A 433,568-nucleotide genomic window follows, 5' to 3' on the forward strand; every position below is an offset into this window, starting at 1 on the left:
CAGTTATGACCATTATGCATATAATTTCAAAATGAAACCTGCCCAACTTTTGTAAGTAAGCTGTAAGGAATGAGCCTGCCAAATTTCAGCCTACCTACACGGGAAGTTGGAGAATTAGTGATGAGTCAGTGAGTGAGTGAGTGAGGGCTTTGCCTTTTATTAGTATATATATATATATATATATATATATATATATATATATATAATATATATATATATATGATACGATAGTTCATAATGCCTATGCAGTACTAAGTGCACATAAGAGCAGGAGTCATCCGTTTTAACAAGCAGCGTATTGCACTGATACGAAATAGCCTGCCCATTTAATTATTTAGGAATGGATAGATAAATTAAGATTTTGCACAAATAATGTTTTTAATTTTTCTTCCTCAATGGATTCTGGCACCCCCAGCAACAGCTGCTTGCACCCCAAATGAAATAGATAGTATATAGATAGATAGATAGATATAGATTATATATATATATATATATATATATATATATATATATATATATATATAGAGAGAGAGAGAGAGAGAGAGAGAGAGAGAGAGAGAGAGAGAGAGAGAGAGAGAGAGAGAGAGAGAGAGAGAGAGAGAGAGAGAGAGAGAGAGAGAGAGAGAGTGTGTGTATATATATGTAGATATGTATGTGTATATACATGGTAACGAAATTGTACTTCTAAGAGTAGTTTTACTGCACCATACTTTTTACTTTTACTTGAGTACGTTTGTGAAGAAGAAAAGCTACTCTTACTCCGCTACATTGGGCAACACTCGAATCGTTACTTTTTTCCATTAGATAAAGTCTGACAGACAATTTTCAATTTGCTCTGTGTAGCGTATGCTGTCAAGTTGCGCACACGCCTTCCATTGCGTCTCCAGCTCTGACGTGAGGTTTTGGATGTTCCCCAAATCAAGGCGCTACAGCTTTGAGAACAGATGTTGCATTTTTCGTTTGAATGCATTAACTGAGCTAATCATATTGACCATGGTTTTCTCTTTTCCTTGCAGCTGTAAATTAAGCTCATTCAACATGTTGGTCAGATCAGAAAGAAAATGCCAAGTCTAGCGGCCATTGATCGTTGTTAAGTTGCTTGTATTCTGCATATTTAATGACAACGAGAAACTCCTTTTTCTCCGGCCAGGTGTCTTGAAATCTAAGAAGGAATTTCTCCCTAGCCATCCGCCTCAACGAAGGCATCTTTTATCATCTCTCGAGCTTGTCAAGACTTCTTATGCTTAATGATCGAGTGACTCACCCAGAACGATGCTTCCGTGTGTCTGCCTTTGCTTTTAAATTCAGCCAAGTGAAAAATGACGGCTGTCCGATTAACTGCGATTTTAGTTCCCTCTCCTTTCTCTTTCTCAGATCGCCTTTCGGAAGGAAAGTTTCGTAGTTTTTATGAACATTCCGAAAGTGCTTTTCCACATTTTCCTTCTTTGGAATAGCAATGATAGATTGACAGATCAGGCAAACGCACTTCGATTGTGACATTGTGAGAAAAGAAATCCTCTTCCAATTCCACATCCAGTCCATACCCTATCCCACAAATTTTTTTTAAATCCCTTCTTTAGTTTATATAAATTGGAAGGCTAACTAGATCACTTAGATAGCCTGAGTTTTGCAGTAGCTCCGTTTGATCGTGCGTACGGGATGACCAGTGTGTTAGAAGTCCAGTGGTCAGACTGACCGATCTGTATGTCAATCAAGTGGCAAATGCCATAGGGAGGATATATGATAGACTAACATTTAAAAAAAAAAATTTGAATGCAACGCGATCTACCTGCATTGCCTTTCCGATCTACCGGTCGATCGCGATTGATGTATTTGGCACCCCTGCATTAGAGCATTAGAACAATCTAGACGAGAACAGGCCATTCAGCCAAACAAAGCTCGCCAGTCCACTCATGCTCCGCTACAACCAACAATTCCGATTCTAATCAGCCCAACCTACAAATCTATAAGAAGTCGGAAAAAACACTAGAGAACCCAGAAAAAAACTAACATGTACACTGGGAGAACCTTGCAAACTCCACACAGCTTATAACCAGGGCTTGTATAAAGCCTGAAGTTCCAGGAAGGATAAGTTTGCAACAGTTTCTATTGCATCACCATGAAGTAAATTATTATTTTTCATTAAGACATTTGAAAGGTGATGTGGTCGCAGGTTTCCCTGCAGAAAAATATGCCAGCATGTGTCAAATGATTGTGTGGCCAGTTACTTCATAATATCAAGGTACTGTACTGTGAACAGAGAAGCGTTTAGATTTACAATTTTTAGGCGATTTTGGGGGATGGGTAATACCAGGAACGTAATGTGTTATTCAATATGGTTCAATGAATAATAATGTCGGAGTCATTACCCACCAAAGTAAAACTTCTGAACAGCATTCTGCTACCCGGACAAGAAGGAAAACTTTAAGGGCATTTGTATCTTAGCTGCAAATGAATCGTGCATAATCTGAGATGCCAGTGCAGCAGGAGAGTGAGGTCGTGAACCACTCTGCTTCCCTGCACGCTTTCCCGTATCCACCTACGTTAACAGTGGCACCCGTTTCACGTGTGTGGTGTGAGTCGAGTGTGGTGTGTCATGTGACGGACTGACCACCCATCAAGAGTCCGTTTGTGTTTTGCGACAAGCAGATTCTATAATTGTCACTCTGTACTGGAAATCAGTCTTACAAGCTGGACTTTTTTGCCTTTGTTATAGCACCCTCTACAGGAGTATGACAGCACCCTTAATAGATAAGTTAGAATCATTTACATTATTTGTTCGTTTATTATTTTTTTTAACATCCAAGTGTATTAGTTGCAAGCATTGTTCTATTTTTTTTTTCACATACCATTGATGAAATTAAAACCGGCCTTTAATCATTTCAACAAGTTCGCTGTGTGCTTAACAGCGGCAAAGTGCATTTGCGCCTCGGGCTAGCGGGGTTGTCCGACTCAATGTACCAGGTGTTTGATCTATTTTTGGGTTTCAGGTTTCTCTTTTTTTCCAGAAGAGGGCTCTCGCTTGCCTTCGTTCATAAGCCGGTTATTATGCAATGGCATTCGCTTTAACATAAAAAAAACAGCTTTTGCCTCTTTCTAACTGATCGTGATTCCACGCGCACTCCACTCCAGGATTTGTTCACGACCTCCCACAGGAGTGCCCCCCACTTTCCCACTCCCTCCCCAGGTCTGGAGTGTTACGATGTGAAAGACATCGGCACCTTTGCGTCTTCCGTAACAAGTCAGCGAAACATTCGAATGGGATTTTATCCGATGCCGGGTGGGTTCGCTGCCTGCACGAGGACATAGACAAACCACAGCGCAACACCTGACATTGGAGCCACTGACTCAAAAACTGTTAACAGCCAAGCGAGGATCTTTATTTCTTTTCTGGTGGCTTTGCTCCAACTGGGTGAGTTGTAACCTTCTTTCAGTTATGAATGAATAGACACGTTTGTCTCTGTTCATTACGGTGTTATCTTATTACATGTACGCGAGGAGTCTTCTGCCACGCCGCTGTCATTATAACCTTTACAGGCAGCTTCTGCTTTTCCTATCTGATCCGAGCAAATCTTGCTTGTCCAGTCGATCTGCGGTTAATTTCAGCTGATGTTGTACATCCAGAATCTGCATGAACCAGGTCTGCAGTTGCTGAGAAACTGGGATTCTGAATAAGGCGCAAAATGAAAACGTGTCCATATCCGAGGAGAGCGTTTTAAATGATCGGTGGGATTCCCGCACTCGTAAATATGAAACCTGTTGCAAAATTAACTTTTTATTGAAATACTCGTATTTAATTGGATGGAATTTTTCAGAATATGATAATTAATTTTGTATTTATTACCCAGGATTACAAGAATTGTGCCAACACATCAGACTGAGTAGGCTGTTAAGCAAATGTAAAATATAAAACGCACGCCACCTGTACATAGTTCACAAAACTAGAATTTGTTTCAAGTCATATTGACCTGGTCCCAAAAGAAGAATGTCTAACTTCAACAACAAAGCGGTACGGTTCTTTTTTAGGAGTATTAGGACTTACTGTGCGCATTCGGAGGATAGAAATCCGCAGAGTCTATGAAGCAAGCGCGATGGTGCCGATTAACTAGAAACGATTTAAACGCTTCCCCAACTTTACTATAAACATGATTAAAATAGGAGGTCCCTGTGCGTCCGCAAACTCGGTCTTTTGTAGCGCACCGTTGGAGCCCAGTAGTGAATATGAATGTCACGGCGAGAAAAAAAAAATAATACCCAAAGCAACCACGAGATTCTTCATTTATTACGAGAGAGGAAATCATTCAAAGTATACAACTGATCATGTCAAAGGTGGCAAAAGGCAAATTACTGCAGTTTGCCTCGCGATGTGTCAGTGCGCTGCAGCGGAATGGCATCCCGTCATGGATGCTGTGACTGGCTGAAACGCATGTCAGCTGGCAAACAGAGTGGAGCCCTGCCCAGGGTATGCTGAGAAAACGGATGCGGACTAATTGCGTTTCCTATACGTTTCATAATTACTGAAAAACGTTGACTAAATGGTTCATTTTCCGACATAAAGACTTGCTGAGTGCATGATATTTTGCCTGGCAGTGGTATCCCACAGTTGTCCCCATCCAGCACCTGGTTATTGTATATGTAAAGTCTGCACGCTATCCCAGTGGACATGTGTATTTTTACCTGTGGGGTTCCTCGTCCCATTATATGCATGTTCCATACATTTGAAATTCTAAGCTGTCTCTGGTGTGTGAGTGAGGGGCAACCCTGCCAAGAGCTGTTAACCAGTGCCAAGAAGATAGGCTCAAATTCCCCTAAATTGGACTAAGCAGGTTTCGGGAAAGTTATTTTATGGTTTGGAGCTACATTAGGATATCTTGTAAATCTAGCAGTGTGTGTTTTCCTTTAAGATAACAACACTATCGTTACTTATTATTTGGTTGACATCAAGGCGACTTTCCAACATTTGAGATCCAAATGGTTACATTTCTTTAGCATTTACAAATTCAGCACAGGCAGATGAAATCATTTGTCATTGTCACACTTTGTCAGCAGCAGCTTTGAACCTACAACCTCAGGGTTTTAAGTCCAAAGAATTAATCACTATGCCACACTGCCTGCCTAATTCATCCATCCATTATCCAACCCGCCATATCCCAACTACAGGGTCACTGGGGTTCTGCTGGAACCAATCCCAGCCAACACAGGGCGCAAGGCAGGAAACAAACCTTTGGCAGGGCGCCAGCCCACCGCAGGGCGCACACACACACCCACACACCAAGCACACTCTAGGGACAATTTAGGATCGCCAATGCACCTAACCTGCATGTCTTTGGACTGTGGGAGGAAACCCACGCAGACATGGGGAGAACATGCAAACTCCACGCAGGGAGGACCGGGTCTCCTAACTGCGAGGCAGCAGTGCTACCACTGCGCCACTGTACTGCCCGCCTGCCTAGTTATTCTTATTAATTCTTATTTTTCATCCATTGATTATTGATCAATTTGGAGTCATTAATTAACCTGTTAAGCTCTTTTAGATAAATAGATAGAAATGTATTTATCCTCGGGGGAGATTTGGCTTCTTTGAGATGCTTGAGAAAAATGGACTCCAACACAGGTATAACATACAGACTCTGCAAATAAAATGTCTGCTCCAGACTTCCAACCCAGGACTGGGGAGGGAGTGGCCAAATCACAGCATTACTCATTTTAGTCTTTTAATATGTTGTAAATTAGCCTTGTGACCTGGGGTTAGAATTGCCTCATTGTCTCTGTAACAATAGCTGCTCATATACCACCATATTTTTGGGAGGCAACCAATCAACATGGTAGAACCCAGAAAATGGCAGGGAGAGAGAATGAGAGAGAGAGAAAGAGAGAAGACATGTTATAAATGAAATTAAAGCAAATCATGATAGACTGACAGCATCCGCTTTTTATAATTAAAAAAAAATCCATCCATTTTTGAAACAAGCAGTCAGCCATCCATTGTGTTCTGCTATCAAGTGCACACATGTACAGTCTATATTTAACAGTCTTGAAAGAAATAATGAGAATAAATCATTGAATGGGCAACCATGGTTTACCCATTTCTGTTTTAAAACCTGAAAATTGTTTTGTTGGACTTTGTAATCCTGAATATATGTACTACTATCTAGCTGCCTGTTATGTCCTTTTTGGCATGCTGGTTTAGCAACAAGGGCTTTCCGTTGCTGTCTATCTTGAACTAGCTTCTCGATGGTGTCTTGCTGTGGTTCTTGTTTTTCACCTCTAGTTTCACAATACACCACCATGTATTACTGGGCTGCCCTATCTTGCCTTTTCATTTAGGAGTCCAGTGCAAGGCAGTTTTATTGGTGGAGCTTCCTTCACTTTTGATGATGTGGCCAGTCCATCTCTTTCATCTCCTCATCACGAAAGTGACCATTCAACATTGGAGATGATTCTTAGCCAGAAAATGCATGGGGATTCTTCACAGACTTTTTGCGTGGAATGTGACCAGCTTAGTCATATCACCCTAGTTACATCATACAGTATATAGTAAAAACATGAAATGTTTAATGTATTCTAGGTTATCTAGCAGGACACTAGAAAATTAAGAAAACCAGGACTTAGCCTGTGTTAGTGTATGCAAAGCAGTCCTTTTACACTCAGGCATCCATTGATATTTCACAAATCTGTTATAATCTATTCATAATTGTTTATGAAACCTGTTATGGATCCAAACAAATAAAGATTCACCACCACCACATCAACACTTGCTTATTGAGAATTGTCAGTTAGCTAAACATGCATGCCTTGAGATCGTAGCAGGAATCTCACTGTTTGAATTGTCATGTGTATAAGATATTTATGGCAACTGTTTTCTCAACTACCACAGGTTAATTAACCTTTGACTTCCTTTTTTTGTTTAAGTCTTGTATAATTGAACACACACACTGATGTATTTATAAAGTCAGACTACTTCTTTTAAAAGTTTTCTATAGAGCAGTACATTTCGGAGGAGCAGGCACAAGTGTGAATAATTAAATATTAGTTAGCATCACAATGGTTTCTACTAATCACTTTTACTACTAAGTGACATGAATGAAACTGTGTAGGTGATTAAAGAAAAATTCAAACCTGCAGTGATATTTTGGGGAAAGACAAAACTCACCTTGGTGAGAATTTTTACATTATCACCTGGAAAAAACAAACTCCAATTTAGTTCAATTCAAACTTGACTTAGGAACACAAAAAAATGAAAACATGCCAATGCATGAAGATAAGAATACATATTATAAAAGGAGCAGAGAAAATGCCCATAAGAATGTATGAAGAATTCATCAGTGTTATGCCTCCTGGGCTCCTGCCAATGCTTCTGTTTAAGTCCTGTTATTTTAAGAAATATGAGAAAGTGTAATAGAATGGGCTTTTCACTGTTAATTAGCTCTCTGCATTGGGAAAAGGTAGAGTTTTTAGCAACGTTTAAAATGAACAAATCTGAACTTTTTGTTGATTTGCTGATTGGGACAATTTTTTTACATTTGTTTATAGTCACCTTTATTTGATTGTTCTGTAATAAGTCTTTTTTTATAATGCATGTATCTGGAAATAAATAAAATTAGAAAAAAAAGAAAAAGAGTTGGGGTTTCTCATGGCATTTCCCATTTAATAGCCATTGGAATGGTTTTAATGAAATAATATATAAAAAGTGTCTATGGTACACAATGAAACACAAGAATCAAAATAATAGGTGATAAAATCCTGTAGAAAAGTAAATGCCAGGGGTTCAGGATTGTTCATGAAAATTGAATTGAAAGTATCAGCCTGTGCTTTGTTCTACATAGGCTTGGGTTTACCATGATGGGATCAGGCACTGAAGAGGTCTGCTATTTGTCTTGTTCTCTATAAATGTAACGTGAAATGAGACAAGTGGATCCAATGCATACAAAGAATGGCTGCTGATTGTCAGACTGGTTGAAATGAAAACTCGCATCTATAGAGACACTTGTATAAGACTGAGTTTCCTGTCTTTGGTATATTTCTTGTCTGTTATGTTTTTCATAACATGCATTTCTTTAATAGACTGTTAACAGAGGCGTCAATGTCTTGGACCTTTACTTCAACTTACAGCAAGCTTTTGCAGAAGAGACACTTAGTTATCTGTTGGAGTGCACTGCATAGGTCTATGATGTAATTCTCCCTTGCCATTGCTAATACCCTATGTACATTTAAAAGCTTTTGATAAATCTCTTTCTAACTGACTACTGTGGACACTAGAGATATTTTATTTTATATCTTCATAATCCAGACTCATCAGCCTGTAGGCATCTAGTATATTATATGATTTTTGGCTTGTACTTTTCCTAATGCTGTCATTCCTCTTTGTACAGTATAAACTATAATTAGAGATAAGAATGGATATTACTAGAACTCAGTGAAGCATTTGATCATGATCTAATTAATCACATATAATTTGATTGCCAAACATTTAGTGACAGTGCCCACTGTATAAAAAATTATGTATTGATTGATTTGGTTTATTATAAAACTACCTGGGAAATTTTCTTTCATTGGGCTTTAGTTAGAGTGCCTTTGGTTAATTGGACATATCAGAGGTACTATCTAAATTAAGTGCTTTTCTGTATAAAATATTTGTATTTTTTACCAGGGCTAATATTATTAGTTCACTTGAGTTGCTTACTGTTGAACATGCTATATATATAGTTTTTGGTGGTATTGGTGTGAAAGAGATTGCAGCAGGACTCTGTATTAAAGGACATCATCAAATTAGGGTATTTGGCAAGGTTACAAAAGTGGATTTATTCAAAGGTAAAAATGGCCAAAAATCTCCACTCTCCATTAGCATCAAAGCCTAAAACTAGTACTACCCTACTATCCAGTGGGTTTGAATAAATATCCAACAAAAAGCAAATGTTACTAATTTCCTTTTACTCACTCAAAAGTATCATCCTGTTCTCTTCTGAAAAACAGAATCTCCATCAGCTATAGAAAAAAATCGCACTTCACTGTCTCCGTTGGTTTAATTGTTTTTTGTTTTTTTAAATGATCCGATTGAAGGATCTCTCCCTGTGAATTGCATTGCGAATCCCATCCTTTCCTCCTGAAAAATATCCAACACACCTCATGGTCAGCGGCCAAATAACAGTTTAAATCGACTCAAGCGGGTGGATGCCTGGGGGATTCCCGAACAGCAAACAGGAGGAAGGGCAGCACGGTGTCCAAGAAGGTTGAGTTGTCATGGGCCACACATCAAATCATCAGTTTGAAAGTCTTGTTAAGCCGTTCAGTCTGGCCATTCGTCTGCCGGTGATAAACAGAGGTGCTCAGTTATTTAATTGCAAGGTTCTTACACAACTGCTTCATGATACGAGAAGTGAAGGGTGTACCCTGGTCAGTTAAAATCTCACAAGGAATGGCAGTATGCCTGAATATTTCTGATGAAGTCTTAGAAACACCTTGGGCATTGGTCTTTTGGAGAGTGGCTTCCTCAGTGTATCTTGGTGCATAATCAACCGACACATGTACAGGTATGTATTGATAACCATTCTTACTCTTGTGAAGTGGGCCAACAATGTCTAACCCAACCCTTTCAAATAGGACATCCAAAATAGGCATCGGTGTGAGGGGAGCCCTAGCACGTCTATGAACAGAAACAAGTTGACAGTCGGGGCAAGACTTACAAAACTGCTCCATATCTTGGCTCATATTCCATTAATAAAAGCCTTTCAAAATGTGATCCTTCATCTTCTCCATGCTTAGATGATCCCCCCAAACATGGGTGTGAGCCATTTTTTTAAAACTGTCTCTCTCGATACATGCTAGGGACCATCAACTGTTCATTTGGCCCTTGCCCTATGTAATCAGAAATCACTCGATATACAAAACCCTCTTTAGTTAAAAACTGTGTTGTTTTGAAACTGGGCTTTCCCTCTCCCTATAGTAAGAACCATTTGCAACATGAACGTGTTTAAATGGAATGTCTAAGCTGCTGTCTGCCCATTGTAGACATGCAAACTCTGCTTCTCCAGGGCCCGATGTAGCACCCCGCTCTTCTCCAATCATTGTTTCTCTGGGGTCCGTAGCGGCTGTCTAGCTTGTGGAGGTTGAATGTGTGAACACCTGATACGAAGAGTCCTCAAATTGTCCCATACTCTCCAGCGAGAGGTTGTCCCCCACCTCGCTGGACAAATCAGGTTCAATCTCTGAGCCGGCTAGTTTACTGCCCTTGTCAGTGGCAAGCCCCTTATTCTCTACTACAGAAACAGGTACTCTTCAGGTGGCTAGGACTTATTGGAAGAGGAAGATTTTGCATGACCTATAGGGCCTACCCAGTCAAAAAGGGGGCCAAAATAGCTTCTCATCCTCTCTTGTCCCAGTGCATCAGTGTTGCCATGCATTCAAAACCGAATAGGAAACACTGTGGGTCATCCAAGGGAGCCATCTTCATCAGCACATCCTTGGGACGGATAAGGGCAGGAGCCACTGCCGGAGTCTCATGCAGCTATAATGAGAGAAGAACATTGTGCGCCAGTTGAGGATCCATCAATGCAAGACCCCACTCCTGGTACCATGTGACACGTGAATCTCGTAATGTCTTGCACCCAAAAGAACACTCTGAGAGCAAATGCCTAAAGAAAACCTACTTTATTCTAAATAAAACAAGAACAGTAAAAGCTTTTATTCAAACAAGAGCTACCAGTTTAATATATAAAGAAACAGCAAACAAGCAGTGACAGGGCCAAGTCAGTGGCTGGGTTAGACTGTTTCCCGCAACAACACCGGGCGACAGGCGCGTTATGTGGTGAGGCTGTGAACCGGTGGTTGCCTTGGGAATGGACAAGCAATCCCTGCCAATGTTAACACAGTTTCAGTGCACAGTGCATCAGGGGGGTTGTCAGGGTCTCAAAAATCTCCTACCTATCTATCTATCTATCTATCTATCTATCTATCTATCTATCTATCTATCTATCTATCTATCTATCTATCTATCTATCTATCTATCTATCAGCTGCAACAACTAATCAACATTATCGATAGTAACCGATTATTATTAAAAACGTTAGCAACAGTCACTTTGATTATATCATTAGGCTGAGTATGTTGTGCCTCGCAATTACATCACTACTTCATTCAGTTGTGAACACGTTTGAAATAAGGCAGATGGTAAGCAAGTGGTAGAAAAGACAGTCTGATGTAAGACTTGGGAGCACTTTACTGTGAACGCAGGAAAAAAGGTTGGGAATTGCAAAATATGTAGGTTTGACCTTGTATGGCATGAGAGCGCAATGGAGATGCACAAACATTTGAATAGGAAATGTATAGTTACAGGTTCTGTGGAGGAGGATTACTCACCATCATCCCAGTAAGCTGAGGGTTAGTTCAGCATTATGTGATACAGATACATAATGCAATATTTTGCTAAACAAACCATAATCACATGACTTTCAGCTTGAAGTAAGAGAATAATTTGAGTCATAGTCCAGCCCCCTTCAATATGAATAAAACATTAACATAGATGTACGGTAGGTGAATAGAAAATATGCCACTAGTTGGTAAACATTTAGATTTTCGCTTGCCATTATTGAGTGTGGGTTTTTTTTTCTTTCTATTTCCTTTTCTTTTTTGGACGTGGCCACTCTGCTAAATTATGGTGCTGCATTACATGCTTGGATTCATATGTAACATTAGCATGTGTGTATGTTTACAAAAATGGTTGTGAAGAAACATAGGTTTCAGTTTTGTGTGCAAAGGAATTCAAAAACTCGCCAAGAGTGCGGTGGTGCACATCAACCATGACGGAAAGGTGTAAGGCAGGAGCAGGGTGGAAAAGTCAAAGTTTCAGACTTGTTATATATATATAACTGCTGAAAATAATTAAAGAAACACTTTGAAAACACATCAGATCTCAATGGGAAAACAGATCATGCTGGAAATCTATACTGATATGTACTGGATAATGTGTTAGGAACGAATGGATGCCACATCATTTGATGGAAATAAAAATTATCAACATACAGAGGGCTGAATTCAAACACACCCCGAAAATCAAAGTGAAAAAATGATGCGGCTGGCTAGTACATTATGCCGAAATTTAATTGCAGCAACTACAAATCGTACTCCGTAGTTTGTATGGCTCCCACATGCTTGTATGCATGCCTGACAATTTTGGGGCGTGCTCCTAATAAGACATTGGATGGTGTCCCTCCCACATGTGGAGCATCACTGAGCTCCTGGACAGTCTGACATGCAATCTGGTGGCGTCAGATGGACAGAAACATAATTTTGGATTTAGGTCAGGTGAGCGTGGGAGCCAATCAATGGTATCAATTCCTTCATCCTCCAGGAACTGTCTGCATATTCTCGCCACATGAGGTCGGGCATTGTCGTGCACCAGGAGGAAACCAGGGCCCACTGCACCAGCATAGGTTCTGACAAAAAATAAAGTGTTCCTTTATTTTTTTTTGAGCAGTATATATATATATATATATATATATATATATATATATATATATGCATGTATATGTAATATAGTGTGTCTATATATATATTACAGTATATTATACAAAATATACATTAAAGTTTGTGTCACTTGAGCCTCCATGCCCAGGCATCACTCGACTTGTAAAACAGTGCTACAATGTCTAAAAAAAAAAAATTTGAGGCAACAAGAACCACAAAATTGGATGTAAGTCATATCCTGTGAACAGTGATTTGTAAATGCATGTTGCGATTGAAACGGATGGAATTACTGTTGTACCATTAAGTCTGCTTTAATAAACAAGCCTTTTTGCTATGCTAGTTATCAAATAAACCTAGATGGATGAATAAGAGGTTCATTAGAATTCTCCAGGACGTTTTAAGCAATAAATAGTTATATTCTGAGTGGATAATAGGGAATTACAAAAAGGAATTGTTAGTACAGTGGCCCAGCTGCCACCTCACAATGTTTGATTTTCAGAATGCGTGGGTCTTTTTTTAGTTTACATAGGGTTTACTCATTTTCACTCAGTGCAAGGTGCTATACTGGAATAGATTTTAATGAATTTTCATGAAGCTGTTCTTGAGACTAGATTTCTTTCCCAAGTCTGAATTCATGCAGTACGGCCAGTTGATCACTCAAAATATCTCCAATATAGAAGTATATTTCTGTGTTTATTTGCTCTGTAATGGATCACCATTCCATTCAAGGTGGATTTTAGCTTTAGCTATAACTGCCATACTCTGATGCTTCAATGATAAAAAATAAGCTGGTTCTGAACATAAGTGGATAAATGCATGTAGAGATAACTAGGGGGAAGAACACATTTGAAGAGTTAGGAGGAAAATTCCATTGTAAAGGTTAAAAAGCTTGTTAGTTTAGTTTTTTTTTTGTCTTTACTATTCTGGGTAAACAATTTAAAATTTGAGATGTTTGACACATGGTATCAGACAAAATGATCATGGAATAGCTAATGATCTAAACAAATACCTTACAAAGATTTTTACCAACAAAGAAATGAAGTGCCTCAGGCAAAGTAACAAACTCTGTTTTAAAGGATTTTACAATGATCCAGGCAGATGTGTTACAGACACTAGCAGTGCGCTTTAGATAAGCACAACACCTGGATCTGAAAGAATTTTATCAGTATTGTTAAAGAATGAAGAATTTTATCTTAAAGTCAAGAAATCTTTCCAGTTGTTCATTGGGATAAGAGAGGTAGATATTAAGTGTGTTTACATGTGCTTTAATGACCTAATTATTCACAGAAACCCAGTTTGTAAAATCCCATGTAAACCCTTATTCCGTTTTGAGAAACTGGATTATTGGTCTCTGGGGAAACCTGGTTAATACAATTAGATTTCTCTGTGAGTAGCCTGGTTATTTGGCCGTATAAAATATTGACTGGATTATACTTAAGGATTTTGTAGTCTGCACATATTCGTTGAACTCTGTGACTGAACACATGCTCTCAGCAGCCACAGGTAGAAGTGTCCACAAAGATAATTTTCGAGGCAAAAGCTTAAATGATGGCATTATTCCTTCTCCTGAGGAAATCATGTCTGTTTATGTTGATGAGCTGACCATATAGTGCTAAGCTCAGCAGCACAATCTAAGTAGCAGTGTAGGGGGTAATATGTTAAAAGTAATGTGTGTTAATTTAGTTTTATTACTTTTTAAAGTAATGAGTACCCTAACACAATATTTATTTTATTTTATTTTATTTTTTTAAAGTAAAAATACCTATTATGTTATTATTCCAGTAGTGCTGGGCGTTAGGCAAGCAGCATGTAAACCGGTATGCTGTTCCTTTGCAGGGCTCGATCACACAGAAAAGCAGGAAAGACTGTGCTGCATGCTATCCTGTAACTGAAACATATTAATACGATGTCAGTTTAGTTTAAATCTGGCAATTTACTACAGATATGTTGAAACAGTGTGATCGGGTGATGCAGCAGACCGTGCTCATACCACAAATCATCAGTGGTTCAGGTCAGTGATGTTAAAGGGGATGAATGTTTTTACGTGAAAGAATATCAATGATTAAATGTATTTTTAAAACACTTGGCTGTATTTCTGCTCCGTTTCATGAAAGTTGGTGTATGGGCTTAGGATTTAATAACAAATGTTGGCTAGTCAAATGTGTAAAAAGAAAAAGTAACAGAAAGGTAACACAGTCTTTATCTATACTAATAAAAGGCAAAGCCCTCACTCACTCACTCACTCACTCACTCACTGACTCACTGACTCACTCACTGACTCATCACTAATTCTCCAACTTCCCGTGTGGGTGGAAGGCTGAAATTTGGCAGGTTCATTCCTTACAGCTTCCTTACAAAAGTTGGGCAGGTTTTATATCGAAATTCTACGCGTAATGGTCATAACTGGAAGCAGTTTTTCTCCATTTACTGTAATGGAGATGAGCTTCAACGCCGTGGGGGCGGAGTTTCATGTGACATCATCACGCCTCCCACGTAATCACGCAGTACATAGAAAACCAGGAAGACCTCAAAAAAGCGCTCAAGAAAACATGCATTATATAATTGAGAAGGCAGCGAAACAATAAGAAGCGAGCGAGTGACATATACAACCATATTGATGAGTTCTGCTACTTCGGAAACAAAGCACGATGTAAACCTACACTTTAAATTAAGTTCATAGACAGGCTGCCGCTGGCGTTTGTAATTTAGTGCCTGCCCATATAAGGCCGTCCGTCAGCGGCAATCCAATAGCAAACTGCCACGGGTAAATATTCACGGGTGAAGGACTGTGCTTATGGAGAAGAAGATGAGATGGTCAGGGTGGTGTTTGACACAAACTCAGCGAAACTGTGAGAGAAAGTTTTAAGTGCCAGGACTAAGTTAACATTAAATAAAGCTATGGACATAGCACGAGATGGCACCAGCACAGCTGGGAACCTTCGATGCATGTACACGAGCGGCTCACGTGAACTGGCGCGAGTGCACAGATAAAAGCAACAGTTCCAAAGAGCGCTGAACAAAAACTGAATTACACAATTGAAAAGGCAGCAAAAATATGAAGCGTCTGATAAGCATATTCATAAATGCTGCTACTGTGGAAACAAAGCACACGGTGGAAAAAGTCAATGTCCCGCTAAAGGAAGACAGTGTAAAAAAAACCTGTGCATGCAGTGTGTCAGGTGTCAGATAAAGAAGAAGACGAGCTGTTTATTGATGCAGTAAGAAACGAATCGATGAATGAAACCTGTCATCTTTACAACGATTGACAAACACGGAATGTAACTTGAACACAACACATCCTACAAATACGAACCTGATTGAAAGAAATAATGATAATCAAATCCTTGATGACAGCAACACTCAGTAACACTAACAAAACAAATACTGTATATTGACAGTCATGTTACGTTATTTTTAAAATGTTCCCTTTTCTTTTCTAGCCTTTTTAACACACTACTTCTCGCTGATACGCTGGTATATATATATGTATATATATATATCCCGCTCTACATACTCGAATAATGGATACTTTATTCGCCATCAATGATTGTTTTGGTAAAGCCATACTCAGTGTATTCATTAGATGAACGGTAAAAAAGTAAGAGCGAGGGGAGGATGACTTATTGAGGCATGCAGGCTGTAGTCTTGGCGTCAACTCTATCTGAATTGCGCGATCACATTTGAAAAATATATCTTTTCAAGTTCTATTTAGTCCATATGTGTCAAACTCAAGGGCGGGCCACATCCGCCCGGCGTGTAATTATATCCGCCCGAGATCATTTTATATACTGTATTATTGTTATTAAAGCCGGGTATATGAAGCGCTGGTAACACAATAAACTACAGATCCCATAATGCAGCGCTTCGCGAAGCTAGAGTTATTGCGCACTGAGTTTGCACGGCGCTTTGGTGACTTTGAAGAACAAAAAAAGTCCGTCTACATGCGGCTCGAACCTTGTGCATGTTTGGTAGCACATATCTGTGTGAGAAGCTCTTCTCAGTGATAAAGACTAACAAAACAGCACACAGGAGTCGCCTCACTGATGAGCAACTGCAATCCATCCTGAGAATCTCCACAACACAGAACCTCACACCAAACAGAAACGAACTTGTGGCCAAAAAGATGCCAGGCGTCCAGCTCTAAAATGACATATGAGCAAAGACAACTGAATGATTTGATTTGTTATTGCACGTAAGAGCGGAGTCAACCGTTTTAACAAACAGCGTATTGCACTGATACTGAAATAGTTGTGTGTGTATATATGTAGATATGTATGTATATGTATATATATGTTTATATATGTGTGTGTTTATATGTAGATATATATGTATGTATATATGTGTATATGTATAGATATGTATATATATATATATGTTTATGTGTGTGTGTGTATATATATATATATATATATATATATATATATATACAGTATACATATATATATACAGCATATATATATATATATATATATATGACAACAACACTCATCACTCACAACAGTGACAAAACAATTACATTGACAATCAGGTTACGTTATTTTCAAAATGTTTCCTTTTCTTTTCATTGCTTCTTTAACATACTACTTCTCCGCTGCGAAGCGCGGGTATTTTGCTAGTGCATTATATTTTACATTGTTACCTTTTTTTGTAAGTAATGAGCAATGTAACTAAGTTACTTTTAAAAGTAACTTTCCCCACGCTGCTCAGAATGGTTTTATGTGTGAATGTAAACACACTCATTAACTTTATATTGCAAATGTAACTTCACAACAATTAAAAAATGATTGTAGTAAATACTCTATAACTGGATCATCCTTACATCCAAGGAATAAAGCAGTGGACTAATTATAAGTAATTATAAGTGCAATATTATTAAATAAAACCACTATCAATTCATGGAGAAAACATATCCTTACCCTGAGAAGATTTTTAAGAATCTCAGATTAAATGTAATATTTAAAGTTTATTTTTGTCACAAGTATGCCTCAAATGGCATATTTTCTTAAGTCAAAACCTTTGCGACTTGGAAAAAGGACATATTAGGTAAGTTTTAAGGTGTTTTTTTATGACGGAACCCCAGTACAGTACCTATGAGCTCCATTATAATATGCAACAATGCTTCCCATTAGAATGCAATGTGAATGTAATTTAGCTAGTTGTTAGAATTAACTTATTCTTTTTTTACACAAATAAACATGTATAGCAATTAAAGGACACAGACCACACTGAATGCTGATCTAGGTATATTGGCAAAAAAAAAAAACTTTAGTAAAAAGGACGTCTTTACAGTACGGACACTCCGACCAGACAGGAGAGAAATAGCAGTGGTGCCGGTTATGAAGTTGATAAGGTGGAATAGGTGGGATCAGGTGGCCCAAACCCAGAAATAATGTCAAGCGTTACTTTCCTATGATTTGTGTGATTCTATGGATGTGCAGAGGGAAGGAAAGTTGGTGCGTTAGGAGTCAGAAGCAACCATTGACTCTGTGTGAAACTGCAAGTCAACAAGCCCAGAAGTTGTCACCTAGGCACTCGTGTGTGACTATATACATACATTATTCATACACACACTATATGGACAATAGTATTCACCCACCAACAGGGACTTTAATGGCATTGCATTCAAATGCATAGACTTTGATATGGAGTTGGTACCCCCTTTGCAGCTATAATAACTTCCGCTCTGCTTGGAAGGCTTTCCACAAGATTTTGGAGTGTTCCTATGAGAATTTGTGCCTATTCATTCTGTAGAGTGTTTATGATGTCAGGCAGTGATGTTGGACGAGAAAGCCTGACTTGCAATTTCTGTTCCAGTTCATCCCAAAAATTGTTCGATAGGGTTGAGGTCAGGGCTGTGTGTGGGCTAGTCAAGTTCTTCCACACCAAACTCATCCAAGCATGTCTTTAAGGACCTTGTTTTGTGCATTGGGGCACAGTCATGCTGGAATAGAAAAGGGCCTTCTCCAAACTGTTTCCACAAAGATGGAAGCATAGTGTTTTCCAAAATGTCTTAGTATGCTGAAGCATTAAGATTGCCCTTCACTGGAAGTAAGGGGCCTAGCCCAAACCCCCAAAAACAGCCCCACACTATTATCCACCCTGTATGAAACTTCACATTTGGCACGATGCCGACAGGCAGGTAACATTCTCCCTGTATCTGTCAAACCAAGACTCGTCCATCTGACTGACAAACAGAGGAGCATGATTCATCATTCCATTGAACATGTTTCCGCTGATCCACAGTCCAGTGGTGGTGTGCTTTACACCACTCCATCTGACACTTGGCATTGGACTTGGTGATGTGAGGCTTGCATGCAGCTGCTTGGCTGTGGAAACCCATTCAATGAAGTTTTTGTGCTTACATTAATGCCAGTGGAAGTTTGGAACTCTTCAGCTATGGAATCATCTTAGCAGTCGTTGACCCCACTCTGTGGCTTTATGTGGTCTTCCTCTTTGTGGCTGAGTTGTTGTTGTTCCTAAAAACGTCCACTTTCCAATAATACCACTTACTGTTTACTGTAGAATATCCATCAGGAATGAAATTTCATGCACCAGTTTATTGCAAATATGGCAACCTTTCACAGTATCATACTTGAAATCGCAAAACTGTTCAGAACGACTCATTTTGTTTCATAAATGTTTATAAATGGAGACTGCATGGCTAGGTGCTATACACCTGTGGAATTGGGTCTGATTGAAGCACATGAATTCAGTAATTAAGAGGTGTGTCCCAATACAATTGTCCATTTAGTATGTGTGTTTATAAATAACTGTGAATATGGTTATACTGTCAATGTGTTTTAATGCATTTATGTGTGTTTTGGTTCAGGAGAGTGGAGGTGTTGCCTGTTGTAGAATTTCACAGAGCTCAGTATACCTAACAATACTAATGCAGCAAACTATATTTTTCTTGCTCACGGCAGCATTAAAAAATTTCTTATTTGCTTTAATTACTGTTATGTCTTCCTCCCATAGTGCTAATTCTGCCTGTTAGTATAATTTACCAAAACATATGGACAGCACAGTGGTTAGTGCTGCTGGCCCACTGCTCCAGGTCATTGCCTGTTTGGAGTTTGCACATTATTCCTCTGTCCATGCAAGTTGTTTACTGATGATTGTAGCTTTCCTCCCACATCCCAAAAATATTAGGAGAAGATTAGTTTACAAACTCTAAATTTTTCTAGTTTATTATCATGTGTACGAAGTCCAATGAAATTCTTATTTTATTGTTTCTCTCAGATTTTTTACAGTAATATAAAACAGACAGTGAATAAAGCAAAGCAGTGAGTACAACATCATGCTGTACATTGAGTGTAGCCTCATTGTAAATGAATGTGAGTGTGCCTTCATATTGAGTAATGCCAGTCTCTTTAAGGGCTCCAGTTTCCTACAACTATAAAAATTAGATGAAGAATGTTCAATAAATAGATAGGTTTCTGCTGCTTCTTTTGTACATATCAATGGCGTTACTCAGCATCACCTACAGCCTATTTTATACTTGATTCATTTGAGCTGGGAGTGAGAGCCGTGTAGCGCAAAATGGTGTCAGATTTGGAGACACACCAAATTTTTCTAACTACACAGTTTCTGTGTATCCAAAATGGTGAATTTCGAGTAGAGGCTAGTTACGTCGGTACCACAATGATGAAAGAAGGGTCGAACATGATACAGCAGGTCATCAAAACACAAGGAAGACATGCAAAATTATTTTAAATGCATCTGCTAATTATGTACAGTAGGTGCCACTTCACCTTTTCTTCCTCTTGAAGTTAGTAATAATAGGCACAACTGTTCTTCCATCAGCAGAGTTTCGCATCCTCTTCTGTGACCTTATTAGCAATGCAACACTGACCAAACTCTTGCGCTTATTGATTTGGAGAATCAACACACTGATTGAAACTTTGCAGTGTGGTCAGCATGCCAGCTTCACGTGGTAAGTACAAGCTAGGCTTAAGAATGTGCATTCCCACTGATTTTGATATTTGAGTATCTGTAAATAACTAGACTATCCAGATGTTAATGTCTCATAAATTGGAAAAGTAATTTTCATGCTCTAATTGAAGTTGTTTTTGTGTTTTTTTTTTCATTTTGACAAATATTAATAGTAACATAAATGAATCAAGCATTGAATGTCAGCATGAATATAATCATGTTAAAGGCAATGTTACTCTGCACTCATAATATCCACAAACACAGATTACCTGATGTTTCTCAATCTGTTGAAAGTTATGCCAGCAGTGGAAATACCCTTAAAGAAGGCACTGCTGTTGCAGGAACACAGAGAAATGCTGTTTTAAGAACTCCTTTGCAATGGCTTGGCACCACAAAAATGTCCATTTATCTTTTGGAATTTAGGGCTCTATTGTGAAAAGCTCGATTTCATATTGAACTGCACAACCTTCTGCATCTTCATAGGAATCTGAATTTTTCAGTGCACCAACACATCCTTATCGGCATCATTTGGTCAAGGAGTGTGCAGAATCTCTCTGTAACATTTTTCTTTATGCATACTTTCTTCCTGACATTCCAAAATGCAGTACCTATATAGAATACTTGAATAGTCATTTCAAAGTTCAGATACTTGCAACCAGAATCTATTTATTCAACTACCTGTGCACACCCCTATTCTTGTATGGGTTGGGGTATTGAGATGTTGTTTAGCTTAACAGATGCTGTAGGCCTAAGATATAAAAGATAGCACTGGGTATATACATGTGTATTTGCAAAGCTTTGTGAAGTGTACTCAGGCCTTTAGATGTTTCGAAAGATTAAATGACAGGATGAAAACATTCCATTTGAAAAAAAAACATTTCTTAATATTTCAACAGAATGTTTATCCTAAGGGTAGACGTCATTGATATATGTGGCAACACCCAAAAATATTTTGAAACATGCCAAAGGGAAATGAAAATAAGTAAAAAGTAGAGAGGGGTCCTGATTCTGTGCTGACATCGTCATTGGAAGGCCACAAGGATTGATTTTAGCACTGTTTATTTTTCTGTTTTACTTTAGCAGTGATTAATATGAGTAAACAATATAGTATTTGCAGAAAACACTAACAGCTAGAACTAATTAGCTATCATTAACAATTTTAAAACAGTTGTCAATGTTCTCATTGCCAAATAATGTATTTAAAACAATAAGTCGGATTGTAATTTGCATATTAGAAGAGCCTGCTCCTTCAGATTTGGTATTTAAACTTAAATAAGGTCAGCAAGGAATAGTGCACTTCAGCCATGTAGATTTTTGAAATGTTTTCTAAACCCAACTGGAGAACAATCAAAAAAATTATGAACAAGTGCTCTAATTTCATGTTATTATCCACTTTTTTTCTGATTGCAATTTATTAAGTACAGAGGGCTAGAGTCTATCTCAAGAGTATCTGATGCAAATCAAGAATGAATCCTATAGTGAACACCAATCCTCTGTAGGTGTATCCTCAATTTGTGCTGAGACAGACCAATTTAAGGCTTCTCAATGACCCATGCAGCCCATATGTTGGCTGTGGTAGAAAATCAGAGCTTTCTGAAGACAGTAGGGAAAAAAAACCAAACTCAACACTTCAGATGGGAAGAGAACCAAAGTCAAAGGCAGTAGGAAGGCAGAACTATCCATTGCACCACTATGATGCTGTCCTGGCATTAATTAAACAATTCCAGTGTAATTCTTATTTGAAAAGAAAATGATTTAATCTGCTTTGAAATAGGAATTTAGCTTAGTTATACATAAGTACCATATTTTTAAGAAGCAAATTAAGAGAAGTATAAAAAGAAAGGGCTAAACGAAGAATAATGTCTTTTATTAGATTTAAATAAATGATTATCCCACTGACAAAAATTGTGTAAGGTCATTGTAATATACAGCAATTAAAAAAATGGCTTTTTGAGTGCCTGCTAATGAACAGTTAACACATATGTGTTAACTGTTTAAGCCGAATCAAACAATTAAATTTGGATATAATGTAATGGGTGTCCTTAGGTTTTACAGGTAAATTAATGAAAACTGAAAATGAATAAATTAAATTCTAAATATACTGTGAACATATAATGGGTTTAGAATTAACTTTGCTGAACTGCATGTCGTTTTTAGGGATTTCCATAGTCACTGAATTTTCATCCATACAGTGAACAAAGAACTAGTATATAAACCACAAGTCTGCATAGCGCTGAGTTACTGCGTGAGGAGAACCCGAGCAAATCAGTCAGCCTGCCTCTGGTCCAATAGTAAAAAAAATAAATGGAACAGCAGTATAGTGTATTTGTAAAGTCCTGTTTGAGTGGCATGCTTCTATAGGAAAGCACTGTATAAAATAAAAGTTTTGTTTTTATCATAGTGTTGTTTTTAGTTTACTCGGTAGCTGTTCACGTTCAATTTACAGATCCAGTATGTCTGTGTGAATTATACCACTCACACTACCAAAAATGTTTGGGTACTGTGGTCTCGTAAATGGTTCTTACTTGCAGAAAGCGCGTTTTTCAAGCACAGTTTTGTTGTACATATTTTTCTCTGAGGTAGTGACACGTTTGTGTGCGCATAACACTTAAGATGCTTAATTAGTATGTAAAGAAATGCCCTCAAAATTTTTTTTCTACTGTAAGCAAAGTTTCACCAGATTGCATTCATTTTCTGTTTTGGATTCAGTTTTTGGTTTATTGATTCCGTAATTGGTCAAACTGCAATGATCCACTGGGTCTGTATTTGTGAAATGTTAATGTCGTAAAAATATGGCTACTGTGGTCAGCTGAATTAATGTGACCTGTAATGACACGGCTTCAGTAATATCCATGTTAATAAGGTCACATATGCTCTAGACATAATCACCGAGTTTCAAATAGACAGGTCCAAAAGCAAGGCTCTCCAGATTAAAATACTGTAAATGTATCATAATAGTTATAATGAGTATAATAAATATTCAGCTGTCAATATTGCCCTTATATTTAAAACAATTAATGTGCTACTTGCTAGTGAATTTGGATTTATTAGAGAGTTGGGACTCACCTCTAGAATTATGTAACCTGTCTGACACCGATTACACTATTAATAAGGTTCAGTAATGTTTCCAACATCAAAGCCCAACTTTATTAATTTTCCTGGCATCAGCTACAATTCCCACTAAGAAGAGTTTATGAAACAGTGAAATAAAAGATATTAGAATTTACAACAGAAAATGTAATACAATACACAACACCCCAACTCATAGGCAGGTCACCACCTTACCAGCAAAAAAATAGAGTAAAAATCATATAGCAAACAGTCCAGTCTCAAAATGGAAAAAAGGAAAACCAAACTCATGATCTAACTGTCTGGAACAGGAGGGTAGACTGGAGAACCTCAGCCAACAGCTTCACCAGAAAGAATTTGTTATTATTTGAGTTACCGCATTTCTATGGTCCAGGGAAACAGTAGCCTTTGGGAGCACACCTTTCTTTTTTTAAGTATTCATTGCTTCTTGAAGTTTTTCTAGTCCAGCTCACTCTAAAATGAGGTCTAGAGTTCTTTGGTTCTCAGAGGTAATACCTTCAGTACCTCACTCCTTCGCAATAGTGTTTTGAATTGTGCTGGAATTGAATTTTCCTCTTGCCCACTATGAGTAAAATGTCATAATGTGGGCAGATCTGACTAAAGACACAGCTGCCAGTTTTACATAAAATAAATAAAGTGCACATATATTAGCTAATTGTTAAGAACCCACACTATATGGCACTCCTACACATTTGTAAGATGTATAGATAAATAATGGGGGCATTATGGTTGCCTTCTGCCAATAAACTTAAGAACAGACTATTTGCATGACATACGTTAAAAAAAAAAAGATTTTACAGTTGCTTATAGAATTACATTTACATGGTCTACAAATCATGTTGAATTACATCTTGAATTTTTCAAAATATTTAAATTGATTAGCATGGTTTGAAAAGCTGGAACTTTGTACACAAGTCACAAAGTCCTAAGTTTATATCATGGAGATACGTCTTTCATTAGATGTGATGTGATTTTGCTCACTTTTTACATTTTTTATTCCATTTCTGGGTGTTGAATGGCTATAGTCTATCCCTATAGCACTGAATGAAAGGCGGAGACAGGAAATACTCCCTCCATACTTACTCATTGAAAGATAATTCAGGATTACAAATTAGCAATGTCTTTGAGATTTGAAAAGGAAAACAGAATGCCTGGAGAAAAAGCCATGGGCAGAATGTTTAAACCCCAAATGCAAGCAGGCATTTGGACCCAGCAGTATAGGGGATGGAGCAGCTCAGGTCACTGCACTACTGTGCCACCCTTTAGTCTTATGTTTTTTGTGAAATTGGTTATTTGGCCCGTGTGCACTGGTTTGTCTCAAAAAATGTTTAGATTTATTAATGTACTATAAGCATTGATTTGGCTGTTTAATTTGCACTAATTTGTATGTGTATATTTATTTAGTAAAACTTTAACAAAAAAAACTATGCATTGACTAGCAAATATACTTTATCATGCCATAAGATGTTCATGTGTGTGACTATCATCTACAAGTAATTTGGAAAATACACTTTGAAGATCATAAATCAAATTTAAGTCAATATGTTACAAAAAACAGCAGCTATAGCTAACAAACATCTGTTTTCCGTACCCATTTGTCCAATTCTGGACTGTGGCAGCATCAGATGCAAGGCAGGGACCAAACCCATTTGAGGGGTGCCAGTCCATCACAGTGGTAGCAAATAAATACCATTTATTAGTAGAGATGGGGGAGTGAAACTTCATAAAGTATCGAAGATCAGTGTTTTTTGTTGTAATATTTGCTCACCTTAATAAAAGGATAAGTGTTGGCATGGCTGTCTGTGTCCATCCAGTTGCTCTCTGTCATTGCAAAAGATGGCGTATTACAAACATTAACACTGTTTTTATGAACCCCATACCAAATGGCATATTACAGGGATGTATGCATTACATGATCAATCAATCAATCAATCAACATTTATTTATATAGCACATATTCATACAAAAAAATGTAGCTCAAAGTGCTTTACAAAATGAATAGAGAAATAGAAGACACAATAAAAAATAAACATAAGTCAATATTAATTAACATAGAATAGGAGTAAGGTCTGATGGCCAGGGTGGACAGAAAAAACAAAAAAACTCCAAAGGCTGGAGAAAAAAATAAAATCTGTAGGGGTTCCAGACCAAGAGACCGCCCAGTCCCTTCTGGGGATGATGCACTACAACATGATTTTTTTCTGCATTTTTAATCTGTTTTATGCAAGTAACAACAGTTACTTCTGATAATGTTTGAAGCAATTGCATCTAGGTGGCACTTTAGTTTTACTCCACATTTTAATATGCTTACTAGTAGAAATGAGGATGCTAAATGCCCCCAATGAGAGTGTATACAGTAAGAATGTGCCCTGGGAATAACAGTTGCCTTGTTCAAGGTTTCTTTCCACATTTTGCCTGATGCTGCTAGGGTGGGTTTTGGGCCAGTGACCAGCAAACACTTGTCCACATGTATTTAAGCACTGCTACTTGACAGCCCCAGAGTCTTGTATTCAAGGCATGCAGTGAATTTAGTCTGCATACTCTATCCATGTTGTTGTGATTTGTCCTTTTTCACCTCAAAACTGTTAAGATTCTAAATTTGCAAAGTTGCCATTTCAGTGTAGGCAGTTTATATTCAATGTATTTTCGATATCAGAGAGTGTCACAATAATCCGATGCCAGGCAGCAACATCTCATTGTTCGGTTGATTCTTTGTGATATGAAAGGCATGTGAATTTAAATGTTTCACGGGTCATTACCAATAGATGGACAGACAATAATAATAATACATTTTATTAAAAAATGCACTGTAGAAGAATATACATAACATCAAAAAATCCAATATATAAACATAATTAACTAGGGCAACAAAAAGCAATATTAAAAAGATAGGCTTTAAGTTTAGATTTAAAAGAGAAAGTGAGGTAGACGTACGGTGCTCCAAAGGCCCTGATACATTAAAAGCCATATCACCCATAGTGCGGAATCTACACAGTGGAATGGTTAAGAGCAAGGAGTCAGAAGAACAAAGTGAACTTGATGGAATATATGGACATAATAAAGAAGAAAGGTACGATGGGGTTAGACCAGGGGTCATGGAACTTTTTTACCTATTACCCCAAAATTTGTTTATTTAAGTCACTGTTACCCCCATGATTTGAAAGGAAACAAATCGTTATTTTTAAATTCAAATTATTTATTGAATCTGTTTTCAAATATAATATACAAATAAAATGATAAATAAAAAAATAAAAGGCCAACATTCACTTAGCGAAATGGTGTTGTTTCATTTTTGAAACAATGAGATCAAAATTAGGGATCTTTATTGAAAAAATGCTTGCACACTGACCATATGTATCACACTGCTTCGTATTTCCAACTTTGGTGTTCAGAATACACTCAAACCTGTCTTTATGCGGTAATGCATAAAAAACACACAAAATTTTTTTTCGAAATTTCATAAATAGTTATAAAAAATATTGTTTGCGATAAATTAAAAAAAAACTTTTACCAAATACAGTCTTATCAGTCGTTTTTAAAATTCAATGTAGATTGATGCAAAAAAAAATAGATTACGACGTAAATAAATTATTTTTCTAATATTCTTAATTGAATTTCCAAAAAAAAAAAAGGAAATATGCATAAGGATCGAGGTGTGCTATGGAGCAAAAATGGTTGACGAAAACGTGGGTAGTACGTCGTATCATCGGACACCAACAGTCAGCGCAATCATGATACCAAATACGTATCACTGGCCACCAAAGTGATAATACAACACTGTCTTACCTTGATCGTTGAAGTTTTTAAGCTTAATATTGTAGAGAATCTATTTGAGGCTACGGCGGCAGGGTCTCAACGTGCAAAGGGGCGTGATGTATGCACTCGAGTCGTCTCTCCCTGGTGTTGTCGGCAGCAGTAGTGGCGCGATATAGGCGCTTTCAATTATTGTAGTCGCTGGCGGTAGTGGACTCAATGTGTCTCGTTCGGCTGCTCTGTGGCGAATCAATCTTCGGTATCTGGTAGAATTAATCTTTGACCGTTCGCCGCCTCCTTTTAACGCACAGTATTACCGCTTTTGTGTTTGAGACTCGGTGAAGTTATAAATATTGGTTGCAATCGGGCCGGGAGCTCACTCTATGAGATACGTTCATTTAGATATGCCACTTTCTAGCGCGTTAACAGATCAGGAAAAAAAATGTAAGTCGCAACAAGATACAAGCTTTTTATTTATTTATGTACCTATGTCTTTACTGAGTTCATATTATCCCCGAAAATATCACTTTTACCCCAATTGTAATAATTTACCCCTGTTCCCCGACCACTGGGCTAGACCATGAAGAACCTTAAAAATTAAAAGAAGTTTATATTGAATGTGGAAAGGGACAGGTAGCCACTGTAATTTTACAGAGTGTAGGAGTCATATGCTCCCAAGATTTTAAATGTGTAAATACCCTTGCTGCTGAATTTTGTAAATATTCTAGCTTGTTTAGGCTCTGAGCAGGGATACCATGCACTGTAATCATCAAGTCTCGAGTTGACAAAAGCATGAATAAGTGTTTCAGTTGCAGTATGAGAGAGCAATAGATGCAGCCTTGAAAGTTGCATAAGGTGCAAAAAGGCAACCTTGGTAAAATTATTAATGTGTGGATCAAAGGGGAGCGTGGGATCAACAATAATCCCCAAAGTTTTAACCTGGGCTGACAAAGATGTAATAAAGCCCAGGCTTTCACTGAAACATTAAGGAAAACAAAGTGCCTGGAGATGCAATAATTAAAACCTCAGTTTTATCACTATTCAGTCTGAGAAAGTTTTTCAATAACCAATGTTTGATGTCAGCCAAACAGGCAGCCAATGCAGGAAGAGGTAATGTTTGTGTAAGCCTTGTGTTTAAAAAATTGTTGTATCATTAGCATAACAATGAAACCATAGCTGTCTAATAATTGCACCAAGAGGAAGCATATAAATGATAAAGAACAAAGGGCCAAGAACTGATCCCTGAGGGGCACCCTGGAACAAATTAGATGGGTTAGATTATTTCATATCTTTCCCACAAATAATAAATTGGAAACCAAGAAGGTGCCGAGAGCTAATCAATGAAATTACCAGAATAGATCAAGAATATGCCAGGTCTCCAAATGAGGCACTTTATAGAAAAAGACAGGTTTTACGATCAGAATTTAACCTCTTGACAAGAAAGAAACAAAAGAGCTCATCTTTGGTCTTTGGTAGGTCTACCTTCCATGTCACATTAGTAGGGAGAATTAATACTTAATTAATCAAGATGAACATCCTTCTCAAACTTCTTTTTCTATTTTGAGTATCACTATGCGCATTAACGACTTGTTCTTTAAGAAATTAGACTCAATTATAACCTAATTTATTTAGAGTTCAAAGCATCCATGCATCCAAAGGGTGACAATTCAATGACCTAAAGCAGAAGGTGGCATGGGACTACCTAACTTTAAATTTTATTACTGGGTGGCAAATATACAAGCTGTAAACACCTGGACATCTACATTATGAAATCTTGCTGTACTTCTTTATAAGCCTTACTTTATGCACCAGTAAAATACAAATTGTCCTCAATATACTAATAATCCAGTTGTCCATCATTTACTCAGAATATGGAACCAATGTAGGAAGCACTTTAAGACAGAGAAGTACGCATCTTTTGCATCTCTACATGATAATCACCTTTGTCTACACTGTCAAACTGCAGTATATGGTATTTAATATTTGCAAAATGTCCCGGAATAAAACACTTAGAATTTGTATATAGATAACGTCTTTGCATCTTATGAACAGTTACACTTCAAATTGTACTTCCCATCAAGACAATTTTCCATTACTTTCAAATCAGAAGCTTCTCTAAAAGAAACATATCCACTTTTCCTTACCTCCCACCCATTCCTGAGGCAATACTAATCAGTCTTAAAGACTCAAACAGCATCTCAACAATATATAAAAACGTTATAAAGTCTCTTCCCTTCAAAGATCCCAGGGTACAATGGGTAAAGCATCTTTCTCTTAACATTTCAGAAAAAGAGTGGAAAGTAGCCATGCCTAGAATACAAATACACTGTAGCTCCATATGCCCAAAGCATTCAATCATCCAACTTATAATCTTTTATCGAGCACATTTATCTCATTTAAAATTGTCCTAAATGTGGACCTGTGAACATTGCAATCTATGTGTGGCCTCTCTTGGCTACATGTTTTGGGTGTGCACCAACTTAACATTGGTGGACATTCTGTTTTTATAGATTTGCTTTTATTGTGTGTTCTCCTGTCTGTTTAGAGTTGGGCTGAATTCTGTGTTTTTACGGTTGACATGATTGTATGGAATGTTGCTTTCTTCAAATAAAATAAGATTTGAAATAGTTTTTAAAATCTTCAGGGCCAAGTTCCAGTTTTTTGAGGACAGGTGTAACAACAGCAGTCTTTAGGCTAGAAGGGACCAAGCCAGTATAAAGAGATGTACTGTATTAATAATACTAGTGATTAAAAATAATAAGAAAAAGCAAAGCAGCCTTAACCATAGAAGAAGACATGGGCTGTAGAATACAGGTAGTTGGCCTGGCAGTCATGACAAGCTTAAGGACTGCAGGAACATCCAACAATGGGAAATCAGATTAACAGGTTACAGTTAAGATAGGAGATGGACACAGTTTTGACTGAACAAACTGACCTTTTTGAAATTCAGAATAAATCAGATCAGTCTTATTATTACAAAATGACAGAAATTTCTGACAGAGGTCAGAGGAGGCAATCAAATGAAAGATATTTGCAGCTTAAACAGCTTATTCACAGTAGGTGTTTGGGTATTATGCCTACCACATAGAATGCTATTAGTATAGAAAGCAATCTTAGCACTCTGTAGTGCCTGGTTATGGAGGGCAACATGTTCCTTATAGGCACACATGCTCACCATATTTAATTTAACTTGGTATCCAATCCCAATAATGTCCCTGAAAAATCAATTTCTCTAATATTTAAAGTTTATTTTAATTGATTTTTAGTTATCGTTTTAATGATCAATGTATCAATGTATATGTAGTTCATATGAGCACTCTTACCACTATGTATTTTTTAAGATTGGAGGGTAATTTTGAATACTATCAGGCTGGCACAAAAGGCAACACATCCGCCAAGGCTCATTTTTGGGCCAACCACTTGTATGGGGCATATTTTCTGACCTACTTGTATCTTTAATGTCATTAATAAATCCAGTGTTGCTTGGCATTGGTTTGGAATGTTCACCGACAAAAGCGCGATAGACATATGCGCCCCAACAAAACCGTGATGGACAAATGAGCACTGACAAAGCCGCTAACTGGTTTTCGACAAATGCACGGCGACAAAATCGCCATGACAAAATTGCGAGAGAGGCCAAGAGAGTGGGACGCGTACGTGCACATTATGTACACATTATGTGCTAGGTTATAACTATTATAACTGCTGATGGCATGCCGCGAACAAATAACTCAGTCGAGGGTTGGCATAACGCGTTGTATACAAAGCGGAATTACCAGCAGTCAGGCAGCCAGCAAGTCTAAATATGCTCAACTATCAAGACGTCATGCTGCAATTCTTCCTACGTATGCAGGGCGTGATCTTAAGGACTATCTGCGTGCCGTGCTGATGGCATGACGCGTCTCATAATATTGACTTCTAAAATAAACACTATTATATATGCTTTGAAATAGTAATTCATATTTAATGAAACTTTCGTGATTCTGTTGGCGCATTTTAATCGGCGCTATTTTGTCGGCGCTCATATGTCTATCGCAGAAATGTCGGGTCACAGGTTTGGAGATATCTTTACTGTTTAAATCACCACAATTGCTGCCTGTGCTCTTCCTTTTGCTTCTCTCCAGTGCACGTAATGTTTTGTATACAAAAAAAACCAAGACATAAAATACGCAAATAAACATACAATGGGATGGTCCTTAATTTTGCATATGTGAATTTAATAAAATTATCTCACCTTGTTTCCCCTTTTTTCAGAAGCAGAAGCCTGTTGTCAAGATAGTAAGTTATGGATATTTTTTATTGTAGGGAGCACAGATTTTTTATCTTTGAAATGTAGTACCTTTAAGTAAAACGTCTCAAATGAATACTCAAGTAAAGATACAGATAGCCTAGATGAAAACTTAAGAACAGTAATGAAGTAGTTTTACTATATTACTTCCCACCTCTGATCCACTAAAACATCGTTAACAAATGCTTTTACCATTAGTCTGAGCACATTTTTCTTCTTCATATTTCTTATTTTTACATTTTTCAGCATCAGAGGGAAAAGCCCTTTTTGATGCCACGTTATGTATCAATGTGGCTTTGGCTACTGTTATGTTGCTCCTCATGTGATGTGGGGCTGTCAGTGACTCATTCCATCATACTTGTTGACAGACGTCACTCATTGTGCGACATGACAGCATACTGATAATCATTGACTTTGAATTGATTACCCAACAAACACAAGCCAAAGCTTCCCTATCATTGTAGATTAGTTTAGTTTATGTCCTATATTTATTTTTTAAGCATATGAGTGCTTCATTGCTATTTGGCACCATCACGGATGACAGCCTGTCTGGCGTGCTCTCTGCTTTTACTGCTTTTACTATTTTTTAAGCTTATTTTCTTCTTTTTCTTTCTTCCTGTTTTTTCTTTATTGACTCTGGATATTTATTTTGATTAGTGTATAGTACTTGTGTAGATACAGTAATTAGTATTTACTAGACTAGACAATTTTTAACACCAACTACTCCGTGACCGTGACGCCAAGCGGCTCCATTGTTTACAGACAGGAACATCTGCTGCGGCTCCGACAGCACAGTTGAACCGGCGTCCAGCATGCCATCCCTCAAGAGGAACTACCGTGGCTTCTGAGCAGGGAGAGCACGACGGCTGAAGAAGAAAAGATTTCATCCTGCACTTCCTGCGATAGTGATGGGGAATGTTAGATCTCCTCTTGTGAATAAGATGGACGAGTTGGTGGCGCTAACAAGGTCTTAAAAAAATTTCCGGGAGTGCAGTATTATGTGTTTTACGGAGACATGGCTGAATGAAAACATCCTAGACTCCATAGTGGATTTAAATGGGTTTCAGTGTGTAAGAGCGGACAGAGACACCGGCACGAGTGAAAAGAAGAGGGGAGAAGGACTCGCTCTTTATGTAAACAACAACTGGTGTTCTCCCAGTCATGTTAAGATGAGAATGGCTGTGTGTACTAAACACATTGAACTGTTAACAGTCGGTCTCCGACCATATTATCTGCCCAGAGAGTTTTCCATTGTTATTATCATCATTGTTTACATTGCCCCCGACGCGAATGTGGCACAGGCTTATGATATCATCAGCTCTGCGACCGCGGACCTCCTGACTTGCAGTCCGAATGTGTTTATGGCCATCACGAGAGATTTCAATCAAACAAACCTCTCCACTGTACTACCAACATTCAAGCAATATGTCGATTGCAAAACCAGAGACAATAAAATACTGGACCTATTATATGCCAATCCTACAGAGGCATACATCACCATCTCTCTCCCTCCCCTGGGCAGGGCTGACCACAACCTTGTCCACCTCAGGCCCCTTTATAAACTTGTTGTCCAGAGGCAACCTGCTGTCAAGAAAACTGTTACGAGGTGGACAAAGGAAACAGAGGAGACTCTGCAGGGGTGCTTTGAGGCAATGGACTGGGATGTTCTCTGCAGTTCCCACGGGGACAATATAGACAATCTGACAGACTGCATCACAGAATATATTAACTTTTGTGTGGACATGGTTGTTCCCCAACAATAAACCCTGGGTTACCAAAGACATCAAAGCCACACTCAACAAGAAGAAGAGAGCTGTCAGGAACGGTGACAAAGAAGAGTTAAGACTGAAATGGAAAGAGCTGAAGTTTAAGATTGCAGAGGGGAAAGACTGCTATAGGAGGAAGCTGGAAAGCAAACTCCAAGTAAACAACTCCAGGGAGATGTGGAATGGAATGAGGGCCATTACTGGCTTGAAACAAAAGAGAGGTGTTGGGATGGATGGGGGCGTTAAACGTGTAAAGGACTTAAACTTGCACTTTAATAGGTTTGACCTCCCTTCGTCCCCTCCCTCCACACCTGGCTCTTCTCACCTTCTCCTTTCTCCTCCTCTCTCTCCCGACCCCAAAGCCTGCCTCTCTCTGCCCTTCTCAGCGGATGACATCAGAAGGGAACTGTGTAGACTCCATCCCAGCGGGTCCGAAAGGCATCAGTCCCAGGGCCCTCAGGTGCTGTGCTGCCCAGCTGTGTGGAGAGCTACATTTGATCTATAACATGAATCTGAAACTGCAGAGTGTCCCGTCGCTGTGGTAGACATCATGTTTGATTCCTGTCCCTAAAAAGACACATCCATCGACACCCAACGACTACAGGGCAGTAGCTCTGACTTCACACATCATGAAAACACTGGAGAGACTCATACTAAAACATCTGCGTATGCTGGTGGAGCCCTGGCTGGTCCCCCTACAGTTCGCTTACCGACCCCGTATCGGCGTAGAGGACGCCATCATCTACCTGCTGAATCAAGCTAATTCTCATCTGGATATTGCTGGGAACACGGTGAGGGTCATGTTTTTTTTTTACTTCTCCAGTGCTTTTAACATAATCAGACCATCACTGCTTAGGAATAGGCTCACAGAAATGCAGGTAGATGCCCCACTTGTAGCCTGGATTATGGACTATCTAAACAATCGACCAAAGCATGTCCAACTGAAGAGCTGCCGCTCTGAAAGCATCAAGAGCAACACAGGGGCGCCACAGGGAACTGTCCTATCATCTTTCCTCTTCACCATCTACACATCTGACTTCAGGTACAGGTCTCAGTCACGTCACCTGCAGAAATTTTCTGATGACTCTGCCGTTGTGGACTGTATCAGGGATGGTCAGGAGGAGGAATATAGGGGTGTGGAGGAAAGCTTTGTTGGGTGTTGTGAGCAGAATCATTTACAGTTAAACATCGCAAAAACAAAGGAACTGGTGGTGGACTTTAGGAAGCGGGCTCCTCCTCCCACCCCTATCACTATCAGAGGAACGGAGGTTGAAGTAGTTGAGGACTAGAGGTACCTGGGAGTACACATTGACAGTAAACTTGACTGGTCCAAGAGAACAGACACTGTGATCAAGAAAGGGAATAGCCGGCTCCATCTAATGAGGAGGCTTAGGTCGTTTAATGTATGCAGGAAAATGCTGACAATGTTTTATTACTCTGTGATGGAGAGTGTGGTGTTTTTTGCAGCTGTGAGCTGGGACAGTGCGGTGAAGACAGCTGATCACAACAGGCTGAACAAACTGATTAAAAAGGCTGGTTCTGTCCTAGGCCTCAAACTAGAGGATCTAATGGAGGTGTCCAAGAGGAGAATGCTGAAAAAGCTCCTTAGTATCATGGACAACCCCTCTCACCCCCATGCACGCCTCCTTGAGGAACCATCAGAGCACACACAGCAAAAGACTCATTGTCTCCAAATGCAGAACTGAACGCCACAGGAGATCTTTTCTACCTGTGGCAATAAGGCTTTATAACTCCTCTTCGTTCCGTAGGTGATCGTTTCAGCCTTTATGGCGGTATGTTAGTCCCATTATGTCATCACAAGCGGCTAGCTCATTTTACTGAGGCACAAGTACCAAGTCACTTTTCATAACCTACACTAATAACCTGTATTTAATAATAATCTGTTATATTTATATTTTGTAAATTTGCACAATTGTCATATGCTTGTTATATGCTGTCATATTTTTATACATTTGCACAACTGTCACTTTTTTTCTCTTTTTAATCTTTATTGTACTATCTTTATTTCTCTTGTTGCACTGAACATGCCAATGACATAAGAATTTCCCTTGGGATGAATAAAGTTCTTATCTTATCTTAAACACATAACAGGGATTAGCTGGCTACAAACAGACATGTTAATACTCCCCAAATATATTGTGGCTGAACTTGCATAGGGCTTCGGAGGCCCTATGCATCTGCATATTCCGCATATAGCAAGAAATGGCTCTGTTGTTTTCCTACTAAGGCGTTCAAGCCTTTGCCCCCATCCTTTCATGTGACACAGCTCAAAAGAAAACCATGGAGCAGAACATGTAAATGTCCCACTACGAGTTTTAAGTAGAGCAATATGATCCAGACTAGATGAATTTATATACAGTAGTCCTAGTGATGAACTAAGACAGCAAGCAATAAAGAAACACCAGCTGGAGGAAGACACTGCCTCAGTATACTTACAAGAGCAGTGGCACTGATATTTTTCATGATCCCAATTGTGATATTATGAGATGATTGTTACCCATGTGACTAACCAAGGATAAGCATATCAAACAAAATAGCCTTCTGCTTTCTGAAGTGTCACTGCTCCCCTTTACAGTTAAGAGTGAGTATTGTGGTGTTGAGAAAACGGAATTTGTAATTTTTTCATTTGCCTATAGAAGTGTCTCAGACATGACTCTAATCAGAGTAATGCTTCTGGCTTAGGTCATTTAACTTAAAATGCTATTATTTCTTTTTCAAGTCCTTCAGTGTTCAATGAACTTGAAATAAAAAACATAATTTTTCTTCCACATTTATGACCAAAGCAACCCACCCATGAAAGGCCTATAATGCATTGCAAATTAAAAGAAAACATTGTGTAATGATAGGGTTAATGTGCTGGACATTTCACAATTCTGGAAAACTCAAAATGAAGAGGGAGAAAACAACTTGCACAAGATGTAGATTTCCATATGTTCTGTATTATTATTATTACTTACTATTCAAATAACCAACACTAAAAGCTAAATCTAAAACTAAGCTGTGAAATTCTATTTAGAGACATATGGTATTGGAGGTTTTTTAAATATAACAGAGCACCATTCCAGTCTTTGCACATAGGTTTCTGTGTTTTAAATTAATTACAAGGCCTTTATCACACCCTGAGCTGTAGGCTTCCTGTAGAAAAGTAAACCCAAAAGGTGACGTCTCACTTTAATGAATAGGGTCTGTATCTCTAAGACAAGAATCTGAAAACTAGACAGAGGTCAGATTTTGCAAGAATGTAAACAAGTACATCATCCAAAGGAGAGGTGATGATGGAAGGTTTTTGAAAATGATTGAAAGCAGAAAGATAAAAGAGACATGTTTTTCAGAGCAGAAAGTGAGATGAGCACTAAAAGATGAATTACAGGCAAAGAGACAAAGGATACAATCAAGAACAGTTTTGTAAATTGAGATAAAAGGAATGGACTTACAATACTGACATTAAGAGAAGACCTTTGGGTGAAAAAAGGAAGAAAATGGATTCTTTGAGTTTGCCTTTGGGCACAACGGCCATAAAGTTTATGGTTGTTAAACTCAACAGCATACTACTGATGGATAAATTACTCTGATTTAATTGGTCTGGCATGTCCACACGGTGAAATGTAGAATTTTAGACAAATATTTAAGGAGATTTCAGAATAACGCAGAATTGGTAAGGACCATAATGAATACTGAAAATTTATACTATCCTATAGATATAGATGCATGGAGGATCATGAAATGACAGGACAATAGTGAAAGAAATTCTAGTAATGGTGAAAAGTACTCTGCTTTAATTTATGGGTTTAGTGCACAAACCAATAGAAGCAGTAGAATTTTTATGTCTAACCAACCAACATACAACACATCGCTGTTTCTCGACACTATGATAAACAAGAATGTATTAATATACAGAACATTATAATTACAGTGATTCCTCCTCGATTGCGGGGGTTGCGTTCCAGAACCCCCCGTGAAAGGTGAAATTAGATGAAGTAAAAACCATACGCTTATATTGTTATTTTTATATTGTCATGCTTGGGTTACAGATTTGCACAGAAACACAGGAGGTTGTAGAGACAGTGACTTTAAAGCACAGCAAACAAACATTTGTCTCTGTTTCAAAAGTTTAAACTGTGCTCCATGACAAAGCATAGATGACAGTTCCATCTCACAATTAAAAGAATGCAAACATATCTTCCTCTTCAAAGGATTGTGCATCAGGAGCAGATAATGTCAGAGAGAGAGAGAGAGAGACAGAGAGCGAAAAGCAAACAATCAAAAATCAATACGTGCTGTTCGGACTTTTAAGTATGCAAAGCACTGAGATAAAGCAGCTGCAAGGAAGGGAGCAATGTGAAGGTAGTCTTTCAGCATTTTTCAGAGGAGCGCACACTAGGCCAGTGTGTGAATAGCCCCTCTTCTCACACCCCCTCCATCAGGAGCAAAATAGCAAATAATCAAAAATCAATACGTGCTGTTCGGGCTTTTAAGTATGTGAAGCACCGCGCGGGAAGCATATCATATATCATTGAGGAGTTTTATTTAATACGTAATACATGCTCTGATTGGGTAGCTTCTCAGCCATCCGCCAATAGCGTCCCTTGTATGAAATCAACTGGGCAAACCAACTGAGGAAGCATGTACCATTAAATTAAAAGAAATCCGCGAACCAGTGAAAAATCCGTGATATATATTTAGATATGCTTACATATAAAATGGATGGAGTGAAGCCGTGAAAGTCGAAGCGCAATATAGAGAGGGATCACTGTAATATAAAGTATAAACAATCTTATCTAATGGACTCCTTACTCCTGTTTGTATACTCTCGCTACCTGGATCCTTGTTAAAAAAGTGTGAGAGTCGGGGATGGTGTCCCATTCAGTGTTGGATCCTGCCTTGCATGGAAAACTACTGGGATTCACCTCTGACTGCTATTATAAACCACAGGTTCATGAAATCCCTTGGAAAACTGACATCTGGACAATCCTGGAAGTTTATGCTCAAACTTTGCAAAGCCCAAGTGGGAGAGTGGCTGGCATGTCACCATGGTGAAAGAGCACCCATACTTTAACCTTGTTGTTAAAAGATGCCAAGGACATAAGCAAAGAAATCCATACCTGTCTGCCATAATTCATACAGGGTTTAATCTAACAGACTAACTGCCCAACAGATGTCTCTCTCAAGCCTTGGATTGCTAAGCAAAGAAACTGTGACAGAAATGAAATATTTTTTTAAGATTGCAAGGTCATAGATTAAGTTATTCCAGCAGATTTCTTTCATGGAAATAATAAAGAAAGCACTTGCAGAAATCCAGGGGAAAAATTAAGAAAAATGTGTTCAGGAAGAGAAATCAGAGATCTTAACATAGAAAATAGTCACAATTTAATCTCAAATTTCCCACTCATTATAGTAGAAGACACCTTTGCTGTAGTATATGAACCATCTAGAATTTTTACCAAACTGACTTATAAGGATGGTCTATCCATTTTTTCTTTATTTCTTATTTATTTTTCAATATCTGCAAATTCATGAAACCAATAGCAAATTTGTATGGGTTATTTTTCTAAAAATATTGTCTGCCTTGTAACTCATACTGTATTTGCTTACTTTGCTTAATAACATCTCAGTGCCATTTGTCTATGTACCCTGCTGACTTGGATCAAAAATGGTGACTAAAGGAAGTAGGCAACAGGAAGAGTATCTGGACAAGTTAGGTGAACCCATAAAATGGGTGTTAAATAGACTGAAAGCAAGATAATTACATTTCAGGATGCAATACGTTTTTAAATTACTCCACTGGATATTTGAAATTAGTTCTCTTTTCTGAGTATAAATGCATGATGTACCTCATGACATGCTGTATATTCGCCTCAGAAAATGCAGTTTTATTTAGTGTTTGTTCTCCTGAATCCAAATGTATACTCCATTTTTTTTTTATTTCTTTAAAATACATTTTCAATATATTGCATTAAATTCCTTCACTTTAACCTAGCCTTTTATGTATAATTTTAAGTAAACTGTGCCTTATGACTTTCCCACATGAAAGGTGTTGAGAACATTCTCATTGAAGTTAAACAGATTAACATTCTTAATCTTCTTCTGTTTTCCATAGTGCTGGCTCTCTTAAAAGGAAATTTCTTTTATGTAAGCTCATTTATAGTACATTTAAGACTTGCTTATTCTTTCAAAGCTATGCCTTGTCACTGTTTCTTAAAACCGCCAGAGTATGTTGCTCATTACACATAATATTAGTGCCCAGTTTTACAATAACATTGGGCATAAATATATTGTGTTTAGAACTAGAATGCAGGTCCATGTTTTTCTTTCTCTACAACATTTAATTGGAATGTTCCGTGGCAGAAATATTTACATGCATCATCTGCTGTAATTAATACTGTAATTAATATCACAAACAGAATTGCTAATCTCAGTATCATCTTTGCTAATGTCACTTTCTAAATTTTCATTTCAGTTATTTTTATGGAGCTCACTTCCTGTTGAACAGGCTGTATGTCCACATAATACATTTAACAAAAATGCTTTGATTTTGCTATATTTCTAAGCTTAAGAAAGCAGAAACTAAATAAAGCATCAACGTTGGAATTTAAGGTTAGATAAGTCTTAGGAAAAAAAACACATTATTTTCAGAGATTTGTCCATTTTAAAGTTTAAAGCTTAAGGTGAAAGCATTATATAGCTTGTTCATTATTTTCACTGATTTAGTAGGAGATCTGTCTTTTCTGATTTTTTGGACAAGTCAGTTTTTGTTTACCTGTTTAAAACAGTTAATTAGTGATAAATAGCATACATACATAATTTTTATTGACAAGTACACCTGAGAATCAGTAACATCTAAAGGAAAGTAACAATTATTGATATTTATAGACAAAATAGTATTTGCCCCAGTTCTAAACCCCAAGAGTTACCATGTTTAAGCTTAGACAGAAATAACAGTGTACAGTTATCATATGTATACAGATAATGAAATTAATTGACAAGTTGGAAATAAACCACCTTAGAACAGTTTCTAATATGCTGATATAATTGTCAAACCTGTACTACAGTGTACAATGCAGCGTAGTAACTTTACACTTTCCTTCATCAGAACATATTACAATATTATTAATATAATGAGTTAAGGCAATTTCTGTGCTGTTACCACTGTTAATTTTGGCAGACATTGTCATGCATTTATAGTGTTTAAGGTAAGAATCCAGCTGTGAATATACATTTTGTTCTAAAACTTTATATAGAATAGACGCATTTCAAACTAGTCTTTTACAGATAGGAATGTTTGGGGTTTTTATGTGTTTAATTTGGCATTGGAACCCCTGCAGATTTATCTTCTCCAGCATGCTGCTGGCTGGAGTTTTTATTTTCCTGTCCTCCCTGCCCAGTCATTACTGACATAAAAAAAAGAATTTTGCAATTATATCCAGGCTTTATCTGTTACTTTTTTATCTAAATTACAGAAGTGCTTATTGATTTATTCTTATTCATTATTTAGGGTATTACATTTATTATTCTTTCATATACTTTGTTTCTAATTTATCTTTCTTTTTACTTGCAATTTTTTTCAAAGCAGTTTGAGTTACATGTTTGTTTGTACGTGTGCTTTAGAAATAAATGTTGTTTCTGTTGCTGCAGTTAGTGTCTGAGGTAGTGCCTGAAGTAGAACACAATAACTGCCAGTACTCTCTGGTTTTGTTGGCTTCTTGGTTCTTCTCCCAGTGCATTGCCAGTTTTACCGCATTTCCTAATCAACGTGAGTATCCAGCATGATGTTTTACATATATTTTATCAGAGATCAGTTCCCCCTTGAGTTTCAATTAGAGATTCTATATGTTCATTTAACACTAGAATTACCAGAGCCTACGAAAAAACTCGTAATTCCGTCCCACCTTAAACTGCTTCTTAAATCCCTTCACACCTCTCCGCCAGCGCCCTTTGTCTTCTAAATGTGCTGATAAAGAGAAGCCGGCTATTCCATCCCCCCACCAATTTAGAACGTGCACGAACTTCTCTCAGCTCATGCCTTGATTGAGTATCTGGGAGTGAAGTGGAGTTTTAGAGCGGAAATAATAGATCGTTGTTTGGAACACACGCATTTCATGTCTGTTCCGTTTCTACAGTAATCTGTGTCAACACATTGTTAAAACAGAAACTTTTTTATATTCTAGTAGTAGATGACAAAATGTAGGCATAAACTATATAATGTATGAAGCCTGAAGTCCAAATAGCAAAGAAACATTTTCACAAGAATAACACAATTGCACTTTTATTCAAACATATAACTGCAGAAACAAAAAGCCGCCTTAACATGCGACATTAACACCAGTTTACTGTAACTGACTCCGTGGCTCAATAGACTCAACCCCCGCTTGGGAATCAAGGGGTCGTGGGTTCGATCCTGCGCCTCTGTTTTGAGAAGTAAACTGCTCTTGTCTTACTGTTTTACAATAAAAGCATACATTTGATTTCAGTCTGTAACAGCCAGTGCAGTTTATGATCCTTGTAAAGGTTAGCTTTTTTTTTTATTCACTTTTCACTCTCTCAGTCGCGTTCAGAATTAATCCATACAACCCCATCTGACACGGCTGTTTTCACTAAAGGGTTCTGACACACAAACGCTGGCGAAGCTGCCTTCTTCGTATCTCACCGTCACTTGCTTTTCGTCTTATTGAGTGTTCCTGCCAGTCCCCGCATGTTGCTGTATGCTTTTTCTTTTGTACTACAGGACATGCAGAGGAAAGAATGGTAAAGACCAGTAACTTCGGCGCTATATGCAATCATCAGACACTCCCCATCTGCCTGTGTCGTTCAAGCACAGGAACATATATTAGGGTAAAGTATAACAAAAGTGCACTTTTATTCAAGTGCACTTTTTCCATCGCCTTTTCCTGTAAGAAGCAATGTACACACTCTCTCTATGCTGTGGTTTCTATTACACACCTGAAAGAAAGAGACAATATATGTGAAAATATAATCGCACTAATGCAATATTATTTGAAAACGAACAGCGCCAGATCGGGTGTGAATTTATGCAAGAACTGGAAATTCTCTGATGCGGACCTTCCCCAGGGAAGAAAGTACAGTGTCAGGTGCTCATTCAGTGTAATAGAAACCATAAGCACAGAGAGGTGTGTACACGGCAACAAGTACACGTGTCGTAAATGTAGGAAGGACGGTCCTTGGGTGTGTGGGAACTGTTAATATTTGAATGTGATGATTTCATATAGCACGGAATGAAAATCTGCACTTCTTAGCATTGCACCATGCAAGGTGTCGTATCAATCGCCTACTGTAACTTGCTTTCTTTTTTCTTCAGTTATACAGGTAGTTTTGAATAAAAGTGCACTTGTTTTGTTTGAGAAATGAAGTGTCTGCGTGCACTTTTCGTGGCATTACACGTGTATTTTTTGAGCATGCCAGTTTGAGCAGTATAAAAAGTATTGAAAAGTATAACAAAACAACGGGCAGATGGGGAGTGTCTGATGATTGCATATAGCCGAACTTACTGCTCTTTACTATTCTCTCCTCTGCGTGCCCTTGAGTACAAAAGAAACAGAATACAGACGCGCTATAGCTCTGCGTTGTACCACGATGCATACTAACGCCCCCCCACCCAGTTCTGACACACAGACGCTGGTGAAGCTGCCTTCTTCGTATCTCACCGTCACTTGATTTTCTTTTTATTCAGTTTTATTGAGTGTTCCTGCCAGTCCCGCATGTTGCTGTATGCTGGATAGAGAGAAGTGTGTACACTGCTTCTTACAGGAAAAGGCAATGGAAAAGTGCACTTGAATAAAAGTGCACTTTTGTTATACTTTTACACTAATATATGTTCCTGTGCTTGAACGACACGGGCAGATGGGGAGTGTCTGATGATTGCATATAGCGCCGAAGTTACTGGTCTTTACCATTCTTTCCTCTGCATGTCCTGTAGTACAAAAGAAAAAGCATACAGCAACATGCGGGACTGGCAGGAACACTCAATAAGACGAAAAGCAAGTGACGGTGAGATACGAAGAAGGCAGCTTCGCCAGCGTTTGTGTGTCAGAACCGGGTTTAGTGAAACAGCCGTGTCAGATGGGGTTGTATGGATTGATTCTGAACGCGACTGAGAGAGTGAAAAGTGAATAAAAAAAGCTAACCTTTACAAGGATCATAAACTGCACCGGCTGTTACAGACTGAAATCAAATGTATGCTTTTATTGTAAAACAGTAAGACAAGAGCAGTTTACTTCTCAAAACGTAGGTGTGCAGGATCGAACCCACGACCCCTTGATTCCCAAGCGGGGGTTGAGTCTATTGAGCCACGGAGTCAGTTACAGTAAACTGGTGTTAATGTCGCATGTTAAGGCGGCTTTTTGTTTCTGCAGTTATATGTTTGAATAAAAGTGCAATTGTGTTATTCTTGTGAAAATGTTTCTTTGCTATTTGGACTTCAGGCTTCATACATTATATAGTTTATGCCTACATTTTGTCATCTACTACTAGAATATAAAAAAGTTTCTGTTTTAACAATGTGTTGACACAGATTACTGTAGAAACGGAACAGACATGAAATGCGTGTGTTCCAAACAACGATCTATTATTTCCGCTCTAAAACTCCACTTCACTCCCAGATACTCAATCAAGGCATGAGCTGAGAGAAGTTCGTGCACGTTCTAAATTGGTGGGGGGATGGAATAGCCGGCTTCTCTTTATCAGCACATTTAGAAGACAAAGGGCGCTGGCGGAGAGGTGTGAAGGGATTTAAGAAGCAGTTTAAGGTGGGACGGAATTACGAGTTTTTCAGAGGCTCTGGTAATTCTAGTGTTAATCATAGAGCGTGTGGGGGGGGGGGGTGGTATGGTGGCCCCCTTGGAGTTTTGATTATGATTAGATACTTACATTAGATTGGACAGTGTTTGTCTTGAAACCCAGGTCTGAAAAACTGGCATTTCAAGGAATCAGTAACCATACAAATTTTACGAATGCCTTTTTCAATACTGTAATTGTAACTGGGTAATTGTAACTTCATTTTAAGACAATGATAAGACTAATAATCATGTATGAAGCTGAGACATAGTCAGTTAAAGGAGTGCAGGAGAAGTAGTTAGTTGTGGCAGAAATGAGAATACTGAGGTAGAAGTGTGGAGTTACAAAAAAGGACAGAATAAGAAATCAGAGGTACGACAAAAGTGAGTGTGATATCTAAGAAAGTACAAGAAAGTAGTTTGAATTGGTATGGCCATGTAATGAGGAAGTAAATGTGTATGTTGACAAAAGAGTGATAGAAATGTAAGTACAGGGGAAGAGAAAGCATTGGAGACCAAAACAGAGGTTTGATAGATAAAGTAAAAGAAAATCCTGAAGGAAAATGGCTTGACTGAGGAGGAGGGGCAGAACTATAATGTATGGAGTAGATCAAACAAATCAACCCCACACAGAAGTAGGAAAAGATGTTGACAAAGAAGAAGAAGAATTGTAATTGGGTCAAAGAGACATCGCTGCCAAATGCAGTCAACAGGAAGTAGCAGTGACATCTGCCATAATATTGGCTTCCAAAATATCTGAATCAACTTTGTATATTTTCCCTTTGTTTCTAGCTGTAAATTCTTATTTCATTTCAAGGAAACACTGTTTTGGCAGATCACATATCCATGTTTTTACTAAAAAAGGAACGTTGATGTTGAAGAGTGAATTATTCCCTCTCCTTATTAATTTGACTGTACTATTCATGAGGCAGACCCACGGGTTTCTGGTAAGCTATTGAGGAAACTCCCTTGCCAGTTTCTTAGTATGGCATTGCAGAAAGTGCTGTAATTAAAATAAACATTTTTTGCATTATTAATTTCATCATTGTCTACATGGCTTGAATAAGTTAGGAGTTCTTTAATTAAAAAAAGAAAGGAAAAGTATAATCAATTATGAGAAATTACATCTACTGAAAAAAATATGGGCATTTGTTTCAGTGTGTATTTGCTCCTGTTTGCATCTTGAAAATTATTTACTAATTTACTAAGTGCCAAAACCTTATTAATATATATTCTTATATATTTTATAATATTTTCATCACAAATTAATTTGTATGCTTCTCCTTATATTTTTCATATTTTTACCACTGTTTTTCTACAAGTCTGCCACTAACTTATGATGTTCTCTGATACTTTAGGAGAGTTTCTACATATTGCAGCAGAAAAGTTTAGGAATAGATGTAGAAGAGAGAAAACTCCTTTTTTCACATTTGGCTAACTTCCACGCATCTGTACACAAATATAGGGTACATTGTGTGTGGAATATGTATGTTCCTCCTGTTTCTTCAATTTTAAAAAGTTTTGCAATGCAGGGGTTCTAGAGATGAGTTCTGGGTCCCCCTCTGTGGTTGAAGATTTTCATTTCAACCAAGCTGTTCCCAGTTGTAATGTTTTGGTGTCAATCCACAAACTGCAAAACTGGGTCTGCTAAATTTCTTTGGAATGTAGCAAGCATTTAAGTAAGTTAAATGTGTGTAATTTAGTGTTTTTGTTTCCTTGTTTTTAAGGTGTTATCATCATGATGCCATTCTGCATTTTGTGTCATTTGTTCTGGTATCTAGCCTGCTTGTCAGTAATTGTCATTATTAAGATACTATTAAGGGCACAAACACACTGATAAAGTGGAATTAATAAGAAAATGACAATAGAGAGTTGAGCAGATATTTTAAAATTTCTTATAAATCTCAAACTACTATAATTTTTAAATTTACAGTAAGAGAATAAAGCACAGCTAATTGAATATTGAAATTACTCAGAGGTGACATGTCTGAGATTCTAAAACTAGTTGGAGCAAAACCGTGAAGCCACAGTGGACCACAACGATGGAGGTTTAGGAGGTCAAAACTGCAGCTGTGTGTAATATTAGCTATTGTGCTATTGTTGCTATGTGCCTTCTTCCCTCCTTAAAAGTTCCTGATGACTGCTATTAAGATTACAAAACCATGTTCTGGGTGCACTCATTTTTTGCGAGTCCTTTAAAAAAATTCCATCAACCTCTTTTTATTTGCTTTAGTAAAGTGCAAAGTGCTACATTAGAGAACAACATTTTTCTTCTGTCACAACTGATATTTACCAGCTTTGTGATTGCTACAAGTATGGGGTTAAGAGGCTATTTTAATTTTATTAGTGCTGGTTTTCAAGAAACACTGCCTTGTGGGAGTGTGAGTATTGTGACAAGAAAACACACATTAATCATTTCAATCATTTTGACCTTTGTCTGAACTGGACTGTCTTGCTTTATGCAGAGAAAGATAATTATATAGGCACTATAAAGCCTACATTAGAATGTAGTCACATATTTTGTTTTTATCTTAATCATCTAACTTTCAATGTCATTATCTATATCGGCGGATTATGGTGTAATCTCCATTTATTCACAGGAAGCATTTGTAAAGTAGATTCCGAATTCATCCATTAGTGAGTGTCACACAATGTTACTTTTCAACCTATAAATTCTGAAACTCACAGTCATGGCCATTATTTTGAATATTAATTCTTTTGTTTATTCATAGACATGTATTATGCTAGACAATGATTAAATAGTGCGTAATGTGGATCAACATTTTATAACAGGAAATGAGCTTTTGCACATTTTCAAACCTAGTATGATCTCAAATCATTTTGTGATTTTTCTGTTTTGTGAGACAAGTGCCAAATTGGAACCTCTACTGCTAGATTACGTTTTTTAAAAACAGACAATTTGGCTTCCACATGTAATCTATACTCATGTCAGTTAACCATACTCATTGATGCCTGGGTTGCCCGCAGCTATCATGCTACCCTTGATCCAAGGTCATCTATAGTCATGAAACCGAGATGGACTGGGCAATGAGGACACATAGCAATAAGAGAAGAAGGTGTAAATTTTTAAATTGCCTTTTAGTTCCACAATCAAAACTGCATAAATGAAGTGCAAGTTCTCAATAAAAATAAACCTTGTTAAAACATTGTTTGTGGATTTTAAAGCCTATTAAATAAATACATCCACAAGCAGTTAAAATCATGGTTAAAACAATCTAGATCAGTCCTTTTAAAAACACAACAATCCTCAGTGCTTCCTTTTTATTCCACATCTCTGCTGTTCACTAGGCCTGGGTAAAAATATCAATCGATATGTTTCGTTTTAATGATTCTATATTGTGGTGGATTGCCGGCATTTTACTCCGGCCCTCACCCCCTGGCCGCTAGGAGGAGCTCTCCCGAGAGCATATACGGGCCCAATTCCAGCAGGGCCTCATGGACTATGTAGTTTTTATACACAGCCCTGCTGGATACCTTGGGGGCCACTGGGAGTCGCTGTCGGGAGGCCAATGGACTCATTTGGGCACCATGACCCGGAAGTTCGTCACAGGAAGAGCGACGGGCTTCCGGGGTGAAGAAAAGTACTGTTTACCCTGACCCGGAAGGAGTAAGGACTTGTGGAACTGTTGGGCAGAAAGACTTCCGGGTCAGGAGGAATAAAAGGACTCTGGGAGTGGAGGATTGTGATTATTATTGATTGGTTATTGTAATTGTGATTTATGAATATAGTGGAGTGGAGGGTGCTTGGTGCACATTATTATAATAAATATTATCATTGTGGCAATTTTACCAGGTGTTTGGCGTGGTACCTGAGGGTTCAAGGGAGCACTACTGCCCCCTACTGCGACAATATCTATTCTCAAGATCTGTAGATCAATCTTGTGAATCTCAATCCTGCTCAATTACCACATGTAGATTTTTGCTCATCTTTGTTTTTGGCATCCGTTCCAGTAGATGTCACTAATACACCTGTTACGGCTTTCCATGGAAGAAGCATTTTACTATCTAATTGGCGCCTTCAACACTTAAATCAGATGTGTGGACTTCCTACGGATTTAAACAGTTCATCGGTAAAGAACAACTAGATAAAAGCAAAGCCATATGTAAGCGGTACAGCTCAGAAGTTAAGTATTGTTATAACACAAGAAATCTGAGAAATCATCCTGACATCACACATAAACGTAATCTCACTTGACATCTAAACGAGTAAAGCTTAAACAATCCACACTGGAGAAAGCGGGTAGTTCCAAGCTTCCATTTAAATTGCCTCATGCCTAGAAAATAACAGAAATTATAGCAGTTGTTATCAGTAAAGATATGAGACCCTACACTGTTGTTGAAAATGAGGGCTTTCCACAAATGATACAGGTTTTTGAACTGCTATTGCTATACCAACCAGAAAGCAAATGTCTGAAGTTATTGTACATAGGAGTTATGAGATAGTAGCCCTAACTTGCTACAGCTGAACATCCAGGGCAACAGACTCACATGTGACAGTCACTACATTAAAAACAATTCTGTTGCAGACAAGAGCACTTCATGCCAGTCACAGCTGGAGCAACCTCACTGCCTATACAGTATGCAGAGCTGCTCCGATGAATGGCTGTTGTTCCAAAAACCTTTCTAGCATTTCCAATTAATGTTACATCATGTAACTGCATCAATCACAAGTTTGTGTGTTGGCAAATCCAATAAATGTTGCTTCTCTTTAAGCATGTGGATAGCTGTACTGCTACGGTGGAAGAAATTTACAGCACGCCTCACCTGGCCAAGCAAGTGGCTATTGCTGGGATTTTCAAAGCAGCCTGTGATACCAAAGTAGCTTGTGCACAAAGCAGCCAACATGAATATCTCCATAAGCTGCACCATATGAATCATATCAGTGGAGCTGTCAGTCACAATGGCCTGTTTTTTTTTCTTTTATGTTCCATTCATTCAATTCCTCTGTCAGCAAGCATGAGCTCTAGATCTTCTTCTTTTGTCTGAGAAGGGTATGTAAAGAAACATTTTTAAAAACCGATTAATGTGACAGTTACATGGGAGCAACTGAAGATATGTGTAACTTGCAGAATTATAAAAAGACATGAGTCATCCTATTGTATCTTTAATTTCCACTAATTCTGAATAAATTATGGTAACAGTTTAGTAGAAGGTTGTCTACATGGAGATTCATAACACGTGTATAGGTTATTGAATAACATACTTATTATATAAGAAGCAATATTTGATTATTTTATAATAATATTATTCACAAGATAATATAAAGTAGATTCCACTACATTGTATTATAACACAGAGTCTCCACATAATATTATGTTTCGATACATTTGTTAGTTAAATTATGGTGAATTCTGAATGAGTGCAGTGCTGTGAAAAAGTTATTTTGCTCCACATCTTCTAAATATTGATATTAACTGTTCAGTACTAATCAAGTATTTCTTCTTAAATGTCCTTCCATGCTTATGCATATGTTATGAAGTCACTATGTAGACACCCTTCAAATAAAGTGTTGTTGAAATTTGTCACATTATATTATGATTGGGCAATATGGAAAAAAATCTTATCACATTTTTTTCATATCTGTTGATATCAGTATATATGATGTTATAAATCAAATCACTTTTTCTGTCTAGCTTAAAGTTTCCTTTTTACTCATATGTGAAATGTGAAGATATCATAATGCTAATTTTGGTTTAAATATTATTTGTTTTCTGTCAGAAGTTGAACATGATAAATCAACTATATAACATTGAAAAATTTTTGAAAAATAGGCTGGAATAACCAGAAATAATAATAAACTAAAATCTTATTTCCAGCCAGTCAAAAGTTTGAAGTGTTACAGGAGAACAATCAAAATACACAACCAAATGCTTTGGTTAGTACCAAATAAATAAAATATGCAATGCAAAATAAAAAAAGTCTCAATTCTGACCAGTCAAAAGCTTTGAAGTTTTACAAGAGAACACAATAAATTTGTTGGTCAACTCCAAATAAAATAATGTTTTAATTTTAAAATTCTACATCTTAAATCTAAAAATAAAAAGTTTTACAGAAGAACACATAGTAAATTCTTCAGTCAGTTTCAAATAAATAAAATAGGTTTTAATATAAAATAAAATATCAAAAAACTACCTCTATACTGTATCCTTTCCTTTGTATAGATTCAAACTGTTTTAAATGGTTGGGAAACAACCCCACAATAAATAGACAAACATTCTGTATATATCCTCAGTACAAATTCAAGCAGCTTTCAAAGGTAAACTAAGGAGAACATAAACCAAATTGATATATTTACTCAATTGTAGTCAGCTTATGCTCTAAGGCAAACAAAAAAAGAAAAGAAAGGCACAAGAAATCCCTATTAGTGCAGTAAAGTCTATAAAGCCTGTATTGTGCATGCTTTAAAGGATGGCACTGCTTCAGTTGGCTCAAAAGATTAGTGGTATTGACCGTCTTTGTTGGAACATGCTTTTGACACAATTTGCAGTACACACTACGCTGTTTCTTGTCAGACTTTAAGTAGCCAAAATATCTCCATTCTACCAAATTGCTCAGACCTTCTTTTCAAAAATGTCCTCATCGTTTGAGCCAGGCATTCAGCCTACCTCCTCACTGAACACCCCATGGCCTCACCCACAGAACCTGAGACGCACTGTTTTTCTTTTAAAAAAGTCACACTGCCACAGATTGCGCTTTACTGCACTCCTTTTTTCAGTGCAAATTATTGAGAAGTATTCAGTGGTATATATTAGGAGATTATATTCAGTCAAGTAGGACATGTCTTTCGACAAGGATGCATGGAAGCAATACTAGCCTGTGGCACAGGCAATTTATAAAACCGCAGTCACTTTGAATTGTAAGTGCTCAACGGGCTGCCCTTCCTCAGGCTACACTTATTATTCTTGATGTCACAGGCCCTAGAGCTGGGAACATTGCTTGCTGTATTACCTGATTCTGCATTATGGAAGTTTGGTCTGGGCATCTTGGTAGATCCCCATATGTCTGAGTGGACCTCCCACAAACCTAAAGATGTTCAGGTTAGATTAATTGGTAACACTAAATTGAGTTAATGTGTTGGAGAACTTTCTGTCATCTTTCTAGATTCTATAAAGAAATTCCAGTTTCTACGTTGAAATACAGGGTTCTTAGTAGAGAAAAGAAGTTTTCTCAAAATGCATTGTGCCCTGTGTTGGCTGGGATTGGCTCCAGTAGACCCCCGTGACCCTGTATTCGGATTCAGCGGGTTAGAAAATGGATGGATGGATGATTTTTGAAGTCCTGTACTTCCATAACTGTGCACACAGTTCATGAAGAATGTTCACCAAATGGTTACAGAGTGTGTTTTGTGATGTTCTGACCAGTACAGTGACACGCAGTTGTTTTTAATTAGCTTTAAATTTCTTACTTCATTTCCCAATGTCACGTTAGTTTTCACTGGCGGCACCATTTTTTGGTGTGGTTGCAACAGGGTTACTATGAAATCTGCATAATTTGTGTGTTCTGTAGCGTCATCATCACAATGGCATAAAATGTAACCTTGGACATTCCAGATCATCTGAGATTATGATAGCTATGGTGAATCTTTCATGTGCTTTTGGTTTTCTTTCTTGGTAACTTATTCTGTTTAAAGACAAATTTGATGTGAACTTCCACTTGTTTTTTGGTTTGATGAAAGATTGGTTAGAATTCTTGGTAATGAGCTTGGATAGGTTTTGAATTCTTCTAGTTCCCTTTCATTCTGTCTGTTCCACAGAATGGTTTGATGGGTAGAAAGCATCTATTCATCTTTAGGGAGTAAGGTTTACAAGAAAAGATAACTCAGTATAAAAGCTGTTATGTTATCCTTGTAAGATATGAAGCAGTGTCAGCTAATTAATTGCAAACATCTGAATTTAAACCTCACACGTTAAGAAAACAGACCTTAGATATTACTAAAATATTATTCAGCCTTTAAAGCTACATTGGATATCTAATTGCTAGGTTGTTCCTGCATCTGAGTGCTTTTGAGGCCACTTAAGTCTCCTTTTTAACAACATGACGTAGATGATTGTTCAAGATTTCCACAACCCTTTCCTGGTTTCCATCTTGAATGCAATTCACCTTATTTCAGCTAACATTTTCAAGTATACCATTCACTTTTTAAATAAAAGAATGTTTTGAAAATGACTACCAATGTTGCTGAGGATCAAGAAGACCAAGTTTAGGCTCTCTGTGCAGCCTTCTGTGTTCAAGACTAAATCGATACAGTTCCCTTGGCAACAGGCTTGTTAGTCTAGAATCTCCAAGAAATAAAACTCTAGAAACAAAAACACAAAACAATGCAGTTTTAGAAACAGTAAGGCTCAATGCTTGAACACAACCCAAGTAATATCTCTCCATTTGTTATTCTCTGCCACCTGCTGACTTAACTAGGTTGTCTTGCTAAGAATAAGAACATTTACTTGGTTGAATATAATGGCATATAAAGATCAATTTTTATTTGTCACATACAAATTTTACATGCAGTACAATGTGTAGTGTAGTGTTTCACTGCTTAACTATAAAGACTGTGCCTTTAAGAAGAACATTAAAGGATAATAAGAATAGTAAAATAATAAACAGAATCGTAAATATTGGCTAAATAATAACTAAATACGTGACTTAATAAGTTAAATAACTTAATGTAATAGAGTTAGCAATAGGGCATCATTTATTTCTAGACACTTTCTTTATTCAAGATGCAGATGGACTGTGGGAAAAGCTCCTCCATTGTCTCTCTGAGCTGTATTTTGGGCAGTGATATTATTTACCTGACCAAAGTCAGGAAAGATTCCATTGTTGGGATGGCTAACGTCATTATTAATTTTCTTTTCCCCACTACGACATTACAGATAAGGAGAAGTAAAGGGATAGGCCCCAGGCAATGTTCATGGCCATTTAAATGGATGAAATCAAAATCATGGCTGAATCAAAACCAGTTAAAACATGGAGCAAAATAGATTTAAAGTAAATTTATTTAAAATTAGACCATGTCAATGAAATAGATTAAATACTGTAGTTTTGAAGATGAATGCCTAGATTGAAGAATTATTCTAAATTTCATGCAGTGTCAATAATAAAACACCACTTACTTCATATACATTGATCAGCTAGATATATTTTATTCCTTGTGTGTGTAGAATGATTAATTATGGGTGATACCGCTGTTGACTGAAGTTAATGGCACCATCAAGTCAATCACAAAATGTTTTCTGATTTTAAAGCACTGAAATGAAAAACAGAAAATAAAAATTATAACAGTGTTTTCAGTCTTGCTGTGTAACCATATTTGTATGAGTGTTGAAGAACATTCTAGACTTTATTATAGGTCTAAAAGGTTTTTAATTTTTAATTCTAATTGGGGAAAAAATGCAAAGAACGGTCTGTCAAGTTAACATTTTTCTAGACATTAGTCCAAACAGAGACTGACCAAAGATGTTGGTGGAGTCAGTTGTCAGGCAGAAGAGGAAGAAGAGGTGGGTCCAGGTGACCAGAAACTAAATGTGACATCAGATCTCATAGTGTCGTCAATCTTTGGATCTGCAGGTAGAAGAAGAGGAAAGGAATTCGATTAGACAGTAACAACCCTTATCTTGAGGTGGAATTGCCATTTAATAAACTCTGAAGTTGTCTCCCAATCGTATGTGTGTGACAAGAGTTATTATTGTCACATTTACAGAGTACACTGAAGTATTTACTTGCATGTGTTAATTAGTCTGTGGCATCATGACTACCTCGAAACCCTCTGTCTTTATTTCTAGTAAAAACCATGAAAATTTACTTGTACTTTTTTCAGTTGTTATAGTATGTTTTTCCTTAGTGTATATGGTTTAGCGTAATCCAAAGTATTGTACTGTATTTTATAGTTCTCTTGGTAATTTTAGAGCTTTAGTAGAATACAACTTCATATTTATCCCAATAATTTCAAGAATTCTGAATGCAACACAGGTGAACTTACTCCCTGAGGCATTGCCTTCTTCCTCATTAACAGGGAGAAACAAGCCATTGCCCTGTTATCGGCCTGCTGATTTCCTACATACTGTTGTTTGCTTCAGAGCGAGTGTTGTTTCCTCAGCGCCTCTGGGGACATACTGTGTTGATGGGATAAAAACCAGCATGTCAAGCTATTCATGAACAATTTCCTGAATTTTCTTGTCATGCCTCACAGCTCTGAATACCAAATGTAACTGTGGGTATACCATTCATTTGTGTGTGCTGACAGTCTTCCCCATCATTATTTGATATCATAGAAGACTTAGCTGAACTGAACTCTAGATCTAATAAATAATCACTGCTAATCTGCAGGTTAGATTGTTTAGGCATTTAGGTTTATCGAAAACAATGACGATATTTTACTGATTTATTTGGGTTAGTCCTTTTATTTCAAGGGTTAAATAATAAGGAAAACATTAGTTAATGTTTTGTAAATAACTTGCATTTCAATTGTACCCATTTTCACATTTTAACTTCAAAACATGATGACCGTATCGTCCGGACATCTCAGATTTCTTTTCTTATACTTAAGAAAAGCCAAAATATAACTTCACTGTCTAGCTACAGAGTTCCTAATGAGATACTGTTTAAACAAATACACATAACACTGTTTTACAGTATGATTCATTATTGGAATTCCTTTGTGGCTGCCAGGGGATATGGTGGTGGTTCAGTTTAATCCATCAATGCTCCAGGTTGGTAAATGCAGCTGGGAATGTTCACTTGTTTTTTGGCTTACATTTTAATTAATTATTTTCTAATGAAATAATTGATAATAAATAGTCAGGAAGGAAGCTAGTCAATTATGGAAGGTGTCTTGTGATCCACACTGTGTAATTGTTAGGTATTTTCAGACTCATGGGAAACAAAAACCTCTACTCTTGTGGGAAAATTGCCCCACCAGAATGTTTGTTTTATTTTAGTGAGTGAGACTGGAATCTTGAATAGGTTACAGGGTGCAGCCTGTACTCAAATATTTGGACAAGGACTAATGTTTAAAAAAAGACACAATATGTAGATGGAACAATGCAATAAAAGTGGATGTTTTGTCACTCACCGCTAAAAGTATGCCACACTGTTAAGGAAGCAAAATAAAATGCAGTATTCATGAAATTAGTATTGTCTGTCTTTCTGAAGGCCAAATTCACACTGGAGCGCTTACGCCATTCTTTTTTTAAACATTAGCTAATCTGATTTAATTGTGTGTGGGTGAAAATTCTAATATGATTAATAAGTATATAATAAAAGAATACTGTTCAAAATGTGTGGAAAATGGTTGTTCTGTTAACCTGCAACATTTTAGATAGGAAAATATTAAAAAAATATATTTTTCATAATTATTGTATAATAAAGAGGTATTTACTAACCTGGTATGCAAAGGCATAATTTAACTCTTTAGATGTAAAACTGTCACATTATAATGTAACACCACTACATTCTGATACTGATACTGTTTTCAGAACTTGCACATTCTTATACATGGCCGAGTGGATCTGGGACTCTTCCCAGCAGCATCAATAAAGTTTTAACTTTGCTTGCACTTTATTCCCACTAACTGTCTTTCCTTGCAGTTCTTAAACATTAACCTTGGCCTGGTACTTGCTTCATTATAGTCACTATTATTTTCTATTCAAAAGCATTTTTGTTAAATAGATATATTCTTGTACTAATGTACATTTTTTAAATTCAACTTAATATTACTTCGTAGGATCTTTTGCTTTTGAGTTTATACATGTATTGCATTTAGGTACAATTGTGCTTAGTTAGAAAATTTAATTCAGAAAATCATCTTAGCTCTTTGAGATATTAAGCTTGCATAGTTTGTTGTTAACTTTAATTAGGGACGTTTTTCTAAAATGCTATTATAATTGAATTTTCCCAAATTTGTTTTTATTTACAGACTGATGAATACTTATGTAGAAATTGTCTTGCAATGTTGAGGGTGCTGATAGAAGATTCCAGTGAAAGCCAATAATTCGGCTTTATTACATCCTTTGAGATTTGCATCCCTTTTGTCCGATGGCAAAAAGTCCAGAGGTGAAACTTGCCATCTTTGGCACAGCTGGAGTCGGAAAATCAGGTGAGTGTCCAGGAAACACATATAAAATTGTCATATTAGTTTTATTTAAGCCTTTATTTATAGTAATTTCTTCTCATAATTGAAACTCTCCTTACATTACAATACATAAAGAATGCCCGTGACTCTTTCTTTACAAACCTTCAAAAAAATCACACAAGGGTGACTTTTACATTTGTAATCCTACTGATTTAATAATGAATAGTAAACTGCTCTCGTAACCCTTTACAGTATTTTTTATATAAAAAGCAAAAGCATTATTTGTACAGTATGTTTATTTATGTATAGATTATGTACCATTTCTGCCTTCTGTTTACCAAGGGTCTGTGACAAATATAGTCTGTTCAGTAACTAAAGAGGATACATGCAAAGTGGGATGGTGACATGATGCATACTCTAAAGATTAAAGGCTACATATACAAGCTAGGGTCTTTATTGTGTTTTAGCACATACACTCTTAAAAGTAATAGCTCTTTAATGGCATTTCATGATTTTCTGGGTTGTATGGATCACTCGTAGAACTCTTGCTTGACAGAGTACTGTTTCATTCTGGGACAGGTTCTCTGCATATGAAGTGTTTTTTTGTGCTTTGAAAAACCTCCTAATATGTAGAAAAATAAATCCAAATTTCAATGTACAATACTTCAAGAATGCCTGTGACTCTTTCACTTGATGAAAATCTTCTTTTTTTAGTTAAAAAATTTATTTTAAAATGTTCTGTTGCCTGCTTCTGCTCTGCTCAAGGTCAGCTTTCCAAATGCTTTTGTTGATGCAATAACTTCAAGGTTGTAACAGTAAAATCTCTTCAGCAGTAACGTATCAAGAGTCAAAGGGTATTTCTGATGTGGACCTCCTTTAAAGGGATTGTGAGATGAAAACTTTGACTTGTGGCCACCTTTTAAATTGATGAGTAGATGGTCTGGTGGTTCACTGTTTAAGGCTACTGTGTCACAACTCCAGGGGGCTGAGTACGAATTTCACCCCAGTTGCTACCTGTGTAGAGTTTGTACTCTGGTTGTCTTCTTATATGTTTCATGTTGATTGGCAACTCTGGAATGAAAAAGAGTAAGTGTGCCCTGTAAAATAAATTAACAACATATACTAGGTTGTACTCTTGTGACTTATGCTGCCAGACTGCATTATAGTGTACACTCTCCTTCCCTAGCTTAGTTCTGCAGAGTTACTCTGCATATTCTGTTTTGATCAGGGTCAGCACCAGAACAGACTTAGAAGGGGGGCACTGAGTTTCATTGAGTTTGGGGAGGGGTGGAGCTGAGTGATTACAGTTTAAATAAACAAATATGTCTTAACAGTACATGTGCAACAGACTTGAGCACACTACTTTATCCTAGCAGTGCACTGTCTCCGGTATGCAGGTTAGCTTAGCAAGCCCAAAGCCAAGCAGAGGTTGTGTCTATCAAATATGTGTAAGGTGGCACCTGAAAGTGCATGTATTCATGCATACAGAAAACACGACACACAGTACTAAATATACAGGTCAGTGCAATGAAGTTTGTAAAAGAAAAAGAAACATAGGCATAAAATCTCAATAATCTGTAGCTTAGCCTACCACTGAATAGCTATCAAACAATTTCTCTGTAGATACAGTTAAACTGCACTATGGTGGAGACATGATATTGTCCAGGACCAGACACTCACTTTGTTGTTTGTATGATGAATAATATTGCAGGAGGATTTTCGCTGTGCTGTAGCATCATTACTGGGATGCTGAGGACACTATGATCCAACTTGTTCTGATTATCCACTTTATATTGCAAGCCCATTATTTGTTGCTCATGTGGGTTTTAGTGGGTTTCATTAGCACATTGGAGATACAGTAATTTTCACAACTGGTCATCCAGGTCATTAATGGTGTTTTCAAATGTGGTTACAGACAGATGTTTTTCATACAGTAAGTGATGAGAAAGCACAAGTATTGAATGTCAGTTTAGTTAGGACAATCTAACACAGCTGTCATTCTCAATTTAGGCAATCAACACAAATAGAATATTATCATCTGTAAAAAATTTAAACAAGTAAACTGAAAAGACTGAAAAACCTTTTTCTTCCAAAATCCTGCTGTCACAATCCAGCAGTTCAAAACAAAAACATAAAATTTTTTTAATGCACGTTGGATCATTTATATTGAAAGTTTAGTGCCAGATGGGTAAAAATCATAAAAAAACAAAGTACAGTACAGCTAGTTAGTAGTAAGCCTTTCTGAAATATGAAAACATTAATCAAGAATCTAAATTCAATGTCAAAAAATGCTGGGTCAAAATGATCTATTCACACAATATTATTTTAAAGGATAACAACCTAGCTCTTACTCAAGGGATGCAGGGTCAGTGCTAGATATTTAAGATTGTTCTTTTGAAGCTGAGGGCTGTACGCTACATAGAAAAACACGTGCTGCCCACTGTGGTTAACAGTTGACTTTTATAAAAGCTTGTCTGTAGCATAGAAACAAGGCAGAGCTGCGCAGACAGACAAAGATAAGGCAGCTAACTGCTTGTTGGTTGAAGGTTTTACAGATAATTAGCCCAACAGGCAGACATATTATAGTTAGGCAAGAGATTGGAACTAAAAAAATAGCCCCTGTAAATTTCACCAGCCCAAGCTCAAAATGACTGGGCATTTGCTTCACAGGGAAACATGGATGTCTTATAGAAAAACAATTGTACCATCTCAGTGAGAGATTGCTTTGCTGCTGTAAGGATTTCGCAAAGGGGAATGCCAAAGACATTCAAATACCTCCTCAAAGCAAGAAACAACTGTTATGTAATTATATTTATGTAGCAATAATTGAATAAGCAGTAACAACAGAGCAGGAGCTGATGATAAATAAAAACATGGAAGAAAACTGAATATAAATACTAAACGGATATAGATACTAGTGAAGTAAATGATCTCGAGTAACAGAAATAACAAGAGGTAATAATTAACAACAACAAAAAACTCAAATAACGTCTAATCCAAAATCATTTCCTAAGAAGATAGGTAAAGGTCAAAAGCCTGAAAATCACCAAGAGCAATATACTGTAAATACTTTTGTTTGCAATGCACAAAACCAAATTATGCAACAGTAAGCCAGCTCTTAAATCTCGAAAATAACCTGATAGCAAAATGTTTTTTTAATTGACTTTTTAAAGACAGAAAGGTAGCCAAACCAAAAAGGTATGATATAGCTAGTTTATAAAGCACCATCAGGTGACTATGAAACTAGTTGTAGCAACACATGGGGCCAATCGTTGACTTGAGGCTCCTGAACTTTTAGGCTTCAAACTCAATGGAGAAAAATGTATTAAATGTAGGAAAAGAAACTGGGGGACAGGTGACAGTCAGCGACATGGCCCAGATTGTTGTGATCAGCAATTCTTATGTTTTTGTTGGTCCCCCTGAACAGTTATTTAGACATTTTGGAGCATAAAGATTTTGAAAATAACAATTATATTTGTCTACAAGGCATCTTGAGAAAGTTGAAATATTTTAGTGTTGTGCTGCAATGCCGTCTTTTTTTTTTTCTGTGGTGCTAACATTTTACGAGTCCCATTGTCAAGACAGATGGGAACACATTCACTGAGGTGCAATACCTGACACATTGATATTAAAAGGTTAAAAAGGTTGGATCTGGCAGCCAATTTGCATCTGAGTTTACTCATAAATGCGGGCGAATCCTTTACAGAACAACTTCCTGGCTTTACATCTTTGCTGTTGTTATTTGATATCAAAAAATTAGGTTATCAACTAATTAACAATTCTTACTGTATCATCCTGAGTCACTACACAAATTAGATCATGACAGTTGCACTGAAAAAAATTGTACATAAAAACTTCAAAAAATAAAAATGTTCTTTTACTTGAAATTTCTTAAAGCTCCTGTTGAGCCCAGGGTACCAGATCCTGCCAGCTAGAAATACTAACAGCTCTAAAACAATGCTTTTCTACAGAAGCATATCTTAAAAATTAAACACTAAAAGATATTTTATAATAGGACTACACCTTAAAAGTTTAATTTGAAGGCATAAACTAGCCTTTGGCTTTGAGACAAAAGACAAAGACAGCACCTACTGAAATATACCATGATACAGCACTCATTTTGAAATATACCATGATACAGCACTCATTTCACTACCTTTTCACAAGAAAAAAACAGATACAAGACTAGTAGTAAAGTTGGGCTGAAAAATAATGATTTGTCAGAGGAATTACATAATGTTTAGTTGCTGCTGAGATATGAGATGCATGCATAAGCTCACAAAAACGCATTTTCCAACTTTGCTCTCTCTCAGCTTTGTCAACTTCAGGATACCTCTTTATTAGATACACAAATACAGATGTGCAGATAAGTCATCAGCCACTTAAGACATTAATAATACTGAACACAAGAATATATCAAAGAATGACCTAAAGAGATGTTGGTCAAAACAGGACAATTCAAAAATAAATAGGTGGATGGCTAGATGGATGGTGATCAGAGGCATATCAAAGTAACAATCTATGAGAGAAAATAAAGCTAATAATTTGGCAGCACATATATTCTGCTCTTTCTTAGTTAGAGAACACTTGCGTATTGTTCTTTATATAATTTTTATATTCTTTATATAAGTTTCACAAATGCACAAAAGAAAATTATGTAGGTGTTGTGTCTGTTTTAAATGTGATGGATGGCATACAGACAATTTCAGCTCTTGAGAGCAGTATTGACTGATGCTTTCTATACAACCTGCTTTAAACAATAAGAGGCAAACATACATTTTAATTAAACTAACCACTCAGATCTTTCAAAGATAGACAGATTATTTTAGTGAATGGTTAATGTCCTTTGTTAGATTTGTATAGAAGATAATCATTGTTGTCCCTGGGTTAGTTCTTATTTAATCCCGTATACTGAAGACATGTTGTTTTAACTCAAAACTGACCCAGTGTAAAACTGCAGGTATGTACATTATATCTGCATGATTAGGTTGTTTTACACACAGTTGACATATTTTTAAAGCCATTGTGAGTGATACAAATGGCTTGGGTGGTGCACATGGCTGTTTGATTCCTACCACTTATCCTTTGCTGCTGGGGAATTCTCTTGTTCTCTGTGATCTTCTGCTAGAAAAAGCAGATTAAGAAAACAGATTGAACATCAAACAATTCTTCTAAAATTCCTTTTAATAGGAAGTATTTTATGGTTCATGAAGGGTTAAATTATTGATCCTCTCTCACAAAAAAGTTGCCTGTTATATGACTAAAGGGGAGGCTGACAGACATTAACGTCTACCATGTGTGCCTTTGCTTAACGATCACTCAGCATAAAAACTGTTGGCAAGCCATTCATCGCCTTAGTGTAGATATTTCACTTGTGAGGCTGATAACAACCTTTCAAAGCAACATCTGTTCTAAATTAGCTCCTATGAAGAGTGCTCCAAGGTTAACAATGCAGAAGGTTTTGACTTGACAGACTTTTGTTTTTAGCTAATATTTAGTAAGGTTCTCTTTTAGAAAAATTCTTAAAATGCCTCTCAGGAAAAAATAAATTAAAACATGCTTAAGTGACCTATACTATAGAAAGTAAACCTTCTAGTGTCTCTCAGATTTACTATTAGGGAAGTACTAAATGTTTTATTCATTTTTGGAACTGTGTTTGAACCTGAGGGTTACTTCAGCTATTTGGTCTGTACTTATAACAACTAAAAATATATACCATATTTTTGTCATTGTAAATGGTAACTATTGAAGTATACTAAATAGATTCAAACTTAGATGCAAATGGTTCAAATATAAAAAAAATATGAAATGCATTATTCCAGATTTGGAAAATAAACAGTAACAAGGGTTTATTGTTCCCTAGCACTTGCTTTTAAATAATGTGAATGAAGCATTGCGTATGGTATAAGTGAAACGTCTGCAGTGGCACCAAAGTGGTGCAATATGAATGTTTGAGCTGGGAGGATTTTAGAAATTTTTAATAGGCTTGTTGTTACTGATACCATTAAAATACCTTTAAGTCAAATGTGTTATTGTAATCTTAGAATATGAATCCAAAAGTGAGTGTGAAGTATTTGAAATGTCCTGGACCAGACTGTATATGGAATAGTTGCTGAGGCTGAATATTTTATGAGAAAATGCCAGGACCCAAGAAATGAATTTTAACAAGGTAAAAATGTACTCCCTTTTAACAAGGAGTTTTAGCTGATGGACATGTTCTCATGGAACCCAGCAATTCCTAAGTGTTGGCATAGAAACTAAGCCTAAATTCTGTACAGCAAGTAAAGAAATAAGAAATGGAATGAACTTTAGTAATTATTGCATTACATATTATAATGTTACAAAGATGGAAAAATACGGTTACATATTTTTTAAGAAGAAGACTTGATAGGCTTTATTTTGTTATATTCTATTAATAAGAAGGGGTTAACTTCTTATATTAGACGGCATGGTAGTGTAGTTGGACCTGCTGTCACGTAGCATTAGATTCCTGCATTTGAAACCCAGCTTTGAATTTGCTTGGAGTCCTAAAGAGGTGCAGCACTACTTGAGGTGCAGCTACTTTCTCCAGTATATGACAAATTTCATTTTATTGCAATTCACAGCAAAGTTTGCAGTTTATTACTGGTGTACAATTGACGTTTAATATGAAAGTCATAAAAAGGTTTTTTGAAAATGGCAAGGATAGCATTTTTTAAGGTTTTTGAGAGGTAATTTTATTACATTATCTAATAGAGTCTTAATTTTAAAACAGAAAGGAAGAGGTTGATAAAGGTAAAATAAAATGTCAAGTATTTTCATTAGGAATTGCACATTGCTGGAACAGATCCAATGTATTGATCTAAATTAAAATCTTGAAAACTCTCCTGTCCTTGAGAAAGGTTTAGTTTACAATGCACAATAGTAGCAGATTGAGGAAAATCGGTATCCATCTGGTCATTCAATGAATGTAAGATGGCCAAGTGAGTGAGTTGTAATGAGAGGACTTGAGTATATCCTTTGAAATGAAAGTCAAATTAGGCTACACTTACATGAACTACTTTGGGAAGAATGTTTTATTCATTTTACATTATTGGAAAACATATAGTTCAAGAAAGTATTTTTTTTATTTCATATATATAGGAGAATATTAGTTTAGCTGATAAAATTGCAATAGATACATTTTTGGGGCTTTAGACTTTCAGTGGCATACTGTACATGGGTACCAGGCACTTCCATCGATGGTTGATTTCGCCAAGTTTAAATTCTATTGGCATTATAAATTATACATGGCTGTTCCCACACTGAAGTGGAAATGGACTAATGGACGCCATTTTGATGAATATGACTTTGGCAGATCATATAGTATGTCAAAATGAAGGTACATTAAGAAAGAGCTAAGCTTGCCGAGGTACACAATGAATAGAGTTTTGTGAGGTTTTTCCATTGCAAAAAGTATATATTTCTACAGTAGACAGGTAATTAAATCCCCCAGTTCTGAGATTATTTTCACTGTCATAAATAACATGTATATTGCCCATGCATAATAAATACATTTTTATCAGTTCTTTCTGATAAAATACATTTTTCAATATAAATGCATTGGCAATAACATTAAGAAGAGCTGTGGTACCAAGAGGTAACACCATTTAATAGCTGTTGAGTTGATCAATATTAATGCTAAGAAATTCAGAGTGCTGGTAAACTCTGATGCATTTGCCTCTCTTTTGATCTTCAAAATGATGGTAATTTAGTGTGGTAGAGAATCTTTTAAGAGTTGTGGCAAAGAGACAGGACTTGAGGCGAGGTGGCTGCTTCTCTTCTGGGTCAGGTACTTCTGGTCTGAGGGTGAAAGGGTAAAAATGTAGGTTGCCCTTCCCACTTCTACCCTTCAAATCAGTCTGTAAAAAAGATAGATACAGTACATCATTCCCAAACATTTAATAGTAAGTAAAAAAAAAAACTTATGATTTTTAAAACATCTCTACCACTGTTGTTTGTTTCTTTCTTTTTCTTCGGATATATTTAATAGTTTTACCTAAACAAACACCCCTTCTTATCAACTTACTTTTGATCAATTATTGAAAGAACTGGAATCCTCCAACTATGAAAAAATGCACCATTCATGATCTCCACTCACCAGTGATGGTTGCCTTTGGATCACGCATGCTATCTGATAGTAAACCACTGAAGAGATCACCCAGGAACCCTCCTAAACCTTCACTCCAGCAAATCTTAGTTTGCAAAGAAACATTTCTATCTGAGAGAATGTACCAGACTGAACTGGAGCAATCAAGTTTATTTAGTTGGCTATTTGTCAGCAACTGCTTGTATGCACACATTTGAAAGGATGACTTTGTAAAGTTCAAAGTAACCATGGAGACTATTCAAGTTGTTGCTTGTTTGCTGTACATTTTCCAGGTTTCAAGAATAATGTGCCATTTGACTTTTTGAAACAACAAGTTAATTCTGATATTAATATGCATGGGTTAGTTCAATGTAAGTTTAAATGTATTACAATTTTAATGTTCTTGCGCAAGTGACAAATTCAAACATTTTGGAAAAATGAAGGTTTCGAGAATAATGTGCTGTTTGACCTTTTGAAACAACAACAAGTTCTAATATTCATATACATGAGTTGGCTTATTGTAAATTTTAATACAGTCTCAGATTACGTACAGTTCTCCTAAAAGCATACATTTTGGAAAAATGAAGGAAGTATATTATCCAATTTAATGTTTATTTTACTTACCTAGGGTGACAAGACAATGTAAACACTATTACATAATTGCAGTTTTATCTTTTCATCCGTAATCAGAAAAGAAATTTGCCATAAATTCACACCATTAATAAAGTAACGCCATTCAGGAACTGTTCACTATGTAATCTGGGATATCCATTCAAATCTAAAAACATTCTTAGAACGCCTGTTGAATGCTAGAAAAATAATAATGTTTGCAAGCTTCTTTCACATGTTTAACGTGAGATGTGAACACACTTTAAGACTGCATCTAGCTGTCAGCATTTGCTTTACTGATCCCCTAGTCGGCCACCTCTGTTATCCCTCGTTTTATCCATTTACAGAACTGAATAGTGTAACATCTCCTCCTGGCAATGTAGTTTATTGTTTGCATCTTACACTGAACTTTGACATGTCCATTTATTGTCAAGAGAAAACATTGACACTCATACTGGGTGAGCTTATAGACACCTAATCAACCTAATGCATGTAACTTTGGGATATGGGAGAAAATCAGCAGTACTAGATTGAGAGATGTGTGCTTATGCTGGGACTTAAGAATGATAATAGTACACAGAAACAAATCAGTAAGCGATTTGGGAGCATATTTCCAAAACATATTAGAAGGAAATCAAATGTGTAGAATTAAAACTAAAGGTCATGTTTTTGTTATAATGGAAAAAAGTGTTTTATTGTTGGATAAGAAGAATAAATGTATAGGTCATAATTTTATTCTTAAGTAATTTGGTCTCTGTATTTATGACAGAATGGAGGCATTTGTACAGCACAATGAATCCTTTAGCTTGAATACCAAAGGGATCACACCTATGTTAAAATCTCGAAGATTTACTGTAACATAATATGATGAGCCTCTGTAAACTGTTGCTTGATAGCAAATAAAAGAAGAGGGTCGATATCACCAATTACTGAGGCTTTTACCATTCTTTGAAGAAGAATACATGGAATCCTTTATTATATTTGGTAAGATGAGAAGCTTTTGAAATAGAGGGATGAGTAATATTAAGAATGAGAATTCTATAGATAATACTGGGTTGATATTAAGCTTAAAGATAACATCAATTTAGAATAAAGGAAAAAATACTGGTTTACTTCTAGCTAAAAGTAGAGACTGACATAAAAAATATTTTGAACAGTTAAAAAAAATATTTCTTAGACTTTTATTATTATGTTTGTGCACCACTGTCTCCAAAATTGCCTAATTAATTTTATGGAAGCAGAAAATAAGAATTTATTTAATGACTTACTAATATAGACACTATTCTAAATCATTACCAATAATTTACGAGTATAATCAGAGAATCAACGAATTTATCAGTTAATATTATTTTTATTTAGCAGACACCTTTACCCATCACAGCTTAAAAAATACAATCAAAGAAGTAATTGTTTTGAATACAGTGCCATTAACAGCATGTACCATCATGAGACACTTTACCAAGCATGAACAGTATAAAACAGGATTATAATTTACCTATACTTTGTAGAATAATCTTATTCTTTCTTTTAAAGACGTTTCTTGCTAATACTAATCTGTTTAATCACTGAAGGCTGTAACCTTAGAAATTTGATCTTTCTAACATGCACAGATGTCTCTTGTAGTGCAAGTTTACATTCTCTTTTAACAGGTGCATGTTAACTTTCAAAACTTTTGTCTTTCACAGATCCTGTTCTCAGATTACATCTCCATTTAATAAAGGACCATTAAGCACTGTTTTATTGTGAAAAATTCCATTAAAGGCACTTGATCCTCCAAAGCTTCTTTTTTTATTGGTGGACAAGATTAATCCCAGAAATGCCTAAATACTGTCCCTAAGCTTAATGATCTTATTTTCCTTGTGCACCTTACAAAATGTATCTCTGGAATTATCAACAGTGACTGTGTACCCCTGAAACACTTGACCTCTAAATAATCTAACAAAGGCTATGTACCTCTAAAAGGATTTAACACTACAGAATACTTACCTCTGAATAACTTAAAAAGAGAGGTCTCCTGAAATGACCAAACCTGGGCGGGATGTCTTTCTGTTATATTACAGAATTACTGATCTCTTAAAACCTGTGTCACAATCCTACAGAACCTGGATTAGTAGGTCAATCACTCACCCTACAGAACCACCAACCCCCCAGTGATTGTTAGTATCGCCGTAAACACAAGATAGTTTTATAAAATAATACCAAACTTTATTCAACTAAATGTTTATTTGCAGAGAAGCCAAATTAATCAAACACAAGAATAAAAAGTAAACATACGTATGACCTGAATGATTCAAACCAAAGTCCATACAGCAAGCTTCGCTTCCAAATCCTCTTCTTTATAGAGTGTTTTGGTAGCTGACTTAGCAATAGCAAATAGCAAACGGAACCATTGATAATTTCCAGTGGTCTTGTTACTTCCCAGTGAAGCTACATTTAACTACATATAATAAAATGTTAACTGAAATGTCCAAAACACTTATTTCTTAACTTTATACAACATGCAGTCTTGTTAATTTATCTGAGCTTAAATCATTATATTTTTATTTGCTTTTGCATTTGCATACTGTATATCCCAGAATCCTCTAGTCTATTTGCATACATGCCTTCAACCTATTTCTCTTCAAAACACTTATTAAATAAACTCCTGTTTAGATACACACAATGAAAATAGTGCTAGCTTTCTCTTTTGAGCTCTGCAGTCTTGCTTGTATAGTTTTATTCTTATTTAAGTAATCCTACTGTATTTTCCTTTATTAACACATCAGACAAATTAAATATTAAACGTTTTGTTTAACAAACTATAAAATGGAATAAATTGAAATAACATTTTATAGATGTTTTTTCTCTTATCCCAGTAAATCTTATGGTGGCAGAGAGGTGATAGGGATGTAACTAGCTTTGTTTTTGGTTATGTATGCTTGATCTCAGTGTTTTATTGGTTTTTCTCAGATATAACATTAGGTTTATCCTTCACCTCAACACTGAGCCCACCACTTTTACATGCTCGAGGAGATGTAATGTTGAAGGACTGGCAAAGCCTCTGCATCATGCTTTCACTTTGTTGATTAAGAATACTGTATACAGTCTACTCAACATACATTTGCCTTTGTGTTAGTTGTATCTACAGCTTTTTAACTGTGTGAACTGACTCATTTAGAAAGTGTTGAAATGCAAGTGTTTTCATCAGTATAAATTCCAAGATTATTACTTTGATTTGTGGGGTCACTCAGTGTATGAGCATTTAATTTAGTATTTTAGTCTTGTGCAATAATCCTGTCACACCCCCTTTAAGGAAAGTTTTTAGCTTAATTTAGCAGCATGTATAAACTGTCTGCATTTAAGCTTTCTAAAATTACATTGAAAATCTTTAAGGGGAAAAAAATATGTATTTCTGTCCGAATACTGGTAGCTACTTAACATCTGCCTGTATGATCACATCACCAGGTGACATACAGTAATAAAACTACAGAACCATCTTACCATTTTTTACTTTTTTGCATTAAAAGTAAAAGCACCCCAGGGAGGCTGAATAGTTGTCATGTGAAAACACAGTTATTAACGCTTTGTTTTACCATGTAAGTGACGGCCAGCAGCTCAATCCGGCCGGGACACTCCTGCAATGGAAGGACAGCAGAAGGAAGCATTTGTAGGACACTGCCTCCCCCAGGATACTAGATGGGCAGCTCCTCTGGACTGCAGCGGTGCCCCGGATTCCTGCAGGGTACTATGGGACATGTAGTGTAATACCACAGCCCTGCTGGGTACCATGGGTGCTGCCAGTGGATGCTACAAGAGGACCGGAGGAGTTGTGCTTCATCCATAGCCCAGGTAGTATTCCCAAGTCATGAGGACGGTAGCTCCAAAGTACTTCCAGGCTGAAGAAAACTCAAGTCCTCCATCTGACCCGAAAATGCTGGCAAGTCATGTGGGAGTAAGAATGGAAGCACTTCCGGGTCAAGGACTATTTAAAGGACTGCTGAAGACCCAGTAGGCGAGCCAGAGTTGGGAGGTAGTATACAACGCTTGCTGGGAGGTGTGGAGGAAAGAATTGTACTTTTATTGTGTATACTAGCAAAATACCCGTGCTTCGCAGCGGCGAAGTACTGCCTTAAAATTTTTATTAAGAAGAAAATTAAACCCTTTTAAACTGAGGGAAAATATACCAATAATTATTTGTTAAGGATCTCTTTGTATACCACATTGTGAGTTCGGCCCTCCGGTTGTAATATGACCAAGCTGTGTGCTGATCTTACTCTTGAGCATGCAACGTACAGTTGGCCATGTGAACAGTAATCTTGTTTCAAATCTCACAGCTTGGATTGCTGCTGTCATAATCAGTTTGAGTTTCATGGTTTGTTTCAATTACGACAGCATTTGCAGGACTTGTGTTGAAGTGACATTGGGCATCTGTCAAACGTTGTAAGTATACAACCGGTTTCATCGATAACTTCACAGCCAGCTTTTAAGAGTTTAAATATTCATAAACATCAAAGTGTCCACTACTGAAATCGTCACCTGTGAATCTAAGATGTTTAAGAGGCACTGGCAGTTGTCGAAAGGTGTAAAATATTTGGCCATTTCGGTATACTTGAAGCGACAACCGAACAATTCAGCGGCCGCCATCAACTCACATGCAGAACCATAGGTAAAGGGCTTAAGCATTTCAATCTTATAGTGCTCCTGTGTAGTATAATTATCTCCGTCATCAGTCCACACCTTGAACCTGTCCCAGTCATTCAATACATAAGACACAATGTTCCTCCGGATATCAAAAATGAGCCTGATATGGCTGTGCAATATGTAACAAAGAGAATGGAAAAGTTAGGTGCCATCCCCAGGCATGGAAACCACTCAGTAAGTGACAGTTCTTTGATCAATGGTGATCACCTCGATAGACATGTTAATGGGGGTATGGTTGGAATGATAAAGGAAATAGGTACCTGAACAATGTAAAGTAAGTCTAAAATACCAATACAATAACAGTATTCGTAATAAACGAACAATAAAACAGTGAAGAAGCCATGGATTAAATAAAAAGGCTGTAGTTATCAGCAGGGAGACGTGAATCCCATGGCGAAGCAAGGAAGGGAATGTAGAGACCGGAGTGATGGACGGCCTTATATTGGCAGGCAGCCAACAACGTGGGAGGCGTTGGGATGGGGGACCCAACAGCGCCTCACACGGTGACCGAGCTGCAGGCTATGGACGTATATATGTACGTAAGTAGGATTCAGTTAGCGTTGGGAACCCGCGTACCAAAGTTCTTGAAGATGGGCCCATAAGTAACAAAGACCGTTGAAAAGGTTCAATATGGCAGCCGACAGTGGCATCATACCACCGAAATAGGTACTTACATTGGTTTTGGTTAGCGCAGGGAAGCCACCTACCAAATTTTGTGAAGATGGGGCCATAAATAAGAAAGTTCAACATGGCGGACGTTGTTGACCATTATGACCATTACGCGTACAATTTCAAAATGAAACCTGTTTAACTTTTGTAAGTAAGCTATAAGGAATGAGCATGCCAAATTTCAGCCTTCTACCTACACGGGAAGTTGGAGAATTAGTGACGTTGGAAAGTTCAATATGGCGGCCGACAATGGCGTCATACCATCGAAATAAATACGTACATTGGTTTTGGTTAGCACAGGGAAGCCGCCTACCAAATTTCTTGAAGATGGGGTCAGCCTTCTACTTACACGGAAAGTTGGAGAATTAGTGACGTTGGAAAGTTCAATATGGCGGCCGACAGTGGCGTCATAACATCAAAATAAGTATGTACATTGGTTTCGGTTAGCGCAGGGAAGCTGCCTACCAAATTTCGTGAAGATGGGGCCATAAATAAGAAAGTTCAACATGGTGGACGTTGTCGACCATTATGACCGTTACGTGTAGAATTTCTAAATGAAGCCTGCTTAACTTTTGTAAGTAAGCTGTAAGGAATAAGCCTCCCAAATTTCAGCCTTCTACCTACACGGGAAGTTGGAGAATTAGTGATGAGTGAGTCAGTGAGTGAGTGAGTCAGTGAGGCTTTGCCTTTTATTAGTATAGATTATTGTTATTACTTGCCTGTTATTTGTGGCTGAGGTGCTTAGGGCACTGTTCATAAGAAGGCAAAGTATTAAAATACTTCTTAGTACTTTTACCCTACGTCCTGAGCATCTGTCTGTTGGGTTTAAAGGGGCAACAGCGACCCCTTGCGTCTCACAACCTATTTAAAATCATAATTTAAAAATGTAATTTCCAAACCACAACACATATACAACTTTTAACTGTTCTTAACACTAGATTTCCTGAAGCCTACGAAAAATCTTGCAATCCTGGGCCACTTTAAATTCCTTCGCACCTCTCCGTCAGGGTCTATTGTTTTGCAAATGTCTCAATCAGCACAAGCAGCCTGCTATCCCATCATTCCCCACCAATGGAGCTGAGTCCGTTGCAAAATTCTCAGAGCTCAAGTCTCTTTATCTGGCAGTGAGGTGCCTGGAGATATATAGGGTAAATAATACAGTATATCGTTATTCGTGTCTACAACGATCTGTGTAAGTGTAAGATGGCAGGAGAAGTGAGGCAAGAAATGCTGAACACATATGTAAAGCATAACCTTTTTCCATGTTATACTAATAATGACATGAATTATATAATCTGTGAAGACTTTAGTCCATATATCAAATAAACATGTGCACTTTTATTCAAGAATATAACCAAACTTACATTATATGTAAAAAAAAGTTACATCTAATGTTTCATTTCCATTCTGTATTCATGACTGTATCTCTATAAAACAATAAGTTACATGTAACATCTCATTTTCAAATGTAATATTTTTTGCAGTTTAGGAAGCGGTGTTGTTTTTTATAGCGGTATTGTCAAGCTTGGGTCACAGAGTTAGTTACATGAGAGACAGAAAGGTGAGTCCTGGTTTCCAAGGTAAATACAGGTACTTTATTACTGTATAGTGAAGGCAGGTACAGTCTCAAGACTTCATTCAAAATAGGAGCTATGACTTCACCACTCAAGCACACAAGATAAGTGCCATGACATGGGGGCATTCGTTCTGCTTTAGCTATCATTTTCAGATAAGAAGAATGGCAGCAGCTTAGATTCACTGCTGTGGCAGACAAGGAGAGCGCGAGGAAGACCAGATCAAAGCGCAGTGGTAAATGTTCTAAACATCATGCGATAAGCATGGTACACGGTAAGCCTCATCCTGCAGAGGACAACCAATTACTTTATGCTTTGTTTACTGTTTACCAGACACAGCAAAGCAGCTACAGAGCTGTCCTTGTGCCACTACTGTTAGAGATAGCAAATTGCCAGTGACCACAGTCACAATAGCATTAATTTTTTTCTCCATATTCGTTATAACAAAATTGCCATTACAACTAAATATTTTTATGGTCACATGAATTTTGTTACAATGAGGTTCCATCTTTATACTGTAGTTTGCATCCTGATAGATAGATACTTTATTAATCCCAAGGGGAAATTCACATAATCCAGCAGCAGTATACTGATACAAAAAAACAATATTAAATTAGAGTAATAAAAATGCATGTAATTTACATAACCCAGTAAAAACACAAAGAGAGAAAAAATCAATATGTATGTGCTTTATTTCAAAGAAAGCTAAATGTTATTTTTGTTGTTAAGTCCTAACATCAGTTGTGTGAGTGTAAGTGCATTCAAAATTCAAAATACCTGATAATGAATATTAGGCTGCACCTTTATGTAACAATATTATTGAAAAAGTTGTGGATCTGAATGATTGTGCTGTATAAATGCAAACCACACTTGATTTTGATAGATTGTAAAATATATGTAGTACTATTATCTTTTAAATTATTATAAAGGTAAAATTTTATAAGAATAAAGCACTTGCCTAGTATATATCTATTATCTGTTACATGTGGTTTATGTAATGCTAAATTACAGTCATTTGTTACCTTTTTCTACATTACCTTAAACCCTTAAACTGCTTTTACACTTTGGCTCTTTATTATGATCCTTATTTTTGATGAATGCTCATCCCTTGCATAACACTACATCATTTTGACAAGATGTAATCCTGGGAACATAGTGTAGCAGAGCTGTAGCTAAATAAAACTGCTAATCTGTCATGCATCACAAAGAGACGCTTCAGATTTTCCATCCAAATTAGCCTTTTCTGTAGACTTTAGGTTCATATTTTCTAGTAGCTATATGCCAGTTTGCAATGTTTATCCTAAAGAATCAACTATGTTTTTTTTATTAATTTCCTTTGGTAGTTTTTTGTTGTGCTATCAGAAAACCTTTAGCCTGATGTCACAAAATGTAATATTTTTATGTACATTATTTGCATAACACATTAAACAATAGATGAAAGTATAACCATTTACTTAGACTGTTAAAATAAGTGAGTCTATTGTACGTATCCTTTATTTTTTACTTTTACAGCAGACTTTTTTTTAATATGAGATGAAGTCAAACGGACGGCACAGTGGTGCAGTGGGTAGCGCTGCTGCCTCGCAGTTAGGTTTTCCCGGGCTCACTTCCCGGGTCCTCCCCGAATGAAGTTTGCATGTTCTCCCCGTGTCTGCATGGGTTTTCTCTGAGTACTCCGGTTTCCTCCCACAGTCCAAAGACATGCAGGTTAGGTGCATTGGCGATTCTAAATTGTCCCTAGTGTGTGCTTGGTGTATGTGTGTGTGCGCGCCCTGCGGTGGGCTGGCGCCCTGCCCAGGTTTTGTTTCCTGCCTTGAGCCCTGTGTTGGCTGGGATTAGCTCCCCCATGACCCTGTAGTTAGGATATAGCAGGTTGGATAATGGATGGATGGATGGATAATGGATGGATGGATGAAGTCACCCTGAAAATATACACATTCTTAGCTTGATAGTGAGAAGCCTGAAACAGTTATATTTGTGTTAATTTTACATCATCAATCTAAATGAATCTAATATATGGAAAGAAAGCATACCTGGATATGCAGAGATCAGAATAAATGCAGACAATGTCTGATGAAGCTGTGGACCTAAACCATCTGATATGGTAATGCATTTGGTACCAATGACATGGAATTTGGAACTATAATTTTTTTGCAAAGATTAACTTTTGTTAGCTGTCGGGGATTGGGATAAAGTAGTTAAAGTGGTAAACTATAGTGGGAAGTTTGTATTAATTTAATGTTGTCATCTATAGACCTTTTTATTAATTTACAATAGGAGAGAAGCAGTTGTCTAAATAAATAGACCTGTTTGAAGTATCTTCCATTTGCAATTTGCTTCCTAGGTTTTATTTTGTCAATATACAAAAACAAAATATATGATAATTTTAAAATTATAAGTCTTGTTTCAGAAATCTGATAGGTATTGGGCCTGTTCTTAGAGCTAGTTTCTTAAGGCTTACAGTCAGGTTATTGTCTGTATGGGGTCTGCATGTTCTCCCAATATTTCCAGAGGTTTTTCTTCAAGTATGCTGATGTTCTTTCTATATAGCAAAGATATTAAATGAGTCACACTATGCCTAAGGTTGGTTCGTGTCTTGTGCCCAGTGCTGCCATCATAGGTACCAACTAGGTGAAACACTTTGTTAGAAAATGTCCATTGTTTCACTTGTCATATATTGGGGTCAAATCCTTAAAGAATATAACCATGGGCAGATACTGATAAAAAATCCTTATAGAGGAATCGATATTTTCAACCTATCACACTTTGCAAGTCAGAATGCAAGTGAAAGCAACAATGTACTGTAATAAGTGGACATACAAGGTAATTCAAATATCACATTGTATATAGTACAATAATGTTACAGTCTAATAAACCAAGATATAAGGTAACTTTAAAATGCAAGCTTTAAAAGATAGGTTTTGTGGTTTGAACTAAACATGAACATTAATGAAGCTTTACCTAGGGAGATTGTTCAGAGAGTGGGCGCCACAAATCAATATGAGCATGCCTTGATAACTGCATAATGAAGAGCTGTAAAAGTGAGAAGGGTATTATCAGAAGGACTCTGGCATTTGGCAAGTACTGTATACAGTGAAAACAGGTAGAGTGAAAGGTTGATTTTGAATGCTGTATATGTACAAGAAGATATACGCTTCCAAAATTATCAAAATTTTCCATGCTAATAAATAAGCAGTACAGGTGAGTCAAAATTGTATATCTTGAAACTTGTAAGCAACTTGAAGAAGGAGCGGATCAATGAACAAGAATTATTATAAAAATATCTGCCTATCTGTTCCAGGAACGTTCCTGTCATTCTTACGAATTTACCAAATTCTGCCAACAAATCAATAGGACTTGAATACCTCAGACCAAAATTACATTGCTACATTTACAATCTTTAAAATCAATTAAGATGTGTAAGTTATTTAGTATAAGATAAAATTGAACATTCATATTGAGTTAAAGCTTAATATTTTTTTAGTCATTAAGTCCCACACTAAGTTTAAAAATGTGGCTTCTGTATTCATTTTATGAAATGCATAATTGTTAGAAGGTGGAATGTTGGTGTGGTACTTGCTTTTGCTGCTGACATCTCCTTGATGCTCAACTTTTCCTTGACTGTGTCATTGCCTATATACAGTTTGAATTTTCTTTCTTTATTTATTTATGATTTCCCCTGGGTTTTGGATTAATTTCCACATCCCAAATACATGTGCATTAGGATGATTGGCACCTGTAAATTTGCTTGGTGAGTGTAGACCCTCCAGTGGACTGGCATTCCATCCAGCGTTGTGTCATTCTTTGTGACGAATACAGCTGAGATGGTCTCTGCCACTCACAACTCTTAAATTAAATAAGCGGGTTTAAAAAATTACTGAATTCCACATAAGTTTTCTTTTACATTTTTTTTTAAAGACAACATGTCCATATTTCAGATATCACAATGCAGTTGTGGAATCCTTGTAATCAAAATGGGACAAAATAAAACAATAATTTTCCAAATATCATTCATTCATTCAGCACACCCAGAAACTGTTATGAATGTCAGCATGTAGTAAGATTTTTTTTTTTTGTAATTTTTTCTTTTTTTTTCTGTTCTTTTTTCTTTTTTTAATTGTTATTTATTTTGAGAAAATAACATTGCATACAATCAGGTTGAACTTCTACAACAGATGACTTCCTAGTCAAACTATTAAAATTAAGAATAAAAGAAAACCTCAGAAAGTTAAAAAAAAAAAATGAAAGCAGGAACAAAAAAAAAAGACCAAACCTGACAGAGCAGAGAGAAAGAGAGGAGAGCCAAGAGCATAGGCGAAAATAATTAGTAAAATTAAAAAAAAGAAAAAGGGTAAAATGTTGTTTTCCACCCGATTATACAGTAAATGATTATTTTAAAATTTTATTAATTAAATCTTGCCATATTTTAAAAAAGTTTTGAACAGATTCTTTTCCTATTTTTTCCGGTTTCAAATAGTATAGAACATCAGATACCCACTGACTTATTAAAGGTGAGTTGGGATTCTTCAAGTTAAGCAGAACACCAAACACATAGCTGTTAATGTGTTATGAGTGATTGTGACGCCAAGGCTGTCTGATAAGCATTCAAAGAACTTGTTCATTTTTTATTGTGGCCTTGATATGTAGAGAACAATGTTTCATTTTCATTTCTTAATTTAATTCTGGTGTTGGACTTATTTTATTTTACTGTCATATTTTGGATTACCATAACTGCATCTTGTTATATTTATGTGCACCATCATTTTTCATACCCATTACTGAGACATGGGCATTTGTTGCTAAGGATGCACCCACAACACAGTGCTGTTCAAGACAGCACTGTGGTTGGCTCAGTGTCCAAGGTTGTGGATACTAAAGAAAAACTCTAGTATGTGCTTTGCTATTAGATTCTTAGGTTATTGAATTTTTTTTTTTTTTTGCAAGGCTGTTTTTAACTTTGATTTGTAAATATTGTTTTGGCCTTAGACGCATGATTGTTCAGACTTTCTGGGTTCAACCCCTGCTTGTATCCTGACTTACCTTTCATCTCCTGGTTCTTCTTTCTTGATTGTGTTCCTGGCAACTTCTCCTGTGACAGAAAAGAATCTCAAAGAAGCCTTCATTTTTGGCATCATGTTATGCAAACATAGTGCTTGATTTAAATGGTACAGGTCGATGAGTGTGTCCCACTCAATGAAAAAGGAGGTGCCACATTAATACAAAATGTTGCACTGGCTAAAAAGCATGTGTATGTATACACTAGCATAACACTTCACATCATACCTTTTCCACACATCTAAATTTTCAACAGTAATTCAAGTCACAAAAGCTTGCACATTTATTTATGCACCATACTAATTGTCATATACTTTATTTGAGCATTTTGGACTCTATTTGGGTTTATTTGGAAACACTACAATAGGGGTCCTACCTAGGTGCATCTTAGTTACTTCTGTGTACCAAGACAGTAACAAAATCCTTTATTGTTTTAATAAGATTTAAAAAGCACAGATGATGCTTTAGAATATATACTACTGTGCCTATAACTCTTTTGTTAGTTTATTGCTACAACATTACAGGACCATTGATACAGTATGCTTTGTCCTGGCCATTGTCCTTGGTTCTCATTTTTGCATGGGTTTCCTCCCACATCCGCAATAACATTCAGGTTAGATGAATTGCAGATTCTAAACTGGCCATGTATGAGCGCACTACCTGTCATGTACTGGGGAGTTGCTCCAAACAAAATCCAAAAACTGTTTTTGAAAAGCCCCACAAGAGGAAGGGTTGATCAACATTTGGCTTGTGAACCAGAGGGCAAATAAAGAATCTTAATAAAATAAAAGATTTATTTCACAAAAATAATATTGTATAGAACAAGAAGTTCAGAATAGCACAGAAGGCCCAGAAGAAGGTGCCTTCACAAAATAGGTAATCCAGTGGCAAACAAGTTCTAATAACAAAATTCAAAGAACCAGGACAAAAATAGAAGATAGAGGTCAAATTAATCAATACAGTAATCAAGTGAACTCACCTCCACCTACCACATACAGTATACTACCAGGGACTCTGTTTTCTCAGCCTTAGTGGGTTGAGGGCTGTATCTTGATGGAGATGGACAGGTGGCCCCCATCTCTTGGGGAACCTTCAATAAAATACATAGAACACAACAGAAATACATAATACACAAAATAATATAAATATCGAATAATTAAAATAATTAACTCAAGTATCAATATTAACACAAACAAACAATCTAACATGAGTAAAGAGACATTAAAAAGGAATTTGAGCACCAGACAGAGAAGGAACCCTATCCTCATATAGGTGCCAGCCATGTTGCAAATCTGAATTGTGAATGAAACAAGCTGAGACAGAAGAGTTATGGGGGTAGGATACTCAGTTTAATGTTCTAGTTGAAAAAGACAAGAATATTATTCAAATGAAGGTAAATGTCATGTTTGACATAAGATTTTCTTCTCCTGGCTTCCTAGTGTGTCCTTCCCTGGTGTATGTTTTTTGTTTTTTTCATTAATTTTTCAAACTGAATTATTTATTATGATTATTTCTGTTAGTATTGTTCTGTTTATTTGTCAGTCAATATGTTTAATGTATTATTTTTTTGTTTTATTAAAGGTATTTATGTACCATTTCTTTAAGTATCTGTATCTTTGTTTCATGTATTTTGTGAGTATTTCCTCAAGAGGAGGGGCCACCTGTCAATCTTCATTGAGGGACTGCTCCAAGTCCTATAAAGGCTGATTGGATTTGCAGTCCCCCTATAGTACGTTCTGTACGCGATGGTGGTTTGGCTATTTTTCTTTTGCTTTTCTTGGTGTTTACTGGCATTTTGACATTTGTTTGAGGATTTTTGTATTGGGACCTGGTTTACCATGGATTGCCTTTTTTAGGCATCTCCTTTTTTTGCTTCTTTCTGTTATTTTGAGCTTTTGTTCTTCATTTACCTTTTCTGTTAATAAATCTTTCATTTTATAAGATTCTTGCAGTCTTGTTTCTATGCCCTTCCATAGTATTTTTGGGTTTTCCACTGGGAATAATTTTTTAGGAGATTAGTTTTTTCTTTTTTTGTTCTTATGCCTTATAGTTTTTTCTTTTTTTGTTCTTATGCCTTATTTCCTGTCTGAGGCCTAGTTAGGCCTTAAGCTGCCCATTTTCCTTGGTCAGGCATTCTTTAGGTCAGATCTGTTTCCAGTGGGCTTTTTAGAGGCCTCACCCTTTTGCTATTTTGTGAAGCTAGAAACACAACAGTGGGAGAGAGGTGAGATCTGTCCTCTTCAGAAGCTAAGTCTAGAAAGATAGGGCAACCGTTTATATAGCAGAGGAAGGAGAAGGGGTGGGGTTAATGACATCCAGACCAGAAGTGACATCAGAAATCGTTTGGTTTGGTCTCCTCTACACTGACAGGAACCAAAAAATTTCATGAGACACTCCGGATGCTTGCATGTGTGACAATATATGCCTATGTGTACATGCTATATTAAAAAATAGTGGTACCAATTGGAAAATAAAATAGTGGCATGCTGAGATGTGAAAAAAAATTAAGTTCCTTATAGTGATTAAAAATCTCTGCACTAGAATATTTGAACAATTCAATTCTCTACAAAGCAAACCCCATGAATATAAAGAATTAGCCAGAGAAAATTTGAAAATCTTTTTTTAATAAATATAAGCATCAGGGTATTCTCAGGCTTCATTTCTGTACATTTCTCCAAGTAAATCGTACATCATATTCTTGTTTATATGTGTAGTGGTTTCTCTTAGGATTCTTGATGCCTACCTCATTCTAAACATTTGCATTTTAAGTTAATTAGTATCTGTGAAGTGATCCAAGAGCAAATTTAGGTGCATAGTGTGTCCTGTAATAGAAGTGGTATCCTTCCTTATGACTGATGTTACTGGAACACATAATTGCATTCACTCTCGGTCCTGACCTTGTCCCCCTTCACAAATGCTTCCTGTGACTCTAAAACTGGATTAGACGGGCTAGGTAAATAAATAGGCGAGTGTTATATGAATGTAAATAAGTATGCCCTTTGATCTCCTCTTATCCTCTCCAAGGTTGGTTGCTGAATTAAGTCTAGTGCTGCTGGGATAGGCTTCAATGACCCTGTACTGAAAAAAAATCTGTACTGAGTTCTTCCACTAGGCTAGACCTTCTCACTGTCCTCTGCCTATTTCCCCACAACGTTTAGGTCAACCAATATGATTTTATTGCATAATGCCCTGTTTTGTTGGTTGCCCAGTAATTCATGCATTATCACAGCAGAATTGCCTCCTCCATGGTCCCCCTTCACACTAGTAGTGCGGTCATTTAATTAATATACATGTGGTAAGTTACAATTCACAAATGCTGTACTACTGTAGGAAAAGGAAAATCAGCACCTTTTGACAAACTAAGCGGCAGTAAATTCACATTCTCATTGGATTTCCTCTTAAAATATTTACCTTAATTAATTGCATAATTGCATAAGCATTTCTCTCACTAGTCAAAATCTGCAGTTATCATAATTAGCATAATCAAAACAAACATACTACATATTCATTTAACACACAGAGAATGTTAGAATAGTAATTTCATATACTGTAGATCATGTTGGATGCTATATACTTGTGCAGGTGTGATTTTTAACTTGCTTAGCCTGCTAAATAATAACATTCACATTTTTTAATCTAATTTCTGCTCTCCATTGGTATTTACCTTAGAGGCTAAGGCGATAAACTGGAAACTGTATTTTTCATGCTCATTTACCAGGTCTGAATGTATTGACTTGTACTCAGCAAGTTGTCTAGCTTTACAGTACATATATGTTGGTAAAAACTGATTTGCCTTATACAGATTAGGCACTTTCTGTAAAAAAAATTTAGAGTAATTTCCATGTATGTATATGTAGTGTTCGTGTAATAATTAAATTAGTATACCCTTTATTGGTGGGAAAAAAAAGGTTTAATGATATCTGAAATATTATTATTCTCTGCTTCATGTACTGCTTGACTGTGTAAAAGCAAGCCTGGCCACAGACAGACACGACAACGCAGTGTCTAACACACACACGTTTATTTACAGCAATTATTATATACAATATTTACAGTTCACAGTCTTTGGCTCCTTTGGCTGCCTTCACTCATGTCCCTCAAGCTCCATCCTTCTTCCATCCGACTCTGAGGCGGCCCCTTTTATCTTGTCCTGGATGTGCTCCAGGTGCCTGATGATGGACTTCCAGCAGCACTCCCCAGTGTGGCAGAAGTGCTGCCCTTGCACCCGGAAGCACTCCGGGCATAAACCATCACTGGTCTGTCAGCACTTCCTGGTGTCCGGAAGTGCTGTCCCCCAGGGATCAAGGACTGGCCGGGTACCCAGGGAAAAGAAGTGCCGCTCTACAGGTTCCTCCTTCCTCCAGGCATCCCGGCGGGGCAGGGTTCCTGGCCATCTATCACAATTGCTTTTCATGTTTGGAACTATTCATTAATACATGATGTAGTTTAATTATGTAGCTGATATTTTGTGCCTATTGTATTGTTACATTTTTTAGTTAATGCAACAGTATATTAATATTGTTGAACAGAACACTTAAATATGCTAGTTCACTGAATCAATTTATGTTTCAGAATAATCTGCCTTTTAGTCTAGCTCTGGCTTTTGCTTTCCCTGCAAGAAAAATCTCAATACAGTTAAAAACAGAATAACATTTATGAAGAGCGTCATAGGTTGCTAGTCCACAGCCTGTGGCCTTAATAAATGCAATGGGCCCAATTAGATTAGCTTTGTAAACTGCCATGTGCTAATAAGCACATTGACAAATCAGGGCTAATTAAGGCTAGAAATAGACTAGGGTGGGAAAGTCACCCTTCGAACAGAGTACACAGGAAGGCAAAAGAGCCAACAGAAAGATAAAGAGCCTGAATAAAGTAAGTAATTGATTGAGCTGCTATAGACATGCTAGGACTGCAAGAGTACTTCTGTTTAGAATATGATTTTAATAAAGACAGCACAGAAGACATAATTGTGGTCAGGATACCTATGGTGTCAACCTTTGTAGGTGGAGCTATCATAAGAAAACTGGCCATAGATGCATGGTTTTCTGTTTTTGTTGCCATCAATATCTTTAATAAAAATACACTGTATCAATTCAGATACTCAGTTTATACTTTGAAAGCATAAATAGTGTGTGTTTGTGAATTTATGGTAATGTAATAATATTATTTTTATTGAGGTTTGGGGAAAAAGACTCCACACAAAATACTCAGTCAGTTATTTAACCTAAACTTTCCTCTCAATTCTTTCACTCTTTACAGGTTTTTTTCTCTAAAAACTCCAGAAGCAGTCTAATTGCCAACAGCATTTTGTGCCAATGTCTTCACAGATCTTGTTTTTGATTCACTTTATATACAATATAAATGTGTTATAGATTTCCTGTCTGTGATCTTTGTTTGAGTACTTTCTTTAGTTCCAAACTCTGTGTTGCTAGATTATATCACTCTGCAGTGGAGAATATAAAATTTATAGCTGTGTAGAATTTCTAGTACATGATTTGGCCGTACCCAGCCAGTGTACATATGTGGTTGTCTTTTTAGACCTAGAAAAATCCACTGAATATTCATCCATTCTAACTTGCTTATCAGATTCAAGGCAGTTTAAACAAATTCAATAAAAATGCACAAAGACGTTTATACACATATAAAATAGTGTTCATTTTGATTAGGTAGGTTGGCCCAGTAGTCTGTTTTTCAGATTAGAATGCAAAGTTCCATTCTGTGATGCAATACAGCAGTAAGTTACTCATTTTTTATTCATATGAAATGAAAAGCAGATAAGCTGTAATGCTTTATTTTAGGTTGTTTGTGTACATTTAAAACCTAACAAAGACTTTTAACAATACAATATGATTTACTTTCAGTTCCAAATTATTACTTATTCAAAAGCCAATATTTATTTAAAGACAACATTACTTTAAGCAGTTTTGATTACAAGCCTATTGGCTTTATAACTTGCAAAAGTGTGATGTGATTATATCAAGCTGCTCCCACTAGAAAAAGAAAAAAAACTTGTGATTGGATGAATCCAGAAAAGAATGAGAGAGAACAGCTGTAAATGACACTCTGTGACAGTTTCTCAAGTAGTGCACTTAAAAATGCATAGTGATGTCTATATTTTCAATAATAGGTCCTTTTTTTAATTAAGTAGGAATTACTTTGTTCAACAGTACTGTACATGAACTGCGCTTTATGTGCTGCTTTTACCTTACCTGCTAATTGCAACTACAAGTTTTATTGTGTGTGTGTATATATATATATTTTTAATCAGGGTATATTATCAAGTCAGTGAAACGTCTGGGATATTGATCTGGTCAGTTAAGTAGCAGAGGAGGTTGCTAATCAGTTTCACTTACTTTGGTGTTAATGAAATTAACATCAGGGGCATTAGAGGGGCAACAATGAGATGATCCCCAAACAGGAATGGTTAAACAGGTGGAGGCCACCGACATTTTTCTCTCCTCATCTTTTCTGACTGTTTTTTCACTAGTTTTGCATTTGGCTGCAGTCATTGGCACTACTGGCAGCATGAGGAGATACCTGGACCCTATAGAGGTTGCATGGGTAGTCCAACCTCTCCAGGATGGCAATTCAAAACGTGCCATTGCCAGAAGGTTTGCTGTGTCTCCCAGCAAGTGATGCCCTGGTCCAGATCTGGAAGGAGATCCCCCAGGACACCATCAATCATCCCATTATGAGCAAGGCCCAATGTTGCTTTGGTCAGGGCGGCGTTTTTAATGTAATTTTTTTTTATTACATTACGAAACAATAATACAAAAAAATTAAATAAGAATCTAAATAATTAAATACACATCCAGTACAGTATTTATAGACTACCTGAAAAAGTTTTGAGAAATAAAATTTTATTTAAAAGTTTCAAATTACATGTTTCTTAACACCTTACAAGAAGTCAGTAAGTGGTACAGGTATTCATTCTCTTGATTTATACATACAGACATAAGTGCAGGATAGTGGGAGGAAGGGGGTTTATGGTGGTCCTGGAGCAATACTAAAGAAAAGTAGTGAAGGTAAAAATTATTCTCTCTCCTTCTTTTCATGTCATGTTTCTGTAAGAAGATCAAATCATGATCATATCACATGCATGCAAAATATGTTTCCTTTCAGTGGCACTAAAACCAAAATAAGTCTCTAGTACCTCTGTATTTAACTTACCAATCTGCATAGGTAGCTTACAGTGCTTATTGCCCTAATATAATGATAAAATTCTACGAAGCAGAAGTGTAATGTTTATCCCTACCTGTTATTTCTGTTTATGGTATCTTCGCTAATCTATGCAAAGAACACAACATAGCGACTCAAGTAATCCACAGTGTCAGTTTCTAAACACAATATTGGAGATCTCTTTTAGCGTGCCCAGAGCAAAGGTGTAGGTAGAGCAGTGTTTTCCAATCTTTATTCTGTGATGGTACTTTTTGCAACCCATAAAATCCCAAGGTTAAAAAAGTAAATCTAGCAGAAACTCCAACTCAAACTCAGCATACAAAATAGACTTAATACACTGCAAAGTCTTCTCTTCTATATGTTACATATTTTTCTAAGTAGATCTTATCTTCTACTTTGTAAACACAGAAAAAGTATTTGATCAAATCAGTTGTTGCATTCCTATTGTCATTCTCAGAAACCATTGCCTTTAAATACTTACAGTTTTGTTATATGGAATAAAATTAACATTACACTGCAAGTTTCTAGTATACTGCAAGTTTATAGTATTACTAATAGGTATACCTTTAAACGTGGTTAAGTGACATCAGGACTGCTCTTACTGAACTACAGTCTGTTAGCAACATTAAGTATTAGAAGCATGTTTACTTATCATCCAATTACTCTAGCTGGATGTGGGTGTCTTCTGGCCAAAGTTTAACATTTCAGGAAAAATATAAAATGAATACATAGGTTAGTACATATCTAAAATTTTACTTTTAGAAGAGGTGTAGCAGCATTGTTGTGGAGAGCTACCAGGTCCTTAGTACTCTCTTTTCTGTACTTTCTGTGGCACTCTGCTGAATATGTTGCGTCTTATACTACAATATGTATAAATTACTTTTTTGGAAATAATTCTCAGTAAAAAAACATCTGTTAAATATATATAATATTTTAATTTCAGCATATTAGAACTCCAGTTTAAGTTTTAGAACTCTACAAAACTGTTAATTATTTATTCTGGAAAAACTTCACTCTGTGAAAAGATTAGTACTTCAGATATTCTGGTTTTCCTCCTGTGTCTGTGAAAAAGTGCATGTTTGGCTTAATATTGACTCTAAATTGAACCAAGTTGGAAGTGGGACCCTGTAGTGGACTGGTATTCCATTCAGGGTTGATTCATGACTTGTTCCTGATGCCTCCCCCATGATCCTGAAATGAATTTATTTGATTTGAGAGTGTTATGTTATCAAAAGGATATAGTGTAGTTCAGTAGTAGAACTGTTTTGCTACTTTTGCAATTGTTAGGTAAGTGCAGGTGTAAATTCAAGCATTTTAATATGATTTACAGCTGTTGTTATTTACTGTGGTTTGAAAAAGTGTTTTCACAAGCAACCTACACATTTGCTAAAATGTCCTTGCATGAAGAATGACTCAGTGTCAGAGAAACATGCTGTTGTATAGAATGCATTGTAAGTAGATCCAGCCGTTCATTCTTTTATGTATCAAATGTGCAAGTCTAGAGGTAAGTCAGAGCCACTTTGAAAACATGTAGACATCACAAAGACCATCTCCGAGGCACGTGGAGTTGTCAGGTTCTACAGATGGTTGTTTTTACTGAAGTAGCACAATTAGTTGTCTTGCTTGCCACATTACAGAATTCAATTCACTGCATATTTCAAACTGCAGCTGAATAAAATATTAATAAACATAAATGACAATCAACTTTCTTTGCAGTATTAAAAAGGGTTTAAAGTTAATTGTACTTTTGAGCTAAGCAGTACTATTTTTCATATGTTTGCCACCAAACTTTTAAATGCTTGCCTAGTAACAATAATTTAATATTAAGTTGAGCATACACCATGCCCTTAAGCTTGAAATAAAATGGTTCCCTAAATCTGGAATTATTAATATAATTAAAGGAAAAAATCTTAGTTATGAATAAACTCACAGACAATTACCTTTATATGCCTGAGATAAATTAAAGTTTTAGGCAATGCCAGCTTTGAAATTCAATACATCAAATTTAAGCATCTGCAATGTGATAACGTCATCATTCCAACTGTAGACAGTCAGAATACTCATGTCTGGACTGGTCTGGTTTCTGTGAGGTATGAAAGATTTTGCCCATAGGTGAAATTAGTTCTTAACTATTAGTAATTAAAACTGACTGAATTGTTCCTGAGATCTTCTTTAGTTTAATCATTTTTTCCATTACAAAAAACATGTAGAATTGAAAGGAGTGAGTCAGTAAAATAATACTGTACTGTCAAACTAACAATCCAGTACAGGGAGTATAACCCAGCAGCTGTGGGTGCAAGGCAGAATCTTATAATGGTTCCACTCATGAACACATCCACATTCTCCCTGATTAGAATGTGCCAGTCTACCTAACCTGTAAATATTTGGAAATGTGGGAAAAAACTGGAGTATCTGGAGTAAAGGTAACACCTTTGAATTAATTGCAATATTAATTTATCTATCACATTCTCAATAGCAGAATTAGAAAACATCATTACAGGTCCATTACCTTATAGCTAATGTTTCTGAAAATTGATACATCTAATACAGAATATTGGCTTTTTATTAACTATATATTTTATGCTAGCTAACAGTGTAAACCAAGTGTGTAATTTCATGTTGATGTAAGTTTCGGATCAAATCATTACTGTAACCTGGAGCATGAAGCTTGATCTCAGTAATATTTACTGTACTGAATTATATAGCTCATGCAAAGATCTGTAGAAGAGTCTTCATCGTGTAAGTGAAGTTATGTATTATTCTGAATTCTGCCCTGGTTAGTCTGTGACTTCACTCATTTGTCTAGTAATGCATTTCACACAATAGGATAGTGGGAAGGTAAATAATGGAAACACAATATGCTCTTCAGACACGCGAAATGTCTTCATGTTTTGGTTTCTCAGATTTAGCAGATAATGGATTTTGCTTTTGCTTTGCATGGTTTTAGAGGACTATGAATGCATATAAAGTGAAGCCAACTAAGTAGCTTGCATGTTATGGAGAGAAGTGCCATTACAAAAATCAGGAGTATAGAAAAACAAAAAAAAGCATAAATAATTAGGAACAGCCATGAGGTAAAACAAATGTTAGGCAGGAATTACAACATGAAAGACTAAGGTTCCCAGTATTATGAAAGGAATACAGAATCATCCTTAAAGTAACTTTCAGTCACCACCTACTTGAAGACAATATTTCTCAGAACTCTTGAAACCCATTATTGGTGTGTAATTTGCCATAGATTAGTGTGCTTGTCACTCACTGAACAATGACATTTTTGAGAGCACTCCAAAGATAATAAAAGAGCCAGACTCTTTCTCAGACTTAATGTTTAAAAGAGGTATTTCCTTGAATTAGAACTCAATATGTTAACTATACTCTTAACTTGCGCATGTTAAAAGTCTATAAATACATGTGCATTTTCCTTCATGTAGACCATGTATTGAAATTTTGAACTTTTTGGTACCTACCACACTGTTTAGTTTCACCATGGCTTGACAAGTAGTAGTAGTAATAGTAGTGGTGCTGTTGCAATAAAAAGCACTATTCCATTCCATCTGGTGATATCCAGGTAGGCAGTAGCCTTACATATTTTTCAAAAACCAAGCATAATATTAAGAAAAATTGTGACAGACGTTCCTCATCATGACTGATCTTTCACTGTATGGTACAGTCACCTTTGTATCCTGACTGTACATTACAAGTATCATCGAGTCAGGTCTCTCTGGTGTTCTCTTTGTTATGGAGTAGCTGCAGGCTCTTCAGTTTTTTTTTTGTATTTCTTGCTGAGTTGCTGCAGACATTGGTACAGATAGTTTTATCAGTGCTTTTTTTGGCTTTGCACCTCTTCTGCCAATTCTCTCATTTGACTGACTCGTAGCTAATATGGCCTTTTTGTATACCTATCATGCTACGCTGTAAAGTTTCCTGTACCTTCTGGCCAGAGTAAACAGCTTTGCTACTTCCAGTGGTTTTAAAAATATCCTTGCCTTTCCCTTTGAAATTCTGCCAAACCACAAAAATGTATATGAATTCCCTGCTTCTCATTGTCTAGCATACAGTATGCATTTTAAAATATTGCAAAGTGCTGACTGTATTCCTTGTTCTGACTTTCTGCTTTTTCCATAATTATTCACTTTGTTTCCTAACAACCAAATTTTTGACTTGGCAATGATTATCCAATGGAGAGCACAGGTGGAGAACAGTGTTTTTTTTTTTTTAAACAGTCAAAGATGAATGAAGTATTTTACTCTCTCCAAAACTCTGACCCATGTCCATCACAATAGGAAGTCTAGGCCATGACTTTCTTTTCCCAACTTTTACTGCTCTGTGCAACCACTTTAGCTCTGCCTCTATCAAACTACTTGTAAGGGAAAAACTCATCTACTTTTTTATGCAATGTAAAACCAACAAGCCCATTACATTTTATCATATACATCTAGTCTTTTGTATTTATTATCCCACTAGCAAAATACCCACGCTTTGCAGTGGAGAAGAAGTGTGTTAAAGAAGTTATGAAAAAGAAAACATTTTAAAAATAACGTAACATTTGCTTTCTATTCGTTTGCATAAGCACAGTCCTTCACCAGCAATTATTTAATGTTAGCTCAGACCAAGCACTTAAAAGTTTCTCTCGCACTTTTGCTGGGTTTGTGTTAACACTATTCTATCCCTGACCATCTCATCTTCGTTTGCATAAGCACAGTCCTTCACCAGCAATTTTAACTCAGTTACAAAGTGATCAAAAGTCTCGTTTATACCCTGGGTCCTCTCAGTAAACTTGTATCTCGTGAATATCATATTCGTGTTAGGCATGACAAACGCAAGTGGCAGCGTGTCTATGAACTTAATTTAAAGTTAAGCTTTACACCTTGCTTTCCTATTCGTTTGCATAAGCACAGTCCTTCACCCGCAAGTTTAACTCCGTTACAGCAATTTTAACTCCATTACAAAGTGATCCAAAGTCTCGTTTATACCTCGTGTCTTCTCATTAAACTTGTATCTCGCGAATATCGTATTCGTCGTAGGCATGACAAACGCCAGCGGCAGCATGTCTATAAACTTAATTTAAACTTACGGTTTACACCGTGCTTTGTTTCCGCAGTAGCTGCACTTATGAATATGCTTGTATGCGTCACTCGCTTCATATTCTTTTGCTGCCTTCTCACTTGTGTAATGTGTTTTTTGTTCAGTGCTCTTTGGAGCTCTTCCTTGTTCTCTACATACTGCGTTCATAGTCAGTTCATGTGAGCCGCTCTCTTGTGTGATCTTGCGATGTCCACGGCTTTATTTAATGTTAGCTAAGACCCGGCAATTAAAAGTTTCTCTCTCACTTTCAGTGAGTTTGTGCCAAACACTAGACCATCTCATCTTTGTTTGCATAAGCACAGTCCTTCACCCGCGAATATTTACGTTATATGGGCAGGCACTCAATTATGTGGGAAGCGTGATGATGTGGGACACGGTGACCAAGCTGCAGGCTATGGCCGTATATATGGTCGAAAGTAGGTTCCAGTTATGACCGTTACGCGTAGAATTTCGAAATGAAACCTGTCTAACTTTTGTAAGTAAGCTGTAAGGAATGAGCCTGCCAAATTTCAGCCTTCCACCTACACGGGAAGTTGAAGAATTAGTGATCAGTCAGTCAGTCAGTGAGGGCTTTGCCTTTTATTATTATAGATTACCCCACAAATAATTATATGAGTTTGCCATGGTCACATTTTTTATTGTCATAGTTTACTCACATTAGTAAAGCTGTCTGGTTTATAATCATTTGTGTTTGTTTTTAGCTGTGAAAGGCATGTTGCAATGAAAAATTCAAATGAATGCTCTCTTTGTCAAAACAGGGAAAATTATCAGTAAAGTCTGTGACAAATTTTATTCTATAAAATAGATATCTATTTTTTTTAAACATTATAACTTTTTTTTAATTTTTGTGGCAGGGAAGTGAGAACCAAGTACCTCTGTTTATTAAGTGTCACTAGAGAAAATACAGAACTTTTTTTGCGCAGTGATTATTATGGTTTTACTAGGGTTTTCAGCTTTGTTTTTTTACCAATCTTTCATATTTATTAATGAAAATGTTTTTGGTTGTTTCTTTCTATATGCTTTTTAGCATTTTTGATCTTTTTAAATTTTTTTTTCTTATAATTATGTTAGTTTAGTGTGTTACCTCTCCTGTGATTTGTATGTTGAGCCAAAGGGGAAAGGGCCTCTGACATTGCTGTTCTTACACAACCTTTGTGCTGAGAAATTAGCAAACTGCTTGGGTAATGTTTTGATTACTTGCTGGTCTTTATGACCTTCTCATCTTGATATCCTAGTTTTTAGATTTTTGGAAGTGTTTCTTGATTTCTGGTTTTGGTATTGTGGATTGATATTGATATTGTACCGCCAGAATGAGAAAGGCAGGAAAATAAATGGACGATAAGACATGAACCTATGGACAGATGAGATTCATGGATAGGACATCAGCAAGCACTATCATTAAAACCAAAGCAAAACAGTAAATCAAAGTCAACAAGTCACAGCACAAAATTCACTAACCAGAAAGCTGTCACAAAATAATCACAAACCAAATACTGTCTTTCTATTTATTTGAGTTTGCAGATAAAAAGAAGTGCTAATCATGACCTTTATGCCTACGATCCCATGACATCACAGCCACTAACTATCAGATCTTTTCCCTAGTGAAGTGCAAACAACCACTAAAATGACACACTAAGTGACACACTCACTATACAAAGTAATACTATTAAAAACATGATTAAATAAATCAACTCAAACTCACAATCCCTGGGTTAAAAAACCTCTAATATACATAATTATTTCAGTAAACACTTCAGGAAAGGCACAAATAATTAAAAATGCAAACCATAATCAATATTTGGTTTGCCTGATGTAGTTTTATTTTATGCTTTTTGGAAATATAACATAAGTTTTGCTTCGCACATTTTTGCAGTCCTTGTTAGTTTTCTGGACTGTTTCTTTTTGTTAAATAAAAAAAATAAAAAATTTATAATTTTGTTTCCTCAGAAGAGGTGTTTAAAAGTTCCCCTCTCCCAATTTTGTATTTATTGGCTTTTGTCCTTTTTGAATGCGCAGTTCACAAGCCTGTTCTTGAGTTTCAGGGTCAGGCCTAATTGTTGCTCATAGGCCTACCTTGAGTTTTCAGGCCTGTTTTTCAGTTTCATGGGACAATCCTCACAACAGTAATATCTGACCCAGGATGTATTGTGTTATCTTTTCCATTTAGCAGTCTTTGAATTCTTTTTCTGCGGTGTGCTGGCGCCCTGCCCAGGGTTTGTTTCCTGCCTTACGCCCTGTGTTGTCTAGGATTGGCTCCAGCAGACCCCCGTGCCCCTGTACTTAGGATATAGCGGGTTGGATAATGGATGGATGGATGAATACTTTTTAGGAGACATGATAATTTTAGTCTACCACTTTTTAATTTTTTTTTAAATATATAGTTGTGAAGGTTTTGTGAGATTCAGGGTGATTATATACTGTACATGGTTAACTGGCATGTTGTAATTATGTAATTATGTGGCAGTGCATTCCAAAAATTTGAAATGCAGCCAGCAGATGGTAACTTAATAAAGGTGGAGCGGAAATGTTGTACAAATTAGAAATCACAAGGTCAGGAAGACATGTAACAGAGCACATTTAAATATGCTGAGCTAAGATACTATAGAAATAATAGTATGTATATGGACATGTTATGTGCTGTAGATACAGTGAATGAAAAAGACCAGTAGATAAGAATCAAAGTCAGGCCAGGCATGATGAAAATTGGAAAACCAGAAGATCAAAAAGATGAGCGAGTGAACAAATGGAGAGTTAAGGCGGGTGAGGGAGTCACGTGATCATCTCCCCTACCATTCACGTCATTTCATTCACTTCATTTCGCTCCGAGCTGAGCTCCGCTGAGCTCCACATCTGACGTGGTCTTGCCATTCTTTTTCCTTAGTGTTTAGTCCTCTCTCCTTTACTGATTTACTGTTTACTAGACGCAGTACTTACTGAATAGTATTTTTTACTTTAGTGTTTCTACTTAGTGTTTCTTAGTGTTTAGTAGACGCGGTGTGCCGGTGTTCCCGGCGGTGTTGCGGTTTACTGTTACTTTCTACTTCGTTTTTGTACTTTAGTGTTTAGTAGACTTTTACTTTATCTCATTTACTGTTGTTTTTTACTGTTGTTCCCAGCGCTGTTGCCCTTTTTTACTTTATCTCATTTAGTGTTTGGTAGACTTTTACTTTATCTCATTTACTGTTGTTCCCGGGGTGTTGCCGTTCTTCCCGCTTCTATTTTTTATGTAGCATGTTCACGAATTAGTCATAGAGAAAATTTATATATTTTGGCTCCAGGAGGACAAACCAAAAATGTTGTATATAAAGAAGCTCTATAAGTTGCATGTAGATACATAGTTATTCCAATTACAGCGACTGCAACAAAGCGCACGAGGTCTGCTAGTCATAGATAAAATTCAAAAAAAGAGATCAAAAGCTCAAAATGAAGCCTAGCACATGGCCTAATTAATAAGCAACTGCTATGTTTAGCCACATAGGCTGGGTTTCAAATGTCTTTATGTCTGGTTTTTTAGATGTAACTATCTTTTTCTGTGTGCCATGTGTGTTGTGGGTGTCCCCAGAGAGGCAGGCTCAAATGCCAACCATGTCAAGGAACTGCCCTCAGCATATAAAAGCAGAAGAAAAACAACAGTCTTTTGCGGTTAATTGAATGTACGGAGACCAGCTATGTTATATGGGTTGGAGACGGTGGCACTGACCGGAAAGAAGGAGACGGAGTTGGAATTGGCAGAGTTAAAGATGTTAAGATTTGCATATTGTGTGACAAGGATAGACAGGATATGAAATGAGTACATTAGAGGGTCAGCTCAGGTTGGATGATTTGGAGACAAAGTCAGAGAGGAGAGATTGCATTGGTTTGGACATGTGCAGAGAAGAGATGCTGAGTATATTGGGAGAAGGATACTAAGGATAGAGCTGCCAGGTAAGAGGAAAAGAGGAAGGCCTAAGAGAAGGTTTATGGATGTGGTGAGAGAGGACATGCAGGTGATGGGTGTAACACAACAAGATGCAGAGAACAGAAAGATATGGAAAAAGATGATCCACTGTGGCAACCCCTAACGGGAGTAGCCAAAGGAAGAAGAAGAAGAAGTGGCCATTTTCAGTCATTTTTGAGACTAATTATGCTTAGGTGGCCCCTAGTTCACAACACAAACTAACTACCGCTAAGGATTTTGAGTTTTATCCAACTGAGGGTAGCACTACTTGGCGTCATCAGCATATTTACTGTATAGAGGAACTTACGCGAACTTCAGCAAAGTGCAGATTGTGGTCAATCAACATAACTTTGTGTAGTGCAATGCTATTAAAATAAAGTAGATCACAAAATTTAATCCTAAAAAGCCTATAAAGACAGTGTAAAATACTGAATATATCACATGATAAGCATATAAAAGTTAGATAAAAAAAGTCTTGAAGGAATCAAATTTAAAAATGAAGCAAGTATTGAAGTATTGAAAGAAAAACAGTAGCACAAAAGTAAAAAAAATATGAAGATGTAACATGTTTATTGTTCCACCATTACTTGTGCAAGCTTCGAGAAGCAGTGAGCTGAAGATTTTTGTTCATCTAGTGACATTGTTAGAAGTTTAGTGTGGATTACATTTCTGGCTGACAAAAACAAATTTTCAATGTTCTTGAAGATCATGGTACATAGGACTAGACCTTCTGCTAGTCATGTAAGGCAGCAGTAGCATTAGGAGTGTGATGTACTTTGCAGCCATTAGGTAGTGGATATTGGTCAGTGGTAGATGAAATGGGACCTTGATGAAAGCACTGTAATCAAAGTTTCATATATTTTTGTTAGTGGTAATATATTGCATTTCACACTTTTGTTAAGTGTTCAATCTACTTGATTTAAGAATAAGAATTATAACAAATGTGACAATTAATAGTTTATTATAGAAAGTATAGCATTTGTTACATAGTTGGAATTTTTTAGCATACAAGCAATTTAGTAAGTTTGCTTACTTCATCTACAAGTGTTAAGTCAGAAGGAAAATTATTTTCCCTTGTTTAGTGACCTCCTAAAATCCTACTTAAATATATGAGGAAAACAGTTTTTAAGCTGTGCTTGGTTTGTGCACGCACTTACTATCCTGATTATGGTTAAATGGTCTTTATATTGATTAATTGTAAAGCAGTACAATACATGTACTGTTTTAATACCTAGCTAAAACATAATTGCCTCCTTATGTTGGGACAGTGTTTCACAATTGTTTTTGCTTATCATTTGTATCAAGGTGGATATATTGCTTCAGTTAGAAAAGCTACAGTAGCTGACCTCTTGATTTAATCAAAATAAATTGAATTGTTATCATTTTAACAGCTGAGCTAAGTTTAAAAAAATCTCTGGCTTGTCATGAGCAAGTGTAGCTGTTATAGTTCATGATTACCTTAAGTCTATCATGATTATCTATCTATCTATCTATCTATCTATCTATCTATCTATCTATCTATCTATCTATCTATCTATCTATCTATCTTGTACATCACACAATCAAAAAATCAAAAAACATGATGTGGATAGCACTTTACTTTATTACTTTCTCAATATTTACAATATGAGCACAAAATATGTTTACCATAATATATGCAAGATTCAGTACCACTACTGCATTTCAAAATTTTGACCTTTAACAGATCAAAGCTCAAGTTTTGGATTGTACTTGAAATTCACTAAAGTGTTTCTTTCAAATCCTAAATGCATATGCCATATGTCTGTGAATGTCTGAGCAGTGATTTTTATAGTGTCAGCTTTAAAAGCTGAGGTCTAAAAGCTCAAAGCTGAATTGTTGGAATTTTCCCAAAACCTAATCAGCATTTAAGACAAACAAGTGCAAGTTGTCCTCAAAATTTCAAAAGAATTGGTCCATTCCCTCTTTAATTGCAGTGTCCCCAATATTTTACTGTACACAAGTTAACTCTCAAGCATAACGACACACATACATATATATTTGCGTCAGTGACTAAAACATGTTCTAGAGATATCGAAATGAGTCAATTTTTAATGAAAATAGTATTTTGTCCATATGTAAAATTTAGAGAAAGTAAAAATAAAAATAAACTTTTAAACTAAGGTGGTGTGGTGACTTAGTGGGTAGTTTTACCACTTCCTGGATCCAGTGTCCTTAGTTCCTTAGTTTGATTCTTGTGTCTAGTTGTTGTTTGATTGTGTTTTGGATATTCTCCTCATTTTCTTCTTTTTCTTATGCCAAAGTTGCCAAAATAGGCTCCACCAAAACGACCCGTTATTAAATTAAAGCCTACAAGGCTTGAGAATGCTATATGGTGTATTACACAGTATTATTTTTACAGTAAACACCAAGCAATTGGCACACTGAGTCTGAAGTGTTACCTAGTTTGTCACAGTGAGCTGTTCAGAAATAATCATTAAGTGCCTCATGTATAATGCCTTGAAATTTACACTAAAACATGGTGTACAGACAAAACTGGAAATGTGAGTACACACACAAAAATCCAGATGCATAAACCTGTGAGTACGCCAAGTTCTACACACTTTCCTTTTATAAATCAGAGTAAATGTGAAATTTATTGCACATGCACGCGCCTACAGCCCCACCCGACTCCTTCCAGAATTTGAATAAATCAATATAAATAGCCCCTTCTGTTCAGTGTTTTGTTAAAAGACAATGGCAAAAGCACATGGGAAAAAAGAATCTCAGCAAATGTGAAGTAGAGAAAAAAAGCATACTATATGTTGGCTTAAGCAGTGGTATAAGCAACAAAAGGAAATTGATGGAGTAATACAGCGTGGCAGAAACACTTGAAAGTTCAATTTCAGAAAGTCGTACATTGTCTGAAATAAAAAAGAAGCATTCAGATATCAAAGTCAACATGAAAATCGAGTCACAGCCTACTATTTGTTGGTTCTGTTTCAGACAATATTACAAAAGCTGACCCCTGTGCCAAGGACGCAACTCCAGGTGGTAATGGTGCTGCTTTGCCCAGCACACATTCGGGTGCTGGCTGCACACACACCTTTGCCTCGGAAGCTGATGGGAGACCATCTGACTATGTGCCGATGGAATACTGTTCTGGAGTCACAAAATGCAATAGTGGATGCTGTAATGAAATAAGGAATACAAGGGCTGTGCTATGTGATACTGACCTAAAATTTAATGCATTAGTTAAAAATAAATGCTCGCTCTGATTACCCGTTTTTACATTCTACTAATTACATTCAAACGAAGTTGTACTGATGTTCGATTTGGAGGATCATTTGGTGGGTCAGGGTTAGGTAAATCATACCACATCTCTTCAGGTAAGGGCAAGCCACAATTGTGTGCCACATTATGCAGTACTCTTCATGCTTACACAATGTGACACACTTTCTGTACACTGCAGAGCAGCACATTAATACAGTGGAAATGCATTTTATTTAGATAAGCAAATTCATTCTCTGAATTCACCTTTATAGTCTCGCGTCAGCACCAAGCGCCATAATGGACAGATCCTCTTCTTTACATGGCTCTCTGAGGTGACTCACTATCCTTAAAAGGACTGCTTGACATTTGCCGCATTAGTTGGATAAAGCATCTATAGATGCTATAGATGATATAATGCCAGCTTATTCTTTTGGTGATTCATCCCTGGCTGATGTAAATTGTCCAGCGCCTTTGCAATAGTAGTTGACCTCTCATTATATTTGGAAAAGCAGACGTTGCTGCAAATTGCACTTTGATGTTTGCCAGTTCAACCACATCTGAAAGAGAAGCAGATAATACCATCCTATACAGCTGGCATGGAGCAACTTAATGATGTTTGTGAAATACCCGATTGGTCAGCAAGTAAATCGCCTGTGGCTAAAACCCTGAGAGCAGACAGACCTTGCAAAGGAGCAGGTAGAGCACAATTTCTCAAAGTCTGCTTTTGTAAAGGTGGGGCCATTTCAGCACATAGCTGCAGGAGGATAGCTCTTGGAAATCGAAATCAGCTTATAAGCCAGTCATCAGCATCTATAAATACGTGTGCTCTTCTAATTCTTCATTTTGTGATGTCTTCTAACATTAAAGCAGCTTTAGTATTTGGAATAGTTTGGTCATTCCATCCTCCATTATATTGTTACTGAATGATTACAATCAAGTGAATGAACTTTGTAAATGATATGCAATTATTTTTAGTGTATTTGATAACGCTCCGTGTCATGGATGCAAATATGAAAAAGAAAGGGAAACAACACAGAAGTGGTAGCACTGCTTTTGACACTGGGTACTGCCAGTTTGCAAAACAGAGCAGAAAAGTGTGTACACAACGTGTGAGGCTGCTGTGAAATTGGATGTGGCTTTATGACAAGTTTGTTTTTTATACATCTTGAAGTGAACTTGGAAACGGATGTACACAACATTTTTGTGCATACATGACACTCCAAGAGCTTGAAGAACATAATTCTTACTAAAACAAAGACATGTTTAATTATTTTTTACAAGCTACATTATTTTAATTCATCTAATTATTCGTCTAATTTGTCTTAATTGAATATTTTCCTATGGAAAAAGTTACACATTCAGAAGATATACTGCATGGGATCTAATAAATGATGAGGTGTTGTACATATTTTACTTTTTTTTTTTGCAGGTTCATGCAAAGCAAAGGAATGAAAATAAAAATCGATTTATTTCAGTGAGGTCTGTACCAGATGCTGCATTACTGATACTAGTTTATTTGATCATCAGGCTAAAACTGTACATTGTATTCTGGCAGCATTAAATATAAACTAAATATAAGCATGTGTCAGTTACTTTGACTTGATGGTAGACAGCACTCATTTCTTAATTCATTTTTTTTTCTCTAAGGTAAAACAACACCTTGAGTGCTAGTGGGAGGGGCTTTCAAACTTATGATTTCTTTTTAGCCCAGCCCCCTGAACAGGGCCATACCATGGGCCTCATATATAAACAGTGCCGCAACAAAAATGTTGCGTATGCCCGTTTCCATGCTCACATTGCGATGTATAAAAACTAAACTTGGCATAAAGCCATGCACATTTTCATGCCAGCTCAATCCCTTGCATACACAAATTCTCTGCTCGGTTTTGCAAACTGGCAGCACCCAGCATCAAAGCAGTGCTACTGTTCCTGTGTGGTTTCCCTTTATTTTTTAGATTCACATCCCTGACGTGGCTTTATCAAATACCCTGAAATTAACTGCATATCGTTTTTTAGCTCAAGGCATCTGATTGTAATCAACCTGTAACCATATAATTGTGCACCGAATGGCCAAACTATTCCAAATTCCATAGCCACTTTAGCATTGTTACTATCAGTGCACCACTTTGAGTATTTTAACCCACAGTATCTGAGTGTGGAATCATAGCTGTACAGCAGCTGATCGGAAAGCTCTACGGCAGAATGTGTCAAGAGCGAGGAGAAATATCTGGATACAGCTTCTAGCAAATGCTGCCTCAGCCATGGGTACAGTCTACTTGAACTTCTGCCATTCGGCAAACACTTCAGAGCCTTTCCTGTAGGGACCTCATGGTTCGAAAACAGTTTTATCCCAAACAACAACAACAACATTTATTTATATAGCACATTTTCATACAAACAGTAGCTCAAAGTGCTTTACATAATAAAGAATAGAAAAATGAAAGACACAATTATAAAACAAAATAAATCAACATTAATTAACATCGAATAAGAGTAAGGTTCAATGGCCAGGGGACAGAAAAACAAAAACTCCAGACGGCTGGAGAAAAAATAATATCTGTAGGGATTCCAGACCATGAGACCGCCCAGTCCCCTCTGGGCATTGTACCTAACATAAATGAAACAGTCCTCTTTGGATTTAGGATTCTCATGGAAGGGCTTGATGATGATGATGGTCACGTAGACTTCTGCCTTTTAATCTGTCCATCATTGTTGGAGCATCATGAAGCTTTGAGTAGGTGGTGGTGGCGCAGGCCACCACCACAAAGAAACCGGAAAAAGAAACAGAAAAGAGAGTTGGGGTCAGTACCGATTTTAGAGCCACCATGAATAGTTATTTTGAGGAAATTGAACATAAAGAGTATCAGGATTAAGTTAAATTAAGATTAAAATGAAGTTATAAAAAGGCCATGTTAAAGTAATGTGTTTTCACATTCAAACGCACACAAGCAGTCCATGAAGTGCTCCTGGTAGAACTGTTTTTACTTAGAAGTACAATTACCTCACTATAAACATGCACTACAGTTGTAATATTGCACAACCTGAGCCACTTATGCTTTCATATCATATATTTTTTCACTGTTTTTTATCTTATTATTATTATTGTTGTTATCCATCCATCCATCCATCCATCCTCTTCTACTTATCCGGTCGCAGGGGGCCAGCTTGAGCAGAGAGGCCCAGACTTCCCTCTCCCCGGCCACTACTTCTAGCTCTCCCGGGAGAATCCCAAGGCGTTCCCAGGCCAACCGGGAGACATAGTCCCTCCAGCGTGTCCTGGGTCTTCCCCGGGGCCTCCTCCTGGTTGGACGTGCCCGGAACACCTCACCAGGGAGGCGTCCAGGTGGCATCCTGATCAGATGCCTGAGCCACCTCATCTGACTCCTCTCAATGCGGAGGAGCAGCGGCTCTACTCTGAGCCCCTCCCGGATGACTGAGCTTCTCACCCTATCTTTAAGGGAAAGCCCAGACACCGTGCAGAGGAAACTCATTTCAACCGCTTGTATTCGCGATCTTGTTCTTTCGGTCACTACCCATAGCTCAGGACCATAGGTGAGGGTAGGAACGTAGATCAACTGGTAAATTGAGAGCCTTGCCTTACGGCTCAGCTCCTTTTTCACCACGAGAGACCGATGCAGAGCCTATCGATCTCACGCTTCATTATTTCCTCACTCGTGAACAAGACCCCGAGATACTTGAACTCCTCCACTTGGGGCAGGATCTCTCCCCCAACCCTGAGAGGGCACTCCACCCTTTTCCGGCTGAGGACCATGGTCTTGGATTTGGAGGTGCTGATTCTCATCCCAGCCGCTTCACACTCAGCTGCGAACCGATCCAGAGAGAGCTGAAGATCACTGGCCTGATGAAGCAAACAGGAGAACATCATCTGCAAAAAGCAGTGACCCAATCCTGAGTCCACCAAACCGGACCCCCTCACCACCCTGGCTGCGCCTAGAAATTCTGTCCATAAAAGTTATGAACAGAATCAGTGACAAAGGGCAGCCCTGGTGGAGTCCAACTCTCACTGGAAATGGACTCAACTTACTGCTGGCAATGCGGACCAAGCTCTGACACTGGTTGTACAGGGACCGAACAGCTCTTATCAGGGGGTCCGGTACTCCATACTCCCGGAAAACCCCCCACAGGATTCCCCGAGGGACACCGTCGAACACCTTTTCCAAGTCCACAAAACACATGTAGACTGGATGGGCAAACTCCCATGCACCCTCCAGGACTCTGCTAAGGGTGTAGAGCTGGTCCACTGTTCTGCGACTAGGACGAAAACCACACTGTTCCTCCTGAATCCGAGGTTCGACTATCCGATGGGCCCTCCTCTCCAGATCCCCCGAATAGACTTTTCCAGGGAGGCTGGGGAGTGTGATCCCTCTGTAGTTGGAACACACCCTCTGGTCCCCCTTTTTAAAGAGGGGGACCACCACCTCGATCTGCCAATCCAGATGCACTGTCCCCGATATCCATGCGATGTTGCAGAGACGTGTCCACCAAGACAGTCCTACAACATCCAGAGCCTTGAGGAACTCCGGGCGTTTCTCATCCAGCCCCAGGGCCCTGCCACCAAGGAGTTTTTTGACCACCTCGGTGACCTCAGCCCCAGAGATGGGGGAGCCCACCTCCGAGTCCCCGGGCTCTGCTTCCTCATTGGAAGGCATGTTAGTGGGATTGAGGAGGTCTTGAAGTACTCCTCACCGACCCACAACGTCCCGAGTCGAGGTCAGCAGCGCACCATCCCCACCATATACAGTGTTGACACTGCACTGCTTCACCCTTCTGAGACGCCGAACGGTGGACCAGAATCTCCTTGAAGCCGTCCTGAAAGTCGTTGTCCATGGCCTCCCCAAACTACTCCCACGCCTGAGTTTTTGCCTCAGCAACCACCGAAACCGCATTCCGCTTGGCCTGTCGGTACCTATTAGCTGCCTCCAGAGTCCTACAGGATAAAAGAGTCCAGTAAGACTCCTTCTTCAGCTTGACATCATCCCTCACTGCCGGTGTCCACCAACGGGTTCGAGGATTGCCACCACAACAGGCACCGACCACCTTACGGCCACAGCTCCGGTCAGCCGCCTCAACAGAAGAGGCACGGAACATGGCCCATTCGGACTCAATGGCCCCCACCTCCCTCGGGACGTGGTTGAAGTTCTGCCGGAGGTGGGAGTTGAAGCTGCTTCTAACAGGGGACTCTGCCAGACGTTCCCAGCAGACCCTCACAATACGTTTGGGTCTACCAGGCCTAACCGGCATCCTCCCCCAACATCGAAGCCAATTCACCACCAGGTGGTGATCAGTTGACAGCTCTGCCCCTCTCTTCACCCGAGTGTCCAAGACATGTGGCCACAAGTCCCACGACATGACCACAAAGTCGATCATTGAACTGAGGCCTAGGGTGTCCTGGTGCCAAGTGCACGAATACAGAAGTCCAATAATAAAACACCACCCGGGTTCAGATCGGGGGGGCTATTCCTCCCTATCACGCCCTTCCAGGTTTCACTGTCATTGCCCACGTGAGCATTGAAGTCTCCCAGCAGTACGAGGGAGTCCCCAGAAGGTATGCCCTCTAGCACCCCCTCCAGGGACTCCAAAAAGGGTGGGTACTCCAAACTGCCTTTCAGCGCATACGCACAAACAACAGTCAGGACCCGTCCCCCCACCCGAAGGCGGAGGGAGGCTACCCTCTCTCCACCGGGGTAAACCCCAATGTACAGGCTCCAAGTTCGGGGGCAATAAGTATGCCCACACCCGCTCAGCGCCTCTCACCGGTAGCAACTCCAGAGTGGTAGAGAGTCCAGCCCCTCTGAAGGAGATTGGTTCCAGAGTCCAAGCTGTGCGTCGAGCTGAGCCCGACTATATCTAGCTGGAACCTCTCGACCTCGTGCACTAGCTCAGGCTCCTTCCCCTTCAGAGAGGTGACATTCCACGTCCCAAGAGCCAGCTTCTGTAGCTGAGGATCGGACCGCCAAGGTCCCTGCCTTCGGCCACCACCCAATTTACACTGCACCCAACCTCCTTGTTGTTATTTTACCATTTTATAGGAAAATAAGTTTATGGAGGATTTGCATATTGAATTTCATTGTATCATACAATAACAATAAAGGAATTCAATTCAATTGAGAGCGTGTATTTACAGATGATGAATTAATTATTTTATTGAGGGTCGCACACGGCGCAGCAAGCATCTTGTGGGAGGCAGGAACAATCTCTGGAAGGGGCACCAGCTCGTCGCTATGATTGCGCCAATGTGCCTCAATGTTTTATACATGCTTTAATTTCTATCATCATGAAAATGATATTAAGTATACATCTTAGTATTTAAACTGAGAGCTGTAACATCATGACTGTAATGTATTCTGTGTCCTGTTGGCGTAAGAGAAAGCCCGTTTAAGAAGCACATTGTGATTCACACACATAAGAGTGCATAGAAGAACATATATAATACAAAGCATTTAACATGCCACTTTAGTTACGATGGAGTTTGAGAAACTATTAAACGATTTTAAGATGAAGTTTATGACGTTCTGTTTTACAGAGAAAATAAAGTACGTGATTACTGCTCACCTTTTCACAGCGACTTTGATATTTGACCACTTCTTATTTATTTTGGGTACTGTGCGAGGTTTTAAACTTGAACTTTTGAGCTTCTCCGCCACTCTGTCACTCAATCAACTTCCTTATATTGTTTATATCACTGATTAAACCAAAAAAAAGTACATTTTCCTTGCCTCTACTTGGTATTCACTGAGATTCTTCTTTTTCCCTTTGCTTTTGCCATTGTCTTTTCACAGAACGCAAAATATAAGGGGCTATAGAGGCGTAATTCTGGGAGGAGTTGGGGTGGGGCTGCAGGCACGTGCATGAGCATTACTTTTAGCGCTGACCAAGATTTATGGAGCGGAATAACGTAGAAGTTGGGTTACGCACAGAGTTATGCATCTGTATTTTTTTGTGTGCACGCACATTTCCGTTTTTTTCCGTACACCATGCTTTAGTGTGAATTCTACGCACGGTGTTATGCTTGAGGCCCCAGGTGTTTTTGTCAAGCAACTCCCTGATGCAACACTGCTACTTTAAATAGTGTTTTCTGTATCTGTTTCTCTAAATTTGAAGATTACAAGCTACACCAAAGCACTTTAAAAATGCAAAGAAACATCTTATTGAACATAGAAATTAGAAGACTCTGAAAAAAATCTCTCCCTCCTTCAAGTGATTATCTACTATGAAACAAACTGATAGTACCAGTGAAAATAATTTTACTTAATTTACTGGGTGATTTTAACCTTCAAACGTAGCCCAAAATATATATTTTTTTAAAATGTTTCCCAAAATTACAACTCATCCAATTTAGACCAGTTGAAAAAGTAAACTAACTACATTTCTCCTCAGAACATACAGGATTTTCTGTAAAACAACTTCAACAATATAGTTATTGCTGTTTATTAATGAGTCAGAAAGATAACCAAATGTTTTTCATTTAGCTATATTACATTTTTTCTCTGTGTAGACTCATTAGGCCTCGATTAGTTTTTTGGCAGCATCACTCCAGGGCTAAGGTTGAATTCCTGGTTTAAAGGAATGAGCACATTTTCTCAAAGTCTGTGTATATGTTCTCTAAACCCTTAAATCCCAAAGACATGGATGCAAGGGTTAGTGGAATTTGTAAGTTGATGTGGTATTTGTAAGAACGCCCTGCTATGAACCTGCAATCCATCCAAGGCTGTTTGTTACCTTGCACTCAACGCTACTGGACTAGGGTCCCGTTCCTCTTAACCAGTCAGAGGGGGAAAAAAGATGGATGGATGTATGGATATATAATATGTACAATGCATCCGGAAAGTATTTACAGCGCATCACTTTTTCCACATTTTGTTAATGTTACAGCCTTATTCCAAAATGGATTAAATTCATTTTTTTCCTCAGAATTCTAAACAAAACACCCCATAATGACAACGTGAAAAAAGTTTACTAAAGATTTTTGCAAATTTATTAAAAATAAAAAATCTGAAAAAGCAAATGTACATAAGTATTCACAGACTTTGCCATGAAGCTCAAAATTGAGCTCAGGTGCATCCTGTTTCTCCTGATCATCCTTGAGATGTTTCTGCAGCTTAATTGGAGTCCACCTGGGGTAAATTCAGTTGATTGGACATGATTTGGAAAGGCACACACCTGTCTATATAAGGTCCCACAGTTGACAGTTCATGTCAGAGCACAAACTAAGCATGAAGTCAAAGGAATTGTCTGTAGACCTCCGAGACAGGATTGTCTCGAGGCGCAAATCTGGGGAAGGTTACAGAAAAATTTTTGCTGCTTTGAAGGTCCCAATGAGCACAGTGGCCTCCATAATCCGTAAGTGGAAAAAGTTCGAAACCACCAGGACTCATCCTAGAGCTGGCCGGCCATCTAAACTGAGCTATCGGGGGAGGAGGGCCTTATTCAGGGAGGTGACCAAGAACCCGATGGTCACTCTGTCAGAGCTCCAGAGGTCCCCTGTGGAGAGAGGAAAACCTTCCAGAAGGACAACCATCTCTGCAGCAATCCACCAATTGGGCCTGTATGGTAGAGTGGCCAAACGGAAGCCACTCCTTAGTAAAAGGCACATGGCAGCCCGCCTGGAGTTTGCCAAAAGGCACCTGAAGGACTCTCAGACCATGAGAAACAAAATTCTCTGGTCTGATGAGACAAAGATTGAACTCTTTGGTGTGAATGCCAGACATCACATTTGGAGGAAACCAGGCACCGCTCATCACCAGGCCAATACTATCCCTACAGTGAAGCATGGTGGTGGCAGCATCATGCTGAGGGGATGTTTTTCAGCGGCAGGAACTGGGTGACTAGTCAGGATAAATGTAAAGATGACTGCAGCAATGTACAGAGACATCCTGGATGAAAACCTGCTTCAGAACGCTCTTGACCTCCGACTGGGGTGACGGTTCATCTTTCAGCAGGACAACAACCCTAAGCACACAGCCAAGATATCAAAGGAGTGGCTTCAGGACAACTCTGTGAATGTCCTTGAGTGGCCCAGCCAGAGCCCAGACTTGAATTCGATTGAACATCTCTGGAAAGATCTTAAAATGGCTGTGCACAAACGCTTCCCATACAACCTGATGGAGCTTGAGAGGTGCTGCAAAGAGGAATGGGTGAAACTGGCCAAGGATAGGTGTGCCAAGCTTGTGGCATCATATTCAAAAAGACTTGAGGCTGTAATTGCTGCCAAAGGTGCATCGACAAAGTATTGAGAAAAGGCTGTGAATACTTATGTACAGGTGATTTCTCATTTTTTTAAAATTTTTAATAGATTTGCAAAAACCTCAAGTTAACTTTTTTCACGTTGTCATTATGGGGTATTGTATGTAGAATTCTAAGGAAAAAATGAATTTAATCCATTTTGGAATAAGGCTGTAACATAACAAAATGTGGAAAAAGTAATGTGCTGTGAATACTTTCTGGATGCACTGTATATATCTATATATATATAAAATCCAACATCTATATGTCTGTCTTCTTTTCATGAGAGAACTACTTAACGGATTTAGATCGGGTTTTTTTCTAGAATTTGCTTGAACATTCCGGTTAATTTTTCAACTTCTCTCATCGTGCTAAGAATTATATTTCACTTGCGGGAGGGATGTATTCGTGCTAACCTGAGACAGAGGCTGCAGGCCAAGGGGAGGGGGAAGTGTGACGTCAGGAGTAGGGAGCCAGGCAGGACCCTCCTCACTGTCCTGTTTTACTATTACGCAGGCAGAGTCGCGGGTGATGGCTAGTGTATATGTATGTGTGTGTGTGTGTATATATATATATATATATATATATATATATATATATATATATATATATATATATATATATATATATAGTATGTAAGAAAAGCAACAAAACATGGTCAGACACTAATGATGTTACCTTAATTATTCTTAGAGAAAAAGCCAAATAATCATTGTTTTCTTTAACAGCATTTTAATTGTAACTTTCATAAAGTCAGGCATTCTTCTGCATTTTTGAAAGTCACTTCAATATTATAGGTTGGAATTGTGAAGATATTTTTTTTTCTGTATTGATTATGATATAGAGCCCCCTAAAAATTAGAACTGTGCACTTTATGAATAAGGGTTTTCTGAACATGCAGACTGTACTATACATTATATTAGTGGCACTGAAAGAGTGCCAAAATTCCAAATAACATTGCATTAATGAACATTACCAATTACACATTTAAATGTAAAATCAGTATTTGAATTTTATAAAATACACATATCAAAAAGCAATTCAGTCTCTCATTTGCCTTCAGAAATGTCTGCATTTGTCAGAACGGTTGACAATAGAAGCAAGTTATCCCATGTTGATTCCAGTGTTTTCCTGTGGTTGTTTTAAATTAGCTGATGATAAACCTTTATTTTTAAAAGTTCATTGCATCTCTCCCGCAGAAACTGGGAAACAGAAAGACCACTACATTAAAATTGAATTCACTCTTGCATTCCTGAACTATTCCATACCTTTCCTTTGTTGTAGCATAGATCACTATCCTGCTTCAAAAGCCCATTTTCAGATGTGAACACTTTTGTCAAGAAGGATTGTACCTGATCATTAATGATATTTATACACGATTTGTGTTCAAACACTGCCTAATTCTTGTATGAAGACATTTGTGTGTGTATAAATACAGTATCACTGCCAGCTTACATTCTTCCCACCCAGTAGGATGGATAACATGTATTCTGGGAAGTGAACAATAGCCTTTTCTTATCATCACAAGAAATTGGAACAAACCAGAAATCAGACTAGACAATGTTTCTCCAGATCGCCAGTGTTCACTGTTTCTGTAGCCAATTCATGCTGTAACTTCTTTGCAGACAGAACTGGATTTCTGTCATTTGGTCATTTGTGTATATCGTCCATGATAAATTTTGACAAGTCAGATATTCTGGTGTTTCTCCTTCAGTTCTAGTACTGTTCTGAACAGTTAGATGACTGATTATCTGTAATCCTTCTCAGGGTAAGTAATTATTTACTTTTCGTTTTCATAATAAGACCTCTTTATGGCTATAGATCTTTGTTGGCTAGTTGTTTTTTGGGTGTTAATGTATTTTGGATAATTAAACATTGTGTGTGAAATTTCCAGGTAGGTTGTTCTTTCTGTTACATTCATGCTGGTTTGTCAGGCTATTATTACCATGTCAGTTTCAAAGCCACATTATTTGTACCTATGCTTCCTCTGTATTGTGCACCAAATTATACTTTAGCTTGTATAGGTACAATATCACTGATTGCATGGTAAAAGTAGGTGTATCTTACACGACTTTAGTGAGGCCTCCTGTGAAATATTGAGCTCAGTTTTGGTCCCCGTATTACAAATAAGACAGAGCCACACTATAATCCTAAGAATAGCAAACAGACTGATTTCAGGATTGTGTACCATGAGCTAAGATAAAAGATTGAAGGATTTGAACCTTTTCAGTTTAACCAAATAAATTAAGGGCTAAAATGATAGAAATGTTCAAAATTTTCACGGGAGTTAGTATGGTGAATCAAGGCTGTTTAATTAAAATAAGTTCATCAGAATACAGGGATACAGAAGAAAACTAGTTAAGGCTAAATTTCATGCAGACATTAACAAGTATTTTTTTTTTTCAAAAAGAATCCCGGATGGAATAAGTCCCCAAGTAGTATTAGTATTTTGGAGACTTTCAAAACTTTTTGCATCAGTAATATGAAGAGACACTGATTAACTCTGGTGGACTGAATTATCCGTTCTCATGATAATGGTTCTAAGGTTCTAGCTTTGGCACTTTGTTACACAAGACTGTCAAAAGGAAAAAGATTGGTTTGGTGTTTGGCTTAAGGCAGGATCCTGCTAAGTACTACAGACAAAACACATAAAAGACATCCCTATCTGGTGAAAGCAATAATGAAAAATAGACAGTACAGGTCAAATTCCGTTGCAACGAAGTGCACTGAACTAAAAAATATTTTGTTGTAATGAAAAATTTGTAGCAATGAGATTCTGTTTGTCACTATAGTGCTTTCTTTAACTTATAATCATTTCAATAGCTTCTTTCAGATTTCCATCTCCTCCTGTCTACAGGTTATGCTGATGAGAATTTTTCTCAGCATTTCCTTTGCGATAATACATTTTCAGGGTGTGAATGATGCCCAAATCCAATGGCTGAAACACTGCTGTGCAATTGGGTGGGAGGAATTCAATGCGAACATTATCTAAATATAGAAGCATTCTGTGAGCAGCACAGTTATCAATCAGAAACAGAATCTACCTTTTCTTCTTCTTCATATTTTGAGGTTTCTGAACTGTTTTTGGAGTGCCGCAAACCAAATCCGAGCCAATCGCGGTCACGGGATTGTCAATGGGTGATGCAAGGAACATTATAAATGCAGGGAACAGTATGTGACGGACAGCCGGGTCCCATGCCCGGCCGGGACGCCTCTGCTACATACGTCCCGGGGGAGCCATCATGGACATTGCAGTACCTTCCCCGGGGCGCTTGGGGGCAGTCTCCCTGGCCGTGGATCCCTCCTCAATCTCCCCCGTGGCTCCATGGGACATGGAGTCCACCACAGCAGTCCGGTTGGAAAATGGGGTGGCCGCTAGGGGGTGCTGCAGAGAACCAGCCACCACACTGGACGGTTTATCAGCCCCACCCGGAGGTGCAATTAAAACCAGCTGGTCAGGCACCTGGAACACTTCCAGGTGGGGTATAAAAGGGCCTGCCTCCCAGCAATCAGGGCCAGAATCGGGAGGAAGAGGACGAAGTTGCCTGGGAGGAGTGGTGGAGCAGGAAAGCGTTTGGTTTGTGTGGGTTTTTGTGCTTGGACTGTGTTGGGCCGGTGGGACACGGGGAAGACTTGTGCCCACGGCTGAAGAGAAAAAAATAAAACCCTTGAGTGTGAACACCTGCCTCTGCGTAGTCTGTGCCGGGTGGGGCGCTATATAGCGCCTTTTCACAAGTATTACTTGGCCACTAACCTGGCCACGACACTGCCTGACTGCTGTGTCTGTGTATAGGAGAGTTGTAGATCCCGCTACAATAAATAACCCTGCTGCTCCTGTTTCAAGCTGAATAAATCTGGTCTAAAGTACTGAGACTCAGCCTCATGTTTTGGGGTGCAAGACAGTGATTCATGCGTCACAATATCCTTGTCAAGTTGTTGCAGCCAGTTTCCCAAAATGTCTTGAGTCATCCAAGCTCGCTGGTTTGGTATACTCACAGGGAAGAAATGTAATGCTCTTAAAACACAGAGGACTGGTCGACTTGCCAATGATGAAAGGAATGACTGCTTTTTTCTTTCTAATGTGAACTGATGTCATTTTTTCATATTTGCCTTTTCTATAGGATGGTGACAGTGGGTTAAATTCCGATGGATGTTTTTCAAAAGTTGACGAGCAATGAGCAAATGCTGTCACTGAAAACCACAGAAAACAAACACAGCAAAAAGTTCGAAGAAAGAGAAAAATTTACAATGTTTCTGTTCGGGGATTGTTGTGCACAACTTAGCTGAGACCACAGAACTAACTGCTTTGTGGATGATTCATTCATTCATTTAAAAGTCTTTTGGACACTTCATTGTAATGAAAGTATTTGCTGAATGTATTTAGTAGTAACAAGATTTTTATAGACTTTGTCTTTTGGGGAAACTGTCAGGACTGTAAAATACTTTGTTGTAATTAAAATTGTAAAGATATTTGTTGCAACGTAATTTGACCTGTATATAAATCTATATTCAATAGTATTTACACAGAATATAAAATACAGTAATCCCTCGTTTATCACAGCAGATAGGTTCCAAGGCTGGCCGCAATAACTGAATTTCCGCGAAGTAGGGACACCATATTTATTTAATTATTTAACGTGTATTTGGACGTTTTTAAACAATCCCTGTACTGTTTACAACCCACCCTTTACTCTATTAATAACAGGGACCTACCTAACATTTCCTGGGGCACCTCTTCCACGGTTTCCGAAGGTGTATCCGTAGTAGTAGTGGGAACTGGCTCTTTTTTGCGAGGCTGCAAAAACATTATGATCGGCAGTTGCTGCCACTGCTTCTTTTTCCGGTCAAAGAGCAGCTTGTAGGCAGTCATGACGTTGTCAACCTTGTTGCAAAATTGGACCGATCGAACGGCGTTTAGGCTCAGCACCAGCCTTGGAAGAAGGAGCACGTTTGGGAGCCATTGCAGGGGGTGAAAATTGAAGCGAAGTTCAACACAAAGAAACCACAAAAAAATCACACACAGTACAGTGTAAAGTAAACCGCTCGGCGAGAAAGCTTGAAGCGAAATGGCCACGACAGAGAGACAAGGGGAGATACTGTGGGATCTGGGCATCAATCAAAGCACCAATCACGGGCCCGATTAGAAAGCGGGAAGCTGTGATTTGTCGTCTCCCTCCCATGTACCAATCACAGCCCGTGTTACAACGCACTTAGTCACCAAACTTATTTTGCTGTTCTTCGACTAGGAAATACTACTACTATATTTAAAATCCCGCGAAGTTGTGAATCCGCGAAAAGTGAACCCCGAAGTAGTGAGGGATTACTGTACAGCAAACATAGGTTACTATTTGCAAGACCGTATGCATATTATGCGTAGAGTTATTTTATGTATAGTGCTACCTCTTCAGACTTCATCTGATCACTTCTGACAAAGCAAGTTATAAATTGCACACAAAGTTTTTAAAGCTACTCCACCTTGAAAGTACACATAACAGAAAACACCAGTGTTTTAATTCTGCAAATGGTGCTAATTTAATGATAGGACAGTAAATTATGAGATTTGAAAAGTATTTTCAAGACAAGATATCTGGAATTTACATTGTGAAATTTGTGTTTTTAATGACTTTGGTTTGATGTTTAGTCACTATAGCCTTTACAAAATGTAATTGTATGGTTCAAATAGTGTGGCTAATAAAGTTTTTCAATCAGTGACAAATCACAACATACAGTATGTGTGGAAATTTGTAGTCAGTGTAAGATCTTTGATTGTTTACTTCTGCCTCTTGTGCATAGTGGCCTGAAATAGAATTCTACCTGAATTGAAGTTATTCTGTAAAGGAAATAAATTAAGGACTTTTGTTGCTGTTAAGAAAATTAATCCCTGAGCTCCACTGTTTCACAAGTTCAGAAGCCATGGTCTCTTATTAGATTATGATGTATGTGAAGGGTAATTTATTTGGCCAGATTTGATGAAGTATTAGGAAAGAATTCTTTATTTTCATTTTTACTATTTGGAACTTGTTCATGGTTCTAAATGGATTATTTTTTTCATATTTTACAGGTGCTGACAAATTAATTGTACTTACATGAGCAAGCATTTATTTTGGCTGGGAACAGATTTCATCTAAAAGGGATCTTGTTTGCTCTGATTACTAGCAGACGTGTGGTCCTTAACATTTGCCTATCCGAGTCTTTGAAAAATCTTTCAGCACTCTAGGGTTTAAAGCTGACAATGCTCACGTGTATTGAAACTCTGTTTTCATACAAATGCAATTACTGCAACTTTCAGCCCTTCTTGTGAGCATTTGCCTTTAATTTGTAAAATAAAGATTGCAGTAATATTGCTGCAATATGGCCTCCTCAGTATTTACAAAGCAGGAATGATTGACAGAATTATTCATAAAAATAGATGCATTTGATTTTTGCTTGAAATGTAACAAGCACATACAATGTCTGTATGGGGAGTAAAAGAAGGGATATAATAAAATAATCAAACAAACTTGTGTAGCAGGCTGCTTCAATATTTTGGTGGGTAAAGCAATCATAGCTCCGAAATGAACATTATAAATTAGACCTTACACTAAACCAAAATCTCTTTGTTCTACCGTATGTATTGTTAACAACAGGAGGCACCACAGAGCTCTAAACCTCAACCACAAATGCTATGATACAGTCCAAAACACAAACTGTTATTTAACAAAATACCTCAGCACAATAATATATTTCTCCTTTCTTCTTCTTCTTTCTCTTCTGTGCTACTCCTCCCAGAGGGGTGTCGCCTGTCTCCTATCCAAGCTCTGACTTGGCTGGATAAGGCAGTACTTCTCCTTTTATTGAAGACCCAGGAGTTTTTCTGGGGCCTGAACTAATTCCGGGTCATAAGAGAGCCCCACAAAGTAGGGAGTCAAAATGGGTACTGAAGCCCAGGGATGCTGCCATCTAGTGGGTTGGAAGAGCATTCAGCCTTAATATGTAGCCTCACCCGATCACTCCATTGTATTGGCCTCCCAGACATTTAAGGGAATGGGGCCAGTCCCGGAGGGGAAATCAATCTGTGCGAGCTATCCATTGCAGCATCCTTTTTCTGTTGTGCTCATCGGAGCCTTGTATGAAGAAAAAATATGGTTTTCATCTCTCTCGCTGAGCATGGCCATGTTGATCAAACACAGAAAGCTGTGTAGTCTACTTGTGACTTTACACTGTAGGAAGATAAGTAAATAAATCAAGATAAATAATATTTGATCTGGCTTTTATTTAAGTAACATATAAATGTTTTTATGTAAAGACAATCACAAAACATAATCACAAACAGGACTTTGCACGATATGTAGGCAAGCTCTGTAAGCCTTGTTTTTTTCTTTGAAGGACATGTGTATGACAGACTGACTGGCAGGATGATGCCCAACCTGTTGCTGCACCAAACGGTGCCATCTTTTGCCTTTATGCCTGGTGCAGCTGCGTTGTTCTTATGTGTGAGTGAACGTTTCTTGCGAGGAGGTCTTCTGTTTTCTTTCTCTGATGTAGAACCCTAATCCTCATCTGAGTTCATCCCTGTTATAGCATGTCTTTATTTGACAAATAACAGTGTCAGATCAGCGGGAGCATGAATGTGACTGAGAGAATAAAACTGAATTTAAAAAACAAACAAAGAAAAAACAACTAACTTTTACAAATACCATAAATTTACACCGGCTGTTACAGACTCAGAGCCAATGTATGTTTTTATTCTATAATGGTAAGAATAAGAGCAGCTCACTACTCAAAATGGAGGCGTCTAGGATCGAACCACAAACGTCTTGATTACAAGTCAGCCATTCTTACTGATGCACCACCAAAGCAGTTGTATTAAAGGCGTCTCAATGTTGCATCCTAATGTGAGTTCTTTCTCTGCAGTTGTATTGTTGAATAAAGCCGCACTTATTTTGTTATACCTTTTGTGAAAGTGTAAATTTGATATTTGGACTTCAGGCTTCACACATTATACATTTCATGTCTACATTTTGTCAATTATTACTAAAACATGAAAAATGTTTCTGTTTTAATGATATGTTTACATAGATTGTTGTAGACACGGAACACATATGAAATGTATGTATTCCAAATGACGAAATATTATTTACCCTCTACAACTCCAGCACTTCACTCCAAGATAAACACTGAGCACTGAGAACCTTCTTTGCAAATTGAACTGCGGCAGTGGGCGGGGAGATGGGATGCCAGGCTGCTTGCTGCTTGTGTTGATCAACACATTTACAACACAAAATACGCTGACGGAGAGGTGTGAAGGGATTTAAGGTGGGCCAGGAGTTTTTTTGTAGGCTTTGGTAATTTTAGTGTTAACTGTGCACTGCTCTGCCAATCCTTTTTCAAATGTACATATTTAGTTTTAGTTCCCTGATTTTGATAGGATAAGATCTGTCCTGAATGAGAAAATATTTATGTGTATATAGCCTATTGATGTGTGTGTGTATGTAAGATGTTTATATATTCACACAATGCACTGTATACTTTGTAGTGAAATCGCAGAAACATTTACTGTAAGTAAAAATGGAAGAAATAAAGTCACAATTTGCTTTTTGTTGTTTAAATTTGTGCTTTTTTCTGCCTTTGGAGTGTCAAGGCTTTTACCAGCCACTCTGCTTCTCATCTTTTCACACTTCTGAGAGTGTTCTTTTATGTTTCCTATTAACACATAGCTAGCGCCCTGCTGGTTTCAGATTCTTACCTGTGTCAACAGTTCATGGCATAGCTAAAACTCCAAGTGATGGCAGAAGCATATTGGAATTTTTTCAAAAGGTTTATTGTTGTAATGTTATCAATAAATTAAATTTCAAATTAGGACAGTAATGACTGGGCTTGTGCAAGATTGCTGTTCTACTATAAAGTCTTTTATGTTGCTTGTTCACATGTTGAAATATAGTAAAGTCACCTGAGAAAAAAATATATTTTAAAGGTGAATAGTTAAAATGCACTGTAAATAAATCTGACTATCTAAATATCTAATATCTAAATCAAATAGTTCTTATTACATTTCTGAAAGGTACACACTGTGTATTGATACATATTTTTATTGTACCCATGTCTGATATTTGATATGTCTTTTATAGATATGCAGAGAAATTCTGTAATCTTCAGAGAGTCATGAAAAAAGCAGTAAAGGTATATAAAATCAGTTGCTTGTTTACTAGATTAGACTTTTGTAGTAACTGATTAATATCTAACATTTTATAATAACCTCTCTTTTAAGCTAACGCTATTTATACAGCCTTTCATCAATCTAGCAGTTTTTTCAGTGGCAAAATATGTTCATATATATGGAAGACCTAAGTTAGACAGTCTTCTTTGAATTATTTTTACTGCAGTCTTTTGTTAACAGTGGTCTGAAACCAGGGTTGTAGCAGGATCAAAATACCTCAATAACTGAGTATGTAAAATTTAAGAGTAGATTTTCTGATCAAAATTGTAATGAAATAATAGACAAGAGGTAAATAATAGTGTTGGGGACCAGCCAGTACCACATTTAATTTGTTTGACTGAGGCAAAAATAAAGGGAAGGGTTGACAACGAAAAGGGCTGCGGACCTTGGTTGTCCTCTGGTTCTTCTCTTGTCAGGCTTGTCAAATGCCACTTAAGAGTCACAAGTGAATGCCAACTTCAAGAACAACTGTCATTAAAATAAACCTTAGAACAGAAGAGGTGGAACCTCCAGGGCCAGGCCAAAAGTGACGTCTGCGGGCTTCTATCCTCTTGGCTGTGTGCAAGAGTGAAAAGTATGTTAGTGGCTGCATTTTTACAGACACCGGTCTTAACATGGTCTTTAGCTATTTAGCAAGATAGCTAAATAGGTAAGCCACCTTAATAATGGGATGGGTATTAACCTTTGTTTTGACAGGTACTTGGGGTTGTGAGTCTATTATTTTTTTGTTTTGTTTTTAATGTGCATTTCCGAAATCTTACAATGTTCTGTTTATCATTTATTTTTGTAATAAATTATTTTTCTTTTCATACTTTGCACTCCTACACATTTTTGGTATAAAGGTATGCTTAAGAAAACCCCTATTAGCCACTGGTCTTGAAATTTAAATTTGGTGCTCAATTAACTTGAATATATATGATGATTCTGTTCTTTGCCTTTGTATTGCATTAGATCAGACTAGGCACTGCTGTGAAAACAATTTATTCTACTTAATGTTCTTGCTTGTCTTTCATAATGTTTTCATTGGCCTGTTTGCTCTTTACATTTAAAGAAGATGATATGCATTTTTGTAATAAAAAAAATCATCAAAGGGTTCTGTACAGAATTCAAAAAGAAAAAACCTAGCTGAAATTATTCACCCATTGTAAAACAACTGAATAATTTAAAAGTATGGAATTTGTATGCTGGTTTAATATGAATGTAAGAGCTTTAATGAATTGATATACACTATTTGTTTATCTCCTGTGATGCATTGGGCTATGTTTATTGCAGACTATTAAAAACAGTAACTATTTCAATTGTTTAGGTTGACTTTATTTTCATATTACATGTTTTGAAAGGCTAGTGCTTCTAATATGTTCTAAGAATCATGTTTTAATTGGAATATTTATAAAGGAAAGTGAATTATTCCTGGACTAAACTTTCATATGCCATTTAAATGTATGTAAAGTTGGAATTTTTAAATAGGTCCAATTGTTATGTAACTAAATTATTACATTATAAAATGTGTTTATTTGAATAAAAATTAAATTCATTTCAGATTCAAAAGTAAAACAATTTTAAAGTTCTCAAGAAAAATCTAAAAACACCAGATATAGTTTTTTTAAATACAAATACATTGTACTGTACATGTAATATTTTTCTTGCAATATGGAGGTAAAGTCTTTTCCTAGTATGTGAATCTAATCCATTCTTGAAGCCCTTTTGTAAAGTGAATTTTCATAACGCAAATGAGATTCATTTAAATGGAAAACATTTTAAAGCATTCCCTGGCCTCATTTTTGCTCAGATAACATCAAAATATTGACAGAATTAATCTAATAATAACAATCTCCAAAACAAAACTGAAATTAGACATCTTCCATTTATTAAATACTGCTTAATAAGGGTGTTTACTTATACTTTAGCTGTACAAGTTTCATATTTGGCCTTTTCTACTTTCTCTGGCTTTACTCATTCACAGTTCTTTTTGGAGCCATCATGCTCAAGAAAATTCAAAAAGACACATGAGCAACGCATGAGCAGCATACATGGCAAGTTGACTGAACTGAGCTGTGAAGGTGACTGAGACTGTGATTTTGTGCATCACCCATTTCTAGGTCTTCTTCATTCCTTGAGCTGCAGCAAGGTTACTTTGACTGTGAAGATGACTCGATGTAAGTGCTATCAGCACATATTTGAAAGTCATCACAGACTTGGTCTGCAACTGTAACTGCATAAAATTAAAAAAAGAGTATTAAATAATGTTTGCATCTCTGAATTTTCATATAGCAGTTGGTAATTTGGGGGAAGCCGTTACTGCAACTTACAATACTTGTAATCATTGAAAATATCACTTCTGGATCTTTTGAGGGTTTTAATGTTCATTTCGATAGGTGTTCTAAATCTCCACAGTGTTATTTAACTTTATGACATGGGACTGACACTGGGGGATGCAGCATGGTGGCACAGTGGTGGCACCAGGGTTCGTGTCTTGGGTCTTCCTTGCATGGAGTTTGCATGTTCTCCCCATGTCTGGATGAGTGTTCTCTAGGTGTTCATATTTTCTCCCACAGTACAAAGACATGTAGAATAGGAGGATTTGTGGTACCAAATTGGCCCGTGTGTGGTTGAGGTGTGTGTGTATGCATGTCTGTCTATCTGTCTGTGTTTGGCCTGCAGTGGACTGGTGCCCTGTCCAATCTTTGTTCCAGCTCTGCATCGTTATGCTAGCTAGGATAGGCTTCCATAGCCCCCGTGATCCTGTTCAGGACTAAGCTGGTTACACAATAAATGACACTGAGGCTCACATCCCTGAATTATATATAAACTAGCAAAATACCCGCGCTTCGCAGTGGAGAAGTAGTGTGTTAAAGAAGTTATGAAAAAGTAAAGGAAACATTTTAAAAATAACGTAACATGATTGTCAATGTAATTGTTTTGTCACTGTTATGAGTGTTGCTGTCATATATATACACTGTATATATATATATATATATATATATATATATACACATCTAAATATATATACATATATATACACATATCAACACATATTTACACACATACATACACACACATATACATATATACATATACACATACATACGCATAAATATACATATCTACATATATATACTGTATATATATATATACATATCTACATATATATATACTGTATCTAGCAAAATCCCAGCAGAGTGAGTGAAGTACTGCTTTTAAATTTTATTAAGAAGAAAAGAAAACCTTTTTAAACTGAGGGAAAATATACCAATAACTATCTGTTAAGGATCTCTTTGTATACCACGTTGTCAGTTCAGCACTCCGGTTGTAATATGACCAAGCTGCGCACTGAGCTTACTTTTGAGAATGCAATGTATAGTTTTGTCCAGGAGAAAAGCAATGTTGCCTCAAATCAATGGAATCCTTTTGTAGGGTCTGTCTCTGAGACTTATTAATTGTCATCGCAAAGCAGAGCCTTACTGTAAATTTGAGGCATTTGAATTGAAATGGGAGATAAGAGGGTATAACGGTGTTGCGAGGAATACATTCAGAGTGTGGCGCTCTGCTGTTTTTTTGTGTAGTTGCCTTCACACAGCTTCTCCGCTGCTTTATAAACGAAAGCCATATAAGGCTGTCGTTTCTCCTTGCTTTGCGGTTCTGTACTGTTTTATTGTTCGTTTATTACGATTGCTATAGTTATTGTGTAGCTATTTGAGACTTATTTTACTCTTCAGGTACCCAATACCTTTATTTAATCCATGGCTTGTACGCTATTTTTTGTTTGATTATAGATACTTATTGATTCCCTTCTTTAGCTGACTGCCTGCTCATATAAGGCGCTCCGCTGGTTTTTTGTGAAGCAGCCTTTACACAGCTTCTCCGCTGTTTTATAAACGAACAACATATAAGGCCATCCCCTTTTTCCTTGCTTCGCCAAGGAAGCTGCCCTTTTATTTAATCCATGGGTTCTCTGCTGTTTTGTTGTTCGTTTTTTACGATTGTTATAGTTCTCTTTATATAGCACGTTGTCAGTTCAGCACTCCGGTTGTAATATGATGAAGCTGCGCGACCTCACTCTTGAGAATGCAACGTATAGTTGTCCAGGAGAAAAGCAATCTTGCCTGAAATCAATGGCAACCTTTTGTAGGGTCTGTCCCTGAGACTTATTACTTCTCATCGCGAAGCAGAGCCTTACTGGAAAGTGGAGGCATCTGAATTGAAATGAGGGAATAATGGGGATGCGAGGAATACATTGAGTGTGGAGAAACTCTAGAGACAGCGTGTGTATTAACTTGTGGATTTTTCTGTGAGTATTTGGTGGCAGCGTGATGAAGTTGCTTCCGCAAGACCGCGTTAGCTGTGGAGCTTAGCTCGGAGCATATTCTTTTCCTACCTTGTCATGGCAATTTAAAGTGCAGATAGGGTGCATCCATAGTTCTTTTTCTAAAAATGTCACAAATAGGTGCTTGTGCACCAAAATTGCCTCAAAAGAAGCCCGTTTTTCAAACTAAACAGGAGAGGAGAACATCAAGGACAAAAAAGTGCATTAATAATAATTAATAGTTCTCTTTAGGGAAAATAATGAGAAAAAATATTATAAATGGTCTCATACATCTGCAGATATTGACACATTTCTTTTTGTTATTTTCTGTTGCTGAAGGACTTTCAGAGTGTATTCTAAAATATACTTACCATAGCTACTTGGTGTTTGGAGCATGTTTGTACTGTGTGTGTATTTTTTATATTTCAATTTTTAAGTAATTAATGTTTATTTCTCTTTATCTATTTTTATCATTGTTGTGGTAACATCATTGCCATTTTGTCTTTTGTTTTTCAGTAGAGATTGTTTTTTTGTGTAGTTCTTGTCATGTGTGCCATCATTTTGTGTTTATGGCCGCTATAATACTGCTAAGCACAGGAGACAGTGCCATGGAACCTATACAATCACAGCAGCCATAATAAAAAAGATGGCTGTATACAATCCAAATTTTGAAACTAAATCTTTAGGAAAGATTAGAAGAGGATTAAGAAAGATTAAGAAAGGATTTCTTTGAACAAAATAAATCATTGAATGGTTTACTGGTATTAATCCTGGCTTAATTCTCATTTCATTTTTTTTTTTTGCTCTTTCAATGATAGCAATTAATTTCTTTCTTCATGTATACTGACCATTGGTTTTTATCTCAAACCACTCTTGATTATTCTTTAAAAAAAAAACTAGCATCTTTATTAATCTCGGCCACTTATTTCCAAATTAAATTGATAGGGTTTTTACCTGTCTAAACAACAATTAGGAATAATCAGGTGGAGTCTGTCCACCCATTCATCGACCATTCTGTGAACCAACTTTAGTTCAGTTCAGGTTTCTAAGAATCTGCAACTTATCCCAGCAACATGGGACCACCTGTCAAGAATCAGCCACTCGTGTGTACAACACAATCACATGCACATGGCCATTAGACATACAAATTCTGGAAGTCTAATATTTTTTGCATGTGTTTTAAGGTTCACCTTTATAGCAAAGTTACAACTGAAAACAGACACACAGAATATAGTATTCCTCATCACTTTAGTTGTTTGTAATAATTTAAGTGATGGAAATCATGCAGTTGGAAAGAACAAGGCATTTTATAAAGCATATGAATTTTATTATGTGTAAACATATTAACAAACATCTCCACTTTGTATACCTCTAGATTTCAGTCCAGGAATGGTCTATGCAGGCAATCATACCATGATATGGCAAATTTATTCATTCTTGCAGAAAGAGCGATAATTGGGCATTGGCTCACATGCACAAAGTATTCTGCTGTTTCCATTCAGGGGCATTTGAATGCTAAGGTTATATTGTTTTATTTAGACAAAGTTATAAACTGGGGCACTGTGGTAATGCAGGAATTAATTCAATTCCTATGCTGTGTACAGTGTGTGCTGGCAGCCATGTGTTATTCGAAGTAAGGAACATTTTTCCCATATTGGAAGCATAAAACTTTTTTTCTTTGTAGTTTACAAAAGAATGTGGTAAGCTTACCTATTGCAGATATCTAGAAAAGTGGTTTTGATTCTGCTGTTTATAAATACACACAGCATGTGTTACTTTGATATGCTTATTTCTCACCAGGTTTCTGGGTTGCTCATGAGAAAATTGTTCTAAAGGAAGTAATTCACCCCTGTGAAAGTGAATGCTACCTAAAAAAAATCTCTACTTTAAGAAAGTGGCTTGCTAAAATTTTGAAGTAACCATTTTAAAAAGGGATCTAATGTGAATTAAATGACTGTTGCACAGAGGGAACCAGCTAACTGTATGATCACGGTGATCTGAAACTCAGGTTCTAGGAGATCAAAGTGCGTTCTTTAGAATCGTTAATGGAATATGTATTTTTTTATATTATTTACTCCTGCTGTCATTTTGTTACATGAATTAGGGCAGGTTTCCTGAATGTTTAATAGACTGAAATGAGATTAGTAAGTACTCCTTTTATCATTTTTGTTTATTTCTATTATTTATTCTATTTAAAATTTCTTTTACTAAAGTGTTGCATCAGTTTGTCTGCTGCCTCACTTATACAACATTTAATATAAGATTCTCAGGCAATGTTTGAGATGCCTGCACCATTTGGTACCACATGCATTATAAATAACATTCCAGTAGGTGGCACATCACAAACATTAACAGTGATGCTGAGTGTAACTTAGACAGAAATAGGCATATACATATATAATATTTATACAGTATGTGTGTATATATATGTTCAAAAGGTTGCGCTTATGACTCTGTGCAGGCCTTTCAAGTGACTACACACCAACCTCATCAAACCACGTCTTTATGAAACTGCCTTTGTGGAAAAGCCTGGAACAGAAAAGGGACTTTTCCAAACTACTGCCACAAGGTTGGAAGCAAACCATTTTCTATAATGTCTTTGTATGCTGTTGCACATTCAATGAAGTGATATTTAAGCTTCAGCAGGAGTTGGCTCACAAGGTTCCTGCAGTGAAGCTGTGACCGTTTAGCAGTGATCAGGAGCCCTGTATGATTAAAAAGTCTCTCCCAGGCTGCAGATGCAGGAAGTTTGTGTGTGGTCATGTGACTGCATGGCTACATCTGATTAGTGAAACGGAATCATGTGATTATTGTTGCTACGTCTGTTTGGTAAAACGGAGTCATATAATTATTGTTGCTACGTCGGATTGGTGAAACAGTCATTCAGTAGATCCACTGGCGACTTCTCTCCAACTAAAATATAGCGTATATAAATGTATAAATTAAAAAAAGTAAAGAATCGAGTGTTGCCCAATGTAGCGGAGTAAGAGTAGCGTTTCTTCTTCACAAATGTACTCAAGTAAAAGTAAAAAGTATGGTGCAGTAAAACTACTCGTAGAAGTACAATTTTTCAAAAAAGTTACTCAAGTAAATGTAATGGAGTAAATGTAACTCATTACTACCCAACTCTGGTGACATATATATGTTCTGTCTGTTTCTTACAGTAACCTTTTGACTCACTCATTCCACTATATTTGTTGAACCAGTTTACATTGTCAATTAAATGAATTCCTTTGACTCCATTATTATTATTATTATTATTATTATTATTATTATTTTAATTCCCTAAGCCAACATCTGTTGTATTTGATTTGCCCAATGATTCAGTGTTAAACAAATAATTTGTTGACAACAAAAGAAGTTGCATTAGAAGACTTTACTTGTGTGTGAAAACCAGTAAATATTTCAAAATTAGTATTATGGCATAGTATAGTAAGTAGTACTGTATATAAAAATGAACAAAAGGAATCAATTTGATGTTTCAGTATAGACATCTCTGCTGTTTTTTAAATGAGACGCTATGTACAGACTTATTCAGTTTTGTCTGTTTTTTGAGACTGTTCTTTTAGCCTTTGCTTAGATGTGACTAGCTCTTTTGCAGCACTCCTGAATGAACGTGAGCTGCATTTGTAAAGCTGCTGCTGACTTGTAAGACTGATCTGTCAAGAACCGTTAATATGAACTGGCTGCTGACAGTTTTCCTCTTGAAAAATAAAATCACTTTCATTCTGCTGTATTATAGTAATCAATAGATCACTTTTAAAATCTATTTTTGTCACAGCATATATTTTTTCTGTTATTGGCCTCTAAACTGAGGAGTATTTTCATCATTGTTTTCTTTTATGGGATTAGTGCTTTCGCTGAACCTTTGTTAGTGTGTCCTCTCTGCTATAACTGGTACAAATGAGCATCATAGACTGCATAGAAGATTTAAGTTGACACACAGTTTTTCTAAACTAACTCAAAATTGCACATGTGCTTAATTGTCTATGTTCTGCCATTGGTTTCCCCTTCTGCCTATTGTAGTAAAGCTACAAATGCAGCAGGCTCAGCTTGGTTGACTAGTCATTCAACAGCTTATGTGCCTTTAATATATCTCTCTCATTAAAAGCTGCATGTAATGTGTTGGAGAAGTAGCCTCTGTGTACTCTGAGGTATATGGCAGAGGTCATTGAATACAGTATGTGACTGTCATTGGCACCCTCTTAATGCAGAATGGTTGTAGTAGCAGAAAGGATATTGATTAAGTAAATAGAATCTCACTATTTGGTTGGAGATCATGTGTGTAATGCATTAATAATGTACATAATGTACAGTATGTTATGCACTGCTTGTGGCTTTTATCCCTGTATTGTTCCTCAACCCCCTTACTTTCTCTGATGTTACATTTCTTTATTTTTCTGAAGAAAAATAAGTCCACAAGACATGGTGAGAAATACTTGAATTTTTTCCTCTTTAGCCTATGCCCATCATCAGCAGAAGAGGCTTTTAAATAGCTTATCACATTCAGTTCAGACTGGCAGCATATTGAATTGGCATACAGCATACTGTACTCAACTGAGAATTGTTTGATATACTGCGGCAATGTGAATTTCACTCTTTTTACTTATATATCAGTTGAACATTTTGTTATTGCAGAAAATATCCTAGAAGAAGGAACAATTTCAAGATTTCAACCCATCTATTTTCTCATTGTGTATGTCTCTGCCAGGTATAAAAATAGATTTTTTTCTTTTCTTCCTAAGGTAACTGACATAATGAGGCAGATTATACATTCACAGTACAGAACTCCATGTGTCACTACTGATATCATCCACAAGGTTCAATCACCTATGAATAACTTTCTTTATATGCCAAAGGTTGGTGACAATATCATTATATTCCTCACTTAAATCATTAAAATATTTTTTAAATTGGCAAAATGAAATATAGAATTCTAAGTCCAGTCTCCATTTGTTTTATTTACAAAAATACAATTTGTTTCAATCAGCTACATTAATTTAAGGTAGTTTACAAGCTAAAATGGGCTAATGAATACATTTATGTGTCTTGTTTGGTGATATCATTTTTAAAGAAATACTCCAACAAAAAAATTTATATTATTTATTCTTTTGGCATATGGGTATATGTTTGAAGTGAATTGTGATAGTGACACATCTCATGGTACACACAAAGTTAAGAATTGCTAGCCATGGTCCTCTCCAATGTCAGTAAAATCACATATACACACACACGCACCAGAGTTTCATTCTTGTCAGCTGCTTTTCTGTTGCTTGGTGGTTTTTGCACCCAAGGTTAAATGGAACTCACTCATAAATGTCAGATGATTCATAGTCGTATCCCAAGATGAGACACTGAATGATTGGGTGCTCTGTACGTGAAGCCCATAGTAGGCTTTGGAGGATCTCATGTCACTGCTGACACCAGAGTAGCATTATAGTGCAGTAGTAAATACCATTGTTTCACAGCTGTATAGGATCTGAATCCCAGCCTAATCTCTTTGTTTGGAGTTGGCACAATATTACCATGTGGAATTTTATCTGAGTACTCCATTTTTCCTGGCCACATTTCAAAGATCTGAGTGTTAAGTTCAATAAGGATTTGGATGTGCCCTGTCTTGGGTGGTTCCTACCCTGTGCCTGAAGTTTCCTGGATTAATTAACAAATGGTTGCATCAGAGCATACCAGATATTTAGATGGCTACTCCAGTAAAAGTTAAACAAGGTGGTTACCAACCCTGAGTGGGATCCCAGTCCCTTTCATGGCTCATGTTAATTTCAGAGAAATCCAAACTGGCTATGTAACAAATGAATGTCAGTGTGTTCATGGCTGTGGTCTTTGATTGACTAACAGTCTGCTACGTTTTGGTTCCTGCCTTGTCTCCATTGCTACCAGGATAGGTCTTGACTCCCATAAATACTGCACTGGAAAGGCAAGGCAGAAAATGAATGGATTAATAGATGTTTTAATGAACTGTACAAAAATGCTTACTATTCCCTAATTTTCTAGCCACCAAACTAGAAAGCCATTGTGCTTTACCTTTCGGGAAAAAAAAAATTAAAAAATTAATGTAAACTGTGTCAATGCTGAAAAATCAATATTTTAAAATGTTATGTCTCACTGCAAACTAATTGTGCACCTTCAACCATACATACTGCATGTAGCCTTTAAGCCAGTGATGTTTATATGTTCATGACCTCCATACACGTGGCTTATACAGGGTGGTCCAGATCTAATTATGCAGATCCAAATCGTCTGGATAGTCAATTCTTATATTCACAGTCCCTCCCAAGCACATTATTAAATTGGAAGCACAATTAACTGGAGGTGGTTTATGTTTCTTTTTAAAATAAAGGCCTGTTCAAGATGAACAACTGCTTCAGTCAACTCATCCTTGTACATCTCATTCAAACCTTTAAAAACCTTTGCTTGTCCTCCACCCATAAACAACCCTTCTGTAGTGCTACCTTTGTTATGAGGAAGGAAGAGAGTTTAGGTAGGGAAGGTAAATATTAGCTTAGCCATAAATAATTTCTTCATTGTAGCTTTATTCATTTGTAATGTTTGAGCAATATTCATTAATCTCTCATTTTTTTTTATACATTTCTTGAAAACCCACTGAGGCAAAGTACTCTACATTCTGTATGAAAGTAGGAAACACTTGTTTGGTAGAAGTAGTATAGAACAAAAGCATCATGCGTGGGTAGAGCTGGATTCCCTGCCACTGTATAAGAATTAGAATAAATAAGCCAAAGGATGTTCATTTATAATCCAAATGAACCACAAAGGCTGAACACTCTTTATGTTCATTTCAAATGTAATCGAAACCAATGGATGGTAACTCATTTCCAGCAATAATGTGCCAGGAACAAAAAACAAAAGAGATATTTCTGCTATTGGTCCTCAGTTAGTTCTGAATGGACAATCCTGGAGGGAAACTGAGCAACACTTGTTGGACCTTTGGATAGATGGATAAAAATGGATAGATCAGACAGAGAGAGATACAGTAGGTTAGGAGCACATGCTGATACAGCGCATTGCCGCACCCACTACATGATAAACCAACTCAGGATCCCAAAATAAAACCCGAGTGTAGCCATGCAATGGGTGACACATCAGTACCACACTGGATCAGACAGGCTTTTACCAAATTGCTTAGTCTACCACAGGTTACATTACCATCTGCATTAACAGCATTATTTTCATTCTTTTTTAGCTAAATATATATTTAAGTTTTCTAGGAGTAACTGGAGCTTCTTTCTGACTGATTTAATTAAAGTACTACATCTTTTTTCCTTTTCTGTTTATTTTCAAGAGGTAAATGTGGCCACAGACCTGTGAAGAATACTAGTTGTAGACGAATGGAACATTCTTTTTAGCCAGTTCATTTCAACACTAGTGCACTGGTAACATCCACTACATATTCATAAAGTAATATGGAAAACACATTTTAAATAAAAGAGTTATTTTTACATTGGCACTGGAAATCTTTGCTACAGATTCTTGTGATCACTTCTGAAACAGAATCCTAAAACAAGAAGCATGCTTCAAAAATGTGGAGCTCAGCCAAAGCACAAAAGAAAAGAGGAATTCTTTACTTTTAGGAACAAACTTCTGCCACACTGTATTAAAATTCCTCATCTCAAAGAGTTTTGGGAAAACAAGGAAACCATTGAATAGTAACCATAGTGTAATTCTTCATTATATTTTAAATTTCCACTTTACTAATAATAGGTATGTTTGTGATACTTGATGTGTCATGTTATGTCCTTTTCTAACCTATTTATTCCTAAACTGGGTCACTGAAGCCTATCCCAGCTAGCATAAGGGTGCAAGGCAGGAACAAACTCTGGACAGGGCACCAGTCCATTACAGGGTGAACACACACACACATCCCAGCCACACACTAGGGACAATTTAGTATCACCAATCCACCTAACCTGATGTGTCTTTGGACTGTGGGAATAAACCAGAGCACCCGGAGAAAATCTATGCAGATGCAGGGAGAACATGCAAACTCCATGTAGGGAGGACACGGGATGTGAACCCTGGTATATTTAATGTGAGGCACCACTGCACCACCATGCCACCTTTATTTGAACTGAACAATTAAAATCAGTAAGTAAATTGCTAGAGTGTTACATGTCTATGGTTAATAAAAAATAATATTGCTTCAATATAATCTCTAAATTTATAAAAAAGGAAAGAACATACAGTATGGATAATCTGTTTTTATGGGTTAACCTGTCTTTAGCAAACAAGGAGTATCACAGACATCCAGGAGAGGCTCAGAGTAGAGCGTCTGACCCTCGACGTAGAGATGAGCCAAATTAAGGTGGCTCAGGCATCTAATATCGATGCCCCCTGGACACCTCCCTGAAGTGGTTTTATAGACATGACCAACTGGGAGGAGACCCTTGGGAAGACCCAAAGTTTGCTGGGAGGATTATCTCTCTCGGAAGGCCTGGGAACATCTTGGGATCTTACAGAATGAGCTGGCAAGTGTGGCTGGGGAAAGAGACATATGGGCCTCACTGAGAAGACTGTTGCCTCTTCAACCCAGTTTCAGATAAGTGATGAAAATGAATGAATTAACCTATCTTTAAATATCTTCTTCATTATATGGGTTAAATATACAGTACTGTTTACATTAATTTAAATAGCATAAGAAAATAAAAAAAACATTATTTCAGAAAAAGCATTGCTTACATTTTATGTGGGTTATTCATCCATCAGTCACTGAATCTGCTGAATTCAGTTTAGGATCGTAGTAGGAAGAGGCAGAAACCAACACCAGACTAAGCACAAGGGTGCACAATTAACCTAACACACACTCTCATATCTTTGTAACTTGGGAGGAAAATTGAAGTTCCTGGAGGCAAACAAGAAATGCAGAAATGGGATGAATTTGCAAAATATATTCAGAGAATATTTAGGTCAAAATGTGAACCATAGAACTCTGAAACAGCAGTGCTATGTGCTAAGCTTCCTGCCCACCATTGCAACTTAGACACCAGCATCAATATACATGAAAGTGCGAAAACCTATGATGGACAAAATATGCAAACTACAGTTTTACAATTTTACATACACGTTCCTTTCCCAGTCCTTGTTTTGGTTATTTACACACTCTTAAATATGAAATGTATGTGTGTTATTTTTCAGAGTGAGAATTTATAAAGAGAGAAAACAAGAGTCTCATAACAAAGAAACACCTGACATTTTTGTGTGAATTTTCCGACCTGTAGTTTGGTGCCTTGCTTTTGTGATTGTGTACTGTCACCTTTTTAAATTTTTCACAAGCTCACTTTTATGTTCTCCTCTTTCATACACCCTGAAGCTTTGTTGCACAAACTGGTAAACTATGACAAAACTGACCCAATTTTCTCTATTCTTCACTCAGTTTCAGCGTAGGTGATTTCTCTTGTTTCATGATCCTCCCTTTTTCCGAGTTTTGGCAGCACTGATTAAAGTGACATCCACCAATCACAACTTTCCAATGCAGGAAATGCAGTTAATGAAGATCACTTATTGATTCAAAGTTCTGTCTAGCCCCACTACAAGTATTACTTTCAATTCTTGTTGGAAAGCTTGTATCTGATGAGGAATCAATGTTAAAATCCATCCATCCATTATCCAACCCGCTATATCCTAACTACAGGGTCACGGTACACGGGCAGGGTGCCAGCCCATTGCACAATGTTTAAATGCTCTTCCTAATATTTCATTGTTTTCTTGCTGTGTTGGAATAAAAAATCATCAATACATCACAGAAAGAAGAAACAAGTGGACTAATAAAGCTCAAAATTCAAGAAAAAAAAATGTTAATATGGCTGGAGAGAAGGCCGGTGGACAAATAGATTCTACTGGGAAAGGATCACTGCTGATGCCCTGTATGGGTGCAAATCAGTTCTTATAAGAAGTTCTTACTCCCAAACAATTATTCATCAAAAAAATAGAGGAAAAAATGCGTAATCTGTGCTGGAATCATTGTAAAAAAGATTATAGTATCATACTCAATCTAAAGAGTCCACAAAATAAAAACAAATGAAAAAACAGATAAATAAAGGCAGAAAAAACAAACCAGGAAGATCCTCAGACAACACCATCCCTTTTGTATTATATTGTTTATGAATGTCTCATTAAACACGATGCATCTTTTTTCCACTGGCGTTCTCCAGTTCTCAGAGTTAGTGTGGCAATTTGTGATGTGTGGGATAGTATAACTTTAACAAAGAGAATAACACTATTACTGTACCTACATTCAATAATTCAGTCAAGTCCTTCTACTTTATTGGATTATCTCACAGTGCAAAGTTACTCAGCACGCAGATATTTTGTTTCAGCAGCCTAACCGAACACATTATGTCACATGTGTGACGGTACCACTAGTATTTAGTACCACAACTACTGCCACTACTACTACATGCAGAGGTAATACAAAGTGTGAAACATAAAATGTATCAATTGATATTTGATTCTATTGATTGATTCTAAATTTCTAATTAAATTTATTGTGTGTAGTTTTCCTAAATAAATACTCCATTCAAAAACAAGTCATATCATTGACAATTTTTTTGGTAAAATATCATTATATAAATACTTCCAAACAGAGCAGTGCACTGACAGGAAAGTTGTTCAGTTGGGACCGAGCTTCTGAATTGAAGACCCACATCTCCCCTATACATTCATCAAGAGCCCTGCCTTTAATTGCTGTTTACATGCACACAACTGAATTATGTGACACAAGTATTTCATGGACGTATTTAATATTGTTTGCTGTTGAACAGTATTGGCTACCAAAGATGTCTATGGAAGCTTTATCTCTTTTTTTCCATAAAAAACATGAGATACAACATTTTTCTCACCAATAACTACAAATCATAGAGGGTAAGTAACGTAAAATTATAATTGTTTGGTGTATTCCTTTATTTTTAATTTTTTTTTATTTTTGTTCTTACAAAATTCATTTTGGAAATGTTAAATATCACTCAGTCTTTATTTTAAATAGGTTCCTTGTGTTAATATGCCAAATGTTTCAGTCCAGGAGTCCCACCACTAATCAAGACATTATATTTGTTGCTTCACCTTTAGTTGACTGGACTGAATTCAGGGGAGGCTGTGAGAAACAGGGAATTACTGAGAGTTAAGCGTAAACTCCTATAATGTGCATATTTTTCTGATTAGCCCTTTTGTTATCAGTATCTATGACCTAATAATGCCACATGCCTCTTTTAAGTTTAGTTTAAAATACTTCCTGAATACATTTCTGATTAATGAACTTGTCATATTAAAAAGTGGAAAACTAAATATCATGATGTAATGTCAATGAATAAATCAGTATAGGCTTAGATATTTTAGCATGCCATCAGGAGTGTTCAGTAGACGTGCTGCTTAGCACATATACAACCCTGCCTTGTGAGATCTTATTTATATTTGAAGTTTACTAGAAAAACAGTCAGATGAGGAATGTGTTAATGATTTAGAAATGGCATGTAATATAGTACTTAGAATATTTATTTTCTGAAATTCAAAAAATAATCAAGAAAATACAAATTGGTTTAAATAAAAATAGACAATTTAATTCCAGAAAGGTCACTGCATTTTCAGCCATCAGTGCATTTTCAGCATTTTCAAATCTTTGAGAATACATTAGCCCACTTAGAGAAGGTGTATAATGATGGTGGTAATAACTTATAATGGTGGTAATAACTTCAGTGTTACTGCAGCATTATTAAAATATTTTAATTGGTCTCCTTAATCCTAAAGCCTTCACTGGTATATTGATCAGGCTTCTTTACCTTTTTGTCCAGTCGAAGACAAATCGCACACAGTTACCTTCAGCCAGTAGTCAAGCAAAGTTGAAGGTAATGAATACAAATGTTTTACTCTACAGTGTGTTGAATTTCAATGAAATGAAATCTGTTGATTACACATCTGAGAGACAACCGGTCAGAGCATTCTATACACAGTTGCTAAGCAGTTTTGAAATTCTTACATGAATAGATAATAATCACATTATAATGTCATAGTGTATCTTACATTAAAATGTTCTGCATAACAGTTCTCAACTGATATCTACAAATTATTTCAGTAAGTAAACAACACGATACCTAGCTTCACCATTTAAATGACTAACAGTATAATGCTATGTAAAGTTTTGTTCTTGTTCATGTTGTCTGTACCCAAGAAAAAAAGAAGAGATCATGACTTAAAGCAGCACAGTCATTCCAATGTAAAAATGATATTTCATTAGATGATTGGTTGGTCCAGTTTTTCTTTCCAATTTTATTTTGGTTTGTATTGGCTTTTAAAGGGACTGGCTATAAATCAGTAATAGGAACTGACACACAGGGAGACAGTCAAGAATGTGTGAGGTCCTGATGATATACCTGCTTGGAACAGAAATACCCTTTAACCTCTTTGGCATGACTCAAGCTCCAAATTCTGTGTTATTATGGTTAAGCCCTAGTCAGACTTGGGGTGACGTTTAATGATCTGCTTTACAAAATTAAGGCAAAATAACTTTTGGGGCAGTATTCTGCTGCCATCTAGTGGATAAAATAACATTATGCCTCAAAAAAAATATTTCTATAGTGGCATTTTGCCACTCAAGTATGTGATCAATATTCATGAGTGGTACAGAGCCTTCAACCAAAACACAATGCCATGTAAATGAAACACTGTATAATCAGTTTTAGAATTAACTAAATCTGAAGTATTAGTTAAATCAAGTGATATTGACGACAATGTGAGTTTGACAACAGACATTAACACAGATAGTGAAACTGATACATATGATACTGTATGACCAAACCACCATGTTTTTTCTGTTGAATTTGGCTGCCTGAAGTTTCACTGCAGTGCAAGTAGGTGTGTGGCAAAAGCGCAAAATGACTTTAATCACATAGAAAGTCAAGAAAGATGTCATCTCTGTAAGTACTGTTCATAGTGTAGCAGCTGTCGTCCGCGTCAGGAGAAATCTGAAAGTCAGTAAGTCTTGTGCTGTGGTTGGCTACTATAACAGAATGGGTATAAAAAAATGTGCAAAGAAACATGCTTCTACAGTCTTAACTGCAAGTGCCATCTTGGCTGGGCTGTTCTTTGGAGAAATTCAAAACATGTCTCACGAATTAGGTGTACTAAATGTGCACTAATGCAGAAATGTACACTAGACATATCTTTGCTACTGTATTTATGTTGATTTTTTTCATATTTAGATGATTCTATTACATGTAATAACATTTTTGACTTTGTTTTTCTGGGGTTAAACGTAATGCTAATGAGGCTATGGACTCCTTCAAAAACAATTGGCATGTACTGTACATTTTGCATAACTGCTGTTAACAATGGATGGTGTTTTTAGAAGCAAAGTACGCTTCATACTGTTCTGTATATTAAAAAAACCTCCATTCCTCATGTTTTCATTTCACTTTTTGCATGTCATTCATGCATGAAGTTGAATCATATAACAGCACCAGGATTAAAGTAGGAACTAAAATCTTAAGAGAATGGCAGTTGATCGCAAAGCAAAATACTTTGAACTCAAGTAAATTAATCTGACAAGCATGGCTTTGGATTATAGGAGTAAACATTGTAATGGGTTATAGTTTTCCAAATTATCTTTCAAACTGCTACTCTATTTAGGTTTAACCTGCCTTATACTACTTTTTGGACCTATTAATTTTTAAACATAAATCAGATTTCTCCCAAATCACACTCCAATGTCAACATTATGAGATAATCAACATTTAAAAAGTTCAGTTATATAAATATGACGTAAATACAAAAACAAACAAAATACACAGTCCCAGTAAAGATCTGACAGCATCAATGTAAGATAAAATTTGCACTGCTGCTTATTGTATGATCTGAAGAATGAAATGATGTAGCTCACCAGAATGTGCCTACCCAATTAATGAAAGTTGTCTTCAGGAGGAAAACAAGAAACTGTTGATTGCTAAAATCACTTCTTGTGATGAGTGGTCCATGGCGCAGGGTGACTTTTTAAATAAATAATCAGATTCCAGTAATATGCATTTTCAGTATGCGGTGTGGATGTGTGAGTGCGCTTCGCTTCGGGGCTGGTTAGGGTGCCTGGATGCTCATGCGTACACATGCAAATGCGTGAGTCAGTGAGGTGCCTCATTATTGTCTTGCATGGAGAAGCATCTTACACTTGCACCCAATTAAGGCAGTATGAAAGGAGCCTGCATGGCAGAGAGGGGATGAAGAAAAGGAAAAAGGTTCAAGAGAGAACAAGAGCAGAGGTTAAAGGATGGAGAGAAGGGCGGTAGTGAGTAAGAGAGAGCTGGGGCAAAAGTGAGGAAGCAGGCAGATGGGAATAGAGCCCCAGGGGTGGAGTGTGTGGCCAGTGCTCAAGAGGGGACTGAGGGTTACTCCTGCTAAGCTGACTGGGAGCAGTAGCAACCAATGTACTATGGAGGACTCCCCCACAAAGCCGTAGGTGGCAGCGGGAGTCAAAGGAGTGGAGGCTCGGTGGCGAGAAGATGAGCAGGATCTAAGGGTTGTCTGCGCCTGTTGGATGATGTCTCTCCGAACTGCGAGACCAGAGTAGGGTAAGCCAGGTAGCCGTTGGTTTTAAAGGGATGAACCAGGGCATGGGTATTTTAAAGGACAATTTCCTGCTTGTTTTTAACTTTGTTTTAATGGAACTATTGATTTGGATTTTTAACCTCCACCATTACCGCTTTTAAGGGATTAGTTATTGAAGATTTTTGATGCACTGTAATGTTGTCTGACACTGCTTATTTGGATTGTTTTAATAAAACCACTCATCACTTTTGTACCTATCCCTTGGCTGGATGTGTGTGTCCTCATTTGTCCGGCTCATCTCGGTTATGACTATCAATGATCTGGGTTCAAGAGGCTCTCCAGATGCAATAGGGAGGTTGGAAACTAACCCGGACCGTCACACTCCTCTTTCTTGGCTCTAGCCGCTAATCATTAAGTAATTTTCCAATAATGGTTTACTTAAGATACATCTATGTAGCTTTGTGATAACTGGAGTACCTATAAAAATCTTGCATGGACATGGGAAGAAGCAACAAACTCCACATAAGCAAGTTTTGAGTTTGAGGAATGCTGCAGTACCCACAGCACCACTGTGCCTCACTGTTTAAACATTTAATAACTATTACTACTTTGGTTATGCTTTTATTAGGGATTGCAAGATTTTTTTTAAGTGTAGAACCATGATGACCTGGCTAGGAAGTATCAAATGAACTACAGTGTACTATTTTGATAGACTGATTTAAAATATGCATATCTGAGTTTATTTGGGAATGTTTTGACAGTAAAATAATCCAAAGTCATATTGAATGTTTCTTTTTATAAACTGTTATTTTTGTTCTTTCTCGTACATATCAACATATTACCTCTTATGTGTTCCAGTAAAAGTAGTAAATGGGGTATTTCTCCAAAGGAAATCTCATAATCTGCTTATGTGAAAGCAATTTCCTCTTTGAGTAAAAGCAGTTCAGGGATCAGGAAAAGCAGATAAAACAGAAAAAGTAGCAGTAATGAGAGCAGTGCATAATAGAGACAGAGCAAAGCATCTCGGGACACAAAATGTTGGCATTTCACAGACTTGTAACACATATTTCAAATGCTTAGCATATACTCATATTGTGACGTTGTTATTTAAAGTTCATGTTGCAGGTTCTTCTGTTTATAATTTCACTAGAGTGAGAGATAACACTATTCTGACATGTTGCAAAAAGAATAATAAACATGCAGTGTGTTCAAGTTTTTATGAAATACAGTACATTATTGTTGTATTATATAAGCTTAGTGACAAGTTTTATTTATAGATTTCCTTTATCATGCTTAAACTTCTTAATTTGTTGTGTGAAATGAATTTTAATTAGTGGGATAATATTTGTGTCATTGATATCACTGACTGTTTTAGTAAAATTAATTATCTTCCTTAAAGGTACAATGCTATTGTCACAGCCAAGAAACAAATTGAAGTTTACTACAGAAGACATTGTTGCACTGTAACAAAAATATTGCATGATCTCCCACTGTGAATTTGTCTGACTTTGACTGCACTTTGTTGTTCCAAAGCAACTGTAAGCAAACCAGTTTTATTTCCTGAAGAAATTCCCTTAAATGTTCTGATAGAGTTTTCCTCTCCTTCATTGTTAACTGGCTACACCTCTATTATTCATCCATCCATCTATTATACAACCTGCTATATCCTAACACAGAGTTACTGGGGTCTGCTGGAGCCAATCCCAGCCAACACAGGGCACAAGCCAGGAACAAATCCCGAGCAGGGCGCCAGCCCACCACAGGGCACACACACACACACACGCCAAGCACATACTAGGGACAATTTAGGATCGCCAATGCACATAACCTGCATGTCTTTGGACTGTGGGAGGAAACCGGAGCACCCAGAGGAAACCCATGCAGACACAGGGAGAACATCCAAACTCCATGCAGGGAGGACCTGAGAAGGGCCAGGTCTCCTTACTGCGATGCAGCAGCACCACCATGCCGCTCCGACACCTCTATTATAATGTTTATGGATTTCTGTTATCATAATTTTATGTTACATGTTCAATACAATTTGTGTTCATGTATGTAAATACAGGGTGGTCCAGATCTAATTATGCAGATCCAGATCGTCTGGATGACTTTGATTTATGCGGGGACGATTCCAGTTCGGCGCGAAGATGATTCTTCATGTCATCAGCTCGCACACTTCTCGATGGTCCAGGATTTTTTGGGTGATTTTCCACATAATAAACTTAATAAGTTATAGCGTAATGAAAATTGCATAATTAGATCTGGACCACCCTATACATATAACCACTATTGTTACTACTTTACAACTGTAAACCTGTGCAGAAAAAAAAAACAGAATTGAAAAAAATCTGATGTGGCTAGGAGTCAATAAAAAGCAAAATTAACCATTTCTACACTTAATCAAAGTTTATCAAATCACCACGAAGCCTGTGAGCCTGTTCTTTCAGGTAGCTGATGCTTTTATACTCTTTGATACTCCCCCTTGTGCATCTCATATTTTCTCATTCCTCACACATTTTCTCATTGATTAACTATGTGGTGTAATCTGTGAAAATCTTTGTTTTTCCCTACTCACTTGAAGTTTTTGTCATGGCTAATACGCTTCCAGCATGAAGTGCTTCTGATATTCAAACAAAGTTTCAGAGATTCACTTCCTAAAGCGCATCTCCTGCTTCATTGATTCTGCCTTAGCTCTGTCTGTAGCTCTGTTCTTTTTTTTAGTGTTTTTCTTTAACAGTGCTTACATTCACAAATATACTCATAGTGTAAAGAGTGGAAAGGTTTACCTGTGTAATGGTGTCTTTAACTTTATTTTTTTTTTAACTATTTACGTAAACTTCAGCTATGTGCAACTATTGACTTCACATGTTTTGCCAATTCTGAAGTTCATGTGAAAAATTTGTGGCTTGCCTGTATATGCAAGGTGCAATAAAACTGCTGGTACATTTACAAGTTTTGAATTTTAAAATCTCAGACGTCAAGCCAAATTTGGACTGAACACGACATTCACAAGTCTATCTTTAAAAATGCTGAATACCTATGCCAAATTTAGTGAACCTCTGAGAAGTGTTTTTTCTTTTGTTGGTACTGGCTTAAAAAAAAAAAAACTTTTAAAGCTCTTAGATGACTAGTTGAAAATCACCCAAAACCTAATCAATTCTTAAGATTAATGAGTACAAGTTGTCCACAGAATCTATATATATAATTCACTAAGGCAAGACACCCATGGAAAGCACGCCAGAAGGGGCGTGGATTCACTAAGCCGCCGACAAGTAAGGCACCTATGGTGCACGCAGGGAGGAGCCACGCCCACCAACTCCAAGACCATTGGATACGACGACAACTCACAGAGCCACGCCCACCAACTCGGACGCGACGACACTGAAAGAACGGCGTCATTTATATTCGTCTGTCGTAGAGGCCTCATGTACCTCCGAGTCACATTAACTGTTCATAGAGGCATGTTTCTCACAGAGGTGAATCGCCATATGCAGCGTGTAAAACGGTTTGCGAGGGGTATCCCATGGGATCCTTAAAACAATCCTTTACAACTGAGGTTAAAACACAATGAAGTAAGCAGTCTTTACAAACCGAGTTTTCGGTTACGACGCACGACCGCGTGCACCATAGCAAACTGTTTTACACGCTACATACAGCAATTCGCATCCGCGACAAACATGCGTCTTCTTAGATGCTCCTGCAGGAACAAGGAAGATGTTTTCCTGCACACCAACACTCCTTTTTCACCGGCCCGCGTCTACCCTCGCTCTCTAGGCATTCACACTGCCTGCCCATGTACCCGGATGCAAAAACTCACCGACCACCCAGTTAGTCCCGTTTGTCTGTGTGAGTACAGTATCTATATATATATATAATTCACTAAAGCAGCCAACCATGGCCAGGCAAGACAGAGACCCGCCCACCAACACTAAGACCATGGGATACGACGACAACTCACAGAGCCATGTCCTCTGACAACATAGAGCCACGCCCGCCAACTCTAATACCTTGGGATACGACGACAACTCACAGAGCCACGCCCAGAAACTCTAAGAATTCACTAAGTTCATGGCAAGCAAGACGCACGCAAGAGAGTCCCGCCCTCCAACAATTCACTAAGCAGCCGACCATGGCACACGAACGACAGAGCCACGCCCTCCAACAATTCGTGCGAGAGCGAAAGCATTTGCCAAGAATGTTTTCATTACTCAAAAACGAAAGTCAGAGGTTCAAAGACGGTCACATGCCGTCATTGTTCCGACAATAAACGATGCCGACTGGCGATCCAGCGGCATCATTCCCATGACCCGCCGGGCAGCCAACCTCGTAACCAATGTCTTTGGGTTCAGGGGGGAGTATGGTTACAAAGCTGAAACTTAAAGGGATTGACGGAGGGGCACCACCAGGTGTGGAGCCTTTCACTTCATTTGACTCAACACAGGAAACCTCACCCGGCCCGGACACGGAGAGGATTGACAGATTGATAGCTCTTTCTCGATTCTGTGGGAGGTGGTGCATGGCAGTTCTTAGTTGGTGGAGCGATTTGGCTGGTTAATTCCGAAAACGAACGAGACTGCTAAATAGTTACACGACCCAACAGCGGTCGGCGTCCAAATTCTTAGAGGGTCAAGTGGCTTTCAGCCACGTGAGATTGAGCATTAACAGGTCTGTGATGCACTTGTATGTCCGGTACTGCACGCGTGCTACACTGAATGGATCAACGTGTGTCTACCCGGCGCCGAAAGGAGTTGCCAAGCCGTTGAACCCCATTCGTGATGGAGACTGGGGCTTGCAATTGTTCCCCACGAACGAGAAATTCCCAGTACGTGCGGGTCATACGCTCACACTGATTACGTCCCTGCCCTTTGTAAACCCCCCCATGGTCGGGTGACTTGGTGGATTATATATAAAAAAGCAGCCGGAACCACAAAGAACAATGAAAAGTCAACGTGGAAACCGACTGAGGCGGTGTTTGGAAAATGAACAGTCAATGTGACTCACAGGTGCCTGTGGACTGTACGCAGACGAAAGCGACTCAGGTTAGGAGTTGGGGGCGGGCACATAAGCAGGCAGTGTGTACTGAACGAGCGCCGTTCAACCCCGTCCTTTGTTTTGGGAGGAGAAGGTGCGACGACGCTCCTCCGGTTTTCAGTCACGGACAATTGTATGTTGGTTCGTAGCGTGCATTCTTGCCATGTTACTTTTCTTCGTGGTTTATTAAATTACGGATTTTTCAAATCTTTATTTTTTCCTCTGTGCTTTAAAATCATTTAAAAAGCGGCCTGATTATGGTTATCTAGTTTCATTATAATTGATCAGTGTTTTTTTAAAGTGACAGCATCCACAATTTTTTTTCCAAAGACATATACCTTTCCAAAAAGGTACAAAATATGTTTTTCAACTGCAAACTCAAACTTACTTTTTCATGAAAACAGTACTTCCTTCGAATATGGAGAAAGTAAAAAATTGAACTCTATCATATACAGAGCTAAAATTCCGTAATATAACATTTATTTTGAAGTCAGTTATAGTTAAGAATTAAATAATAAGTCAACCTAAAGCCATTAACAGGACATTTTTGTAAGCAGTCTAAAGATCTTCTATGTTTATAGTATAAACAATGAACAAAATACTATTCTATTTGTAGATAATGGAAAAATATACATTCATGAAAAATTAGGACTAAAGTGTGCTTTGAAATGCATTAAATACTTTGAGAAATAAAGAACTCCTTAAGTGCTATTTTTCAACACTAGATTTAAATTCCTCAAATGGAGTAATATAAACTGACCATGGATTTTAAGCACATCATTGATTTTGAAATAAAGCCTACATATGTGTGTCTTTTTCTATCATGTATTATGTTGTAAAGAAAGCAAAAATAAGACCACTTTTCCAGAATTTCAAGAATTGAAAATTGAATTGAATTATACGATATTACATTACAAAATCTACTATTAAGGGGTTATACATCTTTAAAACATAATTATTATGTTCAGATGATCAGTATTATTTTGTAAAGCAGACTTTTAAGATGAATAAAATGCTAAGTACTTAACATGTAAGTTATAGAAGAAATTAGGATACAATGGAAGCTACTGCAGCACAGCTCTTCACCCCTATGTATTTAAATTGCACCCTTAGCTATTAAGTACAATTGCTGCACACAGAAAATGTGTCTGTGTCACTTTTTTGTCATTCTTTTACGTTAAGTAATTGAGTTCTTTAATTGAATGGGGTTAACCAGAGACTTTATGGCAAAAAACTCAGTTTGTTACTGAGATATCTGCTATAACTAGCAGCTAGGGGCAAATAGTAGGACAAAAAAGGATTTTTTTTATTTATTCAAGTACAATAATTGGAGTAGTCATCAGAACAAGCTGCAGAATCTTTAGACCATGACCTCACCAGGGTTGTAACTGATATACATTTCCAAATATCAAGTTGTTTGTTCAAAGTTATGACATCTGGGTGTACTGTTGATAGGGTCTGTTTAAGTAAAGTATGGTATGTAGAACTGGAGAGCATAACAGCAGAGAGGAGTTGTGATATTGTATGAGGATGTTGGGAGTGGCAGAGAAGTATGTAAGAGTTGTATAGGATATGTATGAGGGAAGTGTGACCGTGGTGAGGTCTGCGGTAGGAGTGCTGGATGCATTCAAGGTGAAGGTGAGATTACATCAGGGATCACCCTGAGCCCTTTCTTATTTGCAATGGTGATGGACAGGTTGACAGACGAGATTAGACAGGAGTCCCTGTGGACTATGATGTGTGCTGATGATATTGTGATCTCTAGCGATAGTAGGGAGCAGGTTGAGGAGACCCTGGAGAGGTGGAAATATGGTCTGGAGGAGAGGAATGAAGGTCAGTAGGAACAAGACAGAATACATGTGTGTAAAATGAGAGAGAGGTCAGTAGAATGGTGAGGATGCAAGGAGTAGAGTTGGCGAAGGTGGATGTGTTTAAATACTTGGGATCAACAGTACAGAGTAATGGAGATTGTGGAAAAGAGGTGAAAAATAGGGTGCAGGCAGAGTGGAATGGTTGGAGAAGAGTGTCAGGAGTGATTTGTGACTGACGGATATCAGCAAGAGTGAAAGGGAAGGTCTACAGGACGGTAGTGAGACCAGCTATGTTATATGGGTTGGAGATGGTGGCACTGACCAGAAAGCAGGATACAGAGCTAAATATGCTAAGATTTGCATTGGGTGTGAGAAGGATGGATAGGATTAGAAATGAGTACATTAGAGGGTCAGCTCAAGTTGGACAGTTGGGAGACAATGTCAGAAAGGTGAGATTGCGCTTGTTTGGACACGTGCAGAGGAGAGATGCTGGGTATATTGTCAGCAGGATGCTAAGGATAGAGCTGTCAGGCAAGAGAAAAAGAGGAAGGCCTAAAAGAAGGTTTATGGATGTGGTGAGAGAGGACATACAGGTGATGGTGTAACAGAACAAGATACACAGGACAGAAAGATGTGGAAGAGGATGATCCGCTGTGGCGACCCCTAACGGGAGAAGCCAAATGGAAAAGTAGAACAGCAGATACATAACTTAACAATGAAATGCAAATTAAAATATGCATCTCTTATCTTGCTCTTTCTCTAGCTCTTCAGTTCTAGAAAGTAATTAGAAAGGAAAGAGCTAACTTAATGGTAGCAGAATTGCCTTCAAGGTATTACAGTATTGTCATGTTTAAAATGAATAAATGTTTTTTGATTTGTAAATAAATGCTCTGCTGCATGAAAAATAGTACAGCCCTCTTTGTTTTCAGAGAAACCATCACCATCCAGTATATTGTCATAAAATTGAGGATTGAACATATAGTATGTGATGAAAGGTGTGCCTTGTCTCCTTGTTTGACAACACTAGTGGGGGAATGAAATCATCATCTTCCTCACAAGGTCTTCCGTCTTTGAGAAAGTGTCAGATAGCTGAAAAATGAGAAGGGTGTCTGACAAACCAATAAAAGCAGGTTGGTGCCAGAATTAATACATTACTTTGTAGCGTTTAGCGCCACATGCAGCTGTGTCTCTAAGATCAATGGTTCTGAGAATATATTCAAGGACTTTGTAAAATGAAAAATAAAAGACAACATTTAGTCAGATGCTAATAAAAGCAACGGGGGATGTTGTCAGCATGGAAAATTGGCCTTCTGACAAATGTTTCAATTTATCTAAACGTTTATAAAGTCAAATAAATAAAACTGTTTTCCCACACACATTAGGGTCATAAGGATTCGGCAGCAGTTCCATCTGCAATGAGCCCTGAAAGCAAGTGTTTTTTATAACGAAGCCTTGAACTAAAAACACAAGCAGCAGGCAATAGGTCTCAGAATCAGTCTCCACGGGCCATGCATGTGTTTTTATAGAGCACAGAATCACATAAGCAAAATGCCAACTTCCAACAGGAGTCAATCCAACATGAGAATACCAACTTATGTTTTTACATCCTTTGATGAGATACTATTTTGGCAGCCACCTTACTTGTTCTGTGCAATTTAAAAAAAAAAAACCCTGCAAAATGTCAAATTTTAATCTTGATTTCCTTAGGCTAAAAGTAGGTATTACTGAGACATTACATTTTACAGAGAATACATACATTCAAGGATTCTGTTAGTCTAATGTTCATAGACTATATACATAGTCCATGTGGGCAACAACCAAATACCTTAATAAGAGCTTGTGCATGCAGTGTAAACTAAATTCATATACAAGTTGCCACCATAAGAAGTATAAGAAAACAAAGCAGAAAGTAAAAATGAATAAATCCCTGTCATGGCGGATGTAATGACAAATAAGCAACTCTAGTAAATCACTGCCACAGTGCATGTACAAAATGTACAACTCTAAGTACATGAACACAGCAAGGCTGATGGTAAAGTGTAATCTAATTTATATTAAAGCTGCACACACATACATGACAACAAAGTCAGTCTCCTTTAAACTGTCAAAAGGTGTTGGACGGGATAACTTTTCTCTGCGTGCTAGTTGATCTCCTGCTGTTTGTTGGAAGGATTAAATAACTCAAATGCTCCTTTAGACTCCTGTCAATTAACTCTAGAAAGGTACCATGGCCTGTTGTAATACTCTGGCTACTCTGCAGCTAAAATTAACTTGCTTTCAGTTTTGAGTTCATATCCAATTGTTCAAATTGATTTTTCAAGTTATCCAAATCTGATTGGACTGTGTACAGGTATCAGACCTGAATGTGCCTCTCATATGCACAATGAATGCAAAAAAAATGTCATTGTGATGCAACCTAATGGGTCAACATTGACACCAACAACATGCTGCCAATGAATTTGTCAGCTTATGATGGCAGTGAAGAGAAAAAGAAATGATCACTGGTGTATTTAGAGAAACACATAGACACAAGAGATAAGCCATGGCTATTGAGTGTAGAATGTGGAGCATTTGGAGCCAAAACAGTGCTTTAACAATTTAAGAATGTAGAGGGGACATTTTATTACTTATCTGTATGTCTGCCAATGACACTCCTGTCAGAAAACACGTAGTACTGCTTGGCAGACGCAGCCACAAATTCAAATGACTAGGTAACTGAAGTGAATTATTTGACATGAGCAACATGAGATTTTTTTTTTTTTCCTTGGTCGTTCTTCACATCATTTACCATTGTGCAGCACTGCTCACTATTGAAGCCTGTAGTCCTACAGTAAATAGAGAATCCCTCGTATGTATAATGTAGAGTAAATTATATTTAATAATAGTTACAGATATGATAAACCAGAGGTGCCTATTGTCTCTCTGTTACTGTTGTCTCTCTGTTAAAGATATGTTTAGTCTTTTATTATATCTGTGTCAAGATTGACTACGACACATTTTACTTTGATTCCCACATGACATCTTCCTCCTTCTTGATTCCCCCCATTGTTAAATTAAGCTTATCAGCCACCAAATGGTTGTTTGACTTTGAATGTTGAACCTTCCATCCATCCATTTTCTAACCCGCTGAATCCAAACACAGGGTCACGGGGGTCTGCTGAAGCCAATCCCAGCCAACACAGGGCACAAGGCAGGGACCAATCCTGGGTAGGGTGCCAATCCACCGCAGGACACACACAAATACACCCACACACCTGGGCCAATTTAGAATCGCCAATCCACCTAACCTGCATGTCTTTGGATTGTGGGAGGAAACCGGAGCGCCTGGATGAAACCCACGCAGACAACATGCAAACTCGGGAAGCGAACCCGGGTCACCTAACTGCGAGGCAGCAGCACTACCACTGCGCCACCGTGCCGCCCGAATGTTGAACCTAAATTATTATTAAATTATTACCTTATTATGCCTGACTTTTTTATTTTCACTTGTGACTCCCAGTTTGCCTAGCATGTATTTTAAAAAAATATTCTTGCGTATTTATGAATACTGAGTCTGGCCTGACCTACTATAGGTGGACTATCTCTGTCTCACTTTTAAATAAGAATGTCAGAACCATCAAGAGATCTGAATTGACAAAGGTGTGCAAAAATCTTCCTTCACTTTATCTGTTTGTTGTCCAGTTGTGCTGATATTTTTATTAAATGACCCAAACATGCTTGGTGTAATTAACAAAATAATTATTTATTACAGTATTACAGTTTATTATTTATTATTATACAGTTTATTCATAACATAAAGATAAAAGAAAATTAATATATGCATGTAAACAGACACAAAACAATATATAAACAACATAAAACATAAATATAAGTTAGCTTATTCTTCTCTCCACTTCTCCCATTAAGGAGGCACAAATGTATAAATTATATCTCACTTTCCTAATTATTATTACTACTGCTCAAGAAAACATTATTCATTAGGATCCAGCTTTGAAATACTTTTGTAATATTTCTGATCTTTTAGTCAGGTGAGTGAATAAACATTTCTGTAGGTCCCTCAGTGTCATGCTTTAATCCACTCGCTTGTCCCTTCTGCCAACAGCTCCTCCATGCAGGTTTGTGTGTGGGTGTGCTACATACTGTTTGAAGCAGCTGTATGACTATGTGCTCAAAGCATGGAAGCATTGCATTGTCCTGATTTCTTCAGGGCCTATGGAGAGGTTTACATAGGTACACTTCAAAGGAGAAGGACCTAAGAGTAATCAGTCTTTAGTGATTCCTGTTCTAAAAATGTTTGAATTGAACTCCAGATCCTGTGACAGCCGTGGAAAGGAATGTGGATCTGTAGTAATGGCATAGTGAGAAGCTGCTTAAGCTAGTGTTGTACTATTTATATGATTTTTGTGAAGTTATTTTGTTTATAGCATTACATCAGCTTCAATGTTTCTCTCATTTTGCATGGCACATAACAAAGCAGTCAAAACTCAATTTTGCAATATTTAGTAAGCAAGTTCTTGGTTTATCCCTAGGTGTCTAGAGTCACTGTTCAAAGGTTTTGTTGTCAGGGTGACTGCACAGACAGCCTCCCACACCTGGGAATAAAGTGCTAGAAAATACAGTACACTTGTTTGGTAAAATGGTGAACCTCACTATGTCAGTAGATTCTATATTTGTTCTCAAACAAATGCTACATTTTGTCTGCTGTTATGCCTCTTTTTTCAGATTTCTTTAAGAAAGCCTCAATACAGTATAACATGCATTAAAAGGAGAACTCACAAAGCATGAGAGAACCAGAAAAGAAATGATCTTCTATAGCATCTCTTTGGGGCATATTTGCATATATTAAATGTTTCTTTAGATATGTTTCAGGATGTTCCATATTCCTTATAAAGCAATTATTGATGTTACAGAATGCCATTGTACTGGTTATAGTGTACTGTTTCCCTGATGGTCCTGATTGTCCTCCTACAACAACAACAACTGAAGCACTTGACTCTATTTTGGGCATGTATTATTCTTTGTGCAAGTTTATGACACACTCACATAATAATGTTGATATATTATTAAATATATTTATATACTGTGGCTGAATGCAGGGTACAGTATATTAGTTCAAGGTGTATTCAATGCATGTTGCCTTGAGCTAGCTTGTATTTGCTATGTCAAAAGGTGTACAGATTTTTGTAGTCTATTTTTATTTACTTTTTTCATATAGAAAGTCCAAAGAATGATATGTATGAGTGGTGTAACACATTTAACAGCAAAGTCTCACACAACTTCAGCTGGTGACCACATGGCTTGACAAAATTCAAATAAGTTATAAAACTGATTAAGCATTTCCAAGCAATGCTCGTTATGATTTTTTTGCCTGTTTTTATATTATGTTTTGCTAGTAATCACAGATCCAAGATGGTCATGCAGATTTCAGCAAGTGGCATCATAGTGACCATAGTTTTTTTCTTCTATAAAGGAAAGCTCACTCTTTTGATCATTTTCAGGATGCCAGGTAGTCATTTGTTGCCATTACTTTTAGAATCCTGGTTGGTGATGGTTTATTTTCTATCACAAGTATAGACTTTCTTTTGCTCATTTATGATTTTAATTATGGTAATTATTTGTGCTTGTGAAATTGGTGTGTTTTGTTTTTTTTTTTTGTTTGTTTGATCTCTCCTTATCCAGCACTGTGATTTTTTGTTTACTGTTAAAGAGATTTTTTAGCCAAGCAGGTGATCTGAATAGTTGTGTCAGTTTTGTATTTTAAGAAATTTGTAAAAATTTCCAAAATCCTGCTTTTGCTTTGTCATTCTGGGGCAATAAGTGTTAATTGATGTGGGGAAAAATAACTTAAATGTTTTTATCATAAGGCTACAGTATAACAGAATGTGAAAAAGGTGTGAAAATGTGATTTTTACTTTAAAAGAGTTAGATCAATTGTGTAACCAAAAGTCTACATTAACACTTTCACTTTTTCTGTTGTGGTTTTGAAGTGTGACCGAAGACTTATGAATTACACTAAAAAAATAACAATTGATTTCTTATATATATATATATATATATATATATATATATATATTGTGACAGATAGGGGGCGCTATCGCTCCCTTGAACCCCTGTCCACGACTCCAGACACCAGGTAAAAGTCCAATACTTTATTTAATCGCCACAGTGCACAAAGCACCCTCTCCTCCACAATACTCATATAAATCACAATAATAACTACAATAAATCAATCCTCCACTCCCAGACGCGTTGCCATCCTTCCACCCAGCTCAGATCCCTGTCTGGAAGCTCCCATAGTCCTTTTAAATACCCTGACCCGGAAGTGTTCTCAATCCCCAGTCCATGTGATCTTGTATCACTTCCGGGTCAGGTAAAATGTTCTTTTCTTCACCCCGGAAGCCCATTGCTCTTCCTTTGACGAACTTCTGGGTTAAAGGGCACAGAGAAGTCCTCAATGCAGCTCCCTCTTGCGGCCCCTGTGGTATCCAGCAGGGTATTGTATAAAAACTACACGTCCCATGACTCCCTGCTGGTCTTCGGGGCACCTCTATACTGCAGGGAGGGCTCCATCTGGCGGCCTGGGGGTATTGACCAGGATGACAAGCCGGCCACATCTCACAATATATATATAGTGACAGACAGGGGACGCTATTGCTCCCTTGAACCCTTGTCCAAGATGCTAGACACCAGATAAAAGTCCAAAATATGACTTTATTCATATGCAACAGTGCACAAAGCACCCTCCTCTCCACTATACTCATCAAACAATACACAATAATAAATCAATAAACTCTCCACCACTCCCAAACACGTTGCCACCCTTCCACCCAGCTCAGCTCGACATCTGGGAGCTCCCACAATCCTTTTATATTCCCTGACCCAGATAAAAAGTCCTTTTCTTCACCCCGGAAGCACGTCATTCCCCTTGTCCATGTGACTCGGACGTACTTCCGGGGCGTAGGGAAAACAAACATCGTTCCTCCCTGCAGTGTCTCCTAGTGGCCCCCATGGTATCCAGCAGGGCTGTGCATAAAGACTCCAATGTCCATGATACCCTGCTGGGCTTCGGGGCACCTCCATACTGCAGACTGCAATAGTCTTTTATTCCTGAGCTTTCACCATCTACCAGGTATCATCACCAGAGGAAAATGATTAGACATACAGGAATCAAAGGCAATATATAGCAAATGAGGAATGTGGGAGGGGGGGGTGGATTAGTAAGGTGGGTTCGGAGGGTATTGGTCTTAATGTCTTTTTTATTATTCGGATGTTCTTTTTTATAAGCCTGAATATGTCAGGTTCATTTACAAATGTCTGTTAATGGCCTTTTCATTTGATAGCAATGATTCAGCCACCTCTCTGGCAGTCTTAGTACAGTACACCCCCAAAATTTTCGGGGGTTACGTCCCTAGAGCACCCGCAAATTATGAAAAAGCACAAATTTTGGATGTGGTTAAAAAAGTGCCTATTTTCATAGTTTAAACCCTAACTATGCCCCAAAACACTTTAATTTCAAACTCAGCTTAATGCATTACCTAAAAATAAAGAATGTAAAGGTAAACCTGTATACTGTACTGCTATGTCTCCCGCAGTGCTAGAAAATAAAATACCGATGTTACCACTATATGTACTGTAATTCATGAAAGCGTGTTTTCATTGCCAGAAGCCTTAGATGGTGCAGCTCATTTCGACGGCATCTTGGGGCTTTAACCCTTAAACTGCCACATACTTGGGGGTTAATGCATCCCTGGACAGCAAATACTTTTTTGTTGCACTTTATGTAAACATCACAATTCACAAAGAAAAAGTGAAATTTCAATGGAACACATTTTTTTTTCATGGAAAGAACATCACACTTACTGCAATACTGTATCACACTGCTAATGAACTGTAAAAACTATTCAAAAAACTACTGGAACAATATGTACAAAGTGCGACTGACGCCATGGATACAACTCAGTAAATCACCGCGCTTGAAATGGCTGCACGCAAGCACACAGAGGTAAGTGCTGATGCTTGCAGGCTAGTCTAGTACAGCGGCTCAATCTCAGGGACAGTGAGGCTTCAGTACTGCAGAGTGTCACGCTTGGGTCACAGAATTGCACAGAAACACAGGAGATTGTAGAGACAGGAACTTTATTCAAACACTTCAAACAAACATGTCTCTTTCAGAAGTAAAAGGAGCTCAGTATGCAGTTAGTTATTGATTAAAGAATAGACAAACATCATAGGAGAGCACAACCCCCAACAGGAGCAGAGAATGTCTGGGGGAGGAGAGAGAAACAAAGCAATCAGCCAAAAAGGACAGGTGCTGTTCAGGCTTTTAAGTAAGTGTAGTGTCGCGCGAAAAGCATATCAAGCAATAGAGCAGCCGCAAGTAAGCCCAGCAAGTAAGGGAGTAATGTGAAGGTAATCTATCAGCGTTTTTAAGAGGGGGTTTTTGAGGAGCATCTGTGTCTTCTAGGGGTGCGTTCAGCCTCCCAGCTCACAAGGGGCTGCCGCTAAGATTCACATCGTCGAGAAGACGGTGATTTATTTATTTTTATGGTGGAGATTCCAGGGATGCACCCAGCCTTGACCCGACCCATGCGCACTCACAAACAGAGACAAAAACAAACCAAACTGGTAATCAAACAGCAAATAAAGAATGTAATGAAAACAAACGAAATAAGAAAACAACGAAACCACCCCTGTTCCCCTTACGACGATTACACATTAAATAGAACAAAGCACAAACAAAACACACACAGTAAATCATGAAAAAGTTCATGAAAAATGGCAACGGATGAAATGTAATGATGAAAATAGATAGTCCAGAGATCCGCACGTTGAATGGGAATGTACAGATAGTCCTACCGGTAGTTCCTGAAATGGTGAAGACGGGTGGACAGGTTCAGGAGCACTCCACTTACAGTCCTCATGTACACAGGCAGACGACAGACAATCCAGATGCTCGAAACGATCCAGGACAAAATGAATACTTACAGGTAACCCAACAGAAGGCAGACAGACAGGAACTTGAAACACAAATTACAAATACTTTTTTTTGCTTTTGTTCACCGCCCCCCTTTTTAAAAGCCATGCTGACATCCTTTGACCTCAACAGCCCCAGCACCCTCAGCAGAAGACCAATCAGAGCCACTGCAGGAACTGCTGGGAGTTGCAGTTTCAAATTCCATTGGGTACTTTCACCATCCCAAGGCGTGTTTTTTTCACAGTTGCTTCCTGTTCTCTCTACAGTACAGTATTGCCACAAAAAAAAGCCATACAAATTGCAGAGGATATTTGTGGTTTTCTCTAACAATTATTAGTTAGGTTATAAGGAAAAATCTACGAATAACTGATGCCGCAAACTCTGAACTGCGACTTAGCGGGGGTCTACTGTATTCGCCTTGTATCTCACTTGCACTGTGTTCCAGTTCGTAGGACCTGGTCATTTTAAAAGTAGCTTGCAAGCCAAAAAAGTGTGAGCACTGCTGACATAGATCGTTGTAGACATGGAACACACATGAAATGCATGTGTTCCAAATAGTGATATAGTATTTATAAAAGGTGTGATTTTGATTGACTTCTCACTCTATACAACTCCAAGCAACTGACACACAGGTAAACAGACTTGGGCTGCGAAAATGCTGGTGGGGGATGTGATAGCAGACTGCTTGCTGCTTATCAACCCATTTAATGGACAAAAGACGCTAAAAGAAATGTGAGAAGCGATTTAAGGTGGGATGGATCTACAAGTTTTTTCGTAGGCTCTGGTAATTCTACTGTTAAACATTAGTCTGCTTGAATTGGTACTGTATGTGCATATATCAGAGACCATGGCCTACCTTCTGAAAGCACTGCAGTGTTCTTGTATACGTGTTGCAAGACATCTGTCCCAGTTATACAGCTAGGCATGTACTTCATGGTATACTGTATACTGTGTTTCGTGTCTCTGCTGCAGATTTCTTGCTTTTGGCATTATAAAGAATTCTCCACAGTATTTCTTGGTTTATGTGCTACTTTAATGCCTGATCTGGAGAGCAGGATGCACTCTTTGATTTCAGATACACCACGGTGATAAGGAAGACTGTACCAGGTAGAATGGGAGATCGGGTTGGTGCCATTTGTATGCTGAGGTCTGGGGCGTCTCCTGTGCATTGTTATTGTGTCCATTCTTTTCTCTGTCCATAGAGAACTGAATTGCAGTGAATACTGAGATGATGTGGTTGTGGAATTCATTCAGCTGGTCGCTCAATATGATGAATGTATCATCGATGTAGTGTATACAAAGCTTAATAACCAGTTAAGCCTGGTGTCCTAATAATGGAGATTCCATCAGCATGCAATGGTGTTTTGCACAGATATTACAACTCACTGTAGTGCTTTGTGGTCCATGTACTATTCCCAAACCTGACTGTGATAGAATAGATGAGGACACTCCCAATTGTGCATCTGTAGAAGTTGCTGAGGATAGTGCTTGGCATGCCAAACTCCCTAGCCTTCTCAGAAAATACAAACGCTGGCAGGCTTTCCCCACTAGGTCTGTGAAGTTCCAAGTGAGATCCTTAGAGATATCAATGTCTCTTGAGCAACTTGTGATCAGTCAGTTGCTGGTTCAGCAAGATAAATGTGTGGTTTACTTACAGTCTCTCCCTCTTACTCATGCACTTGATGCCTCAGCAAGGTTGGTCGAATGACATCCTCTTCTAAACTCCAATATGGACAAGTATTCCACCCTTACAGTCCAGCACAATTGAGCTCTGGAATTAAGGGATTGCTTCATCCTCTGTTACAGCCACATCCTATCAGCTCTGGCTTTGACTATGGGCAGCCAGAGCTGGCCGGGTTATGCTGTAACATGGTGAGAGAAGAGCAGTTAGTTAGGGTGTTACAAATGTTTTTAAAGGAAGAAATAGTGGTCTTGTCATTGGCTTGTTGGGTGCAAATAAGCCCATCCTCTTGGTTGACAACTGGTGCAAATTTCTGCCCATCATTTTTATTGACCTTAGATATATAGTCCTTTGTTCAGAGCTTCAGTTTCCAGTTTTTTTTACCTTTAAAAGAGATGTCTGTGGCTGTTACACGTTTTGATGTCATCTTATGAGGTAAGGGAGGCCCAGACATGCAAACTGAGACTTTTTAGATTCAGCCACTTTTCTTCAGTGTGATTTGGTGGCTTGATTGATTCTTCTGAAAATTTTAAACTGCTTTCAGAAATGGATACACATTTATGATTTATGTGGTTAGGAAAAAAACCCAAACATCATTCTTTTTTTGCAGCCCTTACCTCAATTTAATTTTACAACTATAGGACCACCTATAGTACTCTTGATTATTGACCTACTAGGAGATTTTGGCTCAATGATTCTAGGGTATATTAGCAAAGGGTAGGATATGGGAAATCTAGCCACAGGGAATTGTAAGCAGCATACTTCCACACCTCACCCTGCTGGTCTGTTGAAAACCTAGATGCCTTGAGATCTATGACAATGAAAAGCAGTATTAAATAGCATTGAAGCACCTGCCAAAAAACAAGGTGTGAGAGCTGAAGCCTTATAAAGACAATTCAATGGGGGTTTTTTCCTTCGGTCATACTAACAAAACCAATCATCAGTTGTGATGCATTTCATTAAACCCACATAAAACTGTGCAGGCTAAAGAAAGAACATTTCCCTTGAACTGGCAACTACATCAATTCATATTTGCCAAGAAATAAACAAATGGTTGTTTTTAAGTGTCATGGTCAAAACCAAAAATGTTGTTTACCTGAAGATCAATTCATTCAGATTTCTGTATATGTATATTCATCCTGTGAGGTGTTTTTAAGTCCAGGTAACATCAAATTTCGTTTTTGTTTCAATGCATTTACAAGCATTTAATGCACTGTTAAAAATGACTCACACCCTTATGTAATAATTATATTTTTATCATTTGCAGTAAATAGTATTGTGTTCACCACCTACAGCAGACCAATTCAAACTATCTACTCAGTGTACACCTATAACATAGCAAAACAAACTATTTGAATGTTTTAAAGCAAAATCTCATGAAAAGTTTTTTTTTGTCATTTATAACTCTACAGTATATGGATTCCAATCAGGTTTTATCAAGCACAAACATGACTGAACACATCTTCGAAAAGACGATACAGCAGAATATTTATTCAGAATGACTCACTGTTCTAAAATGTTTCATAGAGGATTTTCTTTTGAATTTACAGCTGAATTGCTGCTATGACAGTCACTGATAAATTCTAATTCTGCCATGAAGTGAGTATGCTAGCATCTGTTGATTAATTTTAATAGAGATGCAGCTTTGTCTGACCTTTGCTTGTAATGTTCACATCTATTTATTCCTGTTGAAACATAATTTCTAAAGCACGTGCCCTATAGCATGTATTGCTAAACCTGCTGTCAAAATCACAAATTAAAAATCATGTTCAATTTATTCTGCATTCATATTGCATATACAGTATATACAGGTGTGTGAGTGTGTGTATATATATATATATATATATATATATATACTGTATATGTGTATACTGTATATGTGTATATATATACTGTATATATATATATATATACTGTATGTATATATATACTGTATATATATACATATTTGAGAAAGATGTATATGTAGTTATCTATATATCTATATATATATATAAGCTTATTTTGGATTATTTAATATAAAAGATAGAACTCCCCATTAAATAGTAAAATGTACATTATGAAGAATGTACTGTAGGTGATGCCAGCACAAAAGGTATATGTGAATTAGGAAATAATCCTAAGAGAACTGTTATGATTAAAACTGGTTCAGAGTGACTGGCCATATTTTGAGTTTACTGTGCACAAGTAACTTGGCAGATTAAAATCAATACAGACATGGAAGGAAATTGGTGAAGTAATATTATTTTAAAAATAATTTTAAAACACTTATCCAACACTGGTGCTGAGACTCATTGCACTAATAATGTAACCTTGACAGGTGTTCTTCAGCCAGATCTGACTTCAAGTTGATGATAAGAGTAAGTAATGTTACAACAGTAAACATATTTTTGCTTCTGATAATACTATAGATTCTATTAATATGGTATATTCAAACCAATACATAATAGTATGGCAGCAGTTGGCCTATCCTGGCAACACTAGGTGCAGCCTTAGAAAGTTTTGCAGGCCTCACACTCATCTATTTTGGTACAATTTAGAGTCAGCAGTTCAAATGTGAAGGAAATCTGAGCATGCAGAGAAATATTTGTAAAGTCTGTACTTACAGTGACTATGTTTCGATTTGAGCCTAACCCTCTACCACTGCCATGACATCTGTTTTTATACATACCATCAATAAAATGAAATTTAAAAAAAAAATCCAACTCCAATAAAAGAATCCAAATCAATGTTGCAACTAATGCTGCTACCCCAAGCTGTGGACCTTGGCTTTGAATCTTGGCCTAGTTACAGTGTTTCTAGTGTGTAGACCTTCTCCTATTTTAGAGATGGACATTCTCAGGTTTTGTCACAATTTGTAAAGGAGCTCATATTGACTGGCAGCTCTTAATTCTCTTTGCATGAGTCCGTTATGCCAGGAGTTTGACCAGAATTTAATCCAGAATTGATTTTTGACTAGTGTCCAGTGCTGTCAGTAATTCTTTGAAAATGCTGAAATCATAAAATCATGTTCAAAAATGGGATAGATGGATGGTAAAATAATTATCAGCTAAAACGAAAAGCCTTTTTGCCAGATGTTTCCCACTAAGCAAACCTCACTTGATTCATTTTGTGGAACCGTGTTTTGCACTATACACAAGATTAGCAAAATAATCCAAACACCCACCTGAAATGTCATCAATAATACCAATTTTAATTGAAACTGAAGTCTTGTCATGGCATATTTAAATAATAGTCCATTCAAAAGGAAATATCTTTAAATGAAAAATGTTATCTGTCTTGAAAAGATTGTTATAGATGTGACATTTAATGCTTCTTATGTCCTTTTGGGATTCAGTGAAAGCTAAGAAATTAATCAGTTTGTATTCTCACAGCTGAATAAAAAGTTAGCATGACTAGAAAACAGAAGGCTAGGTTATGACCCCAAAATTCAGCATGTTGCAATGTAAGTTTGATGTAAGTAAAACTAAGAATTTGATGTATTTTATTAAGGAAAATTTTCCAAAAAGCTCAATTTTACATTTCCCTTTTAGTTCATTTTTAAGTGTTTTAAGTATTTTTATGAAATTATGAAACAGGAAGAAGAAAATGAAGATGGACTTGAACAGAGAGAATCAAAAGAGTCATCAAGCAAAGACACGGGTCTGTAAGCAATAAGATAAAGTGCTAATGAGTAGTATTTTCCATCCAAAGCTAGGTTGTAAATGCTAGCATTACGCCATCTTATATAGTAGTGATGCAGTGACGTGCTAGAAATGCAGTATCATCAACCACAATTTGACCATGGCCATGAATGTGTATCATAAAATGGCAATGCTAGTCACCAACAATGTGATGAATGAGTATCATAAAATGGCAATACTCGCCAGAAAAACAATAAACAAAATTACATTAACCACATAATGATAAAACTTACAACAATGTAAAAAATTTAAAAAACCAGCAGAACCCCACGTGTGAGGGGTAACTTTAAATAATGGAGTCACAACATATGAGTAAGACATTACTGTATTACTGTTTACTATGTGAGTGTTGCTACTGTCACTGACCCCGGTTGTTTGGGAGGTCTAGATATGAGGTATTACTTTGTTACTGTGTTATATGCAGGATAGCACTGTAACACTCCCACTCCCATTGCTTTTCTATTACAGGTAATCTGTAGAACACATGTGTGTTTGATTTTGGTTGTGCAGTGATTTTAATAACATATACAAAAATAACTTGTTCCCAGTTTTATTTTCACTCACGGAATCAGATTCTACATCACATTTAAAATGTTTTAAACATTGCAGATAACAGATGCTTTCAATAAAGTTCTCATAGAAGTTAAATGTGTTTAGAAGAAAACCTTCATAAAATAATCTATTTAAGAAATAGGTTATCTTTTATGTGCCCATTTGGTAGCTTTTTACTACATCGTTAAAGTTTACACATTCTGAGATGAAAGCTCATTATAACATTTAGTAGGGGGTTTGTCAGTTCCTAAAGCCATTTAATATATTCTTGTACAGAAAGATTTACTTTAATAAGTATATGTTACAGCCCCAGCTTTCTACAGAAAGTCAGTGAATATCAATATCCATGTTCCATACTTTATCAACACACCTAGTTGTTTTTCAGAACTGTAATATCTTTTTACAAATTTGTTGTCTTTTTTGCATCATTTTTCCAGTATCTCTCAAGTGCTATCAAGTGAATGCTTTTCAGTGTGGATGTGTTATCTGGGAGTGACCAACACGAAAGGTTTCACTCTTGTCGTCGCTTTGTAATTGATACTTATTGGAAGTGTAATGCCGACGACATTCAGTACATTGTTAATAACATAATAAATGACTGAAATTTGAAAACTATTGTGGCTCACTACAAAACTGAAAATTTACCAGAAAAATGCAAAAATAAAAATCCAAACAGGTGAAAAAGCTTTCTTTTGAGTGTTGAAGAAGCCCTGGTGACATGTTATGACAAACCTACATTTGAAAAGATATAGAGTATGAGATATTGAAGAGTACTAACATCCAAAGCTACTTCCTGACTAATTGCAAGATATCATACATGTGTATTAGAACAAGTAAGAAGATTCTATTTGTATAGCATTTTTCAAGAACAAAGTGCTTTACAAATTGTCTTTTCACTAATAAATTAAAATCAGGAATGAAACACGTAGTCATACACAATAAAACTTACTAGAACACAAAACCAATTTTAAACAAATTAAAACCAACAATAAAATGCATAGACATACACAACTAACTTAGTAACACACAAAATAAACTAGTGTGCCAGATACAGTGGTTTATTCTGTCATAAATATAAAAAGCATCATTGCTGGGATTTTCTTAAAAATATAGTCCTAGGTATTTTTGAGGTTGCTCTTTAAATATGCCTTATCATTTTGTGTTTATAAGTTGGAATATTTTTGACAGCACAGAGATGATAAGCCTGGGCCATGTTATGTAAAAGTCTGCTTCTTTTTCTTTTGTTTTTGGAATGTTTTGAATTTTTATTCTTATTTGCTCTATATATTTTGAACATAGAACATAATAAAACATTATGATAAGATGATCTCATTTTTTCCTATGGGTGACATTGTATAGTGTGGTTATTTGCATTTACGCTACCATTTTCTGTGTCTGGCTTCTACGATGCTGCATTACCAGGTGCATCATCATGTGCCGTGTGGCATCACTGTGGCCATGGCCTCTTGCTTTCAGCAAATGTCTGAACTTCAAGATTGGTTACATGACTCTTTCCAACTCGGACATAATTTAATTCCATGTATTCACACGTTTTGTAACTTACTTATTCTATTTCAGCCAAGCATCCTATTCTGGTATTATCAGATGTGAACAAGGATGCAGATCTAGGGCCAGATTCTCAATAATGAATTATGAGATTCACTCAGCGTCTTCTAATTAGTTTCTCACCAAGCTCTTTTGTCCTTTACTGATAGGCTTAAGATAAGAGTAGTGAAACAAAATCATGGCATAAAAAAATTTCCATATAAAAGACATGGTCGCCTAAAGCTTTAATAAAAGTGGTAGGAACTGATGAGAATCAATGCAAATTTAAAAATGCAATAAAGGCTACTCTTGATATATCAATATAGAAAATATTATTATAAATGAAGTGTGGACAAAACATACAAGAAAATTAAATTCCTATTTCTAGACACAAATCTGAACTCCACAGTGGTGAAATTTTTGACAATTCCAACACGTTGTTAAAGGTATGTAAATCAATTCCAGTACAGTAGAAAGGAGTTGTGGGTAAGGCAGCTTGTGATGATGCATCTCCCATCTCCCTTTTAGGAGCCTCTTTAACCCAATACTGTCGGTAATGTAACCGGATGAGCTGGACAATGAGGACAACAAACAAAGCAAGGTGAAGGTGCAAAGTGCAAACAGTGCTTTTATTAAAAAAGATCAAAACAAACCAAAAACAGTGTCCAAACAAAGTGCAGTGCATCAAAAGTCAATAAATAAATATTAAAAAAAGATGATCCAAAGTAGAGGTTAAAACAATCCAATAAATATTCCGTTTAAAAACGAGGTTAAAACAACTATGGCTGGAAGCATTTCTTTAAAAATCATGTGCCTTCTTTAGCTGATGGCTCCCCTGCTTCTCCCATCCGGGCCCTACACCAGGGGAGTTGCCCTACCTGCAGCTGACCTTCTCCTTCTGTTCTGGTAGCCTTTCGATCCCTGGCTCCATAGGGCTCCTCCAGACTGAGACTCGGGTTCCCCAGTGACCAGAGTGCTCATACTAGGCCTTGCACCTCCCAAGCTTCTGCCTTCCGCGGCCTTATGCGGAAAGCTGTCCTCGATCGTGGTCACTCTTGCTCCTCTGTAAAACTCAGCAGGAGTGACCCAATCTATCTGCCTTGGAGGCTGGTCAAACACCCCGCTAGGGCTCACTTCCCAGCTGCCTCTCATTATTACAGTGAGCTTGCTCTAGTTTGCTCACTCACTCATGCATGCACGAACCGGCTCCTTCGCCTCCTGTCTTCTCCCTTAACCTCCGTTCTTTTCTTTCCTTTTTTCTCTTTCCGCACTTGTGCTTCACCTATTTATAATGGCGATGTGGCACAGGTGCAGCGATTAACAGCTCCTAGCATCAACCACATACATGGGCGATCCCACACCTGTGCACTACAGCGTGAAAACTCCCAAGGCCCCCTCGCTCCTGGAAACCGCTCCAGCCACACTACCATGCCCCCCTCTTAAAGCCACGAGTGCGGCGATTATTTTTTTAAAAACTGGCCATCCATTTCGAGCCGCAGACCTGCTATACCACACACCTGTACAAGGAACGTGCCATGTCTGAACTAGTGACAGAAATGGACAAGTCCAAGAAAGAGATATTGGCAGTGGGTAGGAAAATACTTTCTTGCAAAATATAGCCAGTGGTGCCAAATTAAAAAAAAAAAAAACTTCTAGAAACACATCACCCATTGTTTGGGAGAATACAGTAGGATACTACGTGACTGAAGAAGGAACCTTTTAACAAACTAATACAAATCTCATTTTGTCTTGTTTGTACAGGGTTCATAAAGTATATCTGACTTCTTTCAAAGATGAAGTGTGTTTCTTAGTCATGAGCAAGTAGAGATGGAGACATAAAGGATAATCGCAGTCTCCCCAACACCACACACCATGAAACTTGCCTTCTAATGCCAGGCACTAAGCATTTGCAGTTCTCCTTTAAGCTGTATCTTTTGTGGCTACTTGCAACTTGGCACAAATGTTTCAAACAATGTGATTGTTATCACAGATGATTTATACATCTAGGAAAGGATACTAGTAACTGAGCATCTTTCTGAGAAATTATTAATTCTTACTGCATCTCCAAGGACATTCTGAAAAGAACTTCTAGCAAGGTCAACTTTTAGAGTGAAGAAAACATGCACATTTACAGTCAGGAGACACTGTCTTGCTGCCTTTTAACAGAAGGTTGGAGTATGAATGTTTTGATTTTTTAAATTATAGTTTTAAATGTTTCCTCCTTACTCACTTTACCAATATATATTTTAAATACTTCTTCATCCCACCTTTTAAGGTGTGCTATGTCGTTCTCTCATTTGAAGCATATCTAAAGAACTCAGTGTGTAGTAAACTGACCAGATTGAGTCTCCCAATATGAGGAGAACCATAAATACAGTGGTGTGAAAAACAAATTGCCGCCTTCCTGATTTCTTATTCTTTTGCATGTTTGTCACACAAAATGTTTCTGATCATCAAACACATTTAACCATTACTCAAATATAACACAAGTAAACACAAAATGCAGTTTTTTAATGATGGTTTTTATTATTTAGGGAGAAAAAAAATCCAAACCTACATGGCCCTATGTGAAAAAGTAATTGCCCCCTAAACCTAATAACTGGTTGGGCCACCCTTAGCAGCAATAACTGCAATAAAGCGTTTGCGATAACTTGCAGTGAGTCTTTTACAGCGCTCTGGAGGAATTTTGGCCCACTCATCTTTGCAGAATTGTTGTAATTCAGCTTTATTTGAGGGTTTTCTAGCATGAACCGCCTTTTTAAGGTCAGAACTTTGACAAGGCCACTCCAAAGTCTTCATTTAGCTTTTCTTCAGCCATTCAGAGGTGGATTTGCTGGTGTGTTTTGGGTCATTGTCCTGTTGCAGCACCCAAGATCGCTTCAGCTTGAGTTGACGAACAGATGGCCGGACATTCTCCTTCAGGATTTTTTGGTAAACAGTAGAATTCATGGTTCCATCTATCACAGCAAGCCTTCCAGGTCCTGAAGCAGCAAAACAACCCCAGACCATCACACTACCACCACCATATTTTACTGTTGGTATGATGTTCTTTTTCTGAAATGCTGTGTTCCTTTTACGCCAGATGTAACGGGACATTTGCCTTCCAAAAGTTTAACTTTTGTCTCATCAGTCCACAAGGTATTTTCCCAAAAGTCTTGGTAATCATTGAGATGTTTCTTAGCAAAATTGAGACAAGCCCTAATGTTCTTTTGCTTAACAGTGGTTTGCGCCTTTGAAATCTGCCATGCAGGCCGTTTTTGCCCAGTCTCTTTCTTATGGTGGAGTCGTGAACACTGACCTTAATTGAGGCAAGTGAGGCCTGCAGTTCTTTAGACATTGTCCTGGGGTCTTTTGTGACCTCTAGGATGAGTTGTCTCTGCGCTCTTGGGGTAATTTTGGTCGGCCGGCCACTCCTGGGAAGGGACACCACTGTTCCATTTTTTTGCCATTTGTGGATAATGGCTCTCACTGTGGTTCGTGGAGTCCCAAAGCTTTAGAAATGGCTTTATAACCTTTACCAGACTGATAGATCTCAATTACTTCTGTTCTCATTTGTTCCTGAATTTCTTTGGATCTTGGCATGATGTCTAGCTTTTGAGGTGCTTTTGGTCTACTTCTCTGTGTCAGGCAGCTCCTATTTAAGTGATTTCTTGATTGAAACAGGTGTGGCAGTAATCAGGCCTGGGGGTGGCTACGGAAATTGAACTCGGTGTGATACACCACAGTTAGGTTATTTTTTAACAAGGGGGCAATTACTTTTTCACACAGGCCCATGTAGGTTTGGATTTTTTCTCCCTAAATAATAAAACCATCATTTAAAAACTGCATTTTGTGTTTACTTGTGTTATATTTGACTAATGGTTAAATGTGTTTGATGATCAGAAACATTTTGTGTGACAAACATGCAAAAGAATAAGAAATCATAAAGGGGGCAAATAGTTTTTCACACCACTGTATTTAACAGTTTGAAAGCTTCTAACTCCGTCCTGAAGTGGTGAGAAGATACAACGATTCTCACGAGTACATTCATACATAAATGTTTTGAAGAAAACCAGTTGGAGTCTTGCAATTTCTTCTCACTGGTGTTAGTCTCTTCTTGCCGATGAAAGATGTCTGAGAAGCTGGCCCCACAAATACGACTCATAATTAAGACTCCAGTCAAGTTAGCCTGCATGTCTTTGGGAGGTATGAAAATAGCTGCAGAGCCTAAAGAAAAAAAACAATACAGACTCGTAGAGGAAGTCCGCCTCATACAAATGGTGACCAGAATGGGATTTAAGTCCTGTGATGTGGAGATGTGAGGCAGCAGTACTAACTGTACTACTGTACCACCCAAGTAATCACTAGCTATACAAAATTAGGACATTAAATTCACTTAATAATGTTTAATATCAGGAGTCACGTTTAAGTAGCAGCAATATTCTCACACAATGTATGTATTTACTTGCACAAAAATCCCTGGCACACATTTTTTCTGGCACACAGCATATTGTAATAAAGTGCCTCATTACACTGGTTGTTGTGTGAATGCATTTAAATCCCCACTTGTTCGAAAATATTTCCTTGACAAGCTAGGTCACGCAAAAAGATGAAATCTGCTGTTTTTTTCATTGTCGGAATTCAGCCAATAATTGCTATTCATTATGTAATTTGTCTTCAGCAAACATAAATCATTTTGCACTTTTTTGTAATCTTTCTATTGCATATTGAGTGGATTGTATAAACAGTTGTCAAACGCTACATCAATTTAATATACTCCATTACTTGGATCAACATTGTTTTAGCATGCATGGAATAAATATTGCTTTGCCCCAGACTTGGTCCTGACTCTTTTTTGAAAGAGACAAACTCCAGGACTCTGTTTTTAACATAATACAGAAAAAATGCCTTATGCTTTTGTTTATAGAAAACAAACCAGCAGGAAGTGTCTTGCTGAAAAAAAGAAATATCTCAATAAATTTTACACAATCTGTCTTTCTTTCCAAAGATGCACTCTTAAGTGTTTACATGTCAGATAGCAACACAAAGTATAATACATTTGGTATAGATTTGCAATATTAATATAATAATTATTGCATAAAATAACACACAGAACATCATTCTTTTTGTGAGTCTTCCCATTATGAATGATAACCAAACATTAATTTAAGGGAGCCAATGACTAATAAATGGAAGTACAATTTACAAGTCCAGCACAGTATCTAATCATAGTATGTGACTATTCAATTTCAATATACTATATAGCCTGCATATTTAATTTCTCAATAAAGCCACTAACTTAATTTTTATTTTTTTTCCCAGAAATCATAAACAAGCATTGTACTTATCTTTGCCATATTTTAGTGTTATCCCCATACAGGAAAAAGGGTTTCTCATTCCAGTTTGTTAAATATCTTAGTAATTTTCCACATAATAACAATAAACATAAATTTAAGTAGTTTGTTTACTCTGCCAGTGCCAGTAGCTGTCAAGAAAAGATACAATGATTACACTAAAGGAAGTATCTTGTATTTAATAATTGATTTAATTTTTATATTGTCTAGGGAGAAAAAAAATAAAATAAGCTTGAAATTACAGTGTCCATTTGTCTCTTTGCCTGTCTGTTCAATCAAATATCTCTGGAACCAAAGAACCAATTTTAATGTTTTGTTTTTTTGTGCGTGTTGAATGAAAGCGTATTTTAATTTTAAACAAAAGGTGTTACTGAGGATTTCTGGGAGCACAAATTATTTTTACTACCCATTTGAGATTACAGATATAAAAAATCTACTCACACACTGGCAGTAATTTTATAGCCAATGGTGTGCAACAATGTGTACTGTCTTCAAATAGTCAGAGATAAATATTATTAACATAGGCCTATTTCTGATTTATAAGTGCCTGCAATACTTAACTAGTGCATATCTAATTAAAGAGGTCAAACTGATGGAGTTATTTTAGAAAATCATATTAAGAAATAATGGTATCTGAATATGGGCGGCACGGTGGCGCAGTGGGTAGTGCTGCTACCTCGCAGTAAGGAGACCTGGGTTCGCTTCCCGGGTCCTCCCTACGTGGAGTTTGCATGTTCTCCCTGTGTCTGCGTGGGTTTCCTCCCACAGTCCAAAGACATGCAGGTTAGGTGGATTGGCGATTCTAAATTGGCCCTAGTATGTGCTTCGTGTGTTTGTGTGTGTCCTGCGGTGGGTTGGCACCCTGCTCTGTGTTGGCTGGGATTGGCTCCAGTAGACCCCTGTGTTTGGATTCAGCGGGTTGGAAAATGGATGGATGGTATCTGAATATGCAGTTTCTACTAAAAATCAGAATAAAAATCCTTTATAGATAATGTTCATAAAATCTGAAAACGTGATGATTCTATAGTCCAATTTCTTTGTTCTTAGAGTTAGAAGTTCAATAATCTTCTTTTAGCAACACCAATTCTATCACTTTATCATGTTTAAATTCTGTTCATCCTTGTTAAAAAGCATTTTGTCTATTCACATTATAGGTCTGCCAGTGGCACCTGGTATTTTCCTGCTTCTTCATTTTTGCAAATGCCACATGTTGAAAATCAAGCAATATGTATTTTTGTGTCACTATTTGAACTAAATTAAGAACAGTCTAACCTTTTCTAAAAGCTTTGAATACAAATTATACCAATGTTTTTTAATCTCTGAATTTGTATCATTGTTTTTATACATGTGTTTATGTATTAGTAAGAAAAACTGCTCAGCCTGAAAGAAATTCTGTGTCCTGTCATAACAGAAACAAACATTCTTTATAGTATGGACAGTGTCTTTCCATGCAGTTTTGTCTGGTGTTCAAAGTTAGACATAATGTGGAAATTGAGGTATCTGTTGTACTAAGACTAGTCAGTCATTTTCTAACCCACTTTGTCCTGAACTGGGTTGCGGGAGTGCTGGAGCCTAACCCAGTCAGCGTAGGATGAAAGGCAGGAACAAACTCTGTACAGGGTGTCAGTCAATCGCAGGGTGAACACACATGCACACACACTTGCACGCACGCACACACATACACACCCACCAGCCACACACTAGGGCAAATTCAGTATTGCCAATCCACCTGACCTACATGTCTTTGAACAGTAGGAGGAAACTGGAGCACACAGAGAAAACCCACACAGGACACAGGAAGAACATGCAAAATCCACACAGGGATGACCTGTGATTTGAACCCTGGTCTCTTTACTGCAAGGCAGCAGACCAATATCAACTAGTGATACATTTCATTTTTAAAAATCAGTGTCTTAGAAACATGTTGCAACAAGGAATCTAACCAGAAACGACAATCTCTTGGCTGTTAGTGCATTTATATTTTTATGTTAGTGCAGACCCTAGAGCGACCAGGAGTTGAATTCTTAATATGCAGACTGTCTTTGATTTCCACATATACATTCAGGTCATCACAACCAAGACTGCAGTGCTGTCAGTTTTTAGGTCCCCTAGAAACATTTTTGAAACTATGAATTCATCATTTGCTTTGCTGCCTACCAAGTAAGATCTGTAATCTGTAAAACAAGTAAGGACTAACATCTAAATTAGCATTTTTCAAAAAAAGTAATAGCAGATTCAAATCCCAGAATGTTTTCTGCTTTCTTTGATTATCAGTCTATCTTTACTTTGTTTTGTTGTCTGGAATTTTCCACTACAGGGTTTTCTTGACACCACCATGGACAGGATATCAGCCTATCACAAGATGCTGTACACTCATGTAAACACTTACAGCCACTCACACATCTCCGTTCTTGGGTCACTAATGAGCCTAATGCCTTTGTATGGTGGGAGCAAACCCACACCCTTTATAACATCGTCTGTAACCCAACAAGAGTTGCACTCAGAAGCAGGGGTCTAAATTGCATATAAATCATCTTAGGAGAGCTGCATGACCAGGCTAGGCATATAAATTAGTAGGTTTTTTTAATGCCTTGTCAAACAGTTACACTCACAAAAACTGTTTCAAGATGATAACCAGAATGATAACAGTGACTTCACAACACTTATACGGACTATCCTGATGATGTGACATACATACAAGCCATATGGACATTTATATATTTATATTTTACCTACACAAGTTGACATACAGTATAGGCCCAATCTAATAAATACATAAATAAATAAATCTAATAAATTCTTAGTTTGCTATTTTACATTTCATTAACCTGTAAGCCACTTCCCATGCAAATCAAACCACTGCTTCTAGTTGCAAGCCATAAATCGATGCAAGCATAAAAATGAAAAAATGGAAATTATTTTAAACTGTGCATCATTCTATAAAAGGTATTTATGATAGAATCAGTTTTATATACTGTACAATCTTTTCTAGGATACCATAAGCAGACGTGACCATTCAGTTTGCCTCTATGTCCAATTAATTTTTTTTTACTCCTATTCGTGTTTTCCTTTTGTTATTGCTTCAGTAATATCATGGTAATGAACACATTGGTGTGTATATTTTTGTTTTGTCTGATGTATTATTAGTTGCAGTTCATGAAATCTTTTATCATTTTGTTTGGACATGGAAACACCTATTGCACTATGAAGGAAGTCAGCGTGCACAAAAAACCTGTTCAAAATTTGAATGATCAAAAGGATGATAGTCTCTAAGAGCATCTTCTCAAACAATAAACAAAAGAAAAAAGCATTTTATGAAAACAAAATATGGTCTGACTTTTCCTTTTGTTTCAAGTCTGTGAGTCTGGTTTAGTCCATGTAACAGCTTAGACATGTCATGTATTTTCACTTATTTTAAAATAGCATGCTGGTCAGGTAAAGTAATATGGTTAGAGTCTGTGTTTTTTTTTATAATTAAGAGCTGTGTGATTATTCATCTCTTTAGCAATAAAAGAGTACAAAAGTACAGTATGTGTGGTTTAGACCAGGGGTCCTCAATCACGGTCCTGGAGGGCCTTAGTGGCTGCAGGTTTTTGCTCCAACCCAATTGCTTAATCAGAACCACTTATTGCTCAAGTAACACTTTTCCTTCATTTCTGTTGTCTCACTCGTTAAGATTTTGAATCCTTATTGCTTATTTTAGTCTTAAACAGCTGTATTCTTGGTTTTTAATGGCCCCTAATTAACAATAACATGCAAATGACAAAAGAGACCAGCATTTCTGCATTTAGCTTGTTACCATTTACACTTGTGTGTATTTATCATGCACTATTGGGTTTAATTAAATACTTGGAAGGAAAGTGAAGAGAAAAAAGTGAAGGACTGAGAATTACTCATCCATTTTAGCCTTCAGATCATTTGGATGATATCCTTAGAAAGGGGAAGAAAATCCAGGATATGATAATTATCTGACATAGCAGAGTTAAAGCACTAACAAGCCATGAAATTAAATTATTGGCAAGAATTGCTTTCTAATTAAGTAACCGGATTAGAACAAAAACCTGCAGCAACCGAAGGCCCTACTGGAATGTGACTGAGGACCCCTAGTTTAGACCATGCTACATAAAGAAAGATTTTCAACAAATTCTATATTCTGATTTTTGTAAAATCCCTGTCTATTCTTCTGCCGATTATTAATAGGAATACCTTTACACTGTGTCATTTACAAAATGCATTTGTTCTCAGGGGTGTCCAACCTGTTCCATCTTAAATGTTAAAGTTGCATTAAGAAGTTTCAGTCTTACTGATATAGAATCCCCAGAACAGGAGTTGTAACTTCCACACATGCGTGTCCCATAATTGATTTTTAATTTAAATGCAAGAGAAACATATACCGTATATCATAGTTACAAGCAAATGTCACAGACATCACAGAGTTAGGTAATCAGAGAGGTATGGATTCCTTAATGTCTCAAAGGTATGTAGCTAGAAACAGATTTGTGCCAGCAACCTGTAACCAGGTTTATGATTATATCTTGGTAATTATTTATTAATTTCTAAATGTTTTAAAACACAATTATTATTGTTTTTAATTTATTACTTTTCATGTTGCAAATATTTTTCATGATCTTCTTCAACGTTTGGACCTAAACTCGGGTATAAAGCTCCTTATATAGGGGGTTGCATGAGATTTTAATAAAATACATATAAAATTCAATTAAAAAGTTAAAAGAAATGCCCCTGTACCAGGTGTTCCCAAGGTCACATAAATGTTCATTTTAGACTCGTGAACAGATGCCCTTTTAACAACTCTTGCTGTGTTCGAGTGAAGGCTTATCTCCAATCAGTGAGCTGGCTGAGGAGGGTTTGTTTCCTTAACTCCTTCTCAGGAGTGGAAGACAGTTAGGAGCAGGAAGACTTTATCGCTCATAACTATTTTTTACCTCACTGCCTTCTCCATGACTGAGTGTGTTAAAGAATATCAGTATTAAATTAGCTAAATATATTTCGCAAACTTTCACTTTGCATAATTTATAATGATTTGCTCTGTTCTTGTAAAAGAGTAAACACTGAGGGGAAAATATTGTATTTTGTGTTCTAATATAAAGCAGCTGATTTAAGCGGAAGATTAGTAAATTAATAGCCATTCAGTTTTCATTTATTTAAAAGGAGATTCCAAAAAAGAAACTATGATCTGCAACATTGGTTGAGACTTTTATAAGAGAGTACTGTATGATCATCCATTTCTTTGGTAGTAAAAAGTGTACAAAGGTATGTATGCATATACAGGGGGTCACGACACAGTTCCGTTCCTACAACAGTGATGTAACCCGAATTTTGGTGTAAGTCGAAACACACTCTACCCTAAGTCACTTACCTATCTTAACACATTAGCAAAATCATAATCTAGAACATAAAAACGCAAAATTTAAGCCTGAGAAAAAAGAAAAGGACATAAATATACTGTACTGTACACCGTACTGTAGTAACAGAAAAAATGAGTGTAAAAAAATCATTACCTTTATTCCTTCTCATGTCTCAATTTTTTTAAGTTTTTATGGGAGTGAGCGTTGTAAACTCGAAAAGTTGTATGTTGAAACGTAACCCGAGGACCCCCTTTATGGGCTATTTAATGAACAGATATTTAATGAGCAGAATTTTCTCTTTATATTTATTTGAAGTATTTATACAGCTAAAATATATTGTTACTACAATGACTATAGATTCTTTAATGCAATAATAAAAAAGCAAGGAAAAGCAGCAATGTAGAAAGTGAAGGTGTGTTCAGAGCCACGAAATTCCGCGAAAGTCAAATGTTCACCTCAACATCAGCACATGAGACTAATGAAGCAGAGAAAATTTACTTTGCAATTGAAAACTTAATTGGCTATGAAAAAGCAAATGAAAATAAGAGCATAGTTCTTTGAAAAAGAAAAAAAATGGCAAAGACATTTTTAGTTGTGCTCTATGAAGAAAAATAATCTACAAAGGAAAAAATGACTCTGAGAGCATTTCAAAGATATATAAAAATATTTCAAAGAATTTACACTGTAAATGTTGGAAAGAACCCTTTCAATTAGCAAGGAGTGGAACTCAGCCAACCATAGAAAATACTTCTTTCATCGATTACATTTATCTTGTTTAAAATTATCTACCTTGTACCCTTGACAAGACCCCACCAGGTATTATATGTTCAGCAAATAAAAACACTTGCTAAATGCACAGCGTCTCCATTGTGAATCTTAAATTTGCTGCAGATTACCCCATGTAAAGTTTAAGCAGTCATCTCTATCTTCCAAACAGCACACACTCTTTGTTTTTGGAGTAGCTTAAGGCAAATGGGGGTCTTGCTATTTGTCTACAACCAGCTTTGGGCAAACAGCCACCTTATCATGATGGTAGGTCTTCATAAAATGGGCTATTTACTGTATTTCTTGAGTTATTGAGTAAGTCCTTTATGCGACGTGCTGCAGAGCAATGTATCCTGGTAGATTTGAACATGCTAAATAAAAAAAGCATTGTCTCTTTACCATCATTATCTATTTATTACATTCATCTCCCATTATTATCCATAATTATCGTGCAGGCACCTCACCAGTCATCATAATTGTCAACTTTTAAATGTTTCTGTAAAAATGAACTAGTTTCACACCTTTTAATATTAATCTTTTTTAATGACAGTAAGCTTTTCTCATAAATTTGACACAAGACAATGATATACAGACTAAAAGAATGAAAAGGTCAGCACATAACTACGTACAGAAATGTAAAATTCATTGCATTCTCATTTTTGCCTATTTTAGGAATAGTAACATTTTGTTTTCCATAATAATAATTCCTATCATTCTATGGACTACTGCTATTTTGAGTTATCTCAGTAGTATAAGGTATAGATGGTGAAGTGGTCTTTTACTGCTCTGGAGCTTAAAGGTAAACAGCTGTGTCCACGAATGGCTGATATTATGTTAATTTGCCTCACCATAGAAAATATTACAAACGTGTGCCATCCTTAACTTCATAGTCCATCTCTGCAACTTAAATGGCAAATGCCATGATTCAAATAATTTAAAAAACTATTTAATAGCAACCATGAAGAGGAATAGACTCAAATGAAAAATCATCCCTGCTCCACCTTTTTGCTTCTTTTTTTCAGATTATAAATTATTAGATTAGTGAGAGTAATGGCAGCAAGATGTAATTTAGCTAAATCTATTTTAGAAATACAAATCTGTTACACCATTTTTTACAAATTGAAAAATTTTAAGCAGGATTGCAAAAATATGAAGACTAATTAAACTTAGAAATCTGCTGGAAGCAAAGCATACGTTTCTCAAGTGTGGCTTTAGCCAGACTATATTCCAGAACAACTTAAACCCAGTTTGTATTGGAAGTGCAAGGAAAATCGATGAGATTTTTGTATTTAGTACTCAGTATCCATTATTAAGATTATGCTTACAGAATATAATGATGCATAAGCACATATTTTACTGGAACAGAAAAACGTTGAAAGCTCTCAGTGTTAATATTTGTAACAGATTTAAGAAGTAAGCCTTAATGAGAGTTCTATAGTGATATTACCACCACATAATAAAAAAAAGTGATTTCAGCTTACTAGACTATGCAATGTTCATTTCGCTCAGCAGGCCCAGGCTGTCATTTTCCAGCTTGGCAAAACATGGTTGGATTGAGTCCACGGTGTGGACCGCCTGAAGCAGATACTGCACTAACTGGCACTGTAATGTTAAAAAGTCATGAACCAAAATCATGCTGTATACAATTTAGCACGATCTGTACTGTTTATAGGGAAAGATACTGAATAGAATTACAAGAATATTTAGTATTTCAGAATGTCATCAGGTATCTGTTATGCCTCAATTCAACCACTTTTACCTTGCTTAACATAGAATTTGTACAAATCAAATGTGTATACCAATCAAATCACTGTCATAAATGAATCAGCACTAATATGATTTACAACACAGTAGCTAATTAAGAGAGACATTGCAAATTCAGAAGATTAAAAAAATCAATTCTGGGTGCTAGCAGGCATAACACAGACTATGTTATCTTCAGAACTAATTAACTGTGGTTTGTAGACAGATTCATGTTTGCCAAAATAATTGGCTATCACTAAATGTTGAGTACTTTTAATTATCCTCTTATTTTTACTTTGATTTATTATATATATATATATTTTATATATATATATATATATACTGCGGTGGGTTGGCACCCTGCCCGGGATTGGTTCCTGCCTTGTGCCCTGTGTTGGCTGGGATTGGCTCCAGCAGACCCCCGTGACCCTGTATTCGGATTCAACGGGTTAGGAAATGGATGGATGGATGGATATATATATATATATATATATATATATATATATATATATATATATATATATATATATATATATATATATATATATTTGTAGTTCCACACAGATTTAAGAAGTAAATCTTCTACTAGAATTTGAACAGCAGTGTTTTCTCTTTATGTACATGTCATTAGCTGGTAGGAATGAGAAAAAATATGATAAAATATGTATGGAATTTTATATGCATAAAAATGTAAGAATAAATAATGAACCTCGGAAGACTGCTGTTGTACTATGAAAGAAACTGGTCTGATGCACATTCAGATTGTAAGAGTTACACACATCATATGGCTTTTTTGTCTCCTCTTACATTTAAAGACTCTCACATATAATACGCAAAATTGGCAGCTTTCTGAGATCATTAATTAGCCAAATAGTTTTTTTCTGAGGTGAATATACAGATTGGAATAAAAAGGATGTCTCATATAAAGAGCTGGAAGCCCCCCCTGATGTTTTTGAGGTAGGGCCTTATAAGATTTACAGTTTTCTTGCATGTTTCAATTATTTGCTTTAGGTTTGACTACATGTCTCTAGTTTCCCTTGGACTTGCATTCATCTGTACTAAGGCTTATCCACTAGTATGTTTTATTTTTGTATAGCGCTACTCATAGTAGATTGGTTCATCTTTGAACAATCTGTAACATGCAAAGTACTTAAGGAAGAAATAATATGCAGTGCTACTATATAATAGCATATTATCAATATGTTTAAAAATTATGTTTGTGTAATTTGAATAATTCTTCTTCTTGATTTTAGCTGCATTGTATTGCTCAGTAAGCCTGATGTTTGAGAGTTTGAGACATTTGGAAAGTATTTGATGTTTGTGAATGTGTGTGAAAGAGGCTTCCATCTGCACACCCATATGAACTCTAAGGGTAGGGCTACTTGTGAGCATTAATGCAAAATTTATATTGCTAATTTTTTAGTAGCAATGTCTCTATAATACACAAAACATGCAATTAATTCCATAAGTATTTGGACAGTGATGCAGTTTTCATATTTTTGGCTCTGTATGCCACCACAATAGATTTGAAATAATGAAATAATTACATAATTGAAGTGTAGGCTTTCAGCATTAATTCAAAGGGTTTAACAGAAATATAGTATAAGCCATATAGGAATGACAGCCATTTTTATATATGGTCCCACCATTTTCAGGGGCTCAAAAGTATTGACTGAGTACCTGTTACATAGCCAATTGAGAATGGGTGACTCATTATTTTATTAAATATTTACCAGGTAAAATTTCTGGAACTGATTCCATGTGTGGAATTTGCATTTGGAAGCGGTCACTGTGAACTCTCAATATGAGGTCCAAAAAGCTGTCCATGTAAGTAAAAATAGGCCATCATTGGGCCGAGAAAACAAAACATGCCCATTAGAAAGACAGAAGAAACACGAGGAGTGGTCAAATCAACCATTTGGTACAGTCTTAAAGAGAACGAACACACTGGTGAGCTCAGTAACATCAGAAGGTCTGGTTAACCATGGAACACAGCTATGATGGATGACTGCAGAATTCTTTCCTTGGTGAAGGAAACACCCCTTCACAACGTTTAGACAAACCAGGAACACTGGGAAGTAGGCCAAAGTCTACAATCAAGAGAAAACATCATTAAAGTAAATACAGAGAGAATACCACAAGGTGCAAACCACTGGTAATCCTCAAGCATAGGAATAGCAGATTAGACTTTGCCAGAAAACTTTTTTTAAAAGCGTGTCCAATTCTGGAATAATTTTCTTTTAACAAAGAAAAGTAAGATCAATATGTACCAGAATGATGGATAGAGAAGAGTATGGAGAAGAAAAGAAATGGCTCATGATCTGTAGCATACCACATCATCTGTGAAAAATGGTGGAGGCAGTTTTATGGCATGATCATGCATGGCTGCAAATGGAAGTCAATCACAAGTGTTTATTGAGCAGGATGAATTCTGAAGTGTACAGGGCTATACTGTCTGCTGAGATTCAGACAAATACTGCAAAACTGATAGGACAAAACTTCACAGTACAGATTGACAATGAGCCAAAACATACTGTGACAGCAAACCAAATGCTTTTCAATGCAAAGTCATGGAAATACTGTTCAAGTCAAGTCAATCAACTGCCCCTAACCCAACTGGACACTCATTTCACTTGCTGCAGACCAAACTGATGGGAGAAAGTCCAACAAACGAGCAGCAACTGAAGACAGCTACTGTAAAGGCCTGGCAAAGCAACACTAGAGTAGAAACCCAGCACTTGGAGATGACCATGGGTTTCAGACTTCAGGCAGTTATTGATTGGAGAGAACATTCAACCAAATATTAAAAATAATCATATTCATGGTTATGTTAGTCTGTATCAATACTTTTGAGCCTCTGAAAATGGGGGGGCCATGAATAAAAATGTCTCTCTTTTCTAAACATCTCACAATATTTTTGTTAAACACCTTCAATTAAAGCTGAAAGTCTTCTCTTCAATCACATCTTGATTGCTTTGTTTCAGATCCATTGTGGTGGCACAGACAGCCAAAATTATAAAAAATTGTCACTGCCCAAACACTTATGGACCTGACTGTAATTCATACATAATATAATAAAAATTGTGTAATTTTCAAGTGAAGGAGAAAAAGTGTACTTGTGTAGGTAGTATTTCTTGGAAAGTAGCCTGTTTGATTAATGTGAAAATATGATCCACATATCAAGTCCCAGATGATCTCAGAACTATGAATGTGATGTGGCTTGTCTTAAAATTGCAGTAAGGGGATACAGTTAAATTGAAGCCTACACTAAACAGTACAGAGACACTGAATTTCTGCTGCAGCTATGCTAATTTGGGAATGTACTGTGAGTGAAAATAAAAGGGTAAACCAAGAGAAAGAGATACTAGAGGAAAGCTTATAATTTAAAAAAGAGGTATCAAAATAGCTCAAAAAGTAGAGGTGAAGTATTCAAAATTGAGAAAAAAGTGTTCCTTAACATTCTGTACAACTAGCAGAGTAGTAAGAGCAAATAATAATAAAAAAAATCACACAATGGTAATGTGAAATGAAGAGGAACCCATTAAAGCATTCATGGTGTTGTCCTGAGAAGTACTGTTGCATAACTGTTTGCACAGGAGGAATTTTTATGATAATAATGCTAATATCAACAACCAGAATGATTGGTATGCAAATAAGTAAATAGTATACAACTAAATTATAACTCTTCTAAATGTAATAAAATATTTGTATAAGCTGTCAACTTACCACTCTAGTAAGGGATTTTATGTGGTTATTTCAAGTACTTGCTTTTCTGAAAACTATTTAACACTAAATAAGACATGACAATAACAAGGAAGAATAGAAGCGCAAGCTGAAAATAAACTGATACATACAAACTTTAAATTAACATAATTTTAATGGTATATATGCTTTTTTAGCCCACTCCCCAATTAATTTTCTTTTTGTTCCTACACACATAATATACAATGTTCCAACTTAGTAAAACACCAGAATATCTATCTGTCCATCCATCTGTCCATCCATCTTAACCTGCTTATCCAGAGCATGATTGTGAGGCAGCAAGTGCCTATCACTAGGCATAAGGCAAGAACAACACCTGGGGCCTCATGTATAACGCCGTGCGTAGAACTCGCACTATAATATGGCGTAACACAAAAGCCGAAATGTGCTTACGCACAGAAAAATCCAGATGCAGGAATCTGTGCGTACTCCAACTTCCACGTTCTTCCGCTACATAAATCCCGGTCAGCATGAAAAGTAACGCTCGTGCACGCGCTTTATGTAACGCCCCAACTCCTCCCAGAATTATGCCTCTTTAAATATGCAAATCAATATAAATCTCTCTTAAGCTCCGCCTTCTGTGAAAAGACAATGAGAAAAGCACGGGGGAAAATATTAGAATTTCAGCGAATACCAAGTGGAGGCAAAGGAAAAATGTACTATTTGTTTAATTAAACCGTGGTATAATCAACAAAAGGAAGGTGATCAAGTGACATAGCGTGTTGGAGAAACTTGAAAGCTCACGTTCACAAAGCTGCACAGTGCCGGAAATAAAAAAGAAGTCACATATCAAAGTCGCCGTGAAAAGGCGAGTTGTATCCCACTGTCTGAGTGTCATATGAAAGCTTATTAGGGTACAGAGAAAAAAAAGGCACACAGTGGGGAAAACGCACGAAATGTCAACTTCAGTCTCGAAATTTCCACTTTAATCATGTAGTTTATTTTGTCATTAAAGTAGAACATCATAAACTTCATCTTAAAATCATTTAATTAACCAGTTTCTCAAATCACATCGTAATTAAAGTAGCACGTTAAATGCTTTGTTTTGTATGTGATCTTCTATGTGCTCTATGTGTGTGAATCACTACGTGCTTCTTAAACCAGCTCTCTTCCTCCAACAGAACACAGAATCCATTACATTCGTGATATTACAGCTCTCTGAATAACTAAATGACTGAGATTTAAACGTGATATCATTTTCATGATGATAGGAGTTAAAGCACGTTATTAAACATGGGTTTCACGGCGCAGTGATTGTCCACGACCTTCGGTGAAATTATTTATTGCAGCAGTACTCAGGGGCGGCTCTAGGCTTGTGGCGACCCTGGGCAGAGAAAGAATCGGTGGCCCCTTCACCCGCCAATGTCATTATGTTTTCTTATGCACGGTGGATAGCCACGTCCGTTGCGGACACTGCATAGCCGCCTCGTGCTCATGACACCAGCATTTAAGTTTTGTCGAAATTTGTCGCTGCATTTTTAGCTGTGTCATTATTTTCTCTTTCTGTTTTATATTCAATATATATTATATATCACTACAGTCCTTGCTTTTCTTTCTCCAAGTAACTGATCACCACGCAATCAGCTCTGTAATAGATGTTAAGCCATCTGTACGCTTAGACAACCGATTCTTCAAAACGTTTAAGGAACATTGAACTATCTTCGTAGTACATGTTTAATTATTCTATCCTTCATGCCAGTCCCAGTGAAGAATTTAGATTATTTAAACGAAGTTAAAGTTTTATCTGTATAATATAATCAACATATTTTGCTGCATTTCATCTTAAAAATGATATTGTCATCATATGTAAATACACGCTTTATAAAGTTCTGCAGGTTGTGTAATATTATAACTGTAGTGCAAGTTTACAGTGAGGTAATTGTAGTTATGAGTACAAACAGTTCTACAAGGAGCAATTGATTGAGTGTGTTTAAAGTTCTTGGGATGAAACTGTTTCTGAACCGCGAGGTCCGTACAGGAAAGGCTTTGAAACGTTTTGCCGTGGCTGAGACAGCATGTGCTTGATACTGTATACCGATCTCTTTCTGATCAGCTGCTGCTGTGATTCACACTCAGATACAGTGATATAAATACTGTATATAAATATGTAAAAAGATTATCCACTGTGGCAACTCCTAACGGGAGCAGCTGAAAGAAAAAGAACGTGCAGTGAGAGTAACAGGTATTACAAGTTAATTACAATCAGATGCATTACACTAATAAACAATATGTGGTTAGTTTCAGTGTATTTATAAAACCGTGCCAGGAAAATAAAAGAGTAACCCCACAGGAACAGTAGCACTGCTTTGATGCTGGGTGCCGCCAGTCTGCAAAACCGAGCAGAGAACTTGTGTATGACAAAGTATGAGGTACCGTGGAAAAGTGCTTGGCTTTACACATCGCGATTTGAACGTGGAAAAGTTCTTGCGCAACATTTCTGTGCGTACGCACCGTTTATACATGAGGCCCCTGGACACGGCTCTTGTCCTTCACAGGATGAACACACACACACACACACACATCAGGGGCCAATATAGTATCATCAATCCCGTCATTGGACTGCAGTAGGAAACCAGAGCACCTAGAGGAAGGCCATGTGGACATGGGGAGGACATTCAGACTCCATGCATTGAAAACCTAGAGCATGAGCTCTGGTCTTCTTATTGTGAGGCAGCAGCAGTACTGTGAGGCACTGCACCACTGTGCCACCCCTATGAGCACATAAGGTTTGCAAAACAGAAAAACTGTGATTAAATAAATAATGTGTTAGAGCAGATGAGAATGTCAAGTCTTTGCTGCTCTGAAGAATCTTGTTAATAGCTTTGAACAGAATTCTAGGATTTCCTTGCCCACTCCCAATCATTTTAGAGAAATTCCTTCCCTTAGCCTTAGAAAGCAATGGCTTCTAGTGCCAGATATTTGAAAACACAGTTTTCAATGTGGGCTGCGGGAGATGAGCATCTTCATTGTTACATCAGTAGTCAAAATTGAATCTTAAATATTGATGTTTTGCAGTCACCCTTTAATACAATTGAGTGAATAAACTTATGTGAGCAGCCAGTGGGGAGCTCAGGTAATTTGTGAATTCTGTTTCTGTGTTCTTACATGTTTAGCTGGTTTAAAATTAATGGTTTTGCTCTTTAACTTTTTTTTTTTACTTTTAAATTATTTGGCTGGGGTGAACGTCCACCAGTTTTTCCAATATTTTTACAATTTTGTAACGCACAGACATAAAAGCATGTGTATTATTTCCCCTCTTACCCTTCTGAAATTTATATATAGGATTTACTCTCTGGATTCTTCTTCTTCTTCTTTCTGCTGCTCCTGGTAGGGGTTGCCACAGCGGATCATCTTTTTCCATATCTTCCTGTCCTCTGCATCTTGCTGTGTTACACCCATCAACTGCATGTCCTCTCTCACCACATCCATAAACCTTCTCTTAGGCCTTCCTCTTTTTCTCTTGCCTGGCAACTCCATCCCTAGCATCCTTCTCAAAATATACCCAGCATCTCTCCTATGCACATGTCCAAACCAACGCAATCTCACCTCTCTGACTTTGTCTCTCTGGATTAGTTTTCTAAATTGTCACTATTTTCCTGCCTCATTTCATTTTCTGTAATCCATGAGGTAACCTTTTGCTCACTGATTATTTATTCCAAAATTTGAGAGCTCTTTAGTAAAATATGCTTTTATCTTTGGTCATTTGTTTATCCTACTGCCTTGGTGTAAAAGCATTAATAGATGCAGCAAATTGTTCTTTAGTTATAGCACTTACATTAAGTATAAATGATAGGTGTGAAAAATACCATTTTTAAATATATTAAAATTCAGCAAGCAATGATGATTCATTTATTGTTTTAAAAGCTTTTTGTTTTTCTCCCAGCTGTTGGTTTATTACAGCAAGGCACACAGTACTGGTTTTGTGATAATATTCTTCATGTAAATCACTCACTCAGTTTTACAGATTTCCTTGTGCACAACACCTCATGGCACATCAGAGGAGAACACAAAGCCAGTGCATGATACAGGCTAAACACATTATAAAGTAATATAATAATTGCATTGTAGCCAGAGCAACAAGGCTCAAAGTGAAGTCATGAAAAAATATACCATGGAGACACACAATTAAGGAAAAAGCAGACAATGACAGCTTTGAGGATAATCTGGGCAGCAGAGAGCTTTCTAAGCCATTTAAGTTTAAAAAGCAAGGAAATATGAAACTGTAAGACCAAATGTCAAGAAGGCAAGTTGAGAAAAATAACTGGTATGAGAAACTGGAAGGCAGAAGTAAATCAGTAGTGAATGGTGCCAAAGTCACTAGAAGCCAGCAATGGTATGCAGCCATTGGGATTTTTCGAATAAGCTCTGTCTACTGGAATTACCACATTATTAGTTAAAATTATTATACTAATCCACAATTATATTTTATAGCTAAAAGGCAAAGACAAAATGTCACTGACCAAAAGGAAGAAATAACATAGAAGGCAGAAAAAGAAGCCAAGAAGTAAAGAAAAAGAGAACTTGATTGATTCTGGTAAATGAAGAGGAAATAGAGAAGATGCACACTTTATCAATCAGGGTATCAAGCAAGTGGAGGAAGCATAGGTGGGATTTCAGTTCAGTTCCTTCCACTTCAGTATAAAAGAAATAATGGCCTTCTTTTTGTCAGTTAAAAGATGGAACAAGAGGTCCTATTTTGTAGGTATTCTATATCAAAAACTAAAAAGGGAACACAGCATAATTAGTAGTATAATGCTTAACCTATTGATTAAATTGTAATTAAATATCCTAGTATATTTTTCAAAGCTACACTTTGTCATGAGTTGTTAATGCCTCTCCCAGACAGGGTGTCCATCACAGAGTGCATTTATAACAACACACACTTCCTCCTTCTGAACTAGTTTGATGTTGACCACCAACCTAACATGAACCTTCTTGAAAAGTAAACTAAGGTCCCCAGAGAAAACTCGTATAACCTTGGGGAAAATATGAAAATTCCACATTTTCAGTGAAGAAACAAAAATAGTGAAGAAAATAAGAGTAAAGTAACTACTATGTTCCAATGTAACATCAATAAAGAATACATCAGTTAGTTAATATATCTGCTTGTAAGAACACTAGGTATGAAAAGTGGTGCTTCTGCATTAAGGACACATGGGTCACACTCCCAACAAGAAGTTATACAGAATAAGCTTCCCTCGTTAATTTTAACTTATTAAGATGTTTATAACCACTTTCAGTTTTGTCTATGTAAGCACTTTTTGTGTATTACTTATATAATTACCTATCCAAAAAATATTTCTTGTTATATATAAAATTTTGCATGTGCTGGATCCTGCATACCTGCTTCTAGCTGAAGGGGCTGGAGCAATTGACCCTGTAGTGTGCTCTTATACACTCTGTAACTTTTTTTACCACATGCTTTGCATTTCTAGTTCGTGCTTACCCATCAAAGGCCATGAAGCACATGCCAATGAATTAGTACAACAATTTCTGTGCATTTGATCCCTTAAAGGTAGCCACACTACTGAAAAAAAGATAGGAGACCAATATGAGAAATTCATTACATCTGCATCTTGATTTTCACCCACCACCGATGAGTGCCACAATAAAGCTGATAAAGGCACCATGGGAGCCTATCCCTTATGCTTTACAAAAAAGTAGCCAGTAGTATGATGCTCCTGTTTCAAAGAATCTTAGAATTTTAGTGTGGAAACATCAGGTACTGTATGTATGTAGAAAATGTTTTTTTTTTTTCAGTTGTTTGCTGGCCTTGTGCTAACTAGCATATTTATTTTGTTTTCATAGGTAAATAAACACTTGCTACTCACATAACTAGCTTTACTATAATTTTCTTAAGTGGCCTAAGACTTTTGTGTTGCAAATTATTTGAGATCTGCGGTGGGCTGGCGCCCTGCCTTGGGTTTGTTTCCTGCCTTGCACCCTGTGTTGGCTGGGATTGGCTCCGGCAGATTCCCCGTGACCCTGTAGTTAGGATATAGCGGGTTGGATAATGGATGGATGGATGAATTATTTGAAATAGTATGAGGTACAGTCACTAAAAAACAGACTTTGCCAGTTACACAGTAGTACAACTGGGATAATACAAACTGAAAAACAGGGCTAGAATAGTTTATTTACTGAATTTAAGTTTGTGAAAACTGAGGGGAACTCAGATGCTCAATATAAAAAACAGGGAAATTGATTGTTTTTCTACCCCTGTTGACATCCAATGCTAAAGCTAAAAGATGAAGGCTCATAATTTTTTTGTTGTTTCTTAGAATTTCTCTCAGCAATCTTACACTTATCAAGTAGTTTACTTGTTATAAATTCATCAGGTAAAGACTTTCATTTTCTTATATCTGTTTACAACTTTTCATGTAACTTATTAATTCCAATTACCCAAACACCAAAGATGAGATTCAATATCACCATACTGTGGTGTGGTTTAGAAAGCTTTTTCACACAGTCCTAGATGATATATTAAGTCAAGCAATAAGATCATTAGAACGCTGCAACAAGGCATAAAATATGAACAAACGATATAAATAAATTACACAAAAATTATAAAACTGTGATATTTTGTAACATGCACTACTCAATGCTCAAATCCTGACATAAACAATTCTGCAGCCAGCTTTCCACAAAATGGAAAAGGGGTGTCTGTTTCTGTGAATGCAATACTGTACATCAATGGCTTTAATAGGTGCAATCATTGCTTATAAGAGGTAATCATTGCTGATATAAATCTCTGCTTTAAGGTATATACTGTACTTAACTAAATAAACAAGATTCCATATGGTGTTGTCAGGCTTTAAATGGTACAATGTATTATTGTGAATTAATTTAATTCATTTAATTTAATGCATATGTATATGAGGAGGGCTCCTCTTTTTTGTTTTTTCATTTTCTGAAAGAGAAGCCCTCTGTCTCTGCCACCTAGAAGTAACAACAAATACTTGGGAGGGACATTACAAAATAGTAAAAATTGCGTAACATCTTTCCAAAACATGATAGGATTATTTCAAGAATGAGGAGTAGATTGTTGCGTTTAGAGCAGAGAAAAGGGTTCTTAATACTGTGAAGCTGAATGTGTGTGTGGTCATTCCTGCTCATGCAGTGGCACACCAGACAGACTAATGATCTGCTCTGCCAAAGAAATGAATCAATCTATCATCGTTAAATTGGTCTATTCCAGATAAGCAAAGGCAGTGAAGAAATTGTCCAGTTATGTGTGCATTTCTACTATATGTCCAGAATATGTTTCTGCCTAGCCAACACAAAAATGTGAGAAAAGCTTAATTTAGTGATCTTAGTGATTTTGGAAAATCCACAGATGAATTCTGGATTAATTTAAAATTGAAAAGAGCTGCACAACTGAAGACAGCATTAGCTGTCCCTCATCTCATATGATATAAATTTCTCAGGGTGATGTCTCTGTCACAGTGAATGAAAGTAAGAATCATGTCATTAAAGAGAACAGAACTCTGGGACTAACTGGGACACTACCTTATTTATGGGTAAATTCTTAAGTATTCTACCACCTGTCAACTTTTGAATTTGAGTGATATTGCTATATTCATTCATTTTTCTAAAAAAGTAAAGCTCTTATGTTATTCCATCTTGAAAACCATTTTCTTTAATAAATACAAATTTTAAGTGGATGGTAGAAAATAATCACTTCTAGATTGCAAAATCTCACTCATAAATTAGTTTCGGCTGTATTTAGACCAAAATAAACATTTCTCTACTTAAATCAGATAAAAGATGTATATTATTGACTCCGCTTCCAATTTTACCTCCTGCTCCACATTTCTCCCACTGAGTACCGAGAAGGAATTTGACCTAGTAAACTATGTGTATATGTGAAAGGTACTGTGCTGTAGTGTATGGGCTTTGATACTGAATATACAAATGTCACTAAAACGCAACATTCTATTCCATCAGTGATTATCTTGATAAGATATCTTCTAGATTAGAAAAGAGTCATTTTCTAAACTATACTTACCCCATTTCTGGTTGCTTCCTCAGTTGAGCACCTCTCCTTGACCATACTGGACCTGAAATGTATTACACTTGTCATAATAGAAAGTTTCTGCCTTGCTATTTCGCTCTGCTCTTCAGCATCAAATATCTTAACTATTATGAGTTTCGTAGTGTAATGAAATGTCACAGATCTGTTTAGATATTTTTTATTTAGGTTTTTTAAACATTAATCTGTATTGAAACTATCATTATGTCCACAGTAAAGCGAAAGTGTTTTGTACGATTCACATTTACACTTCTGCTCTGCTGAAGTTATAGCTTTAAAAAAATGAGTACAATTTCTTGTGTTCATTTTATTAGCTTAATGATTAATAAAATTTTCATTTTTTTTTTAAATGGTTTTAATAGTTGGTAATCATTTGTACAGTCATCCTCCTTAGCCACATCAAGACATTCATACTTTAGGCAAAATCTTTCTTGGCAGCTCCATACTTTGCAAGAGAGCCTAATGACTCCTTTTTATTTATTTATTTATTTTTATATAAGTCTATTTCACTTTAAATACAATTTGTTCGTACCTTGATTTAGTGCTACTTTTTGGCCCTTAAATCATTATTTTTTCCCCAATTATTTTTCTTCTAATTTGTACTTTGCTAAACAATATTCTAAAACAATCCTTTTACTATAACTACTATCACAAGTTCCTAATGTGCTGAGATATCATCCTCAAGAAGTCTTAGGTGTTATAAGTTGCTAATTTATTAAGCAAACTATGAAGTTTGCCTTAGAGATACAAAATAAGCGTAGCATCCAAAAACTTGGGAAGCACACTAAAGGAGCCAGTGTTTGTGAACTTAAATAGGGAGAGGGGAAGTGTAAAACCCATGGCAAATATAAACAAAAGAATGATTCTGAATAATAATAGTGTGTATCTACAAAGCATTTAAAAAGAAAAAGCAAAGCAATAATAAAAAAGACTGAAAAGGGTAGCTTAGATATACAAACCAAAATTGAACAAATCCATGATCCAAAAACAAAAAAAAAACAGTTTAGAAAGACAAGACTTCAAACATCCAAAAAGGGTAACATGCATAATCAGGAATCCAAGAGTGAGCTAAGCCGCAATTGTAGAAAATAACTAATGCCTCACCAAAGGTGCTGAGTATTGTGATGCAGTGTCAAAAACAAAGGGCAAGCCAGGACCTTCCCTGACCTCCTCTGAAGTGTCCCACCACAATCCATCCCACCTCAGCAATAATCGTTAATCTTTTGCTTGCAATCCGAAAGTAAACAAGGCCCAAAATACATTCCAAAAGTGAAATCCAAGCAACAGAGGACAATTATCACAGAGCCAGAAAAAGCCAATGAAAAACAGTACTCACTTTTTATATTTATTCCCAAACTTAATGTGCTGCTGATAGGGTATCTCACTCTAGCCAGTAGATACAAGCAGGTGTGGACCTAGCAGCTGTAATGTCAGGGTGAACCCACCTTCTGGGACTTCACCCACAAAATACATACAATGAAGACACATTTAAAAAGACATTACGTAAACCAACATAAGAGAAATTACATTAATTAAAAATTGTAATAATTCAAAACTAATAAAAAAACAAAAATACACAACACTGAGGCAAATACAGACCTCAAATAGAACTGACAGGGTCGAAGATCTCACCCGCTTAAGCCCTTTATACAAGGCACATGGATAAACAATAACACATTAACCAAGACATATTAAATAAAAATAAATTACAAGAATAAATAAAATATTATCAAAGGAAAAATAATCTAAAATAATCAACAAAAGGTAACACACAAGCTTAATTTAAGGAAACAGATTACTGGAATGAAGACTCCAATCATTAGTGCCCTTTTGATGAGGATGCAGTTTGTGGCCAGTAGCATGCATGGCACTCTGTAATCCAGCACAGGCGAGTTCAATAATTACCCATATAAAACACCTTGGATTAACACACTTGTTTATACTGCACAAACGGCAGATAACATTGTAATTTAAACATGGAGATGCATATGCACTAAAAGTGCTCAAAATAGCAAAATTGTAGACCAAGCACCTATTCTTGAGTAGTAATATGGATGCACACGTGTATGAAAAAAACACATGCCAGGGGTTTCTACTAGCTATTGTTAAAAGGTTCTAAGGAATAATACTTCTATAATTTCTGTTTGATTTCCTCCTCGTTCATTTCTCATGCTTTTCATAAAGAACATAAATGTTATTTTTCTGTGTGTGTGTATGTTTGGGTGGGAGTGTGCATATGCGTGTCGATAGATAGATAGATAGGTAGGTACTTTATTAATCCCAACAGGAAATTCACATACTCCAGCAGCAGCATACTAATAAAAAATGAGTGATAAAATGCAGGTAAAACAGACAATAACTTTGTATAATGTTAACGTATGGTGTTACACAGACACAGATTTTTTGCAGTACGTTTTTGAAACTGAGACAATCATAGTATCAGAATGACAGAAATTAGCTGTCTCTTTTATAACAACTTAATAAGGTTGTAACCAATCTAGACAAGTATCCTCAACATAAAAAAGGAATACAGTAAAATTACAGATAATTAGATTGTATGCCAGACACTCTGGTTCTTAAGAGCATTAATAAGGGTACAGAGTTGATTTAAGGTAACTACTGTATCTGCATCCTCTTGTTCAAATCAAGTGCATGACAACCAACAATGCAACACTGTCTGTAATTGGTCTATTGCTGTAATGGATTTTCTGATTGGGAACTACTGTATTGGCTTTCTAAGACAGTGTCTTTTTTTTTTCTTTGTTTGTTTTTTTATTTGGACAATTTTTGAAATAAGTCTGTTTGTAATTTTAACATTGGTTGAGTTGCATCCAGTTGATCCTGCTCTCACTCTTACATCCCACTGTAATTAATCAGACCTTTTTTTTTTGTCCGCGTAGGTGATGTATGATAGGACACTTTAAGTAATCTCTCAGGCTAATGGTCGTTTGACAAGTAATGATAATTTTTAATTGGTGTATTAGGATTTGTAGTTACCAAAAGAAAAAAAAAACTATCAACAACTAAAAATAAAAAACACTGAACCCAAGATATGAAATACTGGAGATTTTGGAGAGTCTGAGACCCCAAAATTAACCCTTCTAAGCCCCCTAATAGTCTGAATATCACAAATGTGGAGGTTTCTAAAAAGAAATGTTATAAACATGTTACCATGCTATAAATCACTCAGTGCCCATTGCTGGGTTTTGAAGAAAGTATTCTCATAGCTGACAGGCATTGTTTCATTGGCTGAGCAGCTGTCTAGGAGCAATTCAATGGGTGGTAGGAGCTAGATGCTTGAGTGACAGCAGACTCACCTGACAGAGAGGTGAGGTCCATGTCTCTTTATTGTCACATGTATAATGTAAAGCAGCATTTTTACTTGTATAATATTGCTTGCAGTCACAATAATCAAAATAAAACTTTAGGAAAGTAAAAACTCAAACTTAAATTTACTATTAATGATAATCATAGTAAATTACACTAAACACATTAAGTACCCAATAATCATAAAAGATGCAGTATTTCACTTTTTCAGTTGATTACAGACAATTTGTCACATATGACAGTTGAGCATCCTTTTTACCTGAGGGTAGAAACTGTTCTTAAATCTCACAGTTCAAATATTAATAGTTCCCTAGCATCTGCCTGATGGAAGGAGGAAGAAAAAAATCCTTGCTGGGTGGCTGGAGTCCTTTATGATTCATTTTGCTTTTTCTAGGCGGCTCTTGGGAAGATTTGAGAAAAAAAAGTATGAATAATAGTCCAATAAAGCTGTTATTGCTTTTGTTGGTCTGAGAAATGCAGAAGAGTGTGATGGTGGATAGCAGTTATTGATTGTAATTGCTGATATCATGATACCAACAGTGTTCAGGTGCAGGAGAGCACTGCTTTACCATTGAAATGACCTGTTCTATTTAATTAATTAACTAGAGCTTCAGCACTGCTCTGTGGCAGGGTGGCAATTTGGTTCACAGCAAAGAATTATCTTAAATCACATAATAAAAATACAATTTACTTCTACACCTACAAAATCTAAGTACATATGTCTCATGAAAGGTAGATGTTCAGTGCAAAGCTGGAGAGCAGTACAGGGATGGTCATTTGCTTACAGATAGTTTATTCATGTACAATGTGATTTGTATACTTTGGATATGCATATCTTAACTTATAGCATCCTATAAAGCAAACTAGTTGTATATTCCAAAAAACGGAATCCCTTTATAACCTCTCCATATTTTGCACACTGACTGAGCCTAACCTGGTCTAGAAGAAGAGTACTTCTTTACTTTATTTTGGCAAAACATATATATCGGTCAGAATTGTAAGCAGTGAATCCTTTGATAATGACCTGACGTATAGGCTGCTTCTGTCTCTTTCAGTATCATGCCTCAGACACGATCAAGTGTAACTGCTTCTTTGGGAATTGCAGAAGCCTGAATGAATGCATCAATTTCAGCTTCCTAAAAGAGGATGCAGAAATTTTACCACTGGTTAATGGTCCCGGTGTGACAAACAATATTTGTTCAGGTTTTAGGCTTTCATTTCACAAATAGAACATGGAACTTTAAAGTCGTAACCTGATATGTACATGGTAACTTCATGCAAGTTCCCTAAGGTCTTTTTTCCTCCACTGTGACTGTTCAGAGTCCATGTAAATACTCCCTTACCCCCACTGTTCATTGTGGTTTGGTACAACTCATCGCTGTTAAAAAAAAAAAAAGAGCAGCCATAGAGAAAGATCACACTGGGGTATGCACCAATACAATGTTCTAATATTCCATGTAATCTCAAATAGGGTATTAATTTAAGCAAATGGCACATTAGACAAAAAGACCAGGCATTAATGTGCTTCAGCTGGAAGGTGTGGCGGGCGGAGTGTAGTGTGCTGGCTAAGGTTGTCACTTTTGTGAGCAAGTAACCTGACCCACTTGTAGTCCACTCGTCGAATGTATGTAAACATTTATAGTATACTATATCTCTGTAAGTGTAAAGTGTCTTTGGGAGGTGTTTCAAAATTCAAAGGTACTATATAAAATAAAGGTTGTTTGTGTGTTCATGTGATTTTGAGCAAACCTGATGCATTCAATTTTGTCAGATTTCTATATCATCTATTGTCCACAAGTGTAAATTGATGTTGAAAATATTGCCAGTATAAATGTGATTTTGTTTTTTTTTTTTAACATGAGGATATTCAGTATACTAGTGGAATGTCACTCACCATTATGCTGCGAACAAAATAAAGTAGTACCTTGTCTTTGGGCACTTGTTGATTTTCATGTTGTTAATGTTCAAGTTTGTTGTCATGTGTACTCAGTACAATGAAATTTTGACGTGCATATCTTCTCAGAACAGTTGACAACAATACCAAATAGTCACACATACACAAAATATATTGTGCACTATATATATTTTTTACAATATTTATGATTATGACTGGCTACCAATTAACCTTATAACCTTTGGATAGAAACTCCCTGCATCTTCCTAACCTCCAATGCCCACATCTTCTGATGGAATAAAAAGTATTTGTCATGCATTAAGAAATATCCTTCTTTTTAATTACATATACTGTTGTTGATATATTGGATAATTCATGAAGTTATCAAAAAATGAAGGAGTACTCATCATTTTAAGACAGACCTGAGCTCTTAGTGAAATGATCAGAGTACTGCGATTTGACTACTGAACTCTTGTCCGTTGGCATCAAAGGGTAAAGTTAGACACCTTGGTTTGATGCCTGAGTCTTTGCAGTAGGCAACTTCTGTATTGATTCCAACATTCGAAAGAAATTTTAATGTAGAGCTGCCTATAAATGTGTATTATCTTGTAGTTTATATAATGTCTTACTGAACTCTGTAGCTGTAAATACAGTATAACGAAACATTTTTTAACAGAAATGCATATTAATACAATTGCAAAAATTAGGGTTTTGTGAAGTTTTACCAACCTTCAAGTTTAAAACACTTCAGGAATTGCCATTTTATATTGTATCTTGGTTAATATCATCCCAAAACCTGTGGTAATTAAGCGCTTTACATTAACAAACAACAAAATAATATTTTTGCCCTTGCTTGTTAGATTTTCTTTTATTTTCTATTGCTGCTTTTGGATAAAAATTTCAAGTCAATTGAATAATCTTTTTGAGGCATATTATAGAAAATGATAGGGGATGTACTTTGCTCTTCAATTTAGTATACATTCAAGGTGTAATATCCAAAATATTACTTTTTTTAAGTTTATCTTTGCAAATGTACTACCATTACAATGCATTCCTAGCCTGAATTAACTGTCAGTAACATACTGTCATTCCAAGTTCTTACTGTGCTGTAGGCTTACTTAATATTATTAGTTTTGCCAGTTTTGCCTTGTCAGCAGCTGTTAATTTGATGAGTACAGTAGTAATGAAATCTCCATACCTCGCTTACAATAACAATTGATCCCTGTTTTGTTGCCATCCTTGCACCAAAAGTAAAAACTAACTACTGTAACTGTAGTGCTAATAATACTTAAAATGTTCTTCAGCATAAATGATTTTTTTTTCCTGATAGACTATATTTTAACATAAGAAAAAAAAATTATTTGTTAGAAAGTTACCATTACCTGCTTATCTAAAAGTCTTATTTTCTCCCCAGTGTTTAATGCTGCGACTGCCTGCTAATCTCTAAATTGTGTGCCATCAGGGATTCAGATTTATATTATAGATGTCCTCTTCCTGCTTTCCTATGCATTTAGTCTGATTAGAGATTATGAAGCAGCTTTTTAGTTTACTGATTCACATTCACATGCAGTTAATCTCATTAGAACTGATTTTACAGTGTGCTGTGTCCGCTTTTGATAGTCAGCGTTGGACATTTATTCAACTGTGTTATTTAGTGCCTGCATCGCCAGAGCTCAGCTTTGTCACCCCACATGTTTTCATTATTTATCCTGTGTCAACACTGTATTAAATTTTACATTTTGTTTTATTATTGCTACTAATGTTTTGTAAGTTGTTTATATAGAAATTATTTTAACTTTGTAAAGTGCCCCAAGATGATGCTCGGTGTAAACTGCCTTTTTTCTTTACTTTTCTTTTTTAACTTTTTTCAATTTAACTTTAGATCATTTATGTTCTGGTTGATATTTTCCTGTTATGATCTTTACCTTTTTAGAGTAAGTCATTCAAGATATCAGTATTTCCAATATTCTTCAACCATCCTAAACCTGGATTTAATTACTTTGAAAAATGAATGAATGACTGTTACTTTTGAAATTGTCTTGTGGCGATGCTGTGAAATCCACTAGGTAAAATAACACAGTAATTGGTTTTTTTTTTTGACTGTTTGTTTTTTTATTTAACATTAGGTTATTTTCTTTTATTCGCCTTTGTTGTGTATTTTTTTAACAGGAAATCGACATTGAAATGTTGGCTTCATACATACATCTCTGTAAATTAGCATATAATGATGTTTAATGTTTTTTTTTTGTATTTAACCTTAGAATCATATTCATTCTTTACAACCTTTTTCCTTCATTGTTTTTAATTTTTTTTTTGGTTTGATAGTAAGTCTTGGTATTGGAATTTACACATTGTCCATCCAATCATCTCAGGATGAGAATTAAATAAAGAACACCTCCTCACCAGACTGATACATATATGGGGACCTTCCACAACATGTTGTTGCAATGCCAGTTCCTTTCACATCCTTTAAAATGTTACCTTTCAGTTGGACTATTTTTTCCAAATTTTGTGATCTTATTTGTGTGTGTTAATATGTAAAGACAAAAACTTGTCAGAGCAGTGGTTATTCATCCTTTGCCACAGTGTGCTGTATGCACAGCCATTATTCTCAGGCACCAAGTAATCCTGATTTAAAGAGCTGTTTATTGTCTCTGAATACTTGAATAGTTCTGGGAAAAAGATTCTTATCAGTTGCTCAGGATGTTTTTAATGGAATGTTATTTTTTTAGATTTTCACTTTGACAAAGCTAAATAGACCCTTATGAACCAACATGCCTGTGATATTTACATTTTTTATGTTATTCCAATAGGGCGGCATGGTGGCACAGTGGGTAGTGCTGCTGCCTCACAGTTAGGAGACCCAGGTTCGCTTCCTGCGTGGAGTTTGCATGTTTTCCCCGTGTCTGCGTGGGTTTCCTCCCACAGTCCAAAGAAATGCAGGTTAGGTGCATTGGCAATTCTAAATTGTCCCTAGTGTGTACTTGGTGTGTGTGTGCCCTGCGGTGGGCTGCGCCCTGCACGAGGTTTGTTCCTGCCTTGCGTCCTGTGTTGGCTGGGATTGGTTCCAGCAGACCCCCGTGACCCTGTAGGTAGGATATAGCGGGTTGGATAATGGAAGGATGTTATTCCAATATGCCTTTTTGGAAACTGAGCATATTGTAGTCATTTTACTCTACAAAAACTGACATGTTTACTCAATTTTTCTGTGAATGAACACTAAATGTATTTTAAATTCAGTTTAGTGGTAGTAATGTTACTCAATTAAATGCAGTAAATACAATACAAATTCTTGAAACAATCATAAATGTTGCTGTGGACTGGGTGGTCTGTGCTATTTAGGTTTTCATGATATGACTACAACCCTCTCTATAAATAGTGGACAGAAAGTTAAATGAAGTGATGTGAAGTGAAAAATAATAATTGTCTTTCAGGTTAATTATGATCAGACCTGTTTGTCAGGTTGTCATAACCTGCATAATGCAAAAAAGAGAGAAGCATAACTGTTTTAGGTTTGGAAATGCAGTCCATATCCTGATGGTTAATTAAACAAATGCAAGTTTTTGTTTCAATCATGTGTTTACCTCTTGGAGTTGTTTTTATTAGAGAAGGAACCTCCTTACAGTTTTGTTTTGGTCTTAATTGTAAAGAAACAAACAAAAAAATGAATTCCTCAGAAAATGACTTAGGCAATTACTGTGTCATATCAGTGTGCCCCAATGAAGCATGAATCAAAAAGAAACTTCACGATTCATAAAAGCAACACAATTAGAAACCCTGAAATCTTCACCTGAAGTGGATCCCTTGTGTTTCATTTGGCGGATACTGTTGTAGAAGGCTGCATGGTCATAACGTGATTAGTACTCCTGCCTGAGGGCTCCTTAGACATTGCTTTGATTCCCTGACCTGTCCTAGTAATAACTGTGTGAATTTGCAGGAATTTCTTTTGGTTTTTCCTGTTTGCCCCCGCATCCCAAGGACATTCAAGGTATATTGATTGAGGTGTTCCTGTTGATGAACTGAGTTGGTTCTTATCTTGTGTCAATTTTTTTTTCCAGGATTGTTGTATTCACAATATATTCCTGTACTGAAATCAGCAAAATTACACAATGGATGGATGTAGGAATAGATTGCATAATACTGTATATATACGGCCTATATTCAATTCCAACAGTTGTTAGCCAGTGCTAATTAAATAATATACTGCTCAAAAGGATTAAAGGAACACTTTTTAATCAGAGTATAGCATAAAGTCAATGAAACTTATGGGATATTAATCTGGTCAGTTAAGTAGCAGAGGGGGTTGTTAATCAGTTTCAGCTGCTGTGGTGTTAATGAAATTAACAACAGATGCACTAGAGGGGCAACAATGAGATGACCCCCAAAACAGGAATGGTTTAACAGGAGGAGGCCACTGACATTTTTCCCTCCTCATCTTTTCTGACTGTTTCTTCACTAGTTTTGCATTTGGCTACAGTCAGTGTCACTACTGGTAGCATGAGGCGATACCTGGACCCTACAGAGGTTGCACAGGTAGTCCAACTTCTCCAGGATGGCACATCAATACGTGTCATTGCCAGAAGGTTTGCTGTGTCTCCCTGCACAGTCTCAAGGGCATGGAGGAGATTCTAGGAGACAAGCAGTTACTCTAGGAGAGCTGGAGAGGGCAATAGAAGGTCCATAACCCATCAGCAGGACCAGTATCTGCTCCTTTGGGCAAGGAGGAACAGGATGAGCACTGCCAGAGCCCTACAAAATGACCTCCAGCAGGCCACTGGTGTGAATGTCTCTGACCAAACAATCAGAAACAGACTTCATGAGGGTTGCCTGAGGGCCCAAATGTCTACTGCACCCTGTGCTCACTTCACAGCACCGGGGAGCTCAACTGGCATTTGCCATAGAATACCAGAATTGGCAGGTCCACCACTGGCGTCCTGTGCTTTTCACAGATGAGAGCAGGTTCACCCTGAGTATATGTGAAAGACGTGAAAGGGTCAGGAGAAGCCGTGGAGAATATTATGCTGCCTGTAACATCGTTTAGCATGACAGGTTTGGTGGTAGGTCAGTGATGATCTTGGAGGCATATCCATGGAGCGACTCACAGACCTCTACAGGCTAGACAGCGCCATCTTGACTGCCATTAGGTATCAGGATGAAATCCTTGGACCCATTGTCAGACCCTACACTGGTGCAGTAGGTCCTGGTTTCCTCCTAATGCACGACAATGCCCGGCCTCATGTGGCAAGAGTATGCAGGCAGTACCTGGAGGATGAAGGAATTAAAACAATTGAATGGCCTTCACGATCCCCTGACTTAAACCCAATAGAACATCTGTGAGACATTATGTTTCGGTCCATTAGGCGCCGCCAGGTTGCTCCTCAGACTGTACAACAGCTCAGGGATGCCCTCATACAGATCTGGGAGGAAATGCCACAAGACACCATCCGTCGTCTCATTAGGAGCATGCCCCGACATTGTCAAGCATGCATACAAGCTCATGGGGGCCACACAAGATACTGAAAAGCATTTTGAGTAGCAGAAATTAAGTTTTTGAAAAAATGGACTAGCCTGCCACATCTTCATTTCACTCTGATTTTAGGGTGTCTACACAATTGAGCCCTCTGTAGGCAGAAAACTTTTATTTCCATTAAAAGACTTGGCATCCTTTTGTTCCTAAGACATTGCCCTGGCGTTATTTGTATAGATATCCAACTTCATATTGAGATCTGATGTATCTAATGTGTTTCTTTAAAGTGTTCCTTTAATTTTTGTGAGCAGTGTATGTTAATGTTCACATATGTCAAAATCACAAACATTAAATTGAGGAATTTCAGAGATCAAAATGATTTAGTTTCCCAAACTAAAGGTATAAAAACCTTCAAAGGAGGAAATCCAGCAGTTTACATCTGTAGTTTTCAATGTTTTTGACCAGTGGACCATTTTTAAATTTAGAAACATTTCATGCACGGTTTTTGAGATTTGTCTGACTTGTTTTTTTGATAGTCATTTGAAGGTCCAGTAGTTACATGTGGCTCGATTCAGTGATTGAAAGACAAATGAAGGCCCAGGGAGGGGAGGTACCCACTTGGAAGATCCTGGATAGGGACCCCCTTGGATTATTGAACATCTCTTTATTTTTCATAAACCATAGGAGGGTGTTGGAAGAGGTTTGCAGCACTTGGGCAAATGCTTATTTATCTAACTGATTATCACACAAGTACTTTCTGTACAGGCAGTGGGTTCTGATATGATTTGTGAGTGGCTGCATATGTGACAAAGCTCAATGGTGGTCGGTTGACCCATTATTAGTTGACTTTTATCTTGTGGGATATATCTTCTTCCTATACTACTCTGATAAACAAAGGGACAGATTTTTATGTGTTGCTCAAAAATTACAGTAGGACAGCATAGGGATGTTGTGGTTAGCACCAGTTTCATGGTTTAAGATTTGAATCTTAGTTTGTTAGTTTCTTACTTTTAGTGTGTGGTACTTGCACAGTCCTCCAGCACATTCAAGTAGGGTGATCACTAGGCTTTAAATTATCCCAGTACCCGTGAGTATGGGTATGTGGGCTAAGTGATGGGATGGACTTCCAATAAGAGTGGCTTTCTGCCTAGCATAAAGTGCTGCCATCCTTGCTATTTTCCTTTGGATTAGGATGGAAACAAAAATTAATGAATAGATGGAGAGATTACAGGAGTAGTTCTCCACTCTTGCAAAATGTGGTGTACTAAGTACTAGTCTCTTTTTCTTTTACATTCCTTTTTTAATTCTACTTATGCTGTGTTTAAAATACAGCTCCAGAAAAAAAAAAAAAAACACTTGGGAGGCCCTGCAACATTTTTATGGCTTACAGTTTTTCACTTTTTGTGTATTCTTAAAGGCATCCTGTTTTTTCTTTGTTTCTCATTAGAGGCTCTTGAATACATTCCTACATTTCTAGATTAACAAAAGCAGAAGTTGAAGGAGGGCATTGAAATGTAACACATTTAGATTGGCAACCCAAAAAATAAAAGGAAAAAGTTACCACTGCCAAAATCATAAATTATAGTTAAAAAGCAGGGCACAAATATTTGTAACGGGGGAATTAAAAAAAAAATGAAGGAAGAATGCAAAGGTCTTTTGGAAGAATCAAATCAAGCACAATCATGAAGTACACAAAGTGATCTTTATACTCTTGACCCGGAAATGTTACGTGGCGCTGAGCACTTCTGGTTGACCTTTCCTACCAAGGGCATAGCAGTCATCCACAAATACTCCTCAAAATGTCGGTGCTCATAAGGAAACAAAATTACATAATGGGAGAAAGCTACATATTTTCAACATTGTTAAAAACATATCAAGCACAAACATAGGTGTGACCATAAGATTCCTTGTCTTTTAAAAGCTCTAAAACAAGTCAGAATAATTTTGTGAGATCTAGGAAAAATTTGTAAAACATCTAAAGAAAAAAGCCAGATTGTGACAATGAGAAGGGTTTTTGGGCTGACAGTTTGTGTTGAACTTGTTTTTCTGTGTGATTGAAGTATACTGCTTCACTGCATTTGGATTGCAACACAATCACTCAGGTGATAAATGTTATAAAATACTGTGAGCAATTAAACACACTATTCCCTAAGGAAGACCTAATGTACCAAAGTTATGGTGGCATTGCTACAAATTTAAGTTCAGCACTTTTACCACCACATTCTGTCTAAAACAAGATGGAATAGTGGCTAAGTTCACACTGATGTGCATATATCCATGCCAATACAGTTAACTAATGCAGAACTTTCATCAAATGTTTGCATGGAGTGTTCTATTATTCATTCATAAAAGACCAGAAGCATATACCTAGGACTGCAACAACTAATCAACGTAATCAGTGATAATCGATTTTTAAAAGCATTGCCTATGAATCAGTTTTATCGATTAGTCAGTTATGTCATTAGCTTCAATACATTATAGCTAATTCAATTGTGAACATATTTAAAGCAAGTGACAGAGAAGATGGTGTGACCTATGACTTCCTGAGTTTGGAAGAACTTTACTCTGAATGCAGACAAAAAAGGTTCCGAGTTGCTAAATGTGTAGGTCTGACTTTGTATATCACATGAGCACAAAGATAATGCTTAATCACTTGTAAAGGAAGCATACCATTACAGGCTCCTTGGAGGAGGAAGACTCGCCGCCACCCCATTAACTTGAATGTTATTTCAGAATTGTGTGATACAGATTCATGAACACAATGTTTGCTAGGCTAGGTATGATGGCAGGACTTTCGGTTTGTAGTTTAGCCCTCTACAATGTGAATAAACCACTCGCCATAGTGATGGAATTTCATGACAGACAACTAAAAAATGTGTGCCATTAGGCAATAGCTAGTAAATGTTCAGATTTCCACTTGCCATATTTGGCTTCTTTTGAGAAGATCACTCAGCTAACTTATGGTGTTGAATTACACACTTGCAAGCATATACATTTTAACATTAGAGACCACCCCGAGCCAGTATATGAGGCTGAGAAGTGAAAGTTTCTTGCTTCCAATTTGTCAAATTTACATTGTTCGATTCTGTTTTGCATTTTGGAATTGTGTCTTTCTCCTGATTTTCTAGTTTATATAATTTTGCTTGATTAACAGGATTCAAATTTTGTATTAGTAGGCTGATTTTGCTATTTTAAGTTTTGCTTTTGTAAGGATACTTTTTGTTTCATTTATAGTTCTCATTATTTTTGTTATTGTTTAAATTATTGTTAATAAAATCTTTTAATACTAGGAATCATTGTTTTTGGTATTTAGGCCAAAGTTTTTTTCATGGCTCCCCTCTTTCCTTTCTGAGTTTGTGAGTATAAAGCCTTTCTGTTTTTATGTTTGGGTCTTTGTAGACCAAAAGCCTACTTCTAGAGTTTGGGGTTAGGCTCACCTTTCTAATGGGTCTCATTGAAGCTTTGGGATGATAACCAAACCTAGATGGTTAGTCAGTCAGTCTTGGGGTACTCTCATATACACTTTCACTCAAGCTAGAATAGTTTGAATTCAGCAGTTAGCCAAGCATGCATGTCTGTGGAATGTTGGAGGAAACTGGAATATTGGGAGAAAGACTGTGAAGACACTTGGGACTTGGGGCTTAAGTCAAGTTCTTCAAGCTCTGAGGCAGCAGTGATAATCATGGTGTCACTTGCTGCCTTATGTAGTTAATGGTAAATTTAAATTTCCAGTTTCAGATGATTTATAAAAATAAAATAACATTAGATGTATAAAATTATTCTATGCTTCATTAACCAAATTCCATTTAAAAAATTCTTAATGTGCTAGCTTTGTAGCATATACCTACACTATACGTGATTATTAGTATGAAGAACTTGTCTCCACAAAGCTGGTGTCTCCAGCGTTGATACTCTTCAATTCAGCAAAAAATGTTTCTTTGATCTACGGTTTGGAGAATTGGATATTACAATTTAGTATTAATTTCTCAAGCAATTATAAAGCTACTAACTAAAGCATCCGCCTTCACACAGGTTGCAGGAATCAAAATTGCTAATAATAAAGTGTATGTGGGTGTACATCATAGTAATTACTCTTTCTGCTTGCATCATATTGCCTTTATGCATATACTTGTGGAAAAATGAGTCTGTATATTAAAACAGTTTCAGAACAAAATTGAAAATAAAAACATGTATTTATTTTCATACTGTCACACACATTTATTTCAATGCTTGCTAGATTTTGTATATATCAAATGTGTATTGCATGTTTTCTAATTTATAATTCAAAGATGTCTGCATTTTATGACCTCAAAGCTTCAAAGACTAAATCCATTTGAACTCTTAAAGACCTTTTTGCATGCTCAAATGCCCCAGTCGAGGGCATGTAGGTAACATGTGCCAACTCTCCTGCTTACCTGGGACACTGTGTGAAAGTGCCAACCAGAGGCACCGAAATTGTTGTCTGTGATGTATGATGCCTTGCCTTCTATGCTTTTTAATACTTTCAGATATGCAGATACTTATGCTGATTAACCATTTTGCATACATAAATACATTCTCAAGCTTGGAGCCAGGAGCCTGCCCTAGAAGAACTGTGTGAAAGGAAGGAAACAGGATGCCAGTCCATCTCAGGTTTCACTCATGTACATCCCCGAACTCATTGACACTGTATCCAATTTAGAATTGCCAATCAACCTAACCAGCACATCTTTGAACTGTAGTAACAGAAGGAAATGGAGAACATGCAAACTCCACACAGTGGGATTCAAACTAAAGGGAGCATGCCCATGAGCCACCATACAAACCACTGGGCCAGAGTATAAACAATAATAATATGATGTGTGTTTATTTCTGTTATATTATTGTCTGCATTTTGCAGACAGAGTCAACTGACTGAACCACATTCATTTTAAGAGTCAGGGGATACAGTTATTTTCTATGGGCGAAGACCCTGGAGTAGTTGTAGCTCAGTAGGCACTAATTAAAGTAGCAAGGCATAATATGAGTGGGTTGTCAAACCGTTTATTTTTTCATGTATTCATTTTTTGAACATATACATTGTAGCACAGGATAATGGGGGAGCAGGGATTCCTGGCAACAGTAGGTGCAAGGCAGGAATCAACCCCAGACAGAGCACCAATCCATCGCCAGAAGCACACTTGCTTATTCATTGCCAGTCTAGAGTTGGAAATTAACCTAACCTGCTTGATTTTTGGGTGTAGGAGAAAACTGAAATTGCCAAAGAATTCCCATATCTAACTATATGAATTGTGATAGAACGTCCAGAATCTAGCATCCATGATTGGGCTTAATGTTGCCCGGCATCCACTAAAAGGTGACATTGTCCAATGAACAAAGGAAATAGGCAGTACAAAAAAAGATGGATTTAAGCCTAGCTATTCTGTGAAGAAAGGAATAAGAAACACAAAGAAAGACAACTGAGAGGTCTACAATGTCATATGATCAATGGCAGCAAGATGCACAAAGAAAGAGGACAAAAGGGTTGGCATATCTGAACTTCGTAAATGCACAACGCAATCAAAACAGATGGACTTACCATTTGCACCATTAAGCCCCTTTTAAGAAACAGCCATTTCACTATGCTAGGACTGTATATAAGCAGTATATTTTGACAATGTGAGAGGGGTCTGCATGGACAGTGTCTGGTGTAGAAATTATATCAGCCTTCTGCCTCTTTCCACGTACCTTATACCCTAGTCTAGATACAGTAGGTCTATTATTGAATTTGAAGTGGATTGCTTCTGGTCTAAACTGCAGCTTCCAACATTAGTTGTCTTTGTCATGAGTGTGGATATTGTTTATAATATTTTAACATTATATTAGTAACATTAGCTTTTTATCTGAGGGCAACAGATATGTTTATAGAAATGTCAATTGGCAAGCATTGTGCAGAATATGACATCACTACACAACCGGTATTAAAAAAAATGCTGCATTATACATATTATTTGTGTGTTGGATTTTCATTTAAAAAAAATTAACATATTCTGCTTTAGGAGTAATTATATAGCAATTATTTTTTAACTTTCTGTTCCCTACTGCTCTTTTACTTTCTGCCCTTTGCCAGCATTTGACTTTGATTCTATCTTCTCCTTTCTGGTTCTTTCCCTTTGCTTGCACTCTGTTGTGTCAGCCTGTAGGCGCTTTTGTTTTTCATATCTCTCTTAGTAGAGAGAGCAAATAGGTAATTCCACAAAGATTTTAGTGCAGGGGGCTTTCTTTTCTGTTTTTCTTAGTGTAAAGGAACAGAAAAGCTTCTTCCATAAAGACTGAAATTTGGGGCTTTTTATATCAATTTGATTTATTTCCTGCTTCCTACACTTGTCCTAATCTAGGTTTAGATCAGGACAATTAGGCTTCAAAATCAGTAATCATGTGGAAACAGCTTAAAAATAGTTAGGGAAAAATGAATAATCTTGTGCATCTATTTTCCAAAACTGTTTTTGTGCTCCTTTCAACCCTGAGCAAGTAAAAACAAGTACAGAGTATGGATGCAGATTGCCATAATAATGAAATGGTAAACACTGTTGCCTTCCACATCTTAACACTCCAAATATGGTTCACTGTTTGTGGTTTCTCCCTGTGCCCATGTAAGATGGTTAGGGTAGAGTATAGTGTTATTTACTTTTTTTAAACATTTACTTCAGAGCGGAAGATATACAAACGGGGATTTTTTTTTAATAACAGATTGGAATATAAAAGCCAAAACTACTAACAGAATTCAAAGTTAAAAAATAAGGCAATATTGGTTTTCAAAATATTTTTTGTAGAATTGTTTTGAATTGATTTCTCTTGAATAGAACAGTAATTGGCAATGATTACCATTGCCACAAACAATTTGGCTGTACACAAGTAAAATGATCCACAAAATGGCAAGATTCTTCCAAATAAGATGAAAATAAATCAAAAACAAAAATAACAGTACAAAAATACTTGAATCAAATTAACCAGAAGACACCCTAACAAATTCTTAACAAAAATGCACTGCAGTTTTCTTTTCTTTAACATCCCAAATACATGCATGTTAGTTTAACTGGCAAGTATAAAGTTATATAGTACTGCATACATGAGTGTGGTTGTGCATGTAAAAGTTCTCTGCATGCAAGTCTCCCCACATCCTTTTATTAAAAGAAAGTATGATGGATGAATATTTGTTTGGTACAAATCAATCTTCTTCTTCTTCTTTTGGCTGCTCCTGTTTGGGGTTGTCACAGTGGATCATTTGTTTCCATATATTTCTGACCTCTGCATCTTGCTCTGTCACACCCACCACCTGCATGTCTTCTCTAACCACATCCATAAACCTTCTCTTCATAGCTGTCCTCACTTCCCCCTTGCTAATCTATTGCACTTCATGATTCAGTATCTCCACATCATCCAACCTTCTCTCTCTTTCATTACCTTCATTCATCAACCTCTCAAATTACTCTTTCCATCTGCTCAACACACTCTCCTCTCTTGTGAGTACGTTTCCATCATTATTCTATATCACCGTAACGTGCTGCTCATTTCTCTCAGCTCGGTCCCTCTGTCTACCCAATCAATATACTTCCTTTTGTCACTCCTTTGTGTTCCAATCACTCATCACTGCTCCAGTCACCATTCTCTCTCCATTGGGTACAATCTCCACCACTTCACCCAACTCACTCCAGAAACCTTTTTCATTCATCACATACCCAATTTGTGGGGTATAGGCACTAATAACATTCATCATCACACCTGTTGATTACAAGTCAGCAGTTCTTACCGCTGCACCACAGAACCTGTTGTATTAGTCTTGTACCTTTTGTGAAAGTGTTTATTTGATCTTTGGACTTCAGGCTTCACACATTATACAGTTTATGTCTACATTTCGTCATACAAAAAAAACACCACCATGCACCAAAATGTGGAGACTGGACAAGATCGGGGAGAAAAAAATATGGTCACTGATTACAACCGCAAGAAGGTATACGAATGAATATGAATAATATAAATAATGTTGCATCCGGGCCACAATGTTTTCCGAAATGTACTACACAGGTTATAAAATGAATAATTCCAAATATCACATATACCTATGTCTCTGTCTTTTGTCAGTGTGGCTTTGATATCATGGACCATAAGGTGCATACTAATTCAGCGTAAGCAGGAACACTCAATAAAACTGAATAAAAAAAATTCAAGTGACGATGAGATACCAAGATGGCATATTCACCAGCGTTTGTGTGTCAGCTTTTATCCATCCAGATCAGAGAAATTCCAGTTTCATTGTCTCAAAATACCACTGACATCTACAGTTAGTCCCAGGTTTAAATAAAAACTAACGGCGTCAGATCATCTTGGGGTTGTATCATGATCGTGACTGAGAAAATAAAAGTGAAAAAAAAAAACAGCTAACTTGTACAAGTACTAGAAGTTTACACTGGCTGTTACAGATGCAAATCAAATGTAGGTTTTTATTGTATAATATTAACAATAAGAGCAGCCCACTACTCAAAACGGTAAATTTGCAATTCAACCAGAATCAAACTGGCGGCCTCTTGATTACAAGTCAGCAGTTCTTATTGCTGCACCACGGAAGCTGTCATATGCCTTTTGTGAAAGTGTTTATTTGATATTTGGACTTCAGGCTTCACACATTATACAGTTAATGTCTACATTTTTTTCATTTATTACAAAAATATGAAGAATGTTTCTGTTTTAACAATGTGTTTACATGGATTGTTGTAGACACGGAACACACATGAAATGCATGTGTTCCAAATAACAATATATTATTAACTCTAGGTATCTCACTCCAAGATATTCAAGGCTTGAGCTGGGAGAACCTATTGCCCTTTCTGTGCTGGTGGGGGGATGGAATAGTAGGCTGCTTGTTGCTTGTCTTGATCGACACATTTACAAGACAAAAGATGCTGACGGAGAGGTGCGAAGGGATTTAAGGTAGGCCAGGTTTATGGGTTTTTTCGTACACTGTGGTAATTCTAGTGTAAAACTGGCTCTGATTTTAACTATCTATATTTCCAGCAATTGCTGAACATGTTAATCACCTTCCTGGGTTATTGAGAAGCTAAGCCTATCCAGGCAAGACTGAGCATTACACAGAATTCACAGGGTGTACTCAAGGGCAGACCCCCCATTCACTCATACCAGGCCACATCTTGCCTTTCAACTTTACCTCCTCTTTATTGGGTTGGAGTAGAAAACCCACAGAGGGAAGCCCAGGAAGAACATGTCATATAAAAAACAGACTGTCTTCAGGCTGCCACTAGAATGTAGTTTCCTGGAGCTGTATGGCTTGTTTTAGACTGTCTCATATTTTACGAGCTTTAAAAAGCCATAACACTTGAAAATTACTATTTTCTTCGCCAAGAAAAACTTCAATTGATATACCAAATGCTGTTGCTCTAAAAGGGCAATTCAGTAAGCAGTTAAAAGCCAAGCCCTGAAGTTGTCAGTAGAACACGCAATATGGTGTAAATGTTTTAATTTTATTCGTGCAACAGCCCATCTTATCTTTCCTCAGCACCTTAGAAACAATGTTTATAGACATTACATTTTGGAAATAATACAATAGACAGAAAATCTAACTTTGCTTAGAGTTTCCCCGTGACACGGTAATGGAATTTGAGCCTACAACTTTGTGATTTTGAATGTAGTTCCATAAAACTAAACTTCACAAATCATCTACTACACATAATGATTTGATTTTTGCATGTTAAAATGCCAGTACCACTACCTATATTATTTTAGATTTGTTGGATGGCTTACTATCATATGTGGGAATTTTCAAAAAACATAAAAAAAGTGGTAGAAGAATGCTTCAGGCTGCTGTGATCAAAAGGGTGATGCAAGAGGGATCTTGCCTCATTACGTACAATGGGGGGTTTCAAAACATAAATTCTTCAGAGCTCATTAATGTGTGGAGATGTTTAGGAGGCTAATTTAGAAGTGTTAACAGCATTCCCACAAAAATCCTTGTGCTGCAGTTAAAGTAAATATTAGGTGGTTGATTTTCTAGTAAAAACGAAATGAATTTAGATTAGATTATATAAAAAGATTTTGGTGTTTTTACCATGGTAAGTCACAAAGATGCACCTTTACAATAAAAAGGAGATGTTTTTGAATAATGTTTCTTTGAAAATCTGTATCCTAAACAATTTACAGTGTATTTCCTAAGAAAATAAAGTTGTACTGTAATTCTTTAGTATCTACTTGCTTATCTGATACACATGACAATGCTACTAAAATGTATGTAAATTCACATTTTTAATTTTTACTTTTGCCTGATTGTGGACATATTTTGTCCATTGCATTTCACAATATGTATGTAAGTAACACTGGCTAGGCACAATATAAAGTGCTGCCATCACTACTATACTATATGCATGTTTTAGTACAAAAAAATTCTATTACAGGTTATTTTTTCAAGAAGTGTCTTACTACTGGGTATTTTCAAATCTGATTTTCACATACCCTTGTGGCTCCCGATTTGTGCTACAATACATTTTTAAAGGAAACCAATTCCAGCATTTAAATAAATTGCCTTTTTAATTTAGCTGTTTGTTTTTCTCTCAGTCAAAAACAGCAAGCAGAATTTATTCACAGTATTTATTTATTTATCTAACTTAGTGTTTGTTGTTTTTTTACAAAACTAGGGGGCTTTGCCCCCTGCTCACCAACTCCCCTGGGCCTGCGCTACGCGCCAACCACTTCACGTCTCTGCTCCACGCATATGTGGATTTCACTTTCACCAAACAACAAATCTTTTAATTCTCACGGATACGCCTCTTCATTGGGAAGAGACACTACTTCTTGATGGAAACACAAATTAGACGATCTACAAGTTTCTGACTTAAAGTTTAAATCTGAACTATATATTCAATCTCTTTTCACTGTTCCATTATTTCACCGAGTAATAACTTCCAATTGTTTGCGCTAATGCGATCTTTACTATCATTTTTTTGAGACTTTTTTTTAATTTTTGTACTTTCATTATCTCTAACTTGCTCTGCATGTGTTATGGCGGTAACGTTTTTAAATTCTTTTTGGTGTTCTACTTTGTCATCTACTCTTTGTCTTTTATTTTTGGCCCCAGGTGTGGTGATATATCTTGGCACAAAGTCTCTTCTTGCGGGACGTGAAAGTATCTCTCAGAAAAAGTCACGTCTTGTCCCAGGCTAAAAAGTTTTGTCTTGTCACAGGATGTTTTTATTATGATAGAGAGAAGTGCGTCATTTTTTGAACAGGAATGGAACACTTCGCCTGATATTGTTCATTAAGATAGGTTTTGCTCTGCTGTTTCTTTCAAATGTATTTTTAAAAAGCCTCGCTTGTTGAGCATGCACTGATTCTAATGGAATAGAACTGATGACCCTTCTGTAGGATTCATTGTTAATTTCATGTGTGTCTCCTCTTTGTTAATTCACTGCTCTTGCAATGCAATTAAGGGGTAAAACCTTACCTAACAAATAATTAAGATGCACAATTAAAAAAAGATAATCATTTTCTTTTGAAAGTCAAACTGAATTTCATTCAATTTATATATCATGAAGAAGGAAAACCCACACAACTCATTGATAATGTATTTCTGACTTTACACACCATTAGCTAGCCTAAGCAACTGAATTAATTTTGAAGGTCATTTAATAACAAGAAACTCTTTAAAAATTTGTCAACAATAACCTGAGGAAGAAGTTTGAAAAGCACAAAGAAATTAGCTAAGCATTAAATTGAATGATTATATTGACCCTGTAGTTGTTCCTGGCTACTCGGTTGTTGTTGTAAAATATTGTCTTTTTAATCTTTGTACTTATAGGAGCAAGTCTTCCTTGGAATATTGATCTAAAATCCCCAATTAAACCACACACTCAAAAAAATCTCTTTCTTTTCAAAAATGTAATTCAATTTACCAAAGAAGCAAGTAGCACTGAAAACATCATTGTATAAGCATCCCTAGCAAACCTGAAGGCCACTGTTATTCATATTCATTGTCCAGTGCAGTTGTACAGAGTTTTTTCTTTAGTGTGCACTGTATAACAATGTAAATTGTTGCTAAATCCCTGCCTATTTAATCAAATTATGTTTGATTTTTTGAAAACAATCCAAGAAACAAGCAAGTCAAAATGGCAGACAATATAGGCCATTGAAGCGCCTAGCAGCTCTTGGTATAAAATCTGCATTTTATTGAAAAATGGCCCAGATGTCTTATTTCTTATTGGTATTAAAGTAATATTCTTTAAATTCTTATAATATTTCAATTGTTCATGTTTCTAGGGCTTATGGTTACTTTTTCATCCAAGCAGAGTTCCAAGTGTACACTATACTCAACCTGGCTACCAATCTTGAGAGGGATATCTCAAGCTCTTACAGAAACCAAGTTGCCTATGTTTTAGCTCTACACTTAATTTTGACTCCTGAATGACTGCCATCCGTTCAGCATGAACTCTGTAAGCCTAGTGTTGATAACTATTGTTTGTGCCTGACTCAGGATCTGAACATCATTAGTTTTCTGTGGACTGCATGAATAGCATCTGGTATATACTGTATTCTTAGTGATTTAGACTCATTCTCACCAGCGCAAGCATTTACATATACATATACATTTTTTTAATGCCATAAGAGATGCAATATATGTTGCTTGTTCTTTTTTGACATTTTGTGTAGTTCATGTTATGTTTTGCTCTTCCAGTGTGAAATAACTGAATGCCTGACCTTCCCTTACAATACAGTTTATCCTTTTTCTCAACAAAAGGCCATTTTAAATTCAGATCTACACAGTATAACTTATGCCTTTTTTCCGTAGTGAACACTATGGTTTCATCTAAGCCACCACACACATTTCAAACAGCAACAAAATAGACACTTATATTTAAATGCTGTGCAATATAACAACGTATCACATAGCATATAATAAACATTCAGTATGAAGATGATAAGCATGGGGAAGACAGTGCTGGAATTCTTTGTGGAATTGTAGACATATTATTTAGACTCAAATACTTTTCCTTATTATTTTATTATATATAACTGATGATTTAAGATAGATAAACTGTTCTTTATTGATCCTTGATGGAATATTCAGTTGCTCCAGTACCAATATGCAACATGAAAATAGTGTTTAACAGTAAAAAACAAAATGGAACGCACAAAACTATACACTCGACAGTCCATATTTAATGTGCAGTTTTCCCAAAGAAATATTGTCCTTATGTCAGAGTGTCTATTATAACTGGCTGGGTTGCAGACTGACATGATGGGAGGAGGCCCTTTATAGTGTTATGTTTGTGGGCAAAAAGGGCCGATGTACAGCAGGACCTCATTGAACACTGTGGTGGATTGAACCAAAAACTAAAGGTGCTCCACAACTGTGCAGAATTAGACATAATGGCCATTAATTTTGTCATCATTTCCATCACAGTCTCCAGTAAATCTTAGCTGCAAGAAACATATTCTTTTGCAGAATTCGGACTTAACTGCTTATGCCTTACAGTACAATGAGCCTGTAATAAAACAGCAACAGCTGGCCAAAAGAAAGCATGGAGCTGCCATATATGCAGATTATCAAGCTACAGTCCCCGCCTGCAATAGAGACTGAAAATAGAGGGGAGAGTCTTGCAAGTCACACTCTTCTGAGAAAGTGTGCCATCTTGTGGACATTCTGAAACTTCTCAGTAATACAGCTTTATCTTTCTTTTTTGTCTATTTGATTATTTAGGGCAACGTCTGTACCCTGTAGCTTGTTATAAAATTGAATACTGGTGCCTTTGACAAAACATGATGTATACATCCTCGCTGTAATTCAATAAATAATAATAAGTAGTACAGGTAAAACACTTCTTTCATAAAATATAAAATGCTTTAGCTATCTTTGTATTTTTAATTAGTTTTGTGAAATAAAACCTGACCTGTTGATGTCGTTATGCTGTTGAAATGGATAACATTGCCATAGTCCTGTGCTACTTAGTTGCCACAAAATATCAAATAAGGGGTTCTTGTTTGTTGCTCAAGCATCACTGAAGTATAATGTCTGTGACTGCTGCCGTTTCTTTGGAATTAATACATTATTCAATTATTTATTTTTAATACTTGTGTGCTTAAATATTTATATGAATTCAGAGTTTTTACAACTGAGTATTGATAAAATTTTTATAGAAGTGTTATTGTACATAGGTTTCCCAGAGGATTAACACAAACATAAAATAATAAAAGACGTGGTGTCTTGTAGGAACCACAGCAAACAGAGCAGCTATCAGATCTTTTCCAGAAGTGACTGGAATTACAAATACTTGCAAGCTTAAAGGCATGTTAACATCCACATCTGGAACAGTACTGGGCCTGTGTACCTGTGGCATACTACAGGTACTGCATTTGCTAAGTTAACTATATAAATTTAAGATCCAAGGGCCTACAATAGCTTGAGTGCTACTTGTTTTTTCCATTGACACAATAAATATTTGTACTCATTCCTTAGATTTATCCACTAGCAATTGTAAATAAGAATATATAGATTAACTTCTGTGTCAGTTCCCAAGGTCTGGAACAGTGCACTTGCATACATGTCACAGTCCTTGTGGTACATATATAATATTTGTTCCCACAGAGAACTTCCGTTCATAACCTAAAACTTCCCAGATATGTTTCCCGGATGTTTCATCCCTCTCTTCTGAGTCAAAAAGTCAGTTTGGGTCTCAGCTTTGCCTGCTAGAAACCACAATATATCATTTTGCTAGTTTGAATTTTAAAATATTCAGATATTGTCCAGCCACCTTGTGAGTCTCTTAGATTGTGCTCATCTACTGTGTAAAGGCATGATTCCATCTACCTGAACATTGAACATTTACCTTCTTTACAGGCTTTTGGTTGGTCACATGCTAAACTGACAATGCACATACCAGGCTTGGTTGTCTGTACTTGCACATGTATTGTGCTGTCAGCTTCATTTGTTTATATGAGGGCTGCAGCTGAGGATGCCTCGTGAATTGTATGGTATTTCACCTGTTGTGCCAACACTGACACAAAGAGATTTTTGCTTGAAAAATAAAAAGGGCATGTTTTTGCATGCTTTTAAAAACATTAGATAAGCATCTTAAGATAATGAGATCTGTGAACTGTGCTGTAAAAGAAAGGATTTCTGCATTAAATTCAGCTTTCATTTATTTAATCCTCATTACAGATAGTTGTCTCAGAGGACTGCATAAACTTTCAAATCTGTTAAAATACTAATGATAAAATTGAAAACCTATGTATAACAACCTGTCAGTATGTCATGCAAGACACTTAAGAAACGGAATCTAATTTAATATAAATATTTGGAAAAATAAATTGCTTGGTTTGCCGTTTTCAGATAGCATCATTGAAATACATGTTGTCAATTTCCAAGCGACAAGTGCCTTTTTGATTTAGATTCAATCAATCAATCAATCAATCAACATTTATTTATATAGCATATTTTCATACAAAAAAATGTAGCTCAAAGTGCTTTACAAAATGACGAATAGAAAAATAGAAGACACAATAAAAAATAAACATAAGTCAACATTAATTACATAGAATAAGTAAGGTCCGATGGCCAGGGTGGACAGAAAAAAAAAAAAAAAAACTCCAAAGGCTGGAGAAAAAAAATAAAATCTGTAGGGATTCCAGACCAAGAGACCGCCCAGTCCCCTCTGGGATTGACTACTTACCTCATTATAGCAAACAAAAGAGGCTATCTTGTGGTCCGCTTCTGTCTCTTGGACTTTCTTCCTATCTTTACTTCCTCCAATTGGATATAAGATAAATCAAAAACTAACTTGCTCACAGTTGCAAACGAATGTTGCTTTGATGCAAATGAAAGTGACAACAGATGCACTGGAGAGGCAACAGCAAGACAAACCCCAAAAAGGGACAGGTTTTGCAAAGTGGTTGCCACAGACAGTTGCTCTCTTCTTATCTTTCCTAACTGATTCTCCTCTGGTTTTGTTTTTCTAGTGTCCATGTCACTACTGGTAGCATTAGGTGGTACTTGTAGCTGATTAAAGTTGGTCAGGTAGTCCAGTTTCTCCAGGAAGGCATATGTGCCTTCACAAGAAGGTCTCAAGAGCACGGACGAGATACCAGGAGAAGGGCCGTTACACAAGGAGAGCTATAAAATGTTATAAAATGTTTTTATGTCGTATGTTTCTATGTAATGAAGTGCAATATGGACATCTACATTTTGATTAATATAATTCTAAAATAAAATCAGTGGAGTTTCATAGAGACATGAAGCAGCTTAGGCATTATATGTAGATGTACTGGTGAGTGAGAATTTTACCTGTAAAAGGGACTTAATAAAAGGGAGACATTCAAACACTATTTTTTATGATTTTTTTTTTTACTTATCTTTTACTTGGAGTGATTCTTTCGCTTGGACATTCTGCTCAACATGGTCCATTTTTTTGCATTCCTGTACATTTTGTTTGTTTAATTTGTGTGTACTTTTGTTTAGTTTTTCAGCACTGTAGTGTTTGTTTTGTGTGCTCTTTAGTAGGTAGTTGGTGTAGACCACTACTCACTTTCAACATGGTTGGCTGCAGGCTCCCCAGTTAAATCACTAAATTCAGACTATTTATATAGCCTGTTTGGGATATAAAAGTTATTTTGAATAATGGGAATAAACATAAATTTCATAGAAAGATTTCCAGAAGGTAGTCTCTTTCACTAGTCAAACATGAAACTTTTTGCAAGTATTACAAAGTTTCAATTTTGTCATAAAGATAAATTTACTTTATCTAGAACAACTTGAAATAAGTCGATAAGTAGATTGGTATGGAGGGTGAGAGTATCACAATGATTTACTTCCCGGATACGTTGATATCATTAACATTGTGAATGAATATTCGAGTTACGGACCTAGCCTTTATAGATACTGTATGTTGTTTTGGGACTGAAAAGAAGGCTGTATAGATTTGATTCAGTTCAATATAGAAGACTTTTGGACTAAGAATTCTTCAGGATTGTGTTAGAGACTGACAACGGTTATAAGGAATATCACATAATATTCTGAAACCTAATTTATCCGGCTCAGGTTCATAAGGGAGAGCAGCATTTTCCAACAGAACTTACTGCTTGTCAGGAATCAACATTATACACATGGTCAGCCCATTGTAGTGTCTACTCAGGCTTACACTCAAACTCACAGAGGGCCATTTTTGAATCATCAATCAAACTAATATACAGTACATGTCTTAAGTTTGTGGGAGGAAATCTGGATTATTGAGACAAAAAAAAATATGTAGACATTGGGAAACTAAATACTCTATACAAACAATAAACCAGGTATGGAATACTGAAACTATAAGGTAACATTGCTATGAATTACTCTACTTTACTGTCTGATTAATGCTGTTAACATGGAGAAATTATTTAACAAATGAGTGTAGTTCTTCACAAAAATAATTGAATGTGACTGATTTTTTGCATCTAGGTTATTTCCCCAGTGTAATATGTATTGTATTTCACACATAGTGTGTTAACAAGTATATACTCTACCTTCATGCCCAAAACACTTTTACTGTCTTCTCGAGAGAAGCTCTGGCTCTACCCAAAAATCCTCCTGTATTACTTCTTCTTGAATAAGTTTCTGCAAGATACTGCAGGATACACGATCAAACAGGAACAAATTCTCAGGACTCCTCAAATATTATGAAGCTGGTCCAGTATCCCACAGCTTGTATAGAATCTGCATTGTTCCTCCTGGATTTGAGGTTTAACTTTTAGACAGAATCTTGTTCCAGTACCCTGGCATAAGCTTTCCTAGATCGGTTGAAGAGTGCGATTCTCTATAAGTTGAACACACTCTTTTCCAGAATGGAGACAACCGCTCCAGTCTCTCATTTCTGAGGATTCCACCTTTTAAACAAGATTGTTATTGAAAAACAACATTATCTACTACATTCACCATTTTCTGTCAAATCTCATCCACCCCTATGGTCTTGGTACTACAGGGTTTTTTTTTTTACTTACCTCAGTGACTTCAGGCACAGAGTGGCACCCAAACCCAACCAATACTTTTGTCACTGCTCCCTTTGATCCCAGCATAGTCACTGGGTTTTAGAGTTCCCCAGAGTCCTTCTTCCAATCTTGACAGCATTCCCAATTAAGATATACATGTACCCCTCTCACTCACAATAGTCTGGGCAACATCCCGCCTGTCCTTCCTTAAATATTTTGCAAGAACCGCTGCCAGGCTACCTGAAGGTTATTCTCCTAGAGCTCACTACATTCCACCTACATGTAGGATTCTGATTAGAACATTTAGACAAGAACAGGTCATTCAGCACAACAAAGCTCACCAGTCCTATCCATTTAATTCTCCTTGATGTATTTGGTGCAGGTCTGGCCTGTCTATACATACAGTACAGGCCAAAAGTTTGGACACACCTCCTCATTCAATGTGTTTTCTTTATTTTCATGACCATTTATATTGGTAGATTCTCACTGAAGGCATCAAAACTATGAATGAACACGTGGAGTTATGTACTTAACAAAAAAAGGTGAAATAACTGAAAACATGTTTTATATTCTAGTTACTTCAAAATAGCCACCCTTTGCTCTGATTACTGCTTTGCACACTCTTGGCATTCTCTCGATGAGCTTCAACAGGTAGTCATCTGAAATGGTTTTCACTTCACAGGTGTGCCTTATCAGGGTTATTTAGTGGAATTTCTTGCTTTATCAAATGGGGTTGGGACCAGCAGTTGTGTTGTGCAGAAGTCAGGTTAGTTGGACGATCATTTATTTTTCAATAGGACAATGACCCCAAACACACCTCCAGGCTGTGTAAGGGCTATTTGACCAAGAAGGAGAGTGATGGAGTGCTGTAAATGGTCATGAAAATAAAGAAAACACATTGAATGAGGAGGTGTGTCCAAAATTTTGGCCTGTACTGTACATATCAGGTAAACTTGGAGAATCCCCTGCTAATATTGCATGGAAGGCCTATTTCTTTCAATTTTAGAGTCTCCGTTACCACAAGGTCTGCCAGCATATTCTAAGGTTTGTTCCATGGTAGGCACTGACAATCTTGGGGCCTCAACTTTGTGTTCCTGCCTCCACTACTGAGGTCTTCAGCACAGTCAATATGTGATAGATACTGTATTTTTGAGGTGGTGTTTAGTCAGATATTATAGGAAAAACAATCAATATAAAATTGTATTTGATATTTCTAAGATTACTTCATAAATAGGAAATATCCTGTTTTACCCAGTACTGTAGTTATTAAAAACAAGTGGGTAGACTGAGGCCTAATAATTTAGGCGTAAATAAAAATTGACAATGATAGTAATCAGTGTTTTGTTTTTTTTTTACTGCAAAAACATTCAATTTTTTAATTAGATACTTAGATCTAGTACCATATTGACAAGTCATCTAATTAACTGTTATCTGCTTTTTTTAATTTTAACTTATTAGTTCCACTTAAAATGCCCAAAAGAAGCAAAATTCTTTCAGCTCATTATTCCTATAATATACCAAAAATAAAAGTGATGGGATGATATAGAAAATGAACATTTGAGGGTTAAGAAAATGATATACTGTATGTCAACAAACAGATTAATATCAAAACAGAATTTGTGAAACAGATAAAAACAGTGCCAATAAGGCCCAAACATCTAAAGACCATCACAAGTAGCAGTTCCTTACCCAAAACCAATGATTTGTGTAACAAGTGTATTAAGCAACATACTGTATATGTTTAGGTATATCCAGCAGCCATGCCACTTGCACTTCAGAACAGGTCATCAACATCAATCTAAGCATGTTCAGGCCTGGCCAGCACTTGGATGGCAAATCATCTAGGAAAGCTTGGGTTTCTGCAGGAAGAGGTATTGGTGAGGACAGCAGGAGGTGCTTACCCTGTGGTCTGAATGTGGATACTGATGCCCCAGTGCAGTGATGGGATCACTGTGCTGTAAAAATGAAGCTGTCCTTTGGATGAGATGTAAAACTAAGGCCCTGACTCTCTGTGGTAATTAAAGATCCCTGGTCATCCTTTGTAAAGAGCAGGGAGTATCCCGATGTCCAGGGAAAATGGCACACCACCACCTAGTCATTCAGGCCCCCTAATCATTCCCTGTTTTTAATTGGCTATCTCTCTCACCACTTCACTGAAATGTTTGAGAAGTGAGAAAAGTGTTATGTAAATGTAAAGAATTATTATCATTATTATTATTATCACATCTTGTGTCTGGAACAGAGTTGATTTCCTGTATTGCGTTTTAATGATGAGCCTATTTGTTAGGAAAATTGCAAGGAAGACAGTGGATTTGTTTGGGTGGTGTGGGCCTTTAAAATTCATGTAAATTCAAACAAGACACACATTGGTGGTAGAGACATGAGTTGTCATGCCAATGCAATAATTAAGACACTTTCCATATCTTTTTCATGCAGTATGCCCTAGGGCCTTATTAGCATGAATCTTCAGTGTAAGTAGGTAATGAAAAAGGTGAGCAAGGGAAAACAGAAATGGCAATACCTCCTAGCCACTAGAGGGAGCACTGTCCCAGAAGTATAGTGCAGAATTTTAAGGTAAAAGGGTGCAAGATACAATAGGAATCTCTTGGCAGAGCTCTAGCTTAGTGTCTCTGATAGAACTTAAGGTTCTCCCTGAATCGAGGATGACTCTGAACCTAAGCAGAAGTGCCCCAGGATGGGATATAAAGCTGCCTCATTACCAAACTCTTTGATGATGGAGTTGGGAGGAAAGGAAGGATATGGAGTTGACCCATTGGAGGAAGAGAGCCTAGAGACATAGAGAAAGAATGAAAAGCTTAGTGTTTTCCAGTCTGCAGTTAATAAGTACATATGGGGAGCATTTTTTTTCTTACATTTATTTTCAAAAGACCACATGTTTTGATTTACTGATTGAAACTCATTGTTTTGTTACTGACAGTTTTAACAAAGAAATATCTTGTGAGTGAGATGTAGACAATGAGACACACACATTATGGTGCAGCAAAGAGGACAAAACATCTTTCATTACTTGTGGCCATCGGTTTTCCTCAATAAACTTCACTGCAAAGATGCACATTAAAACTTCAAATGCTTTCACAACCAACAAACATTACTTCTGAAAGCAAACCTCTTGTCTTTATGTGTAGAGTTGCCTCTTATGTCAGAATGTACTAGAATGATCCCAGTTTAAATTAATTAAGCATCCCAAAATTATTGCTGGATATTTGTGGTAACTATTTTTATTTTGGAGAGACAGCATATCTGTGGTAGGTTGTATTTTAGTTGCATATTAAAGTGGAGTGGTGGCTTAGCGTGGCTGCCTCATGGCTTCAGAATCCTGGGCAGATATTAAATATGATTTATGTGGGTTTTTTTTTCTAATTTAAGCAGTATTTCAGATTAGGTTAATTGAGGATTCAAAATTAGCTCTGTAACTTTGTGTGTGCATGAGTGTACTTGTGATGGACTAGCATCAAATCAAAAGGGTGCTTCTGGCTCTCTATGAATGAATACAAATGTGGCTGTGCTAAAGCCTATTCTGTTTAAAATCACACCATGTAGCCAAGATGCAAGCAGTTTTATAAGGGGTTAGACACAAAAAGAATTTAAAATGTTAAAATGGCTGGCATGCTGCAGACTATAATGCACTAACATCTGACAAAACAGCTCAGCAGAATATTGCAGTACTGAGAGCCGCAAGATATTCCAGTGGTTTATGCTGCAAAGTTTAGAAATTACATTGATGAGATTAAAGGAACTATATGCTTTTTTCACACAAGCAACATCTGAGATAAAGACAGAGTGAAGCAGTTTAATAAGAGATGGCCTGATAAAAACTGAGCATCTATCAGAATAGGCATAAAGTGTTGAGATTCATTTAAGTTTAAGTTTTTCATCACATGTACACAGTCTCCACAGACTAGAGACAGCATTATTTATTAACACAACATACAAAGTGCACAATTAATACAACAGCAGACGATAGATACAAGAACACACGTGATGTACACTCAACGAGTTGTCAGTACGAGTGTCTGTTCAGTAGCCTTATGACTCATGGATAAAAACCCTCTCAATCTATGGTGCAAGGGCTAAAGGTTCTGTAATATTTGCCGGAATGGAGAGATAAAAGTGATTCTTTAAGAAAGCAGATGTCTATAATAAAACTTTTTGCCATTCTAATGCAACATGTTTTACATATGTCCTGCACAGAAACAATTGTTGTTTTCATAAATATTTTGAGGAGCTTATGAAAAATATGTTTTTAATTAAGACAACCATAATCTTCCCCTCACATCAGAAACTATTCCTTCAACCCTTCACTTACTGTTTCACAAACATTAAACTGCACTCTTATCTGCCTTATCGGCATTAATAAGACTTCTTCTATCCTACCTACACATTCTGCCTTTTACAAGCAAATAGAAAGGTTTAACAAAGGAACCTACACTAATTTTATGAAGTGAAAAATTGCCTGAGAGTAAACGTCAGCTGTAACATTATCCTAGCATAGCTTTTGCTGTGAGTGTTTGACTCAACGACACGTTCAGCCCCCTCAAAGTACTAAAATGATTTGTATTCCTTTTAGAAATTTATTTGTTTGGCTGAAGAAAGCACAGACTTGGAGCTATGGGATAAATTTAACTTAATGACTCATTTTGCAATAAAATGTGTGCTTTGTTGTTTAAGTAATGTGAAGAGCTATTTAGTTATTCTGACCTCTAAGCTACACTGTATTTTGTCTTAAAAAAATATCTTCATGCCAGTGTCCTGATGACATTACCCTTCTAGTGCCATAACCATCTCTGCCAGTTCTGTTATAGATTACCATTAAAACATGAACAGTGTAGCATGTTTCCCTTGCCTTTTATCATTTTGAGCCAGCTTTTGTAAATTCTTGCCTTGAATTTTTTTAGCCGTTTTCTTTAGCTCTGAATAAAACCACTTAAAAAAGCCATTTTTTAAGCAATTTGCTAGAGGAATTTTTTTAGGAAATATTTGATGTCACCTTAAACACAAAGCAATTGAAGTTAATTTAAAGACAGCATACATTTCAGATTATCTTTTATGGAATCATCAGATGTTGAAAAAATTTGTAAATGAGATGCAAAATAGTAGCAGCAAATGGCAGTATGTGGCCTTAAAACAAGTGCCAGCTAAAGTGTGTCTTAAAGATATGGTGTGGTTTACAGCCAGAATTATGCATTTAATATTTGTTGGAATACACGGCAGACTGTTAGTTTTAGTTTGATTGATTTATTTAGATAACCACTATGGATAAATGATTTCTTGAAAGATGATAAATATTCACTTTATATTTTATTTTAACAATTGTCCAAGCTATTTAAAGTATATCTATGTAAGTTGGCCTGTTGAAAATTCTGAATCCATGCCAAATGTGAATGCATTTATCTCAATTACCACACACATTGTTTTACTGGCATGTATTTTAACAAGGAATCTTTTAAGCTTTGCTTGAATATCAGGGTATTACATGTCAGCAGAACGTACTCACTTTTTTTAATATCTACTTCATTGAAATCAACCCTGAGGTAATAGATGAAAAAATGTATTAGTCTACTTAAAAACAGCAAGTGCACAACATTAATGATGACTGAGAAAAAGGAGACTGATGTGAAATTCTAAGAGCAGGATCATAAGTGGTTTTCCTTTTTGAAAGGGAATCATTCCATCCTTTCATTTCCACATGCTTTATTCTATTCTGTTTTAAAGAGTAAAGATATAAGGCTGATATCTGCCCTTAATGAGATGCTAGTTTGTAACAAGCTAGATAAATAAACGATCACACACATATATATATATATATATATATATATATATATATATATATATATATATTTATTTATTCTGGCAATGGCAGCCATCTTAACAGAAGGTCTCAGGTCTGCAGTTCGAAAGTGTAATCCATCTTGAAAACCCATGGAACTGGGGAGATATGCAAGTTTTACTGACAAAGCATTCTTGAGTCTAAAAACTTAAAATCTTTAAATCAAGTTGTCTCACAACATTGAAATTACTCTTAAAAATGTCAATAACCGATTGGGAAAATATTAATATTTAGTTATACCACAAAGTGATTGTTATGCCATAATTCAAATTTGTTGAAATACACTTTTCTGTTTCAACAATCAATGTCAAGTACAACACCGGTGAAGCAAATTAACCCAGTCTGCCACAATTTCTGTTAGGCTTCCAGGCAATAAGTATTTCCATAACTAGCTGTGACAGTTATCTTTGCCAGTCTGTACTGCCAATACTGAACAACTGACACGTTGCTTTTGCTAGAGGATTTGAGTGACTTCTTGTAGACAAGAGCTGAACATTTACTAAAAAAAGCAATTCAGTATTATCTCAAAACATATCAAGTGTAAAAAAGGAACCTAACACTTCCCTTTGTTCTTTCACAGCTCTTGTGGTGAGATTCCTTACCCGACGGTTTATCTGGGAGTATGATCCAACTTTAGGTAAGTAAGACCAGTTAAATTGTGGTCAGTTTCAGAAAGTTATTTGAAATGAAAAATTGATTATAGTTTAATTTTACAATATAATTACTTTTGCTCAGCCTATTTCTTAATATGTCTATTATGTTTGAACTCTCTTTATTAAACCTAAATGCTCTATTTTGTGGAATGATTAGTGGTATAAATAAATGTGTTGGAAACATTTCAATCAGTTTAATGGTCTTTTTTATTGTTCAGTAATTCAAACAACATATTACATGAAATGTCTAAAATTACATGACCTATTTGTTACTCAAGTTAAATGAACTGGTGTTAACATCTAAAAGTGGTACCTGGAGATGCTAAATTTGTTAATCCGGTTGTTAGAATCATTTGTTTATTCTGTAAATGAATGACAGGCTGACTCTTTTGTCAATTAGAAACCATTTATATTTTGAATATTTTTAGTTACTTTGAATGCTGAGTTCCCTAAAAATTTTAATCCAGTTTTTTCCTTATATTTGAAAAATAGTTTTCATCTACAACAGCTGCTTGAAACAGTAGGTTTGTTAGTCCCATTCTTACTGTTTTGTGTCTGAGAAGCCATTTTTTAAGCAATTTGCTAGAGGAATTTTTTTAGGAAATATTTGATGTCACCTTAAACAAAAAGCAATTGAAGTTAATTTAAAGACAGCATACATTTCAGATTATCTTTTATGGAATCATCAGATGTTGAAAAAATTTGTAAATGAGATGCAAAATAGTAGCAGCAAATGGCAGTATGTGGCCTTAAAACAAGTGCCAGCTAAAGTGTGTCTTAAAGATATGGTGTGGTTTACAGCCAGAATTATGCATTTAATATTTGTTGGAATACACGACAGACTGTTAGTTTTAGTTTGATTGATTTATTTAGATTCTAGCCTTCTGAAAGTTGTATTATTAATAGTATTATGAATATTATGAAACAATATACAGTATATTAAATAGCTTACACAATTTATAGCCCAACATCTTTTAAAAGAACTCAGTAAAGTCAATAATGTGCTCCTAATTGTTAAAAAATATTTGATCGCAAATCCTCTATAGACTTAAAAATGATTTTACCTTACTAAGCCTTAGTATTAAAACCTCTAAAATCATCTTTGTTGAACTGGCGTTATATTACTTATTGTAGCAGTTTGTAAATGATGATGCTTTGATGTCCAATTATCGATGTAACAGTATAAGCAAGAACTTTATAATTAAAAATGATTTCAAAATAGTGGAGTTGATAATTGCCTGTGTCTAGAGTGATTTCAAATTGCTTGTTTAATAATATCTATTCAACTATTAAACATGTGTCACCTTGAGGCAGGTAGCCACATAATTTGCACTCTCTGTGCCTCTCACCAAAATTCACCCTTCCTCTACCATTTCTCAAAAGTAATCACTCATTCATTATGCATGTTGTTTGAAATGGCTGACATGGAGCAGCTAGAGATAATACAGAGCATTCTGGTCTTAAATAACAGCATCAAACTCTTAATTATGGTACTCAAAGGCTGAAATCAATATGATAAAGATACAGTATGTCAAGCAAAATCTACTGAAGAGGTGAGAACTCTTAAAGACATATTTTCAGCAACATATGAGTGATTTAGAATACTGGCATTGAAGAAATCATATTAAGTAGTGGGCTACCTGAAGGAAGTGATAGAAGTGATTTAATCAGTTTTATTCTATGACAGCTCTTACCACTGGAAGTGCATGAACTTGTATATTTATGCTACAGATTCCTGATTTTTATTCTGGTCTTGGGTTATTGTCATTTTGTTTCTCCTGCATACAAAATTAGTGGCATGTTTTAATTGAATGCAAGATTCTGTTTTCCTTTCTTGACTTTAGAGCTTATGTCAATCAGAGAACAAAGGCTTTTAACCTGATAATCCTTAGGGCTAAAGCAGTGGACATACAGACTACAGGCTGATATTCAGCTCTTCAAACTGACACTTTCCCTAGCAATCATCTGAGGTTATGAAATATTTTTCATTGCGAATGCAAAAGGAAAAAAATAGAATAAAACTACCGAAATATATTCAGTTTGTTTTGCTCTCTTTTCTTGATTTCTGCTTGCCAAATGTCATCACATATCTTTATTGTTTTTGACATGTCTACTTTCTCACTCTGTTCCTATCAACTGAAAGTTCTTTTCCTACATACTACTCCTGCCAAACTCCTTCTAGGTGTCAAGTGAAAATTCACATCTAAATCATTCATGAGCTTCGTTCCTAAACCATATTTGTTAAGACCTCTGGGCACTACCATTAACCAGTTTTTTCAACATCTCCTTTATTTCTACATTTATCTTTTTCTTTTCTTTTCTGGCTTTTCCTAGTTGATACTATCACTGTTTGGAGGTTAATTTTATATTTTTACAGGCATTCCACTTTTGTTAGTACTTTTATAACACTTTCCACTAAGTTCACGTCAATGAAAAGGGTGTAAATATGTTAAATATGCAGCTTACAATTAACTGGTATAAAATGTTTATGTGTAAATTTTGAGCAATAGGGAATAAAACAAACTGACATATTTGATACTTTTTAATTTAAATTGAATTACGTTTTTCATTCTCTTCCTCTGTATCTTTTTGGTTGAAAAGATTATTGTTACATCTCTCTCTATATATAAAGTCCACCGTCTGTCTGTATGTCTGTCCACTTTTCACGTGAGAACTACTTAACGGATTTAAATCAGGTTTTTTCTATAATTTGCTTGAACATTCCGGTTGATTTTGTGACTTCCTCTCATTGCACTATTATAGTTCATTTGCGGCACCAATTTATTCATATAATTCCAAGGGACAGGCTGTGGGCTGAGAGGAAAGGGAGGCGGGACCTCAGGAGCAGGGAGCCAGGTGGGGCCTCCCTCACTCACGTGCCAGCCTCCGTTCAAGTCGCTGTACCTTGCCTCCGCTTAGCCAGCGATACCTGCTTGTTTAGCAGGTGTTATTATCTAGAGTTGTTAAAGAGTTACGTTTGACGTTTTTGAGAGTGAGAGATCATAGCTACGTCTGTTTTAGATGGTACCTGCTCATTGGCAGGGATATCACAGCCACATGCTCTTCTCCCCACACGGGGGACGCTCTTCCATCAGAGCTTAACACAATCACATACAGTGACAACGTTTGACATTTGAGCATACCTATTTGGCGCTTGGCCAGAGATACCTTGCCAAATTTTTACATTTTTGAGAGATTATTGCTAAATTCTCACCCCTGATAACAAAACCGAAAATATTGTATATCAAGGGGCCCTCAGATACAAAAGCCATCAATATAAATTCTTCTCAATACAAATTATTCAATGTTTTTTTTTTTTTTTTTGATTTTTAAAGTTTGTCCTGTTTCACTACTATGCAGGCAGAGCTGTGGGGGACAGCTAGTTTACTTAAATAAAACAAAAAAGGCATTTTGATTTGTCACTGTTTGTGCAAAAGCCAGACAAATAGGATGCCAGTTCGTCGACAGGAACACTCACCCATATGGCCAAACTTGGGCCTATTTAGAAACATCAATTAATCTAACATTCACAGTAAACATATATGGAGAATTCAACACAGGTAATGACTGCCGAGTATAGCAATACAGTATTATTTAAATCTGCAAGCAGTGCAGAGCCACGTTTGTGCTATACTGCAAAAGCCAAGTAACTGTGTTTCTCAAGTACAATACTTGTTTTGATTTTACTTAGCATCTTATATTTTTGCAGTAGAAGTATCTAATATATTCTAATCTAGGGATTTCCAACCAGCGTGCCATGTCACCCTGGGGTGTCACAATAATCTAGGGCTGCCGCAGAAGCACTTGTTAATTAATTAAGCCAGCATTTTTTTAACATGAATGCTGCTGGTACCAATGATTTTAATGAAAACAATTAGAGTTAGGCTGAGATTAGAAAGATAACATGTCTGCAATTGCAGCATGTTGACGGCCTAAGGTTATCGGTTAGCTGAATTATGGGTATTAGTTTGGGCTTTACTTCAGGAAAATATAGTCTTTCGCTTTATTGAAACTCAGCAAAATTCAGTGTTTTAGTTACTGTCTTTCAGCCCAGCTTGCAAGCAGGATAAACTCCAAAGCCAGTCCCAGTAACCAACCATCGAGGTTGAGGTGCTGATGCTTGCCTGCTTCTGTATGTGTCGTGCCATTACATAGCTACCCCTTCGTGTGTGGGGATATATACAGATGGGGCTCCATCAATGATTGGTTTGGTGAAAGGACTTGAACTTAGGTGAAGAAAGAAAACAGTGATATCGTAATAACACACTGCTTTCTCCATTGTGAAATACAATGAGTTGTAAAATGCATTAGACACTGATTTAAAAATAGCTAAGTATATGCCGAGTAGACCTCTTTAATCACAGCCATTTGGCAAGAAGTTGGGTCTAAGCATGGAAGTCTTCTTCTTCACAAGGAAGCAAGATGGGTATCTAATAGAAATGGGTATCTATAAAAAGACAAAACATGTTATAAGGGTTTGAACTGAAGGATGAAGTATTTTTTAACCCTTCACAGGCAAGACCAATTCTGCATGTCACTTTCAGGCAAAGGTGGGTAATAACGAGTTACATTTACTCTGTTAAATTTACTTAAATAACTTTTAAAACAAATTGTACTTTTACTTGAGTACATTTGTGAAGAAGGAACGCTACTCTTCCACCTCTTACTTTTTTTCCATTAGCTACAGTACGCTATATCTTTGCCAGAGAGAATCCGCCAGTGGATCTACTGCATGACTGTTTCACCAATCAGACGTAGCAACAGTAATCACAAGCCTCTGCTTCACCAATCAGACGTAGCAACAATAATCACAAGCCTCCGTTTCACAAATCAGATGTAGCCATGCAGTCACATCACCACACACAAACTGTCGCAACAGTGGTGTCCTAGCGGCACAAATTCGTCATAGACAGCGGACAGGGAAAGAGAGAATACTGTACCTGTAAAATGAGTGCCAACTCCTGCTGAAGCTTAACTATCACTTCACTGAGTGAAGAACTAGCACGTTATAACTAAACATGCACAGACACAGACAGTCAAGATAAACTGAGACTTCTTGTACGTGCACAAGCTGCCTTGTTTTAATGTTATTTTCTATTAGCTGTGCTATTTGTAGGAAGTGAATATACAGTATTATATTGTCAGTGTACAGCAGGGGTGCCCACACTGTTTTCGGCTTGCTATATATGCTATATATATATATATATATATATATATATATATATATATATATATATACAGTGGTGTGAAAAACTATTTGCCCCCTTCCTGATTTCTTATTCTTTTGCATGTTTGTCAAACAAAATGTTTCTTATCATCAAACACATTTAACCATTAGTCAAATATAACACAAGTAAACACAAAATGCAGTTTTTAAATGATGGTTTTATTATTTAGGGAGAAAAAAAATCCAAACCTACATGGCCCTGTGTGAAAATGTAATTGCCCCTTGTTAAAAATAACCTAACTGTGGTGTATCACACCTGAGTTAAATTTCCGTAGCCACCCTCAGGCCTGATTACTGCCACACCTGTTTCAGTCAAGAAATCACTTAAATAGGAGCTGCCTGACACAGAGAAGTAGACCAAAAGCACCTCAAAAGCTAGACATCATGCCAAGATCCAAAGAAATTCAGGAACAAATGAGAACAGAAGTAATTGAGATCTATCAGTCTGGTAAAGGTTATAAAGCCATTTCTAAAGCTTTGGGACTCCAGCGAACCACAGTGAGAGCCATTATACACAAATGGTAAAACATGGAACAGTGGTGAACCTTCCCAGGAGTGGCCGGCCGACCAAAATTACCCCAAGAGCGCAGAGACGACTCATCCAAGAGGTCACAAAGACCCCAGGACAACGTCTAAAGAACTGCAGGCCTCACTTGCCTCAATTAAGGTCAGTGTTCACGACTCCACCATAAGAACGAGACTGGGCAAAACGGCCTGCATTGCAGATTTCAAGACGCAAACCACTGTTAAGAAAAAGAACATTAGGGCCCGTCTCAATTTTGCTAAGAAACATCTCAATGATTGCCAAGACTTTTGGGAAAATACCTTGTGGACTGATGAGACAAAAGTTGAACTTTTTGGAAGACAAATGTCCCGTTACATCTGGCGTAAAAGGAACACAGCATTTCAGAAAAAGAACATCATACCAACAGTAAAATATGGTGGTGGTAGTGTGATGGTCTGGGGTTGTTTTGCTGCTTCAGGACCTGGAAGGCTTGCTGTGATAGATAGAACCATGAATTCTACTGTCTACCAAAAATCCTGAAGGAGAATGTCCGCCATCTGTTCATCAACTCAAGCTGAAGCGATCTTGGGTGCTGCAACAGGACAATGACCCAAAACACACCAGCAAATCCACCTCTGAATGGCTGAAGAAAAACAAAATGAAGACTTTGGAGTGGCCTAGTCAAAGTCCTGACCTGAATCCAATTGAGATGCTATGGCATGACCTTAAAAAGGCGGTTCATGCTAGAAAACCCTCAAATAAAGCTGAATTACAACAATTCTGCAAAGACGAGTGGGACAAAATTCCTCCAGAGCGCTGTAAAAGACTCATTGCAAGTTATCGCAAACGCTTGATTGCAGTTATTGCTGCTAAGGGTGGCCCAACCAGTTATTAGGTTCAGGGGCAATTACTTTTCACACAGGGCCATGTAGGTTTGGATTTTTTTTTCTCCCTAAATAATAAAACCATCATTTAAAAACTGCATTTTGTGTTTACTTGTGTTATATTTGACTAATGGTTAAATGTGTTTGATGATTAGAAACATTTTGTGTGACAATCATGCAAAAGAATAACAAATCAGGAAGGGGCAAATATTTTTCACACCACTGTATATATATATATATATATATATATATATATATATATTCATACAGTATATATACTGAGTATACATTTTACATAAAATATATGTTGTTGTACCTTGCATATATGGAGGACTATTTCGGACAAAATTAAATAAATAAATAAATGCGCAAATAAATAAAAGTACTGTGAAATGTAAGCATAAATAAATAAATGTGTCACGAAACATGTTTTTTGTTGCTTATTTATTTATTTCATTTTGTCCGTAACATTCCTTCAAACCATCATGAAATATGACTTGAAATAAAACTGTCACTTTCACTCGTCAAAGTTGAGAGGGTGGGCTCTAACATGCCTTCTAGTTACTGATTGGTGAATCAATAGCACAAGAATTAATTAGAAAAATGCTTACTACTGCCGATGAAATGGATTCTGCCAAAGATATTACGTATTTCAGTGAGAGAATTGAAGATTTATCGGAAGAAATTACAATGTTGGCGGCCCTTTTAGACTCTGATATAGATTAAACTATTTTTGAAATTATCGAAGAACAGGTGGAACGAACTCTACTACAATCCAGTACAGGTGACACAGTTCCCTGCTCTGGAAGTCCATCCCTTGACATTCCAGCTGAATCAATAGAACATCTTCTGTTATACAGTTTAAAAGTATGACAGAATGCAGATCTATATGGTGTATCGGAGAAGATAGTGTGCAGTTATTATAAAGTGTTACTGCATTTATAAAGTGGTTGCTAATGCCAATTAATGTGGAAGCGATGCTTTCTAAATGATGAACAAAGTATTTAGTCATGCTTAACTAATGCTTCATAGTGTGCAGTTATTATAAAGTGTTACCATTTTTTTTAATCCCTTCTTTAGTTTATATAAATTGGAAGGCTAACTAGATCACTTAGATAGCCGGAGTTTTGCAGTGACTCACGCGTTTGATCATGCGTGCGGGATGACCAGTGTGTTAGAAGAAAATTGATCTCAGACTGGCCGCCCTGTATGTCAATCAAGTGGCAAATGCCATAGAGAGGATATATGATCTACCTGCACTACCTTTCCAATCTGCCAGTCGATCGCAATCGATGTTTTGGGCACCCCTGGTGTACAGTATATCTTGTCACAGTAAGTAGATTGCACTGTTCAAACATAAATGTTACCTAGTGTAGGTATTGGCTTCAATAGCTTTGTTGTGAGAAACTAAGATTTGGAACTTTATGTTTTTTGTGCATCTTTATTTTGTAAAGATGTTATTTATTTTTACTAATTTTTTATTTTATTATTTGGAAATAGCAGAATTTGCACATTATTTTATTTTATTACAACATTCCTAAAAAATAAATAATTTATTATGATCAAACAATTACTCAGTACTTGAGTAGTCTTTTCACCAAGTACTTTTTTACTCTTGAGTAATTTTTTGGATGACTACTTTTTACTTCTACTTGAGTAATATTATTTTGAAGTATTTTGTAATACTTACAAAAGTAAGTATTTTGTACTCGAGTACAATTTTTGGCTACTCTACCCACCTCTGCTTACAGGTGATACTTAGATTATAAAATTATCATACTTAGTTGATACCTTTGAACATCCATCGTCCAACCCGCTGAATCCGAACACAGGGTCACGGGGGTCTGCTGAAGCCAATCCCAGCCAACACAGGGCACAAGGCAGGAACCAATCCTGGGTAGGGTGCCAACCCACCGCAGGACACATACACAAACACACCCACACACCAAGCACACACTAGGGCCAATTTAGAATCGCCAATCCACCATGTCTTTGGACTGTGGGATGAAACCAGATCAAACCCACGCAGACATGGGGAGAACATGCAAACTCCACACAGGGAGGACCCGGGAAGCGAACCCAGGTCTCCTAACTGCGAGGCAGCAGCGCTACCACTGCGCCACCGTGCCGCCCTCCTTTGAACATTTAAACATAATTAATTCCAACATGCAAGAAAAATCTCACAATAACTTATCTTCCATTGATCCAATCAAAACTTTGGGGGATAGGTTTGGCTTGAGGATCGCCATGGTGGAATAAGTCAACATATAGATAACTGTATGTTATTACATGATTCTGCAACAGAGATTAAACAGATCATGTCATTGAGAATCTTGAAGTATAGGAAAAAATATTTTTATTTTCCAAACTTTTATACTGAATAGTATCTATATGAAAATATGGGTTGAGGACCCAATCGGTGTCAAGCTATTCTAAGCTCAGCCTTACATTGAAAAAGAAATTATTTGAAGTGTGTAGTTATGATAGTATACAATTTAAACATAAAGAAGTGCTTCTTGAAAAATTATGGATAGAAATGAAGAATGAACATCTTTGAATTAAGGAAAATCTCTGCTACAAATTATAAAAATGTTATATGTGTGAGTTAGGAATTCCTGCATTATATGAACTAACACAATAGAAAGACTACAAAATGATTGAGCAAGTAATGAGAGTATGTCTCTCCAGTATTCTACTTAATATAAAAAAGAACTGTGAATCGTCTGTCAGGTCTAAATATCTTACTGAAAAGCTACAGTCACTAACTAGATTAGTCTGTTTAGTTTATGCCATAGTTACCTATAGTCAATGGATATGCAGTGTCCCTGAAGATGAAATAAAGTTTATGCCTCTGGTGACACTGGATAACGGTGTAATTGGGAAGAGCGTCTACCAGAAAATTGCCTACAGGTGCCACAAAATTAAAACTTAAGGGTGCCATCATTAAAAAAAAAAAAGGTTGAAAAGCACTTCTATTCCATGTACATCTGACAAACCTTTGATGTTGACTATCTTCAAAATTAGAATCAAAAGAAAATCTGATAGATATATTTTCATGGTCTTAGCACAATAAAAGCAAACAATTGCAGTATAATATAAATCTAAGAAAGTAATATTGTGCAAAAGTGAAAATAATAATAATAACATCAAAAAAGATAAAAATAACAAAAATAAAAGCAACATTTAGATTTACCAGACAGTAAAAGGGTTGGATAGATTTAGACTTAGTATAACAGCCATGATTATAATGTGTGCACTTTCCTTGATCTTTGCCTTTTACGTTTGATCTTGCACTATGTCAATGTTCATCTTCCTAGTCTACTTTCATCTGAGAAACAGCAATACTGATCAAAGTCTGTATTTTATTTTAAGTTTTGGAAACATTTGTATTATTAGTAGATTTATTTTCTTTTAGATTGCCAGCCCAGCTTGCCTAATTCTTTATCCCAGTGCTGTTTTTCAATGTAAAATGGTAATTGCTAGTTAAAGAAAAAAATCAATTAATATTTATTTATATTTTATAATTTTTTCAATACACATGTTATGAGGCCGCTCAAAGAGGGATTTTCTTGCATACACTTTACTACAATAAAATGGTAGTTTTGTGGCTCATGTTTCAAGTGTTAGATGAGTTAGAAATAAAATAGGTTTTGAAGGCCAAACGTGTAACCTTACTGAAAAAGTTATTTTAATGACATGTATTATCATTATGTGAAAAGTGACACATTTCCCATTCTAAATTACACAGAGCAATATTTTGTGATAAAACTGTTGAAGATTTGCAAACACCGAATGTATTATTTCACATTCTTTGTATCCAGAGAATGCTTTGAAGTGTGCTGTTATGCTACTCTTCTTAGTTAATGCATACTGACAGAGTATTGGCAACATTTTCTTAGCAGGCTAAATCTCTGTTCTTTGTACAGTATATGTGTACGGTATTACTTTTCTTGATCTCTTCTCTAAGTGCTTTATCCTTATCTGTATGTTTGCTCTCCTAGCTGGACATCAAAGGAAGCAAAAAAGAAAAAAATAATTACACCTGATTGAATGCATGTTATAAATGTAACCAAGACTAAAATTACACAATATGAATTCTCAGAACTAGAGCTGTAAGAGTTTCTTCAAAACACTTTGAACTTTCTAACTTGTCATTAACTTCAAAAGCAACTCTAAAAAAAAAAATTAATCAGGTCTGGAAATTAAAATAATCATGGTGGACAGTGTTACCACCCCTATGTTTTTCTACCTAGATCTATGTTTTTCTGCTTCTGTCTGCGTTTCTGTTTTTGTTTCCCAAGTCTATGTTTTTTCATCACAATCATTTATTTCTTTTAGCACAATTCTTGAACTACAGTTTCTTGTTTATATAAATTTCTTGTTTCATACATCTTAACAAAAACTTAGCAACTCTCTGAAATGTAGTTACAACTTGTGATTGGTGACATATGCCTTGACGTCACATCCTGCACATTGCACATGCCTTAATGCCAGTAGCTCGTGTGCTGATAGCAAAAGAGATCATTAAATATCAACTGCTACACTTGAATACCACCAAAATCTGTTGTCAAGGACATTAAAGAAGGACCCTGCCATAAACGATCTTGTGAGAAAATGAAAAAGTACAAACAGGAAAACTTAAAGTAAAAGATGTAGATTTGAGTGAGGATGAGTCTTGTTTAATGTTTTGCTCCAAAGCTTGAATTTGACACTACCTGCTTATCAGGAATATGATAGTTTTTTTGATACTTAGATTTAATTGGCAGACATGTGCTGCTGTTGTATTTAATTAGAAAATTCCTTGTATACCTTATTAAACATGTCAATGTTTTTCTGTGTTTATTTGGTTACATGTTCTATGTTTTTCCTAAAAGTCAGAGTGCCAACACTGATGGTGGATAAGATAATATGCATTGTATATCTACTAGAGATATTTATTTTTTAATTGTACAGGTTTATTTATTTGTCAGTTCAATTTTCAAACTTCCATACTGTACAGTATTTGAGTTTATATTTATAAAGAACATATTACACTCAGTAGTCACTTTATGCAGTACACCCATTTACTATGAGGGATCTCTTTTTGTATTTATCATGGGCTGATTTTTTCAAAACATGGATTCAAAAAGGTTCTACAAATATTTCTTGGGGATTTTGGTTTATGGTGGCTTAGCAGCATAGCAAAGATCCTAAAGATTTTTTTCCAGCCACACATCATTGCTGCAAACTTCCCAATTAGCAAAACAATCAGCATTTTGAGTAAAGAGTTTAGGCCATATTGTGGCATTCAGGTGATGATCTACTCTTATGAAAAGTTCTACAATATGAAGGCAAATAAATAATTTCAAACATCATTACAATACCATCAACAGGCAGCCTGTTCATACTAAATAGGATGGACCCAGGGATCTGTATGTTCATCACAAATTAAGATTAGGCAGAGTAGGCAACATTTTTTGAATCTTCAGTTATCCATTCTGAATTATTTTTCTCCAGAGTTAACTGCCCATCCTACACTAGTCATCATTTGACACAAGGCATGAACAATACTAGGAATGTGGGAGGAAACCCACGCAGACAACATACAAACTCCACACAGGGAACACTCGGTGGGGGAAAAACCCTGGTCTTATTCTTGCGAGGCAGCAGCATTACCACTGTGCCACCCTTGTTAATTGTCATTATTTAGATATAATTAAGGATGCAACTCTGCAGAAATTAGGTAAATAGGAAAAGACAAAAGGGAGTCAAGAATTGAAAGCTATGGCAAAGATACAAATATTTCTAAACTCCTTATAAACATAAATCTCACACTGCTTTGCTTTTCTGAGTTTAGAATAAGAAGAAACACATGTCCAGCTAATTAAATAATGAGATCAATTAAAGGTAAAATGACCCACTGATTATGGTTCGAACAAAGACCTGCAGCCAGTGAGAAACACTAGTTTAGCACCTCGCTTATTCAGATGACTGACCAAACATCTTAACTGTTGTCTTCATTCTGCATACTGTATATAGAGATGCAAACAAATGTTTGGTTATTTGGAGAAGCAGGCAATTTGCTTTAACCTAAAAATTAAAATACATTAAGAATAATGTAGTAAAGTTTGAAATAGGCCTGTGGTCTATAAAAATCTGGCAAGGAAATTTTTAACAGCTTTTAGTAATAATAGATAGATAGATAGATAGATACTTTATTAATCCCCAAGGGGAAATTCACATACTCCAGCAGCAGCATACTGATAAAAACAATATTAATTAAATAAAAATGCAGTGCAGTTAAAAAATGCAAGGTTGAGAGTGCAAGGCAGATATAACAGACAATAATTTTGTATAATGTTAATGTTTACCCAATGGGTGGAATTGAAGAGTCGCATAGTGTGGGGGAGGAACGATCTCCTCAGTCTGTCAGTGGAGCAGGACAGTGACAGCAGTTTGTCGCTGAAGCTGCTCCTCTGTCTTGAAATGATACTGTTCAGTGGATGCAGTAGATTCTCCATGATTGACAGGAGCCTGCTCAGTGCTTGTTGCTCCGCCACATATGTCAAACTGTCCACCTCCATGCCTACAATAGAGCCTGCTTTCTTCACCAGTTTGTCCAGGCGTGAGGCATCCCTCTTCTTTATGCTGCCTCCCCAGCACACCACCGCATAAAAGAGGGCGTCGCCACAACTGTCTGATAGAACATCTGCAGCATCTTATTGCAGATGTTGAAGGACCCCAGCCTTCTAAGGAAGTATAGTCGGCTCTGTCCTCTCCTGCACAGAGCATCAGTATTGGCAGTCCAGTCCAATTTATCATCCAGCTGCACTCCCAGGTATTTATAGGTCTGCACACTGTCACCTCTGATGATCACAGGGTCCATGAGGGGCCTGGGCCTCCTAAAATCCACCACCAGCTCCTTGGTTTTGCTGGTGTACTGTTGTAGGTGGTTTGAGTCGCACCATTTAACAAAGTCCTTGATTAGGTTCCTATACTCCTCCTCCGTGGCTGGACCGAGTTGTTTTGGAAGTCCAATGTATATAGGCTGAACAGGACTGAAGAAAGTACAGTCCCCTGCGGCGCTCCTGTGCTGCTGACCACAATGTCAGACCTGCAGTTCCCGAGATGCACATACTGAGGTCTGTCTATAAGATAGTCCACGATCCATACCACCAGGTATGAATCTACTCTCATCTCTATCAGCTTGTACTATAATGAAATAATTACAGTGCTGCATGTAATTATGTTACGTACCACCACGTGTTATAATCCACATGTATTCCATCTTTTCACATTGTACTACAACTGTATATCGCATTTGTACTCTTATCTCACCAAAGTTGTAATTCTGTATTAATATTAATAGTATCTTCTTAAATTATTATGCACTAAAGCATAATGTGATTGGTTCCTGCCTTGCACCCTGTGTTGGCTGGGATTGACTCCAGCAGACCCCCGTGACCCTGTGTTCGGATTCAACGGGTTGGAAAATGGATGGATGGATGGATATTGTTGGCCAGCGTTACTTTATGATGACCAAGTGTAAATGGTAACAAAATAGGTGCTGTTTTATTTGCATCTCATTATAATTTGTTCAATGGTTAAGGAATAAGAAATAATGTCAAACTTTTTTTTTTTTTAAGAAGTGTCTGAAATAAAGCAAGCAATAATGTTCTCTGAAACTGAATAGACATTTATGCACTACAAACTATGGTACCAATAATCATCTCTCATCCAGGAGAAGTAAAACTAACATCCATCCATCCATTATCCAACCTGCTATATCCTAACTACAGGGTCACGGTGGTCTGCTGGAGCCAATCCCAGCCAACACAAGGCGCAAGGCAGGAAATAAACCCCAGGCAGGGCACCAGCCCACCGCAGTAAAACTAATATTCTTATTAATTTCTTAGTGTGCTAAATCAGTGCAAGGTATTAAAGTTTTTTTCTGAAATGGTTCAAGAGATAAAACATTGTCAGGAGTTTGTGCCAGGGTTGTTACAAAGAAACAAACCGATTGCTTGCCAAGTGCAAAATACAAGGCAAAGTCAATTGCATTGAAGAATAAAGATTAAAAAAGTGTGACTTTGTTAGAATATGTGAATTTCCCCTTGGGATTAATAAAGTATCTATCTATCTATCTATCTATCTATCTATCTATCTATCTATCTATCTATCTATCTATCTATCTATCTATCTATCTATCAGCAAAAAACATATTCATAATCCTTGCATTCAATAATCCCTGTTGGATTCATACTTATTGAATTATCATTTGAGAGAAACTACAAAACAAATTAATAAAACACGCTTCCCATAACATTGAGACTGAAAACAGAGCTTGGCCAAACCGTCAAATTTAACAAATACATCAATTAACAAGAAAGACTGATTTCAGAGAATTAAAATAAACAAATGCCTACAGTCAGTGCAACCCCTTAATACCAGAGTTGTTGCCTCTTATTTAAAGTTATTCTTTAATCATTTAAAAATGGAGGTAACTCAGTTTCAATAAGTAGTATACTGTAGTCTTTAATAATGTATGGGGAAAAAGGATCTTATGCATTGTTGGCAGTAGTATTAATATGGGGTGCTTCACAAAATTAAACATAGGAAAATAGTAGATATTCAATTTCTATCCCTGCCATTCTGAATTAATGTTTATTTTAGTCAAATTTTTAGTAAATGGATTCAAGTAAACATTATTTGGAAAGTGAGAGAGAATCTTCAAGAGTTCAATTGTACTTTAAACAGATTTAAGGCTAATGAGTTTCATGTTTAAACAATTGTTTTTGTTTCTAATCTTGTATAATCATCCTAAAGAATTTATTCAAAGTAACAATGTTTATTATCATTGATTATACTCCTTCTTAGCTTCCTCATACTTTATATAATCAGTTTGGAAATAGTCGATTTCCTCTGTTAAAACTATGATTAATCTTCATCTGTGCATTATGATTACTCAAAATATATTTATTCAATTGCATGAAAGGTACATTTTAATATTCTCTAAATGTGTGATGGAAGATAGATGCTTATACCAGGAATCTGCCATCATATTTTCATGGAAATATCAACAAAGGGAAGATCATTTGTCTTGGCTTCCTAAGAGCCAAACATAAATACTGTAGCACTGAGTATTTCTGGGAACATAAGAGAGGACCACACAAAAACATATTTTTCCTCAGTAACATAGACACTGGTAAAAAAAAAAAATCCTGTCCTTAAGGATGAAGACCATGTATGAGATTAAAAGTCAAATCAACAAACAACTATCTTTCTTTTGTATTTACTAAACCCGATGCTTATTGGTACATTCTGTTCTGCAAAGGATCTATTTCCTCTTCTGCTAACACGTTTTCTGAAGTTTTTTTCTTAATTACATATACAGTAATACCCCTAATTATTTATGTCTGCTTTATTAAAAGCTCAATAAAATCATACGTACATTTGGTGCTTTTTTATTTAAAAGCTGATGTTTATTAGGATATTACATGGAGTATAATTTAAGATTATCATGTACATTAACAAATGTAAGCATAGGTCAATGAATATAATGGACCCCAGACACAAAAACCTAGTAAATATGCTGTGTAAATTTTGGAAATAGAACAAAAGACAGTATCAGCCATGCATGACATTTTTTTCAAAATGTATATATAAAATTTACCTGTTACAGTTTATCTCCTTCATAGCAAGTCACTATTGTCAGAGGAAGGTTAATGTCATACCATAAACTTCAATAGATAATCTTTGGCAAGGCTTTTACTGCTGTATTTTCCCTTTATTTTCAGGGAAGAGTCCCTCTTACTACTGTTCTCGTGATGGAGCTTCATCTTTACTATCTGCCTGTAAAGTAAGGGATGATGGGCTGTAATACCTGGTTTAAATTTTGGCTACTTGTAAAAGTTAGCTCTTGTTTTTTTATTATTCAGTTTTATTCTCTCAGTGACATGCACGTGGTACAACGAATTTACCTTTTCCTCTCTGAGTTGATTGCATTTATCTCCATTCTTTTCACAAGAGCAGCGCTCTGGCTATTGCCTGCTCAGAACTATTTGTTGTACTAGCAATCAAACATACAGTGTCCCATGACCGCTATCAGACTGGACAAAGGCAGGACCGTAGCAACAGACAGCTTCTTCACAGCGCTTTCGCCGGTTAATAGACTGCTGCACCACAACACAACTCTGCTTGGCACCATAAGTAAAATGTGACTTCCACTTGCAGGTAAAGTCACTTTAATATGCGAACAATCCGCCACGCTAGTGTTTAAATCTAACAGCGCTGTGCTGACGGTGTATGCACCCAAAAAGATGAAGTTTTTGATTTCAGTCTGTAACAGCCGGTGTAAAGTTTGGGCGCATACACTGTCAGATCTAAACACTAGTGTGGTGAATTGCTTGCATACTAAAGTGACTAAAATGACTTTAGCTGCAGGTGGAAGTCCCATTTTACTTATAATGAAATGCATGTATTCCAGATAACGATATACTGTATTATTTACCCTATACAACTCCAGATCTCACACGCAGTTAAGGATCCTTGGCTTGAGCTGGGAAACTCTTTTTGCCGGAGCTGAGCTCCATCAAGGCGGAGGATGAGAAAGCAGGCTGCTTGCTGCTTGTGCTGATTGACACATTTACAAAACAAAAGACACTGATGGAGAGGTGTGAAGGGATTTAAGTTGGCCCGGGATTACAAGTTTTTTTCGTAGGCTTTAGGAATTCTAGTGTTAATATAATAACAGGAAATCATTTGAAAGCCATAATTAGTTAAAACACTAAACTAAAACTAGAATTGAGCTATGACCATCACTCAAGCAGTCTGAAAGTAAATTCAAAACAATGACAAGCATTGGAATTCACTGAAATCAACCATCCACCTAAACTGTTTTCATTCATAAAATTGTTGGTTTATTAAAGTTTGTCATTATGACATAATCTGTCTTATTGAAAAACCTTTAAAATGCAAATCCTAAGGCTTATATAACAATGAGTAACTTTTTTTGATGTATAACAAAAGAGTCTTGCACCTAGTATAATAACTCTTCAGTAACATATAATATTTAGAGCATGGTAATTTAGCAGATAATAACATTTCTAAAATTATATTGTGAACAATATAAGGATATTGTAATGTGTTTACTTAAATAAGTAAATATTATATAACATACCGTACACATCAAAAGGCTTAATTCAATTAACAAGCTATTGTCATGAAATTATGGTATTTGTGCATCATTAGTTATACCCTATGCTTGTCTTGGGCTCATATGTCCATTTAGATGGTGTCAACAGTTGTTCCCTAAAGATGCCCATTTGTAATATTTAGAAATTTCCTTTTTTATGTTTTTGCTAACCTAAACTTCAAATTTAAATCTCTGTCAGTTTACTGCTTAAGTTTTCACCAATTTAGGTATTTCATTGCATTTCAACTGATTAAATTTGAAGTAAAACTGGAAAAACTGTGATCAAGCTAATTAGAGAGGTGTCATCAGCTACTGTTTAGGCACATTACTTTATACAGTATAAATAATGTATATAGTACAATAGCAAAACAGACTATAATTGTCATAGAGGACCTTCAGTGGATCAAGAGCTCTTTGGCAAAATTCACAGACTGTTGTCAGAGCTCAAAGGTTCACTAAGCCTTAATTATACTTTTTCAATTATTTTGTAGCTTTGAAATTTGTAGTTCAGTGTCGAGGTACTGAAAATCCTGTACTGTTCCAAGCCAAAGCTATACTCAAATTCTTTGATTTCTGTCATTAAATTTACATTTCATATTGTTTACTTCTTATTTCTTGTTTACTTCTTCCAAGACACAAATTTATTTTGTAACAACTGAGTTGTTTAAAGCCATAGTAATGAGAAGAATCTGAAATACTGTATGTCAAAAAGCACAAAAAAAAGTTAAGAGAGACCAATGTGTGAGCAGAATGTAATATTGGAAATACACCAGAATGGAATAAAACCTTAGAGCATCAGCAGAAGATTGTCCAGATGAGGTCTCCCACTTTCCCTTATGCCATCTCTCTCTCTCTCTATCTCTCTTTCTCCCCCTCTTCTGTTCCTCTCCTTCTCTCTATGCATGTAGACTCACTTTGACCTGGCATTCTCCATACTAACCTACAAGCTCAAATATTCAAAGGAATATCATAGTGTTTAAACTACTATACTAAAGAATAGGATTTCAAGGTAAATTCCACATTGCCTGTTCCCTGTTTAGAGTAACATTGTGCCAACTTTGGCATACATTTACTGTTGCCTATCAAACTGGAGACATCTGCCTTAAAATGTATGAATAGTCCAGGGCTGGGTTGCATACTGTGTATATTCCAGATAGATTACGCAAAGGTCCTGTCAGGATACCATCCCCAGCCAAAACTACCACACACACACAAACCTCCATCCCTCTCTCTCTCTCTTTCTCTCTCTCTCTGTCTTATGTATACATGGGAATAGCAGGAGCTACTAGCCCCTAGTATTCCCTCTCAATCTATACCTAAGCAAACAGATGTGCAATTTGACTACAACAATTGGCTTCAATTCTGTCTTTCTGTCTGACACTATATGGGCTATTTCTACACCCAGAGTTTCCATTCATTCAAAGCTAAAATTAAACATCTGTTGATATTAATATAAAAGGTGTTACTTTGTCAGCATGCCTTACAAATATATATATATATATATATATATATATATATATATATATATATATATATATATATATATATATATATATAGCATTAAAGTAATTTTTACGAATACTCTGAAAAGCCAACATTTTACATTTATTTATTTTAAAATTTTCTGACATTTCTCCCAATTAATAAACAATAAAAAAAAGCATTTTGACTTACCGTAATTTGCAGGGCTTCTAAAAAATGTTACCTTGCCAAATATTTCAGATCAGTTTTGACCCACCATTAACTGTAATGGATTTTTCACTGCATTTAGTTTGTTCACAACCAATAAAAACATCCTAAATGTTGTCTTTTAAGCTCTGAAATGTAAAGGCCTTTAGTAAAATGACCTAACTTTACAAGAAGAAAAAGTTTCCAGATATCATATTTTTGTTTAGTTGCTACACATTTTGAATGCTAACATTTCCTTGAGCCTCAATTCTCAAAAGTGATAAACAGTACTGGGTTTTACTCTCCGTTTAGGGTAGTTTTTATGTTCACAACCCATAAAAAACACCTAAATCTCTTTTGTATTACTGTTAAACTATGATTATTGGTACTACAGGCTAAGATGGTCAATCAATAGAAAATACAGTAGTTTTGGGTTGAAAAATCTGACATCAAACAGCTGAAAAGGATGATCAGAATCAGGGCAAAAAGACCCATAAGGCACAGCATTTAGTTAGCATTTGCAGACCTTGTAAGGTTTAAAAGGAATCTTTCCATCTACTGCAGACTTGAATCTGATTGTAGTGATGCATTAAGCAATACAAAAAAGTAGACATTTCAATAAATACAGTATATGAGGGAAAACATGTCAGCCTTGTTCAGCATTAATTATTATAGTCCTTTTTAATGGTGTTGCTGTTATTTCCGTATGTGACTGTATTCAGGCTATATGATGAGACAGAACAGCTGTTTATTTAAATAGATGACCTGCTCATACCATTTTGTGTTTTTGAATACAAAAATTATTTATGTGAACATGTCTGTTGTGGTCTTCTCTGAATTGGGAAATGGAGTTCACTGCTGATGAAGCAGGCGGCATGTTAAAGTCAGTTTCAAAAGAAAGCTCCAATCAATACATTGCAAATAAAATTCTAGCATTGCTCAGAAAATACCGTACCACATCCCCAGCAAATTATATACAAGCAGGTCTTGTTTCATTCCAATCTGATATCCAAACAGATGGTGTGTCAGAATAAATGCTTTGTTTACTATCCATACGATAAAACTGCCATTTTAAATTACAGAAAAAGTTACATTTTTATTAAAGAGTCAGTTATTCTGTTGAAGAATTGCTTGTTGTAAAAGAGCACAATGTCACAGACAGCAGAAACAATGAAAGAGCAGATGTTGCAATTTGCAAGCTGTCAACTTGCCGGAGCATTTGCTTGTTTACCTTTGTTCTGTTTGTGTTTTGGTACTCACAGCATTGCATGTCTAAACTATTGGGCATTAATGGCTTTAATATGTCCTCATGCATACTAACATATGCTGTCCAAGGTATTTGAGGCATGTGTTTATATGAAGCATTGGTCAAAAAGAGGTCAGTCATTGGAACTGTAATGGGGTAGAGAGGACAAGGCACTACACCTCAGAGAATCTTCATTTGGTTTTGAAAATAGTAATAAAAACAAAAATATGACTAGTAACCAATAAGAAAAGTTTCTTTTTATTTTCCAGAAATTAGATCCCATTGAAATATCATGAAAAGTTTTGTTTTTAGTTGTGAAAAAACTTTTGCTTTTATTGGGAAAAAGAATTTGAAAAGAGAAAAGGATCTTGGTGAACAAGAGGACAAAAAAGAAAGAAAAGAAGAATCAACAATTTGATATAATAATATAATATAATCTATAGTAAAGAATATGTAATGTTGTTAGGATCTTTGGCATTTTGGTTATCTATCCTCAGAGTCAACTATCCAACCCTCTATACCCTAACCACAGGGGTCTGCTGGAGCCAATCCCAGGGCGCAAGGCAGGAAACAAACCCCAGGCAGGGCACACACTAAGGACAATTTTAGGATCACCAATGTACTTAACCTGCATGTCTTTGGACTGTGGGAGGAAACCCACACAGACATGGAAAGAACGTGCAAACTTCACGCAAAGAGGACCCAGGAAGCGAACCGGGGTCTCCTAACTGAGAGGCAGCAGCGCTACCACTGAGCCACCATGCTGCTCCAGAGTCAACTCAATAAAATAAAATCTTTGTAGCCAAAGTAATTACAAACACCTTTTAAGTGGACATGAAAATAAATGAGTAATAGTACTGTACAGTATATTAGAAAAATAGTGCATCTTTCATTTACTTTTAAAATGAATGGAACTCCTGTAATGTATTTCTTACCAGTGTTATAGAACATGTTGCTATATATTTTAATATACTATACAGTGTATATATTTTTCATTTAAAAATTTAAATCTTGGATCTAATGGTATAGCAAAATCATCATTGTGATCATTCACATCAACTATTGATCAGCTTGTTTGTGGCAGAAATAGAAATTAACAACACAGTAAACTAGAAGAGCCATAGTTTTGCCGCCATAATTCTTTATACTTAATCATCACATAATAGTACTTTATAAACACATCTGCCCTCATCTGTGGTATTGGAATCTCCAGTAAACAGTTTGCAAATAAAATAACCATTTTATTATTTTAACATGCTCCTAAAATTTCATTCTGACACTTTTTCTTCTGTTGGGTTTAAGTTGGACTTCTGTGATTTTTCTGGTTAAGCTCCTTTGTGTTGAGGAGTTCTGTCTTTCTGTCCCAATCAAGCTGCGAAATCTTTGTCACCCCAATGATAAATGACAAGAAGAGGAAGGTTTTTCTGGATTCCAGTTTCAGCTGCATTAAAGGTGTTATGATGTTTTTTGATGTCCTCCTTCTGCTGATTCCTTGAGCAGATCAACATGGCTTTGGGGCTGAAAAGGAACTAAAACAGAATCAAAAGTATTCAAATGTTTAAACCACCTTTTCCTCTCTGTGTCACTCAAGGTAACACCTTCAGAAACTCGTCCTTATTTAGCCCTTGATTCATTATATAGAATTCTGAAAGCTAAACATTATAGGAGGAATCAGAGATCTTGTCAAATCCTAGTTGCTGGCTTCTTGATTTCATCATGTAATTTTCATTTTATGTAAATATTGATTTTTTGTTTTGTTTTTTTTTATACAGAATACCAGACCATACCCTGTAGCCAGATAAAAAAACACAAAGGACATGTCTGCAATTTCACTCATGTTGTACTGTGCAGATGTATCTTAGGTAAACGTTCTTCTTTAATGGTCATGAAACCAGTGAGTTTTTGGCCCAGAACCTTAAAAGAATTCAATTGGTCCAGTTCACACAAAAAATATGATGTAAACCTTGTTAGGCCAGGTCACAAAAACATTTCTGTGAAGCAGGCACATGCTTAGCATATTTTACACATTGTGTAATGTTAGGCATCTAAAGAAAATCACTGGTTTCTTTATAATTAGTCTCTTGCCTGTCTTTAAAACCATCATGAAGTAAGCCAAGAAAGTATGAAGGCTTATGTTATTGACAAGGCTTAAGGAACATTGAACTGCTTTATTTAACTATAGCCATGGTTTTTTTCTACTGTTAAAATGCATTCTTACAATTTCTTATTACAGTTGAATTCTTTTTATTCCCATGATATCTCTGTTAACCTGGAGCCAGAAATCAATACAACAAAATAGTACAGATAACCAGGATTGTGTCCAGCAACACTCTTACTTAAAAACTGCGACAGTCACATTGACTGTGAATAAATCTGAGCCCCATTTCCCTTTAGAAATGTTTACTTCAGTGTCATTTAAAGTACTCCAGAAATACAGTACCTAAATAGCCAATTACACTGCTTAGTATGGCTTTCATTTAAGAATTTTATGTCATATCTGAATAGTTCTAACTTTCATAAAAGAGAAAAGTTGTAATTTGTACTCAAAGAATTTAGTAGACTTTCCGACATATTGCTGTTATGTTCTTGTCAGGCATCTTTACAGAATGCAACATACAAGACCAGAATCGCTGACTTTCACGCTGTCTCGTATGTTTTGCTGTAAAAGTCCCATTATATAGTAAATTTTTGTTGGCTGAGCCTTTTGCCCAGAGGGGACTGGGCGGTCTCTTGGTCTGGAACCCCTACAGATTTTATTTTTTTCTCCAGCCTTTGGAGTTTTTTTTTGTTTTTTCTGTCCACCCTGGCCATCTGACCTTACTCTTATTCTATGTTAATTAATGTTGACTTATGTTTATCTTTTATTTTGTCTTCTATTTTTCTATTCATTTTGTAAAACACTTTGAGCTACATTTTTTTGTATGAATATGTGCTATATAAATAAATGTTGATTGATTGATTGATTGTTTTTGTGATTAGACATGCAGGGTAACTGTAATGTAATTCTTTTCCAAGGGTGGTGTGCAGGTCATAAATTAATATTTATCAGTTTATGGATGTTTAAATCACGAGCCGTTGCTGGCAGGAGAGTTGTGTTTTGTCTTGTGTAATCTTTCATTATCATTGTGAAGTTGGCAGGTTGTAAGGAGCTGTATTACATCAGTTAATTCAGAAAGTGAACTCCTGCTCTTAGATCCAGCTATGTCATGGGGACAGAACAACTGTTCTAAAGAGTATAAGACTCACTTATACTCTTTAATTTCTCTGAAAGTTTTTGCAAACAGAAAAGAAATCTATTTATACCTTTTTAAAAGATGTTGTCTAGGATCAGATTCCTAAACATGTATTTAGTACATAGTTAGCCCAATGATGTATTTGAAGTAAATATACATAACTTACGGTATCCAATGTGTTACACTGATGCATTAACATGAAGAATGAGGAGTGTAGAGTAGCAGATTCAATCATTGCAACACAATTTCTTTGGTGTCTCCATTAGAAATTCAAGTGCCACTATCTAAGACCATCGTTTCTCCTTCCAAGTTTGCAGCACCACAATGGAAAAGCAAAGGGGAAGGGGCATTGGTTTTCAACGCTGAGACTGGGAACTGGAGGTTGAAGGAGAGGACCAAGATGGTAGCCAATACTTATCTAAGAGTTGTGGTAGTCAACAGCAAAAAGCAGTTCTTTCTAATCACTGAGCTTTGCACCTTCCTTCAGCTTGGCTGAGATGTCTCTTTCCATTTCACAACATACTCAAGTCTTGTTTATCCTATCCAGGACACAACCCCATCTTCAGTCATCCATCCATCCTATTGGTTAGTGGTGTTATTCGCATGGCCTGTCAATCACTATTTCTACGTCTGTCATTTATATAAAGCACACTTTCAACATAGCGCCAATCATGTAGGTTAGTATAATATTAATAAATATCGACAAATAAAAAAATTATTGGCAAATAAAAAGACATGTTTCAACTAGATTTCCTTTTTCTATAATGTTACCAAATTTCTATCAGATTCATCAAGCCATTTATGAGATTTTGCAACTGATCATGCAGCAGCGCTATGTAATGACACTTGCCTAACACTTGACTTTATTGAAAAGAAATCCTGAAAAAAATGCAACTGATCATGCAGCGGCGCTGTTTAATGACATTTGTCTATCACTTGACTTTATTTAAAAGAAACACCCTGAAAAAGTTGTAACTGATCGTGCAGCGGCGCTATTTAATGATTCTTGCCTAACTCATTTCACAAAGATTCTAAAATGGAGGACTAAACAAATCTCCTTGGACAGGTTTCTATTAAAACGCCCTGCAAATGAAAGTGACGAAAGTGTGGCAAAAAAGAAAAAAACTAGTGAAGAAGAAAATTAAGTTAAGCAAAAAAGAAAAAAAATTACAGTTGGCTTCGCCAACATCTGTTTATTTCTTTAGATTCTCTTTTATGTATTAGGTTTTATTTTGTTTGTATACAATATTTGTTCATTATAAATACATTTTTTCTTATGTTGAAAACATTTAACAAAAAATTGGGGTGTTTTTTTCGGGGCTGACATGAATTAATCTCATTTCAATTCATTTCAATGGGAAAAATTGATTTGAGATACAAAAATTTTGACTTACAAGTTCGGTCAATTAAACGAACGAATTTAACGAATTAAACTTGTATCTCAAGGTGTCACTGTATATAGATAGATAGATATAGATATAGATATATACAGGGTGAGTCAAAATATATATATATATATATATATATATATATATATATATATATATATATATATATATATTATATATAGGTATAGATATGAGTCAAAATTATGTTAACACTAATGGTACTGCTATGTATATACTTATATACAATTTTTGTGGACAATTTATGTGCCACATATGATGCATATGGTACATGTGTTGAACATGATTGCGAATAGGTTGAGACATTCCTGTAAATCATCTTGCACATATGAAGTATGTTTTATGAATAAATTGTTCCCACTATTAAAATGTTAACATAATTTTTACTCATCCTGTATATATATGATGAATAAATGGATGAATAAATGTAAATTCATATTGCTATAGTTGTGGCATAAGGTACTTTAGGAACTTATTCTGGGTCACAAATTGAACATGTGAACTTATTGTATTAGTTACAGTCCCTTAGCTATCAGACATTGCTGCCCTAGATGTCACACTTCTTCTGACTTAACTTTTTTCTCTACAGGTCAATTAAGCAAAGATTGTTTTTTTCTGGTCAATGCATTTTTATACAATTATGCCTTCAGACAGTAAACATTTGAAGAATTAAATCATAGTTTACAAGGGAGGCTTTAAAGACCTATAATAAGTATATGTGCAATCATTTCTTCTTGTAATCCATCCAACTTCCACTATTATGCCATGCCTCCTTGCTACAGAATTTGTTATAAAGTACTTGAAAATGGCCTATCCAAATTTCATCCTCTAGCTGCTCCCAAAAGACCCTCACTACATATTTTCATTTCCTTGGTATGCCAGGCTAATTCAACAAAATTCTGAGCCAGCTCACTACAAGTTTTAATCAAATGACAACTTAGAACTTTTTTTATATGAAAGTGTTGAGAACACACAGCTTGAGTAAAGATGGCACAAAATCTATCATTAAAATTTTTCTTTGGTACCAGATTCCCTTATGAGCAATTTCACATTTGAACAGATGCTTGTTATAGACAATCCGTAACTAATAATATAATAAGGAATTTACAACTAAAATTAAATCAGACAGCCTGTTATTACCACTCATTTTTCCTGCAGGTATCTCTATTCCCCATGTAAACATCAAGTCTCCTAGTACCAAAATAAGTTTATTAAAAGCTGAGCATAGGGAATATTTGTCAGGAGTAAAAATATCCAATCCCAACCTTCTCACTGACCGGTACAAACTATACAGTGGGGGCTTATGAGTATTTCCAAAAATACCCAAGGCCTCTCTTTAGTAGCAACTCCAGAATAAAGGAAACCACCCTGCTCCAGAGGTCTGGCAGAGGTGAACCCTTCAACTTTGCAGTGGCTCACATGAGCTCTGGCTCCTCCCTCACTATAGAAGTACAGTGATCCCTTGCTGTATCGCGCTTTGACTTTCGCGGTTTTGCTCTATCGCGGATTTTTTATGTAAGCATATGTAAATGTATATTGCGGATTTTTCGCTGATTCATGGATTTCTGCGGACAATGGGTCTTTTAATTTATGGTACATGCTTCCTCAGTTTGTTTGCCCAGTTGATTTCATACAAGGGACGCTATTGGCGGATGGCTTAGAAGCTACCAAATCAGAGCACGTATTACATATTAACTAAAACTCCTCAATGCTATAAGATATGCCTCCTGCGCGGTGCTCGATTGTTTGCTTGTCTCTGCCTCTATCTCACCCTCTCTGACATTCTCTGCGCCTGACGGAGGGGGTGTGAGCAGAGGTGCTGTTTGCACAGAGGCTGTTTGCCTAGTGGATACGGATGATCCTCTAAGAAATGCCGCTTTATCGAGGTGCGTCCAAAAGCACACTTATTGATTTTTTGATTGTTTGCTTTAATCTCGCTCTCTCTCTGACGTTCTCTGCGCTTGACGGAGGAGATCTGAGCAGAGGGGCTTTTTGCACAGAGGCTGTTTGCTTAGAAGATAGGGACGCTCCTGTAAAAATGCTGAAAGGCTACCTTCGCATTGATCCCATCATTGCCGCTGCTTTATCGCGGTGCTTGCATACTTAAAAGCGCAACAGCCCTATTGATTTTTCATTGTTTACTTTACTCTCTCTCTGACATTCTCCGCTCCTTACGCACTTTGAAGAGGAAGATATGTTTGCATTCTTTTAATTGTGAGAAAGAACTGTCATCTCTGTCTTGTCATGGAGCACAGTTTAAACTTTTGACTAAAGGGTGTTATTTCATGTCTAGAGGGCTCTAATAATGTTAAAAAACGTATTTAGAAGGTCGTAAACAGGTTTTCTATGCTCTAACTGCGAAAATATTAGATTTATAAATAAAGAATCCTACTTCGTGGAAATTCATTTATCTGTCTGGAGCGGATTAACCGCGATAAACAAGGGTTTACTGTATAACTGTGCGGAGAATATTTGTAAACAGTGTGGGAGAGTTTCTAAGGGCTTAAAATATATAAAAATAACCATACAAACATATGGTTTCTACTTTGCGGATTTTCACCTATCGCGGGGGGTTCTGGAACGCAACCCCCGCGATCGAGGAGGGATTACTGTAATATAAAATGACCCAAGAGCAAAGATTCATTGCCAATGACTATTCTGTTTGGGTCTGTCCAACACATAATGTACACCTAACCTGCACCTTGTGGCTAGTGAGGTGGTGATGCACCATGTTTGGTAGTAAACATTATAAAACAACATAATATTGTTAAGCCCAGCCCATTAAATTAAGGGTTTAAGGGGGCCGGAGCCTATCCTGGCAGTATCATACAAAATCCTAGGGTGAGCACCAGACCATCACAGGGCACATTGACATTGGGGCCAATTCAGAATTAGAAGTCAACCTGTCCTGCACTTCTTTGCAGATGTGGGAGGAAAGCTCACACAGACACAAGCAGAAATGTGCAAACTCCCCATCAATAATGAGCAGGCATACAATTTAAACCAAGGACTCTGGATCCATGAGGTGGCAACACTTAACTGTGACACTCATTACTGTAACTAAATTAATAAGGCCTTAAAAACGTTGATTAAATGTGCTTCTTGTAACAAGATGGCAGTTTTTATGTCATAGGTTCTTTGGGTCATAGAAGGGTTTGTTTGATAAACTGGTACTGAAAAAGTATTGAAAACCCCAGTTTTTGAAATGGTGCAGTACCATCCTTTTGTTATTTTTGTTCCAGAAGTAAACAGTTGCTTTCAAAGACTTTGTGCTCAGCTCTTCATTCTTCTGCTCTCCAACACACACCCATTACTCATACTCCTGCCTTACTCAGTTCTTTGACTTGCTCCCTGGGACACCCCCAACTAAATGGAGAATCCACGGAGAGTGACCCCCTCCCCTTCTTTGAAGACCCCTACCCCAATCTCTTTGATGCAGTGCAGATTTGAAGGAGGAAGTCACACAGATTATGTGGAGCAAAAGGCAAGTACATCATCATGCGGCACATTCGGCAAAAGCAAAATTTTGCAGTGCAACAGGAAGCCTGCAGTGAGATGGATGAGGGGCGGAGTTATATGTTATTTACTCTGATGCTGGTATTGTAGTCTGAAAACTGGTATCCATACCAAAGTCAAAATTGAACTACTAATTCAACACTAGTACAGGGTACAGTGAAATACATAATCAACACGTCACCACTCTCCAGTGCCATGATCAGTGAATATTGCTACTACCTTAGTTTGAAACTTCTCTGTTGTTGTTGACCTAATTGACTAAAATGTATTAATGTACTGAAACACAATTTAATTTTGTATTTAAAAATTTACCTGCTTATGACTGAGTCCATTATACAGTATAATATCTTCAGTAACTTAGAGTACTAATCAGACAACACTATGTATTCTTGCTTGAAAAAGCAATAAATACACAATTTTTTGTACTTTTTGCATCTTTTTTAATAGTAGGATAATTTGAATAGTTTTAACATCACATTCTTCAAATTTTCTAAAATCTCAGCCACACAAAACATTTTCCTTTTCCTTCTCATTTTTAACTACAGTTACAATCTTTCATATACAACTTTTTCCACTTTGTAAAGCTACAAAACAAAAAATTACAAGAACACCTTTCTCCAGTTTTCTTGGTAAGTCAAGTAAAGCAAAAATAAATATTCATAAACAACTTGAAGCATTCATCAATTTTTAATTGTATTTTGCTTTCAAATTTGGTTAAAATAGTAGACTCTCTTTTTAAACTATATACTATCTTATGTGAACCCATACTGTATTTTAGACTGTTGTGCCTTCAAAAACATGCTCAGACAATACCTTTCTTGATGAGTCAAATTAACAATGTGCCCTTCAGCTTTCCTGCAAAATGGAAATAGCGAATGAATTAATTTCTGAGCTAAAGGTTTTAGTTTTTGTTTCTTAGGCAAGTAGGTAAATTTAACTGAGTGCAATTGAAGTGGGACTGTCACAGAGCACATTACTGTGCATTACACACGAACACAAGCAGAATACCTAACAAATGTTTTATAATAATGTGAAGAATATCAAGAAACAAAATTTATTGCACGTAGCAGATTAAAAAAGCAAAGTTCCATATTTCAGTAAGTACAGAAGAAGTATTCTGTTGCTGTTTTCCGCCTCTTCTGTCTCTCATTTCCCTCTACATATACCAAGCTATAAGCAAAAAGGGTGGAGGCGGATTGTGCCTTCCGTCTGTTTCAGCACCTTCTGTTTGTCATTAGGATGTGTTGATTATATGAAACAGGAAAGTCTTACTGAAGTCTGCTCAGTTACGTTAGTTGCCAATATTATAAAATCAACTAGAAAGACCATCCATCATCAAGGGCAGTTCCACAGCACAGTTGTGTCTATACGACTAAAAAAGAAAATTAAAAATAGTAAGAATTCATGTTAGATCTCAGATACATTAATATGGTGTTTCTAACCATTGAATTGCAAACCATTCCTGAGATATTTAATCAGCGTACATTCGCTGTTTTTAGAAGGCCATAATACTTCCCAATACACTTTCTGATAAGAATACTGCTAATGGCAATAAATTTTGGGTGCATGTTTAATGATGTCAGGCAAATTAATAAATATATATTAAAAATACTACATTACTGTACATAGAAAAGAGAGAATATATTTAAAATACATAGATTTAAATATTTCTGAACTTTTTTTATGCTTAAAAGATTATAGTTTTCATATCAATTTCATACTTTTTTCCTCAGATATATAGAGACAGAAAAGTAATGTTAAGTGGCTTAAGCATTAGTACACAATATACAAGATATCCAATGAACAAGAGAGCACTGTATACTATAGTAAAAAGTTATCTATGTTCATCTTAATGTGCACTCAACACATAAGGGAAAAAAGTTGAGAAAATCTCAAGGTTGATTCCATGTGTCTGGGCTATAAAACTCAGAAAATAATTGTTAAGACCCATTGGTACAACATTACTTTTGTGGTATCTGCTTTTTGCTTCTGTTTTATATTACTTTAATTCAATTCTTCTTTGCCTTCTGTTGTTTCTTTCTAATTCAAAAGCATTGTGTAAAAGACTGACATTTTCATTATCTCTACATGTCTATTGGTTTTTGGATATAATACACTAATTTTTTTCATTTTCAAACTCCTTCTTCAGCAAAGCTTATGTTTTCTTTGGTATATGAACGCATTCTCATAAGTGTAATTGACTATCCATCTCTCTTTGTCTAACTATATAAAGCTAAATTTGCATGTGTGTTTGTCTGGTATGGAAATACCCTCACCACTGCATATATCTACACCAGATTTTGAGCACATTCTCCATTTGTACAGGGAAAGACCAATTGCTATGTATCGTTTTCAAAATCTCTCAACATGAGAAACTTTATTCAGTGACTTCACCTCTGCTTTACTAGAATTACCTCTAGGAAGCATTTTTTTTGGTGCATGCGCATATAATTTGCGAAGCACCAACTGGGGTAACCCATACCTACCTGTCTGTCTGTACGTCCACTTTTTTCTGCGTGAAACAACTCAGGTCCCCCATATACCAGATTTTTTGAAATGAGACATGCTTATTCTTCAAAGAAATTTTCGTTCAGGTATCACAAACTGATTGCGCTGTTTAAAATGTCATAATTTCCCATTGAAAATCATAGTGGAATTTGGGAACTTGCCTATTTTAAAATGACGAAACATTCTGTGTAACTTCAGCTATGAATTAGTTTACTAAATCAGTTTTATCTTGATAGCAGTTACGCCAACTTGTATATTTTGCTGTTTTTCACATCTGATAACCGCTGTTGACTGCAAACAGACCCCCAAAACAAGTTAATCAAACTACAGCAGACTTCATGCGCGGGTAAGAAGTCACTGTCACTGTTTGAGCACCTTTGGGCTGCTACCTGACCTCGCACAGTTTGAGCACAAGCAGAAAAGAAGCAGTGCATCAACCCCTGATGCTTTAACTTGTAATAGGTAAGTTAAATGATCTTCCTAACTGTAAAAGTATAAAAATCAATCAAGGAAAACAAAACATTATATATGAAATATATGAATAAAGGACCCTATGACGTGTAAGCCATTGTGCGCATTTACTCAGTATTAACCTTTCACTTTTACCCGAAGAGGTAACGTGGGTCCTCCTCCCCATGGCCTTGCTAGAGGGCATACCTCCTGGGGATTCCCTCGTTTTGCTGGGAGACTTCAATGCTCACGTGGGCAATGACAGTGAGACCTGGAAGGGCGTGATTGGGAGGAATGGCCCCCCCGATCTGAACCCGAGCGGTGTTTTGTTATTGGACTTCTGTACTCGTCACGGATTGTCCATAACGAACACCATGTTCAAGCATAAGGGTGTTCATATGTGCACTTGGCACCAGGACACCCTAGACCTCATGTCGATGATCGACTTTGTGATCGTATCGTCGGACTTGCGGCCATATGTCTTGGACACTCGGGTGAAGAGAGGGGCGGAGCTGTCAACTGATCACCACTGGTGGTGAGTTGGCTTCGATGGTGGGGGAAGATGCCAGTCAGACCTGGTAGGCCCAAACGTGTTGTGAGGGTCTGCTGGGAGCGGCTGACAGAGTCCCCTGTCAGAAGTAGCTTCAACTCCCACCTCCGGCAGAACTTCAACCCGCCCCGAGGGAGGTGGGGACATTGAGTCGAATGGTCCATGTTCCGTGCCTCTATTGTTGAGGCGGCTGACCGGAGCTGTGGCCACAAGGTGGTCGGTGCCTGTCGTCGCGGCAATCCCGAACCCGTTGGTGACACCGGGTGAGGGATGCCGTCAAGCTGAAGAAGGAGTCCTATAGGACTTTTTTGTCCTGTGGGTCTCTGGAGGCAGCTGATAGGTACCAGCAGGCCAAGCGGAGCTGCCGGTTGTTGCTGAGGCAAAACTTCGGGCATGGGAGGAGTTTGAGAGGCCATGGAGAGCGACTTTCGGACAGGAGATTCTGGTCCACCGTCCGGCGTCTCAGGAGGGAAGCAGTGCAGTGTCAACACCGTATATAGTGGGGATGGTGCGCTGCTGACCTCACTTCGGGACGTTGTGGGTCGGTGGGAGGAGTACTTCGAAGACCTCCTCAATCCCACTAACATGATTGGGGACTCTGAGGTGGGCTCTCCCATCTCTGGGACTGAAGTCACCGAGGTGGTCAAAAAACTCCTTGGTGGCAGGGCCCCGGGGGTGGATGAGATCGCCGGAGTTCCTTAAGGCTCTGGATGTTGTAGGACTGTCTTGGTTGACACGTCTCTGCAACATCGCATGGACATCGGGACAGTGCCTCTGGATTGGCAGACCGGGGTGGTGGTCCCCTCTTTAAAAGGGGACGGAGGGTGTGTTCCAACTATAGAGGGATCACACTCCTCAGCCTCCCTGGAAAAGTCTATTCGGGGTTCTGGAGAGGAGGGTCCGCCGGATAGTGAACCTCGGATTCAGGAGGAACAGTCTGATTTTAGTCCTGGTCGCGGAACAGTGGACCAGCTCTTCACCCTTAGCAGAGTCCTGGAGGGTGCATGGGAGTTTGCCCAACCGGTCTACATGTGTTTTGTGGACTTGGAAAAGGCATTCGACCGTGTCCCTCGGGAATCCTGTGGGGGTGCTCGGGAGTATGGGGTACCGGACCCCTGATAAGAGCTGTTCGGTCTCTGTACAACTGTCAGAGCTTGGTCCGCATTGCCGGCAGTAAGTCGAGCCCGTTTCCAGTGAGAGTTGGACTCCGCCAGGGCTGCCCTTTGTCACCGATTCTGTTCATAACTTTTATGGACAGAATTTCTAAGCGCAACCAGGGTGTTGAAGGGGTCGGTTTGGTGGACTCAGGATTGGGTCACTGCTTTTGCAGATGATGTTGTCCTGTTTGCTTCATCAGGCCGTGATCTTCAGCTCTCTCTGGATCGGTTCGCAGCTGAGTGTGAAGCGGCTGGGATGAGAATCAGCACCTCCAAATCCGAGAGCATGGTCCTCAGCCGGAAAAGGGTGGAGTGCCCTCTCAGGGTTGGGAGAGAGATCCTGCCCCAAGTGGAGGAGTTCAAGTATCTCGGGGTCTTGTTCACGAGTGAGGGAAGAATGGAGCGTGAGATCGACAGGCGGATCGGTGCGGCATCCGCAGTGATGCGGGCTCTGCATCGGTCTGTCGTGGTGAAAAGGAGCTGAGCCATAAGGCAAAGCTCTCAATTTACCAGTCGATCTACGCTCCTACCCTCACCTATGGTCATGAGCTATGGGTAGTGACCAAAAGAACGAGATCGCGAATACAAGCGGCTGAAATGAGTTTCCTCCGCAGGGTGTCTGGGCTTTCCCTTAAATATAGGGTGAGAAGCTCAGTCATCCGGGAGGGGCTCAGAGTAGAGCCGCTGCTCCTCCGCATCGAGAGGAGTCAGATGAGGTGGCTCGGGCATCTGATCAGGATGCCTCCTGGACGCCTCCCTGGTGAGGTGTTCCGGGCACGTCCAACCGAGAGGAGGCCCGGGGAAGACCCAGGACACGCTGGAGGGACTATGTCTCCCGGCTGGCCTGGGAACGCCTTGGGATTCTCCCGGAAGAGCTGGAAGAAGTGGCCGGGGAGAGGGAAGTCTGGGCCTCTCTGCTGCTCTCTTAAGCTGCTGCCCCCGCGACCCGACCTCGGATAAGCGGAAAAGGATGGATGGATGGATAACCTTTCACTGAGACTATAATTTACTAGGGTGACAAGACATGACAGGGACAGTCATGATTTCATGTTATGCGTCCGGATGACCCCCCGCGATAGGTGAAAATCCGCGAAGTAGAAACCATATGTTTGTATGGTTATTTGTATATATTTTAAGCCCTTAGAAACTCTCCCACACTGTTTATAAATATTCTCCGCACAGTTATACAGTAAACCCTCGTTTATCGCGGTTAATCCTCTCCAGACAGATAAATGAATTTCCACAAAGTAGGATTATTTATTTATAAATCTAATATTTTCGCAGTTAGAGCACTGAAAACATGTTTATGACCTTCTAAATACGTTTTTTAACATTATTAGAGCCCTCTAGACATGAAATAACACCCTTTAGTCAAAAGTTTTAACTGTGCTCCATGACAAGACAGAGATGACAGTTCTTTCTCACAATTAAAAGAATGCAGACATATCTTCCTCTTCAAGTTGCGCGTCAAGAGCGGAGAATGTCAGAGAGAGAGAGTAAAGTAAACAATTAAAAATCAATAGGGTTGTTGCGCTTCTAAGTATGCAAGCACCGCGATAAAGCGGCACAATGATCAATGTGAAGGTAGCCTTTCAGCATTTTTTAGAGGAGCCTCCGTATCTTCTAAGCAAACAGCCTCTGTGCAAACAGCCCCTCTGCTCACACCCCCTCCGTCAGGAGCAGAGAATGTTAGAGAGAGTGAGAGAGACAGAGAAAAGCAAACAATGAAAAATCAATACGGGCTGTTAGAGCTTTTAAGTGTGCGAGGCACCGTGCGGGAAGCATATCGTATATCATTGAGGAGTTTTGTTTAATACGTAATGCATGCTCTGATTGGGTAGCTTCTCAGCCATCCGCCAATAGCGTCCCTTGTATGAAATCAGCTGGGCAAAGAAACTGTGGAAGCATGTACCATAAATTGAAAGACCCATTGTCCGCAGAAATCCTTGAACCAGCGAAAAATCTGTGATATATATTTAGATATGGTTACATTTAAAATCCACGATGGAGTGAAGCCACGAAAGTCGAAGCGTGATATAGTGAGGGATTACTGTACTGTGAGTGCTGTGCAGAGTGGAGGCAGAACCTCTGCATTTTTTTTCCCAGTTTATTCTGGGGTTCATCAGGGGTGTGTTATTGCTCCTACTCTGTTCAGTGCATGGACTGGCTATTGAGAAAGGTTGTGGGGTACAGAGGCTGTTGGGCATCTGTTGGTGAAGAGACAGATTCACTGATCTTAACTTTGCCGACAATGCTATGAACTTCACAGAGTCAGTGGAGGCTTTGATCACGGCTCTCAAGAGATTAAGTGAGAAGTCTGAGTGACTGGGCTTGTGTGTGTCCAGGATAAAAACCAAGGTCCAGGCCTTTAATTACCTCATGTTAATATGTTTACTTACCTCGGCAGCAACATTCATGTCTCTGGTGACTCTTCCTATGAAGTCAGTAGACAGATTGGGAGAGCATGGGCGATCATTAGGTCGCTGGAAAGTGGTGTGTAGCGCTCTCGATATCTATGCAGAATGTCCAAGTCTTTAGAGTCCTGGTGCTTCCTGTTTTGCTATATGGTTGCAAAACATGGACGGTATTCAGTGACCTTATATGAAGACTGGACTCCTTTGGTACTGTGTCAGTTTAGAGATTCCTTGGGTACCACTGGTTTGACTTTGTGTTAAATGAGCAGTTGCTCATGGAGTCCCAAATGAGGCATATTACCTGCATTGTGGGGGAGCGTCAGTTACGACACTATGGCCAATTGGTGTGATTCCCCAAGGGTGATCCCCTCACAGAATCGTCATTGTTGAGCAGCCGAGTGGCTGGACTAGGCCAATGGGACACCCGCGCCTTCTTACCTAGCAAAATATTACCTTACACAGTACCCTTCTTCTCATACCTTCACCTTCTAGCCTCTTTTCCTTTTGCTCTTTGATCTCTTGCCAACACTCATACTTCTGATTGCAGGCTCTGAGGTTGTTTGAATGTAAGTGGCTTTTAAAATCTAGCCAGGAGCTACATCCAGGGAAGACCCAGAGATAAGAAGTTATGAATGAGCTAAGGAACCCCTGAAGCACTACACCTAGAATTCCCTGTAGTAACCCCAGGCAACCATGCAACTTTAGGCCCATAACATTCTTCAAAGGCCAAATCAACCCAGGTCACCTGTCTACTAATAGGATGAGACGAGATCCACATTTAATCAACCAGATCTCCTGTTAAACCAAATGGCTTGGGGGAAAGCTTCTAGTCCATGCTCCATTGCCTGCCATGATTCACCCCATAAATAATTAATTCTGTGATGTATTCTCCTATGAAATTCTACAAGCTCATTTTGGTGTTGAGACTGGCATTTTTTTCCATTGCCCTTGCTACTAAGATATTTTATGGCACAACTCCCATCTTAAGCAACACTAATTGGTCTGCAAGTGTAGTCTGCACCAAATGTCCCTTGACAATGCATAAATCAGTAATGGACAATAACAGTAGGAGTCTGGTTACAGAAATATCACCCAGCTGCCAACATGTTTCCTCTGAGAAATGTTAATCAGCTGCTGTAGTTTTGTCTAAAGTAATACAGAGCAAGTGACAATTACTAACCAAAAACAATGAGTTCTACTATGTTAGGAAATGTTGACTGTTTGTGACCGATATTATGTGCTGCAATTAGGAAACATTTATGTTCCCCAGAGACTTAATGCTTATTGCCGTTAGAAACATTGCAATGAATTAGTCTCTTAATTTTTGTGTATGTGGCTGTAATGATTCATATTGATTTCTTGCACTAATTCCCTTGAGTATTAATTAAGGATTAATTATAAAATCCTTACATGAGTCAATGTTGTCTTATGTTCCTTGTCTGCAGTGCTGTTTTTGTTCCTAGGCTTTTACAAAGTATTTCATTGTTACTTATGGAAAATTGAACTGCATACAAATATTGATTTTAAACAGTTATTATTAAATATACAGTATTTATATGCTCCAAAGAAACAGATACAAAGCAAATTTTCATAATTCCCATGAAACAATTCAATCTGTTAGAACTAACATTTTTAAATTTATTAGAGCTGCCAAAAATGAATGCTTTTCCCTTGGTTAAATCGATGCATGAGTCACCGAAGCTGTGACTCATAGGTTTTAGGAAAGCTACTTCAGTCCTAGCATCTGATTATAAAATCCCAAGTGCATCTAAACATGTGTGAAAAAGTATCTGAAGGACTAATAACCAGCAGGAACCACAGCCAACAAAACTGACCTCTGACTATGCACAGTATTCAGTCAATCAATTGATCCTGTACCACCATTAACATTATGCATCATCAAATGGTGCTTAGCAAGCAGAAGGCATAACAAAATGGTATCAAATACAGAAATGGAGAAGGATAATGTAGCATACCATTCACAATAGAAAATCACCACCATCAAATATCAGGGAGTCTCGTAAGTGCCATATATTGAATCTGACAGATTTGTAAAAGCATGTATCAAAAAGAGTGATAGAACTGCCGAATAAATTAATAAATAAGTGAACATTACAGTAGTGTTAGTCACAGTGGCCAAACAAGGTAAATTCATAAATGATGGGCTAGACAAAGTAACAGTACAGGATAAATTATTGATTTTTGGCTGACACCTTCAAAAGTAGCAGCCCAAGTGATTATAGCATGGCATGTTTTAGTAACAGATCTATCTTGACAGCATTAAAATAGGCAGAAAAAAACAGGTTGGTGTACACTCTGGATCTGAGCACTGATACAGATGGAACCTCACAAGCTGACCTAGGGAGAGACTAGCAGGGAGAAGAATTTAGAAAGCTGATTAGTGCTTGGTCAGAGTTCAGAATATTTCAAATATCTAACAGGTTTATAAGGTGTAAACAGTGTAGATAAGTATACTAGAATATTGGAGTAAATACCAGTAGCTTAATTTTGGAAGTAATTATTGTAATGTGTGTGGTAGCCGGCCCGTCACAGACAGGCGGACACGTTGACGTCACCCAACACACGTTTATTATACATATTTACAAGAATAAAGTGCACCTCAAATCCCACAAAATCCTGGCAACAACACAAATGCCTTCATTTCTCTTCATGCTGCCTCCTTGCCTCCTCCCAGACCTTGTCTTCCTCACTCCCAACTCCAGCCCCTGAATGGAGGGAGGCGGCCCCTTTTATAAGCACCCGGATGTGCTCCAGGTGTGCTCCGGCAATCTCCCACTGACACGCCCCAGTGTGGCGGAAGTGCCAGCTGTATCCCCGGAAGCACTCCGGGTGTCCCTGCACGTCTTTCCCCGAGCACTTCCAGGTGTGGCTGCAGTGCTGAAGTCCAGGGTGCCCCCTGGCAGTCCCCATGGGCCCCTACAGGGTCGAGCTTCAAAGAACCCTGAGGTGGGCGTACGCCCTCTTCCGGTCCCCCAAGGTGTCCCAGCCGGGTCGCCCCGCCAGCCATCTGCCACAGTGCGCCACCGCCAGCGAATACCCGTCGGGCGGACCAGCTCATCCCACGAGGGCAGCTCATCCCCGAAGTGAGTCCTACTACTTGTCAAGGGTCCAATCCGCACCCTGTAACTTGCTTCTTCAGCACCCTCTCTGAGGTCTTCGTGCCCCTCCGGTTGGAGCTACTCGCACCCTCGTAGCCTCCGCCAGCTGTGGCAGCACCGCATCACCAGCAAAGAGCCATCCAGCCAGGTGGCCTGTCCCGTGAGGGCAGGTCCCCAAAAAAGCAGGTCCTACTGCGCATCCAGGGTCCGGCCCTGCAAGACAAAGAGACACAGGGACAGAGCCGCGGCCTGGACACCCTCTCCTGGTGTCCCTCCGTGCCACACACTGATAACGCTCCCCCCTCCGACCGGCACCCCGCGACTTGCAAGACATAACTGGAAGAGACAGAGCTTTGGTGTCTGATGTTGCCTTAACAGGACTCATTCTGATAGCTTAGATAGAGAGAACTTTATGTGCCCCAATGAGGAAAACTGGCTTTTTATAGAAGCAATAGATAGATAAATAGATGGATAGATTCTAAACACACGCCAGAATGACTAAAAAAGAAGAAAATTAAATAGAAAGAAAATGTATTTTACAGTCACAGTGAGGCGATTTGCAAATGTATTGCTATTGACATAAAGGACCCCCAGTAGCGTTTCTTGACACACTTCTGCTGAATGATTTGTTGGCTGAATGTACTCATTGTTAATGTCATAGAGAGGATGTGCAGCATTGTTCATGGTGGCAATCAGTTTTGTTTTATTTCTCTCCTTCACTACCACCTCCAGTTCAGAGTGCATCCCATAACTGTGCCTGCCATTTTAATTAGCTTGCTGATTCAGTGGTCCTCTCTTCAGGTAATGTTACCAGCCAAGCACACCACAGTGCAGAAAATTACAGTGGCCTGTACAGAGATGTCACCAACCCACATTAATATATAGTTCCTTTGTGTTATGACACCAGTCCAATATGTCATCCGTGTGGATCCCCAAAGACCCCCAAGTACAACCTCTACGTCCACTCACTGAATAGTGACCACACAGAGAGGCTCTTTGGTGTGGTGAAATTCAATAATCAGTTCCTTGGTTTGCTGATGTTAAGTTGCAGACAATTCTTTCTGCACCAAGAAAGTTCTCCAAAAGACTCCTACCCTCTGTCTCAGCCCCCTTTATCAATACACTACGTAAGTGCAGAATCATCTGAAATTTCCTGCATGTGACCTGACCTGGTGTTAAATTTATAGTCTGAGGTAAACAGAGTGAAGACACACGGAGACAGTACTGTTCCTTGTGGAGCTCTAGTGAGGGCCTCCCAAACTGTGGACTGCCGGACAGACAGTCAATTTTCTTTGCGCTTACCCCTTATTATGGATGGCTGGATGGTATTAAATGCATTAGAGAAATTGAAAAACATAATCCTTACAGTGCACACCTATTCACATTGGACTAATACGGAGAGAATTAGTACACAAAGAAAAAAGACAACTTTTATTATGTTCTTAAATTTTTAAGTGCATAAATGTTTTGCTGTTTTATTTGTCTTCACATTGTTGTATTTATTCATGTTTTTTATTGGATTTTGCGCTAAATTTGTCCTTTTCAGTTGTGTGCAAACCAAAGGTTAATAACGCTCATTTCTAATGGAATCACCAATAGTTCACAAATTGCTGACTATCAGTTTAATAAAACTGAAAAATATAGTCGCTTGCATATATTTATTGTAAAAGGGTATAAAACCATTATGAGATGTTGAACATTCAATTTAAAAAATGTTTAGTAATCATGAAGTACTTTATCACTTTTATTGATTAATGATCTGAAATCCTTATTACATATTCGTTTTCTAATTATGTGTCTCAGAAAACGGTAGGACCTTTACCCTAATAGGTATTTTTTATTTTATTTAAATTATTGCTCCTTCATAGTAATGTGGTTACAAATATGGCCCCAAAATACAGTCTTAATATTTGCCTAATTTTCTTTATTTGTACTATTTTTTGCAGGACAGACAATAAAGTTTATTCCAAATGGCTCATTATATTATGTTTTGTGTTTCTAATAAAAGAGTGGGCTCTAACATACTCAGAGGGTGTAATATTGCATGTGTTCAAATGTGATTAAGTAAATCAGACAGTTCTTTAAGTCTAAATATCATGTGAAATGTAAGGTATTAGATTAGCAATAGTTGTTTTTGTACTATTGTCTTTTTTGCTTTAATTGCAAACGCAAAAAAAAAAACTTCTGCTATTTAAAAGTAGCCATGGTTGTCTGTGCTCAGTCAGCTGTCAGTTCATATACAAATTGAGCCCCCACATCCCATTCTGTTTTAGAATGAAATAACTTCAGAGTCAGACCTGAGTATACAGTGTAAACAGACCTCACATGGTAGTTGGCCTTCCTCTAAAAATGACTTTTTTTATGAACAATTGCTCAGCCTAACTACATTTCAGAAGAGTCTCTATCTCTGAAACTAGACTTGAATAATGACATCTAACTCTTTGTACTTTTCTAATAATAAAAAAGAATACAGTCCAAACAATAACAAAAAAGAATTCCTTTAAATTATGGCAAGATCATACCTTTTATACAGTCACATTTCTGCACTATACGCCAGTGGGTCACAGTACTAACAAATGTTGTGCAATTAAGTAATACAGAGAAAAAACATTTGTTCTAGTATTACTGTATGTCAAATTGTCTTCCTGCTGTGGGTGCTGCAAGTCTGCTGCTGGCTGAGGGACTTGACCAATTGGCCCTGCAGTGTCCTGTACATTAGATCTTTGGGTTTGTGTATGTGCCCAGTTTCGGTAGCTAACCCGTGTGGCTGGGTCCCCCATCCCTTATTATCTGTGACCTAGGTGGATGCCTATTTCACCTTAATGGTGATGTTGGGCCCCTCATGTATCCCCAGAACTTTCCAGTTTAACGATGTGACTTGAAGGTCACTGATTGTATTCAAATGAGGGCCACCTGTTGTTGCTGTTGTTGTGTTTTTTTAAATTTTTGACTTTGCACGTGTTGTTCAGACTTTTCATAGTCAAAGTCATTCAGGACATGCCAGCAAAGAGGTGTGAAAATACCACTACCATTTTTTCACTTAACGAAAGAAAGGAAATCAATATCATTCACAAGATATTATTTTGCCTCCTGATTTTCACCCATTGCTGAAATGTGAAACAGCCACCAAGGAAGCCCACATGTGCTCCTTTCCCTTTGTGGAAAAGATATCATGCTCCTGCTTCAAGAACATGCAGAATTCTGGTGTAGAAAGACCAAATATGTATGTGGAAAATCATCTTTCAATTGTTTGTTGGTCTTCTGCTATCCAGCAAACACCCGGCCGCACGTAATTAGCACTGTTATTGAAAATGCATGGTGCAGTTCAAGTCACACAGTGTGTTTTAGTCTGCATATTCTTTCAATTTAAATGTGAGTTGTGTTATGTCAGCAAACTGACTGGATTTGGGATGTGACCGGGAGAACAGACAAGTAACAGAAAAACATTCAAAACTAGAAGATCAAAGACGCAGGCATCAAAGCCAAAATGAGAGACAAAAATCGTGGTCAAAAATACAGGGCAGAAAAGTCAGAACCAGGATAAAATTACAAAAAAATACAGTCCTGATGATGAGAACAAAAGATACCCGCGATCTTAAGAAATACAAAATTGTAGATTAAACGGTCCAATTTTTTTACTCCACTGGAAAATTTCAAAAGTAAATATGATAACCATACTCAGGAGCCTCAAAACACCTAAAACAAATGTTTGATTACTGCAAATCCATTCATAAAAACATATAATGGAATAAAAATAGAAATAAATAAATAGATTTTCCTGCTCACGAGGCTGTTTGTGAGGCTCTTACATTTTATATTAATGGTATATAAATGTACATGACTGTATTTAGACAGATAAAGAGGGAGAAAAAGAGTGTTTTTACACAACACCACTCCTTGGATTGGTGGAGAATTACTATTATCTGAGCCCTTAAACTCTCTCCCAAGCACTCATGTGTGACAATTTATATGTATATAATGCAAAGTTGACTGACTCATTCATTCACTCACTCACTTTTCAACAAAAACACTATTTCCCATTTAGTTAAAACACTCAACTGAAAGAATTCTATCTCACCACTTTTTAGTCATTGGGTAACTGATGTTATATATTATCTAAAATTGGAAAAAAATCAAATTCTCACTTAGAGGATCTGTACAAATTTTTTTCAAAACCTGGCAGGATCTGATCAATAAAATTTTAGAATAAGCATTTAAAGCAAAACTCAAGGAAAAAGCAAACCTTGATGTTTTGCAAGTGCTGTTTTTTTTCTGTTGGCCACCAGTACTCTTAGATGCTGCGGTCACCCAAGGAATAACTGGTCAGTACAATCACAGCTCTCTGGGGTGCCAAGCCCATTCTCTTGCAAAAATACACAAATATTGCACAATGGTGTTTAACAATTGTATATGCTTCTCCTCATAAGGCTTTTTTCAGTCAGCTAGTGGAGCTCCTCTCCTTGGTTGCTTTTGTCATAAGGGTGGTCTCAAACTTACTGTATAGCCCTGGGAGCAGAAGGCGCAGAGTTAGTTGCCCTCAATGGGCAGTCTTTCCCTGCTGCAGAATAAAGAACAGACAAAGTAACTGGCAGAAGCGGCACCCTGTCTCTTCTTGGGGTGGTATCACATACCTGTGAAGAACTTGGAAGGTGACCCTCTGACACACATACGTGACAATGCGTACCAGCTCTCATTTTGGTTATCAGTTCCTCTCTGTTGACCTACAGCCCCCAGTTGCAAGCACTGTAAATTGACCCTCCTCTTACCTCCACTCTTTAAAACTTAAAACTACTCTTTGACCACAGTCTTGCAAGTGTCAAGGGATGAACATAAGTCTTTCTTAGTGACCCTTGAATTTCTAATGAGAAGTTACAGAAAATCTGTTGCAACAGTCGATGCTAATGTTCTGTTCTCTTCATTCTTCACTTTGATACTTCAGTGTAACATAGGATATCAGAACTTATGTATATCCGGTTCAAGTACTGCTTTGTATATACATTCATATCTGACAGTTGTAAATGGGCACTACATACAACTGACAAAAAAAACACAAAAAGAAATACTTAAGTGAACTGTTTAAACAAACGAAAATCATGAACATCTAATAATTATATATATATATATATATATATATATCTATACTAATAAACGGCAAAGCCCTCACTGACTCACTCACTGACTGACTGACTGACTGATTCATCACTAATTCTCCAACTTCCCGTGTAGGTAGAAGGCTGAAATTTGGCAGGTTCATTCCTTACAGCTTCCTTACAAAAGTTGGGCAGGTTTCATATCGAAATTCTACGCGTAATGGTCATAACTGGAAGCTGTTTTTCTCCATTTACTGTAATGGAGATGAGCTTGAAACCCGTGGGGGCGGAGTTTCGTGTGACATCATCACGCCTTCCACGTAATCACACAGTACGTAGAAAACCAGGAAGAGGCCCAAAAAGCGCTGAAGAAAACATGCATTATATAATTAAAGGCAGCGAAACAATAAGAAGCGAGCGAGTGACATATACAACCATATTCATGAGTTCTGCTACTTCGGAAACAAAGCACAATGTAAACCTAAACTTTAAATTAAGTTCATAGACAGGCTGCCGCTGGCGTTTGTAATTTAGTGCCTACCCATATAAGGCCGTCCGTCAGCAGCAATCCAATAGCAAACTGCCACGGGTAAATATTCACGGGTGAAGGACTGTCCTTATGCAGAGGAAAATGAGATGGTCAGGGTGGTGTTTGGCACAAACTCAGCGAAACTGCGAGAGAAAGTTTTAAGTGCCGGGACTTCGGTAACATTAGATACAGCCATGGACATAGCACGACATGGCACCAGCACAGCTGGGAAACTTCGATGCATGTACACCGAGCGGCTCACGTGAACTGACGCAGTGCACAGACAAAAGCCAACAGTTCCAAAGAGCTGAACAAAAACGAATTACACAATTGAAAAGGCAGCAAAAAATATGAAGCGTCTGATACATACAAGCATATTCATAAATGCAGCTACTGTGGAAACAAAGCACACGGTGGAAAAAGTCAATGTCCCGCTAAAGGAAGACAGTGTAAAAAAAAAAACCCGTGCATGCAGTGTGTCGGGTCTCAGATAAAGAAGAAGACGAGCTGTTTATTGATGCAGTAAGAAACGAATCAATGAATGAAACCTGTCATCTTTACAACGATTGACAAACACGGAATGTAACTTGAACACAACACATCCTACAAATACGAACCTGATTGAAAGAAATAATGATAATCAAATCCTTGATGACAGCAACACTCAGTAAAACTCACAAAACAATTACTGTATATTGACAGTCATGTTACGTTATTTTTAAAATGTTCCCTTTTCTTTATCATAGCTTCTTTAACACACTACGCTCCACTGATACGCGGGTATATATATATGTATATATATACCCGGTTCTACATACTCGAATAATGGATACTTTATTCGCCATCAATGATTGTTTTGGTAAAGCCATACTCAGTGTATTCATTAGATGAACGGTAAAAAAGTAAGAGCGAGGGGAGGATGACTTATTGAGGGATGCAAGCAAAACCACAATAGCACGCGGGCTCGATGTACGAAAAAATATATCTTTTCAAGTTCTATTTACTCCATATGTGTCAAACTCAAAGGCCGCAGGCAACATCCGGCCCGGCGTGTAATTATATCCTGCCCGAGATCATTTTATATACTGTATTATTGTTATTAATGGCCCGGGGATATGAAGCACTGGTAACACAATAAACTACAGATCCCATAATGCAGCGCTTCAGCTGCCTTGCCGAACACTTACCGCGTCCACGCCGTCTCTTCAGTCTTTTCCTTACTTTGCGAAGGAAGCAGCTTTCTCAGAGCTTCTGCACTGTTTTATAAACGAACGATATATAAGAAAGTCCTTTTTCCTTGCTTCGCCAACGAAGCAGCCTTTTTATTTAATCCACGGGTTCTCCGCTGTTTCATTGTTCATTTATTACGATTTTTATAGTTATTGTGTAGGTTTTATTTAATTCACGGGTTCTCTTCTGTGTTCACTGCGGTGTCTTCTTTCGTTTACGAGCTTTGCCAAGGAAGCAGCTTTCTCACAGCTTCTGCACTGTTTTAAAAACGAACGACATATAAGAAAGTGCTTTTTCCTTGCTTCACCAACGAAGCAAACTTTTTATTTAATTCACGGGTTCTCTTCTATTTTATTGTTCATTTGTTACGATTGTTAGTTATTGTGTAGGTTTTATTTAATCCACGGGTTCTCTTCTATGTTCACTGCGGTGTCTCCTTTCGTTTACGACCTTCGCCAAGGAAGCAGAAACTTACAACCACCGAAACTTTGTAACGGCACAAGACTTCAGGTCACATCTCTACAAAACAACCTAATTGAAGCAACTATATTTACTGGCAGTGCCTCAGCTGACACAGTTTTTATTCCTCTCATCCCCGTTATACCATCTAATCTCCCATTTCAATTCAAACGCGTTCAATTTCCAGTAAGGGTATTTTGCTAGTGTGTGTATATATATATATATATATACTAATAAAAGGCAAAGCCCTCACTCACTCACTCACTGACTCATCACTAATTCTCCAACTTCCCGTGTAGGTAGAAGGCTGAAATTTGGCAGGCTTATTCCTTACAGCTTACTTACAAAAGTTAAGCAGGTTTCATTTCGAAATTCTACACATAACGGTCATAACGGTCGACAACGTCCGCCATGTTGAACTTTCTTATTTATGGCCCTATCTTCACGAAATTTGGTAGGCGGCTTCCCTGCACTAACTGAAACCAATGTACATACTTATTTCGGTGGTATGATGCCACTGTCAGCCGCCATATTGAACTTTCCAACGTCACTAATTCTCCAACTTCCCGTGTAGGTAGAAGGCTAAAATTTGGCAGGCTCATTCCTTACAGCTTACTTACAAAAGTTAAGCAGGTTTCATTTCGAAATTCTACGCCTAACGGTCATAACGGTCAACAACGTCCGCCATGTTGAACTTTCTTATTTATGGCTCCATCTTCACGAAATTTGGTAGGTGGCTTCCCTGCGCTAACCAAAATCGATGTACGTACTTATTTCAGTGGTATGATGCCACTGTCGGCCGCCATATTGAAGTTTCCAATGTCACTAATTCTCCAACTGCCCGTGTAGGTAGAAGATTATATATATATATATAATTACTAGCAAAATACCAAGCGCTTAGCAGCGGTGAAGTACTGCATTCAAATTTTTATTAAAAGAAAATTAAACCTTTTTAAACTGTGGGACAATATGCCAATAATTATTTGTTAAGGATCTCTTTGTATACCACGTTGTGAGTTCGGCCCTCTGGTTGTAATATGACCAAGCTGTGCGCTGAGCTTACTCTTGAGCATGTAACGTACAGTTGGCCATGTGAACAGTAATCTTGTCTCAAATCTCACAGCTTGGATTGCTGCTGTCATAATCGGTTTGAGTTTCATGGTTTGTTTCAATTACGAAAGTATTTGTAGGACTCATGTTGAAGTGACATTCGGCATCTGTCAAGTGTTGTAAGCACACAACCGGTTTCATCGATAAAATCACATCCAGCTTTTGAGAGTTTAAACATTCATAAACATCAAAGTGTCCCCTACTCAAATCGTCACCTGTGAATCTAAGATGTTTAAGAGGCATTGGTGGTTGTCGAAAGGTGTAAAATATTTGGCCATTTCAGTACACTTGAAAGCGACAACTGAACAAATCAGCGGCAGCCATCAACTCACATGCAGATCCATAGGTGAAGGGCTTAAGTATTTCACTCTTCTAGTGCTCCTGTGTAATTTAATTATCTCCTGTACGTCATCAGTCCACACCTTGAACCTGTCCCAGTCATTCAATACATAAGACACAATGTTCCTCCGGATATCAAGAGTGAGCCTGATATGGCCGTGCAATATGTAACAAAGAGAATGGAAAAGGCAGGTGGTATCTCCGGGCATGGAAACCACTCGGTAAGTGACAGTTCTTTGATCGATAGAATTTCTTGAAGATGGGCCCATAAGTAACAAAGACTGTTGAAAAGTTCAATATGGCGGCCGACAGTGGCATCATACTACCGAAATAAGTATGTACATTGGTTTCAGTTAGTGGAGGGAAGCTGCCTACCAAATTTCGAGAAGATGGGGCCATAAATAAGAAAGTTCAACATGGCGGACGTTGTTGACCGTTATGACCATTACGCGTAGAATTTCAAAATGAAACCTGCTTAACTTTTGTAAGTAAGCTGTAAGGAATGAGCCTTGCAAATTTCAGCCTTCTACCTATACGGGAAGTTGGAGAATTAGTGATGTTGAAAAATTCAATATGGCGGCTGACAGTGGCGTCATACCACCGAAATAAGCACGTACATTGGTTTCGGTTAGCTAAGGGAAGCCACCTACCAAATTTCGTGAAGCTGGGGCCATAAATAAGAAAGTTCAATATGGCGGACGTTGTCGACCGCTATGACCGTTACGCGTAGAATTTTGAAATGAAACCTGCTTAACTTTTGTAAGTAAGCTGTAAGGAATGGGCCTGCCAAATTTCAGCCTTCTACCTACACGGGAAGTTGAAGAATTAGTGATGAGTCAGTCAGTGAGTGAGTGAGGGCTTTGCCTTTTATTAGTATAGATACTACACAGGAGCACTAGAAGAGTGAAATGCTTAAGCCCTTCACCTATGGATCTGCATGTGAGTTGACGGCTGCTGCTGAATTGTTTGGTTGTCGCTTTCAAGTGTACCGAAATGGCCAAATATTTTACACCTTCGACAACCGCCAATGCCTCTTAAACATCTTGGATTCACAGGTGATGATTTGAGTAGTGGACACTTTGTTTATTAATGTTTAAACTCTCAAAAGCTGGATGTGAAGTTATCGATGAAACCAGTTGTATACTTACAACTCTTGACAGTTGCTGAATGTCACTTCAACACAAGTCCTACAAATACTGTCGTAATTGAAACAAACCATGAATCTCAAACCGATTATGACAGCAGCAATCTAAGCTGTGAGATTTTAAACAAGATTACTGTTCACATGGCCAACTGTATGTTGCATGCTCAAGAGTAAGCTCAGCGCACAGCTTGGTCATATTACAACCGGAGGGCCGAACTCACAATGTGGCATACAAAGAGATCCTTAACAAATAATTATTGGTATATTTTCCCTCAGTTTAAAAAGGTTTAATTTTCTTCTTAATAAAAATTTTAAGGCAGTACTTCGCCGCTGCGAAGCGCGGGTATTTTGCTAGTATATATATATGATTACTTCTTTCAATTTCAAAAGAATACATTCTATAAAATTGTTTTCTGCAATGACTGTTGTCAAAAGCCAGGTCACAAGAATATCAGAAAAATGCAAGAATTAATCTAATGCAGGAATGTTTGACTCATGGACATTTGTGTATAGCATGTTCATAAATAAGTAGCTCCAGTGACCTAATAATATCATTATTATTACTTATTATTTAACTGATTCCCTTATCCAAGACAACTTACATTTGAGATACAATTGGTTATATTTCTTTTATTTTTCAAGTTGGAGCACAAGCAGATGAAATGCTCATGTTCACATAGTGTCAGTAGCGGGACTTGAACTCAAAACTTCAGCATTTAAAGTCCTAGATCCAAAGCCTTAACCAATATACTACACTGTCTGCCAATAATATTATCCCTTGTTTAAAAAACAAACTACAAATATCATATACAGAATACACCTAGCTACATAACTAATTCTGCTACTCCCAATTAACTAATGACACCCTTTGTCTTAAGAAATTTCTCAGGAAACCTGGGTAACACAGCTTGTATTATGTACTTGTGCATCTAATTCTTCTGTCCTGAGACATTTACAAGGTCCCATTATGCCGAACATATTAGTCCATTACTGGCTCACATGCAGGAAAACTAGAACAGTGTATAAGTAACACATAAACTGGTACAGTAGATTGTCTTTGGACTGTGAAGGAAATCCAGTGTTAACAAATGGAGAAGAATTAAGTTCCACACAAATTGTACCTGACGCAAGCTGTTTTCTTAAATAGCATCATCCACAGAATATACTATCACATCACAAACAAGGACATGTCTCAAAATAAACAAAGACTTTTTATTAAAACATTAAAAATAATAGCCATAGGGTACAACTGTAAAGAACAAACTGAACAGTTAACTTGAGCAGATTAACAGCCTGTAAACACTAAGGTAGGATCAGTTTAAGTACAGTTGATACAGAAGAATGTAATACAAATACAATTACAGTCATCTTGATTAATATGCAAGAAGGTAAAGATAATTCTTTACATGATATTTGAAATACTCCATCAACAAAGTTATGTGAACCGACCCCGAGACAAAAAAGAGAGAATTTCAGAGATTATGAGATAGAATTGGAATTGTAAGAAAGATGGGTGCTTTCATTTGAATGATTGTTTGTAAGATTCAGGTATCAATTTCTGGTAACGTGGTGTTGAAATGAACAGTTTTTTTTATTCAGAAGGAGAGTTTTGAACATACTGCTATATGGGCAGCCAGTGTATTTGAGCTTGAAGGTGGAAATGAGTCCGATGCATTTAGTAAATATGTCTGAATTAAAGGAAAAGACAAACTGTCTGACTCTGGCAGTATTTCTGAATTGGTAAAACAGTTTTTGATGAATGTAGCTATATGGTTTCAAAACTCATGGTGCTGTCAAGAATAACTTTAACACTGTTGGTAGGGACTAAAAGTTGGTGTTTGCAATAGATGCTATCCAGATTGCTTGTAAATAGGATTAGGAATATACAATTGTTTACATATGTTATTTAAACAGAATTGAGCTTGTCGAAGTCTGTTGAGCAGGCAGGAAAGATCTTCATGTACACCTGGATATCATCCTAATGAGAATCTGTGGCTCAGACGTAACATGCTGATACTGAAAAGAAATTGCCCATAAAATGAACTTTGAGAAATGCCACAAGGGAGAACCTACAGACATCTTGCTTAATTACCAAATAGATCTAAAGCATTATTCATTGAAAAAATGTTAACTTCAGTGGTATCATGACATTCTGATTATATATAATCCGGTCGATTTTATTATTTTCATTTTTTCAACTGTTGAGTAGCTTTATATGTCACCTCAAATGACATCAAGCCTACCAAAATCCTTTATCTGTTTTTAGTTTGCAAGTAAGAAGGAAAATAAAGAAGGTGGATGAATTATGTATATGTCAGTTTTATTGCTTTATGCAAGTATGCAGAGTCCAAGGTCTGTTTTAGTAACATCTTTTTTTATTCCTGCAGAGTCAACTTATCGTCATCAAGTAAATATTGATGATGAAGCAGTATCCATGGAAATACTAGACACAGCTGGTCAGGTAAGGCTATTTCTCTTAAATTTCTGCTTAAAGAGAGTTTAACTTTTAAACGTTATTAGGACTATGATAGATAGGATAGGACCCTCGTGACTGATAAAGAGCAAAGAAAGCCAAAATGATATAAAACAATGTCTTTATTCTAAGAACACAGAATGGTCTGTTCTCATGATTTGTTTAATGATCTTTTTTTAAGATATTTAAAGCAGCTCAAGAATAAAAACCATTAATAGTAGTACTTTGCTTTTATTGCCATTAACATAATTCTTTCAGTTTCAGAAATTCCAGACAACTTTTTCTCTTATTTTCTTTTTTTTTGTCCTTGTGTTTAGACAAGCTTCCCTATAATGAATTGCCACTATTTTGCAGACCTGAGTTTGCACCTAAATATATGCAGATAACAAAATAACAAAATTAAGTATAAATTAATAATTAACATCTGGTAACATAAAATAATTGTTTGCAATAGTTCACATTTTAATGTTAATACATTTAGAATGGTATTTGCATTACTTCATCACATCACAAATAAGATCACTGTAAAGATTCTGTCTCTAATTCTCTTTAATTCATTCTTTCCGTTCACATTCCATTGATCTCTCACATTTTAATTCTCCTAGAGGAACCTCTTCCTTGACATCATTACTGCCAGCTTTACATTGGCGCTTTGCCAAACATCCCTATTTCTCACTCTTTGGCTCTTGGAAATCCTCCTCCTATAATATGATACTCTTGGGATTCTCTGCATTGAGGATCAATGGGTCTTCTAAATATATTTTCAAGAACTGGACTTCATTCACCAAATTAGAGGGCAAATGGGTGTTTGAAATCTTTGACGTTGATAGCTTGTTTTATTCTCTTTTTTTAACATTTTATTCATTTTATTAAAATCAAATAACATTCTATACAAGCAAGTCAAGTTTGACAAAACTAGGTTCGAAACAAATCTATTCTCTTTTACATCTCTTTACTTGGTTCAGCAGTTGACTGTCCCTCTTTCTCTCTCTCTCATTGTTGTGGCTCCTGAGCTTTTTGTATCTTCCAATTCTGTAACAGGGTGTAGGGATAACATTTCCAAGGATTACTGTGAGAATTATGGAGACCAGGAGATATAATTCCAGGCAGAATTGTAAAGAGGGATAGGCAAAGTTCAAAACTGAATTGATAGAAAAACAAGACAAAACTCAAGGGTAAATCTAAAAGAAAAGTCTAGAGCAAAAGTACTTGGTCTACTTCAAACAAAGGTAACTACAGAAGAGAGGTTTTAGAGGTATTTTCTCCTCCGAGGGGTAAAGTTACGTGACAGCATAGCCATATTAATAGGGAGACTTTCACTAAAATTGGAATGCCACTCATGGTCACATGACATGTCACCATGCATCACGTAAACTAAAATGATGGTAACTTCCCAAATAAATGAGTAAAAACGCAACACAATGGATTCTACATGCTAAAAAAAAAGTTCAGCACCTAAAATTAAATATTTAGTGATGAGCGAATCCCTTTGGACTTTGGTGAAATTCCATGAAATATATTGAAGTCTATGGGGAAGCGAGAACTAAACTAGTTTTGGGTGTATTATAATGGTGCAACGGCATTTTAAGCTAGGGAAGCATCTGCTAACCATGCTGGGTTAATTACTGTGGATGACAAAGTGATCTGAGCTGTAAGACAGCGATAATAACCACTGCGTCATCATGCCTCAAACAACAAAACTCAGAGACAGAACGATAACCACAAGTAAAAAACAACAAATGGCCACAAACTATCAATAAGTAAATAAAACATACATAGATCATTGTGCACATCACAGTGTTTCAATATTAGGACATACATTGACCATGGTAAGGAGCTGCAGCTTGGGACGGCGCTGGACACAGATGGAATGTCTTTTTTGTTTCCCTAGTGTATGCACAGCTGGTAACATACAAGAAAAACTGACATTAGTGTCTGTTAAAGGTTGTCTGTCCTTGTGACATTTATTCCTATCAAAATTCAGATTTGGAGTACAAGTAATTTAATCAGACATTTATATGTTTAGAGAACTAGGTTTATTTTTTTCACACATTGAATGCATATCTGGTATTTTCCATGAATGCTAAATTCAAGAACTCTATCATTCATCTATTTTCTAAATCTTTTTTAACCTTTGTTGTTTTTTTCTATTGAGTTACCAGTATAAAACAAGAACCAACCCAGTATAGAATGGTGATCCATTGCAACATATATGGAATGTTGAATGTTTTGCAAATGATCTCAAGCCAGTTGCTTATTTAAAATCCTCTATATAGTTGTTAAACAAAATGACACACTGAAAAAGGTTTGGGGAAGCCACCCGTATATTACTCCTGGGTGCAAAAGGTTTAGAGCCAACACAGGATATTGTTTTGTTGAGTTCCTAGAATTAACTGAACTAGTTTGGCAAGATGGAGATTTTATAGTCTGTAAACCGGAAGTGACGCCAGTCTGGGCGCTGGAACAGGAAATGGCGTCTGTCTGGGCGCCGGAACAGGAAGTGACGTTAAATCAGGCAGGTTTTCCCGTATTTGGTCTGCAGAAATAACAGAAATAGGTAATCACCTCCACTTGGTCCATTTAGCTCGCTCCCAGTAGCACGTGTGTGACATATGTCTTTTAAAAAGAACCATACTTTAAACAAGAGAAGAAATTGGCAAGGTATGTTTAAATTGGTCTGTTATAAATTAAGAATGGCACTCAACAGATTCTGATCACTGGCTGACTGCTGACACTCTAGCACTAACATTATTTCATCTAGTGTAACACGTTATGTCCTCCTTTTATATATGTTACAGATTTAATAGTTTCCACAAACATGTGTCATCCATTTGCTTACTTATGCTTTGAATTGCTGTCTGATTAAATTTATTACCAAATTAGCCATAGTTAGAATATATAGGCATCATGGCTAAAGCAATAATCATATTGTTATGTCATGTGCAGTCTCCTACATATCAATTACAAAGGTTGTTTCCTTTTTACTACATGGTATAAAGACAGACACATTTATTAAAAATATACTGGTGATGTGTTTCTGTCTACATCATGTACTGTTTAAAAATAATTTTTGTATATTTTAAAAGCGTAATATGTTAAAGTGTAAATTATTTCATCAGTGCAACTTGTATTACACAGGTACAATGTTTTTTAATTCTTGCCTTAACATTTTTGGTGGAAATGTTATAATTACAACTTACCTCAAGCAATGTTTCAGTGCACTAAAAAAAAAAAAAAGATTTAGTTGATTTGATAGGAAAAAGGTCTTCCTATAAATCTCAATGGAAATAAAATTCTAACTTTTGTTGCTGAGTTGGTGATCTTTGATCCCAGGAGAAATGAAGAATGACAGACCTTCAGTCATCCTTTCCCCACACTGACATACACACTATAATAAAAAAAAATTGAGGACTGACAGCCTCACACTTAATTTTCAAGTGACTATCATCCGAAGCCCAACTCTGACCTTCATTGTCTTTGTTCTCAGGAAGTAATATTATTTAGTAAAAGCTGAATTTTTGTTAATCAGTAACAGTATATTTATAAACAAAAATGAATAAACTTTAAAAGGATAATGCATATAATTAGCATTTTAGTAGTTATATACATAACAGGTTTATTTTTTTAAATGCTGGCTCCACTTTGTTCTAAAATGCTTTCTAATATTAAAAAAAGCTTCTTATCAGTGCAGAGTGGTATAATCCACAGTTAAAAACAGCACATACTCTAAGTTATAACGTTGACAGAGGGCCAAGAACAGTACATACCTTTAATTAAAGTAATTCTGGACACATCCACACACAAACATACAGACCCAAGTTAGAGCTGCCATTTAGCATGTCTTTGAAATTTGGCAGAAGAAGAACAATACCCAAGAAGTCATGTAAATGAAATGTAAAATTCACACAGACAGAGACCAGACTAGGATTGAAGGGCAGTTTCCTTTAGCTGAGAGGCAGTGGCACAAACCACCATGCCACCATTTGTTAGTAGTTCCATGTACCTATAAGTTAAATGGCACTTTTAAGTTTGAGATTCAGCACATCCATAAATGACCATCTACTTCTGTTTTTTCACAAGTGTGGAGTAGCTGACATGTGTCAGGACTGGGCAGCTCAGGTGCCTGATCACCAACAGCTTACAGAAAAGAGTTGTAGTTGTTGTCTCAGTGGTGCCAGGACAACGGCCCCACCCTCAATGTCAGCAAAACCAAGGAGGTATTTATATATTTCAGGAAGCAGAAGACACTCCCATTTATAGTAGAGATTACATGTTAAGAGGGTCAACAGCTTAAAATTTCTTGGAGTGACCATCACTGACTACAGTGACTCTACTTTCTCAGACATCTGAGGAAAGCTCAGATTTCCCACATTTGTTATTACAAACTTCTACATGTGCACAGTAGAGTCCATCCTTATGGGCTACATCATATTCTGGTACTGCACCTGCTCGGCTCAAAATTGTAAAGCACAGCAGTGAGTGGTCAAGGTGGCACAGAATACTACTGGTGCCCAGCTGCCTTCTATTCAGTACATACAGTATATAATACAAGCTGCTTTAGAAAGGCAAACAGAATTATTAAAAATGTCTACCACACTGCACAGCTGCATTTCTCACTCCTTTTTCCTTACAAATGGTACAGGGCCATTGGTACTCACACCAGAAGATTCAGGGATAGTCACTGTCATAAAGATAAATCATTATAACAAATATTGTGTGATATACATATGTTGCAAGCAAGCTACATGCACTTTGTATGCGTGTGTGTTTGTCTTTTCGTTGGTATTTTATTATTGTCAGCTGTTCTACTCAGACATGCAGGTTAGAACTTCATTGTAGTATGTGCACATGACAATAAACTTGATCTTGGACTTGAAAAGTTTGGTTTTAGCATGTGGATAGAATATTCTGTGGAAGATCAGCCTTGACACAGACAGGCAGACACCAATTGTTCAAGCACTTCACACATTTATTACACTACTATTTACAAAAGTCACAGTCCTGCACACAACCCAGTGCCCGCGCACCACACACCCTCAAGTCCGGACTCCTCCCAAGTCCTGTCTTCGCCGCCTCCACTCCTCTCCTCCGAGCTTCGTCCTCTTCCACCCAGCTCCAGCTAATGACTGGAGGGAGGCGGCTCCTTTTATCTCCACCCGGACGGGTTCCAGGTGCCCCCTAATGAGCTTCCTGCAGCACTTCCTGGGGTGGTGGAAGTGCCACATGAGCACCCAGAAGCACTCCGGGTGTCCCTGGTAATACTTCCGCCAGCACCTCCGGGTGTGGCAGGAGTGCTGACGTCCAGGGCTTCACAATCTTCTGGTCGCCCCCTGACGGTGACCACAAGCCCCTATAAGGTTGAGCTTCAACCTTAGTTCCCATGGCCCCCATACAAACCAGGGTGGCTGCCCTCTCGTGGTCCAGGGGAGGCGTAGTCCTTCTTGGTTTTCCGGCTAGGCATAGCCCCCAGCTGCCCACCACAATGTGTTTCCATCAAATGAAATTCATTTATAATTAATTGGTAACTATCACATGGATTTCTTTGTATGCATCACATTTGTATTCTATCAACCAAGTTTTTAAATGTTTTTTTTTTTGGATTTTTAGTGTTTTCTTTCTGACACGTCAGGTCATTTTTATATCTGAGATTGTTTTCCTTTCCAAAGATTTCACCGAAATGATTTGTGGCCTTGCTTTTTTTCCAAAATATTTTATTAAAATATATTTATTCATGCTGAAAACACGCTGCTGTAAATTTGATCATAAATTTTGCCATTTGTGTCTCAACTATTTAAGTAAACAAGAAGCAACAGTGAATCCAACTGCTGAAGGGCTGGAAATCTTACCATGTGACTTAATTGACATGAAGCACAAAAGTGTTGTTTGAAGAATGATGGGCTTCTAATTAGAAATTGTGTTGGAGCAAAAACCTGCACCCACTAGGGTCCTCTCAGACCAATGTTGATTTGATTTAAAGATACTGTAGTATAGAAGTGTTTGGTTTCAATGTTGAACTACATAATTGGCCAATAAAAGTTTATATTTAGCCAAGGCTAAAAGATAGGTATTTGGGGTGTTTTGTATTCTCGCATTTCTTGGATAAGGTGACTGATTTTCTTTGTTCAACTCTTGAAGAAGTACTTTGGATAGGGCACTCTTTGAGCAATGATATGCTTAAAGATTAATTTAATAATTTGTGTAGAATATTCAATGACGATGGCATAAAAACACTTATCTAGCTTTGGAGAAAGTGTACTGATTGTGCTGTTCTATTGAAAAGCCCTGAGTTAAGCTCTGATATATTTTCGTATTTTTTATTTTTACCCTATCAATGGCAGGGTTTATATTTTTACTTACTGAGCAAATTTATTACCCTTATAATACAGAACTGTTATGTTTTACTTATTGCTGTAACAAGTCATTGGGCACCAGTTGTGCAGAAACTTGTTTGCTTCAGCAATATATTGATTTTGATTTTTCTATTACAGTGGAACCTCGTGTTCACGACCATAATTCGTTCCAGAACTTTGGTCGTAAACCGAGTTGGTCGTGAACCAAAGCAGTTTCCCCCAAAGGATTGTATGTAAATACAATTAATCCGTTCCAGACCGTAGGAACATTAGAACAAATCTGAAGTGTATTTAAAAACCAACCACAAGCAACCAAAAAATCAACAAGATCACGCTATTTTGGCCTTAAAGCCCGATCGCTGTAAACATTTTTTTTAAAATGAGTTTTAAGCACAGCAGAAATAAAGGAACATTAGAAAAAAGAGAAAAGTAACATTGCAACTAATCATGCTATGAACAACTCCATCTGTAAATGCTTTAATGAGTTTTAAGCACAAGGAAAAAAGCGAACATTTGAAAAAAGAGAAAAGTAACCTTGCAACAATTCACGCTACGAATTGAAAAATTAACTTTTGAAAAATCCGTAATACAAAAACCACCAAGAAAACTAACCTTGCATAAGTCGAGTTCTGACATGAAGAGGAGGAAGAGTCTGGCTCCACAATGGAGAGATGTTTTCCTTCAGGTGTTTTCTCTCTTGTGATTTCTTGGGTTTCTGGTGTTTTTAGCTGTTTAGCTGGTGGGAGAGAAAGCCTCATGCAGCCATTCCAAAAACAAAGACCTTGTGACCCAACCCTTCATGTTTGCCCTCCACATTCCTGGCAGTCTGGCTTTGTTTACATTATGCTGCTTGAAAGCACGAGGGTTCTCAAATTGGTAAATGAGTAAACTGGTAAACAGTTTTTCCACCTCTTCCAGCACTTGAAGCCTCTTCCTGGTTAACGCTGTACAGTAACTCCTTTTGCAATATCAGCTGCTTTAATACAGTAGATTCTTTCTGCTTTGGAATAGTCAAAAACGTACATTTTGACTTCTTGTACTCGGCAGCAAGATCAGTAACACGAATGCCACGCTCAAACTTTTCAGTAATTTCTTTCTTTACTTCCATTTCAATTTTCTTCAAAACTTTCTTCTCACCACTCTTCACTTGCTTAGAAGCCATAGTTAACTGCAAAAGCACAAGAAATACTGTAGAGCACAAAGAGAGCACAAGTAAAGCACGCACATCTGACTGAGAACAATGAACAGGGAGTGGCTCTACTTAAATGAACCAGCTAGGCAGGCAGGCACGCGGCTCCCCTCCCCCCCTGTCAGTAGCAGGAAGGCAGGCAGGCAAGCAGTGCAGCAATCTCCTCCTCCCCCTCCCCAGCAGGCAAGCAGACACGTGGCTAGCTCTATTTCTCTCTCTCTCTCTCTCTCCCTCAGTAGCAGGCAGGCACTTCTGACTGAGAACAATGCAACATGTGCGGAAATCATCGGCGCGCACAAACCGAAAGGGAAACTGGCTTTGTTTGTATACCGAGTGTGTGGTCGTGAACCGAGGCAAAAGTTTGGCAAACTTTTTGGTCGTGAACCGAGGTGCCACTGTATTTTTAAATGTTACAGCCATTTAAGGTATTGCTTGCTAATACAGAAGTATTTATCAAATTTGCCACTTTTCTATATAATGCACAACTGGGATTTCTATTTTCACCTGTAAATTAGCAGGCCAGATCAAGAACTTTCTTTCTTATAGTTTTTAACATCTTCAGTCCAAGCTGCTTTATAAAGCTAAAATGTAGCTATTTTTCATTGTAAGCCACAAGGAGGCGTACTGCCACCCTAACCCCCGACACAGACAGGCAGGACTTAGGCTCACTCAACACCTTTGTTTATTTACAGTTTGTGCACACATCACCAACACCGCAACACACAGCCCATTCCCTTCCTTGCCGCCAGTCCTTCCACCTCCACTCCTTCCTCTCAACTCTGGCCTCTGAATGGTGGGACTGGCCCCTTTTTATACGGGAGGTGCCTAACGAGCTTCTTCCGGCCACACTTATGGGTGTGTCAGAAATGTGGCCAAATAAGGCCCTGAAAAGGTTCATGCGCCCCCTAACGGTGGTCACAGGTCCCAACAGTTGCACTATGCCATTTTCTAAGCCTGTTTAATCCTGAGCAGAGTTGTGGAGAGATTGGAGCCTATTCCAGCTAGTATTGGGTGCATGGCAGGGACAACCCCCTGGATGGGGTGCCAGTCCATTGCAGGGTGAACGCACTCACACACACGCACATGCCACACATTTAGCATCACCAGTCCATCTAATTAAATTGAGATGCTGAGTATAGTAGGGGAGATGCTACTATATTAAACCTCCATGTCTTTAACCCCAAATGACTCTCAATCTTAGTATTCTATGTAAATATGGTTATTCCCGAGTCTTACAGGGGTTAACCTGTATTGATGAGATATGGAGCATTAAGCCCAAATAACTTTTGGGGCAGTTTTCTAATACAATCTTGAGGATATAATAACGTCATACTGCAAAAATATCACAGATTTTTCTGTGTGTTCTGCCACTCTGTGGAATGTCATCAGCATTCACGAGTGATGCAAAGCCTTCAACAAAATAGCACAATGGCAAATAAGCAAAAAGCTATAAAGTTAGTTTAAAAAAAACTGAAAATGAACCATTAATTGAATCAAATGATAGTGTTGACAATGTGAATTGGTCATTACTGTAGATGTTTACACACAAGCAGCACCATATGACGAAACCGCTGTGATATGCCTGGTAAATATGGTTGCCTGAAGGTTCACCATGGTGCAAGTAGGTGTATGGCAAAAAAGCAAAAGGATTACAGTCAAGCAGGATGATAAGAATAATGTTAGCCCATTGTCACTAAGCCCTGCACTGTAGTAGCAGTGCAGTAACACAAGGGGTGTAACAATCGTGTGAATCAGGCACTGACATTCTACCCATTCTGTTAGAAATATTATAAGAAAAGTATGCACAGAAACACACTTTTCCTATCCCAGGGCAATATTGGGCTGTGTGTTAGTAAAAACATGTCAAATGAAGGAGGTGTACAAGATCTGCATCGTTACAGCAGTGGACACTTGACATATCTTTCCTACTGTATTTATGTTGATATTTTATTTTTACATGTTTCTGTTATACATAATAAAATTTTTTCTTGTTGAAAAATTTCATTTCATTGTATTTTTACAAATTACATTCATTTCATGTATATTAAAAACTAGCAAAATACCCGTGCTTCGCAGCGGAGAAGTAGTGTGTTAAAGACGTAATGAAAAGAAAAGGAAACATTTTAATAATAACGTAACATGATTGACAATGTAATTGTGTTGTCATTGTCATGAGTGTTGCTGGCATATATATATATATATATATATATATATATATATATACACACACACACACACACAACATATAAACATATATATATACACATATATATACATATGCATACATATATACATATATATACACATATACAAATATATACTGTACATATATATACATATATACACATATATATACATATATACTGTATATACACATATACACACACATCTACATATATTTATATCTACATATATATATTAGGTGTGGGACTCGATTAAAAAAATGAATCTAATTAATTAGAGGCTGTGTAATAATTAATCTTGATTAATCATATGTAATCACCCATGAAAATTTGCCCCAAATCGCAAATGTTTTTTTTTTATTTAAAAGGGTTTTAGTGGGCGACAGAATCAAATAATAGACATGGACATGAATATTGTAAACTCAAGCTCTTTTAATTTCTGAAAAAAAAATGCTTTTAAACTGCATTTCAATTCAAAACAGAAACAAAAATATCACCCCTGGCTAAAATTGGGCAGACTTAAAAATAAAGTGGTATTTTAAGTACTTTAAGTACATTTTCAGAATGGTATTGTCTTTAAATAATAATAACAAAAATTGCAACATAAAGTGCAGTTTTTCTTCTTAAAAAAATAAGGCAGAAACATAAAAGGTAATTTGACCAGCTTCACCTTTAAACTCTGAGTAACCTTAGCCAAAATTATTTTGTACATTAGGCTAAAACAGTGTGATCATTGCACATTTTTTAATTAGATGTAAGTAGAATTACTAACGGTCACGGTAGTCCAATGATCCTCAGTAAGAGCCTCAAAGTCCGCTTTCTGTAATGCATCTAATTTTGCTTGCTTTTCAGTGTGCACAAAACCATGCTTTTATCAAGGCTTCCGTCGGGTAGTCTTTTGAAATGAAATTTTCCTCCGATCAGTCGTAGGAACGCGCTTTATTCCGAATCTTTTTTGTAGCTCTGATGTGTGCATCAATGTAATCGATGTACCAGGAAATCATGCATTGACAAAAGTTTCCCAATTGCTTGGAACTGAAAGTGTGATTAAATGCGTTATTTTTTTTAACGCGTTATGGAGTACATGCATCGAAGCTTCTCAGCTGTGCTTGTGCTAAGAAAAGGAAACATTTTAAAAATAACGTAATATGATTGTGAATGTAATAGTTTTGTGACCGTTATGAGTGTTGCTGTCATCAAGGATTTGATTATAATTTCTTTCAATCAGGTTCAAAAACCTGACAAGCACAAAACCATGCTTTTATCAAGGCTTCCGCCGGGTAGTCTTTTGAAATGAAGTTTGCCTCAGATCAGTCTTAGGAACGCACTTTGTATTCATTATTCATAAAGCTTCAATTGGTGATCTGTCTTTCTGCGTTAACCACATATTTTTTCATATGTCTCAAACCAAGGGGATGCGAGGGTAAAATGAATCGAGAAGCGCGCGTACATACTCAGTGCACCCCCTGTCGGGAATTGCGCCACGGTGTGTGGTTTGTCTATTTGAGAGTATGTAGATCGGGGTATAAATATATATACATATATATACCTGCACTTCGCAGCGGAGAAGTAGTGTGTTAAAGAAGTTATGAAAAAAAAGGGAACATTTTAAAAATAACGTAACATGATTGTCAATATATAGTAATTGTTTTGTGTTATGAGTGTTGCTGTCATCAAGGATTTGATTATCATTATTTCTTTCAATCAGGTTCGTATTTGTAGGATGTGTTGTGTTCAAGTTACATTCCGTGTTTGTCAATCATTGTAAAGATAACAGGTTTCATTCATCGATTTGTTTCTTACTGCATCAATAAACAGCTCGTCTTCTTCTTTATCTGAGACGTGACACACTGCATGCACAGGTTTTTTTTTTACACTGTCTTCCTTTAGCGGGACATTGACTTTTTCCACCATGTGCTTTGTTTCCGCAGTAGCTGCACTTATGAATATGCTTGTATGTATCACACGCTTCATATTTTTTTGCTGCCTTCTCAATTGTGTAATTCGGTTTTTGTTCAGCACTCTTTGGAACTGTTGCTTTTTGTCTATGCACTGCGTAAGTTCACGTGAGCCGCTCGGTGTGCATGCATCGAAGGTTCCCAGCTGTGCTGGTGCCATCTCGTGCGATCTCCACGGCTGTATTTAATGTTAGCACTTAAAAGTTTCTCTCGCAGTTTCGCTGAGTTTGTGCCAAACACCACCCTGACCATCTCATCTTCCTCTGCATAAGCACAGTCCTTCACCCGTGAATATTTAGCGGCAGTGTTTCTATTGGATTGCCGCTGACGGACGGCCTTATATGGGCAGGCACTAAATTACGTGGGAGGTGTAACTCCGCCTCCCACGGGCATCGAAGCAGAAGTCTATTATAGTATATGGACAAAAAATAGGTTCCAGTTATGACCATTACGCGTAGAATTTCGAAATGAAACCTGCCCAACTTTTGTAAGTAAGCTGTAAGGAATGAGCCTGCCAAATTTTAGCCTTCTACCTACACGGGAAGTTGGAGAATTAGTGATGAGTCAGTGAGTGAGTGAGTGAGGGCTTTGCCTTTTATTAGTATAGATTTTTACTATCTTCAATTCTACAACTCTACAACAATTCTACAACAAATTGGCTTGCAGGTTTTCGAGTTTGTTAATGCTGTTCCTAATTCATTTCTATTTTGCCTCTGTCACCTCTATAGGAAGATCTACTTCAGAGAGAAGGCCATGTAAGATGGGGAGATGGATTTGTTATTGTGTATGACATTACAGACCGAGGCAGCTTTGATGAAGTGGTGCCTCTTAAGACCTTCCTGGATGAGATTAAAAAGCCAAAGAATGTCACTCTGATCCTGGTGGGTAACAAGGCTGATTTAGAGCACTCACGGAAAGTCTCCACAGAGGAAGGTGAAAAACTGGCAACTGAGCTTGCCTGCGCCTTCTATGAGTGCTCTGCTTGTACTGGAGAAGGCAGCATAAATGAAGCCTTTCACGAGCTCTGCAGAGAAGTGAGGCGGCGCAAAATGATCCAAGGAAAGACAAGGAGACGGAGTTCCACCACTCACGTCAAGCAAGCAATCAACAAAATGTTGACCAAGATAAGCAGCTAAAAACAATAGTCGTTCCAGACTATTTGAAAAAAAGGAGTTTAAAAACTTTGAATTAAATGAGAATATGCACTAACGTAAAACATGATGGGATCTAAAAATTGGGCTTCAAAAATAAATCATGTAAGAAAAACTCCTACACAGCTTGTATACAGCATTTTACCAAGCATATTTGACATCTGAGTTTGTAAGGTTGACATCAGACACGATGAAAGGCAGCTTTGTGGAAGGCAAAAGCTTTGTGTACCTGGCGCTTGTGTGATGAACAGATGCTACTGTTTAGCAGCATGCACTTATGTTGTATTGTGATTTGTCTGTTAACCTTTATTCTAGTCAACAAAGTGTCTATTTAAGATAGTTTGAGGACATAGTCCTGAAAAACCTCTGCAAAAAAACAAATTTAAATTCAGAGATAATACATTATAGGGAAAAAATAAATATATACTAATACAAAGAGAAATGTCAAACACAAAGCATTGCGACCAGACAAATGCCCAAAAGTCTCTTTAGACTTAAGCAAATCCAGGTAATAAAACAATACTCAGCAAAACTGTTTTCACAACATTTTCTTAAGGAAAAAAATATATATATACTATACATAGTACTTGATTTCACTATAGCAAGTCAAAATGCTCATGTTGTTCTCATAGGTTAGACTATGTGAACAAATAAGCAGTTCTAGCAACCATAAGAAAAATTCTAAAGTAAACTGATTACAGTATATACAAGAAATGCTTTTCTATGTCATGCAGTGTAAGTATGACAAGTAAGTCATATTGTTGTACTTTCCCCAAACTGTTTATGCAATATTTACAGTGTAATACAGTATGTTGAAATGTGATCTGCAAGTAAATAATGCTTAAACAGGGCTGAAATGAAATGATTTAAATGGTGTTAAATAAAATTATCTGGATGAACAATACTGGCCTTCTTTGTTTCTTTTTTTCTTTTAACTTTTCTTTAAAAATGTAGTCCTGTTCAGAGACCTGTTTTAAAGCAGTGAAGGTTCAAGTTTGTTAAATCTATCATTTCTCCGCAGACTGCCATTTAAAAATGCCACATCAGAGTACTGTTTTCCAGTTAATGTATTTTTAATGTCACAGTAATCCTTGCATAAGACAAGTAAAAGAATTGTATCAACTTTGGAGAATCTGAATGGCAAAACAAGAATATTGCCACCTCCATGGGCTGGAGTGAGTTGTGCACGTACAGCACTTGTGATCCCCTGTGTTTTCATTCACAGTCTACAATTACTCTTTTCATTGATGGGAAACAGTAAATTGATTTGTTCCGAGCACATCTGTTTGTGTCCTGCCACAGACTAGCATCCTGTGAATTCTGACTCTGTGCCTGTTAATAGCAAATCAGGCATAAGATGACCAACTTGGGAAAATAGCAAAAATTAAATGAAGATATGGTAAATGTATATATTTACAGTATGTTAGAAATGTATGATTTAATTCACTGTGAGAGTTTCCTTAAATTATTACATGTCTTCTTAATAATAATTTAAAAAAACACAAAGTTATCACCAATAAATATTTACTGTGATAATAATGGACTGCTATGTTAGCATATCCATGTTTTTGTAGGTAGCATATTTGTCACATTCTACTAATACAGTATTTCCTAAATGATGAAGGATATCTACTGTATGTAATGGTCAGTGTGTGGTCTTTAAAGTTTAGATTATTATTGTAAACTACTCTCTTCTATTGGAGGACCAACTAAAAAACTTCATTTTTTTGTACATTCTGTCTCAGAAAGATATAATCTTCAGTTTATTTATAGGAAACTAGTATGATGTAAGTATTACATTAAGTGTACATTCAATTGTGAATAATACATATAAAGTCGACATTTATATCAAGTTGGTTTAGCATGTATCTTCCAAACTAAGAAGCATCCACAAAGACAACTACAAAAGCTCCTGAACAGTACTGTACCCAGCAGAACGATTACTTGATGAACATAAAACTAGCCACGGTACCTGTCAAAGATAGATTAATTAAAAACATTTGTTCTCTCTTGTTCTATGTGTACCTTCAATGTCTTTCCTCTGGATTTGCTTGTGTGAGCACATCTCTTCATCGGCACTCACTCTGTCAAGATTGTTCCCATAAAGCCTGCTTCCCAAACTCTCATTATTTTTAAGGTGCCTTTCTCTCGTCCTGTCCTGTTTTATTCTCTCAGTCTTTGAAGGCGACTCTGTCAGCTTATGTCTTACACTTTTACTCCTTCTTGTACATCTCACACTCTCATTTCCCCTTTCAATCACATCACCAAAACCAAACATGCCAATCACACCAAATCCAAATTGTCCAATCACATTGCTCAGAGGGACTGGACATACAGATCTTTGTATTTTATTATATAGTAGATGGTCAGTTCAGTTTATTCTTATCAAGCTCACTTGTATTTATAAGCCCAGTGCGCTATACAATGTTTACGAATACAACATGTGAAATGAATAATAGAGAAAAGTTATGCTGTTCTTAGGCTTCTGAGCTCTTCCTAGACTCTCCCCAACAGGGCTGCATGCTAAAATGTGATTGACGTGTCTGTCGAGGGCTGCTTGTCTGTGTCTGAGGCAATCGCAGCTTTGCAGCATCACCGAGGCAATTGCAAGTTTAAAGTCTGCACACGTAACACTTCTGTCACACGATGGGTGATGCAGGGAATATTATAACATGGCCATTGACCTGGCCCTGTCCCTGCTCATTTGCTGTGTCTGTGTGTAGGGAGGAGGTAGCTCCCGTTTCAATAAATAACCTTGCTATTATTATTTGGATTGAAAATAAAGCAGGTTTTCCTGAGGCCCTTTGATTCGGCCTCTTCTTTAGGGTGCAAGACAGTGGCTCACATGTTACACAGTGTATACAAAAATCTACATGTATTATTTATCCATATGTAAAAGCTACATGCTAATCCCCACATTCGCTGACTAGAAATTCTTAGCTGTTTGCTAGCAGCCTAAGGGAAATGGGTTTCAATACTGGATCAAATTCATCTTTCTGAGGCCCACAAATATACAAATTCACCAAAAAGTTTATTTAATCTTGAAAAAAAATCAGAAAAAACCAAAAAGACTTTTCATAATTAAAAGTAAAAATCAGGCATCTTGGTTCTGGTGTGTGGTGGGTGCCAACTGTAATTTAGCATCATTGTTGTGCAAGTCCTGCTTGTATCCCTTTTTTATCTTGATCTTACTTAAGTTTCATCATTCCTCATTTTTTAATAGTTTTACTTATTTGTGAATTAGCCCTTAGATTAGCATCTTATTCACATTTAACCCTCATACTGTATATTCTTTTATTAGGTGGTGCTCTGCATTTTGAGATTTTTTTAAAGATTTTTTTGTGATTTAATTACCTGCCATTATTTGGCCTAAAAGCATTCTCAGGCCTAGCAGAAAGGAACTGCAGCTAAAAGGCTAGAAGATGATGACTGGACAAAATGTCACTTTTGGATATGATAAAACCACGACATCATGTTAATGAGTAATGATACAACATGAATGAATTCACATTTTACTACACTTATATGGAAGTTTGATGTAGCGGGTCCACAGCTCATGTCCAAAGGCCACTTTTAAAAATAAATAAACTCGTGGCTTAGCAAGGGGGCGTGGTGTGTGTGTGGCCGAGTGGTTCCCGGGGAATTCGTGAAGCAGGAAGTTCTCACTTAAGTGCACAGATGAGGAGTCACACACATCCATAATTGTTACCGGGAGCTGCTGATTGCCACAGCTGATCCCCGTCCCCCTGGTAAATAGAAGCGCGAGGCGGCTAGTAGGAAGATGAGAAAAAGAAAGGACGAAAAAACAGATGCCGCCAGGTAGAAAGAAAAAGCCACCGTGCTTTGGATTTAAAAAGACAGCTTCCAGCCATTGTTTTAACCTCATTGCATTGTTTTTAAAGAACTTGTTTTTTTCTAATGGATTTTAACCTCCACCCTTTTGTTTTTATGGATTATTTATTTAAGGATATTTTGATACACCGCACTATATATGTGAACACTTGTTTTGTTGGTTTTAAATAAGAGCACTTTGCACTTTTTGCAACCTCCCCTTGCTTCATTGTTTTGCCTCACTGCCAAGCTCATCGGTGACTTTACCGACGGTGTCGAGTTCGAGGGCTCCCTGAAACAAGATGGGAGCATGGAGCGAACCTGCATCGTCGCAGGAAAAAAAATAAATTTGCAAAAGTTTGGCTGCTGGTGCACCAAAAACTATGAAGACCTTGTCTCAGGTTTATGATAAAGCTCTGATAAAAATGAAGAGAGCCTTGAGCATTTGGCTTGAAGATCTAACAAGAAAATCATCAGTCACAAAATAATATGAATACCTCTACCCCTTTTCCAAGACACTTAACACAAGCTGTTTAAAGTGGACACACACTTTTAGAGTTAATTTGAAATTGCCAATTTACCTAACATGCATATCTTATGGATGTGGAGGAAATTGGGGCATCCAGAGAAAAACACTCAGGCACAACTAGAGTCCCAAGATTTTAAGAGGCAGTAGACAGCAATGTAACAGCATAGATTAACAGGTAAGACGACGTACTTTTCCTACTGTGGAAAAATAATAAACAGTATTGATCAATCTGGTGTACGTGACAAAAGCCATGCAGACCCTGTCTTGTCCATAGTGCACATGACAAGTGCAACTTCTTGTTTCTCCTAACAAACAAAAAACCACAAGTGACCAACTGATGAACTAAAACCACAAGTGACCAACTGATGAACTTAAAGGATGTGGTAAATGCTGATCCAAGCAAAATGTTGTAAGATGTAACGGTTTGAAATTCTTGTGCAACTAAAGTCATAAGACAAAGGCCCTATAAAAGATTTGGGACACCGACCCATTGAGGCAGATGTAGGGCAGGTGTCCTAGGACTGTGCTTCTCTGTCATCTTACCCTTGCCTGGTGTGTATTAATAAAAGATTTTTTACTAACTTTAATTATATCTCTTTGTCTTCAGTCACAAGAAACGACACTATAGAAAAAGTGTCAACAGTTTCTGGCGCCCGGACGTGGGGCAGGAGAAGGCCGGCTTACTCCTCAAGCGGGAATACCTCAGCGATCTGTCTTCTTGAAGCGGACTGCCGATATTGTGTACACCGGCAGCAGAGTAAGCAGCTCCATAAAAGTTAGGACTGCCCTGTCCTGAGACGGCTCCTGCGTGAGGAGTCCCGGTCTCCTTCTGGTACAACCACGGTGACTGAGAAGGATTTCCTGACAGAGCTGACTAACACCCAGGCTGGGGTAAGTACCGGTTTCCGTAAAAGATAGGCTGGAGGCGGGCTTCCTGTGGAATATAAAAGTGACTGGGAATAGTAAACGGAAAAGAAATACCTTGTTTTAAGTCACTGCTGTTGGGAAAGATAGAATAGAACACTATCCTCTGGGAATTATAAAAGGGGGTTTTAATGGGATCTGGTGCATGGCACACCCATAAACCCGACAACTCCATTGGACAGAGGATAGAGAATAGAATAGAAGAATAACAGTTTAATAAAACAAGGGGAATAATAAATAAGTACGTACTGGAAATAAATACTTGCTTGCTAGCGAGCACTGTGACAGTAACGAAGGAAGTTATGGTATTCCACTTCTGGGAATATTAAGGGGAACTAGAAGTGGGTGAGTGGCACACTCAGAAACCCAATAGTTCATTGAAGACAGAAGTGAGAATAGGACACGACAAGAGGGAATAAATCTGTCACAGCAATCGGGAGGAAAAAGCAAGGGAAAAATGGGAACACATAACAGCAAGCCTGAAAATCAGCACCCCGAGGGTTCGAAGTCCTTAATTTTAGAAGGTTTATTTTGGAGGATCACCAGGCTCCACATACTGGTGGGAAAAAAAAGGGTCCCCTAGAAGCTCATTGAAAAGAAGACAGGATTAGATTTTAAGAAGGCATGCAAAAAGTGGAATAAGCAAAGTGGGGGGAGATGGCCACTGGAAGGAGCTGGAGACATGAAGTGAAATTCAGGAAATTAGAAAAATATTATGTAGAAATGCACAAGGATGTTGTATGTAGAAATGTACGAGGATGTTGTAACAAAGGTCCGTGTTATGTATGACAGATGGGAGTTGGTTATTAAAGATCGTAATTTAAAGGCAGTACAGAAATGAATTATTGGCTGCAGAAAGTTAAAACTAGAAGGAAAAAAAATAGTTATTTATAGCTTTACAGAAAGTGCAAGCAGATTCGGGACCGCAGTCGAATGAGAAGCGGAAGAAGAGCGAGAAAAAAAAAAAACAAAGACCCGTTATATCCCATACTTGTTCCTCCACCTTTCCTACACCATCCACATCCACAGCCCCCACCTTCTCCTCCGCCACCTCCAGCGCCCACCGCACCAGAATTAAAAGATGATCCCTTGGGGTCTGGTTTCTTTGAAGAATATCATTATGATCCCTCATTACACACTGATCCGGGGGATGACAAAAGTAACGTAATGGGTGCGGCGGTGGGTTTCACGATCCTAGAACCTCCATTTCACAACGCATTAGAAGTCAAACCCTATTCCTTCAGCCCCCTAATCAAAACACCACCTTTCAATCCCCTTAAAGTCCCCCAAACCCACAGGCCCCTTATTGAATGCCCCTGATTGAGATCCCAGAACCCCCGACATGATTCAATGCAACCTGCAGGAGCTAATAACCCCACTACTGTAATGATACATCGTAACTGGGACATTCAAGAGCTGAAGGACGTTGTGTCCAATTGCCTGATCCCAAAGTCATCGGTGGTTTAAAAAATTCATAGAACAATTACAGCAGCTGTATGATATGTATAAGCCTAATGCCGCAGAATGGACTCAGGTGCTGTGGAGAAAGCTTGGCACCACATGGGACACTGTCAATCATGGACAGCATAACGGAAACCGGTGGCAGTAGAACGAGGCGTTGCCTCGGGCCGGGATGAAGGTCCCTTTATTACGCAATGGGAACATGTTAAAATAATATTAAGGACAAGTATAAGAAAGGCAGAGACTGGTCTCTTATCTCGCTATGGACATAGGAATCAGGGACCCCAGCCCTTCTCTTCAACTGCCTTTGCTCACCCATAATTCAGAGACTGATCCATTATTGACTTTGCTGGCTGGTGAATGGCACTGAAACTGTTTTCCTCGTGGACACAGGAGCCACGCGCTCAACCCTTTCGCTGAAGGAGGTCCCTGCCTCAAGAGATTCTTCGAGTTCAGCTGCATTCCAGTGATTCCACTTTAACACACCAATTTCTTTTAAATCAGCTCTGTCCAGTTAACCTCTTAGGAAGGGATCTCATGACAAAACTTTCTCTCTCCATTTCAATGAAATGTTTCCCCACACACCATCCTTCTTAAAGCCCTTCACTCTTTTCCCTCCTGTCTTTTTCCCCACTTACAGGTCCCTGACACTTTACACTGTACTGCTCAATATTTCCCTGTAGAAGTAGACACCCCCTGGCTGGAATCTTTTCTTTCTTCAGGTACCTGCCCGAAACCCTTCACATTCCCTGTATCTTCATTTCATCCACAAAAGCTGCTGCTTATGTTCATCTCACATACTCACAGAATATTTTCTATCTTGGTGGGTCAGTACCTCATATTTCTTTAGCTAAATCAAGCACTGTACATTGGGGGAAATCGGACCATGGGTAGAACAATGTCTTAATAGAACAGACTGGTTACATGTTGCCCCAGGTATTTTCGATACCTCAGACCATTTGATAACTAAAGTTGTGCTCCAAACTGATTTTTTAGTGCATCGTGCATTGTGCCGCACTTCCTTTTCTGTTTTTTCATTGCAAACTACTTCCCCTTCTTGGCTCTCTATGCTTCCTGATTCACTGTGGTCCCAGGGAAAGAATGATTATGGAAGGATAGCCCATTGTGAGCCTCTGGTGGTCTACCCAAAATCTTCCTTCCGCCGCACGTGCTCAGTATCCTCTGTCTCCCAAGCAGAGGCTGGCATCTCCGCCGTACATTCTGATCTTGTGAAGCGCGTGCGATTATTCCATTAGATATTCCCCCATCAATTCCCTATTTTACCTGTAAAAAAAGGCTGACGGTTCATGGCGCTTTGTTCAAGACTTACGACAAGTGAATTCTGCAATCTTTCCTAGGGCCCCTATTGTTCCTAATCCTTCCACTATTCTTTCTGCAATCCCTCCCTCTGCTCGTTACTTTTCCGTGATTGATTTAGCCAATGCTTTCTTTTCTGTCCCTGTACACCCTGATTCTCAATTTTGGTTTGCTTTTACTTTCCAAAGCCGCCGTTGGACATGGACTGTCATGCCTCAGGGATATACTGAAGCCCCTTGTGTGTATGGTTGTTCAAAATTTAGAAGGGTTCTGGCCAGACCGAGGTAGTACATTAATACAATATGTAGATGATATTATGTTATGCAGTACTACAGAAGACGATTGTGAGCAGGACACTAAAAAATTACTACTATTCCTGGGAGAAAATGGACATAAAGTTTCAAAGGCTAAACTGCAATTAATTCAAACGACTGTAAAATATCTAGGTCATGACATTACAAATGGAACAAGAGCTCTTTCTAGCGATCGCATTAACACCATTCAAAATCTTCCTAGACCTGTCACAAAACAACAGGTTATGTCTGTTTTGGGCATTCTAGGTTACTACCGCAATGGATTTTGAATTTCACTGAAAGAGCACAGCCATTACAAAATCTAGCAAACACCCCTGACCTTCCTCTTTCTGGTCAAGTGCAATGGGACGAGCAGGCTGAGAAGGCTCTCTGTGACTTGAAAAGCACACCTCGGCTCCTGCGTTAGGCTTACGATTTTCTCGTCCATTCACTCTGTTGTGGACGAAAAGGGGGATATATGAATGCAGTTTTAACACAGTTACATGGGGATAAACAAAGGCCAATAGCATATGTTTTGAAAAAATTGGATCCAGTGGCTGCAGCACTTCCGCCTTGCCTTAGGGCTGTGGCTGCCACAACAGAAGCTGTGCTAGCCAGTACAGATATAGTGCTCATGAGCCCCCTAACAGTAAAGGTGCCTCACGCTGTACATTCCATTTTAGTACAGGCTAAGACCTCACATCTCACTACTGCTAGGGCAATACACTATCAGAATGTACTCTGTACTCTGGCAAACGTCACGATTGAAAGATGCTCCACTTTAAATCCAGCCACCCTTTGCCAACAGATAAAGAAGGCGAACCGCATAATTGCCATAAAGAAATAGCAAAGGTTGTAAAGCCTCGAGTAGATCTACAGGAAACACCTTTAGAAACTGGAGAAATTATTTTTGTAGACGGATGTTCTTTACGATTGGAAAACGGAACACCCTCAACTAGTTACGCAGTGGTCCAAGGGGACCGCCTGCTGGAAGCAAATCGAATTTCATCAAGTTTGAGTGCACAAGCAGCTGAACTAATAGCGCCACCGAGCATGCCAGCTGTCTGAAGGAAAAATCATAACAATTTATACAGATTCTAGATATGCCTTTGGAGTCTGCCATGATCATGGGGCATTATGGAAATTGAGGGATTCAAGACCAGTACTGGCAAGCCCATCCAACATCAAAAGTTAATCGAATCCCTCTTAGAAGCCATAACTAAACCATCAAAGCTAGCGATTGTTAAATGTCAAGCTCACACAGGAAAACAGGATCCTGTCAGCAAAGGAAATGAATTAGCAGACTACTTTGCTAAAAAGGCTGCACACAGTAACACACCAATCTCTTTATTCCAACAGAGAAATGACCAGGACCCTGATAATCAAATTATTTCTTTACAGAGTGCAGCCACGGACATCGAAAAGAAAAATGGTCCAAAGAAGGGTCCCTCTCTGATGGAGTCTGGACTCATAAGCAAACTAACAAACCTTTTCTCCCAAAGGCTTCTTTTCCAGGTATGGCAAAAATAGCCCATGGCCTCGACCATGCTGGGAAAGATGCCATGGTCCGGGATGTTGAAAAACATTGGGAAGCTGTAGGCTTCTCTACATATGCAGAGCAATTCTGTAGACGCTGTGCATTATGTCAAAGGTTTAATGTAGGAAAAGGCACACAGGTAAGTCCCGCCGTTACTCCTAACCCAATGGGTCCGTTTGAGCACCTCCAAATGGATTTCATTGAGCTAACACCGTCTAGAGGTTACCGATATTGCCTTGTGATTGTCGATGTGTTCTCCGATGGGTAGAAGCTTTCCTTCTAAGCACAATGATGCTAAAACAGTTGCTAAGGCACTAATAAAAGAAATTATTCCAAGATGGGGCATCCCGCAAAAGTTACAAACAGACAATGGTACTCACTTTGTGAATTCCATTATAAATGAATTAACCACCTGGCTGCAGATCAATGTACATCATTACTGCAAATATCATCCACAAAGTGGGGGTATCGTAGAACGATGCAATGGCACCCTAAAGGCTAAGCTTGCAAAAATTTGTGAACAAACCACTTTATCATGGCCAGACGCTCTGCCCCTGGCCCTAATGGGATTGAGGGGACGGACACACCGACAATTGGGACTATCGCCGTTTGAAATTCTGACCGGACGACCCATGCCCGTTGGCATGGTTATAGGAAATGTGAACCTGCATACCGTGGACAATGATCTTCTCTCTAGTCTTACAGGTCTCCGAGCGTCCCTGAAGGAAGTCCACGAGCAGGTTAATCAGGCCTGGAGAACCAGCCCTCCATCTGAAGACTCGCCGATTCCCTTTGGGCACCTGGATTCTGGTTCGAGACACCGGAGGAAACATTGGCATCAGCCTAGGTGGAAGGACCGTTCCAAGTTCTTCTGTCCACACCACACGCCGTAAAGGTTGAAGGATTGCCCGCCTGGATTCACGCTTCACACTGCAAAAGATGGCACCCTTAATATACATACTCTGAATGTGGATTTTGGAGCGACGTGTTTGCAAATACAGGACCAAATGACTGGGGTTATGAACCTTGGCAGGCTACACAGTATGGCCTGAAAACTCGATTCTCTATTTTAAAGGAACACGCCCCTCATGAGTGTGCCGAGAATCATTGTAATCCATTAATCATTACTCTGAAGAATCCTTCTCTGCATGATTCAGGAACTTATTTCTTAGCTGCATATGCAAGTGGTTATGATCCCCGAGGATTTTTCCAAATTAAGGTTAGGACACCCGCTCTCTCTTCCCCATCCCCCTCTCTTACTCAGTTTCTCACCACTGTGTCTCCACGCGACGAAACACCCATGGTTCAGATTTTGCATCTAAATACCTTAACCAGCACTTTATCTGTGAAGACAGGCTATAGGGATCAAAATAGATGGTTGCAGTGGGTAATCTATTCAGCAAAACAGGTTAACCGTTCACATTGCTACGCTTGCCCAGCCGCACGCTCTCATTTAGCTACAGTCCCTTTCCCACTATCCAACATTTCTGACCCCACTGGGTTACCTTGTCTTCTCTACTTGTTTACTAACCCCAAAATCCCCATTAATTCCGAATGTGCTAATCTATCTTCCCTTTTTCCCCACCGTCATATGATTACCCCCATGTTTCAGTCTCACGAAGGCAATTTCACATGCTTTAAATCTAATGGAACTGCTTGGGTAGGAGAATTACCTTCTTCCTTCTGCTCCCAGACCTTCCATGTTAACTCCTCCTCTTTTAATTCCACTCTTTCAAAATGTTTGCTTTCCCAAACTACCCCTAGGTCTGATATTTGGTGGATGTGCCGCAGGTCAAAACTATTTGATATCTTGCCTTTCGATTGGTCTGGCACTTGTGCCCCTATACACCTGGTTATGCCTTTCCGATTACTGTCCTTACCCTCTTCACACCCTCCGTATCACCCCTCTTATTCCCAACTCTCCACTTTTTTCCGCCAAACCCGTTCTATCCTAGGCTCTTCTTCCAGTTTCTCCCTACACGGCCCAGGAGTATATATTGATTCCACAGGAGTCCCCAGATAAATTTAAAGCCAGGGATCAGGTAGCTGCTGGGTTTGAGTCCATAATACCTCAGATCACCATCAATAAAAATGTCGATTGGAACAATTATTTGTATTATAACCAACAACGATTCCTCAACTTCACAAAAGATGCCATTGAAGGAATTCATGAGCAGTTGGATCGTACCTCTCTAATGACCTGGCAGAGCAGGTTGGCCCTAGATGTGCTTTTAGCAGAGAAAGGTGGTGTCTGTGCAATGTTTGGAGACACTTGCTGCACCTACATTCCCAATAATACTGCTCCTGATGGCTCTATCACTCGTGCATTAGCCGGCCTTACTGCCCTTTCTAATGAATTTGCCACTAACACTGGCATCTCTAACCCTTGGGATCAGTGGTTTATGTCCACTTTCGGGTCCTGGGGCCAATGGCTAAAGTCAGCATTTATTTCTTTGGCAGTAGTATTCATTGTTCTTCTCCTTGTTGGCTGCTGCATTATTCCTCTTATTCGCTATATAATATTCAAATATTTCACTGCTTCTATGGCCAAGGCCTATATGCTACACGAGGAATGTATACTCCAATTTGCTTCTTCAGTTTCCTCATCCCCTTCCCCCTCTCCTCCTCCTTCCCCACTTTTTACCTCCGCCGTCTAACTTTCCTTTATTCCTTGTCATACCCAGATTGTTCAAAAGGGGGGAATGTGGAAAAATAATAAACAGTATTGATCAATCTGGTGTACGTGACAAAAGTCATGCAGACCCTGTCTTGTCCATAGTGCACATGACAAGTGCAACTTCTTGTTTCTCCTAATGAACAAAAAACCACAAGTGACCAACTGATGAACTAAAACCACAAGTGACCAACTGATGAACCTAAAGGATGTGGTAAATGCTGATCCAAGCAAAATGTTGTAAGATGTAACGGTTTGAAATTCTTGTGCAACTAAAGTCATAAGACAAAGGCCCTACAAAAGATTTGGGACACAGACCCCTCGAGGCAGATGAAGGGCAGGTGTCCTAGGACTGTGCTTCTCTGTCATCTTACCCTTGCCTGGTGTGTATTAATAAAAGATTTTTTACTAACTTTAATTATATCTCTCTGTCTTCAGTCACATGAAACAACACTATAGAAAAAGTGTCAACACTACGACTTCACTTTTTAGTAAGTTTTAATCAGTATACCCAAGACTTGCTTTTTAGTGTGTTATTTTAATTTTTATTAAGTAAGACATTTATTAATAATGCCTGTTGGTTTGAAGGGTATTATGCTAAAGAGAATATTTATAGGGTGATACCAGAAGAAGAGAAATGATCAAAACACTAGCAACCAGAAGATTAATAAAAAAAATCTACAAAACTGTTAACAGGGGAAAAAAAACAGTCAAAAAATGAAAACAAAAAAAATTCTTGAGAAAAGGATTTTAACACAAGACAGAAGAATGCCAAAGGTGTCTTTTATCTGCAAACTCGGATAGAAAAAAATGGCACTCATTATAAACAAAAGGAAATCTAAAAATGGCCTAAATTAATTTAAAATCATTTAACTACATAGCCTAGTGAAATTAACACCTGCATCAGGTAAAAAAAAATCCTAACAGGAGAGTCAAATAATGCAGTAATAATAATACACAAAAAACTTAACAACAAAATGCAATACTAATTATTGTGCCACAGTGCATATTGCATGTAATACTGCATATTGGTTTCATTTTATGGTGGACAGGAGGCAACAATTCAAGGATTAATTATTCTTTTTTTAATATCTTGGTTGATAAAAAGGGCAATGAACTTCTTTTAGTTTGATGCCCAACCTCTCAAGTGGTACCTTATCAAATTCTTTCCAAGGGTTTATGATACATAATATCATATGCACCACTTTTGTTGCTTCCTCATAAAATTAAAGCATGTTAGTAAAACACGACCTCCCTCTTCTGAACCCAAGCTGACTGTTCAGAAAAACTCTTGTTCTTACCATATGTTGCTCAATCTTATCCTTAATAGATCCTTCCATTAATTTTCCTGTGATGCACGCTAAGCTTACTAGGTCTATATTTGTTTGGATCTGCCCGATCACCCTTTTTATATAAAGGGTTAATATTTGCCATTTTTCAGTCCTTCAGAATTTCCTCAGTGCACAGTCATTTCCTAAAAATATGTGTCAAGGGTTTACATATGTACTCTCTAGCCTCCTTAAGAACTTGAGGGTAAATATTATCTGGTCCTGGTGATTTGTTTCATTTCAGCCTATTTAATTTGAGTAGCACTTCTCCCTCTACAATTTCTAAATCACTCAGAGTTTCCTTAGTAGCCCCTTTTACCACTAGGAGTTTATCTACTTCCTCACATGTGAAGACCACAGACAAATGTGAGTTTAGAGTATTTGCTAGTTCATTGTCTGTATTTTGTAATTCCCCCTTACTATACCTTAGGCATTTCATCAACTACTTGGCTGTTCTTTTACTACTAAAATACTGAAAGAATCCCTTTGGGTCTTCATTCACCTTATCTGCTATATTCCTCTCTAATTGCCTTTTAGCCTCCCTAATATCATTCTTAATGGTTGCCCTCATGTTCTCATATGCCCTACAATTCACTTTGGAGTTATTAATCTTATACACCTTATAAAGCTGTTTTTTCCTTTTCAGCTTCTTTTTGAACTCCTTATTAAGCCATTAATTTAGGTATGTACCTGTCCTGTATTACATGTTAAAGTTTTTAAACCTGTTCCAGTGTTCCTTGAATGTCTCCATACTTAAAAGCTTATCCCATTTTGTCCCTTTTAGACTTTGCCATATCTGCTTAAAATTTGACCTACCAATGTTATACTTAACAGTTTTAATCTTTGCATTCTCACGCTTCCAAAACACTAAGAACTGTAGTATATTGTTGTCACTGACCCTAGTGGTTCAGTCACCTCTACACCCTCAATTATACCCTGATTATTACAAAATACTAAATCCCAAAGGCTTCACCCCAATGATTATCTCTAAAAATTCCTCTTCTTGTGCACCTCTGTTTGCAGTTTGCAGTTAATATGCGAGTAGTTAGAAGTCCCCCATGACTATAGTAAACCCCCCTTTAATAGTACTAAAAAGATGCAAATTGAAATTACTGTCTACGTTGGGTGGCCTATGACACACTCCTAAGATAAGGCCTCTTTGCCTAATGCTTTCCAGATGAAGTCACATGTCGTCACTAAGATGGAGATCTTTGTCCAACTGAAGAGGACTTGCATTTAAATTCAGTATGACAAACAGCAATCCCACCTCCTTTTCTGTTCTGTCTGTTCTTCCTGTGTTTAATCTGTGTTTAATATATATATATATATATATATATATATATATATATATATTATGCCTCGTATATATATATATAAAATCCTAAGCCTAAAAGCACAATGATTTTATGTCATGTTTTTTGTCACACTTTAAATCAGGCTTATTTTAAAACCTACATATATATGTTTGGTATCATAGATTTTCAGAAGTTATTGATCCTTAATGTAATGGTGTTAGATTTTCAGATTCTTATTGCGTTCTTAAATTCTAAACTAAAAAATATCAAGAACTCACGTCCCATGAGACGAGACTTTGTGCCAAGAGATTTAACCACGCCTGGGGCTGGACATAAAAGATAAAGAGTATGACAGCTGCTGAACAGGCTTTTAAATGTTCAAAGCGGCGCACGAGATTCAGATCACGAGGCATGCGGCGGAGGGCGGCAGCGGTGGCAGCAGCAGCAAACCAGCAGCTGATTGAGCAAAAAGGAAGTATCACTGTTTCAGGAGGGGGTTTCGGAGGAGGGACCATGTCTCCTTGAGGTGTGTTCAGCCCTCCTCTTCACAACTTGAGTGACAGAGACATGAAGCGGCACCTGAAGCGCAGGCCAGTAGGGGTTGGTGAGCGAAGCACACACACACACATAGAGACATTTAAAATCCTAATTTCAATTGAGAGACATATTTGCTAAAGGATCATTTAATAGTAATTGCAACAATTTCATTTGGAATGAACACACCTGAAAAATGGGTCCATTAAATGTGATGACACATCTAGTCCAAGGCAGACTAGTGGCCACCACAGATACCAAGAAAACAAATAAAATTGTAAAGAGTAAATAATAGCAAATCAAAAACAATAATTACATTCAATAAAAAAAAACAATAATAAAAAACTTACATTAAACAACCTGGCAGCGCTGGTAATAAGAGCTTGATTTAAACACTGAGACTTTTGGGGCGTCTCTGAAATGGCTATGGAGATCATTTCAGAATTTGGTTGTCCAATAGCTAAAGGTTCTGCCTTTTACACTAGTCTTATTTTTTCTCTGAATTGTAACAAGGTCTGTATTTTGAGGAATTATTACTGTAAGTAAAGCTGTATGTGTGAGTAAGAAAAATTAAAATTGTCTGTAAAGTTAATTGGAAGACAGTAAAGTGATTTAAAGCTGCTGTTGTATGACCATACTTCAAAGCTCTAGTTATGGTTCTTGATGCTGTGATTGAGTTAACTGTAAAGTGGTAAGTGAACAATTTAGACAGGCTCACCAAAAAGCATTACAGTAATCATTTCTTTTTAGGCCAAATTAGTGAATTAGCTTATTGTGGTCAACAATATTAATTTGGAAATATTTCTAAGCTAGGAAAAGTGGGTTTTGGAAATGTGCATAGTCCACAACAAAGAGAATTCTTAAATTCTGAGTGGATTCAGCTAAACTAAAATTTACGCCTTTTGAGTTATGAGTATTCAGTGTTGCTTTACTGTGGACAGAGTTACCACCTACACATTTTGTTCTGGAATTAAGCACAAACAATTATCATCTATCAACTGTTTTGTATCAAAAAATTAGTTAATATTGTAATAGAAGAAAAATGACTTGGTTAAAATGATAAATGCCACTGTGTCTTATCTGATCAATGCAGTTAAAGTTATATTTTTTGAGTTACACCTTCCAATGGTAACATGCAGAATACAGAGAAAAGAGAAGTGACCCACACATCGAACCATAACATAACCCCATGTCAGACTGTGGACTGGAATGAGGGAATATCATCTTTAAACGTCACTACATATTAAAAATGGCTTGGTAAATAAATCAACTAAAAACCCTGCTTGATAAAGTAGGTGTACTCAATGGACACCATTTTACATATTATCACTGAATTGAACCCTGACTGGCTGGGCTCTGATTTTGATGCAAGTGATCTGGAGATCAAGATCAAAAACGAAAGTGAGGTGTCCGCATCAGCTGATCAGTCCCTATCTGATCGCGGTGCTGAAAACGTTCATGTAGCTGATGCATCTGTGGCAACATTCACCTGGGAGGACCATCAAATACAATGACTACAGGTACAAACTAGTTTGCATCACACTGTGACCTTGACTGATGCTGCCACTGCTGCCCCCGCCTCCCAAACAGAACATGGCAGCCAGCCTGCTCCACATCTCTGTTAGCTGTCATGCCAGCCGTGAGTGGCAAACTGGTGGCCACAGCACACAGCAACAGACATTTTATGTTGATTTACATGTGAAACTATAGCTTTGTGTGCTTTTCAGAAAACTGCATTTTTTGGAAAAAATATTCAGCCCTCAAAGAGTTAATTCTCAAACTTGCGTAGTAGAATGTTATGATCAATAGGATGAAAAGCAGCACATAAGTCTAAAAACATTGTCATGATGGCATATCCTACATAAGAGGAGATCAGAATAATATTTTCAGTACAAGTACAGGCAGTTACTATATTGTGACTGGGATAAAAGCCAGGCTGAAATTTCTCATTTAGACTGTTATGTGTAAGATACATTTAAAGGTGTATTGCTACAATGTTCTCTAATACTGAAATAATTAAATTGAAAATTGGTCTATACGTAGATCTTAAAGACTGATATGATGCTGATTATCTTCCTTGAAGGTCTAGAAATCGGAGACAATGCTATTTAATAGTAATTCACCATTAATATGCAATGTTTGTTGTGAAACTACTTTCAACAAAACAGATGGAACTACATCTGACAGACAGGTCCTGGATTTAATTTTGGAAGTTAGATGTTGAAGGTCTTGTTGAGTCCTCAGTTGAAAAAGGTGGAAGGTGCAAGCGGTGAAATGTTAAATTAGAGTAATACTGGATATGAAATCAAAATGCTCTGTCAGAAATCTTACATCTTATAGTTTTAAATAAAGACATTGTTATAAGAGAATTAGGTCAGTCTTTTCAGGCTTTTTATATTTAGATTCCGTTGCATAGGTAGAAGTTGATGAGCCCTAGTGCCAAAAAAAAATAAATAAATAAAATATAGCCCCTCATGTAAAATTAAAAAATTTAGAAGTGATCATCAGTAGGCCAAATTACCCGAACTATTCTATAACATTTCAGTAATTATTTACCGCTCTGATACTGATCTTTCTGATCATAAAATAGGTCATTATGATAGCAATTGATGAGAGGAATTCATAATTAGTTGCAGAATTATGGTATTTGAGGGTTCCTCTAGAGCGGTTTAGCTCAAAAACTAATCAGCACATCGTCATCTCACAACAGGCTTAAGTTTGAAATTAGGTATTTTTCTGTCCAGCAGTTTTAGCTTTAGACCATCCTCAAGAAACTGTGACATACAGACACACACCCACCATCAAGTTATCAATGTGTTTGGTATCAGGGGATCCTAAGACATCAAGATCTGTCAAAAACTGGAGGTTGAAATTTTTGATGAATTTAAAGTTTTCGCTTCTGCCCCATAGACAATAGGTTATCATAGGGGAGGGCACCAAGCAAAAATGAACCACCATCAATAAGATGTGTCAATCATCTAAGCAATATAAAGGGACAATACTTACAATTAAGCTTTTTGTTGTTATATTTTTCAAGTAAAAAGAGTAATTTTATATTGTATTTATATTATATTTACAATGGCGTTCATTTTTTTTTAAATATTGGATTAATGGTGGGAGCAAAAATAAATCAAAACTCCAGGACAGAAACTGTCTGGGACTGTTATACTTCTACAAATGTTAATACATTTTTTATTCATAAAATGATTTTGCTCACACTTAGTGGTTGATGCAATATGTACTAAATGTGAAACTATATGATTAAGGAGACAATCATGAAGCAGGGTTTTCTCTAATCGAGTATAGGTAAAAATGTCAAGCTATTTATTTGAATATTGAATATATTGCTCAGGTATGGCTACTAAATTGTGCAATACTTCATTAAAACTAGTTTTTTTTTTTCATTTAAGATTAATTCCTCTTGTTATTTGAACATCTTCTTTAATGATGCCTAAATGTGATATGCTGAAGGCTTAGGATACAACTGCACTCCCAATGCCTAAGCAATGCTAGAGGAAAGTATTGACAGTCTATACTTGCTGCGGTTGAGTCTGAATAATAACATACCATGCTAAGCTAATAAGGCTACAGACTGTAGTTATACTGTAGTTAAAACACTTAATTCCAATTTTAGGCTCATATTTGATTTTTTTTTTGTTTAACTGATCAATTAATTTTGCAAACATTTCAACATTTCAATTCTAATATGACTGTGTATATCATAAATACTGTAGTTGCAACCTTACTTTAGGAGTGATGACTCAATGCATCACAAGAATTCTTCGTCATATAACCAACAATGAGCATAGTCCAAAAAACAAGCACAAATGGAACTATCTGGAAACAAAGTGGTATTATGGTGAGACCCTAAAATGTCAAGGTTCATCAAAAACTGGAGATCAAAATTTTTGATAAATCTAAAGCTTTTTCTCCTTCCGCATAGACAATAGGTTATGGTTGGGGAGGGTGCAAAGCAACAATTAAATAAATAAAGACAAAAATGCTTTTGTGACTTGTCACATTTTTTTTCCAATAAAATAATTCACTATACAGGGGGTCCTCGGATTATGACACAGTTCCGTTCCTACAACAGTGATATAACCCGAATTTTGATGTCGAAACACACCCTAGCCTAAGTCACTTGCCTATCCTAACACATTTGCAAAACCATAATCTAGAACATAAAAACACAGAACAGAAAAAGGAAAAAGACATACATATAATGTACTGTACACTGTACTGTAGGAACAGAAAAAATGACAATAAATGAGCGTTATAGAATTCCTTACCTTTATTCCTTCTAATCTCTATACAATGTCTAATTTTACTTCCATTGTCGTGGCTTTCCTCTTCTTCGAAGCACTACCATCTGAAGACTCTGACTTTCATTTAGGAGCCATGATAAGGGCCACAAAGTCGCCAAACAAAGCCACACAAAAAGGACCACTTCCTCCGTGCGCAATGAAACTAGTTTGCCAACTCCCTCACTCATATAGTGTGTTACTGCATATTTTTCCGCTGCGCACAACCAAACTAGTTCACCCACGTAGTCTGTAAGTACGACATTAATGGCGTAAGCCAAAACAATCATGTCTCAATTTTTTTACGTTTTTATGGTAGTGAGCATTGTAAACTCGAAACGTTGTAACCCAAGGACTCCCTGTATTATGATTGTACTGAAGAGTATTGTCACTGTTTTTTTATTACTAACAAATTGTTACAATTAAACTGTAAATAAAGGCTAACCCCAGTGTAATTAAGAAGAGCATAGGTGTGCTTTATTACTTACTGCTGCCTTTGAAATGAACCTTCAGGGACAGTAATGATAAAGGAATATGCTGAACATACAGGATATTGAAATTTAAAGAAAGCAGTTTGATAGACACTAGTAATGTGTAAATTAGTGGAGCATTAAGTGAAGAGCCCATATTAATGTGAAATTAGCAGGCTGTTTAGAACTTTTCAACATGCAATGTACTGAATGATAAATATTACACTTTTTATTATAGTAGCCAACAAAACAGTCCATAAGCAAGTTGATCTTTTGTGTAAAAAAGGGCTTTTGTTATATCATCTAAAGCATATGATCCTTCCTCGACAGATGATATTTTAAGAAATCTAGCTTCCAGACATCCTCCCACATTTTTCCCACAGACGTTTCTTAGAGGTTTGACATCATGACAGTGCAGGCAAACAACACCGCGGTTCTTACCATAAGGTAAATAACTTGTGCAGTTCCTACTGTGAGATTCCAGAACATGTGCCGCTTTTGATTCCTGCAGCTATTCTTATTTAAGATCATTGTTTGCGTTGCACATCACACCTTTAGACAGTGACAACTTTTATTTTGCTGTTTTTATCAAATAATATGTATTACTGTTCTTTAGCTATGTTTTATATTATTAGAGGTAAGATACGCTTGTCAAGAAGCCACATTGTAGTTTGAAGCAAACAAGGAATCACTGATGGCACTTCTGTGTTTAAAGGCAACTTTGAACTTGACATAAAACATCTAACCTGTATTATCCAGTTCAAGGTAAACTGAAGTTCCAGAGCTTCTCCCAACAGTATTTGGTACAAAACAGGAAGCAGCCCTGTACAGGATGCCAGTCCATTGCAGGACATTAGTCAGTCCAATACTAAAATGATGGTGGAGATCATTTAGATTTCAGTCTTTTATTTCACTTTAGATGTTGACATAAGGTGAATTTGTCAGAATTTCTTAGCCACCACTTTTTTTAACATCCAATGTTTTCTTGTGTGCTTGGTTACCACTCAGACATGACTTAAGAGAACATTAAAAGGAAGTTATCAAAAGCAGCCAAAAGTTGCAATTCAGCAATGGAAATTTTGCCCAAAATCTAATTTATTTATCAATCCATCTGTTTTCCACTGCTCCTTATTACTCATTACAAGTTACAAAGCAGGAGTCAACCCTGGAACCGTCCCAGTGCACATTCACACAAACAGTCATGCTCTTGTCAGTGTAAATCTTAAAACTTTTAAAGGGATTTAACCTACTGTAAAACTGTGATGAATAAAATGCATCTCTTTGTCTTCTTCCTGCGTTTTGATTAGTGCCCAGTCAATGAAAGATTTTCAAAGCAGTCAAGATACTAAATTAATGCTGTCGGCTCACTATTAAAGGTTCCTCATATTATAACCATTAACTAATAGTTTAAACTTTTACTTCTGAAAACTAAGAAACTGAGTTTATGGTATTCTAAAATTATTATAAATTGCAAAAAAAGTATATATTTGAGACTGGGTGCTGTTATGATTTTTAGCTTTATGTGTATACATTTCTGGACGGTCTACTATTTTAAATGAATGGTTGTGAGTCATGGAGAATAATTCTAAAATACTTTTTTCTTTGAAAAATATTTTAGTTTGAGCTTTGTTATTTTTCTTATAGATAACTAGATGCATTTGTACCACAACGTCATCTTGTTTTAGCTGGTGCCACCATTTTGTCAACTTGTTGCTGTGACACAGTATGAAATATTTAAAAGTTGATTTTGCATTAAGCACTTTGTTCAACATTATGGACAGCTCAGTTCTATTATGCGCTCAGTTTGTTTTGTGTTTGTTATTTGTTCCATGAAGGGATAATTTCTTGAGACTTTATTTGTCTAACGTTTGTGGCTTAGCTGCTCATTTATTCAATTTCCTGGCTCTTGAGACCACTCTTGAGGCCTTCTTGAGACCATATACCTGCAGAGCTTACACTGAATCATTGATTTATTTACGTGTGCACTCTTACTTTTAGTTTATTGTTGTGTATTCTTGTCTATTGCTGGAGGACTCACAGAATAAGATTGTCACTGAGTATATATGACAATAAAGGTGAATTTGAAGTTTTGGCTATGATTTTTTCTTTTTCCATGTCCTTTGGCCTTGTATAAAATCTTCTATAAATCTCCCATGCTTACACTCAAAACGTAAAGACAGCATACATAAAAAAAATTAAAATCGGATGTATAATCCCATACGTATGCTATATGACATTTTAAGTTCCTTTATAAATCTCAAATTCCTTTAAAACTATGCTGTTGTGCTGGTGCTTCTAGCCATTCCTTGTCACTTCCCACCTGTAACCATGTATGACTTAAAAACTATATATTAAATAATATATATAATAAATGATGCCCTTGCAAAAAAAAAAAAAATAATAATTAGAATTTTGCCAAGTAGATGTTACAATGTTGCACTACTTACAAGTCTCTTTACACAACAAACACAGTATCCAAATGTCATTGAACTGCCATGGTGTTGATGTCCTGAGGGACAGGGTCTGGTTCATCCATATGCTTGATATCCATCTTGACCTTTCTCAGGTGGCAGAAGCAGTCCATGTTTCTGTGCTATGCTGTGCAGTACTTCACAATATGGCAAACATTTGTGGGCCAGGCTATGCAAGGAGCAAGTTTTTGGCAATCAAAAGATTTTTTGGCCATAATGATGACTGGCTTACAAAACAATTTAGACGTCCTAGAGCTGTTCTTTTGGAATTGTATGCTGAAGTAGAGCTTACAGTACAGAGAGCACCAAGCAGAAGTCACACAATCCCTGTTCTGGTACAGGTTTTAACAATTGTAGGGTATTTGTTGGTGGGCAATTTTCAACAAGAACTGGCTGAATCTCACAGTTATTCCTGAGCCGTGTAATTCATCAGTATGGGATTGTATATAATAAGTGTTTGAAATGAAACTAAATAACTACTAATGTGATCCCTTTATTTGTTTGTTTCTTTTTACTTTCTTTTTTGTGATACAATATAAAATACATTTAATTACTACAAGTAGCAGTTGGCTCTCCTTTGGAGTTTCAAACGAGCTGATATATGTGTATTGCTTCGAAGAGCAGCGAGTGCTAATTTTCCTAATGTAAATGGTGCCACTGTCTGCACACAAGTTGCGATAAAGGCACCATCACAGAATAAATGTTCTTTTGTAAACAGAAATCACTTTCATTCAGTTAATATACAACTAATATGTGATGCTCAAATGTTACCAACTAACACTATTGTGAGGTGGCCCGGCTGAACCTGCGATTCCTTTATTTTATCCAATAGCAGTGTGGGAAGCAGACTTCAATTGGTTTTTTGGTAACTATACCATTACCAGGTATGTCATACAGTACACCTTTTTAATAGACAAAATAGATCAACTACACACTAATTCAATTAAAGCCTAATGCATATGTTTAATGTTATCACTACTTTGAAGACAGTTGTATTGAGAGAACATGTCAGTTAACTTAAGAACATTGAAATGGGGCTGACACATCATTTAAATGTACAGTAAAATTAGATTTTCTGTTCACTTCATTGTCCTCCTCTCTGGAATTGCTAAAATACCAACACCATAAGTCTGCATATGTCTTATGGAAGGTTGAAATTTGTCATAATGTTAAGCAAAACTTATAAATGGCATTCCAAGAAAGTTTTATGCACGAGGTCCCTGGTGTTTTTCATAATAATATTTTTGATTTGTCAATTTTACCTGAGTAGGTGCTCTGTAATGGTTATTAATATACATTAGGAATTCTCATCATCATTCTCAAAGATTTGTCTACCATTTTCTAGTTAGCCATTTGCTCAATCTTAATCCAGCACTCTCGACAGTCCATAGTAACATAAAAGACATTTTTACTGATATGATTGCCTGCAAATGTAAATTGCATTAAGCAAGTTTAATAATGGGTGGAAGGACTTAGCATTTGTACTTTTTTTAAAAAACAAATTGAATATGCTGATAACATAAGAGGTGAATCTGACTAACAAGAAGTATGTATTTTGGCCCAATTTTGTTCCACAAAAACTGTGAAGGGTTAATAATAATTTGAAAAGCTGTATCAAAATCAATAGACATTGAATATGCTAATGAGACAACACTTGGAATAACGTGCCGAATCCTAGTCAGCAAATAAAAATATACATAAAGTATACTACACATACATAGAGTATACTAGAGTAGCATCCAGTTCATTTACTTTTGCTTAAATCTTCAAACTAAAATGAAGGGAAATTAGCTTTCTTCCTTCACATCACTAGAAATCAAAGACTGCTAGAAGTCATAACAAAGAATTGTGTTGTAAGTAGATGAAATAATAAATAATGGATACAAAAGGGTAAAGAGAGACGTATTGTTCAAAGTGAAAGACAACTGCTGAAAGTTTTGCCTTTACACACTAGCTTTGATCATTTAAAGAGTTAAGTAGGAGGAGAGCCATAGTTGTCCAAACTGCTATAGCTGCCCAAACAAATGTGCTGACAGTTCTCGTTTAATTTAGACTTTTTGGTTTTGGGAGGCTCTCCGAGGAGTGCCTTAGAAGATGAAAGGGGATTACAATTACTAACCTTATGATAAAACATTGTGGTCTGAGTGCCCTCCTGATTCAGCAAATGCTCTGTAGCTCTATAATCTAAAGGAGGCAAATTAGAAAGATGTTTAGAAGCTTCACTACTGTTTTCTGTGTCTACTTTTACAAATTTGGACAAAACAGGAAAACCATGTTTCAAAAGCAGTGTCTAAGGTAGTCACCATGCCAGCTTCAGTAAGAAGGTCTTAAATCAATGAGGAAACTTGAAAAGAAGCAAGTGTGTATATAAATACAGTACTTAATGGAAATCATATGTTTGTTCTTTGGTTCCAAATTCATCCTAACAAGGAAAATCTGCAGATTTTGTACTCTGGTTTTCTTATTACAGCTTAAAAGCAAAAGCAGATGAATTTAATGCTAAAAGAAGACAGATGTGATGGAGTGCATGCATTCTTTGTCTTTGTATAGCTTATGAGGAAGATTTATCATATTTCTTCCCATAGTACACTCCATTATTCTTAATTTTAACATTTCATATGCTGCAGTATTTCCAATGTGTGCAATCTACTATTTTCACAGAAAATTGTGCAATTGGTCGAATTCATTAGGTGAAAACAAACTGCTTTCTGTTATCATTAGACTTTCCATTTCTTTGTTTTTTTATTATAATCGTTTTACTAATAACATAATGATCACATTTTACTGGACTGTCATCCTGGTGTTCTTTCAGCCCCGAGTCTGCTAGGAGTCTCTGAAATAAAGATGGCAGGCCTGGAAAATTAATGGATGGGTCAAGTGCAAGCGTGGTGTTTGTTCCAGAGGTAATGAGTAAAATATATAATGAGGACACACAGTTGGAATCATAAGGAATGAGAAGGATGGATAATTACAGCCATCAAGGTGTATTAATGACCGGAGTTTACCTTACAGAGAATAGTGATGTCAGCAGAAAGGAGCAAAAGGAGGTTGAAGAAGAGATGCAGCTTTAGTCTTGCATTAGCTTCAAAATCCTTCCAAGAATAAAAAGTGAAATAATACGTATTAATAATTAATTACAACATATGCATTTTGAATATTTTCGAACTATATAATGCCCTAGTAAGTCTGCATATGGTGTGTTATGTGGAGTTCTGGTCACCACGGTACAAGAAAGACATAGCAGCACTTGAGGCTGTGTAGAGAAGACCCAGGACTTAAGGACATACCCTACTCTGACTGTCTCAAAGAATTCAATCTTTCAGTGTCGAGCAGAAGAGACTGCAAGGGGTCCTAATCCAGGTATTAAAAATACTCAAAGGCATCAATAAAGTAGATTCAGCAACATTGTTTCAGCTTAAGGGTGAATCACATACTCCAATACATCAGTGGAAATTAAGGGGACGTGAATTTAGGTATGAAGCCAGGAAGTACTTCTTTACACAAAGAGTTGTTGCTCTTAAACAAAATACTGAGTCATGTAGTTGAAGAAGAAATCTTGACAATCTTTAAGAAGAAGATACTGGGGACAGCTTAGCTATTAGCTAAACAAGCAGGCTTGATGGACTGAATGGTCTACTCTCATTTGTCAAATTTCTTATTTAAATGAAAGGACAGAAATAAAGTGACAAACGAAACAGGGCTTGCTTTGAAACTATAACTTAAAGATACAGAACTGGCCAAAAAGTTAACAAATGTACATCATACTCAGTAAATACAGCACCACATCAATGAATGCCTGCCCAATTGTAAGGCAACTTTGGGCTGAATTTGATTTGTTCTAATATTAAGTGCGAAAGGGCACTCTTTTCTTATTTTGTTTTGTTGCATGGATTAAGATTCCACTAGCTGAGTAAGGTAAGATAATGTTGTAGCAATATAGAATAAATTACCACAAAATAATGCTTGTTATGTAGTAAGTGTCCTATTAGGTACTTGGCTAAACAGTGCTGTAAAATGTATTATGGATTTTTGTGCTTTCAAACCTGCCTGCTAACTAAGCAAATATTTTATTCTAATAAAGTCTAAGCAGGGACCATTTCTAAATCAAGTCACTTAATAAAGTAGGTGGCTAATAACAAAGACCATAATTAACAAAGACCATAATTAAGATTCTGACTTGAGCAAATTTTTGATAATGCGGATCAAGACAAATATAAGCGATGCACAATTTTGAGGTGAATTAGACCATGTTTCACACAAACTGTTGAAGAGTACATTTTAACAAGAGCTGATTTCTATTCATTATCTGAAAATTATTAGTTATTTGTTTATAAGCCAGAGATTTTAAAGTTTCTCTCCATTATAAGGCATTTTTGTGATTTTTAGGACTTTCCTGCATTTGTTGAATATTTAAACCCAATACTCTCCCTTATTTTTAGCAGACCAGTGAGGCCCTCAGCCTGCTTTTGTGGCTTATCTTGAAAGCCTGATGTCCTCTTCTTGCCATTTTTGTGACTCCATGTTATAACATCTAACATATTTTATTTCCAAGTTTACACTGTTTAGTTGTTTGGTTTATTAATAAAATACTTAAAGCCAAGCAAGTTAATTAATTTCAATACAAAGTTAAGCAAATCAGGCAAATCAAAAGTAGAGGCCAGAACTCACAATACAAAAAAAAAAACAAGGCATAAGGCCAACATTACAAAAACTGCAAGAATGTTAAGACAAAAAGGCCAAGATACAAAATATATATTATCATGCCAAATTGGTCAATGTAATACAAAGAGCCATGCTTCAAGATAAAAAAAAATCTAAATTACAGTCAAGTGAAACACGTAGAGTTGATGGAAATGGATACAATCTCAATGTACCAACAGATGGCGATCAACAAAACTAAAGTCAGGGGCAGAGCCCTGAGAAAGCCATGACAATGACATCCTTAAAAGACAGCGAGAGTTTACAGTTTGGAACAAAGTACAGTAGTATTGTCAGTGTTAAGTTAAAATGTATATAAAAAGCAGTGTTACCATACAAATGTTTTAGCAGTGTGAGAACTCACTTAACTCTGGTAATTTTTCAGTGTGTGTTATATGAAAAGCATGTAATTGGTGCTAACTCTCAAGAGACAAGCAGGAGACAAATTGGTAGTAAAAGAGTTGTGCTCATGCAATTTATAGATATGGAGTGGAAGCAAAATCAGTAATCTATAAATAAATTTACTGAAAAACTGCCTCTCATTACAGGAGCATTAGAACATGAGAACAATCCAGATGACAATCGGCCATTCAGCTGAACAAAGCTTGTCAGTCCTATTCATATAATAATAAGTTTTGAAAGTCCCTAAAGTCTTACTGTCTACCATGCTGCTTGGTAGCTTACTCCGAGTGTCTGTGGTTCTGTGTGTAAAGCAAAACTTCCGAATTTTTGTAAGAAATTTACCCTTAACAAGTTTCCAACTGTGTCCCTGTGTTCTTGATGAACTCATTTTAAAATAACAGTCTTGATCCACTGTACTAATTCCCTTCATCATTTTTAAGCTCTTCAATCATATCACCTCTTAAACTTCTTTTGCTTAAACTGTAAAGGCTCAGCTCTTTTAATCTTTCCTCATAATTCAACCCCTGTAGCCCTGGAATCAGCCTAATCGCTCTTCTCTGAGAAAGAATTATTAAAGAAAATAATCTCTCAATTAAAACCCTCCACCTGTGTCCTTGATCCAATACCAACAAGGTTTTTCAAAGAAGTATCAGGCGTGCTAATTGATAATGTTCTTGACATAGTAAATTCGTCACTAGATACTGGGGTCTTCCCAGACTGTCTTAAGACTGCTGTAGTTAAACCCCTACTTAAGAAACATAATCTTGACCCCTCAGCTTTTGAAAATTTTAGACCCATCTCTAACCTGCCTTTCTTAAGTAAAGTTCTGGAGAAGGCAGCCATTATGCAGTTAAATGACCACCTAAATAAACATGCTATTCTTGATAAATTTCAGTCGGGTTTTAGAACAAATCACAGCACAGAAACTGCACTTGTTAAAGTAGTAAATAACTTGCGGGTAAATGCAGACAGAGGCCATTTATCTGTTCTCATCCTCTTAGATCTGAGTGCTGCATTTGACACCATTGATCACAACATTCTTAGAAATCGCCTTAGTCAATGGGTGGGCCTCTCTGGCAGTGTCTTAAATTGGTTTGAATCCTACCTGACAGGGAGAAAATTTTTTGTTAGTTGTGGGAATTACAATTTGAAGACACATGATATCCGATATGGTGTTCCACAAGGCTCTATCCTGGGTCCGCTGCTCTTCTCAATCTACATGCTTCCGTTAGGTCAGATTATCTCAGGGCACAACGTGAGCTACCACAGCTATGCTGATGACACACAGCTGTACTTATCAATAGCTCCTGATGACCCTGATTCTATTGATTCACTAACAGAATGTCTGACTTGTATCTCAGAATGGATGAATAGTAATTTTTTCAAGTTAAATAAGGAGAAAACTGAAATCTTAGTGATCAGCAATAATGGATACAATGAGGCTATTAGAAATAAACTGGATGCATTAGGATTAAAAGTTAAGACGGAGGTAAAAAGCTTAGGGGTGATTGTTGACTGTAATCTGAATTTTAAATCACATATTAATCAGATCATTAGGACAGCATTTTTTCACTTAAGAAACATAAGTAAAGTTAGACCTCTTATATCACTGAAAGATGCTGAGAAATTAGTTCACGCGTTTGTTTTCAGTCGACTAGATTACTGTAATGCACTCCTCTCTGGACTACCCAAAAAAGATATAAATCGTTTGCAACTAGTGCAGAATGCAGCTGCTAGAATCCTAACTAGGAAAAGAAAATCAGAATACATCACACCAGTCTTAGCGTCACTACACTGGTTACCTGTGTCATTCAGAATTGACTTTTAAATTCTGCTTATGGTTTATAAAGCCTTAAATAATCTCGCCCCAGTTTATATATCGGAATGTCTGACACCTTATATTCCAAATCGTACCCTCAGATCCTCAAATGAGTGTCTCCTTAGAATTCCAAGAAAAAAACTTAAAAGAAGTGGTGAGGCGGCCTTCTGCTGCTATGCACCTAAAATCTGGAATAGCCTGCCAATAGGAATTCGCCAGGCTGATACAGTAGAGCAATTTAAAACACTGCTGAAAACACATTACTTTAACATGGCTTTTCTATAACTTCAATTTAATCTTAATTTAACTGAATCCTGATACTCTATATGTTCAATTTCCTCATAATAACTATTCATGGTGGCTCTAAAATCCGTACTGACCCCTACTCTCTTTTGTGTTTCTTTTTCCGGTTTCTTTGTGGTGGTGGCGCATTCAAAGCTTCATGATGCTCCAACAATGATGGACGGATTAAAAGGCAGAAGTCTACGTGAGCATCATCATCATCAAGCCCTTCCGTGAGAACCCTAAATCCAAAGAGGACTGTTTCATTTATGTTAGGTAGAATGCCCAGAGGGGACTGGACAGTCTCATGGTCTGGAATCCCTACAGATTTTATTTTTTCTCCAGTCGTCTGGAGTTTTTTTTGTTTTTTCTGTCCCCCCTGGCCATTGAACCTTACTCTTATTTGATGTTAATTAATGTTGATTTATTTTGTTTTTCTTATTGTGTCTTTCATTTTTCTATTCTTTAATATGTAAAGCACTTTGAGCTACTGTTTGTATGAAAATGTGCTATATAAATAAATGTTGTTGTTGTTGTTGTTGTTCTCTGGACATTTTCTAGTGCTGCTATGTCCTTTTTGTAGCCAAAACTGCACACAGTACTCCAGATGAGGCCTCACCAGTGCATTAAAAAGGTTGAGCATAACCTCCTTGGACTTGTAGTCCACACATCGTGCTCTATAACCTAACATTCTGCATGCATCTCTCAACACACATTCCTATCATTTTGATTTCGTTGTGTTGTGCCATTTAAATGCAGTGTCCATTAAATCACAGTAATAGAATATGTATACAGTATCTCTTCTTTTAAAGGATTATGAAATAGGCAGTCAAACAACTTTGCTGCATGTATAAATAACATCTGAGTTCACAGACTATTTTGAAGCAGTGCAATTTACTTTTTTTATTAGCCTTTCAATTTAGTACACACACACACCTCTGTGCCCCATAGACTTCTCTCTCTCCCTCGATATTTAACATGCAACATGAACACTGAAGACCAATAACTAAGATCTTACTGACTGGGTACTAAAGTTTAAAACACTCTGTTTATTCTGATCAGCTTTTAGCTGTACTCATTGGCTTTTTTATATAAATGTGTTTTATTTCAAATGAGCTATTAAACTAATATGCCAGACTACTTGCATACGGTAGGTAGCCTCTACATTTCTGTACAAGCTTTAAATATGTGTAACTCACATCACATATGTCAGGTATTTCTCAATTGATCATATATTCTTCTCCGTGATCACTTTTACATTGAAGTGTTTCCTGACTAAAAATACCTTGACATGCTATCTAGTCTGTTCATATGCTCATGTACTTATCAAAATGAGATCAGTTGGTTCAGGCAAATTTACGTCATTACAACTTTCAGGTTTACTCTTCTGTAGACAATATTTACACATTAGAATTGGAAAAAGGGCAATTTAAATGGGACTCTCACTTGGCAGAATTCTTTTGTTGAGGGAGCTGCAGATTTCTGAAGGGGTGCTAATGTAAATGTTCTTGATCTGTTTGTAATTTTGATTGAGCATGATTTATAATCCACACACACAAAAAAAACACTAATGCTTTTCAATAACACAGCATAAAAAAATCCTAGCAACTTTGCCAAGATTCATACCACGATTAATTCCAATCCGGACATTTACAGTGTGGTAACTACCGGTGGCCAGCCGTGAATCTCCAACATCTGAATTGCAAAGGTTCTGTGGATAAGATTTTTTTTAGGAGAACTCTTGTGCACACAAGGACTGCCTCTAAGCACTCCAAGAGGTGCACATCCTGATGGTGGCAGCTGAGCTCTCACTCACTTAACCCCACCCCAATTGCATGGCACCACCATTACACTCCACCCATCCACAGTACAAATACTGCAGACTATGCCAATCTGGCCAGAGTTTCCATATTTTCTCTGAGTCTGTTTGGATTTCCTCAAAGTAACCAATATTCCCAGAGACATTGGTTAGACTGGTCAGACACACTAAATTTAACCTGTAGGGTTGTGTAAGAGTTTGTGTGTTCATGTATTCTGAGATAAATTTCCAATTCAACTGTGATACTCCAGTGACAGTTCCAGTGACAGTCTCTGACTATACATACCCTCTAATTGAATAAATGGCTTGACAAATGGGTGACCAGAAGTTCTATTTTCCTAAGACCCCATTTTGGAATAGGAGAATGAACTTGCCTTTCATGTTTCATCTGTCACACTTCACCTTCATAGAAAATAAAACAAAAATAGATCATTTTTTCAGCGACTTTGAATATTCCTTTTCATAACATCCTGTCCTTTCTTGTGTGTTCTGACTTGTAGTCTCTGATACACAATCCAGGTTGCTATGAATTAACCCATAGGAAAATGTTACTGCTCAATGGTTGGTCTTTGATGGCTCCTGAAACATAAAAGAGTTTCTAATTTATGTTTCATTTTAGAATCAGCTTTTTTGCAGGTGTTGCTCCTAAAATTCCTTGGGAGAAAAAGCTTTAGACAAAAAGGAGACGTGAGATACAATTGTGGTAAAATGAGTTAAAATAGAGGATTTGTTTGGAAAAGCATGGTATATTTTGTGAGATCTCTTTCTAGCCTCTATTAAGACTTCATATTTTTATTGGATTTTCCCTTTTTAAGCATGGAGTGGTGGCCCTGAGGCTAGGGATCTGCACCGGCAATTGGAAGGTTGTCAGTTCAAATCCCATAAACAACAGAAGTTACTCTACACTGTTGGTCCCTTGAGCAAGGCATTTAACCTGCAATTGTTTCATCCTGGGTATGACGTTAATCAGCATCCAGCTCTGTAAGCAGGTCCTCCAATTTACAGGCAAAACTTGGGGGTTGGTGGTAGAATTGCTACTCCAGCTTTCATAAAAAACCTCACACTGTTTAGCGTGGTGCTGAGGGGTCACCCATTGCATGGCTGCACTCAGGTCCCCAATACGGGAGGTTTGTTGTGTGGTGGGTGTGGCAATGCACTGTATCAGCGCATGCTCTCAACTTCACTGTTTATCCAGGTGACTAACAATGCTTGGTTACATTCTTTTTGCTTTGCTAATTAGAGCATAGGGAGATGAAGTGATTGCTAATGGTCAAACAGTGGTGTCAGCAGTGGGATTCAAACCCAAACCTCAGGATTTGAAGCCCAAAGTCTTAACCACTATGCCCCACTGCCAGAATGAGCATGATCTAACTTGAGTGCAGAAATATAAATTAGAGGAACTAATAGTATTATTCAGAGGCAAGAACATTGTTTTGTAATTATAGTAAAGTGTTTTACTATTGCTGTTCAAACATTTCACAAGATATTACTGAGCACACAATGTATTTTCAGATTGCTAAAAACATGTCAAGGCACTATTTGGAAGATCTGAGCCCATTGTCTGACTTTGCTGAGATCTCTACTGAAACTAAAGAGAAGATACTTATGTGAACACCAGGGTACTGTTTTCTCAGGAGAAACATCTGAGAACCAGGAGACAAAATATCGTGTTTCCATTTTTTATGTTTCTGAACTGTTGATGAGGAGAAACCAAAAAGATATTAATGAGATCTCTTTTTTGATTTTTCATTCCTATGGGAATATTTATTATTCTTTTAAAGTGTGGCATGACAATTACAAATAAAGTCATGGGATGCATTGTCATGCTAGGCACTGTCTGTATGAAGTTTATATTTTCTCCATTCCTTTCCTTTTGTGTGGGGACTCCATTGTTCTTCCCACATATCAAAGATGAGCATATTATGTTAACAGAAAACTGTAAATTGGCCCCATGAGTCAGTATTAATGTGTGTGTATGAGTGATGGGTGGGTGTCCTATTCAGAGTTGCAACCATTATGGTTGGAATAGGCTCTGACCCTCTGTGACCTTAAGTTAAGTAAACTGGGTTTGATAATGCAGTGGGGGGGGTTTCACTTATGTACAATGTGACACTCTCTACCCACCTACTGCCATAGGTTGCTGCTTTACTATGCAATTGATTGTTCAATTGGATTAATCTGGCTTGGACTCTGGCAAATCCAATGATTTAGTCTGGCTTTGACCCTGGACTAGATGTCCATATCTTGGCAAACACTCTTGCTTTCAACATTTTTTTCATCCTGACCCCGACCCTGAGTTTGTAATGCTTGTAGAATAATACCAGTTATGATCCCAGCTTAGTCTGCGACTAGGAGTTTGTGTAGAGCTGAGAAATTTGACCTCTGCTTCATAAATACTGCATTCATCATCAGGTGGGCTTACAAGAAGAAATGTTTTATTTATTTATTCTAGTTTAGTCTCGTTTCACCAATTCATATGTTGCATATTGGGCAAAGAGTTGTCTCCAGTGAATACGATCAGCTGCAATTTCCTCCACCTCAGCCCTGACATATCATGTCATTTCAGATCATTAATGAATATGCGTCACCAGGCTATTTGTGATTGTCCCCTCCCTCGCCGACAGGCCTGATGGTTTCAACGTCATGGCTGTTTTTTGGATCTGATTAGCTGTCATTTGAAAGATGTACAGTAGCTGGCGAAGCATAATCAATGGTGAGCGATGATGTTATGGAGACTTTTCAGGCCACTTCGTCAAACACTTCCTAATTTGTAACATGGTCAAAGTAGCGGATTCCAGGAATCTGGTGGAACACGTTGACCTAATGTTAAATCCTGGCCGTTGTTTTACAGGTTTCGTATGTATATATTGCAGGAGATATAATGATGTTGGCATAGAGGTGAATCTTGATGTTGATTGCATTGGAATTTGAGGACCATATTTATTTATTGACTGATTTTTATTTCCCTAACAACCAGACAAACTTACTTTGCGGTGACGTAGAAAAGGGATTATATAGTTCTAAGAAAATGCAAGCACGAAATAAACGTATTTTTACAGAATAAATTCATACACCAACATCAATCAGCAACAATAAAGAAAAAAGTTGGATTAGCTAACAATAATAGGAGTACTCAAAAGCTTCTTATCATCGTTATGCCAGGGCTCCTTCTCTGACAAGTTTTATCTATGTTCTGTGTTTATTTTAACATTTTTTGATTTTTTTTGTTAATTTTGTTACTAATAATATGTTTGTTAGTATTCTTGTTTGTTTATGTAATTATTTTTCATAATATTTTCTAGTTTCTGTTAATCATTTTGCATTTTTTTTTAATATTTTTTACTAGCATAGCGAAACAGCCATTTATTAAAATGGGCACAATGGCAAATTTCGAACACATTGTTCATTTAGAATCCTCTGTTGACTGGATATGCTAGCCGTTGCGTCTCTCTTTCTTTGCACTTCTTGTTGCCTTTGTTCATCGGACATTGCAGCCTTCTTGTGGACATTAGATAACAATATGCCTGGGCACAGATGCTGGAGACTGGATGTTTTGTTATTTTTATATCGATAGATTTGATTTTTTCTCTGTTATGTTGAGTCCAGGGGCATGGCTTCCCTGACACTACAGGTGTTTAGCTACTGGAATTCAATTTAAGGGCTTAGAAGGCCCAGTCAGGTGTTGCGGTGATCTTTTTTCCATGGTTTTACTGGTCAGCTCCCTTTGTTGTTGCTTTCTTTTATTTTTTATATTGTTTTATTGTTAAGAATGATGGTTGAGCTACTGCATATTTGGATTGCTCTTTTCATTTCTGTTTAGATTTTATTTGTAATGTAATATTAACCTTTGATATTTGTTAATTTGTCTTTTGTGTTGAAGTTTGTATTTTATTAATTTATTTATTCTTTTCATATATTTTTAAGTATTGAAACTCTTCATTTATTTTGGAATATTGGAGACTTTAAAAAAATATTTAGTACATTAAATTAAGTGTATCATTTAAAGCTTGGTTATTTTAGGCCAGGTATTTGGAGTTTCTTTCTGCCTTTTTATGATTATGAGACTTCAAACCTTTCTGCTGTGTGTAGCCCTCTTGAATTTACACCTTTTTTGAATTGGTCTGGCATGAATCACAACCCTATGTGCAGTGACACTGTTACTTAATAAAGAGCACCAGAGCAAGATGTAGTGATAGTGACTCATGTAGACCAGTGGTTCTTAAACTTTTTTACTCTTTTTCTCACAACCCAATTTTGCCTTTCAAAAGCAAAAAAGTCATCCATGGGATCCATTCCCTTTGTAGATTCACTGGCAATCATCATTCCAAGTGGGAACAGGGGGTTATCCTCCTTGGAGATTTGCTGCTAGTTGTCATCATGGGTGTTGAAATTTGTTGATTGCCCCTTGCTTTCGGTGACTAATCGTAAGGCATTCTGTAAACTGTTCGCAACTCTTTCCTGTTCAGTACAATAGTGATTCACGACTCAGCCCAACCCAAGTTCAGACATTACCTGTCCCAAATTGGCTCATGACCAATAGTTTAAGAAACACTAATGTATACAGATCTAGTGCAGCATTTGATCTGAATATTCAGTGTTTAACTCAAGCCATCAAGTTTTAAACTAAACAGATTTTACAGGACTTCACTGTTGTGCTGTAATATGACAGCATTTCTTCTCACTTGGTACTTTCGGTTCTAGGATTTCTGTTACCTAACTCTGCCATTATGTAGCTGTGGCATATCCGAGGAACTTGTGTTTGTAGAGACAGAATCTGTTTTAATATTGTAAAAGGCTGCAATGCCCATACAGCATATAACAAGTTGCTTTAAGTCTAAGATCTAATTTTTACCTATAGTAGCATTAGGCTCCTAATTTGTTGTTCACAGCTTTCTCACTAATGTCAAAGGAGTGTGAATCATTGTAAGGTTTGCAAAGTTTATATAACCTGTAAACATTACAAACATTAAACATTCTTAAGGTCTTGGGTCAGTGTCAGGTGAATAACGTTATGAGAAGGAAAAAAACCAACACAAGTAATTTTCCTGAAAATTAAGTAAATGGAGCAGCAAGCAAATCCAAAGATGACAGAACTGAAGGCAAAAATATTTCATGTCTCCTGGGGTGGCAGTCATCTCTTTACCAAGTGGTTGCAAAAATCAAGAAAAGAAGGTTTATGTTCTAGTAAGTAGTGTGATGTTCTTAGTTGTTAAAATGTGTTTAGGTTTGTATAGTATCTTCAGTAACTGTCTTAATTGTTGCTGATTATTTATCATGGTTTCAGCTGAGTATACAGAGACTTCTCAAACTCTGAGGGACTCTGTAGATGCTATTTTGCAATTAATAGAATATAATATTGTCTTAAGATGTGCCAAAATGATTGGTTGCTTAATATGGGAAAGGGGATTTTTGATTTTTGCTTTTGATTTTCTGTATATACAGTATTGTGTTCGAATATATAGGTTGTTTAGCCAAAAAATAACAGGCTTCTATCAGTAGTATCCTGAGTGTCCCTTTCATTATTTGTGTTTACTTTAATGTCAGATATAATTATATTAGTCTGTCCTTGTACTTCATTACTTTAGTTAATTCACATGATAAAAACATAGTGGGGAAAAAACGTAGACGAAGGTTATACCTCCTCTTTTTAATCAAACAGATAGATGCTTGAGAAAATTGTTTAGTGTGACATGTTAAACAAGCCAGCCAGGTTAGAAATTTGGTTCTCATCACCATTAGGTCCACCAGTCAGTCCAGCTGTTTTCTGAACTTGCTGTACCAAGCGGAGGTGCCTGGTCTACTGATATCTGAATGTGTTTATTTCCCTTAAGAAAATGAGTTTCTCAGGGAGTTGCTTTTCACTGCAGTTTTTGACTTTTAATTAATTTAGTATTTTGAACTTGGCTAGTAATTTTATTTTAGTTGCTGAGAATACAGAGGTCTCTGCATTAGACACATATTTAACTAGTAACACTTGTTGGTGATTGTGTTGCATGTCTGTTAGACACACAAGTAAAAATGTCACTGTACTTTGTATACTGTATATGACAGTAAATTTGAGTTTGAAAATTACTTGGGTCTTAGGCCATTAGAAGCAGTACTAATTGTCCCAACCTGCAAGCAAATAAAAATAGTAATATGCACAAATTAGGCCATTGGACACCAAGAATTGTAGCTGCAACAGGGAGACATCTTTTTTTGGTTGCTCGAAATGGTGGCTGTCCCGATCTGTGATTTTGGGAATCAGGCAACCTTGCTGTCCCATGACCATGGAATTCCAGTCATTGTATGTATGGAGGTTGCATGTTACCAAATTCTCCCACAGTTCCTCCCACTTCCTCAAAAATGTTTACACAACTTGGCTCTGCATGAATAAGTATGGGTGTGCACGTAAGTGGGCACTACAATAGACTGTCTTCTTGTACAAGGTAGCAGTAGCAGTAGTAGCTAGTAACTGTTACATGTACATGCTTCCTGCCTTTAACCAGGTATGCTCAGACCTACCACAACCTTGAAATGGATTAAGAATGTTAGAGAGTTATCTTATAGGAACAAATAAACTTACACAATCCTTCACCAAAACCAGAATAAGTGTCCTGGAGGTCACAGTAGTGAACAAGAGTGTTTATTAACTATAATAATAGCCACAAGAGATTAACACAAGGAGTGACAAAGTAGACACAGAAGCAAATATCCCAGCTGCCATAAAAGGACCAGCTATAAACAATCTCTCTCTGTTTGGTAAGCTAGCTTATACACATGGCCCAATACGAATAACCCCCAAACCCATCTCCCTCACTTTCCAGACCTTTTCCTTGTTGTCCTAGCCTTCTTTCCTCTCCACACATGTCAACCTCTCCTTCTGACTCCATGTTTACCAGCACCAAGGCTGAAATAGCCTTTTCAATGCTTGTCAGCACCATGTATCTCTAAGAAATTAGTTCTTGGGTTCTAAATATTCTGCAGAAGCCCTGAAATCATACATCTACTGCTCCCTCTGGCAACCCCATCTTTGCCTGCGCTCACATGTTCCAGCCATTATTAAAAGGACCATCCAACCCCCAGGTAGCTTCATTATCACAACACATAATCAGGTACAAAGAATACTGCATAGGCCTTTTTCCAGTGTGACCAGTAACACAATCACACTACACAAGTTCCAGGTTCAAATAAAACAAGTGTACTAAGCAATGTTCCTTATAACAAGATTCTTATACATTGTGTCTTCACAAATATTTTCTTATCTTCTCTCTCTCTCTTATTCCTCCATTCCTTCCAGAAGATTGACTCGCTTAAATGAGATCCAGTGGATTCCTTTATCCTAGATCCTGTAGTACTTCCAGTGCTAGGGCATAGCCCGATGGAAGCACTTCCAGGTCAAGTGGAAATCCCTGAAGGTATGGATTACAAACCCTCACAGCACCCTCTGGCGGCACACCCAGAACCCAACAAGGTTGTCCCATGGGACTACAGTTCTCAGCATGCCTTGCCCAGGGATGCTGCCTCCTAATGTATCAGAGGGACATGTAGCCCTAACCAGTTGTCTCTTTTGGTTCTTTTATTACACATTCCTTTCGGCTGGGTATTGTTCCTCGATCTGACCCTGCTGGGACAACAGCATACCCAGTTCCAAATTGAGGTCTTCTGCCATTTTCCTGGCTAAGGTAGGGAACATCTTGTCTCTCCTCTTGAGCCTCCAATGGGCTGGCCTCCTTTCCAGGTAAGGAACCTGGCCTGTATGCCGGCCCAGATGCACCATCCTTTACACCTGTTACCCCTATACAGTTACTTTTCACATGACATACCATCACAAACAACTTCATAAAGCATGCCATTTCACAACTCAAGGCTAAAATGTAGTGCTATTGCTTTACAGTTTTAATTAAACATATGCTAGTACTCCAGAAAGTTAAGCCTTGGAAAACACAAACACTAACTCAAATAATAAGGCCCAAAACTGACAAAAATATGGAAAGCCTCCCTTTGCTAAAACTATGAGGACAACAGCTAGAGTTAGCTAATAGCGTCAAGAATCTCAGGAAGCAGGTCATGCAAAGATACACATTATTACATTTCAAAGGATTAAAATAAAATGCTGCTATACATTCTTTTATTGTTCTGCTTGATCTTACAATGGTAATATTATTGTTATGCATCAGTGAAATGCACTGCTGTCTTCTGATTCACCAAAATCAATGTGCTGCTGCTTGTTTCTTTCGTTTATTCATCAAATATATAGTAGTATATTCTGCCTTAAGGCTTCTGCCATAAGAGTGATGCAATTGTAATTCCTGGAAGCTAGGTAAAGTAAGAAAGCTTAAAGAAAATTTAATGGGAACAGGCCATTCAGCCCAATATATTTCATCATTTCCTATTCATCAGGGGCTTCATGCATAACGCCGTGCGTAGAATTCGCACTATAACATGAGGTAAGCACAAAAGCCGAAATGTGCTTACGCACAGAAAAATCTAGATGCAAGAATCTGTGCGTACTCCAACTTCCACGTTCTTCTGCTCCATAAATAACGGTCAGCATGAAAAGTAACACTCATGCACACGCCTTCTGTCCTGCCCCCAACTTCTCCCAGAATTACGCCTCTATGAATATGCAAATCAATATAAATCTGCCTTAAACTCAGCCTTCTGTGAAAAGACAATGGGAAAAGCACAGGGGAAAATATAAGAATTTCAGCGAATAACAAGTGGAGGCAAAGGAAAAACTTACTATTTGTTGATTTAAACAGTGCTGTAATCAACAAAAGGAAGCTGATCGAGTGACAGTGTGTCGGAGAATCTAGAAAGAAAGTCACATATCAAAGTTGCACCGTCTGAGCTTATTAGGGTACAGACAAAAAAAATAGGCACAAAGTGGAAAAAAAGCACGAAATGTCAACTTTAATCTCGAAATTTACACTTTAATCATGTAGTTTATTTTGTCATTAAAGTAGAACATCATAAACGTCATCTTAAAATCATTTAATTTACTAGTTTCTCAAATCCCATCGTAACTAAAGTAGCACATTAAATGCTTTGTTTTGTATTTGATCTTCAGTGTGCTCTATGTGTGTGAATTACTATGTGCTTCCGTTCTTTCTCTTTCTCCGACAGGACACAATCCATTACATTCGTGATATTACAGCTCTCTGAATAATTAAAATACTGAGATGTATAAGTGATATCATTTTCATGATGATTGGAATGAAAGCATGTTATTAAACATGGAAAAACGATGGTGCAGTGATTGTTCATGTCTCACACAAGATGCTGCTGCGCCATGCGCGACCTTCGATGAAATAATTTATTGTAGCAGTAGTGTCTCTTTCAAACGTACAGTACTAACCTTCAATTCCTGTTCTTACTTTTCTTTCCCCAAATACCCAATCGCCACACAATCAGCTCTGTAATAGACGTTAAGTCATCTGTAAGCTTACAACAACGATTCTTCAAAACTTTTAAAGAACATTGAAATATCTTCATAGTACATGTTTAATTATTCTATTCATCTATCCTTCCAGTGTTGCGCCAGCCTCAGCAAATACACAGCGCAAGGCAGGAACAATACGTGAACTTGCTAGCGCTGCGGCAGCGTGACCTCACATGTTTAATTATTAACAATACAGATTATTTAAATGAAGTTAAAGGTTTATCTGTATAATATAATCAACATATTTTGCTGCATTTCATCTTACAAATGATACTGTCATCATATGTAAATACGTGCTTTATAAAGTGGCGCAGGTTGTGCGATATTGTAACTATAGTGCAAGTTTACAGTGGGGTAATTGTACTTCTAAGTACAAACAGTTCTACAAGGAGCAATTGATTGAGTGCGTTTATAGTTATTGGGATGAAACTGTTTCTGAACCGCGAGGTCCGTACAGGAAAGGCTTTGAAACATTTAGCCGTGGCTGAGGCAGCGTGTGCCTGATGCTGTATACCGATAATTGTCTTTCCGATCAGCTGCTCCTGTGATTCCCTACTCAGATACAGTGATATAAATACTCCGAGTGGTGCAGTGAGAGAAATATGGAAAAAGATGATCCACTGTGGCAACCCTTAAAGAGAGCAGCTGAAAGAAGAAAAAGAAGAAGAAGAAGAAGATGCTGCAGTGAGAGTAACAACGCTAAAGCAGTTATGGTATTTGGAATACTATGGCTATTCCCTGGACCATTATATTGTTACAAGTTAATTACAATCAGATGCATTACACTAATCAACACTATGCGGTTAGTTTCAGTGTATTTATAAAGCCACATCAGGAAAATAAAGAGTAACCACAGGAACCGTAGCACTGCTTTGACGCTGGGTGCCACCAGTCTGCAAAACCGAGTGCAGAACTTGTATACGACAGGGTATGAGGTACCGTGGAAAAGTGCATGGCTTTACGCCAAGTGTAAGTTTTATACATCACGATTTGAACGTGGAAACGTTCTTACACGACATTACTGTGTGTACGTACCGTTTATGCATGAGGCCCCAGATGTTTTTAATATATCAAGCAGAGATTCTGAGGTCAGTAAAGTGCTTCTTTCACCTGCAGTATGTGTATTTTATATTTACATAGCACTGTGTAAAAACTTTTCTTGATATTTAAATGAAAAAAAAAACTTTTATATTTCAATTTTTGTTCTGTAAAATCTGATTGTGTCACTTATGTGTTTCATCAGCTAATGAGACAAAGTGGAAGTCTGTATCAGCTTGTTAATTTTTGCAATTAATTTACTTAAAAGGGCAAAACAACCCAACATTAGACACACAGTGTACACAAATAAATGATAAAATTAAGTAAGCAGACCTCCATTTATTCCTCAGCCCTATATATAATATGACTATTGTATATAACTAGAGAACCCAGAACTGAAGCAAGAAAGGCCGTCAAGTCAACTGGTCTCCATAAGTCTGGAGGTACTTTCTTGACCAGCAGTGAATACCTCCCAAAGATGAATCTGAATGATCTCTGTTACTTGCTAATTTACATGTTAGTCCTTGTTACTGACAGCTCCAATAAGGTTACATTTTAAAAAAGCTTTCCAGACTCTGTGAATTTCCAACAGGATATTAAAATGGATCTAGCAGCAAGAGAGTCAAGGGAGAAATGACCTCCGTTGGAGAAAATTCATTGAGAATGAAGAAAGATCAAGCAAAAGAAATTGAGGCAAGAGAAAAACATTGATAGAAAGAGTGGAAGACACAAAAGATGCAATCTGTGACCAAAAAGTAGCTGTTACAGGGCATTCCCAAAATATGTGAAGTGCCTACTGTTTACAAATAACATAAAGTGTCCGGGGCAAAGCCCATAAAAAGTCATTAATGTGGAGTGGAATACAATCGGTGGACAAACTATTTTGGAGCACAGATGGCTTTTTTTTTTAAATAATAGACTGTTGAAGAGTAGGGGCCATGGATAGATTACATTGCCAAATAGATCGGATAAGCAAAGTATATTGTGAGACATTCTGCAAGAATGCATAGAGGACTGATACTGATTTCTTGGACTGAAACACTGAGATATTTTAGTTAAAGGGTCTCAGAGCTGTAAAATAATCTACCTATTAATATATGAGATGCCCCTTCAGTCTCAACTTTTAATTACAAGCTCAACACTTGCTTACTTTAGTTTAGCATACCCTGACTAGAGCTGCCGATTAGCTGTGTATAATGCATTTCTATTTGTTAATCATTAGTACTAAAATATAAGTATCACAATGTTTTAAACCATTACTAACACTCAAATTTCTGCTTATCTCCTCAATATCTGGATGTGGCACTTGATGCCACTACTCTACTGCCAGGCTGCTCTCCTGTTTATGGACAACTCACCTTGGATAAAGGAATGTTAGAATCATCAGATGGAAAGATCTATTAGACTGGATGACCAGCATAGACTCCACTGTAGAAAACCCAGGAGGGGGTGGGTGGCCAGTTGGCCAATATCGTCAGGACTGTGACTTCATTTTTGACTTTCACCTGTATGATTTTAATCTCCCTTGTCAACTGGCCATAGTTCATTAATTAATTAATTGACAGATATTGTTGGTTTCCATTTATGTTTAATCAGTTCCTACCTTGTTCTCCATGCCTTTTAGCAAATCTGCATTTATATGTCTGCCAGTTCTGTATTTCGTAATTAGTATAATATATACTTGTATTTTAACTGAGAATTGTTCACAGTGCTCTGCACCAGAACTCAGTGAAGAGCACCATGTAAAAAATATGTTTGCATTGTATTGTATGGTACATAGTTTGAGGGGTGTGAGTAAGTGAATAACATAAGAGATTTTACAGGCCTTAATAATTAACCAGGAGATTAAAAAGGAAGGTAAGAAGGAATGTCATAGATGGGAGTAATGAAATCTGTAAATAACAGATTCATCAAAAATGTTTCAGTGCCTACCATAAAAAATCCCAGTTCATATAGTTGAATATATTTTCAGTGTGTAAAGTGGGAGAATGATTGGATGAGGCAGAGACAAGGATGTATTTAAGATGTGCAGTCGTGTCATTATCTGTCGCATCACAGGCTTCAAAGCAACTTGACTGATCAGAACGGATACATTTATGAGTTATTCACCATAACCATCTTGCAGGTTGCTTTGCCAGCAGCTTGGCATCCAAATTCATCAAAGAAACAGGGTGATAAATAGAAAAGTCCATTGGGTCGTTGCCCTGTTTTAACTATAAAGTGGTTAAGCTTAAATAAATTGTAAGTTTTAGCTTATTAGTAGAGATTGAACACTTAAACATCCACTGATAAGGAAGCCACAGTTGATCCCAGAATCTTGAAAGTGCTTTCAGTGTCAGCCTGTCTGGCATCACAGAGAGCCCAGCATTTATAATATCTGGCATGTCTTAAGGATGAACTCACTAGCCTAGCCTGTACTTTCTCCTCAACTGTTCGAGAGTTAGAGGGGTATGATACTGAGGCATATCAGGTGAAGGAGCAGATTCAATCAATCAATCAAGCAACACTCTATTCTGACATCCTAGGGCAACAAAGGCAGGTGTTTCACCAATGGCCTTGTGAACCACTGTACTAATGGCAAACCATAGTTCTGGAAGCCATTTGTCCCACTCTTCATGTCGGTTATTGACAAAGGACACAACCATGGTTCTTAAGGTTTGGTTCACTCAAGCTTAACTTTTCCACTAAGCTAATGGTAAAATGGGGACCTCTGTCAGACACTATGAACTTAGTTATTCCTGAACAGGTGAAAATATATTTCTTTAAAATGGTGCAAATATTTTTAGTTTTTACAACGGCCAAAGCTCTACCCACTTAGAAAAATAATCAAACCAAAACTATCAACACTTTTTTTCTGGTGGCAGTAGAAGGAAAAGGCCCCATCAAATATACTTCCAACATCTCTCCTGGCTCAGACGGTATCATTCATTGTAGCTCCCCTGGTGGTGCACAATATGGGTCTTGTACATCTGGCAAATCTAACATTTTGTAATGTAGTTCTAACACATCCCTGTGGACAGATGGCCACCAAGCCACTTCCAATATTCTCAACGGGGTCTTCAGATTCCCCAGGTATCCACTGAATGGGCTTTCATGATAATAGCATAGGAACTCAGGCACATACTTTTCGGGGAGCACCAGTTAGGGCTTGGTGCCACTGGCCTTAGACACCACAGATCTGTATAACACCAAAATGCTTAAAATGAATTTAACCAAGGCTTTCCTTAACTTTCTGACATGCAGGGCAATTAAATTAAGCTTGTGTTGTTTCTTGTAAACTCAGAGGAGGGGTACATCACTGGCTTTGTTCCACAGTCACACACCTAACCTGTTATCTCTGGTAATCTGCTACATAACATCCAATAAAACACCTTAAATATGAAAGAATGAAAGCACAACTCCCTCCTGGTGAGCTGAGACAATGTCTTGGGCTGATTGAAAATCCAAGTCATGGCACCATAATCTGTGTATACCTCAAGCTTAAACATTTTGAGCAATTGGTGCCACTTCTCTACAGCACCAACACTAACAAACTCTTCTTTTCTGAAGCAGAATAGTTGATTTCAGCTTCTCACAGACTTCTTGTTGCATAGTTGATCAGATTCTCCATGCCATCCATGGTTTTAATGAGAACGGTTCTGAGTCCTATATTGCTGGCATCTGTGTGGGCTTGAAAAATAAGTCATTAATCAGGTTGAACCATGATAGGAAGAGATTGTAATACTGCTTTAAGCTGAGCACACAGCATTCTGGCACTCAGTTCTCCATTTCCGTTAAGCATCCTTTTTCTTTAGTTGGTTGAGTGGTGCTGTGATATCAGCCATCCGCGGAATTAACTTATAGCACCATTCCACAACCCCAAGAGATCATTGCAGACTTTTGAGGGTGGAGGGTGAAATATAGTCTTGAACAGCAGAAGTCTTCTAAGGGTCAACTTTAATTCCTTTGTCAGACACCACATACTCTAAAAAGTGTATCTGGGGTTGAGTGAGGTTACCCTTCTTTGCCATTCAGTTTTAACCAATCTTATCATATTTGCCGAAAGACAAGGTCGAAATCCCAGAGGTGTTGATAAAGATCTGATGGGAAGATGATAATATCATCTATAGAGATGAAACATACTTTTCCAATCAACCCTTCCAAGATCTTCTCCATCAAGTGATGGAAATTTGCCCTTGCGATCTTCAGGCCGAATTGACAAAACCTGTAACTGGGACAGGCCTTCTGGGGTGGTCCCTACAGTTTTTTGTTTACTGCCAGCCCCCACTGTGAAGGTCCAAAATACTGAAAAAGTCTACCCCGTGTAGTGACTCCAATATGTCCTGTGCCTGGAGCATTTAGGTATGCTTTGAGGTGTGTCTTGGCATTCAGCTCCCTGTAGTTGACACGGAATGTTATGGTTCACTAAATGATTCCCTCTGCTATCATTTTTCCATGCTTTTTATGCTTTCTAATAATGTCTTTTTTAACAATATCTTACGAGACCTGGTAAGTGAGATGGCACACAGGAACCTCATCCACCATATGGATTTCATGTGTGATCACCAGTGTGTCCTCCAACTTTGCTATCCATATCCATGGCCAAAGACAATCAAAAATTTCACCTCATCTGATTAGTCTGAAATAATAGTTCAGTCAGTGGTCTCAAAAGTTTCAAACTCTGCAGCATAAAAACCCTGGTATGGCCCCTGGAGTTCTTCTCATGTCTTTGCTTAAAAGGAATGCTCTCCATCCCCAAGCAAAACGTACCTTCTAAAGTGAAAATGGATGGTCATCTTTAGAGTCCAGACTGAGAAGTACAGGGAATGACAGATGCACATCATCCATGATGTAGGTTTCCATTCTCCATACATTATGGAGCTGATAAAGTGAAACTTTACCGATGGCTGTGTTCTCAATGCCATCAGCCATGATGAACTTGAAGGATGAAGTTGAGAGGAGTCTTTTATTCTGCCTGAATATCTTGTTCCACCTACATTTCTGCATCAATGTGAAATAATTACATGTATCTACAATAGCATCTGCACAATAGCTCCATGCATGGACTGGAATAACCATGAAGGTTGACGCTGTGGAAACCACCAAACTCCAGCTTCGTTCTGGCTGCTCCTTGATTGTCTGGACAATTTGGTAGGCTGAGTTTCCATTTCTACTGGCATGAAGTCTTTCCCAGTAGCTCTTATTAGATGCCCAGTCTTGTTCCACTGAACAACCGACCTTTACCAGACCACACCATAGTTACAGTCTCTCTCACAGGGCTGGGCAGCTGTAGGAGCATACTAATGAATGGTGCATACTCCTTAGTGGGGTGTGGAATGTGTGGACACCGATCCAAATGAATGCAAACTAGTGTGCACTTTCTGCCAAAGGATGCTCCTTCCATAGTTGATCTAGGCACTGCACTACATATTTTTCCAGATCTGTCAACAGCTCCTTCACAGATTTGTGCAGCTTTGCTATAGAGTTATCAATAAGTCTCTTCACGTGAAAGAGTTAGAGTTTGGTAGTTTTTCTGATCTTACTGATGAAAAAATTACAATTCAAAAATTTTAATTTGGAGGCGCGGTGGCACAGAGGTAGTGCTGCTGCCTTGCAGTTAGGAGACCCGGGTTCACTTTCTGGGTCCACCCTGCGTGGAGTTTTCATGTTCTCCCACAGTCCAGAGACATGCAGGTTAGGTGCATTGGCGATTCTAAATTGTCCCTAGTGTGTGCTTGGTGTGTGTGTGTGCCCTGCGGTGGGCTGGCGCCCTGCCCAGGGCTTGTTTCCTGCCTTGCATCCTGTGTTGGCTGAGATTGGCTCCGGCAGACCCCCTTGACCCTGTAGTTAGGATGTAGCAGGTTGGATAATGGATGGTTGAAACTTTAATATCAGCAGGCATGAGTGAGATGGATCATTGCAAGAGCAACAGATACTCTGACATTGCATGATGATTGGACAGAAGCCATACAACATTGGGAATATTGCTGACCAGTTTTTTGTTTTTTTTTAATTCAATCACATTGCTGCCTTCAAGTTCAGTCACTTTAGCATTTAAAGATACCATGCAACATGATCTTTTTTTCCCATTGGACTGCGGTGTTTACCAACATACTGTTAAAATGTTGTTTTCTCATCCTTCACTGCAGCCATGTCTTGTTGGTCAGAACCAAACTTCTCCTTAAAGCTCTGTTGGAAAAAAGAACAGTCATGTGTTGCTACAAGGCATTCAGACACAAAGGACTTTATTTTTCCCAAAAAGGTTTTCGTCATTGCTATAGATAGATAGATAGATAGATAGATAGATAGATAGATAGATAGATACTTTATTAATCCCAAGGGGAAATTCACAAAATCCCAAGGGGAAATTCACAATGCTGACTTCTATAGATGGTGCTTGGTGAATCTTCTTTGCTGGACTGGAAGTGTTAAGCTGTGATTTATAGGAACCAGATGACATCTCTGAAATGACAGGTTAAAGGCACAATGTTTTGCAGAAAGTAATACAGTATATAATTGATGAGATTTTAAATAGATAGAGCTGGTAAAAAAATGGACAGCACTAAAGAGATACCAAAATCATGTCATGTGGTCTCGTCCAGCATGTTATTGTTTAAGATTTTAAATTTACACTCAAATATTAGCAGTTGCTTCTTCTTCTGTTTTTCTCCATTTATTTAGAATGAAAATATTAAACTCTTTCATACTAACTTACCCATGACCTGTGGAAAGGTATTAGCATCAGGTAGGACATCCAGTCTTACAATGTTATACTCTAATATCTAATATTTTCAGGGCAACTGGTTAACATGACTGAGCCCAGAAAATGGCCTTTAAGCTGGCAGAGAGAGACATTCCTCCTAACTGATTAATTAATGACCTCCTAACTCCTACAATCTTTTTTACTTAACTCCAATCTCTTCTTGTAATCTGGAGTCAAACTATTCTAACAGTGACCCAGTTGCATAGCTAGTGTTTTTGCTGCCTGGAGCAGCCCCCTAACAAAATAAAACATAACACATATATATCATACAAAAAATGATGAAAATTTTATCTACATCTTTATCAGTTACACTTGAGGTATTTCAATAATGTCCCTTCATTTTTTTGAATACTTTGTATCTCATCTTTTTCTTTGTTCTAAAAGCAGCACCACTCTCTTTTGTTTGCTTTGTCTTGAGACTGAGAGAATAATGAAATATTAATAATGAGATTGAATGGTTCATACCTGTTGTGGTGTAAAATTTTGCATATAAGTTAATTAAATATTTTGTATGTCTTTATTTGTATGGTTAAGATCCCCTTCCCCACTTTTAGGACTAAGTCTCTTTGTAATTTTACGGCAGGGTTGGGGAAAGTGCCTCAAACAAGTTTGGCAAGTGATCCTCTGCAGGACTCTCTCAGTCAACCCCTCACAGGAAAGCCAGACTGCCTAGCTGGCAAGCTTCACCTTAACACATGGTTTTGGGGGCAGGTGTGAAGGTATGCTGTGCCCCATTGGTCTGAAGTAAGGCTGTTTGGAATTGGCTCGTATCAGAGGCCTTTAAGTACCATGACGCCCTATTGGCTGTAGGGTTTGGACAGAGAATCTATAAATTTACTTGCTTTACCCTCTTCTCTCTCTTACCAACTGATGAAAGAGCACCTCACACACCAAACAGGAACAGGACAACACAATGAAGAGCACAGCTCAGTAGCCATATTGAGACAGGCATGCAGCCTTTTCTGAAGAAAGCTGACCAAAAATGAGGAGTTAACTGGAGACATTTTAACTAATAAAAAAGTCTGTGTGCCGCCTGAAACTACACATCAGCATTTATCCGGTTGCATGGTTACCAAAATTGAAATGTACTTTGCTTATTGTTATTATGTATGAATATTATCAATAATGAGTGCTTGGTGTGTGTGTGTGTGTGTGCGCCCTGCAGTCGGCTGGCGCCCTGCCCGGGGTTTGCTTCCTGCCTTGCGCCCTGTGTTGGCTGGGATTGGCTCCAGCAGACCCCCGTGACCCTGTAGTTAGGATATAGCGGGTTGGATAATGGATGGATGGATATTATCAATAATACATTATTTAAGTTGTAACTTAACTCCTCCTTGTCTTTTACTACACCTAATTGACTGAAGTTATAAATGTAGAAGGGAAGGTGAGGAGAAGTTGTATGGTACAATACCGTATAAACAAGCCAAAGTCTGTGAGATTTCAGGCATTCTGACAAATGCTACATATTAGTAATACAAAAGGGGAAAGCAGAGTAAAATATTACACTACCAAGACAAAACAGTCCCTTTTGGTCAGAGTAAGTTGGCAAACTGGTCAAGATTTGCATTTGTAAAATATAACTTTGCAACATATGTATTTGTAACAGTCTTTAAACATTAAAATTGTGTAATTTTGACATAGATAGTACTCATTAGCTTGACAAAGCACTATCAGACAAAATTGTCTAAAAAGTCTAGTACTAAAGTTTATTAAAAAAAACACTGCCCCTAAAAAAGTGCCACCAGGCCCCCCTACCTACACCAATGCTGTGACCCCAAAAGTGTGTTATACTTCTTGAACCCTCCCCTCTGTTGACAAATACATAAAAATACAGTTAATACACTATTTGTTTTTTAAGGACTTCTGTAAATCATCCTTCTTGTAAGGGTTACCTTTTAGCTAAGTCATGTAATTTTATTGAATGTTTTCATTTTCTGTGTGTGGAAATTTTATATTTCTTTACATTAACTTCATTTATCAAACATCTGCTAGACCTGAATCCCCTGTAGGGATTTTGAACATTATCTTCTAATCTAATTACTTTAGATTAATCCAAAAATGTAACTAGGTTTTAAGTTACAGTTTTATTGAACTCATTTGTATGAATTAACAAAAACAATGATCTCAACAATGACCCCGTGTAAACCCAATTTGAGATCAAAAATGACAAAAGGGGGAGGGTTAAAAAAAACATTTTAAACCCTAAATGTTTGGTGCAAAGTTAAAGCACAATGTTTGAGCTCCCTTTAACCGTCATGCCTCTTTTATTTATCAGTTTTTGTTAGCATTGCCTGTTCACATAAATGGATGGGCATGGTGACAGGAATGCAGTATATAAAAGTAGGGGACAATGTCAGAGCATAAGGCAGTGCCTACCACTGTGCAAAAATTATTTTTGGCTTGTATGTTATAAAACCATTTATTGTTAAGGAACAAATCATTTATGGCAGTGACAGATCTAACATTTATATAGCAAATGCAGCTTTCAGGGAAAAAAATGAGTGATTTAAGCTCAGGCTGAACTGTTTGTGAACAACTATTAATCAGACATTAGTAGCTACATAGCAAGACTCCTTTACATCTTTGGCATTCATTTTTAAAAATTACCCTGGATTTTCAATCCTAGGGCATGTACAAACACTGGGTTTATATCAGAAATAGTTTCATAATTTCTCAACCATCTAAGAGCTGTATCCCCTCAAGAGACATAAATTATATAACATAATTAATGGCATAATTAACAACAACGTGTTTTCTTATTCAAAGTACGGACAAGCAGAAAGCAAACAGTATTTCTTCAAATCCAGGAAGAATAATATCAGGAACATTTTCTCTAGAAAATGTTAAAGAGGACACTTATCTAAAAGCAGTGTGTTGTCTGAGAGGTAAGCATCACTCTTTCAAAACTCGCACAACTTGCAGAGACCATTATTTCCCTTGAGAATCAGTTACATACTACTTTGCTGGATGTGCCACAGGGTTAAATTATATTTATCATTGTGTTGTTTATATATTTTATTTTTGTCTATGTGAAGTCTTCACATTGACATTTTGCTTTTGCGATTTGCACAGCTGCCAGCTTATTGTTTGCATTAACAACTCCTGTGGCTAGCTGCATAATTTTCTACTTATTATTTTATCACACAGCCCCATTAAAGATAGTGACATGCTCAGTAACTTGTCTTAACTTTGGATAAAGCTTTAGGAAAGCTTAAAAAAACAGCAATTCTGCAATAAACAAAGAAAAAGTAGTGTTTGGTTTGACTGTTGGAAAAAAGCTTTGTAAGAATGTTAGTTAATGTTTTGGTTTCTTGTAATTCTTAGTTTTTAATGTCAACATCTGCTTGTTTTCCAGCTGATCCTTTTACTCAACAATAATTTTTCCAGTTTTGCCAGAGTAGGCCCAAATGCCCTTCCTGCCAGAGTGCGCTGAGATGCCCTCACCGCTGGAGTGCAACAAGGTGTTCTTACTGCTGGAGTACATCAAAAGGCCTGTAATGCTGGAGTGTGTCAAGATTCCCTTACTGCATCAGGACCCTTGGGCTGGGGATATACTTAACGCTACTTGAGGCTTGCGCTTGAGGATGCTACTGCTACGCAAACAGTGTACTAACTATACTTGTGTGCATACTTTATGTAAATCTGGAGGATTCCACCAGGTGGCAGAGCGAGAAATCATCACGGTGAGAAAACAATGTCCAGTTTCGCTATGTTGTGAGTTGAAGTAAGAAAGATGTTAAAAATAAAAGTTCTTTGCATTCTGATGCTGTTGTGAAGGTGCAAAAAAAAAGATGGCAACAGCGACACAGAATGTCAAGATGATTGGGAATATGCTACAGTTGTATTGCCAATGCATGAAATGGATGAAGAAAAGCACCACGAAGACATTCGCACGTCAGCATTTAAGTTTGATGATTTGCTTCACAGCATTGAACCATTTATCTAACATCAAATCACACAGTTTGATCCTGTTGGAGCTGCAAGCATGCCATCACATGTTGATAATAAATAACTAATCTGACGTCATATTCCAAAACTTGAACACACACACCACCCATATTTTTGCTGGTACTGCAATTCACGCATGCATTGTGTTAATTTCTGAAGAGGTGCTCAGAGGATGCGTCAAAAGAACACTGGGAAGGAGTGGCAGCCATGATGCATTTGCATAAGCGTTCTGAGTGTGAAGTATAAACCGGCCCTAAGACACAAAGGATGAGTATCGCTCTCATAAATTCACCTCTTAACTTCTCCTCAAGTGCTCTCTGCCACAATACCGATTGAAGATAAATTTATTAATTAGAAATCATTGTTGAGCAACAGATTTCTAAAGTTACAGACCAAAAATTGCTACAGTCTTTCTGTAGAAGTTACTCATTTATATTTCATTTCATGTAGTGTTTGGCACTCCAGAGACCAAAAAAGTAAACCCATATGATAACTAAATGTAGAGCAAAGATACACGATCTGAGTATATGTAGTTTAAAACTTTAGTGACAGACTTGATATGGGTTGATGAGACATTAATGACTGTCAATAGTATTGACATCTTGCCTTCTGAGTTCTGATAGTTAATGTATGCTTTGCTGCACATTATCAGCTTGTATATAGAAATACAACAAGTCACTTCAGTAAACTTTCGCACCTCCATTCAGTATAATCCATTGATATCTGTGTGTTTTTGATCTCCAAGGGGGAAGCCCCCAGACCCCTGTCCTTCTCCACTTTCACCATTCAGCATCACAAGAGGGAAGGCTGAAAGTTTTTTGATTCCACTTCAGCCACTGGTCAAAGGTACGAAAAGCTGGGGGTGCTTGTCAACAGCGTCTCACCAGATAGGAGTGAAGTATTCACACACAAGGTCCCGTGGGTCCAGATCAGCAGTTTAAAGCAGCAGCAGTTGAACTGTTTCAGATTGCAATTTAATATTATGTTAATTCTGCTCTTCAATATCAAAAAGATTATAAATTTTGCCTCCACACTAAAAATAAGTTCACATAGATAAAAAAAATGTCTTAAATATTTGCAGTATAAACAAGGATTAATAGGAATGCAAAGAGATGGCATTTGTTAAGAATCATCTCATGTGACTTCCCTTATAAATTTAATAGATTATCACCATATTGTCTGTATATACTGTATGTGTATTTTGTTTTGATCCCATATTTTTGTAAGCCTGTGAAAGTTGAATGGAAACAGAATGGAATAGAAGTTTAAAAATGCCATGAGATGACAATTTTTGTTTGCGTTTTCATGATAGAACATGCTAGTGAGCATCTGACTGTGTAGTCTGCACACCCCATTAAATAAGCATGCGCTCATTACTTAGAAGGATGCCAAATACAGTATCAGTTTTATCATAAAGTTTTATTAATCATAATTTTATTTATCATAAATCAATTTAATTTCAGCATCAATCTCAAGTATTTCATATTTGAATTTCAAATGGAATAGAACTGAGTCAAAAATGTAATATTTTGCGCATTTTGTTCCAGTTTTGCAGCTCTCTTGATCTGCAATAAATAGATTGATAGAACTTTATTTGGCTGTTTACAGAAGCTCTTAAAATTATTAAATACATACATAGGTAGATAAATAAGGGCATCCCGGTGTTGCCCAGGAATCTATAAAAGGTGAATTTCCGAAATGAAAGAAACAGAATATAGAAATAGAACAAACAGTTTTCTGATGCACATTTTATTGTAATAGGTAATATAAGTGCTCATTCCAGAGCCATTGGATACACTATATTTTTTTTTCCCTTGTGGTTAGAAAATAAACAAATTCTAAGGATTGCCCACTCTAGAACATGCTACGTAGAGTTGTCCGTGTGAAAAGCATGGATTTTCAAAATTGATGCCTGCAACTTGTAGTGATTGCCCTTGAGTCTTATTAATTGACATAGCAAAAGCTAAACGAACAGGAAATTGGAGCAGTTTGAAATCAAAGGGTAAATCATTCGGAATCAGCGGTATTCTTTGTATGAAAACATCTTTACATCTTGCACAACGTGTCATGATAGTTGCTTCAATGATATTTAGATAGAGAGTCTTGACACAGAGGCAATTGGTATTATACAGTAAGGAGTGTCTGTGTTGAACCGTGCTGCTATCTAACGGACATTGGTGATGGTAACTACAGAGAGAAGTGACATACAACCGCTGCTGCGTGTGTGAAAAATGGCGGGGGAAGGATGCTGTCTTTTTAAGGCGAGTCTCTGTTAAAACGTGTTGCCATATAACAGACGTTGGCGAATGAAATACAGCACTATCAGTGCGTGTGGGAGTGTGACTCTCGGAAACACGGGTGTGTCAGCCGGTCACGCGCACTGGGTTCTTCACGTTTTACATCGATACGGCAGTTCCCCTTCACCCGATCAAAGCAGTCAGCCTTCTCATACTTGGACACTTTCGCAATCTCTTGGCAATTTAAGGAAACATGGTTAAAAAGCGATTCACAGGGACCAAAGCTGCCGCTAGATGGCACCGTGGTGAAGTTCTGTTGCAACGTGCGGCCATCTTAAGTATGGGGACGTGTGCCGAATATTGTGTCGGTGAAAAGGTGCCCTGTGGTTCACCATGAACATTTTTCCGAACCAAACATACCCCATGACCTTCTTCTGGTCACAAAGGAGCCTCACGCCCAGTTTGGTGGTGATCGGACACCTGGTGCAGATTTGTATGGCGGACAAACAAACGTACATACACACATACATTGACTCTGCTTTATATATTAGATATATACACACACTCACACTTTGGTCTGAACAAAGAAGAAAATTAATAGGAAGGAAAAATGTCTTATCTGGCTGTCCCAGTGAGGCATTATTCAGACATATTGCTGTGGGTATAAAGGAGCCCCAGCAGCAATTTTTGGCACACTTCTGCTGAATAATTTGTTGGCTGAAAGTCCACAGTGTTAGTGTGTCAGAGAGAGGATGACCAGAAATGTTCGTAATGGCACTCCGCTTTGTTTTAATTCTCTATTTTCCTATTTCCTCCAGGGGGTCCAGAGTGTTCTATAACTGAGTTTGTCCATTTAATTAACTTGTTGATTCAGTGGAAATCTGTTGGAGTGATGTTATCAGCCCAGCACACTACATTGTAGAAAATCACACTGGCCATCAGAGAGTTGTAGAAGATGTGAAGGATATCACTTCCCACATTAAAGGAATGCTGTCTCCTAAGTAAACGCAGACTGCTCTGCCTTTTCGTATATAGTTCCTCGGTGTTCCCCTTTCATTAATGTGGACCTTCAAGTACTTGTAGGAGTGGACCACCTCTACATCCACTCTTTGAGTAGTGATCGGATATAAAGTCAGTAACCAGTTCCTTGGTTTTGCTGATGCTGACAATTCAATTTGCACCAAGAAACAAAGTTATCTACCTGACTCCTATACTCTGTCTCACCCATTTTATCACTACACCCTATTAGTGCAGAATCATTTGAGAATTTCTGCCAGTGACTTGAGCTGGTGTTATATTTATAGTCAGAGGTGTACAGAGTAAAGAGAAAAATAGACAGGAGTGTACCTTGTGATACTCCAGCGTTACTCACATCTGTATCAGAAACACAATTCTTGAGTCTGACAAACTGCAGTCTTCCTGTTAGAAACTCCATTATCTAGCACGCCACAGGCACATCCACCTGAATATCTCTGAGCTGACTTTAACAAGGATGCACAGTCATGCACAATTAGACTTTTGGTAGGAAATACAGTAGTTGCAAAAATGTCTAATGGAATGGAAAGAATGGACTGGAGAGAAAAAAAAATTATATAATATGAAGGAAATTGTACTTGCATCAGTGAAAGCTGGACTGTGACAGGAGCACACCACATGAGCATTCAAACCAAATGGTCTGCAGATCAGCTTTTTAGTTTATCTCTACTTTAATAGCAGTCAGACATTAGGTTTACTTTAATGTAATCTGGAAAAGATAGATTGATTTAAATAAAAGTGCACTTAAACAGATCATTTTTCAACATTGTCACAATTTAGATATTAATATAAAAGAAAGAAAGCCATTGTTAATATAAATCCACACTTTTTAAATATGTATATGTTTACGTTAGTGTAGTGTCTGTTCCTGGCTTTATTTATTTTCTGTCAGTTTAAAAGCACAGAGCCTCTGGGTTCTGTTTACATAGAGGGCTACATTAAATATAACTACAATAATGTAACCTTCATCTCTGTATCCATTCATTTATCTCATTATAAATATTTGACATTTTCCCTAAGGACCTTTGCAATGTTAGGGCAAGTAAAGATCAATCGGCTCATAAAAGGTCATCAGAGATTGTTTTGCTATTTAGTTTTACTTTCTGTCATACTGGTGACAAATCCCATATCCTACCAAACAGAGGCACAAACTCACTTAATTATAAAATTCAAAAGTAAAAAAAAAATCTTAAACAAAAAAATCCCACTTATTTTCTAAAACGTATCCCACCCATTTTAGTTATTAAAGATAATGTATTGTAAATTGTAGTTATGCCTTTTTGCATTTAGAAGAATTACTGGGTAACACTTTAGATTAGGTTCTGCAAAAATGTATCTAATGCTCATTTACTCTTATGGAACAAGACCTTAACAAAGGCTTCTGTTAGTCTTAATTATGGTTATAAAGCCTCAGTAGAGTGGTCATTCATTTCTGTGCAGTGAAGCATTTGATATGCTGGTAAAATTACTTATGAATATGAAGGATTCACAGGTCTTATAATGAAGCATGAGTATGTCTCACTTAAGGCACTTGTGACTGTTCCAAAGTGACATTAGTTTAGTAGGCCTCATTGCACAGACAGATGCAAAACAACTTACTTACTGATGCTTTGTAAGTGTATTATCACCAAAAGAAGCCTTTGTCAAAGTCTTGCTACATAAGAGTAAATGGGTAATAGATGCATTTTTGCAGTGCCTAACTTAAAGTATTACAGAATTACATACATACAACTTACTTTTTTGTTTAGTACCTCCAGACTCACCAGTACAAGAAAATCTCCACATGTGACATACGATTTGACTCATCTTAATGTCCATTTATGCAAGACGTTGTGATTTTTCGAGGTTCCTCCCATTTTTGGTCCTCCAGACCTGACAAACCCTCATTTTTAGTCCATTTTTGGATCATATTTTCTGAAGGTAATTACACGCTTATGAAAACAATTACATGATTAGGTGTTTTCAGCAAAAATGATCAAAGGACTTGAAGTTGTACATGCTACATAAACAGGCAACAACTGGCAAACGAGGCGGTCAAAGTTCCTCTTTTTCACAAGACTTCGGAAAAATGGGAATTGGTGATACAGGCATGCGGAGTGTTGTTTTATTCAGGTTTGAGTTTGCTGATCACAAATTTGGTAATATTTTTTGATATTTGAATCTTTACTGGTGATCCTAGCCCTCAAGGAGTTACTCATAAAAGGTTAAAACTGACAAATTTCAAACAAATCATGTGGGGTATTGTTTTAGAAAGTCAGTGAATTTGATTATGATGTTATTTTTGATTGGTGATCCTTTATTAGAAATCTAGCCCTCTACAGACCTCAATCAGTTTGTGAAAAATGACAAATTTCTATTAATAATAATAATAATAATAATAATAATAATACATTTTATTTAAATTGCGCTTTATATTTAACAATCTCAAAGTGCTACAAAATAAGAATAAAGTAACAAACAAGATAATCTATAGAAATAATTTAACAAAATGCCTTTCTAAAAAGATAAGTTTTTAGGTTTCGTTTGAAAGCATCAGTCGACTGCGGGGCTCTCAGGTAGTCAGGGAGAGAATTCCACATAATTCCAATAATACAATCCTCCTCTCCCAGATGCATTGCCACCCTTCCACCCAGCTCAGCTCGCTGTCTGGGAGCTGCCACAGTCCTTTTATATTCCCTGACCCAGAACTGTTCCAATCCCCAGTCCATGTGATCTCCTATCACTTCCGGGTCAGATAACAAGTCCCTTTCTTCACCCCGGAAGTACATCATTCCCCTTGTCCATGTGACTCGGACGTACTTCTGGGGCGTAAGGCAAATACCCACTGTTCCTCCCTGCAGCATTTCCTAGTGGCCCTGCTGGTCTTTGGGGGACCTCCATACTGCAAGGAGGGCTCCACCTGGCAGCTTGGGGGTATTGGCCGGGATGAATGGCCGGCCATACACCACAATGGATCATAACTAACTGTCCATCCACATATTTACATTTTTTTCTATTCAATTTATTTCATTTAGTGTACCTGATTGCCATTTTACTTTCCATTTCAAATTCTATTTTACCCATTAAATTACTTTTGGTGCTTTTCCTATTGCTTATAGTAGTTTCAGGCTGAAGTCTTTACCTGTGCCATTTAACTACTTTTGTGCAAAATAAATAAGACATTTCCCTCATTAATTTAACTTATTATTCTCACCACCTGACTTGATTCACCTGAAATGGTTAAATAGCAAAGCACACAATTTCTAGACGGCTCTAGCTTTCTCAACATCGCAACAGAGAAAAAAATCAAAAACCCCTTTAAAACTGTTTTTTATTTTGTCTCAAATTTTCTTTGTAAAATTCTCCATTTCCCATTCTGGAATTGACAAGACTTCTTGTGAGGAGCGGCAGCGGAAAGTAAATGGTGTTATGTTGCTGTACGGATTAAATTGGTAGATTTTTGCTATGTTGATGTGTTACTTAAAATGAAGAACAATTACTGGAGTTGAGATGAATTATTTATTTTTCTCAAGATTTAATTTCAAATTTAAGTGAAAAGCCAAAAAAAAAACTGCTTTCTCAAGCATTAGAGTGACCAGTTGTCACTAATAATGTAATTAAACAAGTAAAACAGAAAATTACATTGGTGAATATCTTCAGCTATTTACACATTTTCTGCTTCTGTATATTCAGCTTTTTGCTATCATGATGCCCATCTATCTACTGACCTGTTTTTTCTTTTTACTTGGCATTTTATAATCAAGACAATTTAAGAGAAAATAATAATCTGTGGTGTCAGGGATGCCAGGGGCGACGACCCGGCCGGGACGCCATGAAGGACCGGAAGAGGGCGTGCACCCACCTTGGACTGCCACCCTGGTGGTTTTGGTGGCCACGGGTAGAGGGCTTGGAAGCCCAACCCTGTAGGGGCCCGTGGTCACCGCCAGGGGGCGCACCGAGGCCTTGAAGACCCTGGACCTCAGCACTTCCGCCACACCAGGAAGTGCTGGGGGGAAGAGAAGCAGGGACACCCGGAGTGCTTCCCGGGAGTACAGCTGGCACTTCCGCCACACGGGGGCGTGTCGGTGGAAGATTGCCGGGAAGCACCTGGAGCACATCCGGGTGTGGATAAAAGGGGCCGCCTCCATTCTGGGCTGGAGTCGGGTGGAAGTAGGACAAAGCAGGAGAGGTAAGAGTGGAGGCGGCCCAAAGAAAGACAAAGAGTGTGGCCAGGACTTTGGGGGTTTGTGTGTGCACTTTTGAACATTGTAAATATATTGTAAATAAACGTGTGGTGGTGGAATTACAACATGTCTGCCTGTCTGTGCCAGGGTCCCGTTCACAGTGGTTAGCTGATTTTGTCACAAATTTAGAGGAAAACACAGTTGCTTTGGCAAGTTTTTTAACTTTAAGACCTTCATGTGAGAGATACCACAAATTGGTTATCCACAATCAGACTGCAAGGACTGTAAAGGCTTATGCTCAAAGTATGCTTAATTAGCCTTTGTCTTTTCACTAACAGGACATATAATGCAACAGGTCTGTTATAGTACCACTCATTTGCATAGTCTATGATTAACAAAAAGTTCATTTTTACAAAAGTAAAATCACAAAATGTCAAAAACCCACCACACTTTGTGCCACTGAGAATAATGTGGCCGAATCAGAGCCCCTACTGCTACCCCTGTGTTTAAGTGACAAAACCTGAAATTTGAAATCATATTCATGTATGCAGAGGTAGATCAAATCTATTGAAGACTTATGGGGGAAAAAATCATCTTTAAGAAATTTGCAAGCCTCTTAAACTGAACACCTAGTTTAAATAAGACAATCAGGTCTGATCTGACATGCCTTCCATTGGTCTTGTTCTGGTACAAGTGAACTATAAATTATACCCCTGCCATTGTCTTTCCAAACAATGAAACTATTCAGTGCTAAAAGACAACATCTTTAAAAGTGTTTAATATACACAAAGGATTAAACATCCAGAACCACAGATCATAAAGCTAGGAAGGGCAAATAATTAATAAATATAGTAATAGTAAATATCTTATATACTGTAGCACTCTAACTCTTACACTACAACTCAAAATCAGGACATGATGGCTTAGTATTTTGTCCATGTGCAATCAGAATCCTAGACAGCCTTCAAAGGTCACCTTCAGATTCTCAGTCGTGTGGAGTGTATGTAAAGAGTGAAGAACCCAACTTACCTTTCTAATGGCTATTTCTGAGTGTACACTTTCCTGGACTTTCTTTCCCTTTTGTGATTTTGTTAAACAATCTAAAAAATGAAAAATTAAGCTCTGTGTCTAGTTTACAGGATTGACCACCAGTAAGGTATTTTCAGTGAAGATATCTGCATTTGCTAATGTGCAGATTTACTTTTCATTGAAGCATATTATGTATTTCTGACATGCCTAATTCATGCTGAACACAGAGATGATACATACAAGGCAACATCACTATGGGAGAGCTTCTGCACTTTAATTTATAGAATATGAGGAAACACTAACCTGAATTTTAACATCATGTAACATTTTCATGTATTGTTTCTATGGTATCATTTAACTTTAATTTTATTTGATCTTCTAGAGAATACTTGAAATTATAAACAATTGGAATTATTGGTTACTCCACTAAAGATATTCAAATGCCTTGCCAATTGCTAATAACACAGAGATTGAAACTGTTATCTTTACAAAAAATAAATTCTGATTTACACAAATAAAACTATAAAAATGGTAAAAATGTCTAGGCCAGGATAGTTTTGATACTATAATAATTGTTACAATCTGCTGGGCAGCAATATCTACAACCAGGCCTTTTCCAAAACCAAAACCATAAGGCTACAGATGTGGCCTAATAACAAAAGCGACCTAATCCCGAATTCTAGCAGTAGGCTTCTAAGCCTACACAGGCCCACTTAACATCCAGTTCAAATAAAAATAAGCCAAAGTCCATACACATTTTAATATTTGAAAATACTCACAAACTAGCAAAAAAAACAAAAAACCAACAGACATTTGAAAAGCAGAAGTAAATGTTAATGCCACAAGAGTAAGCCATCTTCACCTTCTTCTTCTTAAGTTCTGATAGATTTCACCTAACCTTAAAGGTGTTTTATCGCCACCTACTATATTGGAGTGTGAATCAGAAATGGCATAACCACCATTTCTGTGCCTTCTTTTATTCTGTCAGACATCCTGTCATGTTCTGTCTAGTACACACCATTAACAAATTCTCTGCAGTTTTTGGAACCAAACATTTCTCACACATTCTATTCTTGTGTTTACTTATCGTAGATAATGTGGCATTGAAGCTTTCATGTCTTGCCATCCATATTTCCTTCTTTTTAGATCTACTTATAAAGTGCTTAACTTGAACTGTAATGCATAGTTCATAATATCGTCTACCATATGAACTCTTGTTAAGCACCTCTGGCGTTTCCGATCGCCTTCCACCACAATTATTGATTTTAATTCTTTCTTACCCATTTTAATACTCAAATATATGGTTCTGTAGAATGTACCTGCCCACATAATAGATGATTATAATGCCAGGAAACTTTTTGACTGTTAGATTATGCACTGGTTCTACGGGGACTTAATGAGTCAATAGATTTTGAGTGCTTCCTAATAACCCATTACATCTCCAGAGTGGTCATGTTTATAACTTCCACTTCACCGGTGTGTATAACAGATCACCTGCACAGTTTGACCTCTTTAGTAGTTTTTTCCTTAAATATTCTTTTGACTTGTGTGACCAGTAGAGGGCATTGCAGCACCCCATAGCCCAAACACACCTCACATCCACAAATCCCAGTTTAATAAAAGGTTTACTATTACAAAATATCTTGCATAAATGCTACAAAAGTATAATACCTTCAGCAACACACAATTCTTCTCTCTACCTCTTTCTTTCTTCCACACCTCCCAGGTGAGCTTTGTCCTCCTTTCTCCCCACTCCAACTCCCAGGAAGAGGCTGGATAGTTCATTTTTATGTCAGACCCAAGAGTACTTCCTGTACTGGGGCATAGCCCGACAAAAGCACTTTGAGGTCAGAAGGGAGCCTCCTGAAACAAGGATTCCCTTCGCTTGCAACACCCCCTGAAAGTACCCAAGGACCCCAGCGGGATTGTCTCTCAGGACTGCAACTCCCATATATCCATGAGAGCATTCCTTCTGGGTCCACGCCAACGGAGTACTGCCATTTATTAGACTGGTGGAGGAACTGCCCTGGATACACCAGCTCCCCCACAGTATCAATTAATTCATCCTTTGGTAATGGATGTTGCTTCAGTCCCATGCTTCCTTTCATGTTGTCCTTCCATTACGGCATCCCGACAAGGAAAGGGTCCAGCACAGCACTCACTCTTCTTTATTGAAGTTTGTCTAGTTATTATTTCATAGGCGTGAATGTTGGACTCATGACAGGTAGGCTCACAGTCTCCAGGTCTATTTTTTCATTTGTCTTCAACTGGGATAAACTCTTCTGTTATTAATTATCTTACTGTAGTTATCTTTATTGATTTTATTTTTACTGTGGTATTTGCCAAGTCTCATGTTCTATGACATATGGTTTGTGATAATCCTGCTCAACCTCAAGAGATAAGAAAGATTTTCTTGTTTGCTTTATTCATTTAATATTGTGTATTCTGCAGTCTCATACTGTAGTTAATATGGGCTGTATTCATTTTGGTCACTTGTAGCCTGTGCATGTAGCTGTATTATACATTTAACATTATTATGTTGATTTAATATTTTAAATGAATATTTGCAGCTACAAATAAGTTAAGTTATAAAATAAATTAAGTTGGTAACTTTAAACTTGAAGCTGAACGTCTTTGTGATGGTGTAGTATTAAGTGCTTTTTAGTTATAACACAAAGTACAAAACTTCTCATTTACATGTTTGTTTATATCCTAGCATTATCTATGACCTTTATTGTATGCTTATGAATACTGCTGCTGTTTTTACTTCTGTCTCTTTGTTATTTATGTTTGGCTATATAATTGGCAGTAGACATGCTAGTATACCAACGAAAAGCCCTGAAGAAGCAGATGACTTCCCAGAATCACATTGGCTATTTCTATGGCTGCACACTATGTTTGAGTGAGTATTTGGACAGTCCTTAATTTCACATCAACGTTGATCATACACAGCAGTGTGAACTGTCTCCTACAATAAACTCTTTATATAGAATCATTTTAAATGTTGCTTTAAATATTTACTAGCCACGTTACCTGTCAAAAATAGAATGAATTTAAAAATAACTGACACCTTTTGCCATACATGTATCTTCAGTGCCTTTCCTTGATATTCTTATGTTCCTGAACCTCTCTTGACCGACGCTCCCTCTCTTGAGCGTCTTCCCATAAAGCCTGCATTTCAAACTTTATCATGTCGAGATGACTTTCTGTTTTTATACTTCCTGTCTTTAAAGGCCAATCTCAGTGTGCCTCCTGCCCCCTTACTCCTCCATGTATGTCTCACAGTTGCACTTCCTTTTTCAATCGCATGACCAAAGATAAACTGACCAATTACGCCAAAGACAAAGGGCATTTCATATGCGCTTTTCTTTTGTGTCTTCTGCTTGCTTAATTTGTTGGATCTGTTTGAAAACAAAGTATAATTAGCTAAGAGTTTTTAATTTTGAATTGATCCATATCACGAGAAAGGAGAGAAACAGTACTTCATATGATAAACCATGTATGAATTCCACCACATTATTATGGCAATAATACTATTACATCTGTCTAAAGGTGGATCCATCCACCGATAACATAATAAATTCTAATTATTGCAGCTGTACATCATCATTCGCAGCTTTTCACAGTTGGTCAGTCAATCAGTCATTGTCCAACCTGCTATATCCTAACACAGGGTCACGGAGGTCTACTGGAGCCAATCCCAGCCAGCACAGGGCGCAAGGCTTTTCACAGTTGGTTCCTGTCTTAATTTGTGTCCAGTGATGCTTTTGTCCAGGAAATGGATGAAGGTTTTCAGCATTCAGGGCCATGAAGCTTATTATGCATATTCATATGTTTGATGCATTGCTGCCATTTACTACTGAACTGTACACCAATCCTTTACTATTTAAAATGTCTCTGTCTGAAAATTGCTACTATGTCTCTTGAAAATTTGTCTCCAAAATTTACTATCCATATCTAAAATCCTGAATTCAGAATCAGCACCATAAAAAAATTCAATGTGACCATGCCCGAGGGTCCCAGGAGAGGATGAAATGCCTTAGCTGTTCATTGGATTGCCCTTCATGCTCTCCCTGTTTAAAAACACTTTTGGATGATTCAATACTATTAATGGCCTACAAGAAAGTGGAGAAGTTGTTAAGTAACAAATCTTTTAAAATTGCCTTACTTATTTTACTTTTCTAAAAATGTATATGTACTGTATTTATATTATAGTACATATCTATTCCAATGTAATAATGTTGTGTTACAACTAAAAATACACACTTAATGATTAAAGAGTGATTAATCGGTGTTTTAAATGCTTTATATGCAAGGATCCTGGGTGAATGGTTATGTAAGTGTTTAATGGACTTCAGATGTGCTGATGTGTACATTTTTGTACACATGATCATATTGGAATATAGATTTCTGCTATCCAGATATTCTCTATCAGATATGTTTTCAGAAACAGATTAAATTCAGGTAGCAAGGGATAGTTTCATTAGGGTGCCATGGCACCACATGACTTTAAGTCAGGGAACACTTCTATTTCAGAATCTCATTGCTACTGAGGATATCAGCCTGCTTGTATGACTAGAGGGATAGCAGGTTTCACAAGTTCTTAATAAAGTTTCAATACAGCTTCAAATAGCCTACTGTCACAATGGGGTTGGCATAATATCGTGTTTTTGCCGGCAGCCTCAATGTCACAATACAACAGGTTATCATGGAGTTCTTTACATTTGTTAACTTTGCCTACATTTAGCCAAAATAAAGTTGTCAAATTAAATTACTTGGCTATATGTTTTTCTTCAAACTATTTATTTTAAATGTAATGGGAAGCGAAAAACAAATGTTAGCTTGTAGAAAATGCATGTCATGTGTCTCATGAAATCAGCATGCTTGTGTTTAGTTTTGAACACTGTAAGAGTCGGGTGATTTGGTTATTTTAGTGAGAAGGTTAACACTTATGTCTGCAAAGCCTCTTTCACATATTTAGTTTTATTCAAAAAAAGATTTACTAAGAACTATGACTAAATGTGAATCAATACTGCAGTGAGTTGCATGTGTGAAAAGGGGAATCTGCCAGTACTGCTACAGAGGTTAACCTGGCCATGTTTCAATATTTATTCTGTATATGGAAGACGTTAAAATATCAAGCTGATCATCAGGCACCTTGCTGTCCATGTTTGTGGACATTTTATTTAAATTCCAAGTGCACTACACTTACCTGAAGTTAACTGAAGTAACATTACAGATAGTCTTTGTGATATGTAAATGTGGACTTGCTGGAAGTATACCATGCTATTCAACAAGCCATTCTTCTCACTCTATTACCTGTAACAACCTGCAGAGCGGAAAAGTAATTTAGCACAATGAGAAATGTGAAAACTTTGCTGAAGAGAAAGACTATCATTGTGAATGACGAGTGTTCAGCGAACAAAGATTCTTCAGCCTAAGAGTGAACTAGCTGACAAAGGTATTAAAGGGGAATAGTCAGGTTTTTTATTTTTTAGTTTCAAAAATAACTCATTTATGTGGGAGCTTTAAAAAAATTACAGTGTGAAATGATGCAGTCATTTTCATATAAATCATCTGAAAAGGTTGGACCATAGACATTAGTGGTCTACCGTTGAGATGGTGGAAAACTCAAAATCTCAAGAATCAACACACCATGCATGTCATGCCTGGCTAGCCCAACCACTAATTGACCCGTTGATTTGAGTTCTTCCATATTGTGCTGCATACCCCATCTGGATTGTGTGCCTCTTTAGACTGCCCTGTTTCTGTAATTACAGTGACTGATTGTTATCAAGGAAGGATGGAGTTATGGCCAGAAAGGACACCTTAATTTCTGACCAGTCATATCCTATAATGACTCCATATATGATCACTAGTAGAACCACTACTTCTAATTTCTGCATTACTTATTGAAATGACATTATGGTAGCAACAGGCTAGGAGAGGTTTCCTCCACTAGCACTTGTAAGTGAGGCCTGTTTTGTAAGATACTGCTGTGAGAAATCAAGTTGGGAGGGAATAGTGGAGTCATTGCTCCTGGAATTGAAGACCACTTTAACTCTGTATCTATTTACCATCACAACCTTACCCCAAGGGTGAGATAAATGCAAACACAACTAGGATACAGTACCATTTTCCTTGAGTCTAGCAGCATCCCATAGGCTCATCGATGTGCAGGGGTCTTGTGACTGTGTGAGTTGTTGGATTGTCACCCCAAGAGCAGCAGATGGTCTCCATTTGTTTGCAGATGGTGTATTTTCCTTTCCAGGCAAGGCCAATTTCCTTGTGAAGAAGCTTGGTATTTGTGTCAATTGTCCCATTTTGTCTTCCAATATATATTGTTTGTGATCATTAAGATCAATAAGCTCTACAGTGATTTTCCATTTATAATATTTGTTTGCCTTTGTTTTAGATGGCAGGAGCCATTTTGCCATGCTCTCCAAGATGTCAGAAGCCTGTGCTTACATCTGCTTGGTTAATCCATGCTGCAACAAGTGGGATTTTCTTGCAGGAACACTCGGCATCACACCATATTGCATGATGCCATTATTTTTTTTTTCTTTAAAATTATTGCTCAGATTCAGATCTAGATCCGGATGCACCAAGAGAATTTCTTAACATGAAATGGGGCCCAACATGTCTGCCCTGTCTTCATTTAAACTGTATCTTTAACAATAACAACATTTATTTATATAGCACGTTTTCATACAAATGATGTGGCTCATAGTACTTTACAAGATTAAGAAAGAAAAAAGAAAAATATAAAATAAGATTAGGCAAAGATGATGTAACCGAAAGAAAAAACAAGGAAAATTTGTCTTTGCAATAATTTATTCTGTGAAAAATGGACAGATATACCATATCTGTCAGTGGAAAAAGTAAGTACATCCTTGGCTCTAATAGTTGCTAAAGCCTCATTTGGCAGAAACAACCTCAAGTAGATGTTTCCTATAACTGTCTACAAGTCTATGACATCAACTGGGAGTAGGTTCTTTCCACTCTGCCATGCAGAATTCTTTCAGCTTTGCATGCATAGCCCATTTAAAATCCCCAAACAGAAACTCAACATGAAGTTTTTCACTTGGCCATTTCAAAACGCTTCACTTATTTCTGTTCAGCCATTCAATGGTAGATTTAAGGGTATGTTTAGGGTTATTGTCATGTTGCAATGTCCACTTTCTGCAGAGCTTCAATCTTCTTACAGTTGGTTTCATATTATCCTTAAGCATCCTCTGGTATAATGAGAATCCATAGTGGATTATGTTAATGGTAAGCTGTCGAGGCCCTGTTGTAGCCCCAACCCATAACATTTCCACCACCATACTTTTTAGTTGATTCCAGGTTCTTCTGGTCAAATGCTGTCTTGGGTTTTCTCCAATCATGTCTTTTGGTACTATGGCCAAATAACTCTACTTTTGCCTTGTCTGTCCATAACACATTCTTTCAGAAGTCCAGGTCTTTGTCTATGTGCTTATGAGAAAACTTTAGTCTTGCTCTCATATCTTTCTGCACTTTCCTCCTTGCACACCTCCATGTAAATCTAATTATTTGTGCAGCCCCTTTCTAATGGTAGACTCATGCTTTGACATCAACAGTGGCAAAAGCAACCTCTAGGTTCTGTGATGACACTCTGTGGCTCTTAGACACTTCTGTCAGCTTTTTGTGTTTTGCTCACAGGTTAATTTTCTAGGACAGCCTGGCTTGGACCGTTTGGCAGCTGCTTGAAAATCTTCTGCACTTGTAGGTGATTTTCTGGACAGTAGAATAGCTGATTTCCATTTTTTTGGAGTTATTTTAATTTCTGAAGCCCACAGAGGACATTTTTAATTTAGGCATAGTCATAATTCACACTTCAACAGCAAGATTCAAACAAGGTTTGAGGTTTAAATAAGGCAGGTTCATCCAAGATCATCTCTAATGATGTTCTAATCATTCGTGCCTGATCTGGTGAGCATAATTCTAATTTTAGGTATGTAAGATAATGATAAATGTAGGGGTCTACTTACTTGTTGTACATGTTAAATTTACATATATTTTTATTTATTTTATACAATGTATTACAAAATGTACATGTGGCATGATGTTTGTTATATTATATCACCTTTATCTATAAATACTGCTTAAAATGAAGACAAGACCTTGATACAGCCATATATTTTAAAAAACTAAACACATTTCATGTGTTTTCTTACTTTTGCACATGACTTTATATCAGGTGGCAGACCACTAAAACAAGGGGGTATGCCTCCATTTCATCTTTGTACCTTAAAGAGACAGTACCTTTGTTGGAATAAAAAATAGGCTGTGTTAGAAAAAAAAAAGAAGAAATGATGCAGAGGTGGGTAAAGGTGCCCCTTCCTGCATCTGGTCTCAAAACTGTTGGACCAAAAGAGGGATCTTAATACAGGTCTTTACTTTTGGATCTGAGAGCTGAAATAACACACTCTAAACTTTTAACTTTATTCTTCCAGTTTTTTCTTTTCTCTTCCATGATCTTCAATGGTAGGTGGAGTGACACTTAAGGTCATACCGTGTAGGATCATGAACTTTTATTTCAATATTTCCTTATTGTCATGACTTATTTATTATTTATTAATCCTTTTTCTTCCATTTAGCTTAATCATGGATCAAGTTGGCACATCAATGCACATTTCATACTTTCCCATAATGGGATAATATAATGAATAATGAAAAATTAGAGCACCCTGATTAAAAAAAAACAAAAAAAGCAGTATGTGGGACTTACTGCTGAACAGTAAGATTACTATGGATTTTAACAAAGTGGTTGAGAATGTTTTTGATGGAATATTCAATTGATTAGGAAATAATGTTCAAATTTAGAATAAATCTTTCTGCTTCATGCTATTCAAAGTGTCTTTATTAATTTGAAAGTTCAGCTGTATTTTTAATAATATTCCTCAAATATTTACAATGATCCACATTCATCACAGTTTGCCTTTAGGGCGGAGGAGGAGGAGGAGGAATAGAGTGCATAAAACTCTCAACCAAACTGTTGCTTTTAGAAATATTTAGTTGCAAAAATGAATGCTTGTGCCAATCTTGAACAGTAGGCCAAGTTTTAAACATGTTTTTCTTTATGTGAACTCGATTAGTTTTTTGAATACAACATAAGTTTAAAATGAGGCCAACAGCAACCCTTAGGTAAACCAGAGGATCAAAGATGTTCATCAGACCAACAACCATTCAGCTTAATTCTTTATGTTCTGTCAGGAGTAAAAAATATGTTGCATGAGTTTTAACATAAATCAGACAGCTTCCTAACTAAAATGTGATAATGCATCAAAACAAAATTCTTAGAAAAATTCTGATATAGCAATCTAGCAGTAGTTATTTGGCCTTTTATATTCTCCATCAGAATATGCACAAGTCATGGTGTGGCATCATTCATTTCTTCTTTGCTAACACAACTATGTGTGAAAAGCCTGCCACGGAAACACTCAGTGTGAAATGTTTGTAGGGGTAAACTCTTTAAAATTGTTTTGAATTAGCAAATAAACATCTTCAAAGAAAAAAAAATTAAAAAGTGTGTTATGTTTGCTTATTTGGCATTACAAAACTGGAGTTGAATTGAGTAAGAGTTCCTGGAAACATCCAGTGCATTGATTGTTTTGTTTGTTTCAGTATAAGATTGACTGCTGTTCTTGTTTGGCTGTTTATGATAGTGTCCTGCAGGGCTTCTGGCCATTCATTTGTTTAATGATCCTAGCTATTGAACTGGACTTAACTCCTGCTTATCACAATCTAGTTTATGTGTGTCAGTCTTCCCTAATTTCTGTAACTCAAGACAAGCATGTTTAATTTTAAAATCCTTTTTAGTTTGTGAGATGCAAGCATAAAATCTTTCTCATGAAATCTTGGTCAACTGCAATGGCCTCAATCCAAAGTTTAGGAACATGTTGTAAATTCAGAGGTATAATCTTGTAGAATTGATATGTGCAAGACAGAAGCAGGCATCCATTTACTTATTTGGGCCAGTGACCTGCCTGATGTTACTCTGTTGAAGAAACTCCTTCATGTTAACAAAGCCAAAGTTTACAGTAGCTTCATATTCAATTGGAACTGCAAAAGAAAATTTGGCATCTCACTCGTCATGGTATATAGAATTCTTGAGAGTGATCACAGATGGTTTTCAACCAAGCAGCTTTTTCCAGATACTTCCTTTACTGTAAATTCCATATATCATTTTCAAACCATTCCATAATTTGCCTAGGCTATCAGTCCAAAATTCAGCATATGTTCTTTCCTTGAACTTTTGCTGTGCCAGCATGATTTCATGTTTAATCTGTTTCTATAACCTTCTGTTCAATTATAATATAATGTCTTTGTTTTATTGTTATTCACTTTTAATCTTAAATTAATCATGAATTACAGCAAGTTATTGGAATATATGAGATTCAGACCAAAAATGTATAGGTTTATAATGGGAAAATTGTCACGTGTACATTTCCTACTTGCATGTGCTAATTAATATGCTCTTTTCAGCACTATTATTTGTAAAAATAAATGCCTTCCCTTAAAACGTTTTTCTTCCATACCAGAAAAAAAAATCACAGAACAAATTTATCATTAAAAGTCAAACAGAATAAGGACATTTATATTATCCAGATTAGTTATAGTGGCAAAGTGATTAGTACTAAACAAACTGGAATTCCCAAGAAATGCTCCACAATACTATGGTATCCTAACTATTCTTTATTATCAGGTGTCTCATGCCTGAATTAAAAATCTCTTGCATTTTAGCTGCAATCAGAGGTTTCATAGATTAGTTTGACAAAATAAGTGACAAAGACATGTTGTTTCAGCAATGTGTGGTGACTGAATTTCAGAGATCCATGGGTGCTCTCTTCAGACACTGCTGCTCTCTCTCTAATTGTCACACACTGACTCTTTCTAATTGTAACATGTGCACTACCTGATCATGCTCTGCAGAAGAGGTCACCCAGCAATAGCTTCTCAGATGAAGTGAATGAACTGTGAGAATGGTTAACAATGTGGATTCTCTTCAAGCTCACATTAAACCCTTTATTATGATTAGAAAACTGCAGTCTTTGCTTTTGAACAAAATATGAAGTCTTGAAAGAGATCATTAGTGTAGCAGTGCAGTTTAAGCTGTGAACTTCAAACCCCGAGGTTGTGAGTTCATATCCCACTACTGACACCATGTGAACATAAGCAAGTCACTTCACCTCAAATGTTGTAAGTCACCCTGGATAAAATGATCAGGGCAATAATAACTAAAAATAGCGAGTCTTAAATGAAATTAAAACAAGATCACAAAGATATATCATAAAATATAACATGATTTTCAAACCAAATTCTTAATTTTGGCTCAGTTGTATCTCATTTTTTTTTCCAAAGGAATTTTAGAAGAACATCTATGACAAACTTGATTCTTAAATGAAAGATAAATGAGAATCTCTTTTAAGTCTCACGAGCCATCAAAGATCAAACTTTAAACAGTAACATCTTACTATGGGTGACATTCATACACTAATAGGACAGAATGTCATGAAGACAGTTTTAAGATGCAATCAAAAAACGTTAACAAATCACCTACCGCAGATTGTCTCTTTTAAACATTAACATTTACTTAAATGATTTGTCCGTATTAATATTAATAATGTGCAAGCTCACAGAGCACACGTGCAGGCTTCACAGCCAATGCAATTCCTAAACAACTACAGTGATGCAAACAAACATGGGAGGAAGCAGGCAAGTGTCAGCCGTGCAAGATTATTAATAATAAATAAACAGTCAACTAAAGTAAATAAAGTCCTCAGCTAGTGCTGCCAACTGTGAAACCTTACTTCCACAATAGCTAAAATAGGAATTACTAAGCATTTTTATAAAAACAGGAACAAAAATGTAATGCTTGTTTTGTCTTTTTACATTATTTAACATACTCCATTTCTTTAAGAAAAATAAAAAAGTCACATTCTTCAACATTGTAGAAGAAGAGGGAGCATTCAACCTACTCAGTTCACATATACTATTTGGACTGATGAACACAGAGACACTGCAGTTCTTTTATCTAAAGCTGTAAATGGGAATATATATTTAATAGCTGCTTCTCTCTTGTTTGAATTGTACTGTGATTTACAGGTTTGAGATGCCAGCACATGTCATTTAATTTTTAAATAATGACTTTGGGATTTCAGAGGTCTAATGATTTATCATCCCTACCTGTCATCAGAAATTTAGAATGGTACAGGAAAAAATACCTTATGTGACTGACAGTTTCCTTAATCTGAGCAGTACTTAATTTTGTAAAGTTTTTAACATCCATCTCTTGTTGCACATGATCAGATGATAGAAATGCCTTTGGGCGTGTGAAACAAACTCAACCTGCCTTGATAGGGTTATGGGCGGGTCTTAACATTCTTTAGTGTAATAGCATAAATACTAATCCAAGTCAGATCAGAGACTCAAGTGGTCTTGCACATACATGAATAGAGCAACTTTCTTTGATCTCTTTGTTTTTTTCAGCAGAAAGTTGACTTCACCTTTTAATGGTAAATACCTTTCATCTTTCAGTACAGCTTCTTGTAATGTGAAAAGCATTCACAATGATCACAATGATAAGGGGTTTCTTAAGTTATGGAGGGCATGTGTGTGGGGCTTGACATATGAAGGATTTTACTTCTGAAATTGTTGGTTAAGTCAAAAAGGGTCAAAGGTTCCTATCATCTGGTATATTAGCTAAAAAGCAATAAAAAATTGCTAACCCATATTTAGTCTATCCTTATGCCCACATTTTATACCAAGATTAAAATTTTGATTAGGCACAGTGAAAAATATTTTTAAAAATCTGACAAAGTTTAAAATATACGTACTGCCTCTTGAATTCAGTGGCTCCATCAATCAAAGTGTAATTTGAAGCAACTCTGAAAAGGGAACTTAAGTATATTAGTCTCTTACACAGTGCTACAGTAGTTTTATTGTGAATGAAAATTACAAATATTTAAAACTGATCAAAAGGGTTCTTCCAGTTTCTTTTCACATTTAAAGTGTGTTAAACCATTATATACAGTAATTAGTGCTTTAGTTTAGGCTACATAGTTTTTCCTTCAATAACAAAACCACATATAAAGTATAGTCAATGTAAGACAATAATATTTTATTTCATCATAACGTAGACACTCACTCACTATTTAAACAAATACCTAATTTTTCCACACAAAAGTCAGAAAATGCACACATGGCATAACAGAGGTGCTTTTGGGGACTTTAGTCAACTGATATTAAAGGCAGAACCTTTTCATGTTTTTAGCTACTTCATCAAAGACTCAGTTTTCACATTTCTGTTTATTAAATACTGCAGTGGGCTGGCGCCCTGCCCAGGGTTTGTTTCCTGCCTTGCGCCCTGTGTTGGCTGGGATTGGCTCCAGCAGACCCCCGTGACACTGTAGTTAGGATATAGTGGGTTGGATAATGGATGGATGGATGGATGTTTATTAAATATTTTTGTAACAGTTAGTCATATACAAAAATAATAATAATAGAATGAAATTACATTTGTTAGTTAACTACATCAAATGCACACTTTTTATCAGAATTGTACAATGTCATATAGTTAAACATGTAGCACAAATTGGCTTGTGGTGGCTCAATAGCTTTCATAGACGCCAGATTCAAATTCAATTGATATAAAATGGCATTGATTGATGTCCTATTTTTATGTGTTGGTTGTGGAGGGTCTGTGACTAACTGTAGTTGTGTTATACATACTGTACATTTTTAAAGAAGTAGCTGATGGGAAGTTGAAATCTTTGTTGAAGTAGAAGGTAAAGTTGTTGGCTGCTTCAGACTGTGGTGACACTCTAATAAAACATAGTATTAGTAAAGCAATGAAGTCATTATTACCTGTGATAATGAAGGTACAACGCTGTTTTTAGCGTGACATACTGTAAATACAGAGTACATATTTATTTGTTTTATGCTTAGAAATATCATTTAACTCTGGTTAACTTACCCCATAAGCGGTGAGCTGGTGTACAAGCATTTCACCAACTTGCATTAGGTTGTACTGTAGTTGTTGTACAAGTAAAAGAGGGAAAAATGCAAAATACACAGGTTGAATTGACCTCTCCTCTCTCAAGGTAAACTTGAAACAATAAACTATTAATTAACTGACTTGGCACAGAATGTTTATCTCTGTTAAGACAGACGAGTTCACAAACTTGCCAATGCTTTTTTTCATGGAAGATTTAAAATTTTCAAAACTCTGTACAGGGAGTTATAATCAACATATCTCAATGAAACAATACCTTTTCTGACAAACTTCTTTGAAGAATAAATGTACCAAATTTCAACAAAATTAGCGAGATGTGGACAGACAGACAGACATGTCAATTGCAGTAGGTGCTAATTTTGTTTTGCAAGTTAACACATTTAAAACTAAATTCTTTTACAATACACACTCAGCTCTTCAAAAATTATAGCATTCTTAATGAGGTAGCCTAGTAGCCCACACACTAATCAAATCAACCCATCATAGCGTTTCATGCTATGACTGTAATAATAACTTGTCAAAGGAATACCTTGTAAGATAAAATAATGGGAAATCACTGAGCAAGGCAAAATAACAGAAATAACATTAAACAAAATCAGTGAAAAATACACTTAGCCAATCTGTAAAACTTGTCAGATAATCATAAATGAAAATGGGCAAGAGGAGGAGAAAATACAGTGATTACATTTGGCTACAGTGCTGAGGCTATTGCAGCCAAGGACAGCACCGAAAGCTTTGTATGTAAACAGAAAGGAGGATATTGTTGTTAAGGCGGTTACTGCTTTCCAAAGTAGATATTTACTCAAAACAATTTGTAACTGTAGTCTCGTGGGGCAAGATGTGATTCTGAAAGGAGAATGCATGTCTGGGGACAAATTATTAAAAAGTATGTAGTGAATAGTGGCGAAATTACTGCACTGCAAAGGCTACACCAACACATGTTTCTTCCTTAAGCACCTGCCCTAAATTTCTGCAGTCAATGCATTTTTAAAAACTGATGGGGTTTCAGGGAGAGACCAAAAGATACTAAGCAAAAGACTTGACACTGAGAGATAATAAAAAAAAAGTTAAAATTTCTGTTTTCCATTCAGGAGCTCAGTAACACAAAGTGAGAGAAGGTTAATAATTAATTTTCAAATTAATGAGTGCTGCAAAGGAGGAGACAGACAGACACAAAAACATAAACCATACAGCTACTGCGGCCCATGTTTGAAAAGAACTTCTGTCTGCTACAATATCTTTTTGTCATTTTAACTATGGCATCACTACATAGCATAACAACTGCAAATACACTTTATACAATGTGAAATACGGTGGCCCAGACACACACAGGTGGGCACCGTTTCAGCCATCACCACACGTTTATTCACAGTTCTACTATATACAAAGTCTTACATGCACCACCACCAAGCCCCACAGTCTCCCAAAGTCCAGGCTCTCAATAGCCACTTTTTTTTCTCACACAAATCACTCTTGGGCCTCTCCTCGCCTCCTCTGCACCGACCTCGTATTCCTCCTCACCTGACTCTGGCCTTGATTTCAGGGTGGCGGCTCCTTAAATAGGCGGCTGACTGCTGACCGCACCCAGCCACCTGTGACATTACTCCCCCGCCAGCCGAGACCTCCAGGGACCAGCGGACCATTCTGCGAGGACGAGGACCCCTCAGCGGCAAGCCGACACATTGTAGCCTAGGGCCCGAACCTGCAAACAAAACAGAAACAAAAGGGGCGGGGACATTGCCCTGACGCAGCCCCTCGGCTCTTCTTCTCGGCTGGGCTAACGCTCTCCGCTCCGATCGGCACCCCGATGCTCCCTCCTTCGGCTGACCCACTCGAGCAGTCCGCGATCCCCGCCACTGGACCACTGGTGGGATCATGCTTCATTTCCACCTCCCAAGCTGCGGGTTTCTCTCCCTTCGCGGGACGTGCGCACTTTCATTTGACAGAAGTTTTAAATCTCATTTGAATAAATTCTCATCTCTTTAACATCTTTTTGCATGTTGTTTTTAGCCAAATGTTAGGTTCAACATACCATGGGCAGCTGGTCAATCAACACTGCCTTGGGCATTCTATTATACTGTATGACATTCTCAAACCTGAAAACTCCACGAACAGAGGGAGCTGGAGGCAGAAAAGAGAGAATCATTGTGCAGTTTTGCTCTATAATGACATTGATTTTAGTCTGCCATTTATAAATTCCTGTCAATTTTCACTTTTTTTTTTTTTTTTACCTTTGCAGACTCCTCTGTGTCAATTTCCAAGCTATTTATCAAATATTTTAATAATCTTAATGGATTTTTCCTTAATTGCCTCAGATTTGGAAAAGGAATTTAAAGAATGAATGTGAGGTAACACTCAAGAATGAGGTACAATAGCAAAATACAGTATGTTTTTTCAGATATGAACAAGAAGGCAGACAGAGCAGTAAGATTCACGATGGTTTACCATACAAGTACATCTTTATTTTGGGGACAAGATAATATATTAGATTAATCAGTACTTACCAGAAAATGTTAAGCTGAAGCTCAAAAACATTGATATTCATGTAAATTAAAACTGATGTCTGGAGGAAAATTTAAGAGTACTTTTTATGATTTTCTTCATTAAAACATTGATATTAAGCAAACCAACCATGTAAAACAGCCACCGGCACTGCTTAAGGAGCTGAATGAGGCCTGTGTTGAAAATCCAATTTCTTAGACCTGCTAAGCAGAAAATATTAAAAATAATATTTTCGCCCCCGTACTGCCGGCTGGGTTGCTGAATGATTAGGTACCTAAGCAGTAGACAAAATCAAGGTCAAAAACTAGCAAAAACGTTTATATGAAGTAATCAGAATCTAAATCTTTCGGAGGCAGACATTTGCTGCTGTCATTATCAAAGTATGTCTCTTAAAATATAAATTTAGAAGAGGCTAGAACATACCAAGGTTTTATGTCACCACCAGCAACAGAACTGTTAGCGAGAAGGCTGGGTGTCCACTTCAATAAGCAGACGTTAAAACTGTTTAAGATCACATTTCCTTTTGCTTATGGAAAGGTTAAAACTCAAGCAACATTAATGTCTTTTTTTGGTTGAGTAGATTCTTTTATCCATTTGTGTTCTATTTATGCTCTTAATCTTTTTCCTTGGCTGAATCCAGATTAATTTTCACTTCAAATGGTGACCTGTCCAGAAATGGATTTTGCCCAGGGGAGAATGCTGCTCAGATAGGCCCAGGTCCTTGTATCATGTGAAACCATAGTAGAATAAGTGGAGTCTGACAATGGTAGATAGCTACTGTGAAAGAAGTTCCCATTTCTGGACTATTGCCAAGTAAAATATCAAAGATAATGTATTTATTATTGAAAATGAAACACATGAGAGAACAAAAAACAGAAATAAACCTATTATTGGGGTGCTTCAGGTAACTTGGTTACCTCAAAAATTCAACTTATTTTTACATAATGCTCTTCACTGAGTGCAGACTCCTGTAACAAGTTCACAAGTAAATTTAATTACAAACTTTACAAAATACTAATTACGTAATTAATACACATAAAGATACATTTTTGTTTAAACACAGTAAAACAAAGCAATTTGGAAAGATTCTAACTATATACAGTATATCCTTGAATGTTATTGGTGAGATATTGACAGTCAACAAAGTAGGAGAGGAATGCACAAAAACTAGCCAGAAACAGCAATATACAGTTGATTGTAATGTAAAGTCAAAACACAATGTCAGGCACGTTCACAGTTCTAGAGACCTGGGCCAATTGGCAATCTACAGCATATGTTTGTGATGGGGCTACAAATAAGTAGACAAAATCCTTTCATCCTAGGATTCCAAGGCTCCCAGTATCTTTGGTTTCTTTTCCATGGGCAAGAACATGGAGGCAGAGCAGTGGCATGAGATGCCATAGCAAGAAACCAAAAAAGAAACAGAACACAAGAGAGTCAGTAACAGTTCTTAATTATTGTAATACTTAAAAGTTTTATAAAAATGACTGATAAAAAGAGATGCAACATGTATGGTTAATCAATGACTCTAATCAGAGCATGTTAGATTAAAAGTAATCTTCAGCTTGAATTTAAAAGTTGAGATCTAAGGGACACCTTTGATATAACTTTGTTCCTCATCTTTGGGTACCTGTTTCTAAAAGCTCTGTCTTAAATTGCTCTTTTATTAATCCATCAAATATGAAGCAGTCCAATAGCTTGAGATCATAATGTGCACTGCAATGTAATGGTTCTAATTGGCATCCTTTATTCAACAGATCTGTGGGAGCATAGACATATGAACATCCTGAGTTCACAATAACAAATGGTAAGTGCACCTATAAGACTATAATAGATAACTTTCATAACATAACAAAACTATCATTTTACACAAATCAAGATGAAGTGTTAAGAAACATCCAATTTAAAACACATAACTTGTCTTGTTAGGAACTACCTTTTATGGATAACAGTTAATAAAAGAATCAAATACTTTAAAAAAAAACTAACAATCATATGACCTCATGATCTCCATCTTGGATGTGGTGGACATGATCGGCATAGGACATCACTGTTACACAGAAAATCTACCATACAGTATGTAATGATAAACTCATATAGGTAGATAGCAGCTTGGTCATTTAACCTCCTTGACAGTCAGTCAGTCATTCTCGAACCAGCTATATCCTAACATAGGGTCACAGGCAGGGTGCCAGTCCACCACAGGACACACACACAACAAGCACACACTAGGGACAATTTAGAATCGTCAATGCACCTAACCTGCATGTCTTTGGACTGTGGGAGGAAACCCATGCAGACACGAGGAGAAAATGCAAACTCCATGCAGGGAGGACCCAGGAAGCGAACCCAGGTCTCCCTACTTCGAGGCAGCAGTTCTACCACTGTGCCACCGTGCTGCCCAAGCTCCTTGACAGGCTTTGGGTGAAGTTTTCATTATCCACTAAACTGCACAAAAGATAAATAGCTCTTGGTATAGTATTCTGCTGCTATCTAGTGAATAAAATAATATTAGGCTGCAAAAAATGATGAATAATTATATGTGTTTATCCACTCTCAGGCCATATACAATGGTGTGTAAATGAGAAGCTGTAAAGCCAGTTTTAGAAAAAACTGAAACTAAACCATTGATTGAATCAAGCAATAGTCATGATAATGTGAACTGGTCATCAGATGTTGACAACAATGGCAAACTGATGCATATGACATTGCACGAGCAAACTGCTGTGATAAGCCTGGTGAATTTGGTCGCCTGAAAGTTTATGGCAAAAAGGCAAAATGATTGTGATCAAGCAGAAAAACAAGAAAAATGTTAACCCCTAAGCACTGTTCATAATGCAGCAACTGTCGTTTGTGTCAGGGGATATTTAGAAATCACTAAGCCTTGTGCTTTGGTAGCCTACAATACCACAAGGTGTGGATTGATTGTTCAGGTCAGGCACCGAAAATCTACCTTGTCATGCGCAAGCAACAGAAAATATATTAAAAGAAAAGTGTGCAAAGAAAAGCACTTCTACTGTCCCAATTGCAACATCAGGTTGTGCGTTGGTGAAAACATGTCAAACGAAGAATATCTGTAAAATCTGCATCACTACACAACACTTTTTCCGGGTGTAAGATTAGTTTTGCAGGCAATTTCGCAAATGTGAAACATGCAACTCACTTAAGATTTGTTTTAAAGGTTGTTTTTTTTTTTTTCTGCATAAAGCTTGTAATACATAACTTACCAGTAAAATCAATTCTGCTTAAGCCTCTTGCTCTCATTATTGCAGGACAGTGTAGTACACTTTTTAAAAAATCTGTCATGCTGCATATTTTCAAAATTAATTCACACTAAAATTCACCATTATGCACATTACTGTGTTTTCTCCAAAGGTAAATCTCACTGTAAGGCAAATGTTGCTGCCAACCCCACTGTAACCTACCAACCACTACCCCCTACACATTACTTAACAATTTCCAACCAACCCCACTATCTATAACTTAGTAACTGCCTTCTAGAAGATATAAGCACATTTCTGGTAATTTTTTTTTTCACTAGCGATCTTAATTTAAATAATAAATGACAAGCAGGTGCATGCAGAATTAATACATGAAAACACTTCCATACAAGAACTAAATACCTTTCTTCTTGTGTGAATGGTATGGAATTCACTAGAAACAAAACATAATTTATTTCAAATATTTTTTGCAAAGCGAAACGCTGAATTTTTCAGTGAGTTCAATTTCTTGCAAATCATTAAGATCATCACTAGGAGTACAGAGTGAAAAAGAAAGTTATATTTTGTAATGATAGTTCACATTGGAAGCATGTGAAGTGAGCCCTGCGGGACACCATTTTTATCCTTTGGATATAATAACAGAGTACTGTCAATGTATTTCAGTACACAATGAAATTGATTAGGCAAATATGAGGGAAGAACCAAGCCAGAGAGTCCAATGTAATTTTCAAGTGTATGTAACAGAATATAGTGGCCATTGGTATTGAAATCTGTGCTTAAATCTAACAACACTGTAGCATTTCTTCCACTAGAAGATACTGAAATATTTACAGTTATTGTCATTTCTGTACTGTGAAATGAGAGAAAGATATAGTAACTGGGAAATAGTTCTATAATTAAGAAGCATATATGGGCCTATTTCTGATTTTTTTCAATAATAACAATAATAATACATTTTATTTTAATGATATGACAACTTACAATTTTAGTGAATTATGAACCCATGCCAATCAATAATGATTTATTGAAAATGTTAACAGTGGGTGCTGCCAGAAAAACCATTGAGCATTTCACTAGTTTCATATAGAATGTTTCATTGTAGAAATTAAACTATTTCCTGTTCTTTAATAAAGTTAAAATTACGAATGTGGTGTCCAAGGACAGACTAGGTTTGAAAATGCAATATTTAGTTTAAGAGACAATGCTGATATTTAGGATCATATATTGTAAATGTTATAATTTAAAGAAGTTCATAAAATCTGCACTGCTAATGTTAGTAGGTATTGTACTTGATGTTCACAATTCAGAACTTGTCTTAGATCTCTTAGATCTGAGTGCTGCATTTGACACCATTGATCACAACATTCTTAGAAATCGCCTTAGTCAATGGGTGGGCCTCTCTGGCAGTGTCTTAAATTGGCTTGAATCCTACCTGACAGGGAGAAAATATTTTGTTAGTTGTGGGAATTACAACTCGAAGGCACATGATATCCAATATGGTGTTCCACAAGGCTCTATCCTGGGTCCGCTGTTATTCTCAATCTACATGCTTCCGTTAGGTCAGATTATCTCAGGGCACAACGTGAGCTACCACAGCTATGCTGATGACACACAGCTGTACTTATCAATAGCACCTGATGACCCTGATTCTATTGATTCACTAACAGAATGTCTGACTTGTATCTCAGAATGGATGAATAGTAATTTTCTCAAGTTAAATAAAGAGAAAACTGAAATTTTAGTGATCAGCAATAATGGATACAATGAGGCTATTAGAAATAAACTGGATACATTAGGATTAAAAGTCAAGATGGAGGTAAAAGGCTTAGGGGTGATTGTTGACTGTAATCTGAATTTTAAATCACATATTAATCAGATCATTAGGACAGCATTTTTTCACTTAAGAAATATAAGGAAAGTTAGACCTCTTATATCACTGAAAGATGCTGAGAAATTAGTTCACGCGTTTGTTTTCAGTCGACTAGATTACTGTAACGCACTCCTCTCAGGACTACCCAAAAAAGATATAAATCTTTTGCAACGAGTGCAGAATGCAGCTGCTAGAATCCTAACTAGGAAAAGAAAATCAGAACACATCACACCAGTCTTAGCGTCACTACACTGGTTACCTGTGTCATTCAGAATTGACTTTAAAATTCTGCTTATGGTTTATAAAGCCTTAAATAATCTCGCCCCATCTTATATATCGGAATGTCTGACACCTTATATTCCAAATCGTAACCTCAGATCCTCAAATGAGTGTCTCCTTAGAATTCCAAGAACAAAACTTAAAAGAAGTGGTGAGGCGGCCTTCTGCTGTTATGCACCTAAAATCTGGAATAGCCTGCCAATAGGAATTCGCCAGGCTGATACAGTAGAGCACTTTAAAACACTGCTGAAAACACATTACTTTAACATGGCCTTTTATAACTTCATTTTAATCGTAATTTAACTTAATCCTGATACTCTGTATGTTCAATTCATCATAACAACTATTCATGGTGGCTCTAAAATCGGTACTGACCCCTACTCTCTTTTCTGTTTCTTTTTCCGGTTTCTTTGTGGTGGTGGCCTGCGCCACCTCCACCTACTCAAAGCTTCATGATGCTCCAACAATGATGGACGGATTAAAAGGAGGAAGTCTACGTGACCATCATCATCATCAAGCCCTTCCATGAGAATCCTAAATCCAAAGAGGACTGTTTCATTTATGTTAGGTAGAATGCCCAGAGGGACTGGGCGGTATCATGGTCTGGAATCCCTACAGATTTTATTTTTCTCCAGCCGTCTGGAGTTTTTTTGTTTTTTCTGTCCCCCCTGGCCATTGAACCTTACTCTTATTCGATGTTAATGTTGATTTATTTTTTATAATTATGTCTTTCATTTTTCTATTCTTTAATATGTAAAGCACTTTGAGCTACTGTTTGTATGAAAATGTGCTATATAAATAAATGTTGTTGTTGTTGTTGTTGTCTGATTAGCCACTGTTGTCATTTATAAATTTGGAATAGTAATTACAGCCAGCCACAAGAAGAGTGTTTTTTTAATAACTTTTAACATTTTGGTGCATGCAGTTTGAAAGACCTGTAGCTTTCCACCTATGCTTTATGTTTTAGCAGTTTAATTTAAGAATTTGAGAGCTGTCAATTAACCTGGGTGGGTTTCTACGTTCCTTATCTTTCTTCCCAACTTTAGAATCGCTGAACCCTTTGCCCAGAAGCAGCTTTAATCCCCCTGAGCATGTTACTTTCAGGTCAAGCTCCTAGATCACTGTGGAGCATTCTGGTTCATATACACCTGCCAGCCCTCTTGACTATACATCCTGTAAAATATAGGGGGTCGTACAACTCCCCAAACCTGGACCCAGACAGGCTCAGAGATACACAAGTGCAAAACAGAACACTGTTTATTTCTTCATGGGGAAGCTCTATTTCCCACTCACCACTTCAGAACACAACAAACAGTACCAAGCACAAAAATAATGCTCAGTCCCTTTTCACTCTCTCTCTTTCTTCTTTCTTTCTCCTTTACTACCTCCACTCTTCTCCCAGCAAACATTGTTCTCCACCTCCTAACTCTGGCTCCTCTAACAGGTGGCCTCCTTTATAGTACACCAAGAAGTGCTCCAGGTGGTCTATGATCCTCTTCTAACAGCACTTCCGGGTGTGGCAGAAGTGCTGCAGTCCAGCCACCCCCTGGTAGTGGCCACAGACCCCAGCAGGGTTGAGCTTCTAAGCTCCAAACCTGTGGCCCTGATGAAAACCAGGGGATTCTTAAAATTCTACTTATGGTTTATAAAGCCTTAAATAATCTCAACCCATCTTATATATCGGAATGTCTGACACATTATATTCCAAATCGTAACCTTAGATCCTCAAATGAGTATCTCCTTAGAATTCCAAGAACAAAACATAATAGAAGTGGTGAGGCGGCCTTCTGCTGCTATGCACCTAAAATCTGGAATAGCCTGCCAATAGGAATTCGCCAGGCTAATACAGTAGAGCACTTTAAAACACTGCTGAAAACACATTACTTTAACATGGCCTTTTTATAACTTCACTTTAACTTAATACTGATACTCTGTATGTTCAATTCATCATAATTACTATTCATGGTGGCTCTAAAATCCGTACTGACCCCTACACTCTCTTCTGTTTCCTTTTCCAGTTTCTTGCGCCACCACCACCTACTCAAAGCATCATGATGCTCCAACAATGATGGATGGATTAAAAGCCAGAAGTCTACGTGACCATCATCATCAAGTCCTTCCGTGAGAACCCTAAATCCAATGAGAACTGTTTGATTTATGTTAGGTAGAATGCCCAGAGGGGACTGAGCAGTCTAATGGTCTGGAATCCCTACAGATTTTATTTTTTTTCTCCAGCTGTCTGGAGTTTTTTTTTTTGTTTGTTTTTTCTGTCTACCCTGGTCATTGGACCTTACTCTTATTCTATGTTAATTAATGTTCACTTATTTTATTTTCTTACTGTGTCTTTTATTTTTCTATTCTTCATTATGTAAAGCACTTTGAGCTACTTTTTGTATGAAAATGTGCTATATAAATAAATGTTGTTGTTGTTGCCCTCTCGTATTCCGGGTGAGGTATTGCCAGTGAACATGTCTTCTTCCCCCGGTCCTTCCATCAGAGGGGCAACCTGGCCGTCCGCCACAATCCTTATGCCCCTATAGAATTGGGCCTCTAAGACGGAATCATGCTGCCCTTTTCTTTAAAACGTCAATATAATCTCAAACTTTCTAATCATAGAATGTTTCTCTCCCTCCTGTCAACCTGGAGGCTCTCTAGTCTTCTCACAAACAATCGCATGGCCTCTTTCTCTCCCTCCCACTCTTTCTCTTTCTGAGTAAATGGGCACATATCCCAATGTATCTTAAAGCACCTACCCTATACTTTCAGCTCAGCTTTGGTTCACTTGCTGTGGAGGACCATCATGGAGAACTTGTCTGACATATCCCCATAACTTCTTGTAAACTTCTGCCCTACAAGGGTATACCACACCTAGCATCAACCTGTTGTCCTACTGATGTGTGAATAGGTGGTCTATCGAGTGTGTTGCTTTCTGCAAGACTGCATCTGTGCTATTGCCATGGTGACCTTGAAACTAAGGCAAACTTCTAGCACTGCTCTGAGCTACTGTTGCTATAGCAGCTACATTACGGAACTGACCCTGGAATAAAAAAGGATGATGGCAAATGTCACTATTGTTATTATTAATGCTCCTGTTCATGACATGCTGCCCTTGAGTACAGCCTTCTTCCATCACACTGTACTAAAAGGCAGTAATGGGGCTTAGACTTAAATATGCTTGCTAACATTGTTATTTGTATTCAACCTAAGAAGTTCTAACAAACACACTGCCATAGGGTGAATATTTTTTTATATTATTATACTGTATGCATAATTCTAGGTGATGCACTTAGTACACTTTTACTACTTTACATTAATGATATTCCATTGTGCTTCTGGAATTAAGCTTCAGGAATCTATCTATCTATCTATCTATCTATCTATCTATCTATCTATCTATCTATCTATCTATCTATGTCATGTTATGAGCACAGAATTGCACTATTAATAAAGGGTTCTTTTCCAAGCACACTTTCTTCTTGAATTTGTAGAAACAGTCCTGGAGACTTAAAACAACAGCTAAAACACAACAATCTTCAACAAACATCAATTCTGTTCAAGTTTAATAAAATTCAAAGGTATCTTTTCAAAGCTGCTCTCATTGATTAGAGCAGGCTTGCTACCTGAAAGACAGAAGCATCCCAACTGGAGACATTTTACCATCAAAAATAATTATGAATTGTTATCCAAATTAGGTAATTCAATTCAACCAAAAGAAAAAATTAAATCATGGAAAATCCTAGTAAAGGGTGCAAATAATGTTGAAATGCAGTTCTAAATCTACAATGCTCCATTCATTTTGCCATAAATTATTTATTAGTTTAGAATGCTGGTCTCTCCAGCATTAGATCTCTGCAATTGCAAAGTGCAGTTATTCACATGTTCAGGCCGAACCTTATTTCTGCACATTCTTCATAGGTTAAGAATGAAAAAAGACCTTGATCACTATGGAAACTGATAAACAAAGAGGCAAAGAACAAAATCATTTTAAAATTAGGCACTGAAGGACACTAAAGTTGTGAAACCTACAAATGTATACCCCAGTAGTAATCAAAAAGGATAAAATACAGCTACAACTTGATAAGATTTGGTGGTCTGAATATTTGGTGTTTATTTTTTAAAATATCAAGGCAATAAAATCAAAGGTATGCTTCACTTATAAAAAAAAAACTCTCAGACTAAAGCTCAGTATCCTAATGGACACCAGGGCAGTTTTTAGCCTTTTTTCTAGTCCAAGAACCAATTTATGACAAGCCAAATGAACATTTCAAGATATCTCAAAATGCATTTTAAGATATATGGAAATGCACTTTAAGATATTTCAGATAGATTTCAAGATATGTTGAAATGATACAGTGTTCATTTGGAGAATCTTAAATGCAATTTAGGATATCTGAAAATAAATCTCTATGTATTTTGAAAAATCTCAAATACATTTTGAGATATTTTTAATAAGTCTGTAATCATTTTAAGAATTCTGAAAATTTAATTAAGATATCTTAAAATGTGTTTCAGATATCTTCACATTTTAAATATCTAACATACATAGTTATCTCAAATGTATCTAATTATATCTTAAAATAGTTCTTATTTTAGTTTCAGATCTATTAAAATGTACGTCAAGATATTTTGAATTTTATTTCAAGATTGTGCTCACTGTGTAGTGGGAAAGATGACTTCAGACTACACAATCACAATGTTGTAATTAAACACTGATCAGGATCAGAAATGAGAGATGCTAGACAAGAAGGCACATACATAACAAGGTGGCAATGCAAAACAAAAGTGAGTTTTTATTTACAGGTGCATGTCAAATAGTCTCAGGAGGGTTTCTTTTTTACATAGTCCTTACCACAACTGACACACAAAATACAAAGAAGCAATGTCTCAAATAAATAGCGAAACTGTATAATATTTGCAATTAGTATGGCGAGTCCAGAAATGAAAAAGAAACAATAAATGTATATTGTCACACACGTGCGCATGGGAGGCAGCTAAAGGGCTTGAGTGAAGGCAATTCCGAATCAGACCAGGATGTGGCAGAGTGTTCCTGCATACCATTCATGAGAGATTCCACCTGGCCCTCTTGACGTCACTTCCGGGTCCGAGCCTATGGAAGAAGACCTTGCTGGCTCCGGCCCCTTTGATGTCACGTCTGGGCTGGAGCCTATGGCTGAAGACCCTTATAAGCCACACCCCTTTGACCTCACTTCCTGTCTTCCTCTTTAAAATCCTCCACCTTTTCCCTATTCCCTTAGTTCTGTTTTGGACTCGGTTTTGTGTACAGCAGTGCCATCATTTTATGTCAATTTGCAGCCAAGAAACCAAATACAGTGGAACCTTGGTTCACGACCATAATTCATTCCAAAACTCTGGTAGTAACCCGATTTGGTCGTGAACCGAAGTAATTTCACCCATAAGATTGTATGTAAATACAATTAATCCGTTCCAGACCGTACAAACTGTATGTAAATATATATTTTTTTTAATTTTTAAGCACAAATATAGTTAATTACACCATAGAATGCATAGCGTAATAGTAAACTAAATGTAAAAACATTGAATAACACTGAGAAAACCTTGAACAACAGAGAAAACTAACACTGCAAGAATTTACGCTATAGCCTTATGACCCGTTCGCTAAAAACTCTTTTTTAACGAGTTTTAAGCACAGGGGAAAAAATGAACATTTGAAAAATCTGTAATTTAATGAACAACCAAGAAAAGTAACATTGCAACAATGCACGCTACGAACCGATCGCTGTAAACAGTAGTGAAGTGGAGGTTAAAATCCAATAGAAAAAAGTCTTCATTAAATACAATGAAGTTAAAACAATCCTCGAATCTGTCTCTTTAAAAACAAGCCTGGTGCATTCTTTAACTGTCTTCTCGGCCTTATGTGTCCAGCCCTCTCTCTCGCTCGCGCTCTCTTGTGTATGTGTGTGTGTGTGTGCGTGTGTATGTGTGTATCTCTCTCGTGTATGTGTGTCTCTCTTGCTCGTGCACGCCGTGTATGTGTGTCTCTCTCTTGAGCGCACGTTTGTGTGTGTGTTGCTCTCTGTTTCGCTTGCTGCACAGGGAATGCGCAGGGAGAGACTGAACACGTGCGGAAATCATTGGTGCGTACAAACCGAAAGGGAACCTGGCTTGTTGGTATACCGAGTGTGTGATCGTGAACAGATGCAAAAGTTTGGCAAACGTTTTGGTTGTAAACCGATCTGTACGTGTTCCGAGACCACGGTACGTGCCACAGAATCTGCTACATTAATCATTGATATTCCTTAAGTTTATAATAGAATTCAAGTGGGGAAAATGACTATAGGAATGATTATGCTACTACTCATCTGATAGTCCGACCTTTCCTTTCAAGGGAGTGACACATATGTTAAACAATACATACAATAATAAAATCATCTGGGAAATATTAGTAGTTATATGAATAATGCACCATTTGTTTAAAATAAAGACAAGTGACTTGATATAATTCAACTGCCTAGGCTGAGTTTACGGCATCAGTACTAACTGAAAAATAATAATTAAAGGGAGTTTTGCTCACATTTGTGTCTAAACCTAATTGCATGTTGTTGATGCTTTGTAGAATGCTTATGATTATTTTAATTATTACAGTTTTTTGTACTTTAAATAGGATAATCTTTGTCATTTCTTTGTTTGATATATTAAACACACCCTGTTTTTCCCTATCATTTGTTATAAAACATGTACAGTCTGATAGGTATTTTGAGCCTAGTTAGGTGTGGTATTCTTAGTTAGCCCATAAAAATATTAATCTTGCCAAAGATGACAATGAAGAACAAAGGAGGCAAATTCTCTAATCCATTTACCTCCATTTAAGTTGTCAGGCAATTGCAAAGGTTGCCAGTTATAAAGAGTACAGTTAAGGAGTTGTTTCAGCATGTAGCAAGCCATGGCACACTGAACAACCTTGAAATGCTCCCAATGGATTATGAACTATCCTGACTAAAGCATGCCTAATGCTGGCAAAGAAAACACACATGCTGTATTAAGAGGTGTCCTACTGATAAGACTTGCTGCATGAATTTAGTTATTGATCCCTGTTCACTGTTGCTTGCCAATGGAAAGAAGTAAAATGCTGGAAGGAATGCAGTAATGATGTAAACTGGAGGATAATGAAATAGTATGCTGTGATTTTATACAGGGCAAAGAACATTTGTTTTGCATTTTGGGATTTTACTTTCTATTTAATGACTCCTTTTTAAAGGAACAGTAAAATCTTTAATATAGAGGTCAGTACTAGAATGTTCATAAACCAATGCAATCGTAATTTAAATTATATTAAGCCATGAGGCTCTAGCTGCACTACTGCTATGTCTGTTTTGTGAAATAGAAATTACAAGATAATAATACAACATCTCAAGCAGATAATGGATTTAACAAGTACTGTACCTTGAACAGTAGAAAATCAAGCATTTTACTTACAAACTAATGGTGTTTGCCTACTCTCTGTTTATAAGCAATAATGAGTCGATGGATTTCCAACTCTTTTTCAAATGATGAACCTTCAATGAAGAGCATTTTGATGGAAAAACTAGAATTTCTCTTTTTATATTTGAAATTTATCTACAATAAGTAGCTCTTACTACACCACATAAAGTACTCCATATATGAAATGAAAAGAATGAGGGTGTTAGCTTATTCCTATTATTTTGTATCCCAGTTCTACATAATTTGTGGCACAGTCATGTTCATACAATCAGTTATACCCAAAAAGTACTTATTATGCTAAACAAGCAATTTATTTACAAAAAGATACATTCGCAAAGATACCTTTAATTACTATTTTGTATTTTAAATTCATCTTCAAATGAATTTGATTATTCTTGTTAATAAAATGTAACCCACTAGTTTGAATGCTTTAAGCATATGCATAAGGACTCATTGTGTAGCATATACTTAAGGATAGACTATGATCTTGCCCTGTGAGACGATAGGAAATGTGGTCTTCAGGAGAGATCTTCTGTTTTAAGATCATGCTGATCAATATGCAAGCACAGAAAAATGTGTGATTAAACATAATTGACTTCCAAGAGGATTCAGTTGGATCTGTGTACTGGCCTGGAAACATTGGCAGAATGACTCATGTCGATATATAACAGACTGATTCAACCGCGGTGTTTTTGGATAATGAATGTTCTCCACTGAGATATCACAGACAGAAAAACACTTTCATATACTTTTCATATAAACAGCGATATAAACTAAGACCATTTAAAATGAGGAATGTTCCTGCTGTTGGATGAGACTGGTTTTAGTAAAATGGTATCATGGCCATATAAGAAAATTAATAATGGTTACCACACATTTCCACTGTGATATTAGATACATCAGGGATTCTGTCTAAAAATACCTTGACCCTAACCTTTTTAAAATGCTGTTTCAGTATCAATTGTTATTATTATTTTTGATGTGAGATTAAGGATTTGAAATTTTAGAGACCTGAGACATTATTTTAATTGGAAATTGAACTGTAAAGTCATAAACAAAGAGAAAATCACAGTCTGGTGCAGAACTTTAGGGGTCTGTGGCAGTGCAGGGTGTAATGGTCATGAGGACATTAAGATGCATATAGTTTGAAGATGGAAATTTGTTTATTTTATTGAGGAGACTCAAGGAACACAACCAGCCTTGACCCAGTACACAATACAACTCACACACACTAAGTGGCTCAGATACTTGATAAATAATGAATATATTTAAAAAATGATGAAGTAAAAAAACAATATAGCACAAAACCGTGTATGCAATAGCCCTCTCCAGTTCCCCGATGGTGAGAATTATTTACATACAATACGCAGTAAGCAATTAACACTAACAGCAAAGTCCAACAGAGTCCAGTACAGCACAATAAGTATATGAATAAGTGCAATGATAAACTCTGTGAACAGCCCTCTGAAGATAACGTATAGTTTTGTCCCACCAGATTCCCTTTGCAGCATCAAGAGTTGATGTGATTGGGAGTGCTCCCCAGATTTAGACAAGGCCAACCAAGATGAATCCACAGCAAAAACTAGGCGCAGGACAGCACATACAGTAAATTCAGATGAAACTATAATCCAAGGTATTATAATCTGGGTAGTTTTAATCCAATGGTGCTGTGTGATGAGTAGAAACAAAAACAGACTGATGATGTCTGATCCCCTCAGCATCTTTATTGGCTTCTTATCAAAGAGCCCACTCGATTAACCTTTTTCCCAGCAACTCTTGTTATCTCTGCATCTGCCCAATAGTGTTAATAGTGCCTGGGCTACTGGGAGACGTAGGCAATTTTAAGGAACACTGCTACAAAGGTATACTGATAAAAACAGTGCGGCTCAGACTTGGTGGGTGTGGGTGCATGCTGGTGAAAAGCCGTGCAACCACAGCATGTTCAAATTGGCTTATTGCTATTTACGTGCAAACATAATCAGTGCAGCCAGTTTCCTTATTGATGCTCCACTGGTTGTTAAGCAGAGCACCTGCACCCATAAAGGTATATAAAGAGTCAGAGTAGATCAAAATAGGAATAAGAAATAATTGAGAAAGAAATTTTTCAAGATGTGTGAAAAATCAGGAAGGAGAGCTAAGAGAAGGATTGGGAGTATGAGATGGTGCAGTGGATAGGTAGCATGGTAGTTGTGAGGCCTTGTGTTAAGTGAGACGAACAGTACTCTAGGGACAGATTGCTCCTGTTGAGAATTGTATAAGCAGGTGTGGTTGATTCTCTTTGCAGAATAAAATCATACAGATGCTAAGAGATGATAGTTGGGTGATAAGGCCAATTGATTGTGGACCACTCTTCCCAGCATCTCATCCCCGCTCAGGATACCTGATGTTTGAGTGTTTGGACAAGAAGGAGAGAGGCACCAAGGCTCACAGGAGAGTAGGAAAAGTAGTTAGATTTCAACTCTGTGGTTTTAGACTTGATTTTAACCCTTATTTGGATACAGTTATGGATTTATTTTATCTAAAATGTGAGCACTGGATTTTACTCAGAGTCTGCCTAATATGGAATAAAATGTACCAAACTTTGATGCTTGTGTCCTCATTGCAGTAGTCCATCCTGGATTTCATGACTATTGATGTCCAGGAAACGGGTAATGCAAAGACTGTATGACATAGTATAAAATTACTTAGCAGGGTTTTGGCTCCCATGTTACATTACAACAACTTTTAAATTCTGCAGCACAAAGCTTACTAGTGAATTTTTGAAGATGAGATTGGCTAGACAGAGGGACAAAGCTGGGCAATATGTGCAGCAGTTTAGGTTGATAAAGGATAAAGATGGAGACGTACTCACAAGTGAGGAGAGTGTTTTGAGCAGATGGAAAGAGTACTTTGAGAGGCTGATGAATGAAGAGAACGAGAGAGAGAAAAGGTTGGATGATGTGGAGATAGTGAATCAAGAAGTGCAATGGATTAGCAAGGAGGAAGTAAGGACAGCTATGAAGAGGATGAAAAATGGAAATGTCGTTGGTCCAGATGACATACCTGTGGAAGCATGGAGGTGTTTAGGAGAGATGGCAGTGGAGTTTTCAACCAGATTGTTTAAAGGAATCTTGGAAAGTGAGAGGATGCCTGAGGAGTGGAAAAGAAATGTACTGGTGCGATATTTAAGAATAAGGGGGATATGCTGGACTGTAGTAACTACAGAGGAATAACATTGATGAGCCACAGCATGAAATTATGGGAAAGAGTAGTGGAAGGTAGGTTAAGTGAGGTGATGATTAGTGAGTAGCAGTATGGTTACATGCCAAGAAAAAACACCACAGATGTGATGTTTGCTCAGAGGATGTTGATGGAGAAGTTTAGAGTAGGCCAGAAGGAGTTGAATTGCATCTTTGTGGACCTGGAGAAAAGGTACCATGAGAGGAGTTGTACAGGATATGTACGAGGGAAGTGTGACAGTGCTGGGGTCTGCAGTAGGAGTGAAAGATGCGTTCAAGGTGGAGGTGGGATTACATCAGGGATTAGCTCTGAGCCCTTTCTTATTTGCAATGGTGATGGACAGGTTGGCAGACAAGATTAGACATAGTCCCCATGTTTGCTGAGGACATTGTGATCTGTAGCGATATTAGTGAGCATGTTGAGGAGACCCTGGAGAGGTGGAGATATGCTCTGGAGAGGAGAGGAATGAAGGTCAGTAGGAACAAAACAGAATACATGTGTGTAAATGAGAGGGAGGTCAGTGGAATGTTGAGGATGCAAGGAGTAGAGTTGGCGAAGATGTATGAGTTTAAATATTTGGGATCAGCAGTACAGAGTAATGGGGATTGTGGAGGAGAGGTGAAAAATAAAGTGCAGGCAGGGTGGAATAGGTGGAGAAGAGTGTCAGGAGTAATTTGTGACAGACAGATGTCAGCAAGAGTGAAAGCGAAGGTCTACAGGATGGTAGTGAGGCCAGCTATGTTATATGGAATGGAGATGGTGACACTGACGAGAAAGCAGGAGACAGAGCTGGAGGTGGCAGAGTTAAAGATGCTAAGATTTGTATTGGGTGGGACAAGGATGGATAGGATTAGAAATGAGTACATTAGAGGGTCAGCTCAAGTTGGATGGTTGGGAGACAAAGTCAGAGAGTTGAGATTGCGTTGGTTTGGATATGTGCAGAGGAGAGATGGTGGGTATATTGGGAAAAAGATGTTAAGAATAGAGCTGCCAGGAAAGAGGAAAAGAGGAACGCCTTTATGGATGTGATGAGAGAGGACATGCAGGTGATGGGTGTGACAAAGCAAGATGTAGAGGACAGAAAGATATGGAAAAAGATGATTCGCTGTGGAGATCCCTAATGAGAGCAGCTGAAAGAAGAAGAAGAAGCAATACTTTTTTTGCAACATAAAGTTATACTTATTCTACATTGATTAAAATATAAAGTGATGTTGCATATGCCTTTTTAAAGTATTCCATTAATGTTTGCTTTTGTTCTGAGTCTACTACTTAAAAAAATATACTTATCAAAGCAGTGGAGAGAGGCATTGTCAGCCTGGTTAACCAGAAAAGAAATTCTGCACCACAGAAAGAAAGGGTCAGTCAGAACAACTAAATTGTGATTAGCATTAGCATTACCTTAGAAGGGGATATGCAGTTACATACACCAATCAGTGAAGAAAAAACTGTTGATGTCTTGAAAACAACTTATCAGGCTTATAGGTTTCTTCTGGAGTACACCATAAAAGAATGTATCTATTTTTAGAAATAATAGTTAAGGATAAGTCAGAAGGCAGTTCATTGCCTACTATGGTTGCACATTTTTGCAGATTAGCATGGTCGGGCTGAATGAATGTTTTGCACATGGAAACCTTGCCTTGTGCTCAATAAAGATCTTAATGGGCCATTCCTGTTGAAAAATCTGATTTACAATTATTTTGTTTAAAGTTTAATATTGCAACTAGATATAGGATTATAAACTTTAGATTAACATTGCCCTTTGTAGATGATGTCCTATAGTATGAGTTCCAAAATAACAATATAGACAAAAGGAAAATGCTACCTGCAGTAATGATGGGAGGTATGCTGACATATGCACATGAGTGTATGCAGATGCATGTTATAATTTTGAGCTTTGGACTATGCAGAATCAATTTATGTGCATATTTTATACTTTGATTTTTTATTTGATGGCTGTTATTATTATTAATTTTTAATTTGTTTTTATTTTTTGGAGGCTGGTAGCCATTTTGAGGTTTTCTGAATGGCCATGAAGATATTGTTTAAAGGTAGCTATGTGACAACCGGGTTCAAAAATATAAGACTGGCTGCTTACATACCCAAGGAGTCCAACTTAGTCAAGTCAAATCATATTTTCCATATAGATGTTAACCTCCCCACAGAAATCTCCTAGGTGACAAAAAATAAAACAAAAACAGCAAGTGATAAAAGCAATCGATAAAAATTATGTATTGTAAAAGAAGTGAAATAAACAGAAACAGTTACACACAACCGGTTACTGATTCCCCGATTATCACATTTATGTACAGTAAATAGTGCTAAAAACAATAAAGAAATACTATCCTTGTTTTGTCCTATCTATAACAGAATAAATTATAAATTAATAAAAAAACAACTAAACACATAAAACCCTCAATAGAGAGTACAGTACACTTTTACTACATTACATTAATGATATTCCATTGTGCTTCTGGAATTAAGCTTCAAGAATCTATCTATCTATCTATCAATCTATCTATCTATCTATCTATCAATCTATCTATGTATCGACTGAATTCCCTTTTAAATGACAAAACCTGGAACTGGACAGTATTAACAGAATATTCTAATGCCAGAGAGGTCTGGATGCTGTACTTACAACATTTATTTATTTTTTTTTTTTATTAATTTTATTACAATCCATACATAGCAATCAAGTTTTTACAAAAAAAAAGAATTATGTTAAGAACAGATCGATCCCCACCCCTGAGAGAGAGAGCAAGCCAAACGGCGTAAAAATTAAGGCTTGTAAACATACCTAAATTAATAAATCCTCTGTGCTTTATAAACTTATTTTAAAATATTACTGATTAGATCCTGACATGTTTTGAAAAAAGTCTGTACGGATCCTCTAACTGAGTATTTGATTTTTCCAATTTTAAATAATATAACACATCGGTTTCCCACTGACTTAAAAGAGGAGAGTTTGGGTTCTTCCAGTTTATCAGAATAAGTCTGCGTGCCAAGAGTGTAGTGAATGCAATCACAATTTGTTTGTCTTTCTCCACTTTAAGCCCCTCTGGAAGATCCCCAAACACAGCTGTTAATGGGTTAGGAGGGACTATGTACTTACAACATTTAAATATGAAAATAAACACATTTAATATTTCACACAGCCCTACTATAACTGTGCTGATTGCTAGTCTAGGACTGGGACTGTAGTCTCGGGATACTGTGCGTCACCATTCTCCACCTGTAAAGGATGTCAACATGCTAATCCTGATGTCCAAGTTTCTGGATGCTAAAACAATCTTTACAATGCATTTCATTACTGAAAATCAATGTGGAAAAATGGATATGTTTGGCAATAATGATATGGCATGACAAGTCACATAGCACTGGCATATAATGCTGTAGTTTCACAATGACATTACCTTCACACCACAATAAAAATAAAAAACATAAACTGAGCAAAAAATATTAAAACATAATGGAAAGGGGCTGAACAAATAATCCCCAGAAGCCTATTAAGAGCAGTCTAGCCTAATGTCTTCATTAAAAAACCTCATCATATGACCTGCATTTTTAGGAATGGAGAAGATGCAGACACAAGTAATCACATGGTAACACATAGTAATGTGTCTACTAATCATCATGTGCCACCTTAGAAGACAAAGAAAAAAATGGCATGAAGAAAACAAATAAAATTAAAGACAAAAAAGTCACAAATGATGCACACATTTTCCCAAAACATATTCAAAATTCTGACACTGTTTAGCTGACTATAGAGCATATTTACTTTATTAACTAAAATATGAAATTTACTATATTGATAGTATTTTAAAGCACAAAGGACTTTGAATAATTAAGACAAATAAAAATAAATTACAGAACCAAGGAGGCCACTCAACACTGCTGAGGGTTGTGAGACTAAATTGTTTTGAAAATCAAGCTCCCCTCAAACTACTACTAGTATGCAACAAAACTGCCAGTATTAGAATAATACATGAATATAAAGGCATGGGAATAGCATATCCATAAATATTTCATTTAACACTGAGAGTTATTAGACCAATTGGACTAAAAGCAAATCATTGTTTGCAGGATTGGAGAAGGAATTCAAGGTGTTTAAGAACAAAAATATTTTTATTAAGGCATGTGAAGAAAAAAAGTTTTTTTTTTCTTTTTGTGTCTACCAGATTTTTAATACCTGCCATTCAAAAATAGCATTAAGTACCTAAAAGCTCGGCAGAGTTGTGATCAAAACAAAGTGCTCTAGCTAGGAAATCTTCTTAATTTGTCAGATGAGCAACTACAATTCTAACTCATAGAAAGCAAAACTGGTACTGCAAACATAGAGTCAGGATGTCTTAAATTGAGAGAGGAATCAGAAAGTCAACTAGGGGAACAGTAGAGTCAGCTTGTAGTATACAAAACTTTAATTGCCACCTTTTAGGACGGCCAACAAGAGAAACAAGACAGTTGGTGATCTTTTGCTGGATTGCAGACTGCATAGGAAAGAATAGCCATAGTCCAGGCTAAAGATAGTTGGCTGAGCAGAGAACACAACAACAAAGCAAGGAAAAAATGCTACAACATGGTATCAGCTGCACAGATAGGATAGAAATGAAATAGGTACCCAAAGATCCAAAGAATACTGTAGGAACCAGTATAAATAAGAACAGGAGGGCTCACAGGCTGGGCCTGGGAAAGAACTGTACTAATGGGCCCTTCCTCAACCTGAGCTGCACAATAAATTAGCCATTTAACAACACAGTTACTAACAGATCATTACCAACATGTATTTTATAACATTTTAAATCAGTTGCAAAACATTATCAACACATATTTTGTAACATTTCAGTTCAATTGCAAGACATTACCAGCGTGAATTTATTACATTTCATGCCAAATGCAAAAGATCAACACCACAAACACAAATTTAGTAAATAACAGGTTTTGTCATACTTCAGTAATTTTTATAGTATCTACCACCAAGCTCTCACAGTTGAAAAGTCATTAACGACATTCACAAAATTCAATTGCTTTTGGGCAGCATGGTGGGCTGAGGTGAGGCTTGTAGTGTTGTAATTCAATACCTAAATTACAGCAAGAATAACAAGCATTGTGGTGGGCTTGCGCCCTGCCCGGGGTTTGTTTCCTGCCTTGCGCCCTGTGTTGGCTGGGATTGACTCCAGCAGATCCCCGTGACCCTGTAGTTAGAATATAGCGGGTCGGATAATTGATGGATGGATAACAAGCATATATATATACACATATATATATATAGATACACATGCGCATTGGAGGCAAAAAAGGGCACAAAAGAAGGTAATTCCACACCAGGCCAGGGGGTGGCAGAGTTTTAAAACCTGCATTCTTCCCTCTGTTAGTCAGTTCTGTTTTGGACTTGAATCTGTAAACAACCATTCTTTGAATGACCTATTTTGCAGCCTTATTACAAGGCCCATATTGATAGGATAGCATCTTGCAGTTGATGGAGATTTGTGGGATGCACATCCAGGGCACGAAGCTCCCGTTCCACCACATCCCAAAGATGCTCTATTGGGTTGAGATCTGGTGACTGTGGGGGCCATTTTAGTACAGTGAACTCATTGTCATGTTCAAGAAACCAATTTGAAATGATTTGAGCTTTGTGACATGGTGCATTATCCTGCTGGAAGTAGCCATTAGAGGATGGGTACATGGTGGTCACGAAAGGGATGGACATGGTCAGAAACAATGCTCAGGTAGCCCGTGGCATTTAAACAATGCCCAATTGGCACTAAGGGGCCTAAAGTGTACCAAGAAAACATCCCCCACACCATTACACCACCACCACCAGCCTGCACAGTGGTAACAAGGCATGATGGATCCATGTTCTCATTCTGTTTACGCCAAATTCTGACTCTACCATTTGAATGTCTCAACAGAAATCTAGACTCATTAGACTAGGCAACATTTTTCCAGTCTTCAACTGTCCAATTTTGGTGAGCTTGTGCAAATTGTAGCCTCTTTTTCCTATTTGTAGTGGAGATGAGTGGTACCCAGTGGGGTCTTCTGCTGTTGTAGCCCATCCGCCTCAAGGTTGTGCGTGTTGTGGCTTCACAAATGCTTTGCTACATACCTCGGTTGTAACAAGTGGTTATTTCAGTCAAAGTTGCTCTTCTATCAGCTTGAATCAGTTGGCCCATTCTCCTCTGACCTCTAGCATCAACAAGGCATTTTCGCCCACAGGACTGCCGCATACTGGATGTTTTTCCCTTTTCACACCATTCTTTGTAAACCCTAGAAATGTTTGTGCGTGAAAATCCCAGTAACTGAGCAGATTGTGAAATACTCAGACCGGCCCGTCTGGCACCAACAACCATGCCACGCTCAAAATTGCTTAAATCACCTTTCTTTCCCATTCTGACATTCAGTTTGGAGTTCAGGAGATTGTCTTGACCAGGACCACACCCCTAAATGCATTGAAGCAACTGCCATGTGATTGGTTGATTAGATAATTGCATTAACGAGAAATTGAACAGGTGTTCCTAATAATCCTTTAGGTGAGTGTATTTAATATCCGATATTTTGGTGTTACTAAACCAGTCAGTTTGACATATTTCTTTAGTGTTCTGTTTAAGGGTGACAATATTTCTTCAATACAAAGAACAGGTTTTTCATTCACTGCATACCTATTGCTGCTTTTATGTCTATTCCCTTAATGCAAGTACTCTATACCAGATTCATTCTCTTCTGACCTGCTATCTGATGAATGTCTTGCTTAGTCAGTCTAATTATACATTAAAAAACTGGGACAGCATTGCATTGATTGTCTTTTAGAAAAACACCAAGAATATTATAATAAGTAAAAAAATAAATAAATAAATTATAAATAAGTCTATTTAAAGCTAAGCAGGATTTTATGAAAAACTTTCTTTTATTTTTGAAAGGTAATTTTGAATCCCCTTCTTCTGTCTTTTGATAAGGATTACAGTATCATTGTCATGACCTGCTGTTGAGGCAACAGTTCTTCTTAGGGGAAATAGATGACTAACATGGGCACGGAAGGAAAGTACAGCCAAATCACCCCACCCGTGAGAAAGAAGTATATTATCTGAAGGATAAATTAACATTAGATTTTTTCATCTTCTTTTTCTTCTTTCATTTCAACTCAGTCTTGTAGTTCTTGTAGAGTTATAGTCCTGTAATTTTTCACTGTGGATTATCAAAACCATTAATTAACACAACAAAGTCCACGATTAAAATTTTAATCCCTAAAATGTTAAATGTTCACTGGCAAGAAGTGAACATAATTGACATGAGAAGACTAAAAGAAATAAAAACCCGGTCTCTGATTGATAAACCTGTTGGCAGTACTTATACACACTGTGCCTCTATGCCAGATTGCTAAAATACTACACGGGGATGCTGGAACACATTTCCATTTATGGGCACCCATGAAAAGAAAGGCACATAAAGCTCAACTTCCCATCTGTTTTGTTCCGTTGGCAAAGCCCAGGTTTAGAATTTGGCCACATTTCCACTAAGAATTTATAGCTTTAACCACCATAGGAACAACTAAAGTGATGTAATTCCAGTAAGAACAAGCACAAGAGAATTGAATATACACTTTGTAATTTAAAGAATGTTAACAAAGTTAAAATGTTTATCCATTGCTTTTGAGCATGCACTAATAAACTAATAAAAAGGCACATGTCCATGTAACTTTGGTCCTTTATTTGAGATTTCTTTTTTTACTTAATAGTTTGTTGATCATTACAAACACTTTCAGTTTTATGAATAATTTGTTGAGATTCGCTGAATTTAAGTCTGTAATAAATTTAATCCAAACCTATCTTTGTTCTTTGATGTGTTGTTTTCCTAATCTTTCTAGAACCGTGTTTCTAAAGTTCTTCATTTCTGTGTGAAATGTTTGATGATACAGTGTATTGACTCTGAAGGGTGCTAAAATGCTATCTTTTGTTATTCAACTGTAAGCATTTTGTGCTGAACAATAATTAGAATATAAAATACCTGATAACAAACAAGCAGGTCATGGCTTCATGGCTAGTAGCTAGAAAAGAATGTTCCTCATTCTTGTTGTATATTAGTAAAAAATAAGCCAAAATATTATTCAGCTAAAAGTTTTAAGCAAACATGTTCATTTAATTCTAGGTATTAAATGTAAAATATAGCCTTTTTGTTCTATTTTTAAACTCACTGCTAAATTGAATGTTTTAGAAACCATTCCCTCATACCACTTGTAGCCGCTGGAGTAAAAGGTGAGTTCAAGCACACGTAAAACGTGTGGCAAAAGAAATCTCTCAGTCCAAAAGTTCGTTTTAAAATATTTAGTGAAAATTCAGAGCAAATAATCCACACAAGAATAAAGAAAAAATGTGTTACACATGTAGAATAAAAGGCAAAAAAAAAGAAAAGTGTATCTTCTCTAAACTTAGTTTTTCCTTTCTAGTTGTTTCTGTACTAAAAGATTCTTAGCTTCTTCTTCTGTACGCTTTAAACATACAGCACAGCACTTAAAATTAAGTTCTTTGTCTTACATGTTACTTGACACACAAAACACGCACACAAGGTACACAATTCCTAAAAGACTCGTAAGGCACGGTTTAAAATAATTTGCCCTCTACACCTTACACATGGCAAGGCTGATCACTAACTGAGAATAATGTTTAGTCACAGAAATTAGAAATAGCTAGAATATAGCAATTCTATTCAACTGATAGGGGTTTTAAGAACCTCCCATAGATTATACACTATCATTTGGTAAAACATTTATGATTTTTATGTAACTAGGAAATGGCTCTTACACCACTTAAAATGGTTAAAAATACAGTATTGTTTTTCTCCTGCACTTTTTAAATTAGTACAGAAAACATACATTCTTAAAAATAAATTTGTGATGGGTTGTTGCAATGCAGAGAAGAGCCCTTAACAGGGTATTAGTCCATTCCAGGACCCCCTCATGCACAGACCCCCATTAACACAGGACTCACTTTGAATCTTCAGTTAACCTGACACACACATCAGTGGGGAGGAAAACAGGAGCACACAGAGGAAAACACACACAGACAAAGGGAGAATGTGCAATATTCACACAGAAAATGTCCTGACGTGGGGTCTGAACTTAGCAAACTGCAGTTCTGAAGCTTCAGTGCTAACCACTGGGACTCCAAGTCACCACTTTTTCTATTTTATTTTCATAATTATTTTCAGTTTCAATTTTAAAGGCTTGTAATAAAGAATTTCAGAATGAAGAGACTGAGTTTCTTTTTTAAAGCCAGGCATTTCACAAAACCATTTGTGGTGGGCTGGCGCCCTGCCTGGGGTTTGTTTCCTGCCTTGTGCCCTGTGTTGGCTAGGATTGGCTCCGGCAGACCCCCGTATCCCTTTAGTTAGGATGTAGCAGGTTGGATAATGGATGGATGAAGTGAACATTGAGATCAGTACATTTTCAGATTTTCCTAAAAAATTGGAACTGTTTGTTGTGCTCCAAAATGTCCAACATGGACAATCATTCTAGGTTGACTTTGTGGGGTATTTTTAATCTCTATCCATCTAAAAATTTCTTTCTGACAGCAGTTGAGGTGAATCTTCATATTTATGGTGTTCTTGAATTGCTGCAAGCACCACAGTTAATTTAGTCACAATGTGTATCAAACATGAAATGCTCTCAGGCTGTACTTTGTGCTCTACTTAATGCTTTACATTCCATTATTCTCCTGTCATTGCCTCCACTAAACTTTTTAAAATTACATTCCTATTGGTCTGCGAATCCTGCAGAACTCTAAACTGAAAAGAAAAAGATGGATACACTCCTTTAGCAGGCCTGGGAATGCTTCACCTTTACAAGTGGCGAGGGTAGAACATTGGTAAAACACACAATGTTTTAGTGGCAGCATACCGAATCATATAAACAGGGATAATCCTAAATACCTGTGTATGCCTGTCACCTTCGCACAGTGTTAAAGTCTTTTAATAAAGACATATAGTATATATTAAGTTCTAGTATTTTTTGTTGCCTGTGCAAATAATGCTTTAGGGAATATTATGAATAATATGCCTAGCAGACATTTCTCACAATCACCAATCAGCTTGTCTGCTTAGGAAGAATATGTTTGGCTCAGCACTTCATTTTGAACTGCCATGGGTAAGCTGTGAGTGGGAGAAATAAATACATAAATAAAACAACTTGAAATTGGCCTTCCTTATTTAGGCTCCTGCTTGTAAAACAAGCACACACACTCATGGCACCTCACAAGTCAAATATATTGACTTTTAAACTAATACTTCATGTTTAAACCTAATAAAAAATACTGACAATATTTACGTGAATTTGTTTATCCATCCATCTATTTACCAACCAGCTGAATAATAAAACATGGTAACGGGGGTCTGCTGGAACCAATCCCAGCCAACACAGGGCGCAAGGCAGGAACCAATCCCGGGCAGGGTTCCAACCCAAATTTTTTTATATTTATAATTTAATTAAATATTCTGTCTATGGTTTTTACTACAGATTAGTTTTTGGCCTCCATACTTAATTAATTGTTAATTTTTATTTGTTATTAAAATTACTTTTTCATCATTTTAATTTCTATTCTAACGATTACAGCTGTGTTTTTCCAGTGTTTTCACAATTCTGCAATTACTCAAAAGGTTCAAGCATTAAGTATGGATCGTACACAAAAATGAAATTAAAAGTTACACAGTCCTAGTATCTTTTGCTGTGAATGTTTTAGTAATATACACCAAAAATCTTGCTAATGATGTTTCTGTTTAAGGCTTAAATATCTTGGCTACATTTGTTTAATTTACTGCAAGGGCTTCTATATCCTTAAGTATATACATTAGTACATCTGTATACAGTATGACATACGTTTAGAAAACTCTGTGCCTATGAACCTTCCCTCTTGCAAGCAAAAATTCTATTCTGCCTAACAATTCATGTTTCCACCTGTCAGTGATCATTCTGTGTTTACCTCAGAAATATACAGTATCTGCTATTATTCTCTTTCATAAATTGACCAAAATGGTGTAAGGCTGCAAAAATAGATAAAGAATCAGACCTAAATCCCACAGGCCTGTCCAAAGGAGGTTCACAAGAGGGCACGCTAGCTTAAATTGGCTGGCTTTGGTCTACACTGGGCCAAAATGTGCTTTTAACTTCAAAAATATACTATACAATCTCAATAATTCAAGACAAAGGGGAACCCACAAAAAAATCTTTGGCCTGAGTACAACAATATAATTCTACAGAATCTTTAAACATACAAAAAAGGTTAAAAAAACAGGCAAAAAGAGTTGCCAAAGAGGAAATCCAATAAATGCTAAATGCATATCTCAATCCTTAAATGAAATCCTTAATTCAGAAGTAAGAAGTCAAAGTAAGCCAGAAATACAAAGAGAAAAACAATACTCATAACAACACCATAAGAGCACATTCAAAATGAACCTTCCACACTTCAATTCCCAGCCCCTTCTAAAGCCTGGGGGCAGTCCCTTAACCGAGACTGACAGGTAGCCCCGCCTCTTGGGGAATCCCCACACAAAATATCAGGAACACAAGAGAACCAACAAAACACACTTTGATACTACATAATAACTAAATAGAATAAAAAATAAAAGATATCCCAACATTAGATAAATAATAAATGAATAGAACAATACTATTACAAATAACAGAAAACAATGAACAATAATCAAAAGAACACAAAGAAAACAAAAAGAAGCACTTTAAATGGGAGCCAGGGAGGAACTAGACTATTCAGAATGTTCTACTAACATTTTATACTTTAAGAGGATTAAAGAGAATATTCCATTACTTATGTTGCCTTGTAAAACTTACATTCAATAACTTACTTAAGCAAAGACTGATGTTATTTTAACTTTAACTTTAATATTAACTTTTTAGAATTGGCTCTTACAACAATAATAACACTAGTGGTAGCCAGCCATGCAAAGGGTGCTAATCCATTGCATGCTAATGCTAAACGTAAGCCTATCTGCATGTGTTTTAATTATTGTAGCCTTTGTGAGCACAAAAATAACATTTAATTTTAAACAGAAGGCACCAGATTAGTTACTGATGAGCAGCTGTCGTGACACATTGTCATACTGTACAGTTATAGAAACATAGCCAATAACACAGCAAAAATTAGAAATAATCCACACTATTATTCTAATGTAAAATCTGTAAGATTGCTCATTGTATCACAAGGTATTGTTTCCCTCATGAAAGAAGATCTGAAGGAAAAGTGCTTGTCTGACTGGGAGGTGCAGGACTGAGCTGTTTGGAGGTGGTTGATCAAGCACATCCATCAATCCATCCATTATCCAACCCGCTATATCCTAACTACCGGGTCACGAGGGTCTGCTGGAGCCAATCTCAGCCAACACAGGGCGCAAGGCAGGAAACAAACCCCAGGCTGGGTGCCAGCCCACTGCAGGATCAAGCACATCAACCCCATACAGAAGTAGGAAAAGGTGAAGAGCAAGAAGAAGATATATAAACTATGTTGAAAAATGGTGCTTCCATACAATGTGATTTCTATTTGTTGGATAGTTTTTGTTGTCTGTAATTTTGGTTATCATGGAAATAAGAAGAGACATTACTGATCAGGAAAAAGGGATGATTGTTAGGTCAGATCTATTTATGGGGCATTATTTTGGAATTATAATTGTAAATTGTATTCAAGACATGCAGGGATGAGGTTGGGATCAGATTCTTGGAGTGGTTTGTTCGTAACTGGTCAATTCTAACCATTTACTCTTTAACAAATTCTTCCTTTCTTGTGACTGTTATTCTCTGTGCTTACAAGAGTGAAGCCAAAGTATGTTCTTACAGATTGACTGGGATTGTATTCAGTTATTTTAGACTTTGCTAAAGGTTTTCCCTGATATTCAGTGCCACGCGTAGGAGACTACTGTGAGCCTTAGGACTGATTTAAATGTAACGCTGGGGAAGAATCGAGTGGTTGCACCAGTAGTTAAAAGTGTGTTTTCCCCATAGTTGCAAAGCTCCTCTCTCTCTTTTCTAACCAGGTCTGATCTGGCATTTGGGGCTCTGCCTCCAAGGCACCATTGGTTGCCATCAGTCTGGACCAGCAACTGAAGATGTCCCACTGGTGTTACTGAATCAGGAGCTTCAATAGAAGAGCCACAGTGCACATTTTATCCACCATTGTCAAGTAGCAGGTAAATGGGAATTTCATTCAGAAACCAAAACCCTTTTTTATATTGTATACCATTCTTTTAGAATAGGTTAATCTATTTCATTTGTAGTGAGATAACAATTCTATTTTATCAGAACAAATAATGGGGTTGGACCATCTTTCAGGATTACATAAAATAGCATATTAATATACAGTATTTAAAGGTGGGTAGTTTAGTGTTTCTATTCTTTGATAGGTACATGCACAAATCACTTTACAGTGGTTGTAAAATAGATAGATCTCTCTTCTGGATTTCCTGAAAAACATTTCTGATTTATTTTATTTAAAAATAAAGTTAAAACTATGTATGCCTGCTTTAGTGTCTGCCAAAGACCTGCCACTAGAGGGAAAATTCAGAACAATGATTCTAAGCATAAAGCAAAGGCATCAGTGGAGTGCTTAGTAAATGGGAAGTGATTGTCCTTGAGTGGCCCTGTCAAATCTCAGTCCTAAATCCAGCAAAACATCTGTGCCAAGACTGCAGCTCACAGAAGATCAACAGCCAACTCCAAAAAGTGCCTGAGCTCTTTTGCCAAGAAAAATGGGCAATGGCTGTATTGTCCTGCTGTGCAAAGATGATTGACCTCCTTCCAAAACAAAACATAAGTCTTTTTTGACATAAATGAGGTTTCCACCAAGTATGAACTCAGGGGATGTGATGGCTTATATAGAGTTTTAAATATTCCACAAATTGTTCTTTCATATTCAAACAAAATTATGCATAGATTGGTGAGACAAATTGCCTCTGTAATGCATTTCTGGCTTTTTTTTCAGCATAATATAGGCTGATGTAGCAGTTAACGTTGATTCTTGGTCTTGTCACTTTGAGGAGTTTTCATACGCTTCCTCAGTTTGTGTGTATTTCATGGGGTACTTTTGTACGAACATAAGAAGTCTGACAAACAAGAGAATACTATTCAATACACCAGGCTTACTTGGTTATCTAAAAAGTAAGTTGTCCTAGTTTTCTTCTTCAACTACATAATTAGGTAATTTCTTCTAGATTCCCACAAGAAGTGATTCAGGCATTCAGTGTTAAACACACCACCGCTTAGTTTCCACAGGAATCCTTGAGTATATGATCCACTATTTAGATAAACAAATTCTGCTAGATCAGTTTTATTGAAGCCATTGAGAACTTTGAAGACTTGGGTTAAACCCTCATGCAGCCTTCTTAAAGCAGTTTAATTCCTAGAGTCTGTCAGAGTAAGGCAAGCCCTTTAATAGCAGAATGCAATTGGTTGCACTCCTATGTACATTTTCAAGTACATCTATTTCTTCTTTGTAACATGGTGACCATAATTGCATGCTCCAGATTCTTTTTCACTAGTGCATTATAGTTATTGGGCGGCACGGTGGTGCAGTGGTAGCGCTGCTGCCTTGCAGTTAGGAGACCCGGGTTCGCTTCCCGGGTCCTCCCTGCGTGGAGTTTGCATGTTCTCCCCGTGTCTGCGTGGGCTTCCTCCGGGCACTCCGGTTTCCTCCCACAATCCAAAGACATGCAAGTTAGCTGGATTGGCGATTCTAAATTGGCCCGTTTGTGTGTGTCCTGCGGTGGGTTGGCACCCTGCCCAGGATTGGTTCCTGCCTTGTGACCTGTGTTGGCTGGGATTGGCTCCAGCAGACCCCCGTGACCCTGTATTCGGATTCAGCAGGTTAGACGATGGATGGATGGATTATAGTTATTTAATAATGTTATAGTTTTTTCCATAATTTTACATGGAATACAAGTAAGATTTATCGGTCTGTAGTTAATGAAATCCATGTTGCTCACTAAATTAGTACAAATCTTAAAAACTCTGTCTTATAATGAACCATAAATTAAGAAGTACGTAAACTTTAAACATTCCATATCAAATGATTCATTTAAACCAATTGGTTTTAGCATCATTAAGTTAGAAATCAAGAAGACTTCCCTGCATAACAGAGGCTTCTCATAGTCACAGCCCCTTGGATGCGGTTTAACAATTTTTAGGACAGTAATATTTCAAATCAGGGACTGAATGGTTGTTCCATAATATATCATTCTGATATTGCTCCTATATTCTGATATTTTCATACTGTCTGGTTATTCTGTTTTGCTAAAAATAAAACAGGAACAAAAACACACAAGACACTTAACCTCCAATTGGGATCTATGTTTTAATGTAACAGCATAATTAACCCTTTTAATCTAGTTCATTTCATTTACTGTACATTAATGCAACTACTGCATTGTACATGAAGAAAATGTCCTAGTTTACTGATTCTGAAAGTTCAGATGACCATAATATCTCAGGGGGAAGATTGAAAGACTATAATAATTGTAAAACAGTGCAGATTTTGAGGAAAAAACTTTGTCTGAGTACATTAGAATGGACAGATTATGTAAGAGTGCATGCACTCAAAAATTGGTAAATGATCACATTAACAATAGTAAAAACAAATTTTTCTGATGCTGTGATAGAAATTGTATTTCTGTTATTTATTCTATCATTTCGTTTGGGATATAACTTGCATGTGAACTCTGTGTCTGTGCACTCCATCAAAAAAGGCAATCTGCCTATTATTATAATTTGTATCTTCAAAGTTAGCCACATACAGGTTGGCAATACTGTGCCAGGAAGCAGCACCACTGCCATACCTTTTCAGAAGAAAAACGTATTGAAATAAAAATAATTCCATTTCAAAGCCATATTGGTGAGCCGCAGAATACACTTATAACAGAGTGGATAGAAAGCACACCACCTATTTATCAATAGCTGCATCTTGTGGCATATTGCTATATAGTTTCAAATGTAGCTAGTATATACAGTAAGTGGCATTTTATGAGATATGCAGCATTTATTAATGAAGTCTTTTTGGAACTAAGTGGCATATGCTGAACTTAACAAACTGAGTCAAGAGCTGTAGTAATGGGTTCCACACTCATACTATAGTGCGGCCAGTAGGATTTTTAAGATTCTTATGTATCTCAGAAAGCAATTAGCAGATTGGAATACTGGGGTGTTAGTTCTGTAAAACAATTATCAACATGTTGATCTACACTCACCTAAAGGATTATTAGAAACACCTGTTCAATTTCTCGTTAATGCAATTATCTAATCAACCAATCACATGTCAGTTGCTTCAAGGCATTTAGGGGTGTGGTCCTGGTCAAGACAATCTCCTGAACTCCAAACTGAATGTCAGAATGGGAAAGAAAGGTGATTTAAGCAATTTTGAGCGTGGCATGGTTGTTGGTACCAGACGGGCCGGTCTGAGTATTTCACAATCTGCTCAGTTACTGGGATTTTCACGCACAACCATTTCTAGGGTTTACAAAGAATGGTGTGAAAAGGGAAAAACATCCAGTATGCGGCAGTCCTGTGGGCGAAAATGCCTTGTTGATGCTAGAGGTCAGAGGAGAATGGGCCAACTGATTTAAGCTGATAGAAGAGCAACTTTGACTGAAATAACCACTCATTACAACCGAGGTATGCAGCAAAGCATTTGTGAAGCCACAACACGCACAACCTTGAGGCGGATGGGCTACAACAGCAGAAGACCCCACCGGTTACCACTCATCTCCACTAGAAATAGGAAAAAGAGGCTACAATTTGCACAAGCTCACCAAAATTGGACAGTTAAAGACTGGAAAAATGTTGCCTGGTCTGATGAGTCTCGATTTCTGTTGAGACATTCAAATGGTAGAGTCAGAATTTGCCGTAAACAGAATGAGAACATGGATCCATCATGCCTTGTTACCACTGTGCAGGCTGGTGGTGGAGGTGTAATGATGTTTTCTTGGCACACTTTAGGCCCCTTAGTGCCAATTGGGCATCGTTTAAATGCCACAGGCTACCTGAGCATTGTTTCTGACCATGTCCATCCCTTCATGACCACCATGTACCCATCCTCTGATGGCTACTTCCAGCAGGATAATGCACCATGTCACAAAGCTCGAATCATTTCAAATTGGTTTCTTGAACATGACAATGAGTTCACTGTACTAAAATGGCCCCCACAGTCACCAGATCTCAACCCAATAGAGCATCTTTGGGATGTGGTGGAACGGGAGCTTCGTGCCCTGGATGTGCATCCCACAAATCTCCATCAACTGCAAGATGCTATCCTATCAATATGGGCCAACATTTCTAAAGAATGCTTTCAGCACCTTGTTGAATCAATGCCACGTAGAATTAAGGCAGTTCTGAAGGCGAGAGGGGGTCAAACACCGTATTAGTATGGTGTTCCTAATAATCCATTAGGTGAGTGTATAATAACACTGCATAGATAGCTGAATAACTTTCTCTACGAGGTTAGCCAAATGTGCCGAGGGGTTTGTTTTTAACATTTTCATAACAAGCGCCACCAAAGTGTCGCTGCATTCCTCGAAATCTGTCATTTTTTTTTTCCATGACAACAATTTTACCTCTTTAATCAGCAATCTAATGATTACAGATGGATCATGTGCTAGCAATAATTATGGAAATTTGTCTTCTCTTGTAATATTACTGAACCACAAGGGTCAATCTCTACGTCATCCCTCTTCTAGTCTTATAAAAGTGTCAGGATCATTCAGGCCAGGGTGAAAAAAACTGGATTTGAAGGGTAGGGAAGATGTGCACTTTTCATCACCACCTTTAACAAATATTCTAACATTCTAAAATATTGTAAATAACTTGATCTGCGTGATAAAATACAATATTTAGGTGTTGAAACATATGAAAAACCTTTTGATGAAGCACACTTTTCTGAAATAGAAAGCTGTCAGAAGGAAATCTTTATGACTGTTTGCCTCTTTTTTGATTGAATTCGATCCTGACTGGATGGTCCTGTTCTGTTAAGTCAAGAAAGGTGAACTGGAATCAGAAGAGGTTAGGGAGGAAGTTGACATGGAGGATATTAACAGCTGTTCACTCCACATGCCTCCAGCAGTTGTCAAGGCTGCTCTCTTATTGCTTAGCTAAACATTTACATGAAATGCCTGAAAAGTAATATTTACAATTATGTGCCAATGTCTTTTGCTTACTGACAATGTCCTTTCATTTCTAATTTTGTGTACTCATTGATGCATTTTTACTTTGGACTTTATCCTCTCTTTTGAAATATAGTACTTGTGTTTTAGGTATCTGTAATATAGATTCAATTACAGTATTACACTGCTGTCTTATGTTATGTTCAAAAACTATGGAATTTGCATTGTCTACATTTTCTTTAAGGTGTATACTGTAGACATTATTTCTTTGACTGTTCTAGTTCTGTTAATTTTAAAGTCAGAAATGCAACTCGGTGTTCAAGTGCATGAATATGACTGTCAAGGTAACACAATCTTCAACAATGTCTCTAACCTTCTTGTTATCTTTTGCTTTTTCTTGGCCTTGTTCATATTACACTGGAGTATGCTAATCTCTTCTGGAAAACTAAGCTATATGGAGTGTATCATGACAAAAAGTTGGTCAACCACCAACTTCTTTGAGTCTTCCCAGAAGGCAGACATATTAGACTTGCTGGCATCTTTATCTTTATTCAGGCAGATGACCTTACTGGCCTCTGATGAAATAATATTTAGTTCAAATATTGATGTTGGCCTTTTGGAAGGAGATATATCGACAAAATTGTAAAAAAATGTCTCAGTATTCCACACTAGTGTCTGTCTATTACAGAGTTAAAAACAGCCTACAGTTAATAGTAATATGAGGCTTGCTAAGTTCTGAACATGTTCATTAATGGAAGGAATTATTAAGGATAAGATTGAGCAACACATGGCAAGGACAGGAGTTATTCTGAACAGTCAGTATGGGTTCAGAAGAGGGAGGTCGTGTTTTACTAACATGCTGGAATTCTATGAGGAGGCAGCAAAAGGATACGATCAAAGTGGAGCTTATGATATTATTTATCTGGACTTTCAGAAAGCATTTGATAAGGTGCCACATGAGAGGTTGGGCATCAAGTTAAAAGAAGTGGGAGTTCAGGGTGATGTTTTTAGATGGGTGCAGAATTGGCTCAGACACAGAAAGCAGAGGGTGATGGTGCAAGGAACCTCATCAGAACTGGCCGATGTTAAGAGTGGTGTTCCACAGAGGTCAGTGCTAGGGCCATTGCTATTTTTAATATATATAAATGATTTAGATAGGAATATAAGTAACAAGCTGGTTAAGTTTGCAGATGATACCAAGACAGGTGGATTAGCAGATAATTTGGAATCCGTTATATCATTACAGAAGGACTTGGATAGCATACAGGCTTGGGCAGATTTGTGGCAGATGAAATTTAATGTCAGTAAATGTAAAGTATTACACATAGGAAGTAAAAATATTAGGTTTGAATACACAATCAGCGGTCGGAAAATCAAGAGTACATCTTATGAGAAGGATTTAGGAGTCATAGTGGATTCCAAGCTATCAACTTCCCAACAGTGTTCAGAAGCCATTAAGAAGGCTAACAGAATGTTAGGTTATATAGCACGATGTGTGGAGTACAAGTCCAAGGAGGTTATGCTCAACCTTTATAATGCACTGGTGAGGCCTCATCTGGAGTATTTTGTGCAGTTTTGGTCTCCAGCCTACAAAAAGGACATAGCAGCACTAGAAAAGGTCAAGAGAAGAGCGACTAGGCTGATTCCAGGGCTACAGGGGTTGAATTATGAGGAAAGATTAAAAGAGCTGAGCCTTTACAGTTTAAGCCAAAGAAGATTAAGAGGTGACATGATTGATGTGTTTAAAATTATGAAGGGAATTAGTACAGTGGATCGAGACTTGTATTTTAAAATGAGTTCATCAAGAACACGGGGACACAGTTGGAAACTTGTTAAGGGTAAATTTCGCACAAACATTAGGAAGTTTTTCTTTACACAAAGAACGATAGACACTTGGAATAAGCTACCAAGTAGTGTGGTAGACAGTAAGACGTTAGGGACTTTCAAAACTCGACTTGATGTTTTCTTGAAGGAAACAAGTGGATAGGACTGGCGAGCTTTGTTGGGCTGAATGGCCTGTTCTCGTCTAGATTGTTCTAATGTTCTAATTAATTTGATTATTTGTGTTGCATATTCATTTGTATGTTTGTCTGTTCTCTTTGTATAAGTATTTTGTTTAAAGCACTTTAAACCACACTTTTTATATGAAAATGTGCTAAATCTATATAAAATAAATGTTGTGTTGTGTCATATGGTCTTCCCAAAGTCCTTTTCCTTTTTTTTAGGTAGTCAAGCTAGTCAAATTTGAAATCATTTTGATTTAAAATGTTATAGTTACCCTTGTGCAGTCATCCTAATTAAATGGTTCTGTGAGACTGTCATAATCCAGCAGTACAAATATAAAATTAAATAAAACAAACTATTTTTTCCTCCTTAAGCAAGCTGGAGCACAGATGCTGTACGTGACAAATGTAAAATAATCACAGCCAAAACAAAACTAGAAAGACAAAAATATGTCAGAGGGTCTGTTGTCAGGTTCAACAGCAGGTTTAGTGAGATTTCAAGCTGTTTTTGTGGTTTAGCATTTTTTTCTTTGTTAGCTGGTGATCTTACAGCCTTTTTAAGGATTCAAGATGGATGCAAATTTGTGACATTCCTAAAAGGCTACATGGCTTAGTCGGCATGATCTCATGTGTCTGTGTGCAATATTATGGTGGATTTTTTCCGCATATAAAAACAGGAATGGAAGAATGGTAAGATATGGGCTTTCAATTGAAAGATAATTGTGAACTTTTTGAAGTCAAATTTTTTTTTTACAATTTTACAACACATTTATTTGCCTCAGAAACCTGTATTGTTCCATGAAGCTGTGTCTTACAATAATGGTCTTTGGGGTACCACAGTAGATGTAAAACAAAAGCCTTAAAAGTTACTAAATGCATTTACTTACGAGCCAATAATGTTTCTAGGTATTGCATGGCACTTTCAGATTGTATGCATATTGGAAATTAGCATTTTCAAATATTAAAAAATATACTTATTGTCCTCTTCACTTCATTCCCTATCTCTGTACATTTCACTCCAAGGTTTATCCTAGTTAGCATTATGAACGTTACAGTTACAATGATAGTCATTCAAGCTCTGCAGCTATACTTTCTGTTTAATGAAGAAAACATTGTTATCAATGTGGCTGAGGAAATCTTTGGTCTTGTTCCTTAACATTACTTTTATGAGCTAGAGTATACCAATCGGGAGATATAATAAATGAGTGAACAATAAAAGAACTGAAGGGACAGAAGAAATGTACAATCTGAAGTTACACAGGCTCAGTGCAAATGGCAATTGTTGGTGCACTTGAAGAAAATGTAAAATAATGTGTAACGTCAAATGTCTTTGCTGCACAGTGTGGGAGTTAATCTCTACTCTGCTTTATTTTTCTTTTTTTAATTTATTTTTATTTGCAAATAGTACTGGGGAAAATGGACAGCTTTGTCAGGTCCTATATTCTAATATGACATTTATATTGTTTACTGACAAAGAGCCTTCTGGATATGAGTAAAGTAATTTCATATACATGAAATTATCTGGATAGAATCCACAGTAAAGTTGTTTCCCCATTCTGCTCTATCAAATTTTTTTTTTTTTACATCAAGAGACACTAAATCTTTTGGGAGATTGGTTGAAAAGGAAGTGTACGGTACATTCTGTTTATACAGAAATATAAGTAAAACACAATATTTATAAACTGTTACTAACCCTCCTCTATGCTGTGTCTTCTTGGTATCTTGATGTGGCACTTGGTGCTGCTGCTCTCCTGCATATGGAAAAGTCATTTCAGATAAAGGAAATTTGGAATTATTGGATGGAAAAATTCTCATCAGATATGCCGGTCCCACACAGATTCTACTAGAAGAATACTCAGGAGAGAGTAGGCGGCCTGCTGGCTGAGGTCTCCAGGACTGAGACTGTGTCTGACTTTGTCTTTGATTTTCTCTTTTACAATTTTAGTCTCCTCCATTGTCAACTGGCCATAGTTCATTAAATAATTAATTAATGGACAGATATTGCTGGTTTCCATTTATGGTAATCAGTTTCTACTTTGTTTTTGGTGTTTTAACAAATCTGAATTTTGTGTTTCACATTTAGTATAAACTATACCTCAATTTTGCATGAAAATTTCTTCATAGCCTTCAGTGAATATAAGTATACAAAAATAAATTGTATTGAGTTGTACGTCCAACAAGCAGCAAATATTTGATGATAGTTGTCTGTCTTCAAATAATTCAGTTTGGCCTTGGCGGTATTATTATTGGGAGCACTTTCTTAATTCTTTTTGCTAGAGCTTTTACCAATACCTTCACATAATAATTCAGTAAAGAGATTAGTCTTTAATTTTCTTTGAAAAAAGACAGTGATTGGCACCTGGTAAGGTGTGAGATAGAATATTGCTTTCTTTCATTTTTTCAAACATACCTTGTATTAACTTAGCAGACATTCTTTTACACAAATTCTGCTGGATAACTGCTTGGACCCAGTAGCTTTCCTATTTTGCAATGAATTTATAACATCATGAATTTCAATAAGCCACAGTGCTTAGTTCTGTTTCTCTATAAGCAGTGAGCTAATTTGAAGTAATGGTAATTTATTAAAAAATCTATCAACATGAGGTTCTACTTGTTTATATTCTGATATGTATAGACTTATATTCCTTAAATATGTTATTTCTTAATGCTTAGCAATTTTTTCCCTATTACATTTTTAATCTCTGCTTTCACGTTTCACGCTTCCTTTTTATGTATTTGCTGAATTCAAATCTTATTATATATTTCTTTGCATTTGTAATAAGAGTGATGTGACTTGAAGATAAGTTGCTCTGTTTCTCCTGAAGTCAAAAGATTTTTTTGCTTTAATACATTGGCCACATTAACAAGGTGGTTATCATGTAGTGGTTCCACAGATAAAAATCTTTCTATTTTGAAGTGCTTCCTACATTGGTTCCATATTATAAATGAATGAAGGACAACTACAAAAAATACATAACTTGTATTTACTAGGGTACAAAGCAAGAAATATACAGAAGTACTGCAGGATTTTATTTCTATTGCGGATCAAGCTTTTATGCATTTATCTATTTGTGTCAATGCCCAGGGGCCTCATTTATAAATGGTGCATATGAACAAAAATGTTGCGTACTCCAGTTTCCATGCTCAAATCGCAATGTATAAAACCTAAACTTGACGTAAAGCCACGCACATTTTCATGGTAGCTCAAACCCTGGCGTACGCAAGTTCTTCACTTGATTTTGCAAACTGGCGCCACCCAGCATCAAAGCAGTTCTTTTGTTCCAGTGTGGTTACTCTGTCTTTTTTAGATCCACATCCCTGATGCAGCTTAATCATATACACTGAAATAAACCGCATATTGTTTATTAGTTTAAGGCATCTGATTGTAGTTAATCTGTAACAATATAATGTTCCATGGAATAGCCAAAATATTCTAAATACCATAGCTGCTTTAGCGTTGTTACTCTTATTGCACTTTCTCCTTCTTCTTTCAGCTGATCCCATTAGGGGTTGCCACAGTGGATCATCTTTTTCCATATTACTCTCATTGCCCATTTCGGAGTATTTAGGAGCCTTTCCTGTATGGATCTCGCAGTTCAGAAACAGTTTCATCCCAAGAACTATAAACGCAATCAATCAGTCCATCAAGTGCTCTTTGTAGAACAGTTTGTACTTATAAGTAGAATTACCTCACTGTAAATTTGCGATACAGCTATAATATTGCACAACCTGAGCCACTTTAGCATATTTACATATGATGACAATATCATTTTTAAGATGAAATGCAGCAAAATATGTTTATTATATTATACAGATAAAACTTTAACTTAATTAAAATAATCTATATTGTTAATAATAAACATGTGAGGTCACGGTGGCGCAGTGCTAGCAAGGAGCTGGCGCCCTGTTCACGGATTGTTCCTGCCTCGCGCTGTATTCTTGCTGTGGCTGGTGGGACACAAAGTTATTTCAATGTTCCTTAAAAGTTTGGAAGAATCGGCGTTCTAAGCTTACAGATGGCTTTACATCTATTACAGAGCTGATTAAGTGGCGATTGGGTATTTGGAGAAAGAAAAGGAAGGACAGGAATTGACTAGTACTTTTGAAAGAGACAGTAATGCTGCAATAAATTATTTCATCGAAAGTTGTGCACGGCGCAGCAAGCATCTTGCGTGAGGCATGAACAATCTGTGGACGAAGCGCCAGCTTGTTACTATCACTGCGCCATAGTGTTCCCATGTTTAATAACATGCTTTAACTCCTATCGTCATGAAAATGATATCAAGTATACATCTCAGTATTTTAATTATTCAGAGAGCTGTAACATCATGAATGTAATGGATTCTGTGTCCTGTCGGAGGAAGAGAAAGCCCGTTTACACATAGAGCACATAGAAGATCAAATACAAAACAAAGCATTTAATGTGCTACTTTAGTTACGATGGTATTTGAGAAACTAGAAAATTAAATGATTTAAAGGTGAAGTTTATGATGTTCTACTTTAATGACAAAATAAACTATGTGATTAAAGTAGAAATTTCAAGATTAAATTTGATATTTCAAACTTTTTTCCAACTGTGTCTCTATTTTTTTTTCTTTTCTCTGTACCCTAATAAGCTTCCATATCACACTCAGATGGTGGGCTATGACTCGCCTTTTCACGGCGACTTTGATATCTGACAACTTTTTTATTTCAAGCACTGTGCAGGTTTGTGAACTTGAGCTTTTGAGTATTTCCGACACTCTATGTCACTCGATCAACTTCCTTTTGTTGTTTATACCACTGTTTAAACCAACAAATAGTAAGTTTTTCCTTGCCCTCTCTTTGTATTCGCTGAAATTCTTCTATTTTCCCCCGTGCTTTTGCCATTGCCTTTTCAAAGAACACAGAGCTTAAGGGCTCTTTATATTGATTTGCATATTCAAAGAGGCGTAATTCTGGGAGGAATTGGGGTGGGCAGCAGGCGCGTGTACATGCGCTACTTTATATGCTGGCTGGGATTTATGGACTGGAAGAACGTGGATGTTGGCGAACGCACAGATTTATGCATCTGGATTTTTTTGTGTGTATGAACATTTACGCTTTTGTCCATACGCCATGTTTTAGTGTGAATTCTACACACAGCGTTATGCATGAGGCCCCAGGTTTTTATTTTTGATTGAGGCATTCAAGTTTTTTATTATTTAAAACTAATTGTAGTACTGTGAGGACTTTTTACTCTTTGTCTAAACTTTACTGAAATTCTGTTTTCATTTATCTCCTAGCCTTGATGTTTTTAAAGCTTATGGGAATTTCCATTTTTTTTTTCTTGGTTTGCATTTTTTGCTGTTTTTAATTTTCCAGTGTAGTGATTTTTAAGTCTAATGTTTTTAATAGAGCTTTTAGTCATCCATTGAGGCAATTTCTTTTGTTTTTTTGTTTGATTTTTTTTTTTAATATATTTAGATCTATAGTTTAGATTAAGATTTATTTGTGACACATTCACACACAGGGTGATACAGTGATATGCAGTCAGTAAGCAGCTTGAAGTGCATAATGAAATTAAATTGTATAAATTAAAAATAAATATTAAGAGGTACAGATTAAAAATATTTAAGTAAATGTAATTGTATATTTTGTTTACATATATATATATAAACACTAACAAAATACCCGCGCTTCACAGCGGAGAAGTAGTGTGTTAAAGAAGTAATGAAAAAAAAGGAAACATTTTAAAAATAACGTAACATGATTGACAATGTAATTGATTTGTCATTGTCATGAGTGTTGCTGTCATATATATATATATATATATACACACACACACACACACACATATAAACATTTATACATAGACATATAAACATATCTACATATACACATATCCACACATACACATATCTATAGATATATACATATACACATCTACATATATATATAAATATATATACACATACATATATACAGATAAATATACTGTACATATATGTATATATATATATATATATATATATATATACACACACACATATATATATATATATATACACATACATACATACACACACACACATACATTATAATATATATATATATCAAAATACCCTCGCTTTGTAGCGGAGAAGTAGTGTGTTAAAGAAGTAATGAAAAAGAAAAGGAAACATTTTGAAAATAACGTAACATGATTGTCAATGTAATGAATGCAATTGTTTTGTCACTGTTATCTATATACAGTATAGATCTATATATATATATCTATATATATTTCTCTGTCTATATATATATCTCTGTCTATATATATATCTCTATCTATATATATATATATATCCTTTGGGGTGTGAGCAGCTGTTGTTGGGGGTGCTAAAATCCATCGAGGAAGAAAAATGAAAAACATTTGTTGTACAAAATCTTAATTTATCTATCCATTCCTAAAAAATTAAATGGGCAGGCTATTTCGTATCAGTGCAATATGCTCCTTGTTAAAATGGATGACTCATGCTCTTACGTGCACTTACTGTAGTGCTGCGTGGGTATTATGAAGTATTGTATCTGTTCAAGTTCTATTTAAATTTTAAATATAAGTCATTTTTATTTAGTCGACAGAAATAGGTTTGGTAGGGATGAAAGATAAATTTAGTCAGCATTGCATACATTTTTCTTCACCATAGAAATTTAAAGAGTAAATTCAACTTACATTCCTACCAAAGATATTTCTGTCGACTAAATACAACCTACTTATATCCAAATTCGAGCTATTGAGCTGTCGCCTGCCTGCCTGGATATGTCACCCTCACTTCGCTCTTACTTTTTTACCGTTCATGTAATCATGGCTAGTCGCGAAAAAATTAGAACATGGAAGAAGCATCACACTGAGTATGGCTTTACCAAAATAATTATTGATGGGGAATAAAGTATCCATTGTTCATAAAGCTTCAATTGGTGATCTTTTTTTCTGCATTAACCGCATATTTTTTCATACTTCTTCTCAAACCAAGGGGGTGCGAGGGTAAAATGAATCGGGAAGTGCTGATTTATATATATTGAATATACTGAAATAGTTTTACTGTCAAATAATGCAAACAATACGCAGCACGTGTTTCGCCCTAATTCTGGGCTCATCAGGCGTACACACTCACTGCATCCCGTCTCGGGAATCGAACCTCGGACATCAACGCTAGAGGCGAAGCCTCTCGTGTTGCACCACGGCGTGTGTTTCGTTTATTTGACAGTATGTAGATTGGGGTGTATGGCTGCTCGAGTTTTGCAGGGCAGGAGATGCCACTTTTTGCAGACAGGTTCACGTGATCAAAAGTCTCCACGCTCTTTGGAGGTCATTCATATATATATATATCTATACTAATAAAAGGCAAAGCCCTCACTGACTCACTCACTCACTCACTCATCACTAATTCTTCAACTTCCCATGTAGGTAGAAGGCTGAAATTTGGCAAGCTTATTCCTTACAGCTTACTTACAAAAGTTGGGCAGTTTTCATTTCGAAATTCTATGCGTAATGGTCATAACTGGAAGGTATTTTTCTCCATTTACTGTAATGGAGTTGAGCTCGAAAGCTGTGGAGGGCGGAGTTTCGTGTGACATCATCACGCCTCCCACGTAATCACGTGAACTGACTGTCAATGCAGTGCGTAGAAAACCAGGAAGACCGTCAAAAAGCGCTAAAGAAAACATGCATTATATAATTGATAATGCAGCAAAACAATAAGAAGCGAGCAAGTGACATATACTACCATATTCATGAGTGCTGCTACTTCGGAAAGAAAGCAAGGTGTAAACGTAAACTTTAAATTAAGTTCATAGACAGGCTGCCACTGGCGTTTCTCATGCCCACGGGTAATGCGGGATACAAGTTTAATGAGAGGACGCAGGATATAAACGAGAGTTTTGATCACTTTGTAACTAAATTAAAATTGCAGGTGAAGGGGTGTGCTTATGCAAATTCTGAGAGACTGTGTTTGTGGGGGATTGACAGTTAAGGCGGGTGGGGGAGTCACGTCATCATCTCCCCTCCCATTTACCTCATTTCGCTCTGAGCTGAGCTCCACGGCTAACACCGTCTTTCGAAGCAACATCGTCACACTGCCACCAAATACTCACAGAAAAATCCACAAGTTAATACACATGCTGTCTCTAGTTTCTCCACACTGAATCCTCTAGGCACTACTTACAAAAGGTTACATTGACAATCGTGTTACGTTATTTTTAAAATCTTTCCTTTTCATAGCACAAGCACAGCTGAGAAGCTTCAATGCATGTGCTCCATAACGCGTTAAAAATAATGCATTTAATCACACTTTGCATTACAAGGAAAGGGAAACTTCTCACAATGCATGATTTCCTGGTACACCGATTACATTGATCAGCGCATCCCGATTCATTTTACCCTCGCACCCCCTTGGTTTGAGAAGAAGTATGAAAAAATATGAGGTTAACACAGAAAAACAGATCACCAATTCCAGCTTTATGAATAATTGATTCGCCATCAATAATTGTTTTGGTAAAGCCATACTCAGTGTAATCATCCTTCCATTTTATAATTTTTCAGTCACTAGCCATGGTTAAATGAATGGTAAAAAAGTAAGAGCGAAGCGAGAATGACTTATTCAGGCAGGCATATATATGACAGCAACACTCATGACAATGTCAATCATGTTACGTTATTATTAAAATGTTTCCTTTTCTTTTTCATTACTTCTTTAACACACTACTTCTCCGCTGTAGCGGGTATTTTGCTATATATATATATATATATATATATATTTATATGAATGACCTCCAAAGAGCGCTGAGACTTTTGATATCGTGAACGTGTCTGCAAAAACTGGGGTCTCCTGCCCAGCAAAAGTCGAGCAGCCAGCGCGTGCATAGCTTTGCCGGCCTTTGAGACGCTGACTGCGCTTCTGCCTTAAGTCAAAGTGAGCATTTTTTTCATCCTCCCCCTGAGCTATAGCCCAGACAAGTGCAAACACGGGACCCCTTTTCTACACTGCGGCAAACTAATATTAAGGCGATTTGCACTTTCTTTTGCACGTATACGATTATGCGGTCGTCAGCTCGGATTATGAAGACACGCACACGAGTGGAGGACTGACAGTGCCATCACAGCCGATTAATGGCAGGGACGTCTCACCAGTCTACACAAGACCCACCGCGACTGTCCCCAAAAGGCGCTCATATCGTCAGCGAACACATCTCTCTATACTATATAAAAGAAAAAGGCAACTTTCCTTTTTTTACACCTTTTTTCCTTTTATCCCAAACCAAAGCCTTCTCTCTTCACACTGCAGAGGACACAAAACTAATTTTCTTTAATTGCTGGTAATACCGGTAAGGCACATTACCAGAGGCAGAAATTTGGATGTTCACATAGAAAATGTAATTTCTATACCACAGCCGTCGTGTAGCGCCTTTCAAAAGGGATCAACTACCGAGAGATGATCCATATACATTTTAGTTGTTGTTAGTACTACTTACCTATTATGTTATACCGGCTTTAAAATGTAGCTTACCCGAAACCTCTCCACTGGTGCTCAGTGTATCTTTACTTCTTAAAACGTTAATGTTTTACTGTTTAATAGCTTATAGACTACATTTTATTTTTTTCCCTTGCACTCGCGGTGGGTCTCGTGTAGACTGGAGAGACAGCCCTGCCATTTACTTCTCCGGGATGGCACTGTTGGTCCTCCACTCCTGTACGTGTCTTCATTATCCGACCTGACGACCTCATAATCGTATACGTGTAAAAGAAAGTGCGAAGCGCCTTAATATTAGTTTGCCGAGGTCTAGAAATGGGATCCCGTGTTTACAGTTGTCTGGGCTATAGCTCATGGGAAGGGGAAAAAAATTAAAAGTGTTTACTTTCAGTTAAGGCAGAAGTGCAGTCAGCGTCTCAAAGGCCGGCACAGCTATGCAGGCGTGCTTGCACGCCGGCCACCCGACTTTTCTAATATTTTTGCAGTGAAGGAAATGCCACTTTTTGCAGACACGTTCACATGAGCAAAACTCTCCGCGCTCTTTAGAGGTCTTGCTTTCTCTGCGCACTGCGCTCATAGTCGGTTCACGTGAGCCGCTCAGAGTACATGCATCAAAGCTTCTGAGCTGTGCCTGTGCTATCTAGTGCGATCTTGCGATGTCCACGGCGTTATTTAATGTTAGCAAATACCCGGCACTTAATAGTTTCTCGCTACAGCAAGTTTAACTACATTACAAAGTGATCCAAAGTCTCGTTTATACCTAGTGTCTTCTCATTAAACTTGTATCTCGCGGCATTTTTCTTTAGCGCTCTTTGGGGGCTCTTCCTTCTTTTCTAGGTACTGCGGTCATAGTCAGTTCACGTGATTTACGTAGGAGGCATGATGATGTCACACGCAGCTCCGCCCCCCACGGCCATCGGGCTAACGTCCATTACAGTATATGGAGAAAAATAGGTTCCAGTTATGACCATTACGCATAGAATTTCGAAATGAAACCTGCCCAACTTTTGTAAGTAAGCTGTAAGGAATGAGCCTGCCAAATTGCAGCTTTCTACCTACACGGGAAGTTGGAGAATTAGTGATGAGTGAGTCAGTCAGTCAGTGAGTCAGTCAGTCAGTGAGGGCTTTGCCTTTTATTAGTATAGATACCTAAAAGTATATCTTTAATTATTTACTGTGTTGATATTTGCTTTCCAAGTGTTTTTTCATTCCATAATTTGTTGGGCAAATTATTAAATGGAAGTAAGGCAACCCTCTGCTCTCTGATGCCCTGTTCAGATTTGATCCTTTTCTTTCTAGGCTTCTCTCTCTTCGTCACTAGTAACCCTACATCCAGTTCTTTCTATGTACTAGCACATCTCTACGGCATACTGACCCCATTGGTACCCTAGCATTGCCTACATGACATCATATATTGCCTCTGCCAGTGGCTGCTCATCTCTTTTTTGTAAGGTCTTGCTCTATGCCCACACTTCTCTGTCTGCATATCCATATAATGCCTGGCCAGGCATTAAGCTTGTTTAACTTCACTGATAACTATGAGGCACCAATATTGTCCGCCAAATGTTTAAGTAAATGGCATTTAAATAATGCACAATAAAGAAGAACCCAATCTTGACATATGAAATGGCACCATAATTAGTTTAGACAGAGAATCTAGAAATCTGTAGATGATACTTCTTTACAGTATGTAAATAACTAAAATAAAAAAAATATTCAGCTTATGCTTATACAGTGTTAAAGTAGTATCAATATAAAAAAGTTAAACTTTATGTTGCAGTTTAACTGATGAAATGATATTCACCTCATCAGCTTAATAGCATTTACTCAAGTTCTAGATCTTTCACTATGAGCTATTTTGCCAAAAATGAAACCAGACTGTAACTGCACATTTAACCTATTTGGGTGCTGAATCTGAAATCATCTGCACTCAATAAAATATACATCACTTTCAGTGCACTTTACATCACTGCGAAGGAAAGACCAGCTGGGGGACTTAAGATACCAGATAGTGAGTCCAGAAAGTTCCAGAGGACTTAAATCCAGCTACAGAGAGCCATTCCTGACCAATGCCCCACCATCCTGAAATTTAAGGGTGAAATATTTGGGAAGGGTAGCATCCTGCTGATGACCCTGCAGCAGATATTTTGGCACCGGCAGACATAAATATACATATATATATATATATATATATATATATACATATATATATATATATATATATAAATATATATATATATATATATATATATATATATATATATATATATATATATATAAATATACATATATATATATATATATATATATAAATAGCAGTGCAACCAAAAAGACGAAACCTACCTTTATATTGTACTTTCAGAAATGTGTCCAGAGTGAAAAACCAGCATGGCACTCTAATCTGCCAGTAGAATTAACTTGTTCTCTGGAATGGACACTGCAGTTACTTTATTTAAAAGTTTTATGCCACAGTTGACAATCTATTATTGTTTTGTGACTGCTTTCAATCCCCGGAATACAAACTTATTTTGGAGGGGAAAGCAATATGGAATGAATTGCATTTTGAGTGGGATTAGAGTGGGATGGAGGTGGTAAATATGTGTATATTTGTATTGATTTGATTTTTCCTTTTCATTCATTCATACTTCAATATACCTTTACGAATGTATGCATTATGTACTGTGACTAAGATTGTTTTTTTGTGGGTGAGTGGAATTTCAAAGGTTTAAGAGGGGCTTGAATTGGCCTTCTTAACCTGATTCAATTAAATAAAGTGTAGTTTGCTTTAATAAAGGGGACTAAAGAGGTCTTCAAGCAAGTGCCACTTTGATAACACATCACAACTGCTTGTAGTGTCCTGGTGACATCAACACCATGACTCTGGGGATGTCAAAGCACAACACAACTATAAACTGAACAAAATGGCAAAAATTGTTTGAATAGCCACCAAAACTCTGAATATTTCTGTATGAAGTGCAAGTAAAACATTTAGGAAGCGTTTTGAATACAATGAAAATCTATGCTTGGAACAATGAGAAAAAGCTAAAATTATAATGCTTTAAAAAAATATATTCTAGACGGTTGTGAAGAAATCAAAATCAATGTATTGAAAAAGAATAAGAATTTAAATATATTGTTTTATATATATGTTTGAAAACTCTAAGGATCAAAACACAAACTTAGCAATTAATTTTGATAATTTCACTTTGACTCTTTCCCCGATTAAAAGTTTTGTTTCCAACCAAATTAAATGTTTGGGGTTTAAAAAAATCTGCTTTGATTTTTTGGAATTTGCTTCCCGTTTTAATCAAAGTTGTTTGACATTAAGAATTCACTGGTAATGCATTTTACTTCAGAGTTTATCTAAAGACAACATCTAGTCTCTGTGCCACTCAATCTGGCCATGAAGGAATTATTATTTGCTTGTCAACTAGAGAGTGTGTCATTAGTTTGGGGGCACTGCTGGTTCACTGTGCACAAGGCAGAAGAGAGAGGTCAAAAAGCATGAGATAAAAAGATAGCGAGGAGGCCCTTGATTGTCATGCCTCAGTCTCTCTATATATAAAATCCAACATCTGTCTGCCTGTATGTCTGTCCTCTTTTCATGGGAGAACTACTTAATGGATTTAGATCAGGTTTTTTCTGTAATTTGCTTGAACATTCCGGTTGATTATGCAACCTCTCTCATCGCACTAAGTATCATAGTCTGCTTGCGGTGCCGATTTATTTGCGCAAATCTGAAAGAGACGCAGCAGGCTGAGGAGAGGGGGTCCGAGGCCCTTCTCATTCATGTGCTAGCCTTGGAACGTATCTTACATCCGCTTAGCTAGCAAATGAGAGAACTACTTAACGGATTTAAATTGGGTTTTTTTCTAGAATTTGCTTGAACAGTCCTGTTGATTTTGTGACTTCTCTCATCATGCTAAGATGATGAGTTCACTTACAGGAGTGATATGGAAGCATTTTGTTTATTGATTTTTGAAGTTTGTACTGTTTCACTACTATGCGGGCAGAGCTGCGGGGAACGGCTGTTGATGGATAACAGAGTAGCCTTGATGAACATCCCAGGTTTAAAGTTGTGTTTGTTTGCATCAAAGAAGTTATTCTAGAAGAAAAAGGAAGAGACATGATCATTATTTCTATGATTTCATGGACACTTTTCTGTTCATTGAGGGGTTGAAGTAAGGTAACCTAGAAGCTAGACAGTTTTTTACATGAAATTTAAAGCAAAATCTGAATACAATACACTGTTCCCACTAATGTGCAGAAGAACCACAATTTGTTAAAGTCAGTAAAACATTGATAAATGAGTTTTCCAAATGATGTATATTGGAGTTTTCCCAGACACTAGTTTTAATGCCTTTTGTTGATTTTTCCCTTATTAGATCAAAATCCAATCAAATTAAATTTTATTTATTACATAGAAAGTGTACATACAGTACAATTTGCAATGAAATGGTTAGTTGCTGAACTGTGCCTTCACACAAATGTAAAAGGACAATAACAATACATAATTATAAATTCAAAAATCATTAATAGAATTATAATTATTTAACAATAATAAATAATACTAATTACTAAGGGTGGCACTGTGGCAAAGTGGTAGCACTGCTGCCTCACGGGAAGGAGACCAGGGTTTGTGTCTCCTTGCAGCATGGGGTTTGCATGTTCTCCCTGTGTCTGTGTGGGTTTCCTCTGGTTACTCCGGTTTTCTCCCACAGTACAAAAGACATGCAGGTGATGCTGAATTTTCCCTAGCGTGTGCTTGGTGTGTGGATGTTGTGTGTGTGTTCGTCCTTAGATGGACTGGCAGCCTGTCCAGGGTTTGTTCCTGCCTTGTGCCCTATGCCCTATGCTAGCTGGAATTGGCTCCCACAACCCTGGTCTGGGTTAAGCAGGTTAGAGAATTACATGACTAATAACTAAATAGACTTAACTTAAATAACTTAATCTGAGAGTGTTATCAATAGGACATCATGTATTTCTAGACACTTTCCTTTTTTAACACATGGATGGACTCTGAGAAATGCTCCTCCTCAGTCTCTGTGAATTGGACTTGATGCAGTGGTAGTGTTTATCTGACTGCACAACAGAAAAGGTGCTATTGTAGGGATGGCTAGTGTCACATAATTTCTTTTGCCCTGGTTTGATATTGCTTAGTGTGGATGTCTTTAAGGTTAGTAAGTGCACATCCTGTGATGCGTTCATCTGACTGTATCACTTTCTGCAGTGCCTTGCGTTCCCTGCTGCTTGTGGTTCACAGGTCAGATGGTGATACTTCCTGTCAGAACACTTTCGATGGTGGATGTATAGATGTTCTTTAGTATCTGGGAGGGCAGCCTGAAATCCTTGAGTCTTCGGAGGTGATACAGATATTGCCGTGACTTTTTCACCAAGGTGTTGATTGCTTGGACCAGGTCAAGCTCTGTGATGTGGACATAGAGTTATCTGAAACTGTACACCATCTGTGCCTGAGTACTTTTAATACTGAGGGGGCATATTGTATGTGCTGTTTCCTCCCAAAATCAACAATCAGCTTCCTTGTCTTGCTGGCATTCAGTAGACGATTGTTGTCCTGACACCAGTGTGGCAGACTGTCCACTTCATTAAGGTAAGCCTGCTCATTGTTGTTAGAAAGCAGGCCTACCACAGCTGTATCATCAGCAAACATGACAATGATCTTTGATTCGTGCATAGCTGTGAAGTCAAACATGTAAAGGTAGTACAGCAGAGGGCTCAGAACACAGTCCTGTGGAGCCGCTGCATTAAGAGTGAGGGACTGATGAGGTGCGGCCACCCACTTGAACCACCATGGTTCTGCCTGTCAGAAAGGTAAAAAAATTCAGCTGCACAATGAAGTGCTCAGCCGAAGAGCTTGGTAATGATTTGATGTTTTAAAGATTAAACGTTCAGTTCATTTCCTAAAGCACTATAAGTCTAATTGGCTCCAGCAGACCCTCGCGACCCTCTGTTCGGATTCAGCAGGTTAGACAATGGATGGATGGACTATAAGTCTATCTTTCTAAACACTATTATTTTCTTTTCCTTTCTAAACCCTGCCGCTTCTTTCATTTCAGAATGCTAGTTTCTATGCTCTAAACTCTTATGCCTTCAAGTTCCTTTTGTCTGACAAGATTTAAAAATTCAAACTGTCTGAAACTGACATTTTCCCACCATTTGATTTCTTTTTGTTTACTCCCACAAAACTGTAAATTCTTATCTGTTATTTGTTCTCCTTTATTTTCTGCATTTTATCTTTTTTTAGCACAAAAATGCTTTAAACAAACAGTTTATCTTTGAATACCACAAGCAATGCTGCTTTATACTCAAAATGACACCCTATAATATCAAAAAACATTATAGAATTTGCTTTATTCAGGCCATGGCCAGGTTGTCATTGATATAGTATATGACACAGTTAGTGGTAAAACATATACAAAGTAAATGTAAAAGAAATAGAGCAAAATGTGGTTAAAAACTCCTGTGAGTGCTGATGGCTATGCTCTTGTGTCACTCTTGGTTGCCTGGGCTATACAAAGTGAAAGTACAAATCAAGATGGATACCAGAGGAAACCAGGTTCAAACAGGTAGCTGAACAGAGAAGAGGAAGACAGACAAAAGCACAGGCTAGTAGCTAAGTATAAGACTGAAGGCAAAAAATAAAATTAAAAGGCAAAAAATAACAAAATTAAGTTCTAAGTTGATACTATCTGTTCAACTTAGAACAGATGCAAAGAAGCCTTCACAAAGCAACACTGTTGATCAAATCAAATGAATGCACCATAATTAATTTTGTTTAGCAAATATGTGAGAAGAGGACTGATTGGTGTCTGTGAGTTTTCCTAATATAGTGTTATGCACATATTTAACTAAAGGACTGTTTGTTAAATGTGTGAGCATAATGTGCCATTTACAGGAACAAATTTAATGGGTGCAGGGGGTGCTTATCCGGTATGTACAGATAGGTTAGGGACTGCACATATGTGTGTATGACATAAAGTTTTCATGCATGTGCAGACCTGATCAAGCAATTTGATAAAGTGTAATATAGTATACACAAGTTCCTCACATGTGTGGTATGAATTGGGCAGGGGACACATCCAGTAGTGACATACTGTTCTGAAAAAAAAATGACCTGGAAGAGTAGTTGTAATCTAAACTCAGATTCCCCCACCTCTCCACTACCCCGAAGACAAGAATGGCATTGTTTCTACTATTTTGTCTGTAGCACAAAAGGTCAACTATTAAATGGGCTTTATCGCTTTTCACTTATAAAACAATTTATGCAAAATTAAAGTAGCATGGAGCCCTGCAGGACTGCCCTTGTGACTTTAGTTAATTTAGAAAGAGATTTTTCAAAACAAAAGCCATTGTGTTCTTCCCTTGGGTCCATTCAATACCAATCTGCATTCTCTCCCCTTAATTCCTGTCTACTCTAGCATGATGAGTAGTCTCTCATGGGTTACCACATTAACATTTTTATGAATCATTTCATTAAATTAATGTAAAAAAAAGAATGAGAGACACCTTGTGACTTGGAATAAATGGGTTCAATAAGAGAACAGATTAATGAAATATTTCAATAATGTTTGATTTCAACTTTCAAAGCATCTAGATGTTATTGGTGAAAAGATTTATGTTTAAATCATACCATTTTCTAAGCCCACTTATCCTGAGCAGAATCATGGGAGGCTTCAGCCTACCCCAGCAAGCATAGCATCAAAGGCAGGAACAATCCCAGGGCAGGGCCAGTTATGTTGAAATCATACAGAATAATACCTTAATTGCATATTTATTGTTCATTATCCTAAACATTGCTACTTGTTTTATATTTACCAAAATCCAATTTCTTATCCTATGACTTCACTGTATGAAGTTTGATCATAACAGTTACTGTATACTTATCATAATGTTAGTGTTTGTCAACAATGATTATTGACCAGGATTTGCTATTTATGGTGATAACAATAATGTAGTATATTGAACTACAGGTAAAATTCTGTTACAACGAACTCCCATGGACCTAAAAAATATTTCGTTGTAACGAAAATTTCGTTGTAATGAGATTCTGTATTTGTTACTATAGTGCTTTCTTTAACTTGTGTCCAGGCATTTGCAATCATTTTAATAGCTTCTTTCACATTAATTTTAATCTCCTCCTGCCTACAAGTTATGCTGACAAATTTTTTTCTCAGCATTTCCTTGCCATAATACACTTTCAGGGTGCGAATGATACCCAAATCCAATGGCTGAAGTACTGCTGTGCAACTGGGTGGGAGGAATTCAACGCGAACATTATCTAAATGTGGAAGCATGTTGTGTGCAACACAGTTATCAATCAGAAGCCGAATCATCATTTTCTCTTTCTTCATATTACGAGGTTTCTGAACACTTTTGGGATCCCGAGAGGGATCGCACTTTGGGACGCTCTTCGGCATGCTGTCTAGTTGGGAGAGGTCCTAAGAGTGTTTACAAACCTCACATTTTCTTGAATGAGTGCCGCATTAATAGGAATGTTTCTTGAACGAGCATCATTGAACCACATAAAAACTGCTTTTTTGACGTCTTTAAATGCAGCAGTTCACATATGTTTGCAACCCTAGATTTTTCTTCTTTTTTTGCTCTGTCTTTCAAGAAAGTTGACAGTGTCGATGGCGAAATTCCAAATTCACTGGCAACGTCTTTTTTCTTTTTTGCCGCAATAGAGAGCTGCAAAAAATTAAAGTTTATTTTTTCTATGAACTGTTATTGTTTTTTTGTGTCTGCCGTTTCTATAGTAGAGTGACAATGAGTTAAATTCCAATGGATGTTTTTCAAATGTTGATGAGCAATAAGCAAAAGGTATCACTGAAAACTGCAAGAAACAAAAAGGGCAAAAAAAAAAAAAATACGAGAAAAGTTCGAAGAAAGGAAAAAAATTACAGTGTTTTGGTTTGGGGATCGTTGTGCACAACTAAACTGCGGCCACAGAACTAACATTCAGGCATTATAAGGTCTTTTGTGCACTTCGTTGTAATGAAAGTATCTGCTGAATGTACTTTGTAGTAACAACATTTCTATAGACTCGTGTCATATGGGGAAGCTGTTGGGACCATAAAAATACTTCATTGTAATGAAAATTTTGTTGTAAAGATATTCATTGTAATGGAATTTTACCTGCAATATAAATCAAAAAATGCAATATAAGTGCATAATTAAATTAAATGTGACAATACTATTACGGTGCCTAAAGTAGTTTATAACAATTAAAGATTCATGAAATCCTATGAATCCGGCACCACTGGGACCTGAGGAGAACTGGATTAGTGAAACTGTTGGATCACAGAAGGATCACCTCTAAACAGTAGCTAAACACATCATTATACCTGTAAAATATCATGTAAATAAGTGCAAGTTGGATAATAAAGGAAACAGAAACATTAAATGAAAAAGGAAATGAGATTTTCATGAAATAATGTACCTGCACTGAGAAAGTACCGTCAAACCCAAAATTTAAAAGAGTACAGTGTCAGCATTTTGGTATTTTTGGTACTGGAAGTAAATGTCAGGTTTTTTCTCAATCGCCCCCCAAGTTACAGCCACCCCTCATTTCTTTGAAGTGATCATGACTTTCTTTAGGCGCAGCACCATGGCATTGCACCTGGGATGCAGATGATGGGATTGACAGGACAAATTATCATGAGGGACCATGGCTCCACGGTGTTATCCTTCCCCCTTTGATTCCAGGGGAGCATATTTACATAGACACATAGACCATGTAAACAGGGCAATGCTACAAAAGACGGGACTCAGCACAAAATACATTTATGATGATGTTAATCATGTAGCACCACTACAACCTGATTTGGTATTAATACTTATGTCTGAAAGCTGGTATTGACACCAAAGCCTAAATTTTATTTCCAATCCAACACTAATATCGGATTAGTGAAGGAACCAGATTATAGGGAGGTGGATTAGTGGTAATGCAATACTCAGGCTAGGACGTGCTTGTAGATATATCACATGTGCAGATCTGGTGAGTTTTTGGCAGGGGTTATTGTGATGGCACAAGGCAGTGGCTAGTGGGAGAACACAATTTTATTGACAACATTCAAGAAAACGGCAATAGCACAGTCCTAACTTGCTACTTATTTATTTACTAACTTAAATATTGCAATGTTTCCATTTTTCAGAACATCTGCTCCCCTGCAAGCATGCCAAGTGTCTGTTCCACTGAGGGTAAAGCATATTTGTCTTTTCAAACTGCTTGGTTAAGTTTGGTGAGATCAACACAAATATGTACCATCCCATTCTTCGTGGATACCAATCTGTTGGCTCATCCACTTTGGTTATGACACATAGGCATTCCATGCAGCAAGTTCCTCTCTCACTCAAACAGTCTGATTGCTCTTCTTCTGCGTCTAGTAAGGAAGAAGAGTTTTGCCTCTGGTCCCAGCTTCATGGTGCATAACTGGTACACCATTCCCAAATCATTTCACAGCTAAGATTAAGTTTCCTTTAGTAACTTTAATGTCAGTGTTCTCCAGTCTGGACACAAGGTTCAGCTTAAATATTGTTAGTTTACCCTGTAAAGCAGTATGTATTCATTTTACTATATAAATGTCCACCTGAACATCAAAATCATCCTTAATAAGTACCACACTTGCCACCACAAGAACACAGAGTGGTGCATCATCTGGACCATAAAGAGCTTTTGGGCTTAAGTGAGATTGCATGGGCTGTTTGACTTGGTAATTTCCTCATAAATATGCTGTGGAATCTCTCAGCACCAGTGTCAATTTTAAATGTAACTTCTGTGATACATCACAATTATCCATGATTATTCTCCAGTGTCCACTATGCTGGGGATTGTCAGATTCTACAACATGCACAGCCTTGGCTAATCTGCAAGCTTTACTGTAGTGATCCTTTATCATACATGTGTGACACTGCATTCCTGGTAGGGCACTGCCATTTTTCCTGGCCTGACCCTTCTCATTTATAATACACTTGCTGTTGTAGCCACCCCTACACTGCTTTTGTAGTAGGAGTTTGCTGTGAATGCATTTTTATTTTACAGATACTTGCTTTCTAGCTTTAAATGAAGCAGCATCCTCTTCTGCAGCGACAATTCGATCACAAGTCGGCTCATCTCAGACGGCTCTGTAATTACAGTTTTCTGCCATATGTAGCAAGGATAAAAGAACCAACTGTTTCACTGACTAGAGGCACCGAAAGGTTAAGTTTGCCCTCTTGTACATCACATCCTTTCGCAGACTGAATTTTTTTTTCATTATCTCCTTTACTGTTTTATACTCAAGTCTTTGGGTGTCATTTAAATTCTGCTTCCTCAAACTTTCCTCTGTTTCATCCCCCATCCAATTTATGAATGTGGTGAGAGAGGACGTGCAGGTGATGGGTGTAACAGAACAAGATGCAGAGAACAGAAAGATATGGATGAAGATGATCCGCTGTGGCAACCCCTAACAGGAGCAGCCGAAAGAAGAAGAAGATTATTACATACTATGTGGCTGATGCTTTTATCCATGGTAGCTTAGAACAATTGAGAGATACGACTGATTACATGTCTTTTGTTTTTCAAATTGTAGCACAAGCAGGTAAAGAGACTAGCTCATGGTTATACATTGTTATTAGTGGGACTTGAAGTCCAAAGTGGTAACCTCTACATCACACTGAATACTCTCTCAGTGTATTCTCCTAGATAGCCTCTGAGGAAATGTGAAGACCACTGGTCAGTCTGATTCTTTAAAATCACTATGCTATTTTTCCCATTCTTGAGGATGTGAGAAGTTGAGCGGTTCTGGAGCGTTTCTGGAGTGAACATGGTGCATTTACAGGAGGCTGCTGTCTTGGCTTCTCCACCTGTCTAGCTGCAACCTTCTCACTGGCAATGCTGTAAGTTACCAACAGCTTCACTTAATTGTCAGATCTATTAAATATCCAAAGTCTGCCAACTAACTAGTTCTTTCGAAAAACAAGTATATCTATTTTATGTTGCAGCACTTCTGACACCATGTTATGGTAGCATTTTAAAGGATTCACCATTGTGTGGTAATACAGTCAACTGCTAAGTATTTTCTGGCATGCCCAATGTTTTTTCCTTTTGGGAAGCTCCGCCTCCTCAGTGATAACTTGCATTATTACTGTTAACCTATTAAACACTTTACACTTTCAGAAAATAGTTAACGCCACATTACCATGTCACATACAGTATTTAGGAAATGGCATACATGTAAAAGAAAACTGTACCTAAGAATTATATATTTTCTAAATGTTACATATCCTGTATAGTTTGCAGTGGTTGCTGAGAAAAATGTTTAACTTCATGTGTTCGTGGTTAAATTAAATATTGAATGTGGCAACTCAATGTGGACAATAGGCATCCAATGCTCTATATTGCCAAACGGTGTGAAAAAAAAGTTCAGGAAAAAAAGAAAAAAAAAATTAAAGACGGTTTTCTTTATCAGTGATCTTCAATTCAAACTCACAACACTGTGGGAATGACATCTTCCTTGTTTACATTTAATGCAGAGCTTTCAGGAAGCAACTGTTAATAATACCTAAGCAAAAATGCACACATTTTGCACATTTCGACCATACAAACGGATATCAGACATGTGAATTATGTGACATTAATTACATGAGAATTTTTTTTCTTTTAAAGGCACCTAAATAGACAATTAATTTAGGCTTGTGATTGCAAATGGAACCTGCCTGTATGTGATGGACAAAATAACAAACCCTTAAGCAGGCACATTGTTCTGTAACTGTCACCAGAGGTTATACCATCCTTCAAAACTAACTGATATAAATCTCTTCTTTCTCTCTCTGAAATGTAAAATCTGATGATCCCCACTCTTTTTGAGGGGAGCTGAACACCGACAATCTATTCTTTTGGAACTGGATGCCTTGAACTAGGTCTAAGATCTACTTTGCCAAGCCAAGGTCTGTGCCACTAACTGAGCCCAGTCAGAGAAGCAGGCTTTATATCATGACTAGAACTTCAGCATCTACACTTCAGTACCCGATAAAGTAATGATTTTCCCTGTGAAGCTGCAGAGGGCACAGCAAAGAGCCAAACAGTTACCTTAGAAAGGCTGCATCACAGAACACCATGGACTCAGGAGTGCAAGCAGAGTTCTCCTCTTGAACCCAGATCAACAACAACAAGCAGCTCCACACAACATTGGATATCATCCTTAGAAGACTTGGTATCGTAAAACTGTTAATCGGTTCCAAGATAAATTAGTTCTAAAGAGATAGTAAACAGCCAGCCTCTTCTATTTTAAATATTTATTTGTCTCATCTGTCTTCCATGTTGAGACAGATGCAGTTATTCATAATCTTTGTATCTATCAATAAATTGTATTATTCTGTTTCTTAAAACAAGCGCTCTTCAGTTACATTAAGTCTAACAATCGGAGACCCACCTCCTACAAAGAAATGTAAGAAAAATAAAGTGGAAACCTTACCAAATTATTTAATAAATTCCTGACATTGCCAAATGCAAAACTGAATGATTAATTTACCAGGTTAAAATTCTCTTTTTCCTACATTGTCTTTTGAAAGCCGAGCCCAATATAGCACATAGTTCCAAGAAAATGGCTCTTGGAAGGCTAAATCAGCTCATTAGTCAATCATCATCATGGGGAAAAAACTCCTGCCGGTCCACAAAAGCTCTTCCCTTTGTATATCACCCTTTGCATGATTTCTAAGTAGTGCTAAATGATCCATGTTGTTATGTCAAACCCATTAGACTATGAATGGGCTACGATTTAATTACTTCATAATATAATGCCAAATAGCAACATTAAAAATATCAGTGACACAGCCCTCCTCCAGCTGGTGCTTCTTTATCAGCTGTTACTTCATTTTCTTATTAATATAATATATAATACTTTCAACTAGTTTGGATCATCTTGCTCCACTTAAAAATTGTACTGTGACGCTCTGCTTTTTGATATTCTCCTGAAATGCGTCACGTGAAAGCTTGTGGGTGAAGGCTTAGTAGAAAAACTGGCTTGGTTGCCCATGTGACTGCCTACAGGGAACATGTTGCCTTCTATAAGCAAGCACTACAGTGGGCTAAGACTGCCTTTTAGTATTCTATGTGGTCAGTATAGCACAAGAACACTTTTTTCTACTGTTAATAAGCTCCTTAAACCAGCAAATAATTTTCCTTTTATTGCCTTTTCTGACCTCTGTTTTAAAGAAGATTGATCTAATTTATTCAGAGATTCAAAAAAGTTCAATTGCTCAGTCAGAATTTTGTCCATCTTCTACCTTTTTAGAACATTTGAACAATCTAGACGAGAACAGGCCATTCAGCCCAACAAAGCCTGCCAGTCCTATCCACTTCTAAAAGTCTAGTTTTGAAAGTCCCTAAAGTCTTACTGTCTACCAGTCTACTTGGTAGCTTATTCCACATCTCTGTGGTTCTTTGTGTAAAGAAAAACTTCCTAATGTTTTAGTGCAATTTACCCTTAACAAGTTTCCAACCGTGTCCCCATGTTTTTGATGAACTCATTTTAAAATAGGTCTCAATCCACTGTACTAATTACCTTTATGAATTTAAACACTTAAATCAAGTCACCACTTTAACTTCTTTTGCTTAAACTGAAAAGTTTCAGCTCTTTTACTCTTTCCTCATAATTCATCCCCTGTAGCCCTGGAATCAGCCTAGTCTCTCTTCTCTGGACCTTTTCTATCGCTGCTATGTCCTTTTTGTACCCTGGAGACCAAAACTGCACACAGTACTCAAGATGAGGCTTCACCAGTGCATTATAAAGGTTGAGCATAACCTCCTTGGACTTGTACTCCACACACTGTACTATTTAACCTAATATTCTGTTTGCCTTCTTAATGGCTTCTGAACACTGTCGGGAAGTCGATAGCTTAGAGTCCACTATGACTCCTAAATCCTTCTCATAAGGTGTACTCTTGATTTTCTGACCGCCCATTGTGTATTCAAACCTAACATTTTTACTTCCTATGTATAATACTTTACATTTACTGACTTTAAATTTCATCTGCCACAAATCTGCACAAGCCTGTATGCTGTCTAAGTGTTTCTTTAATGATATAACAGATTCCAAATTATCTGCTAATCCACCTATCTTGGTACCATCTGCAAACTTAACCAGCTTGTTACTTATATTCCTAATCTAAATTATTTATAATTATTAAAAATAGCAGTGGCCCTACCACTGACACTTGTCACCTTAATTGGATACTGCATATCAAGACTCTCATTGCTGGGCAATCCTGTGGTCCATAAGCTTATCATGACCACTAGGCCACTGCCTGTATCATGGATTTCATACCATATTTTTTGTTAAGGCTATTTTGCCTTTTCTTGTCCCTTTCTTTACCAGTATCATTACAGCTTTTCTCAGTTGCTTTGGACAATTAATAAACAGTCCTGAGATTTCCTTAAGTGCTTGGCCATTTCTATAAAAAGCACAATTTGATAACCAACAAATGAAGAAAATCATTCAAAACCTTTCATTCATGTTTCAAAATGTAAATTTCTTGTCAATCATTTAGTCAGTCCCAGCAAAATGTGAAATCTCTGAATCATTGCCTTGAGACATACCAGTCAAAATGTTAAATCATGTTGTCAACATATATGAAAAATGTAAAGATTTAAAATCGATCAACTGTTGCTCAGTTTACTTCACTATTATTTCTTTATAGCCAGCTAAATCTGCCCCTACATCAAACCACATGTACGTATGTTTTAGGAACCATTACAAGGTTATAGTACATTGGTATTTTCTGAAAGACAGGAATAATGTAACATTTGTAAGGTGATTTTGTTTTATTCAGGACAACAGAAATTACAATGCTACACATAGAACCAAACATAAATTTGGAAGCCTTAAAAATAGTTTTATGTTATAATAAAAACTAGCAAAATACCGGCGCTTCACAGAGGAGAAGTAGTGTGTTAAAGAAGTTATGAAAAAGAAAAAGAAACATTTTAAAAATAACGTAACACGATTGTCAATGTAATTGTTTTGTCACTGTTATGAGTGTTGCTGTCATCAAGGATTTGATTATCATTATTTCTTTCAATCAGGTTCATATTTGGAGGATGTGTTGTGTTCAAGTTATATTCCGTGCTTGTCAACCATTGTAAAGATAACAGGTTTCATTCATCGAAGTGTTCACTACCCAAATCGGTACTCGTGAATCTAAGATGTTTAACAGGCATTCCTGGTATTAAGTTGTGGATTTGCCTGCGAATATTTAGCGGTAGCGTGTCTATGAATCAAATTTAAACTTAAGGTTTACACCGTATTTTGTTTCTGCAGTAGCTGCACTTATGAATATGCTTGTATGCGTCACTCGCTTCATATTCTTTTGCTGCCTTATTTATCCTGCCTAATTTAAACTTAAGCTTTACACCTTGCTTTCCTATTAATATTGTCTACAAAGGCTTGTTCAGCTTCAGAGGGTTGTTCTGTTCTTACTGCATCAATAAACAACTCGTCTTCCTCTTTATCTGAGACATCACACACTGCATGCACAGGTTTACCTTTCCCAGTCCTGCAAAGTCAGTTCACGTGAGCCGCTCGGAGTACATGCATCGAAGCTTCTCAGCTGTGCTTGTGCTATCTCGTGCGATCTTGCGATGTCCACGGCTTTATTTAATGTTAGCTCAGACCAGGCACTTAAAAGTTTCTCTCGCACTTTTGCTGAGTTTGTGCCAAACACTATTCTATCCCTGACCATCTCATCTTCATTTGCATAAGCACAGTCCTTCACCAGCAATTTTAACTCCATTACAAAGTGATGAAAAGTCTCGTTTATACCCTGCGTCCTCTAATTAAACTTGTGTCTCGCGAATATCGTATTCGTTGTAGGCATGACAAATGCCAGCGGCAGCCTGTCTATGAACCTAATTTAAACTTAAGGTTTACACTGTGCTTTGTTTCCGCAGTAGCTGCACTTATGAATATGCTTGTATGCGTCACTCGCTTCATATTCTTTTGCTGCCTTCTCAATTGTGTAATGCATTTTTTGAACAGGTTTCATTCATCAAAGTGATCACTACCCAAATCGGTACTCATGAATCTAAGATGTTTAACAGGCATTCCTGGTATTAAGTTGTGGATTTGCCTACGAATATTTAGCGGCAGTGTGTCTATGAACGTAATTTAAACTTAAGCTTTAAACCTTGCTTTCCTATTGATATGTGTACAAAGGCTTGTTCAGCCTCAGAGGGTTGTTTGTTTCCTACTGCATCAATAAGCAGCTCGCCTTCACTTCATCTGAGACATCACACACTGCATGCACGGGTTTACCTTTCCCAGTCCTGCAAAGTCAGTTCACGTGAGCCGCTCGGAGTACATGCATCGAAGGTTCTCAGCTGTGCTTGTGCTATGTTGTGCGATCTTGCAATGTCCACGGCTTTATTTAATGTTAGCTAAGACCTGGCTCTTAAAAGTTTATCTCGCATTTTCGCCAAGTTTGCGCCAAACACTAGTCTATCCCTGACCATCTCATCATCGTTTGCATAAGCACAGTCCTTCTCCCACGAATATTTCGCGGCAGCGTGTTTATTGGATAGCTGCTGACGGACGGCCTTATATGGGCAGGCACTCAATTACGTGGGAGGTGTGACGATGAGGGATGCAACTCCGCCTCACACGGCGACCGAGCTGCAGGCTATGGCCATATATATGTAAGTAAGTAGGTTCCAGTTATGAACATTATGCGTAGAATTTCTAAATAAAACCTGCCTAACTTTTGTAAGTAAGCTGTAAGGAATGAGCCTGCCAAATTTCAGCCTTCTACCTACACGGGAAGTTGGAGAATTAGTGATGAGTAAGTCAGTCAGTCAGCCAGTCAGTCAGTCAGCCAGTCAGTCAGTGAGGGCTTTGCCTTTTATTAGTATAGATGTGCAGTATTTAATTAGTTATGTTTGAAAGAACAAGACCAATTCTGCATCATAGGTTGTCCTGTCACACCTGCTGGTTTGGCCACATACTGTATTTTCATGTACATCACATCTGATATTCTCCCTGCCAATACGTCAAAGAAAAAATCTTGTTGTGTACCATATCAGGCAGCATCCCTTGCAGCGATTACTGTAAAGGTCCCTGAAGAGAGAGTTCCAGAAAAATGTTGCGTATTCCCATTTCCATGCTCAAATCACGATGTATAAAAACTAAACTTGGCATAAAGCCATGCACATTTTCACGCTAGCTCAATCCCTGGTGTATGCAAGTTCTCCGCTCGGTTTTGCAAACTGGCGGCACCCAGCATCAAAAGAGTGCTACTGTTCATGTGTGTTTTCCCTTTCTTTTAAAGATCCACATCCCTGACGCAGCTTTCTCATATACACTGAAATTAACCGCATATTGTTTATTAGTCTAAGGCATCTGATTATAATTAACCTGTAACAATATAATGGTCCACAGAATAGTCAAAATATTCTAAATACCATAGCTGCTTTAGCATTGTTACTCTCACTGCACCTTCTTCTTCTTCTTTCAGCTGATCCCGTTAGGGGTTGCCACAGCGGATCATCTTTTTCCATATTACTCTCACTGCACCACTCGAGTATTCATACCACTGTATCTGAGTGTGGAATCACAGCTGTGCAGAAGATGATTGGAAAGAGAATTATCGGTATACAGCATCTAGCACACGCTGCATCAGCCATACTGTCTATGTGTGCAGAGGGTGCAGACCTATAAATATCTGGGAGTGCAACTGGATGACAAATTGGACTGGACTGCCAATACTGATGCTCTATGTAAGAAAGCTCAGAGCAGACTTTACTTTCTGAGAAGGTTGGCATCCTTCAACATCTGCAGTAAGATGCTGCAGATGTTCTACCAGACAGTTGTGGCGAGTGCCCTCTTCTACGCGGTGGTGTGCTGGGGTGGCAGCATAAAGATGAAAGACGTCTCATGCCTGGACAAATTTGTTAAGAAGGCAGGCTCCATTGTAGGATTAAAGTTGGACAGTTTAACATCTGTTGCAGAGCGACGGGCACTAAGCAAACTCCTGTCAATCATGAAGAATCCATTGCATCCACTTAACAGGATCATCTCCAGGCAGAGGAGTAGCTTCAGTGACAGACTTTTGTCACTGTCCTGTTCCACTGACAGACTGAGGAGATCGTTCCTCCCCCACACTATGCGACTCTTCAATTCCACCCGGGGGAGTAAATGCGAACATTAATTTTATTTTAATTCTTTTCATTTTTATTACTATTTAATTTAATATTGTTTCTTTGTATCAGTATACTGCTGCTGGATTATGTGAATTTCCCCTTGGGATTAATAAAGTATCTATCTATCTATCTATCTATCTATCTATTTGAACTGCTCCCATATGGCAAACACTTCAAAGCCTTTCCTGTATGGAACTTGCAGTTCAGAAACAGTTTCATCCCAAGAACTATAAACGCAATCACTCAGTCAATCAAGTGCTCCTTGTAGAACAGTTTGTACTTATAAGTACAATTACCTCACTGTAAATTTGTGATAGTTATAATATTGCATAACCTGAGCCACTTTATAAAGCATGTATTTACATATGATGATGATATCATTTTTAAGAAATGCAGCAAAATATGTTTATTACATTATTACCAAAATTTAAATAATCTGTATTGCTAAAAATTCGCAGTAGTTCACAGAACGCTGAGCTTAAGGGCTATTTACATTGATTTGCATATTCAAAGAAGTCTTAATTCTGGAAGGAGTTGGGGAGTGGCAACAGGCACGTGCGTTACTTTTCACACTGACCAGGATTCATGGAACGGAAGAACATGGAAGTCGGTGTATGCACAGATTTATGCATCTGGATTTTATTGTGCGTACACACATTTTCGCTTTTGTCTGTGCGCCATGTTTTAGTGTGAATTCTATGCACAGCGTTATGCATGAGGCCCCTGGACTTGACCCATTGTACTGTACTTTAAAAATCTTTCTATTTCTAATCTTCCGTTCGTTAGTAAAATTTACTGTAAGTGCTCTTGCGTGGTTTAAAACATACTTTAAGGACTGACAGCAGTTTGTTGCCGTTTGTTAAGTCTGACCCATCTTATTTGTTTCATGGTGTCCCTCAGGTATCAATTCTTGGCTTCCTGCTCTTTATTATTTATATGCTTCCTCTTGGTGGCAATATTATATGGTTTCACTATTATACTGATGACATGCTACTTTATTTACACACAGGACTTTACCTCCTCCTGCATTGGTTGCCTGTTTGGCCGATATAAAACACTACTTGTTTGAAAACATTTTTAGACTAAATAGTGAAAAAACTGAAGCATTAATTTATTTCATCTCTAGGAATTTTAAGGGAAATGGACAATTTTTCATTGAAAATATCAGGCTTTTTTTCATCCCTGTTTGCATAGGCTAAACATTTGAAGTATTTTTAGATCAAATACTCTCCTTAGTACCATATATTAATAATATCAACAGGGTAGCCTTTTTCCATCTTAAACAAATTTTAAGGTGGTGTCCTTTTCTTTTGGAAACAGAAACAGTGTCTCTTATCCATGTCACATCACAACTTGATCATTGCAATGCACTGGAGCCTACAACAGTATGTCCAAAACTCAGTGACAAAGGTTGTTACACACTTAAAACCTTGGGAGCATTTTATGCCCACACTTCAAAAATTACTACCCATCTTTTTTTCGCATTCAACATAAACGTCTCCTCTTATTTTTTAAGGCCCTTTATTGTCTTGACCCATCTTTCTCTTTTCCTTATTGAACCCATATGTCCATCACACTCACTTCACTCTATGCTGTTAGCCATCCCACTGTGCAGATTGCATACTATGGGTGGCAGAACTCTTAATGCTTCAGGCCCATGGTTATGGAATGCCCTGCCTTTGGAACCTTGTACCTCATGTAAACTTAAAATGTGTCATTTTAGTTTTGCTTTTTGTTGATTTTGCTAATTAACTATATATATATATATATATATATATATATATATATATATATATATATATATATATATATAGGAATGTTTAACATGTTTTCATATTTTGTATTGGTATACAATGTCCCTGAGTATCTTGAAAGGTGCTTTCAAATAAAATGTATTATTATTATTATTATGGGCTATAATGAGATGTATAGCTTTCTGTATGCAGGCAGTGAATCACACTTGTCATTTTACTTAATGAAATTATTGACAGTACATGAATACATTGGTTCCTAATCCTGAGAACTGACAACGTGAGGCAGATAAAAACTGATGAAAAGCCAAAAAAATTCTTCACTGCTTATACACAGCATTGGCCCATTTAAAGAGGAATTAAAAGAGAGTCTGCACATGATGTTCATCACATTTGAGGTTTAATTTGTAATGTCAGTGCACATTATAATAAAAGCACGGTGATACTAATTACTAATTACTATGTGTGCGTCGTCATTTAGTTGTTTTGGCTGCATTTTCCTGCTTGATCATGTTTCTCGAAAATGTTGTGTACGTATGGGTCAGAGATGCAATAAATTTAAGTTTTCCTGTCAAGTTTTCTTGCATAAATTCCAGCTTTTGCATGGAACATTGTGTACGCACATTTTTGTGCATATATACGCTTTATAAATCTGACCCTAGAACTCTGAATGAATATGTAGAATTTGGACAAAACTTTATATTTCTTATGACATTACTAAAACATTCAAATTATTTCCTTTTCAATATTGCTATTTCTATATGGCATTTGAAACTTCCCTGCAATAAAACAAAAATGTTATTTATGTTATTATTTTGTGAATAAATTTAAATGAAAACAAATGCTCACACCACATGAATGCTCAAGCCTCATATAAAAATATATGCCAAAGGTACATTAATATTTTTTATAAGGGACCTGTGATTACATTTAGCCATATTTAATACTTGCATTTTTTTTATTAAAATCAACTCCTGGACAATTCCAATGGGAAAATATTACTACAGAAAATGTTATTTTTGCAAACACATGGAACGTACACATGGACTAAAATATTTATTAATGGATGTTTTAATATTTTGGTATTACAATGATATATACAAGTTAGTTTCTCACAGAAACAGTAAATTTTAAATCATCTTGCTTGACATCTCATATTCTCCAAACAAATTAAACCAATAAATGCAGTAAAGTGAAAAAGTAGATACACCCTCATTCAGTTTTCTGGTTTTACATATCAGGACATAAATAATAATCATTTAGTCCTCACCAAGTCCTACAATTAGATAAATCAGACTTCATTTGAAAAACAACATATAACAGATTTGACTTTGTCTTTATTCATTTCAGAAAAGGAAACAAGAAGAACCTACGTGTGAAGAATTCAGTACACTGCATGTTTCATTAGCTTTTCTGACCATTTTAGGCCCACATATTAATACAAAACTGACTCAGTTCATTGATATTTGTGAGACTTTGCTAAAATGATTATTAAGTAGAAATAGTATAAGGTGATATATTTGGTGTAGACAGAATTCATATTATATTGTGCAATGCTACATAAATGGAATGATTTAAATGTTTTTAAAACAGTTAAGCCATAGTCCTCATGGACTATGATGTTTGCTGATAACATTGTGATCTGTAGTGATAGTAGAGAGCTGGATGAGGAGACCCTGGAGAGGTGGAGATATGCTCTTTAGAGGAGAGGAATGAAGGTCAGTAGGAACAAGACAGAATACATGTGTGTAAATGAGAGGAAGGTCAGCGGAATGGTGAGGATGCATTGAGTAGAGTTGGCAAAGGTGGATGAGTTTAAATACTTGGGATCAACAGTACAGAGTAATGGGGATTGTGGAAGAGAGGTGAAGAAGAGAGTGCAGGCAGGGTGGAATGGGTGGAGAAGAGTGTCAGGAGTGATTTGTGACAGACAAGAGTGAAAGGGAAGGTCTACAGGACGGAAGTGAGACAAGCTATGTTATATGGGTTGGAGACGGTGGCACTGACCAGAAAGCAGGAGACAGAGCTGGAGGTGGCAGAGTTAAAGATGCTAAGATTTGCATTGGGTGTGACGAGGATGGAATCATATTTTTGCCTTAGATACACAAGAACAGCTGGAATCTATCTTGGCAGCATACAGTACAAAACAAACCCCAAATATAAGAAAGATACCACTGCATCAATAATTTTTGAAGCGGAACAGTGAAAAGATGGTGTATTAGGTTTGTTAGCACTGTGGCCTGACGTTAGAATAAGGTCACTGTTAATCTTGATTGTAAAAGAAGACTAAAGAAGGTTGGCATGTAGAAGGGCATCCAGTGAACCCACAAAAAATAGTCGCTAAACAGGTATGGAGAGAACTGTCTTTAATTATAATATAGTAAATGCCTTGATTTTGCCAATTCTCTTATCTCTTAGTGATAAGAAGCTTTCAGAATGGAAAAGTTAATAATATCTGATCAAAAATGTCTCAGGTGCTCTGTTTCCTTTTCATTCTATTAATAAAATCTGATCATAAAAAATAAATAAATTCTGTTTTGAAGATTAAAGCCATCTTACCTTTGTGGGAACACAAAAAAGTGCTCTGTAAAAAGCCCTCATATGAATAGGTATGAATGACTGTGGTCATTCTTTGGCAGACAAAAGTAGACAGAAATAGACAGTGTTATAAAACTCTCCACAGGCTATTAATAAAGGCTCGTGATTAGATACTAGCTCATTCAGTGGTTTAACACAAACTCCTACACATGGTGTGGAGGAGGGCATTGACCTTCAATACAACGATTTCTATAGAGGAACCGTTTTTTGTCAACACATTGGTGCATTAGCTGAGCCTAAGTAAAGATATTTTTTTCATTCTAAAGTGTAAGCATGAAGCAAATTATAGAATAAGAAAATAATATATATTTAATCAGCCAAAGTGAAATTTCTTTGCTGTTGGATATAAATTTTAGAGTCGCAAAGCCATATTGAGTCATTTGTTTTCCTTTAATGTCGTTTCTAATAGATATACAAAAGGCTTTTCAGTAGATAACAAATGCTTTATAGCATAACTAAATGTTACAGGCAGGCAATGTGGCCTAATAGCCAAAGCTCTGAATTTTGAACCTTAAGGTTATAAACTGAATCCAGACCACTGAAAAACTGCACGTCCCTATGCAAGTCACTTAACACACCTATAATTTTACTGAAAAAAAGAAATGATCGTAAAGAAAAGTACTAAAATTAAAACCATGGAAAAGTGTTCAATAACGAAATTCAATTTTTTAAATGGAGCTGTGTTGTCTGGTCTGCTGGGTATATCTGCAGTAGTTGACACTTCTAGCGTCTGGGCTTAGACATCACCACGCTGTGATCAGTGAACATTGTAGCACTTCATTTTACTTTATTTTCCACAACTGGTAGCATGACTACTACCAATGACCTATGATCCAAAGTGCCAGGTTTCTAAAAAAAAAGATGTTTATTATGAATTATGCCTGACTAGCACAGAAACACAATAATTATTTAGAAGTCAAATTCAGATCAGAATGCTGTTATAAAAGCCAACAATAATGAGATTTGTTTGTATAGCCTATTCATACTTTTTCTTGCTATTCTGTTTTAATTGGTGTCATAGTTGAGCTTTGGTTTTCTGTGAAATCCCTTCTTTTGTTTCCAGTTTGCACCTAGCCATCCCATCTCTACTGTTTTGCTAGAAAACACCCTAGTGCTCATAATGGCAGTGTACCAACATACCCTGAAATAAAGATTACCAAAACGAACATCTGTATTCAGTCAAAAATACACAAGGGAGAAATGCTCAAAGACAGAAGCAGTAAAGACACGCTCGAAAGCTTAATCTATGTACCCCAGTATTCATAAATATGAAAAGGCTTTCCTCTAACTGTATGGTGGGGTGACTTTCACACTTACCTACCATCTGAAACAGGGTGCTCAAGCATCAAACAATCTTCTGCTTACATCACAAATCCTTGTCTTCCTCTGAATTCTTGCTTCAATACCCCCGCTTTTTTGGGTACTATAGTGGTGCCAAGTGGTGTCTGTGTTTTTTGTCTACACTAAAGTTTGTCACTACTGCCCTGCCTCACAAACCATAAGTATCCAAATACAAGATATCAGCAACTTAAGTGCACATAAAAATATGGTTTTTTTTTGATGCGCAGGTTCTAATTTGCATGTATTGTTTTAATTAATAAAAAAAGTTTACAGAGTGGTGGTGCTGCACTAAATTTGTGAAAAGCAAACCAACACATTATACATGTGTTGTAGACACATAAAATGACAAAACACAGTTGAAATAGATATATTTTTGCTGAATAAATAATTAAACATTTATTGCCATACTCACATTTTTCATGTTTGTCTATCCACCTCTGATGGCCACTTACCTACACAGGCACTTAGATAAGCTACCTACAGAAGAACATGAGCTCTGTCCAGCAGCTCAGAAATAAATGTTAGGCTTTTGTGTCCATACTTCAATGCAGGTGTATGGACGCTTATCTCATACTGAACACTCTGGCTGGATGTCTCAGATCATCAGTTTTTATTATTACCACTGAACATTAAGGTAAAAAGGCGCAATGCATACTTTTCCCTACATAGCCCTTCAAAAACATTTCAGTCCAGATGTCTTTGTCATTTATAAAATGAAGTCTTAAGTCTCGCAGTCAGACTACAAAGTGCATTTTAAAGGCTTCACTCACTGTCTGATAAGAATACCAAATACTCTGATAAACTGTTAGGTGCTGTCACACAAGTGCGCTTATGAGGCAGCCAACAAGTCCTAAGGTGAGTGATCTACCACAAGATGTAAGGTTGATTTTGAGTACTGATGTCTCTCTCTCTCTCTTTTTTACCAGATCCAAAGAAGACAAATAATAACTCCACGCACTTACCTCTACCACTTCTGGATTCTCAAAATGGCCACTTCACATCAATTTCGTTTCTGGCTCCAAAAGATGATGTTATTTTCCGGTCCCACCATGATGACATCACTTCCGCCTCCTAGTGATGATGTCACCTCTTGTCCCGCCATGATGACGTCACTTCTGGCTTATTCTTGATGACATCACTTCCGGTTCCGCCATGATGAAATCATCTCTGGCCTACAGTTTTGGTGTCATTTCCTGCCATATCACATCCTGTCGCTATTTTCTGTATAAATATCTTCATCTCAGTACTGTATGTTGTCAAATGCTTTGGTTTTTGATCCACTTTCATTTATTTTTTATCAAGTCCAACGGACATTATATAGGGCAATTTCCCCAACTCTTTTTGACATGTCTGAGTCAAATTAATCGTGTTACAGTGCCAACAAGGTGTGATAAGGACACTGTATGGCGCCTGACCTGGCACAGACTAACTCCAGAGGCACGTGTAAAATGACACAAGGCTTTTATTTCTTCACCTGTGGGGGACATCTTCCCCGTGAACCCCACTTGCACAACACAGTCCCAACACAAATAAAGCACCAAAATCACCACACTCTTCTCCTCCACTCCTCTCAGGGCAGCTTCGTCCACCTCCTCCCGACTCTGGCACTGAATGGTGGTCGCTGGCCATTTTTATAGCCCACCCACTGCTTCTGATTGCACTTCCAGGCGGGGCTGTAGAGTTGTCCAGGCCGGCTCAGGGACCCATGCAGCACCCCCTGGCGGACACATCAGATCCCAACAGGTCTGTGGAGAACTCCATCTCCCATGTAGCCCTGAGGGAAACTGAGGCACCATCCTCAGCCAGGGAGGGTTCCGGGGGGAGGTATTGAGCAGCCCATGATTGCTCACCCGGAACATGTGTAGACCCGGCCGCCTGCCACATAGGAAACAGCACTTAAATATTTGGTCTCTATACACATTTTATTGATATAGTACTAGTGAATGAAAGGACGGACCCCAATTGCAAACAAATCTTCCAGGGGCTTATGAGTATCTTAATGCCCATCCATATATTTCCTAATGGAACAACTGTAGTTAGTGAGACAGTGCCTTATATAAAGGCGAGTCTGAATAGATCTGTTCTGTACTTTTAGTCTCCATCAATACCTTTGGCTTGTTCAATCACTGGATCTGTCCTATGCAAGTCCATGATCAGGTGGGCAGTGCACCTGACTACAATCTTTTTAAAAGAGGCAAGTCAGTGTAAAATAATGGAATATAGATAGATAGATAGATAGATAGATAGATAGATAGATAGATAGATAGATAGATAGATAGATAGATAGATAGATAGATAGATAGATAGATAGATAGATAGATACTTTATTAATCCCAAGGGGAAATTCACAAAAATGAAAGTTGTTGCAATTCTCATGTGACTCACTATTATTATTTTCTTATGTGTTTCCTATGGCTCAGAAAAAAATCAATTTTGTACATGTAATTATAATTTAATCTAATCTAATGCCATACCTGTACCTGTTAGGCAGGCATAGGTGCTGCAACATGATAACATGTCTAATACATATCCATGACAAAGGCACTGATGTTTTCTAAGGAGGTTTTAGAGTAACTCTTACTAAACATTGAAGTTAAAGACAAAGAAAGCTTACATTTAAAATAAACATATGCTTTAAGATTCAGAATTTTTAACTCTAAATATTTACTTAAAATATTTGATACTACAATAATTTTCAGGATTTTAAAAATATTTATGTAATATAGAGATCAACAGCCTAACAGTCGGAAATGTGAATGTCAAACAAGTAAGTCAATGCAATAATCTGTAAAGACTGATTAGGTACGATGATTGCCAGACATGACAAAAAGAAGAATGAGTTACTCTATCCCAGATTCTTTAGCATTTGAACTCTTTGTGAGTAATTCATAATTATTATGCGACCTTTATCCTAATGTATAAAACATGTGTTGTCTTTTTTACCATACGCTAAGCAGGATATGTTAAGAACAAACATAAAATCTAACGTGTGAGGTACGCAAAGTTTATTATTATAACAGTGCTGTCTTGTTATATTATTGTGTGTCTTAACAACTGAAAATGATATTCCTAAAATTTCTCTTATCTGGTGAAAAGAGAAGATGACGTGCAATAAATTCTTCACATGCAGATTCATATATAGCTGGGGGCAAATTGTGCTAGGGGAAAGTTCTATTTGCAGAGTCTCAAATGAAAATAGTCTCACAATGACTAACAAGTAAATGAATTTTATCATTTATTAATTTTCTAAACTACACATACCACTCTTGAGGTCAGTATCAGCTTACCATCTAACAACACTCTTAGGTGTGGCACCAGAAAGACGTATCTGAGGTTCATTTCTTTGTTTACCTAGTGGCATCAAAAAACTTGGGATTTTTAGATAAATACATGCATAATTATATTATTGTCTGTCTTGATAGAATTGCTCCGATTTTTAAATTCTCATTAGAGCATTATTTATGTTTTTGTATATAGGAATAACTAAGGAGAACCCCTCTGACACATGGCAATGCTTTTTCCGGATATTCGTATATCCTCCTCTATACAGTTCAAGGACACATTAGGTCAAT

General features: G+C 37.2%; 1 protein-coding gene across 1 annotated transcript; it reads left to right on the plus strand.

The window, feature by feature from the left end:
• Positions 1–3,031: 3,031 nt before the first annotated feature.
• rerg (RAS-like, estrogen-regulated, growth inhibitor) lies at positions 3,032–282,222 on the plus strand. Its single transcript, XM_039769411.1, has 5 exons — positions 3,032–3,412; positions 56,032–56,211; positions 216,985–217,041; positions 268,402–268,475; positions 280,896–282,222. The coding sequence occupies exons 2-5, from the start codon at positions 56,151–56,153 to the stop codon at positions 281,301–281,303; spliced, it is 600 nt and encodes a 199-aa protein (XP_039625345.1). The 5' UTR covers positions 3,032–3,412; positions 56,032–56,150; the 3' UTR covers positions 281,304–282,222.
• Positions 282,223–433,568: the final 151,346 nt, after the last annotated feature.

Source organism: Polypterus senegalus, chromosome 11 (genome assembly GCF_016835505.1).
Source record: "Polypterus senegalus isolate Bchr_013 chromosome 11, ASM1683550v1, whole genome shotgun sequence".
Lineage (NCBI taxonomy): Eukaryota > Metazoa > Chordata > Cladistia > Polypteriformes > Polypteridae > Polypterus > Polypterus senegalus.

Excerpts from the sequence above, each read along its gene's own strand:
- rerg (XM_039769411.1), top strand. The coding sequence starts at position 56,151 with ATGGCAAAAAGTCCAGAGGTGAAACTTGCCATCTTTGGCACAGCTGGA. Across the intron at positions 56,212-216,984 it reads AGCTGGAGTCGGAAAATCAG|CTCTTGTGGTGAGATTCCTT; the intron begins GTGAGTGTCCAG and ends GTTCTTTCACAG. Across the intron at positions 217,042-268,401 it reads GGAGTATGATCCAACTTTAG|AGTCAACTTATCGTCATCAA; the intron begins GTAAGTAAGACC and ends TTATTCCTGCAG.